Source organism: Homo sapiens, chromosome 5 (genome assembly GCF_000001405.40).
Source record: "Homo sapiens chromosome 5, GRCh38.p14 Primary Assembly".
Lineage (NCBI taxonomy): Eukaryota > Metazoa > Chordata > Mammalia > Primates > Hominidae > Homo > Homo sapiens.
This window is the reverse complement of record NC_000005.10, coordinates 163,072,488-163,649,203: the sequence shown is the minus strand read 5'-3', so window position 1 is coordinate 163,649,203 and position 576,716 is coordinate 163,072,488. Positions and strand designations below refer to the sequence as shown.

Here is a 576,716-nt window from a genome sequence, read left to right as displayed (position 1 = left end):
ATTTTGTGCTTCAAAGAACATCATTAGGAAAGTAAAAAGACAACACATGGAATGAGAAAATATTTGCAAATAATAAATCTAATAAGGGATTTCTATGTAGAATACATAAAGAACTCTTATGACTCAATAATGACAATCTAATTTTAAAATGTGTAAAGATTGATTAGATATTTATCCAAAGAAGATACAAAAATGACCAATAAGCACATAAAAAGATGCTCAAAATCGTTAGTCATCAGGGAAATGAAAATCAAAACTACAGTGAGATACGACTTTATGCCCAATAAGGTGACTTTGATGAAAAATAACAAATGTTGATAAAGATCTGAAGAAATGGGAACCCTTAACGTTTTTGTGGGATTGTAAATGTGCGCAGGTGCTTTGGAAAATAGTTTGGTAGTTCCTCAAAAAGTTAAACAGTGGCAAGACATCACAGCTCACACCTGTAATCCCAGCATTTTGGGAAGCCTAGGCAGGAAAATTGTTTGAGCCCGGGAGTTTGAGGTTGCAATGAGCTATGATCACACCACTGCACTACAGCCTGGGCAACAGAGCGAGACCCCGTCTCAAAAAAAAAAAAAAAAAAGTTAAACATAGAATTACATATGACCCTAGCAATTTCACTCCTACCCAAGAGAACTGAAAAATGTATAGCCACACAAAAACTTGTATATGAAAGTTTATACTAGCATTTACTAGCATTATTCATAATAGCCAGAAACTGTAAATAACCTAAATTTCCATTAACAAATGAATGGATAAACAGGTAATAGCATATTCATACAATGGACTATAACTCCACTATAAAAATTACTGACACATGCTACAAAATAAATACACTTGGAAAACATAATGCTAAGTTAAAAAGTCGGTGACATAAACCACATATTGTATGATTGCATTTATATGAAATGTCAAATAGGAAAATCCATAGAAATAGAAAGTTGATGATTGGTTTTCAGGAGGGAGGGCAAGGAGGGAATGGGTGTGACTGCTGATGAATATGGGTTTTCTTATTGGGGTGTAGGGTGATGGAAATGTTCCAAAATTTGATGCTAGTGATGGTTGTATAATATTATGAATATACTTAAAACCACTAAATTGTATACATTAAAAGGATGAAATTTGTGGTATTAATTACATCTCAATAAATTCATTTCTAAAAAAGTATAGCCTTCCCCAAATCAACATCCTTCATTCTAGTTTTTTCTTGGTAAACCCCTTTCACATGTAGTAGTGATCAACTTCAAGAAAGAAAAAAATGGAAAAGGAGGAAGGGCAAGAGAGGGACTTTTCAGAAAGTCAGAACATAAAGACACAAATTAAAAACAGGAAAGCAAAGATAAGAAAATTAGAAGAGCAGTCTAAGAGGTCTAACTTCTGAATAGGATAGAGAGCAGAGGAAATGGAGGTTAATGAAACATTCAAAGAATAACTATTATTATTATTCAAGAAAATTTCCAGAACTGAAGGATAAAAGAAATCAAATTTAAAAGGCATATTGAGTAACCAGCAAAATGGATGAAAGTAAATGTATACCAAAGCACGTCAATGTGAAATTTTGGGACAATAAAAAAAAATAATATTCTATAAGTTTCCAAAGGGGTTAAAAGTAGAAGTGACATGCAAAAGACCAGGAAGGAGAATGGACTGAGACTTCTCAACAACAACTCTGGAACCCAAAAGACAATGAGGTAATAATTTTAAAATTCTGAAGGTAAATTATCAGCAGCTACTTATCAATTCAGTGTGAAGAAAGATTAGAAATGTTTAAAATTATGTAATGTCTCAAAATATTGATCTCCCATGCACCCTTTCACTGGACACTACCAGCACATGTGCCCCTCCAAAGAGGGCTGTAAACCAAGAAAAAAGAAGGTGTGGTTCTGAATGAAACAGGGAAGAGACTAAAGGAATCACCAGGATAATATTAAAGGAAGATCATAGGAAGACTGTTGTGCAGTAGACATGAAGTACAGATGATCAAGATTATAGCAGGTCAGGCCAGGTGCAGCGGCCCAAGCCTGTAACCCTAGCATTTTGGGAGGCTGAGGCAGGTGAATCACCTGAGGTCAGGAGTTCAAGATCAGCCTGGTCACCATGGTGAAACCCTGTCTCTACTAAAAATACAAAAAAATTAGCTGGGCATGGTGGCTCCTGCCTGTAGTCCTAACTGCTTGGGAGGCTAAGACAGGAGAATCGCTTGAACCCAGGAGGTGGAGTTTGCAGTGAGCCAACATTGTGCCACTGCACTCCAGCCTGGGCAACAGAGTGAGACTCAATCTCAAAAAAAAAAAAGAAAGAAAAAAAAAATAGCAGGTCAGATGACTCTAAGAGAAATTGCTCCAAAAAGGTAACATTTATACTACCTGACATATCTGAATATACTAAAAACAGACTGAGATAATTATTGGAATGTTTCAGGTTCAACTAAGTAAGTACATTAAAAAACTAAACAACAGGAAAAATATGACAATTATTAACCCCAAGTTGGGGGAAGGAGAGTCCCTTAGTGCATGTCTTGGCTTGATTGTTTATAGTGCTTATGAAGCCATAATAATACAGACATTGAATATAGAATACCAATCTAACAAATTTCAACTAATTCTATTAGAAAAAAATGGGAGATGGAAAGGTGGTCATTTTATGGCAGGAATCAGGAAAGAAATGGAGCTAAATCTTTACCTTCCATATGTGAAGTTTCAGAAACAACACCTGTAATTGAAAAATCAAGTGGTAGCAATAAAAGCATGTTATTTACAGACATGATGTTAAATTCCCAAATTATAAGTTAAAAATAATTAAAAGTGGTTTCTCTGGGATGACAAAATAGGGAGGAAAAAAGAGAGGAAACAGGGCAAAAGCAGAAGAAAGGACAAGATACCACTTTAAAAAGGCAGGGAAATCTGAAAAATCCAGGGACAGGTTATATCCTTGCAGTAGGGAAGTAGACATATTTACAATGAAATGCAGGGGACAATCATTGAAGAATAGACATTTGAACCTTAGCAACATCTTAGAAGGTATTCTTTTTTCTACATAGAAATCATGGAAGCTCATCAAAGTCATCTTACCAAGGGAGTACTGAATGGGGATATTCACAGGCATTCAAACATTGACAGTGAAGGGCATCACCTCACTATATTGCTTCCCGAAATAGCTGTTAGGAACAGAAATTGCTAAAGCAATAGTAATTCAGTTGAACTCTGTGCAGATGCAAATGTCAGGAGATGGAGCTAAGAGACACACTTTGCTGTGATTATCATATCAACACATATGTCAAAAGAGAGACTGGCACACTCTGGGACAGTGAAGAGGATGACAATACAGGCTGATGACCTGAGCCAGGATAACAATAGATAAAAAGGACCAAGATCAAGAACAAGAGACTAACCACCCTGTCTGCCTCTGACAAGGGGCATCATCAACATCTCGTAATGAGCAACTAGTAATTAATGCCAAAACTACATGTGGTTACATATGCATGTCATTCATACTGTCCTGTTGATGTAGGATTTTTCTTCTCAGTCACTTTGCAATCTGGGGAACCCTGGCTGGTGACGCCCCACCCAGACCTCACACAGCCACACTGGCTTGCCCCAGCTTGCCTGTGTTATAGCTTGTACCCACGTTTAGCAGTTCCTGAGCTCTTATACTGTGATCAAGAAGAATGAGGATATGTTGGACATTGAAGGGTGAGGAGAGCGGAGAAGAATTTTATTGAACAATATAAATAGCTTTCAGTGGAGGGGATATACAGTTGGTTCCCATACTAGAAAGCAGGAAAGTTCTCCCATGTGGCTGGGTCCGGGGCCTTTTACGGATTCAGAATGGGGAGTGCATGCTGATTGGTTTGTGAGTATACAAAAAAGGTTAAAGTAAAAACACTGCTCAAAGGCGCGCATGACAGTGTAGAAAACCAATTAGAAAAGGGTACGTTTATGTAAAATAGGTGAAAAGTGGGGACCAATCAGAGGAAAGCATGCAAAACAGGAAGACAAGTTCTCAATCGGGTCTGATAATTTAACTTGTAGCTTGGCTTTCAGGCTTTAAACTGTCTTCAGCTTGGAGGTGGAGTTTCCCTGGGGACCTGCCCCATCTGCCTAGGCATTTGGCTGCCTCCTGTCACTATCACTACGAGAGTGCATATGCTTGTATGAAACACTGTATACAGTTCAGGATGCAGCATCAGTTCACTGCTTAATAAATGACTGTGCTTTGGGAGGCCAAGGCGGGCGGATCACGAGGTTAGGAGATCGAGACCATCTGGCTAACACAGTGAAGCCCCATCTCTACTAAAAATACAAAAAATTAGCCGGGCATGGTGGCACGTGCCTGTAGTCCCAGCTACTCAGGAGGCTGAGGGAGGAGAATCGCTGGAACCCGGGAGGCAGAGGTTGCAGTGAGCCGAGAGATCGCGCCACTGCACTCCAGCCTGGGCGACAGAGCGAGACTCTGTCTCAAATAAATAAATAAATAAATAAATAACTGTGCTGTTTTTCATGACGTTTCAAGTCAGAACGTCACATCAAGTAGGGTAAGTAAAACAAGTAAGCAGGTGCATTCACTGTCCTCACTCCACATCGAGTAGATACGAAAGCGCTTCTTATGAAAGTATTATCCATAAATATTTCATATACTAATAAAACAGCAAACTAGTAATTACAGTTAGTTCTCTAAGTTCTCCTGGGCTAGTAGCACGTTACATCAGTCAGGGTTACAATCCAGTCAGCCCTCTGTATCCACGGGTTCCGCATCTGCGGATTCAACCAGCCATGGATGAAAAGTCCTTAAAAAAAAAAAAAAAAGAAGAAGAAGAAGAATACAAATTTTAAAACATCTGTTTCTCGGGGATGTAGAAAAGAAAAAAACAAATTAAAAGAATACAGTATAACCACTACCTCATAGCATTTACATTGTAGTAGGTATTATAAGCAATCTAGAGTATATGAGAGAATGTGTGCATGTTATACGCAATTATGCCATTTTATATAAGGGCCTTGAGCATCCATGGACCAACCCCCATCAGATACCAAAGGACGATTGTGCCTACTTGAGGGAAACAGTTGCAATTCTTTAAAACTATTCTTTAATATAACAGCTAAAAACTTTCAGATTGCAGCCTCAATCTGGCCCACTGAACTGTTTTTAACTTTTACAGGCATTATTATCAAATTCGTTGCTAAAATATAAAAATTGGAAGACTTTGAAAAATCCCTAAAAAATGCAAATCTATGGATTCTCTCTCTCTCTCTCTCTCTCTCTCTTTCTCTCTCTCCCTCACCCTCTCTCCCTCTCTCTCTCCCTCTCCCTCTCTCCCTCTCTCTCTTAATGTTGTAAAGTTGGCTGAAACTAAGAGGCCTCCCACTTTGGACAAGGTCTGTAGGAAGGGGTTCTCCTTCACCCCAGTCCTCCTATGGCTCCTTCCCTGTATTCTGCGCCCCACAGGCACCTGAATCTGGGACCTTGGTTCTAATTACAGATGCAGCCCAGTCTGATGACATCAGCTTCAGACCAGATAGACTTGTTTAGAACCCTGGGTCCAGCTGACTCCACTGATGCAGAGCAATTTACTATTTAAAGCCTCAGTTTCTCCATTTTTGGCAAAATGGGAATAATTTTGTCTTTCTCATAAGACTATTGTGAGGATTCACAGGAAAAATGCATTTATGTCAAATGTTTGGCATAAACACTCAGTAAATAATAGTCTTCCCTTCCCCTAAGTGAACTTTTGATCAATTCAAACACACTCAGCATTTCAAGCATTCAGCACACTTCTCAGTGACCTTCACATGCAGTACCAGGGGTGGTGAAGGACAAAATGTTGCAAGGAAGCCCGGCCTTCAAGGAGTATGGAAGCTTAGTAGGGAAGAACTAAGCAAGATAGAGCATGATGAATGTCCCTGCAAAAATGAAAATAAAATGCACTGAATGCCCTGAAATCACCACTGGTGGTGAGGCAAATGTCACTGTCCGTGTTTTGTATAAGCCTTCATGGTACTTTTCCAAGTATCACCAGCTTTCTTCACCCTCACTCTGATCTACACTACCACATGAGCACGAAGGTGGGGGGAACTATAGCGAGGGCTTCGCTTAAGGAACTGAAAAACTCCAGCCTTCACAAAGCTGTGTGCTGTACATCCAGTCATGTTCTCTACAAAGAGAAACAGAAGTTACTGCTGCTGGTTTAAGATGGGATGTCATATCTAGCTGTGGAATAACATTTAGAAGATGCAACTTTAGATCTGAGTATACATGGGTGGGAGGGAGAAGGAGGCCAATTTTTAAGAACAATCTTACTTTGTCTGGTGGGACTCACGCTTCATCTCAAACACAAATGTGCTATTAAGTGAGTCTAAAATAACTGATACAAATCTCTCCGCTGAGCCAGTGGGAAATTCCAACCTTTATAAGTTGGGAAGTGCTAAACCAGCAACCTTTTAGAAAAGAGTATCTATCTTTTTGAGCTGTTTCTGGGGAATTGCATATAAAGCACTCTGAAAACAAAAATACTCCCCTATTTTTTCAGGATCTGTTTTGCCAGCTTGATACGAAGCTGCCCAGGACAGATATTGTCAGGGCTCGAAGTGTTTTCAGAATTATATTCACAGTTAAAATGTTTTCCAATATGGTGTTTGAAATCAAAACCAAAACATCCCTTGAGGAGAGTAAAAAAAAATAAAAGCATTTCCTAATTTTTCAGTACCTATAAAATGTCTAAAGGAATTTATTTTCTCTACCAACATTCCTATCACTTAATAATTTGACAGTCTTTTCTGAAAAATGTCTTTAGGAGGTTTACATTTAGAAGAACTAGGCACAACATTTTGATTGACCATAGCAAGCTACAAAGTGACACATTCTGATTGATTCTAGACAAGAAAGAAAAACCATATGCTAAATGTTTCTGTCTTCTTATGGATTGGAAGCGTAATTATTGGTCAGGTCCTGGGGGTTTAAGAAATTGTTAAACACGCAAGCCTCATGTTCTAGTTAAATCTTTGAGTCAGTCAGCTTTACAAAAAGCTACTCTTTTGGCAACTTACTTGAAATAAGAAGTCAATGACAAAATCTGAAAATTTATTGGGCTTATATTTTGACAACACTGTCTAAAGATAACTAAATTTAAACAAAGAGAAGTAAAAATTTACACATGAGAAATCCAAGAAAGACCATTAAAGAAGAGTTAAAAATGTTTGAAGTGTATTTCTAATCTTTGGGGGCCATTATGGACTGAATGTTTGTTTCCCACTCCCCCACCAAATGCACATATTGAAGCCCTAACCTCATGGTGACTGCGACCATATTTGGAGATGGGGCCTTTGGGAGGTAATTAGGGTTAGATGAGGTCATGACAGTGGAGCCCTCATGATGGGACGTGTGTCCTTAGAAGCAGAGACACCCGAGAGTTTGCTCTCTCGTTGCTCATGCCCTCACTCTCTCTTTCTCTCTCCTCCCATCTCTCCCCCTCTCTGTCTCCCTCTCCCTCCCTCCCCCTTTCTCTATTTCCTTCTCTCCACGCATGGACGAAAGATCATGTGAGCATACGGTGAGAAGGCAACTATCTAGAAGCTTAGGAAGAAACCCTACACTAGAACTTAACCATGCTGGCACCCTGATCTCAGATTTCCAGCCCCCAAAACTGTGAGAAAATACATTTCTATTGTTTCAGCTACCCATTCTATAATATTTTGTTACGGCAACCTGAACTGACTCATCCAGGGGCCATATTTCAGAAGAAAGTATAATGCTCTAACACACATCCTTTAGCAGATATTTTTTGTGGTGTACCTGCCTGGCCCATGTCCCTACTGCTGAGAACTGACCCCTCAGGTTATTGATGGGACTCACTCCCCTGCCCTCAACTGACTGGCCTGTAAGTCAACACCTGGCCAAACATGCTGTGCTAAGCCATATTGGAGCCTGAAGGAAAAGGAAAATCAGTAATAATAATCCTGCCTTCTTTAAAATTTTCTATTTTGTCATCATGGAATTTTTACACTAGTTTGATTTTTTAATATTACATAGAAGCATTATTTATCTACATTATTGATATTTTCATGGATCCTCTTAAATGTTGCCCCTGAGACAAGAGCTTCCCTTGCATCATCCCAATTCTAGCCCTGTGGATGAAGCTAGGTGTCCCTTGAATTTGGAGAGTGGTCTAAGAAAAACTTGTTAAGGGATCTTAAACAGGGAACCTCCAGACTATATCTGGCCTGCAGACTGTGGCTGTAATTGGTTTTATCATAAATATTGGTCAATTTAAATACTTTTAATCAAGAAACACACCCCGCCTACTGTCACTGTCCCTTTACTCCCTTTTTTTTTTTTTTTTTTTTTTTTTGAGATGGAGTCTGGCTCTGTCACCCAGGCTGAAGTGCAGTGGTGCAATCTCGGCTCACTGCAACCTCCACCTCCTGGGTTCAAGCAATTCTCCTGCCTCCCGAGTAGATGGGATTACAGGCTACTTTTTGTATTTTTAGTAGAGATGGAGTTTCACCATGTTGGCCAGGCTGGTCTCAAACTCCTGACCTCAAGTGATCCACCTGCCTCAGCCTCCCAAAGTGCTGTAGTTACAGGTGTGAGCCACGGCACTCATCCCCTTCACTCCCTATTAATTTAAATGTGGCCCCACTCCTGAAGGTCTCCAGGCTGACTCTGACCTGGTGGCTGGGACCAGTCACTGGGATTGAAAATATGCAACCTGGGGTGGATCCTGTGAGGCTACCATATTCTGTCATGTATAAAGAAGCAGAAAAAGCCCAGAAAGAAAGAAAGAAAAATGAAGTGAATGTGCAGAGATGAGCAAAAAGGAAAAACTGAGAGACCTCCTAAAAGAGATAAGAATGTGAGTTTGACTGTGCTGACTTTGAACTTCCAGTTTCTATCGCCCCAGGGCAGCTCTAACTCTACCTTGATTTGGGACTGGGGCTTTTGCTACCTGGACACTAGCAACCCTTAATTACGTCTACTCATGAGAGAAACTATTGCCCTTTCTTACCTTCTATTTACGGTAAAATCAGTAGATAGGCAATTCACCAAGTGAATTCTTTCTTGAACCCAGAGCCCCTGATCTGTGAAAGCAGCAGTCATCTGAAGACAGAAATGATCTTTCACGTGACAATCTTTGTCATGTAGTTCATAGCCATTACTCCTTCTGCATCTCAAATATGGTTCATATTTAAAAACTGATAACAGAAAGGCTGCATGGAGACAGCCTCCAGGAGCTACAAGGAATACTACCCAGGCCCATGCTATGAACTATTATTGTTATAATTATTCTGAATCAATTTTAATCAGGAAACAACACACTCATTTAAGTAAAATAGAAATAAAGGCACCAGGAAGAAAACCAAAGTTTGATTTCAAGAAAAACTGAAGACTTCAACCTTTACAAAGAAAAATCTAATTCTGCCAAAATTTAGCACATTTCATATTTAATTTTGCTCTGATTTATGACTAAATCTCCTGGGTACCAATAGTATATAAAAAACCATTAGCTCTGAGGAGGCAATTGTTAGTTTTTATAATAAAAAATGCATACTGCTTATACCATTATTGCTTAGGAAATTAGGGAACACAGCTTCTAATACCCAGTGCATGGAACACTGTAGCAAACCACTTAAGTTGCAATAATAGAGTATTGACTGGGTACAGTGATATGTGAGACACAGCCACAGTCAGAATAAGCGACCATCACACTGTGCTCAATAGAGCCTCTCATATAATACATTTATTCCACCCTAGTCAAAGAATTCCAAACAGATTAGCTATGAAAAGGCCTAAGATGCTCTACCTGTAAAACATACAATTTTCCTCTTTTCACTTTCTTTTTAAATACTTAGTTAAAAACACTGATTTAGTTTTCTCCTCCTACCTACAAAAACTTCACGACTCTGTAATACTGAAACTTTGAGTTAAGCAGCATCTGAATTAAGAAGTGATGTTTCTGAAGGTTAATTTCATGTTTACCAAATATCATCATCATCAAAAATCTTGGGTTATCATTTGCAGGTCTTGAAAGTATGAGAGAGCACATCTAAGAGCTTTAAAATGCCTTTCAAGTGAGCTACACTAGACCAACTGTGTGTTTTATATATATATATATATTTTTTTTTAATTATGCTTTAAGTTCTAGGGTACATGTGCACAATGTGCAGGTTTGTTACGTATGTATACATGTGCCATGTTGGTGTGTTGCACCCATTAACTCGTCATTTACATTAGGTATATCTCCTAATGCTATCCCACCCGACTCCCCCTACCCCATGACAGGCCCCAGTGTGTGATGTTCCCCTTCCTGGGTCCAAGCGTTCTCGTTGTTCAATTCCCACCTATGAGTGAGAACATGCGGTGCTTGGTTTTCTGTCCTTGTGATAGTTTGCTGAGAATGATGGTTTCCAGCTTCATCCATGTCCCTACAAAGGACATGAACTCATCCTTTTTAATGGCTGCATAGTATTCCATGGTGTATATATGCCACATTTTCTTAATCCAGTCTATCATTGTTGGACATTTGGGTTGGTTCCAAGTCTTTGCTATTGTGAATAGTGCTGCTATAAACATACGTGTGCATGTGTCTTTATAGCAGCATGATTTATAATCCTTTGGGTATATAGCCAGTAATGGGATGGCTGGGTCAAATGGTATTTCTAGTTCTAGATCCCTGAGGAATTGCCACACTGACTTCCACAATGGTTGAACTAGTTTATAGTCCCACCAACAGTGTAAAAGTGTTCCTATTTCTCCACATCCTCTCCAGCACCTGTTGTTTCCTGACTTTTTAATGATCACCATTCTAACTGGTGTGAGATCATATCTCACTGTGGTTTTTATTTGCATTTCTCTGATGGCCAGTGATGATGAGCATTTTTTCATGTGTCTGTTGGCTGCATAAATGTCTTCTTTTGAGAAGTGTCTATTCATATCCTTCACCCACTTGTTGAACTCAAACAGATTTACAAGGAAAAAACAAATGACCAACAGTGTTAAAAGTACAAAAGAATACAGGCTCTTTCTGAATACAGAAGGCCATTCGTCTCTCTCTCTCTCTCTCTCTCTCTCTCACACACACACACATCCCTACACACACACACACACTCCACGTATACTCACTCACTTTCATGTAGATTTTTCCTTATTCTCTAGTTAATCTGCTGAAGCAATCCAGCATATTACACAATGACAGGATATAAGATTTCTGGTTTCTGTCGCTACTCTTTAATGGACACTGAAACATTTAGTCTGAAGCCTTTCCTTTGCATACCAAAGGCAAAACCTATTAGAACTGTAGACCTAGCCTAACCATTTGTGCCAGATAAGTCTAAATAACAAGAAAGACAAGACAACACCTTGGAAAAATTTATCCAATTTATAGACCAGAGAAGGAAAACCCTCAGTGGGTATAACTCCATAAACATAAACAGACCTTCACACCCTCAAAATACTCCTCCTACTTTACCTCTACTGGTATCACTCCAATGATTCCAGGTTTAACCATCTACAATAATTATAAAAATATGAGTCTTTGGGATATACTGTTGGGAGACAACCCTTCATGAGTCTCTCACATTTTTGCAAATCTTTTGAGCAGATGCATTGACAGTTTTTTTCTAGACTATCTCATCAAAGATGTTTGAATGTCCAACAGCCTTGGAAGATAGAGGTAGTGTCTCCTTCTGGAGCAAAGGGCAGATTTGTTTCCCGACCAGTTTAAGAAAGATAGCATCTCCCTTGAAGGCAAACGTTGGTCAGGTTTGCTAACAACACTTTTAAAAATTTAGGGTTTCCTAGGTGTGGGTTCTTCCATGGGGACACAAATCCACTGTATGTGCAGCATTCAGCAAGGTCCTCCTCTGCATAATTGTATGGAACATGGCGAACAGAAAGAACAAATTCAAACATCAAGCTCGTGCTGCCTCAAAGCTATGCATAATAAAGTTATATGTCTCCTACCAGGAGTCTCATGCCTTCTGCCAGCAACCATGAAACTGTAGTAGGCTGACTTGTTAGCTTGCAACTAGGATCACATTTCAGACCTTCACAGTTTTGTGCACCCACCAGACTTAACAAATTAACTTGAATATAATAAGCTCTTCCTTCATATGAATGAAAAATTGCTTGATTCCTGAATTTCACTGGATCTAAGAGGTACTTAAAATATTCCCCAGTCACTGTCATTCCCAGGGGGTGCCCCACACATGTCCATAAACTAATGTGTCAGCTATAGTCCTCATATAAAACTGACATGTTCTCCCTCTCCTGCTCCAAGCGCCTCCACAAATGTTGGCAGCCTCCCTCCAGCAACTGCTGGTCACCTCCATCCTGTTAATGCCAGTGTCTAGGCAAGAGCATGGTCTCCAGATAATTCTTCAAGATGCCATTTCCAAAGGCGCCAAACTGTGCCTAAATAATTCCCCTTCTTCAATTCTGTGTATACTCTGACACCTGGACACTGAAGCACCACTGCTAAGGCAGTCAGTTCCTGAACCCTCTTATTCAAAAATTTGTAAACCCCACAACTTCTGGCCATCACCCCATTAACCAATAAACTCAAACTCATTTCATTGTACAAGGAAGAAAGACAAAACAATACCTTCATCATGTTTGTCTCTCATCCTCCTTGAATACTGTTTTGTATTCAATTCAAACTAAGCTCCACTTCAAAATAAAATCAAACAATACTGAAAAAAAACTTGAAGCTAAAAATTCAAGCTAAACTCCAATTTAAACTAAAATTCAAACTAAACTCCAAAAAACTTCAAACTGAAAATTCAAACCAAACTCCCATTCAAACTAAAAATCCAAAACTCTTGTATCAAAGGGTACAGGCAGATTTTGGGTGAGTGTCTGAACCCTCTGTTCATCCTCCTAATGATGCAATTACAAACCCTTTCAATTTATGATAATATCTGAAAATTAGATAAATACTGAAGAAACAGAGAGAAATAAAGAAAAACAAATGGCCTGGGAAGACATGGGAAGTAGGCAGATAGGCATTGAATCACTTCCTGGCAGAAAAGACAAGGTGGTCAAGGTCATCTTCAGCCTTGAACACCTCTACGTAGGGCAATAATTCTTTGTGCATGTCCCCCAAGCTTTGAAACTGGTCATGTTTTTATCTCGGTGACAGTGCTCATTTGTATATTCAAATATGCTAACTGGTAATTATGGAAAGCAGTACATGCAAAACATGGGTTGACTAGATTAATTGCTCAACATGAAGCTAACTAAAAACTGAGTTTTGCTATCTTTCATTTTTTCTGTCTTTATCCTCCAAAAAAAGGAAAATGTAGACTTACAAGGGAACAAGAAAACCATCTGGATCACAATGCCTCCCAAATTTCACATTCAGTCCTGCCATCCAAGCAAGGATTTAGAAGCGTTTTTCCTAAACCAATAACTGAGTGGTGCCTGCCAATTTCTCCCAGAACTTGGCTTTTCTTAACAAGCCATTCTACCGCCTTTACTACTTTTGTCCTTTATAATGAGAATAACAGAAACTGGATGAATTGTACATGATCACAAGGGATATGAAGGAGGTACAAGATGTGTAACAAACTGTTAATAAAATTAAAAAAAAAAACAGTGGCTTTCCAAGTCACGGGGTTTTCTGAGAAAAATCCACAAATTAAAAAAGTACCATCTAGAAAGCTGACAGCTTTATAACTGTCTATGAAACAGCAATGCTCAAATTTTTTTACTAGTCTAGAAATTATTGAGTTTTGACATAAATGGCCTAAGTAGCAAGGCCTATATTTCTATAAGGAACATGATAAATACATAAAAATATAGGACCATTGTATTCCCAAAAAAGAATAAACTAAGTTACTTTCAGAGAAGAATGAACTGACATCTAATACACTTAGCAGCGGCTTCCTTGGCAGGGGTTTCTCAGAAAGGCAGGACCATCACCCCAACCACTGCATAGGCCCATTTCCTTAACCCCAAGTTTGATACAAGTTTGATCATTGAAACAATTTTCTGACTAGGCATAATCTGAGAAGAGGAAAATTACCATCCAAATTTTGATCTTGAAAGAGGAGTTTTGAGAAATGCCTCAACCTTGTGAAACAAATTATCCCAAGGCTGCATTCACTCTTGGGAGTAAGCTAAATGACTATGGAAGGGCTCAGTGTTCTGAGGAACTGTGTGCCATGAGGTCAACAACATAGGTTTCAGGGAAACCAGTCTCAAGTTCAACTCCCAGGTCCAGCCTTACTGTTCAGGTGACCTTAGGAAAGTTATTAAACATTCCCGAAGCCCGGCTTCTGCACATCTAAAATAGGGATATGTCTAACACACATCTTCTATGTAATCAAACTTTGATGACCAACCATACTGTATGAAATAGAGCCTAGCTATATAACAGAATTGTCACAGATTTCCAACAACTTTAACACTCAGAAGGAGAAGCACCACCATAGAATAACTACTACTTTGATTGTAGTGAGATACAAAAAATCATGCAGAAGAGAGAAGTTAAAGAAGAAAACAATTGTCTGTAGCTTTTCTTTATAGAGGTATATATTTTGCTTATCCAATCTCTAGAAGCTGTTAAGGCTTCAGTACCTTCCACAGACAGAAACTGTCAGGTGTCAGGAAAGGACACTCAGACGGCAGCTGTGGGTCCAGTAATCAGCACTGTCCAAAGACTTACAAGGGAACCTCGCCCTGACTCTACCACTGACTAGCTGAGCCGTGGGCACTCGCTTAACCTCTCTGAAACTCCAAATCCTCAATCATAAAATGAGAGATATGAATGTTGTAGTCTCTAGAGGCTCCACTAGAACTCAGGAAAAAGCATTCTAAATATCCATAATTCTACTAAATCAAATACTCAGATGATCCATAAAGGATTGCAAGTCAGGCTAGCTTTTCCCTGGAGAAATCCAGCTTGCATCACAGGGAACTAATGCCTCATTTGGCAGTGAGTCCAGATCCACTGGTCTGGGTATGCAGGTGCCCCACATTTCTGTATTAATGTTTCTGCTGGTGCCAAGGGCTGCATGTAGCCTGGAACTAGAAAGGAAGAGATTAAACTGAAGGCACAAACACCTGCCTCAAAGCCTGTAGGGAGCTCTAACCATTCTGACAGGCCATTTGCGGTAATTGTCCTGTCTGATCCAATAAACTGGCTATTCAAGCACCGAGAGGTTGATGCCTCCTGTCAGTTGACCGTAATTCCAATCACCTCCATTGCACATATAGGTTTTATTTGCATCACACCTGTACCATCACAGAACAGGAGAGACCAATTAAACCATGATTAGCACATATGCCACCTAAATGTGACAAACGGCTGTTCTCAATGAAATCAAAGAACTGTATTAGGGAAGGCCAGATGACCACTTAGGTGTGGGAGGGTAGTACAAAATGACATTGAGAATATGAGACATACAAAAATAGATCTAAAAGAAATAGGTTTGTTCGTTGCATTTTCTGTTGCTATTGATAGATGAAGAACTTTGATAGTGCATGTTCAGACAAAGGAGGACATTTCATTTTAAATCCTAGCAAATAAAATGGCAAAGGAATAAATAGGATCGTGTGGCTTGACTTAAATAAGTACATCAATTGGTAGGGCGTCTGGATGTTAGCATCTGGATGAAACATCATCTGGGCTATTGAAACTCAAAACACAAATACTAACAAGGTCACTGAGTGACTAATCCACGTCTTCCCGCATCCTCATAGTAATTTCATATGGTTGTCATCCTGAGTTTGTTTTGGGGAGTAAGAGGGATATTGGAGGAGATCTGATCACACAGTAAAGATGCCTCCAAGGGTACTATTAGGATCAGAAATAGGATACAATTGCTTTACTATTGAAGAATAAGAAATTATTGATTTGTCTTCACTTTTTGGTGGCTCTGCTTCCAAACTTTATATCCAATGCAATGATAGGCTGGTTATAGTGTCTGACTCTGTCTCAGAAATGTGGATCATGATGTGAGTCCAAAAGCAGCTTTGTCAACAGCATCAAGAATTGATTCTTGCTCAGGTCAAACTCAGGGCCATAACTCATGACTGTGTTAACTGTGGAAGAGGAGTATGGATGACAGTCAAAGATAATCATCAGATGATATATGAGAAAAAGAGATGTATTAAGAATGCCTCATACAGGCTGGGTGCAGTGGCTCACATCTGTAATCCCAGCACTTTGGGAGGTCGAGATGGGAGGATTACTTGAGGTCAGGAGTTCGAGACCAGCCTGGCTAACATGGTGAAATGCTGTCTCTACTAAAAGCACAAAAATTAGCCCAGCATGGTGGCAGGTGCCTGTGATCCTAGGTACTCGGGAGGCTGAGGCAGGAGAATTGCTTTAACCTGAGAGGTGGAGGTTGCAGTGAACCGAGATTGCACCACTGCACTCCAGTCTGGGCAACAGAATGAGACTCAGTCTCAAAAAAAAAATGTCTTATCCAGCATTTCTAATAAAATCACAAACTCTTGTTTGCCTTACATTTCTTATTCAAATTCTGTTATACCACACTTAGGAGTGATGAGGCATGCAGGAACAGCTGGACTTTGTTGTGAGAAAGACCACAGACTCATAAATGTAAAAATAAACTAAAACGAAACCCCCCAAACACATCATTTATAACAACTACAGTAAAGGAAGCAGGAGAGTGTTCACCAGCCCAGTGATAGGAACTATCACTCCTCAGTTCCATAACACATCAAAATGATAGCATCTCTTTTGTAGCTGAGTATAACTAAGTTCCCCACCAAGATTTATCTCAAGGACAGCAGGTTAAGAAAGCTTATGTCAGTCAAGTAGGGAAGATGATACCAACTGACATTCATCGGGGAGGGAAAACGCACGTCTTATAACCATAAGTTAGCAAACTTCAAAAAGACTATTTAAAAGGAGTTCTGATAATGTTCATTTCAGTGAGATCATAACATTAATGCCAGAAAACACAGAATCTATGAGCTGCAGCTTTTGTCCTGGGGAGTAAACCATTAAGGATCTCTTATCTAGGATTTTTAGCTTCTAAAATGCACGATGTAAAGTTCTGTTGATTATGGAGTGTCTGATTTCCTAGTCAGCATCCACCAAAAGCAGCAACAGAAAATGCCTTTGTAGCACAGTTCTGCTGACTTATGATCCCTACTTCGTCGGCTCTCATCTGCTTCTAGGCACAGCTGTTTTCAAATGGAACAGTGCTTTATGCAAACAGTGCCAGCCTGGCCTCAGAGCAAGAAAGCCCTGGGTAGAGGAGTTGGGAAATCAGTATTTTATACTTGGAGCCAAGAATTTGGACCATCACCTGCAAATTCAGATCCCTGTGATCCTCCATGGTCTGCTCCTTGCTGAAATGCACTGCCTGAAGCAGGTCTTAGAGAGATGTTATGGCAACTCAGTTCTCTGGGTCCTTGCTAACTTCTATGAGCCTGCCAAAAAGAGGAGTAAATTCAAGGATAATAAAGAAGGTTGTGGCATGCACCATGCCTCCTCTACCTTTGCCCAATCTCAAGGAGAAAACTGCACCCAAATTGATAATTACAAGATTAGAATCCATGTGAGTTTTTTTGTTTTGCTATGGAGTTCAACAGTGCAGAGTTTCTATTAAAAAAATAAAACAACTAAACATAATGAATCTGCTCTGTAGGATACCTGGAAGAGAGTAGAATTTGAGAGCCAATAAGATATGAGTCATCAACAAGAGCAGGCCTTTGGGGAAACTAAGAGAAACAAACCCCCCGAAAAGCAACTCTCCCCTTGGGACCTAACAGAATGCTTCACAGTCATCAACCTCCTCACTCCGCTTCTTGCTGATGGCTACCAACTGCTATAATCCTACATCTTCCAGGACTTCCTAGGGCCAGGAATTGATCCATAAGGCCAAGTATACACTGCAGTGTTTAAAAGCAAAGGTTCTGGAGTAAGTGTGCCTTGTTTTATAGCATGGCTTCACCATTTACCATGTGACAGTAAGTTACCCAATTTCTATTAAGCCTAATTCACACGTGGGAGAAAAAGGGCTAAAAATATATATTTTTTAACGTTATCAGTAGTTATCTCTGGATAGGTGGATTAAATTATTTTTATTTATCTGCATTTTCCAAAAATTTTTACCATGGGCACATATTATTTTTGTAATAAGAAAAACAAACCTATTTTTAACAATAAACCTAATTTTAAAAACTTCAAATGAAATAATAGCTTTAATAGAGTAATTCTTAATGAATCCAAACAATAGTTAGATTCCCAGCTTTGTTCCTCTACATATTTTTAAAATGCCAAAAGTCAATTTAAAAATCAGTCGATGAGTTTAATTTTAAATAAAAGCAAACAAAACACAATACAATGTAATAAATTCAAATACAAAACCTCCTCCATCTCCCACTTGGTTATTTGATTCTGTTTCTCCAGGCATTAGCTGGCATGGAACTGGCTCCCTTGGCAGTCCCATGATGCCTCCTATACCAGACTCTAGATATATACCTCCCAAGTTTACCAGAAAACTATCCTTCTGAAAGGTTCCAGCAAAATGAAACATTTTGCTGGAAGGTTTTTAAACAAGTTATTGAAACATAAAAAGGACCTTGCTTTCAAAGTTTTGGTATGTTCCAAGAACCCTGTTGAGATTCTTGGCTCATTCACCAACAGCTCTGACACAAAATTCAGCTGATAGAGGCGATCCTACTTCAGGATAGCTAACACTGAGGATGCATTAACCAACCCAATCATTAAGAAACTTCGGGAAGCTGAAAAACATGTGACATAAGATTGACAGTGGGCTGGGCGTGGTGGCTCACACCTGTAATCCCAGCACTTTGGGAGGCTGAGGCAGGTGGATCACTTGAGGCCAGGAGTGCAAGACAAGCCTGGCCAACATGATGAAACTCTGTCTCTACTGACACTACAAAAGTTAGCCAGATGTGGTGGTGCACGCCTATAGTCCTAGCTACTTGGGAAACTGAGGCATGAGAATCCCTTGAGCCTGGGAGGAGGAGGTTGCAGTGAGCCAAGATCACACCACTGCACTTCAGCCTGGGCAACAGCACAAGACTCTATGTCAAAAAAAAAAGAAAAAAGAAAAACGAAAAAAATGATCGACAGTGAACTCCTAAAGAACTGAGGAACATACAACTTCATGCCGTCAAAAAAGAAGACCAACAAAACTACAGAATAATCTCCAAATAAGAAAATCAGGAAGAGTGGACGAGCCCTGGAAGAGACCCCAAATTGCGTGATCATCAGTGAGAAAATTCATTAAAGGGCTGGAGAATAACTGTATTGGTCCCTGCTTTCAAATTGACTTCAATACGTTTTGAAGGACAAGCTTCAAATACACCACCAAATAAACTGGAAGATATGCCCCCAAAAGACAACTCAAGTGAGCACTGGAACACTGGATATGTTGCATGAAACTCCTAGCATCCCACAGTCAAGCCACTCATGCACCTAAAGAAAAATGTTTCTCTATTCCTCTGCCCTGCATAGCTATAGAGCCAGAGGTCTTGTAATCATAACTGAATTATCTATCTAAAGAACATCGGCCGGGCACAGTGGCTCACGCCTGAAATCCCAGCACTTTGGGAGGCCGAGGAGGGCGGATCAAAAGGTCAGGAAATCGAGACCATCCTGGCTAACACGGTGAAACACCGTCTCTACTAAAAATACAAAAAATTAGCCAGGCGTGGTGGCGGGCGCCTGTAGTCCCAGCTACTCGGGAGGCTGAGGCAGGAGAATGGTGTGAACCCGGAAGGCGGAGCTTGCAGTGAGCCGAGATCGCGCCACTGCACTCCAGCCTGGGTGACAGAGCGAGACTCCGTCTCAAAAAAAAAAAAAAAAAAAAAAGAACATCAACATTCACTTGTGCTAAAGAAATCACGTCCAAGTACTAGTACTTATTCCAGATGGAAATTTACAAATATAAGCAAAAGCCCCAAAATAACAAAACTTATGAGAAAGAACTAACAATATTAAAGAGACCTTAGGCCAAAAAGAAAATATTCAATGCCTGTAGACAGGGCTGATGAACAATATTGAATGGAAATTTAAATACTTGATAGACATTACAGCTACAAAACAGTAGACACTGTGAAAAGCAGTAACCAGAATCGGAAAATTAAAAATACAATTGCTAGGATTTTTTAAAAGAACAACAAATAAGTCCGGGCGTGGTGGCTCATGCCTGTAATCCCAGCACTTTGGAAAGTCAAGGCGGGTGGATCACAAGGTCAGGAGTTCAAGACTAGCCTGGCCAAGATGGTGAAACCCCGTCTCTACTAAAAATACAAAAAATTAGCCAAGTGCTGTGGCAGGCGCCTGTAATCCCAGCTACTAGGGAGGCTGAGGCAGGAGAATCGCTTGAACTCAGGCGGCAGAGGTTGCAGTGAGCCGAGATCACGCCACTGCTCTCCAGCCTGGGCGACAGAGTGAGACTCCACGTCAAAAAAAAAAAAAAAAAAAAAAAAAGAGCAACAAATAAATCAACTGAATACCAAAATAGACATCAACTAAAACCGAATTAACAAGTCAGAAATCTATCAAATGGACTAAGAGGTAGAAATTGTAAGAGAAGTGACAATAGTCATGGAAGATAGATCTTTGAGAGCCAGTATCTGTCTACCATGAGTTCGAGAAGAAATGGATGAAAAGCATACAGAAGGCATATAACAAAAGAAATAAAAATAAGTTTTCCTTTACTTGAAGAAATTTGCCATAAGACAAGGCTTGCTGTAGAAAGGACAGCTAGTTGCCCACAAATATCCATTCTCTTTCTTTCTTTCTTTCTTTTTTTTTTTTTTTTTGAGACAGAGTCTCACTGTGTCGCCCAGGCTGGAGTGCAGTGGCACAATCTCAGCTCATTGCAAGCTCCGCCTCCCGGGTTCACGCCATTCTCCTGCCTCAGCCTCCCAAGTAGCTGGGACTACAGGTGCCTGCCACCACGCCTGGCTAATTTTTTTTTGTATTTTTAGTAGAGACGGTGTTTCACCGTGTTAGCTAAGGTGGTCTTGATCTCCTGACCTTGTGATAGAACCTCTGAGAGTTTTAGCTGATCCCAGAGGACACAGCAAAAGAATAATTTCCCATCCTCTCTTGCAAATTGGCCATGTGACAAAATTTTCACCAATGGGGTGTGGATTGAAGTAGTATTTGTAACTTGTAGGCCATGATTTTTAAGAAAAGAATATGGTCCAAGTTCCCTCTTCTTTCTTTATCCGTGGGCTAGAATACAGAAGTGATGGAATAGACATTTTAGACCAGTGGTTGGCAAACACAACTGTGCACACTTGTTTGTATATTGTCAGAGGCTGCTTTTTGTACTACAATGGCAGAGTTGAGTAGTTGCATCAGGCTTATGGTCCATAAAGCCTAAAATATTTACTATCTGTCCAGTTACAAAAAAGTTAGTCACCCCTGATTAAAATTTTTTAAAGACTGACAATACTATGTGTTGGTGATTATATGAATGAAGCAACTGGAATTCTTAGGCATTGCCGCTTGGAGTGTGAATTGTTACAAGCACTCTTCAAAACTATCTGACAGTTCTGATAAAGTTCAATATACAGCTGCCCTGTTAGCCAGGCATTCCATGTATTTGCATATTTCCAAGATAAATAAGTATATATAGCCATAAAGAGACATGTTCAAGACTGTTCATAGCAGTTTTATTCATTATAATACACAATGAGTAAACCAGTTGTGATATATGCATACAATGAAAAATTGCACAGCGATAAAAAAAACTCCTGTTACATCCAAAATATATTGATGAGTAAAAGACAAACACAAAAAGAATGTACTGTGTGATTTCATTTATGTATAGCTCATGAACAGGGAAAGTTAATTTATAATAATAGAAATCAGAATAGTAAATATCTGTGGAAGGTGGATATTGACTGGGAAGGGCATGAGAAAGCCTTTTGGAGTGCAAGGAAGTTCTATAACCTGATTCTGATGGTGGTTACGCAGAAACATACATTTGTAAGAATTCGCTGAGCTATGCACTTAAAATTTGTGTATTTTATTGTATGCAAGTTCACCAAAAACCTGTTAGACTTTCCGCAGGGAAAGTCTCAGGGAAGTCGCTGGCCAGCCAGGGACTACATTTCCCAGTTACCCTTACCATTCGTGGCAGCCATGTGACAAATGTGAACAAAATTGATGACAGCAACTTCCAGGTCTGCCACATAAAACCTCCCAGATAGTACTATATCTATATTCTTTTCACCTTGACAGTGGTTGGAGTGGAGATGGTCCCTCAAGATCATCTAAAGTTATAACTCTAAAACTGAAAAAAGCAGAGGTAAGTGAAAAAAAATCAAAATGTCTTATAGTTAATACAGAATAATCATTGTCGATTAATTTTTGGCAAAGTGGCAGACCATAGGATTAAATATATTTCCTGAAAATGCAAGGCTTAAAAATGTAACCAGCTAGAATAAGAGATAAGCACTTCCAAATCATAAATGAAAATAAGTAAACTACAGCACTATTCAACAAATACTACAGTGTTTAATGAGAAAAGACACCAAAAATGCACATGGTATGAGTCCATTTGTATAAAATTCAAAAACAGACAGATTAAAAGTATGTATATTAATGCGGCCGGGTGCGGTGGCTCACGTCTGTAATCCCAGCACTTTGGGAGGCTGAGGCAGGCAGACCACAAGGTCAAGAAATTGAGACCAACTGGGCAACATGGTGAAACCCTGTCTCTACTAAAAATACAAAAATTAGCTGGACGTGGTGACACACGCCTGTAGTCCTAACTACTCGGGAGGCTGAGGCAGGAGAGTCGCTTGAACCCAGGAGGTGGAGGTTGCACTGAGCCGAGATCACGCCACTGCACTGCAGCCTGATGACAGAGAGTGGGACTCTGTCTCAAAAAAAAAAAAAAAAAAGAATGCATGCTTAGGTGGTAAAACTACATAGAAAAATCAAGATTTGAATTCCATGAAGTCAAGACAATAGTTACTATAAGCAGTAATAGAACAAGTTGTCATAAGGATGCAATGGGGCTGGGGGATTTCAGCCTTGCTGAAAGGTTATTTCTAGATCTACATGATGACTGTATTGACGGTTACTTTATTACTATGTTAAGTTGTATATATGTTTTAAAGACTTTTCTCTATCGTTTATTTCAGGTAAGAAAAAGGTTTAAAATGTATTAAAAAGTGAGTGTCATGACTCACATCTGTGTCCCAACACTTTGGGAGGCCAAGGCAGGAGAATTATATGAGCCCAGGAGTTTGAGACCAGCCTGGCCAACAGAGTGAGACCCCATCACTACAAAAAAATTTTTAAAATTTTTTGACTTTTAAAAAATTAAAGATATAATTTGAATAATAAGATTCATCCACTATTATACATTCATTATTATGTATTCTCTCTTCATATATGTATAAGTGTGAATATTACATTTATAGAGATACAACTATATATACACATGAATTCAATATACAAAATATATATTTTATACATATATGTATGTGTGTATATATATGAATCAAACAGAGAAGATGCATTCTATTCAGATGTCCATAAGGCTTTTTTTGAAAAGTTCACCATATACTAAGCTAGAAATGATTCATCATTGTTATAGATCAGTGATAGCTGTGAGTTTCCCATGCTTTCATTCTCCAGGATGGAGCTTCTATGTGTGTTGTCCTAATGTCGTTATTTATTGGGTGTATGGTGAGAGGAAGGAAAATAACTCAGCTTTCAGGTCATCTGTTGCAAGACACAAGGAATCACATCTATCCACACTTGATGTAGGGCAGTGCATTACCCAGAGAGCCTTGACCTGGATATGATAACTAATGGAAATCTAGATTGCCTTTCTTAGAAAATAATATGAGAAGAAAAGTACTCTTAGCAATTTGGCAGCCAGAAGGACAGACTAGGGCAAAGATGGCTAGCAGATCACCAAAAACCTGTTAGACTTTCCCCATAGTGTAGAGTTGTCTCAGGGGAGTCATTGGCCAGCCAGGGACTACATTTCCCAGTTACCCTTACCATTCATGGCAGCTTTGTGATACATGTGAACAAAATTAATGACTGCAACTTCCAGATCTGCCACATAAAAACCTCCTGGATAGTACTCTATCTATATTCTTTTCACCTTAATAGTTGGTTGGAATGGAGATGATCCCTCAAGATCATCTAAAAAACTATGTGTTGAAGATGCAAAGCCCCCATCAGTCCAGGTTCCTGAATAGTTGTGGGGATGCGGCTCACTCTCTAAGTTTTTCACCTACACAGTGCTGTTATGTGAGCAAGGAAGAAAATTCTGCGGTATCTGAGCCATTCTTTATTTTGAGTCTATTTGTTAGAACACTAAGTCTGCATTAACTAATACAGGAAACAATAATAGAACCTACCCCACTGTGTAGTTGTGGGGATTAAATGAATCCATGAAAGAGAGAAGCTTAGCACAGTGCCTCACACATCGTTAAGTGCTGAGTGTGTATTAGCTTAGTAAGTACCCAGGAAATCATTACAAGGAACTTAGAGTCTTCGAAATGATTAAGTTTCAAGAAATGAGCTCTTGAAAATAAAGGAAAGAGATTGATGACAGTCTACTCAGTCCATTTCTTGCAGTTAATCACTGTTTCCTCCAAAGAATCCTCTGGGCTTGGTTATATGAGTAGCACAGTAGGCAACCGCAGCACATTTGAGCAATAAAGCTGCAAAATAAGCTCAATATGCTAACCATCAGGGACAATGATGGACCAGCTGGAGATTCTGAGATGCGTCCCTACCATCAGTGAATGGAGAATGGGAAATCGTGTGTAAATATACATATATATGTAAAGGTAAATCTGTTTCCTGCTTTCTCCCTTTTTCCTTGAAATAAGCACGTGTATGTACATGTACACACACACACACACACACACACACACACACACTGACAGATTGCAGCACTGAAAAGAGTATTGGTGATTTTATTGATGAGTCTCTCAAATCATCATCAAAACAAAATAAGCTGTTCACTTCACAGCTGGAGTCAAATGGAGTGATGACAGTTGTCTTGCCCTTCTCTGATGATAAATGAGCCTTCCCCTCCTTACTCAGGTCCTTGACTCAAATTCACAGTTATTCCAGTGACCCAGGCAGACCTTTGAGAAGAAAAAAGCCACACTCACAAATGCCTAATGACGCTTGTCTCAACTATTACCATTGTACCCTGTCATTCTAACTATAATTGATTTGCTAAAGTAGCTTTTTTTATATAATCAGCCTAGCAGACAAAAACACCTAATACAAATTAAACACATCTCTCTCTTCCAAATTCACCAGACCTCTTATCCCATGCTTATTTAAAACTTTTTATGAAACTTCATATTTGCTTTTCTTATCTTGGAAGTAAGCAAATGAGTGTCTGGCCTTTAAGAGAAGTCTTTGCTAAAATGATCTTAGAATCACCTGAAGGGAATTTTTGCCCCTAGACAATCTTTTCATTGAAGCACAAATCTCAATCAATTGAATGACTCCCTAGAACCTTCTTTGACAATGTTTTGGCAGCCACATCAAGGCTTAGCAGGAAAGAACGTCATGACTGAAGAACAATGCCTACATACACAGGTGATAGTGGCATATTAGAACATATTCCGTATATTTATTCTCCATGAGAATCAAGGTAGAATGATATCATAGAAAATTCCAGAAAGTAAGATATCTAACCTATTGTGTAGATAAAGATATTTATCATTCCTTCAAAGAAGATAATATAACCATATTACAAAGCAAATTCCCTGAAATCGCTTGTACTTGGCGATTTGTTACAACCAGCTACCTTAAACTCTTTGTGCTGCCAAACATAAAGATAAAATTAAACAACTTACTCAGGAAAAAAAAAAAAGAGAAAAACAGCTCTTAGAAGTAATGGCCTGGGGTTTCTATGTTCCTTTCACAGAACCAAACTCCCCAAGAGATCCTCGAGCCTAGGATTCTACTGGAAGCCATGTGCTTTGTGGCTGCCTGGATGTTGTTCTCAACAATGGAAGGGTGTGTGTTAACAGCCTGTAGTAACAAGACTCCATTATTCCCAGAACATAACATCTCACAAGGACTCCCAGCTACCCAGAGGTTGCAGAGAGTTCCATTTAGCACCATCTTTGTGAGGCATGAACAGCTGACACAGATGAAAGTGGAAGAGCCAGCCCTGGGGAGGAAAGGCTTTTTTCCCTTTCAAGTTTCTGAACTTTTCTAGGTCTGTGGAGGTCCAAACCACAGAACCAAGAAAACTCAAAAGGAATGCAACAAAAGGAGCTACAAATCAAAAGAGTCCTCTCCACTGTACAGCTCCTGCTGTTCTGCTTTCATTGCACACCAGCGTCTTCTGAATGGATAGCAGCACCTCAGCCTCCTTGTACAAAGTCAACACATTGTATTGAGGAGTGTGTACAACTTGCAAAGGAGCCGTCTGGCTACTGGCTAAATTCTCCCGTCCTTTTCAATCTCCCTCCGTGCTTTTTTTTCTTTATGGGGCTGGGGGGCCTGTGGTGTTTTCTTTGTCCTATGACTACTAGGTTTCTCTAAGATCTTTAGGAACACCATGTGGACCCCTGCCCCCATATGACCATGTTCCCCCAGAGAGCTGTCACAATGGGTACTTTTCTTGCAAACCTTCTTCCTCCTTCACTATCTACATACATTGGATACCAGGAGCCATAAAATATGTTCATATACTAACTGCGTCACATGTTTTCACTCTGTCTTCTCTGTAGGAAAATGATTATGAACTTGGTAGAGGGGCAGGTGCAGAAGGAAAGCAAAAACATAATTCGGTAGGCACTTGAAGTAGTCTATGCAAATAATGACAGTGATTTAGGCTAAGGTACTGGTGGTGGAACTAAGAAGTGATCAGACTCAGATGTATTCCAAAGGTAGAGCCAGAATGATTTGGAAAGCAGATGTGAGAGACAACAAAAAGATGCTAAGGGTGATGCTATTTAGAGAATATGACCACCCTCACACAGGATTATTTTGAATGCTAATTGAGTCAATGTTTTTACATGTGCTAAGCATGATGATCTCAATAAACATTAGGTGAGTCTGAACTTTCTTTGTACTATTCAAAAAACCCAAAAAGAACAAATCATACAGCAAACCTTAAATTGTTATTGTCTGGGCTGTTATCATGGCCACAAGCATTTCTGGAAATTTCTGTCACCGTTTCCTACAAATCTGTTGAGGACAAGAGAGAATTAACACCAGCCACAAGATAGAATAATACCAGTCACACATACACATACACATACACATACACATACACATACACATATACATATATATCAAAAAACTTGTGCTTTACTATTTAAGTGAAGATAAGGGCAGGGGATGGAGGGAGAGATTTCATTGCTAATATTTATTTATGATTTGATTGTCAATATGTGTGTGTTTATGTGTATACGTGGCGTTGTTGTTGTTGTTGTTGTTGTTGTTGTTTTTTGAGACAGAGTCTCGCTCTGTCGGCCAGCCTGGAGTGCAGTGGCACGATCTCCGCTCACTGCAACCTCTGCCTCCTGGGCTCAAGCAGTTCTCCTGCCTCAGCCTCCCGAGTAGCTGGGATTACAGGGGTGTGCCACCACGCCCAGCTAATTTTTGTATTTTTAGTAGAGATGGGGTTTCACCATGTTGGCCAGGCTGGTCTTGAACTCCCGACCTCAGGTAATCCACCCACCTCAGCCTTCCAAAGTGCTGGGATTACAGGTGTGACCCACTGTGCCCGGCCTATGTGTGTTTTTATATAGCATTTTGTCTCTGACTTCCTCCTCTCTGAGTAATTCTTCCCTTTTCTACGGCCTCCTGTCAAGACTGTAGCATAATTTGTCAAGTACTTCTATATGCCATAGTGCAAGGGTTTCTAATTGCCATTTAGAATACTGAGCCTAAAGAAATCATAAAGGGCTTACATTCTGGTAAGAGAGACTTAAGTCAATACTTACTACAAAATAAGAAAATTTCCTTAAAGAATATGGCAAATATTGTAGGTTGGCTCACTCAACACTTATTCCAGTTTTCTTTCCCTCTCCTTCCTCTCTTATAGAGGCTGGATAGATAAAAATAGAGTTTTCTGAGACCCTTGTAGCTAAGGGTCAATGAGAAATAAGCAGATGTCTCTTGAGAATTTCTGGGAAACATTATCCCTTTCTGAAAGTTCCTGCCTGGAATGCAAACATGATGGTTGGAGTAGCAGCAGCCATCTTAAGACATAAAGAAAAAAAGTCAAGAGAATCACAGAGACTTCAACCCTGTCATCCTTGCACCGCTGATCTAATATCAAATACCACATACCCCCATACCCGTAGACATTTTTGCATGATAAAAAACAAGCCTTTACATATTTATGCCCATTATAAGCCCAGCTTTCTGCTATAGGCAAAGGTAAGTCCTATAAAGCTTATAGGCAAAGGTAAGTCCTATCAAATCTACAGGCCATTTCCTAAGCTGGCTTGTTTCCTTCCTTAAACTCTATCTGTACTATCTTGTTGCTTGTAAATTAGCCATTTTCTCCTGATATCACAATTTAGGAAAATACAAATTTCCTAATGGTTCTGGATAATTGAAATGGTTTACTAAAATGAGAATCATACTACATTTCTTAGACACAATGCTCTAATTATAATATATTTGTAGAATACTGAAATATAAAAGAGGCAAATGAAACCAATGAAATAAAATCCCAAACTGGAAGAGTTTCATAAACAGTAATTTGAGGGGAGTCCTTAGAGTCAACAGTCTTCACATTTTTGGAGCTGTTTGCAAATCTTTGTCAACCAACCAGCTTCACCCTATTAGAAGTGACTGTTTTGAACTTGAAAAGGCCATTAAGTCCTTCCTTGGAAGTTTTTCCAGCTAGTCCATGGCCAAGAGGGTATCTGCAACCCCCGGAACAAGAAGAGTATGGGAGAGACTAAGGCCAGGAAAAGGTAATGGGCAGAAGACAATCTCACCAAGATTACATTCCATAAAATGGAATTGGCAACATCTGCTCAATCTACTGTAGATAAACAGTGAACTATTTTCCATCTCATTAACTGAGGGGATGAGATACTAAAGAAACCCCAGGGGCTTCATGCTTTGTTATCACGTTTAAGGCTTGGCCCAGACTTGCTGCATTAGCTAATCCGGGTAATGGTTTATAGGCTAAAATCCTATCTAGTTTCTCTTTCTCGCTCACTCACTGTCACTCTCACTTGTACTCTCTTGTTCTCTTTTGCTCTCACAGACGCAAACTCTGTTGCATTCTCTCTTACACACACACACACACACACACACACACACACACACACACACCAATTCCCAAGTGGCTTAAAACCAAAAGTTCCTGCTTAATCTGACTCTCTAATTACTAGTCACTTAGCTTAAATTATTAACCATGTCTTCAACTGTGATATATGATACCTGTGGGTCTCCAAACAGGATTCTAATAGAATTATCTAATTCTATTAAACTGCAAACAACTGCCCATTAAATATTTATTAGCCAGCTTGCATTCATCGAAGATAGATTGGAGTGTCAGCAAACCTCTGGCTTCCCTCTTCCCGGAGCTCAGCCAAACCAGCTCATCAGAATTGTGCCTATTGATCAATGGCCAATTACCTGTTTAATCAAAATCAATGGAAACAAAAAGAGTTTAGAAGAACTTACAAGGTATGGTATAGATTTTTTTAATACTTGGTTAAATAAGTAAATTGGTTAAAATCTAGCTAAGTTACATGTAAACACTTAAGGTTTATTTTCCATGGGGAAAACTGCTGACAGTTAAATAATTAGATTCTCTTTTTCAGACTGATGAATTGTATTTTTAATATAAAGGGGTTTAAAAACTGTCAATTTTAGCTAACCAGGAGAGACACATTTTGATGCCATGATTTCGGGCTAAAATGCCTTCTTTCTTAAAGTCATCTGAAAGATAACCTGACACCTATGGCAGACAGCACCACTTCAGATGGTAAGCATGTGGGCAGTTTTAGACAATTAGTTTATGCAAGACAGCAAGTGTTCATTCACTAAAAATGCAAGAACCATCTGGATTCTCCCAGAGGATCTGGGAAGAATGAACAAGGAAAGTCACTGCTCCAGATGAACCACTTCAGCAGGAATCGTTCAAAACCCAAATGGTAAATCCATTCTTCATAGCACAATTCCATAATGAAGAAGAAAAAGGAAGAGGGGAAATGTTATCTGACTCTTGTTCAACTAGTTTCTCAATAGTCAGAGAAAGTAGGGCCAAAGAAAAAAGGAGTTGCTACAACAGATAATCAGTGGTGATATATACTCTTGTTTCCTGGTTGTTGTACTTAAGGATTAAACCTCAAACAGTGACCTTGTAGTTTGATTTAGAGAAAATATTCCTGTCCTGAGCCAATATAATTAGGATAAACATAAAAATGAGCACTAGGAATCTCCAGTCATTAAAAACAAACCAACAGGAAAGTAAATAGAGTTACATTCACACATGAGAATAAAGTATTGCCATGCAAATGGACAGACTATTATGACATGCACGTGGATTAATTTTATAAATATTACGTTAAGTGAAAAAGGCCATATAAAAAAGAACAGATTCTATGTGATTCCATTTACATAAAATTCACCAAAACGGGAGAAATTATGCTGTGTTTTAAGTAGAATAGTGGTTACCTTTGGGATTGGAGAGCTTGGTGGTGACAGAGGTGGCCATGAGGGAGATTTCTGGGGTGCTTGGTAATGTTCCATGGCTTGGTCCAGAAGCTAGTTGCACTGATCTAGTCACTTTGGAAAGTTTTTTGTGCTTTTCTGAATGTATATAATTTTTCAATAAACGGTTTACTTTTTAAAATAAATAACAGCAATTTATTTGTAAGGCTTTATGCAAGACACTTTTGTCTGGACCTCTAAGTTTCCATCATATGTAAAATAAAGTAGTTGAACAAGGTAGTCTTCAGATTTCTGTTGCAAAAATGCTGAATTTCTGCAAAGATCACTAGTCATACAAGAACAAAATGGATCAATAAATGTGCAACTGACATCAACCCCATTTTAGCAATCAAATCTCTCCCTCCACCTGCTGCCCTTATTGTCACTTAAATAGTAAAGCACAAGTTTTTGACACTATCCATACTCGGAGAAATCCTCCCTCTAGATACATTAGTGAGAGGGAGGGAGGGAGGGAGGGATGGAGGAAGGAAGGAAGGAAAGAAGGAAGGAAGGAAGGAAGAGAGAGAAGGAAGGAGAGAGAGAGAAAGAAAGAAAGAGAAAGAGAAAGAAAGAAAAAGAAAAAGAAAGAAAGAAAGAAAGGGAAAGAAAAGGGAGGGAAGGAAGGAAAGAAATAGACACATAGATTCTTATAAAACCAGACAAAAAGGAGAAACGCAAAAAAAAAAAAAGCACAGATTATTCCAACCCACTTCATTTGCTGCTTTCTTTTCATTTTCCAATTTTCTTTCTTACCCTCAAGAATCTGGCCTTCAACGTTCTTTCAGTTCCTCATTCATAAGAAAATATTTAATCTTTGGGTTAATTTTTCCTAAGAGAGTCCATAGCTCTGAAATCAGGAAGGAATGGGCTTCTAAGGAATGTAAAAAAACAAATGAAAAACTAAATCTGCCCTAAAATATCTCCCCTGCCCACCTACCTAATGCCTGGTGTTTCCATCATTCAAAATCTTCTTAAAGTAAACAAATTAGATTGGCCAGCCCTTTACCTAGTGGAGAACCAGCCTCTGAAGATGTGAAATATAGGACTCAAGCCTTATCCACACAGCAAAGGATGTAGAGATCAAGAGCTTGGTGCATCTCTAGAACAGGGAATGCTTGACATATGGGACCAAAGTCACATTTTCCGAGCAGCTCAAGACCAAAAAAGAGAGCACTGTAAGGGAAAGGGGCCCAGGTGTTCTCCGCTGCTCATTTCCCACCTAACACCATCTTAGTACTAATTCTCCTCATGTTTCTACAAGGAAAGGCCTTGTGAATTTTACCATGCAATAAGAAAATAAAGTTCCACCAATGGCCTCCTTTTTCTAAACAACCATAAGTCACCACGGTAAACAGTTCACTTTCTAAACTATTAGTTATATATAGAACACTGTAGGACAACTGCTAAAAATTCCTTCATTCACTGCAGAAACCAGAGCATAGATCTCTCTGTTCACAGAGTTTTATTAAGGACATATTGGAGCTTCATTGGGAGATGAGCAAATGTCACCAATTCACAGCCAAAATAATGGACAGATAGAACCTAAATCCCTCACGTATGAAACATTACAACTTTTAAATTCCCTAGTAGTGTATCTCTTAAAAGGATGAAATAAAGTACAAATCAAGAACTGTTCTTTGGAGGAATATTCCTAGATCAGTTGTCAAGAAACATATAATATGTCATTTCTCCTTAGCTCCGGGAGAGAGTGAAAATGTCTGGAGAATGTACAATGAGCAAGTTACCTGCTGCTGTCTTTTACACATTTTAAACAGAGACCAAAAGCAGCTTGGTTGGCTTTCCTTAAAAAGGTACAGGCATCTCTAGAGAGCATACCCTCACCAGGCAAAAAAGATGCGTCACTAAATGTCTCTCTTTTACGCATCGCAGCTGGTACTGGGGTTCTGCTCTCCCCTTTAGAGGCAAAGGGCTCTGCTAACACACTGGCGGAAGGGATGGGGCAAAACTCTACTTTGAAGTATATGTTTAGGTATCAATCTGCTTCTCCAGCCTGTAAAAATGGAAGCAAATGCACAAATATGATTTAAATCACAGAAAGTGCCATTGACCTAATCCCAGTACAGGAGGATCCTGTTATAGGACAGGTTTTTCCACTCCCAGAAAGTGGACAGTAGCTGGGAGAAGAAACAAGAACACAAATAAGAGAATACAAGAGGGAAACTATGAGGTGTTGCTCAAGTGAGAATTATTCCATAAAGAATTCAGGGCTGTGGCCGGGCATGGTGGCTTATGCCTGCAATCCCAGCACTTTGGGAGGCCGAGGCGGGTGGACCATTTGCGGTCAGAAGTTCGAGACCAGCCTGGCCAACATGGTAAAACCCCATCTCTACTAAAAATACAAAAATTAGCCAGGTGGTAGTGGCACACAGCTGTAATCCCAGATACTCAGGAGGCTGAGGCAGGAGAATTGCTTGAGCCTGGGGGGGCAGAGTTTGCGGTGAGCCGAGATCATACCACTACACTCCAGCCTGGGTGACAGAATGAGACCCTGTCTCAAAAAAAAAAAAAAAATAGAATTCACAGCTGCATAGATGCTGAAACTCACCAAGTTGCTACTCCTGTTACCATCCCTTGAAGATTACTGTGCCTGAGATTTCTAGCCTTCTACCCCATGTCAATTTTTCTGTTATAATAGAAGTATCTGTGTGCATGGCTGCCAAGTTAAATACCGCATTTCCTAATCTTCCTTAAAGCTAGATGTGGCTACGTGACCAGGTGCTAGCCAATGAAGGTCATGAGCAGAAGTTACTCGTGCATCTTTCTGGGTCACATCCAAAAAACAAGACACATGCAATCCTATTATTCTTCCTTTCTTCCCACTTGTTGAAATTCAGACCCAGTGATGGGAACTAAAGCACCCACCATAGACCCAGAGAAAGAAGTCACATGCTAACAATAGAAGAGCAACAACACAGAATTTGTTGAGTCCACACACCATGAACCACTGTATAAGCTTTACATTACTTACACCTGGCAGTCAAGCCAATATCCTAAAACTTACAACCAGCAGCTGCTACTGGTCAGCTCTTCACCATCCTCTATCCCATTTGGAATGATGACTATCTGCAACCCAGCCTTTGCCCAGTGCCCCCAGCTAAGAAGAATGATTCCCGATCGAGCAGCACGGCACCACCACCAAGAACAGGGGTTACTACCTATAAACAACTTGCAGGATTGTGGGAGTTTGAATCAAAAGCACTGTCCCAATCAAAGCGAGATGATGATGAACCGGTGAGAAATCACCCACTGAGTGTGGTCAGCTGTGGCTATAATGACACTGATGACAACACCATAACCTTTCTTCCCCACCAGGAAACTAGGGAGGAGAGCCAGAGCAGGGTCACCTAAATATATTGCAAGTGCCAAGACCTTGTGACTGAATAAATAAGTGCAAGTGGAATGGAAATTAGAAGGCTAAACCTAAAATAAATTCAACACACTACCCCCTCTTTATGTTCTCCTTTTAATCAGTTAGTTTCATGAGACTTTGCTTTGCAGAGGAGATGTGACTCACGAGCATGCTTGCCAGAGACAGATGCTGGTGGGTTTGTGGGGTTTTTTTTAAATTTTATCAGACGGGATCTGCAAAAAATTTGGATGAGGAGAAAGGCCAACGGTAAACATGCTTGGAATCAAGGCAGATTTTCTGGGGAAGTTGTACAGGATTTTTATGGACTCACAGTTTCTAAAACTCTTTTCAAAGACATAAAAATAAAAGATGAATCAGTTTTATAAATAAAGGAACTTAGAGATCATCATCTAGTTTAACCTTGTGTTCCTAAACACTTAATATAGTATATAACACACGGTTGGCAATCAAATGCATTTTTTGTTGCCTGTTGAATAAATTATTGCCTGACTAGAGAATAAGGCAGAAGAACGGCTTGTCCAAGATCACACAGAAAAGATTCAGGACAGTTGTGGATAGAACTAAGATGTCTCAGCCTCAAATCCAGTACATTTTCTATGCTGTCTTCTCTCATCATGTCACAGCGTCTCTTCAGTTTTTTTAAATGAGCCCCAAAATCCATGCACCCACCTTTCTTTTCCTGGTGTCTATATCAGTTAGAATAATTTTAGCTGTAGGTAACAAAAAAGTAACTAAAACCAGACGATGATTTATTGTTTGCTTCATAAACATCCAGAGGCAAATTGTCCCAAGGTTGACTTTGGCAACTCAGCAACACCATCAAGGACCTAAGAACCTTCCATCTTTCCACTTGCCCGTCCTCATGTGTTGCCTTCATTTTCGGGTCTATTTCCTCATGGTTGCTAACCGTTTGTAGCACCTCTTTTTATCTTCCATGAAAGCACGTAAGTAGAAAGGAATGGGCAAGGATCAAAATGGCTTCCTTCTCACAAAACTCTATTAACAAAAAGCAATATCTTTCCTGGAACCTTCAAAGTACTCCCCTTTATGTCGCATTGGCCAGAACGGACCCGCATGCCCACTGCTGAACCAAACAATGGTGAAAAGAAATGGGATTTTAATAATTGGCTTAGGCCATTCATGATTTACCTACTGAGCTGGTCACATTCTAATCCAAACAAATGTATTAACAAGAAAGGAGAGGAACTGACTATTTGAAGACATCTATGAGATTCTGCCACATAGACTGATTGCTTGGCAGCTCTATTCCTCAAGACTAAGATAATCCCTCTGGTATTGGGTCTCAACAATGCTAGACATAGAAGCATGAATTCGACAAATGTTTATGAAGCACTTGCTATGTGCCAGTCTCCAAACAGACCCTGCAACTAAAACCACAAATAGGACTGACATTTACCCTCAGGGAGCTCACTAGACAAAGACCACAAAATAAGTTTTTACAATCTAGTGTGGTGTGTGTTCTTATGGGAAAAATGCCCAGAAATATGGGAAAATAAGTAAGACATAACTAGCCAAGATTTGGATGGTCAGGGAAGGCGTCTATCAATAAAAGCAGGTGTCATCAGTAAAAATAAGTGGAAGCTAGCATAGAGGCACAATGGGATGAGCAGAGTGTGTTCCAAATAGAGGGCTCAGCATGGACCAACTCCAAGAGACAAGGGAGAATATGAGGATCTAAAGACTGAAAAAAAATGAGTATGACTATAGCATGGAACATGAGGCAGAGATCAATGAAGAAGAAAGAGGTAAGAGCTGGCATAAAAAGTAGTTTGGGAAGAGTAGCAGCTGACTTCAAGTTTTTGCTGTTTGATGAAGGATCTGTCATGCCAGCTGTAGGTGGAGTCACAGGTGTGAAAACAACTAAAAGGCAGCAAGCGCAAAAGCGACCTCCTCTGAGGAAATGGATCAAGACGTTGCTACTTGGTGACTTGCAATTCCCTTTGCTGATTCTCCATCCATCGAGGCTATTACAGCCCAGGCTGAAAATAAAGCACCAGTTCAGAGTGTCAACAACTCCCCAGCAGAAGGGCTAGTGTGGGTAATGAGTGTGCTTTGACAGCCCAAGGTCAGATATTTAACAATATTCCGGAGTTAAGTATGATACACTGAGTGCTGTTTTAGCTTCTTACTTGAAAGGCTCACAGCTGCTAATATTTACAGAAATAGGAAGCAATTACAGTTCGCTGCCACAGGAGGAACTTAAATAATTTAAGACTCATAATGCCTCTGATTCTTTTCAAGCCATCTTTTCTCCAGAACCAGCTGCTTCTAGCTCTCCGAGAGCCCTCTCTTCAGAAGGCAGAGTCGACCTGATGTGAAGCTCTGCTTTTGCTAGCCCAAAAACTCAAGCACACAGCTTTTTGGCATCCACAACATTTCTCCCACACTAGTATTTCATCTCTGGAAAAGGCCCCTTTTCTCACCAGTGATGAAACTCCAGAGCCATCTGCTTGGGCTAATCTGGGCAAACTGGCATGAGCAGAGAGAACCATAATGTGATTTCACAAATTAAACTAATTTATTTCAGTAGCCATTTCCATGACACGGATGTGGTAGGACAAGAATAGAGAAGAAGAAAGGGAAATGGTGGCAGGGTGGGGGGGTCGCGGAGGCTGTGGAGGATTGAATATGTTGAATGCTAAACAGAAGAAAGTCAGATTTTAAGTGGCCAAAGTTTCCATGTGAACCACCAGAAGAGCCTCTTCTTATGATCCAATTGTGGATTCAGTTTTTCCTACGGTGGTGAGCAAGCTGATGAGTGGGGTAAGAAAATGTAGAAAATTGTAAATTTTTTGAACTGAGGTTTGGATTGATGGTTTTTATGTTTGCCTATAATAGGATCTTTGCAAGAATGAAAGAATATTGGGGTATCTGTTTCTATTTTAAAGTTTTAAAATATGGCTAAGACCCTGACTGATAATGCTACTCCAGTTGACAAGAGCCACTCTTTATAGAACAATGTTCTAGGGTCTTTGACTTCCACAATCTTTCATGTATCATCACAGCTTCTTTTTTTTTTCTTGGGATGACATCATGCTAGAAGGGAGAAACATGTTTTCTGGCACGCAACAAATTACTTTTCAAATCTCTACCCCTTTGTGGCTCCAAACTCTGGGTAGTTATTCCACGCCTGTGAGCCTCAGTTTCTACATCTACAAAGTCAAAATGTCCCTATAAGTATGTCTTAATGAGGACTGAATTATTTTAATGAAATAACTTGGACAAAGAATCTAATAGTGTCTAGACAATAGAAAGCATCCAATGAAGGCTAGCTCCTTTCTTTCTCTCTCAATATCTATTCTTTTCTGTTGTGTTCATCCAGATAAAATGTGTGCCTTTCTAATGCCTATTGCATTTGGGAGAAATGCTAATTTGTTGTTCCTCCTTGTACCTTAAAAAATATACAGAAACACTTACTTCTTATATCAAAAAGGGTGCTATCATGGGTTGAATTATGTTCCCCAAAATTCATATGTAGAAGTCCTAAGCTTCAGTATCGTAGAACTTGACTTTATTTGTAAACAGAGTCAATGCAGATGTACTTAGTTAAGATGAGGTCACAGTGGAGTATGGTAGGCTCCTCATCTAAAACAACTGGTGTCCATATAAGAAGGGGACATTCAGACACAGACATACACCCAGGAGAACACCACGTGAAGATGAAGGCAGTGATACAGCAGAAGCCAAGGAACACAAAAGATTCCAGCAAACCACTGGAAGCTATGAAAGTGGCATGGATCAGATTCACAGCCCTCAGAAGAAACCAACCATGTCCATACCTTTACCTCAGAGTTTGAGCCTCCAGAACTGCGAGGCAATAAACTTCTGTTATTTAAGCCACCCTGTTTGCAGTACTTTGTTATGGCAGCCTGGGAAACTAATGCACGCCCTCTGCTAAAAATCATTCTCTATTCAGTGTACACATTAAGCGCTTTCACCATTACAACATTTTCTTACAGGTTGCCAATGACTTCAAGGCTTTTGCGTGGACATTCAATTCCATCCTATGCAAATAACATGGCTGACTTGGACAATTCTGGTGTGGTGAAAACACAGAGGTCCTTAGTCATTGCCTTGTCAGGCCCAAAACACCTTCCATAGGAGGTCTCATGGGTTCTATTTATTAACCTGGTTTTCTTTCCCACTAAACCAGAAGGTTCTCAAAGACAGACACTATGTCTCACTCATCTTCATATCCCAACATAAAGGTGAGGAAGGGGTACAGCATTTGTTGAATGCCTTACTTTTTGCCAAGAACTGTGCTAAGCACTTTAAATTTAGCTCCACAAACTGATCTTAGTGTCTGTCACGTGCCAGGAAGGCATCAGTGTCCTCATTTTATAAAAGAGGAAATTAGGCTCAGAAAATGACTGGAATGAATTCATATGTGTATGTAGGTCAAATCTGGATGGATAGATAGATCAAATCCATATATAAACACAAATATTATGAAAAATATTAAATTCATTCAAAAATCTGAATACCTTCTCTCAAATAATGATATTAAAGGGATAGCATTTTTCTCTATATTTGAAAGTTTTCTGGCATAAATTTCTCTCAATGCATTTGTTTTGGAGTATTTTTAATTTTTTAATTTTGATATCTTGTGTATCAAGACACGATGCCCTCTAACAGACATATTTGCTAACAGAAATAAGAGGCAACCCTGAGTATCATGTCTTCCTGCACCCCACCCCCTGCTGGTTTTCCGTGATCACGAAGAGCCAACCCAGACAATCTGAGTGCCTGATCAACCTTGATGAATGCCCTCTGGATTTAAAATTTCTCTTGCCAACTCCATTACTTAGTAGTTAGTTTTCTTATCTTCTAAGCACCTAGAGCATTATTCCATGAGCAGGGGACACAGGACTAACTTTACAGGATCCTGAAAAGACTCTAAAAATTCCCCCTCACATCAGGCCCTTGAGCCAAACCAGACACTTCAGCTCTCACCCTCAGGTTTCCAAATCTACCCTAAGCAACTCAAGGAAAATCACAATTGTGAACACTCATGAAGAATTTTTGCTAAATCAGCACCAAACTAGATGTTTAATGATTAACTATATCCCCTTGAGAAAATATTCAGTCACAACATTGCCTGGCAGTGATGCCTTGTTTTAGAACACCTCTCAGAAGGTATGGCGAAGCACAACAATTTTAGAATCCATCTCCCTCTATAAATGAAAACACATCTAAGCAATGAAATTCAATATTTACACTGAATTCCTTTTCAAAGCAACCATGAGCCCCCTGAGGACAGGCATCATGTATTTCTTATTCTGAACACCCATTATGATGTTTGGCATACCATTTGCTCCCAATGGATATTAGGCAGGACTGACTGACAGAGAAGGTACTAAAATATGTATACATATAGACATATATGTATATATATGACCATGGCTAGCACCAAACATGAGCAAGAGCTATCTGCAAATGCATCTATTTGCATATCAATTGCTAAAACTAGTGGAAGTGTTTTTAATGCTTACCTTGATCACAGGCTCTAAGAATATGAAAGTAATAACTTACCAAGCCTAATTCCTTACTGTCAAAATATCAGAGGCTCAATCATTCTCACAAAACCCAGGCACAGTTCAATTTAAAATGACAACTAGGAAACTTTAGGCTTAACCACGTCAACTGAACAATTAACTTCTTTATTTGAAACATATAAAATATTTTATGTATTTGCTAATCATTCTACCTTGTTACATATGAGAAGCTTTTGAGTTATGCCAGTGCTTAATGTCTCTGTTTTTAAACTTTTCTAAATATAAGAAATCACACACTAATACAGGAATAAATGACATAAAAAATCCTTGTGACCCAAAGGGTATCACTACTAACTTTCTGATGTTTTTCCTCCATATCTTTAATCTGATATCATATACAATTTAGCTCAAAAATGGGATTCTATACATTCTGTTTTGTAACTTGCTTTTTTTCATTTCTTGTGTCTTTTTCTAACTCCTGTGGGTTTATTAAATCAGACAAAAACATTACATGATAAGCTAGCAAACCTATATTGACAATCATTTACTGCATATTTTTCTTAAGTAATGAACAATATCATGATTCGTATTTTTCAACACCCCTGTCAAGCTGAGGTAAAGTAAGTAGAGATGGATCTCTGTTCAGAAATATATCAAAACCTACAACTTGGGTATTATATCAAAGCCCAAGAAACTGTCAGCAAAAAGTTGATATTTCTAATGTAGGCTGACCCTAGGTGACTCTGATTGACCCAAACCTTTTGCTTACAAGATAAGGAAAATTCCCTATTACCATATCAGCTCACTAGTTGGAATGTTGACTATCTGACATCAGAAGTGAGGGTGGAGATGGAAGGAAAGGAAAAAACATGCATACAGACATTGTAGTATTTCACTAGCAGATTTCCAGACATACTGTGGTACACAGGCCCATCAATTATATAAACTCTCAGAAAGTTCAAATAAAACAATAAACAAAGAAAAGGTCATCATATAACAGCAAAGAAAGTCAGAGAAAACAGCTGCCAGTGTCAGGCAATGCTTGAGCCAATCTAAGGAGGAAAATATCAGAAGAGATTAAGACTGCTGCTGGCTTTAAATCTTCAGGTGGTGCATTCCGTCTGATAGCTGCCATACCGAGAAAGACAGCAATCAAGATCGGTAACCCAGTGACCCTTTCAACCACAGCTCTCCTTCCCCCAAATGGGTTGTCAATATCCATTTTATGGGTTGCAAGCCTGGGGTTTGGGTTATAGCCTATAAAATGTTAGAATGCATTCTGCCGGAGCAGGGGAGGCAGGGTGGGGAGAAAGACCTAAATCTGTGACTCACAAATCCTCCATATGAGGCCCTCCTTGGGGAGAAAGCAATTTGCTCCAAAGCACTGGTCCAGAATGAATCTCTGTCTCAGGTGACATAAAGAGTGATAAAGGCCGGGTGCAGTGGCTCATGCCTGTAATCCCAGTACTTTGGGAGGCCAAGGTGGGTGGATCACTTGAGGCCAGGAGTTCAAGACCAACCTGGCCAACATGACAAAACTTCATCTCTACTAAAAATACAAAACTTAGCCGAGCGTGTTGGTGCACACCTGTAGTCCCAGCTACTCAGGTGGCTGAGGCACAAGAATCGTTTGAACCTGGGAGGCAGAGGTTGAAGTGAGCCGAGATCACAACACTACGCTCCAGCCTGGGTGACAGAGCAAGACTCTGTCTGAAAAAACAACAACAAAAAAGCGTGATCAAGGTTCTTTCAGTTCTATCTGCAACCCAGATAAATGGGCATGGTATTTGCAGATTTCAGTTTCAAGGACTTACCTAACCTCTTTGTCAGAAGTGCTCTGACTAGAAAGAAAGCATGATGATAAAAAGTTAAAGCTATTAAATTGCTGCTTGTTAACATTTTTTTGAGGGCTTTAACTCATATCCCTGAAACCTAGAATGTCTTCTAATTACCTGTGCATACCTCACTGATGAAAACTAATGGGATCATTTCATTCCCCTACTTACAGTCCTCCAATGACGCCTAGTCCAAACTCCTTCTCATGTCCAAATGGGTCCTTCTTGATCCGAACACAATCTCAGGGCTTTCTTCCTTAACAACATTCAACGTATAAGGTACAATTCAGCCAGATGTTGCAACATAGAACTCCACAATTTATACCACATTGTTTCTCTTCTCCCTGTCTTTGCACATGCTGGTCACTTGGCCAGTCAAACCCGTCTGCAGTCTTCAATTGTCCCTTCATCCCAAGCCCACAATCTTCTAGGCAAATCCTCACTCACTATAGCTTCAGTAAAACAGATCCACAAAATGGGGCTGACTTTTTGAAACCAGCTACTTGACTTTGCATCCTGGTTCCATCATCTAGTAGTTAGTTGTTTAACTTCCCTAACTTCTGTTTTCTCATCAATGAGATATGAAAAGAACACCTAAAGATGTTGAGAGTTTTAAACAACATAAGACATTAATCAGCTTTTTGGAACATTCTAAGTGTTCAGAAACTAGTAGCTATTATCTAATTATCATTATTATCATCATCACTATCTTTTAAGACCCCTGTTAAAACTCCTTTTTTTGTAAGACCCCTTTGCCAAATACAACTTCCTCCCTCAAAATGCTTTCTTACATTTTGTCCCACGCCTGAAACTTGGACATACTTCTAATATGGCTCTCATACTGAATCATAAATATTTTTTGCATATCTGTTCCCTCTCTGAAAGCTTCTAAAGAAAGGGAACCACATTGCATTCATCTTTGTATTCTCAGTGGCTACCAGTGCCTGACACACGGGAGATACGAAAATAAATATTAGCTGAATGAATCAATAATTGAAGGAGTTCTTTAAAAGCCAAGCAAAAACCAAATACCAATCAATCAAATCATATTTAACTGCACTAAGGAAATTTACTATTCAGAGAAATCATAAGAAAAATTAAAGAACCGAATGAAATCGTGAAAAGCACGTGGATTTGGGAGTCAGGCTTGTCTGAGTTAGAACCCCAGCTGTTCCTCTTCCAAACTCCATGACCTAGATCAAGTTATTCAACCTTCAAGAGCCTTTGCACCTTCATCTTTAGGTAAGGTGAGAATACATCTACCTCATAAGGTAAACAAGGTAAATATATAAGCCAACTACCTGAGCCTATAAGAAAGTGTTAATTTATGAAGAATTACTTTTGTAAACTTAATTCTTACTCTATGAATCTTTATGCGAAATTTGGATCTGCTAAAATGCTTCATACACCTGTACCACCATAGGGGCTGAGTTTTTATTTTCTTGTTCTGTGCCCATGCTCTTAAGCACTCAGACACGCACAGCTCATCTTCCATCTACCAGGGCACCACATTTATTGATCTGTGTACTATGGACAAGTATTCTTTGCTTTAATTCAACTATTGTATATTGCTTTTGCTCAAACCATTAATTTCAACCTCAGAATTTGGAGAGTAAATTAGGAATCATTGTCTGAGGGACCCAAGCTTGAATAGAGCTGTGTGAATCCTAATTAATATATTCTTGGACACTCCATTATAAATAAACTGACCAGCTCCACATATTTAAGGAAAATAGGGCTGCAAACAGAGCATAGGGTGCTAAAGAAAACACAAAAAATGATCCTCAGCCAAGTGCGGTGGCTCACGCCTATAATCCCAGCACTTTGGGAGGCCAAGGCAGGTGGATCACTTGAGGTCAGGAGTTTGAGAGCAGTCTGGCCAATGTGGTGAAACCCTGTCTCTATTAAAAATACAAAAATTAGCCAGGCGTGGTGGTGCACGCCTGTAGTCCCAGCTATTCGGCAGGCTGAGGTGGGAGAATTGCTTCAACCCGGGAGGCAGAGGTTGCAGTGAGCCGAGATCATGCCATTGCACTCCAGCCTGGACAACAGAGCGAGACTCCATCTCAAAAAAATAATAATAAATAAATAAATAAATAAATAAGATGAACTTCATCTCTTTTGTTTATTTGACTAGGTCTGACCATAATGATAGAAATCCTTCACAGTTATTCAATCAAAAAAAAGTGAATTAACCATATTTCCTACCAATCAACCTATAGAATTTGCACGGAAATGTTAAAATTACCAGACAATCCTACTCATTCTTATAGAAAGAACATACATTAGTCATGAACTCCAACCAAGTATACAGGTTGGCAGGGAAGTTTAAAAGGGGGATGTGGTGGGAAATGACCAAGTTTCTGATTTCCCAAGTCCAGGGAATTCCCAGTTTGTTCCTGAACATTTATCCCTAACCAGTTTATCTCTAACCATTCCTTTGTTCTTGACACAAGAATGAAGGAAGCAAGTGAAAGATGGTTATCAATGTTACTATTCAAAAACAGAGAAATTAAATTAAATTCAACCAAATCTCAAGATCAACTGGACAGGTTTGAATCATATGTAGACGTCGAACTGCTCATTCAGCCCCTAAAACCTAATTTCTTTTTGTTTTTTTTTTTGAGACGGAGTCTTGCTCTGTCACCAGGCTGGAGTGCAGTGGTATGATCTCAGCTCACTGCAACCTCTGCCTCCCAAGTTCAAGTGATTCTCCTGCCTCAACCTCCTGAGTAGCTGGGACTACAGGCGTGTGCCACCACACCCAGCTAATTTTTGTATGTTTAGTAGAGATGTGGTTTCACCATGTTGCCAGGATGGTCTCAATCTCTTGACCTCGTGATCCACTCGCCTCAGCCTCCCAAAGTGCTGGGATTACAGGCGTGAGCCACTGCGGCTGGCCAAAACCTAATTTTAATGGAAATGTAGAGGTCGATGAATAGGAACCTCGATAAAAATTGAGTATGGGCAGAGTGTCATCTACCTTATGTTATTATGGAGGATCATGGATTGTACACATTGCAAATGCAGGTGTCATTAAAATTAGAAAACAAACAGTTCTCTTTCGTCTTACCAGAAACCTAAAGGCTCATAATTGCTAAGGAATAAATGGCTTACCTTCGCTACGTTTCAAGTCATGAGGGCATCAACAGACACATGAGTATTATAATATCTGTATTTGTCTTACTGGAGGAACAGAAAGAAGAAAAGACAACTTTGCAAAAGTACCTGACTACAACTACAGTAGTGTGGAGTGTGGCTATTAACAACTGCCCCCAAAAGAGAATAGAACTTAAGTCCAAAGTAATGCAACTTTATTTAAATCATAAGCTACAAGAGAAAAGAGTTGGCACATCAACACTACATACTGAAATTTAATCAAACTGAAAAGAATAGTTGATCTGTCTTCAAGAAAAAAAGAGGGGGGTAGTGTGTAATATTTTTGATATATGGATGGCTGGGTAGAATAAATGACTGCCGCACAGAAGGTTTATCTGTAAACACGGCAGCAATTCTGGGGTTTTTAACCACAATAAATGGCTTGTTTCAATCAGATGCTGCTAGCAGGAAATCCATGGCCCATAGGAGCAATTACCCATCTCTTGACTGAAGCACAGGGCAATTACAAGCTACCGAAGTACACTCACAGTACCAAAGCACTTGACTATACGGTGCTAATGGAACTGGGACAAGAAACAGTGGTTTGTGGCTACACTTCTCAGATTCAGCCCCTCCTCAATCCCCTTCATATTCCTCTTATCTCACAAGACTGAAACACAGACAGAGAAATTGTGCAAAAGAAATATCATCTTTATTCAAAACACAGATATTAGGATCTTCTATACTCCTGCATCCCACCACAGCCCCTTAAAATTATTACACCTATTCTGATGTTTTTACTGCATCACACCTTTATCAGTGGTTTTATAGAACCCTTCTTACCAATCTCCTATTCAGAATTTGGTGCTCATTATTAACTGAATCAATTAGCCAAATTAGAACTTCTAATCTTAAGGAAGTGAAGAGAAAGCTGTCAGGGAAACAAATGAGAAAATAATTACTCTTTTATGTCACTGTGAAAAATATGTCAACCAGATATTCTTAGAGAGTTAACCACTCTAAGATTAGAGACACAAAAATAAAAAATAGTAAATGGTCTATCAAGGTAAACTTCCATTCTCATGACTTTTATTTCTAATAGGTAACATTTCCTGAAGACCCAATATGCCAAGCATTGCATTATGTGCTTTTAAGTGAATTGTCTCATTTAAGTTTCACAATAACTGTGAAGTAGATACTATTATCATCCTCATTTATAGAATGAAATAACAGAGACTCAGCTTGAGTACACCACAGTTAAGTATATTGTGGATTCAAGACTTGAATCAGGTCTGTAGACATCCAAAATCTAGCTTTTAAATACCATGTCATTCTGCCTCTGTTATTGGGTAACTCTGTAAGTCATAGTTAACTACTATGAAAAACTGGCAAGGCCACCCTATCATGTTCCCATAACAGACATTAATAATCAATCCCAGCATCCTTCCCCCTTGACTGTAGACAGGACCACAGAATCTCTCTCATCATAGTATTTTAGGTAGTCAATAGTCTTCAACTTTTATGCCAACTCCCTTTTAGAATTTCTCAGCACAGAAGCCTTGGCGTAGTACTGGACCCATTAGTAGGCATTCAATAAATGTTAGTCTTTAAGAGATCCTGTGTAGCAGAAACATAGACAGATCTATCAGACTTGAACATATCAGCGTTTAACTTCTGGCTCTACCATTTACTAATGATGTGATTTAAGCAAGTTATCTAGCTTTCTGGATCTTAGTTTCCTCATTTGTAAAATAAAGATGGTATTACCTACCTTGCAAAGCTTTCTTTTTTTTTTTTTTTTTTTTTTTTTTTTTTGAGACAGGGTCTTGCTCTGTTATTCAGGATGGAATGCAGTGGCGCTATCAAAGCTCACTTCTGCCTCAAACTCCTGGGCTCAAATGATCCCTCCACCTCAGCCACCTGGGTAGCTAGGACTATAGGTATGCCCCAACATGCCCAGCCTATTTTTTATTTTTTATTTTTGTAGAGACAGGGTCTCACTATGTTGTTTTTGTAGGACAGGGTCTCACTATGTTACCCAGCTCTCACTGTTATCCTGGCCTCAAGCAATCCTCCCGTCTTGGCCTTCCAAACAAAGTGCTGGGATTATATGCATAAGCCACTGTGCCTAGCCACAAAGCTATTATGAGGATACAATAAGATGATCTTAAGAGGAAACCGATCCCCCAGGAACACCAGACCTCTTAATAACAAAAATAAAAGATCATTAGTTTTTCACAAAACTGCTTGAATCCTAGAAGACTGGAATAGATCTGAGGCATGCTCCTGAGAAGGAAGAATGGAATTAGAAATAACATTGAGAGGATGCCTTGAGCCCGGGAGGTCGAGGCTGCAGTGAGCCGAGATCGCACCACTGCACTGCAGTCTGGGTGACAGAGCGAGACCCTGTCTCCATTAAAAAAATAAAAATAAATAAGAAAGAAAAGAAAGAAGAAAAAGAAATAACATAGTGTCATGAGAGTCCTGGAAATGGGACTATGAAGACTAAACAGACTCCATATTCCAAGAAGGACAGATAACATTAAATAACAACTTAGGAGAAATGAAAAAGACATCTCAGGTCCTGAATTGAGGAGAGAGAAACAAAAAGTCTACTCCTAGGCAATGAGTAATGGTTGTGATACCTACCATGGATATGACCTAAGGAAAAAAAACCCAAAAGAAAAAAAAATTGTTTCGCTTCTCGGTCTGAGACCCAGCTAGCAAAGATTGAATTTTTGTTCTCATCCACCAGAAAACTCCTAAGACACCATAAAAATATATAACATAAACTTTGGATTTGCTCTTAAGATAATTGATTCTCTCGACCTAGCCTTCCTGAGGACGGACAGAGGCCCAGCCACATGCTACGGGGAGCATCCCTATGCCTGGCTCATAGTAAGTACTTAATGCATGTTAATTTTTAACCTCCCTTTCCCTTAAAAAGAAGAAACCTTGCTTCTCCAAATGTACCTTAGTTCCTGCCTACAGAGAAATGCACCATTTCCATTCTGGGCCTCAATAGCTAAGTAGCATCCAGGGAAAGTAGGAATCTCAAACCTCTGTCACAGTACTTGCTGGAAACTAGATTAGCAACAGTGTGCCTAATCCAGTTTCCAAGAAGTACTGCAACAGAGGCTTGAGATTCCCTTTTTTCTCTTTTTATTCATGCATTTCCTATTTTCTCAAGCAGTTAGAAAAGGAAAGAAGATGTTCTGCTAGAAAAATCTCCATTCACATCCAGCAAATTTCATCATCCCCCTCCAGCCCCCTAGCCAACCACCACCACCACCAACATGCATTGTCATGGTCCTCTTCTGGGCTCTAATGATAATGGATGCAAACAAACCAAAATCATTCATAAAACTGAGTCATGAAAGAGTTGACTACACTTACCTTCACAGAACTGGTTTGGGAAAATTACAGAAATAGGTGGGGAATATGTACACTGCACTGCAAGAAGTCCATATGATCTGTACATCATGCATTGCACGATGATCAATCTGTCTTTCTTTCACATCCTCTTTTTTCCTGTCATATCTTTCCTTTTCTATTCTTCATGATTCAAGACTTGAGCCTAGAGGTTAGAAGGATGTACCATGCTACTTTGCAGTTGTGGATTCTCATGGATGCCTAAACTCCCTATCTCACGAAGTTCTCCCTGTTGCTGAGATCACCTGTTTCTAGTTCCCATAACGTGTATACTATAGATCAGAAGTGTTCTGTGCTAAAGAATCCACAAATGCCCGTTTTATGGAAATTTGATGGTGCTTTTATTCCAATGTTTTTAAAATAATTCTTTGGAGAACACGCAAGATTTGGGATCTTAAAGATACTGGCTTCTAAAAAGGATTTCAACTATCATACTTGAGCACTTGAGTTATTGAAAACAAAGCAAATAGAAGCATGCTCTGATGGATTTTAAAAGGTCAAATACCTTTGATGACACTAGATATTCAAAAACTGTGATGGTTAACCTCATTTTTATGACAAAATGTGTTATTTTTTCATTGCTTGGCTCACGGATCCTCTCTTTATTCTACGTTGTACCTTCACAAAATGTGTGTGTTATGACATTCATTCTGGTCTCCTTAGCCTCCTGGCTCCCTAACCCTTCCCATTGCCCTCCAAAAAAAAGTAGCCACAAAATTAAGGAAAAATATCCAGCTGAAAGGGCAAGGTTTTCTAGAAGAGGAAAAAGAGTGGGAAATGAATTATTTCAGACCAAAAGCAATTATAGTTTGAAGGCAGAAGCAGACATCTTCTGGCACAACTGTCAAGATGTTACAAAAAGATTAAAGGAGTTTTTTTTGTCATTTAAAATCTGTTTCTGGCTGGCAAAAAAAAAAAGCGTGCTGTTCAGTTTGTGATTTTTAATAAGATTTCTCAATAGACTCGCTGCTTTAGAAAAAAAGTGTGAGAGGGAAAGAAGCAAAAAAAAAAATCGAAGGCAATGCAGCAAATATAGCCACGACTTTGGTACAGTATCATTCATTGTAGCCATTCTGGTGGATTTAGACAAGATTTTTGTGGGAGGTTATACCCTACACAATAATCTGTCAACAAAATATACTTTTTGCAGAGACTTTTCAGGATTTAGGCTTCTACTGGGGTAAAAGTAAAAACACCAGATTAATTACTTTCAAAACTCTAGGGATTTTTGCTCAAGGAGGCAAAGGATGGTATTTTTCACTGTTAATAGTGTGCAAGCCCTAAGCTTCAAACATCCAGATCCTATTTTGTCCCCATTCTTCACAGTACTGGCTTCCTCAATTCTCCACGAGGAATTGCTGGTCAAGCTCCTGCAGGAGAGACACAGGAGGGTATCCAGAAGACCTAACTAAGGTTGTTCCATCAAGGGAGTCATGATTTCTAGAATATTCCCTATCTTGTTCCCCACCCTTAGGAAATAGAAACTGTTTTGGAACTTGATTATGGTCTTAATTCTCTCCATGGAAGCTGAGCAACCACCGATTCTCTTCTACCTTTCCCTATCTCTCCATCATCACCCCATACTCCATCTCTTTCCATTGATGGAGTTCAACATATTCATTTCAAAGGCTCTTCTTCTGGCCTTCATCTCTTCTAACCTCCTGTACATTCCTTTCCATTTGTGAGCATGGTGGGTCACAGTCTTGGCTCATTCACAAAAATGAATGGATATTGTGAATAGAAGGAAGTTTCATAGATTCATTTTTTTCTCATTTTGTTTCCAATTTGCAAGAATTTCTTTTTTGCTTAATGCATGTGTAGAATGGGCTAGGACCTGTGGGAAGCCACATAAAATAAGTATGTGATATGACCTTTTCTTTCAAGTATTTTACAATATTTTGAAAGAAGCAAGACTTTTACTTGGGAAACAATTAGAGCACAGTGTGTGATGGTAATCAATGAAGTGCTAAATAACCTGCCAAATGGTATGATACATATAATAAGATCTACTGGCTTTCAGGAGGGAGTCAGGGGTGGAATTCTTCTACTTAATTCAGTCCTTGCATTTGTTTCTTGTCTTGTGAACTCATTCAGAGGTCAACGAACTATAGCAAATTTAACGTTGAAAAGGACCAAGTTCCCAACTCTCTTCCTCTAATATATAATATTAGAGACCCTTCTCCTTCTATTATTTCCTCTTGAAAGTCTCTAGCATAACTATCATCATATTTGACATAGGAATTCTTTTAGAGTATATGCTTCCTCTAAAATATTTACAAGTCTGAGTATACCTTAACATTTTACTTTTCACTTTTTAAAAGCATGCAAAAATCAAACCTTTGGCATCCAAGTTAAGTCAGCAAACTGAAAATTTTAACATAATTTTTTTCTTATCCTAATGCTCCCTAAATGGAAAAGCTAAAATCTGAGGGAGGCTATTTTGAAGTGAGGAAATATGGTGATGCTTCCAGGAATTTAGGATGAGAAAAAATATTTAATTTCTCATTTAACTCAACTTTATGCCTTTGGCCAGTCGCCTCTAGCAGACATTAATAGGAAAAGGGAAAGATGATACAACTTAAATCAGCATTTACTAATTGCTAGAATGTGTCTTTTGAAAAGGAGTTTTGTAGAAAAAGAGATTGAAAGTCGTGAGTAATTTTGTGAATTTTTAGCATATTTTATATTTCCTAAAATAATATTGCAAAATATAATTTTAAAAAGAAACAAAAGGAAAATAAAGACTAAGATGAGGAAGCTGAGGAATTTTTAAAAGGAAAAGCATGACTGTAGAGCACCAACGATGTGCCAGCCACTCAGCTAGGTTTTCCCTATACATTATCTTATTTAAGCCTCAATAATATCCACACATGGTGTTGTTATTATTTCCATTTTACAGATGAAGCACTTGATGATTAGGGAGGTAAAGTTTTATTTGGTCAATGTTACAGACTAAACGTTTATGTCTCAAAATTAAATTAAATTAAAATTCCTGTGTTGAACTCTTACCCTTCAATGTGATAGTATTAGGAGGTGGAGACTTTGGAAGATAATTAGGTCGTGAGGGTAGAACCCTCATGAATGGGATTATTGCCCTTAGAAGAAGAAACACTAGAGCTTGCTCCCTCTCTCTGCTGTCTACCACATGAGGACACAATGAAAAGATGACCATCTGCAAACCAGGAAGCAGGCCCTCCTGAGACACCAGATCTACCTGCACCTTGATCTGGAACTTGCCAGCCTCTAGAACCATAAGAAATAAATTTATTTTGTTGAAGCCACTCAGTCTGTAGTAATTTATGATAGCAGCTCAAACAGTCTAAGACAGTTATCATACAGCTAGTAAGCACAAAACTAGGATTTGACACCAGTTCCAACTCACTCTTGCTTTTCACTCTACAGCACTGCCTCTCCAAATAACTAGTAATTCCTGGAAAGTCCTTCCAGAGTGGTGACACCCACCACATTTTGGGTACCAAGCAGACAGGCTTCTAATGTAGAACTTCTAGGCTCAGCTAACCAGGGGATGCAATGAACACAGGGTAATATATTTGATTTTTCTTTCCTCTCCTCTCACTGCCTCTGAGATTTCACTGCGCATCTACAGACAAACGCCCAACTTGCCTGGAACATCAAGAAGAGTGAAAGCGAACCCATCATGGTGAACAGAGATCAGGAGGAAAAGCCTGGGATCATCAATCAATCTCCAGTTCATCCCAAACCTACTCAAGACGCAGCAATCATGTGAAGGAAAGGATTCCTGACTCTAACAATGTGCCTTCAGAAGCCTGATCACACAATCAAGTGGCTCTAATTCCCCAGGGCAAACATACCTGTTCTGTTTATCTAAATGAGCAGAAGTGTTGAAAAAGATACAAACAAGAGAAAAAACACTGTGCTCAGAATATTTTGTATTTGTCAATGTGCAGTTGGCATTGGAGTGACCTGCTGTATTGAAATGGGACTGGCTTGAGGGAGGGGGTTGCTGAAAAGAGAGGAGAATGTGGAGGATGAAAGTGAGACAGACAACTCAGAATTTTTCCCTTTTGAATTTCAACCTGTTGGATAAAAACAATAGCAAATGAGGCACTGAATATGCATGAGGCAGGGAAGGTATTTTAAGTTTTTCAGGAGACAGCTCGCTGAACAGAATTGCTAATTATGTCTCACATTGCTCTGTCCAATTCAGTTAGCTTGATTATGGCTGAGTTGTCAACTCCCCTGCACTTGAGGTTCCACAGTTGCAGCCCATTCTAAGGCTTAATACTAAATTAGAATTATATTTTTCCCCCAAAAAAAAATGTTTTCCCTTGCTGAAGTGCTAGCTTTATCCATTGTGACAACATAACCTTTCTCAACAAAAATAAAATTAAAACCGCCAAGGGTTCAGATTCAAGGGTTTTTGGAGTTGGTGGAACGTCAGAAATGTAATCGCAGCTGTGACAATTGCAAATTAAGATTGAACAATGAGCCAAATTAAAAAGGGTGAGAAAGAGCAGAACACCATATGGAGTCTCTCGTTGCTACCCCCACAGGATATCTTTGATTCCCTAGGATAAGGAGGATTAGCCAACAGAGGGATGGACTAAATAAGAGCCCTGGCATCTCACTAACCTGCAGCCACTGCATAAATCAAGAAGTTCAATTTCCCATTTCCTTAACTTAGTTTCTTCACCTTCAAAACAAAAGAAACTTTGCTTGATAACAGTGCTGGTTCAAGAGAGGGATGATGAGGGAAGGAGGGGTCCTGGCTGAAGAGCTAAATGAGGATCAGTTATATCTAGGCCTGTCTAGCAAATCAGGATTCTTGGGAGAATTCACCCTAAAAATAGAGAGAATGTGGCATGATGGGCTCAACTGAATAAAATGTCATTGGATTAAGTTCAGTATGGCGCCTTCTGTCAAATCCATTCAATTCCAGCCAAGTCTCTGCAGGACTCATGTCTGAAATGGATGAAGAACAATAAAGCGTGGAGAAAGGTAAACAAAATGAGGATGCAAGCAGTCCTGGGGCCCCCCTCCAACATAGCACGGTCCAAAGGAGAGAGGAGCAGTGCTCCCACCTTGCCCCAGAGAGCCACACTGTTTTGGGAACACGTGGGTGCAATGCTCTGTTGAAGCAAGAGACAGCTGCAATGGCAACTCTGCCATGCTGGGAGACAGGCAGGGGCAGGCAGAAATTGCAACAGCAGGCAGAGAAGCACAGTTTCAACAGAAGAGTCTTATCTGAGAACATTTGTGACACGTCCCCTGGAAGTTCACAAAATGGTCAAGGCAAGGGGGTTGCGTTTTACATAGTTGGAGAGCTGCAAATGCAATCTAAGAATCCCAGGCTATCCTGTTGGGGAACCACGAGGAAAAGAACCAAGCTACCTTGGCTGACAGCCCCAATTTCTGAGACCACCAGAACCAGCCAGCTGACCACAAACACATGTGTGCATCCAGCCAACATCACCTGGAGCAGAGATGGGCCTCCCAGGTCAGCCCTGCCCAAATTGCAAAAGTGTTAAGTAAATGAGCGGTTGTTGTTTTCAGCCACTATGTTTTAGGATGGTATGCCACACAGCAATAGATACCTGATACAATCTGTACAGACATAACACATTTCCTTCTGGTATCCCCCAACTTTCAAGATAGAAAAAAAATAGATTTTTTTAAAGCAATCTTAATTGTTCCCAAGCAGTGTTGCTGCTGACCTTAATCAGAGGCATTAGAGCAGTAACCATCATCTTTCTTGCTAAAATTAAAGCTACAGTGCATCATTCTGCTTGAGCAGGAAAATCCTCCAATAACAACAGCTTCTATGCCCACATCTGTCTGCCCTGAATAGTATCAGAACAGGGTGATGGACATGTCCTTCGGCCCCAGCAGCACATCAACTCCAAAATGGGTTGTGAGTTCAGGGTAGCACTGCACTGCCACAGGCTTGGTTATTTGCCCTACAGAGTTGTTTTCATAACTGTTCCCTCAGTTCTCCAAACATCCCCATTAGGAAAAGAGGAGATAAAAATTACATCCATAAATAAAGAAGCTAAGTTACAGAGCTGGGGAAAGCAAGTCAGCTGCAAAAAGCATAGCAAATAAAACATGCAATGTTATTGTTGGGCATTATTATCCAGTGGAGGGGGACGTCTCCATTAGTCCATCTGCGTCAAGAACATAAACAGAAGATGTCCGAGGAATGTGCAGGATTACTTTTTATTAAACCTAACTGGAAAGAGAAGTTGTGGAGGGGGTGCTATTTTTTAAATAACATTTGAAATGGTCCTTATTTCTGTTTCTCATCCCCTGTCCTCCTTCCTCCTAAACTCAAAAGACTTTGGTGGGGCAAAGACTGTTTCTCAAGCAGAATTTTCTTTCTGATTAAATCTTCTCTGTTCTCATGCGCTTCCTTTGCTTCAGCTCTGATAAGCCTCAGGTCAGTTCTATCTGAGTTTACAATCCAATGTGAACTTTCAGTGATCATGGAAATATAGATATTTCTTATTTTCAGGAATATCAGATTAAGCCATCATCCTTAAGCAGCCAAGGTAAAGGAACTAAAATCACATCATAAAATGCAGAAACTATTTATTCACTTGAACTCTTTCTCATAGATGCTTTAGAGACAAGTATATCAAAATGTTGTTTATAATCAAGGAAAATTACCACAAAAATATATCCTGTTGCACATGATTTGTTATGTCTCCTGATGTCTGTCTTTAAGAAAAAAGTAACTGGGTTTATTTCAATAGGTTTGCCTGCTTGCTGTGATGATGGATGCCAGTTGGAAGTCTCAACTTTAAGTTGATGGTGCTTAAACAAGAAGAGTGTTTTCCATGGTTCCAAGTCAAAAGGTTCAACCTGGTTTTCTTTTTCTTTTCTTTTTTCTTCAGTTTTTTTAGTCTCAACAATGCACCCATACAAAGAGGCTGAACTAAATTCCATTTCTCATTAAGTATTAACACTGGGCTCCAGCTTAACACAATCTGAGTCAGACTACAAGAAAAAGTCAAAACTAAGAAAAATCCAAACCTGGAGAGACAAAAGGACAAAAATCTAGGGGTCTCAGCCTGACCAACAGGAAGAAAAGAAAACGGGGAGGAGCCAGTGTCTTCTGTCACTTTAATCCTGTTTCAGACTGACCTTCTGACTCTGAAGCGAGGTCAGGAATGGCAGCAGAGACCCAAGGCTGGATACTCCTACGACTGCCACCAAAAATAAGTACTTATTATGAGGAATCCCAGGTTGGAAAAGATAGACTTCCTTTTCTAACCCCCAGTGCCCTTTTCTAGCCTAATCCCTACGAAGAGTAAGGATGGCTCCTTTGCCTTTTGTCTCTTACCATATGACCTCCTAGAACTCGTTCTTACATGTTTAGAATAAACTCATTCAGAGGTTTAAACAATTAACAAAGTGACTACTTTCTGCAAGATGCCTAGACACAAATATCCTTCCAATAAATAATCATATTAGTAAGAGCTTGCTATATTCCAGACCAGGATACAAAAAAGTTCTATCATTGAATTCTCACAACAGTCCTATAAGAAAAGTAGCAGACTGGTTGTTTTTATCTGTTAACACAGCCTATAATACCACCACATCCCATTAGAAGACTCTTCCTCCCATTCTCTAATCATGTGATAGTGGTGGGAGTGCCGGTTCTAGTACCCCATGGCCACCACAAGTAGAGTGGGCAAGAAGACCAGGTCTAAATAATAAAAGCACCCCATTCATCACACCATGCGATTGATCCAGGGTGAGAATATGACCAAGTAGAATCAAGTAGACTAGTTCATCACAATTTTTTTATATTGGTAAATCATTTAAATCCTGAGTTAGAGAACTTGATACATCAAGCAACAGCTGAAACATCATCTTCTCTGCTAAGTGGACAAATCCTGTTTGCAAAATAGAGACTAAGAGAAAAGCAAATCAAAAGGGGAGAACAAGATCATAATTTGAGTCCCTGGATCATACTTTCACCAAGCACTCCTGCAGAATATGTTTATATAGATTAGAGATACAGATATAGATACATTAACTACTACACTCTCTTTTCTATTTCCACAACCTTGATATGGATTATTCACATAACCCAAGCTTCCTGACTTACCAAGATGGATCCTATTATTTCCTCTCTCAAAGATGGGAAAACTGAAACTTAAACAATTTTCCCAAGGTCACACCAACACGAATGACAGGATCTGGGTTCAAACAAAACTCATTAGGACTTCAGAGTCAGAGCTCTTAGTCATTGCAAAATATAACCTACTCAGCAAAGCCTTTATGCTAAGCATTTTCACAGTACAGGGGAGAACAAAACTGCTCTTAAAAAATGGTTCTGCATTCTATGCTCACGGGTAGGAAGAATCAATATTGTGAAAATGGCTATACTGCCCAAGGTAATTTATACATTCAATGCCATCCCTATCGAGTTACCAATGACTTTCTTCACAGAATTGGAAAAAACTACTTTAAAGTTCATATGGAACCAAAAAAAAAGCCCGCATTGCCAAGTCAATCCTAAGCCAAAGGAACAAAGCTGGAGGCATCATGCGACCTGACTTCAAACTATACTACAAGGCTACAGTAACCAAAACAGCATGGTACTTGTATCAAAACAGAGATATAGACCAATGGAATAGAATAGAGCCCTCAGAAATAATGCCACGTATCTACAACTATCTGATCTTTGACAAACCTGATAAAAACAAGAAATGGGGAAAAGATTCCCTATTTAATAAATGGTGCTCAGAAAACTGGCTAGCCATATGTAGAAAGCTGAAACTGGATCCCTTCCTTACACCTTATACAAAAATTAATTCAAGATGGATTAAAGAATTAAATGTTAGACCTAAAACCATAAAAACCCTAGAAGAAAACCTAGGCAATACCATTCAGGACATAGGCATGGGCAAGGACTTCATATCTAAAACACCAAAAGCAATGGCAACAAAAGCCAAAATTGACAAATGGGATCTAATTAAATTAAAGAGCTTCTGCACAGCAAAAGAAACTACCATCACAGTGAACAGGCAACCTACAGAATGGGAGAAAATTTTGGCAATCTACTCATCTGACAAAGGGCTAATATCCAGAATCTACAAAGAACACAAACAAATTTACAAGAAAAAAACAAACAACCCCATCAACAAGTGGGCAAAGGATATGAACAGACACTTCTCAAAAGAAGACATTTATGCAGCCAACAGACACATGAAAAAATGCTCATCAGCACTGGCCATCAGAGAAATGCAAATCAAAACCACAATGAGATATCATCTCACACCAGTTAGAATGGCGATCATTAAAAAGTCAGGGAACAACAGGTGCTGGAGAGGATGTGGAGAAATAGGAACACTTTTATACTGTTGGTGGGACTGTAAACTAGTTCAACCATTGTGAAAGTCAGTGTGGCGATTCCTCAGGGATCTAGAACTAGAAATACCATTTGACCCACCCAGCCATCCCATTACTGGGTACATACCCAAAGGATTATAAATCATGCTGCTATAAAGACACATGCACAGGTATGTTTATTGCGGCACTATTCACAATAGCAAAGACTTGGAACCAACCCAAATGTCCAACAATGATAGACTGGATTAAGAAAATGTGGCACATATACAACATGGAATACTATGCAGCCATAAAAAATGATGAGTTCATGTCCTTTGTAGGGACATGGACGAAGCTGGAAACCATCATTCTCAGCAAACTATCACAAGGACAAAAAACCAAACACCGCATGTTCTCACTCATAGGTGGGAATTGAACAATGAGAACATATGGACACAGGAAGGGGAACATCACACACCAGGGCCTGTTGTGGGGTGGGGGGAGGGAGGAGGGATAGCATTAGGAGATATACCTTATGTAAATGATGAGTTAATGGATGCAGCACACCAACATGGCATATGTATACATATGTAACAAACCTGCATGTTATGCACATGTACCCTAAAACTTAAAGTATAATTTAAAAAAAAGATTTAAAAAAATGGTTCCATAGGAGAGATAGACAGGAACATAAATAGCACAATATAAAGAAGATTGTGCTATTCTTATGAACACACCACTTTTCAGTAATGAATACTATTTATTTAAACTATCTGATTTGGTCTTCTAACAATTCTGTGAAGTAGACCTTGCAGAGATTTTTGTTAGTCCACTTTACAGATAGGAAAATATCTAAGAGAAAGTCTTCCCAAGATGACCTAACTAAAAATATGTGATAAATAATGAAATGAAGCCTGGACTAGACACTACGCCTTCCAGCTCCCAAGTCTTGTGTCTGTTCCCTTTTACCATACTACTTACTTGCCCTGGCTTAATTTAAGTAGGCAAAGCATCATTATGGGGTTCAGGAAAAGATACCTGAAATTCAGAGATCTGGAGTTAAAATCTCCCTCTCAACATGGAACTACTTGGGAAATTTCTGATCAAAATTTCTAACCAAAACTTTTTTTTTTGAGACAGATTCTTGCTCTGTTGCCCAGGAAGGAGTGCAGTGATATGATCTTGGCTCACTGCAACCTCCACCTCCTGGGCTCAAGCGATTCTCCTGCCTCAGCCTCCCAAGTAGCTGGGATTACAGGTGTCCACCACCATGCCTGGCTAATTTTTGTATTTTTAGTAGAGACGGAGTTTCACCATGTTCCCCAGGCTGCTCTCAAACTCCTGAGCTCAAGCAATCCATCCATCTTGGCCTCCCAAAGTGTTGGGATTACAGGAGTGAGCCACCACGCCAGGGCCTACCAGACTTTTACAATAAGAATTTTTTTTTTAATCTAAAGTAGTTCTTGCCAGACACAGTGGCTCTCACCTATAATCCCAACCACTACAGTGGCTAAGCCTGGATAATCTCTTGAGACCAGGAGTTCAAGATCAGCCTGGGCAACATAAGGAGACTGCTATGTCTGCAAAAATTAAATTAAAAAAAAAATTAGCCAGGTGCAATGGGGAAGGCCTGTAGTCCTAGCTACTCAGGAGAGTGAGGCAGGAGGCTCAACTGAGCCTAGGAGTTCCAGAATGCAGTAAGCTACGATAGTGCTACTGCCCTCCAGCCTGGGTGACAAAGCAAGATCTTGCCTCTAAAATAAAAAAAAAAATAAGTAATTCTTAGACTCCAAAATTTGAAAATTCAGTAAAGAAAGATAAGTGAAACCATATATTCACCAAGATTTTCTTTCCATTCTTTTACACTTTTCAAAATTTGTTTGAAATCCATCTGAAACATATTGTGATATAAGGTGTTAGATGAGAATAACTTTTTCCCCTCTGTAAAACTGATCAATTCACCAGCATCATTTAGAGATTAATCCAGTCTTTTCTACCTGTATACTCACATATACAGCCTTAGATTTTTTTCTGAGCTATTATTTCTGTAACCTTACTGTGGAAAAAGCTGTATAAGTATAAAAGACAAAAAACAATAAAGAAAAGAGATGGAGGGTTTTGCATCTGTACAAACACGCACCCATATATCAATTAATACATAAAAAAGATTTTAAGTCAGTGAACAGACTAGAAATATATGTCTTACATGACCAAAAATCTTGATTTGCAGATTTGTTATAAATACAAAAAGACAGATGTCCAGGTAAAAATAAATAAATAACAATTAGGAATAGCCAATCTGCAGAAAGAAAAACACATGAATTGGCAGAAAAAATTTTTTGAAGTATGACCATTTTGGCAATGATGCAGGGAAACATGCACTCTGAACTACTACTAGAGACTACTAATAATTAGTACCTTTGTGGAAGACAACTTAGCAATACATATCTAAAGCATTAAAGTGTGCTCTACCCTCTAGTCTATGAATCCAACTCCTAGAAATTTTTCTAAATAACTAAGGATGTAGGCAAGGCTGTTTTATATAAAGTTTCTTAGTATCCCATTTATAATAGCCAATAAGAATCCTCAAATTAAACTATAGTGGGACAAGCAATCTTTTATGCATGCAATGGAATAACTTGTAGATCTGAAAACTTATCATTCATTCGTCCAAACCAAAGTTTAACCTACTGTGTGTCGGGCACTGTGCTAGGCCTTGGGAATACTTAGTCCCTATCTATATGTAGTTCACAGCATAGTCTCTAGAGAGAGACAATCAAAAATCACACAGAAATAAAAAGTTACAATTGTTATTAGTGCCCAGGAGAAATCCACTCAGCAATGAGAGCTTCCAATGGGAAACAGACAAATCAGGGAGATCAGAAAAGTCTCTTAAGAGTAAAAGAAGGGCAGCCTAGGTAAAAGGGTCAACACACGCAAAAGCTATTTTATCCTTTGACCACCTGTATATGTTGACAAAGAAAGTATAAAGATGACTACAAAAGCATATTAACTGTATGCTACTTTTATAAATGTATGCGTATGTGTTTTACACACACACACAAATTTAAGAACTTAAGGACTATTAACAAAATGTTAACAGTGGCTATCTGTGGTCGGGGTGATATTCTGCACACCTCCTCCCCTTTTTCCTGTTTTATTTTTTAAATTAACTTTGTAAATAGAAAAGTAAATTGTGACTAGAACAGAAAACTGCAGATTTGCCTCCTGATACTGCCCCAACTCCATGTATAGGCCATTGTGTGATCAAGCCAACCCCACCCTACGGTCAGCTCTAACTTGCCCCAACTGGAGAAGTTAACAGAAACTACAAACTCCAGAGTAAGTCGTGTTTTCTCACTTGCATATCTTTAGTTACAAATGACTATTTACCTGTCAGTTGGGCTGAGAACACCCATAGGTTTTCCTTTGAAGTGAACCTCTTGGATTTAAAGCAATTTTTTTTAAGCTGTTGAAGGTTTGCTTGATCTAAAGTCTCAGAGACATTTGAAGTTGTGACTTAATGGAAGATTATTTTTATTCACAGTGATCAAGCAGTTAACGAGATAAAGTAGAGAAGAGACAAGCTTAATAGAATATGTGGTTGCACTGCATGTTAATCTTTATAAAAGGCAGAATGAAAATAACAGGAAACCAGGAAGAAATTGGGACAGATGGCTGAACAGCTCAAAGATAGGAAAAACAACTCTTCCCTGCGTAGACCTTTCAAAAGCATACCCCTCTCATGTTGAGTTCAATAGATAAAAAGGCAACAGAGAACGAGAAGATGGAGAACCAGGACTAAAACTTCCTAGTGGCTGTTCTCTTGAGACCTTCATCTAACCCTTCCTCGAGCCCTTCCCCGCCCCTCCTCTGAGGGGCAAAATGCATCTGGAGCAACTACAAGCATTCAATATGGAAAGAACATAAACAGTAAAGAAAGCTACCATCTGCCTCAATGGTCCATTATGCACCATTTTAACCTCCATAAGTCATAACAAGACGAGGGGGAATCTCCAGTCTAGCCAGATTCAGCAGCAATGCACAAGGGAGGCCAGGGAAGCAGATGGCAGAAGGCAGGGAAAGGATGCTACTTCAATTTATTCTCCGTGTTGGTTCAGTTATCATTGTTTTCTGGTGGTGGTGTGAGGGGGTTGTTTTTGTTTTGTTCTGCATGCTTGTTTTTCAGTCCTGTAAAGAAAAATTCAGGCTTCCCAATTTTCAACTCAGTTGAGAAAACCGTTAAAGTCTCAATAGCCTTAAGGGAGAAAAGGAAATTTGTCATCAATAGGTATCTGTTTAACCCACTGATGGAGAGGTGGAACCAATTCTGAATAATTTTAGTATTTCAAGTAGATGATTGAATACATCTTGGGAAACTGGCAAAGCTATATTCTCCAGTGGGTCCTCTGAGAGCTCTCTGCATCTTACTCCTTTGGGATGCTTATTCTCATTGCAGATTCCTGGGGCTACCCCAGCTATTGATTTATTAAGACTAAGGTGGGACGTAGGAATCTGTACTTTCTAAATATTTTAAACATGCTGACAGTCTGTATCTTAGATCCAATGGCTGAAGTCCTTGAGAATCTATATTTCTGTTGGATCTTATGGGTTTGGGAACTGGAACTAATATTAAATTGGGCTCGATACCTGGAACCCAGAGACACCTGGGCAGAGAGGCAGCATCCCTGCAAGGAAAAAGTGCTCTGGTTTCTGCCCTCCTTGCCTTGATTCCAGCAACCCAGGAATTCAGAGTTAGTTTCAGAGTTTAGGTTTTTGTGGATCGGGCAAGTGGTGTGAAGGTTCAGAAGGGCAAGCCTATGGAATAATCCAGAGGGAAGAGTGCATTCCCACCCCTGCTTGGAACTCAGGCCAAGAGAGTTATCTCCTTGTCACTTCTTTTTGCCAGTAGTAGATTTTTCTTTTAGCTTGCCCTTCTTCATGAGGAAAAAGAGCACTCCCAGTGGGGAATGGGAGGTCACACTTCCCATTCTCCACTGTGAGTGAGTTAGACTTTCTCTTCTGTCCCCCTCTATCCTGAGATGCAGGAATCTAGGTTATTGCCCCTCAGGGTAATGTGGTTTTAGCATCTAATTATGCCTTCAAGTTGCTGCTCCACTTCCAGTCTCTGACCCTAGGAATTTTCCTTTCTTGATCACAAGTTCTGTTTCTGACCCCAGGAATTTTCCTTTCTTGATCACAAACTCAGTTACGTATTTATAATGATGTTGGCTATACTTTGTCCAGCATTTCTAGGAGTTGTGTAGTGGGGGAGTTTTTCTGGCTGCGTTGCCTCATGGATTGCTGGAAATAGAAGTTCTCCAAACTGCATTCTTAGCAAGCACCACAAATGATTCTTATCCACACAGTAAAGTTTGAGAACATTGTAATCCTCAGCAAGTAATGAGACTTTATAGTTGTATAACAGCAGTTTATAAAATGTTTTCATATTCACTTGTTTCACTTCATCCTTGCAACAACCTTATAAAACAAGTGGGACTGGTATTTTTATTCCAAACTTTCTGATGATTAAGCCTAGTCAGGATAAGTTTCCTAATACAAAAGTCTTTAAAGAACAAAAACAAGAACCAGACCCCAGATCTTCTAATGCTTGGTCCATTGCATCACGCTACTTTATTCCCAAGGCTATAATTTCAGTTTCCAGGAAATCATCTTCTGTCACACAACACCAAATCATAGCTTTCCACATCAATTTGAAGGAGGTAGAGTCAAATTTTGGGGGGAGTTTATGGGTCTGTGGCTTTCTTCTCTGTGTATGTCTAACTTTGAAGCCCTAATCTATGGCCACAGATTTCTTTAAAAGTAATATCTCCAATTAAAAACATATGGCAGCTGGGCATGGTGCCTCACACCTGTAATCTCAGTACTTTGGGAGGCCAAAGCAGGAGGATCGATTGAGCCTAGGAGTTCAAGACCAGCCTGGACAACATAGTGAGATCCCACCTCTACAAAAAAATTAAAAATTAGCTGGGTACGGTAGTGCCTGCCTGTGGTTCCAGCTACTTGGGAGGCTGAGGTGGGAGGATCGCTTGAGCCTGGGGGGATTGAGGCTGCAGTAAGCCGTGATCAAACCACCGCACTCTAGCCTGGGTGATACAGTAAGACCTTGTCTCAATAGATAAATAAGTAACATGGCAACCTTTTAAATTATCTCTATAGGGGATTGACGTGATTTATAAGAGTATCATTTGCTTTTAATAATCATCCTTCAACTTTTTAAGAGTCTTATGTTGCATCTATGTGTGCTTCATAGAAAGGCTTTTCCACAGTAGGAACCTCTCCCAACTGCTGCCAGGCTGGTAAAACTCTCCTATCTTTAGAGTTTGCAAAGAGTAAGTGTCTTCCCTGTAGAAGACATTGAAGCCTGGTTGAAGAACTTTTTCTGTTTCCCAACTCCAGATCTTGAAATTTATCTGAATTTCTGGGTGACTTTTCAGCCTTTCAGGAAGACTCAGCGTGCTGTTGATCATTCTTTGGAGCTGATGGTCCAAGCAGTGGTGAACTCACCATGAGTCCTCAGCTACAGCCATTCACCTCACAGCCACATTCATTCCACAAATATTTGACCACCTGCAATGTGACTGGAAACCAACTAGAGGCTGTCTCATATCCAGACTATGTTTTAATATTCTGTGAGAAAAATTTTACTATGAAATTAACATTGCAGAGTTTCAGATTGCTTCAAGGGGCCTTTTAGCAGAAAATCATGCAACTAAAACATTTTTCTGCCCTGTCCAGTGTTAACAGAGCCTTCCCTTTCTACTTGGAGTTACCTCTTTTTCCTCCTATCTTTAGGGTTTACAGAGAGTGAGTGTCTTCCCTGTAGAAGACATGCCAAGAATTTTTCACAAGCACAAATTGCCATGAAAACTTAAAAGAAGTTGTTTAAAGGGAAGTTAATTAATTTTATTTTAGTGTTGTTCAAACGCCTTTGAAATTGCTGCCTTTTTTTTCCTTTAGGGCCACTCTGGTTTACTTTAGTCCCTTTAGCACACGGCAATTTGCATGAATGTAAAACGTTTTATCTACATTAATATTCTACAACTTGACTAGTTATATAGTCATGATTAGGTCAGCCAGTAAACCTAAGTGTCCACCAATGCAAGGGTGACAGAACTCATAACTGTACATCCATTCAACAGAAAACTCAATTGCCATCTAAGAATGAGATGGACTTATGTTGTATGTACATGGAAAGATCAAGCTATATCATTAAGAAATAAAGTAAAATTAAAATACAAGGCATAAGGTTTATCAGTCACACAAATGGTTAGAAAAAGGATGCTTCTGAGTAAAAGGAAAATTAAGAAGGTAAAAGGCCTCTCCCTCGTCTCCCTCTCCCTCTCCCTGGTCTCCCTCTGATGCCACCAAAGTTGTGAAAGCCGAGGCTGGACTGTACTGCCGCCATCTCGGCTCACTGCAACCTCCCTGCCTGATTCTCCTGCCTCAGCCTGCAGAGTGCCTGGGATTGCAGGCGCACGCCGCCACACCTGACTGGTTTTTGCATTTTTTGGTGGAGACGGGGTTTCACCGTGTTGGCCGGGCTGGTCTCCAGCTCCTGACTGCCAGTGATCTGCCTGCCTAGGCCTCCCGAGGTGCCGGGATTGCAGACGGAGTGTCGCTCACTCAGTGCTCAATGTTGCCCAGGCTGGAGTGCAGTGGTGTGATCTCGGCTCGCTACAACCTCCACTTCCCAGCCGCCTGCCTTGGCCTCCCAAAATGCCAAGATTGCAGCCTCTGCCCGGCCGCCACCCCGTCTGGGAAGTGAGGAGCGTCTCTGCCTGGCCGCCCATCATCTGGGATGTGAGGAGCCCCTCTGACCGGCCGCCCGGTCTGGGAAGTGAGGGGCGCCTCTTCCCGGCCGCCATCCCGTCTAGGAAGTGAGGAGTGTCTCTGCCCGGCCACCCATCGTCTGAGATGTGGGGAGCGCCTCTGCCCCACCGCCCCATCTGGGATGTGAGGAGCGCCTCTGTCCGGCCGCGACCCCATCTGGGAACTGAGGAGTGTCTCTGCCCGACTGCCACCCCATCTGGGAGGTGAGGAGTGCCTCTGCCCGGCCGCCCCGTCTGAGAAGTGAGGAGCACCTCCGCCCGGCAGCCGCCCCGTCTGGGAAGTGAGGAGCCCCTCCGCCCGGCAGCCGCCCCGTCTGCGAAGTGAGGAGCCCCTCCGCCCGGCAGCCGCCCCGTCTGAGAAGTGAGGAGACCCTCCGCCCGGCAGCCGCCCCATCCGGGAGGGAGGTGGGGGGTCAGCCCCCGCCCGGCCGGCCGCCCCGTCTGGGAGGTGGGGGGCGCCTCTGCCCGGCTGCCCCATCTGGGAAGTGAGGAGCCCCTCTGCCCGGCCGCCACCCCGTCTGGGAGGTGTACCCAACAGCTCATTGAGAACAGGCCATGATGACGATGGCGGTTTTGTCGAATAGAAAAGGGGGAAATGTGGGGAAAAGAAAGAGAGATCAGATTGTTGCTGTGTCTGTGTAGAAAGAAGTAGACATGGGAGACTCCATTTTGTTCTGTACTAAGAAAAATTCTTCTGCCTTGGGATGCTGTTAATCTATAACCTTACCCCCAACCCCGTGCTCTCTGAAACATGTGCTGTGTCCATTCAGGGTTAAATGGATTAAGGGCGGTGCAAGATGTGCTTTGTTAAACAGATGCTTGAAGGCAGCATGCTCGTTAACAGTCATCACCACTCCCTAATCTCAAGTACCCAGGGACACAAACACTGCGGAAGGCCTCAGGGTCCTCTGTCTAGGAAAACCAGAGACCCTTGTTCACATGTTTATCTGCTGACCTTCCCTCCACTATTGTCCTATGACCCTGCCAAATCCCCCTCTCCGAGAAACACCCAAGAATGATCAACAAATACTAAAAAAAAAAAAAAAAATTAAATAAAAATTTAAAAAAAGAAAAAAAGAAGAAGGTAAAAGGCTCTAGTTTCCTTAAAATTCAAAAATGCATCAGTGCATAAGGCAAAACACACAAGCATTCAGGTATAATATTTTTAATAATCAGATCTGAGCCACCAAATAATTCCTAAGTGATTATCATCTATGATGGTCCTCTGAAATAACCAGATAAGGAGTCAGTTTCACCATTCTCCTTATAAAAATGTTTGTATTGTCTTTCTTCACATACAGGAACCAGAGAATAATTTTAGTAATTTTTAACATGTACTGAGCTCTTACTAGGAATCATTACAGTGCTAGTTCTGAAAGTGTTAGCCAGAAAGAGACAGAAAAAGAAAATCACTAAAATCTAAAATCTGTACGTCATAGCTGCTCCAGAATTTCTATGCAGGCAAGGGTATTGAGCTCTATTTTCACAGAATTTCTAAATCAAGAAAATGCCAATGGACCATATTAAATCATGGTGAGAGGGTGAATAGCTAATTGAATGCAGGTAGACCAATCTCAATGGTGTCTCTGATATCCTAGAAGAAGAATATCCCCAGCAAAAAAGAAGCTGTCCCTCTCTAGAATAGAAAATTAGGTTTTGTCTGGTGGAAGATTCTAGAAAATCAACAAGTTTCAAACAGTTGTATAGAAGACTTTTCAGAGGTGTAATAGTTTACAATGTCATAGGTATGGCAACAACCTGATCCCTTCCTTTAAACAACATCTCTCCCTCTCTCTCTCTCTCTCTCTCTCTCTCTCTCTATATATATATATATATATACATATATATGTTGCCTTAATATACATATATATGTATGTATATATATATATATATAGAGAGAGAGAGAGTATGTAATTACACATAACCAACAGCTTAATTGTCCTTCAATGCAGTGTTTCTTAAATGATCTGTGGTTACAAAAAAAAAAAGAGAAAAAATTAAAAAATGTCTGCTTTTGTTTGTTTATTAACTTCTGTTCTATTGCAGATGATAACAGTAAGTGGCTGAACTACGTGTAACCCACCATGTGGATTGACATCACCCAACCTGACCAGACGCTGATGAACAAGAAGAGTCCACTGATCACTTGCTTGGATGTCACAGCACTGACAAGTAACTTTAAAAGTTTCTAAATACTAATTCTCGATTTCTGTTCTTTTCTTAACCTAGACCATAACAAACAGTGCTGGTCCACAGATCATACTTTGGGTAGCACTGGTTGAAAAGCATATAGCTCCAGGCTGGGCACGGTGGCTCATGCTATAATCCCAGCACTTTGGAAGGCTGAGACAGGAGGATCACTTGAGCTCAGGAGTTTGTAACCAGCCTGAGCAACATGGGGAAACCCCACCTCTACAAAAAATTAGCCTGGTGTGGTGGTGCGCACCTGTAGACCCAGCTACTCGGGAGGCTGAGGCTTGAGGCTGGGAGGCAGAGGTTACAGTGAGCTGAGATTGAGCCACTGCACTCCAGCCTGAGCAACAGAGCAAAATTCTGTCTCAAAAATAAAATAAAATAATAAAATTAAAAGCATATAGGTCATATCCAGCAGCAATCAAAAAATAGACAATTGAAACAAAAATGTCCCACTGCTCCTCTTTGCTGAGTTTGGTAAGTATCTTGACATAGCAAAACAATCTGTTTCTAAACACTGTCACCATTTGCAACTACTTATCTTTCTGAGTTTTAACTTACTCAACATTATACAATTAAAGTAAGATAAATTGGATATTGAAACTGAAAAATCATAATAGACCCAGACTCCTGCAAATACATTCTACAGAAAAATGTAAATTTCATTATAAAATCCATGACCCCAGTAGAGATTCGTAACATACAATGGCCCTGAAACATCCTGCAGAAACAAGGTGGATGACCCTTTCAGGGTCTGTGAGTTATTTAACCACAATACCCATTCGTTACATTGTATCTAGGAACATGCTGATTTACATATTTTGGGAAATGCTGAAGAAGAACCTTGTAAGTATCCCTTGTCGTTTCTAATGCCTCATATTTCCTGAATCCTTGTATTGCTAATGCAGATTCCTTAACATTTTATTACACACACACACCCTCTCCCTAACATGCACACTTTTTAAATGCATCCAAAATTTCTATTTTCTGCCTATAAATAAAAGACATCTATTTTCAGTACTGAAATGAGGTCCTCCATTTTCAGTAATGATAATCAGAGCTTTGTTGGGAGCATAATTCCTCCGTTCTAAGACAACTAGCTATTGTGCCTATAAGTAAAACACAATAAACCTGTTTTGAGATATGGATGCTGGAGAATTGCCAAGACTCACCAACTACCTGAAGGACTCAGTTTTATAGCCAGTGACCCAGAGAGCAAGGTTCAAATCTGTACCTCAGCCAAAGTAAATGTTCATGCATGATTGACTCTTACTATCACCTGAGGATACTAAAAGCAACAATGTTAAATATATCATTGCCGAGGTTTTATAAAACAAGAGTGAACTTTCTACTTCCAAAGACCTATTTACCAATGCTAAAGCTCAAACCAAAATGGATGAGAGTCATGTAATCCACCTGATCCCTTCTAGCCAGGTTTCTCAACTTGACAGCCCAGCTCATGCTACTGAAAGCCTCCTGTTAAAAATGCAGCTTTCAAAAAAAAATGCAGTTTTCATATGAAAAAATGTCCAACATCACTAATCATTTGAGAAATACAAATCAAAACCACGAGTTACTATCTCACACCAGTCAGAATGACTACTATTAAAGAGTCAAAAAGTAACAGATGCTGGCAAGGTTGCAGAGAAAAGGGAATGCTTACACACTGTTGATGGGATTGTAATTTAGTTTAAGCCATTGTCAAAAGCAGTGTGGCAATTCCTCAAAAAAGCTTAAAACAGAATTACCATTCTACCCAGCAATCTCATTACTGGATGTGTGCCCAAAGGAATATAAGTTTTTCTGCTCCCCACAGATATTAGGGCCAGAAAACAATAATAAAATTAAAAAAATCATTCTACTATAAAGACACATGCACAGATATGTTCATTGCAGCACTACTCACAATAGCAAATACATGGAATCAACCTAAATGCCCATCAACGGTAGATTGGATAAAGAAAATGTGGTACATATACACCATGGAATACTATACAGCCATCAACAAGAACGACGCCTTGACCACTGCAGCAACATAGATGGAGCTGGAGGGCATTATCCTAAGTGAACTAATACAGGAACAGAAAACCAAATACCGCATGTTCTCACTTATAAGTGGTAGCTAGACTATCAGAACACATGGACACAAGAGGAACAACAGATCCCAGGGCCTACTTGAGGGTGGATGGTGAGAGGAGGAAGAGGATCAAAAACTACCTATCGGGTTACTATGCTTATAACCTGGGTGACAAAATAATCTATACACCAAACCCTCATGACACGCAGTTTACCTATATAACAAACCTGCACATATACCCCTGAACCTAAAGTAAAAATTTTAAAAATGCAGTTTTCCCTAGATTGTAGTGAAAATGGGACAACTGTACAAATACCTAAAAAAAAAAAAATTGAAATGTACATTTTCAATGGATTATTGAATGGTATATAAATTATACCTCAAGAAATATATTAAAAGTAAGAAAATTTAAAAACCACAGCTCATGGCTGGGCATGGTGGCTCACAGCTATAATCCCAGCACTTTGGAAGTTGGATGGATCACCTGAGGTCAGGAGTTTGAGATCAGCCTGACCAATATGGTGAAACCCTGTCTCTACTAAAAACACAAAAATTTGCCAGGCGTGGCGGTGTGCACCTGTAGTCCCAGCTACCCGGGAGACTGAGACAGGAGAATTGCTTGAATCCAGGAGGCAGAGCTTGCAGTGAGCTGAGATTGTTCCACTGCACTCCAGCCTGGGCAACAGAGCGAGACTCAGTCTCAAAAACGAAAAAAAAAAAGAAAGAAAAACAGTTCACGGACCTCATCCCCAGCTCCCAGCTAGTCAAGGTAGTAGGTGTATGATAGAGTTTAGGAATCCACCATTATTTGTAAAGAATCGTGTCATTCTTCTGAAAATCAAAGTTTATGCCGGGCATTCTAAACTATATCCTGGAACTAAGCTGGACCATCGGAAAGCAAAATTTTGCCTGGGTTGCCTCCAAAGTCATTTCACTGAGTTGCTGTCATTAAGCAATGCCGCCAGCAGGGAAAACCCCTAACAGGAAGCCATTCTTTTGCTTTAGGATGTTTTGGTATCATCCAACCCTCTTCCTAACGGGGAGAGGAAATCATGCAATTAAAAAAATATATGCTAGGTACCAACAAAAGATTTCCCTCTCCCAAGGAATGGCTATGTTTGTTTATTTATGTAAATAATTGAACTGACATTACTTCCTCTTTGAATGTGCTTGCTAGGAAGCTCAGAAACCAAAAGTTCTTTTAACTCGAGTAATTGTATTGGAACTAATTGTATTTATCTCCAAGTATAATGTATAACTTCTATAGTCTTGATATCTTTTTGCATATTTTCATGTGATAGTAAACAATCTTGTAAATTGCCCCAAATCCTTTGTGAAATCAGGCAAAATAAATAATTACAAATAGACATAAATACATATAGAACTGGCATTGTAAAAACTCCTACAAAATAAACAATTCAATCTTCTGAATAACTAGAAAAGAAAAAGAGATTACCAAATGAAAATAGATTCCCTCTAGTCACTTGGATATATTTGTAGTTATGTGCGCAAAGGCATTGTGGTATCGCTTTGAACTAATGAATTAGCCACGATAGGAAGGTCTCTAGCATTGTGGCCCTGAGAGGTCTTGGCACATGGTACTAATTCCTTTGAAGGAAAACATCTCTATCAAGGAGCAGAAAGACTTTCCCCTAAATTCTGTAGCTCTCAGCCAATATACTGGAGGGATTTGGGTGTGGGTTGCAGTTACAGTACAGGGGAGGAACCTTTGATACCTATGGGGGAAGTTATAAGAGTTAGTTTCTGTATACCAAACAGCAAGCTTTGGGATTCGGAAGACACCTTTGGTCAATTCTACCTTCCTACTCCATTTGTAATGTATTCTAAGTATGATGGAAAAACACTTAAAAGTTTCGAGCAGGGGAGTGACATGATCTGTTGGAAGTTTCTAAAGGATTTTTCTGAGAGTTTTGCAAAAAATAGATGAAAACTGGTGGGTGGGAGTGGGCAAGACTGATAACAGGGAAACCCAGAGACTGTCTAAGATTCAATATCCACTCAGGCATTAAAACTAAAGTAACCAACTAGGAAAAAGAAAGACACTGCTTTAATCTGATAAATAGTATCTTCAAACAAGTCCAGACAAGAGATGATGAAGCCTCAACTAGAGTCATAGGACAGCAGAGGAGACAGTAAGATGTGCCTGGATAGATCTTGCAGGTAGAGCAAATTAGACGTGCCGTTGGACTGAATTCCAGTTTCACCAACTTATCTGAAGCCTCAGTTTTGGCGTTGTTTGTCCAGAAACTATAGTGAAAAATAAGATTTGGTCACAATTCTAAATGAGCTTTCAACTGATAGCAGTCATCATATTAATAAAAAGAAATCTAAAGCAGATTGCCTTTATGCTTTTTTTTTTTTTTTTTTTGAGACGGAGTCTCACTTGTCTCCTGGGTGCGATCTCAGCTCACTGCAACCTCTGCCTTTCGGTTCAAGCGATTCTCATGCCTCAGCCTCCTGAGGCCTGTAAGCTGAGATTACAGGTACCCACCACTATGCCTAGCTAATTTTTTGTATTTTTAGTAGAGACAGGGTTTCACCATGTTGGCCAGGCTGGTCTCGAACTCCTGAGCTATTAAAACAGATATAAATGAGCAATTTCCTGCGAAACTACATCCTGAAAATGACTCAAGAAGATATAGAAAATATAAATAGAATTATAGCCTTTAAAAGATTAAATCACTTGTTATATATACACACAGAATCACCAAGCCAAAGCTGTTTAAAGGGTAATTTTTTCTAAATGTTATGGAATAATCTTAATCTCATGCAAACTATTTCAGAGAATTGAAAAGGGCAGCAAGCTATCCAGTTCATTTTATTAGGCTACAACAACCTTACCCAAGAAACAAAGAAAGAATGCATGAAAAAGGAAATGATCAACTTATCTGAGCATCGGTATAAAAATAATTTTTTACAAAGAATTGAAAAACTAAATCCAACAACATTAACCTGCTATCTCACACCATACACAAATATTCAAAATGGATCATAGATCTACATAATAAAACTTCTAGAAGAAAATAGGAGACAATCTTAGCAATCTTGGAATAGATCAAAGTTTTTAGATAGGTAAGACACAGAAGACATAAGGCATTAAAAAAATGACAAATTGAACTTCAAAATTAAACAATTTTGGTTTTAAGGGACACTTTTCTTTTTTTCTTTTTTTTGAGATGGAGTCTTACTCTGTCACCAAGCTTGAGTGCAGTGGCGCAATCTCGGCTCACTGCAACCTCTGCCTCCTCCTGGGTTCAAGTGATTCTCCTGCCTCGGCCTCCTGAGTATTTTGGACTATAGGTGCCTGCCACCACGCCCAGCTAATTTTTGTATTTTTAGTAGAGACAGAGTTTCACCATATTGGCCAGGATGATCTCGATCTCTTGACCTCATGATCTGCCCACCTCGGCCTCCCAAAGTGCTGGAATTACAGGCATGAGCCACCATACTCAGCCAGGACACTATTTTTAAAAACAAAAAAGCAAGTCACAGACTAGAAAAAAAATTCCCAAAACATAGATAAAGGACTTGCAGCCTATACCAGAATGTATATAAAGAATGTTACAACTTGATAATAAGAAGACAAACAACCTTCTGAGCCAAATGGATGGTCTTTAAAAAAAAATTTAAGAAAAAAAAAGAAGACAAACAATCCAATGTTTAAAATGAACAGAAACTTTGAATAAACACTTTACAAAAGAAGATATACAGATAGCCGATAAGCACATGAAAGGATGGAAAACAGCATTAGTCATTAGGAAAATGTGAATTAATATCATAATGATGTATCATTACACAAAAGAATGGCTAAAATTTAAAAGATAATCATACCAATTAAAGACAAGGATGTGGAGCAACCGGAATTCTCATATACTATGATAGAAATATATAAAATAATACAACCACTTGAGAAAATAGTTTGGCAGTTTTTTTTAACAGATTAAACATGCATCTACCATATGATCCAGACATTCTACTCCTCAGCATTCACCCAAGAAAAATGAAACATGTCCATAAAAAGATGTGTACATAAATATTCCTACAGTTTATTTTTAATAGCCAAAAACTGCAAACAATTCAAATGTCCATGAACAAATAAGTGGATAAGCAAATAGTGATAAATCTATAAATGGAATACTACTCAGGAATAAAAAGGAATAAAGGGTGGATTTAACTATAGAAATGTATTGTTGTAATTTACCACATTACCAATTAAAAGAAAGAAAAGAATTATGATCTTCAATTAATTCAGAAAAAAAAACACCTTCTATAAGTCAATATCCACTCAGGCATTAAAACTAAACTAACAAACTAGGAAAAAGAAAGACACTGCTTTAATCTGATAAATAGTATCTTCAAACAAAAACCTACAACAAACAGAATACTTAATGATGAAAAGTCAGAAGTGTTTCCTCTCAAATTAGAAACAAGCCAAGGTTGTTCAACCACTACTTCTTTTCAATATTGTACTCAAGGGCAGACAACTCAATGAAAAATAAACTGCAAAACTATTAGATAGGAAAAAAATAACTTTTTACTCATGGGCAATGGCACTGTGCCCATAAAATCTCCGGACTATTTTGTGGAAAAACTGCTAGAACAAAGAAAAAGAATTAGAAAGGATGCCCGATAGAAGATTAATTTTTTATTGTGTTCCATTACATCAACAATGAGAAAATTATAAAAGGAATCGTGTTGCTGCTCCCTCCACAATAAAAAGTGAAAATGACAGTATAGTCAGGAGGCTATAATTTATGCAAAAAAGTCAGATTTTTTGCTGAGGACAACACCTTGGACCTCTGAAGCATTTGACGCAGAGGTCAACAGCCATATTTGAGTTTTTGGAAGTTTACTCTTGCTGCAGTGAATTGGCAAGAGCAAACAAAGCCACAAACTCCATCTGAGCTATGAATACATTTTTCAAACATCCTAAAGGCAACTGCTTTCAAAACAATAACCAGCTTAAACCAACAGGATGAAAATTCTATTAACAAAAATCAAATTCTGCCTTTCAATTCAAAAAGGAATTTATACAAATATGAAACAGCAGCCTAATAACAGTTGATGAAATAAAGATGTGAAGAGTCCAGTGGATGATAAGTTTATGAGGGGCCCGCAGTGGGTGACAGCTATTAGGAAAGCTATTAGGAGATTATAAATTGCAATAACAACCACCAGAAGAAAAAGGAAATCTCCTGGCCTCTCTAATAGCCTTGTAGGCTGTTATGTCCTGTTTCCTGTTTTGAACACTTTCAGCCATGTTTTAAGAGGTGACTTTAAACATTAGCATCAGCAGAGCCAATAGTGGAGGAGCAGATGGCCATAAATTGTCTTGATGCTTCTATGCATCAAAACCTGTGTCCTCAAAGCATGATGTAGGCTGATTGGAAAAAAAGAAAGAGAGGAAGGAAGGAAGGAAGGAAGGAGAAGGAAAGGGAAGGGAGGAAGGAAGGAAGGAGAAGGAAAGGGAATGGAGGGAGGGAAGAAGGGAGGGAGGGAGGGAGATAGAATGAAAGAAAGAAAGAAAGAAAGAAAGAAAGAAAGAAAGAAAGAAAGAAAGAAAGAAAGAAAGAAAAGAAAGAAAGAGAAAGAAAGAAAGAAAGAAAGAAAGAAAGAAAGAAAGAAAGAAAGAAAGAAAGAAAGAAAGAAAGAAAAAGAAAAGCAAGCAAGTGTGCCCTGGGCATGTTGGCTCATGCCTGTATAATCCCAGCACTTTGGGAGGCCGAGGTGGGAGGATGGCTTGAGCCCAGGAGTTCAAGAGCAATCTAGGCAGCAAAGTGACACCGTGTGTCCACAAAAAAAAAAAAAAAAAAAAAAAAAAACAGAAAAAATTAACCAGACATGGTGACGTGTACCTATAATTCCAGCTACTTGGGAGCGTGAGGCAGAAGGATAACTTTGAGCTCAAGAAGTTGAAGCTGCATTGAGCTGTGATCACACCACTGCACTCCAGCCTGGGTGACAAAGCAAGGCCCTAATTTAAATATTTTTTAAAAAAACCAACAACCTATATCCCTTCCCCTTGCATCTGAGTGGGCTCTATGACTGCTCTGATCAATAGGATATAGCTGGCCCTGTGACAGTTTCTGGGACCAGTTACTGGTGACCTTCACTTCTTTCATCTTGGAGTACTGAAAAAGTCAACCTAGCCACATGCAGAGGCCTCATGGAAAGGTAGATGCCCAGCCTGTCTCAAGCTATTACAGGCTGTAGCTATTTTTTTTTCTTTTTTTTTTTTTGAGACGGAGTCGCCCTGTTGCCCCGGCTGGAGTAAAGTGGCGCGATCTCAGCACCCCCCAGGTTCAAGCGATTCTCCTGCCTCAGTCTCCCGAGTAGCTAGGATTACAGATGCCCGCCACCACACCTGGCTAATTTTTGTATTTTTAGTAAAGATGGGGTTTCACCATGTTGCCCAGCCTGGTCTTGAACTCCCGACTTCGGGTGATCCGCCTGCCTTAGCCTCCTGAAGTGCTGAGATTACAGGTGTGAGCCACCATGCCCAGCCTTAAACAAATAACTTTGTGGAAAAGCTTTAAAACTAAAGGAAGAAAAGATAAATGTTTGAGGTGCTGGATATCTCAATGACCCTGATTTGATCATTACACATTGTAATCAGGCATCAGAATATCACATGTACCCCTAAAATATGTACAACTATTATATATCAATTTTTTAAACTTAAGATTCAATTAAATTCATTCAACCCAGAGGAAAAAAAAAAGACTGGTAGAGATGACCCTTCACTACCACCTTGCTGCCTACTTTCTCACATTTGATAACTCACTACAGTCCAGAAACTGCGCTCATCATTCCACAGTATTCTCTCACTTATGCCTCATAAAACCCTATAACATACGGTCTTATTCCTTTTTCACAGGTGAAGAAACCAAGGCACAGAGAGGTTAAGTAACCATCCCAAAGGCACAGCCAATAAATCCTGAACCCCTACTCAGCTGCCTTGCTGCCTGGGCAGACTGAAGAATGCTTCTTACTCAGAGCAGTGATTTTGATTTTACTAAGAAGCTCCTGGGAAGCTCTGTTCCTTGGTTTCCATAAATGCTTTTATTTGATTTTCAGATGAATTACTAATTTGTGGTGTTATGAAGAGCAGAAAGGAGAATAGATTGAGAGTGCTGTTCCTCTCATGTAGAGGTGGCAGTTTGTTTGGTAGGGGGAGCAGGGAGGAGGTCCAGGTACAGCTTGAGAAAAAAAATACCAACAACCCTTCCCAGTCTTCTCCCCCCAAAGATAGGTTATTTCACAAATCAGATAAATACCATATAGCAGAGTGCACCTCCTTGAAAACTGGAAAATAAATTGCATTGACCCAAGGAGAACAAGATGTGATAAAGAAAGTTAATCATTATTGTTCTTCCCCATTAAAAACAACAACAAAACTTTAAAAAGAGCCTGTCCTAAAAATCAGATAAACAAAACACAATGTTGTTGTATTCAAGAGTCAGTTTATCTAATAAGGCAGCCTCTATATATCTGTTCAAAAAGAAGTGAAAGTTCATTCAGCTTGGGTTTGTCATCAAAATATTGATATTAGAAAGTACTGAGATGGCAATCAATTGGGATGCCTGATATATATATAAATATATATATATTTTTACAGATCATCTCTCGAACTTGAGTAGTTGCTTACACAGCTATGTACAGAAGTGTTTTCTGCAGGACTTTGGATGAAATGACCCTTCAAGGTGGTTTGGTGTCTTTCAAGTACACGGCTGTGTTTATACCCCATCCCGGATCAGACAAGCTTCACTAACCACAGAAGTTGGGATAAAAGCCAGATGCATCCCACACATTCCTGTGGTCCTCCTGCCTTCTGGCAAACTCTAGGACCAGATTGAAAAATCTGTGCCCAGTTTGGAGGCCAAGTTTGGTGTGATCCGGGGATGATTTATATGGCTCTGGGTGGAGTCCACATGACATGTGCTACTTTGGCCAAGTTTAGCTTTGGAGTTTCTGACTCATTTGAAGTAAAATGTACCAGGTGGGGACAGATGGACTCCCCAACAGGGACCAGAGGGGTTTCCTCCAAATCTTGTGGGACCCAAAAACCACTGAATTTCTCACGTCCCTATTCAAAGGCCTAAAAAACAGGCAACACAGGTGGTGTCAGGGAGAAGGAGTTGGATGTAGAACGGCTTTCCAGGATTTGCCAAAAACAAAAATAAATTGCTTTTAATTTCTGAAAGGAGAAAGGCTGGATTGATTTTACAGGCTCTCCTCTAAACAGCAATTTACATGCTGAAACTGTAAAGCTGAGGGTAAAATATCCCTTCCTGGTGATTTAAAATCCGTTGATTAATCTCAAGTTGATGACCTTGTTCCCCTGCAACAATAGAACTTTAATTCATCTCACTCAGCCTGCCTCTAACTAGTTTTCAACAATCACTAAACAACCAGCACATAGTGGCTATCCGATGAATAGAATCCTTATTAATAAATACAAATTAAATGAAGCATATCAAAAGAACCTGATCCCAATACCAAAGTAAATAAGGACTTTCTCTGCATTTAAGAGCAAAATACATCCCATTTGGAAAAATCTCAGGTACTCTAAAGCACTGTTGTCTGATAGAAATAAAATGCAAGCCACAAATGCAAGCCATGTATGTAATTTTAAATTTCCAAGTGGCAACATTAAAACATGAAAACAGGCTAAAATTAATTTTTAAAATAGACTTTTATTTAACTCAATATATCCAAAATATTATTGTTTCAACATGCAATCAATGTAAAAAAAAAAATGATGAGCTGTTGTACATTTTGTTTTCCACAGTACGTCTTTGAAATCCTGTGTGTGTTTTACACTTAAGAACGCACCTCAAGTTGGACGGTTTGCATTTTCAATGCTCTATGGATTTATGTGACTAGCGGCTACTATTATTGGACAGGGCAGCTTTACCATAATAGCCACGCTAAATATATGTCAGTAAGCAAATTTTATAGTTAACTCAGATACAAGTGACCAGAATACAAAGAATGGTTTTGATCTTACAGAAATGGCAACATTTGGGAAGCAATATAGAAGCAGGCTATCAGGACTCTGAAAAGAGCCTTCCCCAAATTTCTCCCCCATGTGCCTCAGTTTCTCCATCTATAAAATGAGGATAAGAGCTCTAAGTATCTCATATGGCTTAGTGCGTTACAACAGTTCATACAAGTAGACTCTTTGGAACTGTGCCTGGAATATCGTAATAATCAACAAATCTTAGCAAGAAGAGGCTGATGATAAATACCTTGAAGGCAAGGACTGTTTCTTATTCACCACGATAAGCCCCAGTACCTACCACAGTCCTATTACACTGAAGCTGATCAATGAGCATTTTCTTTTAAGATATTAAGAGTGGTAGAGACTGTGACGTGCTTCCCAGATTCTTCTTTGAGAAATAAAAGGAATTTTACCCAGGCTGCTAGGAGTGCTGCTAGCAAATAGTCCTTAGCTACCATCTTTCTTTGGGGATTGCCCCAGCTAAAGAGCAATGCCTTGGTAAAGTCAAACTCCTTCTCCAAGGTGGTCCACTTACAACACAATGACTGTTGGGCAGGCTGTCTGCTCCTCAGGGAAGAGAGTTTCGAAAGGCCATTCCAGCTCCAGAGTTCCTCGTCCTTGTGTATATATCCTTGGGCATGCACCATACTCCACTTCTCCCTCTACTGCATCCTGTTTTCTTCCCCTCCCTTCCACTGGTGCCAATCCCAAAAGTACTCCCCAGTAAACATCCTGTATGTGAATACACAACCCAGAGAATGCCAACTGCAATGAAAAGAAACAAGGACTGCCTATTGAAAGAATAGTTAACACTATGAATAAATAATATTTACCAATGTTTTCTTAACAATTTATATTAACCAGGTCAGTACAAATATTGCCAGTATACCACACAGCACAGATTCTCTCCTTGAGTCTTCCCACCAGAAGTATATTTTTTTTCCAAGATACACAACCAAGCGGTGACAGAAGAAATGAGAACAGCTGGGAGCATTGATACTCTTTTTAAGAAATCTTTCTTCTTTGGGTTACCCAAGACCCACATGCTACAACCAGGCACATGCCAGGGTGAGCCTAAACCACTGGGTTCTCTCGCATCTCGGACTTTCAAATTCTTAAATTTGCCCTTTACTTTAAAAAGTCAATGATTTCACCAAGAAAGTTTGATTAGTTTCTTTTACTTTCTGTAATGAAGTGCCATCCTTTTTACACTTGAAAGGATCTTTGTAATAATGCAACATTGATCTTTTGAATACAGATGAGCTAACCTAGATAATAGGATTTAGAATGTGAAAGGCTGGACTTGCGATGATATTTAAGGCTCCAGTGCCATCAAGAGGAATTACAGCACAAAACATCTGTTTCCTGAGACATTGTCTGATGCCTCATAAATAAATGTAGGATCATGTTTCCTCCTGCACATAGTTTTTATTTGTTTCAACATCTTAAAAGAAGTCAATATGCTGTGTCCTCAGATGTCAATCATCCAGTACAAAAAAGAGAGAGAGAAGAGAGAGATTTAGCTCTGAGATCTGTCTTCTTTAGGTCTGCAGCCTTAAGGCTCTAGGTCTAGAACTGGGATTCAATTCTGATACTAGAAAACAGTTCTAATAAAACTTTAGCAAAAATGGAAAGACAATCATTCAAAGATTTTTTTGCACCAAGTTCTGTTAGGGGCTGAGGATACAAAATGAATTGAACACAATTCAAGCCTTGAATAACTGACAAGAGGAGACAGGAGAATAAAGTTTTGGAAAGTGAAGTGGATTCTCCAGGAACCATATGAGAGGGTGCCATTCTTCCATCTCCCCATTCTTTAGAAAAAAACAGAGACTTTGTGGTGGTCCCATATTCCAAGAGAGGCTGAGCAGGTACTTCTTTATATGAAGCCTCACACACAGTGGGTAGCTCTTGCTCAGTCAGGGCAAATTCCCTGTCACCTGTGTATGGACCAATAATACATTTAACAGTAGAGCAAGGTAAAAAAGAGCTATCCCAAAAATCTCAATTCAATGACAACTGCAGGAGGATCCATGCTACTATTCTCTCTACTAATGAGTATGTATGAAATTATCCATAATTTTGAAAAAAAAAAATAACTCCAAATCTAGCTTGGGACAGTGTAACTAAGTCACATACAGCATTGAGTGCTAAGTATGAGACACCGAGCACAAAATATTTAGAGACCAGAGGGCTCAGTGTGGGCTAAACTGATCGAAGAAGCCTTTGAGACTTAGGTAATATAACGACTGATAGTTATTGCCCTCTTGTTCTGTGCCACGTGATATTAGCAGCATATCACCTGCAGTTTATCATTTAATCCCAACAAGGACTGTATGAGGGAGTTACCTCTATTAATAGATGAGAAAGCTGAGGTCCAAAGTGAAGTAACTTACTCCAGAGTGTACAATTATCAGATCGTGGAACTGGAATTGGAACTGTTTGGCCCAAAAGCCTAAAGTCTTCAACAACCAAACCAGACCAAATACTTGACAAAGAGCTAGGATGGGTCAGAAAGGCATAGAGCCAATAATGAAGATTGGGATACTGAGACAGGCCACCAGGAAAGGCAGATTGAGAGAACACAGGTAGCAATGTAAGCCATGCCATGAAGAGAAACTAGCAATACAGAGTCCAGTTTGGGGTCTGGGTAGGATGCCAGACCTTGGAATGACAAATCAGGCCAAAGGAATTAGAAAATGTGCAGGAGCCCAAAGTGGGAATGCACTTACTGGAATGCCTTATAAGACAGGATTTTGGTTACTAGGCAAGCCGGAAAGAGCATAGTTCTAGATGCAAAAAATGAATTCTCAGCAGAGTATCATCAGGGCTAATTGATGCCCTCATCATACCCTGTCTAGGAATAGAATTAGTCCTCAAGTCTGGCCTTGGGCTCATTACTTAGGAATTCAGTCACCATAACTATAAGAGAGCTGTATCCTCCAAAACACATAGTATGGCATTGTAGCCCCATGAAATATTTTAAAAGAAAACAAAAAAGGATGGGAGGAGGAAGGAAGAGAATGAGGAAGGGAGGAAGAAAGAATAGAAGAGGGAGGGAGGAAGAGTGAGTTTTAAATTCCTAGGTTTAAATTGTTTGAGAAACCCTGCATGCAATCGCATCTTTTGAGGAACTTATAATGCACATTAGCATAAAACTCCATTTGAAAAAAACAATCATTCTCCAAGCTTATTTGACCACTGAACCCCACGGGGCACACTCTAGAAACAAATAGTTTAGAGAAATGCAGGGGCAGAGAACCACACCAACTTTTGCAGAAAAAAAGAAGAGTATCACAGAAAGTGCGGATGGCCTGAGAAAAAGGCATGAAAAGGCACAAGGATTAGCCAGGAATTATGGTTGAGAAGAGGTGAAGATTCAGCTGGAAAAACACTGGGGCCAGATTACAAAGGACTTGGAAAGCCTGAATAGACAGAAAGAGGGGAGGTTCCTGAACTGAGCAATCATAACATAAGCAGCAAAGATGGAATGCCCTAGATCTAAGAGCTCAAGATCTGCATTGAGATTAAATCTAAAGGAGCGTGGGCTCCAAGGGTTGGGGAGGTGGGCTGTGGTTTTCAATCAATGGAAGTGTATGCAGTGAAAAGTGCAGGCTCTGAAATCAGACATTTCTGTTTGAAAGTCAGCGTTGTCATTTGCCCCCTGTGTAACCTTGAGGAAGTGCTTAACGGCTCTCTCCATCCCCTTTTCAGCAATGGAAAACTAAGTTTTAAAGAGAGTATGTGATTTTCCCAACATCCCCATCTAGAAAGCATCACAGCCAGGATTCAAAACCAAATGCAGCTGCCCCCAGAACCGTTGGCTTTGAACACAGTATTCCACCTTATCTGAGATCTTTTTGCTTTCAGCTCCTCAAGGGCAAGAAAGCCAGCCACTCACCCGATCTCCATGTTCTCTGTCTGCCTGGTACCCCTGGGCCTGGTCTCCTGTTAATCAGCTGAAAGCACCATCTTACTCACTTCCCCCACAGGAAAGATTTTATTGGAATATAAAGTTACATAAGATCTGTGCTATTGTTTTGAAAAAGTCACCAAACTTCACCGTTAGATAACTTATTTTTATTCCAGACTCTAGCTATTACAGTATTATCTTATTTTAAGCTAACAGATACACCCAATTCAGGTATAACACTGGACACAGTTCAGGTGACAGAGCCAGCACCACCACTCAGATATTTTGGTGGCTTCTATTCTTTGAGCAGCGTGGTTTAGCACTTTTGGGCACTGGGAAATTACCCAAGGCCAGCACCTGCCAATTTCCTTTTTGAGTCACCTCATTCTGCGCGTGATGCTCAACTCTAGGGCTCACTAGATCTAAGGGCTTCCCCCGCGCCCCATCTCTCCGTTTCCCAAATTTGAACCTCAGGGGGCCTGGGGTGAGCAGCCCTGGCTCCTTAGCGGCTAGAGAACCGGTTCCGCATTGGAGCCGCAGCCACCGGCTTATCCCGGACCGGCCGCGGCGCTGCGGGTCTTTGATAGCGAAACGCCCGCAGGCAGCACCTCTGGAGGTGAGTGTGGGAAGAAAGCCCGACTGAGCCTGGGCTTTGACTTGTAAACAGAGGCTTTGAAAGAGCAAAGTTGTGAGTTTGTCTCCACTAAAGCAAACTTCCTCTGCTGTTTGCTTTGGGAGTTTTGCCGACGTATCTGCAGAACAAGAATGGATTTCCTGTCTGTTCCTGCAGCCTCCTCCAGCTACGTGCAGCTCAGCTGCCACCGCGAGGCTGCAGAGCGGGCATGGAGACGCGTCTGGGTCAGAGCCCACGATCCAAAGGGTTTTCCCCTCCCGCTCTCCTTCTTTAACCCTTTCTTTCTCCCAGCTTAGTCAGGCAGTGTATCTGCAACTTGCCAAACGAGTGATGGTTAGGAGGCTCCGAGGAGCACCAGCCTTAAAACCCACTGCTTCCAAAATAAAGCTAAGGAAAAGTCAGGGCGTGGTCGACCTCTGAACGCGTGCCCGGTATGGCGCTAAGCAGTGTACCCATATAGGACAGTGACTACCTCGCAGGCTGTTGTAAGATTAAATGAGGTTGTCCCCATTGAACCATCAGGATAAAAGATGACTGGACTCTCAAGTGTCCTTGGGGTTTAACCAAGGACAACCCCAGGCCAGCCCACTTTTAAAGACGAAGCTCTCCCAGGTGCTGAAAATCGAATGCCCGCAAGGCCAGGCAATTACTCTAAGTGCTACAGCAGGGAGGTCTAGATTTAGGATCATTTTTTTTTCTTGAGACATGTGGCTCTCCTACTATACCTTTCTATTTTTTTTTTTCCTTTGAGACGGGCATGGGTATTAAATTCTCATTTTCCTTTTTATTACAACGAAAAGAGTACAAACGTGGTTAAAAAGGGCACCTCCCTTAGTGTCAGGAAAACAAAAGGGAAGATCTGTGTGTGCAGTGACTGCATAAAGCCACAAAGGTGGCTCTGCCGATTGTCACCAGGGGCTGTTCAGGCTAGAAATACCATGCTGTCCGATGTTTCAAGAAAAGCAAGAAACCTAGATCTTTAATGAGAAGTCTTTGCATTTAAGCGTTGAAAACTAATTTTTTTTAAAATGGACAGGCCAATATAACATGGCAAACCAAATATTCCCATAGAAAAGATGCTAGTACTGCCTACTTTTGGGTGAAACCTCTGCATTATTCTGCCTTAGGAAGAGTGAGCTGGTTAGTTCTGAGTGAAGACCTCCAGAACCCAGAGAGACTGGGGGACATTAGGAACCCAGCAGGACCAAGCCCATCCGTGAAAGGAACACTTCAGAGTTTCTGTGACCGCGGAGTAAGTAAGGTCACACAAGGTATCCTCAGAGAAAGCTGGCTGTAGTCTCCCTACTTAATGGGCGTGGAGAAACATTAATCACAAAGATAATCCAATAGGAACAACAGGATGAGAATCATATCGAAAGGGTATTGGAGGGTTTGGGGGGGAAAGACGGGTTTATGTATTATCTCTGTGACATTTTCAATGAAATGCAAAATCAACAGAGCATCTTCTGCCAGGGTCACTGTGGTAATGAATGCTGACCTCAACTTGTTAGCACACCAATCCCTCAAAACAGCAAAAAAGAGAAAAAATCAACTGCCTTTGCTACCTTTATCAGCATAAACAAAGAGATAAAAATACGGTATAAAATTTTAACTGTCTTTCCCCATTCTACCTGCAAATGCGAAATTCCCCTGTGCTTCAATAAAGGAAAAATACATCCAATGAAGTCTAACAAATGTGCCATCTGTTCAGAAAGCAGCAGGCGAGCATCTTTTACACGTGACACCATTGCCCTCGTGTGGTCTAAAAGAATAGTGCAGCTGTTTCCCAAGGAGGCTTGAAAGGTTATGACTAAAAACTGTAGTTTTCATAAATATAAAACATTTACAACATTGAACAATATGTGAAAAAAACTTACACTTTAAAGAACACAAAAACTGGGCTTATTGTGTTGACTGTAAACATAAATTAAAAACAATAAAATAAAAATAAAGAGAATAAAGAACACAAATACCGCTTACAATAAAACCTCTGTTCAAATCAGATTCCGGTCTCTGGGTTTCATTCCACACTGAATTACCTTATAGCAAGGAGAAGAAATCAAGTGGGAAAAAATGTCATTAAAATAGCTGAATAGCAAGGAGGTGCAATTCTCTGACCTAATGATGACATTGGACACTTCCCTGCCACAGGGGTCCATACCTGGCTTTTCATCTCACTGCCTTCCTGCGGGGTTGCTGCAAGGGAGACTGGCGGGGGAAGACCTGTTGCTTTTCACATTCATTTGTAGGCTCCACACCATCAGTTGTTACCTCTGCACCATTCAAGTCCAAGATAACCCCAGAGGTCATTTCTGGGTAGTCATCCTCTCACAGGGTAGGAGGAATTCAACACTTGGACACAGAGTAGAAAGGAAAACTTCCCCAGGATGGTGAACCAGACAGAATGGAAACAACGGTACACCTAAAACTACATAAATCATACCTTTATTTCCTTTTCCCATTTCCTGACTATAGGGTGACTCAACCAATAAACAATGATTTTCAGTGGAGTATATACAGATGTAAAACAAGGTGCCAGGCACACTCAAGATAGAAACCCTTCTGATCCAACTTATCTGTAAAATGGAAATGATGCCATCTATTTAATCCTTACCATCACCCTAGGGAGGATTGAGGTGCAATAGGACTCTTTTTTTCCCTTGGGAGTTAAAGTCTCTCCAAGATTGAACAAAGCCTGTAGGTTTTTAACGTAACATTCTAGTTTGAATTTAGGTGCAAGTGCTAGATTTAAATTTCATGCATGTGATTGTTTAAGTGATAATCTGAAAACACAGTGGGTAACTTGAGCTCATATAACCCAGCACTTGAAAGCCTAGTTGTTCCCAGTTAAGTGTCAAAACCAGGCCAGTTGGTAACAAAATAAAAGACCCTTAAGCTTTTATTTTGGGAGCCTGACATAGCTGCCAGGTCTACACAGCTGCAATCAGTGTTAGAAAATGCTGTCTGACTGGCTGGTACTAACCAGCTGGACCCAGAGCATCTGAGGGCTGCAGACTGCTGTGACAAGGCCCAGCCCCAACTCCCAGCACTGTGCCAGCCCTTGCCACAAAATCAACGGGCACTCCCTACTACTCAACCTGTAGGCAGAGGGCAAAATTGCTGGTCCACTTTTCTGTGTAAGGATTCACATTATAGGTCAATATTTGGAAAGAGGGGACAGGAAAGTGTCCTAGAAAACAGGCTTTGGCTTCAGACACACCCAAGTCGAAGCCCCAACCTCTGCCACTTATTACTTGTGTGATCTCAGCAAGTTAATCCATGTTTGAGATTATATCTTCATCTGTAAAGTGGGGCTGACAGTCCCTCACTCTTCAAGTTGGTGTGAGGACGCTTGGCAAGATCTTAACATAGTTCCTGGCAATCATTCATGTTAAAGAACGCTGCGAGAGCTGACATTGTAAATAAACAAAACTGCATTTGAAGGCCAAGTCCATTTTAGCTTCAAGTGAACAAAAGTATCAAAGCAGAAGTCCTTCATTTGTGATTTATTTTGCTTTTATTTATTTATCTGTTGAAACAAGGTCTCACTCCATTGCGCAGGCTGGAGTGCAGTGGCACAATCACAGCTCACTGCAGCCTCCATCTCCCCTATTCAGGCAATCCTCCTACCTCAGCCCTCCTAGTAGCTGGGACCACAGATGCGAGCCGCCACTTCTGGCTGATTTTTTAATTATTTGTAAAGACATGGTCTCCCTATGTTGCTCAGGCCGTGCAAGTGATTTAGACTGAAGAGACTATGAGGGAGGCACACTCTCCATCATAAAGTTCAAGAGCAGGATTGGGAGTCAGAGAGCCTGGCCAACATGACCTGCAGTCATTTGTCGAACATTTACTTTCTCCCTTGTACCCTGTCAAGGGCCACTATCAATCATTTCTTTTCCCTCTGAGCCATCCCAGCAGCTGGGCTGACAAGGGTGAATGGCGAACTGATGACTCCTAAATGGAAGGTTTTCACACTGTCACGTTTCTCTGGCAGTTGCTATAGTCTTTTCACACCAGGGTGACCAGCCCTGCCCTGGAGCATTTCAAATGTGGTTCCCCCTAGTACCTCTGGAAAGCAAGACCATGACCTTCTTTGTTTCTTCACTGTCAAGAACTGGGCAGAGGGGTTAAGCTTCCAGTCCCAAGTCTCTCTTCAACCTCATGTCCTTTCTCTACTTTGTATTCCAAGTCCTTTTTTAGACCTATTCCCTACCGGACTCTTGGCCCTTGATCCCTCATCACCTTTTTTGTGAGCGTCAGTCCCAACTGCTTTGTACAGCTCCACTATCCCTTTCAATCATTCCACCTCCACATTTTTTTTTGCCAGTGAAATATCACCCCCTTTGACTTGCCTTGTCTGTATTGTTTCCCTCAATAAAAATTAAAAATGGGTTACGGCCTCAGTTTCAAGCTGGAGTTCTTTTTTAGACAGCTTTATTGTGATATAATTTACATACCATAAAATTTGTTTTCAAGTGTACCATTGAATGAATTATAGTACAATTACAGAGAACGATCATCACGGCAATCCAATTTTAGAACATTTCTGTCAACCTAAAAAGAAACCTCATGCCAATCACAGTCACTCCGTATTCTCATCCCCAGATTTTTGAACAGTTCATATAAATGAAATCGTAAACCGTGCATACGTTTGTTTCTGGTCAAACTGAGGGGTTTTTTAATATATCCTGGGACCTTGGACAGCATCAGACCACATACCCTTCTGCTCCTCTTCCCTGGCCTGTTAGAGAAGATGTCCCCATTTCTTGACAATTCTTTGAGCAAATTCTATGTAGAGGCTGCCAGGCTTAGCCTGGGTACACAGTGATCAGCACTAGACATAGTTCCTGTCTTCACAAAATTACACAAATATTTATTGCACCCAAATAAATTTAAAGTTATAAATGTTATATGCTCTAAAAAGAGACAAAATCTTTATTTTAATCTGAGCTTATTTAATACAGCTTACAATAAATGCCTCTTACCAAGAGAGCTAGCATCTTGAAAAACATAGATTTTCTGGTCAAAATGGAAATAGCGTTGTTCCTAAAAGTAAAGCATGGAATTCAATGCAACTGCTATCAAAATCTCAGCTGCCTTTTTTTGCAGATATTGACAAGCTGACCCTAGAATTCATTTGGAAATTCAAGGCACTCCAAATAGCCAAAACACTTCGAAAAAGAACAAAGTTGTAGCACTCAAACTTCTCAATTTTAAAACTTACTACAAAGTTACACTAAGCAAGACTGTATGGTGCTAGCATAAAGATAGGGATATATATCAATGGAATAGAATTTAGAGCTCAGAAATCCATTTATTTTCAACAAGCGTGCCAAGGTAATTCAATGCGAAAAGAATAGTCTTTTCAACAAATAATACTGAGACAACTGTATATCCACATGCAAAAATTAACTCAAACTCTATCAAAGTCCTAAATGTAAGAGTTAAAATTGTAAAACACAAAAAAGCAGATATAAATCTTTATGCTTGGATTAGGCAATGGATTCTGAACTGCGACACCAAAAACACAAGCAACAAAAGAAAATAAACAGATAAATTAGGCTTCATTATAATTTAAAACTTCTGTGCAGCAAAGAACATTATCAAGAAAGTGAAAAGACAACCTACAGAATGTTAGAATGTATTTTTAAATCATATATCTGAGGAGAATCTGGTATCTAAAATACGTTAAGAACTCTTACAACTCAACAACATAAAGACAAACAACTCAATTAAAAAATGAACAATAGTAACATGGTGAGATCCCATCTCTACAAAATATTTTAAAATTATTCAGGCACAGTGGCACATACCTGTAGTCCTAACCACTTGGGAGGCTGAGTGGGGAGGATCATTTGAGCCAGAGAGGTCAAAGCTGCAGTGAGCCATGATTACACCATTGCAATCCAGCCTGGGCAACAAAGCAAAGCCCTGTTGCAGAAAAAAAAAGAGCAAAAGACTTGAATAGATATTTCTCTAAATAATATATACAAATGGTCAAGAAACACATGAAAAGATGCTGGGGTTACTAATAATGTATAATTTCATTTTATAGAGAGAAATCCTAATAAGTTATCACTTCACATGCATGAGGATGGCAATGACCACAAAGACAATAACAAGTCTTGGTGAGGATGCACAGAACTGGAACCTTCATACGTTGCTGCTAGGGATGGAAAATGGTGCAGCTGCCGTGGAAAACAGTTCAGTAGTTTCTGAAAATGTTAAATATAGAGCTACCATATGACCCAGCAATTCCACTGCTTGGTAGATAACAAATAGAATTGAAAACATATGGTCACACAAAATTTTGTATATAAAAGTTTATAAAAGCACTATTCATAATAGTCAAAGTGGAGAAACAACCCAATCTTCCATCAACAGGTAAATGGATAAAGAAAATGCTGTATGTCCATATAATGGAATATTATTCAGCCATAAAAAGTAATGAAGTACCAGCCAGGCATGGTGGCTCACACCTGTAATCCCAGCACTTTGGGAGGCCAAGGCGAGTGGATCACCTGAGGTCAGGAGTTCAAGACCAGCCTGATCAACATGGCAAAACCCTGTCTCTACTAAAAATACAAAAAATAGCTGGGCGAGTTGGTGGGCACCTGTAATCCCAGCTACTTGGGAGGTGGAGACAGGAGAATCTCTTGAACCCAGGAGGTGGAGGTAGCAGTAAGCCGAGATCATGCACCATTGCACTCCAGCCTGGGCAACACAGTGAGACTCTGTTCAAAAAAAAAAAAAAAAAGGTGATAAAGTACCTACACATGCCTCAACATGGAGGAACCTTAAAAACAATTTTTTAAGCAAAAGAAGACCACATATTATATGATTCAATTTGTATAAAATGTCCAAAATAGGTAAATCTACACATACAGAAAGTAGGTTAATGATTGCCTAGGGCCAGAGGGTAGGTGGTGTAGGAGGATAGGAGGTGACAGCTAAAGGGCATGGAATTTCTCTTTGCGCTGAGGAAAATATTCTGGAATGACATAGTGGTTGTAACTGCACAACTTTTTGACTATACTAAAAAACCACTGGATTGTATACTTTAGAAGGGTATGTGAATCGTATCTCCACAAAAAATAAGTAAGGCTTGGTCACCATAGACCCAGTTCAAACAACGCAGAAGTACGTAAAGGGTGAGACCAGGTGTCTATATCTCTTTCCCTGATACAACCATGATTAAGTTCTTGTCTCCCTACTTCAAAGCTACTCTTGCATATTCTTCTTTGTGATGCTTCGACTGGGACTTCACACCTCACATTTCCTTTTTTTTTCCCCCCCAACTTTTATTTTAGGTTCAGGGGGTACATATGCAGATTTGTTACATGGGTAAATTGTGTGTTGCTAGAGTTTGGTGTGCAGATGAGTTCGTCACCCAGGTAGTGAGCACAGTACCTGATAGGTAGTTTTTCAGTCTTCATGCTCCTCTTACCCTCCACCCTCAAGTAAGCTCCAGTGTTTATTGCTCCCCTCTTTGTGTCGCTTACCCCTCCCATTTCTGACTAGAGGGAGATTGGAGGACAGGAAGGGAGAGGAACATTTCACCTGCAGTTTCCTTGCTGTTTCTGTCAGTATCACCCCAGCAATGGTACTGAGCCTGAGGAGTGCAGTTAGTTTCACTTCCAGCCTCCAGGTTTTTTAAGCACTCCCAGAACCATTTCTGTGGAGCTCCTTCGAAAGGTACCAGCCCAAACTAGGCAATGCTCTCTCCTCAGAGGGCTGAGCCCTCCTCTGAGGCACTGATGACCCCTGGCCACATCCTTTGCTTCTCGATCTTAGGTGAAGTAGCTGTGTCCCACAGTTACTGTCTCTGTGATACCTCAGTATTCCCTTCTTGCTTTTTCAGCAATCTAACCTTGTAAGCATTTCTCCATGTTAGATTCCTCACATTGAGATTTTTATATGGTTTCTTTTTGCTTAATTGCATCCTGACTAATAAAGCCCATCACACACACACACACACACACACACACACACACTCCCTCACACAAAACATTCTTCTTTTTAAATTCATATTGAAATATTACCTACCATTTTTCTTTATCTAATGGGATACTATGTTACAACATAACCTTTTTATATTGTAAGCATCTTTATCATTGTACTTCCACATAATTTTGAATGTAGTTAATATATCCTTTTTATGGTAATTGGATCCATTCTATCTTCTCACGTGATGTTCATTGCTCTAAATTTGTCTAAAGTATATTGGTCTTTTGAGGAACTTTAATTGCATTGAATTCTAACTAAATTCATTTATTTATTGAGCACCTACTCTGTGAAAACATTAAACTGAGTGTTTGGGGGATATAATGATAAGTTAGACACGGCCTTGTTCTAGAGGAGCTTGAATTTAGTGAGGAGAGATGAAACAAAGCTAAGAGGATACAATTGGATTTTCCAAGATAGTTACAATTTTAAGTAATCTGTCCTTTTCCCTCGGATACACTAATTCTCATAACCAAGTTTTTGTTTTTGAAGACAAAGTTGCAATAATCACAAATCTCCACCCAGTTGCTACTACGCAATTCTTTATCCTGCTGCTCATTGGCCCCATGAAAAGAAGGATTCTATTCAGAGTTCATAACGGTTTTGAGATAGGAAGAATTTCTGACAATACATCTAAGTTTAATTCTCTTCCAGGTAAAATGGTCACAGTTCCAAGGAGATATAAAATTTATCAAACTGAAGAATAAATAGTAAAATAATTATACCCAATATTATACTGGTATTCAGAGAATTACCTCAACCAAACTCAACTTTGACCTTATTGGAACTTAGGTAGACACTCACTGAGGCACCAGAAGGCATTTTCTTAGACATCCTAACAAGGTCATTTTCCTTGCATATATTTTACTCAAGGGAAATATACAAACCCTATATTTCATGTACAACTGTGCCCAGGGGCCCAGAATAATTTATTAACGACATTTCCTTTAAATAAGGAAATGTCTTATTTCCTTTGTAAGTCCATAATATATTCAAAAGGGAAAGAGAAGAAAGACAGGAAAAACAAATAAATTCAGTGGACATCCCTGAAGGTTGCTAGAGCACCAACTTATTACTTTGAAATTTTATAATAAAAAGAAAAAAAACAGTCAGCATATACTATGCCTATCTAGGGTAAATAAACTTCAAGGCAATGAAAATAACCTTAGTGAAGGATAGAAACATTTACATTCAGAGGAATTCCAGCTAATAAACGGAGAAAAAATTGATAGAAAACAAAAATCACTATTTCTCAACCTTTAATAAAATAACCAGACCAGGCAATGGCCACTGTATTTGTTTCCTGGGACTGCTATAACAAACCAACACAAACTGGGTGGCTTAAAACAACACAGATGCATTCTGTCGCAGCTCTGGAGGCTGGATGTCCAAAATCAAGGTGTCAGCAGGGCTGTGCTCCTTCTGAGACTCTAGGTAGAATCCTGTCTTGTCTCTCTCGCCCCTGTCGATGGTCCCATCAATCCTTGGTATTCCTTGGCTTTTGTCTGTGTCATCCCAGCCCTGCCTCTGTCATTATGTGATCCTCTCCCCATGTGTTTCCATCTCCACCTGGTGTTCCCCTCTTCTTATAAGGATGCCAGTTATATTAGATTTAGGCCCACCATAATGACTTCATCTTAACTTGATTATATATGCAACAATCTTACTTCTAAATAAAATCACATTCTCAGTTACCAGGGTTTAGAATTTCAATCTATCTATTTAGAGGGGACACAATTCAACTCATAACAATCATCCAGTCATCAAGAGATGATAAAAATAAATAAATAAAATGTTGATGGGAAACTTTACATTGAAAGGATAAGAACACCACCACCTGAATCCTGATTGATATTACTATTACAAAAAGCTTAACAGTGAATCATTACATATTACGTGATGTGATGAAACATAAACTACATGGCACACTATATTTTCTCTAAAAACAAAAAATGAAATGATGCAGAAACTAATGTGCCTTTAGTTCTACCTTCTTACTTACAAAGACTAAAGAACAAGTCAATGAACTAAAAGAACAAGTCAATCTTCACCTTGAGGAAGCATTGACCAAGTTTAGAATGTAAGACTTTTCTATGGGATAATTACCTTGTTTCTTCAATAAGCAAATACACAGAGGAAAAAAAGGAAGAGGGAGTGATCTAGGGGTAAAAAAGCTAAAAGAAAATTGAGATTTCAGAATCAAAAAACAATAAATAGATCACATCTGGAAACCAAGTCAATAAACAGAGGAATTATTTAGAAAACAATGTGTAATAATGAAAACAATTTCAATATTCATTGAATATTAGATAATACGAAGAACATGTTAATTCTTTTATTTTTTATTTTTTATTTTTTTTTTTTGAGACAGAGTCTCGCTCTTGCTGCCCAGGCTGGAGTGCAATGGTAAGACCTAGGCTCACTGCAACGGTACGACCTAGGCTCACTGCAACCTCTGCCCTCCAGGTTCAAACGATTCTCCTGCCTCAGCCTCCCAAGCAGCTGGGATTACAGGCACGCATCACCAAGCCTGACTAACTTTTTGTATTTTTAGTAGAGACGGGGTTTCACCATGTTGGCCCGGCTGGTCTCGAACTCCTGACATCAGGTGATCCACCCACCTCAGCCTCCCAAACTGCTGAGATTACAGGCATGAGCCACCAGGCCTGGCTAGAACATGTTAATTCTACAAAGTCTTACTATGAAAGAATGTCCCTTTTTGAGATCCTGAAGTATTCAGTTATTTGCTGACAGGATATATAATATTTACTTTAAAATGCCCCATACAATGGGCACTCATTACTGCATGAGTGAATGAATGAATGGATAAATGCACCAGGACTGCTATGCCCCTCACCTGTGGATTGGATCACTCTACTTTGAATGTCAAAAGGCCACGTCCAGGTGACACCTACAGATTCCCTCTCACAAAAATCAGCATTTCAGAAACAGGCTCAATTCCTGAAAATGTCACAACTCTTTGACCATTTTGTGTTCACATCTTAAACTGGCAGAAGGATGAGCAGGAGGTGAAGGGCAGCCATTTCCCAAGCACCTGCTTTATGGCAGCCACCATGATGGCACATTAGCACCTATTGTCTCAGATAATCTTAAAACATTCATATGAGACAAGTACCAGTTTAATCTTCATTTTACAAGAGAGGAAATTAAAGCTTGAAGGATGAAGTGACTTGACCAGGTGCACAAAGATAATACTGGCTGAGCAGTTGTTTGAACAGAAATCTGTCTCCCTTCTGACCCTATAATTGTATGAATGATGCAGAAAGATGAACTAGGGGGTTTCTTGGTCAAGAATGTGCTTTATTATCATAAGAATACAAACATAACACCAAAAAAGTGTCAGGAAACTTTCAATAAAATTCAGCACATAGAACACACACATTATCTCCTCTCTTCTAAAATCTCATATATCAATAGTAAAGGAATTGAAAAAGAAAAAGGTGCGAACTCAGGAAAAGGAACAGAAGAGAAAATGAATATAAAATTTTGGGATCTGGAAAACAGATTAAGTGGAAATTGATTTAGCAGACCTAGAAAACAGAATTTTCTAAACTGGCAGTAGTGAGATTAAAGAAGAAATGCATTGACACATCAGAACCCAAAATGCACAGGAGCCTGTGGCATTTGATACCTCATGGAACATAGAGTAATAATGAGACTAAAAAACTAGAAAAGTAAATTAGCCAGGTGTGGTGGCGCACATGATTAGTCCCAGCTACTAGGGAGGCTGAGATATGAGAATCATTTCAACCCAGGAGGTGAAGGTTACAGTGAGCCAAGATTGCACCACTGCACTCCAGCCTAGGCAACAGTGCGAGACCCTGTCTCAAAAAAAAAAAAAAAAGAGAAAACTAGAAAAGTGATAGAGTCTATTTCATAAGTAGTTAGATACACAGATTCCCTCCTCCACTCTGCACAGAGGGCCAGGGAAGACAAAACAGAGTCTAAGGCAGCGATCCTCAACAAAAAACAGGGGAATTCAGAGAAAGCTTACATACCAAAACTTGAGATATCCAGCCTTTCTTCCCTGCCTGACCCCAGAATGTTGACACTCCAAATTATATCCTCTGGGTAGAACATGGCAAAAGACTTCTCTGACTAGCTAAAGTTGAAAAACCCAACAATACTGATATTTGGGGTACCCTAATAAGATTGCTGATGAAGTCACACTGGAGTGATGCTCACACTTGACAATACCCACTCTCTCTCTCAGTTTCTAATCTTTTATGCCGTGTACTTGAAAATGAGCAGACTTGTATGATTCCAGCCATGTAACATTCTAGAAAAGGCAAAATCATACAGACAGACAGTAAAAAGATCAATGGTCACCAGGGGCCGGGGGAAGGGATGGATAATGCATGGAGCACAGACGATTTTGAGAGCAGGGAAACCATTCTTTTTTCTTGCTGTTTTTTTTGAGACAGGGGTCTCACTCTGTCACCCAGTCTGGAGTGCAGTGGCGCAATCTTGGCTCACTGCAACCTCCGCCTCCCAGGTTCAAGCTATTCTCCTACCTCAGCCTCCTGAGTTGCTGGGATTACAGGCACCCGCCACCATGCCCAGCTAATTTTTGTGTTTTTAGCAGTGACTGGGTTTCACCATGTTGGCTCGACTGGTCTTGAACTCCTGACCTCAAGTGATCTGCCCACCTCAGCCTCCCAAACTGCTGGGATTACAGGCATGAGCCACCGCGCCTGGCAATTCTTTATGATACTATGATAGTGGATATATGTCATTATGCATTTTACAAAATTGTACAATATCAAGAGTGAATCCTAATGTAAACTTTGTGTGACAATGATGTTTCAATGTAAGTTCATCAACTGTAACAAATGTACCACCCTGCTGCCTGTCAATAGTAGGGGAGGCTGTGTGTGGATGGAGGGGCTGGATATCATTGTACTTTCTGCTCCATTTTGCTATGAACTTGAAACTGCTCTAAAAAATAATCTATTTTTTAAAAATGAACAGAAAGCCAAGGATCACCAGATATTTGAGGGAATCTAACAAGAAAGAAGAAAATAAGCAGACCAACAGAACACACTCACAATGTGCACACACACATATGCAACATGAAAAAAGACTATATAGAAAATGGAAATTTCAAGTGAAACAGTTTCATGAATATCTTCAGCAAGCTAATGGGAATGAAGCACAAGCAGGATATCGTTTTTAATTTAAAGTTAATAGATAAGGCTGTTAAGAACATGACAGCAGAAATAAAAATCTAAACAGCAGAATTGAAAGAGCTGAGGAAATCTCTCAGAAATCAGAGAAAAAAGACAAAGAAATGAAAATAAAGTGAAGATAAGAAAATTAGAAAGCCCATTCAAGTGAAAACTGAAAATTATTTTAATATTTTTCAGAACAAAAGGACTTAAGTTTCCAGATGGAAGAGCTCATGAAATACCAAGCATGATGAATAAAAATAGAACTATACCAAAGGCCTCTCTGACTTTCTACCAAAATGTAAACTCCACAAGAACTTACAACATGTAGCAGTACTTACAACATGTTGGGGACCTGCCAAGAAAACACAGAAGCCAGCCTGGTGGATTCCTACTGGCCAAATCTGGGCACAATTTGAGCATCAAAAAAAAAAAATGATAGTAATGGATTATAAACCAGCAAATAAAATAAGAATCCATGAGCCTATACCAATATTAATAAATGTTTATAGGTGAGCGATTAAATGAAGGTCCCAGGAATGAGGGCTTTGGTGACAGAATTTTGTTAAATAAAGGAAAATGAAAAGCTTTTTCTTATAGTAGAACAGCAGCTAATAAATGGGTATGAATCATGAAGTTAGAAAATCACCATTCTGCAGCTGTCCAAGCAATAGGAGATGCTAAAACTAGTGGGTAGAAGGTCAAGGAGGAATAGGATACATACATATTCTCAAACACTGCCTGACAAATTGTCAATTACAAAGGGCAAAATAATAACTTTACAGTAGAGAAACTTGGCAGACACACCCTCAACTTTAACTAAGGGATCAAAGTTAACATCAGCAGTAATGGAACCAATGGATAGCATGAGTCTCCAGATACGATACACAGAAAGGGCAAACACCAACTGGTATTCCTGCCAAAAATGAATAACCTGAATCTAATTTTGAGGAAGCACTGGAGAAACCCAAACTGAAGGACATTCTACAAAATAATGGCCTATGCTCCTCATGTTGATACCAAGAAAGATATAGAAAAGTAGCTGATCAGATTAAAGAATAAAGATACATGACAAATAAATACAGTGCAATATCCTACAAGTATTTTCAAAGCTTATAATTTTATCAAAATAAAGTTACCCACGCCTGAAAAAACTTGTGTATGGAATTAATGGAGGTGTCAAGAGGGAGAAAGGGTTATGGTGTGACTTGGCTCTGGATTCCAAGGTGGGCTTTCAACCCTTTAGAGTTGTTCTAATCCCCCTTTCCTCTTTCTAGAAGTGTTCAAATTCAAAGTCTGTTTATTTATAATATGTTTGTAACCTCATATAAGAGACAGTTTGCAGGCAGTCAAAAAAATGGGCTTAACCCTTATTGGAAATATTCAAGCCTCAGAAAATAGATATTTTGGTTCTGATTTGGTAGAATAAACAAGTGTGCTGAAAACAGCAGCAACAATCCAAAAAGCAAACAACTGGGAAGTGACTAAGTAGATTGTGATATATCCACAGCTTGAAATAGTATGCCTTAACAAAAGGTATGTTCAAAGATTATCTATTTTCATGGTTAAATGTTTATGACAGCATGTTGAGTAAAATAAGGTACAGAGAAACCGATACACAGGAACCCAATATGCATGCATGTTTGTATATGTGTCTGTTGATTATGGTGTGTAGATGTGCAAGAACATAATGTACATTGCCCTCTAGTCTGTATGTGACATAGTGGTTTCTAGGAACTTAGGATAACACTACCTATCTCTCAATGGGTGCAAAGTACTCAGTACACGGCAAATGCTCTATCGATATTATTACTAAAACAAAGACCAGAGGAAAGTAAGCCAAAATGTTAATAATGACTATTTCTGCATGATAAAATCATGAGTTTGTGTGTGTGTGTGTGTGTGTGTGTGTGTGACGTGTGTGTGATTTGCTTTTTAATTTTTTTCCTGTTTTCTACAATGAGTATCCATGAGATGATGATGATGATTATTATTATTATTATTATTATTATTATTATTATTAGGAAAAACTAAATTTTTATCTCCTGCCCCTACTAGTTTCACCTGGAAGCTAAAGGAACAATAACTGACTGGACATAAATATTCAATTCTAGGCATCCAGAGAGAGTTCTTTCTTTTCCTTCTTTTTTTTCTTTTTCTTTTTTTCTTTTCTTTTTTTTTTTTTTCTATTTTTGAGACAAGGTCTCTGTTGCCTAGGCTAAAGCACAGTGGCACAATCATAGCTCACTGCAGCCTCAACCTCCTTGGCCTTGGCTCAAGGGATCCTCCTGCCACCATTTCCAACTAATTCTTTTAATTTTTGTAGAGAAAAGGTCTCCCTATATTAGCCAGGCTGATCTCAAACTCCTGGGCTCAAGTGATCCTCCTGCCTCAGCTGCCCAAAATGTTGGCATTACAGGTGTGAGCAACCTCAGAGAAAATTCCATAACTGAACAAATAGACTTGAGTTCACTGACAGCAGTAACATTTATATCCAGAGAGAGCACAGTTGTTCCCTTACGAAGGCTGAAACATTTGACATATATAGTAAAGAGTGAGGCAGGCTATAAAAAATATGTGTGGACTTGCCTAAGTTTCTCAAAGAGCACAAGGAAGACAGAGTAAATCCTTGACAAAACTGGTCTTTAGATATGCATTAAATACAAAGTTTGGAAACATGTGTTTAACGTGGCTGGGGATTAACGCTAAGGAACAGGAGGTTTGGTTGTTAAAGAATATACTTCTTGCTTAACCTGCTAAAGGAAGCTTCTGGGAACCCAAACAGCCACACTATCCTGTGGAAACCCTCCAGGTTTGACTCCAGACATCTCACATATCTAGATCAAAAGGTATCAAAAAGCTCCTGAATGGAGACCACGGTCCTGTTTTAATATGGATGGTCAGGTCAGGTCTGAGGATCTGTTAGCACTTCTGAAAGGTCTCATCTCAGTTTATCATTTCCCTCCTTACCCATTTCAAGGACATTACCTAGAAAGATTTTTATACTTACAAAGACCTCTTCCAGAAAGACTCCACACATAAAATCCCTCAGAATTGATCCAATCTTTTTTTTTTAACCCACAAAAAAATTTACACATGCCACACTAAGGAAATAAATTCTACAGTGGTCAGACTTACCAAGTTTTGAACTTGCACTTCCTAAGTCCTTTTCCATAAAGATAGGGCTGAAAGGATATTTTCCTCTAATATGGGTATATTCATAACGCCTGATAGTTCACTTTATTCTGACTTTACTCTGGCTGAGGAACTGGTTATATAAGAATCAAAATAACTTCTTCTGATTACTAAATAAATGTGTAATGAAAATATGCAAAAGCCATCTGGGTCTACACAAGCCAATCCTAGGTATCATTATTGTTCCCTTTAAGCTTGCATAGGTTTGAATTACAGAAAAATAATGAGAAAATTCTTTGAGATGTTTAGCTATGCTGCTTAGAAACATATAAAGGATCATGGAGATTTCATCTTTGGTACTAATAGAAAAGAACTTCCATTGGAAAGCGAAATGCTTTTATGTTTTAATGCTCTCTAAAATGACCAGAAAGTCACTCCAAAATGTACTTCTGAAAAGGTGTCAGATTTTTATTGACCTCGTGGGAGACAGATTTCTGGTTAATTAGAAGCTCATCTGTGAACAGACATCTGAAAGTCCAGTGAGAAACCATAACAACTTTTTGGAGGGGTTTCTCTTCATCTGTTGTCTGACAGAGCAGTCAGATAGCAGTGGGATCCATCCGTTTTTCTTAAGAGATAAAATTCCAGCTTTTGCCACACACATTCAGTGAGCCCGAGCCTCCGGAAGGGCGGGCTTTTGCTGGCCTCCTTTATTGATTAGCTTGAAACCAGAAATGCGTAATAAATATCATTGTGCTCAATTTGAAAAAAGAAACTAAATACTCAACACTGCCCGTCCCGATATAAACCCTTCATCGATTAAAAAAAAAAAAAAAGGAAAGGAAAGGATAAGATTACAACAAAAGAAAAACCACAAAAACGATCAGCACCAAGGCAAAGGCAGTGCCATTGTAAACAAAATGACTCCTTTAGAAAGGAAGCCTGATGTTCTCCACCTAACTTAGAAATTATCAGGCATCAAATTATAATCAGATAGTCTTTTCATGTGGTAGATAAAAGAGGAAACCAGAAAGACCATCAGTGACTGATGGAGATGCGTGCAGGTATTGAAGGTGAAGAGGGGCCCTCAAGCTCCTCCCCTTGGTCTACCATGCGTGACCTCAGCCTGTGACCCAGATTTTGCTGACAGTTATAACGTTTGTAATATAACGAATATCCTTCCAGTTAATAGTAATAGGTCTAGACCTATTTAACTGATTCTTATCTCCACTTGCTATTGTATTATATATTTATTTTTATTTGTATATTGCCCATGGGCTCCATCAGAATAAAACCCATGGAAGACAAGGTTTGTGTCTCAATCACCTCCAGTTCTTCAATATTTGCCAAAGACAAGAATTAATGAATAGAATACAAGGGGTTGGGGATTGCTGCATTTGCTTTCAGCGAGCCCCTAAATATGAAATGAGAACTTAATTGGTCTGGAGGGAGGAAAATGTAACAACTACTATAATCAGAACATTATCCCTTAATTGTCAGGCAAGAGCTAGGAAATGCCATCTGGTATAAGATAAAGAAATCTTGTTGGAAACCATCAAAGGATACTACTACATTCTATCATCAATGACCACAGATATAAACCGCAACATCGATACAATAAGAAGCTATTCAGTCATTTTAAAAAATCAGATCACAGAATATAGTTTAAGGTAGAAAAATAGTGACTGTATATTAGGTGAACATGGCAGGTAGAAAATGCGGAGTTTGGTTCTGTTTATTTAATAATCTGAAATCCCACACTGATATACACTCAGTAACTATCATCGGATTAATTTGGTGTGATTACATATCTTTGCACTCAGCGGTGATTTTAGAGGTGTCTGCATTAGATATGTATTAATTTCATAACTAGAAAGGAGCTCAATGAAGTTCTAGAAAAAAGACTGCCCCACCCCAAAGCTCACAATTGGGCCACAGGACTACATTTACTGCCCATATTTATGTCACCTACCCTTTAGAGAGAGTAAGAGTAAATTTAAGACTAATTATTTTTAGAAAACAGATTCTTTAAAAAAACAAGTCTGGCCGGGCACAGTGGCTCACGCCTGTAATCCCAACACTTTGGGAGGCTGAGGCAGGCAGATCACGAGGTCAAGAGATCAAGACCATCCTGGCCAACAAGGTGAAACTCTGCCTCTACTAAAAATACAAAAATTAACTGGGTGTGGTGGCGCACACCTGTAGTCCCAGCTACTTGGGAGGCTGAGGCAGGAGAATTGCTTGAACCTGGGAGGCGGAGATTGCAGTGAGCCAAGACCACACCACCACACTCCAGCCTGGCGACAGAGCGAGACTCCATCAAAAGAAAAAAAACCAACAAACAAAAAACCAACAAGCAAACAAAAAAACATCTGGGCACAGTGGCTCACACTTATAATCCCACCACTTTGGGAGGCCGAGGCAGGCGGGTCACTTGAGGTCAGGAGTTCAAGACCAGCCTGACCAACATGGTGAAACCCCATCTCTACTAAAACTAAAAAAATTAGCTGGGTGTGATAGCGCATTCCTGTAATCCCAGCTACTCCAGAGGCTGAGGCAAGAGAATTACTTGAACCCAGGAAGCAGAGGTTGCAGTGAGCGGAGATCACACCACTGCACTCCAGCCTGGGCAACAGAGCAAGACTCCATCTAAAAACAACAATAACAAGAAAAAGAAAGATCAATTCAGGCCGGGTGCAGTGGCTCATGCCTGTAATCCCAGCACTTTGGGAGGCCGAGGTGGGTGGATCACCTGAGGTCAGGAGTTCAAGACCAACCTGGTCAACATGGTGAAACCCTGGGTCTACTAAAAATACAAAAATTAGCCAGGTATGGTGGCGGGCGACTGTAATCCCAGTTACTAGGGAGGCTGAAGCAGGAGAATCACCTGAACCCGGGAGGTGAAAGTAGAGGTTGCAGCGAGCGGAGATAGCGCCACTGCACTCCAGCCTGGGCGACAGAGCGAGACTCTGTGTCACACACACAGAACAAAAAGCAAGTTTACCTCTTAACCTAGACTGTCAAGCTCCCTAGGAACCAACCAAAAGCAGCCTGGCTGTTCATCCTCAGACCCTGATCATTTTCTCTCCCTTTGGATTCCTCTCCTCTTTTGCACGTAGCAGAGTCTTTCTTCCCTGGCTCCCATCTGTCCAGCATGGAGCTCTGTGCTCCTCTCAGGTGCAAAAGGAAGGCTCCTATCACAGGCAGGATAAAGTCCCTGTTAGGACCTTGGAGCTACCCAGAAACTGAGGCTCAAACTGAAAATTAAACATCTCTGGACAGCTGCCACTTATTAATGCATGATACACAGGGTTACCTCAAGGACAGTGTGATCATCTCAAACTTTGATGTGCTGGGTGGGGTTGGGGAGAAGCTTCTGGAGCATGTCCTCTCAAACTAAACAAACATAAGATTTATCTGCAGAGCTGGCTGAATGAGAAGTTTCCAAGACCTTGCTCCCAAGTTTCTATTTCAGTAGACCATTTTTAATATGCTCATTGAATAGGTTTCTAAGGCAATTCTGCTGCAGATGGTTCACAGATCACACCCTGAGAATACAATTTTCAAACTTTATCTAATTACACAGTGCAGACACTGAGGTCTAAGCTTCACCCCATCTCTGGTTGAACTGAAGTCAGGAGGTTTGCCTCTAGCTGGCTGTAAAAAAAAAAAAAAAAAGAAGTGATAAAGTAGATTTTCTGAGCATTTGGAATTTAAATCCCGATTTCTGCTTTTAGGAATGTGACTGCGTTCTCACCTGGGAACTTTAGGCAATGCTGTTTTGCATTTATAGTTTATTTTGCTCAGTAATTATTCACAAAGTGTTTTATAGGGTCTATTTGGTCTCAGCAGCTTGATCATAAACTCCTGGGATAGTTGGAAGGCTTTAAATATTTTTTCAAACACATGGAAAGAAAGAAATTGTGCTTAGCACAGTGTTTTTTTATACAAATGCATCCAAGGTCACAGGTGCATATTTTCTACTGCCTCACTCAGCTCTAAACCTAGAATATGACTCTTCCTACATTGGTCACCAGGAGTAGGAATTTCAGCTGGAGGATATGAACTTTTCAAGTAAGGAAGCTTATATTTTATTACCAGGGGAAGAGTTGTTTATTATCCGGGGAAGCAGTAGTTTTCAACATGTGGTCCACAACCAGCATAATTAAGAAAGTCACCTTGTCAAAAATGCAAATTCTCAGGCCTCCCTTGGACCTATTGCATGAGGAACTCTGAGGAAGAGGCCAGCCAGATGGGTTTTAACAAGTTCCAGGTGATTCCAGTGCACGCTAAAGTTTAAGCGATTCTTCTGTCTCAGCTTCCTGAGTAGCTGGGATTACAGGCACACACCACCATGCCCCGCTAATTTTTGTATTTTTAATAGAGACAGGGTTTCACCATGTTGGCCAGGCTGGTCTCGAACTCTGGACCTCAAATGATCCGCCTGCCTCAGCCTCCCAAAGTGCTGGAATTACAGGCGTGAGCCACCACAACTGGCCGTATGTTGCCTTTTACAAGGTGTTTTGTCTCATTTGATGTCATGGCATCCCCTAACTTCCGTGAAATGAAAATTAAGTATTGTTATCTTTCTATTTCACAGCTAAAGTTACTAAATTCTGAGATGACCTAGGGCAAATCATGTGAGTACCAAAAGCTGCCTCAATTCTGTATCCCTTCCCTCTAACAAACAGCAATTCCTTCTTTCATTAAAATAATTTTCCCTGTTCCCCCACCTTGCTTTGCAAAGATTGGAGTCAATGTTACCTTACAGAGGCCCTTGCTAGTTTGCTTGTTGTCTGCGTATCTCTTTTTTCATTCACAAATTAACAGCTTGTCCTCATATTAACCAGATGGATGGCTGCACCTGGTTAATTGGAGTTCTAAGATGGATAAATAGATTAAAGAGCAGGCGGCCGGAGTGCTCCACTGCTGCCCAGACATAATTAAGAAAGGGGAGTGAACAAGTTCTACTGGGACATCAGTGAGGAACAGGCCCAGTTGACTGATTTCTTAGAACTGCTTCAATTGCTAAATTATGAAAAGCACTTGCCACGGCATTGGGACAATGTTGGCACTCAGCTGCTGAGAGGGCTCAGATGCTGCTCTTTTCCTATGATGTCCATCACTTGAATCAAGTTTCTCAGAGTGTGTCTATTGACCACCTGTCTCAGAATCATCTGGATGTTTATTAAAAAATGCAGATTTCAGGACCTCATTCAGGACCCACTAACTTGAAGTTAGTGGGTCTTTCTTTCTTTTCTTTATCTCTCTTTCTCTCTTTTTCTTTCTTTTTCCTTCCTTCCTTCCTTCCCTCTCTCCCTCCCTCCCTTCTTTCTTTTCTCTTTCTTTTCTTTTCTTTCTTTCTTTGTTTCTTTCTTTCTTTTCTTTCTCTCTTTTTCAGTGGTGATAGTAACTAGGAATCTGTACTGTTAACAACCTCTCTCTAAAATTGGGAACTACTGACTTATTGCTATCCTCAAATATGCAGAATTTCCAGAATCATCTTTAGAAACTGCACAAGTCCACACTCTGTGAACAACAACTCTGGTAGAGTCCTTAGCTACCAAAACTTCCAGCAATCGAATTTCCAACACCCCCAAAATCCTAGATAAAGCAGAGCCTATGACAGAAGCATTGAAGATTTTGTCTCGGAAGCCTCTGGAGACACTTATAGACATGCAAATTCTCGGCCTCAGCTCAGACCTACAGAACCAGAAACTCTGGGGATGAGGTACCCGCCAGATGAATTCAAGGACACATACTACAATTTGAGGACCACTGCTTGAGACCTATGCTGCTCAAACTTCTGTGCACATATGAATTACCTGGGGATCTTGTTTAAATGCAAATTCTGTTCCTATAGGTTTGGGGAGCAAATATCTCCCAAGTGATATTGATGCTGCTGATTCACAGACCACACTTTAAGTAGCAAAACTGTAGGTTATTTTTTACCTAATGCTATGAGCAAATATTCATATTTTTAAAACAAGAAGGCGACAAAGCCAATCCGCAGGCCCGGGCCAAAATAGTTGGCTAATCAGCATGCTCTAGGCATAGAAAGTGAAGCTGCTAAAATACCAGCCGTTGGCTTTGAGTTTTGAATACTAAGGATGCATTTGTACTGATTGTCTCACGTGCCATCCTCCAAAACTCTGATAACTAAGATCACAAACTTTTATGTGGCTGGGAAAGGAAATAAAAAAATGGCTTAGCAGGGATTGAACTCTGTCTTTTGCTCAACTTAGAAACATTGTTACCAGCCAGCTACCAGGCCCTGATAAATTGAGCTAAACTGTCTCTAGAGTGGCACTGTCTTGTGTAGACGGCTCTGGTTGGGAATTAGGGAGTCCTACTTGTACTCACAGCTCTGCCAAGGAATGTCAAACCTTGAGCATGTCACATCATATCAGTTCACTGGGTTTGATTTCCTTATTTATTGAGTGATGGTTTGTGCCTCTCCCTAAAAGTCTATGGTTCTAGGACCCATTCAGTCCTTCCCACTATTATATTTGCTGTATTGCTTCTGGTGCCTTAAGACTGCTTACCCTTTGTGAGTTCAGTAAAAGCACCATTTTGTTTCTTTGAATCAGCCTCAATTGCAAGTCCAGGGATCACAAGCCTTGACAACATGTGTATGAATTCAGATGCTACATGGTTTCTGAGCTTGTACTCTTCACCTTTACCTTGGTATGTTTTCAATTATTCATCATTGATGGTACATCTCACTAAAATTACTAATTTGAAATACGGTCACATACAGGATTAGTTTGCCTGGCTGTCAAGGGTTTACTAAGTAGACCATGTCTGCTGAGATGAGGTACGTATAAATTAGAGAGTGAGGATTTGCTTAGAATAGGGACCTGCCAGAATAATTTGTGCAATAAAGACTTCGAATAGCTAGTAGGTTTATAGAATTTCTCTAGTGTAATTAGGAGAGGCATTGTTGTGTAATGAAGAAAATTAATTAGAACTAAATGTTTAGGGAATGTGTGGTTAGGTAACCAAAGGCATATTTGCAGCCTAATTGTTTTTTGGCAGCTGGAGGCATTTTATACCCTTTCATGATGTTTAGTTAATGGATATTTTAACATGCCCTACTGTTTGCTTTTCCTTAAATTTAAACTACTTCAATATAGAAAAACAGTTAATCAAAGATTTAAACCAAGTATATATCCCATTGGAAAAATGCCTCTGTTAATCTGGTTTATTTGATCATACTGTCTGTCAAATGTTAATTATTTTTACAGGAAGTGCATATTGAGGCTAATTGGAGTGCCCTGCTGTACCATATAATTACTGAGTCCTACTTGTATGCTTATAAAACACAAATACTGAAACATTTCCTAATATTGTGCCATTATTTCTCCTAGCCTGGACCCAGCTTTCAAGTATTCTGCCTCAAGTCTTCTCCAGAACAAGGTAAAGATTTGAAAATATGGTAAATTTCAAAATAAGGATTACTTATCCAGTTGTTTGTTTTTACAATACGCATAAGATTTTGAAGTCATGCAGATATTTGTTCAAATCCTTGCTCTTTTATTGATTGTGTGATTCTGGAAAAGTTATTTAAGCTACCTAAGACTTAGTTTCATGCCTGACACTATAGCATTGTTGTAAAATAACAAGGTAAGTGTGTTTATTAAATTAGGGCTTTTTTTTGTTTCAGATGAGAGAAATCCAACCTAAAATAACTAAAAATGACAAGACAGGGAAATAACTTTATATTTGGAATAATTTAAATCTCAGAAAAACTGCAAAAATATCATACAGAACTTTAAATACCCTTCATCCAGATTTCCCAAATATAATCAACTTGGTAAGTGTCATAAAATGATTAAAGCCAAGGAATTAACATTGATAAAATACTCTTAATCTACAGACCAGATTCAGATTTTGGCAATTGTCCTAATAATGTCTTTTTACTTTTCTTTTATTTATTTGTTTATTTTTTTGATACAGGGTCTCCCTCTGTTGCCCAGGCTGGAGTGCAATGATGCAATCTCAGCTTACTGCAATCTGCACATCCCGGGCTCAAATGATCCTCCTGCCTCAGCCTCCCAAGTAGCTGGGACTACAGGCATGTGCCACCATGCTTGGCTAATGTTTGTATTTTTTGTAGGGACGGGGTTTTGCCATATTGCCCAGGCTGGTCTTGAACTCCCAGACTCAAGCGATCCACCTGCCTCAGCCTCCCAAAGTGCTAGGATTACAGGCATGAGCCACTGTGCCCAGCCAACAATGTCTTTTTTTCAAGTGCAGAATTCTACATTGCATTTAAGCTTAGTATCTCTTTAGTCTTTTTCAATCTGGAACAGTTCCTCAGTCTTTGTGTTTCTTAACCTTGAAACGCTTGAAGAATACTAACCAGCTATTGTATAGAAGTATCTCAATTTGAGTTTGTCTGATATTTTCTCATGATAAAGATTGAGATTATTCATTTTTAGGAAGAATACCATGGAAGTTACGTTGCAACCTCAGTGCATTATATCAATAGACACACGTCAATATGTCTCATTGCTCGGGACGTGAGCTTTGATCACTCAGTCAAGGTGATATTTACAAGGTTTCTCTACTGAAAAATTACTTTTCCTTTGTAAATAGTATTTTGTGGGATGATATGTTGAAACCATGCAAATATGCTATTTCTCATCATACTTCCACCCACTAATTTTAGCGTCTATCAATACTTATTGCCTGCAATAATTATTACTGTGGTGTTTAGCAAATGGTGAGTTTCTATTTCCACCATGCATCCTACATGTATTTACTGGAATTCTACAGTAAGGAAGAGCTGTTCCATCTCTCTGATTTGTTCAATTATTTCTCTATATCACTATGGACTCCCACATATTTATTCTATGTACTATAATCCATTATTATTATTTTATATTTTTTACTAAACTTATTCCAGATTTGGCCATTGGGAGATCCTTCAAGTTAATTCCTGTGTCCCTCTGACACGCCTCCATTATTTTTTGAATAACTTCCTCATTCTCTGGCACCTATGCTCATCTTGTAACTCCAGCCCTGGAATGAGCCCTTTCTCCAAGGAGACTCATGTGATTGGAAAGTTCAAGGCAGTGAATCAAAGGGTTCAAGTGATTTCATTAAGAGTTCAAATCTTTTTCTCAAACTCTTGACTCTGCTTGTCTCAGCTTCATTCTTAGGCAAAAGCCTGCATATGGTGGCTAAGATGGCAACTAATCATTGCCCTTACTACTATTTTTCCTAAGAAAATAAAGAGAAAATGCCTTTCCTTTTGCAAAAGTCTCAAGGAAAAGTCAAATTTACACAACTTGGGTCATATGCCTGTCCTGATTCAATTATTTTGGCCAGGAAACTTGGGTATTCTGCCCCTAGGTGAGTATAATATGACCACCCTTGGACAGGGCACAGAAGAGGAGTTCAGTCTATAGGAACCACATGGCACAGGTTTTCCTCAAGAAAAGTGGGCTTTAATATGATATAGATGGGCTTCCACATGTATATCTTACAAAGTTCTTTGCTTAGTATAGCACATAGTGAACACTAAGCAATGACTTTTCCACCTACTCATCACATCGCCACCAACCCAAGGCAGACAATACAAGGGTGAAATAAAATTCATATAACTGAAATTGGTTACTTGTTGGCAATGCTGCCAAAAGGTTTTTGAAGTAAAAAGACCAGTATAGCATTATAGTGTGGGTGTCTAAACCCTTATCTACAACAAAAGTTTACCTCAAATGTCCCAGAACTACTATTCTAGTAATTGTATGTGGGTGGATGTGCACGTATATGTGTGCATGCATATGTATAACATTCAGATCCACAGTTTTCAAAGACTTAGAGGTAGTGTGGCAGAACAAAAATAATATGGGCTTTGGATACAACCAGATCTCAGTTCCATCTTTGCTACTTACTGTGTAACTAGGGTGTTATTTAGTTTCCCTGAATTTGTTTCACCGGTGAAATATAGAATACCTACCTCACATACATGAGGATTCAATGACATAACGCATAGATAGCACTTGACACAATAGTTAAATGCATTAAAAATTTTTAGAATAAAATATAGGCAACTAAACTGGCATGGATTTTGTTTTTCTTCAACAATAATACAGGCATCTCAGAATTTCTAAAACAGCATTATAAGCATCAGCTCTTATGGTATTAAAAATGGAAATTACCAGTTAAAGTTTGCTGAGCATGTTATTTTCTTTTTTATGATGCCTTTAAACATACAAGCAAAGAAACAATAACAACAGTAAAAACAAGAGTGCAGAAAAGGAAAAAAACAACAGACTGAAAAGGTAATTACAGAACGGGAGAAAATGCCTGTAAAGCATACATCAGATAAGGGGTTAATTTACAAAATATACAAAGAATTATTATAAGTTGATAGCAAAAAAAAAAAAAAAACTAGTCATGATTTTTAGATGGGTTTAAAACTTGAATAGATAGTTCTCCAAATAAGACATGCAAATGGCCAATAGGTATATGAAAAGATGCTCAAGATCACTAATCATCAGGGAAATACAAAGAAAACCCATCATGAGATATCACCTCACACCTATTAGAATAGCTAGGCTCAAAAAACAAAAGACAACTCATGTTGGATAAGATGTGGAAAAATTGGAACCCTTGTACATTATTAGCAAGAAAGCAAAATGATGCAACCACCATGAAAAACAGTATAGAGATTCCTCAAAAAATTAAAAATAGAACTACCATATGATCCAGGAATTCAACTTTGGATATTTATCCAAAAGAATTGAAATCAGGATCTCAAATAGATATTAGCACTCCCATGTTCATTGCAGCACTATTCACAATAGCTAAGCCATGGAAACAATCTAACTGTCCATCAACAGAAGAATGGATAAAGAAAATGTGGTATATACATACAGTCAATTATTATTCAGCTTAAAAAAGAGGAAATCCTGCAATATGAGGTAACATGGATAGATCCTGAGGACATTATGCTAAGTGAAATAAGCCAGTCACAGAAAAACAAATCTGCATGATTCCATTTATAAGAGCAATCTAAAGTAGTGCAACTCATGTAAGAGAGAGTAGAATGACAGCTGCCAGAGGCTAGAAGGAAGGGGAAATAGGAGTTGCTTATCAATGGCCATAAAGTCTGTTATACAGGATGAATAAGTTCTTGATATCTGCTGTACAACATTATCCCTATAATTAATAATACTGAATTGTACACTCAGAAATTTATGAAGAGGTTAGACTTCATGCCAAGTATTCTTACCACAATAAAATAAAATAAAATCAGCAAGTAGACTAAGGAAGCCAAAGCCCCAGTTTCACATGTGAATGGAGCAGTGGGGCAGGGATTACATCTACTGTTATGGCAGCCACGACACAAAAGGGCACCACTTTATTAAAAATCACTCTCACAATTGCTCCATACTCAGAACACCTTCAGTGCTTTCTTAGCACTTGTTTATGTTGTTATGACTGTGACTTCATAAGGCTGCTTTTTAAAATAAATAAGCCAGAATATAAATCCAACTAAATGTCATCTCCTTCAAAATAGTCACAGAGAAAAGACCTATACTTGTTTCAATGATATCCCAAACATCTATGTCAAAATCTTCAGTTACTAACACTTTCTCCCTTAAGAGTCATTTTTTTAATGAATTAAAATTCATTTAAGTCAAGATTGAGAAGGTGAATGATCAGATTCAATGTACCTGTTTGGGCTGACAACAATAAGGTAATAATAAAAGAAAATAACTGATTTTCACATGACATACTATGAGGCTATTAAAAAGAATGGAGCAAAAACATTCCATGCTCATGAATAGGAAGAATCAATATTGTGAAAATGGCCATACTGCCCAAAGCAATTTATAGATTCAGTGCTATTCCCATTAAACTACCATTGACATTCTTCATAGAATTAGAAAAAAACTACTTTAAAATTCATGTGGAACCAAAAAAGAGCCCGTATAGCCAAGACAATCCTAAGCAAAAAGAACAAAGCTGGAGGCAACACACTACCCAACTTCACACTATACTACAAGGCTACAGTAACCAAAACAGCATAGTACTGGTACAAAAACAGACACATAGACAAATGGAACAGAATAGAGAACTCGGAAATAAAACTGCACATCTACAACCATCTGATCCTTGACAAAGCTGACAAAAACAAGCAATGAGGAAAGGATTTCTTATTTAATAAATGGTGTTGGGAGGACTGACTAGCCACATGCAGAAAATTGAAACTGGAACCCTTTCTTACACCTTACACAAAAATTAACTCAAGATGGATTAAAGGCCAGGTGCAGTGGCTCACACCTATAATCCCATCACTTGGGGAGGCTGAGGCAAGCAGATCACTTGAGATCAGGAGTTCGAGACCAGCTGGAGCAACATGGCAAAACCTCTTCTCTACAAAAATACAAAAATTAGCTGGGTGTGGTGACACACACCTGTAGTTCTAGCTACTTGAGGCAGGAGAATCACTTGAATCCAGGAGGCAGAGGTTTCAGTGAGCCAAGATTGCACTGCTACACTCCAGCCTGGGCAACAGAGCGACTCTGTCTCAAAAAAAAAAAAAAAAAAAAAAAACCTGGGAAGAAATCTAGATAATACCATTCAGGACATAGGCACGGGCCATGATTTCATGACTAAAACACCAAAAGCAATTGCAACAAAAGCCAAAATTGACAAATGGGATCTAATTAAACTAAAGAGCTTCTGCACAGCAAAAGAAACTATCATCAGAGCGAACAGACAACCTACAGAATGGGAGATAATTTATAAGAAAAAAAAACATTAAATAGTGGGCAAAGGACATGATCAGACACTCCTCAAAAAAAGACATTTATGCAGCCAACAGACATATTTTTAAAAAAAAGCTCATCACTGATCAGAAATGCAAATCAAAACCACAATGAGATAACACCTCACACCAGTCAGAATGGTGATTATCAAAAAGTCAAGAAACAACAGATGGCTGGCAAGACTATGGAGAAATAGAAATGTTTTTACACTGTTGGTGGGAATGTAAATTAGTTCAACCTTGGTGGAAGACAGTGTGGTGATTTCTCAAAGACCTAGATACAGAAATATCATTTGACCCAGCAATCCCATTATTGGATATATACCCAAAGGAATATAAATATTCTACTATAAAGATACCTGCACATGTATGTTCATTATAACACTCTTCACAGTAGCAAAGACATAGAATCAACCCAAATGCCCATCAATGATAGACTGGATAAAGAAAAATGTGGTACATATACACCATGGAATACTATGCAGCCATAAAAAGGAACAAGATCATGTCCTTTGCAGGAACATAGATGGAGCTGGAGCCATTACCCTCAACAAACTAACACAGGAACAGAAAACCAAATACCATGTTTCCACTTATAAGTAGGAGCTGAACAATGAGAATACATGGACACACGAAGAGGAACAACACATACTGGCGCCTGTGGTGGGTGGGGGAGGTGCGGCAGGGGGAGGGAGAGCATCAGGATAAAGAGCTAATGCATGCTGGGCTTAATACCTGGGTGAGAGGTTGATAGGTGCAGCAAACCACCATGACACATGTTTACCTATGTGACAAATCTGCACATCCTGCACATGTATCCCAGAGCTAAAATAATGGAGCAGATACATATGTACAGCTATAAAATGACCTACAAAACATACTATTCAATGAAAAAGGCAAGGAATACAACAGTATGTACAACATCCTTTCAACTGTATTTTTAAAATGGAATATGTACATAAATATATGCTTAATTTATGCATAGACTATATCTATAAAAAAACTAAATAACTGGTAGTTTGCAAATAGCCATTCCAAAAATATTAATATGTTCGTATAGCATTTGTGTATGTTTTATTCTTAGCTCTTATTCGATTTCAAGATCCTTAAGGATGAAGATCGGACTTGATTTTTTCTTGATATTTCCAAATGCACAGGAAAGCACACAGAGTAGATAATAAATAAATGCCTGTGGATTAACATGCCCAAATTTACATGGGGAAAAGTCAAGTAAAGTAGGGGGTGTAGAGCAAAGTATTAGTTCAAGCTGATGATAAAAATGATGTGAGGGCTTATTCGAGGAAGGGCTCATTTGTTGAATACAACAAACTTTTCATATCCTTCTCATCACATATCAGTAAGTGTACCTGAAACTTGGCAATAGCTTGTGATTCTAATTGCTGTTGAGATAAGTGTAACAGAAAAGATAAAGCTTTCCATTTTGTCCCCAGAAAGTGGGTACCTCATCATGTTTATCCTGCAGCCCAATCTTGCACACAGCCATCTGCAGTTATATTTGCCATTGTAAAATTAACAGCCCATGTGGTTCCTAGAAAATGTCCAGGTTGAAAAGGGAACTTCTCACTACATGGTGTGCAGTCAGAAACAGCTGGCCCCATGGCCAGGGAGGATTCTACTGCCACCACTGCCGAGGCATTTGCCATGGGTCATTGCCATTCTTGGAGCACCAGACTGGCCCATCAGCCCTTCGTGATACGATACAAACCCACAAGCAGGTGGTTGCTGCTCCACTTCATTTCCTCATTCAAAACATTTCCTGAAGATCATTTCACTTACAAGAACATGTAAGTGAAATATAAAAGATCCAGATCAAAAATAAGTACACCCAAGAACATGTGACTTGGTCCAATTTCAGAGATGTAACTCTTCCTAGGTGGACTGTAGTATTGAAAAGTCCACCAACCTGAAAAGTCACGATATCTGAGATTACCTTAGAAGCAACATATTAAATCTCTTCTTCAACACATAAAAATTAGTTAATTTCATTTGCAAATTATGAAGCTGAGAACATTGAGGGAGAGAAAGAATTATCTGACACTCGTTTCTTTTTTTAGAGACAGGCTAGAGTGCAGTGGCAGTTGGCAGGCAACACCACACCGGCTAATTATTTTGTAGAGACAAAGTCTCACTTTGTTGCTAAGGCTGGTGTCAAACTTAGCCTCCAAAAGTGCTGGGATTACAGGTGTGAGTTACCACACCCTGCCTTAGCTGACATTTTAAATTTTATCAAGCACCTACCATGGTCATGGACTTTGACAGGGGTTATCTCAGTTTTCTTCACAGAAATATCTCTGTTTTACTGTTGAGGAAACTAAAGCTCAGTCAAGTTGCTAAACTTGCCCAAGCTCAAACTTCCAGGGTGTTTATATGTAAATGCCAAGATTTGCATTCAAACTCAGGTCTCTGTGACCTTAAAGCTGATACTCTCCCAATTACAAGAGCCAGTGAAAAACAGGGGTAAGCAGTGGGAACTCTGGAGCCAGGTCACCTGGGCATGAAGCCTGACTCCACCACCTGACAGCAAGGAGCCACTTATCATCACTGTGTCTCATGCCTTCCACCTGTGAAATGGGCACAGTAATAATATGCAATAGGGTTATTTTTATCACAAATGTATCACAATTTATACAAGTACAGCACTTAGAAATGTACTTAGTAGACACTATTATTATTATGTCAAATGGTAACTGAACAAATCAAGAAAAACATACTTTGGTGAGAGATAAAAAGGAATATGATCAAGTTATAAAGCAGAGGAAGGTAGATGGACATAACAGAAATAATCGGGAGGTTTCAGAGTATGTACCTGTGATGATATTTGTGGATGAAAATTGGAAAAAGCTCACCAAGAGAGAACACGGACTGATGAAAGTGGAAGAGAACATTAATGAAGACTAACTTAGAAATCGGAGTCATCCATCGAAGGCACCCCTCCCGAGGAAATCTCAACTGCACAACCCCTACTACGCCCCAATTCAGCAGGAAGCAGTGAGAGCAGTTGTCGGCCAACCTCCCCAACAACAATTGGGTTTTCCTGTTGAGAGAGAGGACTGAGAGACAGGACTAGCTGGATTTCCTAGGCCAACTAAGAATCCCTAAGCCTAGCTGGGAAGGTGACCGCTTCCACCTTTAAACACGGGGCTTGCAACTTAGCTCACACCCGACCAATCAGAGAGCTCACTAAAATGCTAATTAGGCAAAAACAGGAGGTAAAGAAATAGGCAATCATCTATTGCCCGAGAGCACAGCGGGAGGGACAAGGATCGGGATATAAACCCAGGCATTCCAGCCGGCAATGGCAACCCTCTTTGGGTCTCCTCCCTTTGTATGGGAGCTCTGTTTTCACTCTTTTTCACTCTATTAAATCTTGCAAGCTGCAAAAAAAAAAAAAAAAAAAAAAAAAAAAAAAAAAAATCAGAGTCATCCTGTGGATAGGAATACTCTGAAGTTTGCTTTTTTACTGGCTTTGTTGTTGTTGTTCCCCAGTCTTTAAACAGAAAAGACATCACTTTGTTAAACTGTCTCAAAAGGAATTGTTTTGAGAATTTGTGTTTAAAGTAAAGTCTATACAATTTGAACTCCTGTGAGGGATTTATTCCACCTTCCTCAGCTCAGGCAAAGGCTTCAGGAAACAAAGCACCAACTTTGATTCCTAAATGAGCATCAGTCCCCGTGGTTCAGTTACTCAAAGGTTCCCGCAGCACTGGGCCTAATAGTTCATGCTGCACAGCTGGGTTCTGAGCCTGGGGCTCCCAATGACTTTTAAGAGAGCTTCATGATTGCTTTGCTTCCATGGGATTTGGATCAAGATAAAAAATGAGCCCAAGGTTATTTGGAAACAGTTCATATTTAAGAGACCTTCAAACACTTCACAAATAAAAAGTGGTCCATAAATATTGTATAATAACCCTATAATAACTTCCCACTTGCTAATGTTTATCATGGGGGAGAAAATTAGCAATGAGCTCATCCATACTTCAAAAGTTAGGAAATTGAGGAAAAAAATCCAAGTAGTTTAGAAGAGTTGAAATCAGTTTACTCACAGGGGAATAGTAGTTCATAAGGGAAGGAAATTGCATTTGAACTTTCCAGCAATGTGATAAAAGTACTCTATCTAGATGATACCTCGTTCTGACTAAGTATCTCCAGCCTCCAGCACCCAATCCACCAACCCCTGCCCTGAGAAACTTATTATCTGTGATCCATGGAGCCTGCATTGTTCTGTAGTTACAGGGATGGGGTTATGCAGATAGAAGGTTATCTGTCTATCTTTAATACATAAAGTAGAAACAAAGGCAACACTCTCAGTGACACTTAACAACTAGAATGTCTTTCCAATTACCATCCATCACCATCTTTCTGGGGCGTTTGTGCTAACCCTTACCCTTCATCCTGTCGCAGAGATGCCCTTTAGGACACACTCTACATCAGCCAGCCAAATCGGCCATTTTTCATTGCAGACCTGCTGGCTGAAAAATCAGCATTTACAAAGCAGCTTGTGATGCAGTGAAGAGCCCAGACAGAAATGTAATAAACAATGTTTTGAATTACATTTTGGACATTTAAAAATGCTCTGGGCTCAATTTCAAAAAGCATTTGCATTTGTAATGAAAAAAAAAATCCATCAGTGCGCTTCCAGTCTCAGGTTAACAGGCCCTTTTATGTTGTAAATTTTTTGCAGGAGCAATTACAAATTGTACACAGATTCATTATTTCTTGAGTACTTTATCAGGACATTTTCCCATACATCTAATTTGTCCTGTCTGAAATGTAACTTGACATAAGGGATTTTCTTAATTGCTTTTGAAGCCCTTCCAAGATAATCAACTGCTTTTTGGAGCATGATAAAAGACAGTAGACAATATTGCCAGTCTGTCTTTGGATCATAAGCTGAAGTTTTTGGGTAAGAGATAGCAAAGAAAGGCAACATTTGCCTTTTAAACTATTCAGTAGCTCCATTTTAATTTGCTTTTCATTTGAATGACTTGTCAGTGTCTAAGAATAGCAAAAAGAAGTTGCTCCATTTTTATCTGCCCTATTGTAATGGCTGTCACCTTGGGGGTAGATGCAGTCAATATTTACAAAAGGATTAAAGTATAATCTTTATTATTTTGAATAATCTTAACCAAAGATTAAGTAAGTAAAGATAAAACCAAAACTAAAATAACCCAATTTTTGGAGGAGAAGGTGTACTATAAAAAGCCAGTTGTGTTTCTACTATCTTCCTTTAAGAGATTTAAGCAAATAATACGTATTCATTTTGGGAGAATGCTTTTACCTTGAATTTTCAAGCTGCCAATTCTAAATAACTTCATTTTTTAGTTACAGAACAAACTGCATTTACTGCACATGTAGGCAGGATGATGTTCCCCCACAGATGTTCGTACTCTAATCCCCAGAACCTTTCATGGCAAAATGGACTTTGAAATAGGGAGATTGTTCTGGATTATCAGGAAGTACCCAATCTAATCACAAGCATCCTTAAGATTAGAGACTATATCCACGCTGTTTTCAGAGTGGTATGGGATAGAAAAGTTGGAGAGATTTGATGTAAGGACCTGACCTGCTGCTGCTTGCTTTTAAGGTTGAGGACAGGGCCGCAAGCCAAGGAAGGTGATTACCTCCAAAAGGTGGGAAGAGCCTTCAGTTTATAATCTGCATGAAAGCAATGACCTCAGTCCCACAGACTCAAGGAACTGAATTCCACCAACAATCCAAATAAGCCGAAAACTTAGGCTCCCCTAGATGCTCTAGAAAGAAGTGCAGCCTACAGATACCTTGATTTTAGCCCACTAAGACCTGTGTCAGATTTCAATCTTTATTTACAAATTAATAAAGATTGTACTTTAATCCTTTTGTAAATATTAACTGCATCTACCCCCTTACACTTACTGACCTACAGAACTGTAAGATATTTGAGTTGTTTAAACCACTCCATTTGTGGCAATTTATTAAAGCCACATAAAAAATTAATACACTGTCTACAGCATAATGTCCTATTTTCATGCCCAGATCATCCTTAAAGTGCCCAAATACAAGAGATCTAATACCAATTTTACTACACTTAGCATTTAGTCAGCACCACCTTATGGAATGGAAATTCAAATACTGCTTGCTAAAATCCAATTGAACTATATCTTACAAATGGAAAATATAAAGACTGCAGGCTCGCTTCAGGAAGCTAACATTATTAACTTAAGAACACTGATTGGAACATTGGGTAAAGGATGAAAATTACTAGCTTTGTTTTAGATCAACAATGTTAATATGCCATGCTGATCCTTAATCATCCCCCAAGAATTGCTGTTGGCAGGAATCAGAAAATTGATTTTTCTCAATTTTAAAGCTTAGACTTGAAAGTCTGTAATAAGAAGTCCACAGGAGTTCAAGGAATATTTAGATATTTTCAACTAAAAGCTACTCCAAAAATGATAGGAATTATTACTAATAACAGCATCATTTTTTCCAGGTGAAGGCAGCCAGTATTAGTAGCCAAAAATGAAATGGCTAGTTTTGTGCTTCATTTGTATTAAATGATGACCATATCTAAGATACTTGTGTTCCAGTTGTAGTTAATTAACTTTCCCAAAGACATAATGGCAAAGAGCAGCAACTCAAGTAAGCCAGAAGATCATACACTGCTATGTAAGGTGTCAAACTAAAGAAAACTGAGAGTTTCAGCTCATAAAGTGGGTTAGGAGGTTCAAGATCCAAGCCTGTAAAGTCAATAATGGTATGGTGTTCTATAATAAGATAGTGCATTGAATACATGTATCAAATTTTGTTTTCCTCTCAAAATCCCAAGGAAAAATTTTTTTTAAAAAAAGGCCTAACACAACAAGGACAGAGAGAACAAGAAAGGTGACAACAGAACAAAATTTTGGAAGCTGAAAAGCAAGGGAACTAATGGTAAGAGATTTAACCTACCCAAAAGAGCTGAATTTTGGCTAGAAGTGGATTGAGAACTAAACTAACTTACTCTGAAAAATCCTCAAAAGGCTTGGGATCAGATACCTCTGAAATCTTGGGTAAAGGGGAAGGGACAGAGTAAAGAAGAAAAAGTGAAGTTAGATTCCCAGACACCCTCCCCAACAGCTCCTGATGACTGGACATCTGTTCCCTGGAGAGACCAACACAGATAGGTTCTATTTTCTCCCCTCCCTCCCCCTCCTTTTTTTTCCCAGACAGGGTCTTGGTCTGTTGCCCAGGCTGGAATGCAGTGGCGCCATCTTTGCTCACTGCAGCCTCGACCTTGACCTCCCAGGCTCAAGCGATCCTCCCCACTTCAGCTTCCTGAGTAGCTGGGACTACACAGCACCACCGCACTTGGGTAATTTTTAATTTTTTTGTAGAGACAGCGTCTCACTATGTTGCCTAGGTTAGTTTCAAACTCCTGGGCTCAAGTGATCCTCTTGCCTCAGCCTCCGAATGTGCTCAGATTACAGATGTGAGCCACTGAGCCTGGACAGAGGTGGGTTCTAGACTGAGGTGTGTGTGTTGGGGAGTAAATGGGCAGGTACTATGCTGAAAATAGGAGGATTAAGTGAACATATGAAGGCTGAATGCTAATTGCAGCAACTTCAAACTGTGTGGGAACTCTAATATAATCTAGCAAGGAGTTCAGAATTGTTTGCCCTATTATCATGGGACTAGGCCTCTACTGGATGAATATCACACTCTTAAGAAAGCCTATTTTATAACAGGTAAACTTGATTCTAACAATGAGCCTCTACATTACTAATTATGTGATCACCCTAAGTAGGAAGTGGATGGTATGAGAGGAGCCCTGAGTGCTAGCTCAGATGGCTTAAAGACATGATAGTGATGTGGTGAGCTCTCTGTTTCCCCTAGCATCACTTCTCTGTGATAAAACTTTCACATGTTCGGGTGCAGTGGTTCACGCTTGTAATCCCAGCACTTTGGGAGGCCGAGGCAGGTGGATCACCTGAGGTCAGGAGTTCCAGACCAGCCTGGCCAATATGGTGAAACCTCATCTCTACTAAAAATACAAAAATTAGCTGGGCATGGTGGCAGGCACCTGTAATCTCAGCTGCTTGGGAGGCTGAGGCAGGAGAATTACTTGAACCCAGGAGGCGGAGGTTGCGGTGAGCTGAGATCGTGCCATTGCACTCCAGCCTGAGTGACCGAGTGAAACTCCGTCTCAAAAAAAAAAAAAAGTTCACCTTGATGCACTCTCATTTAATAGCTTAACAGTAGGGATCTCAGGCTGCTTCTTCCATGCGCTTACCAGGCCATGGGCAGTCAGACCTTTGCCCTCCACTCAGGAGACTGGAAGAAGCCCGAGAAGTCTAATCTCCCAGGAGGAAAAACCTAAAAATAATGACAATAGGGGTTTCCCAACTAAAGGAAACCACTTACATTGGTACCAGAATAGTGGTTTTCCACTGGGGTGAAAAAACAGACCAAAAACAAAGGAGTATGGGGGAAACAGATATCCTGAAGACAAAAATAAAAAACAACAAAAAACTCCACGTAACAAAAACAAAATTACCATTGATATTTCTGAGATATATGAGAACCCATACATCCATGAAACATGATAATGATGCAATTTTTTTTTTAAAAAAAGGAAGCATACAGAGAACAAAGAAAAGCTATTAGGAATTAAGAAGATGGTAGCAAAAAAGAATTTAGTAGAAGAATTTGTAGGGGTATTAAAAAGTCAAAGCAGCCGGGCGGGGTGGCTCACTCTTGTAATCCCAGTACTTTGGGAGGCCAAGGCAGGTGGATCACGATGTCAGGACTTCAAGACCAGCCTGGCCAATATGATGAAACCCCGTCTCTACTAAAAATACAAAAGTTAGCTGGGCGTGGTGGCGCATGCCTATAGTCCCAGCTGCTCGGGAGGCTGAGGCAGGAGAATTGCTTGAATCAGGGAGGCGGAGGTTGCAGTGAGCTGAGATCGCGCCACCGCACTCCATCCTGGGCGACCAAGCGAGACTCCATCTCAAAAAAAAAAAAAGTCAAAGCAACCTCTCAGAATGTAAAAAGACAAAGAGCTGAAAAATTGTGAAGAAAATATGAAAATCAAAGAATCCATGTATTAGTTTCTTATTGATGCTATCTCATATTGCATAAATAACATGAGTTTACTGTCTTACTGTTCTGGAAGTCATTAGCCTGAAATGGGTTTCACTGGGCCAAATCCAAGGTGTTGCCGGGGTCATGCTCTCTCCAGAGGATCTAGGGGTGAATCCGTTTTCTTGCCTTTCTAGCTTCTAGAGGAGGCCCGAATTCCTTGGCTTGTGACTGCTTCCTTGCATCACTCTGACCTCTTGCTTCCATCATCACATTTCCTACTTCTTTGAATTCCTGCCTCCCTCTTAAAAGGACTCTTGTTACATTGGACACACCAGGATAACCTCCTCATCTCAAGATTTTTAAATTTAATCACGTGTCATAAGAGTCACAGGTTCTAGGGATTTGGACATGGACATCTTGGGGAAGGGGAGGGGGTCATTATTCAGCCTCCTACAGTCAGAATAGGAGATGTGATATCTATAAAGTAGAATGAAAAAGAAAATAGGAGAAAAATAGCAGTGAAATAGTGAAGGATTTAAGTTTAAAGATTGAAGGAACCTACCAAGTACAAGGCAAAATGAATGAAAAGAGAACTACAACAAGGGGCACCACTGTAAAATTTCAGAACACTAGAGACACAGAGAAGATCTGACAAGCTTCCAGAGAAGAGAGGAAAACATACGAAGGACAAGGAATCATAATGTCTTTGGACTTCACAAAATCAACAGTGGAAGCACAAACACAATGGAACAATGCATTCAAAATTCCAGGGAAAAATGATTTCTCAGCTAAAATTATATACCCAGGCACTCACAGTCGAGCCTTCACATTTGGATCTGTTATGGAACCTTTCTCAGGAAGCTACTGAAAGATGTGCAGCCAAAACTAGAAAGCACAACAAAGTGAAAGAAATGAAACACAGGTAACAGGAGACCCAACACAGAAGAGACAAAGGAAATTCTGGAACAATAGTGAAGAGAGATGGGAAAATAAGGCAAGAGGTCCAGAATGGCAAAATGACTTACAAGAGTAAGTTGAGGGCTGTTATCACTAAGAGGGTTTCTGCAATTGTACCACCTTTTTTCCTTAAGTCTTAGAATGCCAGGATGAGCCTGGACCAGCTTCTTATTTTTTCCTTCTCTGCTCTCCATGCTGTGATGACTGGAATATATGAGGAATACATCCTTATTTTACCTTCCAAGCATAAGCCTGAGAGTCAAACGTGGGGATGATTAGCTCAGAAACCAAAAATACTGGGTAACTCCATTCCCCTTACCACATTCTTACTGACCACCCCATCCCTGGCTCAAAGTACCATCCTGTGGTAGATCTAATTTTCCCAAGACTTACTCATGCCTTTGCCCACTGGATCCTAAGGAGCTCTGTAAACTCTCTGGAAAACTGAAGCCAAAGACATTCAGTTAATCATCTCCCGGGAACTGTTACTTAGCAGTAGAAATAGTGTGCTTTTCCCCTAGCTAGATGTGTGCTTGTGCCTATTTTTCAAACTAAATAATGTATAGGAGATACATACAGAGATTGTAAATAACCATAAGGATAATCAAGAGTCTGATACAAAAGTTAGGATACCAGCCAGGCACGGTGGCTTACGCCTGTAATCCCAGCACTTTGAGAGGCTGAGATGGGTGGATCACCTGAGGTCAGGAGTTCAAGACCAGCCTGGCCAACATGGTGAAACCCCTTCTCTACTAAAAATACAAAAATTAGCCAAGCGTGGTGGTACACACCTGTAGTCCTGGCTACTCAGAAGGCTGAGGCAGGAGAATTGCTTGAACCCATGAGGCGGAGGTTGCAGTGAGCCAAGGTAGTGCCACTGCACTCCAGCCTGGGTGAGCCTCCATCTCAAAAAAACAAAACAAAACAAAACAAACAAACAAACAAAAAACACATCACACCCATTAGGATGGCACTATCAGAAAAACAGATCAAAAATAGAATTACCGTGTGATCCAACAATTCCACTTCTGGGTATATATCCAAAAGCACTAAAAGCAGAATCTCTTGAAGAGAGATTTGCCACCCATGTTCATTGCAGCATTATTCACAATAGCCAAGAGGTGAAAGCAAACCAAATGTCCATCAACAGATGAATGGATAAGCAAAATGTGATATCTACATACAATGGAATATTGTTCAGCCTTAAAAAAATTCGACATATGCTACAACATAGATGAACCTTAAGAACGTTACTGCTAATTGAAATAAACCAGTCACAAGTCAAATACTGTATATGAAATACTGTATGATTCCACTCAAATGAGTTATCTAGAGTAGTCAAATTCACAGAGAAGAATGCTAGTTAGCAGGTGCAGGGGGAGAGAAAAGGGGCAGTTGTTAATGGCTACAAAGTTTTAATTTTGCAAGATGAAGAGTTCTGGAAATGGGATGCATAACAATGTGAATGTACTTAATGCTACTGAACCGTGTGCTTCAAAGTGGTTAAGGTGGTAAAGTTTATGATATGTATATTTTACTACAATTTTTTTAAAGTAAAAAAAAAGTCAGGATAACGGTTACCTCTGGGGAAAAAGTGATACTATTATGGTTAATGTTATGTATTAACTTGGCTGGGCCATGGGCTGCCCAGATATTTGGTCAATTATTCTGGGTGTCTGTGAAGATGTTTTGGATATGATTCATACTTAAATTGGTGAATTCTGAGTAAAGCATATTGCCTTCTGATATGGTTTGTGTCCCCACCCACATCTCATCTTGTAGTTCCCATAATCCCCATGTGTCATTGGAGTGACCCAGTGGGAAGTAATTGAATCTTGGGGGTGGTCACCCTCATGCTGTTTTCATGATAGTGAGTTCTCATGACATCTGATGGTTTTATAAGGGGCTTTTCCCCTTTGCTCACCGTTTTTCCTTCCTGCCACCATGTGAAAAAGAACATATTTGCTTCCCCTTCTGCCATGATTGTAAGTTTCCTGAGGCCTCCCCAGCCATGCTGAACTATGAGTCAATTAAACCTCTTTTCTTTATAAATTACCCAGTCTTGGGTATGTCTTTATTAGCAGCATGAGAATGGACCAATACATCTTCCATAATGTCAGTGGGCCTCATCTAATCAGTTGAATGTCTGAGTAGAATAAAAAGATTGATCTTCCCCAAGCAACAGAGAATTCTCTAGCAGTCTTCAGACTTCACCTGCAACATCAACTCTTCCTGGTTCTGCAGCAGATTGCCTTTCAACTCTAACTGGAACATTGGCTCTCCTGGGTCTTCAGTCTGCCGGCCACAAGCTGAGCACAGTGGTGGATGTCTCTAGTACTATCTACTTAAGAGGCTGAGATGAGAAGGTTGCTTGAGGCTACGAGTTCCAGGATGTAGTGGCTATGACTGCACCCATGAATAGCCACTGCACTCGAGCCTGGGCAACATACCAAGACCCCCATCTCTTAAAAAAGAAAAATATAACACAGACACACACGCACACACATATCCTATTGTTTCTTTTCTCTAGAGAAAAAATTACGCCTAATACAGAAACAATAGGGGGAAAGCATTTGCAGAGCTTCTAAGGTATTTGTAATGTTCTTAACCTGAGTGGCAGGTACACAGGACTTTATCATTATTCTTCAAACTGCACATACATTTAATGTACTTTGTTGTATGCACTATTCTTTTCACAATTAAAAACATTTTTTTAAAAATCTAAGGTTGGGATGCAACCAGTCTATTCACCAAAGTTCACATCTTTTTCACAAGTCTTCAAGATTTTAAATAAAATAAATAATCTGGGTCTGATAACACTGTCTGTAGGCAGAGAGTGTGTTAAATTGGTTTGGCAGACTTAAGTGGGTCATAGATCATAGATCTGTAATGGGTCATTAAGAAAAATTCAGGGCCGGGCGCGGTGGCTCACGCCTGTAATCCCAGCACTTTGGGAGGCCGAGGCGGGCGGATCACGAGGTCAGGAGATCGAGACCATCCTGGCTAACACGGTGAAACCCCGTCTCTACTAAAAATACAAAAAATTAGCCGGGCGTGGTGGCGGGCGCCTGTAGTCCCAGCTACTCGGGAGGCTGAGGCAGGTGAATGGCGTGAACCCGGGAGGCGGAGCTTGCAGTGAGCCGAGATCGCGCCACTGCACTCCAGCCTGGGCGACAGAGCGAGACTCCGTCTCAAAAAAAAAAAAAAAAAAAAAAAGAAAAATTCAGAATGTTTTGGGGTTAACATTATGAAAGATGACTGTCCCTCATGCTGCTTAGAGAAATGTTATCCAACTACATAGACATTGGTGTCATCTTATTTGGTGTCATATCATATGGCATCTATTTTTTCCTCTTCCTTTCTTGACCTCTAGTTTCGGGGTGAATTGTAACTACAGACGAACACTTCTGAAGGCCAGAACCATCATCCCTCTTTCAACTTTCCAAGGACCTTATGTGTTCTAAGCACATAAAGCCTGGGGGTGACGCTGTATAAGGAAAATAAAAAATTATTTCCAGCCCTCCTATATGCCAAAGTGTTTGATTTATCTTGAATAATTTTTAGCATCTCACATTAAAACATTTTAAAGGCCATATATCAATTTTTCATTTCAAAGGGAATATTTTTTAAATCTATAACAAACTGGGGGGAAATTGAAATTGTTCAATAATATGTAGCATGTATATATGTCAAAAATTAGAATTGAAATGGGGACCATGGAAAGCAAAGTAACTGTAGACACAGCTGGGAAATTTCATGGCCATCTTTCAATGTAAATCACTTGCAAGTAAATACATGAAGTGAATGTATTCAATTTCCAGAGATACATTTATATGTATATAAATTCAAGTATTCTGGCTATTTCTGTAGCAAAATACAGAAAAGAACTTTCAGAAGTCCTTAGGTAAAACAAGTTACAAAAATAATTTTCTTTGAAATATTTTTAAATGCATTTACAAAATACTAAAATTAAGTCTAGAAAATACTTAAAAATCACAAAGAAAAACCACTGGTAATCTTATTTATGAGAGAAAACTCCTAATATCTTACAGCTGAAAGTGAAGGTAATATTACAAGACCACCATTTCTCCCCCATACCCCAACCCTTAGGCATTTGTTAAGTCCACAGCTACATGTGCTAGTATCTCTGTTCCAAGTATTTCCACGACAGACCTGTGAAATAGGTGGTATTCTTTTCATTTAACCCTAAAAATTACTTCAAGCTCCGAAAGGAAAAGCAACTTGCTACTAGCAAGTGGAAAAATCACGTTTGAATCTAGAGTTGTTTCTTTGCACTATACATAATACTTCCTTCAAGTAAAAAAAATATCTTGACTAGCCTACCCTTGAATTAAAACCTACTGCACAAAAAAAATTACAAAAAAGCCTACTGCTATATTTAATGTTGATGAGATGATTTGGCTGCCAAAAGGGTATAATTAGCTTATATTCCAGTACAGATACCTAACTTACAATGGGGTTACATCCTGATGAATCCTTCATAAATTTAAAATATCCTGAGTCAAAAATGCATTTAATACACATAAACCTACTGAATATCACAGCTTAGCCTAGCCTACCTTAAATATGCTCAGAACACTTACATTAGCCTACAGTTGGGCAACATCTAACACAAAGCCTATCTTATAGCAAAGTGTTAAATATCTTCTGTAATTTATTAAATACTATACTGAAAGTGAAAAACGGAATGGTTGTATGAGTACTTGAAGTATGGTTTCTATTGAATGTGATTACTTTCACACCATTGCAGTCAAAAAATCTGCTGAACCATTGTAAGTCAGGGACCATCTATACACCAACAAATTGTGATTTCCCTCATTGATACAATGGAATAAATGCAGCCAAAAAAAGAACTAGTTCCTTCTCTTTGGTGCTCTGCTGGTACATAGTGGCACATGTGATTCTTGGTGCAGTGCTCCATGGGTCGGGAGGATCCTTGACCAGGTACAGTGGTCCCTGCAGTCACTGGCATCAGGGCCAGGTCACATGGGTCTGGGAATGCTCAGCTGGCTTGGAGGCCTATGTAAAGTGGAGAACAGAGGAAGGCTTGGCTAGTGTCATCAGAATGATTCTTATGGATGAATGAAGCAAATGAATAAATAGAATAATGAGGGCTGAGGCTGGGCGCAGTGGCTCACGCCTGTAACCCCAGCACTTTGGGAGGCCAAGGCGGGCTGATCACGAGGTCAGGAGATCGAGATCATCCTGGCTAACACGGTGAAACGTCATCTCTACTAAAAATACAAAAAAAAAAAATTAGCTGGGTGTGGTGGCGGGTGCCTGTGGTCCCAGCCACTTGGGAGGCTGAGGCAGGAGAATGGCATGAACCTGGGAGGCAGAGCTTGCAGTGAGCTGAGATCATGCCACTGCACCTCCAGCCTGGATGACAGAGAGAGACTCCATCTCAAAAAAAAAAAAAAAAAAAAATTCGAGCTGAGCACTGTGGCTCATGTCTGTAGTCCCAGCACTTTGGGAGACCAAGGTGAGTGGATCGCTTGAGCTCAAGACTTTGAGAGCAGCCTAGGCAACATAGTGAAACTAAAAATACAAAAATTAGCTGGGTATGGTGGTACATGCCTGTAGTCCCAGCTACTCAGGAGGCTGAGGTGGGAGAATCACTTGAACCCAGGAGGTGGAGGCTGCAGTGAGCTGAGATTGTGCCACTGCACTCCAGCCTGGGTGAGAGTGACACCCTGTCTCAAAAAAAAGAACTGAGAATTCGGTTGCTGTCAGAGAAAGGTGCCACAAACATGGGAAGAGCCAAAATAAACCCTGTGGAACAAGACTGTAACTGGAGCTATCGATGTCAACTTATGGTTTCTTATACAGAGAAATGTCAAAAATATCAAGCTCATGAAAGACAAACACTGAGGAACTGTTCCATATTGAAGCTAAAGCAACATGGCGACACACACAAGTAATCTTGGACTGCATAGACCTATAAAGGAAACTGGAACAACTGATGAAATCTGAATGGGATCTTATGAAATTGAATGGTAATTTCTTGATTGTGATTATATTACAGGGTATATAGGCATGTATCCTTATTTTTAGAAAATATACACTGAGGTTTATATACTAAGTGGGTGATGAAGCATCGTATCTTCAACCTACTCTTCAATAGTTCAGGAAATAAAAATAGTATACATATGTAGTGTGCATGAAAATGATAGGGTAAATGTGCTAAATGCTGACAACTGGGGAATCTGGAAAGGGAAATACAGGCATTATTTATGCTATCATGGCAAATAATGAAATTTTTAAATGAAGATTTTTAAAAAGGACATTTTTGGCCAGGCACGGTGGCTCATACCTGTAATCCCAGCACTTTGGGAGACTGAGGTGCGCAGCTCACGAGGTCAGGAGATCGAGACCATCCTGGCCAACATGGTGAAACCCCATCTCTACTAAACATACAAAAATTAGCTGGGTGTAGTGGCGCTGCCTATAATCCTAGCTACTTGGGAGGCTGAGGCAGGAGAATCGCTTGAACCAGGGAGTCGGAGGTTGCAGCGAGCCGAGATCACACCGCTGCACTCCAGCCTGACAACAGCGCAAGACTCCGTCTCAAAAAAAAAAAAAAAAAAAAAAAAGGACATTATTTATATTATACAACAAATTCCAAATGAAAAAAAGGTCAGAGAATTGTATGTTATTCTTTGTGAGGGCGGATGGTGAGAGTATGGACACGTGAGTTTTTTGATTATATTCTTCTATATGCAGAGTGCCTCTAGAAACATATGCAAGGAACTGATCTACATCCATTTCTTCCACAGTTGAAAAACGGGTGGCTAGAGAATAACAACACTTTTTACTCTCCGAAACTTAATTATGCACTATATGAAATGTAGTAACTTAAAATATAAAACAAAATGCTTTAATTTAGTGGTTGCCAAATGCAATGCCAGACTGGCAACCTTAGAACCACCTGGGAAACATTTAAAAATAAATTAATAGGCCTCAATTCCCAAAATTTATTTCAGTAAGCCCAGGGTAGGACTCAGGTATCAGTAAAATTTCCCCAGTTAATTTCCTCAGCCTACTCAACATGAAGATAAGAATAAAGAACTTGATTATGATCCAGGCCAGGTGCAGTGGCTCACGCCTGTAGTGCCAGCACTTTGGGAGGCCGAGGAGGGTGGACTGCTTGAGGGCAGGAGTTTGAGACCAGCCTAGCCAACATGACAAAACCTCATTTCTACTAAAAATACAAAACTCAGCTGGGCGTGGTGGCGGGTGCCTGTAATCCCAGCTACTCGAGTGGCTGAGGGAGGAGAATTGCTTGAACCCAGGAGGCGGAGGTTGCAGTGAGCTGAGAATGCACCACTGTACCCCAGCCTATGCGACAGAGCGAGACCTTGTCTAAAAAAAAAAAAAAAAAACTTTATGATAATCTACTTCCACTTAATGAATAGTAAATATATTTTCCCTTCCTTGAGATTTTCTTAATAATATTTTCTTTTCTCTAGGCTACTTTAAGAATACAGTATGTAATACACAGAAGATAGAAATATGTTAAATGACTATGTTTATCAGTAAGGCTTCTGGTCAACAGCAGGTTTTTACTAATTAAGTATTTGGGGAGTCCAGAGTTATAGTGGATTTTAGACTGTGCAAGGTTGATACCCCAAACCCACACCGTTCAAGGGTCAACTGTATAATGTAACAAGATTATATAGCTATTAATTTTTAGTTAAAAACAAATCCGTTCCCACAAATAGATACAGTAACTGTAACATTCTAGGATGGGGTGGTAAGTTAACATTCTGGATCAAGTGTTAATTTTATTGTGTTTTATTTCAATACATATTAAACTATATTCTTTTGTATGTATCACATGTTACATCAGAAGAATGTAATTTTTAAAAATTAAAGCAACAAAAGAACAATTAGTTTAGAAGTTTGGTCCTTACATTTAAAAAAAGAAGTAAATACAAGAAAACTAAGCATTACATGCCAGCAGTACATATTTATTATTATTCATGAATGGTGAAAAGACTTACAAGGCCCATTATTATGAGTATAACCACACATATGAAATATCACTTAGCGGCAACATGGGATGAAAAGGACAGTTATATATTTATATTAAAAAAATACACGTTTGCATTCAATGTTTGCCTAGAAAAAAAATACATGTACACACGCTCTTTCAAGTGCTCCCCATAAACTGCTATAAAAGCAGGAGGCATCAAGCTGTAGAAGTTCCAATATACATAACATGTTGAAATATCTCAAGCATAAAAACTGTACGTAACTTGCAAAAATAAAGTTCCTTTCTTCAAACATTTTGATCTGAGCTCAGGCAAAGCAAATAATGAACACCAATGATTTTTATACTATTTCACACAATTTAAAATAATCAACATGAAAAGGTCAACAGCTTCAAAAATCCTGAAAATATGGAGGTTACGAGAATGAACAATTTCATCTGAAAAGTCTACAGCAGATCTGCTTCATCCTGACTCTCAAATATTTAAGGATCATAATTTACTATACTCAAACTCCAAGTTTAGCCAGGACAAACAAAATGATAAAAAGAAAAATTACTGCAAACAGGGCATGACTGCCCTTTAGTTTCTTTAGACAATTTCACTAGTGCAAGAGCATCATTTACCTGAAAGATCCTAAGAGTCACAATTAAAGTACTCATACAAAACTATTTCCTTTGTTCTTTAAAAAGTGCCACATACTATACTTTTCATTTAAAAAAAAAAAAGAACCCAACACAAATAAACTAATGAAAGACCGTTTGTCTCCATCTCTTGTCAATGAGGAAAGGCCAAAGTGATTCTTTGATTCCAATTCGAAATGGTGTTCGTTGGCCAATGCCCAAGGTCTCCAATTTGGAGCAGTCAAGCTGAGCATTTCTCGGACGTTGTGCTCCTAGGACAGGGCTGTCAGTAATCTTTAAAGAAAGATAAACACAAAAAAATCAAAAGTAAGTGAAAGGCTATATTTTGAGGGCTTTGTTCCCCCTGACCTTTTTTTAAATATGTATATATTTTTAAACAGAGATGAGATCTCCCTCCATTGCCCAGGCTAGTCTCAAATTCCTGGGCTCAAGGGATCCTCCTGCGTCAGCCTCCCAAAGTGTTGGGATTACAGGCATGAGCCATTGTGCCTGGCCATTTTGAGGTTTTATATTTGCTACTTATTTTTGCTCTTAGTGTAAGAAATCTGATTTGATCATCCCTGGAAAAATAAACCAAATGCCTGTCATGATCAAGACAATAATACATTTTCTACAAACTTCAATACTCATGATCTTCTCTACAGATGATAATTTAGAGAAAAGTAGCACTATGAACAGCCAGCATACAAGCAAAGTTCACTTTGATTAGTACTGAGAAATGAAGTTACCCAACACAGCAATAATATATACCATAGCAATGGATCTAAAGGTTTTTACAGCCATGTACTTACAGGTCTTAAGTGACTGCTGGGGAGGTTGAAGGCATCTGCAATTGCACATGCCATTTCATACTTAGTCATCTGTTCATTGCCAGACCAGTGAAAGGTTCCCTTAATTGATGGATCCTAAGAACGATGACACAATAAATTCAATAGTTTCAACTTTTTGAGCTGAGTAGAATAGGTTTGACCAAAAAGCTTACTTAAAATAAGGTCCAGGAACTAAAAGGCAACCCTCTTTTTCTGGAAAGGTCTCCACAAGATATCTAAAATCAAATTCCTACTAATACTCTTAGCAAAACACTTAAAAGAGCAATTTCTAGAATTTAAACCTTAAGAATTTTTAAAATCAAAAAAAGGCTCCAATTTTACTTAATTAGTGGGAATATAAAAAAGCATTACAAATTTTTATGAAAACAGTACAATTTAATGAGTATTTTTAATTATCCCAAGCTACAACAAAAACTTAATAGAACCATTTTTCAAGTTGAGCTAAACTTTCTTAAATATTGTCATGTTATATATTACAAAATATAATTCTCATATATTAAAAAACTGTGGTCATCCTATTAATATTCTAAACTAAATCAGTCTCATCTTTCTTTGTATGGATATTATATTTAATACCAACTTTTTCAAATGTGCTGGGATTACAGGTGTGAGCCATCACGCCCAGCCCCCAAAGAGTATCTTCTTAAAAGACCTTAGATGATTATTTTGAAGTTTCCTAACACTTTGCAATAAAAGAAATGATGGGATCTATAGTACATAAGAAATAAATTCAAACAGAAGAGCATAATATTTTTATTCTTCATGAATACAGTGTATATGTAAACTACTTTTGTTTGGTCTCCTAGTTTTAAAAAAGCACTTTTGGCTTTCACTCAGTAACACTCCAAGTACAGCTGTGAAAGTTCAAGCATGGAAAAGACAAAGCGGACCTTCGCTAAGACAGGACTCAGGAATCCTTCTTACCAGCATTCTCTTCTCTGCTAGCTGCCGGCACACAGTGGCCACATCTTTGACATGTGTGGGGAACCTCTGCTGCCAGTGATCCATGTTTGCTGACTTGTTGCTGAACTGCACTTTATCAAACATAACAGTCACAGCACTTTCTTCGAGCTTTTCAACTTCCCCATACAGAATAGGAATCCTCAAAACAGCAGCTCCTAGAGAAGAATAAAAGCAAATAATTTAAAGCTGACTGATTCTTAAATTTTGATGTAAGATACAAGGGTGTGGATTTAAATAATATCAAAGTAGAAACCTTGCCTTTTAATTAAAATATACCAAAATGACACAGCTCACTTGTGACAACGCAATGTAAAAATATTCAAGGCCAGGCACAGTGACTCATGCCTATAATGCTAGCACTTTGGGAGGCCAAGGCAGAAGGATCACTTGAAGCCAGGAGTTCAAGATCAGCCCGGGCATCATAGCAAAACTCCGTCTCTACAAAAAATTAAAATGAAAATTAGCTGGGCATGGTGGCACATGCCTGTAGTCCCAGCTACTTGGGAGGCTGAGTAAGGCAAAAGGATCTCTTGAGCCTGAAGTTCAAGGTTGCAATGAGCTATGACTGCACCACTGTACTCCAGCCTGGGCAACAGAGTGAGACCCTGCCTCAAAAATAAAATTAAAAACAGTCAAAGGCTGAGTGCGGTGGGGCTCATGACTGTAATTCCAGCACTTGGGAGTCCAAGGCAGGAGGACTACTTGAGCCCAGGAGTTCGAGACCAGCGTGGACAACACAGTGAGACCTCGTCTCTACAAAATGTAAAAAAATTAGCCGTTCGTGGTGGGAGGATTGCTTAAGCCAAGGAGGTCAAGGCTATAGTGAGCTGTGTTCACCCTACTGCACTCCAGCCCAGGCGACTGAGACCCTGTCTCAAAAAAAAAAAAAAAAAAAAAAAAAAGAAAAAGGCAAAACCACATTTGTTAAGTATCTTCTGTCATTTGGACTAGTTTTTTTTATATATATAAATCCTACATTAATATGATCATTAAAAATAAAACTTATCATGACAACTGAATGCAATGAATAGTCTTTGACTGGATGCTAGATTAAAAAATAAAAGCAATAAAGGACATTTTTGGCATAAATGAGAAAATTCCTAAATAGATTTGTATTTGATTACAGTACCATATTAATGTTAAGTTTCCAAATGTATGATAACTGCACTGTAATTATGTGAAGAACATTCTTCTTGTTAGAAGATAAAAGAAAGGTAAAGTATTTGGAGATGAAATTCAACTAATTATCAATGGGTCTGGCAAAAGCAAACATATAAAACAAATGTGACAAAACATCAACAATTTGTGAATCTATGTGAAGGGTATATGAGTGTTCACATTAGTTTTACAACCACTCATTAATATTTAGATTTTATAATGGTCCCTGCTGATGGTATACAATAGTTAACACTTTAACTGCAAATCAAACATTTTCTTTTAAATTACATGACAAGAGAACTTAGATACTGCTATGGTTTGAATGTTTTTGTCCTCTCCAAAAATTCATGTTGAAACTTAATCCACGAAGCAACAGTGCTGGGAGGTGGGGCATTTTGGGAGGTGTTTAGGTGGTCATCAGCACTCTGCTCTTATGAATGGATTAATGCCATTATAAAAGGACTTGAAGGAAGAAGCACATCCCTTTCTGCTCTTCTGCCGTGAGAACACAGCATTCCTCCCCTCCAGAGGACCAGAAAGACCCTCACCTTGATCTTGGACTTCTCAGCCTCTAGAACTGTGTGAAATAAATTTCTGTTCTTTATAAATTACTGAGTTGTTGGTATTCTGTTATAGCAGCACGAAATAAACTAAGACAAATGTATTCAAGGATGATTTCAACAGAATAATTTATAATACAAGAAAACTTTTTAAAAAACTAAATGTCCATTAGTAAGGTATTCTACACTAGGGCTGCTTCTCAAGGCCATAGTACAGTCTAAGGCAGTAGTTTTAGTGCAGGGGACCATTAAATTAAGTACTACGCAGCCACTGATAGGAGTAAGATATCCCAGAGTAGGTTCCATGTGTACTAAAATGCAAAGATGTTGAGGGAAAAAAAACAGGTTGTGAAACAACATGCATACATTTTTTGAAAATATATAAAAATGCTTCCACACTTAACCATATTTGGTGTTTATCTCCCTGAGGCAGCATTTATGAGAACTTTTGTTCTTAGTAATTTTACATTTTTTCTAAGGAGTGTATACTTTTTATATATGGAGATGTGTGTTATACACAAACTCACATACAGGAAAAAAGAAACACCATAATAGAATGTTAATACATACAACATACATATAACAGAATACATAAAAACAAAATACATACACATATAACACAGTAACATACATATAACAGAATACATAAACAGAATATCTCACTCTAAGAGAAATTATACTGCCCTGTTTTTTGAAAATGAGTTACAAAAGCTTGTATTACCTGACTTGTTTTCTATGTGTAAAGATGAATATGTAAACACTGATAGTGGAAACTGTCTTGAAGGATTCACAAAGTAGTTATCTCTTAGAATTTTTTATTTTCTTTATTAACTATATTCTAATTTTTCTCTAATGATTCATATTCATTGACTTTTTAAATTTAAAACATATATATGTGTATGTATAAATGATTTTTAAAGTCTTCAAAAACAATCAGGGGCTAAATAGATTAGGTCTTACCTAGATTGTTCTCCAGGACAGCCTTTTCTCCATCTAATTTTGTTTTGCCATACAAATTTAGGGGAGCTGGTATGTCTTCCTCTCTGTAAGGTGGATTTGTTCCATCAAATACATAATCTGAGCTAATGTAGATGAGAAATGCTCCAACAGCAGCTACAAAAAAAGAAGACAAATCTATTAAATGTTTACATGACATTACTCTTTCATGGAATTTAGAATGGTTTTTCATGATATATAAAAACAAATAACCATCTACAAAACCTTAATTTCTAAAAACTCAGCAATCACTTAATATTTTATGAAAATTTTATAAAGTCATCATTACCTGCTTCCTTTGCTAAATTCCCAGAAGCATCCACATTAAGTTGAGAGGCAGCATCTGGCTGATTTTCTACAACATCTGGTCTTCTCTCTGCTGCACAATGTACTATAACATGGGGCTAGAAGTTAAGCATTGACGTATTTTTAACTCAAAATAAAATGAAAGAGGTATTACAGCCTTCTTAAAGTTAATTCAGAGAAAAATGTGCAGTAAGTCAACATTCTTTCAACTAAGAATAAATCATTGTAATTTCTAATGTAGTTTTGTCATGCTGCTTCTTTTCCCCGCAAGGTTCAAACTTAAAATATTTATAGGCACTGAAAAGAGTATTTCATAATATGCAGACACAAACCAGGAAAAAAACTGTCAACAACTGTATTTCTACTCTGGTGTGACGGTTCATGCATGTAATCCCAACACTTTGGGAGGCTGAGGTGAGACAATGCTTGAGGCCAGGAGTTCAAGATAAGACTAGGCAACATAGTGGTTGGTACTCAATCTCTACAAAAAAATTTAAAAATCAGCCAGTCGTGGTGGCATGAGCCTGTAGTTCTAACTGTTGTGGAGGCCGAGGCAGAAGGATCACTTGAGCCAAGGAATTCAAGGCTACAGTGGGCTGTGATCGATCTACCGTACTTCACCCTGGGCTACAGAGTGAGACCCTGTCTGAAAATAAAACAACCATGTTTCTAGGCTGGGCGCGGTGGCTCAAATCTGTAATCCCAGCACTTTGGAAGGCTGAGGTGGGTGGATCACGTGAGGTCAGGAGTTCAAGACCAGCCTGGCCAACATGGTGAAACCCCATCTCTACTAGAAATACAACAATTAGCCAGGTGTGGTTGCGCATGCCTGTAGTCTCAGGTACTCAGGAAGCTTAGGCAGGAGAATTGCTTGAACCCTGGGAGGCGGAGGCTGCAGTGAGCTCAACTGCACCACTGCACTCCAGCCTGGGCAACAAACCAAGATTACGTCACAAAAACAAGAACAAAACAGAAGTCTTTCTAAATCAAAACAAGTTTTATCCCCCAATTTGGACAAAAGGAAAGAGCTATCATTTATGCAATTAACATGATTTAAATATCTAATAAATCCATGTCAAAGGGAGAATAGTATCAATGATACCGAAAACCTCTCTGAGCCTGCTCCCTCAGCCCTAAAATGAAAATAACTATTTTGCAGTGTTGTGAGGTTTACAGTAACATTTGAAAACCATTTGCAGAGAAAGTATTACTTAGAAGGCACTCTATAAACATAAGCATTTTATAAAATGTCTCATATTTGTCTTTGTCAGCGTGTCAAAATTTAACTTTAAGGTTTACATATACCATGTCATGCTAAATGAAAAAAATGCTACTGCATAATACAACTTTAGAGCTTTCAAACATAGTAATTTCCTTGAGAGCAAGGATAGTTTCTGTATCATCCAGACAACTCTTAATATTGTTCATGTATATCTTAAAATAACCTAAATCATACCTGAAAATCATGAATGATGTGATGAACTGCATTAGAATCCAACAGATTAACCTGTTCAAATTTTGGTCTTGCTCTTCTGAAACCACAGCCAACTGCATGCCAATTATTCTGCTGAAATTCTTTGTGTACAGCTCTGCCAAGAAGCCCAGTGGCACCAGTAACCAGAACCCTCCTATTAGGGATGTTAACTTCCTCCTAAAAGGTGAAGGCGGATAGAAAGAGTTACTAACTTTGAAAACAGTTCTCTCAAATATATTAGGCACCATCGTTGTTCCCTAAATGTCTTAATTCTACGTATTTTGACTCATGTCCCATATCTGCAAGCCAATTCTAAAGTTAAGTTAGGGTCGGGCATCAGGCTCATGCCTGTAATTCCAACACTTTGGGAATGCGAGGCAGGCAGCTCCGCTGAGCCCAGGAACTTGAGACCAGCCTGGGTAACATAATGAGACCCATCTCAATACAAAAAAACAGTAAAAATATACTTTGTATTTATAAAAATAAATTTTTAAAATAAAAAAAGCAGAAAACACAACTTAAAAATGTAATAAATAAAGTTAGAACAATGATTAATCAAACCATATAAAAAACTGTATCACTTAAGAAAAAGCTTTTGCCAGGCATGGTGGCCCATGCCTTTAATCCCAGCACTTTGCGAGGCCAAGGCAGGTGGATCACTTGAGCCCAGGAGTTCGAGACCAGCCTAGGCAACATGGTGAAAACCCGTCCTTCCAAAAAAAAAAAAAAAAAAAAAAAAGCAAAAATTAGCTGAGCTACAGGTGGTGCATGCCTGTAGTCCTAGCTACTTGGGAGGCTGGGGTGGGAGGATCACGAGCCTGGGAGGCCAAGGCTGTAATAAGCAGAGATCATGACATGCACTCCAGTCTGGGGGACAGAGTGAGACCCTGTTTCAAAAAAAAAATTTTTTTAATTAAAAAAGTTATAATAATCTTACCCAAGGAAAGGAACACAAGATGATATGCAAGGAATTATGTAGATTTATATTTCCTATGTTAACAGAAAATCCTATTTTTATGATTGATAATACCCAAATGAGTTAGTAAACAGCAACTTTTTTTATACTTTTGCTCCAAGTACCTAAATAGTAAATAACAACATTACATTCTTCAGTTTATAAGACTTTACAATTTGTCTTGCTTCTATAGATACGACTGAAGGTGCTCTTTGAGTCTCTAGAGAGAAACGTGTTTTAAGTTTACCTATTTTAAGGCCTGATTAGTATTTGCGTCAAATCTGCCAATATATTTACAAGCTGACATTTCTGGTCTTCAGATTTTAATCCCAAATGTTCTTTCAAGTCTCAATAATTTATCATATTTTGATGGACCCAAGGTAGAGAATTAATCAACATTTCAAAGGAATATACGAGGAGGAAAAAAAACTTGGTCCTTACAACACTTAAATGCTTTCTAAGTTTAACCAAATTGGTAAATGTTCCTTAGTTAACCCAAAATTTACCTACATAGAAGAGTTAAAATTGGCCAGGTGCAGTGGTTCATGCCTGTAATCGCAGCACTTTGGGAGGCCAAGCTGGGCAGATCACCTGAGGTCAGGAGTTCAAGACCAGCCTGGCCAACATGGTGAAACCCCATCTCTTCTAAAAATACAAAAAAATTAGCCAGGCGTGGTTGCAGGTGCCTGTAATCCCAGCTACTCGGGAGGCGAGGCGGGAGAATTGCTTGAACCCAGGAGGCGGAGGTTGCAATGAGCCAAGATGGCACCACTGCACTCCAGCCTGGGTAACAAGAGCAAGACTACATCTCAAAAAAAAAAAAAAAAAAGCTAAAACTAATAAACGCAAAGGATAAGAAAAAATATTTTAAGCTCATCTGTGTTGCTACTGTGAAACAAATAAATTATTACACACAGAAATGAAAAAGAACCACTATTTAGGAAAAAATTTAAATTCTATGTTTCCAAGCATAGTTCCAAAAATGTCCCTTCTTCCCAAGATGGGTAACACCAAGTTTCCAACCAGGATCTTGAATAAAGTCAACTTTTACTATTAAAAACAAACCAGTTATTTTAACTCAAGAGTTGTTATAATCACCTAATTCTGGGCTGTCAAAATCTTTAAATACATATACAATAACCAAAGACCTTTTAAAGCCCTTAGCTCAATTAAATTACTTAGCCGAATACATACATTTTTTTTTAAAAGACACCAAAATCAAGTATTTCTAGCAATCAAAAACGTAAAATGAAAAGACTAACAGGGAAAGATAGTATAAAGGTAAATTCTTAGGATTATTTTTCCTTAGTTCAACCAATTTCAAGACATTTTAAAAGTTGAAAGCAATTTCATTCAGGCTGTGTTGCAAAACTTGGCTCTAAACCAACTGATCTATGAAAACAAGGATTTCAGCCAACAAAATATTTTCTTTGAAATTTGGCAAGAAAACAGCTCTACAAAGATTGAACTGTAAAGAGGAGAAAACATGCCAAGTCTAGTACAGATACAGTCAGAGAAAACAATTTACACAGGATAAATACGGTAAAGATTCCTGAAAAAATACTCTAAAAGAGAGATAATTTGGTTTCTTCTGAGTTCCTCACTTTTTACTTCACTCTACGGAAGCAAAGGAACAGGTAACAGTTCCTAAGGTCAGTGGTTCTCGTGCTTCAGTGTGGATCAGAATCACCTGGAGGGCTTTTAGATCACAAAGGTCTGGGGTGGGGCTTGATAATTTGCATTCCCAACAAGTTCCAACAAGTGATGCTGATCATCGTGATTTGGAGACCGCACTTAGAGGACCAGTGTACTCTCGAACTCCAGGAAAGTTCAAAGCTTTCATAACAATCCGTTTCTCTTACACAAGGAAAACAAAAAGTGCCATCTACCTTTCTCAAAATGACAACAGTATCTTTCCCCCTTAAAAAAGAAAACTTGAAATAGAAGCCAAAGCATTATACAATCCACAAAAGTTACTAAACAATGAATTAAGATCTGTGTACTTCACTGACTCTGTGAAGTACAGTTTCATTTTAACATCTGTTAAATGAATTTAAAAAAAATCTTATGAATCGTCACAGTTTTGCAGTAGTTTTTGCTAACTTAATGCAACTTAAGAGCCCAGATGATCTTCTTTTAATTAAGAGCTTCTTGGAGTTGATGCAGTATTAAGTATAGAGAAGAACAAGGCTCTTTAGGGAATATAATACCTTAACGTAAAAAAGGAAGTGGAGTTGTATGAGAAAATGCAACTTTATATCCTTATACCCCTGGGTTACTATGTAAGGCCTCCAGTACGCCCGGCCTATAACATGTTAATTTTCAAATAAAATGTTGTGCAGTATCATTTCCATTTCAGTAAATGCTTGCACTTCAGATCGTCACTCTTAATAAAAATCTTGAGCACTGACACCTGACTGCTGGGTACTGTACACTGTTTCATATTTTTTTCTAGGTAATTTTAGGTAATCTAAGCTACTCGGGAGGCTGAGGCAGGAGAATCGCTCGAACCCAGGAGGCGGAGGTCGTAGTGAGCCGAGATCGCACAACTGCACTCCAGCCTGGGGGACACGAGCTAGACTTCATCTCAAAAAAACAAACAAACAAAAAAACCAAAAAAAAGAAAACTAACGTGTTATATAAGTATACAATCATAGCTGTTTTTGTTTTTTTAATAGCAGTTTGAGGCCGGGTGCCAGGGCTCACGCCTGTAATCCCAGCACTTTGGGAGGCCAAGGTGGACCAACCACTTGAGGTCAGGGGTTCAAAACCAGCCTGGCCAACATGGTGAAACGCTGTCTCTACCAAAAATAGAAAAACTAGTCGGGCATGGTGGTGGGCGCCTATAATCTCAGCTACTTGGGAGGCTGAGGCAGGAGAATCGCTTGAACCCTGGAGGCAGAGGTTGCAGTGAGCAGAGATTGAGCCACTGCACTTCAGACGGGGTGAAAGAGCAAGAGGAAAAAAAAGAAAACAAAAAAACCCAGCAGCTTGTTAGAAGAGATATTATTTCCAAAGAGAGTAACAAGAAGTCCAGTGTTAAATGTTTTGTCTATAGTAAAAGAGAAAAAGCTGGAACCAGAACCTGAGTCTTGCTTCTCTGGTCAAGTCAAATACACTGCATTTTGTCTCAATCCTGTGAACTAATATTTGGTTTCATGAATGATTAAAGTTTTATCTGTTCTGCCACAAATTGGTGTTTAGAAGTTATTCTATCTCTATTGATCTAATTCCTCATTGGTAAATGGGGAAGGCATTTAGACAAAATGACTAAGGCTCTTTCAGCTTTAAAGTTCTATATTTCTAACATTTTCCATATTATCCCTACCACGAGGAGTCCGAATAGTTTCGTTTACTTAAATAAGGTAACTTTTCCTCTGAATATGCATTACTCCGAAATTTAAAATATGCCAAACAAATATCTCTGTTTTTGAGCTTCTATATAAGCAATACTCTGCCTTTTACACTGTTTTGTTGAGGCTTTTTGGTTCGTTCTTTAGAAAAAGAAATATCCCTCTAAAAACTACTTTGGACCTGCACTCCATAAATTATTTTAGTTGTGCACAAGGAAGAAATGTCTAAACACTTTAAGAAAGTCAGAATGAAAGAATAAAATGCTATCTAGTTCACTCAAGGCACAATAAAGAGTTGATAATACTTTGCCTGAAGTCTACTTTTTCTCAATTTTTATTATATGGGGGAAAGTAGATCTAATATCAGTTTAAGTTACTCTAAACGTATCTGCCTCTTATTGTCTAAACTCTGAAGTACGGAATTCAATCACTCCAAGGGACCAGATTTATGGACACCAAAAAAACATTTCTTGAAAAATTAAGTACATATAAATAAATATTCTTATTATCGTATCTAATCGAATGATACCAAATTGTATAGGTAATGGGAGATACATGGCTCCTTCCAAATGGTCCAACACAGTACTCTGGGACAGTGATTTCTACTTTAGCACACCTGCATTAATGTCTACTAAAAATGTTCTAGAAAAGTAAAGAATGGAATACTATTAGTATGTGGTTTTCCCAAATTTCAGTGGTAAATACCTTGTCGTTTTTGGAAACTTTAAAACTTGGCACAGTTCCATGTTTAATTTTTTAATTCCCCAGAAACAGACCCTTAAGGTAAACATTACTGGGCTTTACTTTTTAAGATTCTCTGACTACTTAGGTGGGATTGGTCTAACTTCTACTGCGACGCTACTGTGCTCCACAGACAGTATTACTAACAACAACCACTCCAGGATGCTTCTCTAACGTTAACTATGAGACAGTTCTCGTTCTCATGAGTCAGTAAGCTTTAATTCTACAGGTTTTGAGAGCAGTAAGTCTGTGCCAAGCTCTTCGTTGTTTCATTTTTAATGAAGGAAAACACGAAAAGCTATTTTCATTTTTATACTGAACTTCTTTTTGTGAAAGTAGATTAAGCTTTATATGCACACGTACACATACAAATGCATACATATAAATGTAAACGTATGTAACATGCACTCAGCACGGTCTGGAGGACCTAGGAACATAGAGGTTTAATAGACCATTTATCCTAACTTTACCCTCAAAGAACCAAAGTGATTTGAAAACCCTAAGTAAATTTGGAAGCATGAAAACTTTGCAATAACAGAAACAGCCATCTCCTATATTCTCTACTCTCTCCAAAAGACATGGTCTGGGCATTAGTAGTGTTCTTATCCCCAGGGTTGGATATGTTCTGTGGACAGATTAATGCTGGAGGCCCTTAAGTGGAATGGAGCAGGATGGGACGGGGGCGAGGGGGGCACCAGAGATGGATCTTCCAATCATCACCATAATCTTCCTTCAGGGAAACTCCGTAGTGGTTCAAAGCCCAAGACAGTCACACAAACCTGTATCTGAATTCCAGGCTCCAACCTTACGGAATGAACCTGGGCCAATGTCTCACCCTCTATGCCCGTTTTCTCGTCTACAAAATGAGGCAATAACAAGTATCTCACAGTGGAGGATTAAAGTAATGCCCGTCAAGTGCATAACATAGTGCTGAGAACTTAAGAGTTCAATAAGTTGTCATCTCCAGCACTGTTATTTGTGAGAAGTCACCTTTTCCTGTTCTTTCTCAAACCTACGAACTTGTAAGATCGAGAAATACGAACCAAAGATGAATAAACGGGGAAAACCAAAATCAAAACAAACAATTCTGAAAAACCTCTTCGTCCTCAGGAGCAGAGACAGAACTCGAAAGTAAAACCTCCACCTACTTGCTTCCTGCCGCAGTGGCTGGAAGAAAAAAACACTGACCCGTGTGCGCTGAGATAAACAAACTCGGTGGCGCCCCCCTCGGATCCGGGGCTGGGAGGGTGGCGGTGAGACCACTCCCGGCCGGAGGCTCTGACCCGGGCGGAATACGCCTGCAAAGCCGCCCGAGCCCCGGTGGCTCGTCCCCCTCGGCGCCCCCGCTCCCACCGGAGACGCCCAGGCCGACTCCCTCACCTCCACCAGCCGACAGCTCCCGGGAACAAAGTGTATAGAGAGCTCTTTCTCCCGCCCCACCATGCCCGCCGTCTTCACGCCGCAGCCTCAGCGGCCGCCACCTCCTCCAACCCAGGATCGACGCGGGCCTCAGCTCAGACGCCCTCGGCCCGCCTCCCCTAGGCCCAGAACGACCCCGCTCGCCGCTTCCGGCTTCCGCTGCCATAGCCGCGCCCGTTGATTGGCCACGCTCCGCCGACGCCCCAGAAAGAGGGCGGGTACGCGCGGTCTGCCCCCAGCCCACGCGCCGATGCTTAAAGCGACACACAAAAGAAAGGCCCTGACCTTAGGCAGTGAATTCAGGTTTTGTTTCGGAGATTTTATTTGAGTGCTTTTTATTCTACTTTTTTTCCTTTTTTTCTTGACTCGGGAAAAGATTGAAGTGGATCGCCTTGAGTTTCAAGTTTGCAGACTGCGCAGTGCATGAGGATCGACTGAGCAATATAAAAAGTGGAATAAAAAGCATTTTAAAGTCATGGGGGCGGGGGCGGAGGTGGGTAGAGCATAATGGACACATCTCTAGAGCTCTAGGTGGGGGTTTTGAAAGATTTAGAAAAAGACAAGGAATAAAAATAAAAGGGTTGGCGTCTGAGCCATTTGTCTTCCTGGGATGCTTAAAAAAAGAAAAAACCTGTGTGTGAGATATCAAAAATGTAAAACTATTTTTAACTAATTAAAAATAAAAAGTTGTAGGGGGAAGGAAGATGAACTACTTAGGTACCTCTTCAAAACGCAGATCCTTGGACTTTACCCATAATTACAGAACAAGAAACGAGCCCGGGGTCCGACTTCTTAATGGGTTTAACCAGAATCAAGCCCACTCTTTAAGAAACACCGCCTCGGGGATTGCAGGATTGGGCCACACGAGCCCAGCCTTGGTGAGCACCGAGAATTTAAGCAGCAGCGTGTAAGGCTGGGCGTTCTACCACCTTTTAAAAGTTAAGCAGCCCTAAGTGCTGATGCCGACTTATTTCCCTTCCAGTTAAAAACCGCAAAAAATCCTCAGCCAGGCTGGACGCCTGTGAAATTGATGCAGAAAGTAAACCCTGGCACAGGCCGTGTAGGATTTGCCAACTTTGCACCGAACAGTCCAAGGGTTCTTGTGTGCCCAGGATAGCAAGCTCTAAACGTCGTCCACAAACGTGACCACTGTCTGGATTTTCCTAGGGCCTTTCCCCGACTCCTAAACCTTTTTGGTTTATTTTCAAACTAAAGACTAAGCAGCCTTTTAAAGAAGTTTTCCACGTCAGAACACCATGACTTTCCTTCCTCCTCAACCCCCAACAAAAACTCATTTCCTTATTCGTGTAAACATAAAGTTTCTCTAGAACAGTAATCGAAGACAGCCTGAGGTTTCTTATGTTCCGATTTTTTTTTTTTTTAAACACAGGCTATTACTGTTCATTAGTTTGGCTTTATTTAGGGAATCCTTGAGGACTGCCCCAGCGCTAAACAAGCATAATCAGGGGACAACAAAGAAGAGGGCGGGAAGAGGGCCGGGGGAGCAGCCAAGATCATCTTACTACTTTTTCTCTTAACTGGGAATTCGGTTTAAAGTTTCTAGTCGCAACACGTGATGTAATCTTACCTTTCTATGGGAGAAAAGAAAATTAATTCTTCATTCTTCAACGTGAAGCAGGTTTAAGGGCAAGCATATGCAATTAGCATTCTGATTCTCAGAGCAGCCTAGTCTTGAGGAACAGAAAGAATTTAACTTGGCTGCTTTTGAAAATCTGACTTGATACTTTCCCCGTAAAAGTTGGGTACAGTTCTAGGGGCATATGTTTGGATATGGTTTTTAATCATTTTCTTTAATGATGGTAGGGTCTATGCGAATCAAACGCCATTCTTAACATAGACAATATACAACTTCGTGTGGTGGCTAAGTCTATACATTTAAAGAGAGCAGCCTGAAACTAAAAGTTATGTTAGCAGATTCAATTCATACAAAGACAAAGAACATCTGGAAAGGAACACACTACAGATAAAATCCTTATTTATGTAGAAACTTTATATACATAATTGCATTTAAAATGGTAAATGAAAGTGCAATTCTGTATTGTCAGCTAGTGAGACTTAGCTGAGCCCTTCATAACCTGGTTCTCCGGGTCAGTAACTAAAGTTGGCTTATTCTTCCATGTCCCGAGGTTATGTTTTAAGGAAATGAATGACACCCGTTTCTATTTTCTTTACACAACAATTCTGGTTTTAGCAGGCGTTCACTGGAATGCTTTTAAAGCATCTCTTACTCTAGAATGCTTCATTTCTTGAATTGCTAGTTCTTACCTGCTCCATGTCCTCTGGCATTTCAGGCATGACTCCAGAATTATTTCAGGAGAGCAGATACGGGATGGGTCTTAGCCTCTGCCTTCTCTTGCTGGGTCTTTGTTCGCTTCTGCCTGCAGAGAGCGCAGGCACGCCAAAACGTGAGGAGCAGCTTCACTTGACCTTTTAAATTAGCATTTTGATTCCAATCCCGGAATCTCGTGCAGTTCTCCACATGGCAGTAAGCTGGTAGCTGATTCCCCGTAGTAGTCTCGAAAATACCCAATGAGAAGTTTCATGTTTAATTGCCAGTCAAGCCTGGGTCTATTTGCAAAACTATTTGGTAGAACTAACTACTTAACAAAAACAAAAACAAAAACCCAACAACTTCCTGTCAAGATTCCTTGTAGTTTTCTTTTGCAAAAGAAGAGTGAGCCACACTTTTGGAAAGCACACAGATCATGCAGTTGATTCCTGTTCTAAAAGGCACAGTTTTCTATCATTTTATTTAGTTACACCTTATTGCAACAGATTATGTTTAGTAAAATTCTCCAGTGCTTTCCCTTCCCAGTGCTTTTAATTATTTCAAAGGAGAGTAAAAGGCAGTGGTGGTAACAGCACGCAAGAAGTAAAATGCAACGGGTCATTTCCATTAATACTATGCTGCCCTCTGAGAAAATGGTAGATGGAGTGAGCGGCCTTAAGTTTCACAAAGCATTAAGGACTTCTAGATAAGTGATTTCCAAACCTGCCTGCACCACAGAACCTAAGAAACGAAATCATTCTCTGGGAGCGAAGCCCAGTAATCTGTTTTCGAAGACTTTCAAGGGTCATGAACGTGCTCAGTGAGCTTTGCACCGCTATTCTGAATTATGGCTCTGTACCAATTTAAGAACATCAAAAATTGCCATTCAAATTGAACTAAAAAAATCATCTGACTTTTAATGTTACATTCATTTAGAGCACACAGCGCATGGTAAACTCTAAGAGGCATTCAGAGAAATCTATTAATATAAATTATGAGGAATTGTTGTGTGTGTGTTTGCATTTGTGAACAAATGTGAACCTGAAAAAGCCAGTCCTTCAAGATGGATCCCAAGTGGCTAACTGGGCATAATTTATTTATTTTTATTATTTCAAGACAGGGTCTCCCTCTGTCACCCACGTTGGAGAGCAGTGGTGCCATCACAGCTCACTGCAGCCTCGAACTCCTGGGCCCCACGTAATTCTACAGCCTCAGCCTCCCAAGCAGCTCCACAGATAAGGAGTGAATATTCGCCTTGGCCATTCCCGGATTCCTTAGCTCCAAGCACACATTCTTCTTAGACCACAGGGTATTCTCAGGGTATGCTTAAAGTTATTGCTGTCAGGTGCATCTGCCATACAACGCTATTTATTTATTATTATTATTATTATTTTTTTTTTTTTTTCTTTTTTGAGACGGAGTCTCGCTCTGTTGCCCAGGCCGGACTGCGGACTGCAGTGGCGCAATCTCGGCTCACTGCAAGCTCCGCTTCCCGGGTTCACGCCATTCTCCTGCCTCAGCTTCCCGAGTAGCTGGGACTACAGGCGCCCGCCGCCGCGCCCGGCTAATTTTTTGTATTTTTAGTAGAGACGGGGTTTCACCTTGTTAGCCAGGATGGTCTCGATCTCCTGACCTCATGATCCACCCGCCTCGGCCTCCCAAAGTGCTGGGATTACAGGCGTGAGCCACCGCGCCCGGCCCTTATTTATTATTTTTAAGACGGACTCTCGCTCTGCTGCCCAGGCTGGAATGTAGTGACATGATCTCGGCTCACTGCAACCTCCGCCTCCCGGGTTCAAGCAATTCTCCTTCCTCAGCCTCCTGAGTAGCTAGGATTACAGGTGTATGCCACCACACCCGGCTAATTTTTGTATTTTTAGTATAGACGGTGTTTCACCATGTTGGTCAGGCTGGTCTCGAACTCCTGACCTCAAGTGATCCGCCTGCCTCAGCCTACCAAGGTGCTGGGATTACAGGCATGAGCCACAGCGCCCAGTTCAGACAACACTTTAAAAAGGAAGATATAAGAATAGCCGATAAGTACATAAAAAGATGCTCAACATTAGAGAAGCAAATTAAAACCACATCAAGATACCATTACATACCTAACAGAATGGCCAAAGTTAAAGACTGAAAGCATCAAATGATAATATAAGGGAGGCAAATTTTACTTCCACCTTTTCAGGGTTTTCTGGCTAGACTTAAGAATTAAATTAAGGTAGATCAACATACAAGACTATTTTATACAAACTTAATGTGGCATGGGCCCTTCCAAAGGAAGTGAAGACCCAAAGATGGAGTTAGAGTTGCAATTAAATACCAAATTAGACAGAATACTAAATTGTGAAAAAGTAAATTTTTGAGGCTAGAAGATCAGTTATTTTAATAAGGTTGGTACAGAATTATCTTGGCATTAACTTCCTGTCTTTGGTGATAGGAATGTTACTTTACTTCTGGTACGGGAGGGCATCATTCATGTGAGAATTTCATCTGCTTTTAAGAAACAGAAGAAAGGTCACGGTGATCTTCTTGTGCCTGCTGTTTTTTAAGCATATTTAACTTAAAATAGTCAAAATGCCAGTGTGGCATATTTTGGAGTAGTATATTCTCAACTCCTTCACTAACAAGCATTTTGAATGACTAGAATGCTCTTTTATTGCTAGAGGGAGTATAAAATGATACAACCACTTTAGAAAACTGGCAGTTTTTATAAGGTTACATGTATGCCTCAGAGAAATAAGAACAATAAGAAAAAAAAAGGAAGAAAATAAAATAAAATAAAGTTAAACATAACACCTATTCTGGCCAGGCGCAGTGGCTCATGCCTGTAATCCCAGCACTTTGGGAGGCCGGGACAGGTGGATCATGAGGTCAGGAGTGAGAGACCAGCCTGACCAACATGAAGAAACCCCGTCTCTACTGAAAAAAATACAAAAATTAGTGGGTGTGGTGGCGTGTGCCTGTAATCCCAGCTACTCAGGAGGCTGAGGCAGGAGAATCGCTTGAACCCGGGAGGCGTAGGTTGCAGTGAGCCGAGATTGTGCCACTGCACTCACGCCTGGGTGACAGAGAGAGACTCCATCTCAAAAACAAACAAACAAACAAAGAAACAAACAAAAAACATACACCTATTCCATGACCCAGTAATTCTACTTCTAGGTGCTTACCCAAGAGAAATAAAACATATATTTATAAAGACTCACACAAGAATATTCATAGCAGCTTAATTCAAAACAGATTAAAACTGGAAACAACATAAACATCCATCAGCAGATGAATGGGTAAACAAATAGTGGTGTATCTATACTGTGGAATATTACTTAGCTATACAAAGAAATGAACTATGTAAATGAATCTCAAAGTCATTATGATGAGTAAAAGAAACTAAATACAAAAGAGTATGATTTTACTTATGTGAAATTCTAAAATAGATTAAATTAATTTATTGTCATCTTGTCTCCCAAACCTAATCTTCCTCTTAACCTCCCAAGTTTGTCTGAAAGATACTATTACACTAATTAACTCAGCTAGATTCAAGTATGCATATGAAAATTTATTAGGGGATAAACATAGTAAATTTAAAATGGATCATTAAAAAAATAAGGCTGTCAATGCTTTGTGTGGAAACTGAAAAAAAATAAGGCTGGATTCTAATTCACTTATACTAAAATAAGTACTTTACAAATTTAAAAAGTTGAACTATTATTGTTTCATTTATCATGGTTAAACAAAAGTTAAACTAAAAAAGTGGAACAAAAGCATTAGAAGAGTATATATAAAATAATCTTGACGTGAGGAAACCTTTTATAACCATATTATGGCATTTAGAAACCAAAAGGGAAAATATCAATAAATTAAACTGCATAGATTTTTGTAAAAAGCTGCACAACAACAATAATGATAATTAACAAAGCCAAAAGACAAACTGAAGGAAAATAAGATCAAATGTAAAAAGCAATTCGTTGTTAATAAAAGTCAAAAGGCAAAAACACACAGGACAACATGCTGGAACTTACCAGTAGTCAAGAAAATGAAAATTAAACTTGACAATATTTTAAATTAACAGATTGAAAAATATTTAAAGACTAAAGCTTTTTATTAAAAATTAATATTTTTTGTCTGCTTTGTTAACTATGGTATTTATTTGTCAAGATTGGCTAGTTTTACACTAAGGTAACAAATCCAAGATCACCGTGCTTAACCTTGGAAAGTTTTTACTTCCCACTCAGGCTATACATCAGAGAAGTCAGCCAGATCTCTGCATCACAGTTTCCCAGAGAGCAGGTCCAAGGAGCTTCCTCCCTTCAGTGGTTTCAAAAATATATGATAAGAGAACATTCCAGGCAGATGAATCAAGTGCACAGAAGATAGGCCTACTCAGCCTGATGTGCTCAAGCATCTGCAAGGAGTCCAGTGTGGCTAAAAAGAATAAAATAGGGAAAGCTGGGCCAGGTGGCTCACACCTGTAATCCCAACACTTTGGGAGGCTGAGGCATGTAGATTGCTTGAGCCCAGGAGTTTGAGACCAGCCTGGGCAACATGATGAAACCCCATCTTCATAAAAAAAAAAAATGCAAAAGAATTAGCCGAGCATAGTGGCACATAGCTGTAGTCCCAGCTGCTTGGGAGGCTGAAGTGGGAGGATCACTTGAGCTTGGGAGGTTGAGGCTGCAGTGAGCCAGGAAGTGTACCACTGCACTTCGGTCTGGGTGACAGAGCAAGACCCTGTCTCAAATAAATAAATAAATAAATAAAAGGAGAAGGAGAAGGAGAAGGAAAAAAGCCAGAGAGGGAAGCGAGTGGAAGTGTGAGATTGTAGATCTGTTAGGACCATTAGGGCCACTGGAAAGACTTACTTCGGCTTTCACTTTTGGCATATCCAGACATCTGCTTGCACTACCACAGACTGAATAATCCTTTAAAGACAGTTCAGGTTATTTTACTACTTGCTTACAACCTTTCAGTAACTTCCCATCTACAAGGCCCTGCAGGATCTGTGCCGCATCTTTGACTCTACCTTCCTTGTCTGCCTTTCTCCTCAAATAGTATACACCCCAATCTTATTTAGACCCTCATGTTTTCCTCTCTCACAGTATCCTATACCTTTATTTTTTTACCATTAAAAAAGTGTGTGTGACCATTATTTACTTCACATCTATCACCTTTCACTTAAAAACGCAAGGGGCAAAGTCTTGTTCTCCTCTGTGTATCAGCACCAAATTCAGTCCCTGGCACTGGATGAATATTTTATAAATATTTTTGAATATGTAAATGAATGAATAAATGAAATGCAGTATAATCAAAATCAAAAGCATGACTTATAAGTGAATCTATTTTATCCTCAGACCACTAAATTCTTAAGTGTGTAAATACATGAAGATAATACTTTTTAAAATTGTTTCTCCCAGAAAAGAGAATTGATTTTAAACAATTCAAATCAGTGGGCTATGTGTATATAATTATTCACTTGTTAAAGATAATTAGTTTGGCTTTCACCGTTTTTCTTGAAAACTACAAAGTCCTAATGGATGAAGAGACAATAGGTTGGAAAATGGATGAATGTTACTGTGGCTAGAGATGAAGAGACAAGGTATTGACCCCACCCTCTTTGTTGTAACAGTTTCTGGAAAATCTATTTGTTGAAATTTGCTTTGTGATGGGAGCTTAGATGACTCCTAATTTAAAGGACTAATGAATAAGCTAGTGTTGGAGTCTCAAGTAAAACCTTCATAAGGATAGATGTCTTGGGGTCCAGCTTCACCCACAAATAGGTTCTGGGGCCTAGTTTCGTATTTTCACCACCTCTGTCATCCTTCTCACCCTGTTTTAGGGGGTGTTCACATAGAAGTCATGAACAGTAGCAAGAAGAGGATCTGAAAGAATGATACTGAGGAAGGAGGCAGGGCATCCTGACCTCTGTCCTCTCTTGTCAACAGTGTGAAACACGAACAAGTATTCAAGGTTAAAATTTATTGTAGATCAATAGGGCATGAGTTAGACTAGACAGGGTGTTCAGTTCCCAAACCCAGTGTGATGTTTAATTGTTATGTTTAATTTTATACATCAACTTGACTAGATCATAGGTTGACCGTGGGCACTACTTCAGGGGCTGTCTGTGAGGGTATTTCTGAATGAGGTTAATATTTGAATTAGTGGATGCACTAAAGCTGATTGAGGGTCCATTGAAGGCTGAGTAGAACAAAAAACAAAGGAAGGGAGAATTAATCCCTTCTTCCTGACCCCAGTCTTTTGCTGACTTTGGACTGAGACTTATACCTTCTGCTATGATGGTTCTCAGGCTTTCAAGCTTGTACTGAACAACACCTGCTTTCCTGGGTCTCCAGCCTGCAAATGGCAGGTTGCAAGCCTTCTCAGCCTTCATAATCATGTCAGCCAATTCCTCATAGTAAATCAACTTTTCTATGTATCTCTTACTGGTTCTGTTTCTCTGGAGAACTGTGACTAATACAGATTTTGGTACCAAGAGTTGTTCTAGAGGGACAGAATGTTAAGGATGAGTTTCCTGATGGTTCCAGGGTTCTTGGGATTGGTACTCTGATCTTATTAAACGTGTTAATGATTCTTTCCAGTTAGTAAAGTGAGCACTGAGTGCATAGCATGATCTGGCAATAGAAATACACAAAATAATTGCATTGGCCACTTCTAATCAGCCAGTTATAAGAGGCAAGGAGCTGGCTAACTGTGTATATGATATTTTTTTTTGATTTTTGGAAAACTAATTGTTGATGGCTGTTATGAAACCTTTGTTCTTGTCTTCTTAGTCTAAAAGAACTTAAGAGACACAGAGTGGAGAAGTTGCAGCATTAAACAATTCATTGCAAAGGAAAAAGAATATTTTGAAAGTTAAGTGCACAATAGATAGTACATCCTTAGAGAGAGGATTCAGTACAGGCTGCTGGTAAGGATGAGATCATAAAGACTGGCACTAGGGAGACTCCCTTTCTGGGAGTCTTACATGATTAATCATAAGGGGGTGGGAAGAGGTGTTACTAGTAAGCATGTTCTGGGTGGTCCTCTGGGTGCACAAGAGCAGTAGCTGTACATGCTTGTTCATATATCGCATGTCTCATTAGCATCTTAAATCTCCACCCAGCAGTGGGTTTTTTACTATTATAATGAACAAAGGGTCAGGCTGAGGATAGGTAAAATCAAAATGTATATGCTATATACAGGGAAATTTCCTACTGAAGATAGCTTTGCTTGAATTAGCTTGACTACAATGTGAATGCTGGGGCTTATTTTGTTAAAGTATGTGGTGCAGTAAGCCACAGTTGCTGCATACCAAGGGCATGTTTACTTCCTTGACTACCTATTCTGCCTCATAATGAGTATAATGAGGACAGTTGGTTGTTTCTAATGTCACTGGATAAAGTGGTGCAAAAGTGAGTGTAGGGATTTTTATTCCCAGCTCAAGTGCTCCATAAATAATCTGAAAGCTTCTATGTGCACCCTGAAGAAAACCCTATCTCCTGTAGCCCCAGAGCTGAGACTGTTGAAAATCAAACACAGCATCTCATCCTGTGACTGGCTGAATTACAACACAAATTAGAATTCCAGCCTTGCAGAGTGACTATTGTCAAAAGGAGGGCACTTACTGAAAAAAAAATGGGATTCTGTAAATTAGGATTGGGACATATGGGAAGACCTTGATGAAGCTGGGGACATTAAGCCCCTAAATTCTGATGAGTCTTCTTTGCTAGTGGAGAGGCTTCTCAACCCCATTGGAAGCAGCTTCTCCATTTCCAGTGATAGTACCCTCCAACCTGTCTGTGATGATTAACACTGCATTGCCTGAGGAAATTGTAATGGCCTCCTTTGAGGCAGTTGATATGCAAGACAATGTTGGTTCTCCTCCAGACCCAACTCCACCACCCTTCTTTGCTTCTAGACCTGAAACTAGACAGGAACAAAGTGTTACCTATGAAGAGATGTGCTATACTCCAAAGAGTTACTCAAAGTCTCTAATTTATACAGACAAAAATCTGGGAACATATGTCGGAATGGATAATAAAGGTGTTGGAAAATGATGGAAGGAACATAAAGTTGGATCAGGTCAAATTTATTGACATGGGCTCACTAAGCCAAGATTCTGCATTTAACATTGCAGCTTGGGGAGTTAGAAAGGGTGCTCACAGTTTGATTGGCTTACTAAAACATGGAAAAGATGAATTGGAAGTGCTGGACATGCCTTGGTTTAATCTAGAGGATGGGATTAAAAGGTTTAGGAATATTGGGAAATTAGATTTTTCACTTAAGAACTACTCATCTCGGGTGGATCATGAGGTCAGGAGATCGAGACCATCCTGGCTAACAAGGTGAAACCCCGTCTCTACTAAAAATACAAAAAATTAGCCGGGCGCGGTGGCGGGCGCCTGTAGTCCCAGCTACTCGGGAGGCTGAGGCAGGAGAATGGCGTGAACCCGGGAAGCGGAGCTTGCAGTGAGCAGAGATTGCGCCACTGCAGTCCGCAGTCCGGCCTGGGCGACAGAGCGAGACTCCGTCTCAAAAAAAAAAAAAAAAAAAGAACTACTCATCCACACTGGGAAGGTCAAGAAAGCATACCTTTCACCAATACTATGAGAAAGAAATTTGCGAGGAGAGCTCCAGCATCTTTTTCAGAACTCTGTGATGGCTCTTCTCTGTAGGCCAGAGCTCACTGCAGTCACTGAACTGGAAAACCTAAATATAATGGAAGTAAAGGATCCCAGGGTGGCAAGGGTCAAGTAATGGGACTCAACCACCAAAGGCAAGGTGAAGTGGTTATCATAATGACAGAGCCAAAGGAACAATTAGAATAATCTCACTTGTAGACCTATGCTTTGGCTAGTTGATCATGGTTTTCCTAGACGTGAAATAGATAGGAAGCCTACTGAAGTCTTAACTTGATCTGTATAAGCAGAAAACTTCTAAGTCAAGTGACGAAAGTTGAACTCGAATCATAAAAACAGAATCGTGGTCCCTTAATTCCCAAACTTGAGCCACTTTATAGAGCCCAAAACCCTTTGATTGAAGGGGAGGACCTCAAAGGGACCCTGGTCCATAACCAAATGTTTATACTGTTAGTCTTTCTCCTAGTCCTCCGCAAAGGGATGTACAACCTTTACCAACGTAACTGTGCATTAGAAAAAGGGAATAATCAGATCTTTTGTGAACTAGTGGACACTGGCTCTCTGAAGTGACACTAATTTCAGGAGATCCAAAGTGCTACTGTCAGGGTAGCAGCTTATGGAGGTCAGGTGATCAGCAGAGTTTTAGCTTAGTTCCATCTCACAATGGGCCCAGTGAATTCCTGAACCTATCCTGTGGTTATCCCCTAGTTCTAGAATGTATAATTAGAATACAGTCAGCAGCTGACAGAATAATCCACACATTGGTTTCCTTACCTATGGAGTGAGGGCTATTATGGTGGAAAAGGCCAAGTAGAAGCCACTAGAACTATCTGTACTTAGGAAAATAGTAAACCAAAAGCAATGCTCAATTCCTATAGGGACTGAAGAGATTAGTGCCACCATAAGTACTTGAAGGAAGGCGGGGTGGTGATTCCTACCATATGTCCATTCAACTCGCCTATTTAGCCTGGGCAGAAGACAGATGGATTATCACAAACTTAACTAGGTGGTGACTCCAATTGCAGCTACAGTACCAGATGTATTGCTTGAGCAAATTAACACAACTCCTGGTTCCTGGTATGCAGCTACCTGGTATGATCTGGCAAATGCCTTTCTCTCCATCCCTGTCTATAAGGCCGACCAGAAGCAGTTTGCTTTTAGCTAGCAAGGCTAGAAATGCACCTTCATGTCCTACCTCAGGGCATATCAACTCACCAGCCCTGTCCTAATTTTGTTCACAGGAATCTTGATTGCCTTTTCTTTCCACATCACATTGGTCCATTACATTGACGACATTATGCTCACTGGACCTAATGAGTGAGACATAGCAACTACTCCAGACCTATTGGTAAGACATTTGCATGTCAGAAGTGGGAAGTAAATCCAACAAAAATTCAAAGGCTTTTTCATGTCTCAGTAAAATTTCTAGGGGTCCAGTGGTATGAGGCATGTTGAGATACCCCTTCTAAGGTAAGTTTTTGCATCTGCCCCCTCCTACAACCAGAAGAGGCATGACATGCGGCAGGCCTCTTTGGATTTTGAAGACGTTTCCTCATTTGAGTTTGTTACTCTGGCCCATTTACTGAGTGACTTGAAAAGCTGCTAGTTTGGAGTAGGACTCAGAATAGGAAAGGTTCTGCAATAGGTCCAGGCTATTGTGTAAGCGGCTTTGTTGCTTGGGACATATGAACTTGCAGATCCAGTGGTATTTGAAGTGTCAGTGGCAGATAGAGATGCTGTTGGAACCTTTGGCAGGCCCACATAGATGAATCTCAGTGCAGACCCTTAGTATTTTGAAGAAAGACCTGTTATCCTATGCAGATAACTACTCTTTTGAGAAACAGCTCTGGGCCTACTGCTGGGCTTCAGTAGGGACTGAATGCTTACCGTGGTCAATTAAGTTACCATGCGACCTGAGCTGCCCATCATGAGCTGGGTGTTATCTGACCCACAAGCCATAATGCTGGGTGTGGACAGCAGGAGTACATCATCAAAGAACGTGTTATGTATGTGACTGGGCCCAGGCAGGACCTGAAGGCAAAAGCAAGTTACATGAAGAAGTGACCCAAATGCCCATGGTCCCTGTTCCTGCTACCTTGCCTTTTTTCTCCCAAGCTCATGGAGAGTTCCCTATGATGAGTTGACAGGAAGAAACAACATGGGCCTAGTTTATAGATGGTTCTGTGTGATATGTAGGCATCACCTGAAAGTGGATAGCCATAGTACACCAGCCCTTCTCTGGGACATCCCTGAAGGATAGTGGTAAAGAGAAATCCTCCCAGTGGGCAGAACTTTGGGCAGTGCACCTGGTTGTTCATCTTGTTACCCCATGTTGGCTAAAAGTAGAGGTCCTGAAGCATTTTATTATTTATTTATATATTTTTTAGAGATGAGGTATCACTATGTTGCTCAGGCTGGTCTTGAATTCCACCTGCCTCAGCCTCCCAAAGTGTTGGGATTATAGGCGTGAGCCACTGGGCCCAGCCCATTAAACCATTTTATTTTATTAGACAATTTTTCTAATTTCTACGTTTCTTCTGAACTTAATTTAAAAAACTGTATTTTAAAATTCAACCATGTATTAAGATCTAATAAAATAATAATGAAAAGCAATTCTGACTGATAGTCCCTGTTGAGCCATCAGTGAGAACACATTATAAAAAAGGTAGCTTATAAATATCATACCAATGATATGTGCAAAACAGGCATTTTAGAGAGAGATTTACCACTTTCCAAACAGTATCTTTTGTGATTCTGGGGACAAGGTGGTGTGGGTAGGGTAGAGATGATAAATACATCTTACATAGAAGCATGAATGTAACTTCATAAAATACAAGCTGAAAAATTAATTGGTTAAATGACTTACTGTGTAATTTTATTTCATATTACACAAATGTTAATCAAATGCTGAGTAGACATGCAGATGACAAGCAGTATATGACAAACTCTGAAGAAATAGTTACATGTAGAGTTTCTCAGATTTTTAGTGTATCTAAGAATTAACTGAAGAGTTTGTTAAGAATGCAGGCTTAAAGGCCAATCCACAGATTATAATTTCATACAAACAGGATGGAGCCTAAGAACCTGTAAATTATTAAACAACTGATTAAAAATAGAGAGGTTTCTATGAAGTTAGGCTTGTCCTTATTTCTTATTTGAACTGGACAAGTAGAAGGATAATAGGTAGGACCAAGTGAGCATTATCAGAATCAAAGTAGAGGCAATAACAAGCCAAGGTGTTTTAGCCTAGCTAAAGAAGCTCAGACTAGAAAAGACCTCCAGGATCAAGCTGAAGAATCTGGGGTTTAGACTCTTGAAACTAAGGTTTCAGAACAGGAGGATAATAATATGATACTGACTTTTAAGTTGATGAGATGCATTCTAAGCTGGAAAGCCAGCGAAAGGGTTCAGAATGAGGTGATAAAGGTGAGCATTAGGGAGGAGGTATTTGCAAGAAAAAATAAAATGTCAAAAGACACTTTGGTAAAAAATGTTCCTTTCACATATTTAAGGATTGGCAGTTAAAATTAAATACAACATTATAAAATACCCATGTCAAATATAATAACAGCAACATCAATAACAACAAGACGAATGAAATAATCTTCAACAGGTTTCTCAGATGTTTACTTCCATGATTCTTGACACTCCATAGGAGCTCGGTAACAGTTTGTATTGCCTAGAAGAATTATTGAAAAGAAGGATTAGTAATCTAGATTAAAACGAATTTATCCATCATTATAAACTAAAAACAGGCCTTGTATCTTCTTTAAGGCAGATGAAGCAATATATTCTGTAAGATAATTTTTAGATTTATCATTTCAACCAACTTTAATTTATCGTGAAAGACAAACATTCACAGTCAAGAAATAAGAAATTTACTTCTCTAAAACTACAAATCAGAAAATGATTAAGGACCTAAGAGACATTTAGGTTAAAATGCTAAGGGTATTATAGAGGGAGTAATTTGGGGTGTGTGGACAGGGACAAAATAGTCATGCAAAGCTTCAAGGAAGATTTGAGATTTGCCTTGAAGAACAGGCAGAATCCAGGTATACAGAAAAGAAAGCGTAGAAGGAGGAAGAAAACAGTCATTGTACACAACAATCTCAGTAAGAACTGCTTTTATCAGAAGGTGTCAACAAATTTTCACAGTTCATAAAATGGATGACTTGCTAAATGCTATAAAAGCAAATCCAAAGGAAGAGGACACTTTTATACATTTATTCATGTCTTACCTTCTTTTAATGGGGTCTTCAGGGCAAAATTTTCTTTACTTTCATGATGAAAAGCCTTTGAAGGATCAAAGTGTTTGATACCTAGAACTTTATTCAATTCCTCTTGAAGTTTTGTCTCACTTTGTTTTTTTTTAGCAAGCTGACAGCGGAGTTTTGATACTTCCTAGGTAAAAAGAAATAATAGGTAATAAACAATTATTAAAGAGTATGTCAGTGAAATGTGTTACCAATGTTGCGGGCAAATTCCAAAGTTGTTTATGTATTATCACACTCAACAGCAAAAATCACTACTAGACACAGGCTTTAAGACTGAATTACAAAATGACATGAAACAGCTGTGACAAAGGAGATACAGTCTTTTAAATCTCCTTGCCCCTCCTCAGCTACAAAGCTATTTTTCTGATAAAAGTTCAACTCAAAAGTAATTGCTGAGATGGACTTCTGGCATGACAGCATGAAAGTTCTGCTGACCTGCTCCCTAGTGAAACTAAAAGTTATAAAATATTAACCAGTTAAAGCCTCTGAAAATTGACCTAAGGGAAAAATAGCAAATGAAGAAACATCTATTCAAGAAAATCTGCAAAAATTTGGTGAAAAAGAGAGTCTGCAGTGTTTAAGCCAAAACTCCTTCCCCTCTTCCCACTCCCAGCTTAGCAAGGCAAAGTCCACGCCAGACGGCTACAGCCAAAAGCACAGGGCCCTCTTTTCCCCCAACTCCGAGTCAGAAGCTTCCCTCCCAGGAGGACCAGGACATCAGAGTTTCTCATTTTGTCCCCAGCTCCCTGTGGCTGCAGTTATATCCTGGACAAATGCAATTGTGAGGTGGGGGATCCCTTCCTCCAGTCAGCCCCATTCATGGAACAGGGGCTCACCTTGGGCACAGTGTGTTGAAAATGCTGGGCCCCGATGACTCTTTCTCTGGCTCATGAGGGGGATGGTTCTACACCAGGAGGTTACTCAAGAGGGCCTGAGGCTATTCCTCATCTCTTCCCCACAAGTCCACTGAAAACTCAGCTCCTAGGGCAGAGGATGTCACTCAGAGAGAAAACTGCCATTGTCCCCAATTTCAGCTCTAGTCCTGGCTCAGGGATATTGTCGGGGGAGGGGGAAAGGAGGGCGGAAAAGACAAGTAGGCCATAAAACAGGGAGCTCCTCATTTCTTTTCAAAGGAACTGACTTCACCTGCAACAGAGCTTGGAGAAGCTGAAGCCTAAGGGTGCTCTAAAGCAGGGGTCCCCAACCTCCGGGCTACAGACCAATACCCATCCAAGGCCTGTTAGGAACCCGGCTGCAGAGCAGGAGGTAAGTGGTGAGCCAGGAAGCATAAGCATTACCCCCTGAGCTCCCCCTCCTGGCAGATCAGCTGCGGCATTAGATTCTCACAGCAGTGTGAACCCTATTGTGAAATGCACATGTGAGGGATCTAGGCTGCATGCTCCTTATGAGAATCTAATGCCTCATGATCTGAGGTGGAACACTTTAATCCTGAAACCATCCACATAAACCCATCACAAGCTGGGTGATCCGGTCTGTGGAAAAACTGCCTTCCACAAAACTGGTCCCTGGTGCCAAAAAGGTTGGGGAACCATTAAAGAACAGTGGTGGTTATAGTGAGAGAGAAATGGGAGGAGATTTAAGATACAGGCTGAACAGTAGGCTAGTTAGTTTGCAGGAGAAAACTAGGGAATATGACAGCTGGGACGAGCCCTTCTGTAGTCAGAATAAATATCCAGCACTGCTCTCGTATGCAATCCCTACAAAGGAGCCAGAATTTGATTGGATTAGTTTATAGAGCAATTTATGCCCTAAGGCACTGTTGCAAATAATCAAGCAAGGAGCCAGCATCTACTGGAGTTTACAGTCACTATGTTCACGGAAAGAGAGGAAGGCAGCCCTACCAAAGCAAGTGTCATCCCAGGGTAATTGTGGGCACACCTAAAACTGTACCTCCCTGAACAGCAACATCAGAGGCACAATACTGTTGGGGTCTGGGGAGGTAGTGGGATATGTTTCCCTAAAATAATTGAGCCACTCATTAAGCAAACAAGCAAATAAAAAGCCCCCAAAAGGAGGGGGAGCTGTACCCAGAAATGCTACAATATATGATCTAAAAATTTACTTTCCAATGAAAAATTACAAGGCATGCCAATAAACAGAAAAGTATAACCTATACATTTGGACACAAGGAGAAAAAATGTCTGAGAGTAATCGGATGTTGGATTTTTCAGCCATTAAACAAGGGCTGAAAAACCACCTATTGAGTACTATCCTTACTGCCTGGCTGACGGGACCTGTCATACCCTAAACCTCAGTATCATGCAATGCACCCATGTAACAAATCTGCATATGTACCCCCACATCTAAAATAAAAGATGAAATTATAAAAAAGAAAAGTTCTTGGCCAGGTGCAGTGGCTCAAGCCTATAATCCCAGCATTTTGAGGCCAAAGCTGGTAGATTCCTTGAGCCCAGGAGCTCCAGACCAGCCTGGGCAACATGGCAAAACTCTGTCTCTACAAAAAGTAGAAAAATTAGCCGGATGTGGTGGCGCACGCCTGTAGTCCCAGCTACTTGGGAGGCTGAGGTGGGAGGATCACCTGAGCCCAGGGAGGTTGAGGCTGCAGTGAGCCGTGATTGCATCACTGCACTCTAGCCTGGTGACAGAGTGAGATCCTGTCTCTAAAAAAACCCAAAAACCAAACAAAAAAATAAAGTTCTTTCTCCACTAAAAATTTAAAAAAAGAAAGAAACTTAAAAAAAAAAGACTCAAATTACTAGAATCAGAAATAAAGAGAAGCCATTACTACTGACCTTACAGAAATAAAAAAAAGATTATAAAGGAATACTATGAACAATTATATACCAACAAATTAGGCACATTTATAGAAAGACATAAACTACTCAAGAAGAAAACCGAATCAAGAAGAAAGAGATAATCTGAATAAGCCTATATCAAGTAAAGATATTGAATTAGTAACCAAAAAATATTCACAAGAAAAACCAAGGTCCAGATGGCTTCACCAATAAATTCTACCACACATTCAATGAAGAATTAATACCAATTATTCAAAAACCATTCCACATAGAAAAGAGGGAACATTTCTCACTCATTTTGTGATGTCACCATTACCCTGATACCAAAATGAGACAGACATTAAAAAAACAAAAACAAAGCAAAGAAAACCTACAGACCAGTATATCTTAGGAATATGGCTGAAAAAAACCCCTCAGCAACATATAAAAATAATTATATGCCATAACCAAGTGAGATTTATCTCAGAAGGTTAGATTAATATCTAAAAATCAATTAATAAAATACATCATATCAACAGAATAAAAAAATTACATGATAATCTCAATAGAAATAGAAGAAGCACTTGATAGAATTCATTACCCTTTCATATAAAAATGCTCAACAAACTAGGAAACAGAAGGGAACTTCCTCAACTTGATAAAGAGCATCTATGACAAATCGACATCTTTGTTTTTTTTAGATTGTTTCGCTGTTGTCTCCCAGGCTCAATGGCTCCATCTCGGTTCACTGCAACCTCTGTCTTCTGGGTTCAAGCCATTCTCCTACCCAAGTAGCTGGGATTACAGGCGCCCGCCGCCACACCTAGCTAACTTTTGTATTTTTAGTAGAGACGAGGTTTCACCATGTTGGCCAGGCTGGTCTCAAACTCCTGACCTCAGGTGATCCACCTGCCTTGGCCTCCCAGAGTGCTGGGATTATAGGCGTAAGCCACCTCGGCTGGCCAACAAATCAACATCTAATAATGTCACGCTATATACATCATACAGGTAACATCATATATCATGGAGAAAGACTGAATGCTTTCCCCCTAGATCAGGAACAAAGCAAGGCTGTCCATCCATTTTCATTACTTCTAAATTCAACACTGTATTATACTACAGGTTTTAGCCAGAGATATTAGACAAGAAAAAGAAATAAAAGGCATCCAGATTGGAAAATAAGTAACACTATCTCTATTTGCAAAAGACATGATCTATAAGAACATCCTAAGGAATCCACTAAAAAACTATTAGAACTAAAATGAGTTTAGCAAGGGTGCAGGATACAAGATAAATATATTAAAATCAATTGTATTTCTATACACTGGCAATCAACAATCCAAAAATGAAATTAACAATTTCATTTACAAAACATCAAAAAGAATAAAATAGTAATAAATTTAACAAGAGAAGTGGAAAACTTATACTCTGAAAACTATAAAACATTGTTGAAAGAAATTAAATGAGATCTAAATAATTGGAAAAATATCCCATATTCATGTATTAGAAGACTTAACCTAGTGAAGATAATAATATGTCCCAAACTGATCTACAGATTCAATGCAATTCCCATCAGAATCCCAGCTGGTTTCTTTGTAGAAAAACTGATTCCAAAATTAATATAGAATTGCAAGAGGTCCAGAATAGACAAAACCATATTGAAAAATACAAAGAGGACTCACGCTTCCTGATTTCAAAACTTACTACAAAACAACAGTAATCAAGACAGTGTGGTGGCACAAGGATAGATGTATAGATCAATGGAAGACAGTTGAGAGTCTAGAAATAAATCCATACATGTACAGTCTAAATGATTTTTTAATTGGATGCTAACTCCATTAACTGGAGGCAAGAATATTCTCTTTAAAAAATAGTGTGGGGACTATTGCATGTCCACATGCTAAAGAATGAAGCTGGACCCTTACCTCACACCACATACAAAAATTAACTCAAAATCAATCAATAATCTAAATGTAAGAGCTAAAACTATAAATCTCTTAGAAGAAAACACAGGGGTAAATCTTCCTGACCTTGAATTTGGCAGAGGAGATAGATACCAAGGAACGAACAAACAAAAAAATAGACACACTGGACGTCATAAAAGTTTTTTGGGTCAAAGGACATCATCAAGAAAGTGAAAAGACAATGCACAGAATGGGAGAAGATATTCGCAAATAATACATAAGAGACTTGTGTCCAGAATTGATGAAGAATTCTCACAATAATAAAAAGACTAATAATCCAATTTAAAAATGAGCAGAGTATAAACAGACATTTCTTTCATGAAGATATACAAATGGCCAGTAAGCACATGAAAAGATGACCAACATCATTACCAATTAAGAAAATGCAAGTTAAGTTAATGAGATACCACTTCATACCCACTACAATGGCTAGGATAAAGAAGTCAGATAATAACAAATGTTGGTAAGAATGTGGAGAAATTGGAACCCTCGTACACCGCCTGTAGAATATAGATTGGTATGAGCCACTTTTGAATACAGCCTGACCTTTCTATGGCCATACCACCCTGAACGCACCCGATCTCATCTGAATGTAGTCTGATACTTCCTGAAATGATTAAATGTAGAGTTATCAAATGATCTGGCAATTTCCCTCCTATTATTTCCCAGGGAAATAATATGTCCCAGGAAAAAACAAATGTCCATACAAAAACTTGTACATGAATGTTTATGGTAGCATTATTCATAATAGCCAAAAATGTGCAAACAAGTGTTTATCAACTGACAAACGAATAAATAAAATGTGGTATACCCACATAATGAATTATTAGGCTATAAAAAAAATAAAGTACTCTCCATGCTACAACACAGGTGAATCTTGAAAATATTATGCTAATTGACTGAAAGAAGCCAGTAACAAAAGGCCACATATTATTTGAATCCATGAATATGCCAGGTCCACAATAGGGAAATCAACAGAGACAGAAAGTAGATTAGTGGTTTCTTAGGGCTGAAGGGTGGGGTGGGGTGAGGAGATAGGAGAGTGTTAGGAAAAGGATAACAAGGTTTCATTTTGAGGTGATGAAAATGTCCTAAAATTGACTATGGTGATGGTTGCACAAATCTGTGAGTATACTAAAAAACACTGAATTGTCCACTTTCAATGGGTGGATTGTATGGGTTGTCAATTATATCTCAATACATATGTTAAAAAATTTAAATGCCCAAATATTTTTGAACACTGCTTCTCTTTATGGTTTTACATCAAGGAGTTTGCAGTTTTGCAAATGGAAATAGATATGTAAAGCTTAATGAATTCATCCAATTACTCAAGTAATTTTCAATATATTAAGAAGGTAGCTAGAAAACTTTAGAACATTGAATGCCCATCTGGTCAACACTCTAAAATAAATCCACTAAATCACAGCTCAATTTTCCTCTATAAACAGTTATTTTTTTCTGATACCAAAGATATTCATTTTATTTAAGTATTATAGTTAGAATAACCCCCACTCCAATATCTTTAATAAAATGAAAAGTCATTTTACAAACCGATTTGAGTTGGCTATTTTCATCTTTCAACTTCACAACATGCTTGATTTTTTGTTTCAAATTCTGATGACCCAATAATTTAGCATATGAATCTCTTATTTTATTTAGCTGTTCCTGAGCTGCACCATGTTCATTCAACAATGCCTGTTTTTCTACTTCAAAAGCATCTAGTTGTAGCTGAAAAAGATTTTTTAAATAAAGTTAAGACTTAAAACAGTTTGATCTTACTAGTTTCATATAAACCATAAACACTAAAGAAAATTAAAAACACAAATGAAAACAAGGTATGTTCACATATTCTCAGGGCTCTCCATAGATTCTCTATGAGAATCTTTTAAACTTTGTATTTTTCATTTTAAAGATCATTAAAACAGAGGAAAAGAAACAAGGTAAAAAAGCCAGCTGGCCAGTTTTATCTGTATCAGTTAGATTACCACATTATAACCAATACTGTACTTCTAAGTTCCAAAATCAGCATTTATTCTTTTTTCTTTTAAAAGATCAGTATATTGAGAAACAATGAGTATTTGCAATAAGTCATACCACAAATTAAAATAGGTTAATTATCAAAAGCTCATACCAGGCAAGCCCTCTGAGCCAAACTTTTAAGTTCCACATTACAAAGTTTTTTTTTAAACCACAAAGGGTCCATTGAAAAAATTATGTCAATTAAATTTGTCAATTATACTTCAATAATGTGGGAAAAAATTATGCATAATTTAATAAAATGTATAAACCTTTAATAGTGAGCTAAATTGGCACTGTAAGTGCAGAGCAAAATGATCTTGCAGAAAACCCGAGTCACTGTCCTCACTATAATAGGGAACAAAGTGAGTCCCTAAAATAAACACAAGTAAGTTTACTCCTAACTGACAAACCTGAAAAGGTTTTGTTTTATTATATAGTTCTTCATAGAGGAGACGCCACTTGTTAATTTCTTCAGTTAATTCTGCTGTTGTATTTTCTTTTTCAGCTTTTCTGCATGGAAGAATTAAATTGAGAAAAACATAGTTATTTAAAAAATCACATCGTAACTGAGTTAACAAGGCACTCAGGTTCTAATCATAGATTACCTTCCTTCTTCATCTTCCAGCTGTTTTCTAAAGTCTTCCTCCTGTTGCTTGAGTTGGTTCTGCAAATCAGTTATTTTTTGAAGAAAAGAAACTGTGATTTCTTTAATTTCTGTTTCCTTTAGTGCTGACTTGGTCTGCAGATCTAGAAGCATCCTTTGGTTTGAGAGAGAAGAGGTCACTAAACATTTTATAGCCACTTTCATTAATTTTTCCTTTTTTTTTCTTTAAACCTCAAGGAACTCTTCAAGAAGTGTCATTTTTTAACTGAGTAAATTCTTAATTTGCAGTATAAGATGGCCAAAAGCAAGCCAAGGGACAGTTACTAGCTGGCTTTCAACATTAAATTGTCTTAATGGTTCTAAGGCCATTATTTGCTCTATATACCTTACATATTCTTGATTTGAGCTCTCAGTTGCCAAAATCTGATGCTGAACATCCTCTGCATTTTTCCCAGCCTTGGCCGCTTTTTCCTGTAATGATGAGTTCTCCAGCTTAAGATCTTCTATCTCACTGGCTGTTAACGCTTTATAGCTTATTAAAAAGAAAAAAAAGTCAAAGTAGTTTTCTAACTATTGCGTATGACAATCATAACTGATTAGTTTACACTTTATATACTTCTAAGTAAAACTAAAAAGTTTTTAATGTATTCATGCATTTAACACAGGTAAGAATTCAGTGTTCTGAGGCAAGTACTAATGAGTTTACATGGCATCTGCTGTGTATTCAAAGAAAAAAAAATCAAGTGCCTACTAGGTGCAGGAAGTATGCATACAGAGATGGAAAAGAAATCAACTACCAAGCATGAAAATTACTCACAATTTAAAAAATAAGAAGTGAGACTAGAGCCTAATGAGTAAGAAAGGCTGGAGCAGAAGCTGGTGGCATGAGGGTCATCACCGCAGGGCACAGTGGGCTTACCTGGCGGACAGACGGGAACCATTAAAGGTGTCCAAGTAGGCTGGGCGTGGTGGCTCATGCCTGTAATCCCAGCACTCTGGGAGGCCGAGACGGGTGGATCACCTGAGGTCAGGAGTTCGAGACCAGCATGACCAACATGGTGAAACCCCATCACTACTAAAAACACAAAAAATTAGCCAAGCGTGGTGGTGGACACCTGTAATCTCAGCTACTCGGGAGGCTGAGGCAGGAGAATCACTTGAACCTGGGAGGGGGAGGTTGCAGTGACCTGAGATAGTGCCATTGCACTCCAGCCTGGGCAACAAGAGCGAAACTCCGACTCAAAATAAACAAATAAATAAAATAAAAAGGTGTTTAATTAAATGTGTAGCTCACTCTAGAGCTATGAGGAAGATGGATTAGGGCAGGGGAAAAGAATGGAAAATTGAAGGATCAACTCCAAAACAATTATTTATCAGCCCAGGTGAGTGATAAAGGAGGCTTAGACTAAGGAGCTGGCAATGGAAAGACACAAGATCTCTTTTGGAAGCAGAGTAGGAAAATTCAAGAGATAGACTGAATATTGGGGGTAAGGAAGAGAGAATGATGAAGGATGACTCTAAGATTTACAGAATGAAAAGCTGGGAAGATGATGTCACTGATTACAATAAAAACAATGAGAGACTAGGGGTAGAAAGCAATGGAAGGATCAAGAGTTGGTTTGGACAGGTTAATATTAAAAGACAGTGTGATATCTACTTGAAGATGTCAAGTGGGTAACTGGATATGTGAATATGGAGCTGTAAAGAAAGGTCTGGTTTGATGAAATAAATTTTAATGCCACGAGTATATGGATAGTGACTAAAATCACAGAATAGATAAAAACCCCCTGAAGCACTATTCTTCAAACTAACGAGAAGGGAAATTCCTTTACAGGATTGATATTAGCAATAAATATATATATATAAAATTTACATATATTTATATGATTTATATGTTCTGATACAATAAAAATTATAAATAAAACATATACACTTATAAATTATTTATCTATGTGTCTGTCATAATGTATCACATGTGGGAACAGATCACTGGGGAAACAAGGTACAATTTAATGAATTAAATTAAACTAGGCAGTTGGTTGTCCATAGGGAAAACAAAAAATGAATTTGATCCCTATATTGCTACACACACAGAAATCAGTTCTAGGTGGAAAAATGGAAAGTGAAATTTTAAGACTTTTAGAAGAAAACTGGTTGAATATCTTTACACCTTGAGATAGAAAGAAGTTCTTAAATGAGAAGCAAAAGTACCCACATACAGATAAATATTTTAACCATATTGAAATCAAGAATTTCCACTCATCAGAAGAAACCAAAAAGAAAATAAAAAAATAAGCTAAACTGGCAGAAGATACCTGTAACCCATATGGCTGATAAAGAAAACCTCTACAAATCAATGAGGAAAAGATGATAACCCTATAGACAAATAAACAAAAGTCATAAACAAGCATTTTATGGAAAAGGAAAGATGAATTATCCACAATAAGAAGCCATTTTACACTAAGTACACTGGCAAAGTTTAAGAAGTCTAACAAGCTTTGGCAAAGAAGATAAATGGAAACTTATACAACACTAGTGGGAGTGTAGATTCTTACTCCCACATTGGAAAGTGATTTGATATTAAGTTTTAGAGTTGAACATTCATATACCTTTGGCTTTAGAGAAATTCTTACATACATGTATTCTTATAGTCACAAAATAACTAATAATAACTAACCAAATGGGAAACAACTCAAAGTCCAAAGAATGAATAAATAAGTTGTGGTATATTCATACAATAAAATACTCATAGCAGTGACTATCAACAAACCATAGCCTCAGACAACACAATTCAATCCTGAAAACACACATAATGCAGAATGAAAAAATAAGTCCCAGGAAACGGCATATACTATGATGACATTTTTTGGTAAAGTTCAAGGAGAAGGAAAATTACATAATGCATTATTTGTATGGATATACGTGTCATAAAATTATAATACACAGGGGGGAAAAAGCAAGGAAATAATTAGTGTAGACTTCAGGACAGTGTTATCTGTCCCATTTTCATGGGATGGCAGAGGAACTTACATATGGATACTAAGTTGTTGAAAATCTTTTGGCTTACTGGTTGTCTTTTATAGGTTCATGCATGTCAGTTTTATCTTCAAGCTCTACAGTTTATGTACATGTTATGCATTCTTTTGTATTTATTAAATAAAAGAAAGGAAACTCTCCCCCAAAATGAGCTAAAGTAAATGTGATAAATAAAAATGTTAACATTAATATATAGGTATTCATTATATTGGCCTTTGTAATTTGTAGTTCCACCCAAAATAAACTTTTTATTTAAGGAGAAAATAAGTAGAAGGCATGGGAGGTGAGGAAGTGGATATAGAGACAATCTTCTCTGTCAAGAGAAGAAAAAGGAGGAGAAGGAAAAGGACTGAAAAGGAGTAGAATTTGGGGTTAAGAAGGGAATGACTGGTGGTGTGAGACAGCTACAAAAGGAAGTTAGGGTCAGAGAAGTATTTAAAACAACTTATGTATTTTATTTATTTTTCGTTTGTTTTTGAGACAGTCTTGCTCTGTCACCCAGGCTGGAGCGCAGTGGTGTGATCTTAGCTCAGTGCAGCCTGGAACTCCTGGGCTCAGGTGATCCTCCTGCCCTCAGCCTCCCAAGTAGCATGTGCCACAATGCCTGGCTAATTCTTAATATTTTTTTTTGTAGAAACAAGGTCTTACTCTATTGCCCAGGCTGGTCTCAAACTCCTGACCTCAAGCAATCCTCCTGCCTTGGTCTCCCAAAGCACTGGGATTACTGGTATGAGCCACAGTGGCCAGCTAATTAATATATTTTACAGACAGATGTACATTAACATGTTTTAATATTGATTGGAAAAATTCCAGTAAAAAGGTTTCAAATTATGAGAAAACAAAATGATAGAATGAGGTCACTGAAGATTAAAAGACTAGGACATTTCATCTGTAATAGGTGGGAAGATAGGATGAGTATAAATGTGGGTCTCTTTATAGGTTTAGCAAGAGATAAAAACTTCTGAATTCTTTATGAAAATGATAACATCAAGAGAGTAGGGCAGAAGCACCAAATGCTTCTAAGTACATGACTTGATCCTCCCACCTCAGCTTATGCAGTGGCTAGGACTACAGGCATATGCTGCCGCACCTGGCTCAGCACATAAAAGTTGAAGTGGATGGTGAGAAAGGGGAATTTCTATAAATTATAAAGGGGAATTATATAAATACAATAAGATTACCAGATAATGCTAAATGCCCACTTACGGTTGGTGATTATGGAATTTAAACTAGTATGAATCATCCTTTGTGTGACTGCTTTGCTCACATATTTCCTGGGGTAAACACCCCTTTCTGCACACATCATATTTAAGAGTGCAGGCTCCCAAGAAAAATACCTTTCAAATTGAGCAGTAACATCTTCAAGGCTTTGCACCATACTGTCATACTTTTCCTGCAAAAGCAGGGTGGCCTGGGTATGAGCAGCACTACTTTTCTCCAGTTCAGCCTCCTTCCTAAGAAAAAGAAATAATTGAAAGATAAAATGCCACCTACAATTACTACCCTAAGAAAGAAAATAGTATTTACCTTTGAAACTGTGAATCATATAGCTCATATCTTCACCACTGCATTACCTGCTAAATAGCTCAGATCCTAATTTATGACTTACCTCGAAAGCATGTTTTTTATGCATTTTTCTACTAGCTTCAACTTATCTTTCCTGCTTATTTTACTTTAAAAATTTGGGTGAAGAAGGTAGTAGGATATAAAAGACTATAAAACCAAATCTTAAGATACTAGCCAGGACTAAAGACTGCAAAAGATTACCAGTCAAAAAACATCTGGATTGAATAAAGTTTCATTCTCTCCATTTAGACACTTGAGAAATACCATGAACAATTAAAGCCACTTCATTTTAAACTACAGAGTTACAAGACTTTGTGGATTTATTCTGATTATATGAATAACCCACATAATACTCTATTACTGAAAGACTTAATAACTTCTTTAATGGATTATTTTGCATAGACAGAATGGGTTTTAAGTCATTTTTATATACATATGCTATTAAATCTCAGGGATATTTTGGAAATAATATATTTCCAAAGTGGTGATAAAATTTTTAGATATGCATATGAGCTTATGAGAGATCTTTTAAAGAATATACAGAACTAAAAATTGTAAATAAGCATTGTGTACTTATAGACTAAGTTGGACACTGAGATAAGAAAAATAGCTGATCAAATTCATTCTGTAACAAGTGCCGGATTTCAAAAATATACACACCACAGCAAGAGCAATCAAATATGACTAAAGAGTTTATAATAAAAATATTTTCTTCCCTGTCCCCTAGAGGAATTATTTTCAATTCTTAGTTTGTTTTTCTCTTAAGCTTGAAATTTCCAGGCTAGAAGGGATCTTAGAGACCATCTAATAAAACTCTTTTATATCTAATGAAGTAGAAGATCAAAGAAACTAAGATTGTTTTGCTCAGAATCAACCAGCTAGCTAACAGAATTAGTAATAAAAATCCTTATCTCTTGACCATTGGACCACAGTTTTTTGAGTTGGAATAAAAAATTATCTCAATTTTCTTTCCTCTCTTAAAATGACATTATCTTATTTTCCCAAGATTCCTGTTCCCTGAGATTGGCTGTAGTATAGAACAACACCCCTAATTACAATTTTGTATTGTTCCCCCAAAAGCAGGGATATGAAAAACCTTGCTGTTCATTTGCATCACTAATCATAAGAAAACAGAAAAGATTAATAACAAAAGTATCCACTGAGACAGATACACAGGTGTGAGATATATTACAATAATACAAACTCATATCTAGCCCACAGTCCTTTGACAACAAGTGTTTTAATGATCAGATCCCAAGGATTTAAATATTTGCAATTTGAACTCAAGAATCAAATCAGACTTTTTAATTTAAATAAATGTAGTAGTGTTTGTCACTAACCTGTGTTCCTGAACTATGAAATATGAATATGTAGGCTAAGGAATAGTTTCTCTTAATAAATAAAAAATTAGCAATTACTATGGACAAAACAAAACAAAATGAAATAAATAAGTGTATGGGAGAAGGAAACATAATGTGGCAGAAATTATAAGGAACTAGAGTTCGGGAAAAAAGTGAGATTTCAGTTTTTCTTTTGTTTTTGGGACACAGTCTCCCTCTGTCGCCCAGGCTGGAGTGCAGTGGTGCGATGTCAGCTCACCACAACCTCCGCCTCCTGGGTTCAAGCAATTCTCCTGCCTCAGCCTCCTGAATAGCTGGGATTACAGGCGTGCGCCACGATGCCAGGCTAATTTACTATGTATTTTTAGTAGAGATGGGGTTTCACCATGTTGGCCAGGCTGGTCTCGAACTCCTGACCTTGTGATCTCGCTGCCTTGGCTTCCCAAAGTGGTGGGATTACAGGTGTGAGCCACCGCACCCAGCCAAGATTTCAGTCTTTCTACTGTAAATAAGAGATTTCTTACTTCTGAATGTTTCCCAGTTATAATTATTTTTTCTCATTTGCTTTTTATCAGTTATTGATTGAGGTGGCATCTTGTGCTACGTTGCCCAGGCTAGAGTGCCATGGCTATTAACAGGTATAATCGTTGAGCATTACAGCCTCAAACTCCTGGGCTCTAAAGATCCTCCCATCTCAGCCTCCTGAGTAGCTGGGACTTTAGGCATGTGCCATTGTGCCAGCCTGCTTTGCATTTTGATTGCTATTTCTGAAGTGTTTGTGCTCCCGGAAAAATGTAATTAAAGGTATAACTTACACTATGTAAGTGCATAGACAAAAATGGGAATGCTATTTATTAATGGGAGGGATTCTTTATTTTTTTCCCCCAAGTTCATTATTGTGTTTTGTTTGTTTTTGAGACAGAGTCTCACTCTGTTGCTCAGGCTAGAGTGCAGTGACGTGATCACGGCTAACTGCAGCCTTAATCTCGTGGGCTTAAGTGATTCTCCTCCCACAACTTTCTAAGTAGCTGGGACTACAGGCACACACCACCGTGCCCAGCTAGTTTTTTTTTTAATTTTTAGTAGAGACGAGGTCTCACTATATTGCACAGGCTGGTCTCAAACTCCTGAGCTCAAGCAGTCCTCTCACCTTGGCATCCCAAAGTATGGGAATTGCAGGCATCAGCCACCACATCCAGCCCTGAGTTGATTATTGTTCTAATGCTGATGTTCAATAAATTTCAGAAATTAGCAGAGTAGTAAAGAAGTGTAAAACTTTTGTCATTTGTTTATTTAAACTCTCTTTGGCCTTAAAAAAAGGGGGCAAAACCTTTAACTTTTAACTTAAAAGAGGGGGCTGTCTTACTTGTTTGCATGTACATTTTGTGTTCACATTCTGTGTCTACTACTTAATTGTAAAATAATTAATAATTACTACTTAATTATAAAATAATTCCAACCTAACACGCTCACATGATTGATAAGAGAATACTAAAAAAAGTACTCAAAATAAATACATCTGAAGTCATACATAAACATGAGATCCTATTAATACAAACCCTTTCAGCTTTTCTTCTAGGAGTTTTAATTCTTCAGCTCTAGATTTTGCTTCCTCTTCCAATTGCTTGACCAGCCTTTCAGCTTGTTCCTCCTTTTGCTGTAATTTATCAAGCTCATCCAGTGTTTGCTTTAATTCTTCCTCAAACAGATTCTTCTCTTTAACCATTTCCTCTTGAAAAGAACAGAGCTTCTGATGAAGACTCGAAGATAATTCCTATATCCAAACAGAAAACCACCAAAATAATTTGGAATGGCATTGTGAGGTTGTACTAGGAGACAAAAAAAAGTACAGATAAAGAAGGATGAAACCTAAATTCAACAGATTCAAGGAAACTTAAAACAATATAGAAATAGCATATTTGTTTTCATAGATTATTTCCTATACCTTGTTAACATTGTGGCAAATATCATCTTAGGCTTTTTTCTATGCAACGCACATGCAGAAACTTCTTAATCTAAAATTATATTTTATATATATATATCTGTTTTACAACTGGCTTTGATATTAACATTATTTTTCACATATTATGTAAAAAGTGTGTGGTGATTTCCATATTACATAAAATTATTTTTTAAGCTATACAATATACAAATACATCACCATTGTGAAATAATTCTAACATTACAAATGATGTTAATATTATCTTTGACGACTTCCCCCCCTAATTTTAGTTTTCCCATTGCAGAGATAGCTACTAGTTTGGAATATATATGCCTTCTGGTATTTTTCTTTACACTTATATATACATATACATTTGGGGAGGGATATAAATGATATATACTCTGTTGCTGAAATCTTTCCAGGTCAGTGTATATAGATCTACTCAATTCCTTTAGCTGTTGTAGGTTGTCCAACACTATAATATTTCACATCAGTGCATGTAAGTACCTGTTGGCTTAACTCTCACCAGTATTTTGTGTTATCAAATGTTTTAATTTGTGCCAATTTTGTAAGTGAAAAAAATATTATTTCTACTTCCTTGGTTACTACTAAGGTGGAGTATCTTTCTATATTTACAGGCCAGAACTTCTCCTTCTCTGTTTCCATCCTATGCCCATAATTTTTCAGTGGACTTTCTTTCTTCTCACTGATATGTAAAATGTTCTATAAATAATCTGGATTTTAAAAATTGCTTTGTTTCTTCTGTAATTAGACAGTCTTTTACAAGGTAAGTGTAAATGTTTATATAGCCTAAATAACACAAGAATGAGCCAGAAAATTTTTTAAAAATTCCCTATTTTGCTGTATCTGTTGTCATTTTCCCACATTATTCATAACCCTAGGGTGAACATGTAGTGAAAATACGTAGCTAAATCCTCAGCATATCCATGATTATGTCCTCAGGATAAGACTCTAAAGATAGAATTGGTAGATCAAAGGATATACACAATTTAAAGGTGTTCAGAGACATAGGGAAATGTATGACACAAAATGAACAGTTTAAAAAAATATGGTGGTAAATTACTTTCTCTTGTTGCAGAAGTGAATCAATTTGTAATTCTTTTTGTTGAAGCTTTTCACGTTCCTGTTGTTCAAGAATAAACTTCTGTTTTAAGTTTTGCATCTCTGCATTTAGATTTTCGTTGTGTTCTCTATTCCTGTTGACATGGTCTTCTAGAAAACGCAAAACATCAAGAATACTGGAATTAGATAAGAACATTAAGACTGAGAAACCTGGACTCCCATAATATTCCATTACACTGCTTTTAGCATGGTATTTCCAAAGAAGAAAACAAAACTGTGAACTTTGTATCATTACTCCATGTAATATATACTATGTGCTAAATAATAAAACCCACAAATCTTGTTCTGTGTTATCTACTGATTGTTACACAGCCACCTAGTGGAAAAGTCAAGAATTATATGACTGTATATATTTCAATCAAGACAGGTAATATGCTGTATTGAAATAAACAGAAAACAAACATTATAAGAGTAAAATATTCTAAAATGCAGTACAGGTTTTTGCTGTTGTATAGCTATATAGCTAATTATATTTAAAATGTTAGTATAGCTAATTATATTTAAAAGGTTGTTTTAGCATAGTAGTATTTTTCCTAAATGTTGTATGTAACACTTATCTAAACAAAGTAACTATAAAACACTGTAATACCTTTTTCTTTTTCAAGCAGCTGACATTTCACATTTAGATCTTCTACTTGTTTAGATAATATAACAATATTCTCCTCAAGAGACTGCTTAAGGCTTAAAATTTCATCATTCTTCTCTTTCAAATTTTCTTCTAACTGGGCAATATCTAGCTTGTATTTTTCCACTTGATCTGAAGCACAACTGCATTAAAACAAATTATCTTAAAAAGCACATCTATTTAGGCACAGGGAAAATAACAGAAAAATGATGAAAATGACTGAGTATTAAAAAAATAAGGTTCAATTTAAAGCTACTGCTCATATTACCTAATTTCTTCGATGTATTCCAAGAGTTTTTCTGTTTCAGATTTTTCATCAATCTTTTCTTTCTCTATTGAAACACTAAAACAAAAATTGCATATGTTAATACATTCTAGTTTCGTTATTTAATAATCTTACATAATGCTTATGTACCAGATACTCCTGTATCAGGCAGGCTGACTACAGAGCCCTAACTCTTAACTATTATTTTATGTAATTTCTCAAATTCACAATTTACATCAAAATAGAAGACTAAAATTTTTATTTAAGTGAGAAAGTTTTCTGAATATATACTGACAAAAAAACCTATGATGACAAGAACCATCATTACAGTATCCCAAGTGTTAGAAATAATATTCTTTTTGTGGTCTTCCTGGTTTCCCCACCCATCCAACATACTAAATAGCATTTTGTGTGCCCATAAAGCTTTTGTCCCAGACTACCTGGTCTTCAATTACTTATCTGTTTACCTCCACCAAACTGTCCAATGCAAGAAATGGACAAAAGACTTCAATAGACACCTTGCAAAAGGTGATATGCACATAAAATGGTCAATAAGCACATAAAAATAAGGTCAACATTCATGGTAACAAATTAAAATCACAAAGGAGATACCACTTCCTACCTAGTAGAAAGGCTAAAATCAAACAGACTGACAACATTAAATGTTGGTGAGAATCTGGAACAACTGAAACTATCATACATTGCCAGGGGGTGTATAAAAATGGCAAAAACACTTCTGAGTTTTAAAAAACATTATATATACACTACCCTATTACCCAAGAATTCTACTCCTAGAAATTTCTCTGAGAAATAAAAACGTGTCCATAAAAAAACATAAAACATGTTCACAGCAGTCTTTTTAATGGCAGACACTGGCAACAGCCCAAATAATGATCAAAAGGAGAAGAGTAAAGAGATGGAGGTATATTCATAAGGTGAACCACTACTCAGAAATAAAATAGGAAAAATTACAGTATACAGAACGGTTTGGATGAATCTTGAAAAATTACATCAAACAAAAGAAGCAACACACACACATGCTCTTTCTCTTTTGCATGTCCTAAAAAAAGGCAAAACTGGCCAGGTATAGTGGCCCATGTCTATAACTCCAGCACTCTGAAGGCCAGGGTGGTATCACTTGAGTCCAGGAGTATGAGACCAGCCTGAGTAACAAAGCAATGCCCCATCTCTAAAAAAAAAAATAAATAATAATAATAATAAATAAAAAAAGGCAAAGCTAATTTATGATGATGTAAGTGAGAAAGTAGTTATGGGGATGGGGACATGACATAGGCAGTAGCAGGGGGACAAGAAGGGGTATGAAGGAACTTTCTGAAGGGATGAAAATGTTCTCTATCTTGTTTGGTAGTGGTTACGTAGGTGTATACAATTGCTAAAGTCACCAAACTGAATACTTACTATCCACACATTTTATTATATGTATATTAAAGCTCAAAATCAAAGGCTAGGATTGTGCATAAATCACAATTTCCTATACCAGTGTTTCTCAATTTCAATCTAATGACCACTTTCATAAGATCATGAAATCTTTCCTCATCATTAATAATACAGAAGATGTACAAAAGTAATGCACTCATACAACTTTGTAGCACAACATGTTTGAGAATGATTAGGGCTCATTCTAGTTTAAAAAGAGAAATAGGGCAACTGGAGGGAGGCAATGAGATAAGTACTAACAGAAGGTTGAAGTCTCAGTAAACAATAATTTGTGAAGAGACTCAAATCAAGAATTGCTTCCACTTAACAATTTCTCTTCACATTCACTCACTTACAGTTTTCCCTCCAGTTGGGCTATTTTCCCTTGAGACTCTTCGAGACTCCTTTGGGTGACCTGCAGCTTCATCTCCATGCCTTCTTGCTTAGCCATCATACCCTACACAACAAAGATACCTGTTTTAGGAAATGAGAAAGTTGTACTGATCCCCAGATCCAGACACAGCAAACCTGCCAAGGGCAGCACTCACCCTCATCTTTGTTTCTCTTTTGTTTCTAAGTTTCATCAACTCCAAGCTTAGAATTCTCAAATTCTTCTGGTTACCATTTTCAGAAAACTAAATACAACAAACACGTAAAAAATTCAGAAATATTTTCTGCTAAGACATATTTAAAATACACAAATATTGATTTTTCTACCTATCACTGGGGTTATGTTTTTGACTTTAATATACTTTGGTAGAGAGAACAGTCTTTGACCTACACCATAATTACTGATTGATTTAATTTTTTTTTCTTTTCTTTTTAAGAGATCAAGTCTCGCTCCGCTGTCCAGGCTAGAGTGGAGTGGCATGATCATAGCTCGCTATAATCTCAAACTCCTGGGCTCAATCAATCCTCCTGCCTCATCTTCCTGAGTAGCTGGGATTACCGGTGTGCACCACCACCATGCCTAGCTAATTTTTCAATTTGTTTATAGAGATGGGGTCTTGATATGTTGCCCAGGCTGGTCTCAAACTCCTGGCCTCAAGCAATTCTCCAGCCCTCAGCCTTCCAAAATGCTGGAAATACAGGCATGAGCCACTGTACCAGTCTACTGTTCTTATCCCTCTTTTCCTTAATGTGACTTGCTGGTTTATTTTTATTTTATTTTTGTAAGACAGAGTCTCACTCTGTCACCCAGGCTGGAGTGCCGTGTTGCTCACTGCAACTTCCACCTCCCGAGTTCAAGCTATTCTCATGCCTCAGCCTCCCGAGTTCAAGCTATTCTCATGCCTCAGCCTCCTGAGTAGCTGGAATTACGGGTGTACGCCACCATACCTGACTAATTTTTGTATTTTTAGTAAAGATGGGGTTTCGCCATGTTAGGCTAGGCTAGTCTCAAAATCCTGACCTCAAGTGATCCATCCGTCTCAGCTTCCCAAAGCGCTGGAATTACAGGTGTGAGCCACTGTGGCTGGCCTGTTGGTTCATTTTTGAAAGGTTGTTTGGGTGGTCACTTACCTCTATATGCTGGAAAGTCCATTGCAAGACTCTAAAGCAAGTCCCTGAGAAAGGATTTCTTGAAACATGTTTGCTTAACAAAATGAATCTGAATCGCCTGGTGTATGTTGTTTTGTTTTGTTTTGTTTTTTGAGATGGAGTCGCACTCTCTTGCCTAGGCTGAAGTGCAATGGCGCCATGTCAGCTCACTGCAACCTCCACCTCCTGGGTTCAAGTGATTCTTCTGCCTCAGCCTCCCGAGTAGCTGAGATTACAGGCGCCCGCCAATAGGCCTAGCTAATTTTTGTATTTTTAGTAGAGACAGGGTTTCTCCATGTTGGTCAGGCTGGTCTCGAACTCCCGACCTCAGGTGATCCGCCTGCCTTGGCCTCCCAAAATGCTGGGAACACAGGCGTGAGCCACCGTGCCCGGCCCTAAAAAACGTGTTTATATTTATTCAATTGTAAATATTATCATGAGGCTCAGATACCTTAGATTTTAGTAGTTCATTAGTCCTGGTCAATTCAATAAGTTGTTTTTCCAGTGTAGCATTATTTGCAGAGAGAGATGTTTTTTCCCTTAGTGCAGCATTTAGCCTTGCTTCCATCTTTTCCAACTCAGTTTCCAGATCCTGGATCCGCCTGTCCTGGGCACCACGTTCCTGTAGAAGAACACGAATCTGGACAAAAACAAGGTGATAATAAATGATTCACTGATAGAATGCCAACATAAGGAGATGCTACCAATAATCACCCCTAAAGTTTCTGGAAAAATCTCTGATTTTGACATTATGCTTGTAGATATTCTAATGTTACTAGCTATTTGAATAATCATATTTACCTATGATACATCTTAAAAGTCTTAATGCATTTTAAGAACATAAGAACTTTAGTTGCCATAAGTTCCAAGTACAATTAAGCTATCTATTCACTTTTTTTTTTTTTTTTTTGAGATGGAGTCTTGCTCTGTGCTCTGTTGCCCAGGCTGGAGTGCAGTGGCACGATCTCGGCTCACTGCAAGCTCCGCCTCCTGGGTTCAAGCGATTCTCCTGCCTCAGCCTCCCGAATAGCTGGGACTACCAGCACGGGCCACCACACCCGGCTAATTTTTTGTATTTTTAATAGAGACGGGGTTTCACCATATTAGCCAGGATGGTCTCGATCTCCTGACCTCGTGATCCACCCGCCTCAGCCTCCCAAAGTGCTAGGATTACAGGTGTAAGCCACCACACCCGGCCGCTATTTATTCACTTTTAAGGTATTTCCACCTATAATAGTTATTTTCTCTAGCTTCAATTACACAAATTCAAATTAGCTTAAAATGCTAAATGTTTTTTATTTCAAGAAGGCAGAGCTGGGCTTCTGAGGAGAATGTACTAGGCATTGGCAAGCCATCATTCTTGCTGCTATTACCAGATTAAAAAAACAAAAAACAAAAAAAAACCCAAACCAATATTTGTCAACAGAAAATGTGGAAGCCAAAAGACAATGAAATGATATTTTTAATATAATGGGGGGGAACCTGCCACCCTAAAATTCTATACCCAATGAAGTCACTGGTGTAAATTATTAGTTCTAATCCTGGCTCTACCACTCACTTACCAGCTATCTCACTGAGACTCAGTGATTATTCCTGTAAGTATCAACCCCTACATGTACCCTCAGTAAAATGATAGCTAACATTATTAGAATACATAAAAAAGAATCAGAGCAACTGAGCAGACATTTACAGTTACTCTGACATACTCTTGGTTGAAAGCCAACATTCGACTGTAATCAAATGAAAGATTTTAATATATTGAAAGAATATATCCATGAGGAAAAGAGTTGGTCAGCAATGGAAACAGAAAAAAAAGACTGCAGAGAAGCAAAGTTCACAGTGAGCTGCTTAGCATTGCTAGGAAAGTAAATGGGTTCTTTAGGTTAGTACTGTTCAATAGAAATTTCTGTCATGGTGGAAATGCCCTGTCCAGTATGGTAGCTGCCAATCACATGTGGCTACTGAGCACTTGAAATGTGATTATTGCAACTGAGGAATTGAGTTCTTATTTAATTTAGATCATCACATGTGGTGAGTAGCTACCATATCAAACAGCACAGCTCTATGTTATTTCACCCATGAGGAAGGCCTATACCTATTGTGCAGAGCAATGCATCGAGTTAGCCTAACTTCATCACAGTCTAACCAGCTAGGATTGCATGCTCACTAAGAAATCCTCTAGCTATGTTGTGTTAACATAAGTTAGCATACAGGAAGACTGTGAACGATGGATAGATATAAATATTTGATCCACATATATAATTGTAATCAACTGACATAATGATTTTTCAGTTATCAGTTTTTCATTAAGTGGGCTATCTTTAATCTCGGCGTTGCCAGCATACCACATTAACATAGCCCGGATAGATCTGTGAAATACTGTAAGAACTGTTTTCCTGTAGGCACTGTTCTGGATGGCATGTTTGCCTCACTGCAGGACTCCTCACACTGCAACAGAATCCTTATCTCTTAAATCTGTGTAACTCTCTTTCTATCATGTGTACTTTTCACTAAGTTTAAAGCACTGCTTACCTCTTTCTCTAATATCTTCAAATCTTTATCATTCTTTTGAGATTCCTTCTGTTTAAAAGCCAAAAAAACTTATAAGCAAATTTAGATGTCACAGATATGACAGCCAAATTTGTTTTTCAGTTATCAGAAAAGATGAAGGGATCCAATCAGTTAGTTTCTATTTTAAACATTACACTGTTAAACATTGTGTAGGCCACTCATCTGATAAATAAAATATTCTAAAAATCTCAAGACATTTTAGGTTTAGAAATTTTCAACCCAATAAATCAGGATTTTCCTAATCAGCCCAGTGAAAAGAACAGGTGGAACTTTATGAATAAAGCTACTGACTGCCTCCCTCTAATGTTAAATAGCAACACATCTTGAATATTTAATTATGCTATCTCAGAAAGAATCTTACAAAGAGAAATCGACTTAAACTTTGATACCCGAAGAGGAAAATATACAGATGCAAAGAAATAAAAACTGAAACAGCATAAGCTCTGATTCTAATTTTCTCATTGGCTTTATTCTAAATAAGACATATAATTTTCACACTATATCTTTTTATATCCAACAGACTTTCTGACACAATGGCTAGAAAAAGAATATCTTTTCCATCTAAAAATGGAAGAAAGGCATCAACATCTTGAATGAAATCTGTTTCAGATGTTTCTAAGTGGGGCAGGAGGTGGGGGTGACATCAGTGTCATGTTTATTAATTTCACACTCCATGAAATTTTTTATGGGGAAGGACTATTATTTTGGGGCTCCATACAAACTTGTATGTAATTTAGTTTTCTAAGGGGCTTTATAAATTACAAAATTACAGAACAGTTTCTTCAAGAAATTTAAGTCAAACCACTTACATCAATTTCTAAGAAAAGAGTGTCTATAATAGTCCTGCCCAATAAAAATAATGCAAGCCACCTATGCATTTAAATTTTTCTAGTAGTGTGTTTAAAAAGTAAAAATCTTAATATATTTTATTTAACCCAACATATCAAATATATTTTTTCAGCATGTCATTGGTATAAAATTATCAATGAGATGTTTTATATTTTTGTACTAAGTCTTTAAAGTTTTCTTTGTATTCTACACTTATAGCACGTCTTAATTCAATGCTAAATTTTCATCAGAAATGTTTATGTATATTTAATTTCATAAAACATAGAAAGGAGAAAGTAAATTCACATACTCAAGTTGTTCCAAAAATATTTAAAAGCGTTCCACTAACAAAATCGAGTATGTCTTTAAATATGTATTAATTAAAATTAAATATTAAAAATTTAGTTCTTTAATAGCACTAGCCACATTTCAGTTGCTCAATAGACACATGTGGCTATGCTTCCATACAGAACAACATAGCTCTATATTACAGAATATGAGGCTTAGGCAACTGCCAAATGAATGAACAACCTAAGCCTTTTTCCAACTCTGAATATTTTTCACATCAAAAAACCTATTAATTTGTACAACTTTTTTACTTTATTTTTATCTTTGAGATAGGTCTCGCTCTGCTGCCCAGGCTGGAGTGCAGTGGTGCAATCTCTCGGCTCACTGCAACCTCTGCCTCCCTAGGTTCAAGCAGTTCTCCTGCCTCAGCCTCCCGAGTAGCTGGGATTACAGGTACGTGCCACCACACACGGCTAATTTTCTTGTATTTTTAGTAGAGACGGGGTTTCACCATGTGGGTCAGGCTGGTCTCGAACTCTTGACCTCAAGCAATCCACCTGCTTCAGCCTCCCAAAGTGCTGGGATTACAGGCGTGAGCTACTGTGCCCGGCTGTCTTTTTTTTTTTTTTTGGAGAGACTGAGTCTCGCTCTGTTGCCCAGGCTGGAGTACAGTGGCACCACCTTGGCTGACTGCAACCTCTGCCTCCCAGGTTCAAGCAATTCTCCTGCCTCAGCTTCCCAAGTAGCTGGGACTACAGGCACGTGCCACCACGTCCAGCACATTTTTGTATTTTTTAGTAGAGATGGGGTTTGACTACATGTTGGCCAGGCTGGTCTCAAACTCCTGACCTCAAGTGATCCACCTGCCTTGCCTCCCAAAGTGCTGGGATTATAGGCGTGAACCACTGTGCGCCCCCCAGCTGTCTTTTAAAAAGTATTATATGGCGGCTGGGTGTGGTGGACAACACCTGTAATCCCAGCACTTTGGGAGGCCAAAGTGGGCTGATCACCTGAAGTCAGGAATTCAAGACCAGCCTAGCCTGCCCAACTGGCTAATATGTTTAAACCTCGTCTTTAGCAAAAACACAAAAAGTAACTGGGCGTGGTGGGGCGTGCCTGTAATCCCAGCTACTGGGGAGGCTGAGGCAGGAGAATCGCTTGAGCCTGTGGGGACAGAGGCTGCAGTAAGCTGAGATGGCGCCACTGCACTTTAGCCTGGGTGACAGAGTGATACTCCATCTCAAAAAAAAAATACATAAATAAAATTTAAAAAGTACTATGCAGCTTGCCTGTTTATAAACTTATGAAAAGAGTAATAGTAGCTCTTGCACAAGCCACAAGACTATTAAGAATTTAATCTCTCACCACTCCTTAACAGTTTCTCAGTAGCAAACCTCTCTTAGATATTGGCATTTTTTCCCACTTTTCTTCAAAAACACTTACCCTTCCCCACAAACAAATACACAAAAACAAAACAACTCAAATGGTGGTACTTAATAAATCAAAGCATCACATAATTTTGAAATGTTTACTAGGTAATGAACAATTTAAACATAGAAGTGATTGAGAATTGAAGACCATTATAATTGTGAACTAAGGGCACATTTAAACATAATGACCTAGGCAGAAATGTAAAACTTGCTAGAGTTCTAATGATAACTCATTTCATTAATTTACAGATTTACTTATAACCTTGATTCATACACTTAACCCATTCTAATCAAATACAATACTTTCAGATGTTTTTGATGATACACTTGATAAACCAGCTGGCATATAAAAGCTCCTCACCTTTGATTCCGAAGACTTAACTTTTCTAGCTGAAGCAGGCAAGGTAGTATCTTTGTCAACATTAAGATTTTGTTTAGATTCTGCGGAAAAATGAATTGTACAGATCATGGTTGATGTCAATGTGTTTTAACTACACACAAAACACAATTTCCAAATTTTTTTGTCTTTCTCTTTTTGTTTGTTTTTGTTTTTTGAGACAGTCTCACTGTCACCCAGCCTGGACTGCAGTGGTGTCATCTCAGCCCACTGCAACCTCTGCCTCCCAGTTTCAAGCAACTCTCCCACTTTCCTCCCTAGTAGCTGGAACCACAGGCGCACCCCACCACACCTGGCTAATTTCTGTATTTTTAGTAGAGATGGGGTTTCACCATGTTGGCCAGGCTTGTCTCGAAATCCTGAACTCATGTGATCCACCCACCTTGGCCTCACAGAGTGCCAGGATTACGAGCACGAGCCACCTTGCCCGGCCCCAAATTTCTAATTACAACTTTTGATGAAACAATATATTCTTTCCTTAGTTGTACATTTTCAAATAATTACTCATACAATTTTTTTACACATCTAACACCTTTCTGATTTTCCTAATATTCCCTGACAAGTCAAGGTAATTACCAAAAGGGAAGCTACATATCAATATAAGTATCTTGCTTAATTTTCCTGGTTATATAACAATGTAATGATGACAGCATTATTCTGTACTTGACCCTTTCATAAATCCATCAAATAAAATTTAAATATAGTTCTAGCTTCACATTTTAAAAAATGCTATAACATCTTTAAATATTGTTATTCATAACTTTAAAACTTATAAGATCACATAACCATTGTTCTTTGGTGATCTATATTACCTTTTTGTTGTTTAAATCTTTGTGATTTCTGAAAGGATACTGGTCCTTTCAATACTTCTAAAGTTTTAACATCATAAGCACCTGGAGATGGTGCACAACCTAGAGGAAATAGAAAACATTAATATATTATCTAATGTTACTTATGATCTTAAGTTAAAACATGTCATAATAAAGTGAATATAAATGTAAAAATGTCATTAACAAACTGCTTTTTTTAAATGTAAAAAATTGCATCCATTTGATATTACAAAGAAGGCCTCTCTATGAAGAACAATATCATCTTGCCCTTTATATCAACCGGGTCAAAGGAACACAGGCAACTGAGCAAACGACAGTTTTGAGATGAACATCATATATTACAGGCAATATATGGCTTTCTTACTAAGGATTGAATATAGCAAATAAAATACTTGGTGTCAACTCTACTCGAAGAGAGTCACAAAGATAACTACTATCAGTTTCTAGAAATAAAGTAATTAAAATTGTCTATCCCTCAATGTTTAGCCTAGAATAAAAATTTATAGTGATAATCCATCTCTGGCTAATATCAATACATCAGACCTATTAAAGATGTCAACTGCAATTCAAACACATGGAAGAAAAGCAACCACACTAGAGCAACTAGAATTTTTTGAGCACTTACTAAATGCCAGGCATTATGCTAAGCATTTCACAGATGTTATTTTATTTAATCCTCACAAGAATCCTGTGTGATAATTTATAGACAAAGAATGTGAGGCTTAGGAAATTCAAAAAGCCAATGTTACACAAAGTACAAATTGTACTAGACTATATTTGTATGTTCCAGAAGTTTATACTGCATAATTTCACTTAACTAAAGTCCCAGATTTGAAGGCATTTCTGAGTAAATACACATAGCAGACCTGAGATGGGGCCTTTAGGACTTAAAGTAATTAAAATACTACTAGCCTAAAGCTTTAGCTGATTGGGAACAAATAGATTAATACTATTCTCTGAAAAGCTATTTACTTCAGTCTAGAGTCTCATGCAAATAAATAGGAAGAGCAAGGAGCTTGGACCATTCCCAGGCAACTACTGCTGTCCCCTAAATGTTTGTCAAACAGTAGACAGGAACTCATGATTTTTTTTTTTTTTTTTTTTTTTTTGAGACGGAGTCTTGCTCTGTTGTCTAGGCTGGAGTGTAGTGGCGCCATCTTGGCTCACTGAAACCTTTGCCTCCTGGGTTCAAGCGATTCTCCTGCCTCAGCCTCCCGAGTAGCTGGGATTACAGGCTCCCACCACCACGCCCAGCTAGTTTTTTGTATTTTTACTAGAGACAGGGTTTCACCATGTTGGCCAGGCTGGTCTTGAACTCCTGACCTCAGCTGATCTCTCTGCCTCGGCCTCCCAAAGTGCTAGGATTACACGTGTGAACCACCAGGCCCAGCCCCATGAGTAGATCTTGATTAGCATTTTTTAAAAAGTAAAAACAATAGAAAAAGCATGACTCATATGCTGCAAAGTTAGGCATTGTTTTGTGAAACTTTTCTTTCGTATGTATGTGTAGAGATATAAAAATACATCTTAGGTTGAAATATAAATTTTGGGGGTTTTTTTGCTTTTTTTTTTTTGAAACAGAGTCTCGCACTGTCACCCAGGCTGGAGTACTGGAATATGAAAAATCACCACAGTGCCTCATACACATTAAGCATCAAATTAATAATTAGTATTATTTCTGTAACTGTGAGCCTGAAATACTATATCTTTGATAAAGCCAGTTTAACCTACTATAATGCAAACAACAAAAAAACCAAAAAAACCTTAAAGCCACACTGCTGACAAAACTTAAGAGTAGGTCCTTTGATTACTCGGGAAATCATATGGTCCTTGAGTCTTTTAACTAAGAAAATAAGTTTGTGCTGATTCACTTGCTCATTTGGCCTTCCTTTGTGAGTAGTTGTATTTTCATTCACACGTTGGCTGACAAAACTTAGAGACGTAATGAGTAACCACGAAATAGTGTATGATAGTGAATAAATCATGAGCTTTAATATTTAGCTCTACCACTTACTGATTGTGCAAGATACAAAACCTCTGTTTTCTCATCTGTAAAATGAGGTCAATATCAGTACCTTCCTCACTTGGCTTTTGGAAGGAATAAACAAGATCTAGTAGCACAGTCCCAGCATACAGCATTTTTTTTTTTTCTGTAAGACAGAGTCTTGCTCTGTCGCCCAGGCTGGAGTGCAGTGGCGCGATCTCGGCTCATCGCAAGCTCCGCCTCCCGGGTTCACGCCATTCTCCTGCCTCAGCCTGTAGTCAGCTGGGACTACAGGCGCCCGCCACCGCGCCTGGCTAATTTTTTTTGTATTTTTAGTACAGACGGGGTTTCACGGTGGTCTCGATCTCCTGACCTCGTGATCCACCTGCCTCGGCCTCCCAAAGTGCTGGGATTACAGGCGTGAGCCGCCGCGCCCGGCCGCATACAGCATCTTAAATGATGAGTGCCTACCAAACACAGCTAAGGCTTCCTGGTTACTGTGCTGTGCATTGCGGTGTTAAGAGCACACGATGGGGGCTGGGTTCATATTCCAGTCCGGTCACTTTGGTAATGTAGCACTGAGCAAATTTAAGTCTCAGTCTTTTTATCAATAAAATAATAATAGGATTACCCCTTAGAGTTGGTGGGAAATTAACATAACTAATAATCGATGTAAAGCCTTAGTACGGTGCTTGAGGTATAAGTGGTCAATATCAGCCATAACTTCATTGTTTATGTTTTCAATAAGTGCTGCTGCTCTAATTTTACACCCATAAACTGCCTTTACTAATCTTCCTTCTTTTATGCCCAAATGGAATACACAAAAGAAATGCACAAGTTCAGACTACAAGTAATACTCCAGTGTTCTTATCAGTGAGGCCCTCTCGGACTTGAAAATCAAGTAGCTACCAACGTCTCGGGTCCATTCCCTTCGCCCTGCTGTAGTTTCTCCATTACCGCTGTTTATTGACAGTATTCCCCGCCTGAATGTAAGCCCCACGGGGCGGAGACTGTTTCACTGCGGTATCCTTAGCATCCTGATTAGTGCTTGGCATGTAACAGATGCTTAGAGCATATTTGAGAAAAATCAATCAACTGAATGAGCCCCAGCCCGACCCTAAAATCGCCTCCTGCTTGCCTCCCAAGAAGGGAGCTGAAAGAGGCAAAGGGCGTTAGGGCGTCTCCCGTCCCCCAGCTCTTTCCCCCTTACGCACCAGAAGGGTCATTGAATCGTTTCAAGGGCGCCTTAGGAAAGGACATGTTGACGGCCAGCTCCAGAAACTGAAGGTGACTGGCACTCCTCGACAACTGAATGCGGATTATCACTCCCTACCGGTTTCAAATTCAAATCTCCCCACATTCCCCACCCACCCCGGCGTTAGCCAATTGGAAAGCCAAACCCCTGGGCACACCAATCCCGCACAGGAACACGAAGAAAGAATGCTGGGTTCTGATTGCGTCCAATTAGCTGGCCTGCGAGTTTAGGCTGCCATCCAATAGGAGACCGTTACTGTTCCCCGCCCCACCCACCCAGTCATTCCCGGAGTTACTCAAGTGTAACCTAGCATTTGCGCAAGCGCACTTCCCTCCGGAGACGTTAGAAAGTGCATTTTGGCGTCACTTAGGGGACGGTGTAGTGAGTTCCGGCTTCACTGGTTCCAATTCTGTCCCATTGTTCGTTGCATGTGAACTTTTCTGGATTTCAGTTCTTTCATCCGGGGCCTGCCGGTGCCGTAAACGGCCATTCAAAGGGAAAAACGAACACGCACACCAAAGCGCTAGCTTGCGTTCCTGCGCATGCGCAGTGACCCGAGCGGAGAGGCCGAGGCGTAGCCTAAGCGTGGGATTCCGCGCGTGCGCTCGGCTCCGCCTGGTGCGGCCGCGGCCGGGAGGGACTGGATTATGTCGGCCCCGTTTGAGGAGCGGAGTGGGGTGGTACCGTGCGGGACCCCGTGGGGCCAGTGGTACCAGACCTTGGAGGAGGTGTTCATTGAAGTTCAGGTGCCGCCAGGCACGCGCGCCCAGGATATCCAGTGCGGCCTCCAGAGCCGGCATGTGGCGCTGTCGGTGGGCGGCCGCGAGATCCTCAAGGTAGCGGCAGCTCGGGGCTTGTGTTCAGTTTCCTCTTCCCAGACGCCCCCAGCCCCGTTTCCCTGAACGACTGTTGGGTGTCCCGACGGCTCCTGTGGCTGGCAGAAAGAGAAAGAGGATAACACTGACCAGGTTTGGGTCTGGTCAGAGCCCCCGCCTCTTCAGGGCAGGTGCTGAGTTGTGGAAATTTGAGGAGCCTATTTTCGTGTTTAGTTTTCAAACTAAGACTGCTGCTTCTGCTTCTCTGACGGGCTTCAGCTGGGAACAGATTAACTAGGTTGCTAAAGGAACAAATATTTCTTCCGTGCACTGAAGACAGGCAGGAAGACAACAGATAACGTACCTGCAGTGGAGAGGTTAAGCTCCTGTACGGAAGCGTAATTCATAAATAGATAAATATAGGAAAGGACAACAAAGAAAATAGGGATAGAATAACGGGCAGAGAATTTAGAGATGATGTCAGGTGATTAGTTTTCTCATCTAAAAGCTTGAAAATCCTGCATGTTTGTGGAGTGGTCAAGCAGGTGGTGAAGAGGTGTGTGCATAAAATAAGTAGTACTCCTTTTATTTCTTTTCACCAATGCTCTTTGGATCTGGACCCGCTTTTTCTTTGTTAAGTGTATAATTAAACTAACAGGTTGAAATTAGATTTAGTTCTCAGGTTAGATGCCCAAGATGTTTGATGGCAGTGTAATATGGTGAAGGGAGACTACTTGTTTCCTAGTTTTGTAAACTTGGGCGAGAGATTGTTCAGTGTCTCTATATCTTCCTTATCCACAAGATAAGGTAGTTATAGTACCCTTCTCATGGGATTGTTTTGAGCTTAACATGGTATTCACGTGTATGAAGAGCTTGGAGTATTCACTGGTATGTAATAAGTTCATACTATATGTTAGCTATTAGCTATTATATATATTACAGTATATGGAGGTGCTTTGAGTGCCTCAAGATTCGTGTGAAAGACATTATGTCAGCTTGGATCTCAGTTACTTTTCTGAATTGTACAATTCATAGTTTCCTCAACAATGGTTTTAGATTACGATTATAAATTAGTAAATCCAGTAACTTTCGGAATTTAGCAGTAGCTGCTGAATTTGGGATTTCTGATGTACGTATAGACCAGTGGGATTTTTTTCTCACTAATTTTGACATATTTTAAAATGTGGGCTTTTCCTAGTGACATTTAATTTCACTTTCTATAACTTAAATTTGGCAACAAATTAAAATGGATTTGAGTTTAGGCATTCTCTCTTTAAAAAAAAATATATATTTATTGAGACAGGGTCCCTGTCTCCCATGCTGGGGTGCAGGGGTGAGATTGTAGCTCACAGCAGCCTCAAACCCATGGGGTCAAGCAATCCACGTTGGCCTCCAAAGTCCTGGGATTACAGGCCTGAGCTACTGGGCCTGGTGCAGTCTCTTTTAAATTTATATTTTGTTTATTTTTTTAAAAAACATGAGTTTGTGAACAGTTAGTCACAACTAATCTATCAAATCTGGAATACGTAAAGTTTTTTTAATGCCGATTGCCCAACAAAAAGATTAAAACGTTTTTAAAAGTTTACTTTAAAAACAACATTTTGCCGGGTGCGGTAGCTCATGCCTGTAATCCTGGCACTTTGGAAGGCCTAGGCGGGCGGATCACAAGGTCAGGAGTTCGAGACCAGCCTGGCTAACACGGGGAAACCCCATCTCTACTAAAAATACAAAAATTAGCCGGGCGTGGTGGCGGGCGCCTGTAGTCCTAGCTACTTGGGAGGTTGAGGCAGGAGAATCGCTTGAACCCTGGAGGTGGAGGTTGCAGTGAGCCAGATCGTGCCACTGCAGCCTGGGCGACAGAGCGAAACTCTGTCTCAAAAAAAAAAAAAAAAAAAAAAAAAAAGACAACATTTTTTAGTTTTAGCAGGAGATCCCTTCTTGTGGTTAATTTAAATTGGTAGAATTAAAGCATTTCAGATATTAATTTCACATTTGGCCAGTGGTCAGTATTACTGTATCTTCTAAAAATTAAGGAGCCCTGATCTTTCTTTAGAGAGCTCTGTGTTCTTTGCCATAGTAAATATCCCTTGCAGTGTAAACTAGTTTCCATTTTACCTGCTGGGAGAAAATTTAGGGTTGTGCACCTATAAATGTCATGGTGAAGTGGTGGTATAAGATGTGGATTAGGTAGGAAAGTAGGTAAATCTTAATCATGAAAACTTTATAAAAATTAAATTCTGTATTTTTAGCACCTTATATGTTTATTTTTCAGGGCAAACTCTTTGATTCTACAATAGCTGATGAGGGAACATGGACTTTGGGTAAGGGTAATTACTATAATTCATCAAATTAAAATAATTTTGTCTTGATATCTTTTCCTCTTTTGTATTAGGTCTTTTTTGTCTTTGCAGCTTTGAAAGATAAAGCAATAGAAATGTGTTGAAAACCGTTGTATGTCAAAGTTACCTAGTGGGGGGAGAAAAAATTAGTTAGTTGTTTTTGGAAATATAAAATTTAATGAAGAACTTCTTGAGACCACCCTGGCCAACATGGCAAAACCCCGTTTATACTAAAAATACAAAAGTTAGCCGGGCATGGTGGCGCATGCCTGTATTCCCAGCTAGTCGGGAGGCTGAGGCAGGAGAATCACTTGAACCCGGGGGGCGGAGGTTTCAGTGAGCCGAGATCAAGCCGCTGCACTCCAGCCTGGGTGAGAGTGATACTGTCTCAAAAAAAAAAAAAACAACTTGATGAAGAACTCTAATTTATTTGTGCGTGTGTGTGTGTGTGTTTTTTTTTTAGAGGACAGAAAAATGGTTCGTATTGTTCTTACAAAGACAAAGAGAGATGCAGCAAATTGTTGGACTTCTCTACTAGAATCTGAATATGCAGCGGATCCTTGGGTGCAAGACCAAATGCAGAGAAAGCTTACATTAGAGAGATTCCAAAAAGAAGTAAGTCAGATGAAGTGTATGAGTATGTGTAATTAAATATATAAAAATCATCAAATAAATATTTGAAATTAAAACTCAAATGTCATTATGAAAAGTTACAAACATTTTCTAGAAGAATTTTTAAAGTGAATTGTTAGAAAAATGGCCTTTCTTGTATGGATTTGATTTTTCGGAAGATTTTCTTGAGAGGAATTTATTTGTATTGCTGTGATTTGTGAGTTTAAGCTTACTTTTATGTACATCAGTAATGCATGAATAAACTCTTACTATAGTTGAATCAATATAGACTTACCTAGTGTAAAAAGTGAAAGGCCCCTTCACCACCATTCTCCCCATTCCATGCATCTATCTCATTTTCATCTCATATGTTGGCTATTGCTTGTTTTGTTTTGTTTTTTAGCATAAATGGAGGATCACACTGTGTGTATTGTTCTTCTTGTTGCTTTTTTATTTAATAATATGCTGTGGGTCTCTTTCCCTACTAATACATAGGTATAAAACTCATTCTTTTTAACTGCTTCAGAGGATTCTGTAGTTTGGATGTGTCATCATTATTTGGCTGTTTGCCTTTGATATGATTTAGATTTCTTCATTTTTCTCTATTTTAAAGAAAGCTGTGCTTTCATCTCTGTGAAACTACTCAAGTGTTCTAAGATATCTTTAAGATAAATATCTAGGAGAGGAATTGCTAGATTGCAGCACTTGATAATGTACGTCTTTATGATAATGATTTCCAGATGTATATCTCTAGCCTAGACTTTTTTTCTGAATTTAGGACCTGCATACCCGGTTGCCTATTCAACATCTCCACCTGGCTATCTAATGTATATTAAGCTCAACATGTCCAAGTTGAACACCCTAACATCCTTCCATATTTGTTTTTACCTGTAGCCTTTTCATCTCAGTTGATGAAAACTAGTAGTTCAGGTCAAAAAAAATTGGGACTCATCTTTGATTCTTACATCTTTCTCATACCCTATCCAATGTATTAGGAAATCTTACTGATGCTACCTTCGAAATATATTTAGAATTTGGCCACTTTTCACCACCAACTCTACCACCATTCTGATCTGGACCACCTCTAATGTCTTGCCTGATTACTCTAATAACGTTCTAATTGGTCTTCTCACTTTTACTCTTGCCATAGTCTTCTCAAAATAGCAGTTAGAGCAGTTCTTTTTTTTTTTTTTTTTCTGAGATGGAGTGGTGCGATCTCTGCTGACTGCAAGCTCCGCCTCCCGGATTCCCGCCAGTCTCCTGCCTCAGCCTCCCGAGTAGCTGGGACTGTAGGCTCCCGCCACCACGCACGGCTAATTTTTTTGTATTTTTAGTAGAGGTGGGGTTTCACCGTGTTGGCCAGGATGGTCTCAATCTCTTGACCTCGTGATCCGCCCGCCTTGGCCTCCCAAAGTGCCGGGATTACAGGCGTGAACCACCGCGCCCAGCCAGTTAGAGCAGTTCTTTTAAAATCCAAGTCACATCATGCCACTTCTCAGAACTCTGCAAGTCATTTCTCGGCCCTTTCTGATCAGTTATTCCATCATCTCCCTGATTACCTCCTCCCTTACAGCTATCCCTCTTAGTGATTCTGCTTTTGCCATACTGGCCTGTTTGCTGTTCCTTAAAGAACATGTCAGCCCATCCCTTTGCTATCCTGACTGCAATGCTCTTCTCCCACAGTTTGGCTAACTTTTATGTTTTCATATCATTGCTCAATGAAGCATACTTTGATCATCCCATTTAAATATAATTTTATTTCCCTTATCCTGTTTTTTTTTTTTTTCTGTGTCACTTACCAACTTTTAACACGACATCAGCGGTTGGCAAACTACAGCCCTTGGGCCAAATTTGGCCCACTACCTGTTTTATAGCTTTTCTAGGATACGTATATGCTCATTTGTTTGTATATTGTCTTTCAGACAGTTGAGTATTTGTGACAGAGACTATGTGGACTGCAAAGCCTAACATATTTACTACCTAGTTTTTAAAAAGTCTGCCAGCCCCTGTACTGGTTGATTTATGGTTTGTCTCCTCCTGCTAGAATGTTAAGTTCCACTAGAGCAGGGATTTTTGTTTTTTTTCACTCTTGAATTCTACATACCTCTAATGGTCTCCCAAACAGTAGGAGCTCAACAAATGTTTGTTGGATAAACGAAATAGCCCACCAAAAAGACTAAGGCCTGACATAGTACTTCACAGGACTGTTGTGAGGGTTAAATATCTTATATATGTATAGCTCTTAGAAATTTGTGTGGCATATAGAAAGCTCTCAAAAAATGCTAGCTATAGGCTGGGCGCCATGGCTCACGCCTGTAATCCCAGCACTTTGGGAGGCTGAGGCAGGCGGATCACCGGAGGTTGGGAGTTCAAGACAAGCCTGACCAACATGGAGAAACCCCGTGTCTACTAAAAATACAAAATTAGCCAGGCATGGTGGTACATGCCTGTAATCGCAGCTACTCGGGAGGCTTAGGCAGGAGAATCGCTTGAACCTGGGAGGCAGAGATTATGGTGAGCTGAGGTCGCACCATTGCACTCCCGCCTGGGCAACAAGAGCGAAACTCCGTCTCAAAAAAAATAATAATAAATAAAATAAAAATGCTAGCTATTAAATATAACTACAGACTTTTATTGAAGTATATGTTTCCCCATACACTTGCCAACATTGTAGTGTACATATGATGTCTAAATATTTGTAACTGGGAGAGTTGAAAAATGCCTCATAATTTTAAATATTACTTTGGTGGTAACAGTGAAGTCTGTTATATTTTCATGTATTTATTGGTCATTTATATATCCTTTTTTATCAATTGCCAGTTTGTACTTGTATTTTTCCTTATAAGTTTTATTTCATTATATATATGTTTGTATCTTTTAGAATCCTGGTTTTGACTTCAGTGGAGCAGAAATCTCAGGAAACTACACTAAAGGTGGACCAGATTTCTCAAACCTTGAGAAATAACTGCTTTTTTTCCTGCATTCTGTGGATCCTAGCAGATATTGCCAACTTAATCAGATAAACAGATTATGTAATGGAAGAAAAATGCGGATGCCTACAGTTAACAGATTGCAAAATGTATCTTAAAATGGTTCTAAAAATTGCATTCAAACATAATTTACATAGGAAATGTACTGTGGGAACTATTCTATGGATATATGGTAAAGTTGTTTTGGACTTGTTTTTGCTCAGCATGAAGTTTTATATGCTGCATTTTACTAATTCCATATTTAACCATATTTTTAATACAAAAGAACATTAGAGTATAGATCATGTGAAATGAAGGGTGCCTTTGGGGAAAATTAACTTTTTCTTTTGATAAGTATGATATTCAATAAAATTTTCTAAATAGGAATTGTGTACCCCTTTGTCTAAGTATAACAATTCACACAAAATTATAGTGCTGAAAACAATTTTAATAAAGGAAAAAGTCCATAAATGTATTTTAAGTAAATTAAGAGTTAATGTAAATTTCTTAATTAGAATATTATTACTTGAGGGATTACTTTATGTCAAGAAGTTTAAAAATAGTTAAAACCCTAACAATAGAAGTGGATTAACACAAAAGAGAAGTGTGATCATGGTAATTAGGTGAGTCCTTTGTGGCAGAAAGCAAAGTAAGGTCACTAATTGTATATCAGTGGCATCATTTTGATTGTAAGTGATTTAGGCATATAGGTAGGAATTGTCTATAGACATTTTATTCAATATCCTATTTATGTCCTTTTTATTTTTTGCCCTTTTTAACTCTTGAAAAAATTTTAAATCTCATGCATAGAAAAGTTACAGATAATTTTTTTCTTTCTGAACCATTTGTGATTTAGTTGAAGACATGATTCCTCATTACTGATTACTATCTGCTTCAAATTATCTTACATGACTACAATGCAACCATTAGAATCAGGAAATTTACGTTGACACATTACTACCCTCTAATCCTCAGATCTTCACTTCATTCACATTGAACTGATTGTCCCAATAATGTCCATATAGCAAGAGGATCCAGTCAGAATCATGCCTTTCATTTAGATGTCAGCTGTCTTTAGTTTACTTCATTCTGGAACAAATTCTCATTTGTTTCCTTTTACAACTTAGTACTTTTGACAATTATGGGCTAGTTTTGTAGAACACCCCTTATTTTGAGTTCTGTCTGATACTTCATGATTAGATTGAGGTTATTCATCTTTGGCAGGAATGTGATAGAAGTGCATCCTGTCATTGTTTAATAATTTCAGTTTGTCTCATTTCTGATGGTGTTTCTTAGATGACTGATTAAGGTAGTGTCTGCCAGACTTCTCCACTGTAGTTATTTTTATAATTATTTCTTGAGAAGATAGTTGCAAAATACTACCTTGTTTCTGATCAGACTTTAAATTTATCGTATCTCTATAAACTCATTATTTTCTATTTTATTCAGCAGGTTAAAAAACCTATTATCATTACATTGGTGCTCAAAATTATTGTACATTTGGCTGGTAGAAGTCCATTCTGGGTGGCCTCTGTGTCCTTCTGACACATTCCCATCATTATTCAATGAATTTGTTACTCTCTGGCATAAGATATACCAGGCTTCTCATGCTGTCCTCGACCTAACCCAAGAATCAGCCATTTTTCCGTAGAGCCTGGGTTCTCTTTAGTGAGTAATATTTAAAAGCCAAGATCTGTGCTAGTGTGCAATTGCCGTTGGTGTGTATATATAATGCATGTCTTTACATCTATATTTCTGCATCTATGTATATTGAAAACCATGAATTCACATATAAATTCTGATCCCATGGGCTTCATTTTCATTTTTTCCTTCTCCACATTTATAACCGTTTTCAGTACCAGTGAGAAACCTGATTCCTATTTGATTATTTGTGGGGTTTTTTTTTTTTAAGGTGGAGTTTCACTCTTGTTGCCCAGACTGGAGTGCAGTCGCGCGATCTCGGCTTACTGCAACCTCCGCCTCCTGGGTTCAAGCGATTCTCCTGCCTCAGCCTCCCAAGTAGCTGGGATTACAGGCATGCGCTGCCACACCTGGCTAATTTTTAATTTTTGGTAGAGACGGGGTTTCTCCATGTTGGTCAGGCTGGTCTCGAACTCCGGACATCAGGTGATCCGCCCGCCTGGGCCTCCCAAATTGCTGGGATTACAGGTGTGAGCCACTGCGCCTGGCCTGATTCTCTATTGTAGGTCATCTCCCCACATGAATGTCTTCCTCACCCTGCTTAGGCTTCGCATCCTATGCTGAGCAGGAATGTCCTCCTCATCCTGCCTGGACCCTAATACCTCACTCCAGGCCATGGCAGTCCATTCACCCTGTGATTCCTATCTTGCTCATTTTAGGAATGAATTGTCGGGGGAAGAGGCTATTTTTCTTTTAATTTTATTCTCTTTGACATTTAACAAAATTTTTTGAGTAAAGTAAAATTAACTTTTTTGGTGTATGGTTTGGTGAATTTTAAGTATAGATATGTGTAAACACCTCCACAGTCAGAGTATTGAAGAGTTCAATCACCGTAAAAACTCTCGTGCTCTCTTTGTACTCTACACACCCTACTCCCAGCCCCTAAACCTTGGAAACCACTGATCTAATCCCCATCTCCATATTTTTGTCTTCAAGCATGTTATAAATGGGATCATATATAATTAAGAAAAACGCTTTATTGTAACAACATACATTTCACCCATTTAAGGTGTGTAATTCAGTAGCTTTTAGTATATACACAGATAAATGCAACCATTCCAATAATCAATTTTAGAATGTTTTCATCACCTCAGATAGAAACCTTGTATAGTTTAGCTTTTATCCTTCTCCTGTCATCCCCCGCCATCCATACTACCTCTTTTCATCTCATAGATTTCCTTATTCTGGACATTTCATGTACATGGAATCATAATACGTGGTCTTTGGTTACTGGCTTCCTTCACTTTACATGTCTTAAGAGGTTCATCTATATTCGAGCATGTATCAGCACATTCATTAGTATGTCTGAAAATACTTCATTGTATGGCTGTAGCACTTTGTTTATACATTTGTAAGTTGGACATTTTGGGTATTTCCACCCTTTGGCTGTCCTGACTAAAGCTGCTATAAACGTGTACAAGTCTTTATGTGCATATGTGTTTTCATTTCTTACCTAGGAGTAGAATTTTTAGGTTATATGATAACTATGTTAATCATTTGAGGAGCTGTCATTGTTTCCCAAAGCAGCTACATCTTTTTACTTTCCCACCAGCAGTGTATGCAGGTTCCATTTTCTCTGCATCCTTGCCAATACTTGTTTACCTGACATTTTGATTTTAGTCACTCTAGTGGATATGAAATGGGATCTCTATCTAGTTTTGGTTTGCTATTCTCTGATACTATGTTGAGCATTCTTTCTTGTGCTTATTGGCTATTTGTGTATCTTCCTTAAAGCAGTGTTTATTCAAATTATTTACCCATTTTTTTAGTTGTCTTATTGGGTAGTAAGAGTCTTTATATATTCTGGGTACAAGTCTCTTACCAGGTATATGATTTGTAATTTCTCCTATTCTCTCTTTACTTTGTTGATAGTGTCTTTTGAAGCACAGACTTAATTTTGATGAAGTCTTATCCATCATGCCATTGGTGGATCATGTTTTTGGTGTCATGTCTAGGAACCTTAACCCCAGGTCATGAGGAATTTTTCTTTTTTCTTTTTTTGACTCACATTCTCACTCTGTCACCCAGGCTGGGGTGCAGTGGCACAATCTCCACTCACTGCAACCTCTGCCTGCTGGGTTCAAGTGATTCTTGTGCTTCAGTCTCCCAAGTAGCTGGGACTACAGGTGTGCACCACCACTCCCAGCCCATTTTTTTTTTATTTTTTATTTTTAGTAGAGTTGGGATTTCACCATATAGGCTAGGCTGGTCTTGAACTGACCTCAACGGATCTGCCCGCCTCAGCCTCTGAAGTGCTGGGATTACAGGCATGAGCCACCGTGCCCGGCCTATGGATTTTTTTCTTCTAAAAATTTTATAAATTTAGTTCTACATTTAGATCCGTGATCCATTTTAGGTTAATTTTTGTATAAGCTGTGAAATTTAGGTAGGTTTATTTTTTTGCATATGGATGTTCAGTTGTTTTAAAATCGTCTGTTGAAAAACTCTCCATTCCCCATTGAGTTGTCTTTTCACCTTTGTCAGAAATCAATTGCTATTTATGTGAGTCTGGTTTTGGACTTTATTCCATCGATCTATGTGTTTATCCTTTCATAAATACCAGATTGCCTTGATTATCACAGCTTTATAGTAAGTCTTAAAACTGGGCAGCATGATTCCTTCAAAATTTTTTTGAAATCTTTTTCAAAATTGTTTTGGCTAATTTAGTTTCTTTGCCTTCCATATGAATTTTAGAATTAGCTACTCTGTATCTACAAAAAATCCTACTGGGGTTTTGAATGCAATTTTGTGTCTTCCAATCCATGAACATGAGGTATCTATTTAGGACCTCTTTCATTTCAGTTATCAGCATTTTATGTCATTTTTCAGCATATATTCCACAGTGTTCATTTTGGAGGAACTATTGTTAAGTTGTATTATTTTTGAAACATGGGTTTCCAATTGCACATCGCTAGTATGTACAAATGTGTTTGATTTTTGTTTGTTGACCTTGTATCCTGTGACCTTGCTAAACTTCATTAGTTTTGGGAGTTATTTTGTTGTTAACTCATTAAGTTTTCTACATAAACTACGAATAGAAACAGTTTTATTTTATTCTTTTTAGTCTATGATTTTTCTTGCCTGATTTTGTTGTTAACTCATTAAGTTTTCTACATAAACTACGAATAGGAACAGTTTTATTTTATTCTTTTTAGTCTATGATTTTTCTTGCCTGATTGCAGTGGCCAGAACAATAACATGGAGAAAGTGGCCATCTCAGTCTTGTTCTGGATCTTAGGATTTTGAAAGCATTGTTTTTGACCATTATGTATGCAAGCTGTAGGCTTTTCTTAAATTCCCTTTGTCATGTTGAGCAAGTTCCCATCTATTAATTTGTTGTTAGCAGAGTTTCATGAGTGGATGCTGAATTTTCTATGCTCTTTCTGTATCAGTTTGGTCATTCTTTTTGTTTAGACTGTTAAAATCATGGATTTTACTGATTCCAGAATTTTGAAACAGCTTATATTTCCTCCCAACCCCAAACTTGGTCATGGTACATTATTCAGCTTATGTATCTAGATTTTTATTTTTTGAGGATTTTTATGTCTGTGTTCATTTTGGATATTGTGCAATTGTTTTTGTTTGTTTTTTCCTTGTGTTATCTTTATCTTGGTATGGTATCATGTTAATTCTGGTCTTGTAAAATGAATTGCAAAGTGATTATTCTTTCTGGAAGAGATTTGTAGAATTTGTTATATCTTTAAATGTTTTATGAATTTGCTAGTAAGGTTTTAAACAATGGTTCAATTTTTAAAAATAGAGAATTTATTGAGGTTTATTTAAGTTTGGGTACTGTATGCCTTTCAAGGAATTGGTTCATCTAATCCTATGTGCATAGAGTTGTTCATGGTATTTTCTTTGTGTCGTTCTAATGAGGATCTATACTGTTATCTTTTCTTTGATTCCTAAGATTGGAATCAAAGATTGGAATTCCTTCTCTTTTTTTGTCAATTTTGCCAGAGGTTTATCAATTTTACTGCTCTTTTCAAAAATTAGTTTTTTGATTGTTTTCTATTAATTTGTTTACAATTGCATTTATTTTCTGCCTCTTTTTTTTTTTTCTTCTTTCTGCTTGCTTTAGGTTTAGTTTGGGCTTCTTTTTTTTGTAGACAGGTCTCACTTCATCACCCAGACTGGAGTAGTGTTATGATCATAGCTCACTGCAGCCTCAAACTCGTGGGGTCATGATCCTCCTACCTCAGCCTTCTGAGTGGCTGGGACTATAGTGGTGTGCCACCACACCCAGTTAGATTTTCCTACTTTCTTAAAGTGGGAGCTTAGAGTGTTAATTTGAGAACTTTTTCTTGTTTAGTAAAAAGCAGTCGATTGTTATAAATTGCAGCACCAGCATGGCTGCATTCCAAGCACGGTGATATTTTCATTTATTTTAAAATATTTTTTAAGACTTCCCTGTAGTATCATGAGTTATTTAGAAATGTGTTGTTTAATTTCCAAGTGTTTGGAGATTTTCTTGCTGTTACTGATTTCTAGATTATGGTCAAAAAACATATTTTATATGATTTCATCTCTTTTAAATTTGTTAAGGTTTAAGACCCATGATGTGGTTTATCTTGGTGAGTGTTCCATGTGTACTTGAAAAGAATGCTTATTCTGCTGTTTTAGGTAGAAGGGTTTTATGTCAATTAAATCTAGCTGGTTATTAGTATTATTCCATTTTCCTACATCTTTGCTAATTTTCTATTAATTCTATGGACTACTGAGAGAGGAATGTTTAAGTTTCCAACTGTAAATGAAGATTTGTCCAGTCCTCCTTTTAATGCTACCACTTTTTGCTTCATGTTTTTTTTTTTTTTTTTGAGTCTTACCCTGTCACTCAGGCTGGAGCATAGCAACTCTGTCATGCTTCACTGCAGCCTCAAACTCCTGGGCTCAGACAGTCTTCCCACCTCAGGCTCCTCAGTACCTAGGACTACAGATGTATATCACTATGCCTAGCTAATTTTTGATTTTTTGTAGAGATAGGGTCTCCCTATGTTGAGTAGGCTGGTCTTGAACTCTTGGCCTCAAGCAATCCTCCCACCTTGGCTTCCCAAAGCATTGGAATTACAGGAATGAATGAGTCTCTGTACCTGGTCTCTTCATGTATTTTTAAGATCTGATAATAAGTGCTTACACTTTTAGCACTGTCTTGGTGAATTTTATCATTATATAATGTCCCTAATTATCCTTGGCAATTTTGGTTGTTCCTAACTCTACTTTGATGAATATAAAAATGGCTTTTTAATTTATTTTTTGAGACAAGAGCCTCACTCTGTTGCCCAGGTTGGAGAGCAGTGGTGTGATCTTGTCTCACTGCCTCACAGGTTCAAGCAATTCTCCTGCCTCAGTCTCTGGAGTAACTGGTACTACAGGCATGCGCCACCACACCCAGCTGATTTTTGTATTTTTAGTAGAGATGGGGTTTCACCATGTTGGCCATGCTGGTCTCGAACTCCTGGCCTCAAGTGATCCGTCCACCTTGGCCTCCCAAAGTGCTGGGATTACAGGTGTGAGCCACTGCGCTCGGCCTTAAAAATTGGCTTATCTTTTAATTCATCTTGACTCATGTTTACTGTTTTTTGGTTTCTGAAAAATAGATTTAATAAATAATAACATTTTATCAAAGTTATTAGTATAGAGAAATAAATTGAGTGTTGTTATTATTCTATGATCATGATGACAGCACAGAAGTTAATGTGGCCAGCATATAGTTTTGATTAAAAATTATACAAGCAATTTCACTTGAGTCCAATTAATCTTTTATTTTGAGAGGTAATGTATAGAGTGGTTAAGAGCACAGCCTCTGGAGTCAGAACTGCCTGGCTTTGAATCCTACCTCCAAGTACCAGGTATAGACCAGGGGCAAATCATTAGGTTCTCTGTCTCTCTTTCATTTGCAAATTGGGATAATGTCATTCAGTTGAGAGGATTTTAATGAGATGATTCATAGTACCAGAGAGTAAAAATTATCACTGCCAGCCACAAATGTTAAATCGAAAATATAAATTTTTAGATAGGATGTCTCATAATTGTAAATATGTACAAGGTTCAGATACTTTTTAAAAAATACTATGAAACATTATTAAATAAGTCTAAGGCAAGTCAATTATAAAAGGAGGCTTCTTTTATGAACAACTTTTCTTTCATCAGTAACTCCTTGCAGTGTCTACTTTACAGGATGTTAGTTTGAACATGAACTGTTCAAAATCATATTAATTAATTCAATTCCAGTAATAATTACAATTGATCCAAGCAGGCTAACATAACACATGGTGGTTACCTGGCATTAGCAACCACGCTGCTGAAGTGTTGTTTAATTAGGTAAGAAGGCTGGCACAAAACTTCAAGTGGGCTGAAACTAAAAGTAAATATATATTAAGGATAGCATCCATAGCAGTGATGAATCTAAGTGATAAAAGGGATTAATAATGCATAAACACCAACTTTTAATACACATTAAACAATTATTTGTCATCATTCTATGTCTATTAAAAAAACATTAGAGGCTAGGCACGGTGGCTTATGCCTGTAATCTCAGCACTTTGGGAGAACGAGGTGGGCAGATCACTTGAGCCCAAGAGTTTGAGATCCGCCTGGGCAACACAGTGACAACACTGCCTCTACAAAAAAAAAAAAAAAAATTAGCTGGGTGCGGTGGCATGTGCCTATAATCCTAGCTATTTCGGAAGCTAAGGTGGGAGGATCTCTTGAGCCTGGGCTGCCAAGGCTGCAATGAGCCAAGATCGCGCCACTGCACTCCAGCCTGGGTGACAAGAGTGACCCTGTCTCAGAAAAAACAAAAAGTAAAGTGTCAGCTAATAGTCATACTATTAATAGGGATTTTATTGTTTCTGGTACTATGCATCTAACTTTAGTACTAAATTTAAATATACTGGGTAGAGAGAGCTTTTTATAATGTTTCAGAAAAAACAAAACAAAGTGTCAGCTAATAGTCATATTATTAATGGGGATTTTATTGTTTCTGGTACTATGCATCTAACTTTAGTACTAAATTTAAATATACTGAGTAGAGAGAGCTTTTTATAATGTTTCAGAAAAAACAAAGTAAAGTGTCATCTAATAGTCATATTATTAATAGGGATTTTATTGTTTCTGGTACTATGCATCTAACTTTAGTACTAAATTTAAATATACTGAGTAGAGATAGCTTTTTATAATGTTCTGTTAACACATTGCTAAAAGAGTTAATTAAATCAGAGGAGAAAAAAGCCACCCAGCAAAGGATTGAATTTCATTAACTTTATTGAAAGGTATATCCCTTAGTACTAAAACATAATGGTAGTTGGTTAGTTTACCTCTGCCAACTCAAAATTAACAATGATGTATTCAAAATATTGAAATTTATCAGCCTTTTGGGAAAACTAAAAAGTTACCCATAAAACATGGTTTACAAAAGTTAAGAATAAGATATACTGTGGTTCTTTGGTTTTTCATTGTGTACTGATCCATAACGTGATGTCAAATTGGATATAGCCATCATGGATAGACTCAGGCTATACATTGCACTGAGTAACTGTTTACAACACTTTAACACTGTACTTCTTACATTCACTAACTGCCATGGAGGATCCTAAACACTACTTCAGCAGCTTCATTCATAGTTATGAAGGTGTCTACTTGCTTTTCTTAAGATTTTTGTTTTGGCACAGTAAGGGCATCAGTGGAAGTATATTCTCTATTTATAAAATTGCCATCACTTCTAACTTAAAAACAGTCTGTAGTAAAAAATTCTGGAGTGTTCAATCTAGTCTGAACTTACCTTAGTGTGGGAAAGCAAGTTTTCGAAGTGATAATTTATTTTGAGTTACTAATACAATAGAAACTAGTTTTCTTGATGGGATTCAGTTTGAGGCAGTAGGTTCTGTATAAAAATTTTTATCGTAGATACAAATGTCACCTGTTTTCTAGAAAAAAATATTAAAAGATAACTTAATGAATATGCCAAACTTTATAGGTCTGTATTTTTCTTTATATAAAATGCCCTCAAATTTAAATGTAATTCCCATATAGCAATAAAGTCCACATCTCTAGATTACCTATTACTTGCATTATGGGGTGTGTTTATACTGCCTAGAATGTTAACCCTTATTATGCCTTAAAAGTACATTTGTGAAATGTTGCTTTTGACATAAACCTCATAACTTAAAATTTAAGTAGGAGTAGGATTAGAATAATGACAGTGATTGAAGCTGTGGGAAGACTGATAGTTGATAGTATTAGTGTGACTCCTCCAATAGCATTTTCAATACCACCTAAATATATTGATCCAATATCTAAAGTTAGATCAATGATAGAAATGAAGATTCACAGTTTACCTTCTCAGGCTTGTCATTAGCATTTCACATTTAGGCTTTTAGCTTTGATTTGAATGCTTCACAGATGAATTCAAATCTAAACATAATTCCACTACAGCATAATATTAGGCAGTTTTCCCAAGTCTGAGACCATCATGCTTATCTCGTGATGTTTTGAGGCTTCATAGCTTAAATCCATTGTAACATTATGGAATCCATAGAACAAGGTTGTGGAGAAAGGCTTCAGAGAAGTTTTTTGGTGCTGTAATAATCCTATTTAAATAAAGAAAACAAACAAAATCCAACTTAACAGAAGCCAGTCTGCCTAAATACTACTAAGAAAATTGAAATGTTCATATCTAATATTCATAATCACATGTAGATGTATTAAATGTTAACATTTAGTTTTGAGTAGAATAAATCATCACTGAGTTAGGAAATTTATATGGCAAGAATGTATATCACATATGCAGAAAGCAAGTTTACATTTTTTATGCATATAACTACTTTGCAGTAGTCCAGCTGCTATAGCAATGATAGGTTAGTATAGTGTTGACACACTCTGGCAGTTTCCAGATACCCAATGTAGAGACCATCTATCATATCCTACTTTTTTTCTTTTTTTTTTTTTTTTTGTGGCGGAGTCTTGCTCTGTCGCCCAGGCTGGAGTGTAGTGGCGCGATCTCAGCTCACTGCAAACTCCGCCTCCCGGGTTCCCGCCATTCTCCTGCCTCAGCCTCCCGAGTAGCTGGGACTACAGGCGCCCGCCACCGCGACTGGCTAAATTTTTTTGTATTTTTTAGCAGAGACGGGGTTTCACCATGTTGGCCAGGATGGTCTCGATCTCCTGACCTCGTGATCCGCCCGCCTTGGCCTCCCAAAGTGCTGGGATTACAGGCGTGAGCCACTGCATCCGGCCTACTTTTTTTTCTTTTAAGTACAATATCCAAGTTCATATTGATTTTGCTTATAAGCTAACAGTCTCAAATTAGTTCATACTTGGTTCAGACTTTTGGTGCTGTTGTCCTGCTCAGCTTATGTAATTTTAAATCAGTCAGATACATACAGCAAGATCATGTGCAATTAAAAAAAAGCATGATTTTAGTGCTACAAGGAGGATGCTGTTCTCTAAGCTGAAAATTTAATGAAATGGCTAACGTATGTATCAGAGGTTGGATAATTCCTTACTCCTAAGATGTTGTACCTTGTATATAGTAAAGGCCTTCAAATATTAGCTGACTAGATCAGTGATGTCATCTCCCCCTTTACTATTCCAACTCCATTTTGTTTATTTTGAAGATAATTACTCTTCTTTAGTTGAAAATTATGGCATTGGAAAATGTTCTCTATCTGGAGAATAATAACGGACCAAATTTACCAGTTAAGGGACCATTTCAGGAATTGTTGGAAGGTGAGTTATTCTGTAGTAGCTATGCTTCAATTGCCGTGCAGTACGCCCAGAAACAATCCATTTCAACTTCTGAACATTTGGTTTGGAACACTTATTTGATGAATATTCAGTTAAACATTTGGATACAAGCTCTTGCCAGAAGGTCAGATCTCTGCCATTTATCTGTACATACATAAATTTTAAAAAATTATTACTCCAAGTAAGTCCCACCTTATTTAACTACATTAATAAATGCAATCCTATGAACATGTGTCTTTGCTCATTAAAAACATTTGAGGATAGCTACTTAAGTTTCAAATAAACATATGACATCTCATTTTACTTCAGGAGATAGAAGGGGTTTAGTTTCTTTTACAGCTGTTAATAGGATTTAGGCTATGTCCTTCACATACCTTGGAATGTTTCTGAAGACATTCTATTCCTTCTGTTAACTCTACACACTTCTGTGCTTGGATCTCTAATGCAATGATAGACAATGCCAACACAGAAGGCTAAAAGAGATAAATTTAAAGTAAATGCCAAATATAAAAACAGATCATATCAATAGGCATAATCTTTATAAAATATTTACCTTTGCTTTAGAAAATATGATCCTGCAATGACATGCCTTCAGTTGAGCTTCTAGTCTTTCAAAATTAATGCTATTTCTCCTTTAAAAAGAAAATGGTATTACTTTTATTAGGTAATACTACATCTAGTCAAAAGATGTTTTTAGAAAAACATTGAAGTCAATTTTTAAAGTAAAGCTTATGCACACTTAACATAGCAAATGAACTATTGAAAGGAATTCCCCTTCCATCAGAGATACTAACTTCTAAAGGCACCATATGGGAGTTTTAGATGATTTGGGCCAAAAAATTAAAATGAATAGTACTATGCCACAAATACAAGATTTATTTTCTTTTAGTTTTAATAAATATTTCAACATCCACTGAAGGTCCTTTTTTTCCATAAATTTGTGTTAGATGCTTTCCTACTAGGTTCTATAAAGTCAAAATGTACTTTAATCCCAAGAATTAGCTTTAACGAAGCTATTGACAATGGAACATTTTCTCACTTATGATGGACATTAAAGTTCAAGGAGCCACAGCTGTCATTTTACTTATTTTTATTAGAATTCTATGAGGATACTGATTTTATGCAATATCCATACAATACCATTCTGATTTCCAAATGTCTCTTGTTCAAAACAAAGGTCACTTACCTTTCAAGTGGCAAGTTCTCTTGAAGGAGTGAATAATACAGTTGCAGAAATTGAAAGGCAGTAGTAGCTTTGACTTTCCAACACACCTTCTCCAATACAATCTTTTCCATTCTCATCAAGTCTGAAACCGTAAACCTATATTGACTTATTCGGATCAAGTCAGTTGCCAATGGGACATTCCTTTCCTCTTCTATTGATTTTACAGCCAAATAAAAGCAGCTCAGTCCAACACACCCAAGGTGCTTGGGCTGTACCTAAAAAATCAAAAACAAAACCAGTAAGCCCATGACTCTACCTTATTTCAATTAAAACATAAAGGATAATCTAGAACTCCGACCCAACATTTTGAAAATGTATATTTGAGGTTTATTTCTCAGCTGTGATGGACTTAACACAATCCACTCATACCTAAACTATAGCCTGTCAACACTATGGACCCCACTTAGAACCAATTTTTGAGTAACTGGACTGAGTTTCAGTATAATGTTTGGCTCAGCATAGAAAAAGTGTGTTTTTATTAATCACTGTAGAACTATAAGTAAACATTGTTCTAGTTTGATCAAATAAGTTAACTAGTCAAAGATATATGAGGACTGAAATACTTTATGGCTTATTTACAAAATAAGCCATTTCTTTGCAGGATGTTGTATTTTTTCCAGGCTCTTGTCTTTGTGGGAACACATATAAAACAGTTTTAAAATACTATGGCATATACTGTTTACTCTGCCTCTAAGAGTTCTATCCACTACTAATCTTTATCATTTAATTTTCTGAATGTCTGCCGTATGAGACACAGTCAAAACTTTATCCAGTTTACTTCCAGCTCACATGAAACTAAGCTTTTACCAGTATTAATATCTCTGTGCTCTCTCTCTTCTTGTAAACTCTTCAGCAGTACACTTATGCCTCTTTAAAGGCATAATGTAGTTATTTTTCTTATTATGACTTGTACATAAGAGCAACGATCTTATTCTCACATAAGACTGAATTATACCTGAGGAATAGCTGTATATTATTCATTTGTGCAACATTTACAGATTCAAAGGTAATGACTACATGTGAAATGTCTAAAGAGCTTAATTAGTCTGTTGAAGCAAATTTCTTGAATCTTCAACAAATATTGAAGTCCTTTTTTATGATGCACTGTGTTAGATACCGAGGACTAAAATATGAGTTTCCTTCCAATTGTCACATCATCTTATTTTCCTCCAGTGACCATGGGTGTACAGGAAAGGCAGATGCATTTGTAACAGTTAAGCTCTGAAAGTGACAGTCTTGTTTATCTAGTATAGGAAAATAGTTGCTCCTCCTTCAGACACACTCTCCTCCCTACTGCATGTACACTGAAGCTGGAAATGCCAAGCATAAGCAAGTCTTGACTAGGTCTAAGGCTAAAACATTTACAATTTTATATATGGGTAGTGATTAACAAATATATCTTAATTCTTAGCCACAATGTAGCCTCTAATAAATTTCTGCCACTAATAAATTTGTTTATATCTAAAAATAGTAAATAAATGGACAAATCCAACCTATCAAGAAGGGTTTTTTAAAAACAGCCAATTTTCTTACTAGGAAACTGCAATTTGTTACTTGATATTAGACTATTTTTCATTTCAGAATTTAAGTCTAATACCTGATGTACTACTCTTGATTATGATAAGAAATATTAATGCTGTAGTAGACAAAATTAATGTTTTGGCTACGTGCTGAAAAAAAAAAGGTCAAGTTTATGAATACCAGCCAAAAGGTAACAATTCCATCTCCAAAACACACTGAGCAAAATTACAAAAATGTAGCTTCAAACATACCTTCATTTTAGACAGGAATCTGTCCAGTAAATTCACAGCTAGAGAAAATGTCTCTGTGTCAAAGCCAAAGAACTGAGTTAGACTAAGAAGATCTTTTACTTCAAAGTCCCTTAGTCTTGCAGTCATTCTGAGGCCATTATCGTGTGCAGACTCAATTAGTCTCAAACCACAGACCTTTGGCTGACATCTAGACTCCTGTTCCAACAGGGCATTCAGCTGGTGTAGCAGTTTCTGAGAGTCAGTTGTTGTCAGTACCTCTATCATCTATATATAGAAAAAAAGACCAGCAAGGAGTGTAAGAGTAGTCCTTCCTGCTTTCCTTGGCCATCTTTGCACTGGGCCAAGAAATGATTTATAAGCCTCCCATCCCCCAATGCGGCTAGTGCATCTAAGTCATTGCAAAGTGCCATCTGTTATTTATTTCCCTTCTACAAGTTGGTCACATCCTAAATTGAGTTCCTAGAGGGAAGGAACCATGCTTTTTTTTTTTTTTTTTGAGAAGGAGTCTCGCTCTGTTGCCAGGCTGGAGTACAGTGGCACGATCTTGGCTCACTGCAACCTCCGACTCCCTGGTTCAAGCGATTCTCCTGCCTCAGCCTCCCGAGGAGCTGGGATTACAGGCATGCGCCACCGCGCCCAGCTAATTTTTATATTTTTAGTAGAGACGGGGTTTCACCATGTTGGCCAGGATGGTCTCGGTCTCCTGGCCTTGTGATCTGCCCGCCTCGGCCTTCCAAAGTGCCGGGATTACAGGCGTGAGCCACCGCGCCCGGTCGGAACCATGCTTTTTAGAAAAATAAAATGCAAATCTTCAAGAAATACTTGTTCAAGTTATTCACTGTCAATAGATAACCACGAATAAACACCGTAAGACAGGATACCGAAAGTGAAAAGCAGATGGTAGTTAAGTATTCTGCCACATATTAACAAAATGAACTGTTCAAGTTACTTAATTGTACTTAGTTCCACATTGATAAAGTAGGGATAAGGTTTATGACCTACCTCACAGATTTGTGAGTTAAAATGAAATCACGTAAAGAGCTTAGCACATACAGTAGACGCTTAAAAAACACTGAACAATAATAATGAGCTTGAGCTTCTTTCTAGATTTATAAAATGAGGGTAACAATATCTGTCGCTGAATGTGAAGACTGAACAAGATGATTCACCACTTAAAGAGTATAGCACAGTGCTTGGCACACAATACTCAATATTACTTAACTTTTATTGTTGTTAGGAAAGGAAACTTAAAAGGTGACATTAGGAGCACGTATTGGGGCGGGGGGGTGCGGTGGGTTGTTGCTAACCTAGTCTGAAAGATGAACCTGGGAATTCCATTGATTTAAGTGTGCATAACACAACCATGTCCCGGGCACAAGCTAAGCCCTGGATACATGGAAGGTCCCTCCCACACCAACTAAAGACAGGAAGGCAGGAGGTCTTCAGAGCTAGTCATGTGAGGAACCTCTAACTGCAGGGGTTCCATTCTTCCTCCCCAGGCTAGTCCCTGGGACTGGGTCGGCAGACACGAAAGGCACCTCAGGAGGCCGGATCCGGCTCCGCCCCTCCAGCCTCGGACTAGCCTGGGCTTGTGCTCACAACAGCGGTAGAGTTTAGTGTGGAAAAGGGCGCGGGCCAGACCTACTCCTCGCCCCGCGCCCCCAACCCAGCTCCCCACCCGCACCTGGCGGTCAACTCCCGCGCAGTCCCACTCACCTTGACAGAGACTGCAGCTCCTCAGCGGTAACCACCCTCCCCGGGCCTGCTCACCTCACCCCACGATATCAGATCCGAGAGGCCTACGAGGAGAGGGGACTCGTAGGCAAGAGGAGAGAGGCCCGGGGAGGGGGACTGTCCTGGGTGGAGGCCTCGGCAGCGCCGCCGAGACAACTCGGCCCTGATCAGGGTCAGCTCGGAGCCGAAGGGGCCGCGCCTGCCCTAACGAGGAATATATTGGAGGGCGGGGCTTTCTCGCGAGAAGGGGGCATTTTCGCCGCTGATTGGTGTAATTCTTTTGATGGATGGCCTCCGCGATCCGTAAACGGCTGGGCCGTGGAGTGAGAAGTCCGGCCAATCGGCTCACACTTCCCGTTATCTGGCCTCAAATTCCCCGGCCCCCTTCCACGCCCCTACCTCTAAGCGTCTCTCATTGGAGAATTTAACAAAGTGTCTTCATTCAGTAGGGGGCCAAACTAAATACTCGGTGCAGCAACCCTCGCCTGGGTCAGGTCAATCGGCTGCCAGCCGGATTGGCCGGCGTATCATTCCAGAATGTACTGTTTGTTCTGTGGGGTTTAGGAGTTCTACAGTGGTTCTGCCCCATCTTTCTAAAAATACAGTGAGTAGTTAAAAAAAAAAAAGTCAACCTTTGATTTTTAATTACAGATAAAGAGGTGGTGGAATTTATATGGTTTGGTGGTTTATCAACTTCCAGAGTGCTCTCTTCGTGAACTTTGGAAGTCAGTTGATTCTTGCCTTAGTTTGCTTTTTATACAATTTATCAAATAATGGAGTTGGACTGTGTAATTTCTTGACCCTCTACCAATTTTCTGAATTTGCTTTTAAAGCAAATTTAAAGAGAAAAGTTGGTACAATTTTTCAGTTGCTTAAAATGAAAGGTATGTGGCAGACTGTTAACAGGAATAATTGTGGTGAGTGTGAATCTCAGTCTACAGACCCGAGTGTAAAGCAGTATTACTCTTTGTATTTACCATAATGAATTTAATCTCTGTGAGCCTCTCCTATGCCAGATTAGTGGGAAAATAATTAGCCTGAACTCTTCTTAGACTCTCCTCACTCTCACTCTCCCAGATCATCACAAGTGAGAAAAGTCCATTTGTAAAAGGGCCTGAAAAAGGGTGCACAAGGAGTCATTTCTAAACTCTTATGAATTACACAGTAGTTGGATGTCTCTGTTCTCATGGCCCCAGTTCGGTCTCTCTTACTTTGAAAAAGTGAAAATCTGAAAGATTTGCCGTCACTCTGCTATTTGCCCTGCCGTGTACTTACCCAAGGCAATGCCACAGAACAAAACTCTGGAAAGGGGGAAAAGGGGTGGGGAGGAAGGGGAAGGAAAAACAGGAGAAAACATCAATACCTCACAATAATACCTTAGCCACATAATCAGGTCAGTTTAAGAAACTGGGGCTCAAATGGGGAAGAGGCCTTTGTTCCTTTTGAAAATAAAAGCTTACCTAGTGAATATAAATTGGCAATTTATAACCTTTAACAAGTGATTTTATTTAAAAATACTTTTTGCTGTAATGTGTGAGTTTATAAATGTAGTTTCTCCTTTTGGCTTTTAGTTCCTATTATTCCTAATTCCTAAAATTAGGAATGTATATGCACAATTTTTAAAAAAAATGGCTAAAAAATCATAAAATCTTTATGGCAGGCTGGGCGCGGTGGCCCACACCTATAATCCCAGCACTTTGGGAGGCAGAGGCGGGTGGATTACCTGAGGTCAGGAGTTTGAGACCAACCTGGCCAACATGGTGAAACCCCGTCTCTACTGAAAATACAAAAATTAGCTGGGCATGGTGGCACGTGCCTGTAATCCCAGCTACTCGGGAGGCTGAGGCAGGAGAATCGCTTGAACCTGGGAGGTAGAGGTTGCAGTGAGCCGAGATGGTGCCACTGCACTCCAGCCTGGGCAACAGAGCAAGACTTGGTCTAAAAAAAAAAAAATTCTTTATAGCAATCAAAAGCACGAATAAATTAACTAATATTTATTGAACACATAGCATAGGCCAGTGGAGAACAAATTAGACTGGTACCCGTCCTTGTAGAACATGTAACCTGTGGGCAATATAAACACATAGACTTTAGAATAAAATAAACTTATATTCATATCCAGGAATAGCTCATAACTTGTTATGTGACTTTCAGCAAGTTATTTAATCACATTTTCTTTTCTCAACAATGAGAAGTAAAAAATACATTATTCATGGGGTTATGAAGAGGATTAAATAATAGAAAGTGCATAAAGAGGTAGTCACTATTCCCAGATCACAGTAGATTTCTTGATAAATGGTAGCCCTTAGTATTAAATTACTATTTCTTTTTAAATATCTTGCTTAAACACACTTTGATGTGTTTTCTCTGTTATCAGACTAGTCTTCTGTTTTCAGCCTAGAAGGATAATCAGAGTATTAGAACTGTTTATTTAACACAGATAAAAATATCTAAATTGCATGTATTAATTTCTATACGTTTTTATACTTGAAATTTTCACTTGAGGGCTTTTAGGTAATATATCATTGTTTATATAATACAGTATTTTCTCGTACATTAGAATATTTTTACTTTTTATTAAAATCTCTCACATAAAAATATTTCACTAGTACTGGAGAGACATTAATTAAATATAAATCAAGTCAAATTGAAATTCTTTACTTTTCTTCCTCCCTTAACCCCCTCTGCCATTTTCATTTCAAAATGTTAGAATATAGACCATCATTTAAATAATTGAAAAGACCTAATTAGCAAAATGTGGAAATGTAATACTCAGTTATCCACTCTTGTAAAATAAAGATAATGAGCCCTTCGTTAACTATGATTTTATTTTTAAAGAAGTGTGGATTTAATCATGAATTCCTATTGAAAATTTGTTAAATGACTGACTTCTGGGGGTATATTCTAGGCTCAATGATGTATTCAATTCCTATCCTCATACCTTCTTCTCCATTAACAGTTAAGTACAACAAGAACTAATGGTCAGAATAATGGCCTTGAGGCTGGGCAAGAATCCAGGCAGTAACGGGAAGATGTAATCATATTCTCCGCATGGTAGGCTGTAGACATGCCTTTCAACAACAAAGATTATAACAAGCAGGTATAAAACAGTGGTGGTGTGTCAAATACTGCCCTGACTCACAGGGAAATTCCCGGTTGGCTTTGTTTGTTTCCATCTTGGAGATGTGGGAGTCTGTGCCTTCCCTCCTGCACACAATGTCCAATCACCTTACCCTCTTTTCAGGCTCCCTAATAAATGTCTGGTACTTTTGTGTGTAGCCTTGTCCAACTATGATAAGGGCCAAGGAAGTGAGGGTCAAAAAGATCTCAGCTGAGTTCCCTTCTGCTTTCTGATCCTTCCTGTAACTGTGCATTACAGCCTCCTCCACTTCTCTAGCTGTTCTCTAGTGCATCTAGTCTATCTTATTCATTTGAAGTTAACTTGCTTGTCAGTGGCTCCTTTAATTCTTTATTAGTTTATGGGACACCAGTGAAATTAAGTATGGTTGGGAGGAGAAAGACAGAGAAGGATACATAAAAAACATAGATTAACAATTCCATGAATATCCTTCTACTCAGAGGTTCTAGCTACCACTTCTATACTCAGATAAAGTAACCCCTTCCAATTAATTGAGGTTTTACTATATATTTCATGAAAAACTAAATTTTTGACTCATCAAGTAACCACTGCTATATAAAGGCACTGGGTCACATTAGAGGGGGATCCTCTGTTCTCTAATGGCTTTAGACTCTGTTGAGTACAAAGCTTAAAGCCAAGACCAGCCAAAAACGTACTATATAGGGTTTGCATTTATTATATGTTTCCCATGTGCCAGGTCATCGTGCTGAACTTAAACACACCTGCCTTTGACAACTCTGATATTTTTATTCTCTTCAGAAATGTGGGATATTTTATATATCTCATGTTTAGTAACTGTTTACTATTTACTAAATATACTTCACACAAAACTTGAATTTGGATTTTTCTGCAGTTTTTTAAAAAGTTTCTATTTCAGAACATTTAAGTCTCATTACCCAGCTTCAATAATCAACATTTTGCCCATGTTGACTGTTTACTTTGTTTGTCTATCAACAAGTATTTCTTGAGAACTTTGTAAGTGCCAGACCATTGTATTTTGTAATCCCAGATAAAAAATGCTGCTACAGCTTTTGAGCCACAGGATGTGTTGGCTGCTGTTCTCTGTGAACGTAAGACGTCAGAAGGATCAGCTGGGTCATTGTCCTCCAGTCAGAAGCCAACACTGCAGGTGTCTCTGTTGTCTCCTGCTTTGGAAGGAGAAGGAATGGGAAGGCAAGAACAATTTCCTTTCTTATCCAGGTTTCTGCCTAGGTTGCTAACCTTCCTCCCCCAAAAGCAAACACACACACACACCCAAACACACACACACACACACACACACACACACACACCCCATGTACACAAAACGTTTTGGCGGAGTTGAGAATTGGACTTAAGGCCTTCCTTGTTTCACGTTACTACCTTCCTTATCTTTCTAGCCTTTTAACTCTTTTATCCCCCTCTCTGATTTTGCCAACCCTTTTCTCTTTTCTCTCCCCAAACCTCAGTTTTCTAATAATTAGTACATCCCAAGGTTGTTTTTCACTGCCTGTACTGTTGGTAGGGTCAGAGCCTCTTCGTGGCTTTCAGGTTCTATGGCTGGTAGAGGGCAGTGAGGAGCCCTCCCTTGGCATTCCAAGGGTTGGTGGGTGAGTGTGGAGGAAAAACACCCAAGTTAGGGTAATGTATTCCACATTACAGTTTGTCTTCAAATCAAACAAAACAAAGCAAAACAAATAAAAAACTTTCCAGAGAAATGCATGAATAACCATAAAAATAAGTGCTATGACAGAGCCATGCATAGGGTATCAGGGGAACACACAAGAAGACTTAAACAAAATCAGGGGGGTCAGGGAAGGAGTGAAGGGAAGGGATCTTTGTAGAAGTCTTCCAAGATACTGTGACTCCTGATCTGAGTTTTTTAGGGATTTAGCCAAGTGAAGAGGCTGGTGCAAAGGGCATTGCAGACAAAATCAACAGTATATGCAAAGGCACAATCGAAAGAGAGAATAAACTGATTTCTGCAAATGAAATAGAGATTACTCTGGCTAAAGTACAGAGGCTATGGAGGGAGGTGGTTTAGCAGTGAAACTGGGGAGAGAAGCAGTTGCTCATGTTGAGGGGCCATGTATACCATGTATACCATTCTTGAAATGTTGGACTTTGCAGACTTTGGGGAACCAACCATGGAATTTAAAAAGAACACCACAATTGGGTATGTGATTTGGGATGACCACTTGGCATCAGGGTGAAGATTGGAGAGATGGGCCAAGACTGGAGGCAGGAAGAACAGTTTAAAGGTCATTGCCTTAACCTAGGAAAAAACAGAAGTTTGCATTGAACTTTAGCAAAAGTTTGAATTGGGGTTCTATTCATGTATTTATCAGAGAATACAGAAAAAAGACTGGGTTTGCTGGAGGAAAACTTTAAGTTCAAGATGTCTGAGGGACTTCCAGGTGGAGGTGTTGAAAAGGCAGCTAGAGAAACATTTGTTGCTGCAGGTATCTTTGGGACTCATCAGAAATAGGGGGTGATTTGAGTCATGGAAATAGATCAGTTCAGGAGAGTTGAAGATGATAAATCTGAAGAGAGAATCTAGGGAAAAGGAGTCTCCAAAGGGAATCTAGGAGAAGAGAGAGACAGAAGAGGGAAATAAGGAGAGAGGATGTTACAGGAATGAGGAGACAGTGTTTCAAGGAGAGAGTGAGCACCAGTATCTGATGCTGCAGAGAGGATAAAACAGTATGAACAAGAAAGAAAGAATATGAAACCAATGAGTATATAAGCCATTCTTGCAATGAACTTGACTATAAGGGGTAGAGGCAATGGCCAGAGGGTGGACATGGTGATGAGAAAGAGAGTTTGCTTTTCAAAGATGAGCTAGTTATGTGCCTGTTTAAATGATGTCAGGAAGGAACCAGCAGGTTAAAGATGTATCTGACTGCTGGAACAATCTGAAGCCTCATATGACACTGGTCAATTTAATTGACACTAGTCGATTTACACTCAGTCAGCTGTATTGTTATAGAAGCTTCTATTCAAATACAGACTACAATGGAAGCAAACAACACAAAAGAGCAGAAATTCTATGTATTTAGCATGCTTAAAATTCTCTGAGTAGATGTTAAGAATGATCACAAAATGTTTTATAAATGTTTTTGTTTTCTGTAGCGATTTTTTATGCCTGATTTTTAGTTTCAAATTATTCAAAGGTCTCTCCCTGATTTAAAATATTCTCACTTGTCAAGTTTAGGAGCTTTACATCAGTATTGAAGTAAGACTGATAAGTAAAAACATGAATTTTATGTACCCTTATGTAGTGAAAATATGATGGAACAGCACATCAGTTTGTTCAAGCCCCCTTAAAATATCTAGCTTTTGTTGGAAGTCACCCATGCATAGATTTAGGTCAAATAGAATAAAATTTTTAGGTACCTTATGAATGTTTCTATTTTTAATGGAAATATATATTTCCATCATGTAATGATAAACACAGTATGTGTGGGTGCGAAAATACTTGGAAGGGGTAATAGTGCCAAATCACATTGGTGCAGATTTTTGTATGAAATTTTCTGTAATTCCTGGCCTTATAGAAGAACTTCTAATAACTAATAGCAGCGATTTGGCTGAGGCGCTAAGGGACCGACTACAGTCTGGATCCCAGTTTCTCTACTTACAAGTTTTAGCCTCAAGATCTTCATATTGTGAATAACAGTACTACCCAAAATGTTGTTGTAAGGATTAATTGAGCTAATAGGTGGAAAAAAGTACATGTAAGTGCTCAACAAATGTTAGATGTTATTATTTTCTGTAGAAATAAGTCATCTTCCTAGAGAGAAATAAATTACAACCCATGGCACTGCTGACATCAATAAATGGGCAATTTTATCAGGGTCTTTGTCCTTACAATAACATTAGTCTTCCTGTTGTTCTGACCATAAAGTGGACTTCATCTCCTAAGACCACATAAACTGGGAAAAGTTGACCTAATACAAATCAGCTAATAAACATAAACCAATATTTTTGTTTTTTCTTTGGTCTTATGTTTTCCTTAAGTGGATTGTCCCTTATGCATGAAGGCAAATGATGATCCCATGAGAGAGAATGGTACCTTCTCTTTTTGGTAAATTTTGTAGTTTACGAAGGACTTTCACATTTATTTTGTCATGCAATCTTTCCAGAATCCTTGCCAGATTTTCAGGACAGGGTTTATGTATTAGTTTGCTAGGGTTGCCAAACAAAATTCCATAGACTGAGTGGCTTAAACAACAGAAATTTATTCTGTTGCAGATCTGGAGGCGGGAAGACCAAGACCAAGGTGTCATTAAGTGTGGTTTCTTCTGAGGTCTCTTCTTGGCTTGCAGATGGCCACCTTCTTACTCTGTCTTCACATGGTCTGTGGGTGTCTCTTCTTGTAAGGATGCCAATTATATGGGATTTATCTCAATTATGTGTTTAAAGGCCCTGGTTTCAAATAGAGTCACATTGGAAGTCAGGGCTTCAACATATGAATTTTAGGGGGATACAGTTCAGTCTATAACAGATTGTGGCCCATATTTTTTTGGGAGAGAACAATAAAGCCAGAGAGGTTCAATAATTTACTCAAGGTCGCTTGGCTTGTGGATCATGAGTTAGGACTAAGCTCAAGACTTTTCATTCTCCTGTTGTTTCCCATTGCACGTCTCACATTCCCTTCTGGAATTACTTCTCCAGAAATGTTTTCTTAATGGCATGTGTTTATGAAATGATTTCAAGTTCATGAACAAAGAAATGCTATTTTATCTACCTATGAAAACTAAGCTCAGAATTTTATTGCTTAGTTGCACTTTGCTCTGCTCAACTGAATTCACTGTTTTAGACTTCACTATTGATATATATGTATATATATAATATACATATTATATATAATACACATATATTATATATTATATATTATATATGATATACATATATAATATATAATACACATATATTGTATATGTTATATATAATATACATATATAATACACATATATATTATATATAATATATATAATAGATTATATACATATTATGTATATTATATATATTTTATATATACATATAATATATATGTATATTATATATTATATATGTATATAATATATAATATGTGTATTATATATAAAATATATGTATATTATATATAATATATAATATATGTGTATTATATATATTATTCATGTATATTATATATTATATATAATATATAATATACATGTATATTATATATTATATATTATATAAATATTATATATAATATACATGTATATTATATATTATATAAAATATATATTATATAATATACATGTATATTATACATTATATAATATATATTATATAATATATTATACATATATAATATATATTATATAATATATTATACATATATAATATATATTATATAATATATTATACATATATTATATATATATGTATATTTTATATATACATGTATATTTTATATATAATATATATATATTCTTTTTGAGACAGGGTCTTGCTCTGTCATCCAGGCTGGAGTGCAGTGGAACAATCATTAACTCACTGTAACCTCAAACTCCTTGTGATCCTTCTGCCTCAGCCTCCCCAGTAGGTAGGACTACAGGCATGCACCATCATGCCTGGCTAATTTTTGTTTTATTTTATTTTGTAGATACAGTGTTTCACTATGTTACCCAGGCTGGTCTTGAACTCCTGGGCTCAAGTGATCCTCCCACTTTGGCCTCTCAAAGCACTGGGATTACAGGTATGAGCCACCGTGCCTGACAACTATTAATTTTTAGACAATCATTTCACAATAAATTTTGAACTATTTTGAGTAATTAAGGGCTAACTTGTTCAAATACTCACTAGCACATAAGTCCCTTAACAATAAGCATTTTAAAAAGGAAAAGGGCCTATTATGAAGTTTCTGGTGAAGGATATGATATTAAAAAGCCCTCTTGGGCCAATAATTAATTATTGCTGCAGTTTCAAATTTTCTTTCTTTTTTTTTTTTAAAAAAAAAAAACAGTGGAACTCCTAAGGACATCTTGTGAATATCAAAACAAATAAAATGTCCACTGTGGAACAGAGAGTCTCAGTTTCTCTGCCCTCCACCAACCCCCAGTTCATGAGAAGCAGCCCTCTAATTCATCTCTCTCCCACAAAAATGTTGCATTATTCATCTTATCACTGAAAGTTTTTATGCTTTAATATCTCCCCATTTCCCCCACTCCCAGCCCTAACAATCACCTTTCTACTGTTCAGGGAATCTAATATACAGTATGGTAATGACAGTTAAAATAAGCAGAGAATAAGAAGTCTCCATCAGTAAAACTCATAAAATTTTTTTTCTCTATCCAAAAACAAAACCAAAATTTTATTTTTATTTTTTATTCTTCCATAAGTTATTGGGGTACAGGTGGTATTTGGTTACATGAGTAAGTTCTTTCGTTCTTTCATGGTAATTTGTGATATTTTGGTGCACCCATCACCTGAGCAGTATACACTGCACCGTATTTGTAGTCTTTTATCCCTCACCCATCTCACACTCTTCCCCCCAAGTCCCCAGAGTCCATTGTATCATTGTATCATTCTTACATACCTTTGTGTCCTCATAGCTTAGCTCCCACATATCAGTGAAGACATACAATATTTGGTTTGCCATTCCTGAGTTACCTCACTTAGAATAATAATCTACAATCTCATCCAGGTCACTGCAAATGCTGTTAATTCATTCCTTTTTATGGCTGAGTAGTATTCCATTGTGTAAATACATATATATGTCACAGTTTCTTTATCCACTCATTGACTGTTGGGCATTTGGGTCGGTTCCACGGTTTTGCAGTTGTGAATTGTGCTGCTATAAACGTGTGTGCAAGTTTCTTTTTCGAATAATGACTTCTTTTCCTCTGGGTAGATACCCAGTAGTGGGATTGCTGGATCAAATGGTAGTTCTACCTTTAGTTCTTTAAGGAATCTCCACACTGTTTTCCATAGTGGCTATACTAGTTTACATTCCCACCAACACTGTAGAAGCGTTCCCTGATAACCGCATCCATGCCAACATCTACTGTTTTTTGATTTTTTGATTATGGTCATTCTTGCAGGAGTAAGGTGGTATTGCATTGTGGTTTTGATTTGCGTTTCCCTGACCATTAGTGATGTTAAGCATTTTTTCTTTTTCATATGTTTGTTGGCCATTTGTATATCTTCTTTTGAGAATTGTCTATTCATGTCCTTAGCCCACTTTTTGATGAGATTGTTTTTTTCTTACTGATTTGTTTGAGTTCATTGTAGATTCTGGATATTTGTCCTTTGTCAGATGTACAGATTGTGAAGATTTTCTCCCACTCTGTGGGTTGTCCGTTTACTCTGCTGACTGTTCCTTTTGCCGTGCAAAAGCTCTTTAGTTTAATTAGGTCCCAGCTATTTATCTTTGTTTTTATTGCATTTGCGCTTGGGTTCTTGGTCATGAAATCCTTGCCTAAGCCAAAGTCTAGAAGGCTTTTTCTAATGTTATCTTCAGAATTTTTATAGCTTCAGGTCTTAGGTTTAAGTCTTTGATTCATCTTGAGTTGATTTTTGTATGAGGTGAGAGATGAGGATCCAGTTTCATTCTCTTACATGTGGCTAGCCAATTATCCCAGCATCATTTGTTGAAAAGGGTCTCCTTTCCCCACTTTATGTTTTTGTCTGCTTTGTCAAAGATCAGTTGGCTGTATTTGGGTTTCTGGGTTCTCTATTCTGTTCCATTGGTATATGTGCCTATTTTATACCAGTACCACGCTGTTTTGGTGACTACGGCCTTATGATGTAGTTTGAAATCAGGTAGTGTGATGCCTTCAGATTTGTTCTTTTTGCTTAGTCTTGCTTTGGCTGTGCATTCTCTTTTTTGATTCCATATTAATTTTAGAGTTGTTTTTTCTAATTCTGTGAAGAATTATGGTGGTATTTTGATGGGGATTGCATTGAATTTATAGATTGCTTTTGGCAGTATGGTCATTTTCACAATATTGATTCTACCCATCCATGAGCATGGGATGTGTTTCCATTTGTTTGTGTCGTCTATGATTTCTTTCAGCAGTGTTGGGTAGTTTTCCTTGTAGGGGTTTTTTGACTCTTTGGTTAGGTATATTCCTAAGTATTTAATTTTTTTTTGCAGCTATTGTAAAAGGGGTTAAGTTCTTGATTTGATTCTCAGCTTGGTTGCTGTTGGTGTATAGAAGAGCTACCAATTTGTGTACATTAATCTTGTATCTGGAAACTTTGCTGAATTCTTTTTATCCGTTCTAGCAGCTTTCTGGAGTAGTCTTTAGGGTTTTCAAAGTAAACAGTCATATCGTCAGGAAACAGTGACAGTTTGACTTCCTCTTTACTGATTTGGATGCCCTTTATTTCTTTCTGCTGTCTGAATGTCCTGGCTAGGACTTCCAGTACTGTGTTGAAGAGGAGTGGTGAGAGTGGGCGTCCTTGTCTTGTTCCCGGTCTCAGAGGGAATGCTTTCAACTTCTCTCCATTCAATATTACAGTATTATGTTAGCTGTGGGTTTGTCATAAATGGCTTTTATTACATTAAAGTATGTCCCTTGTATGCCGATTTTGCTGAGTTTTAATCATAAAGGGATGCTGGATTTTGTCATATGCTTTTTCTGCATCTATTGAGATGATCATGTAATTTTTGTTTTTAATTCTGTTTATGTGGTGTATCACATTTATTGACTTGCATATGTTCTTTTTATCTTATCTTATTTTATTTATTTATTTATTTATTTTTTGAGATAGGGTCTTACTCTGTCGCCCAGGCTGGAGTACAGTGGTGTGATATCGGCTCACTGCAACCTCTACCTACCTGGTTCAAGTGATTCTCCTGCCTCAGCCTCCCGAGTAGCTGGGACTACGGGTATGTGCCACCATGCCTGGCTAATTTTTTGTATTTTTAGTAGAGACGGGATTTCACCATGTTGGCCAGGCTGGTCTTTAACTCCGGTCCTCAAGTGATCCGCCTGCCTCGGCCTTCCAAACTGCTGGGATTACAGGCATAAGCAACTGTGCCAAGCCCCTTAATTATAATATTTTCATGGCCTCTTTAGAGTTTTCTATATATAAAATCATAAAACTAAGATAATTTTACTTTTTAGTTTCCAGTTTGTTTTTTTGTTTGTTTGTTTTTGAGACAGAGTTTTGCCCAGGCTGGAGTGCAGTGGTGCGATTTCAACTCACTGCAGCCTCCGCCTCAGCCTCCTAAGTAGCTGGGATTATAGACATGCACCACCACGCCTGGCTAATTTTTGTATTTTTAGTAGAGATGGGGTTTTGCCATGTTGGCCAGGCTGGTCTCAAACTCCCGACCTCAGGTGACCCACCCACCTTGGCCTCCCAAAATGCTGGGATTACAGGCATGAACCACTGCGCCTGGCCTTTATTTCTAATTCGAATGCTGTATTAATCAGGGTTCTTTAGAGAAACAGTACTAATAAAATATATATATAAATATATATTACATATGTATAAAATGTGAATTTACATAATATGTAAAATTAGAGTTGGTTCATATGATTATGGAGGCTGAAAAGTCCCATGATCTTGCAGACAGCAGTCTGCAAGCTGGAGATACAAGAAAGCCAGTGTTGTAATTCAGTTCATATCTGAAGGTCTGAGAAAGAGGGAAGCTAATGGTGTATCTCCCAATCTGAGTCTGAAGGCCTGAGAACCAAAGATGGGAGGAAAACTGGTGTAAGGCTACAGTCCAAAGACCTGAGAACCAGGAGCTTTGATATTTGAGGGCAAGAGAAAAATGGATGTCCCATCTCAAGAAGAAAGAGCGAATTGTCCCTTCTGCCTTTTTGTTCAGTTCAGTCCCTCAACAGATTAGATGATGCCTACCTACACTGGTAAGGGCAGATCTTCTTTACTCAGTCTACCGGTTCAAATGCTAATCTCTTCCAGAAACACCCCCACAGACACACCAGAAATAATATTTTATCAGCTATCTTTGTATTCCTTAGCTCAGTCAAGTTGACACATTAAATTGACCATCAAAAATGCCTTTTATTTATTTTTCTTGTCTAATTGTTCTTACTAGGACTATGTGGAATATTGAAAGCAGGCAATTTTTCCTGATATAAGAGAATAAACTTTTAGTCTTTCAACCACTGAATATGAAGTCAGCTGTGGGATTTTCATTTATGGTTTGTTATGGGAAAGTAATTTTTTAAATTCCTAGTTTGTTGAGTGATTTCATCATGAGTGTTCAGTTTTGTCAAATGCTCTTTCTGCCTCAATTGAGATGATCATACAGTTTTTTCCCCTTCATTCTCTTAATGTGGTGTATTACACTGATTTTTGCGTAATGAACCACATTGGTATTGATTCTTTTTTAAATGCTTGATAGAATTCACCAGTGATGCCATCTCGACATGGACTTTTCTCATGGAAAGTTTTAAAATTACTAAACTTATTATATTTAATTATTGTAAGGTTATTCAGATTTTATATTTCTTTTTGAGTTAATTTTGAAAGTTTGTGTGTTTCTAGAAATTTTTCTATTTCATCCAAGTTATCTAACTTGTTAGTGTATAGTTGTGAATATTATTTCTTTGTAATTCTTTTTATTTTATTGAGGTTGGTTGTGATATCCCTCTTTCATTCCTGATTTTTGTAATTTGAATTTTATTTTTTTCTGGCCAATTTAGTTAAGTTTGTGGGTTTTTTTTTTTTTTTTTGATGGAGTCTCACTCTGTTGCCCATGCTGGAGTGCGGTGGCATGATCTCAGCTCACTGCAGCCTCCACCTCCTGGGTTCAAGTGATTCTTGTGCCTCAGCCTCCCGAGTAGCTGGGATTACAGGTGCGCACCACCATGACAAGCTAATTTTTGTATTTTTTAGTAGAGATGGGGTTTCACCATGTTGGGCAGACTGGTTTCAAACTCCTGACCTCAGGTGATCCTACTGCCTTGGCTTCCCAACGTGCTGGGATTACAGGTGTGAGCCACCATTCCTAGCCAAGGTTTGTCATTTTAGTTCATCTTTGCAAACAATTTTTGTGTTTTTAAAAATCTGCTCAGTGTTTTTCTCTTCTCTACTTTATTTATTTTCATTTTAACCTTATTATTTCCATCCTTGGTTTTGCTTTGATTTTAGTGGAAGATGACATTGTTGAGTGGAGATTTTTTTTAAAAAAAGCATTTAAAGCTATAAATTTCCCTCTGAGCACTTCTTTAGTTGCATCTATAAGCTTTGGTATGTTGTTTTTATTTTCATTCATCACATGGGATTTTCAAATTTAAATTTTTTCTCTGTCCCATTGGTTGTTTGAGAGTCTCTTGTTTAATTTTCAATTATTTTGTAGATGTCTCAAACTTTCTCTCATTGTTATTTTCTAATTTTATTTCTTTGTAGTTGGAGAATATATTTTGTATGATTTTAATTCCTTTACATTTATTGAGACCTGGCTTATGACCTAGTCTATGGTTTATTCTGAAAAATGTTCTATTTGTGCCTTAGAAGAATGTGTACTGGCTGGGTACAGTGGGTCACACTTATAATCCCAGCATTTTGAGAGGCTGTGGCAGAGAATCACTTGAGGACAAGAGTTCGAGACCAGCTGAGCAGCACAGCAAGACCACATCTCTATTAATAATAATAATAATAATAATAATAATAATAATAATAATAAGAATGTGTATTTTGCTGTTGTTGGGTGGAGTATTCTAGATGTATGTTAGGTCTAATTCACTTATGGTGTTGTTCAAGTCTTCGGTTTCCTGTTAAATCTTCTGCATAATTGTTTTATTCATCATTAAAAGCAGAGTATAAAGTATCCAGCTTTTATTGTGGAATTGTCTATTTTACCTTTCAATTCCATGAGTTTTTGCTTCATGTATTTTTTAGATCATTTTAAGTTTCTCTATAGTAACTTTTCATGCAGTTTTTTTTTCTTGTTATGATTTTTTTTGGATGGATTTTGAAACCCCTGCATTTTATAATTGATTTGTCTCCAGGGAAATTATGCCATAATGACAGTATTAAACTAAATAGCAATTAGTAAGGTAAATCATTTGCTATATCCATTTGTTTATTATTTTGCAACACTATTGTATTCTATCATCACTGAGGTTAAAAATATGTGTGTATGGGATTCTTTTTATATATATAGTTATATACCGAGGTGTGTGTGTGTGTGTGTGTGTGTATTACATAGAAAGAAGTCATAACAGTTTCCTGAGAACAATAAGTCATATACATTGAAGTCTGTGGATAACTTGAGCTTTCCTGGTGTAGAGGAAAGGGGTTGTAGAAGGTTGTTTTCCTCTAAAATGCTTGTTATATGTGGAAGTGGTATGGAAAACTCTGCTGTAGATAGTTTGGAGTCTTGGCTACTTCATAAAACATGGAATGAAAAATTCGTCTTGAAAATTACTGATAATGGTAAGTATAACTAGGCATTGCATGTTTATTTTTAAAAAGTCTTATTGCTCTAAAATATGGAATACTAATCTATACTCCCCATCCAAAGAATTTGTTTTTGGAAATTCTTACTTATATTCTCCTCTTGCCATCCTGCCATCTCTCTTCTCTCCCCCGTTTCCCATCCCTGCCAGGTCGACTCACCATAAGTAGAAAAATCTCACCATAAGTAGAAAAATCTCTTCATTAAATCTTATCTGTACCATGCTATCATCCCCATGGTTCTTATATCTGCTACAAAATAGCTAATCTAAAAAACTAACTTGTACCAATATAATGTGTTAGTCCTATTTTGGTTATCAATGGCTACATAAAAACAAAACAAAACACCAAAAATTGAAAAAAAAAAAGCCCCAAAACGAAGTGAACTAAAGATATGATGTCATTTGCTTTACCATCAATTCTGTAACTTGGGAAGACATGTAGACAGCTCATTTCTGCTACACTTGGCTAGAGGCAGCTCAAGTGGCTTGGAGGCTGGGTACCAGAATCTTCTGAAGACTTCACTTGCCTACATGTGTGGCTTCAATGCTGGCTGTGAGCTGGAACTTCAACTTTGGTATGGCCAGAATACTTACATGTGGCCTTTCAATGTGGCTACTTGGCTTCCTTACATGGCGTCTGGGTTCCAAGGATGAGCACAGAGATAGAGAGAGAAAGAGAGAAAGAGAGAGACAGAGAGAGGGAGAGAGCATGCCAGGCAGAAGCTTTATTGTCTTTTATGAACTAGTCACAAAAGTCATGCAGCATCTGTTCTGTTGTTTTCTTGTTGGCCAAGGCAGTCCAAACAGCCTACCTCAATTCAAGGAAAATGAAAAGAGGCTCCAAATCTTGATGGGGAGTGGTAACGATCTGATAGAGTGTGTGAAAGCAGAAATATTGCTGTGGCTATTTTTGGAAAATACAATCTGCCACATTTCTCAATGGTAGTATACAAATTTTAATTAGGCAACATTGGGATCTAAAGGAATTAATGTCAAAGTCAGAATTTTAGACAATAAAGCATACCTCTCAGGGAGATATTTAGGCAGCATGTTCAATAACTTTCAAATACTGTGGAGGCAACCACATATGCTGCAATACCTGGGCCAGTTCTGTAAAGAAACAATCAAGTTTTCTTTTCTTTTCTTTTTTTTTTTTTTTGAGATGGAGTCTCACTCTGTTGCCCAGGCTGGAGTGCAGTGGCTCCATCTCGGCTCACTGCAAGCTCCGCCTCCTGGGTTCACGCCATTCTCCTGCCTCAGCCTCCCAAGTAGCTAGGAATACATGCGCCCACCACCACACGCGGCTAATTTTTTGTATTTTTAGTAGAGACAGGGTTTCACTGTGTCGGTCAGGATGGTCTCGATCTCCTGACCTTGTGATCCACCCACCTTGGCCTCCCAAAGTGCTGAGATTACCGATGTAAGCTGCCACACCTGGTGGAAACAATCAACTTTTGTAAGGACCAAGTGAGCCCAGCTTTCCATGCAAAGTAGAATTTATTTTTGTAAATTTAATAATCTCAAAATATGAAGAGAGTGTTTTAAGAAGCCTGTTGTCACCGCTGCTTCAACTTGTACAGAAATATTGCCATCCAAAATGATCAAAATATTATCAGTGTGGGTTCTCTTTTAAAACTCTGAAATCACCTAAGTATAAAATTAGTACAGATTAGACAGTTTGTAAGATGTATATCAAAAAAAGTAGTATGTCAAGGAAAGTCAGAAAAGGAAATGGACTTGAAAGTCATCTAAAATTCTATAAAGAAAGAATGATTCTATTGCAACTGAGTGCCAAGAATATCAGCAGTGCCTTCTTCATGCTGTTTTTGAACTTAAAGGCTAAAAGTGATTGACATTTCTATAACCAGGCCTGATAATTTCCACGGTCAATACGTGTCCATTGAGAAAGTTCCATAGCTGGTGGGGAAAAGAACTACTCCAAAATTTTTTTGTTTGTCCCTTTGCCAATCAGAAATTTCTAGAAATGGACACATTTTACACTTTTATGCAAATACCAGTCTAATTACTGGCACCAAATACTGAAAATTACTGGAATAGAGCACTAAGTGAATATTGGGTTGTGAGAGTTAGTTATGATTCTGATTTGAGAAGAAAGAGATTGTTGCTTCATACTCTTTTTTTTTAAGATGGAGTCTCACTCTGTCACCAGGCTGGAGTGCAGTGGCAGGATCTCGGCTCACTGCAACCTCCAACTCCCTGGTTCAAGTGATTCTCCTGCCTCAGCCTCCCGAGTAGCTGGGATTACAGGCAGGCACCACCACGCCCAGCTAATTTTTGTGTATTTAGTAGAGACGGGGTTTTGACGGCTGTTACAGTCCGTTGTTGTCACTCCCTGTTTACTCCCATGAGTTGAAGGTTAAAGGTTAGGGAAACCCAAAGTTATCAGTTAACCAGAATACTTGACTAATTCTCCTTTACCGTTCCTCTGGACAAAGGGCCTTTATTTTATATGTAATCTCAAGACCATTGTGATAGGTACAGGGAGTTCTTGTTAAGTAAGTGCTCAGGATCCAAGCTACTCCACAGTTAGAATAAATGTGTAAATGAATGTACTCACTAATGAACCAAACACTTATGAAATTAGTCTCATCTAAGTGATTCAATCATTAGCACTTGTTTCTAGCCCACCCATCAGGTCAATTATTGGGGAGCCTGCCCCCAATAGTCACGTAGGTTCTTTTCTATTTTACCTAAGCGTCAGCCAGGTTGAGAAATAAAGGGACAGAGTACAAAAGAGAGAAATTTTAAAGCTGGGCATTGGGGGGAGGCATCACATGTCGGTAGGTTCCGTGATGCCCCCTGAGCCGTAAAACTGGCAAGTTTTTATTAGTGATTTTCAAAAGGGGAGGGAGTGTACGAATAGGGTGTGGGTCACAGAGATCACATGCTTCACAAGGTAATAGAATATCACAAGGAAAATGGAGGCAGGGTGAGATCACAGGACCACAGGACCGGGGCGAAATTAAAATTGCTAATGAAGTTTTGGGCATGCATTGTCATTGATAACATCTTATCAGGAGACAGGGTTTGAGAGCAGACAACTGGTCTGACCAAAAATTTATTAGGCGGGAATTTCCTCATCCTAATAAGCCTGGGAGCACTATGGGAGACTGGGGCTTATTTCATCCCTACAGCTCGACCATAAAAGACGGCCGCACCCAAGGGGGCCATTTTAGAGGCCCACCCTCAGGGACGCATTCTCTTTCTCAGGGATGTTCCTTGCTGAGAAAAAGAATTCAGTGATATTTCTCCCATTTGCTTTTGAAAGAAGAGAAATATGGCTCTGTTCCACCCGGCTCACCAGTGGTCAGAGTTTAAGATTATCTCTCTTGTTCCCTGAACATTGCTGTTATCCTGTTCTTTTTTCAAGGTACCCAGATTTCATATTGTTCAAACACACATGCTCTACAATTTGTGCAGTTAATGCAATCATCACAGGGTCCCGAGGTGACATACATACTCCTCAGCTTATGAGATGACAGGATTAAGAGATTAAAGTAAAGACAGGCATAGGAAATCACAAGGGTATTGATTGGGGAACTGATAAGTGTCCATGAAATCTTCACAATTTATGTTTAGAGATTGCAGTAAAGACAGGCATAAGAAATTATAAAAGTATTAATTTGGGAAACTAATAAGTGTCCATGAAATCTTCACAATCCACGTTCTTCTGCCATGGCTTCAGCCGGTCCCTCCATTCAGGATCCCTGACTTCCCGCAACAGTCAATGTCAAGCAGAATATGTAATGTAAATAGAACCCAAATATATTACACCATAAATTTGCAAACCTTGTAAAAGGATGATGGCGGCTGGGCGTGGTGGCTTACGCCTGTAATCCCAGCACTTTGGGAGGCTGAGGCAGGCGGATCACAAGGTCAGGAGATCGAGACCGTCCTGGTCAACATGGTGAAACCCCATCTCTGCTAAAAATACCAAAAAAAAAAAAAAAAAAAAAAAAAAATAGCTGGGTGTGGTGGCATGTACCTATAGTCCTGGCTACTCAGGAGGCTGAGGCAGGAGAATGGCGTGAACCCGGGAGGCAGAGGTTGCAGTGAGCTGAGATCGGACCACTGCACTCCAGCCTGGCAAAAGAGCGAGACTCCGTCTGAAAAGAAAAAAAGAAAAAAAGGATGATGGCAACACAGATACTTTAGAAATGAGGGATTCGAATATCAAAGGGTAAGGTAAAGTCCTTGGGAAAATTGATGAAATTCTAGAAGACTTTTCAAAAGTCTGAAAATGGAATATGAAAGAAAGACTGACATAGGAGCTTTCATATAATTTTATCAAAAGGATCATGCCAAAAGCAAAAAGTCAATCCTTAATTCTATTTTTGTTTCTTGTAGGAATTAGGACATAATTGTTATTATAAACAAATTTTTAAGTGTAAGATTGATTTTTAAAAAATAATCTTTAGTTTCTCTTTGCAATATGATTGTCCCTATAAAATTTTTCCATTATTTAATAATAAATGATATTCCCATTTTTAGTGGATTTAATGTTTCTTTTATGAATTATCTTCAAATAATGACGTTATAAACTGATACTTTTCATCTTGTCAGTTTCTCAAAGGCCTGGATATGAACATATTCTCTCTCCAGGACTGGAACCCTAAAGATACTTCCTAATCCTAAATACTGGTTGATATCACCCTTAACAATTTTTAGACTTACAGTAGATTCAGTTTAGATATTCTACATTAGATTACAGTTGGACATTCTAGTTAGACATTCTAGTTAGTAACATTCTAGTTAGAGTTTGACATGACCTTGGAGATTTTCCACTGGAGCCCTCCTATCTTCCCATTGAGGAAACTCAAATCCGACCCTGGTTTCCCTGTTAACTGCTCTAGTAACATTGATTCTGTTGTCTCCATATGCTTGGACCTTTCCCAACTTGCGTGTGGGGTCTCATCTAAACAGAATTCTGCCTGAAATGTTTCCCCCGCCCCACACTTCCCTCCACCCTTCTCAATTTTTACCAGCCCTTTAAGATCATTCACTCAATCTCTTAGGAGGAGAGAAAAATAACTTTTTCTGTTTTAAATTTTTTTTTCTTGGATGCCTTGAATATTATTTATATCTCTGGCTTTGTAAAATAAAAATATACAATTGAAAATGTTCAGAAAGACCAGGTGTTATGGCCAGCACTTTGGGAGGTGGAAGAAGGAAGATCACTTGAGGCCAGCAGTTCAAAGCCAGCCTGGGACCCTGTCTCTACCAAAAAAAAAAAAAAAAAAAAAAGAAAAAAATTAGCCAGGCATGGTAGTGTACACCTGTAGTCCTAGCTACATGAGAGGCTGAGGTGGGAAGATCACTTGAGCTCATGAGCTTGAGGTTACAGCAAGCTATGATCACAACACTGTACTTCGGCCTGGACAGCAGAGCGAGATCCTGTCTCATCCTCAAACAGCAGAATCTCACAGCATTTATCAACATGTCTAAAGAGAGACAAAGTACAGCACCTAGGCATGTGTTTCTTTTTGGGGATTTGGTGACATCACAGGAATTGGTGTACAAATACATCGACTGGAATATCCAAGGCGCTTCCCTCTCGGTTTATCATGGAGATGAATCCAAATCCCATGCGCACATTGAACCACTTACAGTGGCCAGTTCCGCGCAAAACCTGGGATTCCTCCTCTGCCGGCTCCAGCAGCTTCCCGGGGTCTTCTCCACGACCTTTGCTCGCCCCGCCAATTTAAGAATATGGCACTGTTTTTTCTGTGCCTTCCCCCAAAACTTTTGAGCCTAAAATCCTTTTATAATATAAATTGCCCATAAGCTTTTAAAGCTCCTAGAGTGCTTCTTTCACATAAAGTCGTCCTATGAGTCTTCTAGAATGCTTTCCAATTTGTCACTTTCCTGAAGTCTTCTGGTTTTAATTTTTTTTCTCATTTCCTACTTGTTTTTAGTGCCTGAAAGACCTGTGTTTGACTCAAAAGGCGTGTTTTATTCCCGCAAAAGCCAAATACTTTATAGCTTGACTTATAGTTCTTTCGAAATGTCTTTAAAATCAGTTCAAGTAGCTACAAAGAATCGTCAATGTACTGGGGGGAAAAAGCAAGGAAATAAAACTATCATATGCCTGTTGGCTATCACAATCATCCCCATTTAAAAAACAAGGTACACGTTTTCCCAGACTTTTTTTTCCAACAGTACAAGGAGCCGAAAGAGGTGCCAGAGCCCACCGTCGTTGTTTTCAGTTATAAGGAATGAGTGACTGCTGTTAAAGCAGAAACAATGCTTCGGTTCTTCTTAAAACTAGGAGGAGGGGGCTGTGGCAATGCGGCAAGTGACTCCACCCGTCCTCTCCTCCCCGCAGATAAGGCGGGGTCTGTAGCCCAGCGCTGCCATCGCAACCTGCCTCTCCAGGCAGGTGGCTCCCCAGGCGGCCGAGACCTGAGACCCCAGACCCCGCGCCAGCAGATCTGCACTTTCCCTCCACCTCCTGCCTCTGCAGCTTCCTCTCACCTTTCTTTCCTCAGTCACTTTTCCCTTTATTCGTCATTTTACCATCTCCTCTCCCTAAGTGGGGTAGATCCAAAGAAGGCTGGTGATTTCTCACTAATTAAGGGACTTTTACATTTGTCATCTTGTCCCCAAGAACACCAAACAAAAGAAATCCGTGCCTTCACTACTATGGCAAAAACACTGTGCACAACCTACTATTTTTACTGAATTTCCAGACGTATATCATTTATAATTTGATCCCTTTTCCTATGAGATGCCAGAATCTCCTAAAGCTAAGCTAAGTGTGTTCCTCTGTTTTAAATTTTTATATCACTTGTCTGTGTACACATTTGGCAGTTATCACCTAATGTTTTCTTAGCACTAATAGTGACAGGTAATTCCATATCTACTGATGTCACTCAAATCATCTCCACATTCCGCTTTTTTTTTTTTTTTTTTTGAGGTGGAGTCTCGCTCTGTTGCCCAGGCTGGAGTGCAGTGGTGCAGTCTCGGCTCACTGCAACCTCTGTCTCCTGGGTTCAAGTGATTCTCCTGCGCCAGCCTCCTGAGTAGCTAGGACTACAGGCATGTGCCACCACACTCAGCTAATTTTTTGTATTTTTAGTAAAGATGGGGTTTCACCATGTTGGCCAGGCTGGTCTTGAACTCCTGAACTTCAGCAGTCTGCCTGTGTTGGCCTTCCAAAGTGCTGGGATTACAGGCGTGAGCCACCAAAACCTCATTTTTGAGACAAAAGTCCTTAGCATTTTAACTGCTTGTTACATTTATCTCCATATTTTTATTTATTTTGTACTTAACAACTTTTTTTCTCACAGACAATTTTAAACACACATAGAAATTCTCCCTGTTTGATTTTTAAGAGTTTCTTTGTTCTGTTTATTTTAGTTTCTGTCTTATTTTGCTTTGGAGTTTCTGTTGGCTGCTCATCATTAGAAGTGAGTAATTAGAAAGCTGTTTGGGAGCTGTGTGTATGTTTGTGGTATTTGTTGACTAATGGGCTAATGGGTTTCCTTGTAGGGTGGCAGTACTTATATGGGGCATAATTGTTTCCCCTAGGAGACATTTGGCATTGTCTCGGGACATTTTTGAATGGCCATCACTGACATGTAGTGGGAGAAACCAAGGATGCTTTGAAACATCCTGCAATGCACAAGACAGCCTCAGCAACAAGGAATTCTATGGTCCAAAACGTCAATCATGCCAAAGTGACTGGGCATCATCATCTCCGGCATATTGATGATTAGACAACTGAGAGATCTATTCACAAAACTATTTCACAAAAATTATATATAGAGCTTCTTGGGGGGCATTTATTTTCTCCACCAAGGGATCCTCTGATATTCTGTCAGCAGATATTTTCTTAAAATTAAATTTATTTGAAAGTGTTTTGAGAGTGAGGTAGGGAAGGGAGCTGGCATTCTCAGAACCTGTCTTTAGTTGGATGCCTTCTCCTGCTTTCTGGGTGCCAGGTGTTCCAGAGTCTAGGGTCTCTCTGCTGCAGTGTCCTTTGAGAACAAGCACTGCAGTATGCTGTGGGGGTTAGGGAAGAGCAGTTGCTTGGCTGTGATGAGGGCATGGGGATCTGAGAGCTTAACTGCTCCTTATACAGATTATCAACTGATCACATACATTTCAGTCTATCTTCTAGGTTACCTGGAGCCTTCAATTTCTGTGAGCTTCTCTCTCCTCCCTCCTTCCCGTCTCACCTTCCCTCCATCTCTTCCTTCTTTCCTTCCTTCTTTTTCTCCCTTTCTTTCCCTCCCTCCCTCCCTTCCTTCCCTCCCTCCCTCCCCTCTTTCCTTCCTTCCTCCTTCCCTCCCTCCTTCCCTCCCTTCCCCTCTTCCTCCCTTCCCCCTTTCTCCTTTCCTCCCTTCCTCCCTTCCTTCCTTCCTTCCTTCCTTCCTTTTTTTCTTTCTTTCCTGAATAGGATTTCTTTTTTGGAAACCTTTCCTGAAGTCATGTTTTAAGCTTTCTCAGCTCTGGTAAATCAGTTACCATTCCTATATCAACTTTCAGTCTCAAAAAAACATGTTAATTTCTTCTTCATTGTCTCCTCTCCCATTCTCTTTACATTTTGAATTTAGACTTTTTACATTTATTTCACTATTGCTTTAGTGAATTTTTATTGAACCGTGTGACAATCAACCATATATTCAGCATGCCTTGTTAAAAGGTAGTTCAAATATGCCCTTAATCTTTTTGCGTGGCTTTAGAGTATCAGATAATTTTAAAAAATGATATAAAATAATGAAGTGATTCATACTCCAGAGATTCATCATCTCCTTTTCTGGGATAGGGCATCTGATGTACAAATAAGGGCAAATGACCAGGGGGCACAGATTGTCAGACCTGAAACAGCAGTGTTCACTGGAGAAGTTTCAGACTGTAGGGGTAGCAGGCACGTGGGCACCTTTGGCCTGTTTATTCTAGGCCAGCACAGAGTTCTAGCAAAGCCAGACTTCAGATTGCCTGAGAGGGGCTTTCACCTGCATAATTAGGGATGCTCCAGCCCCTCTCCTAGAGTGGTAAGAGGCCATGATACAATAGCACTATGACGTGATGGAATCTTGGCAGCAGCCCTAGCCCTTACCTAGAGAATGGCAAAGCTGCAGAAGAAACTGCCAATGGAGTGCTCAACTCCAGAAGCCTGAAACCTAGGTCGGCTTGGCAAGGTGCCTTGCGCCCCAGTGTCATGGCTGCGGTGGAGCCGCCCACTTCAAGGGGCCCTGCAGAATCAGACAGTGAGGATAGTGGCAGCAATCACAATGGGCTGAAGATTAAATAACTCTTGTTGACTTTTTCAAGTATTTATAAGCTCCCCAGATTCCCATGGAAGTCTACAGAAGGACATAATGAGAAAAGTAGGTTTAAAGGAAATAATGTGAAATTTCTTCCACACTTGAGTTGGTGAGTTAAACGCCACTTAGTCTATATGTGGTTTAAATGTTGTCCCATTGCCTCATTATGGCCTGATGTAAATTCATATGAAACTAGGATATTTAAAAGCTTATTGGGATAGCAAAATAGAGTTGATGTATTCACTGCAAAGATTATGGAGACCATTTATTGCTCTGAACATTTCAATATGTTGGCTTCTTGAGATTCCAACCCCAAGGGGACATGATAGTGATGAAGATGGAGAAATAGAAGTTTAAACAGCACAATTTGAAGAGGGGGCAAAAGTAACACTTTGATGAACCTAGACCATATAGACCAGTATAAGGTCAGCAAAGTCTGGAGGACCATGTGCTCTCTCCCTAGATTGGACCAGAAGCCCAGGCTCTACTTTTAGGAAATGGCTCAGAGAGCGCCCACTGAACTTGTCTCTGATGTCTTAGGCAGATCAAATGCTTCTCTGGTCTCTGCTTTCACAGATGGAGGATCAGGGGTGTGTGAGCACCACCCCGCTTGGTCTTGGAGACGGATCAAATCCAGACTGGTGAGTTCCGGGGGCTTGGGCAAAGTGTGGATAGAGTTTCTGAGGGTAGGATGATGAGGACATTTGGCTTGGGGGCTGAGAAGGAACATTTTTCCTGTAAAATTAAATCTTTACTAAGACTACTGCCATTAGGGGCAAGTACTGAAGAAGATCATGTGTTTCAAAGTAAGTAGCCTGACAAGATCTTGTTTGGGTTAAAAATACGTATTTATCTTATTTTCATTTTCAATATCTTATTTTACAGAGTTCTCTATTAAGAGATGCTATGAGTGGCTAGGCGTGGTGGCTCCTGCCGGTAATACCAGCATTTTGGGAGGCCGAGGCAGGTGGATCGCCTGAGGTCAGGAGTTTGAGAGCAGCCTGACCAACATGGTGAATCCCCATCTACTAACAATACAAAAATTAGCTGGGTGTGGTGGCGCATGCCTGTAATCCCAGCTACTCGGGAGGCTGAGGCAGGAGAATTGCTTGAACCTGGGAGGTGGAGGTTGCAGTGAGCTGAGATAGCACCATTGCACTCCAGCCTGGGTGACAAGAGTGAAACTCCATCCAAAAAAAAAAAAAATGCTATGAGTAAACAGCATTGCACCGTTAAGTAGTTTACAGGATCTGTTGAAGAAGACAGGGAGTCTCTTACCAACAACAAAAGGCGTTCCAACGCCTGGAATTCAACCGTATGGATGCACAGTGTGTTCTAGTTATAAAGTGGCTGATTTCAGGTAAAAGGAAAAAGTAAAGGAAAAAATCCTGTAGTGAGTGGGAAATAATAAATGCCTACGAGGCAATCCTTGGCATTCCTTGGCCTGTCACTCCAGTCTCTACCTTCAGCTTCCCATAGCCATCTCCATATTTCTCCTTTTCTCAAATCTCCCTCTCTTTTCTCTTAGAAGGATGCTAGTCATTGAACACAGGGCCTTCCTAAATCTGGATGATCTCATCACAAGAGTCTTTACTTAATTACATCTGCAAAGCCCTTTTCTCCAAATAACATCATGTTCGCAGATACTGAGGGTGGGGCCTGGATACATCTTTCAGGGGCCACTATGAAACTCATTACAAAGGCCTAATTCATTTTTCCTGATTGGCCCACACTGCTTCTCCGTCCTCTGGGATGCTGCAGTACTATTCTGTTTGTGCGCCTGTCTCACAGGAGTGATTAGCAGATCTTTATACTCGGTGTCTCTAGCATGATGCCTGATGTACCATAAGGCTTCAATGTGTTTGTTGAACTTAAGCAAAGCATCGCTTGCATCATGTCCTGAGTGTAAGCCTGGCTCACACTCAGCCGTGATATGTTATTCAGATCACAGCCACTCACGATACTCTGGGAAGTCAGCACGCTCCTACCAAGGCCAGACATCTCTGAACTGGAAAACACTTTACTCAGAGCTACCCATTTTTTTTTATGTCTTATAGAAGGGGCCAAGTGGAGAGGGCAGCTACTCATGTACTCATTTTTATTCATTCGTTTGTTCATCCATTTAAGAAACACTGAACACCTATTCTGAGCCAGGCCCTGCCCCAGGCATTTGAGATACAATGTGTGTATGGTAAAACCCTCAGCATCTGGGCTGGGATTGGAACAAGTGAACACTCAATTTACATTTATTGTGGTCATGGCCTGAGTGTGGAAGGAAGTGTAGAGTGCTGTGAAAGTCCTCAGACAGGCCCCGAACCTAGACTAGTGGTCAGGGAGATTGTCCTGGAGGAAGTGACATAAATACTGAGACTTGGAGAGAGAGGGTGGTCACCTCAAGTGCAGTGGTGGCAGTGGAGAATTTCAGAAATGTAGGTGGTAACATAGGAAAGTTTGTTTTTTTGTTTTTTTTGTTTTTGTTTTTGTTTTTTTAGACAGTGTCTCGCTCTGTCACCCAGGCTGGAGTGCAGTGTGTGATCTTGGCTTACTGCAACATCTGCCTCCTGGGTTCAAGCGATTCTCCTGCCTCAGCCTCCCGAGTAGCTGGGACTACAGGCGCATGCCATCATGCCCAGCTAATTTTTGTATTTTTAGTAGAGACAGGGTTTTGTCATGTTGGTCAGGCTGGTCTCGAACTCCTGACCTCAGGTGATCCACCGCCTTGGCCTCCCAAAGTGCTGGGATTACAGGCGTGACCCACAGCACCCAGCTGCAGGGAGGATTTTAAAGGCAAAAAAAGGGGGACAGGGAGCGGCTGATATAAAATTGTCAGGAATTCTCATTGGTTTATAGAAATAACAGTGATTAATGATTGGCTACACATTGTTAAGTTATAGAGTATGGATTATGGTGTCCATTGTTGCATTGTTAGATAATTTATAGCTACTTATAGCAACAGTAAGCAGTTTCAAGAGATGAATACATAGTTCAAAGGGCATATGCTGGTCTCATTTTAATGTCTCTCTAGGCCTGGTAATTTAAAATAATTTGTGTTGTTCACATGTTAATTTCTTGTCTCAGCCTGCAGAAATGCCTTTTAAAAATGGTCTTGCTCATTAGCTGTGTCTTATTATGAAATTGTGTCATTAGAAGTTGGTCCATCATTCCCAAATTGTGGTCCCCAGATAAACAATATCGTATTCTAGGGGTCAAGGAGAAAACTTCCCCTTTGCCCTCTGAAGGTTTGCTGAAAAATGAACTCACAAAAGGCAGATTAATTAGAGAAAAGGCATACAAAATTTATTAACGTGTACGTGGGAAGGACTACAGTGTGACTGCCCAACCCCGTAATGGAATGCAACTTGAGCTTACAGAAATAATGAAGGCTCACTGCATGGCCGAAACCAGGTTATGGTGGTCAATCAGGTTATAGTGGCAAGACAGGTTATGGGACGGGGAGAAGAAGTGGCTTGTTTAGAAAAGGTGATCTTGTTAGGTAACAAAGTAGCAACCTTCAGAGAGATAGGTGGTAAATGTTTCTTTCTGATGTTTAAAGGTGTCAGACTCTCAGGTAATCTTCCTACATCTGGACAAGGGAGGACCTAGCTGCATTAATGTAGATTCTCTACAGATGCAAATCTTCCCCACTAAAGATAGCCTTGCAGGGCCACTTCTGTTTGCGGGCTCTTTGACAACCATCTATCTCCCAAAATATGTCAAGTAAATATACTTTGGGGTAAAAAATTTTGATTTCCTTCAATAGTATCTGGGAACTCATTAGAAAGTCACATTGTCAGAAAGTGTAGTGATGGGGCCCCCATATTCTGAGCTTTAAAAAGCCCTCCAGAATATTCTGATGCACTTTGATGCAGCTGGAGAGACACTGCCTTGAAGAATTGCATCCTTAGCTAAATACATAGTAAAACCCAACGCAAAGTCAAATAGTATCTAAGTGAAATCAAATCAAAATGCAAATCCCCATGGGGATACTTTGCAGTAGGAATTATTTTTAATAAGATTACAAAGTAAATGAATCAGATTCTTTTTAATGTAACAGCTGACTGACAGCTGGTTTTGACAGGGTGAAAGCCTGTGAGACCACAGAACAGCAAGGCCTTGGCTGGGAATGTGGGGCACACAGTGGAGGAGAACTCGAAGAATGTGTTAGTAGTTTCGTTGCTGTGATTAAGGAAGTTGGCATGTTGCTGCCAATCAAATCTTGTGTTGAGGGGGTGTTTTTAAAATTAGAGATGCCTTTTGGAAAGATTCTCTAGCTCTGGTTCCTGAACACAAGGGGTTTGGTGTTCCTCCATGTAGCCACTAGATGGCAGGCTCACGCCATTTTTCAAGCAGCCAACCCTGTCTAAATTTAGGGGGGGAAATGAGCCTAGGAATTTGAAAAGGGTGCCAGCTTATTCGTTTTTATCCTGCGCGTGGTTTTGACATTCTATTTTTTTGGACTTCATCCATTAATTATGACACTCAAAGTTTTTTGTTCACTGAGAGGCAAAGAGCCAAAGCTTTAATTAAACCCGTGGGGGCACTGCCTTGCGGCAGAGAAGGGTAACTACCATGTGCCAGCGCTTACATAAATTGTTTCATTTAATTCTCACAGCATCCTCATGAAATAAGTGTTGTTATCCACAGTTTTACATAGGAGAAAACTGACGGTCAGAGAGGCTTAGCAAGAGCCCAAGACCACCCAGCTGAAAGGTAGAAATGAATTTGCCAGTAAACCACGCTCATTAAATTCTTGAGGAATAGTCATTGCAATTAGTAGATTTATTGCAATCTTAGGAAAGTACAGCTAGATTCAGCCCGAGGTTTTATGATGAAATGAGAATTATACACGTTTTTTTTTAAAAAAATATATTCTCAGTATTGCAACATTCTAAGTTCCACTGGTTTTATTTGCAGAATGGCATGTTAGCCTTTTCTAGATTTATTATAGAAAATAAATCAGTTTATTTTTATGTTTTTTGAGACAGAATCTCTCACTATGTCGCCCAGGCTGGAGTGGTGGAGAGGCGCAATCTCGGCTCACAGCAACTTCCGCCTCCCAGTTCAAGCGATTCTCCTGCCTCAGCCTCCCGAGTAGCTGGGATTACAGGCACCCACCAGCACGCCTGGCTAATTTTTGTATTTTTAGTAGAGACAGGGTTTTGCCATGTTAACTAGGCAGGTCTTGAACTCCTGACCTCAAGTGATCCGCCCGCCTCGGTCTCCCAGAGTGCTGGGATTACAGGTGTGAGCCACCGTGCTCGGCTGGAAATAAATCAGTTTTAATTAGGATTTAGAAATTAAATCTCTGAATCTAACTGAATGTTAGAATTGTAACCCCTAAGCTCCAAACTGTAATCTATTTGCATAGAAATTTAGGTGTGATTTTCTTGTAGCAGGCACCACTTTCTACTTTGTATTAAAATTGCATCAGTTCCTGAAATCCTCTACTTCCTTGTGAATCCAGGAAGACAGGCTCCTTGCCTGAGTCATTTTTTAATATTTTTGGCTTACGTTGCCTTTATTGATTGTTTTCCCAAAGCATTCAACTTAGTTCTCATAGAAATAGCAACTTTTCTCCCTTTTTGCCCTAAGTTTTCTTTGCCTTGTGTATTAAATTTTACTGTCTAATTACAAACACACTCTTAGTAAGCATGCAACACAGCTGGAGGCAGCAGAAGTGTGTGGGCATTCCAGGAAGTCACATACAAGCCTCAAACATTCAGCCTGCCCTGGCCACTAGTCAGTAGGTTTTGCAGAGGTGCTCGAGAATTTGCATTAATCTACTGAGTCTAGTAAGAGAGTTTCTACTGTATCTGGATTGTGTCTCTCAGATAGGCTGACAAAACCACAAGGTGGAAACCATGAATGGTATTAGTCCATCTCAATAATAAAGCAACATTTGGCTGCCATTTTATCTGTCTGACTTTTCTGAATCAACTGATATCTCGGCATCATATAGAGGCACCTTTGTGTGTGTGTGTGTGTGTGTGTGTGTGTGTGTTTGAGACAGAGTTTTGCTCTGTTGCCCAGGCTGGAGTGCAGTAGCACGAACTTGACTCACTGCAACCTCCCGCCTCCCAGGCTTAAGTGATTCTCCTGCCTCAGCCTCCTGAGTAGCTGGGATTACAGGAGTGTGCCACCACGCCTGGCTAATTTTTTGTATTTTTAGTAGAGACAGGGTTTTGCCACATTGCCCAGGCTGGTCTCGAACCCCTGAGCTCAGACAATCTGCCCGAGAGGCAACTTGTTGGGAGAAATAACCAGTTTGAATGAGAGATCCTGTAAGGATTGGTTGATCTTCTTGGGGAAGAAAAACTAAGCAAAATAATTAACCACGTGAAGAAACGATTTAACAGACACTTCTCTTGTCAGGCAAGGGAAGTAATGTTTATTGAGCTCCAATTTTATGCTGTGCACTGAGTCAGAGATTGCACACATGCCACCTGATTCGCTCCTTACAACAGTATGATAAATTAAAAATTCTTATTCCCATTTTACCGATAAGGAAACTCAGTCTCAGAACACTTTCAGTAACTTACATGTGATAAAACAGGTAGTAAGTGGCAGGAAGTTATCAGGAAGAGTGTGTGTAATCAGGGCTGGGGCAACACTGGTGCAAAATAATTTATGATAAGTGAAACATCTACAATTTTCGTAAGAACAGGATCAGTAATAACGTTGTGCTGAACCATACTGGAGCCCGAAGCCAAGGGAATTTTTTGATGCCCCTTAAATTCTGTGCCAAGACAGGAGCCTCATTTGCTTCGCCCTAGGCCCAGCCCTGCAAATACTACAAAGTGCTTGTTCAGAAAGCTTTTTTCCAACATTTATCTAATAACAATTTATTGACTGGCTACTGTGCACCCGTCACTATGATCGGGTTTTGAAACAAAACATTAAGTTAGAATGTACCTGATTTCTGCTTTCCTGATACTTGTGGAACACCCTGCTCAAAGCTGGAAAGTATTATTATACAATAGATGACTCTTAGCTGGAAAGTATTATTAGATAATAGATGACTCTTAGTCACTTACTCCTTTGTTGTAGATAAGGAAAATGTGGCAAACTAGAGCCATGGAATTGGACTTTCATGGCCCCCATGTCTCTGCTGAATTTTGTAACTTCAGAAAACAATTTGTAGATTGAGATCACAAAGTCTTATGTTTGATGTGTTGAATAAACCATGTTCTTCAAGATCTTCTCTTTCATTAGTATCCCTTGACCAGGCAGATTGGAATATTGTCCTAATCATGGAGACCATACGTTATCTTTCAGTTTCATAGTGATTACAAGCATGAGTTTTGGCACAGCCAGACTTGAGTCTGTGAGTTATTAAGAACAATTGGGGCCTGGTGTGGTGGCTCAAGCCTGTAATTCCAGCACTTTGGGAGGCCGACGCGGGTGGATCATGAGGTCAGGAGATCAAGACCATCCTGGCTAACAGTGAAACCCTGTCTCTACTAAAAATCCAAAAATAATTAGGTGGGCATGGTGGCATGTGCCTGTAATCCCAGCTACTCAGGAGGCTGAGGCAGGAGAATCCTTTGAACCCGGGAGGCAGAGATTGCAGTGAGCCGAGATTGCGCCACTGCACTACACTCCAGCCTGGGCGACAGAGGGAGACTCCGTCAAAAAAAAAAAAAAAGAAAAAAGAAAAATAAATAAATTAAAAAAAGGACAACTGGTATCCCAGTTCTACTGGTAACTTTGGAGAACTTATTTAACATCTCTGTACTACTGTTTCATCAGTAAATGGTGGGTAATAAGAGTAGTAAGCTAAACTATATCAGGTGCTTACAACAATTCATGGTACATAGTAGGTGCTTAATATAAGTGAGCTTCTACTATTATAGTAACGGCCGCAATAGTTCTGTCACTAACTCTGTGATCCTCTGTAAATTACTTGGCTTATGTAAGCTTTAGTTATCTCAATTGACAAATGAAAGAAAATAATTGTACCTACCTCCTGAGGCTCTTGTGCTGACTAAGGCAGAGAATAAATGAAGATCACTTGGCTTGGCATATAAATGCTTGGAAAAATGTTAGCTCTTTTTTTTTCTAAAATGACTCTTTTAAACTAAAGATCCTTCAAAATTCAATGGCAGTTATAGATCATTCATCTTCTGTACTTGATGTTGTTCATAGTGCCTGGGACATAGCAGTACTCAATAAATCTTTGATGAAAGCATACAGAAATAAATAACGTTAGAGACATAAAAGCCCATAAGTAGCTGAGGTGTGCACGCAACGGTGAAGTAAGTAAAGGTCATTTCGTTTTGTGTGTGTGTGTGTGTGTGTGCGCACGCATGTGTGTGTAAGGAGGGAGGGGGGAGAGAGAGGGAGGGAGAGAGAGGGATAACATATAAGAAAGTAAATGAAAAGCTTCATTGAATTCTAGTGAATTTTGTGCTTCCCTTGCTTATGTTTAATAAAGATCACACAGAAGGAAGCTTCAAAAAGACAATGCAGATTTTCACAAGTGGAAAAGGATATTCGCAGTTCTATGGCTATCGATTTCTCTGACAAATCACTCAAGTCCAGTGGAGTTATTCAAATAGATATCAGAATAGATTATTACTTCATTGGAAAAATTTAAAGCCAAAGAACACAGAACATTGGAGTTATATTTTTTGATCCTCTCCTTGATCATGTTCTTAGCTGAGCTTACCCTTTTATTCTCTTTCCACGTCTTTCTCAAAAGTTAGAGAAAAAAAAAACAGGTCAATCAATATTTACTTTGAAGATGAAAAGCTCTAGCTTTCTTAGAGTACATATTTTAAGCTGATGCCACTGAAATGAGAATACCTGAGCCCTCCACACCACATTCAGAAAGCTTTTATCTGTATTTACTACCAGTTAAATCGTTTTCAATAATTGACGATAAGAAATAATCAGCTCAGTTGTTGGGAGATCAGGCTTTAGTGTTTTTGTCATCACAATGTCAAAATTGTTGGACTAGTTAAAAAAATCATCATCTTTTAGAATTTTGCTTGTCCTTATTAAACAACTAGTTGGATTAAACCATCCACTTAATAAAAAACTAGTTAGGAGTGTGAACTTTTGGGTCACATAGCATGGCTTTGAATTCCGATTATACTGTCTCTCATTGGTGAGATTTTGTAATTTACTTAAATTTTCTGAGCCTCGGCTCCCTCATCTATAGAATGGAGATAATAATATCTGTCTCATATTGTTGTTGTAGAAATTAAATGAAGTAATGCATGTAGAGTGCTTGGCAGCATTGGCGTATTGCAAGTGCTCAATAAATAATAATTATCACCATCATTATGGAGCTGATTGGGCATCAGAGAGCTGGAGCCACTGATGAAGTCACTTCTGTAAGGGGAAAAGTCAGAGTGCACGTTTTTTCCAAGGTTGCTATTTTGCAAACTTTAATATTAATGCACTCAATTCAAGAAGAGCTTCAGAAAAATTGGATAGCTGCAGAGGAAAATTACCTAATCAACAATGCAATTTGAAAGGTTGCTTCAAATTACACCAAATGCTAAAACTGAATGGTTAGGGAATAAGAATATGAATATGTCATGCTCTGGATTATTTTATCTTCTCATTTGCACCCCACATACACTTTCTTAAAAAATATTGGTGACTAGAAGTTCTTTTCGTGATATGGGAAAGAATGTTTTGTATGTAAACTATCTCTTTGAAACTGATTACGACAACTTTTGCAGAGAGATTCCAGCATGTCAGAAGTTTCTAAACAGTTAAACACAAAGAAATACAAGTTCAGGGTAAAATATTTTAATATAATCGCTTCTACCACCAGGTGAAGATGTGTGGGTATTTGATTTAGGGGGAAAACTGATGATATTTCTGAGCCATTCTAATGAAACTCATATGAGTAAAAATATTTGAGGGCTTACTATTTTATAGACCTCGTATTTATGGCTGTCAAAATATTTCTGAAAGAGATTAAGAGCCTATTCATTTCTCTACTTGATGAAAGTTATTTATTTTACTTTATTTATTTTACTTTACTACACATTTTCAGGATAATCCACCAGCAGTTTTCATATAGAGAATGATTATTGAAAGTGATCAGTTCTAACTCTGACTTTTGCAGGAATTAGTCAAGTGTAAGGCTGATTTTTCTGCTTAGGCACTACTGGCAGACAGATTAGGGTTTTAGAAACTTTGTAGGAATTGTGTTTGAGACCTGAAAAAAAAATTGTTTAAACTGGCTCAAAGATACAAGAAAAACACACAAAAAAGGATGAATATTAAATCAAATACTCATAAAACATATTTTGTCAATTTTAATGATTCTTTAATATATTAGTCATAAGAATTGTATTCAATTTAAAATCTTTTTTAGATTTTCTTTCCTTGTAAGCATTTCTAAGTATTTGGGATGATTGCTTGTATAAATGAAGTATAATATATTACTTAGAGTCAAATAATTTAACAAATAAAATTTATAAAATGTTTTAGGATGTTATTACAGCCAAAATTATTTTTAATGAGGGATTTGAGATGCATTTTCCTATGATTGATATGATGAAAGGGGGAAAACTGTAGATGTAAGAGTGATTGTGGTCATCTCAAAAGATCCCTGGGCTGGTTTTTATGTTTAGCTGGATATTTCTCTCTACATGACCAATATGGTAGTGGTTGAGCACCATGGTGGGATTAAGGGCTAAAAGCAAAGACACCAAGCTCTATTTGTGCCTGTCCCATCATTAAGTCAACAGAAAATAAGCAAGGTAGTTGCTTTTCAGTCAATAATGTCAGCTGGGTACTGTACTGCTATAATGGCCTGTCAGCTCTGATCCACTTACATAGAAAAATAGTAGAGGTGAGGGGGAAATGCCGTTTTAGTCATTGTCCTGAGAATCGACATGCTGTTTCTCTGTAACCAAACCAGAAAAAACTGAAGCATAAGTGCTGATTTCTTGAATAGCCAGTGGAGCTCAATTATTAAAAGAAACACAAAATCTCCAATGTAATAACCAGTTTTAATTTTAGAGGGTATAATAGTTGCCTAGAATCAAGCCAACGCTTCAGATTGGGGAGTGAAGATTTTAGAACCCACCAATGTACTAAACTTGCACACGGCAATGAATTTAATTAATTGATTAATTTTGTAATAACGAAGAAAGCAAATCAAGTGCACTGAGTCCATATTTTCTGATTCTAACATAAGACAAGTAAGAGTCAGCTCCTTTATTCCTAATACTAGGTAAAAAATTCATTCTTGGTCTCTGCTTTAGCTTCTTTTGCTCGTTTTTTTCAATAAATATTTGTTGAGCCTTTTTTAAGTTGCTGGCACAATGCTTGGCATATAGCAGTGAGTCAGTTAGTTAAGCTTCCTTGTCTTATTTAGCTTATGTAGAACACAGCACTGGTCATTCACACTGTGATGGGCACAAGTAAATGAGCCGCCAGGGTGTAAGATAATAAGTTGTTTGGGTTCACGATGGGTGATCCAGGATGCCCCTGCAGAGGAAGTGACTCATAAGCCAATAACTGAGGGATGAGAATAAGCCAGTCAGTTGAAGAGATGAGGAAGAGCATTCCAGGGAGGGGAACAGCAGGTGCAAAGATTGAGAGGTAGGAAAGAGCAGCTCTGTCTTTGGTGAACGGCACAGTAAGGAAAGCGTCAGGAAGAGTAGGGAAACAAACAAAAAAACACAATTCTCTATTTATTTTGCAAATACTTTTTAGGAGGCATTTTACTAAGCACTTTTAGGGATAGAAAGAAGATTAAGATGTAATCCTTGCCCTCAACAACAGAAAAAGATTATTATTTCGTTAGTATAGATTAATTCTATAAATCAATGGATATACTGTAGCTTTATATATGTGGATAATATATCTCTTTTTTTTTTTTTTTTTTTTTTTTTTTTTTGAGACAGAGTCTCACCCTGTCACCTAGGCTGGAATGCAGTGGTAGGATCTCAGCTCATGCAACCTCTGCCTCCTGGGTTCATGCGATTCTCCTGCCTCAGCTTCCCGAGTAGCTGGGATTACAGGCATGAGCAACAAGGCCTGGCTAATTATTGTATTTTTGTATTAGAGATGGGGTTTCGCCATGTTGGCCAGGCTAGTCTGGAACTTTTGACCTCAGGTGATCCACCCATCTCGGCTTCCCAAAGTGCTAGGATTACAGGCATGAACCACTGCACCTGGCCATATATCTCAAATTAAATTTGTCTAATAAACAGAAAAAAAATAGTTTTTAAGACAGAAATGATTGGATTTTTTAAGATACAGTTTTTTAAAGATAAGATATAGCCATATGAAGAAGCTGAGCAGTTGCCCCAAAATCCGTAATTCTTTTTGATCTCATGGTCTTAAAAATCTCAGATTTCCACTGTTACGTGACCTCTGGAAGGGGGCTTTTACCTTTCTGTGCTTCAAATACATCATCTGAAAAATGAAGGTTTTGTGTGGAACCTAGCTGTTGATTCAAATTGATTCGGGAACTGAATGATGTGTCCACATAACTGTTGCCAAATAATTACCAAAAAAAAAAAAAAAGGACACAGTTTCCAAATGTATTCTGTTTCTTCTTGCTGACATTTTCTTGGGGAAAATGGAAAGATTAGAATAGACGAATAGACATACAGTAATAAAAATTTGTTGATCTACTACTTTGTCCAGCTACTGGGGCAAGCACTTTATACGGTTTACTAGAGATTTCTTCTAGTGCTATCTTTTTGAAGAAAAACCTAAGTGGGATACTTGTAGTCTGGAATTGTTGATAAGGGGAGCTCTGAGGGCTTTAAAACACAAAAGCTATTTAGCCAGAGGGTAAAAAGGAGAAATCAAGCAAGGCAAGATACTAACATTTATTGAGTGTGTACTTTGTGCTGATTCAACACTATATTCTTTGTTTTTGTTTTTGAGATAATGTCTTGCTCTGTCCCTCAGGCTGGAGTGAAGTGGTAGGATCTCGGCTCATTGCAACCTCTGCCTCCCGGGTTCAAGCGATTCTTGTGCCTCAGCCTCCCACATAGCTGGGACTACAGGTGCACACCACCATGCCCAGCTAATTTTTGTATTTTTTGTAGAAATGGCGTTTTGCCATGTTGCCCAGGCTGGTCTTGAGCTCCTGGGCTCAAGTGATCTGCCTGCCTCAGCCTCCCAAATTGCTGGGATTAACAGGTGTGAGCCATTATGCCTGACCCAATACTGTATTCTTTACTTACATCTCATTCAATTTTCCCGACAAGCTTTAAGAGGAAAGTGTGATCATTGCCTTTCACAGATGAAGATATCAGTTCTGATGAAGAAAGCAAAACATAAGGAGGTTAAGGAACTCGTCCTTAGGCAGATACCTGGTAAGTAGCACAGGTGACATTGAAACTCCCATTTCTTAGAATCACAAATGTGGGCTATTTCCATGAAGAGAAACCAAGTTTTAGATGGGAAGATAGATGATTTCTAGATGTTTTTGTAATTCCTACTATTTTTGGCTTTACTCTTTGGCCATATTTTAATTTTTTTATCCCTACATCCACATTTTTCACATATACAAAACATTATTGGTGTGTTTGCTTCTTTTGAAGTTAAAAATCCTTTTTATTTTTTCTTTTATTTTTATTTGTTATTATTTATTTATTTATTTATTTGAGATGGAGTCTCACTCTGTCACCCAGGCTGTAGTGCAGTGGCACAATCTCGACTCACTGCAACCTCCACCTTCTGGGTTCAAGCAATTCTCCCTGCCTCAGCCTCCCAAGTAGCTGGGATTACAGGTGTGTGCCACCATGCCTGTTTCATTTTTGTTTTTTTTTTTTTAGTAGAGATGGAGTTTCACCATGTTGGCCAGTCTGGTCTTGAATTCCTGACCTCAGGTGATCCACCTGCCTCAGCCTCCCAAAGTACTGGAATTACAGGCATGAGCCACTGCACTTGGCCTCTTTTATTTTTAATTAACAAATAATAACTGTGTGTGTTTATGGGGTATAATGTGATGATTTGATCTAGGTATACATTATAAAAAGGTTCAATCAAGTTAATTAACATATCCATCAACTCACCAACTTATCACTTTGTGGTGAAGAGAATGTTAAAAATCTATTTTTTTAGCAATTTTGAAATACACAATACATTATTTTAAGCTGCGCAGTGCAATAGATCACTAAAACATATTCCTCCTGTCTAGCTGAAACTTTGTGCTCTTTGATCAACATCTTCCCTTTTCCCCTTCCTTGCTTTTTCCAGCAGACTCTGATAACTAACGTTCTACTCTCTGTTTTTAACTGAGATCATACCTTGTTTGCCTTTCTGTGTACTGGCGTATATTTCCAAATTTCCTTTACTTTTTTCTTAGATCATTTTAATATATCCGTCTTTTCCTCCGGTTTTCCCTTTGCTGTTTATGACCAAAGGCTGATTGATGAAAGGTTAACAATTCTCTAATTAACATATTAAATAGACTTTTATCCCTCCTGCCAATGTTGAAGCAACTGATTATCAGCCCTGTTTGGGAGCAGAGAAAGTTGACCTCAGATAGACCAATAGAGCCCGTCAAAGAGAAAAACGAAGAAGTGGGGTCTCCCAACTCCCTCAGTTCCAGGCCAATCTGTTATAATTGCTTAAGAACAAGGACTCAAATACTTGGAGTCTTCACTGATGCAGAGCTTCAGAAATAATGATTACAGCAAATCAGGGCTCATGAATATGCAGCTTATTTCTGCTTTGAGACACTTGAGTTATCTAAATTAAAAATACAAAATTATGGATTGCAAAGAAAGCAGCAGGAACTTTTTTATTTTAACAATTGGAAAATATCACTGGAAATGAAGTCTTCCTGCCAACATGAAGCACATAATAATCATGCCAGGAAAAGGATGTTTTTCTAAATGCTTGTTTTAAATAGATTTTCCCCCAAAAATTCTGTTTAAAGATAGACTACGGAAGCTCTAATTCATGTGATTTTTCTCTTTGTGGATTTCAGTTTCAGGGTTATTCATTTTGGGACAGAGTCTAACACCATCTCATTCACAAGATGTTCCTTAGAGTCAGCTTCTACCTTCAGAAATCCTGAAATAAAGAGGCTTGATTTTGGTGTTTTTTCCTTTTCTGTTGTTTTCAGAGTCTCTTCCATGTTCTTAAGATTGGTCTGTCAAAGACCTTCCATTCTACTAGGCTTAAACTTCCAGACCCTACCTTCATGTTTTAGACCTTATCTCTCCCCACTTTTGGTTTATCAAGATGATTTATTTGGTACTCTGTTTATTCAGAATCTTTTGAAGCAATATGGTTAATAAACAAGTGTGTGTATGTGTGTGTGTTAATATTTATACTTTTTCAGGTTACTATTTTCTTTTTACAAGTTAAATTTGCAAACCCCATTTTTGAATGTCTGAGCTTGCAACACCAGGTGGCTACCACATGGATAGAATTGCCTGGATCACATGGCAACTATCAGAGGTAGGAACACATGACTGTAATAAATCTTTTAAAAGGAGGTGTGTGTGTGTGTTTGAGGAAATAATTAAACCAAAGCATAGTGTTTAGAAATACAGAGGATGGTTGGAAAATATATATCAGTTGTTTTTCCATTCCTCTTTTCAGTGACTATGGCTGAGATTTCTGTGACACCCTTTTCCACTATCTCAGAATAATTATTAACATAAGACCTGAGCAGCATCTATCGGTTAATAATGAATGGCAATGGGGACAAAATCATATATTCTTCTTCATATAGAGCAAGCTTAAAACAACAACAACACTGGAATAAAACAAGGATGCTTACTTTCGCCACTCTTACTCAACATAGGACTGGAAGTCCTAGCCAGATCAATCAGGCAAGAGGAAGAAATAAAAGGCATACAAACTGGAAAAAAGGAAGTCCAATTGTTCCTCTTTTCAGATGACATGATCTTAATATACAGAAAAACCTAAAGATTTCTACCAGCTGGGCATGGTGGCTCACGGCTGTAATCCCAGCACTTTGGGAGGCCGAGGCGGGTAGATCACAAGGTCAGGCGTTCGAGACCAGCCTGGCCAACATAGTGAAACCCCGTCTCTACTAAAAATACAAAACTTAGGTGGGCATGGTGGTGCACACCCATAGTTCCACCTACTCAGGAGGCTGAGGCAGGAGAATCACTTGGACCTGGGAGGCGGAGGTTATGGTGAGATGAGATGGTGCCACTGCACTCCAGCCTGGGCAACAGAGTGAGACTCTATCTCGAAACAAACAAACAAACAAACAAACAAAAAAAAAAAGAAAGAAAAGATTTCTACCAAAGACTTCACCAAAAATCTCTTAGAACTGATAAACAAATTCAGTAAAGTCGTAGCATATAAAATCAACATAAAAAACATCAGTAGCTTCCTCAGGAGAAATCAGTTGGGATGGGAGTAATTAGTAGCATTTTTTTCTTCTTTTTAAAGAAATAATTTCAATTTTTATTTTAGATTCAGTGGGGGTACATATGCAGGTTTGCTATATGGGCATATTGTGTGATGCTGAGGTTTGGGGTATGAATGATCTTGTTACCTAGGTAGTGAGCATAGTACCCAAAGGGTACTTTTTTAACCCTTGCTGCTTGCCCCTTGTCTACCCTCTAGTAGTCCCCATTGTCTATAGTTCCCACCTTTACATCTATAAGGGCCCAGTGTTTAACTCCCGCTTATAAGTGAGAACATGTGGCATTTGATTTTCTGTTCTGCATTAATTTACTTAGAATGATGTCCTTCAGCTCCATCAGTGTTGCTGCAAAAGTCATAATTTTATTCTTTATTACAGCTGCACGCTATTCCATAGTGTATATGTACCACATTTTCTTTATTGAATCCACTATTTATGGGCACCTAGGCTGATTTCATGTGTTTTCTATTGCAAATGCTGCTGCGCTGTACATACGTGTGCATGTTCTTTTTGGTAGAATGATTTATTTTTCCTTTGCCTGTATACCTAGTAATGGGATTGCTGGGTTGAGTGGTAGCTCTGTTTTTAGTTCTTTGAGAGATTTCCAAACTGCTTTCCACAGTGCTGAACTAACTTATATTCCCACCAACATTTCAGTGTTCCCTTTTCTCTGTAGTCTTCTCAGGATCTGTTATTTTTTGTCTTTTTAATAATAGTCATTCTGACTGGTGTGAGATGGTATGGCATTGTGGTTTTAATTTGTATTTCTCTGATTATTAGTAATGTTGAGTATTTTTTCATATGTAATTGACTGTATGTCTTCTTTTGACAGGCATCTGTTCATATATTTTGCCCATTTTTAATGGGGTTATTTGGTTTTTGTTCGTTCAGTTGTTTAAGTTCCTTAAGGTTCTGGATATTAGACCTTTGTCAGATGCATAGTTTGCAAGTATTTTCTTTCATTCTGTAGGTTGTCTGTTTACTCTGTTGATAGTTTCTTTTGCTGTACAAAACCCTTTTTTTTTATTTCAATAGGTTTTTGGGGAACAGGTGGTGTTTGGTTACATGGATAAGTTCCTTAGTGGTGATTTCTGAGATTTTGGTGCACTCATCAGCTGAGCAGTGTTCACTGCACCCACTGTGTAATCTTTTATCCTCCACCCTCCTCCCACCCCTTCCCCCTAGTTCCCAAAGTCCATTGTATGATTCTTATGCCTTTGTGTCTTCATAGCTTAGCTCCCACTTAAAAGTGAGAAATACGATGTTTCGTTTTCCATTCCTGGGTTACTTAACTTAGAATAATGGTCTGCAACTCCGTCCAGGTTGCTGCAAATGCCATTATTTTGTTTCTTTTTATGGCTAAGTAGTATTCCATGGTGTGTGTGTGTGTGTGTGTGTGTGTGTGTGTGTGTATCACGTTTTCTTTATCCACTCATGATGGATGGGCATTTGGGCTGGTTCCATATTTTGCCAGTGTGAATTGTGCTGCTATGAACATGTGGGTGCAAGTGTCTTTTTCATATTGTGACTTATTTTCCTTTGGGTAGATCCACAGTAATGGGATTGCTACATCATATGGTAGATCTACTTTTAGTTTTTTAAGGAATCTCCATACTGTTTTCCATAGTAGTTGCACTAGTTTGCATTCCCACCAACAGTGTAAAAGTATTCCCTTTTCACCACACCCACACCAACATCTATTATTTTTTATTGTTAAATTATGGCTATTCTTGCAGGAGTAAGGTGGTATCACGTTGTGGTTTTGATTTGCATTTCCCTGATAATTAGTGACGTTGAGCATTTTTCATATGTTTGTTGGCCATTTATATATCTTTTGAGAATTGTGTATTCATGTCCTTAGCTCACTTTTTAATAGGATTATTTGTTTTTTTCTCGCTGATTTATTTGAGTTCCTCATAGATTCTGGATATTAGTTCTTTGTTGGATGCATAGTTTGCAAAATTTTTTCCCACTGTGTGGGTTGTCTGTTAACTCTGCTGATTATTTCTTTTGCAGTGCAGAAGCTTTTTAGTATAATTAAGTCCCATCTATTTATCTTTGTCTTGGTTGCATTTGCTTTTGGGTTCTTGGTCATGAAGTCTTTGCCTAAGCCAATGTCTAGAAGGGTTTTTCTGATGTTATCTTCCAGATTTTTTATGGTTTCAGGTCTTAGATGTAAGTCTTTGATCCATCTTGAGTTGATTTTTGTATAAGGTAAGAGATGAAGATCCAGTTTCATTCTTCTACATGTGGCTTGCCAATTATCCCAGGACCATTTGTTGAATAGGGTGTTCTTTTCCCATTTTATGTTTTTGTTTGCTTTGTTGAAAATCAGTTGGCTGTAAGTGTTTGGCTTTTTTTCTGGGTTCTCTATTCTGTTCCATTGGTGTATGTGCCTATTTTTATACCAATACCATGCTGTTTTAGTGACTATAGCCTTATACTATAGTTTGAAGTCAGGTAATGTGATGCCTCCAGATTTGTTCTTTTTGCTTAGTCTTGCTTTGGCTATGCAGGGTCTTTTTTGGTTTCATATGAATTTTAGGATTTTTTTTCTAGTTCTGAGAAAAATGATGATGGTATTTTGATGGGAATTGCATTAAATTTGTGGATCACTCTTGGTAGTATGGCCGTTTTGACAATATTGATTCTAGCTACCCATGAGCATGGGATGTGTTTCCATTTGTTTGTGTTGCCTATGAGCTATTTCAGCAGTGTTTTGCAGTTTTTCTTGCAGAAGTCTTTCACCTGCTTGCATAAGTATATTCCTAAGTATTTTATTTTCAAAAACTCTATTGTTTAATTAGGTCCCACTTGGCAATTTTTCTTTTTGCTGCAATTGCTTTTCAGGACTTAGTAATAAATTATTTGCTGAGGCCAATGTCTAGAATGGCATTTCCTAGATTTTATTCTGGAATTTTTATAGTTTGAGGTCTTACATTTAAATCTTTAATCTAATCCGTCTTGAATTAATTTTTGTATCCAGTGAAAGGTAGGGGTTTAGTTTCATTCTTCTGCATATAGATATTCAGTTTTTCCTTTTATTAAATAGGAAGTCCTTTCTCAATTCCTTATTTTTGTCAACTTTGTCAAAGATTAGATGGCTGCAGGTGTGCAGCTTTATTTCTGGGTTCTCTGTACTTTTCTGTTGATCTATGTGTCTGTTTCTGTACAAGTATCATGCTGTTTTTGTTACTGTAGCCTTGTAGTATAGTTTTAAAATTGGGTAATGTGATGCCTCCAGCTTTGTGTATGTGTGTATGTGTGTGTGTGTGTGTTTGTGTGTGTGTGTGTTTTGTTTAGGATTGCTTTGGCTATTCAGGCCCATTTTTGGTTCCATATGAATTTTACAAGACTTTTTTCTTTTTTTTTTTTTCCTAACCTGTTCCCCCACACCAAACAAAGGTGTCCCTATTTCTAGTCCCTCATGGCAGCTCTCTCATTCTCTGCCTTGATCTCCCCTATGTCATCTCTTTCCTGAAACTTCCTCTTTAAAATCCTTCACACGGGGGTTCCACCCCAACCTCTCCTTGGGAAAAGGAAAATATCTTAGGAAGATCTCTTCTTGGCATAGAGTGTTGTAGGGAAGTGGGTTGGGAGATGATGGGTTCTACCTGAATTTACCTTACATTAAATTATAATTTCACAATTGTGAAATATTTAATTTTTTTCTAGAAGACTTTTTTCTAATTCTGTTAAAAATGATGTTGGCAGTTTGATAGGAATAGCACTGAATCTATAGATTTCTTTGGGCAGGATGGCCATTTTTACAATATTAATTCTTCTAATCCATGAGCCTGGAATATTTTTCGATTTGATTGGGTCATGTCTGATTTCTTTTAGCAGTGCTTTGTAGTTCTCCTTGTAGAGATCTTTCATTTCTTTGATTAGATGTATTTTCTAGGTACTTTTTTCATGTGTGTCTGTGGCTATTGTAAATGGGATTGTGTTCTTGATTTGGCTTTCACCTTCAATGTTATTGGTATATAGAAATGATCGGTAGCATGTCTGCACACTGGTAATGAATTAGCTGAAAAAGAAACCAAGAAAGCAATCCCATTGACAATTGCTACCAAAACAAACAAACAAATAAAACAAAAGAAAACAAAATAAACCTAGGAATAAATTTAACTAAGAAGGTGAAATAACTCTACAAGAAAAACTGTATAAAACACTGGTGAAAGAAATTGAGGAGGACACAAATGGAAGAATCTCCCATGCTTTTGGATCAGAATTAATATAGTTAAGATGACCACACTACCCAATACCATCTATAGATTCAATGCAATTCCTATCAAAGTACCAATGCTGTTTTTAAAATACAAAAATAGAAAAAAAAATCCTTCAATTTATATGAAATCACGGAAAAAAAACGAATAGCCAAAACAATACTGAGTAATTTACATTTCTCTAATGACCAGTGATGATGAGGCCTTTTTCATACGTTTATTGGCCTTAATGTCTTCTTTTGTCTGCTCATATTTTTTGCCCAGTTTTTGATGGGGTTGTTGTTTTTTTTTCTTGTAAATTTGTTTAAGTTCTTTGTAGATTCTGGATATTAGCCCTTTGTCAGATAAATAGATTGCAAAAATTTTCTCCCATTCTGTAGGTTGTCTGTTCACTCTGATGATAATTTCCTTTGCTGTGCAGAAGTCCTTTAGTTTAATTAGATCCCATTTGTCAATTTCGGCTTTTGTTGGCATTGCTTTTGGTGTTTTAGTCATGAAGTCTTTACCCATGCCTGTGTCCTGAATGGTATTGCCTAGGTTTTCTTCTAGGGTTTTTATGGTTTTAGGTCTTATGTTAAGTCTTTAATCCATCTTGAGTTAATTTTTGTATAAGATGTAAGGAAGGGGTCCAGTTTCAGTTTTCTGCATATGGCTAGCCAGTTTTCCCAACACCATTTATTAAATAGGGAATCTTTTCCCCATTGCTTGTTTTTGTCAGGTTTGTCAAAGGAATGAGATACCATCTCACGCCAGTTAGAATGGCGATCATTAAAAAGTTAGGAAACAACAGATGCTGGAGAAGATGTGGAGAAATAGGAATGCTTTTACACTGTGGGTCGGAGTGTAAATTAGTTCAACCATTGTGAAAGACATTGTGGCGATTCCTCGAGGATCTAGAACTAGAAGTACTATTTGACCCAGCAATCCCATTACTGGGTATTTACCCAAAGGGTTATAAATCATTCTGCTATAAAGACACATGCACATGTATGTTTATTGCAGCACTGTTCACAATAGCAAAGTCTTGGAACCAACCCAAATGTCCACCAACGATAGAGTGGCTAAAGAAAATGTGGCACATATGCACCATGGAATACTATGCAGCCATACAAAAGGATGAGTTCATGTCCTTTGCAGGGACATGGATGAAGCTGGAAACCATCATTTTCAGCAAACTAACACAGGAACAGAAAATCAAACATTGCATGTTCTCACTTATAAGTGGGAGTTGAACAATGAGAACATGTGGACACAGGGAGGGGAACATCACACACTGGGGAGTGTTGGGGGATGGGGGGCTAGGGAGGAATTGCTTTCGGAGAAATATCTAATGTAAATGACAAGTTGATGGGTGCAGTAAACCACCATGGCACGTGTATACCTGTGTAGCAAACCTGCATGTTTTGCACATGTGTCCCAGAACTTAAAGTACAATTAAAAAAAATTTAATACAGATGAGATCAGGAGCATATGTGTATAATTACATAAGCCATGTATGTTTTATATGAGCATAGAAAGAAATGTAAAAATAAATGCACAAAATTGACTTTTTTATATACTCTTCTGTTACTTGGCTTTGAAAAAATAATGTTCTTATTTTTGAATTTTAAAAGAAAACTGCAATAAAATGTGAATATGTTAAAAAAAAAAGCACCAAAAAAATACTGAGTAAAAAGAACAAAGCTGAAGGCATCATCCTATCTGACTTCAAAATATACTACAAAGGTATCATAACCAAAACAGCATGGTATTGATATAAAAACAGACACATAGACCAATGGAACAAAAACAGAGAACCCACAAATAGATCCACATATTTACAGCCAAATGAGTTTCAGCAAAGGCACCAAGGGCATACTACAGGAAAAGGACGCTCTCTTCAATAAGTAGTGCCAGGAAAACTGGATATCCATTTGCAGAAGAATAAAACTAGACTTCCTATTAGAGTTTGGAGGATATGTGGAGGGAGAGGATCAGGAAAAAATAACTAATAGGTACTAGGTTTAATACCTAGGTGATGAAATAATCTATACAACAAACTCCCATGAAACATGCTCACTTAAGTAACAAACCTGCACATGTACCCCTGAATTTAAAGTAAAAGTATAAAATACTTTTATATTATATATATTAAAAAGTATATATAAAGTATATATAGTATATATGTAAAAATATGTACAGTATACATAGAGTATCTATAAAAAAAGAAACTAGACTTCTATATCTCATGATATTAAAAAAATCCTCAAAATGTATGAAAGAATTAAACATAAAACCTAAATTGATAAAATTACTAGAAGAAAACAGGAAAATACTCCAGAACGTTGGTCTAGGTAAAGATTTTGAGGCAAGCCCTCAAAAGCACAGACAGCAAAACAAGAAATAGACAAACGGGACTATATTAAATTAAAAAGCTTCTACATAGCAAAGGAATCAATCAACAGAGTAAAGAGACAACTTACAAAATGAGACAAAATACTTGCAAAATATTTATCAACAAAAGAATCATATCCAGAATGTATGAGGAACTCAAACAACTAAACAGCAAAAATACAGATAATCCCATTAAAAAGTGGGCAAAAAATCTAAATAGACATTTCTCCAAAGAAGACATATAAATGACCAACAGGTATATAAAAAAATTGCTCAACATCACTAATTATCAGAGAAATGCAAATCAAAACCACATGGAGAAACCATCTTACCCCAGTCAGATTGGCTATTACCAAAAAGACAAAAAATACCAAATGCTGGCTAAGATGTGAAGAAAAGGAAATGCTTACACACTGTTGGTGGGAATGTAAATTAGTACAGTCATTATGGAAACAGTATGGTGATTTCTTAAAAAACTAAAAATAGAACCACTACAGGATCTAGCAATCCCACTGTTGAGTATTTATCCAAAGGAGAAGAAGCCAATATATTAAAGGGGTACATGTATTCCTATATTTATTGCAGCACTATTCACAGTAGCCAAGATATGGAATCAACAGTTCCATCAGCAATTCAACAGATAAAGAAAATGTGGTATATATACAAAATGTAATACTATTTGGCCATCAAAAGTAATAAAATCATCTCATTTGCAGCCACATGGATGGAACTAGAGGTTATTATGCTAAGTGAAATAAGCCAGGCACAGGAAGACAAATATTGCATGTTCTTACTCATGTGTGGAAGCTATAAAAGTGACTCTCATGGAGTAGAGAATAGAGTGGTAATTACCAGAGACTGCAAAGCATGGTAGAAAGATACAGAGAGGTTGGTTAATGGGTATAAATATACAGTTAGATAGAAGGAATACATTCTCATATTTAATAGCTCAGTAGGATGACTATAGTTTTAACAATAATTTTTTGAATTTCAAAATAGCAAGAAAAGATTTGAAATGTTCCCAACACAAATAAATAATAAATGTTGGAGTTGAAGGATATCCTAAATATCTTGATGTGATTATTATACATTTTATATATGTATCAAAATATCACATGAGTAGCAGAATTATTTACACTCATTATGTAATAATTAGAAAAAAGAAGAGGATGAGGTAGAGGACACAGACACATAAGGAGGAAGAAGGCCATGTGGCCAAGGCTGTAGAAGCCCGCTTCTGGCATCAGCGAACATGACCTGGATGTGAGACATGGAGTCAAAGAAGATCATTTTGGGACTTTAAGGTTTAATGACTGCCCTATTGTATTTTGGACTTTCATGGGGCCTGTAACCCCTTTGTTTTGGCCAATTTCTCCCATTTGGAATGGGAGCATTTAGCCAATGCCTGTACCCCCATTGTGTCTAGGAAGTAAGTAACTTGCTTTTGATTTTGCAGGCTCATAGGCAGAAGAGACTTGCCTTGTCTCAGATGAGGCTTTGGACTTGGACTTTTGAGTTAATGCTGGAATGAGTTAAGACTTTGGGGGATTGTTGGAAAGGCATGATTGTGTTTTGAAATGTGAGGACATGTGATTTGGGAGGGGTCAAGGGTGGAAAGATAAGGTTTGGCTGTGTCCCCACTCAAACCCCATCCTGAATTGTAGTTCCCATAATCTCCGCATGTTGTGGGAGAGACCCAGTGCAAGGTAATTGAATCATGGGGGCCGTTACCCTCATGCTGTGCTCGTGATAGTGAGTGAGTTCTCACAAGATCTGATGGTTTCATAAGCAGCTTTTCCCCTTTTTTGCTGGGCACTTCTCCTTGTTGCCACTATGTGAAGAAGGACATGTTTGCTTCCCCTTTCACCATGATTGTAAGTCTCCTTAAGTCCCCTGAGGCCTCCCCCAGCCATGCTGAACTGTGAGTCAATTAAACTGCCTTCCTTTATAAATTGCCCAGTCTTGGGTATGTCTTTATTAGCAGCATGAGAAGGGACTAATACACCATGTGAAGATAAAGGCAGAATTGGAATTAAGATGCTGCAAGGAAAACTTGGGGATTTAAAAGCTGAACAAATCATGGAAATGTTTCTTTCCTAGAGCTTATGGTCCCTACTGACCTTGGACTTCTAGCCTCCAGAATTGTGAGAGAATAAATTCCTGTTGTTTTAAGTCCCCCTACCCCCACTCCTCAAAAACAATAAATCAAGGCTTTGACTGACCTGGCTGGTGACCTGGTGCTGTGCTGTAGGAAGAGACAGAAGATTCTCAGCTACAGGAGTAGAGCCGAGGTAGGAGTAGGGAGGTAGTATGAATAGAGAAATTTAGTGGACGTGATTTCAAAGTCAGTAGGTAAGAATGTTTTACTTCTATGTGACTCTCAGGACTATAAAGCAAATTATTTCAGAATGTATTACTTTAATGTGATTCTCAGGAATATAAAGGAAAATAAAAAATTAAAAATGTTGGATGACTGCCATTTTTCTTCGAGACAGGGTCTCCCTTTGTTGCCCAAGCTGTACTTGAACTCCTGGGCTCAACTGATACCCCTGCCTCACCCTCCCAAGTAGCTGGGACTATAGGTACATGCCACGGTGCCTGGCTCTCCTGTGATGTTTAAATGTAATATCACTTGATGCAATATATTTGTAGTTGTAAATGAAACTTTACTCCTTAAAGTAAGGAGGACACTTGACTCCTTAAAGTTCATATAATTTCCACTGGACACTATTTTGCTGTTAGCTCAAGTGTTCATTTGTTTTAACATATATGGAGGATTAAAGTGTGTCTACAATTATGGAGTTCAAACTGATGTCTAAACTAATATAACTGTGAATACCTTAAATAACAAACACAGTTAAATGCAGCACAATTAGTTAAATAAAATTCCAGTGGCTCAAAAGTATAATGTTGTTGACAGGTCGTTGTCATGGGAATCAGAATTCCTGACATGGATGTTTGACCTGGAGCAGACTACCCAAAGTTTCTTTTTGGTCTCAGCTTCTATATGTAAAATAAAGGTATTGGACGCAAGAACAAACCAAACCAAACCAAAAAAAAAAGAAAAGAAAAAAGGCAATGCGTGAAGAGTCAAATCTCAAAGGAATGGGGCATGCAAAGAGGCAATAGTGAAACCTGAAGTGAAAGGAATGTCAGCCAGATGGATTGGGCAGATTTGGGAGAGTAGAGGGGCTGAAATTTAAAAGATTCCTGAAGCTTTGAACTTTTATTTCTGCTGAGAACACATGCACCTCAATGCCTTTTCCAAATGCTCTCCATACCATCTACCTATACAATACAATTTGGCATTTGCCATTTTGAATGCATAGGTTGGCACATGTACCATGCTCTTTGCATTCTTCAGTGAGCTTCTGCAATTGACAAACAGCTACATTTTGTAACAAAAAGATAACAGAGGCAAGAACAGGACCATAGGCTTCTCCTAGAACCCTTGTTTTTTGAATGATGCAATAACCCTGAACCCAATTTTATTTCTGTGCCTGTTAGTGACTCCCAAGGAGGTTGGAATGGCAACAAAGTCCAGACTTTCCAGGCTGAGGGCCAATTGGTAACTGCCTTCACTGCATCCTGCTTTCTTGCTACCTATTGGAGAAACAATTGAATTTCATGATCAGATTGGCCAATGAATAAGTAGCTATGGACCATATAATTCTGCCAAAACTGTACACTGACCTATGGAAAAAGCTGCTTGGAGTCATAGCGTCAGGGATATCAGATTTATAACTCTTCACTAAAGTTCTGATTTATTTTCTTGGCTAGGTGGGAGGCTAATGCATCTGAAACAGAAAAGTTGAAAAACCTTAGTCTCCTAGGCAGGTACTGGATCCCAACCCTACCTGACATATACTATTACAGATAGTAAAGATTGCTACTCTTGCATTTCCAACATTATCTTCCCTTCCCTACCCCCCAGCACTTGCATAAGAGGGAACATGAACCCTCATAGAACTGAGCAGGAGGATTAGGGCAGATAATAAATCTCGGGCTGATTTGGTTAGCAGGCAGTCACAGGTTAGCAGGGGAAAACCTAGCCTTTTTCTGGTCTCTTCTCTATGGACCAGCAAACAGAGTGAAATGGAAGTGTAGTCTTTTTTGGTGAAAGGTGGTCTAAACTCCTCTACTTGAAATCAGGCTTACTTCCCAATGACTAGCCAAAACTGAGGGTTGAGACTGTTATCTGCATAATTTAGGGACCAGGAAGGAATCTAACTTTACTTATAAAACATAGTGGAATTTTGGGCCTGTGTTGTGAAGACAGTACCTTCAATTTCTGATTATTTGGTCTGGAGAGAATAGACTAAACTCTTCGTTAGAGTAAATGTAGGAATAAAAGATTAAAGTTGTTTTCAGAGGGAATGTATTCCGTCTTTCATTTCTTACATGATGTTTCTTGCTTAATGCATTAGTTTCCTTGGGCTGCCATAGCAAAGTACTGTACACTGAGTGGCTTATGCAACAGACATGTATTGTCTCACAGTTCCGGAGGTTGGAAATCCACGATCACATTTTTGGCAGAGTTGATTCCCTCTGAGACTTGAGAGGGAGACTCTCGCCTGGCTTCTGGTGGTTTGTTGGCAATGTTTGCTGTTCCTTGACTTGTAGAATCATCACATTGCTCTCTGCCTGAATTTTCATGTAGTATTCGCTCTCTGTGTCTTGCTGTCTCAAAATTTCCACTTTTTATAAGAACATCAGTCATACTAGATTAGAGCCTACCCTAATGACCTTATCTTAACTTGATTACCTCTGTAAGGGCCCTTTCTCCAAATAAGGTCACATCCTGCAGTTCAGGGGGTTAAGACTTGAACATATGAATTTTTTAGGAAACAAACGTATAACACTTAAATATATTGTATGGATTCCTGATATTCTTACTGAATATATAATTATAAAACCATAATCCTATAGTCTAAATGCCACTGACTTTATTAAAAGAGTCTAGGTGAATACGTTTTTAAAATATATTTTCCTTTTTCTAACTTGAAACGAGAGAGTCAGAATTTATCAATATCTATCCAGCATTGTGTTGAAACTGGGTTGTAATGCTTTTTCCTATCTGGGAAATAGAACTGGATGGACAGCTGGCTTCAGAGTTTGCATGAAGAGTACATAATCCTACTTATGTAACCCATCGTGTTTGCAAAATCTGCACTGCAGTTTTTTAGGAGGGAATGAGATGTTTGGAAATAAAATCTGCTGTGCAGGAGTGGAAAATTTATCCACTTTCCACATTATTTTTGTTGCCTATATTTTTATTTTGCATTCTCAAGAAGTATGTATCCGTGCTTGAATGTTTTGCCTTTGCTGCACATGTCAGGAATGCAGAATTGGTGAATTCTGGTGCAAGATCTATTCATTGACCTTTACATGATAGGAAAGTTGTTTAACTCCTTCAGGATTATGATTTCTTAAGTTTAGAGTCAATTGGCCTCGACTGGGGTTGAATGGGGAAAGGAGGGCATGAGGAATGAATACTTATGCAGCCCTTAAAAGTGTGAGGGTCCATTGTTCACATGGTAAATCTGCAAACAAAGTCAGTCATTATATCCATGTGCTGGACTTTTTTTTTTTTTTTTTTTTTTAAGACAGATTCTAGCTCTGTTGCCCGGGCTAGAGAGCTGTGGCACAATCATAGCTCACTACAACCTTGAACTTCTGGGATCAAGTGATCCTCCCACCTCAGCCACCCAAGTAGCTAGGACTACAGGTGTGCACCACCATGCCCGGCTAATTTTTAATTTTTTGTAGAGAGGGGTCTTGCTATCTTGAACAGGCTGGTCGTAAACTTCTGGCCTCAAGCAGTCTTCCTGCCCTGGCTTCCCAAAGTGTTGAGATTACAGGCATGAGTCACTGCGCCTGGCCTGTTTGGTTTTATTTTTAATCGGCCCTATAATATTTTCATCCTGATTCTGATTTACAGCACTGTTCCTTTATCGTTAGTAGGAACTGTCATTCCTTCATAACTAGTGATTCTGTTGGGACTGTAGATTATATTAACTCAGTTTTTGGGCACTGGCCAATAATATTACCCTATCAGCTGGTAACAATGATTGGTCTAAGGGAGGGGACATGGACAAGTTAGCCAGTCAGAGGCTTTCCCTGGGATTTTACATACTAATAAGGAGGGATTGGGGGAAAGAAACTTTCTTCCTTCCTTCCTTCCTTCCTTCCTCCCTTCCTTCCTTCCTTCCTTCCTTCCTTCCTTCTCCCTCTCCTCCCTCCCTCCCTCCTTTCTGTCCATCCTTCCTCCCTCCCTCCCTCCCTCCCTCCCTTCCTTCCTTCCCTCCTTCCTTCCTTTCTTTTCTTTTCTTTCTTTCTGTTTTTAGATGGAGTCTCACTCTTGTCGCCCAGGCTGGAGTGCAGTGGTGTGATCTCAGCTCACTGCAACCTCCACCTCCCGGGTTCAAGTGATTCTCCAGCCTCAGCCTCCCAAGTAGCTGGGACTACAGGCACATGCCACTGCATCTAGCTAATTTCTGTATTTTCAGTAGAGACGGGATTTCGCCATGTTGGCCAAGCTTGTCTTGAACTCCTGACCTAGGGTGATCTGCCCAATTCGGCCTCCCAAAGTACTGGAATTACAGGCGTGAGCCACTGCACCTGGCGAAACTTTCACTTTTCTTTTCTTCTTCTTCTTTTTTTTTTTTTTTGAGACGGAGTTTTGCTCTTATTGCCCAGGCTGGAGTGCAGTGGTGCGATCTCGGCTCACTGCAACCTTTGCCTCCTGGGTTCAAGCAATTCTCCTGTCTTAGCCTCCTGAGTAGCTGGGACTACAGGTGCCCACCACCACACCCGGCTAATTTTTGTATTTTTTAGTAGAGATGGGGTTTCACTATATTGATCAGGCTGGTCCCGAACTCCTGACCTCAAGTGATCCTCCCGCCTTGGCCTCCGAAAGTGTTGGGATTATAGGCGTGAGCCACCACGCCCAGCCTGTTTATCCTTTAAGACCAGCTGAGATACCACTATCTTTGTGAACTCTTCTCTAATTTGTTTAGTTAACAATGGGTCTCCACCTGTGTCCTATATAGCCCTGTGTCTTAATGACATCTATTCCATTCTGCCTTCTATTGTGTGTTCCAGTGTTGTGTAATAATTCACCCAAAATTAATGGGTTAAGACAAGTACTATTTTATTATCTCATCATCTTCTTGGTTAAAGGTTTGAATAGAACTTAGCTGGGGGCTTGCTCCTCTTCGCCTGTTGTTTGATGGTCACTCAATGGTATTTAGCTGGTCTGATCTAGAAGGTCCAAGACAGCTTCACTCACCTGCCTTGCTCCTTGGGAGGGTTGCTGTTGCTGGTGTATCCTCTCTGTCCTTTTGGGTTTTGTTCTCTTTCCTTTTGGGTTCATGCCTTAAACAATTTCTATCCTGTTATTTTAGCAAGGTTTCTGGAGGGAGCATGTGTTCAATCTAGTATTTTTACCCGGAAGTCCCCAAAACCTAGTTTATAAAGTACTTTCATATTTAGTTTCTATTTTCTCTTTACAAGAGCCTGGTGAGTATTACGCCTCCATCTTTTAAGACAGAAAAGCTGAAACAGACACGTGTTTTGGCAGTCAAGCCTTTTGATTGCAAGGAAAAAAACTCACTCAAGCCAGTGAACGTATATGTGATATTCTAATTTAAAAAAGTATTCTCATCAGCCCCCAGGCTCACGCTTGTGGTCTTTGAGGGTTGCTGTGGGTGCACCATCTAGATTTTCCTGGTTTTTGGAGTCCAGGTGTTCATTGGGATTCTCAGATAAAATACAAGATTCCCAATTTTATTTGCATTTCAGACATATAACTAATAATTTTTTAGTAAAGATATGTTTCAGCTATTTAATGGAATACTGTACTTGTACTAAAAATCATTGTTTACCTGAAATTCAAATTTAATTGGGCCTCCAGAATATTTATTTGCCAAAGGTAACCGTAGTCTACTTAGGTCAATAAAGGGTTCATGAGTATGAGGAATGATTGAGTTTTATGAGAATAGTTAAGAAAACACCCTTTGGCCTTAGCGACGGACTATTTCTAAACCTGGAATCATTCTTCAGCAAAATCCTAAAGAAAGGGGAATGTTGTTCCCTGTTTTTTTTTTGTTGTTGTTAAAAAAAAAAACCCTTTTTACCTTTCCCTTTATGTCTCACCACATGTAAGCTGATTTAATTTTCAAGCTATCTTTCAGCAACATGTCATTGTCATATACTCAAAATAATAGATGTCATTTTTTGAGATCTTACTTCATGCCAGGCATATTGCTAAATGCTTTAGATGTATTATCTCATCTAATTCTCATATGAACAGTAGGTATCAGTAGCACAATCTTATTTTACAGGTGCATGGGGGGAAGATGCAGTTGATAAAGCTTAAATGAGTTGCCTAAGGCTGGTTACTAAGTGATTGAGGGGACAGTGGAACAGTAGTGCTCTAGTTTTTTCCTGAAAGCAGAGTTTTGTTGAAAAAGAAAGGCTGTGAAATTAGTTCATTGCATTTTTTTAATTATACTTTAAGTTTTAGGGTACATGTGCACAACGTGCAGGTTAGTTACATATGTATACATGTGCCATGTTGGTGTGCTGCACCCAGTAACTCGTCATTTAACATTAGGTATATCTCCTAATGCTATCGCTTCCCACTCCCCCCACCACACAACAGGCCCCAGTGTGTGATGTTCCCCTTCCTGTGTCCATGTGTTCTCATTGTTCAATTCCCACCTATGAGTGAGAACATGCGGTGTTTGGTTTTTTGTCCTTGAGATAGTTTACTATTGCAAACTGGAATGATGGTTTCCAGCTTCATCCACGTCCCTACAAAGGACATGAACTCATCATTTTTTATGGCTGCATAGTATTCCATGGTATATATGTGCCACATTTTCTTAATCCAGTCTATCATTGTTGGACATTTGGGTTGGTTCCAAGTCTTTGCTATTGTGAATAGTGCCTCAATAAACATACATGTGCATGTGTCTTTATAGCAGCATGATTTATAATCCTTTGGGTATATACACAGTAATGGGATTGCTGGATCAAATGGTATTTCTAGTTCTAGATCCCTGAGGAATTGCCACACTGACTTCCACAATGGTTGAACTAGTTTACAGTCCCACCAACAGTGTAAAAGTGTTCCTGTTTCTCCACATCCTCTCCAGCACCTGTTGTTTCCTGACTTTTTAATGATTGCCATTCTAACTGGTGTGAGATGTTATCTCATTGTGGTTTTGATTCGTATTTCTCTGATGGCCAGTGATGATGAGCATTTTTTCATGTGTCTTTTGGGTGCATAAATGTCTTCTTTTGAGAAGTGTCTGTTCATATCCTTCACCCACTTGTTGATGGGGTTGTTTGTTTTTTTCTTGTAAATTTGTTTGAGTTCATTGTAGATTCTGGATATTAGCCCTTTGTCAGATGAGTAGATTGCCAAAATTTTCTCCCATTCTGTAGGTTGCCTGTTTATTCTGATGGTAGTTTCTTTTGCTGTGCAGAAGCTCTTTAGTTTAATTAGATCCCATTTGTCAATTTTGGCTTTGGTTGCCATTGCTTTTGGTGTTTTAGACATGAAGTCCTTGCCCATGCCTATGTCCTGATGGATGGGGTCTTGCTCTGTCACCAAGGCTGGAGAGCAATGGCGTGGTCTTGGCTCACTTCAATCCTTGCCTCCCGGGTTCAAGTGATCCTCCTGCCTCAGCCTCCCGAGTAGCTGAGATTATAGGCACGTGCCACCATGCCCAGCGAATTTTTGTATTTTTAGTAGGGAAGGGGTTTCACCATGTTGGCCAGGCTGGTCTCGAACTCCTGACCTCAGGTGATCCCCCTGCCTCGGCCTCCCAAAGTGCTGGGATTATAGGCATGAGCCACCATGCCCGGTCAGTTCATTGCTTTTTTGTGTGTGTGAATAATTTGGTAAATTTTCTTTTTCCACGGCCTTTGGGATTTTATGTGGTTTTGGCCACAGAAGGAGTCCAGGTCTCCGAGTCTCTTGTCGTTTGTGCCTTCATGGCACCATGTGAACTCTCCTTTTCTTTTTGTTGCTCATTTTTGTAGGCCTGCTGGACAAATTCAAATTCCAAAACAGAAGATAGCCAACAAACCCAGAAGATATTGACTCTTTATATTCATGCTTTCACAGAACAATGATGAGTGGTACTATTCTGCAGGATAAAATTGGAAAGAACTCAGTACATTCATTGTTCAAAGCAATTGATTCACCCTTGAGAAAGCAGGCCGGTAGTTGAAGTGTGTTTACACAGTGACTCAGCTTCTGCTCAGAATTGGGTAACAGGTCTTTATTATCTTTACTTTCTTTCTTAGAAAAAAAAATTGACTAAGTTTTTACAGTGGGATGATTGCAGCATTTGGAGGTCTGCATAAAAATTTCAAATATTGTTGTTCAGCATTTTTGAAGAGCCCCATTATGATTTAGTCCCCATTTCAGTTCTTTCTCACCACAAGAAAAAAGATGCAGTTTTCTTTTCTTACTTAAATCTATCAATGAGGTAACTCTCTGAGTCGTGTGTGTGTGTGTTGTGTGTGGGTGCTGTTGTGTATGTGTGTTGTGTGTGTTTATACCAATAAATTCAAAAGATACTAATAGGGCCTACTGAAGGTAATATTTTGCTAGCCACATTTCTTTCCCCAAATCCTTTTTTTAAATTTAATTTTATTTTATTTTAAACTCTGGGGTACATACACATGACGTGCAAGTTTGTTACATAGGTAAACGTGTGCCACAGAGGTTTGCTGCACCTATCAACCGATCACCTAGGTATTAAGCCCAGCATGCATTAGCTATTTTTCCTGATGCTCTCCCTCCCATTGTACCCCGTGACAGGCCCCAGTATGTGTTGTTCACCTGCCTGTGTCCCTGGGGTCTTTCCCCAAATTTTAACAAATAGCTTTTCTACAGTTTGAAGCTGTGATTGAAAATGGGGGAATAGAAGAAGCTAGGAAGTCTTTAAACAAAGGACATTAAAGTGTGTCCAAATGAGTGGGAAACTGGGCCTCTTTATAATAGGCATGCTATGTCTTTTTGTGTTGAATAAACACAGCTATTCTGAATGCATCTCTGCTTTCAGAGACACACTGCAAAAATGCTAAGGATAGCTCAGCCTCTGGTACTAATCCCTTTTGTGACTTTGAGCAATTCCTGTAGCATCACTAGATTTTAAGTTTTCTCATTTCCAAAGAAGACAGGTTAGTTCAATGTTTCCTGACTTCAGTTATGTGCATAGCTTTCATTTTTTGGTCATATCCCATTATTATAGATGTGGCATAATATTTGTTTATTTCTAATATTTTTTATTAGAAATAAATTATATATATAGAATATTATATACGTATAGAAATATATATATAAATATATATAGAAATATATATAGAAATTATATATAGAGAATATTAGAATATTATTCTAATATTTCTAATATTTTTTTAAAAGGCTCTCTCTCTCTTTCCTTTTAACTGAGGTAAGTATATGAGGAATGCATGTCAGTGGTGAAGGCAATGGCCAGGAGAGAATAAGGTGCAGCCTGTGGAGAGGCCAGGGCAGAGGATGCGGTTCTCAGGCTGGGGGTTCAGGAAAATAGAGGGAAAGAGTTTGTAGGAACGGGGGAGAGGCAGACAGAGCTGGGCTTTCTGGCACTTCTTTTGAAAAAGAGTTTGGGCCCAGGGATGGAAGGGATGAAATCTAGAGAGTGGGAGGATCTGAGAATAAAGAGGGTGCTAAACTGAAGGGTTGCCAGGAGGGACTTAGGGAAGAGGAATCTAGGAAGCCGGGCTGGCGCCTGCTCCCTGGGAAAACAGTGCTTTCCCTTAGCCTCCTCTTTTCCTAAACACCAACCTGCTGGCACATCTGGCCACAGCCCTGTGCCTTCTTTCTGCCCGCGGTGTCTCTGAGCTATCACGTGCTACAGCCCCTCCTTAGGGAAGGCTGTGGCATGGGAATCTCGGCCCAGGAGGAGATCTGAGAAGGTGAAGGGTAGAGGAGTTTAAGAGGGACCCAGAGGTGAGAACTCAGGTTTTTGGAATCAGTTTCAACTCTAAAGAATGCCTCCAGTTCTACTATTCTATTTCTCCACAAACTGTTGCCAGTTACTGAAGGGGAAAAAGTTTGTTAATGAGAAAGGCCAACCTGTAGGTTCCTTGTTTCATGCCCTTTGTTTTATAGAATTTCAAATCAGTAGGTGGGAAAAAAGACTTGCATATCTTTATTTTTGGCAGTTTTCTTTATCACAATTGTTTTAAGTAACCTAGTTCTCTTTTCATTGTGCTCTTACTTTCAAGTGACTAGAAATCAGGTTATAGAATTAAAGAATGACTCAAATGGAATTTGAGGTTTGGGATAGAACGTGCTCAAGTCTTGGAATTAGAAGGCATGGATATCAGTTTTGGGGCTACCACTTGCTGACCTGGTCAAGCTATTGGATGTCTCCAAATCCAATGTATAATCATCATAAAAAATAACAATATTGATAATAATACCAAATTATTGTAAAAGGAGAAAGAAAAGATTAAGATGTCTATGACGATATTTCGTTAAGAGGAAGGCACTTGCAGAAAGCTTTCTTTTGTGCTAGGCATTGAAGTGGTTATTAATTAGGTCTCCAAGAGCAAAACAGAATTTTGGTGTTTATTGTATTTGTGCGATCAATGCCTACTATCACACTGTGGATTTGAATTACAAATCTTGTTTGGTAATCTTTCCCTAAGAAATGAATTCAAAGATTGTCAAATATCTACTCACTTCATACTTTTTATTATTAAGAAATTCTGGCATCTAAGTCTTCTAATATTCCACTAATATTCAAATAACCTACTGCTATAGGCACTACTAGTGAATTAACAAATATCTGTTGAGTGTTGCCTCTTGGTAGAACATTTTGATTAAATGGAGCATGCGTTTGCTTGAAGTGAGGGGCACTGCACACCCCCATGCAGCACAGCCCTAGGAACATCATTTCTAGGTGCCGAATGCCATGATGTTGCTTGAAGATAGGCAATGTGGTGGCCTGCTGGAGGTTGAAGTATATATTTTTTTGGTTGAGCAATTAAAGTATACAAAAATTTCAAGCTGTGTCCCAAAGGTCTTTTGAAAGCGATAATGATAGCTTGTATTGGGAAGTTTATTTCAAGGAAAGTTTACACATTTAAATGCAGGATTATCTAGTAGGAATTTTATATGCTGATATGAAATTCATGAAGGAATTCAAAAGCAATGCTTTGTTTCAAATTCATCAGACCTCTAATTTCTTCAACACAATAAATAGTTTTACCTTGAAAAGGCTTAAACAAAAGGCAATTGCCTAAACTTTCTCAAAATTCTAAATCCGAATGTGATTATGTTCTTCCTAAGTTGGAGCAAGAAAACAGAGATACTTCTAAAAAGTTAAAAACTTCAGTATCAAATTCTACTCTCTTCCAGATCTGACATCTTTTATTATGTACAATTATTGACAGGTTAGTTCATTATTTGCAATTAAGCGGGAAAAGTACTCATATTGAGTAATGGAGTCAGATAATTGCAATTTTATTTTTTAAGGTAATTAGTCATTACACAAATATTTTAGGTTTAAATCTATTTCGAGTTGAGGTTAATTACATCTGCCATGTCCCAATACAAATATTTAATTACTTTAGTGAGTGCAAGTTATATTTCCTCCCATGTTAAAAAACAGTGACTTCTAGTTTTATAATCAGCTTAAGTAAAAAAGGACAACACCAGATACTAACAATAGCTGTGCATTATAAAAATAGTTTAAGAATAAAATTATGCCAGTGGTATTTTAGCAATTGAATTAAGTAAAATTATCAAAGAAAGGGTATAGAAACATTACTCTTAAGGAGTGATTTGTTTGACTACATTGGAAAAGTTCCTAGGAACTGATGAAGTATAGAATGGAATTGTGGAATAAAAGGGTGGCAAGGAATGAAAAACAAAACAAACAAACAAAAAAACTGCATTAGTTTGTTTGCTGTTAAAGACATACCTGAGACTTGGTAATTTATACGGAAAAAGAGGTTTAATGGACTCACAGTTCCACATGGCTGGGGAGGCCTCACAATCATGGCGGAAGGCAAAAGGCACGTCTTACATGGCAGCAGGCAAGAGAGAGAATGAGAACCAAGTGAAAGGGATTTCCCCTTATAAAACCATCAGATCTTGTGAGATTTATTTACTACCATGAGAACAATATGGAAGAAACCACCCCCATGATTCAACTGCCTCCCACTGGGTGCCTCCCACTGGGTCCCTCCCGCAACACGTGGGAATTATGGGAACTATAATTCAAGATGAGATTTGGATGGGGACCCAGCCAAACCATATAAAAAACCAAACCCAATAATAGATTATCCCGATAGCTTCACTTCACCTCTGTGTATTTGGAAAGTGGGGTATAATGGCTAGTTTAATTTACTGTCAAATATCTGATTCACAAGGTTAAGTACACTATACATCATCAGTATAACTGGTTTGAAGAGTAGAAAACCTCCAAATTGTTTCTTTTAATTTATTCAGTACCAGTTATCTGTTTTGGAGAATCTTTGAGATGTAACAGGGTAAGCAGTCTATTCACTGTAGTAAATTAAGCTGTTATCTGGTGACCTGAGCCATGCAGATAATCAGAATTAGATAACTATTAGCAGGTAAGAATTTCCAGGGATTATAGGTTCACTCTGACTGGAATACAATATATTGAAGCAGTTTTCTCATATGCTATTGTTCATGGAATTAATTGGTTTTGAGTATTTCTGACCTTGTATAATTGCTGTGGTCAAATATTAAATATAGTCATTATTACAGGTAATGAAGCTGTTTTTAAAAATTATTTTGAAAATGAATACTTACATATTCAAAGGATTATTATGGCCATAAAAAGCTATTCCCTTATCTAATAATCTGTCATTAAGTGAAACAGCTCTAGAAATGTGTTGGAAAAGATTTGGTGATCCAATAATTTAACTTCCTTAGTTAACCTATAAGGAAAACAAGGTATGCAGAGACACAGATCTCTGCACACAAGATCACCCAGAATGATAATTCAAACCCAGTTCTTCTCTTCTGAAATTGCCTTCAATAACACACAGGAAAACTGCTTATTATAGTAGAGACAGGCATTGTTTTTGACCAAAATAGAGTAACACATTTTAATCACCACCTAACTCATGAGACATGCTTCCAAATTATTTGAGGCTTAAATTATTTGTTATTATGGAAATTTTCAAACATTACAGAAGTAGAGAGAAAAAGAAAGTGAACCTTAATATACATATTTTGCAGTTTCCACATTATAAATATTTTGTTCACTTTATTTTTCATCTCCACTACAACTACCATTGCTACTATTGCTGGTGGTAGTGTTAAATTTTGCTGGTATATTTTATATTTTAGAGTCCTTAATATCATGTCATCTAACTTATGTTACTAGTTTATTATGCATCCCTGACTTATAAGGACATTTTAAAAAACAAAATCACACTGCTGTTATCGTACTAACGAAATGAACAATACTTTCTTAACATTATTTTATACCCAGTTCATATTCCATTTCCTTGATTACTTCAAAAAGACTTTTTTAAAGTTAGTTTGTTTGAATCAGTGTCCAAACAAGGTGTTCACGTTGCATTTGGCATTTATATTCTTAACCCTTTTAATCTATAATAGTCTCTTTTAATTTTGTCATCTTTTCTCATTTATTTTGTCAATATTATTGATTGAGAAATCTATTGTAAATATTTATAAGGTACAGTGTGATGTTATGATATCTGTATGCAATGTGGCATGATTAAATCAAGCTAATCAACATATTCTTCACCTTGTTTACCTATCTTTTTTATGGTGAGACATTTGAAATGTACTCTCTTAGTAATTTTGAAATATATAATACATTATTATTGACTATAGTTACTCTGCTGTGCAGCAGATCTCGCAACCTATTTCTCCTCCCTATCTAAAACTTTGTACCCTTTGATCAACAGTTCTCCATTTGCTCCCTCACTGACTTGTTACACCCCCTTCCCCTGCCCCCTTTCACCCTCTGCCAGCCTCTGGTAAGCATCATTCTACTCTGTGCTTCTATGAGTTCAGCTTTTTAAGATTCTCCATCTAAGTTGATCATGTGATATTTGTTTTCTGTGCCTCGCTTATCTCACTTAGCTTAATGTCCCCTGGATTCATTCATGTTGTCACAGATGACAGAATTTTCTTTTTTTAAGGCTGAACAGTATTCCATTGTGTACATATGCCAGATTTTCTGTATCCATTCATTTGTTATTGGACACTTAGGTTGATTCCCTGTCTTGGCTATTGTGAGTAATGTGTTTGACTGTTTTGCATGTCTTTTGTTTCTTTCTTCTTCTCTTGCTGTCTTTCTTTGTGGTTTTGTGACAGGGCAGGTCTCACTATAACACAGAACTCCATAACAACTGTTTTACTACTGACTGAGTGCTTAAGTTAAATATTAAAAGCTGAAAGGGACAGTGCCCTTATACAAAGGCTGGAATGTAATAAAAGCTCATTAAGAGTTTTGCCTAGGCCTTTTCTGGGTCTTAAAGGATGTAAAAATAAAGCAATTCTTAACAGGATCTGTTTAAGATTAAACAAGTTTTATTGGGAGTCTGTAGAAACTCCCCAAACCTCCATGATTTAGCAGGAGACAAGATAAGGGTAATCACTTCAGCACTCGGACCCATTTAGTAAATACACTGAGTAAACTTACCCATCAGGAAATTTACTGAGGCTCCAGAGGAAGGTCTTCAGGACTCAGTTCTTAGTTGTAGATTAAAAGAAGTTAATCACTTATGTCTTTAGATGAATGCACACTTACACATCGACATATAGCTTAGAAGTTATATAAGCTCTGGAAGACTTTGTAATTTTGAGTTGGTCTGGTGATATTTTCCAGGCCTTGTCCCTATAACCAGTTACAGAAATGAAAACTCTCTTCCTCCCCAGTTCATCTGCATCTCATTATTGGGCCACGAGAAATAGAAGCCTGACCCTCAGTTTGGTTCCAGAACAGTTTTATGGTTTTCTGCGGTGGTATGCTTTCAATCCTTTCTTTTTGCATGTTGCAGAAATACTATAGGTTTTTGCTTTGTGGCTACCATGTTTATGTTTACATAAAACATCTTATCCTTCTAACATGCTACTTTAGGCTGATAATAACTTAACTTTACTCACATACAGAAACTCTACACTTACACGCTCCCTTCCCACTTTTTATAATTTTGATGTCAAGATTTACCTTTGTTTGGTAATTTGTATTCTTTAATAATTTATAATTATATATAATTTTATATATAATTATAATTTAATAATTTATTGTAGATACAGTTGTTTTTAATAGTTTTCTTTTAACCCACATAGTAGTGATACAAATGCTTTCCACATCACTGTAACAGTATTTGAGAATGCTGAGTATGACTATGTATTACTTGTATTATTGAGTTTTTTACTTTTGTGTGTCTTTTTGTTATTAATTAGCTTTTATTTCAGCCTAAAAATGAATTTTAGCAATTCCTATAGCATAGGCCTAATGCTGGTGAACTCTGTTAGGTTTTGTTTTCCTGGGAAAGTTTTTATTTCTCACTCATTTCTGAAGGACAGTTTTGCTGGTTAAAATATCCTTGATTGGCAGTTGTTTTCCCCAGCACTTTGAATATATCATTCTATTCTTCTCTGGCCTGCAAAGTTTCTGCTGAGAAATCTGCTGAAAGGTGTATTAGAGCTTTTTGAACATGATGTGCTTCTTATCTTTTGCTGCTTTCTGTATTCTTTGTCTTAAATTTTTAATAATTTTATTACAATGTGCTTTGGTGAACTCCTCTTAGGTTTGAATTTGGTTAGTGATTCCGAGCTCCCTGTACCTGGATGTTGCTGTCTTGCCCCAGATTTGGGGAAATTTCAGCCATTATTTACTTAAATATGGTTTATAGTTTTTTTTTCTCTCTCTCTCTCTTCTTCTCCTCAATTTCTATTATGTGAAAGTTAGTTCCCTTAATGGTGTCTCATGATTACCATGGGCCCTCTTTATTTTTTTCTTTGTTTTTTCTTTTTGCTCTTCTAGTTGAATGACTTCAGATGTCCTATGTTTTAGCTCACTGATTGTTTCTTCCATTTGATCACTCTGCTGTTGAAGGTTTCTACTGAAAATTTTCCATTTAGTTATTGTATTTTTTATCTCTAGGTTTTCTATTTTTTGTTATATTTCTTTGTCAGACTCATTTTTATGTATTGAGTTTTCCAAATTTCATTTAATTTTCTATTAATATTTTTTGGAGTTCCCTGAACTTTAAAAGGTTTATTCTAAATTCTTTGTCAATTATTATATAGCTTTCCTTTTCTTCTGGGCCAATTATTGAAGTTTATTAGTTTCTCTTGGTGGTATCATATTTCCTTGATTTATAATAATCTTTGTGTTCTTACATTGATGCCTGTACATTTGAGGAGATAGCTACTTCTTCCAGCCTTTGCAGGCATACTTTGATGGTGGTAGATCTTTACTATTTAGTCTGGCCTAGAATCCTGGATGGGCAAGCTAGTAGCAAACCTGGAAAGGCAGGTTTTGGTATCAGGCTGTCCAGATGGGCTAGGTGCCTTCCTGCTGTCTGTGGCCAGATGGGTAGTGCTGGCTGTGCTCCATGGTCTGGTGAGACCACCGGATGGATGCTGCCATCAGGCAGAGCTTTGCAATCATCTCTGGTCAGGCAGGATTACAGGTTTCTTCCCTGGCTGGACAGTATTGTTGTTTTGAATCCAGTTGGGGAGGTTTGGATGCTGGGTTCCCAGGCTGGATGAGGTCTCTGAGGTTGCTGCTTGGCCATTTGAGTTGGGTAGGGCCAGAGGCTATGCTCCACAGATATACATGTATGTAGGCTTGCCTCCTGGCCTAGGACAGGCTTTAGCAGAGCACTGAGACTTGCATTTGAAGTTGGGCAGGGCCAGGTGGGTACTCACTAACCTGCAGTTGCCTCCTGTCCTGGTCTTAGTTGGATCACCTCTTAGCTGCTGGGTTCAGAGGGACCAGATGCTCCTTTTGCAGGTAAATGCTAACTTATAGTTGCCTCCTGGCCTGGGGAGGACCTTTTATCTTGGGTTTTCTCAGTTGTGCAGTTGAAGGGGATGTCTCAGCTTCACTCTGGAGTTCTGGGATATTCATGAAGGTATTTTTGCCCTTGGATAGTTGCAAGTTGGGCATCTGTGGAGGAGGGAGTGGAGCCAGAGAACTCCTTTCTGCCATCTTGCTGATACCACTCTCACCCTTTTACAATTTTTGTTACAGAACATCATCCATTTATTGAATACACCAAGCTTATTGTCCTGCAGGATGTGCTGCATCCTAGATATGGCTGATTGTTTTCTTCTAGTGTTGTGTTGTTTAACTTTTTTCTAGCCTTTATACTTCTTGTAAATGGGAAGTTAGAACTCTGAAGGCTTGATTAGATTCAGCTTTCTTTCTTTTTTAAAAAGCAAATGCTTTGTACTTTTTATTGCATCACATGAGGGTAAACATAATTTTGGATGTTCCACTTTCAAATGCAGTCAGCATGATTTCTTCCTTTTAAAGTTGCTCATCAAATTTTAACTAATGGTTTTAGTATCTATGATGATTATTGCCTTGAACCATTATTTTATTAGGGGTTGCAAATGGTGATTTTCTTATTTTATCATTGTTTTTGCATTTATTTGCTAGAAATGTTCTGCATAAGACCTTTTCCTCAGCAACAATTGGTTATACTGAAATATAACTTATGCAGAAAAGTGGAATTAAATGCTCAATATATTCAATATATTTGTCATTTTTTATAATGATGGGTTGATGACACAGCAAATTCTGGTGACAACCAATAGGTTTTTAAAAATATTTTTAAAATTATCTGCTATATTTCAATCAGATACTATTATTATTGTTTTTTGATGCTCAAATTTGTCCCATTGTAGGCCGTTAGGAGACTTTCCAAGTTGGCTCTCAAGTACTTTTGATATCTTGTTCTCTGGCCTAACATAAACAATACATGAAAGAAGAGATAAAATTTGTGCTTCAGACATTCAAAGAAAATATATTCTGGGCTCTGAAGATAATTTATAAAAAGGATTAAAAAACACTAAGTAAACAATGTTGAAATAACTGTTCAAAGTTTCTCCTCTGAAGTAGATGATGGTCATTTATGTACTGCATTCTAGATATGGCTGATATGTACATATATTCTTAAAAACCCAACAATGTCACATTATTTTATAGGCATACTTTAAATGTAATCTTAATTTTTAACCAACTGACACAGAAATTCAGAATATTATGGCCCTATTTATTAATCATCCTGTATTAATCATACTGTACTGCTTATTAATCATCCTTTTTATGTGCTGAGGATCCAGGGATGAAAAACAACACAAAAAAGTTGTACTGACTCAAAAAGTTGGTAATATAGTTTAGGTTCCAGAGGAAAACCAATTTGGCTTCTGTAAAGAAAAGCAGAGCACACTGATAAGGAGCTCAGGTTTTGGATTCAGAGGAATATGGATCCTGACTCCTCCAAATCCTGGCTCTGAAGCCTTTCAACGTCAGCTAACAGTTTCAGGTTCCAGTTTCCTCATCTGTGAAACAGTGTAATACTACTGCTTTCATAGTGCAGGGATAAGTATGTAATGAAATACTTGTAAAGCATTCAGCACAGGACATAGAGTAGTGACTGGTGAGAACATCATTTGGTAAAGATGTCTGGCTGGGTTTGACAGGGGCAGGGAGGGAAGCTCTCCATGGTGGAGTTGAGCTATTTGAAGGAACAATCTGCTGGCTTTTCAAGTCATTAATATGTGTCCCATCTTAGGATTCTTTGTAACATTTCTGAATGAAAAGGGGCTTTGGAGGCCATCTATCTAACCACCTCCCCCAACCAATTTTCTACTTAAGAAAATCAAGGCCCAATAAAGTTAAATGACTCACATTCATATCACTACCATGCAACCACTAATGACAGAACTCAGAATAAGCAGTATTGTCCAACAGAAATACAATACAAACCACAGATGTGATTTTAAATTTTCTAGTAACCCTTTGTATATTTCATGTTTACAGCACATTTTAATTTGGACTAACAACATTGCAGATACTCAATAGCCACATGTGACAAATGACTACTGTTTTGGACAATACAGGTCTACTTTGTCCTAAATTCCTTTATAATGTTGCTATAAAGGAATATCTGGGGCTGGGCAATTGATAAAGAAAAGAGGTTTATTTGGCTTACAGTTCTGCAGGCTATACAAGAAGCATGGCACAGACATCTGCTTCTGTTGAGGGCCTCAGTCTGCTTCCACTCATGGTAGAAGGTGAAAGGGGGCTGTGTGTGCAAAGATCACAGAGGTCACATGACAAGAGAAGAAGCAAGAGAGAGGAGAGGTGCCAGGCTCTTTTTTAACAACCAGCTCTGGGGGAACTATTAGAGAGAGAACTCACTCACCCCCATGGGAGGGTGTCAACACATGAGTGTTGACCTAAATACTTCCCATTAGGATCCACCTCCAACATTGGAGATCAAGTTTCAATGTGAGGTTTGGAGGGGTCAAACATCCAAACTATAGAAAAATCCAAAGTTCAGTTCTCCTAATTCCTGAGCATATGGTTTCTTTGCTTCTCACATGACTTTCTTGTTATTTTCCATATCAGAAATAATTGTCTTACAACATATGTGGGCCATTAAACATAATTTTTCATCTTGAAAAAAATGTCACTTGTGGTCCTGATGCATTTAGGGGAAGAAATTCTTCTAGGTAAACCTTCCCTGGAGACCTACCACTTCAGGAAACTCTACCAGTAGTTTGTCAATAAACAATTTCAAATGAGAACACATTATTAGACACAAGGTGCTAATTGCAATCATAGAGATTATATTTCTTTTCTTTTCTTTTTTTTTTTTTTTCTCTCCAGACAGGGTCTGGCTCTGTCACCCAGACTGGAGTAGAGTGGTGCGATCTTGGCTCACTTCAACCTCCACCTCCTGGGCTCAAGCAATCCTCCCACCTCAGGCTCCAGAGTGGCGTGGATTACAGGCATGAACCACCATGCCTGGCTAATTTTTGTATTTTATTAGCGATAGAGTCTCACCATGTTGGCCAGGCTGGTCTCGAACTCCTGGTCTCAAGTGATCTGCCCTCACTGGCCTCCCAAAGTGCTGGGATTACAGGCATGAGCCACCACGCACAGCCAAGATTTCTATTTCTTTGATAATAAGTTTTGCCTAAAAGTTTTCTCAGAAAATACATTATTAGACATGGCCAAATTTTTGGCCCATCTCTAGCAGATGCACAAGTTTTGACAACATGCATTAGCCTCTCACCTACCTTTCTTGTTTCTTTCCTATTTTAATTTCCCTTTAGCTTTTAGGAAATAGTATCATTTTAAAAATAAAATGATGTATATACCTGGCTTTAAGAATCAATAATTTCTTAAGATTTATTTTAAAGACAGCAGCATCTTTATATGCTATTTTCTACTTTCCCCCATCTGTGATCCTCCAGCTGCAAAGACTGAACTCTTACAGCTATTTTTTTCAGTTTAGGGCACATTTTTGAGACCTTTCCATTGTGGAAGAAGATATTTAGCTTTCTCCCCCTCTACTTCCTGACCACCCCCTCCTTGTTTCCCCCTAAAATAAAAGCAATTTTATTATTCATCTAGTAGTCCAATAATACTTGTAATTACTGTCCTGTTTTCCTGCACCAACACCTCACACCCAATAGAGTTATCTCATAATTTTGGTCAGAAAATTCAGTGTTCAGCAATATGACTGTTGTCTGTAAACACTATTCATGCCTTACTCATGTGGTATACAATAATTGTTTTTCTTTTATTTCACTCTTTGTTCCCTGTTGGAGTTAATAATTTTGTTTTGTTGTTTTATTTATACTTTTATGTAGATACCAACATCCAAACTCATTAACCTGAGAAGTGCAGCTTTATCTTTTGCCTGTAGGATGAGTAGATGAGAAGTGGGGGAGATGGGAGGGAAGAGCATCTAGAAAGAGGAAGGACATGTGCAAAGGCCCTGTGGCTAGGGGACAATGATAGATAAGGAACCACAAAATGGCCAGTGTGAGTGCAACATGGAGAGATAGGTAGAATAAACTGCTGGAGTGGGAAGAAGGAGGCAGGTCATCCACAATTTGTAGGCAGTGTTGATGGTTTGGTTTTGATCTTAATTATACTTAGAAGAAATTTATTTAAGCATTTTCAGCAGGGGAGAGAGATAGCCAGATTTAAATCTTTCTCTCTATCCTTTGCATTCCTTCATATTTTTTATAATGATATTCTATTCTGTTTAAATTAGTCAGGATCATTTATTTTGTTTGCAATCAATAAACTTCAACAGGTTAAGGAGCTTTCTTGCATACGGATTTTTTTTTTTTTTGAGACAGAGTCTTGCTCTGTTGCCTAGGCTGGAGTGCAGTGGTGCGATCTCGGCTCACTGCAAGCTCCACCGCCTGGGTTCAGGCCATTCTCCTGCCTCAGCCTCCCTAGTAGCTGGGACTACAGGTGCCTGCACAACGCCCGGCTAATTTTTTGTATTTTAATAGAGATGGGGTTTCACCAAGTTAGCCAGGACGATCTCGATCTCCTGACCTCGTGATCTGCCCGCCTCAGCCTCCCAAAGTGCTGGGATTACAGGCATGAGCCACCGCGCCCAGCCTCTTGCATACAAATTTTGATGTCAATACTCAGTTGGACTGGACTTCTTTATACTGGGTTCTGTTTTGTTCTGTTGCCTGAATGTTGCCTAGATCTACAGAAGATTCTTTTGTATGTGTAGTAAATAGTTGTTTTTGGTTTCCTTTAACGTATGTTGCTGCATTCAAATTAATTCACAGCTGTCATTTTCCAGGTACAGTTCTCAAGTTAAACCTCTTTTCAAGGTGCCTTTTATTATGTCAAAAAGAACTTTAATTTATTTCTGCCATGTTATCTCTGTAAATCCTAAGAACTCCAGACATGACAATTGTCACTGCATGAGTCTACTGCAATTCATTTGTTTTGGTTTTTCCATTCATTCAAAAATGTTAATTTATTTGTAAAAGGGACAAAAATAAAAATGCATAAGTACTCACACTGCCCTTTTCTTTTCCACTACTTGATGAAAATGTTGTTCCTACCCATGCTATCTCTCTGTTTACCTGTTATGTTGATTAGACCAATGAATGAACTAAGAACGAGGAGTGGTTTATTTCAAAATGGGCTGAGAAGCATTGCAAAATTTAAAAATGCAAAAAAATTAACAAAAAGTGTTATGCCACTACAAAAGGGGGGTCAAGAGGGGAATGAGAAAATAGGAGTGTCTGTGAAGATAAGCATATTGGGTAATTTTTTTTTTTTTTCAAAAATGAAGAGTGAAGAATGGGGAGAACAATTTTGGGCAGTTAACATGAAAGTTGGCAGTGGAGAGAAATGGGAGAAGAATTTTAAGGTGTTGACACAGGATTTCTCTCAGAGCTGCTTTTCCAGCTGGAGACCTCTGTGGCTGGTGACACCCCTGCCCAGGCCTTGCTCTGGCCCGGGCTTGCCGCAGGAGGTATCCCACCTACTTGGCCCAGCAGGAAGCACTTGGCTTGCGCTCCTGCCCATATCTAATGCTTGCTGCAGGATCTACACTCAACCTGCAGTTGGGCTGGGTGTACATGACCTGTTTTTGCCTTGGGCAGTGGTGTCTGGATGAGGAGAACACAGTGGCACCTGAACAGGGATGCCAGTGACCCCAAATCCCTATAGGGGTTGTTACAGCATGCCAAGCTCTTTTAGTCCCATTGTCCCACTCCGGCCTGTGGCTCTGGGGACTGGCCCTGCTGCTGCTTCCACCTCAGTGCTGCTTCCCATCATGTGGGGCAGCTGCCCTCTGCCAGTGAAGGGCAGAGGGCTACAGTGTTCCAGTCTTTCTTTGTACCCACATTCAGCAGGTCCCGAGTTCTTGTCCCACATCCAAGAATAATTAGGGTACACTGACAACTGAAGTATGAAGGGAGTTTTATTGAGTGACAGCTCTCAGTGGGGAGGGGATCCAAGAGGGCAGCCTCCTCTCTGAAGTCAGGTGCCCAAAGGTGAGCAGTCTCTAAGTGTGGCTGAGCCCAGGGCTTTTATTGGCTCAGAATGGGTGAGTGCGTGCTGATTGGTTTGTGAGTATGCAAAAAAGGCTAAAACAAAGCCACCACTCAAAGATGGACATAACAGTGTTAAAAAACAATTAGGGAAGGGTAAGTATATGTAAATAGGTGAAGGGGTAGGGATCAATGATAGGAAAGCATGCCAGATGGGAAGAGAGGCTCTTAATCTGGTCCATGGATTTATTCAAGACTTGTAGCTTGGCTTTCAGACTTTAAACTGTCTTTGGTTTGAAGGTGGGGTTTCACCAAGGACCCACCCCTATCTGCCTAGGCATTTGTCTGCCTCCTGCCACTATCAGTGTGAAGCAGTAAAGTATTACTTTGTTTTAAATCAAATCTCTCAGTTAACTTGAAGAGTCAGAATCAGAATTGCTTTTTGTTTGTTTGAATAATACACTGTGGTGAGACTGGGCCATAAAGTTCCCACTTATATTCCAATAACATAATTGTACAAAGATTGGGTAGCAGACAATGTAGTTGAAAGTAATTTACTATAAATTGGCATGCCAGTAGTAGAGTTCTTTTTGGGTATGAAGAAATAGGCACTAGACATGGTCTGGAAGGATAATGCAAGAGAAGTAGCCAGCATTTCTGCATAAAAACATTTGGGATATATGACTTTGAGAGAGTATCCCAAGGGTCCAGGGAGATGAAGAGAGGGCCAGGCAACCTGATGAGAGATGCCAGGACTTCAAGACAAAATATAGCCATTGAAAAATTCCCAATGGCAAAGATGGCTTTGAAATTTTTAAGAACAGAGATTTGTAATATTAGATTTAGGACTGTTTGCTCTGTATGCTATGAAGAGATCCTCTTTTGTCATCACCAGCGCTGCCCTGTGGGAATCATAATTTGGAAGATGTTTGGGTTCATGCAGGGTAGAAAGAACATAATGGGAGGCTAGCATGAGTGAGACTGAGACTTAAGAAGGATTTCTAAATAAGAGGAAGTAGTAATAATGAGAATATAAATCCCTAAAATTCTGTAGAAATCTTGGGCATTATGGATTGAGGTGAATTTTTGAGGCATGACCCTATAAAAGTGGATACAGACACATAGCTTCTGAGATTAACACAGCTTTTCTTCCATCATGATATCATTATGATTGTTTCTTTAGATGGTTTTCATTTTTTCACTGATGTGAAAATCCTCTACTATCAGCTACTCTAGAAAGAATTTGCAAAGGCATTCTTGCTATCTGGAATGAAGGGATAATTTAGTTCAGACAAAAAAGCTTTGTTACGCTTCTAACAGCAAAATTGGCAAAATTACAAGACCTCTAATTTTTATGGGTTAGATGGGTTCTTAGGGAAACCCAAGGCTAAATACCTTGAACACTTTGTCAAGGGTTCTGCAGTCTAAGAGGCTAGGTCAGTGCAGCTGCAGGCAATTTGCAGGAGACTGGCAATGTGGTGTGTGGGCCCCAAGGCACTGAATGCTAATCTGAGACTATCCCCTCCAAAAGCTTTTGCCATTCATCATTTTCACATCCAGATGGCTCCCATTGTCTTTCTATTCCTCTTTTTGTGCAAAGTGGCTGCTCTTAAATCATGGTATATTAGTGTTGGAAGCAATTTTATTATTCATCTAGTAGTCCAATTACCACTCTTTATAGAAGAGGAAACGGAAACCCAAAGAGGGTAAATATCATGGTCAAAACTACCCAGTTACTTTGTATCACAGCTGAGAGAAGAACATTTTTATCTCTTGGATCTCAGCCCAGTTCTCATTGTACTTCACCAGAATCTGATAATTTGGAGGAAAACTTGTAGCACAGGAGTTGAAGTCAGATGACCACAAATTCAAACCTCATCTCTGTTACTTAATAACTGTTAGATCTCAGCCAGTTAATCATTAATCACCAGTTTTCTAAATTGTAAAATGAGAATGATAATGAAACCGCTATCACAGGCTGTCATGATGATAAATTGATATTTGAATTTGAAGTGCTTATCATAGTGCCTGGTAAATAGTAACTGCTCAGTTAATTAGCTTTTATCAGCATGGCTCCAAATCTTTTCACGTAACAATATAAAAATGGTGTTTCTTAGCGGGGAGGGCAAAGGAATGGATATTTTGTTTATGAGCATCTGCAAAGGCATATTTGACTTTATATATGCTAATAGTTCAGTCCAGTGATCAAGACTTGCTAGCCTGATGATTGTAAATGTCCTTCTATAGGAAACATTTTCTCAGAGAGTAGGAAGAATGAAAATTTTTAAGGTTTTTAAATACTGTGCTGTCTGTTGATGGCTGGCACACACTTATTGATAATAATGGTCAGTGGACCCTGTCATCAACTTGGGGTACCAAATACAGATCAGGGAGACGTTTTGAATTTATGATACTATGTGTATTTAAGAAGTAGTAGTTTGATTTTTCAAGATTATAAAATTGGCTTCAAAACAAAACAACATTCAACCTTTCTGCAACTTCATAGAATAGTTGGTGTATGTTTAAGCTCTCTAATTTTTAGAGGCATAGTTAATGCATTGAGAAATCTAAAAAAAAAAAAAAGGCAGATGATATTAACCAAGCCATAGTTCTCCCTTAAATTAATGAATTAATTGTCAGTTGAAGACAAAAAACTTGCAATCTTGGAAGGTGATTAGTATCTGGAAGATACTGGAAAAATACAGACTTGGAAAAAATTCAGCAAAAAACCCCCCAAAACAAAAAAATGAACCCAAACTCAGAATGAAAACAAAAACAAAAAATCCCAAACCACAATCAATGGTTTTTGAGATATTTACATTTATTTACTCTCTACTATAGAGGTTTGTTTGTTTGTTTGTTTGTTTTGTGGATACAGGGTCTCACTCTGTTGCCCAGGCTGGAGTGCAGTGGTACAACTTTGACTCACTGCAGCCTCAACCTCTTAGGCCCAAGCAATCCTCCTACCTCATCCCTCCAAGTAGCTGGGAGTACGGGTGACTGCCACCATGCCAAGCTAGTTTTTGTATTTTTTGTAGAGACAGGGTTTTACCATGTTGTCCTGGGTGGTCTCAAACTCCTGAGCTCATGCCATCTGCCCACCTGGGCATCCCAAAGTGCTGGGTTTACAGGCGTGAGCCACTGCTCCTGGCAAAGTATTTTTAAATAAAATTATAATGTCTTTACCATTAAACAGAAGTTCAGTTTTCATGACAACAAAGGCCTAAGGCCATGTTCTCCACACACCACTTGTAGAGAAATTACATGAGGGATGAATATTTAAGAGGCAAATTCTTTGGTTCTGCCCTAGAGATGCTAGTTGAGATGGACTAGTGTGGGGCCCAGGACTTCCATCATGCTTCATATTTCTCCATGTAATTCTTGGGCACTCTAAAATTTGAAAACCACTGGCCTAAGCAAAATCCTACTTTGGAATTTTGCTGCTTCAAACAAAAATATGCCATGAATTAAGAAAACCTAACATTAAAAAATCCTGGAACTAACAATGACTAGATAATGGTTATATGCATTACTTAAGCATTTCTTGTTTTATAAGAAGATCAATGTGCTTTTTAAAAAACAGTGATTTTTATGCATATGTGATGAGTCTCTTCATCAAATTCAAATTTGATTAATGCTGCTAAGTAAAACACCCCAAAACAAAAACAAACAAAAACTCTAATACACACCTCACATCTGACTTTACCTATGATGTCTCCTGAGTTCAGATGGTACTCAATATCTGGGCCATTTATTCTATACTGCTTTGTAATATAAGACATTTTCACATGTGTAAGTTTTGTCTCGCTAACACTACTTTGAGCACTTTCAAGAAAAGAACTCTGAGTACATTCACTTGTATTTTTTCCTTCTTCCATTTCTCCCTTCCTTTTTGTCTACTGTATTAGTTCCTTTTTATGCTGCTATAAGGACATACATGAGACTGGGTAATTTATAAAGGAAACAGGTTTAATTGACTCACAGTTCAGTATGGCTGGGGAGAACTCAGGAAACTTACAATCATTGCAGAAAGGGAAGCAAACATGTCCTTCCGTGCCAAGCAGCAGCAAGGAGAAGTGCCGAGCAAAAGGGGAAAAAATCCGTTATAAAACCATCAGATCTTGTGAGAACTCACTCACTATCAGATCTTATGAGAGCAGCATGGAGGTAACTGTCCCCATGATTCAATTGCCTCCCACCAGGTCCCTCCTATGACATGTGGAGATTATGGGAATTACAAGATGAGATTTGGCTGGGGACACAGCCAAACCATATCATTCTACCCCCTGGCCCCTCCGAAATTTCAAAAATTTCAAAACACAATCATGCCTACCCAACAGTCCCCCATAGTCTTAACTAATTCCAGCATTAACTCAAATGTCCAAGTCCAAAGTCTCATCTGAGACAAGGCAAGTCCCTTCCACCTATGAGTCTGTAAAATCAAAAGCAAGTTAGTTACTTCCTAGATACAATGGGGGTGCAGACACTGGGTAAATACACCTGTTCCAAATGGGAGAAATTGGCCAAAACAAAGGTGCTACAAGCCCCATGCAAGTATGAAATCTACTGCGGCAGTCATTATGCCTTAAAGTTCCAAAGTGATCTCCTTTGACTCCATGTCTCACATCCAGGTCACGCTGATGCATGAACTAGCCTCCCATGGCCTTGGGCAGCTCTGCTCTTTGGCTTTGCAGGGTACAGTCCCCATCCTGGCTGCTTTCATGGGCTGATGTTGAGTGCCTGTGGCTTTTCCAGGCACGTGGTGCAAACTTTTGGTGGATGTACCATTCTGGGGTCTAGAGGATGGCAGTCCTCTTCTCACAGCTCCACTAGGCAGTGTCCCAGTAGGAACTCTGTGTGGGGTCTCAACTCCACATTTTCTTTCTGCACTGCTCTAGCAGAGGTTCTCCATGAGGCTCCACCCCTGCAGCAATCTTTTGACTGGACATCCAGGTGTTTCCATACATCCTCTGAAATCTAGGCAGAGGTTCCCAAATCTCACTTCTTGACTTCTGCACACCTGCAGGCCCAACACCATGTGGAAGCTGCCAAGGCTTGGGGCTTGCACCCTCTGAAGCAATGACCTGAGCTATACATTGGCTCCTTTTAGCCATGGCTGGAGTGGCTAGGGTGTAGGGCACCAAGTTGCAAGGCTGCACACAGCAAGGAGGGCTCTGAATCCAGCCCAGGAGACCACTATCCTTCCTAGGCCTCCAGGTCTGTGATGGGAGGAGCTGTCATGAAGGTCTGTTACATGTCCTGGAGACATGTTCCCCATTTTCTTGGTTATTAACATTCAGCTCCTTGTTACTTATGGAAATTTCTGCAGCAAGCCTGAATTTCTCCCCAGAAAATTGGCTTTTCTTTTCTTTTGCATCATCAGGCTCCAAATTTTCCAAATTTTTATGCTCTGCTTCCTCTTTAATGCTTTCCACTTAGAAATTTCTTCCACCAGATAACCTAAATCTTCTCTCTCAAGTTCAAAGTTCCACAGATCTCTGGGGCAGGTGCAATATGCCACCAGTCTTTTTGCATAGAAAGAGTAACCTTCACTCCAGTTCCCAACAAGTTCCTCATCTCCATCTGAGACTACCTTAGCCTGGATGTCATTGTCCATTATCACTATCAGCATTTTGGTCAAAGCCATTAAACAAGTCTTTACGAAGTTCCAAACTTTCCCAATCTAAGTTCCAAACTTTCCCACATCTTCCTGTCTTCTGAGCCCTCCAAATCTCTAGGAAGTTGCAAACTTTCCCACATTTTCCTGTCTTCTTCTGAGCCCTCCAAACTGTTCGAGCCTCTGCCTATTACCCAGTTCTTAAGTCACTTACACATTTTCAGGTATCTTTACAGCAGTGCCCCACTCCTGGTACCGGTATACTGTATTACTTTGCTCTCATGCTGCTAAAAGGACAGGGACCAGGTAATTTATAAAGGAAAGCTATTTAATTGACTCACAGTTCAGCATGGTTGGGGAGGCCTCAGGAAACTTACAATTATGGCAGAAGGAGAAGCAAACATGTCCTTCTTGATATGGTGGTAGCAAGAAGAAGTGTCAAGCAAAAGTGGGGGAGGGGGGAAGCCACTTATAAAACCATCAGAGCTCGTGAGAACTCTCTCACTGTCACAAGAACAATATGAAGGTAACTGCCCCTATGATTCAATTACCTTCCACCAGGTCACTCCCAGAACACATGGGGATTGTGGGAACTACAATTCAAGATGCGATTTGGGTGGAGACACAGCCAAACCTTATCATCTACCTTTGTTCATTTATCCGTCAAACATTTATCAAATGTCTGCAGTAAGTCAGGTTTTATGATAAGTTCTGGGACATAAGGCATTTAGTAAAAAGTGTTTTGGAACAAATGGATGAATACATAAAAAGAACATATCTGTTCTAAAGCACTTATATTCTAGGGCAGCGTTCTCTAGCGTTTTTGGCTCCAGGGACTGGTTTCATGGAAGATAATTTTTCCATGGACAAGGTGACAGTGGGGGATATTTTCGGGATAATTCAAGCACATTGCGTTTATCGTGCACTTTATCTCTATTATTACATTGTAGCATATAATGAAATAATTACACAACTCACCATAATGTAGAATCAGTGGGAGCCCTGAGCTTATTTTCTTGCAACTGGACAGTCCCATTTAGAGGTGACAGGAGGCAGTGACAGATCATCAGGGATTCGATTCTTATAAGGAGCATGCAAAATAGATCCCTTGCATGTGCAGTTCGCCATAGGGTTCACGCTCCTATCAGACTCTGATGCCACCGCTGATCTGAGAAGAAGTGGCACTCCGGTGGTAATGTAAGCAATGGGCAGTGGCTATAAATACAGATGAAGCTTTGCTCGCTCACCCACTGCTCACCTCTTGCTGTGTGGCCAGGTTCCTAACAGGCCATGACCTGGGGGTTGGGGACCTCTATTCTAGGGGCTAGATAAAGACGTGTAAACCTTTTTGTATCAATTTTCTAGGGCTGTTGTAACAAGGTACTGAAAACTGGGTGGCTTAACCAACAGAAATGTGTTGTCTCACAGTTTTGAAACTAGAAGTCTGAGATCAGGGTGTTGTCAGGGTTGGTTCTTTCTGAGGGCTCTTAAATAGAATCCATTTAATTTGTGTTTCCCAGCTTCTTGTGGTTTTCCGGCCATCTTTGGTATTCTGTGGTTGGAGAAGCATCACCTGTGTCTCAAACTTCATCTTCACATGGCATTCTTTCTGTGTGCCTGTCTCTGTCTAAATGCTCTCCTTTCAAAAGAGACTAGTAATATTGCATTAGGACCTGCCATAATGACTATCTTAACTAATTACATACACAACTATTCTATTTCCAAGAAAGGTCACATTCTCAAGGACTGGAGTTTAGAACCTCAACATTTTAATTTTAGGGGGACACAATTCAACCTATAACACCTTGCAATAAAGTTATCTTTAATGTGATGAAAAGGGAATGGAATTGTAGGAACAAGTGGTGAATTTTACTTGTTGAGGGTCAGACAGTCTTTTTAGGTATGAAGAAGTTTTAGGCATTGTGCTTTGACATGGTGGGTGCTCAACAAATGCAACTGATTGTATTTTTAATTGATCTGGTATTTTAAAATACATTTGTCTTCAAAATCCTGTGTACCACAAAAATTTCTTGGAGAAGGCAAGCTCTTTTCAATATTTATCCCTGTGTTCAGTTTCATAGGAAAGCTATGCTCAAGATAGTAACATTCGTGCTATTTGCAAGGAAGATTGGCTTTGTAAAAGCAGTATTTGTTCGTACCTATTCCTGCATGTTTCAAAAAAAGAAATGAAATTATATCCCCCTCTAATTTCCAAAGATTTAGAGGCTCCATTAATTTCTTTGGGTTTTTGAGTATCTTAGATTCGTCAGTCTAAGCTTTTTTTAAGGACAATGTCAGGTTGTAGTGTGTCTGGAATTGGTGGGTTCTTGGTCTTACTGACTTCAAGAATGAAGCCACGGACCCTCACGGTGAGTGTTACAGTTCTTAAAGGCGGCTTGTCCGGAGTTTGTTCCTTCTGATGTTCGGATGTGTTCAGAGTTTCTTCCTTCTGGTGGGTTCGTGGTCTCGCTGGCTCAGGAGTGAAGCTGCAGACCTTCGCAGTGAGTGTGACAGCTCATAAAAGCAGTGTGGACCCAAACAGTGAGCAGTAGCAAGATTTATTGCAAAGAGTGAAAGAACAAAGCTTCCACACTGTGGAAGGGGACCCAAGCGGGTTGCCACGGTGGCTCGGGCAGCCTGCTTTTATTCCCTTATCTGGCTCCACCCACATCCTGCTGATTGGTCCATTTTACAGAGAGCCGATTGGTCTGTTTTACAGAGAGCTGATTGGTCTATTTTGACAGGGTGCTGATTGGTGCATTTACAATCCCTGAGCTAGACACAAAAGTTCTCCACATCCCCACTAGATTAGCTAGATACAGAGTGTGGACACAAAGGTTCTCCAAGTCCCCACCAGAGTAGCTAGCTACAGAGTGTCGATTGGTGCATTCACAAACCCTGAGCTAGACACGGGGTGCTGACTGGTGTGTTTACAAACCTTGAGCTAGATACAGAGTGCCGATTGGTGTATTTACAATCCCTTAGCTAGACATAAAGATTCTCGAAGTCCCCACCAGACTCAGGAGCCCAGCTGGCTTCACCCAGTGGATCCTGCATGGGGGCTGCAGGTGGAGCTGCCTGCCAGTCCCATGCCATGCGCCCACACTCCTCAGCCCTTGGGTGGTCGATGGGACTGGGTGCCGTGAAGCAGGGGGTGGCACTTGTTGGGGAGGCTCGGGCTGCGCAGGAGCCCACAGGTTGGGGGGAGGCTCAGGCATGGCAGGCTGCAGGTCCCAAGCCCTGCCCCGCGGAGAGGCAGCTAAGGCCCGGGGAGAAGTCAAGCACAGCAGCTGCTGGCCCAGGTGCTAAGCCCCTCACTGCCCGGGGCCGGCGGGGCCAGCTGGCTGCTCCGAGTGCGGGGCCTGCCGAGTCCACGCCCACCCAGAGCTCGCACTGGCCCACAAGCACCGGTTCCCGCCCGCGCCTCTCTCTCCACACCTCCCCGCAAACTGAGGGAGCTGGCTCCAGCCTCAGCCAGCCCAGGAAGGGGCTCCCACAGTGCAGCCGTGGGCTGAAGGGCTCCTCAAGTGTAGCCAGAGTGGGCACCCAGGCAGTGGAGGCGTGGAGAGCGAGCGAGGGCTGCGAGGGCTGCCAGCACGCTGTCACCTCTCAGTTGCAACACCTTGGACTAGGCTTTGGGTCAGGAAGATGGATTCTAATTCTCAAGTCACTTTCCTTGTCTTAGTCTATTTGGTCTGTATAACAAAATACCATAGACTGAGTGGTTTGTCAACAACAAAAACTTATTTTTTACCATTCTGGAGGTTGGGAAGTTCCAGACCAAGGAGCCAGCAGATTCAGTGTCTGGTGAGGACCTCCTTCCTCATAGATAGCTGTCCTTTCACAGTGAGGTCACATGGTGGAAAGGTATGTGGGGATCTCTCTATGGTCCCTTTTATAAGGGTACTAATCCCAATAGTGAAGATTCCACACACATGACCTAATTACCTTCCAAGGTTCCACATCCTAATATTGTTACATTGGGGGTTAGGATTTTAACATATGAATTTGAGGGGACATAAACATTCATGCTATTGTACTCTCTTCATACTCAGCTTCACAACATGTAAGATAAAGGTATAGACTGTATCAGGGGTTGGCAAACTACAGTTCATGGGCCAAATCCAGCCATCTGTCTGTTTTTCTAAATAACGGTTTATTGGAATGACATTCCTTTAGGTATTATCTATTGTTGCTTTTGTGCTATGATGGCAGAATTGAGTAGTTATTGCAGAGACAGTATGGCCTGCAAAGCTAAAATATTATTTGGCCCTTACAGAAAAAGTTCGCTGACTTCTGAATTATATGGTTGTTAAGGTTCTTCCTGGTTCATAGCACTCTATAGTTGACTGCAGGATCCTGTCAGAGAGTATAAAGTGGAACTGAAACTGCCTTTGCAAAATTATGACAGTAAGAGAATCTGACATAGTTGACTGTATCTTGCTTCTAACCTCCAAGCTGTCCTTGGTCATTCCTGGCTATAGGCCAACCTAACTTAGGGAAGAATTTACTTTATAGTTTACCCTTAAGGCAAGAATGATAATAACCCTTCCCCAAACTAAACAACCTTTGTAAAAACTAATGAAAGCCCACAAGGTTAGGAATATGAGAGGGGGCTGAATTCTGCTAAGATGTAGGCATGGTTAAGTGATAACTGGCCTTGTTCCAGGGTCACAAAATTTATAATTGTTCATATGGATAACATCACTATTATAGAACCTAAGGTTGGCCTTTTGAGATGGTTTTCAGACTTTTGGCTTTTTGATGACCAACTAACTCTACTCGGTCCCACGACTCATGACTCAACCAGTCTTGTGACTCCCACCCAGAGGCTGGCTCAGGGCACAAGAACTGCTTTCCATACCCCTACGATTTCATCCCCAACTAATCAACATTTCCCATTCCCTAGCACACTGCCCAGCAAACTATTCTTGAAAAACCCTAGGCCGGGTGCGGTGGCTCATGCCTGTAATCCCAGCACTTTGGGAGGCCTAGGTGGGTGGATCACGAGGTCAGAAGTTCAAGACCAGCCTGGCCAAGATGGTGAGATCCCATCTCTACTAAAAATACAGAAAATTAGCCGGGTGTGGTGGCATGCGCCTGTAATCCTATCTACTCTGGAGGCTGAGGCAGAGAATTGCTTAAACCTGGAGGGGCAGAGGTTGCAGTGAGCCGAGATCGTGCCATTGCACTCCAGCCTGGGCAACAGAGCGAGACTCTGTCTCAAAAAAAAAAAGAAAAACCCTAACCTCTGAGCCTCCATGAGACTGATTTGCATGAGAAATCCGGAGCTCCCAAGTGGCCGGCCTCACATTAGTTATATTTTTTCTTTACTGCAATATTGTGGTCTCAGTGAATTGGTTTTTGTCTGTGCAGCAGGCAGAAAAAAAACTGTTGGATGACTACAGAACTTATTTTAGATTAACATGATGGATATCTGAGGATGTGATATTATAATTTGAGACATAGGGGATTTTTAAGAGTTAAGGAAGTCAGAAATGGGGGAAGGGCCTTCTAAGCACAATAATAGTTTTGGGCCAGGTGCGGTGGCTCACGTCTGTAATCCCAGCACTGTGGGAAACCGAGGCAGTCGGATCACTTGAGGCCAGGAGCTTGAGACCAGCCTGGCCAACATGATGAAACCCCATCTCTACTAAAAATACAAAAATTAGCCGGGCATGGGGACAGGTGCCTGTAATCCCATCTACTCGGGAGGCTGCGGCAGGAGAATCTCTTGAACCTGGGAGATGGAAGTTGCAGTGAGCCGAGATTGCGGCACTGCACTCCAGCCTGGGTGACAGAGTGAGACTCTGTCTTAATAATAATATTAATAATAATGATAGTGATAATAATAATAGTTTTGTAAGATTTCATTTCCAAAAGAAAGTTTGGTGGCCCAACAGAAGAGGGAAATGAACATATAAATACTACAAATGTTATTGTATAGGGAACAGGATATTATGATTTATGACCTTAATTAGTGATCTTATGTCTCTTTCTACAGCTAACTAAGCATGTGAAATGAGAGGTCATTCAACCTTTTAGAGAAGAAGTCAGCAAACTTTTTCTTAAAAGACAAATACTAAATATTTTAGGCATTGCCAGCTATACAATCTCTGTCATACAAAGACTCATCTCTGTCATTGCAGCATGAAAGCGTGACACAATATGTGAATAAATGAGCATTTGCTTTGTTTTGATAAAAGTTTATGAATACTGAAATTTGAATTTCATGTTATTTTCAGTATTCATGAGATATGTTTCTTTTGATTTTTTTTCAATGACTTAAACTTGTAAAAATTATTCTTATCTCATGGGCTACGCAAATACAGGTGACAGAGTAAATTTGGCCAGTGGGCCATAATTTGCAGACTCCTGTTTTAGTCTTAACATTCCTTGTGTGTAAAATGCAGATATAATTCCTCTACCAATCATTCAGTGTGGTTATGACTGAATGAGAAACATTTGTCCTTGAAAAGTTCTTTGCATGCAATAATATATTCAGATATAAGATATCATCCTTTTATAGTCACAAGACTTATTGAATTATCTACGGTTGCAGGATACACAATTCTCCTGGGAGTTGATGAGAAATTTATCTTTTTCATGAATAAGTTTTGCTAAAGGAGGAGAAAAATAGGAATGCATCTTGCATATTTAATAAGTACAAGCATGATTCTATTATTCCAAATATTCCTAGAACATTGGTTGGTAAATCAAATAATTTCCTAAGCAGAAAAGGTTTTGAGCTGATTACCTCAACTTGGAAATCCTATTGTACTTTACTTTTACTCTTCTCATTAAACTTATTATTTTCTATTTTATGAAGTTAGTTTATTGTACAGACTGGATGTGAGAAGGTGCAATCAGGAGTCAGCTTCATTATTATTTTTTAAAACAGCTTTATTGAAATACAAGTCAGGTATCATACAATTCACCCATTTACAGTGTACAATTCTGTGGTGCTTAGTATGTTCACAGAATTGTACAACTATCACCACAATCAATTTTAGAACATTTTCATTAGCTGGAAAAGGAACTCAATAACCATGAGTACTCATTTCTCATTTCTGTCCTCCCCCGACCCTCTCTCCTACACTCTGGCTCCAGGCAATCACTTGTCTAGTTTCTGTCTCTGTAGCTTCATTATTTTCTAAGCACTACCTTCACCTACATTCTCTGGGTTCTCCCTCCCTATGGCAAAAGATTTCTTAGGCAATCTTATATGCCTTCAGGTATTAGTACAGTCTCATCATCAGGTGTTAAGAATTTCAGTTCAACCTTGATCAAAACTCTAATCTCTCATTCAAGTCAACGTTTCTGTCTGGCCAACCTTCCTCCTAGGCCTGCCACTGATTCCTAAGTCCACCAGCGGGGAAGGGTCATGGACTCATTCTCTGCTCTGCCTTCTCCGCCTCTTCTCCCCAATTCATCTGTGTTCTGGCTCCTTTAGAGTAAAACATTGAGCATGTGTGTGAGAGAGAGAGACAGAAAGAGAGAGAGAGAATGAGAAAGAGCATGTGAGAGAGAGCATGTATATGCGTATAGCAAGTATGTGTGCTAAATTTACCAAGAAAGGGCAAGTATTATTTGCCTGATGCTGGTTTATTTGATTGCCAGTGGTTTCTTTCATGACAAGGCAATCTTTTGGCTCTTCCTCACATGGGGCACTTATAGGAACTCTTTGAGTACCCAATAAGGAGCACATTCTGCCCTCTTAGGCTCTTGACTTTCCCTTAGCTCCCGCCTATTGGCAGTACACTGCTGGCTTCCCTTCATCCTAGAGCAAGAGTCTTTTTAAGAGGACTCTGGTCCAGCTACATTTCTATGTGAGTACCTACCTCCTCTTCTCTCCACACACTCTGGGTTTCTCTTCTCCCATCTCCCTAAGGAATTCTCTTGCCAACCTTTCAGGTGGCTTGAGGAGAGAGAGGGGATAAATGTCACTCTATCCCTATAAATACCCTTCAAAGTATTTTCTGTCTCCCTTATAGAATCTCTGGGCTTCTTTTATTGTGGTTGAAGGTTTTTGATGAGCTAAGAGTTACTACTAGACTGGTTGAGTTACCTTTTAGCATGTCCTTCAGACATGTGTCTAGCACACCTGTGTTAAAGGCATGGGCATTACTTACCCATCATGGTCAGCACCAGGTCTCCAGGAGATAACAAGAAATTGCTGTTTCATTGGTATATAGCTATTTGTTTACCCAGACATATTTCCTTGTACTGTATTCATAAGCAATCTGAGGGCAAATCTTCTTTTAAATTTTTTTTTCAGTTTATTACTTGTTCAATGAATAAGTAGACATTCAGTCCTCTAATTGCTAATTAAATGAGGATAGAATGTGCCAAGTTTTATAGTAGGTGTTGGGGATATAACAAAGATAACAAAGACATAGCCCATGACTTTAAAGTTCTATTTTAATGGGGTAGATATATATTAAAGAAGCACAAAAACCTACAGTTAATTTCTAATGTTGATAAGTGCTATAAAACGAAAATGGAGAGTCCTGTCAGAAGGCATAAATGGAGTGGGGTGAGGTGAGGATAAAGAAGCAGTTGGGGTCTGACCATGCAGAGAACTGCAAGGCACTCAAGAGGATCTGGATTTTTATCTTAAGAGCAATGGAAAGCCTTTGGAGGGTTTTAAGTACAGGAGCATTGTGTTCCCATTTTCATGCCCAGGTGGTTCAGATTCAATAACTTTTTGGCATAGAGGACATAGATAACAAATATAGGAAAGGTCACTCATCAACAGAGGGCAATGCCTCAGTTTCAGTCCCACAAATGTCCTGCAAATCCTACTGCTGAAGTCATGCTTCCATTATTATGCTCCCTGCTGATCTGAGACTGGATTTGATCAGATGGAGCTGTGTTTAACGGACAGTCCTCTTCTCTGCAGAAACATTTTGGTGCAGTCCTGCAGATTTCAGATAACCTAATGGCGAGAATTCTGTTCTTTCAGTGGGAAACCATAGCAACAGGCCACTTAGGAGGCACACTATATAATCTATCTGTTCTTCACTTAGTATTCTGCAGTCCTGAAATAGTCATCATTGCCTAATATGAGTATGCAAAAGGTCAGGCAAATATAAGCCCCATGACAGTGCAGTTCTCTCTCTAACCACAGGGTAGGGGCAGGGAAGGCATCCTCTGTTGGAGGCAAGAATCAGATTTATTGGGGCCAGGAAGGAGAAAGGATTTGGGACCAGCAGCTCTTTGTTTTAATACAAATTGTAAACCAATCTTTAATCTCCAAGTACATAGAATTGCTCCTTTTCTAAAACTGTATACATAGATAAGCTCGGTATTGTACTTGGTACAATAAATGCTAAACTGCAAGGTTTAGGGTTCAGAACATTTATGTCCTAGCATTTGCGATGCCACAGCACATCTCCTCATCTGCTTTAGGTGAAAAATAGTAATCCATAAGCCCTTTGATAATTGCATGTAGGATTCAGGACTACAAAGAGCCAAAATTTCCAGCTTAGTATCCATCAAAGCATATAGTTTAAAAGGATCTTTGGTAAAAAACAGGTGGAAATGGTAAGCTCTTTAGGGAAGAGGATTCAAAACAGTTGGTCACCGTGTAATTTGGTTAGCATTTGGTAGGTGGAAAATGGAGAGCCATAGAAAGAACAAAAAAAGAGAGAGGAAAAGGAAAAGGATCTTTTTGGGCTTCCCACTATGCTAGTAAGACTTTTGGAAATGTATATATTTATATATATACACATATTACTACTACTTTGGTAAGCTGTCTGAGGGCAAGGCTTCTTTTACTTGCCCTCAGATTGCTTACCATAGTTGTAGTAATTAAGTAGTAAGGTATTTATATATATATGTTTGTATATATAAAGCACATCTTAAGGTGCCACTTTCTTTTTCTTTTTAAACCCTAACTGGAAAAGTTTTCCCTTTTTCTTTCTCCCCTGTGATCTCACTGGGTCTTGCATTTCCATTTTGATTTCTGGTGCTTGGCACTGGTACCATTTTGTGAAGTGGTTCTCCGAGCAGCCATCCCTAAGTGCTCCAGTGGGCTGTATTCTACGTCTATCACCCTCTCCCTAATGCAAGCACCACAAAGCCTGGTGGCTAAGAATATTTACCTACCACCATTGTTGATTCACATCATTGGTTTTTCAATGGCTCACTAAGAAGACCTTTAAAGAGATCACACAAGTTACATGGACATGACACCATGGCCAGAAGCCTATGGGAAGAGAGGGATGAACCCCAGTGTAAAATGGACATTTGCTAGGCGGACTGCACCTGAAGTTTAGAAAGGGAGAAATCAGAGCTCCTGGAAATGATGCCCAGAGGTATTTAGTTTGCTTCACTTTTTTATCTATCCTTTATTCTTTCATTTATTGAACAAATATTCTTTGAGCTTCTATTTGCCTGGTGTTGTGCTAAGTATTGGGGACACAACAGAGAAACGAATAGACGTAGTTCCTACCCAAAGAATATCATGGTCTGCTGTGGAAACAAATAGGTAGGCAATTAGAATACAGTGTGATGAGGATCATGAGCCTTGGTCATGTGATTTTTTTTTTTTTTTTTTTTGAGACGGAGTCTCGCTCTGTCACCCAGGCTGGAGTTCAGTGGCGCAATCTTGGCTCACTGTAAGCTCCACCCCCTGGGTTCATGCCATTCTCCTGCCTCAGCCTCCTGAGAAGCTGGGACTACAGGCGCCCACCACCACGCCCAGCTAATTTTTTTGTATTTTTAGTAGAGACGGGGTTTTACCGTGTTAGCCAGGATGGTCTTGATCTCCTGACCTCATGATCCACCCGCCTTAGCCTCCCGAAGTGCTGGGATTACAGGCATGAGCCACCGCGCCGGCTGGTCATGTGATTTTATGTGTGTGAGAAATAAACTTTTCTTGGTGTAAGCCACTGAGATTTTATGGCTGGTTGTTGCTACAGTATAGCCTATCTTACCATAGCTAACAGGCTGTATCTGCATGAAGAGGGATTATGCCAGCCTAAGTAATCTCTTAAGCCTTGTTTTTTCATGCTTCAGGAAGGAAGAGCTTTCAGAGGCCAGGATTCATTTCACAAATTGATCTCTAGCCACAATATTGTAGAAATTGGCCTTTCTTTATTTCTGTCTTACTAAGAAAGAAAGCTAGGATCGGTATTCCTTCTGTTTACCTTATATTTATAGTCTTCCTGTGCTTTAGCTGATTTTGGCATCTGAGGAAATTTCACACCATCAATTCTCAAAAACCAAGGAGGGAGTTCTGTTTTTTTCCCAGCTTCCATGTGCCTGCTTGATACAAATACAGCTGAGTAATTTTTCCCTACTTCTTGCCCTTCTAGAGCACCAAAGATGTCTTGTCTTTAACATTATTGTTTTTTTCATATTGTGCAACATTTTCAAGCAACAAGAGAAATTACCTACAGCTGCCTATCAGCAGGGCTGGGGCAAAGAGATTACAAAAGAAGTTTTATTTTAAATGAAATTGAACTAGTTTCTTCAACACAAAATATGCAGGCTGTCTCTTCCAGCCGTTTGCCGGAAGGGGGCAGTATAAGAACATGGTTTGCTCATCCCTTACTGCACCAACTCATTTAAGAATCTGCATTTCAGAGTGTTTATATTAGGAATCACACTAAGTGTTTTGTGAAATTATTTTTACATATATTTCCAGGGCTGAGAAATTTCAGAGCGCTCTGAAAAAAAAAAAAAAAAAAAGACCCAACATGCATGAGAGTTTTTTAATGGACTTGGTTTATACCCCTGAAGACCAAAGTGGATTTCTTTTCTTTTCTTTTCTTTTTTTAAGCTGAAAGGCTGGACAAAATGTAGGCTGGAGGAAGACCAGGCACATGAATTTAAGCCCATACTGGCCTTTGTCTTGTTTCTTCTACTCTTGGTGGAATGGTTAATGCAGAGTGAAAACTATTTGCAGAATTTGGCTTTCTCATATCCTTTCTCTGACTAGAGGCAGCTAAAACTCAGCAGTCCTTTAAAAAGGATTCCTAAATCAGCACGAATTCAGCATATTCAAGTGCACCAACAACTAGATATTTTGGAGTAGAAATGCTGAATCTGACAGGTGTGGTGGAAACAACAGTGGCTTCTGAGTGTGTCGGTGAAAGTCTGCGTGGACTTCAGCTTCTTTATTAACTACAGGGAATGAATAAGAATCTCTATGACCCTTTTTATATTTGAATATCTATGATTCCAAAATCTGGAATTATTATTCTACTACTATTATTACTAATACTACTGCTACTGTAAATGACATTTATTACACTATTAATATCTGCAAGGGATATTAATGAATGCTTCCCATTCATTATGTCCTTCGGTTTTTACAGCAATACAATGAGGTAAACATTATCAACCTGATTTTATAGGCTACAAAGCTGAGGATCAGAGAAGTTTAATGAATTGTCCAACGTCACAAAGCTAGCAAAGGGTGAGAACTTGATCTAGATCCAAATATTCTGACTCCAAAAGTCTCTATCTATGCTTAACCTTTGCTATGCTATTTTTTTTCTTTTAAATTCTAGCACTTGTCTCTTTCTTTGGTCTCTGACATACCCATGCGTGGTGCCAGGCTAATATGATTACTGTCTTTGGCCACTAGCCTTTGCCTCTGCCCATCCCAGTTTCTAAGGCTCCCACTACCCTCTTCCTGTATATCTAAATATTATTCATTCTTCAAGTTCTAGTTTATGCCTGTGCTCTTGCCTGACTCCTTTAGCCCATGTGAATCAGTTTTTCTCCTGGAATTTTATTGCACTTATAAACCATTCTATATAATTTAGACTCAACTCGATCTTGTCTGTCATTTTGCTCTGTGTTTTAAATAAGTTGGCTTCGTCAATATTAACCATAGTGCAAGGCTCCTGAGGATGGAAAACACATCTTAGTCCTTTTAAGCTCCTGCTATGAAGAGTGCAGGGTTGCATAACAAGTTGGGGATCAATAATTTCTTCTTGTTTGCTAGAGATAGACCTCAGGCAAAAATGATCTCTTTTACTTCCAAAAATTATGGCAGTCTCTGAGAAAAATAGTTTTCTAGTCTTGCTTTAAAAACAAAACTAAAAACAAAACAACAAAAACCTAAGAAATTTCAAACCTCCCTGGCCAATATTGTTACTTATTTCACAAGTTGAACAATCAGAAATTATTATTATTATTATCATTACTATCATATAAATGGTTAACATTTATAGGTTATTATATTCCAAGCATTGGGCTTAGTTGTTTTACATGAATTTTATTTCTGTATTCAAAATAGCACTATCAGGAGAGCAAGTCTCTCACTTTATAGACAGTATAGCAGGTTTAGAGAGGTTGAATAATTCATATAAGCTCTCACAGAGCTGGTTAGTGGCAGAACGAGGACTATAGCCTATTTTTTTTTTTTTTTCCTGATTTCAGGCCTGGTTTTCTTGTGTTTGGCTTAATTGCACCGTGTTGCAAATTTGCTTGTTCCTACAAATGACAATGCATGTCTGTTTTTCAAACATACCTGTTCCCCTCCACCTAGAAAACTGTCTAGCTTATTATTTTTAGATCTATATTTTAAATACTCATCTCCAACCAAGTGTCCAGTGGGAATCTGGCCGTCCTCATGATAGTAGACTGAATTAGGGTTCTCCAAGGATGTCTACATCCTAGTCCCTGGAACCCATGAGTACCGCAAATGTTGCAGATGTTGCAGAAAGTTTGCAGAATGTGGTTAAGAGTCGTAAGTTGGAATTATCCTACATCATTCAGTGGACCTTGAAGATAACCCTAATGGCCCTTATAAGAGGCAGGCAAGAAGGTCAAAGACAGGAGAAGGCTGTGTGATCATGGAAGTGGATATTGAAGCGATGCTGCCAGGAGTTCAGGAATGCTGCAGCTGTTAGAAGCTGGAAAAGGCAGGAAACAGATGTGCCTCTGGAGCCTTTGTAAGGATAGCCTTGCCAACATCCTGATTTTAGCTCCTTAAAACACGTGTTGACCTCTGGTCTCCAAAGTATAAGAGAATAAATTTGTGTTATTTTAAGCTGCTGAGTTTGTAATTTTTTTTAAAATAACAGCAATAGGAAACTAGTACTCTAAGAGTTCCATTGGATATACACACTTTCATGGCCTGAGGAGCAGGACTGGGTCCGATTGCTTATACTAAACCCTTACTCTTGCCTCTTGGAGCTACAGGGGATGACTCCATCTGAAAGGAGTGAAGAAACTAGGGCCAGCTCTAAATGCTGTCTAGTGTCTAGGCAGTAATAAGTGGGCAGTACAGGAGAAAACTGCAATCATACCCTCAATCCACTGAAGTTTTTTTTTTATTTTGACAAAGTAGGGGAAAGCTGATGGGACAAGATGTGACTTCATAATGTACCATGGAATGAGATGGGCTTACTGTTTGAGGGCTTTAATGAAGGTAGTTCTTTATTTTGTTGTGTTTGTTTTTGACCCCTTAGTAGATGATGTAGTTTGGGTATTTAGTCCTCCTAAATCTCATGTTGAAATGTAATCCCCAGTGCTGGAGGTAGGGCGGGATGGGAGGTGTTAGAGGCATGGGGGTGGATTCCTCACGAAAGGCTTGGTGCTGTCCTTGTGATAGTGAGTGAGTTCTCCAGAGACCTGGCTATTTAAAAAATGTGTAGCACCGGCCGGGCGCGGTGGCTCATGCCTGTAATCCCAGCACTTTGAGAGGCCGAGGTGGGCGGATCACGAGGTCAGGAGATCGAGACCATCCTGGCTAACACGGTGAAATCCCGTCTCTACTAAAAATACAAAAACAAAATTAGCCGGCGTGGTGGCAGGCGCCTGTAGTCCCAGCTATTCGGGAGGCTGAGGCAGGAGAATGGCGCGAACCAGGGAGGCGGAGCTTGCAGTGAGCCGAGATCGCGCCGCTGCACTCCAGCCTGGGCGACATCGGATTTCTTCCTGTCTCCTCACTCTTTGTCCTATGTCATTGCCTCATTGTTAGGTTCCATACATGGCCCTGGCTACTGAGGTTCTCCCTTGACAGGGTCAAAATGATTTCACAGCTTACACCATATGATCTCTATTTACAGAGGAGATCTCTTTTAGTGCTCCCACATCATTTCTGGCATTCACTCTCTCTCTCTTTGACTGGCTGGCATTGGGTCACATGTCTCCCCTTGAACCCATCTCTGGGGCCTGGAGGATGGGATACAGAAACTGTATTAAGCCAAATGTAATCCATTCATTCACCTTGGAACATGACTAAGAATGGGAAGATGAGTACTCAAGAAAGAAAATCAGAATTATTTGGTGGGGGAAAGGGAAGAAAATGCTGGGGAGAAAGGTATTGTGCTAGCACAAACTCAGTGCAGATGACTCGTAATGGTTTTCTTATTTATAAGATGGGTTCTGTTACTAGAAAGAAGATGAAAGGATATTGAGGATGTAAAACCGTTAGCTATTCGTGACACATCAGTCAATAATTGTTACTCATTATATTAGGATATTATCCATCCATTCATTTTATAGAAAGTGGGGTCCAAAAGATGCTGTGACTTCATCAAGGTAGCAGAGGTAATAAGTGGCCAAATTGGTACTAATATATTCATCAATATATTATTATTATTATTTTGAGATGGAGTCTCTATCGTACAGGCTAGAGCACAGTTTCACCATCTTGGCTCACTGCAGCCTCTGCCTCCCGGGTTCAAGCGCTTCTCCTGCCTCAGCCTCCAGAGTAGCTGGGACTACAGGTGTGCACCACCATGCCCAGCTAATTTTTTTTATTTTTTTGTATTTTTGGTAGAGACGAGGTTTCACCATGTTGGCCAGGCTGGTCTCGAACTCCTGACCTTAGGTGATCCACCTGCCTTGGCCTCCCAAAGTGCTGGGATTGTAGGCATGAGCCACCGTGCCTGACCCATCAATATATTTTTATGAAAAGAAGTTATAGGAAGTACGTAGAAGGGCCTCAATGTTCAACCTGAATGTGGCATTAAGTAGGAGAAACTGCACAAGCATAGACAAAAATACTGAGAAAGGATAAATGATATTTCTTTTTTATTTTTGAGACTGGGTCTTGTTCTGTCACACAGGCTGGAATGCAGTGGTGTGATCACAGCTGACTGTAGCCTTGACCTCCTGGGCTCAATCCATCCTCCCATTCCAGCCTCTAGAGTAGCTGGGATTACAGGAGCATGCCACCACGCCTGGCTAATTTTTGCTTTCTTTCTTTTGTAGAGACAGGATTTCACCACATTGCCCAGGCTGGTTTCGAACTCCTGGGCTCAAGTGATCCTCCTGCTTTCACCTCCCAAGGTGCTGGGATTACAAGTGTGAGACACTGCACTTGGCTGCAAAACCAGATTTCTAGAAAGCGCAGTTGTCTTTTAGAAGGGAGATCTGACAACTATTCTTCTGGTGTTTTACTTGAGGATCCATAGTCTAGAGTTTGGGAAATCACTGACACCATTAACTCAACAGCCCTGAGGCATGTTCTTTGCCTTTAGCCACTTCCAGCTTCTCCCTTAGTGAGGTGGGCTAGTTAGACATGTGGCTTCTTTTTTTGAATCCATTTTCATTTTTTCTTTTCAAACATTCTTGCTCTCTTTCATAAGCAGTGCCTATATCAATTTGTGGGAAACCATTTTAAAATTTAATTCATCTCAGAATAATGAGGATCAAGGACCCATCAGCGTTATAAAGAAAATGATTACATAACCTAAAGTCATCCAAAACATTTCATGCTGAAATAAGAAATGATGAATATATCCCAAAAAGGGGTACTGAAACCATGGTCAGTGTAGGATGAGTTTGACCAGTGGGTGACTAGACTAGACCATGTGGGAATGGCAATTGGACATAAGGCAGTTGCTGGGGCAACCAGAGGAAGAACCAGGCAGATGGGACCTCGTATTTATAGAGTATAGTGGCAGGTGGCAGGTCTTAATCTTGGCTAGTTTTTGAAAGGATGGATATTTGTTTGAAAGAATGTTATAGCAGGCAGGCAGATAGTACCTGTGGGAAAATTTGGATTTTTTTTTGTTTTTGGCCTTGATATCCTTTGTACCTAGTATGGTGCTTATCATATAGTAAAGTCTTAATGTTTCCTTAAAAAAAATCGACATTTAGGATGCAGAAAGGCAGCTGGCATAAAGTAAATTTGGTAGCTGGGAGAGAGGTAACACATCAATAGACAGGTTTCCTTGGATTCAGGACTTTCAGTGGTAAAACTGAGATGATCCTGGGTGTAACAGCATAGTTGCTCACCCTAGCTCATGTGGATGAATTCAGAGAGGACAGTAAGAGTAAACAGCATCCCTTCTCAACTTCCTGCATGCCATATCTGGTTCAATTCAAGGTATATGGACAAGTGTGGCACCAATTTACTTGACTTAGATCGCCTCTAGTTTGTGGCTTCTCTAGGATGAGAGGTGAGGCTTCTATTAAGTCTCAAGTTGCTTCAGAAAAACCAATCGGTGTCCAGGTTATCATGATCAAAATGGCCATGAGAGACATGCAATATGCATTGATTCTTGGCCCAACAGAGCACATATCATTTGGTTGTTAATAATTTGGTCTTTGGGGTCAAAGGGACCTGGGTTTTCACCCCTGACTTCACATAATAGATTAGGTGAGTTACTTATTTCTCTGTTACTTCATCTGTGAAATGGGTGTAATAGTCCCTACATCAAAGGGCTACTATAAAGCCTAAGTACTAAGTGCTTTATATTCTTACTATCTAAGTGTAAAGCACTCAGTACAGCACCAGCCTCATAGCAGAAGACCAATTAATGATAGATAGATGCCATCCTATGATAAAGCTTTCCCATCTGCTTATGTGGGCTTAATGATAATACCTTAATATTTTCTAGACACAACTCTAGGTTTGAGGAGAACCCAAAGGTGTACATGGTCCAGAAAATAAATGAATTTGATTAAGACAAGCTAGTACATAAAATATGAGAAAATAACTCAAATTTAGAGTATTTTATGCACCCATTGAAGTCTGATAGGGTTGTACATTGTATGAATTATTAAAAAGCAATTCAAATCTGGAATGTTTGTGATTAGTATACTTTTACTGATAAAAGATAACTATAAAATATAAACTTATAATTTAAAATCTTTTTTTCCTAAAAGATGTACCAGTATGGTACCTCATATAAAAAGTACCTTATATAAAACCTGTCTATTAATATATTACATCTCTCCCAGCTACCAAATTTCCCTTATGCCAGCTGTCTTTCTGCCTTATATAAAAATTATTTATATAAGCTTTCCTGAAGATAGGAAAAATAATTCCATGCCTCAAAGAATTAATATAAATTCATTGTAACTGTCTTTCCAATTTATTGACAATAATTAATGTTAACTTTGATGGGAATATGATTACTGTTATCTACCTAAGTGAGTATATTCATTTCCAGAAAAGCAGATCAACCAGGTGTTTATGAACCATGAGTTTGCTGCAGCATTAAATGGGAGGTCTGCTAGTGGGTTTTGCTCTCCTTTCTGCTCCTAATTATCTGTAGTCTTAAACAGGTCACTTGTGCTCTTGTGTATAACTTTCTCATTTATTACTTTTATTTTGGGGGGGATGGGAGAATGATAAAATGACATATTAAATGTTTACTCTGGGCTGGACATGGTGGCTAATGCCTGTAATACCATCACTTTGGGTGGATCACCTGAGGTCAGAAGTTCAAGACCAGCCTGACCAATATGGTGAAATCCCATCTGTACTAAAAATACAAAAATCAGCTGGGCATGTGTCATGCGCGTCCATGTGTCAACAGGCTTTGTGTGAGCAATAAAGCTTTTTAATCACCTGGGTGCAGGTGGGCTGAGTCTGAAAAGAGAGTCAGCGAAGGGAGATGGGGTGGGGCAGTTTTATAGGATTTGTGTAGGTAGTGGAAAATTACAGTCAAAGGGGTTGTTCTCTGGCGGGCAGGGGCGGAGTTCACAAGGTGCTCGGAGAGGAGCTTCTGAGACTCATTGTCCAGGAGAAGGAATTTCACAAGATAATGTCATCAGTTAAGGCAGGAACTGACCATTTTCACTTCTTTTGTGATTCTTCAGTTGCCTTAGGCCATCTGGATGTGTACGTGCGGGTTTGGGCTCAGAGGCCTGACATCCCTGTCTTCTTATATTAATAAGAAAAATAAAACAAAATAGTGGTGAAGTGTTGGGGCGGCAAAAAATTTTGGGGGTGGTATGAAGAGATAATGGGTGATGTTTCTCAGGGCTGCTTTGAGCGGGATTAGAGGTGGCCTGGGAACCTAGAGTGGGAGAGATTAAACTGAAGAAAGATTTTTGGGTAAGGGGTGATATTGTGGGGTTGTTAGAAGGAGCATTTGTCATAGAATGATTGGTGATGGCCTGGATGTGGTTTTATATGAATTGAGAAACTAAACAGAAGACACAAGGTCCGAATAAGAGAAGGAGAAAAACAGGTATTAAAGGACTAAGAATTGGGAGGACCCAGGACATTCAATTAGAGAGTGCCCAAAGGGGTTCAGCATAATTACTTGCTTGGTTGGTGAGTTTTTGGGCTCTATCCTTGAGTTTTTTTTTTTTTTTTTTTATGTTGTCATATACCAGGCCAGGTTGATTTAGGTAAAAACAACACTCTTCATTTAAAAATATACGGAGTCTTTCTTTTTCAGCATTGAGTAAGTCGAGGCCTCAGCGGTTTTGGAGGAAAGCGAAATGCAAAGCCAGCAACTGTTTGTTAAAGAAGGATTAGAAATGGCTAGGAGAGAGTGAGTGAGATTGATAGTGTGGTGGAGATAGCCGGGGAGAGGTAAAGGGTGGAGAATAAGAGTGAGTATAAAAGAAAAGAATAGGACTTCATCAGGGTCAAAGTATTGGAGAGTGCCCTGTCAGCAAAGATCATCTATCCACTCCAAGAGGGAGTCAAGAGTGGTGGATTGAGGATAGTACCAGGAGATATCCTCTACGATGGTTTGGAGGAAATGTGTAAACCAGCAACGTAAACAGGGGCAGGGCATTTATGACTAGTTGAGAATGGTGAATAGGAGTATGACTAGACAGAAGATAGGAGGGATGACAAATTTTTTGGTGTGCAGTCCAAGTAGTGGGGGTGATTGCGTAAAGCCCTGTTGCAAAAAGTAGGGTAAGGACTAAGACCTAATAGAATGAAGGGATGTATTAGGCTCATAAGGGTTATTACTGCTCTTCAGAAATGCGAGTGAGTTTAGGGGAAGTAGGGGAGAGTATCTGCGACTTCCAGGAGGAAGAAGAGAGATCAGGCTGGCTGTCCAATGGACATGCTTTATTCTGGAGTTGTGAACCTAATGGGGAGGGTCCTGCAGGTGGATGGCATTTGGGGTACTATAGATGACTAAGTAGCATCTGGTCCATCGAGGCTGTAGAGTTTGAGGTGTGAGATTCTTAATAAGAACTGATTGTCCAGCTAGGGTGTCTTCATATGGCTGGGAATCTGGAGTAGGCAAGAAAAGATTAGCAGCTTGGCGAATTTCCTGTCTAGCCTGCTGGAGGACTGGAAGAGAGTCGCTTAGAGGGCTGGTGTCTGGGACGAGGTTGGGGCTGAGCAAGAAGATGAATTATGTCTGACAGAAGGAAAGAAATGACCATGGTGGCCTTCTCAGACCCTGTGGGAAAGGCCTCTACCTATCCAGTGAATGTGTCTTTCCAGACCAAGAGGTATTTTAGTTTCCTGACTCGGGGCATGTGAGTAAAGTCAATTTGCCAGTCCTGGGCAGGGGCAACTCCTCAAGCTTAATGTGTAGGGAAGGGAGGGGGCCTGAGAAATCCCTGAGGAGTAGTAGAATAGCAGATGGAACACTGAGAAGTGATTTTTTTGAGGATAGATTTTTACCATGGAAAGGAAATGAGAGGTTTTAAGAGGCGGGCTAGCAGCTTGTAACTTACATGGAAGGGGTTATGAAATGACGACAGAATAGCATGGGCCTGTGAGGCTGGAAGGGGATTTTTTTTGGTCTAAAAATCATCTGCCTTGAGTGGGGAGGGACTGATAGGTGGAAACTTCAGTGGGAGAGTAAATAGGAGTGACTGATGAGTAGGAGAAAAACTGGCCATGAGGGACAGAAGTAGGAATCCTGGCTGCTTCTTTAGCTGTCTTATCAGCATAATTGTTGCCTTGAGCAGTGGGGTCTGATGCCTTTTGATGGCATTTGCAGTGAATGACCTTAGCTTTTTTGGGAGTAGAGAAGCTTTAAGAAGAGTTTTTTTTATTAAGGGGGCATTAATGATGGAGGACCTTGTGTAGTGAGGAAACCTCTTTTAGTCTATATAAACAGCATGGTGGTGCAGGAGATGGAAGGCATATTTAGAATCAGCATAAATATTGACATGCAGTCTTTTTGCAAGAGTGAGGGCTCGAGTTAAGGCAATGAGTTTGGCTTTCTGAGAGGCAGTGGAGTGGGGCAGAGTGGTAGCCTCAATGATAGATGTGGAAGACACTATAACATAGCCTGCCTTTGCCAGTGATTGGTGATTGGGCCTGGAAGAACTGTCATCAATAAACTAAGTGTGGTCTGGGTGGGGAACAGGAAAGAGGGAAATATGGGGAAATGGGGAGAATGAATGGTTTAGTTAGGATGGCAATACCAGGTATCCAAAGGCAAAAGTACCTAACCATGCCTAGGAAGGAAAGGAGTTGTTGCTTTGTAGAAGGGGTTGGGGTTTGCGAGATTAGCCAGACACAATCAGCAGGGAGAGCACATGTGTTTTCATGAAGAATTATGTCGAGATAGATAATGGATGAGGAAGAAATTTGGGCTTTGGAGGGGGATGCGCGAATAGGTGTTGGAGGAGCAGGAGGGTGTCCTGTTGGGAAGATTTGTAGGAGGGGTATAAAGTAGAAGGTTATCAAAATATTCATTAAGGTGAGAAGTAGATGGTTGGAAAGAAAGTAAATCATGAGAAAGGGCTTGACTGAGGTAATGGGGGCTGTCCATGAAGCCTTGCGATAGTAAGCCGAGGTAAGCTGCTAAGACTGGTGGGTGTCAGGGCCAGTCCAAGTGAAAGCGAAGAAAGGCTGGGATGAAGGGTGTAAAGGAATAGTAAAGAAAGCATCTTTGAGATCCAGAACAGAATAGTGGGTTGTGGAGGGAGGGATTGAGGACAGGAGAGTATATGAGTTTGGCACCACGGGGTGGATAGGCAAGACAATTTGGTTGATAAAGCGCAGATCCTGAACTAACCTGTAAGACTTGTCTGGTTTTTGGACAGGTAAAATGGGGGAATTGTAAGGAGAGTTTATAGGCTTTAAAAGGCCATGCTGTAGCAGGCAAGTGATAACAAGCTTCAGTCCCCTTAAAGCCTATTGTGGGATGGGATACTGGCGTTGAGCTGGGTAAGGGTGATTAGGTTTTAATGGGATAGTAATGGGTGTGTGATCAGTTGCCAGGGAGGGAGTAGAGGTGTCCCATACCTGTGGGTTAAGGTGGGGGGATACAAGAGGAAGATGCGAAGGAGGCTTTGGGTTGGGAAGAAAGGTGGCAATGAGATGTGGCTGTAGTCCAGGAATGGTCAGAGAAGCAGATAATTTGGTTAAAATGTATTGGCCTAATAAGGGAACTGGGCAGGTGGGGATAACTATAACAGACTGCATAAAAGAATGTTGTCCAAGTTGGCCCCAGAGTGGGGGAGTATTAAGAGGTTTAGAAGCCTGGCCATCAATACCCACAATAGTTATGGAGGCAAGGGAAACAGGCCCTTGAAAAGAAGGTAATGTGGAGTGGGCAGCCTCCATATTGATTAAGAAGAGGACGGACTTACCCTTCACTGTAAGAGTTACCCAAAGCATCTGCGATGGTCCAGGAGGCTTCCAAGGCGATTGGCCAGTGTCAGTTTTCAGCTGCTAAGTTAAGAAGATCTGGGAAGGAGTCAATCAGAGAGCTTTGGGCCAGAGTTCCAGGGGCTCTGGGAGTGGCTGCTGGGCGAGCTGGACAGTCTGATTTCCAGTGGGGTCCTGCACAGATGGGACATGGCTTAGGAGGAATCCCAGGCTGCGGGCATTCCTTGGCCCAGTGGCCAGATTTCCCGCACTTGAGGCAAGATCCTGGGGGAGGAGGTCCTGGAGGAATGCCTGGACACTGTGGTTTAGGCGTTTTGAAGTTCTTGTATGCTGGAGATGTGGCTGGGATTTGTCTCACAGCGGAGGCAGGCAAGTAATTGCAACTCTTCTCTATTATTGTACACCTTCAAGGTGAGGTTAATTAAGTCCTGTTGTGGGGTTTGAGGGCTGGAATCTAATTTTTGGAGCTTTTTGTAATGTCAGGAGCAGATTGGGTAATAAAATGTATATTGAGAATAAGATGGCCTTCTGGCCTCTCTGGGTCTAGGGCAGTAAAGCATCTAAGGGTTGTTGCCAAATGGGCCATGAACTGGACTGGGTTTTTATATTTGATGAAAAAGAGCCTAAACACTAACTGATTTGGGAGAGGTAGGATAAAGAAAAAGGAGCATTAACCTTGATTAAGCCTTCAGCTCCAGCCACCTCTTTAAGAGGAAATTGTTGGGCAGGTGGGGGAGGGCTAGTTGTGGAATGAAACTGTAAGCTGGACTGGGTGTGAGGAAGGGAGTGATAGAGGGATTATAGGGTGGGGGAGTGGAGGCTGAGGAAGAATTAGGACCTGGCTCGGCCTGGCAAGAAGGAGCCTGGGGAGGATGGGAGAGGTCAGATGGGTCTGTAGAAAAGGAGGATTCAAAGGACTCAGAGCTTGGGGTGGAGACTGAAGGAACAGACAGGAGAGAAAGAAGAAAGATCTGGGATGAGTTGCATTGGGAGCAGAGACTAGGGAGGGACCGATGTGTAAAAGAATGCCTGGACATCAGGCACCTCAGAGCATTTGCCCATTTTACGACCAGAATGATCTAGATCTTGAAGGATAGAGAAACTGAAAGTGCCATTTTCTGGCTATTTGAAACCATTTTCGAATTTGTATTGGGGTCAAGTGGTATTGCAGAAGAAAATATGGCATTTAGATTTTGGGTCAGGAGAGTTGAAGAGGTTTTAAGTTCTTGAGAACACAGGCTAAGGGAGAAGAAGGAGGAATGGAGGGTGGAAGGCTGCCTATAGTGAAGAGGCAAGCCCAGAGAAAAGAGAGGGTGGAGACACGGGAGGGGGTGGGTACTTGCCCCCAGGGGAGGTGGTGCTTGCCACCAAGGTGAAGGATCACAGCAGGCATCCCTGCAGTGATCAGACACCTCTGAAATGTGGGTGAATCATCAGGCAGGCATCCCTGCAGTGATTAAACACCAAGGGAAGACTGTCTTCCCGAGTCCATGACTGGTGCCGGAGTTTTGGGTCCATGGATCAAATGTGTCTCCTCTGTCTCTACCAGAAAAGGAAAGGAACTGAAATTAAGGGAAGGGAGATATTGAAGGGTGGTGCTGAAATTCAGGAGAAAGAGGTTGAGGGACAGTGAGAGAGGTTGGAGAAGAGAGTAAAAAGAGGCCGCTTACCCGATTTAAAATTGGTGAGATGTTCCTTGGGCTGGTTGGTCTGAGGATCTGAGGTCGTAGGTGGATCTTTCTCATGGAGCAAAGAGCAGGAGGACAGGGGATTGATCTCCCAAGGGAGGTCCCCCGATCCAAGTCATGGCACCAAATGTCACATGCGTCTGTGTGAAGGGACCACCAAACAGGCTTTGTGTGAGCAATAAAGCTTTTTAATCACCTGGGTGCAGGCGGGCTGAGTCCGAAAAGAGAGTCAGTGAAGGGAGATAGGGGTGGCACAGTTTTATAGGATCTGTGTAGGTAGTGGAAAATTACAGTCAAAGGGGTTGTTCTCTGGCAGGCAGGGGTGGGGGTCACAAGGTGCTCAGTGGGGAGCTTCTGATACTCGTTGTCCAGGAGAAGGAATTTCACGAGATAATGTTATCAGTTAAGGCAGAAACCGGCCATTTTCACTTCTTTTGTGATTCTTCAGTTGCCTCAGGCCATCTGGATGTATACCTGCCGGCTTGGGCTCAGAGGCCTGATAGTGTGGTAGCATGCACCGGTAGTCCCAGCTACTCGGGAGGCTGAGACAGGAGAATGGCGTGAACCCGGGAAGCGGAGCTTGCAGTGAGCCGAGATTGCGCCACTGCAGTCCGCAGTCCGGCCTGGGCGACAGAGCGAGACTCCGTCTCAAAAAAAAAAAAAAAAAAAAAAAAAAAAGAGATCATGTTGACTGATATAGGAAAAAGGAATTGAATGAGGGCAAGGGCAAAAGGAAGAGGCCAGTTTGAAGGTTATTGCCATAGCCCATGCAAGAGACAATGATGGCCTGGACTTGGGTAATGGCTGCAGAGCTGAAGAAAAGATGATCTAAGGAAGACATAAGTTAGAAGGATAATCGATAAAACTTGAAGTGGGTAAATTTGGAGGAACATGAAGGAAAGAGAAAAATCAAAGGTGACTCTTAGATTTCTGCTTTGAAAAACTTGGTAGATGAATGAGGGTGCCATAGTTAGATGTCAATGACAAGGAAAGAGAAAGGAGATAGGGCACAAAAATTAAAGAGTTCTGTGTCGGATATAGTAATTTTGAGGTGCTTGTGAGTCTTCTAATAGGAGATGCCAAGCAATCAGCTGTAGAATACCTGTCAGAAGTCCAGAAAAGTTAGGTTACAGGTGTAATCTGGAAGTAAGTTGCAAAGAAAAGTTAATTAAGGCCACGGGAATTGATGGAATCATCTGAGAAGGGGTACAGAGAAAGAACAGTAGTAGGGGGTCTGGTACTGAGCACAGAGTGACTGAAATATTTAGAGATCTGGCCCAAAGAAATACAATGCATTGAATGATAACATTTTATTTGTTGGCTGGGCGTGGTGGCTCACGCCTGTAATCCCAGCACTTTTGGGAGGCCAAGGCGGGTGGATCACGAGGTCAGCAGATCGAGACCATCCTGGCTAACACGGTGAAACCCCGTCTCTACTAAAAATACAAAAAAGTTAGCCAGGCGTGGTGGCGGGCGCCTGTAGTCCCAGCTACTTGGAAGGCTAAGGCAGGAGAATAGCATGAACCCAGGAGGCGGAACTTGCAGTAAGCCGAGATCCCGCCACTGCACTCCAGCCTGGGTGACAAAGCAAGACTCCGTCTCAAAAAAAAAAAAACAAAAAAATTTCATTTGTTAAAAATTTTATTCCGTTCTCTTCTCCCCTATCCCTCACATTTTAAGTTCCACGTTTTTAGTCATGCTTCTTTTGTTTATTGAGCTAACTGACAGAATTCCAGCATTAGTCTTCAACCCATAGGTGCCTGTAATTGCTGGTGCAAGAAATGTTAGTGACACAAGTAGAAAATTTCCCACCTTTTCTTGTAGCTACAGAAAAGCAGATTATATTTTACATCATAACTTCTTGTAAGACACACTAGGACTTCACATATTGTTAAGTCCTATGAAAATAATCTTTAACCTCTAGAATCTCTGCAAATCTCATTAGTTTTGCATAATAATGTGTTGTCTTGGAAGTAATATTTAAATGTACATTTTTGTTTTTTTAAAAAGTATAAAATACTTGTGAATTTTCTCTGTTAAACAAAAAAAGGAACCTTCTTCTGCATGAAGGAAGGTTACATAAAAAAACAACTTTATATCTCTACTAATTTCTTTTTTAAACAGAACATTTGGGAAACTTAAAAACATATAAATTAACAGACAGAGAAGCCAGCAAAGAGGGTTGAGAAGAAGCTGCCAGAAAGGCTGGTAAAAAAAACAGGGAGCATGAAGAGCAGACCGTAATGAAGAGACTTTAATGAAAGAGGTCAGTTATGTTGAGATGTCTAAAAAGATAATGACTGAAAATGTCCAGTAGATTGATACAGCATAGAAGTCACTGGTGACCTTGGCCTGGACAGTTTTAGCATAGCCTGAAGATGGAGGCTGGTCTGTGCTTAGTGGTTTGAGAGGTGAGAAAAGTGAGGAAAATCTGAATGGGGGAGAAAGGTATGAAGGAAGTAGGTGTAGAAGGAGTAGGTGTAGAAGGTGAAGGAGGCACCAAGTATCTCCTAAGCAGCATGGAACCAGCATGTGGCAGCATGTAACACATGATCATTTTGCAAGAGTTTTTATTTTTATTTCCAAGACCTGTATAAAGTTAGTGGGATAGATCTTTTATCCCCATTTTATTGATAAGGAAATAGAAAGCCAGTTCATTACTCAACATTTCAAAGCACAGAAATATGGAGTCGCAGAAGCCAGGGCTTGAAATGAGGTCTGCAGAACCCAAGCCAGTGCTCTTTCATCTTAAACACGTAAAAGGGGGAAGTAACAGAAGAACAAAACATCCAATACACATTTATCTAACCTCCCCTCTCTAACTGGGCCTATACTTGGTTTTAACTTTTTGCATGGGAATGAAATGGTGGAATATGCCTAATTCTTTCCAGAGGAAATGCTATATCTGAAAATGCTATATTTTTAAAGGAACCACAATTTAGAGAGCAATAAGCAATGAAAGATAATTTTAAAAACTTAGCGGCAACATCTGAAGTCCTCTCTGTTGCTTCAACTATGCTAATAAGAGGTGCTGGGTCCTGGAAGTATCAGTGTCAAATAAGCTTTGCATAGGCTCACCTGGTTCATCCTGGTATCTCAGAAATCCAACTGCAACATAATGAGAAACTGAGTGAGTTGGTCATAGGAAATGGATGTGTTGAACTCTTGAGCACCTTGAATTTAAAATAGAAATAGTATTTTTATGTCATATTCTTTAAAATTTTTGAAACCACTGTGGGATATGATGAGGTTTCTCTTCAAATAATCTGATCAATCTTTTATTCTTTAATTCATAGTATCCCCCATTTTTCTCCTTTTTTCCTTCTTGCCTTTGTTAAATGCCCAGGCACATGACAGTACCAAGCGTTATCAGTACCAGCTCACATTCCTTTCCTTATTTGGAAAGAGGAGTAACTTTCTGGCTCATTACAGATACCCCTTCCCCTTTCCCTCCACTTTCTTTTATGTGCCCACCCTATCTAAAAACATCAAATGTTTAGCCAACTGGCATTAGTTTAGATTGTATGACCCGCCCCCGGCCAATGGGGAAAGGGTACAAGGGCAGGACTTGCGTTGGGAATAAAGGCTCTTGTACCCCTTTGTTCAGGTGTGTTCTCATGGCAACCGGCCAAGGAGGCACCCCTCTGCGCAAAAGTAAAATTGCTTTGCTAAGAATCCTTTGTTCGAGTGTTCAATTTCCTTAGGATTTTGAGCGTTATTCCTAACACCACCTGTGCAAAAATTATGTCAGTGAGAGAATTATGGCAGTGGGAGAGATCTGATCTAACTAACCCTCCCTCTTGTCCTTATCCTTCAAGCTGCCTTAATTATTACTGGGCTTAAGCCAAGCTGACTTTGGAAGACATTTAGTTTATAGTTTAAATGATAATAGCCCTTCCCCAAAACTCAACTGCCTTTGAAAAGCTAATGAGAGGCCAGGAGCCTAGAAGAATAGAGGAGCCTGAATTCTGCCAGCAATTATTCCAGAGGTCGCAGGATATGCAACTTCCTCAATTACTCCTGCAGATAACATCACTATTGTGGAACCTAAGATTGACCTTGTGAGATACATTTTTTTTTTTTTTTTTGAGACAGAGTTTCACTCTTGTTGCCCAGGCTGGAGTGCAATGGTGCAATCTTGGCTCACTGCGACCTCCGCCTCCTGGGTTCAAGCGATTCTCTTGCTTCAGCCTCCCGAGTAGCTGAGATTACAGGCGCCCATGACAACTCCTGGAACATTTTTTGTATTTGTAGTAGAGATGGGGTTTTACCATGTTGGCCAGACTGGTCTCGAACTCCTGACCTCAGGTGATCCACCCACCTGGGCCTCCCACAGTGCTGGGATTACAGGCGTGAGCTTTTGTGATACCTTTTTAGATTTTTTTGTATGTCTGACACCGGTGATGACTCTATCTGGACCTACCAACTTCTCCTGTGGCCCCACCCAGAAGCCATTCAGTGCAGGAGAATCATTTCACACACCCCGATGATTGTACTGCCAACCAATCAGTAGCAAGCGCCCATTGCCTAGCCACCCCACCCATTCCCTGAGACTATCTTTGAAAATCCCCTAGCCTATGGGCCTTTCATGAGACTAATTTGAGTAATAACTCTTTCCCCTGCATGGCGTGGCCAACCTCACATCAGTTAAACTCTTTCTTTACTGCAATGTCATGGTCTTTGTGTGGCAGGCAGGAAGAATCTGTCGGGCAGTTACAATATTAGAATATCTAGATTAGTTCAAGATATGAAATTGTTGAGATAAATTGAAAATCATTCTACAGCTTTTTCTTAGTCTTTGAAAATATGCAGGAGGCGAACATCAACATGGAATTTCTGAGAAAGATCCAATTAAAAATAAAAGGCTTATTTACTGTTGCTGAAGCTTGATAACTTTACTGGAATGGTGGTCTTTGTTGAGAAAGATGTGAGACGGTTACTTCTGACAGTGCTACCTGCCTTCTGTCTCAGTGAGGCCTCCACCTCCAGCCTAGTCTAAATCCTGTGGCTGCCTGTAAGCCATTGCTTCTTGTACCAAATAATAATGAAGTGCTTTTTTCCCCTTTACTCTGCCCTCACAAGCTTCATATCCTGGGATCAATTTGATCTACTTTAGAGCCCTATAAATAACCTGACTACTTAATTATAGACTCTTAATGAAACTTAAAAAAAACCCTTTTTCTTATGGAAAATTTTAGTTATTTTCAAAAGTAGACAGAACCCTTATATACTTTATGAAAGTACAAGGAACCCTATGTTCCCATCACCAGCTTCAACAATTACCAATGGCTTTTTAAATTACCATTTCTCCTCCTCCTGTATGATTTTGAAGAAATTCTCAGTTATCATAGTAATGAAGTATTTTTGCTTTAATCTCATCAGAATTGCAGTTGCTTGCTTTATGTATGTTAAATGTACAAAACATATTCATTGTGTTCTTACATATTATAATATTATATTTATTGTTTCTATTATGGGAATTACTATGAATTAAACATTTGCTTTAATATTTATATACCTTGTGAATGGCTACATGGTTCAAAATTAAAAAGATTCAAAAGGATATCCATAAAAGGTAAGTCTTTCTCTCCCCACCCCATCTTCCTTTCCCTCCTAGGAGACAGCACTCTTGCTGTGTTCTTATGCATTTTTTTTTTTTGTATTTTTAGTAGAGACAGGGTTCTACCATGTTGGGCAGGCTGGTTTAGAACTACTGACCTCAAGTGATCCGCCCACCTTGGCCTCACAAAGTGCTAGGATTACAGGCGTGAGCCACTGTGCCGGGCCGCATTTGTTTATGAATATTGCATGCATTTAAAAATATATGTGTGTGTGTGGATGTGTGTGTGTGTGTGTGTGTGTGTGTGTGTGTGTGTGTGTGTGTGTATGTAAGCAACAGAGAGAGAGAGAGAGAAAGGAAGATGTAATAACTTCTGACAGTGTCTGGGTGTGGTGCTGACATATCTCTCCAAGAAGAGAAGATTAGGGTTCCAGGGAGGGGACTTATGGACAATAAAGTTCTTTTTAGTTCTTTTGAGAAGATCTGCTTTTAGGCAGATGAAGGATTTCAGGAACTCAAATGCCTTCAGTTCAAAGTAATTTTGATGCCATAGAAACTTATTCTGGACCCCTTCACGTCTTAAAGGGGATATGAAGTCTTTAGGATGTAGCTTTTGTATATAAGGAGTTAAAGAGGAAGAAAATTCTGCTGCTAACATCACTGGGAGAAAAGAAGATCATTTTTATGTGTATAAATCTGCCCTTATTCACATAGCACATGCAAGACAGGGAGACAGAACTCTTTTTTCATTGATTTCCCCTTAGAGTTCATATTCATGGTATCTGTTTCCCAACTCTAAGTCTGTCCTTGGATGCTCCTGGAAGCATATTTCACATAAATAATAGCAACAGCAGCAGCAGCAACTAACACCTATTGAGCATTTACTGTGGGCCAGACACTGTTTCAGTGCTCTACACGTGTGTATTTGATCCTTACAACCATCCTATGAAGGAGATACTATTGTGAATGGAGAAACTGGGAGCAGAGAAGAAAAATAACTTGCTCAATGTCACAGCTACTAAGCAGTCAAGCTGAGATGTAGATTCTGACTTTAGAATCTGTATTCTTAAGCCCTGTGATATCTTTCTTTTGAATAGCAATATTTGGGAGAAAGGATGCTTCCCAAGTGATATGGATTAGTTCACTGATGTTAAAATTCTTACCCTAGAAATGGGGGCCAGGAGTTGGATAGGCCTGTGGTTCCATGAGTCAAAGCCAGGTATAGTATGGGACAGTACTGCTTAGGGACCACCAATGAAGTCCACACAGCAAACATCTAGGAGAGAAGCTGAAGTCAAGTCAGACACACAGTTCAGCCAAAGGATTACCCTAAGGGAGTTGGGCAGAATTTGAAAACAAGTGGGAGGCAGCAGGGTAGAAACTGGAGACATCAGACGTTGGGAGAGGGTAAACAGGTTCAGCATCAGGGGAAACAGGCTAATCTCTGAAATACAGGTGCCCAGTGTTAGGGGCTTTTTAAAAAAGGAGTTTATAACCTTTTTTGTGGAGGAAGAGATTTGATAATCTCTTCTTGTGTTTGCCAAAAACAAGTCTGTATAATAATCACATAGAAAGCTGGTTAAGGCTGGGCGCATTGGCTCATGCCTGTAATCTTAATGCTTTGGGAGGCTGAAGTAAGAGGATTGCTTGAGTTCAGGAGTTCGAGACCAGCCTGGGCAACATAATGACACCTCATCTCTAAAAAAAAATTAAAAAAACTTCACTGAGCATGGTGGTGCCTGCATGCCTTTAGTCCCAGCTACTTGGGAGGCTGCAGTGGGAGGATTGCTTGAACTTGGGAGATTGAGGCTGCCGTGAGCTGTGATCATGCCACTGCACTCCAGCTTGGGTGACATTGTGAGACTTTGTCTGAAAAAAAGAAAAAAGAGAAAGAAAGCTGGTTAAACATTCATATTCCTGGGCCCCAACCTCTGAGATTCTGATGCAGAAGGTCTGAAATAGGATCCTGAAATCCCATCTCCAGCAGGCATCTCAGTTGGTTCTGAAGCAGAATTTCCATGGATCTCACACTGAGAGACAATGGATAAATGTGAAGAGGCAAAATTGTTATCTTTTCATTGCCCTAAAATTCAGTTTAGTTAAATGCTACAAAAAAATGGTGTCAGGAAATTACACAGTAGAGGCTAGTCAGGGTTATATATAAAACAGAAAAAAATGTCCATGAGGGTGGGGTGAGGAGGGTATTTCTATTGTATATGTCCATTCTCTGGGTCCACATTAGAAAAACAGCTAGGGCAGGGATTTTTCACTAGATAGTGCCTTTCATGCACCTAAGAATGGCCTGTTTTCTATACCCAATATATTTGAAGATCAAGGGGGGAAAGCTAGATTGGGAATTCCATTTATTCATGTTTTCATCATATACTTATATAATTAAATAATGAAACATTCATTGGGCACCTAATATTTGCCAGACAGTGTTCCAGGATTTTGGAGACACACAAATGAAGAAAATGGATACAGTCTTTGATCTCATGGGGCCTAGAGTCTAGAAAGTAATAGAAAGAGATGAGCTTGAGTGAAAGTTCATTTTATGTTTCAACTTGGCTGGGCTAAGTGATGCCCAGATAGTTTGCAAAACATTATTTCTGGGTGTGTCTGTGAGGGTGTTTCTGGAAGAGATTAGCATTTCAATCGTTAGACTGAGTAAAGATTACTCTCACCAGTGTGGTTGGGTATCATTCGACCTGTTGAGGAGCCGAAAAGAACAAAAAGGCAGAGGAAAGGTGAATGCTTAGCTGGGCCCTCCCTATTTTCCTGCCCTTGGACATTAGCACACCTGGTTCTCAAGCCTTTGGACTTGGACCAGGACTTAACGCCATTGCCTCTACTGGCTTGCAGGATTTTGGGCTTGAACTGAAACTGTACCACTGGCTTTCCTGGGCCTCCAGCCTGCAGATCATGGGATTTCTCAGTCTCCATAGTCATGTAATCCATAATCACATAATCATAATCATCCATAATCACCAATCCCTCATAGTAAATGTATTTCATATACCAGTATATAACCGATTGGTTGTGTTTCTGGAGAACCGTGAGTAACACAGCTTGCATAGTGGCTAAGAATGCAGTCTCTGGAGTCAAGACTGCCTGGTGCAAACCCTGGCTCTACTACTTACTAACTGTGCCTCACTTTCCTCAATTATGAAAGATGGATGATAATGATGCTACCCTCATGTAGTTGTGAAGATTAAACTAATGTTTGCAAAACAAATATGCCTGGTACATGTGTTTAATAAATAGCACTGTTTTTCCAAGGCTAGAGGTTTATTCTTCTTTTAGTGTCTTCGATCTATGGCTTTTGGTCTTTCACTTCTTGGATCACCTTTATTTGTTCACCACTTGAGTGGAGCTCAGGTCAGGAAAGCTTCTTGCTTCTCCAGCACCTTTACTTAGAAAGGAGGTCCTGTAAGCTTCAAACTTGGCCACTTATTGCAATAGAAACATACAAATGTCTGTAATCTTGTTGATGCCCAGCTCAAAGTTTTGAATTATTCTAGTCAGAGTGGGAAAATGTTGGGGAAAGGAAAAAGAAGTGCTATTCACTCCATGTGATTTTTAGAAAAGTATTCTGCATGAATATTCATGGTCCTGGCCAGCATTAGTGACAGCAAAGGTTGGCCTAACATTTGCTCCCTCGAGTATAGTCTTTATTATCTTCAGACAATTTTATATAAAAATATTTATATTGTAGGGCCGGGCACGGTGGCTCATACCTGTAATCCCAGCACTTTGGGAGGCTGAGGTGGGTGGATCACCTGAGGTCAGGAGTTCAAGATCAGCCTGGCCAACATGGCGAAACCCTATCTCTACTAAAAATACAAAAATTAGTAATCCCAGCTACTGGGGAGGCCGAGGCAGGAGAATCACTTGAACCTGGGAGGCAGGGGTTGCAGTGAGCTGAGATAGCGCCACTGCACTCCAGCCTGGGTGACAGAGTGAGACTCTTCTCAAAAAAAATAAAAATAAAAATAAATAAATAAATAAATAAGTAAAATGTAAAAAAATTTACATTATAAAATGGAAAGTTAGAGTTGATGCTTTTTGAGATGTTAGGAGGGGATATATGGAGCCATTGTGTGCTTTGATAATATCTGTGTCTGAGTAATTAAGTATGCTTTAAACACGTCCAGATTCTACTGCATTCTTTCTCAGGAAACTGCAGAATAATTAATTTCTCCATACACACCATTTAAAAAACATACCTCCTGTCACGGACACACTTTTGCAATAAAAAACTGTTTAATGAATAGACTAATTGAGAAGGTTTACATATCACATTCAAAGCTTGGGGAGCACCTGGGAACTAAAAAGTACATTCTGTTAGTAGGGATCTAGGCTACAGTCAGGCTGGCTTTCAAATGGAAACATGCTGGTTTTTTAGACTCGCATGGAGCCTTGTTTCCTGGTTGCATAATAGAATGGTGCAGGCAAGTTAGTAAATTCTGTATTTGCCACACAATAAAGAAATCTCCCTAAAACCTGACACCCTTGCTATGAGAATTGCTCAAAAACTTTTCCTTCAACACTCTTCCCAGATTCTGTTTATCTCAAAAGAGAAGACACAGGCTGATCTGCATTCTGCAATTGACTGCCCCATAGCCTCTGCAGTGTGCAGATTTGAAATTGACTTTCTCCCTGGAGGATGTTTCTTGGACCAGGAGGGTAAGAAAAGTCAGCTAAGCCAAGGCATCTTTAAAGATCTCTCTGAAGCAAGATACAAACTATGCTCTTTAGACAACACATTTTCAATGTTCTAAATCATGACCTTCCCTACTTCAAATGAATACCAATGAAAATCAATTCCTCCTGGAGTGAGAAATAGAGTTTACTGGGGTTTGGAGGTAGGTGGGAAGGGAATTTTGTATGTGATGGGAATTGTAGGCTTTCCAGGGGTTACTGAAAGTTTTGCAAGTTTTGCCTATAGGGAAAAGAGCTAAATTCCTACACATTAAAGAGAGTGGGCAATGGGACATTTACCTCAATTTTGGAATGAAAGAAATTTCAGAATCTTGTCACAAAATGGACATTCAGAGGCTTCTGAACGTAAAAGCACTTTTTACTCAACAGAATCACTGCATTCCAGTCTGATCATGTTTATCTTTACTTTGACAAACATGGTATTGAAAAGAATTAAAGTATCGGATGAGGCAGACCTCCTTTCAAATCCTGACTATGTCACTAAAAGCTCTGCATTCTAACTTCTCTGATCTTCAGTTTCCTTCTCTGTAAAATGGAATAATACCTTGCAGAGTTATTCTGATGATTAAATGTGATTACTATGTGAAGCAATTAATGCAGTACTGGCATTCATTGGGAACCCAAGATATGGTCCTTTTTCTCTCTCTGTATCTCTCACATCCATACACACCCTACACCCCTGATTCCCTCTGTGTATTGCTCTATCCTCTCTTGCGTTTTTCTCTCATCTGCTCATTCTTTAAGGCTCAGCTCCTATTTTTTACTTCTTGTCCCTACCTTCTATAGAGATCTCACCTTTTCACTTTTTCTAGTGCTTGTAGTTTAGTTTATCATCCTCAGAAATGTTTTATTTGGCTGGGTATAGTGGCTCATGCCATTAATCCTAGCACTTTAGGAGGCTGAGGGAGGCAGATCGCTTGAGCCCAGGAGTTTTGAGACCAGCCTGGACAACATGGTGAAACCCAGTCTCTACTAAAAATACAAAAATTAGCCAGGCATGGTGGTGCAGGCCTGTAATCCCAGCTACTTGGGAGACTGAGGCATGAGAATCACTTGAACCTGGGAGGTGGAGGCTGCAGCGAGCTGAGATCAAACCACTGCATTCCAGCCTGGGTGATGGAGTGAGAGTCTGTCTCAAAAAAAAAAAAAAAAAAAAAAAGAAGTATTATTTGATTAATGTGGCAAATATAACATTCACATACTCTATGGCATCCAGAATCTTGAAGGACACATAGCAGGTCTATAATAAATGTTTACTGGTTTATATTGTTATGTACTTCAGATAATAAGCCCCTTAATTTCTTCTTCTTTCTAAGTGAATCTGAGGACATCATTAATAATATTCATAGAATAACCACATGGTTTACCTGTATTTACTCAAAACTTCACAAGCACTCTATAAGGCAGGTATTATTATCCTCATTTTGCTAATGAGCAAACAGGGTAATAAGCAAAACATAATTTGCCCAAATTATATACCAGACATAGATATTGAGGATTTAAATTCAGGTCTTTCTGATTCTAAAGCTTACATTTTGCCATATTATGTGAATTTTTCCATTAAGTTTTTGATACAAATGTAGTTAGGGTTTAAAGTCTTGGCTTTGGAGCAAAACAGATTTTCTCTGTAAGCACTCTTCGTTGTTATAAATGTCTATTCATTGGGACAGCTACAGCCTCTTTTGTTGGTCCTTCTTATATGATTCTTGGTCCCTCCTATACGATTCTTGGTCCCTGTGAGCAGTGCAAGGAGGTGCTTGGATTCCTCCCCCTTGTTGAGAGGGTTTCAAGATAATTCAATCTTCTTACTCTTCTCATCATGGGCATTATTGTACCAGGCAGTACCTTTCTTAAAAGGGCAAGAGAGGCCGGGCGCGGTGGCTCACGTCTGTAATCCCAGCACTTTGGGAGGCTGAGGCGGGCTGATCACGAGGTCAGGAGATCGAGACCATCCTGGCTAACACTGTGAAACCCCGTCTCTACTAAAAAACAGAAAAAATCAGCCGGGCGTGGTGGTGGGCGCCTATAGTCCCAGCTACTCGGGAGGGTGAGGCAGGAGAATGGCGTGAACCCGGGAGGCAGAGCTTGCAGTGAGCCGAGATCGCGCCACAGCACTCCAGCTTGGGCGACAGAGCGAGACTCCGTCTCAAAAAAAAAAAAAAAAAAAAAAAAAAAAAAGGGCAAGAGAGAACCATAGATGGAGAGTAATGTTTTTTAGAGGAAAAAAAAAAAAGGCTCTTCTCAAGAGTTACATATATGGCTTTGGCATCTGCAAAAACAAAACAAAAGAAAAGAAAACACTCATTTACAAATAATTTGCTTCTTAAATACAAATTTTTCCTGCCATAAAACTTTGATAAATAGCTTGAGGAGTGATGTGACCCCATCTGTCTGGCTAATCCAAATTGTGTTTTCCCTCCTTAAAATTAGTGAAAGGAACAGTACAATTGCAAATAAATTATATTTTCCCCACAGATGAGAAGTATTTTCTATACTACAATGCTTTCCAATTATATAGGGTAGCTTCATGTTGAATAACAACAGAAGTTCCCAAATTGAGTGCTTGTGGCCAGCATCCGAAGTTCAATAATTTTGGTAATAGATCTTTTTCCTGCTTAAATGGATATGTAAAATGGATATGTAAATGAATATTAGAGGTTTCAAGAGATATAACACATTTCTTCCAGGCCCTATAATTTCTGCTTTGGATAATAATTAGTGATTTTCCATTACATTTCTAACTTTTACATTATTTATATTTTTAAAAAAATCCTTGGTGCTAGAATTGTGGTTTCTATTTCCTTTTGGAGGATAATAAGTTCATTAGGTTAGCAAATTATTTAAGTGTTTAATGTTATTCTCTTTGCTGTGAATTGCTGTACAATTTTGGGGAGGATGATTTATAATTTCCGGCCTATTTCCCTGCATTTTTGAGAAGGCTGAATAAACATATTTTCTGGAATGAAGAGAGAAAAACAGAAGAGAAACATTTGAGGGAGGCACTATAGGGTGACGTTTCATTCTTTAATGTAGTCCATAATCAAACTGGATTCCCAAAGTTGGATACAAATTGAGTATGGAAATCAATTTTATTTCATGTCTTTCTCAATTTAGTTCCTCACTTTGATTTTTCTTTCAATTGGCTTGAGTGTATCCTCAGGTAAGACTCTGGTTTTATGCATCTGAGCATACTTTATGTTGCCTTTATGCATGAAAGACAAGTGATTAGGATGCCAAATTATTAGCTCACTGAATTTTTCTTTCAGAATACAATTGGTTGTTAAATATTGGGCCAGTCCAGTTTTTATTATTTGTAGGTAACCTGTTTTCTTGCTTCTCCTGGTGCTTTTAAAATGTTTTCTTTATCCCAGTAAACCAAATATTCTTCATGATGTGCTTTGATATGGGCCTCTATTGATTTCTCATGGAATGTGGTGAATGCATTCAAACTGCATTCTCAGGCTTTATTACAATTTTTTTTTAACAAGGAAAATTTTTTTTGGATTATGTCTTTAATTTGTCGTGTTTTAGCATCAGAAATTTTCCCTTGTGTTCTTTTATAGGTACTAAGTTTACCTAAAAAAGACGGTAAACTAATTCTTTGTGACCCAAGGATATTCTATTGTCCATATCATGAGACAATGTGATGCGTGAAAATAGTACTTTTTTTTTTTTTTTTTGAGATGGAGTCTCGCTCTTTCGCCCAGGCCGGACTGCAGTGGTGCTATCTCGGCTCACTGCAAGCTCCACCTCCTGGGTTCATGCCATTCTCCTGCCTCAGCCTCCTGAGTAGCTGGGATAACAAGCGCCCGCCACCACGCCTGGCTAATTTTTTGTATTTTTAGTAGAGACGGGGTTTCACCATGTTAGCCAAGATGGTCTCGATCTCCTGACCTCATGATCTGCCCGCCTCGGCCTCCCAAAGTGCTGGGATTACAGGAGTGAGCCACCTCGCTCGGCCGAAAATAGTACTTTTAAACCAAGTCTATATGGATTATAAAAACAACTTTACTTCAGCGGTAAGAAGAGGCTGTTTTTGTTTTTGGCTCCTAGTTTTTGTTGTCTACATGGCGAACAGTACCTGAGTGCTTTGCTCACAATTTTGTAATCCCAGATAGGTCTCTTACTTCAAAACATCCAAGTGGTATAACCTTAATGCAAGAAGGAAATCTAGGTTGCTAGGGCCAAAAACATTATGGGTGTGTGGGTGAAAGAATTGGTTAGCAATATTTAAAATCAACAGAAAGAGTAAAAGGAAATCTAGATTTTAAACTATTCTGATTTCATAGTGTCCATATCTTTCACTGTAAATAAGCTGGAAAGAATTATAAACATTACTTAACTGCATAGTATCACAAGCTTATATAACTGTAGAAATATACATTGATACTTGTGTTTGTCCCAATTGCTCTGTTTTGTTGCTTGGGAATATTTCTAATTCCTAGCTTGGCTCACTGTTTTCTTTTCTCTATATCTAGCATTTTCTCTCTCATCAAACTCATCTTCTTGTTTTTTTTACTTAATCAGCAACAGTTAATCACAATGTGAGGCACTATCTCATTAAAGCTGAGAGAAGTGGAAAAGGAAAGATGAAAGTAAACTCAAAATATGAGGTGAGACTTTTAGAAAGGGTAACATGTGATCAAGCCCTTTATGGATGCAGAAGACTAACCAGGCCTAGAGAAGACACCTGACAGAAAAGGTGCTGGTTAAGGAGTGGTACTGAGGGAAGAGAGAGACCCTCTCATATTGTTTTATACTCAGTACCTGTTTTTTTTTTTTTTTTTTTTTGAGACGGTGTCTCGCTCTGTCGCCCAGGCCGGACTGCGGACTGCAGTGGCGCAATCTCGGCTCACTGCAAGCTCCGCTTCCCGGGTTCACGCCATTCTCCTGCCTCAGCCTCCCGAGTAGCTGGGACTACAGGCGCCTGCCACCGTGCCCGGCTAATTTTTTGTATTTTTTTTTTTTTTTTTTTTTTTTTTCAGTAGAGACGGGGTTTCACCTTGTTAGCCAGGATGGTCTCGATCTCCTGACCTCATGATCCACCCGCCTCAGCCTCCCAAAGTGCTGGGATTACAGGCGTGAGCCACCGCGCCCGGCCTCAGTACCTGTTTTAAGAAAAAACAACAAGGAAGTAAAACCAAAGACAGGCAGCCCGGCGCCAGGCCCGAAACCAGGCCTGGGCCTGCCTGACCTAAACCCAGTAGTTAAAAATCAACTCATAACTTAGAAACTGATGTTATTCATAGATTCCAGACATCGTATAGAACAACACTGTGAAACTCCCTGCCCTGTTCTGTTTCTCTCTGACCACCAGCACATGCAGCCCCTACAATGTACCGCCTGGTTGCTCAAATCAATCGCATCCCTTTCTTGTGAAATCTTTAGTGTTGTGAGCCCTTAAAAGGGACAGAAATTGTGCATTTGGGGAGCTCGGATTTTGAGACAGTAGCTTGCCCACACTCCCAGCTGAATAAAGCCCTTCCTTCTACAACTCGGTGTCTGAGAGATTTTGTCTGCGGCTCATCCTGCTGCATTTCTTGGTTCCCTGACCGGGAAGTGAGGTGACTGACAGACGGCCGAGGCAGCCCCTTAGGCGGCTTAAGCCTGCCCTGTGGAGTGTCCCTGCAGGGGACTCCAGCCAGCCTGAGAGGCACGATCCAAAGAGCGCTCCTGGGTAGGCAATTGCCCTGGTGGAACGCCTTGCCAGAGCAGCACATAACAGGCCCCTGTGGAGGATTAACACAGCGGCTGAATACCCGGAAGGAACTGGGACTTGGAGTCCGGACATCTGAAAGTTGGTAAGACTAGTCTTTGGAACTTGCCCCACTCCATCGGAGTGGAAGTGTGGCCTGATCACCCACGGTGTGCCTGTATTGGCACTTTTGTTCTGGTTTTGACTTGGCTTGACTTGGTAAGACTAGACTTTGGAACTTGCCCCACTCCATCTGAGTGGAAGCGTGGCCTGATCACCCATGGTGTGCCTGTATTGGCACTTTTGTTCTGGTTTTGACTTGACTTGAATTGCTGGATACTTTGGTTCTGGTTTTGACTTGGCTTGAATTTTTTGGTACTTGGATTTTGAATTTTGTGATTTTGGTTTGGTATAAATGGTAGAAGTGTGCATGTGCCCTCTTTACCCATTCTTTGTCTTGTGGTGAGTTTGTGTGGTGTGAGCGTGGTGTTTTGTCTTGAAGAAGCATGGGTCAGGCACAAATAAGCCCACTCCACTAGGAACTATGTTAAAAAAAAATTTCAAGAAAATTTAAGGGAGAGTACGGTGTTACTGTGACACCAGGAAAACTTAGAACTTTGTGTGAAATAGACTGGCCAGCATTAGAGGTGGGTTGGCCATCAAAAGGAAGCCTGGACAGGTCCCTTGTTTCAAAGGTATGACACAAGGTAACCTTTAAGCCAAGGCACCCAGACCAGTTTCTATAAATAGACAGTTACAGCTGGTTTTAGACCCCCTTTCCCCCCACAGTAGTTAAAAGAACAGCAGCATAAGCGGCTGGCAAAGGCAAGGAAAGACCAGCAGAGAGAAAAAAAGGCCATCTATACCAATTCTAAGTTAATTTAGACTAAACAAGGTCTTATTAATAGCAAAGGATAATTGAAATCCCAAACTTACAAGGTTTTCAACAAAAGTGAAGTTTGCTAAAGGTTAGCAGTGTAGCATGTATTATGGTAACTTCTAATCTTGTGGCCTTAGACAGTCTAGTCCAAAGACATAAAAAAAGTTCCCTTTAAAAAAAGGAATGGTTATGTTCCAAAAAAAAAAAAAAAAAATGGGAGGCAGAATTTATGTAAAAGGAGTGTTATATGGTAAATTCTTGTCCTGAAATAAATTAACTGGTTGTTTAAAAAGAAAATGTTTGTAGTAAGTCAGAAAGTTGAGACATGTTGAAGAACTGTTGGCCAAAGTCATGAAAAAAAATTATAAAAAAATTTATGCGAAAAATGTTGTATAATTTAAAAGTAATAAGGCCTCCCGAGTACTATTAAAAAATAGTTTATGTGCAAGGTGTATAAGAAAAATAAAATATACCTTTGGTAAAAAGATTATAAAGGGGCATAAGAATGTAGATTTTTACCTACATTAAAAGGTTAAAAAAATTGTTTTAAAAGTTTAAGCAAGTTTTAAAATGTTAATTGTAAAAAAAAATTCTGTGTGTAAACATATTAACTAAAGTTAAAAAGGTATCATCCAGTTTTTCTGTGAACTGGACATTAAAGTAAAAATGCAACAGGTTTTTCTGAAAGCATCAACCTGCTCTTTAACAAAAGTTACAAAAGGTTAAAAAGAGTCTATAAAATCTTACCTTATGGTCAAACATAAAAAAAATTGGATAAATATGTCTACAAGGTTTTACTAAAATTGTTTAACTTTAATAGCTCACTAATATAAAGGTAAAATTTAGCTTATCTGGTATAAAAATCATACAAGAAGCATTATTAAATATAAAATGGTGTTTAGCTCTCTTTGGTCTAAAAACTAATAAAAATTGGTGCTAAAGGAAACATTCATTTTACTAGAAGATCATAAAAGTTAAAGACTTTAAAAAAACTTTGGCAATTAAGACAGCATACCAAGATGCAAATGCCTGGTTGAAATGGATCAAATATTCCATCTGCACGTTAAACAAAAGCAATTGTTATGCTTGTGCACATGGCAGTCCAGAGGCCCTGATTGTCCCCCTTCCACTAAGGTGGTCCTTCAGTCAACCAGGCATGGGCTGCATGGTAGCTCTTTTCCAGGATTCTACAGCCTGGAGTAATAAGTCATGCCAAGCTGTCTCTGTTGTATCCCGAAGTCCCTGCGGGTAAGCCCCCAAGGGCCATCCAGCTTCCGTCTCCCAACACTAAGTTCACTTAGTGTCTCTCATGGCAGGGAGGAGACTTAGCATTCCTTGGAGACCTGAAGGGATGCAGTGAGCTTAAGAATTTTCAAGAGCTTATCAGTCAGTCAGCCCTTGTTCATCCCCGAGCGGGTGTGTTGTGGTATTGTGGTGGACCTTTACTGGGCACTCTGCCAAATAACTAGAGTGGCACTTGTGCTTTAGTCCATTTGGCTATCCCTTCACCCTGGCATTTCATCAACCAGAGGAAGGAAAAAAAAATAAGACATTGTAAAGCGAGAGAAGCCCCTTATAGGTCTTTCAACCCTCATATCTATTTAGATGCAATTGGAGCCCCACAAGGAATACCAGATCAATTTAAAGCTTGAAATCAAACAGTTACAAGATTTAAGTCAATATTTTGGTAGATGACAGTCAATAAAAATGTAGATTAGATAAACTACATCTATTACAACCAACAGCAATGAGCTTTTCATGAATTAAAAAGAAAAACTCATGTCAGCCCCAGCCCTGAGGCTACCTGACCTGACAAAACTCTTTACACTCTATGTGTCAAAAAGAGAAAAAATGGCAGTTGGAGTTTTAAACCAGACTGTAGGGCCCTGGCCAAGGCCAGTGGCCTATCTCTCAAAACAACTAGATGGGGTTTCCAAAGGCTGGCCCCCATGTCCAAGGGCCCTGGTAGCAATGGCCCTGTTAACACAAGAAGCAGATAAGCTAACTCTTAGACAAAACCTAAACATAAAGTCCCCCCATGCTGTGGTGATTTTAATAAATACCAAAGGACACCATTAGCTAATGAATGCTAGACTAACTAGATACCAAAGCTTGCTCTGTAAAAATCCCCGCATAACTGTTGAAGTTTGCAACACCCTAAACCCTGCCACCTTGCTCCGAGTATCAGACAGCCCAGTTAAACATAACTGTGTAGAAGTATTAGACTCAGTTTATTCTAGTAGGCCCAACCTCCAAGACCATCCTTAAACATCAGTAGACTGGGAGCTGTAAGTGGATGGGAGCAGCTTCGCCAACCCCTGCAAAGTGACTCTGAAGAAAACTGCAAGCCCTGCTCCAGTCACACCGGGAAGCCTACTGGTCCACACACGGCCGAAACATGAGAAAACTCATCATGGGACTCATTTTCCCTAAAATTTGGACTTGTACAGTAAGGACTTCAACTCACCTTCCTCAGACTGAGAACTGTTTCCAGTATATACATCAAGTCACTGAGGTAGGACAAAAGATTGCTACAGTCCTATTATTTTATGGTTATTGTAAGTGTACCAGGACTCTAAAAGAAACTTGTTTGTATAATGCTATTCTATCCAAGATATGTAGCCCAGGAAATAACCAACCTGTTGCGTGTTAGGACCCATTTTAAGCCTCCCATGATCACAGTTTTTAAAATAAAATTAAGGACTGGTCCTTTTCTAGGTGACACAAGTAAGGTAATAGCTGGAACAGAAGAAAGAGGGGTCCCCAAAAAGGTAACCTTAAAATTTGATGCTTGTGCTGCTATTGATAGTAAGCAGCATGGAATAGGATGTGGTTCTCTAAATTGATTAAAAAAGTGACACAGTAAAAAAAAATAAGTATATCTGTCAAGAATCATATTTATGTAAGATGTGTCAATACTGGTCTTGTGTCATCTGGGCTACTTGAAAAGAAGATAAAAAAGATCCTATTTGGCTCCAAAAAGGAAAAGTCAGCCCCTCCTGCACGAGTGGGAGCTTCAACCTTTTAGAATTGGTAATCACAAACCCCTCAGACCCAAAGTGAAATAAAGGAAAATATATAACATTAGGCATTGATGGAAAAGGACTAGATCCTAGTTTAAGCATCCTAATAAAAGGAGAGGTTCAGAAACGCTCTCCAGAACCAGTATTTCAGACTTTCTATGATAAACTAAATGTGCCAGTACCAGAGACTCCAGGAAAAACCAGAAATTTGTTTTTGCAATTAGCCGAACATGTAGCCCAATCTCTACAAGTCACCTCACGTTATGTTTGTGGAGGAACTGTAACAGGAGATCAGTGGCCATGGGAAGCCCAAGAATTGGTTCCTACAGACCCAGTTCCTGATGAATTCCCAGCCCAAAAGAACCACCCTGACAATTTTTGGGTTCTAAAAGTCTCAATTATTGGACAGTATTGCATAGCTAGAGAAGGAAAAGGATTCACTCATCCTGTAGGGTGGCTTAGTTGTCTTGGGCAAAAGCTATATAATGGTACCACAAAAACAGTTACATGGTGGAGTTCCAATTACACAGAAAGAAATCCATTCAGTAAATTTCCAAAGTTGCAGACTGTTTGGGCCCACCCAGAATTCCACTGGGACTGGAACGGCCCCCACCAGGTTATACTGGATATGTGGACACAGAGCTTATGCTAAGCTGCCTGATCAGTGGACAGGTAGCTGCGTAATTGGCACCATTAAACCATCTTTCTTCTTACTGCCTATAAAAACAGGTAAACTTCTGGCTTCCCAGTCTATGCTTCCTGCGAAAAACGAAGCATAGCCTTAGGTGATTGGAAAGATGATGAGTGGCCCCCTGAAAAAATCATATAATACTATGGACCTGCCACTTGGGCACAAGATGGCTCATGGGGATATCGAACCTCCATCTACATGCTCAGCTGAATCATATGGTTCCAAGCTGTTTTAAAAACTATTACTAATAAAACCGGTCAAGCCTTGACTGTTCTCTTGCCAGGCAAGAGACTCTGATGAGAAATGCTATCTGTCAAAATAGACTAGCTCTTGACTACTTGCTGGCAGCTGAAAGAGGAGTTTGTGAAAAATTTAACCTTACTAATTGTTGTCTACACATAGATGATCAGGGGCAAGTAGTTGAGGATATAGTTAAAGATATAACAAGGCTGGCACATGTATCCGTACAAGTGTGGCATGGACTCAATCCGGGAGCCATGTTTGGAAACTGGTTCCCAGCAATAGGAGAATTTAAAACTCTTATAATAAAAGTAATAATAGTAATAGGAACCTGGTTACTGCTCTCTTGTCAGATACCTGTATTTCTCCAAATGATAAAAAACTTCGTTGCTACCTTAGTTCACCAAAATGCTTCAGCACAAGCATACTATATAAGTCACTATCAATCTATTGCACAAAAAGGCCTAAGTAGCAAAAATAAGAGTGAGAACTCCCACTAATAAAAAGTGAGAGTCTCAAAGGGGGGAAATGAGGGAAGAGAGAGACCCTCTCATATTGTTTTATATTGTTTTATACTCAGTACCTGTTTTAAGAAAAAACATCAAGGAAGTAAAACCAAAGACAGGCAGCCCGGTGCCAGGCCTGAAACCAGGCCTGGGCCTGCCTGGCCTAAACCCAGTAGTTAAAAATCAACTCATAACTTAGAAACCGATGTTATTCATAGATTCCAGACATCGTATAGAAGAGCATTGTGAAACTCCCTGCCCTGTTCTGTTTCTCTATGACCACCAGTGCATACAGCCCCTGTCACGTACCACCTGCTTGCTCAAATCAATCATGACCTTTTCATGTGAAATCTTTAGTGTTGTGAGCCCTTAAAAGGGACAGAAATTGTGCATTCAGGGAGCTCGGATTTTGAGACAGTAGCTTGCCGATGCTCCCAGCTGAATGAAGCCCTTCCTTCTACAACTCAGTGTCTGAGAGGTTTTGTCTGTGGCTCGTCCTGCTACAGTACCATCATTTGGGTACTTTTTAGGTAAAGATGGTTTGTGAGTGGCTTTATGTTGCATGCTGACTACAATGAGATTTTTAAATTTTTTTAGGGCAGTGGGAACATAAAAATGAATTTTAACTATGATTACTAAGGGATTTAAGTAGGAGCATGAGTGACACTGTCATACATATGGCTGGCAGCAGGCAAACACTTCTTAGGTATGAATCAGAAAAAAGAGAGGGAAGAAAGCCAGTGAGGGCAGGGTGAGCCATCAGATATATCAGTGCACAGAAACGTCCTGAGGTCTTTACATCAGGAAGTCAAGCTAGAAATAGGGAGACCTGGGTATTAGTCAGGGTTTTCTAGAGGGACAGAACTAATAGGATAGATGTATATATGAAGGGGAGTTTATTAGGAGAATTGACTTACACGATCACAAGGTGAAACCCCACAATAGGTCATCTGTAAGCTGAGGAGCCAGGAAGCCAGTCTGAATCCCCAAACCTCAAAAGTAGGGAAGCTGAGAGTGCAGCCTTCAGTCTGTGGCCAAAGGCCCGAGAGCCCCTGGCAAATTACTGGTGTAAGTCCAAGGATCCAAATGCTGAAGAACTTGGAGTCTGATGTTCCAGGGCAGGAAGCATCCAGCACAGGAGAAAGAGAAAAAGCATCCAGGCAGGAGGAAGAAAACAGATGGAGAAAAATGAAACAGAAGACTTAGCCAGTCTAGTCTTTCCATGTTCTTCTGCCTGCTTTTATTCTAGCCATGCTGGGAGCTGATTAGATTGTGCCTACCAGATTGAGGGTGGGTCTGCATCTCCCAGTTCACTGGCTCAAATGTTGATCTCTTTTGGTGACACCTTCACAGACACACCCAGAAAGAATACTTAGCATCCTTCAATCCAATCAAGTTGGCACTCAATATTAACCATTACCACCTGCGATATCAGGACTAAGTACCGGCAACCAGGATGCTAGACAAAGTGGTCAGTGTCATTAGTAGAATATCATAGTAATTAACTTCAAGAAATGTGATAGGATTAGGATCAATGCACCAAAACTGACATTCAGCAAGCCCCTCCAATCTGTCCCTTATGTGGGGTCAAGGCTGTTGTTTCAGTGGGGAAGGTCTTACTTGGATCCTTTGTTCCTGAGTGAAATACAAATTGAAGGACATTTGCATTTGTAAGAGACAGAGACTTGTCAGATGGCTTCATTTTCCATCTACTTCCTGTCTGCAACAGTGCCAAGTCACCTCCCAGATATTACCCACATGCCATCTGCAAGTTGGGAGTCTTCAACTTTTTGAAAAGTCTCTGCCCCTTAGCTGATGTGGCACCAAGTCATGGACATCAACAAACAAAGGATGATGGATTTCCAGCACTACACCAAATCTGCTACAGTTTTGGAAAGAGGGCTATCTTGGAGGCATGTGTGTATGTTATGGGGAGGGAATTTTCCGTTTCCTTCATTATTTTCCTGAAAACAGAAATTTTGGGCCTTTGGTGACACTCACTCATCACATTCCTTTTCCTCATTTGTATCACTGTTGTTTTATAAAATCCCAAGAAGCAGACACACGATTTCTAAATAAACAGTCCTTTAAGAAGAGATTTAAGGATAGTATAAATTTTCTTTTTTCAGTACAGACATACAACTTGTCTCTTAGAAAGGCACATAGCCATTGGCTTAAGGAAACTGAATAAGAACTTTCAGTTAAATGTGGAGGATTGAACACATGCATTTATCTTTGCAATCTCCCAAACCTCCCAAAATGAATAAAAAGTATGTACTCATTTAAAAAAATGAAACAGAAGAGAAGATGACAACACAGGAAAGACGTTAACAACATTTTGGAAACTGAAAGCAGATGGAAGCTGAGTTAACCAATTTGAAAAATCTGAAACTAAAGTCTGCAGTGAATGAAGCCAGTAAGAGAAAAAAAATGATGTTCTAGAATCAAGAAAGGCTCAGCAATTGGAGACACCAGGCACCTTTAAAAATGGGGCATGAAAAGAAGTAAAAATCAAGGGATTTATTAAACCTTGGTGTAATGAGCATTTAGACTCCCAGATCATCTCTCTCAATCCTCCTAGCCTGGAACCTGTCCCTTGTCCATCCTGGTAGATAATGGGAGCTTCACATTGGAGAGGTTTGTACAGCTAGGGTACTGATGAGATGCTGAATATCTGTAACTTGGATGGTGAGATACCTCATTCCTATTCTTCTGAAATGCTTTCAGAATACTGACAGCCAGGCCTTTTATGCCCAGGAGGAGGTACCCACACACGCTGACAGTTGGGTGCTCCCCAACCAAATGGCCCAGTCCCTACCCCACCATCTGATTGTGACTTTAAAGTTACATGGATGTATTACCTCACTAAAATTAAGAAAACATTAAGTAAAAAAGAATAACTCACAGCCTGCTAAACCATCTACTTCTAGCAAGAAGGAAATAAAATGCTTATAATGAGGCAAGAGTGGGGGATCTAAGACCATGTAGGAGATATTTCCAAGGGTATAACATAATAGATGGGAATCCCAGGTCCACAGGTATGCATGTAAAGAAAGCCTTCACAGAGATTGACTGATTAGAGCTAGACTTGGGGAAATGGAGTTAACTCTACAGACACCTTCCTTGAAATTTTTTCCAAATAAGTGTAAAGAGAAAATCTGTGCTTATCAGAGCCTTCCTGTTTTGTTCTGTTTTTCAAATTACTTTTTCCATTATTTTTCCAGGTTACCATGGCACTTCTAAAAGCCGTATGTTTCTTGCTTATATTTGTTTTTTCATTCATTCATTCCAAAATATTTTTTTATGCTCTTCTATTGCCTTCAGTACTATTCTAGGCAGAGTCCCTGAGTCATGCAGCTTACACACAAGAGGAAGAGACTGACAGAAATAACACTAGTTTCTTTCTTTCCTTCCTTTTATAGGAGTTGACTTCCCCCTCTTCTGGGGCCAAAAGCAGGGAAGTAAGATATTTACATTTTAACATTTGTTAGATTGGGAAATTGGACTTAAAACCAAAATGAGGAACCCAAACTGGAACTTCTCTATGGAAGGAATCAGACCTTGAGGTGACAGTGGAAAGCCAAGTGTTAGAGGAAACTGCGAAACTGGAATATCAAGATGAACAAATGGGATATACTGCACTAAGCTGCAAGCAGACCACTCTGGGAAAAAGCACATGTACGTGATAGATATAGACACAACTATTCTCTGAGGTCTTTTTGTTCAGTTTCTGGGAGATTTTCTCACCTTAATGATTCAACTATTCCAATGAGTTATACACACACACACACACACACACATCCGTATACATACATCTATAAACATAAACATGTGTGTGTATATATATATATGTAATTGTTCTCAGTAGTTCTTTTTTGTTGTGTTCTTTTTTTCTTCTCTTCTTACCTCTCCCTCTTTCTTCTTTTATTAATAGTACATTGTTGTATTCACATATATTATAGCTTGTCTAACCTTTAAAATATATAGCAAGGATAGTTTATTTAAGGTTTTATTCTCTCTGTAAAGACTGTTCCCTCCAAGTCACTTTTACTCCTTTCAAACCCTGTCTTTCATGTTCAAGGGTTTTTTTTTTTTTTTGGATGTTGGTGATCCCTCAAAAGTGGGGCAATAAACAGCAGAGAGGAATCTCCTGAGGGTGTGTGTAGGGTTTCTGGACTGATCTCAATGAGTCTTTTCATTGAGGGAATTCCTGATGGAGAATCCCTCTTTTCCATACATTATCTCTACCCTTACCTATGCCTTTTATTTTCCTTAACAAAAAAGTAAGCTTTTCTTATTTGCTCTAGAGAGTTAGCCTCCTCTATCCTGTTGGGCAGGTAAGATGCACAGACTGGCTGAATGAAGTAGGAAAGGAATCAGGGATGTAACTGTTGCTCAGAATTCTCTTACTACTTCTTTAACGGTCTTTCAAACAATTCTCTTGTTTTTAATTTTACTTTCATATCTATTCCCAGAGAACCTGATGTTGCCAATTCCAGAGACTTTGTAGATTCTGCAAAGCATATTTGTTTTTTTCTTGGCTTCTTCCACTGCTGGTTTAGGATTGAGCTTTCTTTGAACCCCTTAGTCAGTTACCACTCATCCAGCTTTAAAAATTTTGCTGCTGTTGTCTCTTTTTTGTTTGTCCTTATGATTTTGTGCCCTTTAAAAAGTTCTTTTCTGATGTTTTAGTGTAGTTTTGGGAAAGAGTAAACTAAATAGAAATTTACCTGAAGGTCTCTCTTGTTTTCCTAATTATTTTAAAAATTACACCAGTCATTCAAAAATACATGACAATATATGACATGACATGAATTTAAGATTCAAGCAATTTATCATTATATGAAAGAAAATGTGACTCTTTCCCCTCCCCTTCAATTCCATATTTTACCTCTTCTGAGATGAACAATTTTAACTATTTGATAATTATTTTTCCACTACTTTTCCTGTGCATTTGCGTGCACTTGCTTATATATGTATACATTTCAAAACATAATTGGGATCATGCCAAATGTATGGCTTTATGAGTTGTTTGTTTCTGTTTGCTCGTTTTTTAAATTGGTATTCTTTCCATATAAACACATGCAGATACTTCCCAGCCTTTGAACAGCTGCCTAGTATTCTAGAATATTGGTACTATGCTTTATTTGTCCTTTTCTCTATTTAGGAACATTCAATTTGTTTTCATGTTTCCTCTATTACAGGGGTCCCCAACTCCGGGACCATGGTCTGTGGCCTTTTAGGAACAGGGCTGCATAGCAGGAGGTGAGCAGAGGGCAATTGAATGAAGCTTCATCTGTATATACAGCCACTCCCCATTGCTTGCATTATCACCTGAGCTCCACCTCCTGTCATATCAGTGCAGCATTAGACTTTGATAGGAGGTTCAGCCCTATTGTGAACTGCACATGTGAGGGATCCAGGTTGCATGCTCCTTATGAGAATCTAATGCCTGGTGACCTGTCACCATCTCCCATCACCCCCAGATGGGACTGTCAAGTTGCAGGAAAACAAGCTCAGGGCTCCCACTGATTCTATGTTATGGTGAGCTGTATAATTATTTCATTATATGTTACAATGTACTAATAATGGAAATAAAGTGCACGATAAATGTATTACACTTGAATCATCCTGAAACCATCTCCCACCCCTAGTCCATGAAAAAACATGTCTTCTATTAAACGAGTCCCTGGTGCCAAAAAGGTTGGCGACCCTGCTCTATTATAACAATGCTGTGGTGAACATATTTGAACATTCTTTTGCACATGTACAAGTATTTCTTAAAGAAAATATTGGCTGGGTGTAGTGGTTTGTGTGTGTAATCCCTGTGCTTTGGGAAGCCAAGGCATGAAGATTGCTTGAGGCCAGAAATTTGAGATCAGCCTGGACAACATAGCAAGGCCCTATCTACACACACACACACACACACACACACACACACACACACACACACACACACAGAGCTGGGTGTGGTGGCGAGAGCCTGTAATCATACCTGGCTAGTCAGAAGGTTAAGGAAGAAGGATCCCTTGAGCCCAGGAGTTCTAGGCTGCTGTGAGCAATGATCTCACCACTGCACTGCAAACTGGGCAACAGAGCAGGGCCTTGTCTCTGAAAGAAAAAAGAAAATGCTTAGTAGTTCCTAGCCTAGGTATGTGTTTTCTAAATTTAACTCAGTTGCACATACTGAATGATTTTTCCATTAAATTGGCTAATTTTAATTTTATTTTATAGAAACTTTTATTTGTTCAATATGTGTATAAAGAGGAAATAAGTATCACCATAAATAGATGGTAACTGTAAAAGTAAGTGCAAATTTAATAAAAACAATATTATTGAATTCAAAGTGGATGTGATTGCCTGCTCTCTTTGTTGAATAGTAACAAGTATTGGAGAGATGTTAATATCGTATTAGTACCAAATCAAAGACTTTTTCCTTTAAGTATTTTTTTAAAAGAAAGTTAAAATATAATATATTTTTCACTGTGCAATTCAACATTATACAACTTCATGTTCACACACCACCTGCATTCATGTGCCATCAGTGCAATAGGTGTACCATTGACAGTGTTATCTTCCTTTGTTGCTCCACCATGTTACCCCTCTTCTCAAAGTTTCTTTAGATCTTCATTGCCTAGAGAATAAAGTAAATATCCTAAGAGTTAAGGTTCATCAGCTGATCTCAGCCAGCCTCAATATGGGCTGTTTTAGAGTCTGTAATGCTTTCTGAGTTTTATAAAATGACTATGTATACAGAATTGCTTTGTTGTGACATTTCAGCTTTTACATCTTTTCTTGCATTCTATTTATTGTATCTTCTCTAATACACCATTACTTCTTGTGAGTAAGACCTGGGTGTTCCATGTTCCATCTTCCCCTTGTTCCATCTTCCCTTTTTTGATGTCCTTCATTACCTAGCACAGTGCCCTCTACTGGGTAGATACTTCATCATCAGAAGGTAAATTATTGACTTCTAAGCTTTGTTACTACAAATTCAGCTTTCGTTACACAAAAGATTAGTGGATAAGATTCAACTGTGAAGCCATCTAAATTCTCATGATAGCACAATTAGAAGGTTCTTTGTAATATTACAACACGAGAAAATACAATAGAAGGAGGACATTCTAGTGGCAGTGGACACTTTTATACTGAGTTTGGGATTATGTTTATCATGTTTGTTTTCTTAATTTGAAAGCCTAAGCTCCCATATAACTTTTTATGAACTAGCTGATTTTCATGTTTCTGAGTCACTTTGGAACACATTTTATCTTAATAAGAATAACTCATGGAGCAAAAAAGACAGCAGGCTCCTTATTATCATGCTCTGCATATAGGAATTTTTGTCTTTTGGCTGCCAAACCTGTATTCCACACTGTCCAGCTTTAGAAAATGGATTGTTTTTAATGGGTGAGTTTGAGTGACAAAGGCAGAGAGCAGGCCAGTGGCCTGTCCCCTCAGTTGATAGGATTAGATCTGAGTGAATAAAGACAAGTGATGGGCTGCAGACTTTAGGGGGAAATTTGCAGTGCACATTGGCACTTCTGAGTGGCACTAACGTTCTCTGTTTGCCTTACAAACCCTTTAAAATGCCATTTGCATTAATGATGGTATAATTGACATTGCTTCTCCAGAAGCTCAGAGGATTGTGGGGAGGCGGAATAAAAAAAAATTCATCTCCTCTGAAGATTCTTCTGTAGCTACAAAATGTGAAGAGACAAGGACTCCTGTCAGTGTGTGATGTCATATTAATAAAAAATCAAGCACAAAACCTATCCATCATCACAGTTTTCCCGGTAGCCTTTTATCTCATTGTACATTATCTTTCTAATTGACACATATCAGTATTATTCTGAATGGTTGATATAATTTTTTTACACTAAATACCCAGAATTCTTCATGATCCATTTGTTCACATTGATTTCTCCTTAAGAAGTGAAACTATTGTAGTTCCAGCAATAGTTTAATGCCCCAAATACCCATGAATGTGTGTGACAGAGGAGACGTGGGCAGGGGACTCAGGATTCAGTCTCTGTTATAACTGAATGGGGTTGAAATCTTTATGAAAGAAATGACCTTTTAGAGGTCAAAGATCAACTGCAGCATGTTGGAATCATAGTTTAGAAAGACATATACACAGATGTCAGTAAGGTTTTAAATGAAAATATCAGATTTTTAACAAGGTCAGTTATAATGTATTTATTCCCTAGATTTGTGCTGGATCAGTGTATATTAGCAACATTTTAGTAAGTGTTTTGTGAACGATAGGTTAGTAGAGGACATAGGTAATTTCTAACTAGAGTTTTATAACACCTATATTAGTAATGTGTGTTTTCTTATAGTATTTTACCAAAGTTAAATCAGGCAAAAGACCAGAGAAAACCAGAGTATAATCACAGTTTAGATTCCTAAGGGAAGAGTGTCATGTTTTGTTGTTGTTGTTGTTGTTTTGTTTTGTTTTTGACTAATGCCAGTAAAATTCTCCCCACTCATATTATGCCAAATGGAAAATATCTATCTTCTAATGATACTTTGTGTTGGAGAACATATTTCTGAGGCATTGCATTATTCTGAAGGGCCTTCTAAGTCATTCAGGAAAGATCAAATTATGTGTGGTGATGTGAAATGTTGAGGTTGTTCACACAAAAAATTATAATTTTTTGATTTTTTAATATTTTGATTTATTTTATTTTACAGACAAGATCTCACTCTGTAGGCCAGGCTGGAGTGCAGTGGTGCCATCATAGCTCACTGCAGCCTCCAACTCCTGAGCTCAAGCAATCTTACCATCTCAGCCTCTCAGAGTGCTGGGATTACAGGTGTGAGCTATTTTAAACTACATGTAGTGTGTATGTGTCTTAGGGCATGCTTAATTGCAAGGAAAACAGATCTATTCAAATGTACTTCAGGAATTTGTGGTGAAAAATTGAGGAGAATCACAGAGAAGTCAGTTTTAGAGAGTATGGCCAGACCTTGAAGTGAGTAGATGGATAGAGACTCAACTCAAACTAGCTAAAGCAAAAGAGAGATTGTTTCCCAAACCTGAAGACTCATGCAAGCAGAGTCTTCTGCTCCTCAGGCTGATGAACTTACCAAGTCAGGTGAAGGTGAATGATTTAAGAAGATCCTGCTTGGTTTTTTTTTTTTTAATTTAAATTATTATTATTTTGTAAATTTCATGAGATGGAAAGTAGAAGTAGGCAACATAAGAAGAAAGAACATGAAACTGGGTCAGGCAGAAGCAGAGGTCTCCATCTGGTGTAGCAACCTCCACACTATGGACATTTTGAACTAGAGGATTCTTCCTTTTCTTTTTTTTTTTTTTGAGACAGAGTCTTGCTCTGGTGCCCAGGCTGGAGCTGGAGTACAGTGGCATGATCTCAGCTCACTGCAACCCCTGCCTCCTGGGTTCAAGTGATTCTCCTGCCTCAGCTTCCCAAGTAGCCGGGATTACAGGCAACTGCCACCACGGCCGGCTAATTTTTGTATTTTTAGTGGAGTTGGGATTTCACCATGTTGGCCAGGCTGGTCTCGAACTTTTGACCTGGAGTGTTGCACTTGCGGCGGGCTCCCAAAGTGCTGGGATTACAGACAGGAGCCACCATGTCTGGACAACTAGATAATCCCTTGTTGTGGCAGACTGTCCTCTGCGTTATAGGGTGCTTAGCAGCATCCTTGGTCTCTTATCTACCCTGAAACACAAGAGTAAAACATTTCTTGAGACGTTTCCAAATGCCCCTGGCAGTCAAAATTGCCTCTAGTTGAAAACTTCAATACGTGAAAGTAGGTATATGGATTTCAGACTATCACAAAACTCCTCAATCATTTATAACCTCTCTTGTTGTGGAAAGAATCCAATAAGGGGTGAAGAGAAGTGTGGAAGTTTTTTTTTTGTCAAGTTCTTCCTAGTGAGAGTAGAAGTTTTGATTAAAGTTTCTATTTTATGGGACAAGGTGAGAATGCATTAGGGGTAGAGGGGTGGTGTAAGAAGAAGAGGTTTCCAGGATACCTTTAGTGTGTTGTATCTTTTCACAGTATGTTGAAGTGTAGTTTATCTATTTCCATGGAAATATGCATTAAGCTAGGCTCATCTCTCCAAATTGATCTGTTGAGCCATTTAGATCTAAAGCCCTATGCTATTTAAAGTATCAGACAAACATGGCAAACAAACTGGCAGTTTATACAACAGTTTTTAGTTTTTCAGGAAACAAAGAAATTTTATTTCTGACTTGATTCTTACCTTACTTGTATAAGTCTATGAAGAGGTGCATGGTAAATACAGGATTTGAGAGTCACCAGCTCTACTCACTATTCCATCCTTGTTTTGTTTTATTTGTGTTTCAGCCAGGTAGGTGTTTCCCTTTAGTTGGATGGAAAAACAAGCCAAACAAAACAAAATCTAAAATAACTCTCTGCCCAACTTTCACAATATCGTCAATCCTATTCTTTAATGTCTCCATTGATTCTTTTAATCTTTAAATTTCATTTTTAAATTTTACTTTTTATTTTGTTTTATTTTATTTTATGTTTTGAGATGGAGTTTTGCTCTTGTTGCTCAGGCTGGAGTGCAGTGGCACAATTTCAGCTCACTGCAACCTCCGCCTCCCAGGTTCAAGTGGTTCTGCTGCTTCAGCCTCCCAAGCATCTGGGATTACAGGCATGCACCACCATGCCTGGCTAATTTTTGTATTTTCGGTAGAGACAGGATTTTGCCATGTTGGCCAGGTTGGTCTCGAACTCCCGACCTCAGGTGATCCACCTACCTCAGCCTCCCAAAGTGCTGGGATTACAGGCGTGAGCCCTTGTGCACGGCCCATTTTTTAAATTTTAATAAATTGTATCTCCACATCATTATGCTGTTTTTCCTTTCTTAGTTTACATTTGATTTTCTGCTCTTATTTCATAGAAGTTAGGTATTCTGGCATCCTTTTGAGGGGTGTTATAAAATTAGTAATGATTTTTCCTCTATTTCTACTAGTAAATGACTGTCAGAGTAATGCTCTTTTAATTCTTCAGTATGATATTCTCTTCTTAATGTTTTGCATATATCATTCTTTGAGGAAATCTCTGCCTTTCTTTATCTCTATCCATCCTCAAATTAGGAGATCTTTATTCAGATAATGTTTACCAGCAGGGTTGTGTATTTTTCTTATGGCGCTTCTCACTGTTTGCTAAATTCTTGTATCAAATCAACCACAAAAAAGTAGCTCATTTCCCAATGCCTTACAGATTTCAGTACTGAGGTTCTTAAATCCTCCTGCCTGGAAACTTCACATTCGAGCGGATTTCAAATGTAAAAATTATAACCCTTGCATGTATTTCTTTCAGGCTCTTTCTTTTTTAGCTTTTCTAAGAATACATTCTTTTCTAGGAGAGATGCACCTCTGCAGCCCCTCATCCTGTGTCACCCAATTATATATTTTTGAAAGTTGTCATTCCCAAATACCAAGTACTGTCTCTGGTTATCTTAAGCCAGAAAGGATTTAATACTTTGGAAGAAGTTAGGACATTGTACGAGTATTGGGATGGTAGAGGGGGCATTACCCCTGCAGTTGGGAATGAAATGTAAAGGTCTTTTACCTTTGTGTCACTTAATCTAACTTTATTAATATATGGAGTGGACGCATCCAGTGAGCTGGAATTAGGTCATGTGCCTGGGTTGGAAAGTGGGACAATAGGACTCCTTTCTCTGAAAAACAGGGCAGAAGGGTGTTATCTCACACCAGAATACTCAAGCTGTGGGTCCAGTTGTGTCCTCCAAAAAGAAATGTTGAAGTCCTAACCTCAAATACCTGGAAAGATGACCTTATTTAAAAATGGGGTCAGATATAATCATGTTAAGATGAGATCATTAGGGTAGGTCCTAATTCAATGCCTGATGTCTTTATGAGAAGGATGAGATTTGGACACTGACACACAGGGGGAGAAGACCAAAACATGACAGAGGTAGAGACTGGAGTGCTACAGCTGCAAGCCAAGGAACAGAACATGAAGAATTGCTGGCAACCATCAAAAGCTGAGAAGAGCCAAGGAAGGATCTTCCCCTAAAGCCCTCTGAAGGACCATGGCCCTGCTGACACCTTGACTTCAGACTTCTAGCCTCCAATACTTTGAGAAAATAAATTTCTGTTGTTCTAAGCCATTTGGTTTGTTTTCATGTATTATTGCAGCCCTAAGAAATGAATATGATACACAATTGGGGATTCCTTTGAAATTGCAAAGGAGGTGGGTAATGATGGACAACCGTAGAAATCCCAAGGTCCAGTTGGGAGAGTGTATAAGGAGACATTATTCACCGTACATCCCAAAGTGGTACTCTCGAACTAGATGACTGCTCACTGAGTTTTCTTATTGGTACGCATCCTGGATGTCTCAGGCATGAGACTAGGGTGAAAGAGGAATAAAATGTCTTCCTACCTTCTCTCTGGGTTGTTCCGTTTGATGAACCCATGCATGGGTAAGGAATTTTTTTTTTCTTTATCCAGTTTCATAAGCCATAGAGTTGTGAGAAATTCCTCCCAGATTTTGGCAATAGTGTATCTGTTCAACTTTATTTTAAGCTCTTTTTCAGTTGTTATTATGTGTGAATATTCATGAGACTTTTTGTTAGAAGTTAGGAGGAACTGCACCAAAGATACCTCTTTAAATTCCCCTATTTTTTTTTCTATCTTTTAAATTGTAGGTATAAGTGAAGAAGGTTTAGGGGATAAGGGCAAAAGGGGCACCAAGTTAGACATCAGGTCATATTGGGATTTACTCTAAAAATTTGTCAGCTTTCTTCTCCCTTTCCCCTATAATATGGGACAATTTTCCTATTTCTAGAGACTTCTAGATTATCTAGGGCTGTCTTTACATAGGTACTGCAGTCTTAATTAACAAGTTATAGAACTGAACATTTTCCCTTTTGTAATATCTTGGTTTGTTAGTCCTTGAATTATGTAATATGTAAATAGCATGAAGCCACTTTAAAGAACTTTAAAAGTAAAATTATGCACTGAAGTACTAAGCCAACAGAATTAAGAGTAAATGAATGTGGCTGCTGTTGAATAATAATTCAAAGGATTTAATGGAGGTAAGCTTCTAAACAAGTGTAAGAGAATGAAGACATAATCTTGGACTTTGAAATACTTTTGAGAGCATCTTGAGCAATAATTTGTTAGCTTGAAATTTATTTCAAATGTCTATCCCAGGAGTGTAATTGAAGGAAAAATGTTTAGTCTAATTTAGACCTTTATGCTCTACTTTAAACTTTGAACAAGTTAAAAAAGAATCCTGTTAGGGCCATAACAAAAGGGTTTTCTTTAAAAAAAAAAAATCAGAAGTCTTTCTTTATTTTACTTATGTTGGAGATACGTTTTTTGATTAAAATGCAGTAAAAGCTATACTAGAGGAAATTTAAAGGCATCTGTTCTCAAAGATAAGGTATTTACAAATGAAGGCTATCCAAGATAATTTAAAAAGCAGTGAGACTTGATGAGGGGAAATCAGTGTTTTATTTTTGTAATGTTACTGCCGTCAATCAACTCTGCAGAGAAAAATGAAGAAGAAAGAAACAACAAAAGGACAAAGTCATTTATCTTTAAATGTTCACAAGGTGCAGGTGCTGTCTCTGCATTGGTTTGCAAATGAAAAGATTTTTCTTCTTTTTACTTATTTTCATAGACCTCCCTAAACAAGGGGAAAGTATAATTTAGAAGATTCAGAGTCAATGAAAATTGGTGTGTGTAGGAGCTTGTAAAATTAATTTTAGTTGCTAGGCCTTTAATACCAGGGTGTGTCCAATGCACTGTGCCCTTTTAAATAATCCCTTTATGTTGCTCAGGGCAGATATATTTTGAAAGTGGCACCTCTATTAACCTTAGCTGTATGCCTTTTGGAAAAGAAGAAAAAAAATCACTGGAATTATATTTTGGATGCTACTCATGCTGAACAATTGTCACAGAACATTAGTTTGAAATCTAAATGAAGTCTTGACTATTCTTTTCAGGTAGGAGAGAAACAAGGCAGGGAAGAAAAACAAAGACGCTTCTCACTCTGAATTTCTATTATGATATTGTGATGTTATATAGGAGCATCTAGAGGAAACTCAATAATCAAAACAAGACACTTTAGAAGGGGGAAGAGAATTATCTATGCAAGTCGCAGCGCCAGACAGCTAGATGACAGTAACTAATGTTTCTTGAGTGCTTATCAGATGCCAGAAGAGCACTAAATAAATGCATTTTATGCTTCACCTCTGTTTCCTCCCAGTCTCTCACCCTTGTAGGACCCCCACCTAATATTATCATACCAGTTTTACAGATGAAAAAACTCTCAGCACTTTAGGAGGCCAAGGTGGGAGGATCGCTTGAAGTTAAGGGTTTGAGACCAGTCTCGGCAACATAGCAAGATCCTATCTCTAATAAGTAAATAAGCCAGGCATGGCAGCATATGCCTATAATCCCAACTAATTGGGGGGCTGAGGTGGGAGGATCACTCGAGCCTAGGAGTTGGAGTCTGCAGTGAGCAATGATGGTGCCACTGTACCCCAGCCTAGGCATCAGAGTGAGACCTTATCTCTTAAAAAAAAAGAAAAAATTGAGGCACAGGGAAGTTAAGAAACTTGGCTGGGGTTCTCACCACTAGTGAATGGTGGACCTAAGATTCAACTCTTCGGACTGCCTCGCTAGACCTTATTCTTAACACCTCTCTATGCTTCTTGTAACACCTCCTCCATCTCAGATCTGATTGAGAAGTGTAGAAGATGTAAAGTTCAGTGAATGAGTTGGCTGATTATTTATAAGTTTCCAGATGTGTGATGCTGTGTGGACTGTGGTGGGCGTGTATTGATTTTGTGTGTTCAGCATCTCCTCTCTCTTATTTTGGTATCCACATCCCAATTTTGCTTAGGGGAACTATCCTTCCCTCATCATGTTTGTCTTGGTGCTCTGCATTTCCTTGGCTGATGGGTAGATATGAGACAGAAGCCAGCCTGATCACATGCTCTGTTCCTGGAGTTTGAATCTTGAGGGGGATGATAAAGATCTAAAATAGTTGCAGGGTTTTTTTATCCTGATAGAAGTGTCTTGTGGAGACTGACGGTTTTTGCAATGAACCGTGATTACTGAAACTGCTCTTCTTGGGCCTTCTCCTAAGTCTGGGGTGTTGGCTTTTCTGTAGGCTGTCCCTTGCTCCTCCCATGCATTCCTTTCTGCCTTAAGAGAACCAGATTCTATTTATTTTCCTTGCAACCAAAGAACTTTAACAGAATCACTGACAACTGTTCCTTTTTCATGAGACTGACTTAGTGGTGTTGTGGGGAGCCTCCACCAGTTCAGCTTGTAACACCATGACTAGGGTTCACAGCTTGCGGGAAAGGTGTAACAGAGTTTTGGGCCTGTTGCTTTCTTTTTCTTCCATGCATGCATCTGCCACTTTGTGTCAAAAAAGTAAATTTTTTTTGGTAGAGATGAATTTTTGGTAGAAACGAATTCTGGTTTCACTCAGAAACTCATGGTGTCCAGTAGTGAGAAACAGGCAAAACACAAAAGAGTAGTGAGAAACAGGCAAAACACAATGAGCCTAACTCTGTTAGGCTCTTCTTAACACATTTATCTTTCAAATAAAAAAAATAGTCTTACTTGAGGCCAGACATGGTGGTTCACGCCTGTAATCCCAGCTCTTTGAGAGGCTGAGGTGGGTGGATCACCTTAGGTCAGGAGTTCGAGACCAGCCTGACCAACATAGTGAAACTCTGTCTCTACTAAAAATACAAAATTAGCCAGGTATGGTGGTGGACGCCTGTAATCCCAGCTACTTGGGAGACTGAACAGGAGAATTGCTTGAACCCAGGAGGTGGAGGTTGCAGTGAGCTGAGATAGCGCCATTGCACTCCAGCCTGGGCAACAAGAGCAGAACTCTACCTCAAAAAAAAAAAAAAGTCTTACTTGACAGACATATATACAGATATATATATATATATATGTAAGATATACATGATACTATATATAAGATATATATATATTTATATGAGATGACATATATACCAGTTTATATACAGATATATAAACTGGCTAAAATTATTATTTACATTTTTTTAATTTCAATAACTTTAGGACTAGCATGGCTTTTGGTTACATGGATGAATTGTATGGTGATGAAGTCTAGGATTTTAGTGTACTGGTCACCCACGTAGTGTACATTGTTTCCAAAATGTAGTTTTCCATCCCTCACTTTCCTCCCACCTTCCTCACAATTTTGAATTGTGCTGTGATAAACATAAGTGTGCAGGTGTCTTTTTTATATAATAACTTCTTTTCCTTTGGGTAAGTACCCAGTAGTGCAATTGCTGGATCGAATGGTAGATCTGCTTTTAGTTTTATAAGGAATCTCTATACTGTTTTCTGTAGAGGTTGTACTGACTTACATTCCCACCAGCAGTGTATAAGCATTCCCTTTCTACTATATCAGCATCAACATGTATTGTTATTCCACTTTTTTATAACGGTCATTCTGGTATCTTATTGTGGTTTTAATTTGCATTTCCCTGATGATTAGTGATGTTCAATTTTTTTTTTTTTTTTTTTTTTTGAGATGGAGTCTCACTCTGTTGTCCAGGCTGGAGTGCAGTGGCAGGATCTCGGCTCACTGCAACCTCTGCCTCCCGGGTTCAAGCGATTCTTGTGCCTCAGTCTCCCCAGTAGCTAGGATTATAGGTGTGTGCCATGTCCAGCTGATTTTTGTATTTTTAGTAGAGATGGGGTTTCACTTTGTTGGCCAGGCTGGTTTCAAACCCTGACCTCAAGCGATCCGCCCACCTCGGCCTCCCAAAGTGCTGGGATTACAGGTGTGAGCCACCGTGCCTGGTGAACTTTTTTACATATGTTTGTTGGCCATTTGTATGTCTTCTTTTGAGAAATGTCTACTCATGTCTTTTGGCCACTTTTTAATGGGATTATTTTATTTTTTTCTTGCTGATTTGTTTGAGTTCCTTGTAGAGTCTGGATATTAGTCCTTTGTCAGATGCAAGGTTTGCAAATATTTTCTAGAATGGTTAAAACTATTATCACATCTTTGGAGAGCACAAGTAGATCTATATCATCCCCTGCTTCCTTCTTTCTCCATACTTGCCTTTTAATAATAAGCAACATTTGGCCAGGAGTGGTGGCTTATGCTTGTAATCCCAGCACTTTGGGAGGCCAAGGCGGGGAAATCACTTAAAATCCGGAGTTTGAGTCCAGCCTGGACAACATGGTGAAACCCTTTCTCTACTAAAAATATAAAAATTAGCCAGGCCTGGTGGCAGGGGCCTGTAGTCCCAGCTACTCTGGAGGCTGAGGCAGAAGGATCACCTGAGCCTGGGAGGTGGAGGTTGCAGTGAGGTGAGATCATGCCACTGCACTCCAACCTGAGCAACAGAGCAATACCCTGTCTCAAAAAAGAAAAAAAATAAAATAAGCAACATTCATTGCCTCTGTTTCTTGAATTGGCTGGGTTTTTTCATGTATCTCATGTGATTTCCCTTGCTTAAAATGCCCTTCTCCAGCCGGGTGCGGTGGCTCATGCCTGTCATCCCAGCACTTTGGGAGGCCAAGGCAGGTGGATCATGAGGTCAGGAGATTGAGACCATCCTGGTTAACACGGTGAAACCCTGTCTTTACTAAAAATACAAAAAATTAGCCGGGCGTGGTGGCAGGTGCCTGTAGTCCCAGCTACTTGGGAGGCTGAGGCAGGAGAATGGCGTGAACCGGGGAGGTGGACCTTGCAGTGAGCCGAGATCGCACCACTGCACTCCATCTAGCCTGGGTGACAGAGCGAGACTCCATCTCAAAAAAAAAAAAAAAAAAAAAGCCCTTTTCCAATATGTGCACCCAGCAGACTCCTATTAAGCCTTCAGAACCTAACTCCAGCATCTTCTCTGTGACCGTAGCCTTACCCTATTGTGCCAAGCTTTGTAAATCGCTTTGTCCCCTTATGCTAATCTTTGTGAGCTTATCTTATTAGGACATGCATTACATGGTGTTTCAATTATTTAACTCTAAGTTTATTTCCACCATTTGGCTGTGAACTTCCGTAGTACAGTTCCTTGCATTTTTGCATCTGTAGCATATTTTGTGACATCAAAAATGCTTAATAAATATTCAGTATACCTTGAAAAAATTCCTGAAACTTGCCATTAAAAGAACTCTGTTACTGATGCACTATAAATTCAAAACTTTTTTGAAAATGCTAAAAGTCATCTCAGAAAGGATGTTTTACAACTCCTTTTTTCTTCCCTATTCATACATTTTTGGATTACTTTACTAAGTTTTTAAAGTTGCAGTGCAATCATGGGAAACCATGTCTGTTACCTACACAGTTCATGTCCTCCGGACTTGATGACTGTCAGTTTTCCTGTAGACCTTTCTGTATGTCCTACCTCTAAATCCCCAGAAATATCATTAGCTGTGTGTTTGACAAGGCAATGCCACAGCAAGTTAGAGCAGTGAGGGAGAAAAATAAATTCTCAGCACATCCTGTACAAAGCATTCAAAAAACAGACTATGAGGTTGCTGAAGGCTATGCATCTATTAAAAGTTGTTATTAACAATGGAAACATATTTTAAAGTTGTTGGAACTTCCATTTTTTTTTTTTTTTTACAAACAAGCTTTATTTCAGTTTTGGGGGACTATCGTCTCCTAAAGTCCTTCTTTTGGTTGAATTTGTCTTGATTTTAAGAGGCACAGAACTATCTCAAGTAGAAGAACTGAAGATAGTAATGAGAGAATGCTCCATCACAAAAGCTGTTGTATTTACATGCAGTTAGAGACCTACTGGTATGTATTACTCTTCGGAGCGATTTTCCCTTCTGTCCATTTCCGGTCTTCTACTACATATGCAAGTGTTTTCCAAAGGGTGTTTTGAGAAATATTGCTTTCTCTAAGTATTAATTAGTGTTGAAGGGTGGAGAAAAAAGCTTTTTCAAGTTAATTTCATTTGGAAAGCATGAGATTAAACAATGTGTAACCAGTTTTTCACCATTACATGTGTTAATTGCTGATGAAGCCTAAACCTACTTGACCATAGCACTGTCACAGATAATGTTCCATGGAGGGCACTTAGGCAAATGCTGCTCAGATAGTATTATATCAATCTTTCTGTTAAAAGAACAAGTCCACACTCATGGCTATTGCATATGTTGTAGCATTGCTAACCTTCATTCACTTGTGTTCAGCCTCCAGAGAGCCTTAGAATTAATTTGCTGTTTTCTGTTCTCCGTGAATAGGTCTTGCTCTGTCTCTTGCTTGATGACCTTTTTCTAAGTGCTTAGGATACTATGCCTTTATGTTTTTCCTTTCCTTTCCTTTTTTTGAAATAGCTGATACTAATACCAAAACATTTCCTTCCACACAACAAAACAACACAAAACAAACAAACAAAATCTAAATACCAATCCTTAATGTCTGTCATAGGAAGTTAGCCAAATTCAACAGGATGAGTTTCATAGTAATAACTCAGGATTGGTGAGTTCTGAATCTAGTGCTGCCCTGAATTTGCTGACTGGGCAGATCTTGTTGTCTATAAAATGGATATATTATAAGCCTTGTGAGCAAGTTCATTTTTCATGAATTCAACACATTAATTCAACCCGAATTTATTAAGCATCTTATACTGGTCCTAGGGCCATAGTGACTACAATAGAATAGATGTGAGCTTTTATGAAGGTTTCTATCTGGTAGGGTAGAGAGAAAAAAAAAAAAGAGAATGACAGTACAGGTGGGTAGGTGCAGTGATGAGTGAAGTTTTATGAAAATACAGAAAGGCCATCTGTATATGCAAAAGATAAGTTATTCATCATAAAACGAAGTGAGAGGGAAAGGATATTCCTAGCATGGGAGAAAATATAGGAATATATTTTTTATTGAGCATATAATTTGTGTCCCTGTGTTTTAGGCACTGGAGATAACAGTTTCAGTTTATATGAGAATACACATAAATAAGTGGTTATTTACAGTCAAGTTTGTGAAATGTTAGAAAGAGGTTTCTATGGGGGCACACAGTGGGAAGGATTTGTAGCTAGAACATTATGATATTGCCTGACACATGGTAGCTAAGAGTTATTTAGTTGTCAATTGCTACCTTAAAACATCCCTAAAATAGGTTGAGATATATTTACAAGGCAGGGACTCCCTGGGACACAATTGTTTCCCCAGTGTTGCTGTGACATTTACTACCTACAGCTCAATTCTATGCAAGGAACCTGTACCAACAACTGAGGCGTCTCAGAGATTCTGTGCTTCTTTTGTTCGTTGGCTCATTGGGTAATTCAAAGGCTTGAGAATCGTTTCTTTTTATACTCCTTCTATGGCTCAGATTTGACCCATTTGCTATTTCTATATTTAATAGTGACCATCTTTGTCACCCGAACACTGTACTTTGGCCACACTTGTTCCTGTTCTTTGAATGTGCCAAATCCCTCCCACTGCTGGGCTTCACATACATTGTCCTCTACACTTGAGGATGCTTTCTGCTCTCTTTGTTTTGAGTAACTCAGTTTACTGATAGTTTAGGTCCTAAGAAGAGTTTTTCTTAGGATTGTCTCAGACCTCCCCTTTCCTAGAGTAGGTTAGGATCCTCTGTAGGTTTTCTTCATGTACTTATTACCATAGCAATTAGCAATTGTGCTTTTGTTGTTTTTCTTTTTGACTTGACTAAAAGGTTGATGAGGGTAGACACTGTATCTCTCTGTTTCTCCTTGCTGAATCTCCAGCACCTGCTACAGAGCCTCATTATTCTAGTAGGCATCCAGCAAAATAATGTTGGAATGAATGAATCAGTGAAAAGTAAGACAGGTGTTTTAGTTTAGTTTTGCAGAGGATCAGAAAGGAGAAGATAATAGGATGGAATGAAATGTCAAACTAGTAATTCAGATAATAGTAACTACAATTTGGAACATATGTGATGTACCAGTGAGTCAGATTTTAAAAATTATTGTAAATCCAGACAATAACTCTGCAAGGATAAACTTGAAACTCACAGAGGCAAAGGACCTTGCGAAGGCTCACACTACAGTCTGTGGGGAAGCAGGCATGGACCCAGATCTGTGTGACTCTAAAACTTCCTTCCACCTTGTCACACATTTCATAGCATTTCATTGATAGATATTGTGGCCAGAGCAGACAGTTAGTGAGTTATAGAGCGGTAACCAATGGCTGGGGGGGATCAAGCAGGCATAATAACCCTGAATGAGTAAGAAGAATGTTGAGACTAAAAAAGCCTTCTAAGACAAGGAGAAACACACTTTGCCCTGAATCTACAGAGATGAAATACAGGGTCTAGTGCATTGGGTGAATGAGACACAAAGCCTAGGTCAGGAGACCAGGATCTAGTGGAATAGGGATCTATTAGAGGTTCTGTTCAGAGAGATCCAGAGGTTGTTAGAATCTCAGGGCTATGATCTAGAAAAGGGGCCTGAAGCATAGGCATTGACAAGAATGTGTGCCTCTGGTCTGTCTGACACATATTGTGCCTTGTAGACCACCCTCACCCACTCTGCCTCCAACCTAGAGTCAGACCTAACCTCAGGACAGAGGCTATTATTCTACACTTATTACACATTTGTTACCACTCGTGTGCTTAGACTCTTTTGCTTCTGGCCTCTCTTTTCTCCCTTTCTTTTTTAAGTGAGCTCCGTTTGAAATTCCTGGACTCAGTTACTTCATTTCTCTTTTACTTTCTGCTTGATATATATGTGTAGTGCCATTTAATTTTCAGTCTTAAATTGGCTAAATTTCTTTTCCTGCCAGAAAAATGGCAAGCCCAATTTTAAATGTCCCATGTTGTTTTAATAAGACATATGAGTATACTGTGCCTGCTCGTGCTTCCATTTTACAGAGGGTCTTCTTAAAATATATATGTGTATATATTTACATATATATGAATTTATATATATATCCTAGAATATATATATCCTAGAATGTATCTATATATACCAGAATATATATATTCTTAATGTGACTGTGTGTGTCTCTGTGTGTGTATGTGTATAAAGTGTTTTAATATGAGATGTTAAGTGTCTTGAATCAATCCCTGTGGAATTCTTCCATGATGCACAAGTTTGATTTACTGTCAGTTTATTTTTCTCCATTTTAATGTTTTTTGAAATAGTTTTCCAGTTTATCTGAATTTAAAAATAAGTGTACCTATTTTTTTTTCCTTTCATAGGCAAAATAGTTGTGTTTTTTATGTGGTCTTCAGGTTCGTTTTCTGCCATGGAGTGTTCAGAACATTGCTGCCTGCTTTTCCCGACTTTCTGAACCCTGTCTTATGTCTGGGCTTATGGTGATCTGGGTGCAGGAAAGGCTTTCTAAATCACTGGTTACACTTCCTTGTTTTTTCTATGACTTTCAAACTGATCATTTGAAATGAGGTTTTATTTCAATTTGTTTCCCAGAGCAGAAACATTCTGAGATGATGCTCGATAATAATAATAATAAACAGCCACAAAATAAGACAAAAATAGCAAACACCTTCCCAAATTAGAAATCATAATTTAAAACAATGAAAAAATGTTTGCATCTGCAGTGCTCTTTCTGTGCAAGGACAGTTATTTATCTTGGTTAAGGATTTTTCAATTAAAGAAAATTGGATGATGTTTTAATTTCCCTATGGCCCTTCAACACTTCTACAGAGGTAAAAACAAGTTGCAAAGTATTATTTTTTCATAAGTTTGAAAATATTTTATATATTGGACAGCCTGTGTGCGAATCTTTCAGGTCAGTTCTCCCTCATCCACTTTCTTCTCTGTAGAGAGTTTATATTTAGGTATTATGATGTTAGTATTGTTGCTGTCTTTATTATCATCATCATCATTGTCATCAGTATTATCCTTTTAACCAAAGCCAGCCATTGTGAAGGGTTATCATCCCTAAATTCTAAATACATAATTTCTCTTTACAAGAAAAGTAAAGTTCCATTCTTTAACTTAATTTGCACATACAGAAAGAGTTAAAAACAGAGTTACCAATTGATCCAGCAATCCCATTTATGGATATATACCCAAAAGAATATAAATCATCGTACCATGAAGACACATGCACATGAATTTTCATTGCAGCACTATTCATAATAGCAAAGACATGGAATCAACCTAAATGCCCATCAATGACAGATTGCATAAAAAAAATGTGGTACATATACACCATAGAATACTATGCAGCCATAAACAAGAATGAGATCATGTCTTTTGTGGGAACATGGATGGAGCTGGAGACCATTATCCTAAGTGAACTAACGCAGGAACAGAAAACCAAATACTGTATGTTCTCATTTATTAGTGGAAGCTAAATGATGAAAACTATTGGGTGTTAGGCTTAGTACCTGAGTGACAAAATAATCTGTACAACAAACTCCCGTGACATGAGTTTACCTATATAACAAACCTGCACATGTACCCCTGAACTTAAAATAAAAACTAAAAACAAACAAACAAAAAACAAAAAAAAGAAAGCACCCTAAATACATTTAGCTCCCAAACAGATCCATTCTCAACAGTTGTTTCCCCTCGTTTTACTAGAAGCAGCAGAATAATATATTTGGTGCCATAATTTCAGGTGAGCAATGTTGACATAATAAAGCTCAGGCCTGGCATGCTAAATAATCTTTCTTTTCTGCTGATATTTCTAGAGGCCATAGAGGACATCACCAAGCAATCATAAAACATCTCCTCCACCTAGATATCATTAATCTAACCAGAAGCCTTCCCTCCACCCAGGAGAACCCAGATATACTTTTTTTTTTTTCTTTTGAGATGGAGTCTCGCTCTGTCGCCCAGGCTGGAGTGCAGTGGCGTGATCTCGGCTCACTGCAACCTCCCTCTTCCAGGTTCAAGAGATTCTCCTGCCTCAGCCTCCTGAGTAGCTGGGACTACAGGCACCTGCCAGCACGCCTGGCTAATTTTTGTATTTTTAGTAGAGACGGGGTTTCACCATGCTGGTCATGCTGATCTCTAACTCCTGACTTTGTGATCCACCCGCCTTGGCCTCCTAAAGTATTAGGATTACAGGCGTGAGCCACCGCGCCCAGCCCAGATATGCTTTTGAAATTCTCAACATGGAGCTTCAGGATTCCCCTACCAATTGATCCTAGTTGGCATGTGACCTGATTATAAGATTCTCCTTCCTTCCACAGGCCTTGAGACAGCAGCAGTATTCTCTCTTCCTTTTTTGCTATCTTTGTCTTCTCTGGCCGTTGTTCTCTTTGAGATGATAAAAGCAAAAGAGGTTTGTTTTTTAAGCACAATACAAAAAGAAGGCAATGGAGGACAATGATAACCATGCAATGTAGCAAAAAAAAAGCAAAAATGTAACAATTCTGAGTCACAGAATATGGACTAGGCTTTCTAACTATACTTTGGATTAATGACTTAGTTTTGCTGGACTTAAATTTCCCTACTTAAAAATGGAGATTAGAATACCTTCTTTATACAAATATGAGAATTTTGTAAATATTAAAATAAAATGAAAGAATAAATGCAAAACCTTTTGTGTAAGAAAAACACTAAGTGCCACATTATGAAATTATCCTTTGGTTAGAGCAGTGTACTCATTAATCCAAGCTTGTTACATTCCATTTCCAAAGTGGTTTCTTTTACACAAATCTCTATCACTCAACCTCCCTGACCATAAGAAATTGGATTTGAAATGAACACCTGATTCTTAGTCAGCAGTTCATAAGATAACCTGTTTTCTATGTGGTAGTTCCAAGGGGTCTGTAGACCAAGTAGTATTATCCTAATGGAAAAGTCTTGCCCACTGACAAGTCATGAGATTAATCGGATCTTTTCTTTTAGAGTTTAGATTCAAGCCTTGTATGAATATTCAGGTAACTGTGGGAGCAGAGGCCAAAAGATAGATGGAGAAGTAAGCATGATTTTTCTAAAAGGAGAGATTTGAAGAATGAAAGAAATTCTTCTGCTTTCTTTGAAGAAGCCAACTGTCATGTTGCAGAGAGGCCCACACAGCAGGGATCTGAGGATGACATCTGGGTGGCCCTAGGGCGGTCATTGGCCAAGGGTTAGCAAGACATCAGAGGAGATTCACTTGGACCCATTCAGTCTTCCCTGTGTCACAAGGTTGCCTTGCCCACTACTGCCCTGTTTTATAAGCAAATTCTAACTATAGAAAAAGGTGGCTCTTGGAAAAACACACATAATGACTTCTTTGGGTAATTAGCCTAGTTCTACTTCAGATTACAATGAAACTGTCCACCTGTGGTCTTTGTTTCCCTCTTTCCTTTTATCCCTGCATGGATAATATTAATCATTGTTTTAAAATGTCGAGTCTGTGGTTTTTCTATCTACACTATTCTCAAGCTTTAGAAGACTCTGAGGGCTCTGTACCATCCCTGATCCTTCAGCCAGCCCCTTGGATTCTGTGAGCACCCCAGTATTCCTCTTTAAGCTTCAGCTAGTTCTGGATGTATTCATCCCACTTGAAACTAAAAGAGTTCTATTTCTTTAAAATTCATAGCATTATATACATTTTCTAAGAAAGGTATTAATGTCCATAATTTAGGGAAAGAGACACAGCTCAATTATTTGCCAAAATTCTCACATTATTAGATCTCAGATGATCTTACTCCAAAACCCATATTCTTTCAGTCTCACTAAACTGAAAGCTCTTTCTAAATTCTTTCTCTCAAACTGAAAGCTCCTTCCAAATTCTTTCTCCCTTCCTCTCCCCACTTCCCACCTCCCTTCATCCCTTCCTCCCTTCCCTTTTTTCCTCCTTCCTTTTAAATATTTATTGAGTGAGAGTAAATGGAAGATTTTTTTTTTTTTTTTTTTTTTTGAGACAGAGTCTCGCTGTGTCACCCAGGCAGGAGTGCAGTGGTGTGATCTCGGCTCACTACAACCTCTGCCTCCCAGATTCAAGCAATTCTCCTGCCTCAGCCTCCCAAGTAGCTGGGACTACAGGCATTCGCCACCATGCCCAGTTAATTTTTGTATTTTTAGTAGAGACGGGGTTTCACCATGTTGGCCAGGCTGGTCTCGAACTCCTGACCTCATGTGATCCAATCGCCTCGGCCTCCCAAAGTGCTGGGATTAAAGGGATGAGCTGGCCTGAATGGGAGATTTCTGTGGAATTCTCCCAATTTGAGTGACAAAATGGTATACACTCCAAGAAAAAGACTGCTCAGGAAGCTCTCCACCATTTCAGATTCTATAGCTAACATGTGAGTATTATTGAGCCTCTTCACTCTGCCCAATACTGTATTCGTAAAAGGATATGTATGTAACAGGCAATGAAAAGAGAAATAATACCACAATGATTTAAAATCTACTTGGGGAGATGGTACATAAACCTAAATTTTATATATATATATATGTGTGTGTGTGTGTGTGTGTGTGTGTGTGTGTGTATACACATATATATCAGTGCATGGTTAACAGGCTTGATCACAAAATTAGACAATTTCAAAACAACTGCAAAGATAATCTTGGATGCTGATTGGGTTGATCTAGTAGTATGTACAAAAGGAGTTAGAGATAGCTGTGTTTGGGAGTCATTGGGGAAATAGTCTTATGACATTTCTATACGTTTCCTACCATCTTACTCTCATACATTTACCTCTCAAAGGACCAGAGATTTCATACATTTATCCAACATTTACTGGGCACTTAGTGGATACCAGGAGCCGTGCTAAGTGCTATGAATAAAAGGATGATGGAGGCTTGAGTTTCTAGGACAGATGAATTGCTTTATCAAAACATCAGTACATTCTTCTCATTCCTTTCCAGAAAACTTGACATTCTTACTTTTCTAAATACCATTCATATGTTTTCCATTTGCCCTCACCTTATATCCTAGGCAAAAGTCCCCAAAGAAGGCAATAATCAAAGAACAGGAGTCTTCTCAGCAATGGGTCTCTCCTACATCATCAGTGGGCAGGGGATGCACCAGAGCTTCATTTAAAAGCATTTCAGGGGAAGCAAGCTGGTAGCTGGGGAGGAGACTAGAAAATTTGTCCTAAAACTATATCGCACAGCAGGCACACTAATTTTATTTAGATTCTGTATTTGAGTTAGTTTGGGGAAAGAGGGAGAAAAAGAAGATGGAGAATATTGAGAAAAATGGACAATTCCCCTGAGCTACCCCTTGGGGCTGGTATGGTTGGTAGGACTGAGAAATGTTCTACTGTTTCTATAGCTGAGTGTCTTACGAACTGAGAGCCATCTCGAAAATTTAAGGAAAAGCAGTTTCTATGGAAACACTCAAACCTTTTGAAGCGTGAATAGATAATCCTTTCTTATAACCAAAAATACAGAGAGATGGAAATGTATTAAAGGTATATTTCATATAACCTGAGTAATATATATTCAGGTTAAGTATGTACCTTCCATGACATGTTACATATTCAGGTTAAGTATGTACCTTCCATAACATGTCGTATACCTGGCATAAATCCCAGAGCATTAAGTACTGATGTACCTCAATGGCTTAATTAGTTTTCATATTCAGACACTAGGAGCATTACCATCATGTTTAGGGACATGTATTGTGGAGACTAACTCTCTGGATTCATATCCTGGCTCAGACACCAATTATACTCTCACTTTTTTAGTTAATTGACCTCTCAGCTTCTGAGTTTCTCACCTTTGCAATGAAAGCAAACATAATATCTACTCATAGGGTTTTTGCACATGATAAGGAAATGAATATGTATAAGTAGCTTAGAATAGCACCCAGTAAATAATAATGGTTTAATAAATATTAACTGTTATAATTAGCAAGTTTTTCAGAGACTAAGCAGCTTTCTCTTTTTACAGATACAATTGGAATTCATAGTACATTTAAGTCAATATAAGTTTAACCACCATTTCTTGGCCACCTGTGTTACACAAGGCATCATAATAGACACTGTTGGTAATTAAAAATGAACATTACATCATTTCTGCTCTTAAATTGGGTATTATTCGGTGGAAAAAGAGGAAAGAGATGCAGACAACCACTAACATCCTAGATTCCAGTGGCAGAAGGGCTTTATAGAGGGTCACATTTTCAGCTCCTCTTCTCTTCTAGCTTTAACTCCAGATACTCTAGCCTACATTTGGTTTCAGAAACACCAAGCTTATTCTTGCCTCAGGACCTTTACATATGCTATTTCTTTGCTGGATTGTGCTGTCTCAGTTCTTATATGCTGATTCCTTCTGGTCAGTCAGGTCTCAGCTGAGGTGTCATCTCCTTGGGGAGGCCTTCCCAAAACACCCTTTCAAAACTTGGTTCCTCCTTGTCATTATCTATAAGAGCACCCTATTGTATTATTCTCAGCATTTTCACAATTTATAATTATTGATTTTAATTAACTTGTTTAATTACCTGTCTCATTGACTAGACTGAAGTTTCATGAAGAAAGTGACTATTTCTGTTTTATTCACAGGTTTTTCCCCAGTGCATTTCACAGTGTCTGGTATCTAGTAGGTATTTGTTGAATGAATGAATGAATGAATGAACATAGTGAATGGAAACAGAGCAGGAATTAGTAGTTTTGACTAGGAACTCCAAGTTTCTTAAATTATAATTTTATTTATTATTATTATTTATTTTATTTTATTTTTGAGACAGGGTCTCACTCTGTCACCCAGGCTGGAGTGCAGTGGCATGATCTCGGCTCATTCAACCTCAACCTCCCAGTCTCAAGTGATCCTCCCACCTCAGCCTCCCAAGTAGCTGGAACTACAGGCGTGCGCCACCACAACCAGCTAATTTTTGTATTTTTTGTAGGGACAAGGTTTAGCCATGTTACCCAGGCTGGTCTCTAACTCCTGAGCTCAACTAATCCACCTGCCTCGGCCTCCCCAAAGTGCTGGGATTACAGGCATGAGGCACCGCACCCAGCCTTCCATCAAGTTTTTAAGAGAAAGGTGGACAATGTGGAATTGACTTTGTAGCGCTCAAAAGCAGCATGAGGAAACACATGGAGGATTTTGATGCCCTTATCTGCCTTCTGTGGAGAATCTACCATCTGATCTTTTATTTTTTATTTTTTCAGACGGAGTCTCGCTCTGTCGCCCAGGCTGGAGTGCAGTGGCGCGATCTCGGCTCACTGCGAGCTCCGCCTCCCGGGTTCACGCCATTCTCCTGCCTCAGCCTCCCGAGTAGCTGGTACTACAGGTGCCCGCCACTACGCCTGGCTAATTTTTTTGTATTTTGTTTAGTAGAGACGGGGTTTCACCATAGCCAGGATGGTCTCCATTTCCTGACCTCGTGATCCGCCCGCCTCGGCCTCCCAAAGTGCTGGGATTACAGGCGTGAGCCACCACGCTCAGCCCCATCTGATCTTTAACGCACAATTGCAGAGTCATGTTTCAAGTTTCCTGCATATTCTCAGAGCCAGCTTCACCTTACCTAGCCCCTGTTATTGTGTAACTTTTCTTTTCATAGGCTTGTCATTCCAATCTTATCCTTCCACTTAGAGAAAGGTACCAGAATGGAGTGCCATCTTGTTGTCCTGAGGATCTAAGCAGGAGATTTTGTTAAAACATTCACACCCTCGCTCAAATTATGTGTTCATCAGGGAGTGCATAGATAGCACAATCATGTTTATGCAGCTGAGAGCAAGAAAAGATCAGGTGACTGATGGAGATCACTTAGCTAGGAGCTAAGGGCTTCCATTAACTATGATAACCACAGTCTAATTTCAATGCTGCTGAATGGGGACTGTAAGATAATTAAGAAGAGTGCAGGCCAGAATGCCAGTGCACATTTCTCCTAAATTAATACAGCCTCATCAAATAGGTTATATTAAAAACAGACACTGTGATACAAGATCATGGATTGGCTTAATTAATATGAATCAACAGGCAGAGTCAGAGCCTGCATTAACCTTGGCAGCAGTTGAGAGTTTGGGAAAAGTAATTGAGTAAGAATGATCTTGTGGTGAATAAAATAGCATCTGAAATGGAGTCTGGCTGTTGTGCATTGATGTAAATATTGTGACCTCCACACCTGGTCTTTCTCACAAAGGTGCTTTTCTGGGAATACCCACTAGGGTGGTGTTTCAGAGCAATGGATGGAAACTGACTCCTGAAAGACAGATGCATGGTTCCAAGTTCACTGGTGGAGACAAATCAATTAAAAAGTTCAAGATTTTCTAGCTCTGATAGCAAAAAGGACTCCCGAAATTAAAGCAAAAGTAAAATGCACAAAAAGGTCAAGACTTAGAAGTGATATTGTCCAATATATTAAGCAATGCAGGCACTTATTGTACAGCATTTCTGATAAAGTGGCTATCTAGCCCCACTTTACATCTTTCTAGTGAGTTCTTAGCTCAGAAGTCCCACATTCCATTTTACGAAGATTTTGGGGTATCTTACTTCCTAGGCCAGGGAAAAACTTTGTTCTGGTTTTAGGGATATTCTAGGAAATCTCCAGTTATTTCTAGTACATTCATTTTTGGGTTGCCAGATTTAGCAAATAAGAATACGAATGCCCTGTTAAATTTGAATTTCAGATAAACGTGATATTTGGGACATACCTATACTAAAAAAATTTGTTTTCTGAAATTCAAATTTAACTGGGTGTCCTGTATTTTATCTGGCAACAACCAGAGGTTGTTTTAATTTGCTTTTTTTTTTTTTTTTTTTTTTTTTTTTTTTTTTTTTTGAGATGGAGTCTTGCTCTGTGGCCCAGGCTGGAGTGCAGTGGCACTATCTCGGCTCACTGCAAGCTCTGCCTCCCGAGTTCACGCCATTCTCCTGCCTCAGCCTCCTGAGTAGCTGGGACTACAGCTACCCGCCACCACGCCCAGCTAATTTTTTGTATTTTTAGTAGAGACGGGGTTTCATCATGTTAGCCAGGATGGTCTGGATCTCCTGACCTCGTGATCTGCCCACCTCGGCCTCCCAAAGTCCTGGGATTACAGGTGTGAGCCACCACACCTGGCCGAATTTGCTTTGTTTTTAAGTGGGATATCTTCTGCATTCACAGTGAAGAAGAATACCAAAATATGTTAAAACAAACCAAAACAAAAAACAGCATACCTGTATCTAGCATTTTTCTGAGTTAACTAACAGAATAAAATGAGTATGACTCAATTTCATGCCCTCAAAGGCATTTCAATGTATACCAGGGAAGACAGACTTCCAAGAGTATAATTCTACAATTGTTTAACATACTATACTAGTAGTATATTCATGAAAAAGTAAGGTCACACAGGAGGGAGTGATCACAGAATAATTGAGGATTACTTTTCCAATTAGGGAATAAGAATATCTTACATTGATAATGTATTCCATGCTTTTCTGCCATGCCCAGTTTATCTTCACAAAGATTAATTCTTAAAGGGATATGGAATAATGGATTAAGTTTTTGGGAATCAGCATTCAGGCAATCATAATCTATAGTCAATAACCTTTAATAAAATATTCAGAAAGCAATCTTAAAATTTGTAAAAGTGGTTATTTGGTAGAAATGATTCAATAATTATAGCCAATTTATACAGAGATGATTGTAGCACTGATCCGTCCATTGGGGCTGTCAGTGTATATGGATCACCTTTGTGCTGATTGAGAAAAAATGGGTAACTCTGATATGAGCCAATTCTGCTGCTAAAAGACACTTCCATTATTTAACTAAAGAAAAAAATATACAAGAAAAAAATCAATGTTTTCTGTGTTCTTAATACTTAATGACTCCATTATTTCTTAAATAGCTTTTTGGAGACTTGATCTTGCACCATCACTGTACCACTGAGACCAACTTTAACTGTTCCATAGAAACTCAATATGTGCATATTTTTTAGTTTTGTCATTCAAGATTGACCAACTGTTGCTGATTAACCTTAGATTTGGCAAAGGTTCAGAGAAAGTAGTACTTCCACATATTGGCAGTACCTAATTTATATTAAATGCTAAATAAATATTTGTTGGGTAAATACTGGTTAAATGAATACTCTCTTACACAGAGTAAGTCTTTGACCTGAGACTGGGTAAGTTATAAAGACAAGAGATTTAATTCACTCATGGTTCTGCAAGCAGTATAGGAAGCATGGCGCTGGCATCTGCCTTGCTTCTGGTGAGGTCTCAGGAAGTTTTCAATTATGGTGGAAGGTGAAGGGGGAGCTGGCGTATCACATGGGGAGAGTGGGAGCAAGAGAAAGCAGGTGGAGGTGCCACACTCTTTTAAACAACCAGATCTCATGAATTCAGAGTAAGAACTTGCTCATTACTGCAAGAATGGTGCAATACCATCTGTGAGAGATCTGCCCCTATGATCCAACACCTCCCACCTCCCACCTCCAACATTGGGCATTACATTTTAACAGCATATTTGGAGGGAACAAATATCCAAATCGGATCACACAGCAATTTTATTTTTAGGAATATGAATGAAGAAAATAATAATGGCGTGAAATGTGAAATGATTTAGGAATAAGACTGAGTGCAGTATTTTTATTTTATTTATTTATTTATTTATTATTTATTTATTTATTTTCTATATTTTGTATTTTAAGTTTATTTCTTTATTTTATTTTATTTTATTATTTTTATACTTTAAGTTTTAGGGTACATGTGCACAATGTGCAGGTTAGTTACATATGTATACATGTGCCATGCTGGTGTGCTGCACCCATTAACTCGTCATTTAGCATTAGGTATATCTCCTAATGCTCTCCCTCCCCCCTCCCCCCACCCCACAACAGTCCCCAGAGTGTGATGTTCCCCTTCCTGTGTCCATGTGTTATTATTGTTCAATTCCCACCTATGAGTGAGAACATGCGGTGTTTGGTTTTTTGTCCTTGCGATAGTTTACTGAGAATGATGATTTCCAATTTCATCCATGTCCCTACAAAGGACACGAACTCATCATTTTTTATGGCTGCATAGTATTCCATGGTGTATATGTGCCACATTTTCTTAATCCAGTCTATCGTTGTTGGACATTTGGGTTGGTTCCAAGTCTTTGCTATTGTGAATAGTGCCGCAATAAACATACGTGTGCATGTGTCTTTATAGCAGCATGATTTATAGTCCTTTGGGTATATACCCAGTAATGGGATTGCTGGGTCAAATGGTATTTCTAGTTCAGAATTTTTATAATGGCTAGAAAAAGGGAAGGAAGCTAAGCAAAGGTAGGTTATTGAATTTAAAATATGATGGCTATCAGGATGCTGAGGCAGAAGAATCGTTTGAACCCAGGAGCAGAGGTTGCAGTGAGCTGAGATCATGCCACTGCACTCCAGCCTGGGCGACACAGCAAGACTCCTTCTCAAATAAATAAATAAATAAATAAAATAAAATACTATGGCTACATTATACAATGAGCTATTGACCAGCCATTAAAATTATTGTACAAGATGCACATTTATTGTCATAGAAAAGCATTCACAATATATTATTAAAGAAAAAAACAATTTACCAGTGGCAGATATTGCAGTATCCCAGGATATATGAGTGAGAGTGTCTGTGTGTGTGTGTGCACGTGCACTTATGTATATGAAAAAAAAGCCTTGAAATGTTTATATCAAATATTAAAATTGATTATATCTGGATGACAGGATTCTTGATAACATTTTTTTTCTTTTTGTTGTTTTTAATTTAATTTTAAGTTCTGGGATATGTGTGCAGGACATGCAGGTTTGTTACATAGGTAAATGTGTGCCATGGTGGTTTGCTGCACCTATCAACCCATCACTTAGGTAGTAAGCTCTGCATGCATTAGCTATTTATCCTGATGCTCTTCCTCAACATTTTTCTACACCAATTTATTTCTCCTTTCTTCAACTCCAGTAACATGTTAGATCCTTAGATATGGTTGCACAGGTTGGAGGCTTTTTTAGTTTTTGCAGTCTTTTCCTCTCTGTTCTTTAAATTGCATAATTTCAATTGCTCCGTCTTCAATTTCACTGGCTCTTTTCTCTTTCATCTCCATTATGCTATTTTGCCCATCCAGTAAATTTTTCTGATTTTTCAGTTCTCAAATTTCCACTTGATTCTTTTTTATAGTTTTAATTTTGCTCTGAAAACTTTTATATACCCATTCATTTCAATGTGTTTATCTTTATCTAATGGATTATTCTTATAATAGCTACTTTAAGGTCTTTGATAATCCCAACATCTGGGTTATCTCAGGCTTGGTATCTGCTGAGTATCTATTTTCTTAGATATTGGTTAGATAATTTTGTTTCTTTGTATGTTGAATGCTTTTGGTTTGTATCCAGAATATTTTTAATATCATGTTGATAGATTCTAGGTCCTATTAAATCCTCTGCAGAATGTTATTTATTTCTTTATTGTTTAAGCAGGCAATTGGCTAGGTAGGTTCAGACCACAAGTTCTGATTCTCCTTCTTAGGCTGGTGGTTCCAATATCATTTCAGTTTTCCAGGCCTGTCTTATGCTTTTTGAGTCTACTTGGCACATGTGCATCTTAGGGGTTTGTCTTCAGCTGGACCAGTGGTTTATACGGCAATTCACTTCTTAAAGCCTTTGTTGATTTCTTTGAGTCTGTTGTGTACATGCACAGCTTGGAGGTAAGCCCAGGACTTATGTCACTTCATACACAGGATCCCCTTCTCCGGTTCTTTCCTCTTTGGGATTTCTTTCATACTCTTAACTTCCAGTGGTTTGTTTTCCTTATACCTTTGGCCAGAAAGATGCATTTCTCTCAGACTTTTAGCTTTCACTGTCATTATGAATTTCCTAGTGACTGGAGTCTTACTTTGCTGGCCAACATTTAAATTTTCACTTTAGTCCTCAATTCATTTGCTATTATTGACTTTTCAGAATTCTCAAATAGTGCATTTGGCAATCTGTTCAGAGTTTTTAGTTGTAACAGTAGAGAAATAACCTGTATCAAGTTCTCCATTTGGCTGGCACCACATGTACCCTGATATTCCATTTTTCCTTAAGTGTTTATTTTCTTAATCTTCTACCATTAACATAAGCTATATGTAGGGGTAAATATGAAGTTTAAAAATTTTTTTAATTAATGTTTTTCTATTGCTGCTGAGCAAATTAATGTATTTTTTAATTTTAAAAGGAGTAAGTATTGTGAGAAATACCATAATTTTTCAGTAAATATTATAATGATGTAATATTTTTCAGTGATCAGACATTCAAACATGAAAATGATAACCAATTTAGGTGCATATATGGGAAAATAGGCAGTCCCCACTTAGATAGTGGTATGCAAATTAGTACAGTCTTTTTCATAGTCAATATGGAGATCTTGATAAATTTCAAATGTGTACATTTCCTTTGAGCCAAAAGTTCAAATTTCAGGAATATATTCTATGGAAACACACCAATGCATCAAGTAAGTGTGTATATGTTAATTGTTGCATCATTATGTGAAAATTGGAAAGAAACTCATTAACATGGTGATAGTTTAACATACTACCATAGTTCCATACAATAAACTTATATATAGCCATTAAGAAGAACATGACACCTGTATCTACTCAGAGAAAAAGATAGTATCTACAATTTATGTCTGAGTAACAAGTGGGTTACAGAACATTATACCTATAGAAAGTTCCCTTTATGTTTATTTATTTGTTAATAAATAATACACAGAATTACTATATAGCAAGACACACAAATTTCTATTGCTGCATTTTCAGTTTCCCTTTCTTTCGTCTCCATTCTGCTATTAAGCCTATCCACTAATTTTTTCTGATTTAAAATAGTGCATTTTTCAGTTCTCAAATTTTCATTTGATTTTTTTGTAGTTTTAATTTTGCTTCTGAAAATAATCCTCTAAGGAGATTTGAGATTGGGCTGTTATGGGAACAAGGATGCTTTTCATTGTCTTTATTGCTTGAAGGTTTGGAAGACTAATAAATATTTGTATAAATTTTTTTTAATGAAAAAAATTTAAAAATATTCCTAGAAAGGACTTCAAGCTCTCTGAGAAATTCAGATTTTTATTTTCTCTACAATTCATAATTAAATAATCCCTGTTAAACCTTGGGCAGATGGCATGATGGGAGAGATAGGACTTAGCTTCAGGTGGCCCTCCTGGGAATTTCATGGTACTACTCTAAATGGTAATGAAGAAAACCTTCTGGACAACCATCTAGAAAGAGTTAGTATTTACTGGTGAGGAAAAGCATAGTGTGACATGAGGGAGGCCAGGGGGACACTGACTGTGAGACAGGGATCACAAATTCATGCCTCCAAGCTTGCCTTAGGGTATATTTGAAGGTTTGGTTATAGAGCAACAAAGGCAAGAGTGAGTGGTCCCACATGCTCTGTTGAAATCAAGGGAAGGGTTTACATGCAACTGGTTCCCACTTGCTGGATTGACCACCTTGGCAGAGAGTAGCGGTTTTGTATCAAGGTCCACGTCTTTGAATTAAGTAACAAATGACACCGTTGTTAGATCTAAGGTCAAGGCAAAAGAGAGCCTTGAGAGGACCTCTCTGAATTCTACTATACTAAATGTCCAAACAACTTACCTGGACACTTAGTCACCTACGGTCTCAAAGGATTTGAAAAATTATTTCATGTATGTGAGACTCATTTTTATATTGTGTGTTTCATGAGGGAATGACTCCTTACTATGCTTTAATTTTCTTGAACTTGCGTACTACTTGACATTTTCTATGACATTTTAATTTAATTTTGTTGTTTTTCATCTGTTTTCTCCACTACAATGTCAGCTCCGTGAAGCACTTTACTTCTTTTGTTCTCTGCTATAGACCCAGTATTGAAACGGTGCCTAACACTGACTGGGGACTCAATAAATATCGTTGATTAAAGAATGATGCATGAGGACTAGAAATGGGGTTTATACATTTTCCATCTCTTTCCTCGCATTCCTTTAGTGTTAGGACTTTGACATCAATCAAGAAGAGGATTTGAGAGTGTCCTTTCCATTCATCTTTTAAGTACTCTGAACTTGGCTCAGATTCTCCACTATTGGCAACACATATGCAATGGATTTTAAAACAGGAAGAATCACAGTATTCATTTTCCTATTTGAAAAACTTATGCATTTCCTCCCCAACTGGTACTACGATTAATACATTTCAACCTGCCCTGTCCCAAATTCACTTCATCCATTATATTACCATTTTCCCCGATTCTGAAGTGAGCCTTTGATTTCGTATTTTAATATATTTGAAATATGAATATCTCTTACTATCATTTGCATCTTAGCAACATATCATAGTTTAACTTGCAATGTTTTCTATGTCGTACAATTAATGGATCTTAGGTTTTTGTGAAGTATGATATTTCGGTTTCTCATACTTCCATTTCAGTATTTTAGAACATTCAATGGAAATTAGTGTAGTAGGAAGAGAACTTCGGTTGTAAATAAAGGAACTGAATTTAGTTCTGCTAATTATGTAGGTGAAAATGAGCAGAGCAGGAACTTCACCCTTCTGGGTCTCATTCTCTGTTTTATAAAATAGAAGAAGGCATTGATCTAATATTTTAGTGAGGGAACATTTGGTTGTGTTAACCTTAAATAATGAGATTCAGAAAATATGATTAAGTATAGAGTTTATTGGAATGCTAAACTTGAGGCTAGACACCTGGAAATGGACTCCAAGAGAATGGGGTAGTGTTCCTAAGTGGAGAGTTAAAGTTTCATTTATATAGAGATGTTAGCAGGATTTTAACATTTTCCATACAAGACTAGTACATACACCACTGCAACTTAATTGGTCACAGAGTGGTACATTCTAAGGAAGGTTATTTTATTACTCCACCATGAGGAGGGATAATAATCTGAGAGGTCTTATCTCTGATGCTGTTTGGTCTTAATTATTTAGAGAAAAAAAGGCAGAAGTTGCAGCTGCATTCTGTGTGACTCAGGTTGCATAGCCACATTCCTTTCAAGGCTCAGAATAATTTAAAATTCCAACAGTTTTAAGTTTGAATTAATTTTAAGTTTGAATTATTGAATTCCACAGTTGCCATAAACAAAAACTTTAACTTAAGAGTGACTGAAGTGGATTACAAAATAATTAAGAGCATCACATGTAAACCAAGAGCAGAAAGTGATTGAGTCTCATGAATTACTGATACTTGGGAGTAGAAAATTGTCAGAATGCAAGGAAGACATTTTATTTTTTTTCTCTCTTCTGACCTCTTTCTCATTCCATGTACTTTCTCTTCTTATTTTTTCTGTTTGTCTTGATAAAAGAAAAACTTCAGCTGAATTAAATTTAAAGCAGTTTAATTGAGTAATGAATGATTTATGCACAGAAAATGGAAGTGAAATTCAGAAACAGCTGGATTGGTTACAGGTTGGCTTTTGCCTTATTTGAACACTATTCAAACAGTTGGCTATATTTGATTGGCCAAAACTTGGTGATTAGCATGAGTGTAGGCTACGGTCTGTTTACACCTTTACTTGTTATAGTTTACAATGTACAGAAAAACCTTTAGGCCAAACTTAAAATATGTAAAGAGACAGTTTTTGGCTAAACTTGATTTAAGTCTATTTTCTTTTTCTCCCATACTTCCTTCCCCTGCTTTGTGACGAATTTGATTAAATATGGCTTCTCTAGCCTCTAGTTTAACCCCTGAGGCCAACTAGCATGTTTGAAGTTCAAGACTAACCTGATTTATCATGTTGATCCAGGAATTCATACCTGTGACGAAATAGAGAGGGGTCATGAATTACAAACATGGCTGAGAAGTCTACTCCAGTATTTAAGGGAAGTTAATTCTCAGAAAAGAGGAGGAAAAACTAGGCAGATATTCCAGAAGTTTCTGCAGTGGCTAAATAATCTCAGTGGACTCTTCAAGCTGTAAACCAAAAATAAAATACTAAGCCCCCCAACAGACTGAATGGATCACTTCTCTGGGCCACGGGGATTCCAAAGATACAGAAAAACTAGTTCAGGCCATGATGGGAAGGGGGGTTGGACATGCTTCAGTATGCTCTCCTCCCATTAGAATTCAGGCATAGCTGACCAGCATTAACATTAAAACAGAGACATTAAGACTAATAGTAACAATAAGATACCAAATTCCAACCTGACTCTAGGATAGCATCACATGACAGATAGCAGGCCCTGAAAGAAATCAAAGTATTTTACCCCAGAATATATTTCTTTGACATATTTTGAAACGGACCTGAAAAGCTATTTCTTGTAGGGGAAATTTACATTCCTTAGATAATCCCCTTACCTTTCCAGGTCTTTTGCTGATCCTGAAGAGATTAGCTAAGAGTCTAGCACCTTTTTAAGATCTGACTAGGAAACATTAGCCTGTAGGGGTGGCCACCTATGAGACTTTATCTACATAATAAGAACCTTGGGCTCCACAATCTCTTATCTTAACCCAAACACTCCTCTCTATTGATTCTAGGTCTTTAGATAATAACTTATCTCTTTCAAACAATTGCCAATCTGAAAATCTTTGAGTCTACCTATGTTCTGTGAGACCCCACTGCAAGCTGTCCCTCCTTATGGGACAGAACCAATGTATACCTCACATGTATTAATGTCTTATGTCTTAAGTCTCTCTAAAATGTATAAATTCAAGCTGTGACCTAACCACCTTGGGCACATGTTCTCAGAACCTCCTGAGGCTGTGTCAGATGTGTTTGAAACAGAGCAAGTCCATCTTGAATAGGGGCTGGGTAAAATAAGGCTGAGACCTACTGGGTTGCATTCCCAGGAGGTTAAGGCATTCTTAGTTACAGGATGAGATGGGAGGTCAGCACACGATACAGGTCATAGAGGGCTTGCTGATAAAACAGGCTGTAGTAAAGAAGCTGGCTAAAACCCACCAAAACTAAGATGGCAACAAGAGTGACCTCAAGGTCATCCTTACTGCTACACTTCCAGCAGCGCCATGCCACTTTACAAATGCCACGGCAATGTCAAGAAGTTACCCTATACGGTCAAAAAAGGGGAATAACCCTCAGTTCTGGGAATTGCCCACTTCTTTCCTGGAAAACTCATGAATAATCCACCCCTTGTTTAGCATGTAATCAAGAAATAACCGTAAAAATGGGCAACCAGCTGCCCTCGGGCTGCTCTGCCTATGGAGTAGTCATTCTTTTATTTCTTTACTTTCTTAGTAAACTTGCTTTCACTTTACTCTATGGACTCACCCTGAATTCTTTCTTGTGCGAGATCCAAGAACCCTCTCTTGGAGTCTGGGTTGGGACCCCTTTCTTGGTAGTAGCTGTGTCATGGGTTATGGTCTTCACATTTGGCTCAGAATAAATCTCTTCATATATTTTACAGCTCTAAAATTGTGAGAGCAGCAGGAGGCAGCCAAATGCATAGGCAAATAGGGGTAGGATTCCAGTGAAACCCCACCTCCAAGCCAAAGAGTTTAAAGCCTGAAAGCCAAGCCACAAGTTAATTCCTCAGACCAGACTGAGAACTTGTCTTCCTGTTTGGTGTGCTTTCCTCCAATTGGTCCTCACCTTTCACCTATTTTACATATACCTACCCTTTCCTAAATGGTTTTCTACACTGTTGTGCTCACCTTTGCATGGTGTCTTTGCTTTAACCATTTTTGCATACTCACAGACCAATCAGCATGCACTCCAGATTCTGAGTCTATAAGACTCAGACCCAGCCACACAGGGAAACCATACCCCGCACCCTTCCATTCCCTCTCTGCTGAAAGCCATTTTCATTACTCAATAAAATTCTTCTCTCTTCTCCCTTCAATGTCCCATGTATCCTCATTCTTCTTGGGCATGGTACAAGAACTCAGGAACTGCTGAGCATGGGTACAAGCTATAACACAGGTGAGCTGGGCATGCCAGTGTGGCTGAGTGAGACCCAGATGGGGTATTGCTGTCTAGGGGGTCCCGGGCTTGCAACGTGACTGAGAGAAAGGATCCTGCATTAATTGGATGAGCCGTGATGTAGGGAAAAATTGAATTGTTTACATAGTTTAGGACTTTTCTCCTAAAGAATGGTCTTGATAAGATATTGCAGGAGGTGAATAACGTTTCCTTTATATTAGTTCAGTAACGAATATCTTACTAATAACTTCTGGACTTCTTATTTTTAAAAAAGGCTTATGTATGATGTGGCTTTTTTCACATTAGGCATGAAATTAGAGGAGAAACCTTTACAAGACATTAATATCATGATTTTTCAATTTTTAAAAATTAAAATAATTAGCTTAACAATTTGTCATTATGAGGTATTCTTCTATCATTAGAAAGATAGCAATGCAGCATCTTTCTTTAGAGTTTGTATTTTTTCTCTTGTTTCCATCTAGTGAAACATTTTAATCTCATTGATGGTTCTACTTGCACTAAGACACTGTGTGTGTGTGTGTGTGTATGTGTATGAGACGGAGAGAGGGAGAGAGAGAGAGAGAGACAGAGTGAGAGAGAGGAGGTGGAAGAGAGGAAAGAACAAGAGCATTTATTTTGTACCTACACCAATATTTTCATTAGATACTTGGGGACAGGCATGGTCAAAGCTAATTCTTTTAGGGTAGTAAATTTGTTATGTTTGGGCAAGTGGAAAAGCCAAGGTCAATAAAGTTGAGATGCCTATAATAATTGTTCACCGTGAGGAAAATGCCTAAGAGATCCTATTTCTTCTGAAATGATAAAGAACTTGTATGCATCCATACTTTGTACCAGATTCTTTTTATATGGTAGCTCTAATCCTCATAAAAATTTGGCATGCTGTTGTTCTTTTCAACTAACTGAAGAGAAAATTGAGGAATAGTAATGTTGGGTAACTCGACCTAGGTTACACAGCTGGCTGTGGTGGAGCTGGGATTTGAATGCAGACATTTCTGATTCCAGAGCCTGTTCACTTTGAATCTTTCTGCTTGCTCTTTAGGGTCGATATTCAGCGGATGACTTCTAGTTCCAACTTTTGTGAAGTTGCTCTGATATCTTAGGCAGCTTAACATTTCTGTGCTTCATTTTCATAAGGCATAATGTCTATCAAATAGAAATTGCTCAAAAATTATTTGCTTTTGCTTTTTCTTTTTCTTTTTTTTTTTTTTTTGAGACGGAGTCTTGCTCTGTCACTCAGGCTGAAGTGCAGTGGCATGATCTCGGCTCACTGCAACCTCCACCTCCCGGGTTCAAGTGATTCTCCTGCCTCAGCCTCCGTAGTAGCTGGGATTACAGGCACACGCCAGCATGCCCAGCTAATTTTTGTATTTTTAGTAAAGATGGGGTTTCACCATGTTGGCCAGGCTGGTCTGGAACTCCTGATCTCAGGTGATCCACCCACCTTGGCCTCCCTAAGTGCTGAGCCACCACAGCTGGCCTCAAAAAGTATTTGTTTTGATAATCACCTACATACGGGGTTAATGTGAGGGTTGTGGTGGTTGATATATGTAGAGAGGATATGGAGTAAGAGTTTGGGCCTGCTGGTGCACCAACACAACTTCGGGCTTATTTACTTTCTTTATGCTTTGGTTACTTAATGATAAAATGAGGAATCTTAAAACAACTATCACTGGGTCATTATGAGGATTAGAATACATTTTAAGAATAATTATCATGGTGCTAAGTGGATAGAAATTACACTACACATTTTAACTCCCCACCATTATAAAAGAAACTTTAGATGGGCAAGGACTTTGAAACCTGAGTGTTGAAAAAAACAGAAGTTGGGGCTTGGTTTCAATCCTTGCTTTGGTGAGGCGGTAATCTCATTTCAGTGTCTTTGGGACACAAAAAAATCACGTTTCTCTGTGGCAACTTCTGACTCCAGTTTTGTAAGCAATCCAATGGGAAAAAAAAGATAAGAATTCAAGAAACCATTAGAAGGCATGTAGAAACTTTCTGAGGTTTAAGATGTAAGTTTAATTTTCCAATTTTCTTTACTGAGACACAGTTCTATAACCCTGAATATTTATGACTTTTCACTAAGACTTAGAAATCTGAGAGCATGATAGAGGAAAAAAGATGGAGAAAGTTAGCAAAAAGTTTACACTTACGATCAGGATTTGAAAGATTCAATCTGTGTCTGTCTGTATTTACATTTGCTTATAATCTATATCTACTAATTTTAATGTAGAAAAATGACTAATTTCCCTCCTATATGCCACAATTTGTACAGCAATTGGCACTTTGTCACCTTTTAAAAAATATATCACTGTAAAATATGTAGCTGAAAAAAGTGGAATATCTTCCACTCTGTAATGCAATTACATAAATCGCTTTAGAATTCAACTTATATTTGTGAGGTTCATTCTGTGAAATTACGGGACTCTATTGGAAGTTTGTTTTTAGATGCTGTATTCCTTACCACTGCCCACTGGTAGATTTTAATGTTCAAGGTCCAATCAACATCCTTGAATAGAACTGAATTTTGCTTCCCTTTGTCAATATAAAAATTCTCTTCCAAAGACTGCAATGTATTTACTGGAATATTCAAAACCCACTGGTAATTTATAAATAAATCTACTGGGCAAGAATTAACCTTTTTCTTTATTAGAAGAACTTAAGTCCAATTGAGTGAAACCATAGGAGAATTAAAATGAAAGAGCTAATCAGGCTTTGCTGCAACTATAAAGAAAATGACGTGAAAATGTATGTTCTGAAGAATTTAAAGAAAATGTAATACATTTTTAAATCTTGTCACTATAATGTCAATATTGCACATTATAAGACTCTTCATTTCACCTGTGGGCAGTAGATAAATATTCAGGACTGAAATATTTAAAAGTGAAAGGTTGTGTAGTTTAAATTTTATGAGAAGAGATTATATTTCAGGTCTGCTTTCTTAGGACTCTGACAGTGGAATTTTTGAAAAATTCCTCTTCACTCTAAAGCTGAAGGTGGAGCCCTTGTGCTGTGTCCAAGAGACATTCTCAGCATTAACTCTTCCAAACTTGCTTATACAGTTTGTTTTAGTTCTGCAGTTCTCAAAAGGACATAGTCTAGAAAAAAAAAAAATGGTGGCTGTTTTTTAACTCTTGGATTACCACCTTGGATATCTTGTGGATAGATGGGATTTCACAGGACATGGTAAAACCTGTTGAGGTTTGGAGTTGGAGGTTTTTGCAGTGACTCGTGGTTTTGGCTCCTTCGGGGGGATAAGAGGAAACTGTCATTGTCCATGTCTGTGTGGGATGTTTCTCTGGAAATGTCTCTGCATGGCCTCAGTTTCACCATTTGCAAAATGAGTAGGTTCTCTTAGCTATCCAGGTAAGCTTGCCCTTTGAAAGAATGGGACCGTCCATGCTCCAGGTATGAGGGCAAGGGAAGAAAAGAGGTAAAAAACATTAACACACATGAAGTCCCTACTCTGTGTTTCCAGAACTTCACAATTGCTATCTCATTTTCTTTCCAACAAAAACCCTGTGAAGTAGATATGACTAGTACTCTTTTATAGATAAAGATGCCCGAGGTCAGTGACATTAATTTCTGCAAAGACACATATTGAAGAAGCGATAGGGCTGGGTTCAGGACCCAGCTTAGTCTAACTCCATTTTGGGGAGTATTGCTACTGTAATCAAAGCTTTGTGTACACTTGCAACATAAAATACGGAAAATAGTCTTTTTTTTTTTCCCCGAAGTGAAAGCAGAGCCTTAATTAAAAATAAATAGCATGAATTTAAACAACGTTGAAATATTAGTTTTGACCTATGAGCACAGTGAAAATAATTAACACATTGTTTTGACAAAGGCGCTGCAGAAGAGGTACTGTCATGCTGAGTATGCATGGGATCTATACATTTCACACATTTGAGAGATATTTAAGCATTATGTATATCATTAATTGCAAAAATCTTCACCTAGATTGTTTTTTATCTAGTTTTTCTTTTAGGTGATGTTTCATAAACACATCTTTCCCAGTTTGAAATTTTGAAAGGATTTTCAAATGGCTTTTTTAAACACTTTTATATTTCAGGAAATCTTTAATCTTTTTGGAATTTATCCAGGTGTAAGACAGAAGCAATTTTCCAAATGGCTATCCAGTTGTGCCAGCCCTCCTTATTGCATCAGTCACCTTTTCCTTGCTGCTTTGAGGTGCCCATAATATAAATTTCTGTGTGCTTTTGGGTTCATTTTTGCACTTTCTATTATAGTCCATTGATTATCTCTTCATGTGCTGTTGCCACACTGCTTTTGTTATTTTGGCTTTGTAATGTTTAATTCCTCTTTGGGCTCGTCCCTATTATACTCTGAATTTTTTTTTACCCAGATTTTTTTTTTTCCTAGCTACTCTCGTGTGTTTATTATATCATTTAAATCTCATAGTTAAGATTTCCGTACACTTATAGATTAAGGAGAAATAACATTTCTATTAATGTTTAGTCTTCCTAAGAATATGTTATACTTTGATTTATTTATCATTTTACATCCCTCAAGAGTATTTAAATCTGTTTGTTATTTAGATCTTGTTAATTATTTACTTACAATATTTATTCTTGGAGATTTATTTTTTATTGCTATTGATTTTTTGGTACTTTATGCCATTATTCGTTAGAAGTAGTTATTGTTTTTAGATATTAAAGCCATCAATTTTTGTATATTAATTTTATATCCAGCCTACTTACTTGTATTTGCTTTTTTTGGTAACAACTTTTCCACTTGGAATCTTGGATTTTTCTTACATACAATCATATCATCTTCAAATACTAAACAACTTTACGTCTTTATTTGTGCTAATTGGAACCTCCAGAACAATGTCAAATAATTGAAGTGAGGGAGGATAGCCATCTGTTTTTGTTTTATAGAAATTGTTTTCTAATGTTAAACCACGTCTGCACTTCTGGTTCTACTCCAGTTGGTTATTATGTTAAATTATTTTAATATGTTGCTGGATTCATTTTGCTAATGATTTTTTAAATCCTCACAAATGAAACTGATTTATAATTTCCTTTTTATTATACTCTTATTGGGTTTCATATCAAAATTAGTATTGCTTCATAAAATGAACTGTGAAGTTTTTCATCTTTTTCTATGGTCTGAAACAGTTTATAACAAAGGAATTATCTGTTCCTTGAAGTTTGGGAAAATGTGTCTCTAAAACATGAGTGTTTCATAATTATCTTTTTAATTTTTTGTATGGTAAGTAGTTTGTTAAAGTTTATTACGGATTACAGATTCAATATTCATAAAACATTGTCCAAGAGAAGTTTTTATTTCATTTAGAGTTTTTGATTTATTGGCATGAGGCTGTACAGAATGTTTTCTGATAATTTTTTTGACAATATAAATAAAATATAATTTTTTCACGCCAGTGAATTAATTGGCTAGGCAATGATTATCAATGGCTGCTACATCACAAAAGCAGAAATGATCAGATCTTGATGGAGGTTCACAATGTCATCTATGACGTTGTCTTATAAAATAATGGAATTTGAATCTTATGAAGCATCTAGATGTAACTGCCAATATTCAGCAAATGAAGAATATATAAGAATATATTAAACAGCACTGCAGGATATAATCAACAAACTCCAGACTGTAAGCAAACCACAGGATAAAAGACACCACTTCCTCAACAACAACAACAACAACATTTATAGGGGGAAAGCAAGAGCTAAAGAGAGAAGGGAAACCTATACATTAGAAGAGACCTAGAAGAATATCAACCAATTGTAATGTATGGATCTTATTTGGATTCTGGTTTAAACAAACAAACCAAGAAAATTATAAGAACTAAAAAATATGAAAACTTAAATATGAACACTGAATCTGTGATGATGATATAGTGCTGTCTTTAAAAGGAGATACTACTTTTTAGTGATACACACTGAATATTTACAGCTGAAATGGTTTGATATCTGACATATGCTTCAAAGTAACATAGGCTGCAGGGAGTGGATGGTGATAGCAATGAAACAAAATAAGCCATAGTAATTGCTGAAGCTGGTTAATGGGTACCTTAAGTTTTATTGTTCTATTCTTTCTATCTTTGTACATATTTGACATTTTTCAAAAATGAAAACCAGTAATACTTTGAATTTCCAGTTATGTTTTCTTTTTAATGATTAATATTGGTTATTTGATGTTTTCTTTTTTCATTTTTTTGATAATGCTTTCCAGAATTAAATAAGTCTGTTTTATTAATTTTTACAGAGAACCAGGCTTCCGTTTTATTAGTCTACATTTTCAAAATTTGATTAGTTTTCTATTATTTTCTGATTTTAAAAAATGCATCCCATGCATCCCATTCTCCTTTCTTCAGCTTCTTTTTTATTTATTTATTTATTTATTTATTTATTTATTTATTTATTTGAGAGGGAGTCTCACTGTTGCCCAGGCTGGAGTGCAGTGGTATGATCTTGGCTCACTGCAACCTCCACCTCCCGGGTTCAAGCCATTCTTCTGCCTCGGCCTCCTGAGTGGCTGGGACTACAGGCGCCTGCCACCATGCCAGGCTTATTTTTGTATTTTTAGTACGGACAGGGTTTCATCATATTGGCCAGGCTGGTCTCGAACTCCTGACCTCATGATTTGCCCACCTCAGCCTCCCAAAATGCTGGGATTACAGGCGTGAGCCACTGCGCCCGGCCTCTTCAGCTTCTTTTTAGCTGTATCCCTAGATGCTGTCTGAGACAGGAGTGAGGTTTGAATTTTTTCCCTGAGCATTTCAGTCCATAGTACTGTATCTGATCACTCTCTTTCTTCTACGAGACTGAGGATTAATTTCACGATGCCACACATCTGTATTTACTTTAGTAATCTCTAGAAGGCAAAATCTTCCTGGACTTTCATTATCACCCCCATTTTTGTCATCTGTACAGCAATCTGTACATCGCCAACCCCTCGTTGTTAGAATCCCAAAGCTTCCTGTATCCTCTGGGACCTGCGCTGTTGATTAGTAAAGTGTCCTGTGTCTCCTCTCCTCTTTGCATCATGTTCTGTTCTTATTGTGATCAAAATCTGTGTATTCTGTGCGTTCAATCCTCTTTTAAAAAGGCTGTATTTTCCTCTTCCCTCCTGCTCCATGTACCTCAAGTAGATGCTAAGATTTATATACTCATTCTCTATTACCTCTTCTAGACCAGAACCCTGTCTTATAAAAACCCCTGCTCCTTCTGGAAATGCATAATCTCTTTTTCCCCATAATGTCCCTACCTTATTGCATTGTCTTCCTTATGATTTCAATGCCTATTATCATGCTTGGCAAATCCAGTTGCTATCCTTCAACATCTGGTCTGTTAATTCCTTGAACTTTTAATGATCTTTTTCCTTTATTTACCAGCATAGTTTTTGATGGTTAGCATAGTTTAATTCTAAAATTTCCTTAATTTCTGTTTTTATATTTTATTATGAATACACTATGATTTTGAAAATATTTGCGAATAAATGCACATATTCCCATCACCTAAATTCTAACATTAACATTTTATTCTACTTGCTTACCACATAGCTATTCGCCTACCCATTGCTCGCTCTATGCATTAAGCCATCATATTCTTTTTTGGATAAATGTCAAAGTAAATTGCAGATTTCAGTATATTTCTGTCTATGTATTTCATAATGCATATCATTAACTACAGTTCAATATTCATTTACATGTTTATTTATTTATTTTTTGAGATGGAATCTCTCTCTGTGGCCCAGGCCAGAGTGCAGTGGCATGATTTTGACTCACTGCAACCTCTGCCCGCTGGGTTCAAGCAATTCTTTTGCCTCAGCCTCCCTAGTAGCTGGGATTACAGGTGTATGCTACCATGCCCAGCTAATTTTTGTACTTTTAGTAGAAATGGGGTTTTGCCATGTAGGCCAGGCTGGTCTTGAACTCCTGACATCAAGTGATCCACCCATCTCAGCCTCCCAAAGTGCTGGGATTATAGGCATGAGACACCATGCCTGGCCACGATTTAAAAATTATATACAATGAAATGCCCAACTCTTAAGTGTATCTTCACTGAATTTTGACAAATGCATATTGCTGCGTAATCCAAATCCAAATCAAGATATGGAATATTATCATGCCTATGAGCCCTAACGTTTCCTCATGCCCTGTCCCACTCAATCCTTTACACTTCCAGAGGTAAGCATTGTTCTGATTATTTAGCTCTATATCTATCTTTGCATTTGCTAGAATTTCATATGAATGAAATCAACTAGGTGTTTCTTTCTTGAACGGATTTTTTTGCTATATTTTAAAATTAATTTTTATTTAAATAAACTTTTTATTTCAAAATACTTTTAGATTTACAGAAATATTGCAAAGATAATACAGAGAGTTCTCATATACACCTCACCTAGTTTTTCCTATTGTTAATATTTTACATTACTGTGGTACATTTGTTACAACTAAGGAACCAACATCAGTACATTACTGTTAACAAATTTCTATACTTTATTTGAATTTTGATAGTTTTTAAAAATAATGTCCTTTGTCTGTTCCAGGATCCCATCCAAGATACTACTTTATACGTCTCTTTGGCTCCGTCTGGTTTGTGAACATTTCTCAGTCTCTTAATTTTTAATAACTTTAATAGCTTTGAGGTCAGTTTTTTTTGTTATTGTTTGTAGCGTATCCCTTATTTTGGGTTTGAAGTATTTTTTTCCATGATTAACATTAAGGAAGGAAAGAAGATCACAGAGATGAAGTGCCATTCTTGTTATATCATATTAAGATCTGGCTGAGGTAGCGCTTGTCAGAGTCTCCAGTGTAAATTTACCTTTTCTTCCTTTCTATACTCTTATTCTTTGTAAGTAAGTCACTAAGTGCAGCCTACACTTAAATGGTGGAGAGTTAAGCTCCTTGATGGGGCAGGGTCTACATAAGTTATTTGAAATTCTGTATGGGAGATCTAGTTCTTTTATGGAAAATTTATTTTTCCTTTACCAAATATTAAAAAATTATTAATTTCTATTCTATTCTATTATAAGGTAATGGCAAAATGGTCTCTACTTCTTGCAAATTATGGCTTCAGTAGGGGTTCAAAAATATGATTAATTTTTGTAAATGTTTTAAGGACATTCAAAAAGATTATACATGCTCTATTTCTTAGATACAAGAAACTTATTGTTACTCAAGTATTTTATGACCTTTTGCAATATTTGATTACTTGATATGTCATTTTAAATTAAGTATGTAAAGTCTCAACATTATTATAATGTTTATGAGTTCTTACATTTTTAGTGGTTATTCATTTATATATCTTTACTTTGTGTTATTAGGAGCATAAATTTTCTTTTTCCTGCTTGTTTGCTTTGGTGTAATGTAATTTCTACTAAAATGAAACAGCTTGCTCTAGTTCATTTAATACCTTCTGCCTTAAATTCTATATCTAATATTTTTTTTACCGTACTTGCTTTCATTTTGTTTACACTTACAGGTATACCTTTGTTCATACCTTGTAGTCAACCTTTTTTTTTCTTTTATATAGCATATAGCTATATAAAACTTAATTATATATATATATTTTCTTATTAGAAGAATATAATTTGGGTACATATATAGTGATTGCTGACACAAATAGGGTTATTATTTCCTTCGTATTTAATGTTTCTGTTTACCTATATTTCCTTTGTCTTATATTTTACTAAGTAAATTTTTTCTTTATTTTCTTGTTATTTTATTGTTTTAGATCACATTAATTTTAGTAATTCCTCTTAAATTTTAATGAACACATTTTAACCTAGTTTTCTAAAAAATTAAAAGTGATTAATACTTATCTCTTTCTAAAAACAAGATATAAGTGTTCTGCTACTTTTCTTCTCTTGGCATTCTGCATTTTTTTCTTTCTTTTTTTTTTTCAATCATGCTTTCAATTTCCAGTATGATATTGATTACCTTTTAAGATAGTACTTTCTTGTTTTACTTATAAAATATCTTAAGTGTCAAAGTCTGTTTTTTTAAAAAAAATTATCTTATGTTGCTTATATAATGTCTATTTCCTCTGAAGTCAGTTTTAATGTTTATTTTTATCTTTCTCTTTCATGTTCTTGTTGTCCTCAGATGTCTGGAGTTTGAAAGTTTTTTTTCAAATTTATACATAAAAGACAAAGTTGATTAAAAGACTAGATGGCACGTGAGTCCTCCACAGTTTTGTTTGCTTGTTTAAGAAACAGGACTGTCACAGGATTGGGAGGACTAACTACCAGCTGACTCTTTGTAAATAATGTGTACAGGGGATAGGTTGTCTTCTTAGGATGCATGGAGGGTGGGTACCAATCTCACGCTCTCTACTTCTGTCAAATTAAGGATGGCTTTGCTCTGAGTATAGAAAAATTTATTGTGGTAATAATATAACAATTGCAGGAGCAAACACTTGTTGAGGGTTTTATATAAATTAACTAATACTCCCATAATTCTGTGAGGTAGAGACTATTATATTATTTGATATAACAGATAAGAAAACATGTACCAAGGGCTTTAATTCACTTGTTCTACCTTATGCATTTAATGTGTTAAGGCTGTATAGCTATAAATATGAACAACACTAGTCATTCAGGCTCCAGAGACCATCCTCTTAACCACTGTAATTCTTGCTGCCTTTTACTTGAAGAGGAAAAAAAAATCATTTCAGTTTTGCACAGAGCTGCCTTTTCCTCTCTGTGTGTCTGCACTTATCTTAGTTCATTTCTGCTTCATTTCTAGGCCCCGCGCTTATGACAGGAAAATTCCTTTTTCAGTTCCTCTCCTGTATGTCCTTCTCTACTCTTGCTACTATCATCAGACCTCCCACTTTGTTTAGAGTAGTGGCATGTAATCAAATTTTCTGCTATAATAGAAATGATCTGGGGCTGTTCTGTCCAATACTGAAGCCACTAGCCACTCGTGTGTTGCCATATTGGACAGCATAGGTTTAGAGAACTGTTTTTTACTGTGCTCTATCTGGGATGCATGTTGCAATCAGCCTGTCTGTACACACGGATGTTGGCTGGAAACTGGCCCACTCGTTAATTACCCTGAGGGCTGTTCCATGTCCTGATGCTCCTTCCAGTTCTTGTTGACTCTAAACTTGGAGTTTTGTTGTATCACCACTGGGAAAAGTGGCTCTGTAGTGCCCCTCTCTTTTGTTTCTCTTTAATTGTCTCTCTTACTTGGACTCTTCTGTCAATCTTATTCTATTTGCTCTCTGCTTTTCAGAAATTTCTTCAAAGTTTGGCTCACTGATGAAATGATTTTCTATTTTCCAGAGTTTGTCAGTGTTTAAAAAAATACGTGTTTTTTGGTATTTTCCTAAGATTTTAGGAAGGAAATAAAGGCATGTACATATGATTATTTTATGATCTTGAGTCAGAGAGTTAATGTGCTTTCAACGATTTTACATGATATGTAATGTAATGGATGAACAACCATAACAAAAGTACTTTCTCTTTTCTGGAGCCATTAAGAAAATATTGTTCTTATTTAATATTTCAGAATAGAAGAAATGGTCTTAGTACCATGGGTAACTGTAAGCTATTTGGACCTCTTTTCGATGAATATAAGCAAGGACATTTTATTTTATATAATCTTTGCTCCTTTGTAAATAATAGATAGTCCTCTTTTCCTCTCTCCCTTTCTCCTTCACCTCTTCCTGTTTCCTTTCTCTGGCTGGTGCAGATAAGAAGTTCAAGTGTATTGGTGAGCAAACTTTCTCTTGTCAGTTTTTTTTTTTTTTTTGGTTTATATAAACATTGTAGTATTTGTGGAGACTTATTGCCATTTCATTTTATTTTATTTTTGGGCTTATTCACAATGAGGCTACTGGTCACTAAAATAAAGAATGTGTTTCTGGAGGGACACCAATAATATTTCTGAATTGCAATAGGAAGTTAAGAGGCTGCACAGCAGATGATATCATAATGCCTCCTACTCATACAACATTCTGATATGGGGATATGTGATGTTCATGATGTTTCAAACATTTATTCAGTTTGCAGAGTGTCATGATCATACTGTTCTTGGAGTGGGTGCAAAAGAGTAATTTTGCTTTTGAATCATAGTGTAACAAAGAAGGCTTTTAAAGACAAGGCACGAGAATAGTATGTGCTATTTTGGCTCTGAACAAAAATATTCCAGTGAACTCTATCTGCTTCCATCATGAAGGCACCTGGTGAGAAACACCTGCTGCTCCCCTCTTCTATCATTAAGGAACTTGATGTCAGGAAATAAAACTCTTCCACTGACATGTTCCGAAAAGAGATGTTGCAAAAATGTTGTATGTTGAGAAGGCTTTGATTTTGAGATGATAGCTTAGATCAACTGTGCTTTTCCTCCTCAGGATAAGTGTGTCAATATTTTTAATGACGTTGGTCATGGATATTATTTTATAGGATCTCCTTTCAGCAACAGACGTTATTAATATTTTGGTCAATATTCTTTCAAAATATTTTCCATGCTGTATGTAAGTATATGTATACTTTTATAATACTATAACCACACCAAACATACTAATTTAGGACATGTAAATTCATATACACTTCTTCATGTTGTTAAATATTCTCCTGCAACATCATTTTATTTTATTTTTATTTTTTTTGAGATGATGTCTCGCTCTGTCACCCAGGCTGGATTGCAGTGGCACTACTTTGGGTCACTGCAACCTCCACCTCCCTGGTTCAAGTGATTCTCCTGCCTCAGTGCGTGCCACCATGCCCAGCTAATTTTTGGTATTTTTAGTAGAGACGGGGTTTCACCATGTTGGCCAGGATAGTCTCGATCTCTTGCCCTCGTGATCCGCCCGCCTAGGCCTCACAAAGTGCTGGGATTACAGGCATGAGCCACCGTGCCTGGCCAACATCATTTTAAATGGCTACAGTGTTCTAATGAATAAATGTACTGTAATTTAACATCTCATTATTAAACAATCACAAATAGTGCTGTGATGAACACATTTGGATAGTTATTTTTGACAATATCATTGATTATTTCCTTAGAGTGAGGTTTCTCAACCTGGCACTATTGGCATTTGGGGAAGGATAATTATTTGTTGTAGAGGACCGTCCTGTGCACTGTAGAGCGTTTAGTAACATCCCTGGCCTCTACCCACTAGATGCCAGAAGCATCCCTACCCTGGTGGTGACAGCCAAAACTGTCTCAAGACATTGCCAAATGTCCTTGGAAGCCAAAATCCTCCCCCATTGAGAACCACTGCCACAGAGTAAATTATTTAAAAAAGAATTTCTCACACAAATCATATGCACAGATTTAATTTAAAAAAATCTATGTGGGTTTTATTTTCACTTTAAATAAAGTAATAGAAAGTTATAAAGAGACAACTTTAAATTTGTGGAAAATGTTTTTCCTAAACCAAGGGTGTCCAATCTTTTGCTTCCCTGGGCCACATTGGAAGAAGAATTGTCTTTGGCCACACATAAAATACACTAACATTAACAATCACAAACAATCTTATAATGTTTTAAGAAAGTTTACCAATTTGTATTGGGTTGCATTCAAAGCTGTCCTGGGCCACATGCAGCCCACAGGCTGCGGGTTGGACAAGCTTGCAAACCTTCCCTACCAAAGTTCTTAAGGTGTAGTGTACCTGGTGATAAATACAGGTGGGGTCCTGTTTTATTGTTAGCTACAGAAAAATCTTTCTGTGTAGGTATATCTGTGAGCTTTAAGTGATAAATCTCACAGATATGGAATGAGAGAAGACCTAGCTCTCAAACTGCTTCTTATCTTTTTGACTACGTAATATTTCATGATTTCAGATTCTGTAACCACATTACACATTTTTTTTTTTACACCTAGTGTTTCCCTTTTCTAAGCAGTAAATAGACTGATTAAGTGTTTGGATTTGGAATCAGTCAAAGTAAGATTCTGATGTGATATCTTACCAGTTTCTAACTAGTTAATCTTGGGCTGCTTTAATCCTCAGTTTCTGTAACTGAAAGATGGGAATAAGGTTTACTATCCAGAGTGGTTGGAAAAATTAAAAGTCAAATGTTTTAAGGCTCTTGACAATGCTTGGCACCTACAGAGCACTCATAATAGTATCTACCCCCTCCAAATTGAAAGAATAATAATAAATTTCCTCAAATTAGTTTTGTTTCGCTACGCTCTCTAAGGAGGCATTTTAGCAGTAAAAGTTGTCTCAAAAGATTTTGCTGGTTGAGTAGATGAAGTTGTAATATTTTAGGGGTGTAACTTTTATAATTGTGTAAGAGAGAGCATGATAGTTTCTTCTTAATGAGTTATTTGGAACAGAAACCCATTGGATGTGGGAAAAAATACTAGAAATTTGATTTTCTGTATATTTTAAATGTCATGTTTTAATTTTAATTTTTGTATTTGGTAATATTAGTAAAATGGTGTGATGTATGTGACTTTGTGACTGCTTGCTCAAAATTTCTTTATTGCTGATGTGTGAGAGCAACATCTGTTTTGGAGACCACTGACTGAAGGTATTTTTTTTTTTTTTTTTTTACTGTTTCTGTGATTTGAGAGAGAGACAAGGAGTTGGAAATCTCACTGACTGTCAGAATCCCCACAATTCACTGTGTGTTGTTTCAACATTATTATGCTTAAAGTTTCATTATTCTTGCAGTTTTCAATCACAGCAGAGGTATATTTTAAATGTTCCCACCCCAGTTGTTCTCTCAAGATTGACTGAAGTGGGGAGCAGGATGCAGCATTTGCCTAAGTCACAGATAGCACCTGGGAAGATTTTATTTCTCTCTGTTTTAGAAATGTAAAATAGAACAAGAGATTCTTTCTCTTTTGAAAAATATAAGCTAGCTATCAAGTGACAACAATGGCCAAATTAACTCTTGTCCTAGTCCCTCTCGCCTATCTTCCTGTGAAATAAGAATACCTTGAAGAAATGGAGACATTCCCTGATGGAAGGCATACTAGGATATCAGGTTTTAGAAGCTGGTGGAAGGGAGTGGGTTGTGTATGTGTGGGTGTGTTTGTGCACACTCAGTCATGTTTTAATAGGGGACCCAATATTCACTGGTGTCTGACAGGCTCTTTATACTGTACACTTACCATCCAATTTCGCCTTCACACAGGCAAGATAAGAGAGAAGAGAATCTCTTGCCACCTCATGTAAACATTTTTGTCAAATAAAGAAAGAATAGGTGGGAAGTTAAGGTCCTATTGTATCCACATTGACTTCACCCCTGCCACTGCTACCTTAGTGTTCCCCTCCACAGACTTATTGGTATTTTATACTTCCAGAAATTTCTATGTACACAAGGAAAAAAATATGTATATGCTGTTTTCACAAATGAGAATCATAGCATGGAAATGGAAATCATGTGATAGCTATTGCTATTCAAACTACTTTTCTTCACTTTGCAATATCATTGGGATAATTTCCGTATCAGTATATATAGATTTACCTCATTCTTTCTAGATCCTCACGACATTCCACTGCATGGATTTACTATAATTAATTTAGCTACTTCCTTATTCAACACTGTAATATCATCTGTATGCATCTCTGAACACTTACCTAGGGTTCAATTTATAAAAATGGGAATTACTGTTTCAAAATGTATGCATGTTTAAAATTTAGATTCAACAACAAGAGTGCATCAATATATCCTCCCATAGGTGAGAAATTTTTTCCCAAATTCTCATATGGTTTAAATTTTGGGGTAAAAATAGCATTTAATTTTTGCCTTAATTTATTATTCTTGAATAATGAGTGAGATTGAGCATCTCTTCATAAGCCTATTTGTGTGTGTATCTCCTGGAAATAAGTGGTTTTATAATCATTATCAAGAAGGCCCTCCCATCGTACTGGTTGCATCTCTGTTTTTGTACTTAGGGTCACCAAGGAAGCCAGAGTGGAGGCTGCAGGGAATATGGATTTAAATGAATTTTGGCTGTACCATCAAGCAGTCTGATCACTGAGGAAATATCAAAAGCTTCACCCGAGTGACTCATCACCCAAATTCAACAGAGGTAATAGAATAACTTACATTGCTCAACCTTTTGGCTATTTAGTTGGCTGTGTGAGATCAATGGTGCCCACTTTCTCTGCTGGATTTTGCTTTGGGAAAGAGATTTATTGGTTAGATCTCACATTACAATGCCATCAGTGTCTTTGGGACCCGATTCCCAATACTCAGAAGCATAGAACAAAATTATTTAACATCTTGGCCTCAGGTAACAATATCTACTTCATTGAGTTGGATCAGGCATCAAATTCTGTGGGGATATACTATTGTCCACTGCATGAGCTCTCCTTCATCTTGTTTCATTATTTTCTGAGACTTTGCTTTGTATTGGATAGTGAAAAGCTTGTGGCTAGAGATAAACCAAAGTGGCAATTTTAGGAGACATGTGAAATTGAAATGTGACTGGTCATGCATATGGATTATTAGATGTATAATGTATAATATAGCTTTCTATATGTAGTGTTACCTAGATTGGGCTCATGTGCTATTATTATGATTTTAAAATGTATTGCTTTTTCCATGAAGTTCAGATGGTCTGACTAGTTTATATTCTCTAAACATTTCTTGTTTTACTCTTTCATCAGTTTCTACTCTTAAAAATTCACTGCATGGTCTCTACAGAGAAGAAGCAAAGGTTCTGCACTGCTACAGCTTTCTGTTAAAAGACAGAGCGTCCACATTTTCTCTCATTTTACTCTGAGACGGCCAGTCTGTTTTACAGTCTCCCACACACACTTTTCTTCTCTCAAAGACATTTCCAAGTTTAATATTATATTTTAAAAAAGTCTAGAATCACGCAGGCTTTAAAAGAAATACCAGGAATTAAAAACCAGAAACAACTCCCATATAGAGCCATTTACCACATCTATCTAAAAATTACAACAATGCCTTTGCTAGTTAAATTATTGCAGAATTGCTAATATCATCTACTTTTCAAAAGCATTAAAATAAAATTGTTTAGAAGTAATTTCATTTATTAAAAAAATTGGGCAGAATAAAGAATATATGTCTTTATATTGGTATAAGATGATTAAATATTTTTCATGGAAAATGAGACATTTCAAAGATTAATCTTAACAGGGAAGTCTTTTCCTATGTAAGTATTTTATCTCTTTACACTGTATAATATTGGAGAATTTCTGATAATTTGTGGTTTTGAAAACTATAGGGTCTTAGAATTTATTCATTTGAAGATCTTTTAGCTTTTATTATGAGGGTACACTGACCAAAACAAATTATATGTCTCATGTTATTCTTCGTAGTGCATCTAGTCTGGTCAAATGGAATCATGTACCTCTGAAATAATAGTGAAAGAAAGCTATAAAAGAAGAAATTGCATGTAATTGTAGTAAAGGATAAGCGTTTACTGATCAGACAGAAAATACCAAAGACATACTTGCTCTCTGTGCCTGTGTTATGGTGATGGGTTAGTAATATTATTTTGTATAAAAAAGACTTTTTAAAATGTATTACATTTTTCTGTACTGAAGAGCATAAAATAATCTAGAGTGATCTGTAATTCTTGCCAGAAAGAGACTTTGACATTGGATAGGATCACTTTTACAGTCTATTCATTTATCCAAAAAGCATGTATCGAAGGTAGGTTTCTTGTATGGACACTGCTAGGTACAGAATTTGGGGTGTGTACGTTAGTGGTAAAAAGTTCATGTTAGTGTATGTTAGTGGCGAAAAGATCAGTAATCGTTGCACAGGGTATGGGGAGCAATCTTTTTTTTTAACTTTTTTTAAAATTATACTTTAAGTTCTGGGATATATGTGCAGAATGTGCAGATTTGTTACACAGGTATACACATGCCATGGTGGTTTGCTGCAACCACCAACCCATCATCTACATTAGGTATTTCTCCTAATGCTATCCTTCCCCTAGCTCCCCAATCCCGTGACAGGCCCCGGTGTGTGATGTTCCCCTTCCTGTGTCCATGTGTTCTCATTGTTCAGCTACCACTTATGAGTGAGAACATGCAGTGTTTGACAGTAAATGATAATATAAAGAAGAATGAGAAGTAGTCATCAATGGTAAAAATGATGTAGTAATCACTGCTGATTTTAGCAGGGTGTTTACTAATTTCCCATCATTAGTGAAGGACTTGACCATCCATTGTGAATATTATGTCATCCTCCCAACATCCAACTGCCTCTTCTTCCTTATCTTATACCTACTGTGCAGTTTATAGATGGAAAGATGCTTTCCAGGATTTGTAATCCCTTTCTCTGTGCTAGGGTGAGCAGGTCTGAGCCAATTAGTGCAAGGAATTCCCTTGCCCCAGGCAATGGTTCAAGGATGGGACTTTGTGAATGTGAATGGGAAGAGCCATTTCTCATGTGAATGGGAAGAGCTATTCACATCTGGACTACAGGCCATGAGAGGTTTTTCTGAGAATGGCTGGAAAAGTTCTCTCACTATTTTGGGAGAACTTTTTGAAGTGATCATTTTGTTCATTCCTTTGCTTTGGAAGAAGAAGCTCCTTGTACCTGTGAGGGAAAGCAAGCCTGCTGACTCCACAGAAGGCAGAACAGAGGGAGTAAAAAAGAAACCACTTCTTGAATCTGTGGCTTAGCCACTGAAATCAAACCCAGCCTGAAGACTCTTTTTTCTCTGGACTTTCAGATTAGTGGGCCAGTAATACACTTTTGTTGCTTATGCTAGTATGAGTTATGTTTCCTCTTATCTTCAACTAATCTAAATTATACCCAGAAGTTATCTCTTCCATCTTCATAATGATTCTGTGAAATAGATGTTATTACTGTTATCATTTTAGGGGTGAGGAAACTGAAGTCTTAAGGTTAGAACACTTGTCCTGAACCACAGGGGCGCAAAGTGGAAAAGCCAGGACTTTACCTGCATAATTTAATCCAATGACCACATTCCTAAGCACTGTGTTCCACAGCTTCACATGCTTTGTGGATCCAGAGACAATGTCAGTCAACTTGGAAATGTAGAAAACTCATCACTATGGTGGAAGCATTTGATCTGGCCTGTAGGTAGAACTTAAATCAACAAGAGATGGAGCTGAAGCAACAGCTTTAGAGTAGAGGAGGTAAAGTAGCTGAGGCTGGCGTCTAATCTCTGTGTAGTTCCTTAAGGGGGGTGATAGGAGATGGGACCCATAGGAAAGCTTGGGGGTCCCACAGAGGTTAGAAGACAAAGATTGAGATCAGAAAGGCATGGCAAAATTAGATGGAGGAGGTTAATAAAAGGAGGATTCCCTGAAAGGGAATGGTCAAACAGTGGAGGAATCAGAAACATTGAGGCTGGTACCCACCTACCTGTAGTTTTTGAGATAATGGGATGGTAGGGTGAGGGACGGGTTAGAAAAGAAAATGATCACCAGGATTTGCATATACTTAGGAGTTCAGTGTCATCATAATCAGGGAAGGGCCATGTTTCAGTTTAGGAGAGAAGGTGGAGGAAGTATTGCCAGAAGGATTGAGTCAGAATGTGTGTATAAAGGTTCAAAAAAGCACAGTGAAGGATCGGTTACCAGGGATATGGAGGATGGATGTATGAGGATAACTGTGCTGGGTTTGAGATGGCTAGTGGGCTGGAAGCATGTGCATTTTGGTCACTAACGATTAAAACTGGGAATCGTGGGAAGGAAAGAGGCTGTTTCCAGCTTGAGCAGCTTCCCAGGTTACATTTACATACGTGGATTCCTTCACAATACTGACTGCCAGTGCACCATGTCCTGCCGGCAGAAGGGAGCTGAGGTGGCTATGGCAACCTGAAAAACCTCAAACTATTAATATTCACAAACATATGGAGGCTGCAATTCTTTAAAAACAATAACATCAGCAGTGGCAGTGGCAACAGGACCAAGCATAGTAATTTGTAACTCTCACCTCTGGAGAAACACGGAGCTGCATATATTATTTTTTAATAATCAGCCACAAATTAACTAAGTGCTGCAATCCTGAAACCCGCTTTTCCCTGTAGCTTGTCATTATCAGCAGATGTCAAAACAAGTAAAATAAATGGACTAGGTTTCCTTGAGATGTTTGTTGATAATAATTATTTGCCTCAAAAAAATTAAAAATTGTATGTCTGGCAGCAAAAGCTCCTTCCTCGGTTATTACTTTAAAGTGTCTTTTTCATCTTTGAATATCTGGTAGAGATTGTTAGACTCTGCCTTCCTCCTTTTCTGAATCATCAAATTCAGTGGTTCAGTTGAAGAACCACTGATTAAAATCCACTGTGGGTTTGCAATTAGAAATGCACATTCCTGGTTCCCCACCCTAGAGATGTGGATTCATTAAGTCTAGAGTAGGACCCAGGAATTGGTATTTTAAGTGAGCTCCCCCACGTAATTCTGTTGGTGAGACAGTGAGAAACAAAGCTTTGGAAACAAAGCTTTAGCTTTGGAGAGCTGGTGGCTGAAGCTTACAATAGGGAGGTGTGCTCTTCTGTTTTGGAAGTTGTTTTTGTTTTTTTTCTAACCCCATTCTTTCTTCTTCATCATAAATCTTTGCTCCTAGAGACAGAATGTTATGATGGAAAAAGCTCTGGGACCAGCATGAGGTCTGGATTGGAGTCCCTGGTGTGGCATTTATAAAACGTGAACCCTAGACTGAGACAGGTAAACTTATTCTGAGTCTCAGTTTCTCCATCTTTGAGATGCCCTAAGAGTCTTCCTCAGAGCTCTAGTGATGATGTTTAGAGAGTATCTTATCCAATACCTAGTACATAATAAGTGCTTAAATAATACTATTATTATGACCTTGATTTCTCCTTGGCACTAACTTGTTGCACCTGCTTCTAGGGTTGCCAACACAGAAATGTTACCTTGTAGAGGATTACTTGTGTCGTGCACACACTAGGGGAACTTTTCTGCTCTTTTACTCTCCTCTTTCCCTTTTCCTTAGCCTTAGAAAGAAAGCCCATCAGTGAGGACCTGAGCCCAGTGATGAGGTGAAGAAAGGGAAGTGGTCCTCAAGAGAAAACAGCAGAGCGAGAGTATGCCGGCAATGAGATTCTCAGAAACCCCCAATCCTGCACAGGGAACTAAATGAAGTATGGTGCTGTCAGCATTTGTAGCATCTGTTGGTGGCACTGAGTAGAGGAAGTAGATGCTATTATCTTTGCCATATCTGCCTTTTCTTCTTGAAAGTTGACAAGGTGAGGTCGGTTGGGGACAGAAGTTAGAGAAGGATTCCCTTGCTAACATTGTCTTCTCTGTGTTCTGTGTCCCCTCTGTGTACTATAGACACAGAGACCTGGTGAAATGGTGAAGAGAGAAAGAATGCTCAAAGTTCTGTGTGTACTGCTTGTGCATTCCACAAAACCTGTTACCCATCTGGTGTTTCGGCATAATAGAAGTTTCTAGTTTCAGAAATATCATTGAATAGGGCCTCGTGGATAGGGGTAGATATTTTAACTTTTGGCTTGGATCATGGATTCCATAAAGACAGAATTTCTTGGAAATTCTCAATATATTTCTTAATGCAGCAGTGCCAAAGGGCTTTAATAGTTTTGATATAGATTTTAAATTGATGGCTTATGGGCAGAATTTCTCTTTCAAAATGTCTACTTCTTATCAGTATTATATTTTAAAAATGAAATTTCTCCTATGTAAACAAATAATCAAGCAAAAGCAACCAAGAAATTTTGCCTTTAAATTCAAATTTCAGGCTTTTTTTTTGAATAGTCCAAAGACGTGACAATATTGGCCGAGGAGCAGGAATTGAATGTACCAGTTTGTCACAGGCCCCACCCGCTCATTATGTTTCTTGCCTGGACTTCAGAGGCATTGGGAGCTCAGACTTGAGTACCAGCTCTAGACTCAGACTGCCCTGGTATAAGTACCTGCTCTTCCAGTTATCCTATATAACTCTGGGCAAGCTAGTTAATCTTTGTGTTATTTTTTTTGTCTGCAAAATAGGAATAATGTCTTAGTCAGTTTGGGCTGCTATAACAGAATAAAAAAAGAAAAAACTTCCCCACAATACTGTTGTTATATCTTAGAAGAAATAACCCAAGTACCATATTACTTATGCAATTCATATGTAAGTTTCCTCAATTGTCCTGCAATTATCTTATGTGATTTTTCTAAAAGAAGAGTCCAATGTTCACATGTTTGGATGAATTTTAACCTCTTTTAATCTAGAGTAGTCCCTCCATCTTTTTTTTACATGTTAAAGTGAGATATAGTTGAAATAAAACTGCATATATTTAAAGTGTATAATTTGATAAGTTTAGACATGTATACATGGTGAAACTATCATCACAATCTAGGCAATGAATGTATATGTCACCCCCAAAGCTTCTTGGTTCCCCTTTGTAAACTTTCTCTGTTGTCCTCACTCTACTTTCCTCCCTCATCCTCTGGCAACCACTGATCTTTCTGTCATTAGAGATAATTTGAATTTTGTAGGTTTTCATGTAAAGGGAATCATACAGTATGTACTATTTTGTGTCTGGCTTCTTTTCCTCAGTGTAACTATTTTGAGATTCCTCCATGTTTTTGCATGTGTCAATAGTTCATCCTTTTGTTGCTGCACAGCATTTCATCTTGTGGATATATCACAATGTGTTTATCCATTTACCTGTTGATGCCCATTTGGGTTGTTTCCATGATTTGGCTTTTCCAAAGAAAGTTGCTGTGACTATTGGTGGGCAAGTCTTTGTACAGACATTTGCTTTTTTTGTCTTGAGTGTATTTCTAGATTGGAATGGCTGAATCATATAGTAGGTATATGTTTAACATTTTAAGAAACTGCAAAGCTGTTTTCCAAAGTGGTTGTAGCATTTTACATTTTCACCAGCAATGCAAGAGAGTTCCAGTTCCTTCTTGCCAACATACTTGGTAAGGTATGTTTTTAAAAAAATTTAGCCATTATAATGGCTGTGCCTCAGTCTTTCTTCTTTCTTTTTTTCTTCCTTACTTTCTTGCTCTCTTGCTTGCTTTATTTTTTTGGTGTATGTCTGTTTTTGGTTTTCATGACATTCACTTTCGAAGAGTTCAAGAAAGTCACCTTGTAGAACAATGTGTATTCAGGAGTTTTTGAAGGTGTTTTAAAGGACACTTTATTGTGCCCTTTTATTTTGTAGTCTTTGGTAGGCAGTCACTTTGTGGATTCTCTGATTGTCAACTGCAGATGAGATGGATACAAGGCAGGAGGCGTCTGCCCATGCCATAATAATGGGATTGTCTTATGAAAGTTTATTCTGGAAAAAAAAATCAGTATTAAATCTTAAAAAAAAAATTATAATCCTATAAGAAAGCTCAAATTGGCTGCGCGTGGTGGCTCATGCCTGTAATCCGAGCACTTTGGGAGGCCGAGGCGGGCGGATCATGAGGTCAGGAGATTGAGACCAGCCTGGCCAACATGGTGAAACCCCATCTCTACTAAAAATACAAAAATTAGCTGGGCGTGGTGATGCGTGCCTGTAATCCCAGCTACTCGGTAGGCTGAGGCAGAAGAATCGCTTGAACTAGGGAGTCGGAGGTGCAGTGAGTCTGTCTCAAAAAAAAAAGAAAGCTCAAATTTTACCCAGCTTTGGACTTTAGTATAGAGGTGGAGTATCTGGAGTGGCATGCCAAATTTGGTTGAGTTGCACTTTTATATGATAGGCTTCACTCCCTTAAGCTAATATGGCAACAATTTCTGAGTAAAAATGCCTATTTCTGCTTTAAGACCTCTCTTTTCTTTCCAAGGAAATTGACTAAACAGAAAAATATTTCGAAGGGCTAGAGTTCCATTTGCTTAATTTCTTACATTTTGGGCCCTGACTGGGAAAAAACAATGGACTGTGAAATGTTTGACTCCATAAACATACCTTCCTTCTGACTAGTTCACCCAGTAACGATGATCAGCTATCTGGCGCGGATGCCTTTAGGAATATTGCCTTGTATGGTAGGATATTTGTAGATGAATTGATAATGATAATAAGGACATTTGGGATAATACTCCCTCCCCATTTTAAAAGCATACTTTGAGTCATAAAAGGAGTTGTAAAAGAAATACCTATCAGAAAACTAAGAAACCTTAAAACATGAATAAGTACTTCTTTTCTTGTTTCCTTTTTTCTTTTTCTTGTTTTAAGATTATAAATTCACAGTTATAGTGAACCCTTGAAACAAATTAGTAGATATTTGAGGTTTAATATTTAAAACCTGGTCTCCTGGAGCTCTCAAGGCCACCTAGGGTAAAGGTCACCTTATGTATTAGTCAGGGTTCTCCAGAGGGATAGAACTAACAGGACATATGTGAAAGGGAGTTTATTAAGGAGAATTGGCTCACATGATCACAAGGTGAAGCCCCATGATAGGCCATCTGTAAACCGAGGAAGAAAGAAGCCAGGAGTGGCTTGATCTGAGTCCAAAAGCCTCAAAAGTAGGGAAGCCAACAGTGCGGCCTTCAGTCTGTTGGCAGAAGGCCCAAGAGCCTCTGGCAAACCACTGGTGTAAGTCCAAGAGCCCAAAGGCCAAAGAACCTGGAGTCTGATGTCTAAGGGCAGGAGGAATGGACAAAAAGCATGTACACAGAAGGAAGATGAAAGCCAGGAGACTCAGCAAGCCAGCTTCTTCCACCTTCTTCTGCATGCTTTGTTCTAGCCACACTGGCAGCCAATTGGATGGTGCACACCCACATTGAGGGTGGGTCTGCCTCTCCCAGTCCACTGACTCAAACGTCAATCTCCTCTGGCAGTACCCTCCCAGACATACCCAGAAACAATACTTTACCAGCTATCTAGGCATCCTTCTATCCAACCAAGTTGACACATAATATTAACCACATCTTATTTCTATTATATTCCATAGTGCAATGAACCAGAAATCAGAAAAAGCTGTTTGGCTTATTGATATGGAATTATTTAACAAGCTAGTTATCTTCACCCCCATGGGATGGCCTTGACAACTGAAAACTGTCAAATCCTTTTGGGATGCATATGATTAGAGGGAAGCCTTAAACTCTAAGAGTAGTTATATAACAAGAATAACCTTTCTCTTGCAAGATGGATCAAATTTTCTAAATGGCAGTGGATCAATATTTCATAGCTAGAAATAGCTAGAATGGATATCAGATATCACAATAATAAAATACCTAACGGTTATTATTTTCTTCTATATCAGGTGCTATACTTTGCATGCCTTATTTAATTTCATTCTTTTCAGCAGCCCTTGCCCTTTGTACTGTTCTTTCCCCCGTCTTAATGAGGAGTCTAAAACTAAAGAGGTTAAGGAAGTTGATTAAGGTTATATAACTCATTTTCCTAACACTTTCATCTTGCAATTATGGGTCGATTAGGTACTTTCAAGGTCATTTGTAAGTAGCAGTTTATTAGAAATTATTTTTCGGCATGGGATTTAGGAAGCAAACATTTCTGGTTGCCTGACCACAATTGTTGTTGGTTTTCAGACCTTTCACGATTTAATGTGCCTGCCGAGAAGTTCTTTTTCCCATTGCAAAGGCTCATAATACATGGAGACTCCAGAGCCCAGTTTGACTTTCCTGTGAGATGCTTATTGACTGAGCCATGGAAAACTCTGTGTTGCTGAAGAAAAATTAAGTGATGTCTTGTGTGAATAAGTCTCCTGTTAGTTGCTGAAGTAGGGGCTTAATGCTTGTTAGTTTTTTTCACTCCGCTCTGTAGGTCATGTCCACGTTTAATGTAGTGGCAGGCAAGAAAAATGATAAAGAGAGAATGTGCAGGCAGAACAAATAATTTGTCAAACAACTTCCTCTAAGCATTAAAAATTGATCAAGATAAATTATATCAAGTGTCCTGCATTTAATATGAGAACTTCATTAAAGATAATAAAGCTTTGATTAGCTTTGCTGTGGAAGATAATCTTCTGTAGGCAAATGCAGGATGCCTCCTGGCCTTAGCTCATGTTGCTTTTGGATCTTGTTGATGGGCACTTATCTATTCCCCTTAATGGAAAAGTCCCGTAGGCTGTGATGGTTGTGAGAATTGGCACCCACAGATTTGCTCAGGTTTCAAGAAGCAATAGTAATAGCAATATCCAGTAATAGCAAAATCACAAAAAATAGCAATACCAAAAAAGCATTTTTGGTAAGTGAGTAATAGTAATAGCTTTCTTTACTCCAGGTTTTGGGCCATTACAACTCTGTAACTTGGTTGTAAGGCAAATGATAATTCTTATTTGACAGGTAAGGCATGAGAGTATTAGAGAAGCTAAGTAAGGTGGCCAAATAACTTTGCTACAATGTGTAGAGATGCGACTAAACCCCAGGTCTGCCTAAACCCAAGTCCTGTTCTCTGAATGATTATGCTGTATTGTGCCTTCCTCTTTACAATGCCTTGAATAAAACATAAATGCTACATTTACTTAAACATTTCTCCCTTTTAAATAGAAGTTTGTTCTAATTTTCCAAGGCATAATTAAGCTGTCATGTATATAGGAAATTACAAGTTTGAGATAAATTATAGGTACAAACAATGGAGAATTAAAAATGCATATTGCGTTAGTAAGGATCTCAGCAGGAAAGGGATGGCATATTCGTATTAGGTAATTTGAGAAGAGTTTAATAAAGGGATTATTATAAGAGTATAGGTGGGATCAATGTCTTAGTCTGCTGGGCTGCCATAAGAAAATGCCAAAGACTGGGTGGCTTAAACAAAATAAATTTATTTCTCACAGTTCTGGAAGTTGGAACTCTGAGGTCAGGGTGCCAGGAAGGCTAGATTCTTAATGAGGGCCATCTTCTGACTTGCATATGGCTGCCTTCTTACTATATTCTCAAACAGCAAGAAGAGAAATGGGGGGAGAGAGGGAGAATGAGAGAAAGTGAGAGGAGGAGAATGAGAGAAAGAGAGAGTCAAGAGTCAAAGAGTTGAGAGAGAAAGAAAAAAAGGGAGAGAGAGGAGAGAGAGAGAGAGTGAGAGAAAGAGAAGAGAGGAGAAAGAAGAGAGAAGAGAGAGAGACAGAGAGAGCTTTGGTGTTTCTTCGTTTAAGGGCACTAATTCCATAATGAAGATCCTACCCTCAAGACCTTTTCTAAACCTAATTATCCCCCAAAGGCCCCATTTCCTGATACCATCGCACTGTGGAGGTAGGGCTTCAACACAGGAATGCTAAGAGGACACAATTCAGTCCACAACAATTAGGAAAACCACAGGGGATACTTCAGTACCCTGGGACTAGAAACATTAGGGAGTTATTCTTAGACCTGAAGGAACTAGAGAGGATTTGACCACTACTCTGGAAAGCCAGGAAATGGATGTGGTGTAGGCTACCTGACAGGACTTTGAACCCTGGCTGGGTCATGCAGCCAGCCAGCAGCAACACCATCGTAAAGGGAGTGGGGCCTCCACTCTTCTGCCTCCCTCTGATTTCCCCCTGTGTTTCTCAGTGGTGGATGCGAACTGGAAGCTAGTGAGAAGAGAAGCCCGTTGTTGTTGTTGTGTTTACTGCTCTGGTTGTCATCTTATTTTCCTTTGGATACCTGGAGAGATTATACTTCCTTGTCCCATTACAATTGTGTGGGGTCACATGGTTTGTTTCAGCCAATGAGTTGTGAGAGAAGTGACAGTCACTTCTAGACAGAAATAGTTAATTACTCATGCAACGCACTTTAAGAATATTTTTCCCCATTATCATAATAATCAGCAATATTTAGGATGGTTGCTGCTCTGTTAGCTGGTGCCAAGAGTAAAATCATGGCCATGTGGGATGAGAAAGAAATAGACCTTTGTTTTTAAAAGTCTCTTTGAGATTTTGGGATGGTTTGTTACCAGAATATAACATGCCCATCCTGATGGTCCTTATTTGCAGGAAGAATGAACAAACTTTTCCCTTTTAATTTGGACAGAACATTTGTAAAGCCTGTGATTACCAAAGGAGCTCATTTACATAATTCTGAAACTTTAGCTAGTCAATGTGTCCTTGTCATGACCTTAAAATTCACAAGTTTAATATTGTATTCTATCTCACAGTAGAAGGATTTCTAAATATAACTCTTATTAATGCCAATGCCTCTTTGCATATTGGAGTGACACTCTAGCCCTTGAAATTGTAAGTTTGAGTGAGAACAACGCATGAAAGACAGATCAGAATCAGGCAGGCAGCTTCTCCTGGGAGGATAGGAATTAATTTGAGTTTTGGATTTCTTCTTTTGATATTCTATTATTCTCAACAATAGTGAGTAATTTTAAGATGGAGAATTGAAGCTGCCCAGGCCTGTTCTATTTTCTCATGTCTAGTTCACTCTTGTTATTCAAATGTGTCTCTCATTTATTACTTTTATTTCTTGACAAATAGGCCTATAGACATGTACATTGCTTTTGTCCTGAATGTTAAACAGGAGTAAAAAGGTTCTCAGCACAGCAAATTTACAAGAGTGTGAAAATTCAAAGTTGAGTGCCCCCAAACCAAGACCATGCTTTAATTGCCTATTGTACTTCGTCTTGCTTTGGGGAAGGAGATATATATATATATATATAAATATATATATAAAATATATATTTATTTCATACATTTAAAGTTAAACCAAACTAATACAAATATTAACCAACTACAACTGTTAATCAATTTGTGTGTGTGTGTGTGTGTGTGTGTGTGTGAAATTATTTTGGGCACATACTACTAATACAGTCTTTGTCTATCAGTTTCAGTGAACAATTTGTAAGCCTACTGCTTCTCCCAGAGTGGGGGAAAGTGGGATCAGATATGAATATGTACTTCTCTATCTTGTCCACTGTGTCTCCCAACATTTTAGCAGCCAGCTCAAGAATCATATAAGCAAATAGCCAAGAATTTCAAAATGAGCTCTAGGATGTATGAAATATAAAAGGACTTTTCTAAGTGACATTATTACTGAAGATTAATGGATGAATGCATGCCTCAAAAAAGGATGAAAGGTAATTAGAATCTTACTGATTACTGGCTCAGAGAACAAGATGATCAAATAAAATTGGGGTGGGAGAGTTGTAAATAGTGTAGGGAGAAATCTGGCTGCTACATAAGAAATGGACTCTGGAAAAGAGAAAGACTATGTCTGTTTTGTTTGGTGGAGTTAGTGGAAAAGGTCTTTGGAAGAGGGTGTTGTTCTTGTGGGTTTCATACTTAAGAAACCCAGTCAAGTCAATTCCTGTGAGTTAACTTCATTACATCCAAACCTGACTTACTAGACTTCATATATTCTTTTAAAAATTTTTAATATTTTACTAATAGCAACATCTGTCATATGTTACCACATCAATTATTTTATTTTATTTTATTTTTTACTTTATTTTATTTTATTATTTTTATACTTTAAGCTTTAGGGTCCATGTGCACAATGTGCAGGTTTGTTACATATGTATACATGTGCCATGTTGGTGTGCTGCACCCATTAACTCGTCATTTAGCATTAGGTATATCTCCTAATGCTATCCCTCCCCCATCCCCCGACCCCACAACAGTCCCTGGTGTGTGATGTTCCCCTTCCTGTGTCCATGTGTTCTCATTGTTCAATTCCCACCTATGAGTGAGAACATGCGGTGTTTGGTTTTTTCCTTGCGATAGTTTGCTGAGAATGATGGTTTCCAGTTTCATCCATGTCCCTACAAAGGACATGAACTCATCATTTTTTATGGCTGCATAGTATTCCATGGTGTATAGGTGCCACATTTTCTTAATCTAGTCTATCATTGTTGGACATTTGGCTTGGTTCCAAGTCTTTGCTATTGTGAATAGTGCTGCAATAAACATACGTGTGCATGTGTCTTTATAGCAGTATGTTTTATAATCCTTTGGGTATATACCCAGTAATGGGATGGCTGGGTCAAATGGTATTTCTAGTTCTAGATCCCTGAGGAATCGCCACACTGACTTCCACAATGGTTGAACTAGTTTACAGTCCCACCAACAGTGTAAAAGTGTTCCTATTTCTCCACATCCTCTCCAGCAACATCAATTATTTTAAGAATTCGCTCATTTAATTCACAAGTTAAATTGTATATAGTTATGATGGAAAACATGATTTTTTGATATATGCATACATTGAAGAATGGCTAAATCCAGCTATTTACCATATGCATTATCTCACATACTTATTATTATTATTTTTTGCAGTGAGGATACTTAAAATATACTCTCAGCAATTTTTAAGTATAAAATATATTATTAGCTATGGTTGTCATGATGTACAATGGATACCTCAAACTTATTCCTCCTGTCTAATTGAAATTTGATGTCCTGTAGCCAACTCTGCCTGACCCCAACCCAGACTGCCACTCCACCAACCTCTGATAACCATCACTTTACTCTCTGCTTTTATGAGTTCCGTGGTTTTAGATTTCATATGTAAATGAGATCATGTAGTATTTGTCTTTTTGGTCCTGGCTTATTTAATGTAATGTAATGTCCTCTAGGTTCCTTCAGGCTGCTGCAAATGGAAGGAATTTCTTCATTTTTTTTAAGGCTGAATAGTATTATATTGTGTATACACACTACATTTTCTTTTTCCGTTCATCTGCTGATGGACACTTAGGTTGATTCCATATCTTGGCTATTGTGAATAGTGCTGCAATAAACATGGTAGTGCAGATGTCATTTTGACATTCTGGTTTTATGTTCTTTGGATATATACCCAGTAGTGGGATTTATGGATCATGTGTTTGGTAGTTTTATTTTTAATTTTTTCTGGAATCTCCGTAGTGTTTTTTACAATGGCTGTACTAATTTACATTCCCACCAACAGTGTACAAGGATTTGCTTTTTTCCACATTTTTGCCGATTCTTGTTATCTTTTGCCTTTTTGATAACAGCCATTCTAACAGGTCTGAGGTGGTATCTCATGTGGTTTTAATTTGCTTTTTCCCTGACAATTAGTGATGTTGAACATTTTTTTATATACTTGTTGGCTATTTATTTGTGTTCTTTTGAGAAATGTGTATTCATGTCTTTTGCTCATTAAAAAAATCAGGTTTTCTCACTATGGAGTTGTTTGAGATTCTTAATATTTTGGATATTAACTCCTTATGATATGTATGGTTTGCAAATGTAGTCTCCCACTCTTTATGTGAGCTCTTCACTTTGTTGATTGTTTCATTGCCTGTGCAGAAGCTTGTTAGTTCAATATAATCCCATTTGTCTAATTTTGCTTTTGTTGCCTGTGCCTTTGAGATCATATCCAAAAATCATGCCCCAACCAGTGCCATGGAGCTTTTTCCCCCTATGTTTTCTTCTAGCAGTTTTACAGCTTCGGATCTCACATTTAATTCTTTAATCATTTTGAGTCAATTTTTGTGTATGGTGTGGGAGGAAAGTCTAATTTCATTCTTTTTCGTGTGTATATGCAGTTTACCCAGTACCGTTTATTGAAGAGACTGTTCATTTCCCATTGTGTATTCTTGACATCTTTGTTGAAAATCAATTGTTCCTTCACATTTGGATTTATTTCTGGGCTCTCTATTTTATTCCATTGGTTTGTGTGTCTCCTTGTATGCAAATACCAGGTTATTTTGGTTACTATAGATTTGTGGTAAATTTTGAAATGATGCCTCCAGTTTTGTTCTTTTTGTTGAAGATTGCTTTGGCTATTTGGGGTCTTTTGTGGTTCCACATAAATTTTAGAATTTTACAAAATATTTCTATGAACAATTGCATATATTCTCATTCCCACGTCACACAGAGCCATCTTTTGAGAAATTCACCCCAACAGTTTACTTTTCTATCTTAGTCCCTGCCATCTTTAATGAATGCTATGTTAGGGAGATAGAAACAGTTGTTAGATTAACACAGATGGCTAGACAAGGGACTAGGAAACATAAATGGGGCAAGGAACTAAGAACTATATATGGGATAAATATGAAGGGAATCTGACATTTCCTAGCTAGTTCTGGATTAAAAATGAGTTGAGAGGTGGGTGGTTTAATACAAACTTCTTATACTAAATGGCCACACTTTTGGAAAGTATAAGTGCTGGGAAGAGAAAGATAATGTAGACTTTTTAGTTCAAATTTGTTGCTGTTTTTTTAAAGACCAAACAGCTGTTTACAGTTATTACCACAGTCTACAGAATATTCTGTAGCTGGGAAAAATAGAACCAGCATGACTATGCTATTGCAAGTAATTACACCTTCTACTTTATGATATTATGAATATTTGTGACAAGCTCTTGTCATTTTAGATAACAGATGGGTGCTTCTCTTGGTAATTTTAAAGCCCTTGATTGGCTGGACTTCTACATGTTCTTTATCAATATGTATTACATACATTTAATGGAGGACTCAAAATCATTCCTTGTCTTCTTTTTAGAAGATGAACAATACATAAGCCTACTCCTTTATATCAGTAAAACAACTTAATGTTGACCATCTACATTTATAGTATAATATTATGGCTGAGCAAAGTCTTCTTGAAGCCTTATAAGATCCTGAGCCACTAAGAAAAATTAAATTATGCTATCTATCGAGTGTATTCAGAAATTGTTGAATTAAAAGATCATCTGCCTTAATATTTAGCTAATCAGATAATTTAATTAACCATAGTTTCTCAATGTTTTAGCTTTCTGCATAATGCAAAATATTTAGATTAGCTGATAAAGTATCCAGTTAAAATACAAAATGAAATTTTAGACTGTAGCACACAAAGTGTATATCTAACCAGTTTCTTATTGTCATTAAAATATGTTTAAAAGTAGTTGTTAAATATATTTTTGTCACCAATTTTATTTCTTGTAAAATAAGGCAGCAAATGCAGGCATTCATTTGCTATACTGAAAACAGCCTTGAAATATTGGCTAAGAGGGTACATAATCTTTCATCTACGAGTGTTTTAATTATCTCACCACTTTGATGTTAGGAACCCAAGAATCAGAGTTCTACAATAATTATTTGGATTATAAAGGCAGGTATTGTTTCTGGTTTTCGTCTTTTTCAAAATGTGGTACTCTGTTGACATGGGTTTCATAGCATGTACTTTGTTAAAACTTACTTTGGTGCATAAGCTTTTTGATGTGCTACTGGATACGGTTTGCCAGTATTTTATTGAGGATTTTTGCATTGATGTTCATCAGAGATAATGTTCTAAAATTATCTTTTTTCGTTGTGTCTCTGCCAGGCTTTGGTATCAGGATGATGCTGGCCTAATAAAATGAGTCAGCGAGGATTCCCTTTTCTTCTGTTGATTGGAATAGTTTCAGAAGGAATAGTACCAGCTCCTCTTTGTACCTCTGGTAGAATTCGGCTGTGAATCTGTCTGGTCCTGGACTTTTTCTGGGTGGTTGGCTATTAATTATTGCCTCAATTTCAGACCCTGTTATTGGTCTGTTCCGATATTCAACTTCTTCCTGGTTTAGTCTTGGGAGGGTGTATGTGTCCAGGAATTTATCCATTTCTTCTAGATTTTCCAGTTTATTTGCATAGAGGTGTTTATAGTATTCTCTGATGGTAGTTTATATTTCTGTGAGATTGGTGGTGATATCCCCTTTATCTTTTTTTATTGCATCTATTTGATTCTTCTCTCTTTTCTTCTTAATTAGTCTTGCTAGTACTAGGTCTATCAATTTTGTTGATCTTTTCAAAAAACCAGCTCCTGGATTCATTGATTTTTTGAATGGTTTTTGTGTCTCTATCTCCTTCAGTTCTGCTCTGAGCTTAGTTATTTCGTGCCTTCTGCTAGCTTTTGAATGTGTTTACTCTTGCTTCTCTAGTTCTTTTAATTGTGATGTTAGGGTGTCGATTTTAGATCTTTCCTGCTTTTTCTTGTGGGCATTTAGTGTTATAAATTTCCCTCTACACAATGCTTTAAATGTGTCCTAGAGATTCTGGTATGTTGTGTCTTTGTTCTCATTGGTTTCAAAGAACATCTTTATTTCTGCCTTCATTTTGTTATGACCTGAATGACCCCATAGTCACTCAGGAGGAGGTTGTTCAGTTTCCATGTAGTTGTGCGGTTTTGAGTGAGTTTCTTACTCCTGAGTTCTAGTTTGATTGCACTGTGGTCTGACAGACAGTTTGTTGTGATTTCTGTTCTTTTACATTTGCTGAGGAGTGCTTTATTTTCAACTATGTGGTCAATTTTGGAATAAGTATGATGTGGTGCTGAGAAGAATGTATATTCTGTTGATTTAGGGTGGAGAGTTCGGTAGATGCTTATCAGGTCCACTTGGTGCAGAGCTGAGTTCAAGTCGTGGATATCCATGTTAACGTTCTGTCTCATTGATCTGTCTAATATTGACAGTGGAGTGTTAAAGTCTCCCATTATTATTGTGTGGGAGTCTAAGTCTCTTTGTAGGTCTCTAAGGGCTTGCTTTATGAATCTGGATGCTCCTGTATTGGGTGTATGTATATTTAGGAGAGGTAGCTCTTCTTGTTGAATTGATCCCGTTTCCATTATGTAATGGCCTTCTTTGTCTCTTTTGATCTTTGTTGGTTTAAAGTCTGTTTTATCAGAGGATTGCAACCTCTGCTCTTTTTTGCTTTCCATTTGCTTGGTAGATCTTCTTCCATCCCTTTATTTCGAGCCTATGTGTGTCTGTGCATGTGAGATTGATCTCCTGAATACAGCACACTGATGGGTCTTGACTCTTTATCCAATTTGCCAGTCTGTGTCTTTTAATTGAAGCATTTAGCCCATTTACATTTAAGGTTAACATTGTTATGTGTGAATTTAATCCTGTCATTATGATGTTCGCTGTTTGTTTTGCCCATTAATCGATGCAGTTTCTTCATAGTGTTGATGGTCTTTACAATTTGGCATGTTTTTGCGGTGGCTGTTCCTTTCCATGTTTAGTGCTTCCTTCAGGAGCTCCTGTCAGGCAGGCCTGGTGGTGACAAAATCTCTCAGTGTTTGCTTGTCTGTAAAGGATTTTATTTCTCCTTCACTTATGAAGCTTAGTTTGGCTGGATATGAAATTCTGGGTTGAAAATTCTTTTCTTGAAGATGTCGAATATTGGCCCCCACTCTCTTCTGGCTTGTAGAGTTTCTGCTGAGAGATCCACTGTTAGTCTGATGGGCTTCCCTTTGTTGGTAACCTGACCTTTCTCTCTGGCTGTCCTTAACATTTTTTCCTTCATTGGAAACTTAGTGAATCTGACAATTATGTGTCTTGGAGTTGCTCTTCTCAAGGAGTATCTTTATGGTGTTCTCTTTATTTACTGAATTTGAATGTTGGCTTGCTTTGCTAGGTTGGGGAAGTTCTCCTGGATAATATCCTGAAGAGTGTTTTCCAACTTGGTTCCATTCTTCCCATCACTTTCAGGTACACCAATCAAATGTAGATTTGGTCTTTTCACGTAGTCCTATATTTCATGGAGGATTTGTTCGTTTCTTTTCACTCTTTTTTTTCCTCTAAACTTCTGACTTTATTTCATTAATTTGTTCTTCAATCACTGATACCCTTTCTTCTACTTGATCAAATCATCTGTTTAAGCTTATGCATGCACCACGTAGCTCTCCTGCCATGGTTTTCAGCTCCATCAGGTCATTTAAGGTCTTCTCTACACTGTTTATTCTAGTTAGTTATTTGTCTAATCTTTTTTGAAGGTTTTTAGCTTCCTTGTGATGGGTTCGAGTATCCTCCTTTAGCTCAGAGAAGTTTGTTATTACTGACCTTCTGAAACCTACTTCTCTCAGCTCCATCCAGCTTTGTTCTGTTGCTGGTGAGGAGCTGTGATCCTTTGGAGGAGAAGAGGCACTCTGGTTTTTAGAATTTTCAGCCTTTTTGCACAAGTTGGCTTCATCCCTGGGATGCAAGTCTGGTTCAACATATGCAAATCAATAAACGTAATCCATCACTAAACAGAATGAAAGACAAAAACCACATGATTATCTCAATAGATGCAGAGAGGCCTTCAACAAAATTCAACAGCCCTTCATGCTAAAAACTCTCAATAAAATAGGTATTGATGGAATGTATCTCAAAATAATGACAGCTATTTATTACAAACCCACAGCCAATATCATTCCAAATGGGCAAAAACTGGAAGCATTCCCTTTGAAAACTGACAGAAGACAGGGATGCCCTCTGTCACCACCCCTATTCAACATGGTGTTGGAAGTTCTGGCCAGGGAAATCAGGCAAGAGAAAGAAATAAAGGGTATTCAATTATGAAAAGAGGAAGTCAAATTTTCCCTGTTTGCAGATGACATGATTGTATGTTTAGAAAACCCCATCATCTCAACCCAAAATCTCCTTAAGCGGTTAAGCAACTTCAGCAAGGTCTCAGGATACAAAAATCAATGTGGAAAAATCACAAGCATTCCTATATGTCAATAACAGACAAACAGAGAGTCAAATCATGAGTGAACTCCCATTCACAATTGCTACAAAGAGAATAAAATACCTAGGAATCCAACTTACAAGGGATGTGAAGGATCTCTTCAAGGAGAACTACAAACCACTGCTCAATGAAATAAAAGAGGACACAAACAAATGGAACAACATTCCATGCTCATGGTTAGGAAGAATCAGTATCATGAAAATGGCCATACTGCCCAAGGTAATTTACAGATTCAATGCCATCCCCTTTAAGCTACTAATGACTTTCTTCACAGAATTAAAAAAAAGTACTTTAAAGTTCATATGGAACCAAAAAAGAGCCCACATTGCCAAGACAATCCTAAGCAAAAAGAACAAAGCTGGAGGCATCACGCTACCTGATTTCAAACCATACTACAAGGCTACAGTAACCAAAACAGCATGGTACTGGTACCAAAATAGAGATATAGGCCAATGGAACAGAACAGAGCCCTCAGAAATAACATCACATATCTACAACCATTTCATCTTTTACAAACCTGACAAAAACAAGAAATGGGGAAAGGATTCCCTATGTAATATATGGTGCCGGGAAAACTGGCTAGCCATATGTAGAAAGCTGAAACTGGATCCCTTCCTTACAACTTATACAAAAATTAAGTCAAGATGGATTAGACCTAAAACCATAAAAACCCTAGAAGAAAACCTAGACAATACCATTCAGGACATAGGTATGGGCAAGGATTTCATGATTAAAACAGCAAAAGCAATGGCAACAAAAGCCAAAGTAGACAAATGGGATCTCATTAAACTAAAGAGCTTCTGCACAGCAAAAGAAACTACCCTCAGTATGAACAGGCAACCTACAGAATGGGAGAGAATTTTTGCAATCTACCCATCTGACAAAGGGCTAATATTTGGAATATACAAAGAACTTAAACAAATTTACAAGAAAAAATCAAACAACCCCATCAAAGTGGGCAAAGGATATGAACAGACACTTCTCAAAAGAAGACATTTATGCAGCCAACAGACACATGAAAAAATGCTCATCGTCATTGGTCATCAGAGAAATGCAAATCAAAACCACAATGAGATACCATCTCACACCAGTTAGAATGGCCATCATTAAAAAGTCAGGAAACAGGCCCAGAGTGGTGGCTCATGCCTGTAATCCCAGCACTTTGGGAGGCCGAGGCGGGTGGATCACGTGGTCAGGAGATCGAGACCATCCTGGCTAACACGGTGAAACCCCATCTCCTCTAAAAATACAAAAAATTAGCTGAGTGTGGTGGCGGGTGCCTGTAGTCCCAGCTACTCGGGAGGCTGAGGCAGGAGAATGGCATGAACCTGGGAGGTGAGGCTTGCAGCGAGCTAAGATCGCGCCACTGCCCTCCAGGCTGGGCAACAGAGTGAGACTCCGTCTCAAAAAAAAAAAAAAAAAAAAAGTCAGGAAACAACAGATGCTGGAGAGGATGTGGTGAAATAGGGAAGCTTTTACACTGTTGGTGGGAGTGTAAACTAGTTCAACCATTGTGGAAGAAGGTGTGGTGAAAGGATCTAGAGCTAGAAATACCATTTGACCCAGCAGTCCCATTACTGGGTATATACCCAAAGGATTATAAATCATGCTACTGTAAAGACACATGCACCTGTATGTTTATTGTGGCAGTATTCACAATAGCAAAGACTTGGAACCAACCATCAGTGAAAGACTGGATTAAGAAAATGTGGTACATATGCACCATGGAATATTATGCAGCCATAAAAAGGATGAGTTCATATCCTTTGCAGGGACATGGATGAAGCTGGAAACCATCATTCTGAGCAAACTATCACAAGGACAGAAAACCAAACACCGCATGTTTTCAGTCATAGGTGGGAATTGAACAATGAGAACATGTGGACACAGGGCAGGGAATGTCACATACTGGGACCTGTCGGGGGGTGGAGGGGGGCTGCGGGAGGGATAGCATTAGGAGAAATACCTAATGTAATTGATGGGTTAATGAGTGCAGCACACCAGCATGGCACAGGTATACCTATGTAACAAACCTTCACGTTGTGCACATGTACCCTAGAACTTACAGTATAAAACAAAACAAAACTTAATTTGGAGATGTAGTTGGAAACTGTGATAGTTGTATGGGGATAGCTTCTTATGGCTGTGTCAGGTACCATGTGAGAATGTATAAGGTGAGTTCTTGATGAGTCATGTTTGAAATACATTTGAAGTAAAACTAGTTTTAGTCAAGAAAACAAAACGGATACATTTGGTGTTTGGAGATTGCTTTGAGATAGGTCTGTCTCATATTAACTCTTTGCTTTTGGATACGTCTTTCTCATATTAACTCTAAAAGAGAGCTTCTTTATAAGAGCATTTGAATTAAGGGGAGGCAGAAGAAAGTTGTGATCCAATAATACTTATCCCCCACAAGATTATCTGAAAAAACTCGGACTTTTTTTTTTTTTGTCTACACAAAAATTGACTTTGATTGATTTTTGTTGCATTAAGTAGACAAATTCTCCAATGTGGATGGGTCCCATGAGAATGAAATAGAAGAGTTGGGCTCATGATGAAAATTAAGCAGATCTGCAGTTGGCAAATAGTCTTGTTTGTTTTGAAAATTAGTAACAGTTAGATTCGTTGTTCTCTTGGCCTTTTCCTTTCCATCCCTGATAGATTGATGTTTCCACCTGTCAACCTGAAGAAGTAAAAAGGACTGTGCATCTATAATATGTTTGTGACTATTTGATCACTGTAAGTAAAGGAGATCTGTTTTTTAAGAATCTTTTGGAAAAGGTGCCCAAAATTCCCACTGAACTGTTTTTTCCTTATCATCTTCCTTCCCCCAAGTAAATGAGTTAACAGTGGAACTTTTTCTTCTAATCTACCTCATGGAACACTAAGATGAGAAAAAAAAATTAGCTGTGTTATTTCCCCCTTTCATTTCATATTGCTTTTTATGGTAGATTTATGGTGTGCTACCCAAATTTCTTGCCTGGTCCTCCCCTTTTCCCTAGCATTTGCTACATTTAACATCAAAGCACTCATTCACTTAGCTGTTATTTAAAAAATTGAATTAAGATTTACAGTACACATGTTTAAATTATTTTCTACTTTATTGACAGCTCACAGCTGACTGCCTAACAAGGAATTACCTTCAGCAAAGGCAAGTCTTCTTGCCCAAGATTATGTCTCCTTTTCAGGAACATCCTATCCAAAGGCAGGCCAATGTGGGGCATAAGGGCTTGGCCCTCTTGCTTTTATTTGGGACATTCCAACTACAGAGAACCCCATGGTATCAGCCAAGGTCTCTGTCACAACTGCATCACAGTTCATGTTCTCATTTTGTCCAGTACTCTATCTTTCCCATCACTGCTCTTGGATTTTATTTTGAAAGTATTTCTTAATAAACCACCTGAAAACCTTAATCTCAGAGCCTGTTTACTAGGAAACCTGACCTAGGACAGTTGGTATCAGAAAATTCTAAATGACAGTTGTACTCTTAAATGAGATCTTGGAGATGCTTATGTGCAAGGCAGCCGGCAATAAGGACAACCATTACTGGTGGTATGTGGAATATAAATAGCCTGTGGCATGATGTAGCAGTCCAGTTATTCAAACTTCCATTGGTAGTAAACCAAGATCAGATGCTGGTGGAAGGAAATAAACTAGAAGATTCAATATCTCTGGTATTTAACAGCTTTGGGGGAAATAGTAATCATAAGGTCTGTGGAATTGAATGTCTCTTGCTGAGTGGCCTTGGTACAGTGGAGAAAGACAACAAAAGGCTGAGGGTGATTGATCAGTGACTTATCTGTGAAAGCCAAAGGACCTCAGTAGTAAGATATAAAGAAGTTCTAATTTCTGAAAGCCAGAGAAAAAGAAGTGCTGAATATCAGGACTTGAACTGGGCTTCCTGACAGCAGAGAATTTGAGTTCTCAAGGCCAGCAATTCTGCCATTCAAGGTAAGAATCTTGGTTGAGAAGGAATGGAATGCTGAATTTGGGCTGGGGACATTTGAGTCAAAGTAACTGCAACTTAAAACTTCCGACTTCTGGCTGTGCATGGTGGCTCACACCTGTAATCCCAGCACTTTGGGAGGCTGAGGCGGGTGGATCACTTGAGGTCAAGAGTTTGAGACCAGCCTGGCCAACATGGTGAAACCTCATCTCTACTAAAAATACAAAAATTAGCTGGGCATGGTGGCGGGTGCCTGTATTCCCAGCTACAGGCTGGGAGGCTGAGGCAGGAGAATTGTTTAAACCCGTGAGGCAGAGATTGCAATGAGCCGAGATCATGCCATTGCACTCGAGCCTGGGCGACAGAGTGAGACTCCGTCTCAAAAACAAAACAAAACAAAACAAAAATCCCTTCTGATTTCCGTGAACCTTCTGGGCCTATAGAAGTAGCTCATTCTGGTTGGGCGAGGTGTCTCACGCCTGTAATCCCAGCAGCACTTTGGGAGGCCGAGGCGGGTGGTTCATGTGAGGTCGGGAGTTCGAGACCAGCCTGGCCAACTTGGTAAAACCCTGTCTCTACTAATAATACAAAAACTAGCTGAGCATGGTGGCACATGCCTGTAATCCCAGCTACTCTGGAGGCTCATATGGGAGAATCCCTTGAACCTGGGAGGCGGAGGTTGCGGTGAGTGGAGATTGTGCCATTACACTCCAGCCTGGGCAACAAGAGCAAAACTCCATCTCAAAAAAAAAAAAAAAAAAAAAAAAAAAAAAAGGAGTAGCTCATTCCATCCCATTAAAAGCTAGCAAAACACATTACTTGAAGATGATGCCAAAATTAATATACCTAATCAACTTTCTTTTGGTTAGTGTTGGCAAGACATATCTTTTTTCATCCATTTACTTTTTAACCAATTTTTGTTTATATATTTAAAGTGAATTTCTTGTAAGGTGCAAATAGTTGCATCTTCCTTTTTTCTCTAATTTACAATCTCTGCCATTTAATGAAGACTTCAAATCATTTACATTTAATGTGATTATTGATATGCTTAGGTTTAAATCTTTTCTCTTGCTATTTATCTTCTATATGCCCATGTGTTCTTTGTTTCATTTCCCCCTTTTTCTGCTTTCATTTGGATTAATTGTATTTTTTATGATTCTGTAATTCTTTGCTATTTTAGGGGTTGATTTAGAATTTAAAATACAAACGTTTAAGTTATCACGGTTAACACTTAAGTGCTTTTATACCGTTCTATTCATAGTGAAAATAGTGTAAAAGCCTTAGTATAGTATTCTCCTATTTTTCTGTTCCTTTTTTTTTTTTTTTTTTGGTTGTTTCAGGTGGGAGTAGAGATTCAGTCTCAGACTTTATCTTGACTGAAATTAGAAGTCCTTTGTTTTATATAAGAATATACACCAGAAACAGCCTGTGCAGCAGTGGCACTAAACAACTAAATAGACAATTGTACTTTGAATAGCTGATGTCAAATTAACCACTCTGGTGCTGGAAGTAGCCATGTTGGCAAAGACGAAGGCTATTCATGAGCCCACAGCTTGGGCTTCAACTCACCTATGTTAATCCAGCTATGATACTATTTAGGTGTAACCTGCCAGCAATAGACAATTGCTGAGCCCTTAATATGACACCGTTCCTCAAGGCTAACTAGCCATTTGATTATATTGGACACCTCTCACCCTGGAATGAGAAGAGATTCATGTAGACTGGGATTGGAATTGATTTTGGGTATGATATAGGTTTTCCTGTTCATAGGGCTGAGGCTAGCTCCACTCTCCAAGGGGTTAGAAGTATCTGGTCCATGGATATGAATTTAACATAATGCATCATCAGACAAAGGAATCCACTTTACAGCAAACAGTGTAACTTTGAGCACATAGCTATGATATCCACTGTTCTATCTTGTACCACACCATCCAGAAAATACTGGCCTGCCAGAGTGACAGAGTGATAAATGAGCAGCTTAGTAAGGGCACAGAACATTCTATATGTTCTTAATCAATAACCATTATAATGTGCTGTATCCCTAATAAATATTCCAGACTACATAAGTCTGGGAACCAAAGAAGTGGTAGAAGGAATTGACCAGTTTCGCATCACTTTCAATGATTCCATTACAGAATTTGTCTTTCTTATCCCTACAACTTTGGGCTGTATGGGTCTAGAGATTATGACTCCCAGAGGGAGAGTGCTTTCACCAGGAGACGCAGAAAGGATCCTATTAAATTTTATGGCTGAGGTTTTAAACACATTAGAATCTTTGTGCCAAGAAGTCAGAAGGCAAGTAAAGGAGGCACGTAGTAGTGAAAATTGACCCTCATCATCAGAAGAGGGTAGGACTGTTGTCCTCCAGTGAACACCAGAGGATCCACTAGGTGTTTCTTGGTACACCTCCACCCACTTGTGATCATCAATCGACAAGTGCAGTAACTGTAGTATAAAAAAGCTGTGGTAGGCAGGGGCTTACATCCTGGGGCTTAGACTGGCAGAGGTGCTGAGTGTGGGGGAAATCTAGAATTAGTAACAGAGGAAAGAGATGATGAATATCAGTTGAGACACTGAGAAGAGCTGCAGTGGTGGAGGGATTGTCATTTATCTCACTAACCTTTCACTTGTGTGTGTCCCCAGGAAGAGAATGACCAAATCCTGGAGGAAGTATTCCCAGATGAGGTGGACTTAATTACTACTGATGGATATGGGTGGAACAAGGGGTAGACCCAAGAATGTGGTGGAGTGCTGCCCAGAACACTCACATCAGTATCAAGGCACTCATTCCACCAGCTTCTGGAAGCGTTAACTGCTGAGAGGGCACAGCTGAGACCCTCCCACAGAATGCCCTCGGCAGGAGGCCTTTGCCTCACCCAAGTTTACATTTGCTCTTCAGGAGTAACCTACATCCAATTACAAAGCAAGAATGTAAGGGCCTGTTCCCCTTGCCTCAATTCAGGGCAATGTAGAAGACTAGACTATTAGAAGAGTAGGCTAGTTTCAGAGATCTCCAAGGGATTGGCTGCGGCCAACTTTTTCAGAGTTCAACTTTTCCCACTGCTCACTTATTCTTCTTTCACTCTGTTACAAATGTTGATACTGAAATCACTTCCTAATGAACTTCATGCCTGCAAATTTCCATTTCAGAGTCTGTTCTCCAGGAAACTTAATCAATAGCACCTTTCCTTACCCTTATTTAATTTTATGCCACAAAACAAATTATCAGCCTTCAGTCAATATAAAATTGTACTTGGAGTATTAATATCAGATCTATAAGAAATTGTCATAAATGACTTGTTTTAGTGATCCAGAATTTATTAAGCTTTCTCTGGTAAGGGTATACTAATTTTCCTCTGGGATCCACTCCTTTTTCCCTTATTTTGTGTGCTTTGCATGACATTGACTTATTCCCAGCTCAAAAGATTGACTTGAGATTTAGGCCTAACCATTCAAAGTATCACTTTTTTCCTGAACTCTTCCAAAGTTCAGAAATAAATATGTCACTCAATAAGAGCCAATAAGGCACAACAAAACTTATGTGAGCAGCTAAGGAAAAAGATATGTGGACTTTGCCTTCTGGATTTGAACATGCAAGCCTGTGGTCTGGAACTGCTGGTAACCATTTTGCACTCTGGGAGAGTGGAACCAGTAGATGAAGGGAGTCTTCGTCTTTATGTCATTATTAAACTCCTGGATCAAGACATACCTGAAGCAAACATATTCTTGGAGTTTCAGTTGTATGATTTCAATAAGTTCCTTTTTAAAAATAAGCTATTTGTGCCGAATTTCCTGAAAGTCTCGTTGCTGAGGCAGTATCTTACTGAACTAAGTCATGGACGTGAAAAATTAAATTACTAAAAGTGCTTTGGATGGAGAAAGCAATTACATGAAGAGAACTCTGATCTGAAAAGTGTAAGGTGCCATTTTGAGCACTTCTAGGAGTTCTAAGGAAAGTTTAGGTCGATATTTTCCCTTATCTTACAATATGTTCCATTCTTGTTACCATGATAATTACTGTAATCATATCAGCATGGTCTAAAAAGGTCCTGCAGTTAATAGTGGAGAAAACAGGAACACTTTGTTATATTTTGCCTAATTGTTAAATATGGTATTTGCAAATCTAGAATCTTCTTCAGGATAGAGAAAAATGCCCCATTTATGGCATAATTGCACTGGCTAAGAACAGTCTATTTTAATATCTCTGAATCTCTATTTCCTAATGTGTACAACGGGGAAAATTCTTCCTGCCTAACACGAAAGTTGTAAAGATAAAATGAAATGATGTACACATAGGTACTCTGTATATTATACATGACTAAGTAATTGTCTGTGGCTATTGTTGGTGGGTATCCAGCAATAAATAAATAAATGATGCAATCCTAAATCTTCTAATTTGTTCATAGCTAAAACATAATATGGTATTTGCATAGATACCTAATTTTTTAACTTCTTAAGGAAAACAATAAATTGAAATATATAGGACAGTTATTAAGGAGTCATTGCCTATTTGTTTATTTATTTCAATTTGGCTTATTTGCAGTCAGATGGATAAGAGCCTTAGTTCTTAAAGAGATTAATCCTTAGAGTCTAGGAGCAAACATTATCCAGACTTCCTTTCTGGGACTCCTTCTTATTGTTTTTAAAACTTTTGAGAGTACCCTTAAGCACTGAATTTATGTCAGGATATTGAAAATGTCTGCCTATACAGAAATTTCTTCCACTAAACTGAGAACTCCTTGAGGCTAGAGGCTATCCGTATTTCAATATTCTCTCAATGCCAGGCAACTCACACTGATTTACACACTGCTAGTATTAAGTCTGTTTGTTCACGATTTAAATGTGTTGAATTTAAATTAAGGACATTCATTTTGTAGTTTTTATAACTCTCCTAACATATCTATTGTTTTTTGCTTTAGCTCTATTTTTGCTACCTGATTAATTTATAGTAGAGGATTAATCTAGAAGAAGAAGTTTTGATTATTAGATCAAACTTCCAGGGCTGTTCCTGGACCAGATGAGAAAGACAGATATTAAATTCCTTAGCAGTTATTTAAAATACTTCTTTTTGTTTTTTTGGAGACAGATAAAATCTCTCTTTATTGCCCAGGCTGGAGTGCAGTGGTGTAATCATGGCTTGCTGCAGCGTTGGCTTCCCAGGCTATAGCGTTCCTCCTGCCTCAGCCTCCCCAGTAGCTACAGGCATGCACCAACCTGCCTGGATAAAATTTTATTTTTTTGTACAGATGGAGTCTCTCTATGTTACCCAGGCTGGTCTTGAACTCCTGGTCTCAAGCAATCCTCCCGCCTCAGCCTCCTAAAATGTTGAGATGACGGGCAACGGCCACCATGTTTGGTGATTTAAAATACTTGTTCACAACAGTAATGTGTGTTTGATGGGAAATTTAAATATGTGGAATAGTAGAGTGTAAAAATTACTAATAGCATTGGGAATCTAGCATATATATATAATATTTATATATACAACATGAATGTCCTCAATTTAAATTAAACAAATTTAAATCATGAACAAACAGACTTAATACTATCAGTGTTTAAATCAGTGTGAGTTGCCTGGTATTGAGAGAATATTAAAATACTTATAGCCTCTGGCCTCAAGGAGTTCTCAGTTTAGTGGAAGCAATTTATGTATAGCATATACATATTATATATTATAATATAGCATATATATATGCTATAGATATAGCATTGGGAATGCCATGCGCGCACACACACACACACACACACACACACACACACACACAGAGACAGAGGGAGAGAGAGAAAGAGCAAGATATATGCCAGACAGATGATAGTGATTCTCTTTGGAGAAGGGAAGGGATTGAGAGAAGGTCATAAAAGGGGAGTTAATAATTTTTACATTCTACTATTTAACATATTTAAATCATTCATGTGGATAGGGTGTGTAAATCATTCATGTGGATAGGGTGCATTTGTACACACATGTGCACACACATGATTCCCAATGCTATATATACATATATGTATATAAATAAATAATATCATACTCTGAAGATTGTTTTGGAACTTGCTTTATTTTTTTCTTTTCTTTTTCAATTAGTGATATATCTGGGATGACTATCCAAACCAGCATATAGAAATTGTTTTGTGATGTAAAATGGTTGCATTGCATCTGTAGCATAGCATAATCATGATTAATATACATATTTTCCTATTGGTAAAATTTTTGTTTCATTTTAATTACAAAAAGAAATAATAATATTTTAGAATGTTTATCTTTGAACAGGTCAGAATCCTGTAGCGTAGATTCATAGAAGTGGAATTCTGAGTAAAAAGACATGCACATATAGAATAGATGCCAAATTACCCTCTAAAAAGGCTGCACCAATTTCTACTTCCACAGTTTTGGTCTCCATACCCTTGTCAAATATAGACATTTATTACTTATTTTTACTTTTTACTGACCGATGTGTAAAAAATCATATTTTATTGTTACTTTATTTGCATTTCCCTAATTACCAATGAAATTTTCTTGAACATCCAATTCTTCATTCTCTGGAAACCCATATACTCCAGTTTTTCTACTTAGATTTGAATCATTATTTTAGAAATTCATGTATTAGTAAATCACATTATTTTTCCAGCAAGGGATGATAAGAGCAGTGACTCTTAATCCTTTTAAATCTTTGAATTATTTGACTCTCTGACTTACTGAAAAGCCAAAAGATATTCCCAATTACTTTCTCCGTTTCCAAGCCAATTCCTGTCTTCTAGGTATCCTACTCACTGGGGCTCTGATGGGTAGGTATGCTGCATTTAAAGCAGGATAGTTCTTTCTTCTGGAAGACTTTGAGAATTAGATGTAATAGTAAGAATAAATCATATGTACTGTTGTTTAATGAGTTTCTTTTGAATTTAAACACTTAACCAGGTTTTTTGCATTTAATCCTTTCATCAGCCTTATGAAGAAGTTATTACTTATACTCATTTTACACGTAAACTAAAACTCAGAAAATTAAATTGTTGTCCCAAGTTTCATAGCTAGTAGGTGTCTGACTCTAGAGCTGTGACGATTCTGTGGTATCTTTATAGCCTTGTCCTAGTCTGTCTCTAATTCACACTCCATAGGCTTTTTTTTACATATAAAACTTTAGTAGGAAATAAAACAGAGATTACAAAACAATACCGTTTCCTTTTTTATGCAAATACTTCAATATTCCAGTATTTTTACTCACTTGCTAAATAAAACACACAACTGGAAACACTAAATAACTCTGTTAGTCTAAATCTTTTAAAGAATAAAATGTTGGGTAAAAACCCAAAATTGACTAGTGAGATATGTATGACCTTGTTTATTATCTATCATAGGCAACAAGATGATCCTTGAGACAGAGAGTAGAGCATTTACAGGCCTTGTCAGGAAAATGTGACTAAATCCTAGGTCCTTCAACCCCGTAGCTATCAGCTTTCATTTACTGGTGTTCTGTGAGGAAATTAAGCCATGATCAGGCTATTCTTTTCTCAGTTTTCCCGAGGATGGTATGCTAGTAATATTCTATATACACAGGAGATAGGTTAATTCATTAAATATGATGGATGTCTTGGGCCATCAGGGCTTAATGCTCTCCTGGAATCCTTGTTGAGAAGTGCTGATAGACTGTCATCTTTCATGAGTCTCTGTCACTTGAGTACTGTTAATTGTTTAAACTTTAAAAACAGACACACATGAAAAATGACTCTTAGTGCCCATGAGATAACATTTCTGTGACTTTTTGATACCTGAATGTCACTCAAGTAACAAGTCCACATAGTAATAAACTTGTTCTACAAAGTACCTGACTATTGATAATTTCAGTGGCAAATCTGTTAAAAAGGCTTATTTTTACTTTCATCTTCCCACTACTCAAAATGTACGATTTCTAAGAAATGTCCTGGGGCCACAACCATGCTATGTTCTTCCAGAATTTTCTTTTTTTTAATACTTGGCCTTAATTTTATTTATAATCTATGGAGTTTTTTTTTTCTTCCAGAATTTTTGTCAAAGATTTTGTACTTAACAGTCTCAGGGTAAAGGCTCAGGTTAAGGAAATTGCCCAATGTTCGTTCATAGCTGGTTAGTGACAACGTCTAGATTTCTATTTAAGTCTATCGACTTCAAAGCTCTTTGGACTAAAGTATTGTTTTTCCTAGGTAGCCAAAAAGATTGAAATAAATGCAAATGCCTATGGCTTATAAGGTAGTTATCTTACAACTACCTTCATGATTTGAAAAACAGCCACTCAAAAATGATAGTAACAGTAACAGTGACATCTAAAAACACCTGGTGAAAACACCAGGAGGTAATATGCTGTAGTGAAAAACAAGTAAGTCATTTTTGATGTCATGAAAATGCAGACTAGATGTAATTTAGATGAACACTCAGTGAACACAGAGGCTTGCACTTCTTTACCTTTAATGAGAGGAGACACGCTTATTGAGAGATACAAAGTTTCTGTGAGAGATGCCTCCTCTTGAAGTAGGTTAGATAAGGTGGTCATAGTGTCTCTTAAAGGGGAGCAAACCTGCCAAATAAATGGAGATAACAATCCACTCTGCAGTGTATGAACTGCATTCTGGGCTCATGGTTGAACACTTTGCAGCAAGGAGGTAAAAGAGCAGAAGGGAAAATCCCCAAATTCATGCAACTGCAGAAACCCATGATTAGTGTCTTTGGGCTGACTTATTATGCTCATTATAATAGTAAAAGACACCCTTGGGTAGAGAATTAAGAGGCTTATGAGACATGGGATGTATGTACTAGCATGTACAGCAAGATCTTTGTAATCCCCTAAACTTGTTAAATAAGATCAATCTGTTACTAATACCATAAAACTTGCCCCAATACCCTGTAACTCAGGCTCTTAAGAATTCTGGAGAGACAAAGGTAAAGCTAGAGATCGGACTCACTCCTACAACCTTGAAAGACATTTTGAATTTGATGATAACATGAGATCAAACTGGCACCTGATAACTCAAAGAAGAAAGGTTTTATGAAGAGTTTATAGAAGCCCAGGTGCGGTGGCTCACACCTGTAATAATCTCAGTACTTTGGGAGGCGCAGTGGACAGATTGCTTGAGGTCCAAAGTTCAAGCCAAGCCTGTCTAATATGGTGAAACCCTGTCTCTACTAAAAATACAAAAATTAGTTGGACTGTGGTGGCTCGCGCCTGTAATATAGCTACTTGGGGGACTGAGGAAGGAGAATCGCTTGAACCCAGGAGATGGAGGTTGCAGTGAGCTGGGATCCCGCCACTGCACTCCAGCCTGGGCAACAGAGACAGACTCTGTCTCAAAAAAAAAAAAAAAAAAAAAAGAGTTTATAGATGAGCTCCTGCCCATTATGACAATATTTTTCTGTCTCCCAATTTTTTTCTCATTCTTACTGCAGTTTCCATAACAACCCATATCCCATAAGCAACTGAAGTTACTAATGAGGAGACAGTTTTCACTAGCTTTTTGATGTTTGGGAACCGTTTTCTCATTGACACTCTGTGATTTTCAGGGAACCTTTGCTCTTATTGACACTCTATGATCTACAACCCTGCCAATTAGGTTGTAGTTTCCAAGCATTCTAGACACCCCAGTGCCTACTATAATAACATTTTAAGTTTTGTGGTTGTTACACCAGTATCAATAAATTTTAAAAAATATAATTTTCTTTGAATGCATGTAGGGTATAAGAAAAACATATTTTCTTCAGTGTTAGCCAGTCTTCAGAAAGAAGAAAAAGACTTACTCGTCTTAATAAAAACAAAGGTAAAGTGTTATTGTGATTGTGGGAAAAGGATTTTTGTAGCACTTGATGTGGGAAAAGAATGATTTCAAAAACTTCACAGTTTATCAGTCTCTTGATTATGACTGAAGGGAAAATACATAGTGTGCATATTTAATTTTTCTGCCCTTAGAAACTGTTTTTTATGATTATTTTTGGTTATTAGGTATCTCTCATGGAAATATATAGGATGAAGAGACATCAACATGTATGATTTAATCCAAGTATCATCTACCTTACACATTATTTATATGAAATAATATAAAATATAGTATCTGTGTGTCATATTGATCTTATTATTGTATTACCATATATTGGGACTTATGTTTTTAGTTTCTCTTTAAAGCCTCTTGCCTCACTTGTCTCTTTTATTCAGCTCAGTTCCCAAATCTTGAACTCATGAGTTGAAATTGGTAGAGGACTGACTGAACTATCCCATACTATAAGGAGTATCAAGGAATCATAGAATTTGTTTTAGCTTACTAGATGTAATTTCAATGTATAATATTTGCAAGTGACAAGAATTATACTTACACTCACTGTATGTATGTGTGTGTGTATCTATTATCTATCATTAATTCATTCATTTTAGTTGCTTGGAGATTCTCTAATGTGTCATTGTTATCATAATTTCCTTTAATTCTTATAAACATGGTTCTTTTGGTATTTTGAACATATTTATGATCATTGTCTGGTAGTCTGTCTGCTAAGTTAAACATTTGGAAACTTTTAGAAACAGTTTCAGTGGATGTGTTTTTTTATTACTAGCAGTCAAAATTACATATTTCTTGTCAGACGTCACTTTTTTCTTATTGAAAACTGGACATTTTTGGCGTATTGTAGCAACTCTGGATTCTGATCTTTCCCCAGCTGGGGGTTTTTGCTGCTGCTATTTTGTTTATTTGTTTAGTAAGTTGCCTGTGCTAATTCTATGAAGCCTGTCTTCCTCTGGGTGGACACTGCTGTCTCTTCCGAGTGATTTTTTTTTCTTTCTTTCCTTCCTTCCTTCCTTCCTTCCTTCCTTCCTTCCTTCCTTCCTTCCTTCCTTCCTTTCTTCCTCCCTTCCTTCCTTCCGTTTTGTTAAATCTGGCTTTCTAGGGGTAACCTTGGGTGAGCATAACTTGGTATTGGGCCAGTGATTGGTCAGAGGTCGTGTTTAATCATCTCAAGCCAGTAACAGTTCCACTGTTTACTAACAGATATATTTGTGGCTTGGGGGATGCATTCAGAATTCAGTCAATTTGTTAAGTCTTCCCTGGCTTTTACTTTCTGCTCAGCCTGCTTGTTTCACCTCTGCATGGGTGCATGGCCTTACGCACAGCCTTCCAGATTTCCAGGGATATGTACTTGCTTATCAAGTCTCACTCATTCCCTGCATCTTCCTGTTAAATTTCTGGCTAGTCTGCCAGTTTGTTACTAGACCCATCCAGGATCATCAAGTCAGTATAGCTTTGACCTTTGATTTTCCCTATTCTTTTTTTTTTTTTTTTTTTTTTTGAGGCGGAGTTTCGCTCTGTCGCCCAGGCTGGAGTGCAGTGGCGCGATCTCGACTCACTGCAAGCTCCGCCTCCCGGGTTCACGCCATTCTCCTGCCTCAGCCTCCCGTGTAGCTGGGACTACAGGCGCGCGCCACCATGCCCGGCTAATTTTTTTGTATTTTTAGTAGAGACGGGGTTTCACCGTGTTAGCCAGGATGGTCTCGATCTCCTGACCTCGTGATCCGCCCGTCTCGGCCTCCCAAAGTGCTGGGATTACAGGCGTGAGCCACCGCGCCCGGCCTTCCCTATTCTTTTAACATCACTGTGGCTGCTGTTTCTGACAGTGCCCAGGTGCATGGGTTTTTTTTTCTGACCTTTGCTGCAAATTAAGACATCCCCTCCTTGGGCAATAAAGCTGCTGGTTTCACCGCTTGCCCCTGACCTTATAGAGCTACTAAGCTGATGGGTGCTGGGAAAGACAAGTAGGGAGCAGCTTCAGGCTAAAACCCCACAGATTCCCGCTGTTATTATCCAGGGTTTAGTTTTTCTTTATTATTGAATCTGAGTGTCTTATTTTGCTTTATGCCTTTCGTCCATTTCTAAAGAAATTGTACCTTTGGTCTATTCCAGAATCCTGAAATCTTAGTGTTGGACAATTTTGTTCAGTTTTATCACTGCTTTTTAAGAAGAGGATTTGATGAACTCCTCTCTCCATCATCCCAAAGCCCTGTTCAATCCAGTCACATTTTGGCAGCTGTTCTGTTTAAGATTTCTTGAAAATTTCTGTCATTGAACACAATTTGTTGGCTTTCTAGGCATTTGGCACATGTTGCCCACTAGTAATTGTCTTTTATTTCTTTAGAACTTGCTCATAGTTGCCCAAGACAGCTCTATGATGTGATGACATTTTCTTTAACATTTCCCTTATCAAATGCTAGTTTAATAACTTTACATTGGTTAGTATGGTGAAATTTTTCATGTAATTCTAGTATTTAGTTCTCCCTCTGAGGTATGTCTATCTAACTCTACTCTGGAGATAGTCATGTGCAATCTTTGTGAGATGCAGAAGTTATAAAGTGAAAATTCTCAGAGGCTCTCTTTCGCCTCCTGTCCTGTTCATCTCTGGTTGATGGTTTTTCTGAATCTTTTCAACCAGTTTCTAGACCCTAATCTGTATATCTGTGTTCAGGGCTTTCTCTTACATATTTGTTTTCTTATTTATATTCTTTGTCTCTTTATAGTTGAAAGAACTAATACTGCTTTGAAAATTACTTTTAAACCTTTAACAATTTCCTGCTTACGTGGGATGGTAAAATGAAATTTCTCTGTACTTATGCCAGAAAATATGAACTCTATCCTGATTCTCCTCATCTGTAAACTAAAGAGATTGGAGTAGTTCAATTTCAGGGCTACCTCTGGCTCTATTGTTCTGTGATTCTGTGAACTTGAATTCCTACATTAACTATGAAATATAGCTATTTAATAAATTTGGTGTTATACATTAAAACCTATATAATCTTTGCGTATAATAAAAGGGATAGATACATATTAATTAAGTGTTCACTTACTGAAATTGTCCTGAGAGGCGAGTGAAATTTAAGAATTGAAATCATTTTTTTTCTTTTTCCATGCCATGTTCTCAAACACAAACTATCTTTTGGAGGTGATTGGGGCCCAGCAGCTTCCTCTTTCACAGCTAGTGGAGCACTGAGAATTCAGTGCACTGGCAGTCAGGGTTAGAGGGGGGTTAGTGTGAGTGTCAGAAATGGGATTTCAAATACTAAATAGCCTTCCGCTTCATATCCATAAGGCTTTGCTCTTCCCTGAGCTTAGTGCTGATTTTAAAAACATATTTAGCCTATTTTGATTTGTGCTAATTATTCAGAGTGTATTAAATATCAATGTGAATATTGAGACTGAAAACATTCCCAACATATTTATTGCAACTACACACCCTGAGCACATGCTTTGTTTGTAAATGAGCCAATGTAATACTTTAGCAAACACCATATAACAATATATTAAGTCCTAGTGCAGTGGGTCATGCCTGTAATCCCAGCACTTTGGGAGACCGAGGTGGGAGGATCACTCGAGGCCAGGAGTTTGAGACCAACCTGGGCAACACAGGAAGACCCTTTCTCTACAAGAAAATAAAAGAATTAACCGGGTGTCGTGGTGTGCACCTACAGTCCTTGCTACTTGGGGGGCTGGGATGGGGAAGAGCACCTGAGCCCAGGAGTTTGAGGTTGCAGTAAGCTATGATCTTGCCACTGCACTTGCCTGGGTGACAGAGAGATACCCTATCTCAAAAAGAAAAAAAATATATACTTATATGAAATACAATGTATTTTTATAAGGTAATGCTAATTCTTTTTTTTTTTTTTTTTGAGACAGAGTCTTGCTCTGTCGCCCAGGCTGGAGTGCAGTGGCACCATTTCAGCTCACTGCACCCTCTGCCTCCTGGGTTCAAGTGATTCTCATGCCTCAGCCTCCCAAGTAGATGGGATTACAAGCATGTGCCACCACATCTGGCTGATTTTTGTATTTTTAGTAGAGGCGGGGTTTCACCATGTTGGCCAGGCTGGTCTTGAACCCCTGACCTTAAGTGATCTTCTCACCTCTGCCTCCCAAAGTGCTGGGATTACAGGTGTGAGCCACTGTGCCCAGCCAGTTAATGCTAATTCTAATTTGAAACATTTTAAAGAAATTATGATCATTTATTTACTCGCTATTAAAGAGGGTAAACTTATATTTTAAATATCTTTCCAACTCTCTGCTTCTTTTTGGTTGAGATTTAACATTAATCTTGGCTCTTTTGCTCCACCCAAGTAATAGGAACTGTCTTTTACTGACCATCTACTATATGGTAAGCCCCATGCTAGGTGCTTTACAAGGAAGACATCTGATTCTTGAAATAACCCTCCATGGTAGGACTTGCTTTGTGGATGGGAAAACAGGCTAAAAAATGTGACTCAGGCAGTCACAGCTTGTAGGTGGTAGAAATAGTTTTCAAAGACAGAACTCTGCCTCCAAAGTTTGCATCCTTTCCATTACCCCACATATACCCTCCCTACCTACCTCCCCTGTTGGCTGTGATAAGGGATATATGTGGATGTTGGCTACTTTTTAATTTATTTTTTGATCTGTTCTGCATCTGTTCATTTTAGGAACTGTCTTTTTTCCCCCTACTTCCTGCAATTCTTTTTTTTTTTTTTTCCTTTTGAGACAGGGTTTAGCTCTGTTGCCTAGGCTGGAGTGCAGTGTGGTGTGATCTTGGCTGACGGCAATTTCTGCCTCCTGGGTTCAAGCAATTCTTTTTTTTTTTTTTTAAATACTTTAAGTTCTAGGGTACATGTGCACAACGTGCAGGTTTGTTACATAGGTATATATATGTCATGTTGGTGTGCTGCACCCATTAACTCATCATTTACATTAAGTATATCTCCTAATGCTATCCCTCCCCCATCCCCCCACCCCACGACAGGCCCTGGTGTGTGATGTTCCCCACCCTGTGTCCAAGTGTTCTCATTGTTCAATTTCCCCTATGAGTGAGAACATGTGGTGTTTGGTTTTCTGTCCTTGCAATTGTTTGCTCAGAATGATGGTTTCCAGCTTCATCCATGTCCCTACAAAGGACATGAACTCATCCTTTTTTATAGCTGCATAGTATTCCATGGTGTATATGTGCCACATTTTCTTAATCCAGTCTATCATTGATGGACATTTGGGTTGGTTCCAAGTCTTTGCTATTGTGAATAGTGCCGCAATAAACATATGTGTGCATGTGTCTTTATAGCAGCATGATTTATAATCCTTTGGGTATATACCCAGTAATGGGATGGCTGGGTCAAATGGGATTTCTAGTTCTAGATACTTGAGGAATCGCCACACTGTCTTCCACAATGGTTGAACTAGTTTACAGTCCCACCAACAGTGTAAAAGTGTTCCTATTTCTCCATATCCTCTCCAGGACCTGTTGTTTCCTGACTTTTTAATGATCACCATTCTAACTGGCATGAGATGGTATCTCATTGTGGTTTTGATTTGCATTTCTCTGATGGCCAGTGATGATGAGCATATTTTCATGTGTCTTTTGGCTGCATAAATGTCTTCTTTTGAGAAGTGTCTCTTCATATCCTTTGCCCACTTTTTGATGGGGTTGTTTGAGTTTTTCTTGTAAATTTGTTTACGTTATTTGTAGATTCTAAATATTAGCTCTTTGTCAGATGGGTAGATTGTAAAAATTTTCACCCGTTCTGTAGGTTGCCTGTTCACTCTGATGGTAGTTTCTTTTGCTGTGAAGAAGCTCTTTAGTTTAATTAGATCCCATTTGTCAATTTTGGCTTTTGTTGTCATTGCCTTTGGTGTTTTAGTCATGAAGTCCTTGCCCATGCCTATGCCTGAATGGTATTGCCTAGGTTTTCTTCTAGGCTTATTATGGTTTTAGGTCTAATATTTAAGTCTTTAGTCCATCTTGAATTAATTTTTGCATAAGGTGTAAGGAAGGGATCCAGTTTCAGCTTTCTATGTATGGCTAGCCAGTTTTCCCAGCACCATTTATTAAATAGGGAATCCTTTCCCCATTTCTTGTTTTAGTCAGGTTTGTCAAATATCAGATGGTTGTAGATGTGTGGTATTATTTCTGAAGGCTCTGTTCTGTTCCATTGGTCTATATCTCTGTTTTGGTACCAGTAGCATGCTGTTTTAGTTACTGTAGCCTTGTAGTATAGTTTGAAGTCAGGTAGCATGATGCCTCCAGCTTTGTTCTTTTGGCTTAGGATTGTCTTGGCGATGCAGGCTCTTTTTTGGTTCCATATGAACTTTAAAGTAGTTTTTTCCAATTCTGTGAAGAAAGTCATTGGTAGCTTGATGGGGATGGCATTAAATCTATAAATTATCTTGGGCAGTATGGCCATTTTCATGATATTGATTCTTCCTGTCCATGAGCATGGAATGTTGTTCCATTTGTTTGTGTCCTCTTTTATTTCATTGAGCAGTGGTTTGTAGTTCTCCTTGAAGAGGTCCTTTACATCCCTTGTAAGTTGGATTCCTAGGTATTTTATTCTCTTTGAAGCAATTGTGAATGGGAGTTCACTCATGGTTTGGCTTTTTGTTTGTCTGTTGTTGTTGTATAGGAATGCTTGTGATTTTCGCACATTGATTTTGTATCCTGAGACTTTGCTGAAGTTGCTTATCAGCTTAAGGAGATTTTGGGCTGAGATGATGAGGTTTTCTAAATATACAATCATGTCATCTGCAAACAGGGAAAATTTGACTTCCTCCTTTCCTAACTTAATACTCTTTTTTTCTTTCTCCTGCCTGATTGCCCTGGCCAAAACTTGCAACACTATGTTGAATAGGAGTGGTGTGAGAGGGCATCCCTGTCTTGTGCCAGTTTTCAAAGGGAATGCTTCCAGTTTTTGCCCATTCAGTATGATATTGGCTGTGGGTTTGTCATAAATAGCTCTTATTATTTTGAGATACATCCCATCAATAACTATTTTATTGAGAGTTTTTAGCATGAAGGGTTGTTGAATTTTGTCAAAGGCCTTTTCTGCATCTATTGAGATAATCAAGTGGTTTTCGTCTTTGGTTCTGTTTATATGATGGATTACATTTATTGATTAGCGTATGTTGAACCAGCCTTGCATCCCAGGGATGAAGCCAATTTGATCATGGTCAGTACACTTTTTGATGTGCTGTTGGATTCAGTTTGCCAGTATTGTATTGAGGATTTTTGCATCAATGTTCATCAGGGATATCGGTCTAAAATTCTCTTTTTTTTTGTTGTGTGTCTGCCAGGCTTTGGTATCAGGATGATGCTGGCCTCATAAAATGAGTTAGAGAGGAGTCCCTCTTTTTCTATTCATGGGAATAGTTTCAGAAGGAATGGTACCAGCTCCTCTTTGTACCACTGGTAGAATTCGGGTGTGAATCTGTTTGGTCCTCAACTTTTTTTGGTTGGTAGGCTATTAATTATTGCCTCAATTTCAGAGCCTGTTATTGGTCTATTCAGGGGTTCAATTTCTTTCTGGTTCAGTCTTGAGATGGTATATGTGTCCAGGAAATTATCCATTTCTTCTAGATATTCTAGTTTATTTGCATAGAGGTGTTTATAGTATTCTCTGATGGTAGTTTGTATTTCTGTGGGATCAGTTGTCATATCCCCTTTATCATTTTTTATTGCATCTATTTGATTCTTCTCTCTTTTCTTCTTAATTAGTCTTGCTAGTACTAGGTCTATCAATTTTGTTGATCTTTTCCAAAAACCGGCTCCTGGATTCATTGATTTTTTGAAGGGTTTTTTGTGTCTGTATTGCCTTCAGTTCTGCTCTGATCTTAGTTATTTCTTGCCTTCTGCTAGCTTTTGAATGTGTTTGCTCTTGCTTCTCTAGTTCTTTTAATTGTGAAGTTAGGGTGTCAATTTTACATCTTTCCTGCTTTCTCTTGTGGGCATTTAGTGTTATGAATTTCCCTCTACACACTGCTTTAAATATGTCCCAGAGATTCTGGTTGGTATGTTGTGTCTTTGTTCTCATTGGTTTCAAAGAACATCTTTATTTCTGCCTTCATTTTGTTATGTACCAGTAGTCATTCAGGAGCAGGTTGTTCAGTTTCTATGTAATTGAGTGGTTTTGAGTGACTTTCTTAATCCTGAGTTCTAGTTTGATTGCACTGTGGTTTGAGAGACAGTTTTTTATAATTTCTGTTCTTTTACATTTGCTGAGGAGTGTTTTACTTCCAACTATGTGGTCAATTTTGGAATAAGTATGATGTGGTGCTGAGAAGAATGTATATTCTGTTGATTTAGGGTGGAGAGTTCTGTAGATGTCTATTAGGTCCACTTGGTGCAGAGCTGAGTTGAAGTCTTGGATATCCTTGTTAACTTTCTGTCTTGTTGATCTGTCTAATGTTGATAGTGGGGTGTCAAAGCCTCCCATTATTATTGTGTGGGAGTCTAAGTCTCTTTGTAAGCCACTAAGGGCTTACTTTATGAATCTGGGTATTGGGTGCATATATACTCAGGTTAGTTAGCTCTTCTTTTTGAGTTGATCCCTTTACCATTATGTAATGGCTTTCTTTGTCTCTTTTCATCTTTGTTGGTTTATAGTCTGTTTTGTCAGAGACTAGGATTGCAATCTCTGCTTTTTTTGTTTTTCATTTGCTTGGTAGATTATCCTCCATCCCTTTATTTTGAGCCTATGTGTGCCTCTGCACATGAGATGGGTCTCCTGAATACAGCACACTGATGAGTCTTGACTCTTTATCCAATTTGCCGATCTGTATCTTTTAATTCAAGCATTTAGCCCATTTACATTTAAGGTTAATATTGTTATGTGTGAATTTGATCCTGTCATTATGATGTTAGCTGGTTATTTTGCCCATTAGTTGATGCAGTTTCTTCCTAGCGTTGATGATCTTTACAATTTGATATGTTTTTGCAGTGGCTGGTACTGGTTGTTCCTTTCCATGTTTAGTGCTTCCTTCAGGAGCTCTTGTAAGGCAGGCCTGGTGGTGACAAAATCTCTCAGCATTTTTTTGTCTGTATAGGATTTTATTTCTCCTTCACTTATGAAGCTTAGTTTGGCTGGATATGAAATTCTGAGTTAAAAATTCTTTTCTTGAAGAATGTTGAATATTGGCCCTCACTCTCTTCTGGCTTGTAGGGTTTCTGCCGAGAGATCCGCTGTTAGTCTGATGGGCTTCCCTTTGTTGGTAACCTGATCTTTCTCTCTGGCTGCCCTTAACATTTATTTCTTTCATTTTAACTTTGGTGAATCTGACAATTATGTGTCTTGGAGTTGCTCTTCTTGAGGAATATCTTTGTGGCGTTGTCTGTATTTCCTGAATTTCAATGTTGGCCTGCCTTGCTAGGCTGGGGAAGTTCTCCTGGATAATATCCTGCAGAGTGTTTTCCAAATTGGTTACATTCTCTCCGTCACTTTCAGGTACACCAATCAGATGTAGATTTGGTCTTTTCACATAGTCCCATATTTCTTGGAAGCTTTGTTTGTTTCTTTTTACTCTTTTTTCTCTAAACTTCTCTTCTCATTTCATTTTATTCATTTGATCTTCAATCACTGATACCCTTTCTTCCACTTTGATCAAATTGGCTACTGAAGCTTGTGCATGCATCACATAGTTGTCGTGCCATGGTTTTCAGCTCCATCAGGTCATTTCAAGTCTTCTCTACACTGTTTATTCTAGATAGCCATTCGTCTAATCTTTTTTCAAGGTTTTTAGCTTCTTTGCGATGGGTTCGAACATTGTCCTTTAGTTCGGAGAAGTTTGTTATTACCGATTGTCTGAAGCCTTCTTTTCTCAACTCGTCAAAGTCATTCTCCGTCCAGCTTTGTTCCATTGCTGGTGAGGAGCTGTGTTCCTTTGGAGCAGAAGAGATGCTCTGATTTTTAGAATTTTCAGCTTTTCTACTCTGGTTTCTCCCCATATTTGTGGTTTTATCTACCTTTGGTCTTTGATGACGGTGATGTACAGGTGGGGTTTTGGTGTGGATGTCCTTTCTGTTTGTTAGTTTTCCTTCTAACAGTCAGGACCCTCAGCTGCCGGTTTGTTGGAGTTTGCTGGAGGTCCACACCAGAGCCTGTTTGCCTGGATATCACCAGCAGAGGCTGTAGAACAATAAATATTGCAGAACGGCAAATGTTGCTGCCTTATCCTTCCTCTGGAAGCTTTGTCTCAGAGGGGCACCCAGCTGTATGAGGTGTCAGTCGGCCCCTACTGGGATGTGTCTCCCAGTTAGGCTACTCAGGGGTCAGAGACCCACTTGAGGAGGCAATCTGTCCGTTCTCAGATCTCAAACTCCATACTGGGAGAACCACTTCTCTCTTCAAAGCTGTCAGACAGGGACGTTTAAGTCTGCAGAAGTTTCTGCTGCCTTTTGTTCAGCTATGCCCTGCCCCCAGAGGTGGAGCCTACAGAGGCAGGCAGGCCTCCTTGAGCTGTGGTGGGCTCCACCCAGTTCGAGCTTTCCGGCTGCTTTGTTTACCTACTCAAGCCTCAGCAATGGCGGATGCCCCTCCCGCAGCCTCGCTGCCACCTTGCAGTTCGATCTCAGATTGCTGTGCTAGCAGTGAGTGAGGCTCCATGGGCATGGGACCCTCCAAGCCAGGCGTGGGGTATAATCTCCTGGTGTGCTGTTTGCTAAGACCATTGGAAACGTGCAGTATTAAGGTGGGAGTGTCCCAATTTTCCAGGTACCATCTGTCATGGCTTCCCTTGGCTAGGAAAGGGAATTCGCCACTGGGAGCTGTAGACTGGAGCTGTTCCTATTTGGCCATCTTGGAACCTCACTCTGGGTTCAAGAAATTCTTGTGCCTCAGCCTCCCAAGTATCAGGGATTACAGGCATGCACCACCAAACCCAGCTAATTTTTGTATACATTTTTTAGGAGAGAGAGAGTTTCACCATGTTATCCAAGCTGGTCTCGAATTCCTGGCCTCAAGTGATCCTCTTGCCTCAGTCTCCTAAAGTGCTGGGATTATAGGTGTGAGCCACAGGGCCTGGGCCCCACATCCTCCAATTCTGAAAGGGTTCTTAAATATGTGGTCCTGGCCGGGCATGGTGGCTCGTCTGTAATCCCAGCACTTTGGGAGGCTGAGGTTGCGGGCAGATCATTTAAGGTCAGGAATTTGAGACAAGCCTGAACAAAGTGGTGAAACTCCATCTCTACTAAAATATAAAAATTAGCCAAGCATGGTGGTGCGCACCTGTAGTCTCAGCTACTTGGGGGTCTGAGGCAGGAGAATCGCTTGAACCAAGATCATGCCACTGCACTCCAGCCTGGGTGACAGAGCAAGACTCCCTCAAAAAAAAAATAAAAATAAAAAAAAAGCATGTGGTCCTGAGTTTCCTACCAAAGCATGGGCATGTAAAGCAAATAGGGATGGTATAGTCAAATAACTGACACAGACTCTCAGGGGTGCTGTTGTTATTGAATTTGCAGACTCTGAGGACCACATACACCTCATCTCTGTATTTATATAGTGCAGGTTAACTAGAAAAGTAGAGATTAGGCAAGGAGTGAGATACATGATGACATTGTTTGAACCTGTCGACTATCTGTGCCTGAGGCCACCTCACGCCCCTGTTACCTCTAGGATAAGTGAAACAATATATTCCTGCTGTTGCTTAAGCCAGCTTCCTTGAGTTTCTGATATTTGCAACCAAAGAATTGTAGCTGAAAATTTCTAATACATTCTTACCCTTAAAGGACTTGAATAGTATGCAAGGCTTTCTCCTGATAGCCTTGGTTGATTTAATACTGAATATTTGATGGTTGCATGGCTGTTACAGGTGACTGGCCCAAACTCCTTGCGCTAGAGCTTCAGTGAGGGAGCTATTCTCTTTCTCCCTCAGGTATGCGAAATGAATGCTGACTGGGTTGAGATGCCGAGTCATGTTAGACAGTTGAGAAGAGAAATCTGGGGGAATAAGATGCACATGACTTTAAAATGATAAGCCTTCTTAAGGTTACATTTAATGTGATGTGCCAAAGTTTCTGTTCTTGGTGCTGAATATTCATTTTAGTGAGGAGTCCCAGAGGCTTCACAACGGTGTCACTTTCTACAATTTCAGAGTGAAGAGAAATGTGCTTTCTGCTGATATTGTGCCCAAGGAGGAGTTGTAGGTAAGCTGGTGAATCTTTTTTAACCATTTAAGTTCTGACAAGCTGTTTTTTTTAAAAAAAGCTGACAATTCAGAAAATATTGAGAGTGCCATGAAAGCTTTTATTCAATTCCTGGTAAACTTGTTTTTAAAGGAGGATACATGAAGGGCAAAAAGGCATAAATTACCCATCTTTTAATAAACCCAAATTAAACTCAGTATGAGGTGCATGCATTATTTTAAAGTTATTAACTTCTAGACTCAGTTTAAATTGCCGTAAATTACATCTGGATGAACAACTTGGCCACCCTCTTCGCTCTAAATGTCATGGGATGATAACAGGGTTAATGCCCATCAATGATAGACTGGATAAAGAAAATGTGGCACATATACACCATGGAATACTATGCAGCCATAAAAAAGGATAAGTTCATGTCCTTTGCAGGGACATGGATAAAGCTGGAAATCATCATTCTCAGCAAACCAACACAAGAACAGAGAACCAAACACTGCGTGTTCTCACTCATAAGTGGGAGTTGAACAATGAGAACACATGGACACAGGGAGGGGAAAATCACACACTGAGGCCTGTCGGAGGGTTGGGGGCTAAGGGAGGTATAGCATTAGGAGAAATACCTAATGTAGATGACGGGTTGATAGGTGCAGCACACCACCATGGCACATGTATACCTGTGTAACAAACCATCATGTTCTGCACATGTATCCCAGAACTTAAAGTAGGATAATTTAAAAAAAAGTAAATGGAAGCCAGAAGAAACCTTGATTCATTCAGGTGGATAGAATTTATCACTACTCCCTGTTAGAATGCAAAGCCTTGCAGTCTTTTTACTTGCCAGCATTTTTAGTCCTGCTACAGGGAGATTTCTTAATAAATATTATTCAGTCGGATTTGGCTTGGGAGAAGCAAAGTGAGCATCAGGAGAAAGTGAAACATGGTTAGATTAGGAAAACAAAAGAAGCCCTCCTACCCGAGGCAATTAGGAACAATGGGTGGTGAATTAATTGAGAGAGTTATTTGGAGAGAGAATCATAAAAAATGAAGCGCATACACTCGACTTACAGTGGCGTTAAGTCCTACTAAACTTAAGGTAAATTGAAAATATCGTAAGTCGAAATGCATTTAATACCCTGAAAAACCATCGGAAAGTCGAAAAATTGTAAGTTGAACCATCCTAAGAATGCGACATTCTCTATTCCTTTGCCAATTTCATTAAAATAATTTGAGGCCTTCCTTTGAGATGAGCCTCAATGATTGACATTCTGCATCTTTTTTCGTGGCTAAACTACACCCATGATGCTTTATCTCTCATATCCTGTTTCCAGATTCTAGTTCTTCAAAAAGGGTCAGAATTTTAAAATCTTTGTGGAGCTGCCGGCTTCCACTCTCCATCTAGACTTTTGTGGATGTAATGCCTCCACCTCATTCACACCAAATTATATAGCAATTTTTGATAGTGGTCACATTTAGAACATGTTTTTGAAACATCCAATTTAGTTTTCATAGCAAAACACCTTTTCATTCTTTTTGAACTCTTATTTCAGTTGTTTATGTAATAGTTAATAAAATGTTCTAATTACCTCAACAAGTGCAGCTGGTAGAAAGCCAATAGGAACAAACAAACACAACTGACTCTTACAGCCCAACTGGTGGGCCCATAATTGGGTAGAGTGCTAGGAGGATGCGGTGATATTGTGATACAATAAGAAAAATGTATTTGGTTTCTGCTTCTTGTTCCTAGCACATAGTGCCTAAAACCTTGAAATCTCCAAAGTGATATCTTTTTGAACACTAATGAGACGATTGGTGCCTGGGGGCCCCTATATAGCTTCATAATGGGGGCTGCTCACCAGAAAGAGAGGCAGGATTAGAGGGTTGGAAATTTCAGCCCAACACCCCAATCTTCTAGGAGTGGATAGGAGCTGAAGATTGAGTCAATCACCAATGGCACATGATTTAATCAATCTTATCTACATAAAGAAGCCTCTATAAAAACCCAAAAGGACTAGCTTTGAAGGGCTCAAGAGCTTCCAGATTGCTGAACACATGAAGGTTCCTGGAGTGTGAGGTGCCCAGAGAGAGCATGGAAGCTCCTTACTCCTGCCACATGCTTTGCCCTCTGCACCTCTTCCATCTGGCTGTTCATCTATATCATTTGTTATATCCTCTAAATAAACCAGTCAACAGTAGTGTTCCCTGAGTTCTGTGAGCCGTTCTAGAAAAATAATCAAACTCAAGGAGGGGGTCATGGGAGCCTTGATTTATAGCTAGTTGGTCAGAAGCACAGCTCACAACCTGTGGCTTACAATGACATCTGAAGTGGAAGCAGTCTTGTGGGACTGAGCTCTTAATATGTGAGACCTGACACTATCTCCAGACAGGCAGTACTGGAACTGAAGTGAATTATAGGACAACCAGTTGGTATGTGCTAGAGAACTGATTGTTTTGGGAAGAAGTCCCCTACAACACTTTGTTGACCAGAGGTGAACTGTGCTGTGTTGAGTGTGTGAGAGGAGGAAAAACACTTTGGTTTTCTTATCTCTTACAGACTCCTATAATTTTATTATGACATGGGTATTAGACAGTTTCCTGAGTTTATAAGAGGGAATAGAGTGGGTTTGTTAATCTAGTGAGTAATTTAGCTGAAAGTTAGTTAAGAGATTTTTCCAGAGGAAAGTGTTCATAGGGAAGGAACTGGTTTGTGCTTTGTACTTATTTATAGATTTTCTAAAACATGGCTGGACTTTTCTTCAATGCACAAGTTAATAAAAACACAACATGTACTGTGAAATTAGATTCCCTTTCTGTGTCTCTGCTCTCAGAATGAATGAGCCAATTAGACGTGAACTCTGGTTTCTGAAGTAGCCACGATGGGCAGGTTGGGAAGGTAATAGATGGATCCTTGCTTCTGTTTAAACAAGTGAAAGGAAAAGACTGTAAAAAATCGTGGGATTGCCGGGATACACACTTTTTAAAATTCTGCCTTGAGACCTGACTCGATCACAAAGACATTCTCCATTGAACTTGTTTTCTCACTATGTCATTGCCTATTCCCCGATGGGGAAGCGTGTCATGATGATAGAATTGGAAAGTGCGCGCTGCCCTTGACTGTCCATTGTAACCATGTATCTAGCATTCTCTTAATCAAAATCTCACAGCCCTTGTTTGTAATCAGGTCCCAGTCCCATATCCTAGCAAGGGAAGCTGAAAAATGACAGAATTGCAATAGTAAATGTTTAGTGGCTTAGAGTAGCCTGTAGGTCTTCAATCATTAATGCCTCCTTTTTCTCTACTAAGCTATATTGCCATTAGAATGTGTAGAAACACATTTTTAATGCATTATTGATGAATGGGAAAAAACCCTCCTTTTTAATGAAAAATACTGTTTGGGTATATTTGGGTCTACAGAATTGTTGAATATGTCATCTACTGAATATTTAATCGCTATAACCTTACTGGAGGGTAGGGTAGAAAGCAAGAGGATAAGAAATAATGTTCACATTTTGGTAGATGTGGAGTGGTAACTAGTTTCTACCATTTATGCCATGTGTGAACAACTGCTGGGGTTTGCTACAGGAACATGACAAGCTGCTGTCACTAATGGAAACTGAAAAACGTTTCCATTTATCTTGCTTTCTGAATGTTGCCTCATAATCGGAACACAAATCATAAATAATGAAATCTAAGCCATGGGTTCCTCGGGAGTTGTGGAATTGCATTCCTCCTGATGAAAAAGATAGATTTCAGATAACCAGGGCTTGTTCTTGCGTATAATCAAGGGTGAGGATTCTGTACATTTTATGCGCTTCCCAACCACAAAAAAGACACAAAGAGTGAAGAAGTGGATCCTGGCCAGGGGTGGTAGCTCACACCTGTAATCCTAGCACTTTGGGAGTCTGAGGCAGGAAGATTGCCTGAGGCCAGTAGTTCAAAACTAGGCTGGGCAACACAGAAAGACCCTATCTCTAATTTTTTTTCAATGAGCCGCACGTGGTAGCATGTGCCTGTAGTCCCAGCTACTCAGGAGGCTGAGGTGGGAAGATTGCTGGATCCAGGAGTTTGAGGTTCTAGTGAGCTATAGTTATGGAACTACACGCCAGCCTGAGCAACAGAGTGAGATCTTGTCTCAAAAACAAGGAGCTGGGGGGGACTGAATCCCGAAGAAATGCTTCTAATGTTAGTGAAAGTCTATTTTACGTATGACATTACTTTGCATTTATAGTATTAGATGACATTATATAGAGAGAATTGTTTTCTATTAATATGGATAAGAAAATTAGGTACTTTTTAATAGCTTGTTTCAAAGACTTTCTGACTAATTTTCCTCCTTTTTTTGAGTTCTAGCTGCGACTCAGCCTGAAATTTCTAGTTAGGAAAAAAATGAGAAAAGCTACATTTGGTTCCACAGGTAGAAAACTATGGTTAAAACCATTAATGCATGTATATTATTATATTTTACATGTGGAATTATAAATCAGCTAATGACAGTGGGCCCAATTATATTTCTAGTTGTTTCTGCTGCTGTTCCTTATGACACAGGCATTTTAAAATGTAAAAGTGCTTTTAGTAACTCTGGAGATGAATACAGAGAAACTGGTTAATGTTAAAAAAAATCTATTGAACTTTGCATTTGATCTTTAGCATTGAGATGTGGTTGTGGGCACATACATAAAATGAGATATTCTCATTTAGGTTAATAGAAGTGGTATTGTAACCACTAAACATGGCTATGAGAAATCTTCTCATGATGCCTTCAGTAAAAACTAAAAATTGTATCCTAAATAATTGAAGAAATATTAATGATTCATGCAGGTTAGAACACTTGAAAGGCTCCACTTGTCCTTTACAACACCACCTCTTCTGATTGTCAGGGGCTTGCATTTCTTTCAAATTACCAGTGTTGATTTTCCAAGGACATGCACCTCATGCAGATTTATCTATTTATTAATGACTCAGCAAGTAATATCCCAAAAAATGACAATCTTGCCTATTACATAATGACATTTCTCCCTTTCAGAGCAAAGTATTTTATATTTTCATTTGGCCATACTGAAGGATAGGTTACCAAATGATGGATAAAGTCTAGGTTCAAATTCTAAAAGCTTTCAATATTTGCAAGTAAACAATTTAATTTTGTACTACCAAAAAGAATTGTTCTGCTTTTAGGGCGACTCACTGTCTGCTAAGATAGAAAGAGATAGAAGTAATATAATATATCAGAAGCAGAAGAATAACTGATTCCTGACAACTAACAAAAATAAAGTAATTGCAGGTCTTGGTTCAGCCATAATTTTGTGGCCAATTGTGAGAAGTTTTCATATAAACATCCATATACATATACATAAATATAGACAGTAGTAGTTATATATATATAAATATCAGATCGTCTTAAATAGGGCAAAGATTTTTTTTCACTTAGGGGTGCTATTGAATATTGAAAATATGGCATATATTCTCATATGAGAATATGCTATATAAACTTCTAGTCTATGGAAAAATACACTTACATTTTACAACTGCTTGTCTAGTTTCAGTATTTCTTTTTGTTGTTGTTGTTAGCTCATCAGAATGAGAAATGCAAACCTCAGTTGTTCTCAAGGGCTTAACCGCCAATCTTGTTCAACTTTTCCTATATTATTGATTTATTTTGGGCATTAATCAAGTCTGACCCTGATCTAAGAACTTGATGCTTCAGCATTCCATGGACTTTGGCCTGAAGTGAGAGAGTAAGCAGTTAATCACCTTTGGATGCCATCCCGATGTGCACCATTTAGTAGCATTATCAGTTTTTCCAGGCTTTGAAAATATTTCAATATCAAATTTATTATAACTTGAGGACTGTTAAGTCAAATTGTTTGGGAAAGTTGATAAAGATATGTCAGCATTGACTATTTCAGGCTACAGTTGATTGCCTCATCCTGTAGCTTGGACCAACTATGGTCAAAAGGAAATTAGACATCATTGAGTTATGCTATTATTAATCATATGGTGAATAGTAAAAATAGTAAGAGTAATGTACTAAAGTGGAAGAAAGTTTTCAAACTTCAGGCCCTCATTTATTATTAGGAGGCATTTGAATGCAAGATGGTTTTGATTGATTACATATCTGAATATTAATTTTTTTGTACTTTTCCTTTCCAACTAATTGAGTCAGAATACCTTTGTGAAACCATGTTTAGTACTTGGATCCAACTAAAATCCTCTAATAAAGGCTATTCGTGTAAAAACAAAATCATGATATATTTTTCTTTCTTGTTAAATAAAATGCAGATTTTTAGGATTTTTGAAGTCCGGTAGAGTCTAGTACATTCGTTGCTACTACATACATGAGCTACTTGCATCTTTATCTACTTATCCTGACATCCCTTCTTTGACTATGGAAAAACTGTCTGTTTTCCTACCTGAGGCCAACACTTCCTCTGGTTCATTAGCTTCCATTTTCCTGTGATTTTCCAAGGATATTATCTAGACATTCTTCTCTCTCCTGTAAATCAATTTTTCCACTGTAATTTTTGATCAGTATAATCACATGATGGAAAATTACCCATTAAATAAATCTCTTTGTTGTATTTCCTCCTCTCACTCCTATCACATTCTTCAGGAACTCTATGACAAAACTTCTAGAAATACCTATCCCTATCAGCTGTGCCCAAGATCACTCCTCTCATTCACTCTTGGCCTCCCCCTCAATCTGTCAAAATTGTGCTTGTCAAGATCATGAATGATTTTCCTTTTATTTGATGTAATGTTCAGTCCCCAGTTCTTATTTCCTTTGACCTTTCAGATCATTTGACACCAGTGTTCATGCCCTAATTTTCAACTTAGTTTTGTGGATACCAATTTTCTTGGTTCTTTTTATACCTCACTGGGCTCTTTCTTTCAGTCTTTGCTAGTTTCTCCTTATCTTCCCAACTTATTTGTGTTGCCTCAAGGCTAAATCTTTACATCGTGACTTTTCTTTAATCCAGACTGCCCTACTCTGTGAATCTTTCAGATCTCATTACTTTAATATCTTCTAAATATTAACAACTCCAAAATTTGTCCTACTCTTGACCTCTTTCCTCATCTCCAGACTCATATATTCAAATGTCTGCTTGTCATTCCACTTTGATATACTGTAGACATATTAAACTTAATATTGTAGGTACTAAAGTGAACTCCAATTTTGCTCTTTCTTTTCCAACATTACTCTTCTAAGAGTCTTTCTTACTTTAATAAATGGAAACTCTTTCCTTCCAGTTGCTCAGACAAGACAAAACAAAATAAAAAAACACATAAAAAGCCCCAAAGTAAGCAAAACAAAAGAACAAAATCAAAAACCATGCAGTTATCCTTTATTCCTCAGTTTTTTTTTCAAAATCTCACTTCTAAGCCTTCAGGAAATCCTGTTGGCTCTATTGTCAAAATACACAGATAACTGATCTCTTTCTTGTCCCTTTCATCATGACCATCATAGTTCAACCTGCCCACGTTACTGCTTTCATCATCCAACTCATCTTCCTGCTGCCACACTTCTTCTATGGTCTACACTCAACACAGCAGGCAGAATATATTTTTTAAACATAAGTGAGATCATGCCCTTCTCAGAATCTTCAAGTGGCCTCTCTTTTCTTCCAGAATAAATACTAAAGACTTTTCAATAGCTTAGGTTTTCAAGATCAGCCCCTCCACTACTTCTTTAACCTGATTCTCTACTCTTTTCCTTGTCACTCAGCTTCCCGGGCATACTGGTCTCCTTGCTATCTCTTAAATATTCCAGTTAAGGGCTTGGCGTGGTGGCTCATGCCTGTAATCCCAGCATTTTGGGAGGCTGAGGCGGGCGGATCACCTGAGGTCAGGAGTTTGAGACCAGCCTCAACATGGAGAAACCCCATCTCTACTAAAAATACAAAATGAGCTGGGCGTAATAGTGCATGCCTGTAATCTCAGCTATTCGGGAGGCTGAGGCAGGAGAATTGCTTGAACCTGGGAGGCAGAGGTTGCGGTGAGCCAGGATCACGCCATTGTACTCCAGCCTGGGCAAACACAGCGAAACTCCATCTCAAAAAAAAAAAAAAATAAAAATTCCCAGTTAAGCTCTTGCTCCAGGGACTTCCTTGATTCTTCTTTCTGGAACACCCTTCTCCTAGATATCCCATTACTTACTACTCTGTTTCTGCAGGTCTTGTTCAAATGTTACCTTATTAGTGGAGCCTTTTCTTGTTACTGGATATAAAATATATCACTTGTCCTAAGTTTGTTTACTATTTTATCCTGCATGGAAAATATATGCTCTGTGAGATGAGTGTTAGTGAAATATGAACTAAATATCTGTGTAATATTGACTGATGCTTCTGAAACCTGAAGGATCGTCACAATCATCTAAGTGGCTTGGTGTGTTAATTAGTCCATTTGCATTGCTATAAAGCAGTGGCGTCCAATCTTTTGGCTTCCCTGGGACACATTGGAAGAAGAAAAATTATCTTGGACCACACATAAAATACATTAACACTAATGATAGCTGATGAGATAAAAAAAATTGCAAAAAAACCTCATGTTTTACGAAAGTTTATGACTGTGTTGAGCCACAGTCAAAGTCATCCTGGGCCGCATGTGGCCCGTGGGCCGTGGATTGGACAAGCTTGCTATAAAGGAATACCTGAGACTGGATAATTTATAAAGAAATGAGGTTTATTTTGGCTTATGCTTCTGCAGGCTCTATAGATAGTGTGGTGCCAGCATCTGTGTCTGGTGAGGACCTCAGGAAGCTTCCAATCATGGTGTAAGGCAAAGGGGGAACTGGTGTATCACATGATGAGAGAGAGAGGAGGAGAAGCCAGGCTCCTTTAAACAACCAGCTCTCCAGTGAACTAAGAGAGTGAGAACTCACTTATTACCATGGGAAGGGCACCAAGCCATTCATGAGGAATCTGTCCCCATGACCCAAAAACCACTCATCATCATGCCCCATCTCTGACACTGGGGATCACATTTCTACATGAGGTTTGGAAGGCATAAACATCCAAACCATATTACTTAGTAAAAATGAAAATGTCCAGGTTTTATTGCTTAGTCACTGCAGCATCCAAATGGCCAGTAGAAAAGTGCTTGCTGCATAGTGGATGCTCAATGAATATATGAATGAAGGACTGAATGTGTGAATAAGATGCACTCCCCACTGTACAGGGCAGAAAATGTGTGGTTTTATTTCTCTTTTTACTAATGCATTTCTTATTCTGTGCAACACTTAGTGAAAGGCACCAAAACAAGTAGAAAGATATACTTTCTTTCAATATTTTTTCTAGTTAAAGAGATTACCATCATAGCTACAAAAATTAAGACTTTATCTATTTGCTACAATCCCACAGAACAATCTTCTCCAATATTTAGCCATTTGAGTTCCACCTCCACCCTTTTTACATACTATTTTTGTTTAAGTTACCATTATATAAAATAAATAGAATGAAAATATAAAAATAAAATTGGAAGAATTCCTGGTGTCTAATGGAACAAAAGATTCTGACAGGGCTCTTTTACTTAGTTTCCTGTAGGTGACTTTATCCCCATTACTTCTTAAAAGCTGCTTTGAAATTGGATTCTAAGCAATATTTTAAATTAAGCATATCATGTTTATCCATTTCATATCATTTCCCAACTAAAATAATTTCTACACCTGTCATGGATGTGGGCTATTCTTTAAGTAATATTACCTCAGAAGACAGAAAATATGCCAGAAAAACGGAAACATATCATCACCCCCAAGGCTTAGTTTCTGTCCTCTAGAAGCTAACAAATCTCTGATTATGACGTTAGAAAATAAGCATGCAAACTAAGTATTAATGCAATGTAGATCAGTGTTTCCTAAATATAGATGACCACAACAATCATGCAAGTATCTTCTTAAAAATGCAAATTTCCAGATTTTTTTCCTTTCAGCGACTGATTTAATACGTCTGAAGCAGAGCCTGGGAAGCTGGATATTTTAAGTTCCTAAATGGTTCTGATGTGCTGGGAGATGTTTGAACTAATGCTATAGACAATAAAGGTTAATGAACTAGAGTAGGGCTCTCTTCCCTTGGAATGAGGTTTTCAGGTGTCAAAAATGTCATTGGACTTTGATTAATATATAGATCAGGTTCAGGTAGACAAACATAAGTTGGAGTGGGAAAGAACAAATTTATAGAGTGGCATAATTCGACATAAAACAGTTATGGTGCTCTTAACTCTAACAAAATAAAACTAAAAGAAGCTGAAATCATGAGGATATTTATTATCCATTTAACAAAAAGTCTAGATGTGGGGACAGATTTTAGGATTAGCTGATTCAACAGCTCGATGATGCCTTTAAAGGACGATGCTTTCTATATCTGTTAGCGAACTACCATTCTTGGTGATTTCACTTTTACTATTAGGACCACCGCATCATGGCTGCTACATGATTGCTAGAGCTCCAGGCATCATGTCCTCATACAGTTACACCCATGAGGTGTATATGAAAGGAAGGTCGAGGAGAGTTTCCTTACATGTCTTTTAATTAAGAATGAAAACCATTCCCAGAACCTGTTAGAAGAATTCCCCTCATATTCCATAGAGCAGGATAGTGTTATATGTCCAAATCTGAACTTCAGGGTTGTCTGAGAAGGTGAGTATCTGATGTTTTCAGCCTTTATAGTGCCAAGGTAGTCTCTGCTAGCAAATAAGAAAACAGATAATGGCTGACGAATGAGCACCCAAAACGTCAGAACAAAAATGGTGACTTCCTGGTATAAAAATTGGAGAGTGCACGTTTGTAATTTAAATTTGTGCACATGGCTCTCTCTTTCACGTTTATTGCCAAGGCAAAGCCTTTCTGTACCTTTCAGGAGTATGGTAGAACATTTTTGTGAGTGAAAGAATGAAGATAAGAATGTGTTCTTGAAGAGTCATTGCTTTAGTAAGTATAACTGTCTGTATAGAAGTTTTACTAGCCTTTTTCTTCCACGCCTATTTGAAAGTGTTGTAGACGTAGGGTTTTCTATAATGCATATAGGATTTTTTACATAAAATAACCACTGAAAATACTTATTTTTAAATAATTTTAACTTTAAATGTATTTTAGATTAGATTTATAGCAAAATTGTGAAGATATTAATAGTATCTTCACAATATTAATTGTGAAGATATTAATAGAGAGCTCCCATATGCAATACAGAGACTCGGGTTACATTGTAATTAATATATCTTAAATAAATATCATACATTTGTCACAATTTGTGAATCAATATCAGGAAGTTATTAACTGAAGTACATAGTTTATTCAGATTTTATTTGTTTGTACCTAATGTCTTTTTTTTTCTCTTTCTGGATACCACGTTTCTTGTCTCCTTTGGTCTGTTTGGCTATTAAAGTTTCTCAGACTTTCTTTATTTTTAATGTCCTTGACAGTTTTGAGGAGTACTGGTCACGTAGTTTGTAAAATGTTCCTCAATTGGAATTTTTTGGTATTTTTCTCATGATTAGACTGGAGTGATGTGTTCCTGGAGGAACCACAGAGGTAAAATGTGATTCTCACCGCACTATATCCAGGGAACATACTAACAGCATGAGCTATCACTGTTGATACTCCCCTTATCACCTGGCAGAGGTAGTGTTTGTTTGGTTTCTCCTCTGCAGATTTACTCTTTTTTTCTCTTTTTTATACTCTACTCTTTGGAAAAAAAACACTCTGAGCAGCCCACACTTAAGGACTGGGGAGTTGGTTATGCTCCATCTCCTTGAGGGGTCAGCATCTACATTCACTCTTCAGAATTCTGAACAGATTTGTCTATTCGCCCCCATTTATTCACTCATTTGTTAATATCAATATGGATTGATGAATGTTTATTTTATACTTTTGGTGGGAGAATAAATCCCTATTGTTTTAAGCCTCTGAGTTTGTGGTAATTTGTTACAGGGACCCTAGAAAATAATACTGTTTAAGTTTATGGCTTCAGCATTTTCTATCTAGCTAAACAGATTCTGGCTTTGTCTCTTTGAATGAGTCTTTCTCTTCGGATTTTGGGGTGGCAGTTCACTCTGCAAACTCAGTTCTCTAAAGAGTCCAAGAAAAGTCATTGATTTTCAGTTTGTCCTTATGTCCAGCTTTTTTTTTGCTAAGGATAGATATAATGACTTCCAAATTTTAACATGGTGGAACCAAACATGAAGTTCTATGCTGTCATTTTTAGATCTATTTATTCCTCATTTGGGATATCTTTCCACTGTATGACAAATGTTCAATGGAAGATGCGAGTTTCTTTTTTTTTTTTTTTACCTCTATCATGAATACTCTCCTACTCCTTCAACTTCTGGCAATATCATACTTACACTTTGAGCCCTAGATCAGAATGTCAGCTATACGACACTTCAGGTTTCCCTTCTCTGCCTAAGTACAACAAATCTTTCTCTCCACTATCTTTGTTCACAAAGCACTTTGAAAATTCATTGATTATAGTGCTTGACAAATTATATTATAGGTATTTCCTCACTCAAAAACAAGTGTTCTTAGCATATTTTACGTACATGATGCTCGTATTGCTATTATAGTTTAATAATTATTTTTTAATTTGTTTTTATATTTGTTTCTCACTTTAGAATATTTTCCTAAGTGAAAGATGTGTTCTTATTGTTCAACACTGTATCTCTGTTCATTTATTGAACAAATATTTTTGAGTGTTTACTAAATGTTAGGCATTAATCTAGGAACTGGGGATATAAGTAACAAGAAAAATGTGTTTCCAGCCCTCTTGCAGTTTAGTAGTGAAAGCAAATAACACATACACACACACATGACTGTGTAAACAGAAGCACTGTGAAAGAAATAAATGAGATCTTGAGAATTAGGGCTAACTGTTTGTGTTAGGGGTTAGTCTGCATAGATATCTCTTTGGAGGTGACATTTAAGCTGAGATCCAAAGGATGAGAAAGAATGAGACAACAGAAGATAGTAGAATTGTGATTCAGCTTTCAGACTGCGAAATCATATGTATGACACTAAGGTAGAAAGGAGTTTGAATTATTTCACACTGTGACTCCTGAGAGAAGGAGTATACCACACAACTTTGTATTCATTATGTACACATAGCAGCACATCCTTTTTGTTTTGTTTTTTTAAAAGATAGGGTCTACCTCTGTCACCTAGGCTAGGCTGAAGTGCTATGTCACTATCATGATCATACTCCTGGACTCAAGTGATCCTCCTGCCTCAACCTCCTGAGTAGCTGTGACTACAGGCATGCACCTCCACTGGTTTAAAAATTTTTCCTTTTGTAGCTACAAGGTCTCACTATGTTGACCAGGCTGGTTTTGAACTCCTGGTCTCAAGGGATCCTGTCAGCCTCAAGGGATCCTCCTGCTTCAAGGGAGCCTCCAAACTCAGCATCCCAAAGTTCTGTGATTACAGGCGTGAGCCATTGCACTTGGACAAAGTAGAGGGGTCTCTGAGTAGGTCGGCATTTGGTAATTGTCTAGTAGCTGTCAAACACCATACTGGACTCACATGATATTTCATTTAATTCCACAATAGCCTTGAAAGGTATTCTCACTTTTATGTAGAAGAGGAAATGGAACCCCTGAAAAGCCAGATTTCTTATCCAAGGCCATGGAACGAATAAGTGGGAGAGGTGAGGAGAAATTAACAGACTGGTATATATGCTGACTTTTTACCCTAGTCGCGATACCATGTTGCCTCCAAACAATAAATTACTGTTGTTGAAAAAATGAATAAATTAAGACTGAAAAGCCTTGTAAATATGGACGTATAAAACACCTTTATACTATAGTGGATTTAGTCTTTTATCAGAAATATCTTTGGGTATTTTAAGTTATCTAATTTTTGTAACTAAATTGTTCTAACTTGATTTTGCAATACTCTGCTCATTTCTGTGACAACCATTTATAGTGAACCAATGCTTACCATGCCTAGGGTTGTCAGAAGCTCAGGTTTTCAACCTGGATGTTTATGTCTTAAAAGCAGGAGAGTAAACATCAACCTGTGGACAACCATTAAGCAGCAGATTTTATGCCCTAACCCAATCTAGAAATGTATCACTTTCAGATGAACAAAACAAAATGCATTTTAATTTAGAAAATGTTTGGTGGCATTTTATCCTCAACAGGTTCTAAAATGTAAGACCCTTTTCACCTGTAGCCTCTGCAACTGATAGCCTTCTGTTCACCAGCATGGAAAAATAGGTCTCATATTAAGTGATGGCAGCAGATAGCATCTGTTTCTGTCATTTTGACTGTACATCAGCTTCTCACATACGCAAATGTTGTAAGCTCTTACAAAAAGAGACTCTTGGTATAACTGACTTTGTATTAAGGGGTGTGAAATGTTTTGTTTTTTGTTTTTGAGACACAGTCTTGCTCTGTTCCCTAGGCTGCAGCGCAGCGGCGCCATCTCCGCTCACTGCAACCTCTGCTTCCCGGGTTCAAGTGATCCTCCTACCTCAGTCTCCCAAGTGGCTGGGACTACAGGCGTGCACCACCAGGGGTGCGAAATGTTATTCCAGACCTTGCTTTAACCCGTAGGTAAACTTTGAGTGCAATTCATGACCAAAGACTTGGGAAATCTGATTGCTTCAGGGAATGCCAAAGCTAGGTTAAAAATATGGAAAAATATAGTGGCATTTTTTTTTTATGTAAAATGGGGAAAATGGTTAACTTAGTATATAGAACCCTGGGCTAGGGTCAGAAAATCAGTTTCCAAGCTTTAGTTCATTCTGGCCAGTTATGGCAACTTGAGGAGGCTGTTTTTTTGTTCCTTATACAGTCCTAAAATCTGAGACACAAGGGCTTCGCCGTCTAGGGCAGGGCATTCCAAAGTTAGGAAAGTCTGCTGCTGATGATTTGTACGATGATTTTAAGCAGTAATATGGCACGGCATTCAATACCTTTGAATCTTACAAGTTGAAACATTTCCCTCTTGTTTACTCAGATTTTCTTAGGAGGAGGAAGCCTGAGTTTGGGCTAGTGTGTCCTTGGGACTTCTCAATACCTTGTAATCTTCTTTTTAATAGAGTGAGGCTTAAGCTCAGAGTCTTTGACCAAAAAATAGCTAACTAGGCAGCAATAATACTATTTTGTTTTCAATATACCAATTTTTAGATTACCTTCTAATTGTGGCTAATGCTACTGTCAATTAGTTACTTTCAAATTTTTTTCATTTTAAATGTAACCATTTAAGTAACAAAAGCATTCAATTTAAATAAAATAATGTTAGTAAGCAATAGTAAAGATGATACATAAATATAACAACTATTCATTCAATCAGCAAGTATTAACTATCTACTAATGCCAGTCTCTGTTCTAAACATTGGGGGAATATAGCAAAAAATAAGCTAGATATGATTCTTTTTCAGAAGCTTATTTTTTTTTTTTTTTGAGACGGAGTCTTGCTCTGTTGCCCAGGCTGGAGTGCAGTGGTATGATCTTGGCTCACTGCAACCTGCATCTCCTGGGTTCAAGTGATCTTCCTATCTCAACCTCCTGAGTAGCTGGGATTACAGGCACGTGCCACCACACCCAGCTAATTTTTGTATTTTTAGTAAAGACAGGGTTTCGCCATGTTGGCCAGGCTGATCTCGAACTCCTGGCTTCAGGTGATCCACCTGCCTTGGCATCCCAAAGTGCTTGGATTACAGGAATGAGCCACCATACCTGGCCAGGAAGCTTAAAATTTTGAGGGAAAAGAAAATAACAAAACAAATTGAGTAAATATAAAATGTTTTATGTTGTGATAAATTATATGAAAATAAGGCAGAGTAAGGGATACAGAAGGCGTGTCTGTGTGTGTGTATGTGTGTACAGTTTTAGTTAGGATAGTTGGGAAATAGTTTTCTTAAGAGGAATGGAATAAATAGAAGGAATAACCTATGCACAGATCTTGGGGAATGTGATTATAGCCAAAAGGAGTAGCAATTCTCAATGCCAGAAGCAGGATAAACTTGGTATGCCAGAGAAACAGCAAGAAAGCCACGTGGCTAGACTTGAGTGAGTAAGGCAGATAATGTAGAAAGATGAAGTCAAGGAAGATGAAAGGTGAGAGCCTACAGGGCCTCACTGGCCATGGTAGGGAGTTTGTATGGTATTCTGAGTGTAATGGAAAGTCTCTGGAGGTGTTTTAGTTGGGGTAGCCACAACCTGCTTTATTAAAGAAAACATTTTCATGGCACTGTTAAAGAAGACTTCTGTAATGGGGGTTTTGCACTAAATGAGATAAAGTGAGTTCAACTCCAAATACAATGACAAGTGATGATTATAGCCAAGGAGCAGGGTGGGGGTCAATAGATGGCAAATTACTAAGAAGAAGCATTAGGAGTAAGGAGGACTCTGGCTAAATGGACTTGACAGGATTCTTGCTGATCTCAGACCAGAGTGATAAGAAGTCAAGAGAGATCAGATACCAAAAGTGGGGGATGAAGAATTTGATCAGATATCAATGGTGGGGGATTCCTGATAAACTCACCCAGCAGGATTCTTGGCTAAAATTGGACTAAATGGGCCAAGGATAGAGCCCAGAGTTGAGGCCTAGGTGAAAAGAGGGCTCAGAGGATCTTGACTTACATTTGGCCAAGGAGAGGGTGTTTGTTTGCTTTATAATTTAGAAATACTACTTTGGAAGTTTTATGGGGAACTTAATGCAGGGAGACACCGGTTGAAATGACGAGATGAACAGGAAGTGACTGTAGTGTTCTAGGCGAGTGATGATGGAGGCTCTGACTCATGGTCTAAGTAGAGTTACGTAGGTTGAGAATCAAGTAAGGGCTGACGTATATCTAGAGCTCTGTCCTTCAAGTGCCCTGACACAGGTTATATTCCACTGAAGGAAGGAGAGTCTTTTTTATTTTATTTTATTCTGGGATACACGTGCAGGATGTGCAGGTTTGTTACATAGGTAAACGTGTGCCATAGTAGTTTGCTGCGCAGATCAACCCATCACCTACGTATTAAGCCCAGCATGCATTAGCTATTTTTCGTGATGCTCTCTCTCCCCTTGCCCCACCCGACAGGCCCCAGTGTGTGTTGTTCCTCTTCCTGTGTCCATGTGTTCTCATTGTTCAGCTTCTACTTTTAAGAAAGAACATGCAGTGTTTGGTTTTCTGTTCCTCCATTAGTTTGCTGAGGATAATGGCTTCCAGCTCCATCCATGTCCCTGTGAAGGAAATGATCTCATTCCTTTTTATGTCTGCATAGCATTCCATGGTGTATATGTACCACATTTTCTTTATCTAGTCTATCATTGATGGACATTTTAAAAAAAATCTTTGCAAAGTCATCTGCTGCTAAGCCATGTGCCCACAGGAGGACAACATTTTTCTAAATCTCTTAGGTGTCCCACTTTCTCATTCAACTATATGCCTACCCCAAATGGGCACCTTTAAACTCTTTGCACGATGACAATTTTAAACTAGTAGCATCCTTGCTTCTACTAGGGCTGTGTGATGGAATTGGTGAGGAAAAAAATGGATTCAGGATACATTTCAAAAGTTTAACCAATAAGATTTGCTAATGGATTGGATGTGTGGGTTGAAGAAAAGAGAAACATCAAGAATTTTTCCAATACTTTTGGCTTGAACTACTGAGTGATGGGTAGTGCCATTTACAGATTTGAGGAAGCCCACGGAAAGAATACATTTGGGCACTTTAAAGGGGGCAGGGTTTTGTTAAAGAGTTTCATTTTGGACATATTAAATATGAGATGCCTATTAGATATCTCAGTGGTGATGTTTAATAAAAAGTAGTATATATGAATTTGGAGCTCAAATAAAATGTTACAAATGGATATATGTTTAAGAGTTAATGTATAGATGATATTTAAAGTCAAATGGATGACTAGTGAACAAGTGTAGATTGAAGAGAGAAATAGACTGAAATTGAGTCCTGGAACATTTCAGCTTTTAGAGATCGAGAAGAGAAGAAACTGGCAAAGAAGACTGAAAAGAAGTGGCCTGTGAGGCAGGAGAAAATCTCAGGATAGTGTGGTATCCTAGAAGCCTAGTTAATAATGCACCTTGAGATGGATATAGTGATCAACTGTAGTAAATACTGCTATCAGGTTCAGGAAAATAAGAACTAAGAATTGATCATCAGATTTGGCAAGATGGGGATAATTTATTACCTTGACAGATATAGCTTACTGGTGTATAAGAAACAGAAAGCCTAATTAGAAAGGATTGAAGAGAAACATAGAAGGGAAGAAATGGGATCCAGAAAAAATGGAAAAAATTTTTTGAGCAGTCCTGCCATAAAGGGGACTAAAAAAGAAGAGTGGCAGGTAAAAGGTGATGTCGGATTGAGGAGATTCAGTAGTCAATCATACCCATCATCATATACATAAGTAGCAACACTGTTCCCATCAGTGAATCACAAAGATGGGATATGAATGAATGAGTTTTGAGAAACTTTTTCCTATTCGAATATTCCTCTGTTTGTAGATAGAGATCTTAAAATCCAGGAGATTAATTGGGTGGTCCACATTCTGCAGCTTGCTAGTGGGCTAAACTTTCTGATTCCTACTCCAGAATTACCCTCGCCACCTATGTTGTTTGCGTGTGTCTAATCTCTGGGCTAGGGTACTTGGGAAAGGACAGAAAATTTATTATTATCTATGTTCATCTTATCTTTAAGAGCTCAAAGATGAGAAAATTTTCAGAGAACAGTGGATATACATTATCAAAGTGTTGAATAGCTGAATTTGTGAAATAGACACTCAGTTTTGTGGGCATGTAGGGAGAGAATAGTGATGACTGAATCATTGGTGGAAAGAATTTTGGGTAAAAAGAAAAACGTAAATGGCAGACATTCAAGAATGATGCTGATGTCTTTATAAGACAATAAAGTGGGTAAATTGATTAGCGTCAAGGGCAAGAAATGGGTAGCATTTGAACGAGATTGGTAGATAGGGTGATTCTAGGTTGTTATTAAAGGACTCTGGGTTCTTGGCAGAAGTTTCAGCCTATTGATTAAGAAATGGAGAGCTACTGAAGAGCTCTGGGGTGGGGAGTTGGAAGACAAACTTATTTTATTTGTGGAAAGAGGTGGAAGAATTCCAAAAATCTGAAGGTGAAGTCACAGTTGGCTACTAAGGTGACAGCAACAGGAATTTGTGAAGGAAGGGAAGCTCATAGGAGATGTTCTATTTAATTTGACTTATGGGCCAAATTTTCAAGAGACATTAGAAATCAAGTGTGGAGCTTGAATAAATGGGAGGAATTAAAGATAGAATTTTATGAGGTCATTGCATGAAGTTGAGTATTGAGTCTACAATGCTGTAGTACAAGATTTCTCTTGGAGTATGAAAGAAGATACAGGAACTCAAGACAGTTATTGAAAATATTCATACTCTAATTCTTTGAGTTTCCATTTCTGCTACTCTGAACTGTGGTTAGTATTACCCACCCCACCTACCATACTCACAGTGGTTGAGAGGGTCTCATGGAGTGAGGGATGTGAGCAGTCTTTGGAAAAATGTGTTATTTCAGACACAGTGTGAAATTGCAATGACAAATGATAGAAATGTGATCAAACAGGATGACATTACAAATTCTTTTTTTAAAATAATGAGATTGAGAAAAGGTAAAATTATGTATCAGTAAGAGTGGCTTTCATATGTTTCAATGAGACTGGCTCTTGGATACTCCTGCACATAGGAGTTCCAACATGTAGTTCCAAACTTTAGTTGGAAAATGTAAAAACAACTGTTAAAGAACATTTTTTTTTTTTCTGATTCAAATGGAGAGAAAGCAAGTTGTGTAACTGTTGCTTAAAAGAAGCAGCTGGTAGCATATGTCAAGACAATTTGCAGCTATTATCACCTCTTAAAGATACTGAGAAAATTGAATTGCTGACTAATGTGGTTGGGGGTGAAGGTCACCTTTCAGCAACCCAGTGACTGCAGTATCATCTTACTTTAAGATTCGTTCTTACAAAGTTGCATTTGAAAAAAAGCTTTCCTCTTACAACTTACATCTTATTTTAAGATACATCAAATTTGACTGTGTAAATATATATGTATATGCATATATTTACATAGTATGTATTTATAAAATAGAAGAAAAATACATCCTCCTCACCCCATACTGTTTCCCTTTTGGCTATAGAAACCAGTTGTGGGGAAGTGGGGGGATCAGGAGGAATTTGGATGAAGATAAAAGGAAAAATAAACTAACAGAAAGATCATTTCAAAGCTTTTTTAAAGTCATTTTTTGTACCTTAGAGTGGTGATACGAGGCAGATACCTTTGTTGCTTGTACAGGTACCATTATCTGCTGGTGTCTTATTGAAAGAAAGCCTGACTTGATGTGAATAAGTGTGTATGGGGAACTGAAACTGCTCTGCATTAAAATGTAAAATGCTCCCTGCCCTGTGGGCAGGGGACATTTTTGCAGATTACTTTACATTTGGGAAAATATTGTCTTTCTTTGAAAGTGTGTTTTCCTGTATGTATGTGTATGCATTAGTTGAAAGTGTGATGCGGCATATCTTCACCTTATGCTGGTGGTGACCGTTCAAAATACATTGTGCTTGGCATGTCCTAGTGACACAGTAAACACTGTATATTTGGAGAACTGAGTAATGAAGGGATCAAATATATTTAAATCCATTAAGATCTACTAGATTTGGAGTGTCAAAAGTTTCTCCCACTGTGCAGTGTTTTGCTGAAGCCTTCTGTGGCCTTTTTCCAGATTGAATAATCAAATCAGAGAATGTACTCGAATGCTTAATTGTGTATCACCATGATACACACTAACCCAAAGTGACCATTGATGACATTCTACTTCTGTGCTTTGCCCTTCACCTTGAAGTTCCTTCTCCTTTCTCTTTATCCTTATTGCAAACTCATCACCTTCTTTTCTGTTCCTCGATCAGAATAAACGTTTATTCATTACTCTCCAGACAGGTGTTAGGTTATCTGACTTTAGTCAGCCTCTCTCCACTCTGTAATTTAGCACCCATCTTCAATGTTTCTTGAATTTTATCTAGGCCAGGTAAGCCCCTGAGGCACCTTCAGAAGCAAGTGGGAGGTGCTCTAAGCTCCTTGTTCAGATTCAGTTTAGTTTGCTGAGTATTGGTCCTGGGGTTGAGTCAGGATTCCAGAGAAGAAAAATGCTAACTTTTTTAGGACTCACAAGTCTACTGCAACCTATGAAATATCCATGAACATAATTTTAAAAGTAGTTCAGTGCATTCTCCCACACTGGAAAAGTACATTTTCAAAGGGAAATAAAAGTTAAGTCTGTTTCCTACTACAATCAGAGCCCTATTATCAAGGTGAAGCCAATTTTAAAATATAAGGATTTTTAGATATAGTAAACCCTAGAAAATTTTTATTTTAAACCTTTCTGTTCCTCAGCTTTCTGGCTTTAAAGATAACCTTCAGAATATAAATTGATGCAACAAGGGCTGAAGCCCAGAACCAAGAGTTCTGATGCAATATCTCAAAGAATGTTGCAGCCTCTCTCTGCTATACAGATTGCTAAGAACACTGTCAGAACTTAAAATGGAATAGCAGTCAGGTTTTGTTAGACATTAACTCAGTACTTGCCTTGAGAGTTTAAACTCGGCTACCATTTAAGAGCACCGCATAGCCTGTTTTACCATGAACACCTGCCTCTTTCATTCTTGATTTTGATGGAAGGTTTCAGAGAGTGTATGTCTTACACACTTCAAATGTATAAAGCAGAATAAAGAGCTGCATAATTCTGCCTCCTGGAAGAAATAATTGGCTTGTAGCTATTTTTAGCTTCAATTCCATTTACAGGAATTGTTTAGCAAATAATATTTACCAAGATTATATATGAAAATATAAAACAAAATCATCATCTTCAAGAAGCTCACTGTCTGATGAGGATGAGTAGGACAGTTATATAAAAATCATTACCATATGTATTATAAAAGCAATATATATCAGTTCAGAAGTACAAAAGGCCCTGTCATTATTACTATTATTATTTATTTTAAATAATGATTATTTCTCTTGTTTTTTTTGAGACAGAGCTTCACTCTGTTGGCTAGGCTGGAGTGCAGTGGCACAATCTTGGCTCACTGCAACCTCTGTCTCCCAGGGCTCAAGCAATTCTCCTGCCTCAGCCTCCCAAGTAGCTGGGATTACAGGTGTATGCCACCATGCCCTGCTAATTTTTGTATTTTTAGTAGAGACGGGGTTTCACCGTGTTGGCCAGGCTGGTCTCGAATTCCTCACCTCAGGTAATCTGCCCACCTCGGCCTCCCAAAGTGCTGGGATTACAGGCGTGAGCCACCGCGGCTGGCCTAATCATGATTTTTTCTCAACGATGGCTATAATTAAGTGAGTATTTTGTATTGGTTACTATCCTAAGTGCTTTGTGTATTTTATATCAGTTAATCCACACAATGACTTGTGAGGTAGGTACACATTCTATGTAGGTTAAGAAACAGGCTGAGAGGAGTTAAATGACTTGTCCTAGATCCTACAGTTTGTAAGTGAAGAAGGAGGAGTTTAACTTCTATTCCATCTGACTTTAAGCCCTTTGCCTTAACTACTTTGTATAATTGCTTCCCTGGAAAGGTAAATGCTGATGTGGGATCTGGGAGATGAAAATTCCAGAAAGACAATTTCAGCAATCTCAAGGAACTAGAGATGACAAATTTTCAGAGACATTCTTTTATATATATATATATGTATATCAAAAAATATATATATATATTTTCTTTTCTTTGTGTACTAGAGATTTCACAGCAACAAGCTTATTATGACCATAACTAATGAACACAGACAGGGTTAAGAAAACATTCAGAATATAAACAAGTTACTAGTTCATTGCAACCTATTGATAGCTACTCACCTCATGTAGAAGTATGAACATATATATGTAAAAACAAATAGAAAACATTCTGCAGATTTTGAACTGCAAGATGGTTTAAATGTTGGCATATACATGAATCAAATCAGTTTTGTTTTTCCCTCTATTGGAAGGTGCTATCATAAATAGCATTTGGCTTTTCTTGATAGGTGGTTAATTTTAAGTAGAACACTGAAAAGGAACACATTTATGTGTGGTTGATTCAATTTACTCAAATCTAATGAAAAGATATGTGCATTTCCATTTCTTTAATATCAACAGATATAAAGTAAATGGTAAATATAGCTAAAACAATTTAAAAACTCCTTTAGTGGGTCTTTAGAAGCTGAAACTGCAATATGTATGCTGTCTTACTATTTTAAAAATAACTTATCTATTCAAATATTCTCTACAAGTTTGTTATTCACTCCAATGTGAATTTTAAAGATATATACATATGGATATCAGACATTCTTACATTTAGTGGGAAGCAAAAGTTGGTTACCTTTATTATCTCTTAAAACTTCAAATTCTACTGATTATAACCATTACTTACCTAACTTATAAGATAAAGCACTTTTAGTAACCTTGCTTGAAAATGAATGAAATTCTTATTTTGCTACACAGATCATCTCATTATTCACCATTTTCCTTAAATAATAATTTGGTTTTGGCCTACAAATAGAACGGAATTCTCATTATTAGAGTCTTACTGTCTTTTAAAATTCCATTTGTGCTACTCTCTTGTAGTTGAGATAAAATGCAGAATTAAATTTTGTATCAAATTGGATTAAAGATGTTAATAACTTCCTCTTTGCCTCCACAACCACCTTCAGGGGACCTGTCCTGCCACTGGAGCCACAAAAAGAAGCTCTTTGAGCTCTAATACCTTCACCTCCAGCCCCTCTGCTCTAATTTCTACTTCAGACAGCTCCTCTAGGGAACCAGGAGTGGATTCCTGACCTCAGTTGGGCCAATCCGATCTGGACCAGAGAACTGAGGTTTTTGTGGGCAGCTAAGCTAAACGCCCCAATGCATTCTGGTGTTGAGTTCTTATTTCAAGATGTCCTAGGTAAGAAAATATTGTACTGTGGACCAAACTTACGGGAAGCTGGTTTAAAGAATGAAAGAGGCACACCGATGCACAAAGACAAGTAGAATTCATCAGACATATCCTCCTCATTACTCTGTAGTCCCCACCCCAACACCCTCATGTAACTAGCAGCTGTTTGTTTTTGCTTTTTTTTTTTTTTTTTGGTTTTCTGGAGGCCCTGCTGTAATTCTTACAGTGAGACTGGTTGAGAATAAAATAAAACCAATTTTTACTTGAAGTATATCGAGTGGTTTCTATGCCTTGCAATCAAATGGGTCCTGTATAAGATGGACAAAAAAATGATTATTTATTTTCAGTCCTTAGTAAGAGTGAATGCTCTATCAACCAAGGACTGTTTGATATGTACTTGATGTAGGACAAGTGTACCTCAAAATTGGGGCTTAGCCTGGGAGGGTTCTTGGCTTCACCCAGGAAAGCAAGGGTGAGCCAGTGGTGTTAGACAGCAACTTTTATTGAAGCAGCAGTGTACAGCAGTAGCAGAGGTACTGTTGCTTGTGCAGTAGGGCTACCCCATAGGCAGTATGCCCAGAGTAGCAGCCCAGAAGCAGTTCTGCAGCCATACTTACACCCACTTTCAATTACATGCAAATTAAGAAACAGACTATGCAGAAATTTCTAAAATAAGTGTGGTAATTTTCAGGTTGTTGCCTTGGAAAGGGGTGGTAACTTCCAGGTATTGCCATGGCAATAGTAAACTGACATGGCACTGGTTGACATGTCTTATAGAGAGGTGCTTTCATCACTTCCCTGTTTTAGCTAGTCTTCAATCTGGTCTGCAGTTCTGGCCCCACCTTTGAGTTAAGTCCTGCTTCTTACCTCATGCTTAAAGCTAGTAAATTCTGTGTAGTGAATATATGTTGTTTTCGCCTGTCCAGAACCTAATTTCCATCTCATAATTGCCATTATTTTGATAACTGTACTTTTATTTTCCTTTTGGCAAGTATCTCTTCTCACTTTTTAACCCACATAATTTGGATAAAGTTGACTCCTATCTCCAGACTTTTCAGAATTGGGTATACTATTGGGTAGGTACATGGCACTCAATTCCAGGAGTATGTAAGAATGAAGAATGTACAGTTGAGAGAGAGAAGCCAAGGGGAATGTAAGCTTGGAGGTGCTGAGAGCTTTCAATTGGGAAGAACTCATCAAATGATGATGCCAACACAGAGAGAAACTGTGCAAGCTGTAGAAGGGTTGATCTCTGACAACATTGTTGAAGCGCTTGGATCCAGCTGTGCCCAAGGAAGAATGATTCATTGAATTCTTCAGTTTTTGAAGCCAATAACCCTTCCTTCCTCCTGACCCGCTAACACAGTTTGAGTTGTTTCTGTCACATGCAACTCATAATGTTGACCAAAATACCACGTGGAAATAACATGGGAAACAGAAAACCTGACCTGGAGTCTTCTCCAAAGTAATTTACCATGTAGTAGGATAAAGAAGATAGATAGGCATGCAATAACTAAAAAACAGTATAAAACACATTATTAGATGTCAGACTGTGAAATAGTCTAAACATTATCTCATGACATACTTGCGGTAGACAATATGAAATTTCTACTTAATATGTAGAGCCTCTATTCAACCTTAAGTTACTTATTTGACATTTGAAATTGCTGCCCCAGCTTCAGAGTCAATAGATATGAAGACAAAGTACCTGGAATGTGGCACAAAAGCACATGTATTTTGCATCAGGTAAATATCCTAAGGAAATATAAAGAAAAATAATAAAATTGCTTGCATTTTGAATTAGATAAATATAATAAGAAATTGTAAGAAAATTAAACAAACTGATACTTCCACAAATAGCAAAAACAGTAACACAAATAAAAAAATTAAAATGAAAAGTAGAGTAAAGAAGTATGTTTCTTTTTTTTTTTTTGAGATGGAGTCTCGCTCTTTCGCCCAGGCTGGAGTGCAGTGGTGCGATCTTGGCTCACTGCAATCTGCGCCTCCCAGGTTCAAGTGATTCTTCTGCCTCAGCCTCCTGAGTAGTTGGGACTACAGGCGCGTGCCACCGCGCCTGGCTAATTTTTATATTTTTTAGTAGAGACAGGGTTTCACCCTTTTGGTCAGGCTGGTCTCAAACTCCTGACCTCAAGTGATCCGCCCACTTTGGCCTCCCAAAGTGCTGGGATTACAGGCATAAGCCACTGCGCACCACCAAGAAATATGTTCCTAAAACTGACTATGTTAACATTTTCCTTTGGTTCTTAATTGCCACTTGGAATTCTCTTGTCTATGTTACTGTCTACCACATCTAACCTAGAAAGTAAATCCATTTCAAACCTCCCTGATTCCAATTTACTTTATTCATTCTTACATATACAGGTAGGCTTGTGTGGCAGTCATGTAGAGCAGAACAGAAACAAGTCTGGTTGAGCCCTGGAAGTTTTTTTTTTGGTGTTTCTAATTTTTTTTTTAAATTATTATACTTTAAGTTTTAGGGTACATGTGCACAATGTGCAGGTTAGTTACATATGTATACATGTGACATGCTGGTGCACTGCACCCACTAACTCGTCATCTAGCATTAGGTATATCTCCCAATGCTATCCCTCCCCGCTACCCCCACCCCACAACAGTCCCCAGAGTGTGATGTTCCCCTTCCTGTGTCCATGTGTTCTCATTGTTCAGTTCCCACCTATGAGTGAGAATATGTGGTGTTTGGTTTTTTGTTCTTGGGATAGTTTACTGAGAATGATGATTTCCAATTTCATCCATGTCCCTACAAAGGACATGAACTCATCATTTTTTATGGCTGCATAGTATTCCATGGTGTATATGTGCCACATTTTCTTAATCCAGTCTATCATTGTTGGACATTTGGGTTAGTTCCAAGTCTTTGCTATTGTGAATAGTGCCGCAATAAACATATGTGTGCATGTGTCTTTATAGCAGCATGATTTATAATCCTTTGGGTATATACCCAGTAATGGGATTGCTGGGTCAAATGGTATTTCTAGTTCTAGATCCCTGAGGAATCGCCACACTGACTTCCACAATGGTTGAACTAGTTTACAGTCCCACCAACAGTGTAAAAGTGTTCCTATTTCTCCACATCCTCTCCAGAAACTACCATCAGAGTGAACAGGCAACCCACAAAATGGGAGAAAATTTTCACAACCTACTCATCTGACAAAGGGCTAATATCCAGAATCTACAATGAACTCAAACAAATTTACAAGAAAAAAACAAACAACCCCATCAAAAATTGGGCAAAGAACATGAACAGACACTTCTCAAAAGAAGACATTTATGCAGCCAAAAAAACACATGAGAAAATGCTCACCATCACTGGCCATCAGAGAAATGCAAATCAAAACCACAATGAGATATCATCTCACACTAGTTAGAATGGCAATCATTAAAAAGTCAGGAAACAACAGGAGCCCTGGAAGTTTTAAAAGAACTCCATGAATAGGTTTTTGGTCATCTGTGATTCTCCAGATACTGTTTGTTGAATTTGGGGTAAATATGCATTTTTTCCCCTAAAAGAATTCAAACTTTTATCAGTCTCTCAAAGGAATCTATGACCCAGAAAATGTTATAATTTCCTTCCAATTTAGAGTTATCTATAAGAAATTATTTCTCTTAGTTACATATTAATGTATGATATTATATTAAATTATTGGCCTGTTTAAACTATGAACAGTCCTAATATCCTAAATAAATCTTAGAATTTAATACATTTTTCCCATGTAAAACATACCCATGCAGACCTCAGCCTGTATTCATTCAGGTTCAGTCAAGTAATATTTGTTTCCATATGTTTAGCTTAATAATGTATAACAGTATTACCAGTAGCAAAATTATGTTTGATCAATGTACATTTATTAACTATTCCTGCTCCTTTGTGGATGTTAGCTTTATTCTTCTTGGCTGTTTTCCTCCATTTTTCAGGAACAAGATTTCATATAGCTCTTGACCCACACATCTCTCAGCTTTTACACTATTAAAGTTCTATTTCTTTTTGAAATAAGCCAGGCACAGAAAGATAAAATTTCTAGTTCAAAAAAAATCCCAGGGAAAGTATTTGGTTGGCCTCACATGCCTTCCACTGGTTTCCTGTGGCCAAGGGAGTAGATACTATAGTTAGCAGCTCTAATTAGAACATGTTTTGAGTGAGAAATGAAGATAAAAGAGCATCCCCTCCCCAAAAAGTCCATTATTCACAGGAGATACTTGGTATGGTGGGAAGATAATAAATACTGGCGGGAGAAGTGTGTTCTAGGAAGTAAAATGAAATATGCTACAAATATTTGAAATAGCATGGAAAGGTGATAGTTCAGTTTGAGCAACAGGTTCATTCTGGGATATAAGAAACATAGGTTAGAGAAATAGGCAAGGACCAGGTTGGGAGAACTATGTATATTCTGGTAAAGGATTTAAGTTGTATCCTGCAGGCCACTATGTTGTAAATATGGCAGCAGACTCATAGGGTGGAGGGGGATTTGTTAAAATGCAGATTCACAAACTCAACACTAAACACAAAGAATCCAAATAACGGGGCGCCTGAGAATCTGCATTTTTATTTTTATTTTATTTATTTGTTTTAATTTTCCTTTAAGTTCTGGGATACATGTGCAGAACGTGCAGGTTTGTTACATAGGTATACATGTGCCATGGTGGTTTGCTGCACCTATCAACCCATCATCTAGGTTTTAAGCCCCACATGCATTAAGTATTTGTCCTAATATTCTCCCTCCCCTTGCCCCCCACCCCCTGACAGGCCCTGGTGTGTGATGTTCCCCTCCCTGTGTCCCTGCGTTCTCATTGTTCAGCTCCCACTTATGAGTGAGAACATGCGGTGTTTGGTTTTCTGTTCCTGTGTTAGTTTGCTGAGAATGATGGCTTCCAGCTTCATCCATGTCCCTGCAAAGGGCATGAACTCATTCTTTTTTATGGCTGCATAGTAGAGAACCTGCATATTTAAAATACACCTTGTGTAATGCTTATATACCCAACTAAAGATTGAGGGTCGCTGCTAAGGAGAATAGAAAACTATTCTAAGTAGTGGAGGAACAATACAGCATAAACTAAAATATCTGTTGATATGGCTACGGCCTCCAGATCAATTAGAGATTGCTGTATGCCAGTGTGTGTGTTTGAGGAGCCTGTGGGGTGCATCTCCTGTATGCACATCTTAGAGTGTTTTTGTTCCAGTTAAATATTTCCAGGAAGGCATCGTGCAGTGGAGTAGAGTTTTAAACATGAAGATGATAGTAAAATATCTCCATTTTAACTTACTCAATGAAAAAGTCTAAAAAAAAAAAAAAAGAAAACCTTGGATCCCCACAAGCATGAAAAATTACTAAATAAGACAGAAAGATTCTGAATGACACATTAGTGAAGGGGGCTATCATGCCCCCTATATCTAGAGGTGTACTGCTAGATCAGCATATTCTCTTTAATAAGGAAAGTTTAAGTGTAAAATTGTTATCCAGTTTGCCTAGGTGTTCTGGTTACGTTCATCAGTTAATTTTATTTATCAGTATCTGTGAAGTTAGGAAAGGGTTTTTGCTACATTTGTTCTTGCCTGCCAATGCAGAGAAGATGGATGAGGCCCAAGAAGTAGGACAAAGGTTTGCATTGGGGATTTTTATAAATTAGCTTCATTATTCTCTGGTGAACTTGGGGACAATTGCTTAGAAAACTGTCCTTTCTTCCAAGCTATTAAAAGTGATTCTCCTAACCATTTCAGGCAATCTTTCTTGCTAGCAGAAATCCAGCAGAATAATTTTCTCATGAGAGTGGTAAACACACACACACACACACACACACACACACACACACACAATGCATTCTCTAATGTTTGCTAGAATAAACATATATGATTTCATGGTTAAGTAGCAAAAGCTTTGGCCCATGGAAGGAATGCTTAAAAGTTGGCTTATTTAATGTGGAAAAAGGTAGCAAGTTAAATGTTTAAATTTTTTAAAATTAATTTTATTTTTTTTTATTTTTCAGCACCTAGTTTAAAGACTTATAAAGTTCTACAAAGCTATTGGAAGAATATCTATTCCCAGGCTCTCCTGCCCATTTCTTGCATTCCGGAAGCAACCATTTTCAACAGAATTTTGTAGAAAGCACCTGTACATTTCTGAGCAACAGCTTATGGCACTATTCATTTTGTTTTAACCAACATCTACTAACTTCTCACCATGGAGGAGGACAATTTACCTCTTCTTCATCACCTTTCCCTGCACAGGCATGCATAAAAACATAACCTCTCATTCAGCCAAAATATTTATGCCATTATTTTGAGTAGACCAATTTTCAGCCTTTATGTTTACTATGATCTTGTAAATTCTAGTCACAACAGTAGTATGTTCTGACCACTACTCATTTGTTGCATAACTTCCCATTTTTCCTTAATTGCTAATAGTAATGTTTTTTTCATATATGTGTGTGTGTATATATATATATATTTTTTTTTCTCACTTCTCTTACATTTTTCTATATCTCCTTTCAGCCTGCTCAAACACATCAGGTATTCTGACACTTCTACCTTCTTTTCTTTTTTTTTTCTTTTTTTTTTTTTTTTTGAGAGAGAGTCTTGCTCTGTCTCCCAGGCTGGAGTGCAGTGGCGCCATCACGACTCATTGCAACCTCCGCCTCACGGGTTCAAGTGATTCTCCTGCCTCAGCCTCCTGAGTAGCTGGGACTACAGGCGTGTGCCACCATGCCTGAGTAATTTTTGTGTTTTCCTTAGTGACTGTATTCGTTTACATTCTCACCAGCAGTGTAGAAGTGTTCCCTGTTCACCACATCCATGCCAACATCTACTGTTTTTTTGATTTTTTGATTATGGCCATTCTTGGAGGAATAAGGTGGTATCACATTGTGGTTTTGATTTGCATTTCCCTGATCATTAGTGATGTTCAGCATTTTTTCATATGTGTGTTGGCCATTTGTATATATTCTTTTGAGAATTGTCTATTCATGTCCTTAGCCCACTTTTTGATGGGATTGTTTATTTTTTTCTTACTGATTTCTTTGAGTTCACAGAGCAGTCAGGCAAGAGAAAGAACTAAAGTAAAGGGGAAATCAAACTGTCACTGTTTGCTGACAATATGATTGTTTACCTTGAAAACACTAAGGACTCCTCCAAAAAGCTCCTAGAACTGATAAAAGAATTCAGCAAAATTTCTGGATACAAGATTAATGTACACAAATCAGTAGCTCTTCTATACAGCGACAGCGACCAAGTAGAGAATCAAATCAAGAACTCAACCCCTTTTACAATAGCTGCAAAAAAACCCAAAAACAAAAAACAAAAAAACAAAAAAACCCCTTAGGATTATCTAAGGAGTCAAAGACCTCTACAAGGAAAACTACAAAACATTGCTGAAAGGAATCATAGATGACACAAACAAATGGAAACACATCCCATGCTCATGGATGGGTAGAATTAATATTGTGAAATGACCATACTGCCAAAAGCAATCCACAAATTCAACACAATTCCCATCAAAGTACCACCATCATTCTTCACAGAATTAGAAAAAACAATTCTAAAATTCATGTGGAACCAAAAGAAGCCCACATAGCCAAAGCAAGAGTAAGCAAAAAGAACAAATCTGGAGTCATCCCACTACCTGATTTCAAACTATACTATAAGGCTGCAGTCACAAAACAGCTTGGTACTAGTATAAAAGTAGGCACATAGACCAATGGAACAGAATCGCAAACCCAGAAATAAACCCAAATACTTACAGCCAATTGATCTTCGACAAAGCAAACAAAAACATAAAGTGGGGAAAGGACACCCTTTTCACCAAATGGTGTTGGGATAATTGGCTAGCCACATGTGGGAGAATGAAACTGGATTCTCATCTCTCACCTTATACAAAATCAACTCAAGATGTATTAAGGACTTAAACCTAAGACCTGAAACTATAAAAATTCCAGAAGATAAAGTTGGAGAAACCCTTCTAGACACTGGCTTAGGAAAGGATTTCATGACCAAGAACCCAAAAGCAAATGCAATGAAAACAAAGATAAATAGCTGGGACCTAATTAAGCTAAAGAGTTTTTGCACAACAAAAGGAACAGTCAGCAGAGTAAAAAGACAACCCACAGAGTGGGAGAAAATCTTCACAATCTATATATCTGACAAAAGACCAATATACTTCTTATACTTTTCCTTGGAATGGTATTAATGCTGTTAATATATATGAAAAGTATATTGTGCTGTGTATTTAGGTATTATAGCTCTGTAAACGTGTCTCTAGAAGGTCTTTTTGGAAGTTTTAAACTTTTATTTAGGATAATAATATGTGACATCTGATTGAACAGTGAACTGCATATGGAAGTAATTGTCTAGAGGGCTTAATTAGTCAGTATTACAGAAATTTTAATTAATTCAGTATATATATATATTTTAACTTTGTTTTGCAAAGCTTTTTTTATTGGTAGCATTTTAGGAGCCATAACTGACAAGGAACAGGATTTTTAGTGTACTGCCTTTTAGAAGACAGTAAGAACAAATTATTATTTGGGGCTCAGGCTCACAATTTCAGGTAACGACAGAGGCCATCTGGTGTAAGGAACTGGTGTTAAGCTGCTTATTTTATGACCATTCATGACACTTGCCCACTTATATGACTCTCTCTGTCTTCTTAGTGTACTAGAACAGAATACCAATACCACAGACTGGGTAGCTTAAATGGCAGATGTTTATTTCTCACAGTCCTATTGAGGTTGTAAGTCTGAGATCAAGGAGTCAGCCAGCATGGTCACGTTCTTGGTGAAAGTCCTCTTCCTGGTTATGTCTTCACGCCAGCTTTCTTTCCACACACCATGAAATAGATCCCCTGTCTATTCCTTTTTAAATTTTTATTTAATAAGGACACTAATCTCATTATGGGGACAAACCCTTATGATCTAACCTAATCTTGGTTACCTCCCACAAACTGCTTCTCCAAATACCATCACATGAATTTAAAGGGAAACAAATATTCAGTTCATAGCAATGACCTTTGCTTTATTTTATTTTTAAGCCATTTGATAGACCATTGTATTCATTAAAAAATAATATAAACCCAAACAAAATGAACTTTGTCCTTAAAGGAACTATCTAACCCACAATTTCCACAGACTGCTAATTTGCTATTGCCCTTGAAAGCAGCAGCTGGGCTAAACACCATGCATTCTAGAGATTTTTGCCAAGGGTTCCCTGCATTTGATCCATGCTTTAGGCTGAGTAGACTTAAGAGGATTACAATCACTACAGCCTTATTCTTCTTTGAAAATAAATGAATCAAAAAATTGGGTTCATTTATCCATAGATCAGAAGATTCAGGATCTTGCCTCAACCCTCTTGTTGAATAGCTGTGTGTTCCTGGGAAACTACCTTCTTTTAAGGCTTTATCTGTAAAATAGAAATAATGCCATCCTGCTTTCCCTCACAGGATAATGAGAGTCAAATAAAATGATATAATGGAAGTACTCAAATGAAATATATAATCTGCTTTACAAAGGCAATGAGTTATTATTTAAAAGAAAGTGCAGTAGGTTATATAAAAATAAGTATAGAATATATCATTGCCTCCAAGATTTTAAAATCTAAGATAATATATGAGCAGGAACATAAGTGCTCCCTGCACATTTTATTGTAACTGGAGAAAATTGTGAAATCTGGATATAAAACAAGTGTCAAGATTCTGGAAATGTGCCCATCTACAGAAGAGCTGTTGCCATCATGTAGAATGATGATTCCATTTAAAATTCTGATAACTGCTATTACAAGTGACTTTTTTTTGGAGGGCATTATTTTCTGCTCTTTTTGCTTGTTCATACTAGGTAAGTAGCAAAATTTGGGCACGGTGGCTCACACCTGTAATCCCAGCACTTTAGGAGGCCGAGATGGGCGGATCACGAAGTCAGGAGATCGAGACCATCCTGGCTAACACGGTGAAACCCTGTCTCTACTAAAAATACAAAAAATTAGCTGGGCGTGGTAGCGGATGCCTGTAGTCCCAGCTGCTCAGGAGGCTGAGGCGGGAGAATGGCGTGAACCCGGGAGGCAGAGCTTGCAGTGAGCCGAGATTGTGCCACTGCCCTCCAGCCTGGGGGACAGAGCAAGATTCCATCTCAAAAAAAAAAAAAAAGAAAGTAAGCATGTACTTTTGTGAATCCCTAAATGAAGTGAAGTCATCAGGAAAAGAACAGCTCTTTCAGAACCTCTCTTTGGGCGTTTCTGTTGTGACCCGGTCTTCACTTAGAGAGCCTCAGATGAACCCAATGAGCCACCTTTGGTTTCCTAGCCTGTGCAGTGCAGCCCTCCTCCTCTTTCACATCAGGTGGACATCATGATCTTTCAGGTTGCCATCACATCCATCTCCTTTGGCAGCTTTGTTCTTGTTCTTAAGTCTTATTGGTTGGTTCCTTCACATACAAAAATATCTAGGTAGAATTATTGCTACTGTGGTGGAGTGATTTGTCAGCCTTTATTTAAACCTAGTAAAATACCAAAGAAACAAGTGAAAGAGGGTCTGTGGCTTAAGGATTTCTTATCTGAAGGTTACCAGTGGCTTCTTGTGCTCACTTCAGTTCATAGTGTTGGCAAAGATTGACAGCATGTGAGTGTATTTATTTCAGTTTTCTTATAGTGGATTTTATATATTTATCTATGCTGATGAATGGGGTGCTCTCTGTCTAGGTGCCCAACATTTGGTATTTTTTAAAAGGATTTACATCTTTGGGTAGAAGTAATGGCCCATCCTGTCATAAATTCCTAGACATTTAGCACTGCTGTGGTGCATATGTGTGTGTGTGTGTGTGTGTGAGTGACAGTGGGCAAAGCGGCCTATGTAATATTGCAGGAGCATCTCTTAACAGAAGAACTAATGTAGGGGACCTGTGAACCTCCCTTTCCCAATGTGTGCACCTGGCTTCAGATTCACCCATACAGCTGAGGTTAGCAGCAGTCTTTCAGCAGATTGGGTAATGCTTGGTGAAACTCTTCATCATTTACAGTGTTTATTTTCTCTCCAAAGCATAGCCTTGGAATTAGACAAATCTTAAGTTCAAAATTGATTGCCATTTGCAACTACGCAACCTTGTATATATTACTTAACCTCTCGGTGTTTCAGTTTCTGCACCTGTAAAGTGAGGATAGTAACCTGACACAGGTTTACTGTGAGGTTTAGGTGTATTATGTGATATATGAAAGACCTAAAATAGTACCTGACATGTAGAAGGAACTCAGTAAATATTAGAGATCCTCTATCCTTTTGTCAATCATTTTTATCCACTTGTGTTCATTCATTATAATAGCATTAGACATATCTGTTCAAAATTCCCATTAGTCAGTATTTTACTTTACAGGATTTTGCAACCTCGATTTCTCCAGAAACTTTACGTCTTTCTACATCTCAGGTATTCATCTTGGAGACTCTTAAAAATAACTCTGGTTAGTAAACTTAATAAAAGAAAAGTTTTTTAAATAAATCTCTTTTGATGAGACTTTTTGGATTATAGTAAGAATTACCTGAGGATAAAATATTAATTTGGTTTTAAATCAGTGCATTGCAATGATATATGTTGATATTATTAAACTCAACTTTCCCCACTCAACTTTTTCACTTGGGGACAAACCTTCTTAACCACGATCAAGTAGTGAGTCCACATGCCACAGCAACACACATGCCAAAGGGCTTTGCAAACATTGCACATTCAGGATAAACTTTCATTTAACTCATTGGAGCAAATCTAGGTATTTAATAACCGTTAGAACACCATAGATGAGTTATATTAAGTTCATAGTATACTTTGATTTGAATTATTTAAAGACATTCAACACAATAAAATCGATTATCTCCTGTGGTTTTCTGAAAAAGGACTCTATGATTTGAAAATCCTTTCACTAAAGGAGAGAAAAAGGGGAATTTGGTAGCAAAGGAGCTATATTTCAGAGGTTCACTTACCCACTATTAAAAATTGCCTAAGCAGGAGCGAGGGATTTTTAAATTATTAAAATGCTAGCAGGGGATAGCAGAGTGTGTGTGGTATCCCTTCCTTCTCTGCTCACTATGTTGAACATAAAACTAATGTAATCCTATCAGTCTCCTGTTTAAAAATTTTATCTTTTCATCACTGAGTGCAGGAGTAAAACACTCACTTCTTTCCAAGGCCTGGCAGGAAGAAAAATGAAATGGGCTGGTCAGGGTTGGTGGCCAACTGGATCGGGTATTTTTCTAAACGACTGCTGCCTTTCACCTCCACGATTGCTGCCACATTTGAGTTTTCAAGAGAAAACAAAAATATGGGTTTTTAACATGTGAAATCTCCCTGTTATGTAATCTATAGGAAATGAAAAATGTGTCCTTTTATGAAGCAAATTTGAGCTGCACTGACTCTTTAATCATAAAAGGCAACATCCAACTGATTTTTTCTTTCCCTCCCACAGATTAAGATATTAATACTTATTTCTTAATTGACAGATAATGATTGTACCTATTTCTAAGGTACAGTGTGATGTTTTGATGCATGTATGTGTTGTCTAATGATTAGCCCCATCAGGGACACTGCATCCGCATCAATGGCTGCTCTCACCCTTTACACATATGGAACACCTGAACTCCAATGTTGAATTGTTTGACTTTTCCAGAACACGTCAGTTGCTTTCCTGCCTTTTTGCACTTCGCATGCTCTTCCATTGGCCAGCATGCTCTCTCCTTATCTTCTCCTCTTTTCATGTACCGGCTCAACAAAACGTCTATATTTTCTTTTAAGTATTAGCACTTGAGAAGTCTTCTGAGTTTTCTGTGAGCATCTGTTTCTGGGACCAAGAAGAATTCATTGGTCATTAGTCTGTGCTTCCATAGTACATTGCATTATAATAACTTATTTGCATGTCTATTTCCTTATTACTCCTCCGTCTCTGTTCACTCAGCTATTGCAGGGAGAGGAAGCACAGTAGCTGCAGACAAATTGTGTATGGTTGAGTTTGGCAAGAAGAGAGCCTCTGGATTTGTTATCAGGGCACAATTTCCACCATTTCTGCTCAGGATGAAGCTACAACATGCAGACATAAGCTAAGCTTCCAGGTTGCCCACCTGAGCTGCTTGGCAGAGTAGACATTTGACATTTGAGTCAGGCCATGGGGAACAGATAACTTACAGTTCTCTCCTTTCTTGGGCTGGTTTTATAATCTTAGTTCCGCCCAAGCCTAGATAATCTTGTCTGACTTGATCCAGTCTCCCAGCCTTGGCACTTGCATAGAGAAGCCTTATGAGGGAGGCACAAGAAGGGAAGACCTTTTATCACATAACTTGAACTGTTGAGCATTTATTTTCCATGATCTCTACAAAAAAACCTCATTCTCAACTGCCATTGCTACCCATCATGGTCGCCCCAGAAACCAGCTTCTGATTCCAAGCAGATTATGAGCCTTTCAAGGGGTCAGGAGCAGTATCTTATTAATCTTTGTATCCTCAATGTCTAACAAACAGAAGGATCTCAAATACTTATTACATGAACAGTCTAGAGGGGAAAACAACTATGAAGATGTTATAAGATCTTGGTTTTCATTTATTGCTAACATTTTGTGACCTGGGCTGTAGAATGTACTACAGGTTCCATGACCAATTTTACATTTGCTAAATAAATAAAATGAAGGCTAACAGAACACCCCATTTACACTTTCTTCACATCTTAGGCAGATGGAGCAAACAGAACTGGCTGTGGTTTTATTTGCTTAGCCCTCATTGAACTTGGAATTTACCCAGTGTTTGCTCAGCCCAGTCAGAGATCTCATCAGAATCAATGGCTGCTCTCACCACAATTTCCCTGCTTTGTACTTAGAGATTTATAGGTTGAAAAAAAGATTTTATTTTGAGGCCAGAAAGTCATTTTGAGTAAGCATGAGACTGGTTGAACATAGTGGGATGTTTCTTCTCTGGCTTTGTCTAAAGATTTTTAAAAAGCCAAGATATCAGAAAGATAATTAAATTAAGAAAAATACAAAATATTTACTGAACATTTAATATATTCCATCGTCTGTACAAAGCATGTCACAGAAATGATATCTTTGGTCTGCAACTTACCTGTTGCAGATGAGAATTCTGAAACACAAGCAGGCTAAATAAATCACCCCAGGTGCTTAAGCTTCTATCTGGCTTCAAAGTCTGCCCTCTTTCTATGATACTACAATCTGTGAATGCAGTTTCACTTCAATTGTCTTCATAACTCAAATTTCCCAGGAAATGATTCTAGTAATTCTAAAGTTCTCTAAATTAGGAGCAGCTTGATGATTGCAGAGCCTTCAGAAATAAAAGGATGAATGAAAGTTCTGTACCCAAGAAATAAGCTCTCTGAAAGTCCTACATTTTATACTTTGGTGTTATTCTTGCTTTCTGTTTTTTTAATATTAAAGTTACAGACAGATAAAAAGCAAACCTGTGGTAGTTACTACTTACTCTGCTTCTCTTCATGATGAGTATACTAAAATCAGCAATCAGTTGGCTTCATCTTGCAACCAGCACCTCACATGTACTTGGAACTTAGCATAAAAATTTGTGTTGGGAAGTTTGTGAGATATTACTAATGCAATATCTAGTTTAATACTGAGTACAGGGAGAGAAGAAATATTGGGCTTGGTTAAGAAAATGGGATTTGAAACTTCAGTCAGGAACATTTATATGTTGTGGTAGTAAAACATTTGACTAACAATGACTATAAAAAGTAGGGGCTTATTTTCCTTTTCATGGCAAGAAATCTGGAGATAGATGGCTGCTGGAATTGGTTTAATGGTTCAGTAATATCAGGGTTGGCTTCTCTGCAATGCTCTTGGTCTTTTTCATATGGTGACAAGATGGCTGCCACAGCTCTAGGCATCAAATCCACATTCAAAGCAGAAGAAAGGAAGAATTATGTCCATTTTGGCAGTTTCTTCAATCAGAAAATGAAAGGCTTTTCTAGAAATCTCTTAAATCTACTTCTGTTTATAGACTGTTGGCCAATACTTGTCATAGCCATCTCTTGCTGTAAGAAAGTTTGGAAAATTGAGTATTTCACTTTTCTAGCCACTACAGGGGAAGGCAGCATGAAAGAAGGATGAGGGAACTGACTCTTGGATCTGCCAACTAATTACATTTGCTGTTGAATCATCATTGTAGGATTAAATAAAATGTCTGAAAATCACTTAGCAGAGAATAAGACTTAGAGGAAGCAGATGTATCGTAGTTATCAGTATCAAGGAAATAAGTGATTGTTAGCTTGGCAATCTCACCACTTTTTTTTTAATCTTACACTATCTTTTCATGTGAGAAACTCACTGGAAATAATGATATTCTGTCTTTAAAAAGTAAAAATTTACCACTTTCTCATATTAAATTTCTATATATAACTTTAACTGGGGTTGATGAATTTAAGATATAAACAAATGATTTCTAGGTTCTGGTTTGTAGTATTTCCTACTCCCACAGAAATATGGAGAAAATAATCACTATTTGGGGGCAGGATACCATATTCTCCAAGCCTTTCTCTGCCCAGCAACATGATTTGATTTGTGATAAAAGGAAAAAACAAGATTCTGAGAGGTTGAGCAAAAAGCAAATGATGTCCTCAATGTCCCAGGTTTCCCTTATATATAATTATTGACAATTTCCTGTCCATCCATGAAAGACATCACAGGAATAAGGTAAAATTATTATTATTTTTTTAAATTATAATTTAAGTTCTAGGGTACATGTGCACAACGTGCAGGTTTGATACATAGGTATGTATGTGCCATGTTGGTTTGCTGCACCCTTCAACGCATGATTTACATTAAGTATTTCTCCTAATGCTATCCCTCCCCCAGCCCCCCACCCCCCGAAATGCCCCGGTGTGTGATGTTCCCCGTCCTGTGTCCAAGTGATCTCATTGTTCCCTTCCCACCTATGAGTGAGAACATGGGGTGTTTGGTTTTTTGTCCTTGTGATAGTTTGCTGAGAACAATGGTTTCCATCTTCATCCATGTCCCTACAAAGGACATGAACTCATCGTTTTTTATGGCTGCATAGTATTCCACAGTGTATATGTGCCACATTTTCTTAATCCAGTCTATCATTGTTGGACATTTGGGTTGGTTCCAAGTCTTTGCTATTGTGAATAGTGCTGCAATAAACATACGTGTGCATGTGTCTTTATAGTAGCATGATTTACAATCCTTTGGGTATATACCCAGTAATGGGATGGCTGGATCAAATGGTAATTCTAGTTCTAGATCCTTGAGGAATCACCACACAGTCTTCCACAATGGTTGAACTAGTTTACACTCCCACCAACAGTGTAAAAGCGTTCCTATTTCTCCACATCCTCTCTAGCATCTGTTGTTTCCTGACTTTTTAATGATTGCCATTCTAACTGGCATGAGATGGTATCTCATTGTGGTTTTGATTTGCATTTCTCTGATGGCCAGTGATGATGAGCATTTTTTCATGTGTCTGTTGGCTGCACAGATGTCTTCTTTTGAGAAGTGTCTGTTCGTATCCTATGCCCACTTTTTGATGTGGTTGTTCGTTTTTTTTTCTTGTAAATTTTTTAAGTTTTTTGTAGGTTCTGGATATTAGCCCTTTGTCAGATGGGTAGATTGCGAAAATTTTCTCCCATTCTGTAGGTTGCCTGTTCACTCTGATGATAGTTTCTTTTGCCATGCAGAAGCTCTTTAGTTTAATTAGATCCCATTTTTCAATTTTGGCTTTTGTTGCCATTGCTTTTGGTGTTTTAGTCATGAAGTCCTTGCCTATGTCCTGAATGGTATTGCCTAGGTTTTCTTCTAGGGTTTTTATGGTTTTAGGCCTAACATTTAAGTCTTTAATCCATCTTGAATTAATTTTTGTATAAGGTGTAAGGAAGGGATCCAATTTCAGCTTTCTACACATGGCTAGCCAGTCTTCCCAGCACCATTTATTAAATAGGGAATCCTTACCCCATTTCTTGTTTTTATCAGGTTTGTCAAAGATCACATGGTTGTAGATGTGTGGTGTTATTTCTGAGGCCTCTGTTCTGTTCTATTGGTCTATATCTCTGTTTTGGTACCAGTACCATGCTGTTTTGGTTATTGTAGCCTTGTAGTATAGTTTGAAGTCAGGTAGCGTGATGGCTCCAGCTTTGTTCTTTTTGCTTAGGATTGTCTTGGCAATGCAGGCTCTTTTTTGGTTCCATATGAACTTTAAAGTAGTTTTTCCAATTCTATGAAGAAAGTTATTGGTAGCTTGATGGGGATGGCATTGAATCTATAAATTACGTTGGGCAGTATGGCCATTTTCACAATATCGATCTTCCTATCCATGAGCATGGAATATTCTTCCATTTGTTTGTGTCCTCTTTTATTTCATTCAGCTGTGGTTTGTTGTTTTCCTTGAAGAGGTCCTTCACATCCCTTTTAAGTTGGATTCCTAGGTATTTTATTCTCTTTGTCTCTTTGTAGCAATTGTGAATGGGAGTTCACTCATGATTTGGCTCTCTGTTTGTCTGTTAATGGTGTATAGGAATGCTTGTGATTTTTGCACATTGATTTTGTATCCTGAGACTTTGCTGAAGTTGCTTATTAGCTTAAGGAGGTTTGTGGCTGAGACAATGGGCTTTTCTAAATATACAATCATGTCATCTGCAAACAGGGACACTTTGACTTCCTCATTTCCTAATCGAATACCCTTTATTTCTTTCTCTTGCCTGATTGCCCTGGTCAGAACTTCCAACACCATGTTGAATAGGAGTGGTGAGAGAGGGCATCCTTGTCTTGCGCTGGTTTTCAAAGGGAATGCTTCCAGTGTTTGCCCATTCAGTATGATACTGGCTGTGGGTTTGTCATAAATAGCTCTTATTATTTTGAGATACGTTCCATCAATACCTATTTTATTGGGAGTTTTTAGCATGAAGGGCTGTTGAATTTTGTTGAAGGCCTTTCTGCTTCTATTGAGATAATCATGTGGTTTTCGTCTTTGGTTCTGTTTATGTGATGGATTATGTTTATTGATTTGTATATGTTGAACCAGCCTTGCATCCCAGGGATGAAGCTGACTTGATCTTGGTGGATAAGCTTTTCGATGTGCTGCTGGATTTGATTTGCCAGTATTTTATTGAGGATTTTCACATTGATGTTCATCAGGGTTATTGGTCTAAAATTCTCTTTTTTTGTTGTGTCTCTGCCACGTTTTGATGTCAGGATTATGTTGGCCTCATAACATGAGTTAGGGAGGATTCCCTCTTTTTGTATTGATTGGAATAGTTTCAGAAAGAATGGTACCAGCTTGTTTTTGTACTTCTGGTAGAATTCGGCTGTGAATCCGTCTGGTCCTGGACTTTTTTTGGTTGGCAGGCTGTTAATTATTGCCTCAATTTCAGAGCCTGTTATTGGTCTATTTGGAGATTCAACTTCTTCCTGGTTAAGTCTTGGGAGGGTGTATTTGTGCAGGAGTTTATCCATTTCTTGTAGATTTTCTAGTTTATTTGCATAGAAATGTTTATAGTATTCTCTGATGGTAGTTTGTATTTCTGTGGGATCGGTGGTGATATCCCGTTTATAATTTTTTATTGCATCTATTTGTTTCTTTTATCTTTTCTTCTTTATTAGTCAGGGTATAGGTCTATCAATTTTGTTGATATTTTCAAAAAAACAGCTCCTGGATTCATTGATTTTTTTTGAAAGTTTTTTGTGTCTCTATCTCTTTCAGTTCTGCTCTGGTCTTAGTTATTTGTAGCCTTCCGCTAGCTTTTGAATTTGTTTGCTCTTGCTTCTCTAGATCTTTTAATTGTGATGTTAGCGTGTCGATTTTAGATGTTTCCTGCTTTGTCTTGTGGGCATTTAGTGCTATAAGTTTCCCTCTACACACTGCTTTAAATGTGTCCCAGATATTCTGGTATGTTGTGTCTTTGTTCTCATTGGTTTCAAAGAACATCTTTATTTCTGCCTTATTTCATTATTTACCCAGTAGTCATACAGGAGCAGGTTGTTCAGTTTCCATGTAGTTGTGCAGTTTTGAGTGAGTTTCTTAATCCTGAGTTGTAATTTGATTGGGTTTGAGAGACAGTTTGTTGTGATTTCTGTTCTTTTACATTTGCTGAGGAGTGCTTTACTTCCAATTATGTGGTCAGTTTTAAAATAAGTGTGATGTGGTGCTGAGAAGAATATATGTTCTGTTGGTTTGGGTTGGAGAGTTCTGTAGACATCTATTAGGTCCACTTGGTGCAGAGGTGAGTTCAAGTCCTGGATACCCTTGTTAACCTTCTGTCTCATTGATCTGTCTAATATTGACAGTGGAGTGTTAAAGTCTCCCATTATTATTGTGTGAGAGTCTAAGTCTCCTTGTAGGTCTCTCTGGACTTGCTTTATGAATCTGGGTGCTCCTGTATTGGGTGCATATATATTTAGGAGAGTTAGCTTTTCTTGTTGAATTGATCCCTTCACCATTATGTAATGGCCTTGTCTCTTTTGATCTTTGTTGGTTTAAAGTCTGTTTTATAGAGACTGGGATTGCAAACCCTGCTTTTTTTTTGTTTTGTTTTCCATTTGCTTGGTAGATCTTCCTCCATCCCTTTATTTTGAGCCTATGTGTGCCTCTGCATGTGAGATGGGTCTCCTGAATGCAGCACAATGATGGGTCTTGATTCTTTATCCAATTTGCAAGTCTGTGTCTTTTAATTGGGGTACTTAGACCATTTACATTTAAGGTTAATATTGTTATATGTTAAGTTGGTCCTGTCATTATGATGTTCACTGGTTATTTTGCCCGTTAATTGATACGGTTTCTTCATAGCATCAGTGGTCTTTACAATTTGGCCTGTTTTTGCAGTGGCTGGTACCGGTTGTTCCTTTCCATGTTTAGTGCTTCCTTCAGGAGCTCTTGTAGGGCAGGCCTGGTGGTGACAAAATCTCTCAGCATTTGGTTTTCTGTAAAGGATTTTATTTCTCTTTCACTTATGAATCTTAGTTTGGCTGGATATGAAATTCTGGGTTGAAAATTCTTTTCTTTAAGAATGTTGAATATTGGCCCCCACTCTCTTCTGGCTTGTAGGGTTTCTGCTGAGAGATCCACTGTTAGTCTGATGGGCTTCCCTTTGTGGGTAACTTGACTTTTCTCTCTTCTTTCCCTTAACACTTTTCCTTCATTTCAACCTTAGTGAATCTGACAATCATGTGTCTTGGAGTTGCTCTTCTCGAGGAGTATCTTTGTGGTGTTCTCTGTATTCCTGAATTTGAATGTTGGCCTGCCTTGCTAGGTTGGGCAAGTTCTCCTGGATAATATCCTGAAGAGTGTTTTCCACCTTGGTTACATTCTTCCCATCACTTTTATGTACACCAATCAAACATAGATTTTTTTTTTTTCACATAGTCCCATATATCTTGAAGGCTTTGTTCATTTCTTTTTACTCTTTTTTCTCTAACCTTGTTTTCTCGTTTTATTTCATTAATTTGATCTTCAATCACTGATACTCTTTCTTTCCCTTGATCAAATCGGCTATTGAAGCTTTGCATGCATCACCAAGTTCTTGTGTGATGGTTTTCAGCTCCATCAGGTCATTTAACGTCTTCTCTACACTCTTTATTCTAGTTAGCCATTCATCTAATCTTTTTTGAAGGTTTTTAGCTTCCTTATGATGGGTTTGAACATCCTCCTTTAGCTCGGAGAAGTTTGTTATTACCAACCTTCTGAAGCTTACTTCTGTCAACACGTCCAAGTCATTCTCCATCCAGCTTTGTTCCGTTGCTGGCGAGGAGCTGCAATCCTTTGGAGGAGAAGAGGTGCTCTGATTTTTAGAATTTTCAGGTTTTCTGCTCTGGTTTCTCCCCATGTTTGCAGTTTTATCTACTCTTGGTCTTTGATATTGGTGACCTACAGATGGGGTTTTGCTGTAGATGACCTTTTTGTTGACGCTGTTGCTATTCCTTTCTGTTTGTTAGTTTTCCTTCTAACGGTCAGGTCCCTCAGCTGCAGGTCTGTTGGCGTTTGCTTGATTTCCACTCCAGACCCTGTTTGCCTGGGTATCACCAGCGGAGGCTGCAGAACAGCAAAGCAGAACAGGAAATATTGCTGCCTGATCCTTTCTCTGGAAGCTTTGTCCCAGAGGGGCAGCCGCCTATATGAGGTGTCTGTCAGCCCCTACTGGGAGGTGTCTCCCAGTTAGTCTTCACGGGGGTCAGAGACCCACTTGAGGAGGCAGTCTTTCCATTCTCAGAGCTCAAATGCCATGCTGGGAGAACCACTGCTCTCTTCAGAGCTGTCAGACAGGGATGTTTAAGTGTGCAGAAGTTGTCTGCTGCCTTCTGTTCAGCTATGTCCTGCCCACAGAGGTGGAGTCTAGAGGCAGTAGGCCTTGTTGAGCTGTGGTGTGCTCCTCCCAGTTCGAGCTTCTGGGCGGCTTTGTTTACCTACTCAAGCCTTAGCAATGGCGGACGCCCCTCCCCCAGCCAGGCTGCTGTCTCGCAGATTGATCTCGGACTGCCGCATTTACAGTGAGCAAGGCTCTTTGGGCGTGGGAGCCACCGACCAGGCATGGGAGAGTATCACCTTGTCTGTTGGTTGCTAAGACCTTGGGAAAAGCACAGTATTTGGGCAGGAGTGTCCCGATTTTCCAGGTAGTCTGTCATGGCTTCCCTTGGCTAGGAAAGGGAAATCCCCTACCCCTTACACTTTGTGGGTGAAGGAATGCCCCGCCCTGCTTCAGCTCACCCTCTGTGGGCTGCACCCACTGTCCAGCGAGTCCCAGTGAGATGAACCATGTACCTCAGTTGGAAATGCAGAAATCACCCACCTTCTGTGTCAATCACACTGGGAGCTGCAGACCACAGCTGTTCCTATTTGGCCACCTTTGACTGCCCCCCATGGTAAAATTATTTATTTAATTATTTCACTTTATCTGATGAGTATGCTCATGTTGATCTAGTACTACTGTCCTTGAGAAAGATGTGGAAAACTTGGCAAGAAGTGGGGGGTCCCTATAAAATGATGTTTGACTTGTAACAACAACAAATAAGTAGATTGATGATTTCTAATTATCTTCAGCTGTCTGGTTGAAAATGCAAAAAGAGAAAAATATGTTAGCAAGAAATTTGCATTACTCAAAGTAAGTAAGATTTTATTTGATATTCTGGAAGAGGGTTTTGTTTCTTTGTTGTTTGGTTTGTTTACCCAAAGCCCTTAGGAATATTTTATTTTTCAGACTAAGCCTTCTCTTTTTTAGAAGTTTCTCCTCGGGTCTAAGACTACTTTTAGGTAAAAGGTGTACTGTAACTGTGAAACATTGTCCTGGAAGCTGAATAAGTAATTTTGGTTAACTAGCATGTCACACCTGAAATGTACATATTATTAATAGTAATAATAGAGAGATATTTAAAGCTGTAATGAAGCATTTTATTTCAAAGTATTGAGGGAGAAAGGGAGAAATGGAGAAAATTACTGTGTTAAGTTACTTAGCATATTCAGTCAAAACAGTAGATTAATAAGGTTTTAGGAAGAGTTTTATGAATATGACTAGGTGTATCAATTATCTATTGTCATTATCATGTTGTATAACATTATTACTCCAAATGGAACTCTGGGTAATAAATCAACCCAAAACAAAGAGGTTTAAAATGCATGCATATATTATTTCTCTTGAGTCTATAGTTTGGCTGGATAATTCTGCCAGTGTAAACTGGGTTGTTTTGAGCTGGGCCAGTTCATACATCTGCTGTCAACTTGCAGTTTAAGAAGAGACTATCGAGATTAGGGTGACTTTTGCTTGGACAACTAAACTTTACTCCTAAGTCTCTCATATCTTTACATCAGACTTGCCTAGCCATGCTCATTTGGTGGTGGTAAGTTCCAGGAATGAGTCAGCCCAATTATGCAGGAGAGCAAGCAGAAATATCCATGCCTTCTGCTCTGTTTGCAACACATTGACTAATATCCCATTGGGCAAAACAAGTCGAATGTTCAATCCCAGAGTCACAGTGAGACAGGAATACAGTTAAGGGCAAAGACCCTGGTTATAGGGAAGCTAGTATTTGGGACTATTCATGTAAACAATCTACCACATCATCCTAGTTTTTATTTGTGTTTGGGAAGTGTAACAGGAAGAATAAGCTTTGTTCTCTGAGTACTTCAGGTAATTTTGGATGTAATGTTATTGATTGGCTGCAGAATCATTGAACTAGTTTGTATAGGAAACTAGTTTGCTTGTTTTTTTCAGATGGTAATGATGATATTCTTAGACCTGCTACCATTTTTTAAGAAGTTTTTTGAATACTTAATTAATTAATCATCTCTTCACCATACGTGCCTATATGTTTCTTCTCAAAGATCAAGGCTTACTCTTTCTTTCATGCAGCAGTTATTATACTTGATTAAAGGGAAGCCCTGTCAGTGAATGAAAAATAATGAAGAGTGTTCATTAAAAAAAAAAAAGTCTTTCAAGTGTTTCTGGAAGAAGTAGATTATGTTAGACAATAGGAGAGGAAAGTATCTACTGATTGGGATAACTTCCATATTGGTGTAATGCACCATATTAAATATGATACTTGTTAAAGATTTCTAAATTTAGGATGGTGTATAAATTGCATAGAGCCATTGAAAAACTTTGCCCTATAAGCACCTTTGAGATGTGACTTTGTCATAGTTGCTTAAATATCTGTTTGCAGTTATGGAAAGTCACTGTCACTATTAGAAAAATCATGTTATTGCCTTAAAATTTTTCTAACTTTTGAAAAATTTTCTTATATAAGAAGATACTCTGACAAACTCAGAATCTCACATTTTTCAGTTGAGGAAATAAGTGTTTTCCTTAGGCAACTTTAGTTTCCAAGGCATATGTTAAAAATTACATATGCTTCTGGCTCACACTTAATTATTACTAACTTATTCTAATCTTGCCACTGTAAAGTAGAAAAAGTCCAGGCGAAAATTTCAACATGGAAACTTAAATGCATAAGAGAATAAAAAGTGAAAAACCACAGCAATTATTTTCTAAGATGTAAAGAAAATGTAAATGAGTAGTTTTCGAGCTTATGAAAGATATATGAAACCAGATAAAGCAGCCATCTGTTAAAATAGTTCAAAAGCACAAATTTGGTTAGTTATTGACTTGTCCTAATAAGCTTGAATGTTGTTAGTTCACCCACAAAGAATTTGAATCTAAAGTCAACTCTTCATTATTTTTCAATCAGCATTTCATGATCAGTGTCAGATCACCGCAGCTCATGCACAGCAGCAGGTGGACCAGATACTGAACATTAAATTAGCAAAATAACAAGGCGAAATTCTCCTTGCAAGCTCTGATTCTCTCCTTGCCTTCCTCCCACATATACAAATCCAGAGACAAAAAGAAAAAGGATATTAGGACAAACTGCAGTTATATGGCACAGGGATTCTTATGTATTTAACCTTGCTTTGTTTATGTGCTGGCTTCTGCGATGGCATTGTATGTGATAAATAGCTGGTTGTCTAAGATGTCTCTATTATGCCTCTAAAGATTATTTATACTTTCTCAAGAACAGAACACTTGATAAACTCAATTCATAACTTAGATACTCTTGTTTCTACTTAAAAGAATATTCTGGCTACTCTCTTTTCTATTCTACCCTCTCCACAATATACATATCCATCACTTTTCAAGATGGCTGCTGGCCTACTTATGGATACGGTCAGGAAAGAACATTGTCAGTCTTTTATAGACAGAAAGTAGCTATGTTTACAAATATTAAGAAAAATATTTCATTTCAACTCAGACATCCTACCCCTACAAGCTAACCAATATGATCCTCATGCTACGTGATTGAAGTTTGACTACTTTACCACTTTTACTCAGTATATTCTCTGTTGAAAATTATATAAAAGGGACAAAACTGTGCATGTTAAAACTCTTAGAGCAGCTATAGTTTTTTCCTAAGGAAAACAAGGCTTTTACACATCCTATATCACCCAGCAGCTGGGGGATGCCGAGTTAGCTAAAATTCTACTCTTGACTTTTGACAGATTCTACTCTAATTACAAGAATAAAAAAACATTTTTTCCCCAAGAAGGACAGCTGTGCTTTTTATAGGCATTATATTATTTATGATTTATGGCAAATTATAAGAAAATAAAAGTCATAATTGCATCCACAATTGCAGTTAAAGTAAATTTTATTGCTATAATTTTGCAACACAAACAAAAACAACTCAGTATATAGAATAATAATGACATCATTGAATATGTATTTTTAATGTCACATTAAATGTAAAACAGATTATTTATGGTATTGTTACCAAGAATACATGTATCATTTTGAGTAAAACAAATTCTACTCATATTCTATTAAGTATCTTAAAATGCAATAAACATTTCTGCTGTAAGTATCCATGAAGATTGAGGAAGATTAAGTTTATAGAACCTAAAAATAAATGTTAGGTTTATTTCCTGTGTGACTAGTGGTAACATAACAAGTGAAAACTCTAGAAGATGAAGCTTTCTAAAGTATAAAAGATGAATCTATTAAAGAGAGCCATGAAGTATCCAATCACATGGAGAATTTTCCAGCAGCCTAGGTGAGACATAACTTGAGCTCTGTAGGTGAGACATAACTTGAGCTCTGCTTATGTTTGCAATAAGGTATGCCAGGTTTCCCAGCACAGGTGTTCTGCTGGGTTATGGGGAAGACCCTTAATGCTGAAGCAAGGATAGGCTTAACTGTTGGCATCTATGAAAAGATGATATAATGGATAACTTTCTGCTGTAGAAATAAGCATATGAGTGTAATTGTCAGGATGGCTATTATGAGAAGACTCCTTTTCCAAAAAAATTCTGAAAGCCACATTGAATGAATTTCCTCAGAGTAAGTGAAATTCGCAATGACAACTTCAGAAATTCCAAGTGTTCTCTGATGATGTTTTCATTCTTTAGAACAGGTATCAGCAAACTGTAACCCACAGGCCAAATGGGGCTCATTGCCTGTTTTCTGTTTTTTTTTTTCCTTAGACCTTAGACCTGATTTAGGTTTACAAAAGAATTGAACAGAAACTATAGAGTTCCCATATATTCTGTCCACCCAGACCATAGTTTCCATTGCTATTAATATCTTCCCTTTGGTATATTTGTTAAAATGTGTAAACCAATATTGATGCATTTTTATTAACTAAAGTCCATAGTTTACATTAGGGTTCACTCTTTGTGTTGTACATTGTATGGGTGTTTCCCAGTGCATAATGTCATGTACACACTATTACAGTGTCATATGGAATACCTTCACTGCTGTCAAATTCTCCCATGCTCCACCTGTTCATCCTTCCCCTCCCTACCCGTAACCATTGTCTTTTAGTTTGACTTTTGCAGAATGTTATATAGTGAGAAACATACAGTACGTAGCCTTTTCAGACTGGCTTCTTTCGCTTAGCAATATGCATTTAAGGTTCTGCTATGTCTAGTTGAGATTTGATAGCACATTTATTCTAATTGCTGAATAATATCCCATTGTACAACTGTATCACAAGTTGTTTATCTTAATTGCTTCCCATTATTGGAGATCATGAATAAAGCTACTACAAACACCCGTGTGCAGGTTTTTGTATGAACATTAGTGTTTAACTTATTTAAGTAAATATCTAGGAGGACCATTGCTGGATCATTTGGTAATATACTATGCTTAGCTTTGTAAGAAACTGTCAAGATGTCTTCCAAAGCAGTTGTACCATTGTGCATTGACACCAGCAATGAGTGAGAGATTTTGTTGCTTCACATTCTTGCCAGCATTTAGTGTTGACAGTGTTTTGTATTTTAGCCCCTATAGTGGGTGCTTAGTGGTATCTCTTACCTGCTAATTGCCTGTTTTTATAAATATAATTTTATTGGAACATAGCCATGCTCATTCGTTTACATTTTGCCTGTGACTGCTCTCATGCCATAATGGCAGAGTTGTCACAGACACCATATAGCCCACAAAGCCTAAACTATTACTGTCTGGCTCTTCACAGAAAATGTCTGTGGGGATTTGCTTTGGAGTATTTTTTTCTGGTCCTTTCCCTGTTGACTTTTTAGAGTTTATACAAAATACCTATCAGATATTTATGTTTGTTTCTCTAGAATAATCAAGAAGTATTGAAGATATTTTACTAGAGAAGTGGAATAAATTCATTATCAATGCAATAATCTAAAAGGTTCGTCCTTCAAATAATTTGACCAAAGTGACCTTTTTCTTCTTCTCTTCATTGAATAACACTTTTTGGGAGACATTAAATATGCAACAGTTGCTCAAAGCCAATAAATTATACCATAAACCTTATAGATACAAATATAACAATCTTGAAACTGTAAATGAAGTTTGTAGCATGTGTAATGTGTGTACCTATATATGTAAATATTTACTAATCAAGAAAAATTTTTGCCTGTAATCCCAGCACTTTGGGAGGCTGAGGCAGGTGGATCACGAGGTCAGGAGATCGAGACCATCCTGGCTAACACAGTGAAACCTCGTCTCTACTAAAAAATACAAAAATTAGCCAAGCGTGGTGGCAGGCACCTGTAATCCCAGCTACTTGGGAGGCTGAGACAGGAGAATGGTGTGAACCCAGATGGTGGAGCTTGCAGTGAGCCGAGATCATGCCACTGCACACCAGCCTGGGCAACAGAGTGAGACTCTATCTCAAAAAAAAAAAAAAAAAAGAAAAGAAAAAGAAAAATTTTCATGACTGAAACAAATCTCACTTGTTATCAAGATTACTCCTTCATTGCCAACCTTTTTATTATGCTCAGCAATAAAAATGAACACACTACTGATGCACACTATACCATGAATAATCTTAAAAGATGTCAGACACAAAATAATACATGGTTTTCATATATATTTAGTATCAACCATTAATATAATTATCTTGAAAGATAGAGGTTGGTTGCTTGGGAAAGAATGGCATGAAATACATTGAAAAATGGAAGCTATTATGGCATTTAAAGGTAAAAACTAATTTATTCTCATGAGTTGCATGTGAACTATTTATTGGTCACAGTATGCCTTGAAGCAGTATTTCCAAAATCTGGTTGCCACATATTTTCACATCTGAATCCAGTCCTACTGATTCATAATCTGAAATATGAAGCACCCAAGGTGATTCTGATATTGTTCCATCATTTTTGGTCATCGTTTTTAAATCTACTGTACCAAAATATCAAAGGAAGGAGTTCTTTGGAAAGTGAGAACTAATGTTCAGTATCTAAGTGATGCTTGGAGAAGTTAGTCCATTTTAATTGGTAATTAGTCTATTAGTGTTAAATAAAATTTCTTTTGATGATGTGTGAAACAAAATTTCTTTGATGATGTGTACATGTCCAGTCTCTTTCAGAAAGATTTTATTTTTTGAAATAGAAAATATGGATTCCCTCCTCTGATTCCTCTCTGGGGGTAGGGGAGCTCTTCCAAAATGCAGATCTGGTCCTGGCTCCCCTCTGGTACTCTCCATTGTGACTCTCCTTTTCCCTCCAGAAGTCTCCTTGGCCTAGACTACTTGGCCTTCCACGTGGGTCATTGAGAAAAATGAAGCAACCCTGCCACAGCGTGCGTGGCTTGGGAAGCAGAACCTGCTCCTGCTCACCCCTTCAGCTGAGTGCCATGTGCAGGATACAACCTACTGGCCATCCTTGGAGGCCCTGACTGAGTCTCCTTGCTCCTAAATTCAATCTTGCTTAATAAATTAGCCAAAATTTTGGTTCATGGCTCGTCCCATGAAGTCACCAACTATAAACTACTGATTACATGGCCACAGGTTGGGTGTGGACGAAATGCCATTACAAACTGTCACAGTCACAAAAATGTCAACAGTGGAATAACATTGAACTGCTGAGTCACTGTAGTCATCTTTGGTGAAGCACTTAAGTTGTAATATTCAATTTCTCCTAAAATATTCATTTTTTAATTCTTGACCAGAAACCTCCATGAGAGTTAGGTAATATGCTGAGAAGAGAATAACAGATCTGCCCTCTGAGGCAGTGAAATTGTTTTCTGTGGCTGATTCTGCCTCTACCTACATATAGTTAAAAAAAATTCACACATGTTCTATCTTGATGTCTTTATCAGAATCTAAGTTAGTTATTATTCTTCCTGTGCCACATTACTGTGTATCACATGTAAGTAAAAGCACTATAAAGGGAGAGGCACATCCATTTCTTTTCAACCCACATTTTAGCCTCCCTGGTTCAGTTTGGCACCTCTTCCCTATATTATTATGAAAGATTCCTCACTGGTGTCCCACTCTGAAGACAAGCTTCCCTACAGCCCACTGTGGACGGCTGTTTTGTTAATCTTCCTTAACCACGTATAGGAGAGCAATTGCCCTCTACTTTTAAAACTTATTAGTTTCTGGCAGGGCAATGTTTAACAATCTTTTATCTAGCATTTAAAGCCCTCTAGAACTGGGTCTAACACAAACCTTCTCCAGTCAGTCTGATTTTATGGCTGGTCTTCTTTCTTTTTTTTGTTTTTTTGAGGCGGAGTCTTACTCTGTCACCCAGGCTGGAGTTCAGTGGCGCGATCTCAGCTCACTGCAACTTCCACCTCGCAGGTTCAAGTGATTCTCCTGCCTCAGCCTCCTGAATAGCTGGTATTACAGGGGTGCACCACTATGCCTGGCTAATTTTTGTATTTTTAGTACAGACAGGGTTTCATCATGTTGGTCAGGCTGGTTTTGAACTTCTGACCTCGTGTTCCACCCAACTCGGCCTCCCAAAGTGCTGAGATTACAGATGTGAGCCACCGTGCCCAGCATTATGACTGCTCTTCTGTGAAATTAATTTTTACTCTGTGCCTCTACATGTGCTATTTCCTCTGCCTGGAATGCATTTCTCACCCAGCATTGCCATGATAGAATTTCTATCTCTCTTTTTAAAACCCAGCTGAAATATTAACATCATCTGGGTTTTGCTATCCATCTGACCCAATAGTAATTAATATCTTTTTTCTTTGTACTGCTATGGCACCTAACAATTTCAAAAAGCATCCTTGCTAATTTGTTTGAGTTCATTGTAGATTCTGGATATTAGTCCTTTGTCAGATATATAGATTGTGAAGATTTTCTCCCACTCTGTCGGTTGTCTGTTTACTCTGCTGACTGTTCCTTTTGCCATACAAAAGCTTTTTAATTTAATCAAGTCCCAGCTATTTATCTTTGTTTTTATTGTATTTGCTTTTGGATTCCTGGTCATGAAATCCTTGCCTAAGCCAATGTCTGGAAGGGTTGCAAAAAATGTGGAACCAACCCAAATGCCCATCAATCAATAAGTGGATAAAGAAACTGTGGTGTATATATATATGATGAAATACTACTCAGCCATAAAAAGGAATGACTTAGTGACATTCACAGCAACCTGGATGAGATTGGAGAGTATTATTCTGAGTAAAGTAACTCAGGAATGGAAAACCAAACATTGTATGTTCCCATTTATAAGTGGGAGCTAATCTATGAGGATGCAAAGGCATAAGAAAGACAATGGATTTTGGGGACTCAGGGGGAAAGGGTGGGCAATGGGTGAGAGATAAAATACTACAAATTGAGTGGCAGTGTTTACTGCTCAGGTGATGGGTGCACCAAAGTCTCACAAATCACCACTAAAGAACTTACTCATGTAACCAAACACTACCTGTTCCCCAATAACCTATGGAAATGAAAACATTTTTTAAAAAAGTATCCTTGTTCCTTATGCTTCCTCTTGGGTAGATATTTATATAACTGCTTTGTATATAAATGTATGCGTTTCCTATTTCAATGTTTCTGAAATTGGAGTATGTTTTTAAAATCCTATGTATAGTTAGATTTTCTTTTTTCTATGAATTTCTTATTTTGGTTTAACTTAAATTCATGGTGCCTTATGTCCAGTGAAATATAGTCTATGCCTCGTCATCCTTTGCTGTAATGTGAGTTTCTTGGGAGGAAAGTACCATGTCTTACACAATTTTCTATTTTCCACAGCCCCTTGCACATAATAGGTAATCGATAAATTCTTTTTAAAGGAGCAAAATACATAAAACGATATAAAAATGAAAGATATAATATACTATTCTGTGGGCTCTGTGTGAAATAAGATCCTGCAAGGTTCTCTGAAAGTTCAAATCAAAAATCCCTCTCCATTCTTCATATCATTTGTGCCTATTGTACCCTTGTGATGATTTATTGGAAGAAATATGATAGACTTTGTTTCCCATGATGTTTTGAGCATGATCTGTTTGTTTTTTTCTCTGAAGCCCAGCTTCTGTATTATTTTTTATGCCAGAATGTTTAAGTAGGCAATAGTATCTTTTGCCTTGCTTTACTAAAGTAATCTTGCTCAGCCAGCAGGGAAGTCTATTAGTATATTTCTTCGAATCTATTTACAACAAATTCTTTCTATTTATTAAGTAAAACTCTTTGCTGAAGTCATCCAAACACATTTTGATGCTACTTCCTAGGCCTAAGTTAGAAGAAACATCAATTCAAATTGCCTCAATAAGATTTCCAATTATTTATGTGCTTCGAATATTGAGAGGTTTACCTGGAAACTTTAATTTCCCTCTCTTTTGTACCTTTAAGTTTCTTCCTCCATTTTAAAAATAAGACTTTATTGTTTCAGAAATTTTCTTCACTTGGTCTTTGAACTAAAGCATATCCTTGTTATTTCTCTTTCTCCCCTTGGGTTATTGATCTAATTTTTGAAGGATAAAAGCAAAATAAAAAAATAAGAAACCTAATCTATAATATTGTACAACAACTTTATTTTTGATTATGCTTTCCTAATCTCTATCTAGATAACAAAAATAATTACAGCGGTGAATATTTTATGTTTACCTTTTGCCATGCTCTGAGGGAAGCATTTTACATCAATTATCTTATTTAATCTTTCAGTAAACCTATGGGGATGAATTATTATTATTTCTATCAAATGTAAGCCGGATCATATCACTTCTCTTCTGAAAGACCTCCAAGGCTTTCTTATTTCCTCTGAGATTCTCTCTGCGTATTATGAGGTCTTCATGGTCTGTCCCCTAGCCCCCACCCTACCATTTTTCTGACCTCCTCTGCCACTCTGCTCTTCACTTTTCTGTGCTCGCCATCTGCACCTCTTTTCTTGTGAGGCACAGTCTTGCCTCAGAGCTTTTGTACTTGCTACCTTTGGAATGCCCTTTCCCTGGATGGTTATCTGCATGACTTGCTCCCTTACTTCCTTCAGGTCATCATCCAAAGTCATCTTCGGGGGACACCTTACCTGGCCCTATCTAAAATGCCATCCCTCAGTAATTCATAACCCATTCTCTGCTTTCCTTATTTTGCTTTCTATCATTTCTCACATTTTAATATACTGTATGTTTGTCTGCAATCTCTTATATTAACTCACTCATTTAAAAGTGAAAGTCAGGAATTGGAGCCTCTTTTGTTGACTTCTGTATTCCCAGACCCTAGGACAGTGGCTCAAACATAATAGGCAAATGATAAATATCTGTTGAATGAATAAATGTCTGAATGAGAGATGTCAAGTAATTCAGGATCTTTTAATTGGTGGGGCTAGAATTAAACACAGATGATTTTATTTTTGCACACTCAACTTTTAAATATATATTAAGAATTTATTGGCTGGGTACAGTGGCTCACACCTGTAATCCCAGCACTTTGGGAGGCTGAGGTGGGTGGATCACCTGAGGTCAGGAGTTTGAGACCAGCCTGGCCAACATGGCGAAACCCTGTATCTACCAAAAATATAAAAATTAGCCGGTCATGGTGGCACGTGCCTGTAATCCCAGCTACTTGGGAGGCTGAGGCAGGTGAACCGATGAACCCGGGAGGCAGAGATTGCAGTGAGATGAGATGGTGCCACTGCACTCCAGCCTGGGTGACAGAGTGAGACTCTGTCTCAAAAAAAAAAAAAAAAAAAAAAGATAATAAATAAATAAATAATGTTTTAACAAAGAGTTTGTTATGTGAAAAAACAGAAGTTTTCCTATAGCTTCTCCGTAAGTAATTCATCTATATTATATTGTTTGGCAATGTAGACCAAGACTCTGTGCAGAATTGACTTGGAGAACTCCTAAATGTTTTTCAGAAACATTGTTAGATGCATAATGCATTAAGTTGTCTTCTCTCTATTTGTTTTTTAACTGAAATATGTCCATAATCTTCTCATCTCTGAACCATCAAATTATACTGCAGTCTGTTGATCAAGATTGATTCTGAGCATGGGGAACACATTTTAAACAAGAAAGAATTTTGTTTGTTTTTTGTAATGTAATGGCTAATGCACTGGAAACAGATTGCACGGACATTAAGCTTCTGTCCACACATCTATGTTCAACAAACCTAACAGTAAACATTTGCCTTGATTACTACTTCTACTGAAGAGATACTGAGTCACGGGTCCAATTTTTTTCTAATATTCTTGCCCTTAAAAAATTTTTTATTGGTCAGGCGCGGTGGCTCATGCCTGTAATCCCAGCACTTTGGGAGGCCGAGGCAGGCAGATCATGAGGTCAGGAGATTGAGACCATCCTGGCTAACATGGTGAAACCCTGTCTCTACTAAAAACAAAAACAGAAACAAAAACAAAAACAAAAATTAGCCAGGCATGGTGGCGGGCCCCTGTAGTCCTAGCTACTCGGGAGGCTGAGGCAGGAGAGTGGCATGAACCCAGGAGGCGGAGGTTGCAGTGAGCTGAGATCATGCCACTGCACTCCAGCCTGGGTGACAGAGCAAGACTCCGTCTCAAATAATAATAATAATAATAATAATAATAATAATAATTTTTATTATACTTAAGTTCTGGGATACATGTGCAGAATGTGAAGGTTTGTCACATAGGTATACATGTGCCATGGTGGTTTGCTGCACCTATCAATTCATCATCTACATTAGGGATTTCTCCTAATGCTATCCCTACCCTTATCTCCCAACCCCCGACAGGCCCCAGTGTGTGATGTTCCCCTCCCTGTGCCCATATGTGCTCATTGTTCAATGCCCACTTATGAGTGAGAACATGCAGTGTTTGGTTTTCTGTTCCTGTGTTAGTTTGCTGAGAATGATGGTTTCCAGCTTCATCCATGTCCCTGCAAACACATGAACTCATTCTTTTTTTTTTTTTTTTTTGAGACAAAGTCTCCTCCTGTCAACCAGGCTGGAGTGCAATGGCACAATCTCAGCTCACTGCAACCTCTGCCTCCCAGGTTCAAGCGATTCTCCTGCCTCAGCCTCCCAAGTAGCTGGAATTACAGGCATGTGCCACCATGCCTGGCTAATTTTTTGTATCATTAGTAAAGACAAGGTTTCATCATGTTAGCCAGGCTGGTCTCGAACTCCTGACCTCGTGAGGCCTCCCAAAGTGCTGGGATTACAGGCATGAGCCACAGCGCTTGGCCTGAACTCATTATTTTTTACGGCTGCGTAGTATTTCATGGTGTATATGTGCCACATTTTCTTTATCCAGCCTAACATTGATGGGCATTTGGGTTGGTTCCAAGTCTTTGCTATTGTGAATAGTGATGCAATAAACATACCTGTGTATGTGTCTTTATAGTAGAATGATTTATAATCCTTTGGGTATATACCCAGTAATGGGATTGCTGGGTCAAATGGTATTTCTATTTCTAGATCCTTGAGGAATCGCCACACTGTCTTTCACAATGGTTGAACTAATTTACACTCCCACCAACAGTGTAAAAGCATTTCTATTTCTCCACATCCTCTCCAGCATCTGTTGTTTCCTGACTTTTTTTAATGATCACCATTCTAACTGGCGTGAGATGGTATCTCGTTGTGGTTTTGATTTGTATTTTTCTAATGACCAGTGATGATGAGCTTTTTTTCGTATATTTATTGGCCGCATAAGTGTCTTAGTTTGAAAAGTGTCTGTTCATATCCTTCACCTACTTTTTGATGGGCTTTTTTTTTTCTTGTAAATTTAAGTTCCTTGTAGATTCTGGATATTAGCCCTTTGCCAGATGGGTAGATTGCAAAAATTTTCTCCCATTCTGTAGGTTTCCTGTTCACTCTGCTGATAGTTTCCTTTGCTGTGCAGAAGCTCTTTAGTTTAATTAGATCCCATTTGTCAATTTTGGCTTTTGTTGCCATTGCTTTTGGTGTTTTAGTCTTGAAGTCTTTGCCCATGCTTGAATGGCATTGCCTAGGTTTTCTTCTAGGATTTTTTATGGTTTTAGGCCTAACATTTAAGTCTTTAATCCATCTTGAGTTAATTTTTGTATGAGGTGTAAGGAAGGGGTCCTGTTTCAGTTTTCTGCATATGGCTAGCCAGTTTTCCCAACAGCATTTATTAAATAGGGAATCCTTTTCCCATTGCTTGTTTTCATCAGGTTTGTCAAAGATCAGATCATTGTAGATGTGTGGTGTTATTTCTGAGGCCTCTGTTCTGTTCCATTGGTTTATATATTTGTTTTGGTACCAGTACCAAGCTGTTTTGGATACAGTAGCCTTGTAGTACAGTTTGAAGTCAGGTAGTGTGATGGCTCCAGCTTTGTTCTTTTTGCTTAGGGTTTTCTTGGCTATATGGGCTTTTTTTTGGTTCCACATGAAATTTAACATACTTTTTTCTAATTCTGTGAAGAAAGTCAATGGTAGCTTGATGGGAATAGCATTGAATCTGTAAATCACTTTGGGCAGTACAGCCATTTTCATGATATTGATTCTTCCTATCCATGAGCATGGACTGTTTTTCCATTTGTTTGTGTTCTGTCTTACCTCCTTGAGCAGTGGTTTGTAGTTCTCCTTGAAGAGGTCCTTCACCTCTCCTGTAAGTTGTATTCCTAGGTATTTTGTTCTCTTTGTAGCAATTGTGAATGGGAGTTCACTCATGATTTGGCTCTCTGTTTGTCTATTATTGGTGTATCTGAATGGTTGTGATTTTTGCACATGGATTTTGTACCCTGAGACTTTGCTAAAGTTCCTTGTCAGCTTAAGGAGTTTTTGGGCTGAGACAGGGTTTTCTAAATATACAATCATGTCATCTGTAGAGATAATTTGACTTCCTCTCTTCCTATTTGAGTACCCCTTATTTCTTTCTCTTGCCTGATTGCCCTGGCCAGAACTTCCAATACTGTGTTGAATAGGAGTGGTGAGAAGGCATCCTTCTCTTGTTCCAGTTTTCAAAGGGAATGCTTCCAGCTTTTGCCCATTCAGTATGATATTGGCTGTGGGTTTGTCATAAATAGCTCTTATTATTTTGAGATACATTCCATCAATACCTAGTTTATTGAGTGTTTTTAGCATGAAGGGCTGTTGAATTTTATCGAAGGCCTTTTTGGCATCTATTGAGATAATCATGTCGTTTTTGTCATTGGTTCTGTTTATGTGAGAAATAACGTTTATTGATTTGCATATGTTGATCCAGCCTTGCATCCCAGGGATGAAGCTGACTTGATTGTGGTGGATAAGCTTTTTAATGTGCTGCTGGATTTGGTTTGCCAGTATTTTATTGAGGATTTTCACATTGATGTTCATCACGGATATTGGCCTGAAATTTTCTTTTTTGTTGTGTCTCTGCCAGGTTTTGGTATTAGGATGATGCTGGCCTCATAAAAAGAGTTAGGGAGGAGTACCTCTTTTTCTACTGCTTGAAATAGTTTTAGAAGGAATGGTACCAGCTCCTTTTCCTACCTCTGGTAGAATTTGGCTGTGAATTCATCTGGTCCTGGGCTTTTTTTGATTGGTATGCTATTAATTACTGCCTCAATTTCAGAACTTGTTATTGGTCTATTCAGGGATTTGACTTCTTTCTGGTTTAGTCTTGGGAGTGTATATGTGTCCAGGAATTCATCCATTTCTTCTAGATTTTCTTGTTCATTTGCATAGAGGTGTTTATACTGTTCTCTGATAGTAGTTTGTATTTCTGTGGGATCAGTGGTGATAACCTCTTTATCATTTTTTATTGTGTCTATTTGATTCTTCTCTCTTTTCTTCTTTATTAGTCTGGCTAGCAATCTATCTATTTTGTTAATGTTTTCAAAAAACCAGCGCCTGGATTCATTGATTTTTTTGAAGGGTTTTTCGTGTCTCTGACTCCTTCAGTTCTGCTCTGATCTTAGTTATTTCTTGTCTTCTGCTAACTCTTCGATTTGTTTGCTCTTGCTTCTCTAGTTCTTTTAATTGTGATGTTAGGGTGTTCATTTTAGATCTTTCCCGCTTTTTCCTGTGGGCATTTAGTGCTATAAATTTCCCTCTTAACACTGCTTTAGGTGTGTCTCAGAAATTCTGGTACGTGTGTCTTTTTTTCTCATTGGTTTCAAAGAACTCATTTATTTCTGCCTTAATTTTGTTATTTATCCAGTAGTCATTCAGGAGCAGGTTGTTCAGTTTCCATGTAGTTGTGCAGTTTTGAGTGAGTTTCTTAATCCTGAGTTCTAATTCGATTGCACTGTGGTCTGAGAGACTGTTTGTTATGATTTCCATTCTTTTGCATTTGCTGAGGAGTGTTTTACTTTCAATTATGTGGTCAATTTTAGAATAAGTGCTATGTGGTGCTGAGAAGAATGTATATTCTGTTGATTTGGGGTGTAGAGTTCTGTAGATGTCTATTAGGTCTTCTTGGTCCAGAGCTGAGTTCAAGTCCTGAATATCCTTGTTAATTTTCTGTGTCGTTGATCTGTCTAACATTGACAGTGGGATGTTAAAGTCTCCCACTATTATTGTGTTGAAGTATAAGTCTCTTTGTAAGTCTCTAAGAACTTGCTTTATAAATCTGAGTACTCCTGTATTGAGTGCATATATATTTAAGATTGTTAGCTCTTCTTGTTGCATTGATCCCTTTACCATTATGTAATGGACTTCTTTGTCTCTTTTGATCTCTGTTGGTTTAAAGTCTTTTTTATCAGAGACTAGGATTGACACCCCTACTTTGTTTTTTTGCTTTCCAACTGCTTGGTAAATCTTCCTCCATCCTTTTATTTTGAGCCTATGTGTGTCTTTGCACATGAGATGGGTCTCCTGAATGCAGCACACTGATGGGTCTTGACTCTTTATCCAATTGCCAGTCTGTCTTTTAATTGAGGCATTTAGTCCATTTACATTTAACGTTAACATTGTTATGTGAGAATTTGATCCTGTCATTATAATGCTTGCTGGTTATTTTGCCCATTAGGTGATGCAGTTTCTTCATAGTGTTGATGGTCTTTACAATTTGGTTTGTTTTTGCAGTAGCTGGTACTGGTTTTTCCTTTCTATATTTAGTGCTTCCTTCAGGAGCTCTTGTAAGGCAGGCCTGGTCATGACAAAATCCCTCAGCATTTGCTTGTCTGTAAAGGATTTTATTTCTCCTTCACTTACGAAGCTTAATTTGGCTGGATATACCATTCTGGGTTGAAAATTCTTTTCTTTAAGAATGTTGAATGTTGGTCCCCACTGTCTTCTGGCTTGTAGGGTTTCTGCAGAGACATCTGCTGTTAGTCTGATGCGCTTCCCTTTGTGGGTAGCCTGATCTTTCTCTCTGGCTGCCCTTAACATTTTTTCCTTCATTTCAACCTTTCTGAATCTGACAATTATGTGTCTTGGAGTTGCTCTTCTCAAGGAGTATCTTTGTGGTGTTCTTCATATTTCCTGAATTTGAATGTTGGCCTATCTTGCTAGATTGGGGAAGTTCTCCTGGATAATATCTTGAAGAGTGTTTTCTAACTTGGTTCCATTTTCCCCATCACTTTTGGCTACACCAATCAAACGTAGGTTTGGTCTCTTCACATAGTCCCATATTTCTTGAAGGCTTTGTTCATTCCTTTCATTCTTTTTTCTCTAATCTTGTCTTCAGGGTTTATTTTATTAAGTTGATCTTCAATTTCTGATATCCTTTCTTCCACTTGGTCAATTCAGCTATTGATACATGTGTCTGCTTCACAAAGTTCTCATGCTGTGTTTTTCAGCTCCATCAAGTCATTTATGTTCGTCTCTAAACTGGTTATTCTAGTTAGCAGTTTCTGTAACCTTTTATCTAGGTTCTTAGCTTCCTTGCATTGGGTTAGAACATGCTCCTTTAGCTTGGAGGAGTTTGTTATTACCCATCTTCCAGAGCCTACTTCTGTCAGTTCATCAAACTCATTCTCCATCCAGTTTTGTTCCCTTGCTGGTGAGGAGTTGTGATCCTTTGGAGGAGAAGAGGCATTCTGGTTTTTGGAGTTTTCAGCCTTTTTGTACTGGTTTCTCCTCAACTTGGTGGATTTGTCTACCTTTGGTTTTTGATGTTGGTTCCCTTTGCATGGGGTTTTTGAGTGTTCATCCTTTTTGTTGATGTTGATGCTATTGCTTTCTGTGTGTTAGTTTTCCTTTTAACAGTCAGGCCTCTCTTCTGCTGGTCTGCTGGAATTTGCTGGAGGCCCACTCCAGAACCTGTTTGCCTGGGTATCACAAGCAGAGGCTGCAGAACATAAAGATTGCTGCCTGCTCCTTCCTCTGGAAGCTTCGTCCCAGAGGGTCACCTGTCAGATGCCAGTTGGAGCTCTCTTGTATTAGGTGTCTTTTGACCCCTGCTGGGAGGTGTCTCCCTGTCTGGAGGCATGGGGTTCAGGAACCCATTTGAGGAGGCAGTCTGTCCCTTAGCAGAGCTTGAGCACTGTGCTGGGAGATCTGCTGCTCTCTTCAGAGCCGGCAAGCAAGAATGTTTAAGTCTGCTGAAGCTGCACCTACAGCCATCCCTACCCCCAGGTGCTCTGTCCCAGGGAGATGGGAGTTTTATCTGTAAGCCCCTGACTGGGGCTGCTGCCCTTCTTTCAGAGATGCACTGTCCAGAGAGGAGGAATCTAGAGAGGCAGTCTGGCTACAGTGGCTTTGTGGTGCTGCAGTGGGCTATGCCCAGTCTGAACTTCCTGGCAGCTTTGTTTACACTGTGAGGGGAAAACTGCCTACTCAAGCCTCAGTAATGGTGGACACCCCTCCCCACATCAAGCTCGAGTGTCCCAGGTCGACTTCAGACTGCTGTGCTGGCAGCAAGATTTTAAAGCCAGTGGATCTTAGCTTGTTGGTTTCTGTTGGAGTGGGATCCCCTGAGCAAGAGCACTCGGCTCCCTCACTTCAGCTGCCTTTCCAGGGGAGTGAGCAGTTCTGTCTCACTGGCGTTCAAGGCACCACTGTGTATGAAAAAAACAAAAAAACTCTTGCAGCTAGCTGAGTGTCTGCCCAAATGGGCTGCCCAGCTTTGTGCTCGAAACCCAGGGTCCTGCTGGTGTAGGTACCTGAAAGAATCTCCTGGTCTGTGGGTTGCAAAGACAGTGGGAAAAGTGTAGTATCTGGGCTGGATAGCACCATCCCTCACAGCACAATCCCTCATGGCTTCCCTGGGCTAGGGGAGGGAGTTCCCTGACCCCTTGTGCTTCCTGGGTGAGGTGATGCCACACCCTGCCTCTGCTCACCCTCCATGGGCTGCACCCACTGTGTAGCCAGTCCTAATGAGATAAGCCAGGTACCTCAGTTGGAAGTGCAGTAATAACTGCCTTCTGCGTTGGTCTCACTGGGAGCTGCAGACTGAGGATGTTCCCATTCAGCCATCTTGCCCGGGACTCCTAAAATTTTAAGCTTTTATTTGAATACAAACACTGAAAAAATGTTGTATCCTTTAAATACACTTTTTGGGAGACTAGTTTGGTGACATGCTTCGGGAACAGGAGCTAGAGTATAGTCGCTCAGCTAATAGGAGCAGAAAGTCATTTATTAAAGTGATCATAGCTAGCCACCTTATTAATGTCAAGGATGACTTGAACTGACTGATTTGATGGCTGCCTCTTCCTACCAGAGGGCCCAGTGCCTGAAATGGCTCGCATATGTAATTTAGGTCTTCATAATTCCCATCAACTTAATGATGTACATAAAGCTGAAATAAAATTACCACTTTTCCCAAGATAGAATATACACATTCTCTCTCTTTAAATATCCATCTTTTAGAGACAGAAAAGATAATGTGGTTGATTGGAAAATGATAGCTTAATGCCTGTTTGGTGGTTTGGGTTATCTAATGAAGTATTCAAAATTGTCCTGTTAGTGCTCTGGAGACCATTGGCACCATTGTATGTATGTTCTGGATAGAAAGGGACAGGACAAGCATCTTAGCCTAGTATTCCAGACTATACTTACTATATTCTACTTTCAGGTTAGTATTTGAGTGACTTGTGTTTGAATCACAGTTTTATAAAACGACATCCCTTTATAAAATCTCCTGTCATCTCCCAGGTTTTAATATGCTACTGAGGTCTCTGATGCTCTAATTCTCTCTCTTTACTCCCTGTCTTATGAAACCCCAAGCCATGCATCTACTATTTTTTAAAACATCCTCTTTCCTCCGTTAGATATCACTATAAATGGTCTCCAGATTTAGAAAGATAAAATCCTGGGGACTGAGTTTATCGTGAAAATTCCCATTGAAATAGAGTAGAGAAGAGAAACGGAAAAGAAGACGAGCAAAAAGAAAAAAAAAAGACCAAATTCTTTATAACTGGGTGCTAAGTACATCAAGCATCAGTCAAGCATAAAATTTTCATTTTCTCATTCAGAATTAGTTTTATGTAGGATCAGGCTTATTACTGTGATTGATTCCCTAAAAGTCAAGCCAGATAAAAGCAACATACCTGATAATCTGTAGTTTGTTCATGAATGATTCAGCAATGTGGAAACAGACATATTTTCTGTTCCCTTCTCATGGGAAGGGAATAATTTTTTTTTACTTCCACATATATGAACCAAAATATTATAAAGCAATTTTTACTTCCACATATATGAACCAAAATATTTTAACTGCAATTACCTCTTTAATTACTCTAAAATTTGAAGTTTGCCTTTGATTTGAACTTTATGCTACAAGTATAATTGGGATAATGGCAGTTTTCTTTTTCTTCTTTTAGAGAATCTCCAACATACCTCTTTTCATTATTTCTGAACTCCTGAAAGACAGTACACATGGTGTGTCTCTGCCAAAATTTTGCTTTCAGACTCAGAATTAGTGCTGAGCAGAATGTACCCTTAATCACACCTATCTTGCTAAAGCATACTTATTCAAGTCTTTATCTTCAAGATTCTCCTAAAAGTAGGGAAAATGGTAATTAAAGGACTGGCTCCCTTCCCGCAAGCCTTAATGTCATCATTTGTGGAAAAAGTATCTGCCGTGTTCTTTGCTGCCAGGGTGGGCATTCAATCTCACATCCGTGTTTATTTATTTGTTTACTTATTTATTTTTTTTTAAGTGGTTATCACTTTCTGGATTGTAGATACAAGATTCTTGCCAAGGTTGTTTCTTATTTTGAGCAAAGAATGTGAGTGTGTATATAAGTGGGGTAGTAAAGGTAAAATCATAATTTAATTGGAAGATATGCTTTCACAATAGATCAGTCTTTTTCTGGTAGTCTTTGTCTGGATCTCTCCCTCCAGAAGCAGATCCTGAGACAAGACAAGGATTTGAGTACAAGTAGTTTATTTGGCAGGTGCAGGAAACGTGGGTAGGGAGGAGGGGAAGAGAGTCATGGAAATGGGGGTAGCCGATGTTGGGAGGACTATAAAGGTAGCTTCTGCTGTCAGTGACTAAACCTTAGTACCTCTGGAGAATTCTGGGAAATAGTGTTGTAAGGTTAAAATAAAATTCTAAGCCGCCAGTGACTGAATGGACCCCCTTTTGTGGCCAAGGGGACCCCAGAGAAACCTTAAAGCAGAGTTCCCAGCCATGATGGGATGGGAGGTCAGACATGCTTTGTTATACCCCCTCTCTTTTATCATTTAGACACAAGTGATTGGCATTAATGGTAAAGTAGAGATCATAAGACTGACAGAACCGGCTCTTGTGGCAATAAAATACCAAATTATAAACAAGACCTAAGGCTGTGCTAGGCAAGGGTTAAGTCATGCACCCCTTCAGTCAAAGAATAAAAAATACTCTACCCACTCATTTGGTTCAGCAGTCTGCACTTCCCCACCCTTCCTGGACATAGATCCTAGTGCAGGGGGCCTTAACTGCTGCATACCCAGGCAGATCTCGAGGCATCTGGAGCACTCACTCTCCTGGATTGGGAGTTTAGGCTGCTCTTTAACCCCCTGCAGAGAATTTGGGGTTGAGGAGGTTTCCCAGCTCCTGGCCTAGGCCCACATCTAGGTTTTTGGTGGCTGCCCACTGAATTCTCCCTAAGGCTGGTGCTTGTGCCTGCCATTGAAGGATCTGTAGGTGGACCTACCTGGTCTGACTGTGTCCTTCATGATCAGGGAGCTCAGACCACTGTACCTTCATAAATCAGCCCATTGCCTGAGGCAACAGAGAGCTTTGGCCAGTAAACAAGGATCAGTATACATCCAGGCACATTGGCTGTAGCCAGCTCTTACCTGTAAGCACCAACTATTGGCTTGTAGGTAGAAATGAACAGCCCAGTGTAAAGTCTGCCCAAAGTAGTGTGTAGGGCTATAGAAACAAAACCAAAAAACCCTACTTAGCATTCTCTACAGTCATACCCCCCCACAGGAAGATGGGAAAAGGAAAAATAAATAAATAAATAATAATACAGGAAAAGAAAGAAAAAGAAAAAAATTCTACCTGCATGAAAATAAAGACAAAAATTAGAAATGCCAGCATCTCCAGATGAGACAAAAAACAGCTCAAGAATTATAGCACCTTGGGAGGCCGAGGCGGGTGGATCACGAGGTCAGGAGATCAAGACCATCCTGGCTAACATGGTGAAAGCCCATCTCTTCTAAACATACAAAAAATCAGCCGGGTGTGGTGACGGGCACCTGTAGTCCCAGCTACTCGGGAGGCTGAGGCAGGAGAATGGCGTGAACCTGGGAGGTGGAGCTTGCAGTGAGCCGAGATCACACCACTGCATTCCAGCCTGGGCGACAGAGTGAGACTCTGACTCAAAAAAAAAAAAAAAAAAAAGAAAGAAAAAATAGTTATAACACCATGAAAAATCTGTATTTATTGATACCATCAAGGGATCACATTAGCTTTCCAGCAGTGATCCCTCACCGAAATAGAAACTCAGAAATGACAGATAAAGAATGCAAAATTCAAAATATGGATTGCAAGGAAGCTCAATGAGATCCAAGACAAGGCTAAAAAATCAATACACAGAAACTTCTAAAGAAATCCAGGAAATGAAGGAAGAGATAAATATCTTAAAAAGAAATCAGTCAGAGCTTCTGGAATTGAAAAACTCACTTAAGGAATTCAAAATACAATGAAAACCTTTATCAATAGAGTGGGCCAAATGGAAGAAAGGATTTCAGAGCTTGAACACCAGTCTTTTGAATTAACCCAGTTAGACAAAAATTAAAAAAAAAATAAGCACAGTCTTTGAGAAATATAACATTATGTAAGGTGATGAATTATAGACATTCCTGACAGAGGAGAAAAAGAAAAGAACCTGGAAAACATATTTGAGGGAATAATTCAAGAAAACTCTCTTAATCTTGCTAAAGAGGTAGATATCCAGATACAAAAAATTCAGAGAACATCTGTGAGATACTATACAAAATGAACATCACCAAAGGCATATAGTCACCAGAATGTCCAAGGTCAGAGCTAAAGAAAATATCATAAAGGCAGCTATAGGATAAGGTCTAATCATGTACAAAGGGAACCACTTCAGGTAAACAGAGGACTTCTCAGCAGAAACCCTTAGAAGCCAGGAGAGCTTAGGGACCTATTTTCAGCATTCTTAAAGAAAATAAATTCCAATCAAGAATTTCATATCCTGGCAAACTAAGCCTCATAAGCAAAGGGGAAATGAAAGCTTTTCCAGAGAAGCAAGCTCTGAGTGAACCTGATACTACCAGGCCAGCCTTATAAGAGCTCCTTAAGGGAGTTCTAAACATGGAAATGAAAAAACAGTGCTTGTTACCATAAAAACACACTTAAATACATAGCCTGAAGATCCTGTAAAGCAACCACGTGATAGAAACTACAAAGCAACCAGCTAACAACCTCACAATAAGATTAAAACTTGACATATCAATATTAACCTTAAATATAAATGGTCTAAATGCCTAATTTAAATGCACAGAATGGTAAGTACTATTAAAAAACAAGATCCATCTGTCTGTTTCAAGAGACCAGTTTCACATGTAATGACACTCATCGGCTCAAAATAAAGGGTTTGAGAAAGATCTATCATGCAAATGGAAAAGAAAAAAGAGGGTTGCTATTATATCAGATAAAACAGTCTTGAATGCAACAATAGTAAAAAAGGACAAAGAAAGGCATTATATTATAATTGTTTCTATTCAACAAGAAAACATAACTGTCCTAAATATGTATTTAACCAACATTGGAGCACCCAGATTCATAAAGCAACTACTTCTAGACCCATGAAAAGACTTAGTCACACAATAATAGTTTTGGACTTTAACACTCCATTGACAGCGCTAGACAGATCATCAAGGCAGATGACTAAAAAAGAAATCCTGGATTTAAACTCAGAAATCCTGGACATAAATGCAACATAAACTTAACACTTGATCAATTGGAACCAAGCCATCTACAGAATACTCTACTCATCAGCCACAGAATATACATCCTTCTCATCCGCAAATGGAAGGTAATACAAGATCGACCACATGCTAAGCCATAAAGCAAATCTCAGCAAATTAAAAAACAAATGAAATCATACTAACCATACTGTTGGACCAGAATGGAATACAAATAGAAATTAATATCAAGAAGATCTCTCAAAACTATACAATTACATGGAAACTAAACAATTTGCTCCTGAGTGACTTTTGGTAAACAATGAAATTAAGACAGAAATAAAAAAATTATTTAAAGTAAATGAAAACAGAGATACAACATACCAAAATTTATGAGATACAGCAAAAGCAGTGTTAGGAGAAAAGGGTTTTTTTTTGTTTTGTTTTGTTTAGTTTTTAAGCTTTTATTGTACATTCAGGGGTACATGTGCAGGTTTGTTATGTAGGTAAACTTTAATCACAGGGGCTTGTTGTACAGATTGTTTTGTCACCCAGGTATGAAGCCTAATACCCAATAATATTTTTTCTGATGCTCTCCCTCCTCCCACCTTCCGCCCTCAAGTAGTCTGTAGCGTGTGTTGTTTCTCTGTGTCCATGAATTCTCATCATTTAACTCCTACTTATAAGTGAGAACATGTGCGTATTTGGTTTTCTGTTATTGCATTAGTTTGCTAAGGATAATGGCCCTTAGCTCTATCCATGTTCTTGCAAAAGACATAATATTTTCTTTTATGGCTGCATAGTATTCCATGGTATATATGTACTACATTTTCTTTATCCAGTCTGTCACTGATGGGCATTTAGGTTGATTCCATGTCTTTGCTATTGTGAATAGTGCTGCAAAGAACACACATGTGCATGTGTCTTTGTGGTAGAATGATTTATATTCATTTCAGTATATATCCAGTAATGGGATTGCTGGGTCAAATGGTTAGTTCTGCTTTTAGCTCTCTGAGGAATCACCATACTGCTTTCCACAATGATTGAAGTAATTTACACTCCCACCAACAGTGTATAAGCATTCCCTTTTAGAAGAAAAATGTATAGTACTAAATGCCTACCTTAAAGTTCTAGAAATATCTTAAATTAATGATCTGACATCACACTGAGAAGAACTAGGAAAACAGGAACAAACTAATCTGAAAGCTAGCAGAAGAAATAACTAAAATCAGAGCAGATCTGAATGAAATTGAAACACTCATATCCATATAAAAATCAGTAAAACCAAAAGTTGGTTATTTGAAAGGATAAATAAGATTGATAGCTAGCTAGCTATATTAACAAAGAAAAAAAAGAGAGAATATCCAAATAAGCACAATCAGAAATGAGAAAGGTGACATTACAACCAATCTGACAGAAATGCAAAAGATCCTCAGGGACTATTGTGAACACCTCTATGCACACAAATTACAAAATCTAGAGGAAATTAATAAATTCCTGAAAATATACCATCTCTCAAGAATGAATCAGGAAAAAATTGAAATACTGAATGAGTTCCAAAATTGAATCAGTAATAAAAAATTTGCCAATCAAAAAAGTCCTGGACCAGATGGATTCACAGCCGAACTCTACCAGGCATACAACAAATCACTGGCATCAGTCCTACTGAAACTATTCCAAAAAACTGAGAAGGACCTCCTCACTAACTCATTCTATGAAGCATCACCCTGATGGCAAAACCTGGCAAACACACAATGAAAAAGGAAAACCATTGGCCAATGTCCCTGATGAGCATAGATGCAAAAATCCCCAACAAAATACATAAAAAAGAATAACTCGAAATAATAAAAGTCATTTATGACAAAACCACGACCAATATTATATTCAATGGGCAAAAACCGGAAGCATTCCCCTTGAGAACTGGAACAAGACAAGGATACCCATTCAACACTGGAAGTGTTAGCCAGATCAATCATGCAAAAGAAAGAAATAAAAGGCATCCAAATAGGAAAAATACAAGTCAAACTATCTCTCTTAATAAATTATATGATCCTACACCTAGAAAACCTTAAAGACTCCATCAAAAGCCTCCTGGAATGGATAAACAACTTCTGTAAAGTTTCAGGATACAAACTCAATGTATAAAAGTGAGTAGCGTTTCTATACACCAATAATGTTAAAGCTTAGAGCCAAATCAAGATCACAGTTCCATTTACAATAACCACACACACACACAAAAACATACCTAGGAATACATCTAACCAAGGAGGTGAAAGATCTCTGCAAGGAGAACTACAAGACATTGCAATAAGAAGTCAGAGATGACACAAACAAATGAAAAAACATTCCATGCTCATGGATTAGAGGAATTAACATGGTTAAAGTGACCACATTGCTCAGAGCAATCTACAGATTCAGTGCTACTCCTTTCAAACTACCAAGATTATTTGCTACAGAATTAGAAAAAACTATTTTAAAATTCATATGGAACAAAAAATGGACCCAAATAGCCAAACCAATCCTAAGCTAAAGGATCTAAGCTGGAGGCATCAGGTTACCTGGCTTCAAACTGTACTATAAGGTTACAGTAACCAAAACAGCATGATACTAGCATAAAAACAGACACATAGACCAATGAAACCGAATAGAGAACCAAAAAATAAGACTGTACACCTACAACCATCTAATCTTTGACAAAGTTGACAAAAATAAGCAATGAAGAAAGAACTCCCTATTCAATAAATGGTGCTGTAATAGCTGTCTAACCATATGTAGAAGAATGAAACTGGACCCCCAACCTTTCACTATATACAAAAGTTAACTCAAGATGGATTAAAGCCTTAACTGTAAGACCTCAAACTATAAAAATCTTAGAATAAAATCTAGGAAAATTATTCTGGACATTGGCCTTGGGAAAAAATTTATGACTAAGTCTCTAAAAGCAATTGCAACCAAAACAAAAATTGACAAATGGGACCTAATTAAACTAAAGAGCTTCTGCCCAGAAAAAAACAAAAAAAAAACAAAAAAAACCAAAAAAAACTATCAACAGAGTAAACAGACAACCTACAGAATGGGAGAGAATATTCACAAACTATACATCCACCAAAGGTCTAATATCCAGAATCTATAAGGAACTTAAACAAATCAACAAGCAAACAACAAATATCTCATTAAAAACTATGCAAAGTACAGAACAGACACTTCTCAAAAGAAGACATAAAAGCAGCCAACAAAAATAGGAAAAAAATGCTCCTCATCACTAATGATAGGAGAAATGCAAATCAAAACCACAATAAGATACCATCTCAAATCAGTCAGAATGGCTATTATTAAAAGTCAAAAAATAACAGATACTGGCAAGGCTGTAGAGAGAAGGGAATGCTTATACATTGTTGGTGGGAACGTAAATTGGTTTAGCTACTGGGGAAAGAAGTTTGGAGATTTCTCAAAGAACTCAGAACACCATTCAAACCAGTAATGCCATTTCTGGGTATATGTCCAAAAGAAAACAAATCTTTCTTCCAAAAGGACACATACACCTGCATGTTCATTGCAGCACTATTCACAATAGCAAAGACATGAAATCAACCTAGGTACCTGTCAATGGTGGATTGGATAAAGAAAATGTGTTACATATATTCCATGGAATATCACACAGCTGTAAAAAAGAACGTAATCCCACTTTTTGCAGCAACATGGATGTAGCTGGAGGCCATTATCCTAAGCTAATTAACACAGGAGGAGAAAACAAATACCATGGGTTCTCACTTGTAAATGAGAACTAAACACTGAGTATTCAGAAACATAAAGATGACAACAATAGAAATGGGGACTACTGTGGGTGGGGGGCATGGATTGAAACTAACTTTTGGGTACTATGCTCTGGATCTGGGTGACAGAATCATTCATAACCTAAACCTTAGCATTATGCAAAGTACCCAGGGAACAAACATGCACAAGTACCCCTTGTATCCACAATAAAAGTTGAAAAATACACCAAAAAAGCACAAGCAGGAACTTGTTCCAAGTAAGGTCAATCCAGCTCAGTAAATTATCCTCAGTTTCAGGCATTCAGTGGAGGTCTTGGAACATACCCTCTGAATATAAGAGGGGACTACTCTTATCTTGGATTAGAGACTGATGTTAGTAACTTTCTTCAGATAAGAAGGCCACTGACCACGGGCTGGTCCTGGCTGGTTTACAGAGATTGTGCACTTGTGTGCCTTCATGTCCCGAAAAGATTTTTTGATTTATAGTATCTAATTGTAATACATTTAAATGTTAAGTCTCTACCCCAAAGTGAACATAGGTTGTATGTTATATGCATGTTTGTTCAATATGCATGTGTCAGGAGTACCTTTGTATTCAAAGCCCCTCCTGTCACTTGAATATGTGTATTTAGCCAATTTCTTGAGCATAGAGATCCCACTCCAACTCCTCCTTTGAAGTGCCTGTTTCTGTTCTTGGCATGAGGCACGCTTCCCATCCTGTGGGATGGCCACCTTGCAGACTGTAACTCTTTAAAAGAAATACAATCTCCTCTTTCCTTTTATAAATTCATATCTTGTGATTTTTTTTTAAGTTAATAGTGTAAAACACACACTTTGCCTGCAGAGTGGATAAGCTAGCCATCTGCCTGCTCTGTGCAGGCAAAGCAGCCTTCCATGGCTTCCCAGACTTTCAGGTAAAGAGATGCAGATATTGCCAGTTGGTATAATATTTGTGCAGGAACAAACTAAAGTCACAACACCCAAGGGGTATGGGCAGGGAACCAACCCATATCAGCTAGAGGCTGATAGTTTACAATTTTATGTTCATCATTTCTACTTATAAAACATGGAAAACACCTAACGTGTATTTCTTGGCCCATTTTTGGTACTCAGAAGTTTACTTCCTTCTTACAGTTTTAGGTGGTTAAATTAAATTTTTACATCACAAAATAACTTCTGACATGATTAATCTTTATACCTGAAGACAGGTTATTATCAATGAAAAGATAACTTCAAAACTAGTCTTATCAAGTTATAGTTTAGGGTGCTGTGTATTCAATCAAAACCATTTTAATAAGTTATCTTATAGCCCTGCTATTTCTGATTGGACTTTTTTCATATGTTTGTTTGTTTATTTATTTATTTTATTATATTTTGAGACAGAGTCTCACTCTGTCGCCCAGGCTGGAGTGTAGTGGCATGATCTTGGCTCACTGCAATGTCCGTTTCTCAGGTTCAAGCAATTCTCTTGCCTCAGCCTCCCAAGTAGCTGGGATTACAGGCACCCAACACCTTGCCTGGTTAAATTTTTTTTTTTTTTTTTTTTTAAGTGGAGACGGGGTTTCACCATGTTGGCCAGGCTGGTTTAGAACTCCTGACCTCAAGTGATCTGCCTACCTTGGCCTCCCAAAGTGCAAGGATAACAGGCATGAGCCACCACGCCCAGCCTCTTCATATGTTTTTAATGCTGAGTAGACATATGTTAACCAGCCTACAAAACTATAGAATATTAAAGCTAAAAATAAATGTACAGATTACATAGTCAGGCCCTTTACCACCCCACAGCTGTTTATCAGATGTGGAAACTGAAACTCAATGAGAACCACTTGCTCAAAGTTATGTGAATAGTTTTTCTTTCCATAACCCTGCATAAAATAGTGAGAACTCTGGATTCAGGATAAATGTCTTGTTTTTGGGGACTGAGATGATAAACTTCTAGAACTTATATGAAGATCTGTGTCTCTGTTTTTGGCCATGTCTTGGAAGTTAAGCCATTTGTTCTTGCATGTTTTGTTTGCTTGTTTGTTTTTTCTTCTTGGGGCAGAAGTATCGTAATAGTAAATTTTTCTTATCTGATGCTCGTTACATATATTTTGGATGGTCTATTTATTTATATGTATATTTAAACATGGGCTTGAACTTGACAGTCTGTGTCTTTCCTGAACCCAGTCTGCTGGGCCCACTTCATACCCACCATTCTGTTTTGATGCTCAAGTTCCTGTTACCTTACTTCCAGAAAACTTCCTGGACTGACTAATATTATAAAGAGATTATTAAAACTGAGTGGAGTAAATGTATAACCAAGTAGAAATACTTAAAATTCTTCCCATGCCTTATTCTTGATTCTTACTAGATACTTAATTTTTTTTTTTTTTGAGACGGAGTCTCGCTCTGTTGCCCAGGCTGGAGTGCAGTGGCGTGATCTTGGCTCACTGCAACCTCCGCCTCTCCTGCCTCAGCGTGCTGAATAGCTGGGACTACAGGTGCCTGCCACCACGCCTGGCTAATTTTTTGTATTTTTAGTAGAGACGGGGTTTCACCATGTTAGCCAGGATGATCTCAATCTCCTGACCTCGTGATCCGCCCGCCTCAGCCTCCCAAAGTGCTGGGATTACAGGTGTGAGCCACCATGCCCGGCCGATACTTAAAATTTATAATAAGGAAACAGAATGCCTAGACATTCAAACATTGACTTTCTTTTGATTTTATTAATTATTCTATGTTTCTCAACATCAAGGCTACATGACCTGCAGAAATCTTCTTGGAAATTATTAAGGGTGTATCAGAATTACTAATTTAAAGAAATTTTCTTAGATGGTAGTACATTTTTAACTGTCAAGACAAAAATCTTTTTTAATAGAGATGACGGTAAACTAAAAGGTATTCTCAAACAAAATACAGTAATCTAAAAACCAAGGGATGACACAAAGGAATTTGAATTTCATGAAAATTAAGAAATTCACTCCCAGTTTATTCTTGAATCAAAGAGAAAATTAACATGAACACTGAAAACTCTAGAAAACATGCTCAAGCCTATTGTTTATAGTACAAGCTATAAGCAGTGTCCTAATGCCCACATTTAGGAAAGAAGGCTAAAATAAAAAAACCTAGATAAAGAAAAATAACCAAAGAAAACAGAATATCAAGAAAAAGATGTATCTCAATTTTATAAAATGTATAAAAAGGAAAGCAGAAAATAACAAAAAACTCTTCAGAAAATCAGTATGAATCTAGTTCTTTGGAAATGCCAATAAAACCAATAAACCCCTTAAAGTATATTTAGAAAAGTGATGGAGTGTAAAAACATTGAAAATGACCAAATAGTAGCACACATATATGTTTGTTAAATGAGGAATTTGTAGGGGGGGAACTAGGTACTAGGCATTGTACTAAGCACTTTATTTCATCTTCACAATAAGCCTTTGAGGTGAGCAACAGTTTCATCTCCATTTTACATGTGAAGAAGAATGACAGAGACTAAGTACTATGTGCAAGATTACACATCTGGGAATTAAACCCAGGCATTTTAACTTCAGCATCTTCATTTCTAACAATTAGCTGGAGATGGTAGTTCATATTCTCTTTGATGTAGTTCTAATAGGAAACCACAGTGTGGGTTCAATGAATCTCCATTCTAAGAATTCTAGTGTGGAGTTTAAGGTACTTTGTGGTTAAAGAAATTTTCCAGGGAAACACCTACTGATGGCATCATACTTTTCAAAGGTTGTTGTTGCAAATACATAGAAGTATCTTATGGATCATCATCTACTGCAAATGTGGGAAATCTAGTATCTGATGGTGGAAGGGGACTGGTGAACTGCAGCTCTTTCAGCCATACGTTCTGTGATTTGCCTGGTTAACAGGGGGAACTCTGCAGAAGGGTATACATCTTCTCTCCTATAAAGTCTGGCTATGGCTCTCAAGGGACATTATTAACTGGTGGGAATTTCAGTAACATGAATTCTTTAATATTGGACTTTGTTTCCCATCAACTGAAAATTTTTTTTCTGGGATAAAGAACAGAATAGAATTTACTGAAAAAAAAAATCTTACAGCTATGGTTGAGAGTTTATATTGGATAGACTTTTTCCCTACAACTACATTTTTTTAAAACTACATTTTTTTTTCACATTTACTATACTCATTACCTTGAACATGCACAATTTCCAAATCTATTCAACTGTCTGCTTTTTTCCTCAATAATGCAAACCATGAATATGATATCTGTATCTAATTTAACAATTTGAATTTCCATTAACACCACAGATAAAACCGATAATCTCTCAGCATAACATATAAGTCCTTGCAGAGGAAGATATTGTGATTTAAATTATGCAAGCACAAACTCCTAATATTTAAATAAAAATATTCTCCCTAATCTGAGCATCTCAGGATATTCTTTCATAAAAGAGAGAGTAGTATGGAAATAAAGTCAAATAATTTTGGAAGGTACATTACTATCTGCTCCTCGGTTGAATGCTAGTGACCACTGGGCCTCGATGAAGGGAAAGATGCAAAGAAACAGTGTGGAGGCTGGTGCAACTTTTAAAGCAAAATAGGAAAATGCATTAATTAGTTACTGAAAGGGTAGGAAATAGCACGTGTGTTCAGTTAAACATCTAATTAAGTAGTTACTGAGTTAGTAAAAATACATTTAGGAACTCTTTTAGGAAAAGACCCTTACTGTACTGTAAGCTAGTACTTATGTCAAATCTTTGTGTTTATTTTCCTTACATGCTTGAAGTGCTTGCCAAGAACTGGAACATAGTAGGTTCTCAAATATTTGCTTGAAGGAAAAGATTATATATATATACTAGCAAAATATATTAATGCAGAGCAAATATTTTATAGCTAAGGCAGAAAGAGTTTTCTTTGTTGGTATCTGATGAGAACTAAAGCATGTCCCAAAATTAGTAGGATTTTTCTCAGGACTCTGAGCAGCTCTCTGGAGAGGTGCAGATGTAATCCTGGTTTAGAAATTATTTGCAACAGTAATGAAGCCAATGAACTTGGAAGATGAAAAGAGATTCACTTCTAAAGAATTACAGTGGACTTTGTCAATTTATTAAATTATATAAATCCAATCTATTTAAGTCTAGTGGCAAAAGCTTCTTTTTATGTGATTGTCTTGGAAAATCCTCATTTAGACCACCTTGACATATTAGGTTATGGAAGTATTTCTTTCAGGCTTAGGGAAATTTTAAACATGAGTTTCTTTTAGTGGAATATAGATTTTTATTAAGGGCAAGTAAATGTTCCTGTTAATTTTCTAGTAAAATGCACAGATCAAATCACCTGGGCACTAGTAATTAGAGATTCACCTCAGTCGTAACCCTAAAGTTGTCTCATGAAAAAAGAATGAGAGGCTGAGCACGGTGACTCACGCGTGTAATCCCAGTACTTTGGGAGGCCGAGGCGGGTGGATCATGAGCTCAGGAGATAGAGACCATCCTGGCCAACATGGTGAAACCTTGTCTCTACTGAAAATACAAAAATTAGCCAGGTGTGCCAGTGTGCACTTGAGTCCCAGCCACTCAGGAGGCTGAGGCAGGAGAATTGCTTGAACCTGGGAGGAGGAGGCTGAGTGAGCCGAGATCGCGCCACTGCACTCCAGCCTGGGCAACAGAGCGAAACTCTGTCTTAAACAAAAGAAAAAGAAAAAGAAAAAAAAAAAAGAATGAGAAAGGGGGCAGGGGACAAAAGTTTTACAATCTTTAATATCACTTTGCAGATGATTATTAATTCAAAATATTTTTAGCTCAGTTCTTCATAATCAGAGCTCATCAAACTATTGACTACATTCAAGAGGTAAGCAATTAAAAGGAAGAAGTCAACATAGTGAGTTAAATTTACCTAATCTCGGTGATTATTCTGGCCCATGTTATTAGCTTGTGTGACTTCCTGGGATGAAACTTTTGGATTCAACAGTCACATAATTATTGACTTGGTGGACATTTTTAAATAAATGTATTTTCTAACAAACTTAAAATATAGATAGGATCAATATCAAGTGATAGTATTGAAAGATTTTGTCCTCGAAAGAAAATTCTTAGGTAAAAAAGTGATAATTCAATAACTTAATTTGACCTTTAAAAATTGTATTTCAATAAATGGTTAAGGTTTTAAACAAGAAATCTTTTTTTTTTTTTTTCTGGCCCCAGGTTTTCTTTTTTTTTTTTTTTTATTATACTTTAAGTTTTAGGGTACATGTGCACATTGTGCAGGTTAGTTACATATGTATACATGTGCCATGCTGGTGCGCTGCACCCACTAACTCGTCATCTAGCATTAGGTATATCTCCCAATGCTATCCCTCCCCCCTCCCCCCACCCCACCACAGTCCCCAGAGTGTGATATTCCCCTTCCTGTGTCCATGTGATCTCATTGTTCAATTCCCACCTATGAGTGAGAATATGCGGTGTTTGGTTTTTTGTTCTTGCGATAGTTTACTGAGAATGATGGTTTCCAGTTTCATCCATGTCCCTACGAAGGACATGAACTCATCATCTTTTTTTTACATGATTTGAAATTTAAAACTAAAACATGATAAGAAGGACTGATATAAAGTAACAATACACAAAATTTTCACAATTACTAAACTACCATAAAGTCGTTTTAGAGATGTTGACATTTATATAGTTTGCTTACAGTGACTGTAATCTATTCAGAAGGTCCAATGGACGGGTCTTTAACTGGCAGGTGGTTTCGAGAGAATGATACAGGGTAATTGCATTATTAGCTTCTTCATGCGAAATCCAAGAATCCTTCCTCTGACTTATCTACCTATTTAAATAGTTTGCTTAATGAAGAGTTGTTCCAGGACCATCACTAGCTAGATCTTGAGGCCAGTTAAGGCTTGGGGAAAGAAAGAACCTTTTATCTATTGATGTCCAATTAGCTTGGGGTCTGTTTGATCTACATGGAGTTAAAGTGTAGGCTCATTTACACTTTTTTCTTTAATTTATTGTTTAAATGTCATTTTTTAAAATTAGGAAAGTAATATATACTCACTATTAATAGTGAAAAATGAAGCAATGATGCATGAAGAGAGAGGTTTTTTTCTCCCATTCCACTGCTTTCCCATCCTAATCAATGTTATTGGCATCAAACATAGCTATTATTCCACAACTTTCTGCTTTTTCATGCAACTTTATGCAAAAGTACATCAAAAAATGTACATGCTTTGTTGATGGTGTTTTCATAAAAATGAATCACATTAAATATATTACTTGGAAATTTTATTTCTCATTTAACAGTGCAAATAGACCTCTCAAGACAATTGATATATTGTTTCTGTATCAGAAACACCGGGATAACTTGATAAAACACAGATTACTATGCCCTACCCTCTGAGATTTTGATTCAGAAGGCCTAGTGTAGGCTGGGCGCGGTGGCTCACCCTTGTAGTCCCAGCACTTTGAGGGGCCGAGGCGGGCGGATCACAAGGTCAGGAGATCGAGACCATCCTGGCTAACACGGTGAAAACCTGTCTCTACTAAAAAAACAAAAAATTAGCCAGGCATGGTGGCGGGCGCCTGTAGTCCTAGCTACTCGGGAGGCTGAGGCAGGAGAATGGTGTGAACCTGGGAGGTGGAGCTTGCAGTGAGCCGAGATCATGCCATTGCACTCCAGCCTGGGCGACACAGCGAGATTCCGTCTCAAAAAAAAAAAAAAAAAAAAAAAGGCCTGATGTAGAGCCAGAGAATAAGCATTTCTAACAACTTTATAGGTGATGCTGTGGCTGCCTATCCAGGGGCCACACCTTGAAAATCACTGGTCTAACCTAGTTTTCTTTCTGATGGCTATCCATTATTGCATGCAATAGATGTGCTGTGATTTTTCCAATCATTTCCTGTTAGTAGTTCTTCATTTTTTCCTTTTGTTTTGCCACTATAAAATACTATTGCAACAAACATCTTTGCTCATATAACATAAGGATTTTTATTTTCATAGACTAGGTTCCCTAATGTGAGATTGGTAGGTCAAAGTTGGTAAACATTTACAATTTTAGTATTCACTGCTTAATTAGCCTTCAAAAGTGGTCATTGCAATTCACAAATTATTACACATCAGAGATTATATCTCTGTTCCTTCTTGGTGCTGCATTCTCACTGCATTAGTATTTCTATATTAGATGAATAAAAAACGGCGTCTTATTGTTTTAATTTGCATTCCCATAAGCCATAAAGAGTTTAGGAGAATTCTTGTATTTTTATCAGCCTCTTCAGCCTTTGCCTCTGTCCATTTTTCCCTTCCGCTATTTTTCTTTATCATATTTATGGAGATCATTTTATTTGATCTTTTATTTTTAAGCTTTTATTTTAGGTTCAGGGGTACACACGCAGGTTTGTTATATAGGTAAACTCATGTCACAGGGATTTGCTGTTGTACAGGTTATTTTGTGACTCAGGTACTAAGCCTAGTACCCAGTAGTTATTTTTTCTTTTCCTCTCCTTCCTCCCACTTACCACCCCCCAGTAGGCCCCAGTATCTGTTGTTTTCTATTATGTGTCCATGTGTTCTCATCATTTAGCTCCCACTTATAAGTAAACATGCAGTATTTGGTTTTCTGTTCCTGAGTTAGTTTGCTAAGGATGATGGCCTCCAGTTCCATCCATGTTCTGCAAAGGACATGAGGAGATCATTTTATACAGGGACTACAAATCCTTTATTTGTATTATTATTAATAAAGGACATGTCAAATCTGTTATCTGACATAAGCATTGAAAACATTGAAAATATTTTTCCAGTCTCTCGTTTCTCTTTTAATATTTCTCATGTTATGTTTGTCATAAAAGATGCTTTTATATAATGAAATATGTCTATACTTTTCATTACAACCTTTAGGTTTTCTATCTTGCTTATGATAATCTAAGATTATACACATATTCTTCCAAAGTTTCTTACAATATTTTAACTATTTTAGATTTTGCATTTAAATCTTCACTTCATCTGGAATTAATTTTGAAGTATTATATGAAATTGGAATACAAGTAGCAGCCATCTCCCCACTTTAGGGAATGGGACATTCTTGCCCTCAGTGTGATTGCTTCCTGGACTTCGGGGTTGGTATGAACATGTGGCAAGTGGTCAGGTGCAGCCTTTCTGGAAGAGGAGCCCAGGCACCTGCTTGCTGATTTCCCTCAGGGAACCAAGACATCTGAGTCATCATTGGTGACCCCAAATACAGTAAGCTCTCTGCCCTGAGGCTGACCTCTAAGCTAGCGACAGACACATAAAAGAATAATTTCTGGCCAATTCTTGGTCCCTAAGAACACCTCAGAAGTGTCCTATGTCCCACCATGCCTCATATCCAAATGTGGTATCACTTAGGGTGTTTGGAGTGAATCAGCCATCTGTGTTCAAGTTGCCCTCTTTTCAGAATACAAACATTACAAAACTAATACATGTTTACACACATTGGGTAAAAAATTAGTAAATAGAGATTAGCAAAAAAAAAAAAAAAAAGAACGAAATGCAGGAAAAGTCACCCATATTTCGACCACCCAGAGACAGACAGTCCTAGCCTCTTGGTGTATACCTTTTCAGATTTTATAAATAAATCAATAACAGATAAGCAAATGAATACATGAAAAAATTACCAGTTTTGATGCTGTTTTAGATCTGTTCCCTATTTTTGAACCTTTTGTTTGCTTCCAATTTTTTGTTGTTATATATTCAAAGAGATAAACATCATTTTAGTTACATATTTTTGGCAAAGATTTATTATTATTTCTTTAGGATAAATTCCTAGAGGAGTGGTTGTCTGATCAAAGTGTATATTCATATATAAAAGGTTTCCAAATTGCCCTCTCAAAAATTTCTAAAGCTTATATCCCCAAGCCATGTATGAGAATTCCCATCAGTGCATAACTCTGTAGAACAAAGTTTATGTGACCGAGTGCAAACCCATTTTCTCTTTGAAAATAATTTATTCCTTCTATAGTAGACATTTTATTTTTATTATTTGACTGCTGGGGACTGATTTTTTTTCTTCCTGTGGGCAAAAGCTATTTTGATATTTCACGCTCAGGAGTATGTTTCACATCAGAGTGAACGACCCCTCCCTTTTCCAGGACTGGGCATGTGGTTCTGTGAACACATCAGCGTATTTGATATTCTCATCCTCTAGGGCTAAGCACGTCACCAAGCTGAGTTTTTGTATTAATTTTGGAATTTTACTAGAATGAGAGAAAAGAAGAGTCTCTCTCTCTCTCTCTCTAAGATTTTGAAAACAACAGAAAAATTTAGAGCAGAAAATGGAAGCAGAAAAAGAAAACTGGGGAGAGGAAGAGAGGGACAGAAAGGGCAAGATAGTTTAGCTGTGTCTGAAGCCCAAACTACTGCTGGACTTCCAATCACTTCCATTGGTGAGTATACACCTTCCCTTTACTTTTTATGTTAAAGGTACAAATTCAGATGTTTGTTTTTTAATTTTATAATCATTCAATCATCTGGAATGTACTGTTAAGCTTTTAAAGTAAAATAACTACGTGTTAGTCATCACAAATATTTGGAACCAAATGAACATGTTTGCCATTTTCTTAGCATTTTCCATTACAAAATGATTACTATTGTATTACAAAAAGCTTCACACAAGAGTAGATTGTCTCCTTGAGAAAGAAGGAGAACAGACATAAGAGAAAACTTTCATTTTTATACCTTGCCCACCTTTGAGCCTTGGTGATTGTATGAGCAATCTAGTGGTGACAAGTGATTTGGGTTCCTTGATCACCTCATTAGTCACATTAATGATGTCAGACACCAAAAGGAAGGTAGAGAAATCGCTTTCCTTATTGTTTTATGTCTTTTTATTAGGGCCCCCCATCAAGGAGTTTTAAAGACATTGACAGGGAAAACAAATAGGCAGTTGATATTAATTTCACTGAAAGTAATAATGAAGCAACCAGATTTACAGCAAGGTAGCAGTAACCTGGTGGGACCTCAAATAGCAAGGTGTTGGAATTCAAGTTACTTTTCGCTTAAATAAAATTAATTTAATCCAGGAGTAGTGACAGCAGGTAGAGGTTGGGGAGGAAACAGATTGTGTTTTAATTTTCAATGTTTAAATTACTTTTCAGGGAAACAACAAGTTGGAGAACAGGATCATTGTTTGAAAAGAGATCATTAACTCTGGAATTGATGCTTATTTGCACAACTCATTCTTAGGCTTGATGGGGCTCCAAAATTTATTATTGCACTTAATATGAAAAGAGGAACACCTCTCTTTTGGGAATGACCCGAGATTACAGTCAGGGACAAGAGTAACTGCTACAGGTCAATGTTGAAGAGAAGTTGAAAACCATACTGCAACACAGCCCATTTTTCTTTTCTTTCTTTTTTAAGATAATTTCAACTTTTATTTTAAATTCATGGGGTACAAATGCAGATTTACTACATGGTTATGATGCTGAAGTTTGGGGTATGATTGATCCTGTTACCCAGGTACTGGATATAGTACCCAACAATTAGTTTTCAGCCTCTCCCCCACTCCCTCTCTGTTCCCTCTAGTAGTCCTTAGTGTTTATCATTGCCCTCTTTATGTCCATGAGTACTCAGTGGTAAGCTCCCATTTATCAGTGAGAACATGCAGTATTCAGTTTTCTGTTCCTGTGTTTATATGCTTAGGATAATGGCTTCCAGCTGCATCCATGTTGCTGCAAGGATGTGATTTCATTCTTTTTTATGGCTGCATGGTATTCCATGGTGTATACACACCAAAGTTTCTTTATCCAACACACTGTTGGTGAGTGTCTAGGTTGATTCCATGTCTTTGCTATCGTGAATAGTGCTGTATGGAACATATGACAGAACATCTTTCTGATAGCCATCAAGAAATTTGAGCTTCAGGTATGTGTGGTTGATGAGATATAGATTTGGTTAATTTGATTAAAGAAGGATGAGTGCAAGAGTGCTAAAACATATATCAGTATAACATTCAATTAAATGCTGGGAGCCAGTTGTCAACAACATATATGATTCTACTGAAAAATGTAAAAATATATGACATGTACTTTTGATTTTATTCACTCTACATAGACAGCAATCAAGGACACTGGAGGTATTTTAACCTCTTATTAATTACAATGATCAGATTTTGGCTTAATTGGGTTTTGTATCTTATACCAAGAGACTGTACATAATACGTGCCAAGTACTGCACCAGGCTCAGAAAACCATGCCAGTATTGAACAAACACAATTTTCCTTTAATTTTTCTTCCTTAGAAAGCCACTGTATACTTCATTCATTCATTCCTTAACAAATATTCTAGACAGTCTTGTAGAAAATAGGACCCTAATGATGCCGAGACCAGCTCAGTTGGGGAGACCCTAACCCAGCAGTGCTAGAGGAATTAAAGACACACACACAGAAATATAGAGGTGTGAAGTTGGAAATCAGGGGTCTCACAGCTTTCAGAGCTAAGAGCCCCAAACAGAGATTTACCCACATATTTATTAACAGCAAGCCAGTCATTAGCATTGTTTCTATAGATATTTGATTAACTAAAAGTATCCCTTATGGGAAACGAAGGGATGGGCCGAATTAAAGGAATAGGTTGGGCTACTAAACTGCAGCAGGAGCATGTCCTTAAGGCACAGATCACTCATGCTGTTGTTTATGGCTTAAGAATGCCTTTAAGCGTTTTTCCGCCCTGGGCGGGCCAGGTGTTCCTTGCCCTCATTCCCGTAAACCCACAACCTTCCAGCTTGGGCGTTAGGGCCATTATGAACGTGTTACAGTGCTGCAGAGATTTTGTTTATGGCCAGTTTTGGGGCCAGTTCATGGCCAGATTTTGGGGGGCCTGCTCCCAACAAATGATAAATATGATAATCACGTTTCCTATCCTTTTGAAATTTATATACTTGTAGGGACTAAAACACAGTAAGCAGGTAAATGAGATATTTTCTGATGCAGATAAGAACCATGAGAAACACAAAGAGTTGACTAAGGAATGAAGTTGTGGAAAGTGTAAAAGAAACATAAAGAGTTGACTAAAGTATGAAGTTGTACAAAGTTAAGGAACATGTTTTTGAACAAGTAAGATTTGTACTGAAGCCCAAATAAGAAGGAGTTACCTCTGTAGAGACTGGAAGAGAAGAAAGAGAAAAAAGATTATTTCATGTAGAGGAAAGTAAGTGCAAAGTTAGAATAAACTTTGAAATTTTGAAGGAACAGTGTCAGGATATGAGGCTTGAGAGAGAGGCATGTGCAATCAATGCAGAGCCTTTTAGAAAATGGAAAGAAGATTATACTTTATTCTCTATTCACAGCATAATTTATCATTTTCAGGATAGTCCTCTCTTTTTTTAAAATGAAAATAATATTACAAAACAAAGAGCTCAATGTTATTTCTTTAAGTGTGGTGTCAGGTTACATTTTCAACTAAGTAAATTAGGAAAATCCATGTACTTGATACATCACAGGTCCCACCTATTGTGAGTTAATCTCGTTACATCCTATTCCACATCACAGAGGTAACATGCCACTGTAGATGGTTATACGACTTAATCATCAATTAATAGCCAAAAGTTGTTTACATTGATTGATATTAGATATCTCCTTCAGACTTTAAACCATCTATCAAAAGTCACTTAAGACAGGCATAAGGTGGCTAATTCAAGAAACTTTGGGATAACTTTCTGCTTCATTACAGTTTGGAAATTAAATTTTGGATTCTGAAAATTTTTGAAAAAATTTTCAAAATTATTTTTATTTTCATACGTCACCTCAGGGTTCTTTCCTGTTTTCAGATGCTTCTAGAATAAGAGATTTGAGAACCCTTCCAAAGAGTCTGCAAAAAAGCAGCCCAGATACTCTTTTCTTTCTGAATGCCAGGTTTTCCATCATCTACTTCCAGTCTAGATCTCGTGCTTCTGTACCATGAATAAATCACTAGTTTTAACATCTTAGACATCCTTCAAAAGGATAGATTGCTTCTGGAAAAAACAACAAATCAAGGTACTTTGTAATGCTTCCTCAGATGCTTAGTTTGGGGAAGTCAAGACGTAACAGTTGGTAACATGTTCTTTTGTTGTTGTTGTTGTTACTACAACCGGCAGGAACCATGTTTTACTGTATTCTGTATCCCTGTATCTTTGTGTCTTAGTATGGTGTGGCACATAACCTTGCAATCACTGATGCAAATTAGGAGTTTTTTCTCCCAGCTGTAATTAAGTGTAAAATTGTATGTATTTAAGGTGTACCACATGATGTTTTGGCATAGCTATACATTGTGAAATGATTGTGATACCACAATCAAGTTAATTAACATGTCCATCACTCAATACTTCTTTTGAGAGAACATTTAAGATCTACTCTCCCAGCAAATTTCAGGTATACAATATAGGATTCTTAGCTATAGTAACCATGCTATACATTAGACTCCAGAATTTATTCATACTGTATAACTAAAACTTTGTACTCTTTGATCAACATGTCCCCATTTTCCTCATCACCCCTTCCACTTCCCCTGGAAACCACCATTCTACTATTTCTATGAGTTTGATTTTCTTTTTTATATTCTACATATAAGCAAGATCATGCAGTATTTGCCTTTCTGGGTTTGGCTTATTTCATTTAGCATTGTGTCCTCCAGGTGCAATAGACAGCAATACAATAAAAGTAGGGGACTGAAATACCCCACTTTCAACAATGAATAACATGGGAAACAAGGGAATCAATAAGGATCAGTGGAATTGAACAACAGTATAGACCAAATGGTCAGTCATGACAGACATATACAGAACATTCTATCCAACAGCAGCAGAATACACATTCTTTTAAAATGTGCATAGAGAGGGTGGTTCCAAGATGGCCAAATAGGAACAGCTCCAGTCTACAGCTCCCAGTGTGAGCGATGCAGAAGATGGCTGATTTCTGCATTTCTAACTGAGGTACTGGGTTCATCTCACTGGGGATTGTCAGACAGTGGGTGCAGGACAGTGGGTGCAGTGCACCGAGCATGAGCTGAAGCAGGGCGAGGCATCGCCTCACCCGGGAAGCTCAAGGGGTCAGGGAATTCCCTTTCCTAGCGATGGAAAGGGGTGACAGATGGCAACTGGAAAATCGGGTCACTCCCACCTTAATACTGTGCTTTTCTTACAGTCTTAGCAAACGGCACACCAGGAGATTATATCCTGCACATGGCTCGGACAGTCCTGTGCCCATGGAGCCTTGCTCATTGCTAGCACAGCAGTCTGAGATCAAACGGCAAGACAGCAGCGAGGCTGGGGGAGGGGTGCCCGCCATTGCTGAGGCTTGAGCAGGTAAACAAAACGGCCGGGAAGCTTGAACTGGGTGGAGCCCACTGCAGCTCAAGGAGGCCTGCCTGCCTCTGTAGACTCCACCTCTGGGGGCAGGGCATAGCCAAACAAAAGGCAGCAGAAACCTTTGCAGACTTAAATGTCCCTGTCTGACAGCTTGGAAGACAGTAGTGGTTCTCCCAGCATGCAGCTGGAGATCTGAGAATGGACAGACTGCCTCCTCAAGTGGGTCCCTGACCTCTGAGTAGCCTAACTGGGAGGCACCCCCAGTAGGGGCAGACTGACACCTCACACAGCCAGGTATCCCTCTGAGACAAAACTTCCAGAGGAACGATCAGGCAGCAACATTTGCTGTTCACCAATATTTGCTGTACTGCAGCCTCCACTGCTGACACCCAGGCAAATAGGGTCTGGAGTGGACCTCTGGCAAACTCCAACAAACCTGAAGCTGAGAGTCCTGACTGTTAGAAGGAAAACTAACAAACAGAAAGGACATCCACAACAAAACCCCATCTGTACGTCACCATCATCAAAGACCAAAGGTAGATAAAACCACAAACATGGGGAAAAAACAGGGGAGAAAAACTGAAAATTCTACAAATCAGAGCGCCTCTCCTCCTCCAAAGGAACGCAGCTCCTCACCAGCAATGGAACAAAGCAGGATGGAGAATAACTTTGACAAGTTGAGAGAAGGATTCAGATGATCAAACTTCTCCGAGCTAAAGGAGGAAGTTCGAACCCATGGTAAAGAAGTTAAAAACCTTGAAAAAAGATTAGATGAATGGCTAACTAGAATAACCAATGCAGAAAAGTCCTTAAAGGACCTGATGGAGCCGAAAACCAAGGCACGAGAACTACGTGATGAATGCACAAGCTTCAGTAGCTGATTCGATCAACTGGAAGAAACAGTATCAGTGATGGAAGATCAAATGAATGAAATGAAGCAAGAAGAGAAGTTTAGAGAAAAAAGAATAAAAAGAAATGAATAAAGCCTCCAAGAAATATGCTACTATGTGAAAAGACCAAATCTACGTCTGAATGGTGTACCTGAAAGTGACGGGGAGAATGGAACCAAGCTGGAAAACACTCTGCCGGATATTATCCAGGAGAACTTCCCCAATCTAGCAAGGCAGGCCAACATTCAAATTCAGGAAATACAGAGAATGCCACAAAGACACTCCTCGAGAAGAGCAACTCTAAGACACATAACTGGCAGATTGACCAAAGTTGAAATGAAGGAAAAAATGTTAAGGGCAGCCAGAGAGAAAGGTCAGGTTACCCACAAAGGGAAGCCCATCAGACTAACAACTGATCTCTCGGCAGAAACTCTACAAGCCAGAAGAGAGTGGGGGCCAATATTCAACATTCTTAAAGAAAAGAATTTTCAACCCAGAATTTCATATCCAGCCAAACTAAGCTTCATAAGTGAAGGAGAAATAAAATACTTTACAGACAAGCAAATGCTGAGAGATTTTGTCACCACCAGGCCTGCCCTAAAGAGCTCCTGAAGGAAGCACTAAACATGGAAAGGAACAACTGGTACTAGCTACTGCAAAAACATGTCAAATTGTAAAGACCATCAAAGCTAGGAAGAAACTGCATCAGCTAACGAGCAAAATAACCAGCTAACATCATAATGACAGGATCAAATTCATACATAACAATATTAACCTTAAATGAATTGGGTTAAATGCTCCAATTAAAAGACACAGACTGGCAAATTGGATAAAGAGTCAAGACCCATCAGTGTGCTGTATTCAGGAAACCTGTCTTACCTGCAGAGACACACATAGGCTCAAAATAAAGGGATGAAGGAAGATCTACCAAGGAAACGGAAAACAAAAAAAGGCAGGGGTTGCAATCCTAGTCTCTGATAAAACAAATTTTAAACCAGCAAAGATCAGAAGAGACAAGGCCATTACACAATGGTAAAGGGATCAATTCAACAAGAAGAGCTAACTATCCTAAATATATATGCATCCAAGACAGGGGCACCCAGATTCATAAAGCAAGTCCTTAGAGACCTACAAAGAGACTTAGACTCCCACACAATAATAATGGGAGACTTTAACACCCCACTGTCAACATTACATAGATCAATGAGACAGAACGTTAATAAGGGTATCCAGGAATTGAACTCAGCTCTGCACCAAGCGGACCTAATAGACATCTACAGAACTCTCCACCCCAAATCAACTGAATATACATTCTTCTCAGCACCACACCGCACTTATTCCAAAATTGACCACATAGTTGGAAGTAAAGCAATCCTCAGCAAATGTAAAAGAACAGAAATTATAACAAACTGTCTCTCAGACCACAGTGCAATCAAACTAGAACTCAGGATTAAGAATCTCACTCAAAACCGCTCAACTGCATGGAAACTGAACAACCTGCTCCTGAATGACTACTGGGTACATAACAAAATGAAGGCAGAAATAAAGATGTTCTTTGAAAACAACGAGAACAAAGACACAACATACCAGAATCTCTGGGACACATTTAAAGCAGTGTGTAGAGGGAAATTTATAGCACTAAATGCCCACAAGAGAAAGCAGGAAAGATCTAAAATTGACACCCTAACGTCACAATTAAAAGAACTAGAGAAGCAAGAGCAAACACATTCAAAAGCTAGCAGAAAGCAAGAAATAACTAAGATCAGAGCAGAACTGAAGGAAATAGAGACACAAAAATCCCTTTAAAAAATCAATGAATCCAGGAGCTGGTTTTTTGAAAAGATCAACAAAACTGATAGACCACTAGCAAGACTAATAAAGAAGAAAAGAGAGAAGAATCAAATAGACGCAATAAAAAATGATAAAGGGGATATCACCATCGATCCCACAGAAATACAAACTACTGTCAGAGAATACTATAAACACCTCTACGCAAATAAGCTAGAAAATCTAGAAGAAGTGGATAAATTCCTGGACACATACACCCTCCCAAGACTAAACCAGGAAAAAGTTGAATCTCTGAATAGACCAATAACAGGCTCTGAAATTGAGGCAATAATTAATAGCTTACCAACCAAAAAAAGTCCAGGACCAGATGGATTCACAGCCGAATTCTACCAGAGGTACAAAGAAGAGCTGGTACCATTCCTTCTGAAACTATTCCAATCAATAGAAAAAGAAGACATCCTCGCTAACTTATTGAGGCCAGCATCATCCTGATACCAAAGCCTGGCAGAGACACAACAAAAAAAGAGAATTTTAGACCGACATCCCTGATGAACATCAATGGAAAACTCATCAGTAAAATACTGGCAAACCGAATCCAGCAGCACATCAAAAATCTTATCCACCAAGATCAAGTGGGCTTCATCCCTGGGATGCAAGGCTGGTTCAACATACGCAAATCAATAAATGTAATCCAGCATATAAACAGAACCCAGGACAAAATCCACATTATTATCTCAATAGATGCAGAAAAGGTCTTTGACAAAATTCAACAACCCTTCATGCTAAAAACTCTCAATAAATTAGGTATTGATGGGAAGTATCTCAAAATAATAAGAGCTATCTATGGCAAACCCACAGCCAATATCATACTGAATGGGCAAAAACTGGAAGCATTCCCTTTGAAAACTGGCACAAGACAGGGATGCCCTCTCTCACCACTCCTATTCAACATAGTGTTGGAAGTTCTGGCCAGGATGATCAGGTAGGAGAAGGAAATAAAGGGTATTCAATTGGGAAAAGAGGAAGTCAAATTGTCCCTGTTTGCAGATGACATGATTGTATATCTAGAAAACCCCATCGTCTCAGCCCAAAATCTCCTTAAGCTAATAAGCAACTTCAGCAAAGTCTCAGGATACAAAATCAATGTGCAAAAATCACAAGCATTCCTATACACCAATAACAGACAGAGAGCCAAATCATGAGTGAATTCTCATTCACAATTGCTTCAAAGAGAATAAAATACCAGGAATCCAACTTACAAGGGACGTGAAGGACCTCTTCAAGGAGAACTACAAACTACTGCTCAATGAAATAAAAGAGGATACAAACAAATGGAACAACATTCCTTGCTCATGGGTAGGAAGAATCAATATTGTGAAAATGGCCATACTGCCCAAGTTAATTTATAGATTCAATGCCATCCCCATCAAGCTACCAATGACTTTCTTCACAGAATTGGAAAAAACTACTTTAAAGTTTATATGGAACCAAAAAAGAGCCCTCATTGCCATGTCAATCCTAAGCCAAAAGAGCAAAGCTGGAGGCATCATGCTACCTGACTTCAAACTACACTACAAGGCTACAATAACCAAAACAGCATGGTACTGGTACCAAAACAGAAATATAGACCAATGGAACAGAACAGAGCCCTCAGAAATAATACCACACATCTACAACCGTCTGATCTTTGACAAACCTGATAAAAACAAGAAATGGGTAGAAGATTCCCTATTTAATAAATGGTGCTGTGAAAACTGGCTAGCCATATGTAGAAAGCCGAAACTGGATCCCTTCCTTATATCTTATACAAAAATTAATTCAAGATGGATTAAAGACTTAAATGTGAGACCTAAAACCATAAAAACCCTAGAAGAAAACCTAGGCAGTACCATTCAGGACATAGGCATGGGCAAGGACTTCATGACTAAAACACCAAAAGCAATGGCAACAAAAGCCAAAATTGACAAATGGGATCTAAATAAACTAAAGAGCTTTTACACAGCAAAAGAAACTACCATCAGAGTGAACAGGCAACCTACAGAATGGGAGAAAATTTTTGCAATCTACTCATCTGACAAAGGGCTAATATCCAGAATCTACAAAGAACTCAAACAAATTTACAAGAAGAAAACAAACAACCCCATCAACAAGTGGGCGAAGGATATGGACAGACCCTTCTCAAAAGAAGACATTTATGCAGCCAGAAGACACATGAGAAAAATGCTGATCATCACTGGCCATCAGAGAAATGCAAATCAAAACCACAATGAGATACCATCTCACACCAGTTAGAATGGCAATCATTAAAAAGTCAGGAAACAACAGGTGCTGGAGAGGATGTGGAGAAATAGGAACAATTTTACACTGTTGGTGGGACTGTAAACAAGTTCAACCATTTTGGAAGTCAGTGTGGCGATTCCTCAGGGATCTAGAACTAGAAATACCATTTGACCCAGCCATCCCATTACTGGGTATATACCCAAAAGAATATAAATCATGCTGTTATAAAGACATGCACACGTATGTTTATTGCGGCACTATTCACAATTGTAAAGACTTGGAACCAACCCAAATGTCCAACAATGACAGACTGGATTAAGAAAATGTGGCACATATACACCATGGAATACTATGCAGCCATAAAAAATGATGAGTTCATGTCCTTTGTAGGGACACGGATGAAGCTGGAAACCACCATTCTCAGCAAACTATTGCAAGGACAAAAAACCAAACACCGCATGTTCTCACTCATCGGTGGGAATTGAACAATGAGAACACTTGGACACAGGAAGCGGAACATCACACACCGGGGCCTGTTGTCAGGTGGTGGGAGGGTGGAGGGATAGCATTAGGAGATACACCTAATGTAAATGACGAGTTAATGGGTGCAGCACACCAACATGGCACATGTATACATATGTAACAAACCTGCACGTTGTGCACATGTACCCTAAAACTTAAAATATAATAAAAATAAATAAATAAATAAATAAATAAATAAATAAATAAATAATGTGCCTAGAATATTTTCTGGGATAGCTCATATGTTAGGTGACAAAACAACTCTTAATAAATTCAAGCAATGGAAGAATATCAAATAATTTTTCTGACCACATAGTGTCTAAAATCAGAAATCAATACCAGGAGGAAAATTAGAAAATTCACAAACATGTAGACAACAAACAACATACTCCTAAACAACAAATGTGTCAAATTAAAAGAATCAAGAGGGAAATTAAAAAATACCTTGAGACAAAGGTAAATAAAAACACAATATACCAAAACTTATTGGATGCAGTGAAAGCAGTTATAAGAGGGATTTTATAGTGGTAAATTACTACAATAAAATAGGAAGGATCCCAAATAGACAAACTAACTTTGCACCTAAAGGAACTAGAAAAAGAAGCGTCAAACTAAGTTAGCAGAAGGAAGGAAATATTTATCGGAGCAGAAATAAGTAAAACACATACCAAAAATGTTCAGTGAAACTAAGAGTTGGTTTTTTTGAAAAGATAAACAAAATTAACAAACCTTTAGCTAGATTAAATTTAAAAAAAACAGAGACGACTCAAATAAGAAATGAAAGTGAAGACGTTATAATTGATAACCACAGAAATACAAAGGATTATGAGATTGCTCTGAGCAATTGTACACGAACAAATTGGATAACCTAGAAGAAATGGATAACTTCCTTGAAACATACAACCTACCAAGACTGAATCATGAAAAAATACAAAATCTGAACAGGTTAATAACAAGCAAAGGGATTGTATCAGTAATCAAAAACTCCCCCCGCCCCTCCAAGAAAAGTAAAGCCCAGGACTTGATGGCTTCACTGAAGAATTCTACCAGACATTGAAAGAAGAGTTAGCCAATTTATCTTAAAGTGTTCCAAATATTAAAGAGGAGGAAATACTTTCCACCTCCTTTTACCAAAAACACTACCTTGATACCAAAGGCAGACAAGGATGCTACAAGAAAATTACGACTAATATTTCTGATGAGCATAGCTGCAAAAATCGTCAACAAAGTATTAGCAAACAGAATTCAACTTCACACTGAAGTGATGATTTACATCGTGTAATGTCAGAATATGAGTACTCAAGGGTAATGAGTTTTATTTCTTTTGTTGTCATCGTTTGAAGTAACGCAAAAACTAGTTGGTGTTGGCTGCCTAGCTTGAAATGTCCTCCCCATGAGAAGATTTTGAATGTTTAAATTATTTGATTGGTTGGTAGTACATTTATTATAAAACGTGTGTAAGTGATTGGCATTTGCCTTTATTCCAGGAAGTAGCAGTTGGCTCTAAATGAAATTTTTGGCTAATGATGTAAAACTCCATAGAAATCTTCATTGGTCCCTTTTACAGAGCCTTTAGTGTCAGTCAATGTAGTCTTATCTTAAAGCCCATGCTGGGAAGATGACTTGCCCTGGAAACCTAAGACTGCTACCCATTGGTTTCTAAGTCCACTTCGACTAATATTCATATAACAGGAGCATAAATGTAGAGCTATGTGCAAAAACGTTTTTACCTCTCTGAGAGGCTGGGACTTAGGGGGACTAGGTGCTGACAGCAGTCAGAGTCTGTACTTGAATATCCATTACTCACTGTGAATGTTGACTGAATCATGCTGGCATGTAGGAGGGGAACCTATGATATTAATGCACGGAATTGTACCTTAATAATTCCCTTTGAAGGGAAACCTGACATATGGAAACCCTTGCTACATACTTTGTTCAAGAAGTAATACCCAGGCTGATAGAAAGGCTAATTTTACCAGTAGAAGCAGATCGTCTCTCTGTTGCCTAAGCTAGCAGCTTAGGAAAACCATGTTACATCCTTAACACGCTGAGGCTGTTTAAGTAATCTTTACCTAATTGTATTTATGGTTAGAGGTGGAGAGACAGAAAAGGCAAAGGCAACAGTCCAATTATCTAATCTCCAATTTGAACACATAGGTATGTGGCTGGTAATTTAAGAAATAATTCTATCATTGTAGTATCTGAGATCTTATACTAGGAGGAACCATGGAGTAGAGTTGGATCTAGATGGGTAATGGCAGTATGTGTTTTACTTTCTTTTGCTTATCTTTCCTTCCCTTGCATTTTTCCAGATATGAGCATGAATTACATTTCAAATAAGAAAGGCATATTTAAAATTATATTCAGCATTTTCTGGCAACAAATTTCAGCTACTATCTTTTACTCTCTTTCCTTTTCCAAAGGATTGAGTCCCGGCAGAATGCAAGGATTGCGAGACCTTATCTACTCATTTGAAAACATTCTTGAGATCCATCACAAGTAGCAGCTGTTATAAGAACTCTCTACTCTTTTGAACACCGAATCCACCGTGATAAACTTCATTTATCCTCCTTTTGTGAACACTACAGATTCATCTATCCCTTGTAGTGTGATTTGCTATCTTATTTCCTGACTCTGGATTGCTGCTTCCAGAGTGCTTGGGAAATGAATTTATTCTATAATGCTGTTTGTCGTGTTTCTCCTTTCTCAAGTTACTGTTCTAACGTATTCTTCGGTGTCTAAAATAACTCTTTACTCAACATAGCTCTTGTCTTTTTCCTTTGTACTTGCCAACCATTTTATATGGGCAATTTGTGTAGGTCTATGCTAAGAGCCTCTTTGAACAGAAAGTCAATTATGGCTGCTTTGAACTCCCATCAAATCAAAACTTGTTATTCGAAATTCTGCCTGTGATTTCACTTTTACTAAACCATGGACAGTTTTGGCATAGTTATCTTTATCTTTTCCAGTCAATGAAAATTTGGGTTTAAAAGAGTAATCTTTTTTGTTTTCCATTTCTAATGATGCATTTATTTAACTGGTCAAAATTATCACAGTTTTAGAATAACAGATTTGGAGGGGGCCTCAGAGACCATCTGGTTCAACCCTCTCATTTGTCATGTTGAGATAAATGAGCCTCAGAGCTCAAACACATGGTGACTAAACTAAAACTAGAATCCAGAGCTCTGGTCTCCAGGCCCACGTATAGCCTTCCTACTATATCTGGTTTATTTTACTCTCAATGGGAAATGTAGTTTTATTTCCTAATTTTCAAAACAAAGTGAAATAAGGACTGCAATCTTGATTTATCAGGGGGACATTGGTTGCAAACAACAGAACCTGACTTTGGCTGTTTAGGGCAAAAGAGAATTTGCTGAAAGGTTATCAGAGGCTCACTTAATTCTTTAGCACAGGTCTTCAAAACAGGAGTGATTAGTGAAACTCAGAAGGAGAAACAGCATGTTTATTGAGCAGGATAGCCTTAATGTTCCCTTCAGCTTGACTAAGATTTAGACAGGTTCTTCCTGACTATATACCTTTGAGGTTCCTTTTCTTAGAGTATTTACTTTTAAAAACTTGCAACTATAAATTCTGCCCCTTTAAGATGTAAATCTTTTTCCAGCCTCCTGCCAGTTTTGGAACCCAGGGATGTCTTTCTAAAGGACCTGGGAGCTGTCCCTTTGAAATATAACTAAAAAAAAAAGACAGCCTCCTAACTCCCAGTCTCCGTGGGAGAGTAGGAGCTTAACTTCAATAAGAGACAATTAGCAAACACAGATGGACTAATTACATTGGCCAATCTCCCACCTAAAGTCCTCCAGCAGTATCTACTGGCTCACTCAGTGCTTAAAAATTCTCAGGCATTTGTTAAAGTAAGGTTAAGTTCAATCTCTCTCTGCTATGGTGACAGTTTTGAATAAAATCTTCCTTGCCTGTTTAACTTGTCCAAGTGTAACTTTTCTTTGACATCATGATGCCACTAGTAAGAAGGACTAAAATTTCGACCATTTTCAGTATCTTTTCCCTTTCTCAAAATTCAGTTGAAGGGAAGAATTATCTATTTGCTCTAAGGGAAGCCAGGTCTCTCGATAATCTCACCAGATTTTATCCAGTAATCTAACCCCTTAACAAACTGAGTGCAGTTTGGAAGAGGAAATGAAAAGCTAGACAGCCAAACAAACAAACAAACAAAAAACCTGTTGACTAAAACCTTTACTGTCATTCTGAGTTTCTAATGAATATATTAGGCCTGGGACTCTTTGGAAGTATATAAAGGAGCTATGTGAGAAGTGCCTAAGATATCATAGCTTTATTTTTTTCCCTTTCCAGTATGACACAACTCTTGGCACGTGAACAGTAAATACTCCTTTAGGGTAAGACAGATATGGTATAAAGGTTTCATCTAGCATGAAAACCACTACTTATTAATAGTGGTTGCAATGAAATACTGGATTGAGAATTATTCAGAAGTCAAATCTGGGCTCAGTGGAAAAGGTACAGGTAAAGGGTTAGTAGTTGATATTTATACCATGCATGTTAGTCTAAGTCCTCTGAGATTGGATTTAACATGCAAAGTTTTTACTAGGAGAAACACCTTTGAGAGAAATGGAGTGGGATCTGGGGAAGGTGGGAGAACCATCAGGTTGCAACTCAAGTCTGATCCTCATTGAAGATGACAGCAAAAGAAGATTGTGGGGAAGGTGTGGCAATGCCATTGGGAATCTTCATATTAAAGTTGGCTGTCAGGGGAGTCTCCTGTTTCCCAGGGATGGGCCTGCCTTAAAATCCCTGCCGTGTTCAGTCATTGGCCTCAGCACAAATGCAGACAAGGGTTTCAGAGTATAGCAGCTGAGTCTCTGGCCAGTTAAGCTTCCTGTCATTGAGTTCTGCAGGCAAATTCTCATGAACACCATACTATGTAACTGTTATCCTGAGTTACGATATTGAAGCCCCCAGTTCAGACTAAATGAACCCCACTGACATTCAAATTAATGGTGGTGGCTCAGGAAACAAATGAATGTCTACTTGTAGAGAGATTGATTAGATATCCTCGTTTATTGAATAGGATATATTCAACAGCAAGTAATGAAAAAAATTAAAACAGTGGCTTTAAACAATAAAACATTGAATTATCTCACATAATAAGAAGCATTTAGGTGAACAATTTGTTCAGTGTCTGAGTGATGTCATCAAGAAGCCAGGCACTTTTGATCCTTTTGTTCTGCCACCCTTGACGTGCTTGTTTTTATCTTGAAATGTAGTAACTAAATGTGTAGCAGCTACACAATGGCTACTAAATTTCCGTCTATCACATTTCCATTCAAAAGTATGAAGCAGGACAGTGGCCAGAGCAGTTAGAGAATTACTTCTTTTCTATTGTCTGGGAAGCATGGATTGCTGTTCCAGAAGCCCCCAGCATGTTTCTTCTTATGTTTGATTGGTTTAATATCATTCGCATGCCATTAATTCGTTGGAAAGACAATGGAATTAGAAAATAGAAGAATGACCTTTTCCCATCAATGAATTACAAATATAAATATTTATTGCCCCATTCCCGGGATTGGAAGAGGTACCTCCTTGCCTTAAATACGATGTATTGCTGGCAATCTGATACCTAAACAAGCTAGTGTCGCTATTGGCTAGGGAGAAGGGTGAGAAAGGCAGTTATGCAGGGAATCAATATTGTCAGCTATGACTCCACACCTAGGGAGGTTTTGAGTGTGTAGACTTGTGCAGTGTTAGATCTGAAGAAAAGTCTGGAGCATGGACACTTCCCAAGAAAAACAGGCAGAGATAGAAACTATAAGATGTAAAAAAGAGGGCTTTAAAGGTCTCAGAAAAGCCATGGAAAGGTCAAAAATATTTTTGTCAGGCACATGTTAAAAGGGTTATTGGAATAAGTTTCTGGAAATAAATTTGGCAATGATGTTAAATGCATTAAATGTATATATATATATGTATTATTTTTTTTCGACTGCCTCAAACATTCTACTCTCAAGAATATTTACTATGGAAATAACCAGCTAGGCATGCAGGGATTTACACACAAGCATTATCAAAGCATTGTTTATAATTATATAGGCCTGCAAACAAGTAAAAATTTATGTTTTTTGAAGGACATTTAATGCTTTGAAGGATGATAAATGGTTCTTTGAAAAAAAAACAGGTTTACAAAAGTACATCCTCAGGGAGAAAAACAGCAACATATTCAGAATTGTTATTTTTACATGTTAGAGTTGCTGTCACTTTTTAATGCTATTTTTATAGTGCTTCTTCCAAAATTTATACAGTACATATGAAATAAATTCTGTGAAAGACCACTTCAGTTTTGCCCAGGGTTGAATTTCAATTCAATGTTGATTTTAGATACAGAATCTTGTAGTCAGCCACTGAAGTTTGTTTAACCTTTAATGCAGAATTTAAGTTGCATGTAATGAGAACTCATTTACAACTCACAGCCTGTAGGTGAGGAAACTGAGGCCAGATAGGCTGAGTAACTTGTTCATGTGTTCGTAAGTGGCACCTTCGTGTCTCACTTGGAAGACTATTACTAAGCTACTAAAATCTCCCTGTTCATTCTGCCTAACTACTGTTGGTTCTCCATTCAGCAGCTAGACTGAACATTTGAAAACCTAAGTCCTAGAATGAAACACACTCAAACTTCTAGGGTCTTCTTATCACGCTCAGTAACACCCACAACCCTTACCACAGACAAGCTATCTGCCTACCTCATCTTGTACAATGCTCAGTCTGGTCACAATGACTTTCTCATGCTCCTTAGACCTGCCAAGCTTATTCCTCTTGAGGACATAGGTGCTTTTCTGGGAAAAAGTACCTTTGGCTCCCTTTTCTGGGAATACTCTTTTATTAGGTCTTAAAATGGCTCACTTTCCTACCTTCATTCAAGTTTCTTCTCAAATGCTTTCTCCCTGAAGAGTACTTCCCTGCCTACTTTATCACATTGGTCCCCTCTCTCCATCACTCCTCCCTTTTTATTATAGATTCGTATCATTTTTTTATAACATGGATTGCTTTACTCTGTGCTTAGTTGTTTGCCTGTCTTCATTCCTAGAATGTAAGTCCCATAAGGGTAAATATTTTGTCTTGCTCTCTACAGTATCCCGAGTACCTCAAAAGTGACTGGCATATAGTATAAGCTCAATAAAATGTGTTGAATAAATATATCAGTGACAGAGTCCATGTTTTTTGGACCCCAAATAATATGTGCTTTTCATTATACCTTAATCCGAATAATTGTATGGTCATAGATTATTTTAGATATGTATCAGTTCATAGGTTATTAGAATATGCTTTTCATAATTCTTCATTAAAACTAGAACATAAAACCGTTATTTATAAAATAGTTGTGCATATAGCAGAAGGTAAAAATACCTTAAATTATTGATTATTTTATTTTCTGAGTTTATTTCAAGAGAAGAGAACATTTATACTCACCAGAAACTCAATTTAGCTTATCTATAAAATTTTATTGCAATTTATTTTTGCCTACTGCTTAAGCTCTGCTATGAATTAAAATAGGTAATTAAGCAGTAAACTCTTTATAATGTATTTTAGCCATTAGTAAACTGTAAGTATTCAAAACATCATTAGTATCAAAGTGTATAAGGATGGAAAAGTTTAGCATGCCACTTACAGTAAATTATACAACACTTTAAAGCAAAGCAAGTGTTTCAGTAATGTGTTAATGATTCTTGGGTATAATGTCAAGTGACTGAAATGATGGTAGGTGGGCAATGATAAATGAGTTTGAAGCTGATGAGTTCTTGATGATGTTATTTCATCATTTGCCCTTTTATTGCTCTTAGTATTCAAAATTCAATTTGAGTTACCTCATTAGATAATTAATAAATATCTCATTTCTCAGTGATATATATTCTATTTTCATAATTCCATTTCAAGTCTTAGCTTTAATAAAAATTATAGCCCTGACCAACATCTCCATTTAGATAGGAGGAATAGGCTGTGGTGACTATAGTTAATGATGATGTATTATATATTTCAAATAGCTTAAAAATAGATTTTAAGTGTTCTCACAATAGAGTAATGTGAAGTATTTGAGGTGATGGGTATGAACCCTGCCCATAGAAGATGGCTAACTTAATAAATGTGCGTGTTCTGGCTGCTCTACCAACAGGCCGGCCCCATCTCTCTCCCTTGCCGTGGGTCTCCCTATTCCCTGAGACAGAACGATATTGAAATTATGTCAGTTAATAACCCTACAATGGCCTCTAGGTGTTCAAGTGAAAGAAAGATGTCTCTCACTTTAATTCAAAAACTTAATGATTAAGCTTAGTGAAGAAGTCATGTGTGATGCTCAGACAGGCTGGAAGCTAGACCTCTTGCACCAAATGGTTAACCAAGTTGTGACTGCAAAGGAAGAGTTACTGAAGGAAATTAAAAGGACTACTCCAGTGAACAGTTGAACGCTAAGAAGAGAAAACAGCCTTATTGCTGATATGACAAAAGTTTTCATGGTCTGTATGTAAGATCAAACCAGCCATAACATTCCCTTAACCCAAGGCCTAATCCAGAGCAAAGTTCTAACTCTTAAACTCTATGAAGGCTGAGAGAGGTAAGAAAATGCAGAAGAAATGTTGGAAGCTAGCAGAGGTTAGTTCATGAGGTATAAGAAAAGAAGCCTTCTGTATAACATAAAAGTGCAAGGTAAAGCAGTAAAGGCTGATGTAGAAGCTGCAGCAAGTTATCCAGAAAATCTAGGTAAGATAATTGATGAAGGTGTGTACACTAAATAATATATTTTCGATACAGATAAAACAACCTCATATGGGAAGAAGATAACATGTAGAATTTTCATAGTTAGAAAGGAGAAGTCAGTGCCCAGCTTCAAAGTTTCAAAGAACAAACTTACTCTTTTGTTAGGGGCTAATGCAGCTAGTGAATTTAAGTTGAAGCCAACGCTCATTTACCCCTCTAAAAATCCAATAGCCCTTAATAATCATGCCAACTCTACTCTGCCTGTGCTCTATAAATGAAGCAACAAAGCCTGGATGTTAGCACGTCTGTTAACAACATGGTCTACTAAGTATTTTGAACCCATAATTGGGGCCTACTGCTCAGAAAAGAAAAGATTTTTTTTCAAATTATTACTGACCATTGACAATGCACCTGGTCGCCCATGAGCTCTAATGGAGATATACAAGAAGTTTAATGTTGTTTTCATGCCTGCTAACACACATCTATTCTGCAGCCTATGGAGCAAGGAATAATTTTGGCTTTCAAGTCTTATTATTTAAGAAATACAATTTGTACAGCTATGGCTGCCATATAGTGATTCCTCTGATGGGCAAAGTAAATTGAAAATCTTCTGGAAAGGACTCATCATTCCAGATGTCATTAAGAACATTTAGGATTCATGAGAGGAGGTCAAATAGGAGTTTAGAAGAAGCTAATTCCAACTTTCAAAAATGGCTTTGAGGGGTTCAGGACTTCAGTGGAAGAAGTAACTGCAGATGTGGTGGAAATGGCAAAGGAACTAGAATTAGAAGTGGAGTCTGAAGATGCTACTGAATTGCTGCAATCTCATGATAAAATGTGAACTGATGAGGAGTTTCTTCTTGTGGATGAGCAAAGAAAGCGGTTTCTTGAGAAGAAATCTATTCCTGGTGAAGATGCTGTGAACACTATTGAAATGACAACAAAATATTTAGAATATTACATAAACTGAGTTGATAAAGCATCAGCAGCATTTGAGAGACTTGGCGTCGGTTTTGAAACAAGCTCCACTACAGGTAAAATGCTGTCAAACAGCATCACATGGGACAGAGAGAAATTTTGCATTAAAGGAAGAGTCAATCAATGTGCCAAATTGTATTACTGTCTTATTTTTAAAAATTGCCACTGCCCCTCCGAACTTTAGCACCTACTACCTGATCAGTTATCAACTGATGACTACTACCTCAGCAGCCATCAACACTGAGGTCAGACCATCCACCCGCAAAAAGATTACACTCACTGAAGGCTCAGATGATTAACATTTTTTTTAGCAATAAAGTATTTTTAAGTTAAGTTACATACATTGTTTTGTAGATATGCTACTCTATACTTAATATTCTACAGTACAGTGTAAACATAACTTTTATATGCACTGGGAAAACAAAAAGTTTGTGTGACTTGCTGTATTGTGATAGCCGGAACTGAACTTGCAATATCTCAGAGGTATGCCTGTATTAATAAAGGCTGTCTGAGAAGACAATTATAGACCTGTTTATCTTTGTTTAATTCAGTATTTCCTATATTTTTGACTATACAAAACCTTATGCAAGTAGGTAGTTACATAGATGTGTATACGTGCATTATTGCATAATATGTTAGCACTTCTTGGAACAACTGTTTTCCTTAGAAAAAAATTTTGGGAAATGCTGATTGAGAAAGATTAGAAATGTTTGAGACTTCAGCTTCTCATGACATCCAAAATAATTAACTTTCTGGAAATAAAAGTCTTACATTTTCATTTCACTGTGCTGAAGTCAACATGGTATATGCCTTAATGCTGACCAAAACACTCATTTTAAATTGGGGAAAGATTAAGAACAAAAACTCAAGATCTAAGAAGAGTTTTGAAATTGGAGGCATCAATAGGACACTCTATGGTCAGCATGTTTCAAATGAGAGAAAAAAATCATCTTCTGCAGCAAAAAATTTCAGGTTGTGGTTTTTGTTTTAGTTTCTTACTCGCAGTGGGTTTTGAATTCAGTAGGTTGTCAGCCAGGCTCATATTTGAAGATTATGTAATGATGCCCCAAGGGGAAGTGCTTACCACTTTATGGTGTCACTCATTTATTCAGCAAGTATTTATTGAATGCTTACACTGTAGTGGCTGCTTGTTATACATTAGTTAGTAAACAAAGCCTAGCCCTCACAAAGCTCACAATCTTGTGGGAAAAACAAGGAATAAGTAACTAAACAGGGTGCACAACATCTAATTAAATGTTGCCAGAGATAAAGCATGTAAGAGATAATGAATTCGTTAATTAGCTAGATTTAGCCATTCCACAAAGTATATATATTTCAAAAGAACATGTTGTACATGATACATATATACACTTTCTATTTGTCTAAGAGAAAAAAAGAAAGAACGAGTTACCAGGTGTTGGGTGGAGAATAAGGGTGTGAGGAGAGGATGTTTCTCTTTAGATTGGGTGACTCTGGAAGGACTCTTGGAGAAGATGGCATTTAGATTGGGCCCAGAAAGATTAAAAGGAACAATAAGGGATAAGCAGAGAAAAGAGAAAGAAAATTCCAGGCAAACAGTTCAGCACATGCAGAAATCCTAAAGTGGGAAAGATCTGGAGCATCTGAGCAGCTTCTGACTCAGCTCTGTGACTCAGTAGCAGTGAGTATACTGTAGAGTGCTGATGGGGAGTACGTGGGCCAAGTAGGCGGAGCCCAGTCTTGCAGAGCCTCACCTTTGACCATAAAAAGAGGTTTAAGTTTTATTTGAAATTCATTTGAATGCTAGTGAAAGCTTTTATTTTTTATCAATATACTTTATTTTCTAGAATAGTTTTAGGTTCACAGCAAAATAATAAAGAATTTTAATTGGGAAATGATGTGATCAGATTTATATTTTTGTATGATCACTGTGGCTACTATTAATTTGGGTATGGTGTGAGTTTAGAAGCAGGGAAGTTAGGCAGGGAGATAATGCAGTTATGCAGAAGAGAATTGATAGTGGCTTTCACAAAGGTAGTGGCAGCAGAGTTGGAGAAGAATGTATGGACTCTATGAATATTTTTCATATGGCAACAATAGATTTGCTGATAAATTTTATGTGCTGTGTGAAGGAATGCACTGGTTCTTATGTTTCTGGTTTAAGAAGCTGGGTGCCTGGAAGGCAACTTAATGTCATAGGGAAAGCTAAAGGAGGGACAGATACGGAGGGAGAAGATAGCAGTCTGGAATTGGGTTTTGGAGATTTCTATGGAATAACCTAGTGGAGAAGTGACTATGAAGTTGATGTGAGTCTGGAACTCGGGGGAGAGATAGAGACTGGAGCTTTCCATGTGGGGGAACTTCTACATTGATTACAAAATTCTAGAAGATGTAATACACAGAATCTAATCAAATGTAGGAATGATTTACTACTAAATTTTTGTTCCCTAGAGGCAAGTCCTTCATACATCTCATTTTACTTATATGTCAGATTTCAGAAACTGTATTTTCCTCATTCATATTTTCAAAACCTAAAATTAAGTAAGTCTGATTCTTGACATTTCATGTATATAATCCCGGAAGCAGAGGAAGAGCCAGTTACATGCTACTCGGAGGTGGGCAGTACGCCACCCAGCGGTAAAACCACCCTAAGTAACTCACGGCTGATTATCCCCTAATGGACAGATTCATTGTGGGTGTAACTATGTGAGCCTATTTTTTATTGGTTTTCTAATTCATTTATAAGCAGATGGTGATGACTCAGTAAAATTCAAATACACACCTCATATTTCACTTCTCTTGCATTTTTAGAATGATGACCCTTGGGTTAATCTACATGATAGGGCAGAGATTCATTTTAATAGAAGAACTCGCAAGGAGGGAAAAATGAAAATGTAGCCTGATGAAGACAGCCCTGGTCTAAGACATGCCCTTATCTAAATCTCCTATCTGCTCTTTATGACTTGGAGGATATCACTTTATCTCATTTATATATATTTTTTCCCTTAACCTTATGGAGCTTAAACAAATATTCAGGGAAAATTTAAACTGAAGTAAGCTTTGAAGTAAGAATGTCCCGAAGTTTCCATTTATTTGGCTTTGTTGTCAATGCTGTAAATACATTTAGCCACTGTTTTTCTAGTTGACATATGGTTATAGGATCTCAGAGATTAAGTGCTTTCCTGTATATGTGTGGTATTGTTAGATATAAAATATAGACTATTCATTACATGCATATGTTCTCTTTCTGCTAAAGGAAAAAAAAAGAACAACCTTTACAAACAGGTTTTCTGCTCTTCACTTTATCAACCGACAAGTAAGCAGTTGTTTTGATTCTGGGATTCTTTCTATTGACAATTCTGTGCCTCTTTCCATTTAATTTTATTTGCCATTATATCCCACTAAGTAATTAGCTCTGCATTTTAGAAAATTTAGAAGCTAAGGGAGTGATTTGAAATAGTAGAATATTTTTCTTTTTTTATAATAGTTCAAACTGTGTTAAGATTTATCAGAGACTTTTAAAATGTGAGAACCAGTTGTGTGTTTGTGTCTGGATGAAAATTATGTCTGAGAGAAAAACAAAATTATCTCTAAGAGACTGAGAAATCAAGATGAGGTAAAAAAATAAAACAAAGCAAAAACAACACCAAAACTATTGTCTTCCCAACATATTTATATAAGAATAACTTATAAATATTTACATAGCTTTCAAAGGAGAAATTTATTTGCAGTTATATATTAGGTTTAATTTGTGGACAATCAAGTTCCTCAAGCGTTTCTTCTTATACTAAATTCTCTCACCAGGCAATAACAAATATGACCTGGATTTCAATTATCAAGTATATGTGACTATTCCAGATTTAAATCTCCAGACCAGACCCCCTGCGAGCTGCAGACTCTCTATTCCAAATGCTTACTCAGTATTGCCACTTGGAGGTCTCAATGGTATGGTACTCTCAAAGGTACTTCCCTCACCAAATCTGTTCCTTCCCTAATATTTATCAAAAATATAGGCCTGCTCTGTAATCCAGGCACTATATGAGTTACTACAGTACAGCAGAGAACAAGACAGTGTCTGCCTTTATGGGGGTCCAGTGAGCGGAAGCCAGAGGTAGAAATGGAAGTATCTTCATGGATACTTCTTCTTCCATGTCTAATTTATCATCATGTCATGCCATTTTTATATCAGTTCATCTACTTTGTGACTATCTAGCTTAAGCCACAATTTTTATCCACACAATTTTTATCACTTATGTTCTCTAAAGTGTACTTCTCACACCTACTCTGCACTTTTCTAAACCAATTCCTACAAGGGATAGGCAAAGAAGTCTTTCAAAACAGTTTTCTTGCCACATAATATTCTCTCTTAAAATCCTTCAGTGACTTTCCATTGTTCCTATTTTGAAACTATAGTTTTTAACATATCCCTCAGGGTGCCAAATAATCTGGCCTCTGCTGGCCTTTCTAGCCTGACCTGCTGCTCCTCTTTGTCCTTTATCTCTGCACTTCAGCCATATTTGCATTTTTAAATGTATTCAGTGTCTCATAGTGCAGTCTTATTTACCTTTCTTTCCTCATCTCAAATCTCATTTTCTCTATGAACCCATCCTTAACTTCTCAGACAAGATCAAGTTATCATTATATGCATTGAACTTCATAAAACATGCTTCATATATTTGTATAATATATGAGTTAATATCTGTCTTTTCTAATGGTGTACAAGTTTCATAATGGAAGAGATTTCCATCCGTTATTTTCAATTTTATACCTGTTACATCTAGAACAATGTCTAGCACACAGCAGATGCACAATAGATAAAATATTGATGCTTCAGGAGTATGTCATATTACGCTTATCAGGACCTGTAGCAAATGCAGTCAGTCATATCCCCTCAGCCTATCCTAGGACAATCACACATGGCTTCTGTGTCTCTTTGCCTAGTGGTATTATCTAGCTGCAAGAGCATGGCTGCCAAGGAACACGTGGAGGTGCTGTAGAGTTAATTTCCCCTGGAGTGATGTTCAGCCAGTGAGGGATGGGAATCTCAGGGTGTGTTGCACAAAGACTCTCAGAGGGTCGTCAGTAGCATTGACACCCAATTGCCTACAGCAACAACTTGCTCATTTATTCACCCCTTACTAACACATCCCCTCCTCTGCTCTCTCACTTTTCTACTTCTTCACCGTACTTCCTGGCATCACCTCCCTGCAAAACCTCTTGCACCCACATCATTGTCTCAGAGTTTGTTTATGGAGAAACCCAAACTAAGAAGGAGCTAGAGCATCGCAGAATGTCAGGGGTACTATTCTAGTGGCACTAATCACGTTGTATTCTATTTTTCAAGGTACCACTTACATTAGAGCACGAAAATAAAAATTGTGAAAGAAATATTTCAGGACGAGATTTTGATAATAACTAAAAGTTTTTTAGTTAAAAACTTTCAACTAGGCTGGATGCAGTGGCTCATGCCTGTAATCCCAGCACTTTGGGAGGTCGAGGTGGGTGGATCACCTGAGGTCAGGAGTTCAAGACCAGCCTTACCAACATGGTGAACCCTTGTCTCTACTAAAATTGCAAAAATTAGCTGGGCGAGGTGGTGGGTGCCTGTTATCCCAGCTACTCGGGAGGCTGAGGCAGGAGAATCGCTGGAACCCTTGAGGTGGAGGTTGCAGTGAGCCGAGATCACGCCATCGCACTCCAGCCTGGGTGACAGAGCGAGACTCCGTCTGAAAAAAAAAAGGCAAGAAAAAACTTTCAACTAGTGTTTATTGAATACTTTCTGTATTTTAGGAGTAGAAGGGAGGAAGGGATGGATGAAAATTATATACCTACTATGTACCCATAAAAATGTAAAAAAAAAAGTGTGACTTTGACCTTTTTGAATTTATGCTTCTATTGAACCTAAAACAGTTTAGTATATGATATGAGACTTTCTATTTCGAAGTGCTACTTTTGGCCTAAAAGATGATAACTGCAACTTGAGAGACTCAGAGCCGAAGCTGGTAGAGTTTGTCTCCTTGATGAACTGAACTGTCCATTTTATCCTAAGCATTAAGCAGGAATAGATTATCTGGTTTTTTAAAATGTTATTTATTGTGTCTTCCCTCAGGCAAAAATAACATTAAGAATGACACAAAATAGCCTACTTAAGAGATCACTGCCGGAGTTCATCAAGGTTTCTGATTCTTCCTACCCTCCTGAGTGTTTTGAATTTTCTTCTCAGTTGTTTTTCAGTCCTCCACTTAATTCAATTCAACTAGTACTTATTGAACAAGAAGTATGTACCAGTATCTGCGCTAGACACTGTAGAAAATTCGGATACCTTTGAAATATGTACAATTTAGTGAGGGGTATAGATAATTATTATTACACAAGTGTATATTTGAAATAACAATGTTTAAAGAAATGGAAAGAACATGGTTTTGAGGACAAACAGGGAGATCATTCTAGAGAAAGAACATTGCAGGTGGGTATTGAAAGATGTGATGCAGCATTATGAGGCAGTAAGTGAGGTCACATGGTCTCTAGGTGTAGACGGAAATAGTAAAAGTAAAGCACAAGTAGGAAGGCACAACCAGGAGCAGAGGGGGGTGGCCAGCCAGAACACAAGTGTGCGGCTTGCATAATGGAAGGAAAAAGTGGAAAGTCGGGTAGGAGCCTGGAGTAAATGCTAAATTCATAAGGACTGCCTTTATTCCACAGGCAAAGGAGCAGGAGCACATCAAAGGTGTGTGTCAAGGGAATACTAATAGCAAGAATATTTTGATTGTAAATAATAGAAACTTGGTTCCAACTAGCTTGAGCAAAAGGGGAATTGATCTCAACTAGTCCGAACAAAATAGAAACATAGGAGGAGCAGGCATGGCTGGGCTCAGATGCTCAGATGATACCGTGAGGAATCTTTTTCTACCTCTGGGGTCATTTTTTTTCTCTGGCATTTTCATTATTCAGCAGTAAGATGACCATTAGGAGCTCCAGGGTTGTATTCCTAATCGCTTTCAGTGGAAAGAGACATTCTATATTTCTTTGCTCCAGGGGAAAGAAAACCAAAATAAAAGTTTTTTGTTTTTTTTTTTTAATAAAAAGGCAAAACCCCAAAAACTCCATGATCTTAACTCTCATTGGCCTTGATTAATTCATATGCCCATTCTGAACCAATTGCGGTGGCCAGGAAGAAGGCCTAGCTACACAATTTGTGGGGCTTAGTGACTAACGAAAGTGTGAAGTTTCTTGTTCAAAAAGTAAGAAAAGAGTGCTGTTAAAGGTGATTAAATATGAAGTTTCTTTCTTCCATGCTCACATTCAACTTGTCATGGTGTTTTTTATTTGCTGTTTAATGTCATTCTAAGTAAAGAAAATTTAAATTTTAAATGATTAGCATAGACCTTACCATTTGTCTTTATATATGCAATGCCAGTTTTAAATGACATTTAATTCATATACAAATTCGTCAAAATTACAAAATTTATGTTGTATAAACTTTCTCATGCATATGGATTTTGTTCTTACCAGAAATGTAGAGATGCTGCATCATACTAACTTCACTTCTTGATATGTCCTCATTCTGTCAATATTCTCTAGGTCCCACTCATTGATGAGTAAGGAAGGACCAAAAGAAAAAGGAATTCTGAGTTGCCCCGTTTTTTCCTTTCCTTCTAGAATGTCGTCATTATCAGCTAAGTGGTTGTATAATACAGGAATGTTACACTGGAAAAAATGAATATGATAGGGTTCTCTGGTCACCCGTGTTTCTTAGAATGCAATTGCCTTCTTTTCCTATTGAAGGAAATTCTGGCTCAAAAGAAAAATGTGGCTTTCAGGGCCCTCAATTATTCAGTTTTAGATGCAAATGATACCTTCCTGCTTTGAATATCACTGAACTCTAATGTACTGAAATTCTGTATTCATGGGGCCATGTGAATGCTACATGCAAATGTTATGAGTGAATGGGGTAGCATGGAGTGATGGACATTGTGCATATTTACTCTGCTCACATGGAAACCTTATTGTCCCATTGGATTTTCCTTAAAAAACACAAGTTCAGAAACAAAATTATTACCTATTTTGAGACAGAGGCTGTAACACATTAAGCCAATTGTGAGACCCTTCCGACTGCAGGGTCCTATATATTTACATGGCTCACACATTCCCCAATGAAGCTGGCCCTGCAAGGGGACAAGGAGTACTGTGTCTTAGTTTGGATCACTTGCTCACCCCTGGAGCTGTAATTCTCAATCAAAATGGTCTGACTCAGAAAGGAGGAGGGGATGATTCTCCAAGAGAAAGGGAGAATGGATTTTGGGCAAATGCAACAGATTTTCATTATAGGAACAGATAATCAGGGGGAATTGTGTATTCTCTTTTCCTCATCCACAAAATCCAAAGAAGTGTCCAGCCAAAGAATAATTGGAAATTTTTTCCTGCAAAATACCTCTTTATTTCTTGCTTTGCTTCATGGGAAACTCACCTCCGTTAAAAAAGAATAATCTAATCTGTCTGTATCTATTTTCAGAATTGATGCTATCTAGTACTTGTGAATAATATTAAATAGGTAATCTCCTGATTGTTTGTGAATGGAGATGACCATATCTGTAGTGTAAGACTCCAAAGAAAATTTTCTCCAGAATGTTGGTGATGGTGCTTGGCGGTGTGGAAGGTTGATTCCATGTGCTTGAATTGTTTTATCACATGACTATGTGTACATGTCCTTGTTATGTAGCCAAGACCAAGATGCTAGTAAATGCAATCTTCTTATTTGTATTTTTGATAATACAAAAATAATACATGAAACATAGTGCATGCTTATAAATATTTCACTAACTGTTGAATGAGTGCCATATTGCATGATTGCTATTCTTTAGTCTTTACTCAGAGGGGTTCTATTTTCTACATTTAAGTAGCAGTGACCACAATAGCTGGATGTGATATTCATTTAGACTTAAAAAATTGCATCATATTGTCATTCTGAATAATTTTCCTGGGTGTCCACTGTCCAGGGCTCGTCTTACAAAAGTACATCTGAAGATTTTCCAGGTTTTTGAAAGGAGTTCATTTTGGGAAGGTTGACATATCCCATGGCTCATTCAATGTAAAAGATAGTTTAATAAGAAAAGATTGGCCACATGGCCTGCATGTACTTTTTCACCCCAATGTTTTTGCCTTGATCCTCTTTCTGCCTACCATACTCTTTCCCCAGATATGCAAAAGACTTGCTACTCGTCTGTTTTAGGTCTTTTCTCAAATGTTATCATCTTGCTGAAGCTTCCACTGAACACACTATTTAAAATTGAGCCTCTCTTCCTATCATGGTATTTCTATTCCCCTTTCCTGTTTATTTTTCTCTAAGGCACTTGTATCATTTGCCAGATAATATATTACTTATTAATTTTTATGTGTCTGTCTCTAGATACTAGAATATAAGTCCAATAGATCAAGGACTTTTTCTGTTTTATTTATCACTGTATCTTGAGTATCGAATAGTTTCTGGCACATACTATGCTTAGTAAATATTTGTTCCAACTCCATTGAGTTGGAAAAGACCATGGCCCACCGTGGAGATTGTGGCAGCCCACGATGGGCCATGGACCACATTTGGAGAAATCTGACTGACAAAGCACCAATTTATTGGTATATTAAAAATATTTTTCCAAGGCCCCTTGGATTTGCATCTTTTGACCCTTTCCTTTAGATTTGAGAAATTCTGTGTGTCACTAAAGGTAATCTGAGCAGTTCACATGTTGGTATTTTTCCAGCTGAAAGTACGTTCTTATAAAGGAGATTAGAACTGGATGGCCCAGAACCTGCTGAAAACAAAAATAGATGAAAAGATTGAGTTGTGACAGAATAGAGTATTCCTAATCACCAATTGAAACCAAAACCAAACTTTTCCTTTATAATTCTATTTTGGTTTCAACTTAATAAGTTGAATTTACTTTCTGAATTCAATTTTTTTTCCTTCTAGCATCTCTTCACAGGTCCAGAGTGGTGAAAACTGAAATCAGTTTAATTCTTTAGAGCTAGGCTTATAATAATAAAATTGCCAAAAAAAAGATACCAGTGGGATAGCAAAAGATAGTTCATGAAATGAAACAGCAGGTTGGTTGGAGGAGTGATTTCTGTGAGTAACTAACACGTAAGGAGCATTTGCTATATAGTAAATACCTTAATAGGTGTTATCCATGTTTGTACATGAATCTTGTTAGTTAATTCAAACAATTCTATGCGATTACTATTATTGTTTTCCTTTTACTAATATGAAGCTGAAGCTCATGAAAATTAAATTGTTTACAATCAAACAGCTAGTAATTACTGAATCTGAAATTCAACTCCATGTCTGCTCTTACCCAGAATTTATGCTCTAATCAATATATGCTGGACTGCGTTAGAGAACTTAAATTTTCTAGCAGAATAAAGAAATGGATTTCATTGATTGGTGATTTCTTCAGATAGGTGGTTGAAACCTCTTATATTTACATTCATTCAGTGCTTTGCACTTTTCAAAATATTTTCATATTACCTCCCTCTGTCTTTTTCTCTGTCTTTTTCTTCATCTCTCTCTCTCTGTGTCTTTGTGTCCCTCTCTCTCTATCTGTCCCCGCCTTATAAATGTATTTATTTTATTTTATTTTTTGCCAGAAGCTACTGTTTGTATGGTTTTTGATGATTGAAAAGACCAGTATATTATTGCCCTCTGAGATATCCTTGGAATGAATGGAATAAATGGATACTTTTCAGGTCTGTCTCTTTTCTCTTGACTGTAAATTGGTTGAAATGAGACAACATTATTTTATTAATAAAAATTTGATAGTAATTGGGACAGGAGCTAGGCTATATTAAAATGAAAAATACCTTTTGATATGCAAATGTTTTCTTCCTTAGGAAAATTAATCACATACATATGGTTTCAGGGGAATATTTAAATCACTTCCGGCATTAGTTTTCAAGGACCTTAAAAGCCTTCACATACTTAGTTCTAAAAGCACAGCATTAAACAGCTGAGCAGACCCTCTATGAGCATTTGTTTCAGCGATTTTATTTTGTGTTGGAAAACAATGCATAGAAAGTTGACTTGTGCTAAATCACAGTTAGTAAGTGGCTGAGTGAGATTTGAACACAGATATGCTGTTTTTTTTTTTGCTTAAAAATCATTTCTCCAAATCACATGAACATAAAATGCACAAACAATACTTGCAAACCCAAACATAGTTCTACAAAATAACATGATAGCTGAATTAAACTACTATATCTAATTCTAAATACTAATGTAATATTTCTCTTATGAGAGCCATAATCCAGAATTTTCCCTAATTTGGATAGTCCGCTATTCTTGTTTTGTTAGAGAAAGTGGAGACTGAGTTTACTGCCTCTACTAATACTGTTGGCGTTGCTACTCCTGCTGCTGTTTTCAAGCAATCCTTTATTGAGTGCCTATGAGAGCAAGGTGCTGTGATGGATACATTATGTGTTTATCAGTGAGGTCAGTCAGGAAACAGATACCACCCTAACTATTTTGAGAAGAAAGGAATTTAATACAGGGGATTAGGTGCTTAGAAAACCACTGGATGGTCTCCAAGAGTGAAGGTCAGGAAAGGCTGTCACTTGTTTTCTATTTGCTGTAGATTTTTAGAGGATCAGGAAATTGCTGCTTTTTCTCATGTTGAGAAAATTTATAAAATGTGTAGCATCAAGGAAGGTGACTCAAGGAGAGAAGGTCAAACGACTGCTTGTCACTGCCAGAGGAAGAGAAATATGCTTCGGCCACCTTCTGTCTTACAAACTCACCAAAATTGGTAGAACCTAATCTGTATCCAGAATCCTGTCCATAAAGGAGCCTGGGAAATCCAGCTCTTAAGCTTCTAGTCTTTGCTGTAAAAGGGAAAGTACAGAAAAGGGTGAAAAGGCTTCCAAATCTCAACAGACAACTTACAGCAGACTATTTACTGTCTCATTAAATTCTGTGAGTAAGCATTATAGATGAGGAGACCTGGGACTTAGAAATATTAAGGAACTGTGTTAGTAGCCCTGGCTTGCATAATAGGCAAGCCAAAAATGTTTGGTAAAGCCGAGAGTGATAAAAGATAATGAAATAATTTGTTATTTGGTATTTCTAAAAGAAGCATTAAGGCAGTCCTTGTGGGAAACACCAGGGACTTTACTGAACTTCCTTGCTCTGATTTTATGACTCTATCTCTTTCTATGTTATCTACCTATCTATTTTCAACTATAAAAATAGGGTGTAACTTCCGGTCACACAGCTGAACAGTGGAAGAAGAAGGCTTTGAAGTCAAAAAGTCTCACTCTGGCACCTAGAATTAACCAGCAAGCCAAATGTGTTGTCATCGAGGGCGCTGTACTTAACATGATTATTTTTTAATTAGCATTCACTGTCATATTTTCTTTTGTTTATCCTGTGTCTGCAAAATATACTTTACTTACTGTCACCTGATGCTGAGAGGAAAAGAAAAAGGTTTATTATATTTTAGACCTATTGATTCAAGCTATAGAGCAAATAGTCACGTATTTTTCTCCTTGAAGAAATAAAGATCCCAAAGTAAATAGTGTCGACTTTTAGGGTGAAGTGAAACCAAGAAAACACACATGAGAATACGAGAATGAAGGTTTCATACTATATAAGGAATGGCAGCCACTCATCTATGAAGACAAGAAACTGAGGGGGCTGCATGTTATTATGAAAAAGGTGGCAAGCGTTGCACCAACAGGCAAAACCCTTGGGATCTAATCCCAACTACTTGTGTGCCTCCTAGAAAATTACTTAAACTCTGTGGATACGTTGCACAAATGTGAAAATTGGGGTTAGGTGGTTGCAAAGATTTTTTTCTGCTCTGAAATTCAAATTTTGTGGTTTGTGAAACATTATAACAATATAAAGTTTATGCTTGCTTACCATCAACTGCTGACATTTTTCTTTTGTCTTTGAGATTTTGAAAGTTTAATAAATTTGAAATGAGGCAATTTTGAAGCAACTTATTTAAGCACAGATTTTTCATATTTCTAAGTACATTTCAGACAGGCAAATTTTTCACTTTTAAACATTTCTGTATCGGTTGCATATATTTTTAGTCCCAGCAGACAACTCCCAAGCTATTTAAAGAAAAAGATTTTTACAGATAATTACTAAATTTGCAAGTTTATAGGGTGCGTTATCAGTTTTAGACCAGAGAAAACTAATTAGAATATAAGTTGGAAAAATAGCTGCGTCTGCTCAATATCTGATTATTTTGAGGTTCAAAGCTGTACTTTTATTGAAATTAAACTGCTTTTGTGTTTTTCTTCATTTTAGTTTTAAAATTGATGGGCTAGAAAACCTAGCCATTTTAACCAACTCCCATTGAAGTGATTAATTTGAGGTATAGCTTATTTTCATCCAAATTGAATTAATGTATTAGAAGAAATGGATCACTCTTTTTTGTCTGATTACTTTTAATTGGTTCCAGCTTAATAAGCAAACATTAGTTTAATGAAGTTTCTGAGTTTATTATGGTCTGAAGCATGTTGGTGTGAGGTGGTGTGCTTTGGTTCCAGGATTAACTTGTCACCTTAGGGCATAGCTGCTTTATACTAGTACAACATTTTGTCTTTAAGGATGGAATATAAGTTTATTCATTATCTAGACTATGGGATGCATAGGGTAGAGGGCATTTTAACCTCTCTATCTGCTCTGTTAGAAAATGTATTGTGATAGACAAACATTGGAGAGAGAGAGAAAGAGAGAAAGGTAAGGAAGTAAGGAATGGCTGCAAGAAGTAACATGTAGCAGTTATTTTCCATCACTGGTGTCATACATGGGTAAAAGCATGGTCCTGCAGTTAAAGAAAACTTGGCTCTAGTGTCAAATGAGTCACCAGTTATACCTATTTTGTAGGACAAGACACCTTATCTCTCTGGGTCTCAGTTTCCTCACAATGAGGGGTTGACCCTGGTGATTTTACCTGCTCTGAGATTCCATGATCCTATTATGTTCAACTACTGTGAAAATTGACCATAGTTAATTCAGTTGTTGGTAGTTCATTTCAGGCTCATCTTTTTTAATGTTTTGATAAGAAAAACAAGAAAGAGACTTCTAGAAATTGACAGAGAGAGAGCCATTCAAGGAGACAATCTTATCCTTCAGTAATACAAATTCTATCCACTTCAGGAAGTTCAGATTAGTTTATCCCGCAACTCTTTGCTTAAGCCTTTTTTTTCCCCAGAAGTTCTTCTACCTCTCAGAATTTGCTAAAAAGTTGCTCTATTCTTTGAATTTTTTGTATATTGAGGATAAATGTTCATCTTTCTCATGTATATATGTTTCTAGGGTACTTACTTTCTTAATATTTGGAGATACATATTCAACGAATGCTATTTTTCTTTTTATAAAATCTCATAAATGTAAAAATATTTAATTTTCTTTTCCACATTCTTTGAATTCTTTTTAATTTTTGTGATGGATCTTTGATTTTAATAAACTTTTAAATATAAAATAGTTTTAGATTTATACAAAAGTTGTGCAGATAGATACCCCACACCTGATTTTACCTATTATTAATATCTTACATTAGCATGATATACTTATTACAATTAATGAGCCAACACTGACACATTATTATCAACTAAAGTTCACATTTTCCTCATATTTTCTTAGTTTTTGCCTAATGTCTTTTTTCTGTTCTAGGATTCTATCTATGATACTACATTTCACATAGCCCTGTTTCCTTAGGCTCCTCCTAGTTGGGACAGCTTCTCAGACTTTGCTTGATTTTGTTGACTTTGATGGTTTTGAAGGAATGCTGTTCATGCATTTTGTAGAACATTTTTCAGTAGTGATTTATATTGTAATTTGCTTATGATTATACTGGTGTTATGGGAATTTGGGAGGGAGACCACAGAAGCAAAGTGTCATTATTATCATGTCATAGCAGGGGCACATACTAATCAACATATGCAACCACTGTTGATATTAACCTTGATTATCTGGCTGAAGTAGTGTTTGTCAGGTTTCTCTATTATAGAGTTCTATTTCTCCTCCTTGAGAATGGGGTATCTTTGTAAATTATTTGGAATTCTTCAGCATGAGAAACTTATTAGTTCTCTCTCATCTATTTATTTAATTAGCTATTTATATTAATATGGGTTAATGGATATTTATTTTATATTTTAGGTTATAATCGAAAATAATTTTATCATTACTCTTCCTGCTTTGGCCATTAGGAGCTCTTGCAGTTAGCTCATGTGCCATTATTTTGTTATAAACCTATCCATGTGGATTTCTTTCTTTTTATTCTTGAATATAACATGCTCCAGACTCATCTTGTACATTTACTGCCGCAGTCCTAGAATCAGATATTTCTCTAAAGATATTTGGTTCCTTTATTGGAGAAAGGTATCAGAAACCAAGATCTGGGCTTTAGGTGTTGCTACTAGTGTATTGTCTCTTGTAGACCGTTATAGTTGACAGAACAAGAAAATACATGTGTGTATGCTAAGTTGTGCATAAACACACACACAAGCACATCCCTAAACATTTCCATCTGCATCTGTATTAAGCTAGACAGGAGTTCATACTGATGTTCCCAACTGTAAACATTACCACATGGATTTTTCTTGTCTTGTCCCTTTGCTTGTCTGTTATCTACCACTCCAATAGTGAGAAATCTTGCTCTCATCATCCATCATCCATTTACTTTATTGTAAAATTACAATATACACATGTAGTTTTAAAATACCTGTTAACTATATCCCCAGGGAAAACAACTTTATCAAGGAGAGTATAGTGCTTATGTTAGGTTCCTTTGTATTTAGTCTTACAGTCTTCACTCCTTTCCAAAGTTACTTAGATGAGCACACTCTTCAGCAAAGTTATTCCATGCATTTTTTCATGCATTTTTAATAGTTATGTTCTTTTGTCACAATCTGCATTCCATATTTGAATTTTTTTATGAATGCCAACTTAATGTCTTTGGATATTCTGTTTTATTTCTTTCAGTTACTTCTCATCCCTTTCTTTCTTCCCACCTTCCCATGAATGTATCTGCTAGCATGCCATTTCTTGCATTGCATTATGATTATTTGTTAACATATCTATCTTATTCTCCACTGATATAGTTTGGATTTTTGTCCCCACCCAAATCTCATGTTGAATTGGAATCCCTAATGCTGGAGATGGGGCCTGGTGGGAGGTGTTTGGATACTGCAGGCAGATCCCTTATGGCTTGATGCTGTCTTCATGATAGTGAGTTCTTGCAAGAGCCTGTCATTTAAAAGTGTGTGGTTCCTCTTCCTCACTCTTTCTCTCTTGCTCCTGCTTTCACCATGTGAACTTCCTGCTTCTGCCTTGCCTTTCACCATGAGTAAAAGATTCCTGAGGCCTCCTCAGAAGCAGATGCTGGCATTATGTTTCCTGTACAGCCTGCAGAACTGTGAGCCAGTTAAACTTCTTTCTTATAGATTACCTAGTCTCAGGTATTTCTTTATAGCAATGCAAGAATGGCCTAATGCCACCCACTACACAATATACTCTTCCTGAGCTGAAATTATCTTCTCCCTAGTGCCTCATATGACATTTGTGATACAGTAAGTGCCAATTAAATGTTTGGATCAATGAGTCTTTGAGTCTCAGGTGAACAGAGTAACATTGTCATGTACCAGGCTTATATAGTTGGGTTCAGATAGAAAGTTAAGCTGCTTTTTAGCTGTTTACCTGTAAAATTTGACCTTATACACAGTGTAATATCGAAGAGTGTAGTCTCTGTAGTCAAAATGTCTAGTAGTGGATCCTGGCTCCACCACTTACAAGTTATGTGACCTTGGAAAGAGAACTTAACTTCTTTATCCCCCAGTAAAATCTGAGTAATAATAAAATCAAGCTCACAGCATTATCCTGAGTTGAATGAGAAAATACTTATAAAAGCATTTGACAGAAGGTCTAGCACATATGGCTTTAAAAAGGCAAACATTATTATTATTGAATTACTTTCATACAATGTTATTCTTAAGAGGCATATCTAAACTATTCTTTCTCTTTTTCCATTTCCTTTGATAGAATAATTTAATCTCAGTACTCTTCCTTTATTTCGATAGATTTGATTATTTTCCTCCTAATATTTGTGTGTGTGCCTGTCCTTTCCCTGAGCAGTGAGTAGAATGATTATTTCTCAGAGTAGACTCCCTAGTTTGGCTTCTGGCTTGAGAGGTAATTATTTTGGCATTATCTTCCACTGCCCTGCATTTGCCATCTGTTGGCAACATCATTGAAATCATCTGAATTTTCTGTAGTCTGGCAATATTTTATCTTTTTATTGGCTCTACCTCCAACTTAAGTTTTATCTCCAAAATGGGGAATTTGGCTAATTTCTGAAGTAGGCCTGAATATTTCAGGGTTTTGTAGGACATCTGTAGTTTGCAATTTGGAAAGGTACCTGTCTTCCTTCCCAAAACCCTGTTAAATATAAGAGAAAAGAATAACTTGAAAATAAAAAATGAGTGAATTTAGTGTTAATTTTGGTTTATGCTCTCATTTTATTAACTCAGAATTATCCAAAAATGACCCGACTTTGTAATTTCTATACTACAAATGGAAATTATCTTTTAACACTGAGACTTTTTTAAAGAAAAATCCATGCCTCACAATACTCCAACATGACTGTCTAGTTCTGGATTCTGTCAATTTCCCCATAGGTCTTCCAACTGCTCGATGTTCTTTTAAAATGCCATTTTCAAGGACTATTCAACAGGCTGAGTTTGCATCCCCAGAATCACTACCTTTCATGTCATATGAAGGATATTCTCACTCTGTCACATCCTTCTTTTCCCGTGCACATTTGTTATTTATCTTGCATCTGGATCTATGCCAGAGCTGCCTGTAAATCTTAACAGAGTGCCTCTTAGCCTCTGAATTCCCTTTATCTGTCATGGAAGCATATTCTTGAAAGAACTCCAGGAGGGCAGTTATAATGAGTGATCCTCTCATTTTCCCCATTCTTTCTTTCAGACTTGCCAAAGAAGCTGCTTATTTCACAGAAGGATGGTGCTGGCTGAAAGATACTTCCTTGAAACTGAGAGATTGCTTCCTTAGACAGGTCTCCTTGAAGAGGTATTTGATTTGCATTTTAATTGTTGGAGCTAAAAACCTAGCTCAGAACTTCAGTTATCTGCATTGTTTCTGTTTGCATTCTTGCAGTGTGTCACTTAGGAGCATATAGAAGTAAATTAAATACGTATGTTTGGTTACACATTAGAGTTTCACATTTATTTGATAAAAGCTGCAACTATCCTTTAGACAATAAGTACATACATAAATAATAAAAAGATCGATAATGTCTAGAGTTGGTAAAAGTATGGGGAAGTAGTTACAATCATTCTTACATCTTGCAGAAAAATATTGATTGCAGCAACATTTTGGGGAGATTAATCTGGTAGCATCTAGCCAAGCTTTAAGGCTCTTTAATTCCTTTATCAATTCATTTAATAAAAATCAAGTGAGCACTTAGTATGTGCCAGGCACAATTTTAGTTACCAGAGATATGGCAGTAGAAAAAGTAAGTCCTTACCCCTGTGGGTGGTACTCTTATTTGGAGTAGGACTGGAAACAGAAAATAAACAAATAAACAAGTCAATCCAAAGTATGTCAGATGTAATTAATGCTTTGAACAAAATAAGGTGAGGTAGAAAGAGAAGAGCTACTTCTTTTGGGGAGGTATGTTACTGGTTTTATTTAGCATGTTCAGGAAGGGCGCCGCTGAGAAGGTGACATTTGAGTGGAGACCTGAAGAATGTGAGAGAGTGGGGCATGCAGATACCTAAGCAAAGGCAGCTCCAAGTAGAGGGAACAAGCAAATGCAAGAAATTCTAAGGTGAGGGCTTGCGTCGTGTTGGATTCAGGGAATAGTGCTGAGGCCAGTGTGTCTGGAGTGAAGCGACTGTGGTGGGGAGTGGTAGGAGATGGGGTCAAAATGATACCGAGGGTGAAGATGAGCAATTCACAGAAAGACACAGGTCATCGAAGGACTTTGTCTTTTGCTCTAAGAGAACTGACAGACCACTGATGGATTGGGGCAGAAGACTGACACAGTCTAAGTTTTAATTTTTATGTGCATGATAAAAGAACAAGGACAGAACAGGCACACTAGTTAGACTATTGCAGCAATCTGGAGGCTATTGCTTTTAATTTCTGTGTAAATAAACACATCAGAACATAAGGCTCTATGTGCAGGGGTGTTTGTTGCAACACTGTCTTATGTCACCTCATTACAGAAAACACTGAATGCATACTATATCGATAGGGGACTGGTTGGATAAATACTGCTACATCCATACAATGGAATAGCATATATGTATTATAAGAGTGAGTTAGGACTGGGTGTGCTGACTCACACCTGTAATCCCAGCACTTTGGGAAGCCTAGGCAACAGGATTGCTTGAGGCCAGGAGTTCAAGAGTAACCTGGGGAACATAATAAGACTCCATCTACAAAAAAGTTTTAAATATTTAAAACTTAGGTGGGCATCATGATGTGCACCTGTAATTCTAGCTACTCAAGAGGCTGAAGTGGAAGGATTGCTTGAGCCCAGGAGTTTGAGGCTGCAAGGAGCTATGATCACATCACTGTACTCCAGCCTGGGCAACAGAGTGAAACCTGTCTCTAAAAAAAAAAAAAAAAAAAAAGAAAAGAAAAAGAAAAAGAGTGAGTTAGAATTTTGATCTACTTGGTCTGATGTCAAAGCTTGTGCTTTTCTGTGGTTTAACTCCTACATTACATAACTTCAAGACAAATAGTTCTTTTTTTTTTAACTGTACTTTAAGTTTTAGGGTACATGTGCACAACGTGCAGGTTTGTTACATATGTATACATGTGCCATGTTGGTGTGCTGCACCCATTAACTCTTCATTTAACATTAGGTATATCTCCTAATGCTATCCCTCTTCCCTCCCCCCACCCCACAACAGGCGCTGGTGTGTGATGTTCCCCTTCCTGTGTCCATGTGTTCTCATTGTTCAATTCCCACCTAGGTTCTTTTCTTAATGGGAGAAAGGCCATGGGTCTTTGAAGGCTAGAAACCTGTTAACATTTATTTTCATACTCAGACAATTCATGATCTAGCATAGTTGTTAGCATATAAGACTCACTCAATACTTAATTATTGAATAAATTGGGTGGGAATTATAACTGAATATCCTGTAATTTTTATATTTACCATAGAAATTACATATACTGACACTGAGGAAAATTTTCATAATTTACTTTTTTTTTCCAAATGGAAATCTCCCTTGTGAGTAAGATTATAGAATAGCACGAACATGCAGAATGTCTTTGTGTGTAAATTAGTGAGCATCATGTGAGGAAGAGCTATAACTTACTATTTGGAATCTCTGTATATACTTTGCAGGGGAAATCACATCTGAATGTTCCTTTATTGTATCATGCGCAGAACTCTGAATTCTGAATGAAATTTAGGTTCAGGCAATTAAGGCCATAAAAAGTTTGTTCTTTATGTGGATTTATCTACTTCAACTTTTATTTTAAATTCAGGGGATATATGTGCAGGTTTGTTACAAGGGTACATTGCATGATGCTAAGGTTTGGGGTTCTTTACATTTAAAGAATGTAAAGGGGTAGGAGGAGAAGAGCTACTTTTTTGGGGAGGTATGTTACTGGTTTTATGTAGCATGTTCAGGAAGGGCCCCTTCCCCTACATTTAAAGAATGTAAAGAACTTTGGGTAGGACCAGCTTGACCTCTCATTTTGATATATTTTTTAAAAAGACAAATATCTGGCCAGGCATGGTGGCTCATGCCTGTAATCCCAGCACTTGGGGAGGCCGAGTCCGGTGGATCACCAGGGTCAGCAGTTCGAGACCAGGCTGGCCAAAATGTTGAAACCCCATCTCTACTAAAAATACAAAAATTAGCTGGGCATGGTGGCAGGCGCCTGAAATCCCAGCTACTTAGTAGGCTGAGGCAGGAGAATCACTTGAACCAGGAAGGTGGATGTTGCAGTGAGCCGAGATCACGCCATTGCACTCCAGTGTGGGTGACAAGAGCGAAACTCTGTCTCAAAAAAAAAAAAAAAGACAAACATATTTATTTTCCTAATAGTTAATTATTTACACTCTTCATTTTTCTGGTATCTAAAGCTTTTATCTCACTGCAGTGAACATTTAAGGTAATTTTTCAGTGGGATTTCTCTGCCCAATACCTCCTTCACAAGCTTCTTTGAAGTAATATTATCCTAATGTTGCTCTTAAGTTGTTTCAAACCCTCAAATATATAAACAAAACATTGAAAATATTCTTTTATTCTAAAGAATATGCATATATGTGTAGATATTGCAAGTGATATTAAGCATAAGTAGAAAAATGTACATAGAAGAATGTTATTATCCATGATCTCATCAGCTGGTTATATCCATAAAACATTTTGTTGAATAATCTTCCATGCTATCATTAATTCATTCATTGGCTTATTTATTTAGTCCTTCAGTTTCTTTAATAAATGTTACTGCTTTCCTACCTTGTGCCAGGTACTGGGTGTTGGGAATATATTAGTGAAATAAGGCTATGAGGTCTTTGACCTCAAGGAGCAAATAATACAGGAAGAGAATCAGACAATAAAGAGGTATTTATGTATATATACGTAAAAAATCACATACTGAGAAATTCTATAAAAAGAAATAAAACAGGGTGTGGGGAAAGGAACATGAGGAGGGGGTGTTCATGATGCTATTTTATTTTTATTACTTTGTATTTCAATAGTTTATTGGGGAAGAGGTGATGTTTGGTTACATTAGTAAGTTCTTTACTAGTGATTTGTGAGCAATGTATAATGCACAGTATTTGTAGTCTTTTATCCCTCATTCCCTTCCCGCCCTTTCCCCCTGAGTCCCCAAAGTCTATTATGTCATTCTTAGGCCTTTGCAGCCTCATAGCTTACCTCCCACTTATGAGTGAGAACATATGATGTTTGGTTTTCTGTTTCACAGTTACTTCGCTTAGAATAATAGTCTCCAATCTCATCCAGGTCACTGTGAATGCCATTAACTCATTCCTTTTTATGGCTGAGTAGTATTCCATCATATATATATATATATATATATATATATATATATATATATACACACATATATATACCACAGTTTCTTTATCCACTCGTTGATTGATGGGCATTTGGGTTGGTTCCATGATTTTGCAATTGTGAATTGTGGTGCTATGAGCATGCATGTGCAAGTATCCTTTTTGTGTAATAACTTGTTTTCCTCTGGGTAGATACCCAGTAGTGGGATTGCTGGATCAAATGGTGGTTCTACTTTTAGTTCTTTAAGGAATCTCCACACTGTTTTCCATAGTGGTTGTACTAGTTTACATTCCCACCAGCAATGTAGCAGTGTTCCTTGTTCAGTGCATACACGCCAACATTTACTGTTTTTTGATTTTGTGATTATGGCCATTCTTGCAGGAGTAAGATGGTATCACATTGTGGTTTTGATTTGCATTTCCCTGATTATTAGTGATGTTGAGCATTTTTTCATATGTTTGTTGGCCATTTGTACATCTTCTTTTGAGAATTATCTATTTATGTCCTTAGCCCACTTTTTGATGGGATTTTTGTTTTTTTCTTGTTGATTTGTTTGAGTTCATTGTAGATTCTGGATATTAGTCCTTTTTCAGATGTATAGATTTTGAAGATTTTTTCCCACTCTGTGGGTTATCTTTTTACTGTGTTGACTATTCCTTCTGCCATGCAAAACTCTTTAGTTTAACTAAGTCCCAGCAATTTATCTTTGTTTTCATTGCATTTGTTTTTGGGTTCTTGATCATGAAATCCTTGCCTAAGCCAATGTCTAGAAGGGTTTCTCCAATGTTATCTTTTAGGATTTTTATAGTTTTACATCTTAGATTTAAGTCCTTTATCCATCTTGAGTTGATTTTTGTATAAGGTGAGAGATGAGGATCCAGTTTCATTCTCCTGCATGTGGCTAGCCAATGCACATAGCTATCCCAGCACCATTTTGGAAAAGGGTGTCCTTTCCCCACTTTATGCTTTTGTTTGCTTTATTGAAGATAAGTTGGCTTTAAGAATTTGGGTTTATTGCTGGGTTCTTTATTCTGTTCCATTGGTCTATGTGCCTATCTTTTATACCAGTACCATGCTGTTTTGATGACTATGGCCTTATGGTATAGTTTGAAATCAGGTAATGTGATGCCTCCAGATTTGTTCTTTTTGCTTAGTCTTGCTTTGGCTATATGGGCTCTTTTGTGGTTCCATATGAATTTTATAATTGTTTTTTTCTAATTCTGTGAAAAGTGATGGTGGTATTTTGACAGGAATTGCATGGAATTTATAGATTGCTTTTGGCAGTATGGTCATTTTCACAATATTGATTCTACCCATCCATGAGCATGGGATGTGTTTCCATTTGTTTGTGTCATCTACGATGTCTTTCAGCAGTGTTTTGTAGTTTTCCTTGTAGAAGTCTTTCACCTCTTCAGTTAGGTATATTTCTAAGTATTTTATTTTATTTTTTGCAGCTATTGTAAAAGGGGTTGAGTTCTTGATTTGATTCTCAGCTTGGTTACTGTTGGTGTATAGAAAAGCTACTGATTTGTGTACGTTAATTTTGTATCCGGAAACTTTGCTGAATTCTTTTATCAGTTCTAAGAGCTTTCTGTAAGAGTCTTAAGGATTTGCTAGGTAAACGATTATAGCATCAGCAAACAGCGACAGTTTGACTTCCTCTTTACCGATTTGGATGCCCTTTATTTATTTCACTTGTCTGATTGCTCTGACTAGGACTTTCAGTACTGTGTTGAAGAGTAGTGGTGAGAATGGGCATCCATATCTTGTTCCAGTTCTCAGAGGGAACTTTCAACTTTTCCCCATTCCGTAACATGTTGGCTGTGAATTTGTCATAGACGGCTTTTATCATATTGAGGTATGTCCTTTGTATGCTGATTTTGCTGAGAGTTTTAATCATAAAGTAGTGCTGGATTTTGTCCAGCAATGCTTTTTCTGCATCTATTGAGATAATCATGTGATTTTTGTTTTTAATTCTGTTTATGTGGTGTATCACATATATTGACTTGCATATGTTAAACCATCCCTGCACCCCTAGTATGAAACCCACTTGATTATGGTGGGTTATCTTTTTGATATATTGTTGGATTCAGTTAGCTAGTATTTTGTTAAAGATTTTAGTGTTTATGTTCATCAGGGATATTGGTCTGTAGTTTCTTTTTTGATTATGTCTTTCCTAGTTTTGGTGTTAGGATGATACTGCCTTCATAGAATGATTTAAGGAGGGTTCCCTCTTTCTCTATCTTGTAGAGTAGTGTCAATAGGATTGGTACCAATTCCTTGAATGTCTGGTAGAATTCTGCTGTGAATCCGTCTGGTACTGGTCTTTCTTTGTTGGTAATTTTTAATTACCATTTCAATCTCGCAGCTTGTTATTGGTTTGCTTAGGGTATCTAATTCTTCGTGATTTAAGCTAGGAGGGTTGTATCTTTCCAGGAATTTATCTCTTCTAGGTTATCTAGTTTATGCACATAAAGGTTTTTATAGTATCCTTGAATGATCTCTTGTATTTCTGTGGGGTCAGTTGTAAAATCTCTCGTTTTGTTTCTTACTGAGCTTATATGGATTTTTCTCTCTTCTTTTCTTGATTAATCTTGCTAATGGTCTGTTAATTTTATTTATCATTTCAAAGAACCAGCTTTTTCTTTCATTTATCTTTTGTATATTTTTGTTTAAATTTCATTTAGTTCTGCTCTGATCTTCGTTTTTTCCTTTTTTCTGCTAGGTTCAGGTTTAATTTGTTCTTGTTTCTCTAGTTCCTTGAGGTGTGACCTTAGATTGTCTGTTTGTGCTCTGTCAGACTTTTTGATGGAGGTGTTTAGGGCTACGAACTTTCCTCTTAGCACTGCCTTTGGTGTGACTCAGAGGTTTTGATACATTTTGTCACTATTGTCATTCAGTTTGAAGAATTTTTTAATATCCATCTTAATTTCATTTTTGATTCAATGATCATTCAGGAGCAGGTTGTTTAATTACCATCTATTTGCATGGTTTTGAAGGTTTCTTTTGGAATTGATTTCCAGTTTTATTCCACTGTGGTATGAGAGAGTGCTTGATATAATTTCAATTTTCTTAAATTTGTTGAGGCTCATTTTGTGGCCTACCATATAGTCTATCTTGGAGAAAGTTCCATGCGCTATTCAATAGAATGTATATTCTGCAGTTGTTCGATGGAATGTTCTGTATATATCTGTTAAGTCCATTTGTTCCAGGCTATCGATTAAATCAATTGTTTCTTTGTTGACTTTCTGTCTTAATGACCTGTCTAGTGCTGTCAGTGGAGCAGTAAGATTCCCCCACTATTATTGTGTTGCTGTTTATCTCATTTCTTAGGTCTATTAGTAATTGTTTTATAAATTTGAGAGCTCCAGTCTTAGGTGCATATATGTTTAGGATTGTGACATTTTCCTGCTGGACAATACCTTTTATTATTATATAATGTCCCTCTTTGTCTTTTTTAACATCCATTTCTTTAAAGTTTGTTTTGTCTGACATAAGAATAGCTACTCCTGCTCGCTTTTGGTGATCATTTGCCTGAAATGTCTTTTTGCACCCCTTTACCTTAAGTTTATGCGAGTCCTTACGTGTTAGATGAGTCTCTTGAAGGGAGCAGATAGTTTGTTGGTGAGTGTTTATCCATTCTGCAAGTCTGTATCTTTTAAGTAGAGCATTTAGGCCATTTACATTCAATGTTAGTATTAAGATGTGAGGTAACATTCCATTGATCATGCTATTTGTTGCCTATATACCTTGGTTTTTTGTTTTCTATTTTTGTTTTTTAAATTGTATTTTTGTTTTATAGGTCCTTTGAGATTTATGCTTTAAAGAGGTTCTGTTTTGATGTGTTTCCAGGATTTGTTTCAAGAGTTAGAGCTCCTTTTAGCAATTCTTGTAGTCGTGGCTTGGTAGTGGCAAATTCTCTCAGCATGTCAAGCAGGCAGAGAATAAGCATGTCTGGTTCATAAGAGGGATTCAGATTGAAGAGGAAAGAAAAAATTAGAGAATAAAAAAATACGACATTAAAAACATGTATCTTGATGAAATTACTTAGAATATGTTAACAGAAAATAAAAAAGATGTGAAGATTTAACTTGAGGCCTAATATTTTGAAGCCAAAAAGAGGAGGAGGTTCCAGCAAAAATAAGCAAGAGGGAATGATCAGTGAGTAAAACAAAATCTGTGAGTGTTTATAACTATCAAAAGCCAAGTGTAGAAAGTGTCAGGAGAAGTCAAGTCAGGGGTGTAGGTGATCAATTATGCCAAGTGTCATGGAAAGTTTAAAGAAGATCAGGACTAAAAATTGATCGTTGGCTTTAGCAATGTGGAGGTCATTGGTGGCCTTGGGGAAAGAATGATTTCAGAGAATTTATGGGGAAGAAAGCCTGAGAAGAATGAGCCCACAAAAGAAATAGGAAGTAGAAATATATACTTTGTATTTTTAAATAAAGGGAGATAGAAAAATTGGGCTGTAAAAAGTGTAGTAAAGATAGGGCACTCAACTTCTTTGAAGTTGGAGGTGGATAGGTAAAGGAAAAAAATTATTTTCTTAATTGGAATTTATTTCAGTAGGCTTGCTGAGTCCAGTGCATAAGTAGATGAGTTAGAATCAGGTAGGAATACAGAAGGTTTGTATATGGTAACAAAGGAGGACAGTATTTTGGCATGGAGGCAGGCAGTTGAGTAGTTTGTTGTTATAAGAATACAAAAGAAAGAAAAGTTGCCTTTTCTTTTCATTTTTAAGATACAAGATCTTACTATGTTTCTCAGACTGGCCTCAAACTCCTGGTCTCAAATGATCCTCCTGCCTTAGCCTCCTAAGTAGCTGGAATTATAGGTGCATGACACTGTGCTCAGCAGAAAGGTGTTTTTTATTGCTTCCAAGAAGAAAAGTCATTAGCTCAGAGTGAAAAGAAAGTGGAACCATTAGAGGATTGAAGAGAGAGAGAGTGCTAATGAATTAGTGAAGTGCAGGAGCATTGTCAGGCCCACTGGAAATAGTGGTCATACCTTTAAAGTGAGAGGATTGAGCTTAGTTGTGTTTTTCTGTTTTTCTCCAGCCACATTGTATAGCATGAGTGCAAGTAAGGACTAGCAGAGAGTGGGTCCTAGCCAGGGGTAGAGTTTTTTTTTTTTTTTTTTTTTTTTTGAATGAGTTATACATAGAGAGAGACGGAGCAAGAGTGTTTGGGGTGTTATTATAATAATGGCCTATAGAATCTAAGTTGGCTGAGGATGAAATGAGGACCTAAAGAAGGTGACAATCACAACCAGTGGAAAGGTAGTTGAGCCAATGTATTTAAGTCTTTATCAGGTTGAAAATTGTTGGAATCGACATATTGAAGGAATGATATGGAAAGAAAGAAGATATTCTTCATAGAACAAGATGTGTAAAATTGAGATTTTTGGGGGTGATTCTGTGATTTGTAGTGACAAAATCTAGGTGTGGCCCTCTAGCGGCTGCCTATGGGTTGCTAGCTATACCCACATATATGTACACACACATATACTATTGTCATACCCATCTGTTTCTTACAAACTCTGCTTTACTGAGCTATAATTCATGCGGTGAAATGAAGCCATTTTGAATATATAGTGTTCTAAGTTTTGACTGATGTATACATATATTTTAGCTAAATGTATACAAACTTATACATATAATCACAACCATAATAAAGATGTAGAACATTTTCATAACCTTGAAAATTCTCTTATGCTCTTTGTGTCAATTCCCACTCCACTCCCACACCCAGGAAGCCACTGAACTTCTTTCTGGTAGATTAGTTTATATCTTTAACATATTTATATAAAAGTTATCATTTTGTATGTGCTCATTTTTTTGCTCAGCATATGATTTTAGAATTTACCCATGTTGTTTTGTGTACTAGTAATTGTTCAATTTTTAGTGATGAGTAATATTTTATTTTATTTAGTTATTTTCATTTTACTTTAAGTTCTGGGATACATGTGCAGAACGTGCAGGTTTGTTACATAGGTATATGTGTGCCATAGTGGTTTGCTGCATCTATCTACCTGTCATCTAGGTTTTAAGCCCTGCATATATTAGCTATTTGTCCTGATGTTCTCCCTCCCCTTGGCCCCCATCACCCGACAGGTCCCAGTGTGTATTGCTCCCCTCCCTGTGTCCATGTGTTCTCATTGCTCAACTCCCACTTATGAGTGAGAACATTCGGTGTTTAGTTTTCTGTTCCTGTGTTAGTTTTCTGAGGATGATGGTTTCCAGCTTTATCCATGTCCCTGCAAAGAACATAATCTCATTCCTTTTTATGGCTGCATAGTATTCTATGGTGTATATGTACCATGCTTTCTTTATCCAGTCTATCATTTATGGGCATTTGGGTTGGTTCCATATATTTGCTGTTGTAAATAGTGCTGAAATAAACATATGCGTGTGTGCGCCTTTATAGTAGAATGATTATATTCCTTTGGGTATATGCCCATTAATGGGATTGCTGGGTCAAATGGCATTTCTGGTTCTGGATCCTTGAGAAATCATCACACTGTCTTCCACAATGATTAAACTAATTTACATTCCCACCAACAGTGTAAAGCGTTCCTAATACCTCACAGCCTCACCAGCATCTATTGTTTCTTGAATTTTAATAATTGCCATTCTGACTGGTGTGAGATGGTATCTCATTGTGGTTTTGACCAGCATTTCTCTAATGATCAGTGATGTCGAGCTTTTCTTCATATGTTTGTTGGCTACATAAATGTCTTCTTTTAGAAGTGTCTGTTCATATTCTTTGCCCACTTTTTGATGGGGTTGTTTGTTTTTTTCTTGTAGACAAAAGTGCTTCAGATGTGTAGATTGCAAAAATTTTCTCCCATTCTGTAGGTTGCCTGTTCACTCTGATGATAGTTTCTTTTGCTATGCAGAAGCTCTTTAATTAGATCCCATTTGTCAATTTTAGCTTTTGTTGCATTTGCTTTTGGTTTTTTCATCATGAAATCTTTGCCCATGCCTATGTCCTGAATGATAGTGCCTAGGTTTTCTTCTAGGGTTTTTATGGTTTTGGGCTTTGCACTTAAGTCTTTAATCCATCTTGAGTTAATTTTTGTATAAGGTGAAAGGAAGGGGTCCAGTTTCAATTTTCTGCTTATGGCTAGCCAGTTTTCCCAGCATGATTTATTAAATAAGGAATGCTTTCCCCATTGCTTTCTTTTGTCAGGTTTATTGAAGATCAGATGGTTGTAGATGTGTGGTGTTATTTCTGAGGTCTCTATTCTGTTCCATTGGTCTATATATCTGTTTTGGTACCAGTACCATGCTGTTTTGGTTACTGTAGCCTTGTAGTATAGTTTGAAGTCAGGTAGCATGATTCCTCCAGCTATGTTCTTTCTGCTTAGGATTGTCTGGCCATCCAGGCTCTTTTTTGGTTCCATATGAAATTTTAAGTATTGTTTTCTAATTCTGTGAAGAATGTCAATTGTAGCTTGATGGGAATAGCATTGAATCTATAAATTACTTGGGGCAGTATTGCTATTTGCATAATAATGATTCTTCCTATCCATGAGGATGGAATGTTTTTCCATTTGTTTGTGTTCTGTCTTATCTCCTTGAGCAGTGATTTGTAGTTCTCCTTGAAGATATCCTTCATGTCTCTCGTTAGCTGTATTCCTAGGTATTTTATTCTCCATGCAGCAATTGTGAATGGGAATTCATTCATGATTTGGCTTTCTGCTTGTCTATTGTTGGTGTACAGATATGTTTGTGATTTTTGCACATTGATTTTGTATCCTGAGACATTTCTGAAGTTGCTCATCAGTTTAAGGAGTTTTTGGGCTGATACGATGGGGTTTTCTAAATATAGAATTATCTAATCCGTAAACAGAGACAATTTGACTTCCTCTCTTCCTATTTGAACAACCTGTATTTCTTGCATAATTGCCCTGACCAGAACTTCCAATACTATGTTGAATAGGAGTGGTGAGAAAGGGCATCTTTGTCTTTGTGCCAATTTTCAAAGGGAATGCTTCCAGCTTTTGCTCATTCTGTATGATATTGGCTGTGGGTTTTTCATGAATAGCTCTTATTATTTTGAGATCTGTTCCATCAATATCTATTTTATTGAGAGTTTTTAACATGAAGTGGTGTTGAATTTTATTGAAGGCCTTTTCTGCATCTATTCGGATAATCATGTGTTTTTTTTCATTGGTTCTGTTTATGTGATGAATTACATTTATTGATTTGCATATCTTGAACCAGCCTTGCATCCCAGGGATGAAGCCAACTTGATTGTGGTGGATAAGCTTTTTGATGTGCTGCTGTATTCAGTTTGCCAGCATTTTATTGAGGATTTTTGCATCGATGTTCATCAGGGGTATTGGCCTGTCATTTCGTAAGTAAGATCAGAGCAGAACTGAAGGAGATAGAGACATGAAAAACCCTTCAAAAAATCAATGATTCCAGAAAATGTTTTTTTGAAACACTTAACAAAATAGACTGCTAGCTAGACTAATAAAGAAGGAAAGAGAGAAGATCAAATAGACATAATGAAAAATGATAAAAAGAATGTCACCACAGAAATACAAACTACCATCAGAGAATACTATAAACACTTCTTTGCAAATAAACTAGAAAATCTAGAAGAAATGGATGAATTCCTGGACACAGACCCTCCTAAGACTAAACCAGGAAGAAGTCGAATCCCTGAATAGACCAATAACAAGTTCTGAAATTGAGGCAGTAATTAAAGTGTACCAAAAATAAAAATAAAAAAAGCCCGGGACCAGACGGTTTCATAGCCGAATTCTACCAGATGTACAAAAAGGAGTTGGTACCATTCCTTCTGAAACTATTCCAAACAGTTGAAAAGGAGGGACGCCTCCCTAACTCATTTTATGAAGCCAGCATCATCCTGATACCAAAACCTGGCAGAGACACAACAAAAAGTGAGTAATATTTTATATTATAAACAGATCATAATTTTTTTAGGTTTTCACCTGACAATATTGTTTCCAAATTTTGACTACCAAAAATAAAGTATCTATGAATATTTAGGTACAAGACTTTTGTGGACATAAGTTTAATTTTTCTTATTTAGGTAACTAGGAGTGGGATTTCTTTGTTGTATAGTAAATATATGTTGATATATAAGGAAACAGCCAAATTGTTTTCCATTTTGTGCCATTCTGTGTAACTGCTAGCAATGTATGAGAGTTCCATTTATTCCACATCCTTGCTAGCACTTTTAAATTTTAGCCTTTTAGAGGTTACATAGTGGTTTTAATTTGCATTTCCATGATGACTAATAATGTTGAGCATTTTGAAATATACTTGTTGGCCATTCATATATCTTTTTTTTTTTTTTTTTTTTTTTTGAGATGGAGTCTCTCTCTGTTGCCCAGGCTGGAGTGAAACGGTGTGGTCTTGGCTTGCTGCAACCTCTGTCTCCCAGGTTCAAGCGATTCTCCTGCCTCAGCTTCCCGAATAGCTGGGATTACAGGCATGTGCCACCACACTCAGCTAACTTTTTGTATTTTTAGTAGAGGTGGGGTTTCACCGTATTAGCCAGAATGGTCTCAATCTCTTGACCTCGTGATCTGCCCGCCTCGGCCTCCCAAAGTGCTAGGATTACAGGCATGAGCCACCACACCCGGGCTCATATATCTTTTTATGTGAAATGTCTCTTCAAATAGTTTGCCTATTGAAAAAATATTTCTTCTTACTATTGACTTGCAACCATTCTTCATATATTCTGGATACATGTGCTTTCTCAGATGTGTATATTGTGATTATTTACCCTAAGACTGTGGCTTGACTTCTCGTTTTCTTAATTCTATCTTTTAAAGAGCAAACATCGTTTTTAGCTAATTTTGATAAAGTCAAATTTATTAAATTATCTTATGGCTCATGCTTTTTGTCTCCTATTGAAAATATTTTTGCATCTCCCAAAATCAAATGATTTTTCCTGATTTTTCTTCTAATATTTTTGTAGTTCTAACTTGTATGTTTCAAGTTAAATTTGGTGTGTGTTCTGAGATCATTGTTGAGGTCAAATTTTCTTCCTGTGTTCAAATATTCTACATTCTTACTACTGTTCTCTCTATACAGTCTATCAATTACTGAGAGAGGAGAGTTAAAATCCTCAACTCTCCAACTATAATTGTGGATTTGCCTACTTCTTTCAGGTTTGGTAGTTTTGTTTAATGTATTTTGAGTTTGTAAGTATATACATATATATATATATATATATATATGTATGTATATGTTTATATCTTCTTAGTGAACTGTCACCTTCATCATATGTAATGTCCTACTTTATCCCTGACAATATTTCTTGTTCTCAAGTCAGTATTAATATCTAGCTTTCTTATGATTAGTATTTTTATGATGCATATATATAATATATATACCTATATATGCATATCTCTTGCTATTCGTTCTCTATTCTTCCCATCTGATCTTTGTTCATATTTTTCACTCCTGTTCTATTTGGAATTAATTAATAGTTTTTTGTATTTTATTTTTATCTCCACTATTGGTATATAAGATATACCACATATTTTGTTTGTTTGTTATGAAATTTTATACATCGCAAACATATCAAAGGCCATCTTCAAATAATATTAAACCTTGTAGCATTAAAGATCCTTCATTTGTGCTTTGATGCCATATGTTCTTATATGTTAAAGTTACAATATTATATGCTTACAATTCTTGCTTTAAAGGAGGATTTTAAAAAATACTAAAAAATGAGAAAAATGTATTATTTTGGACACTCTGTTCCTTTGTATAGATTCGAATTTGTATCTAATGCCTTTTTTTGCTTGAAGAACTTCTTTTAACATTTATCATACTGAAGAATAGATTCCATTTATTTGAAAAGGTTTTATTTCATCTTAATTTTGAAGGAAATTTCCTTAAACATAATAGTCTATGTTTACTGTTTTTTTTTTGTATTGTTTCAGAACTTTAAATCTGTCAATGTCCTCTGATTTTCACAATTTCTGATGAGAAGTTAGTTGTTCTTATTACTGTTCCTGTAAGTAATGTCTTTTTTTTTTCTCTTGGAGCTTTTAAAATTTTGTCTTTTTCACTGGTTTATGCAGTTTGATTAGAGTGCCTTTAGTGTAGTCTTCCTTGTATTTATCTTTCTAATAGTGTGTTCCACTTCTTAGAATGTTTGTCTGTATAGATTTTATCCAATTTAGAAAGAAATACAGACCCTATTTCTTTAAATATTTTATCTGTCTTTCCACCTCTTCATCAAGGACTCCAATTATAAATATGTTAGATCATTTCATATTATTACACAATTTACTCAGTCTCTGTTAGTTTTTTGTTATATTTATTATTTAATACATTTTATTGTGAATATTTGAGGTGTAAATCATGATGTTATGGAATACATATAGATAGTACAGTGTTTACTGTAGTGAAACAAATTAACATATCTATCATCTCACATACTTTTTTGTGATGAGAGCAACTAAAATGTATTTAATTAATAAAAATCTCCAGTACAACAATGTTTTTAAAAAATGTTTATTTACATAGTTTATTTGGGAACAGGTGTTGTTAGGTTACATGAATAAGTTCTTTAGTGGTGATTTGTGAGATTTTGGTGCACCCTTCACCGGAGCAGTATACACTGCACCAAATTTGTAGTATTTTATCCCTCACCCCCTTCCCACCCTTTCCCTCTGAGTCCCCAAAGTCTGCTATGTCCTTCTTATGCCTTTGCATCCTCATAGCTTAGCTACCACTTATGAATGTGAATATATGATGTTTGGTTTTTCATTCCTGAGTTACATTACTTAGAACAGTAGTCTCCAATCTCATTCAGGTTGCTGCAAATGCCATTAATTCATTCCTTTTTATGTCTGAGTAGTATTCCATTGTATATATATATACCACAGTTTCTTTATCTACTTGTCCAATACAATACAATTTTATTAACTATAGCTCTCATGCTGCACATTAGATTGCTAAACTTATTCATTAATTTGTATCCTTTGACCTATATCTTTGTATCCTTTGGCCTATATCTTTGTTTTTGAGCATTTTCTCTCTCTCTCTTTGCTTTATGTTGTATTTTTCTATTACTAAATTTCAGTGCTTTTAAATTTCAGTGATTTTATACACTAAAATCTACTTAGTCTACAGGATCTAAACTGCTATTTATCCCATGCGGTGATTTTTTTCCTCCTTCAAATGTCATATTTTCCATTTTCAAAAATCCCATTTGGCTCTTCTTTATATAATACATTTCTCTTCTCATATTAGTGATTTCCTAGAATGTTTGAACATATTAAGCATATTTCTAACAGACGCTTTAAAATCATGTTCTACTAGTTCTATCATATCTACTGTTTCTTGGTTTTTGTCGATTGATTGATTTTTCTTCTGTAATGGGCCATAGTTGTCTACTTTTAAGAATTTTTAGTAATTTTTAATTGAATACTGACCAGTATAAATTTTGTGTTTTTTTGAGTGTTGGATTGTGTTGGCTTTCTTTAAATAAGGTTGCACTTTGATCTCGAAGGTAGTTACTTGAGTGTCAGCTTGATAATTACAAAACTTGCTTGTAAACTTTGTGAGGGGAGATGTGGAGAAGCCTTTACTCAGGACCACAAAATATGTCAACCTTCTGGTCTCTTGATTGAATACGCTTGATGTTCAGCAAGGAATTCTTGTTATATAGCTCGTCAAACTTTGAATGATACCCAGTCTTGTGTGAACTCTGGTATTCATTTAATAGCAAATCAATTGCTTTGACTTTTGGAATTTCATTTTATGCATGCATGGCTTAAATA

At 38.5% G+C, this 576,716-nt stretch overlaps 4 protein-coding genes and 3 long non-coding RNA genes across 36 annotated transcripts, besides 20 other annotated features; 4 read left to right on the top strand and 3 right to left on the bottom strand.

Annotated features, from left to right (window-relative positions):
• Positions 114,367-114,661: a silencer, noted in NCBI's record as "tiled region #406; K562 Repressive non-DNase unmatched - State 21:Repr". NCBI's record gives its function as "represses a minimal TATA promoter and a strong SV40 promoter by Sharpr-MPRA in K562 cells {active_cell/tissue: K562}" and the evidence as "EXISTENCE:reporter gene assay evidence [ECO:0000049][PMID:27701403]".
• MAT2B (methionine adenosyltransferase 2 non-catalytic beta subunit) lies at positions 129,850-146,140 on the bottom strand. 2 transcript variants are annotated; one of them, NM_013283.5, is made up of 7 exons: positions 143,455-143,585; positions 137,008-137,202; positions 135,535-135,649; positions 135,210-135,362; positions 132,493-132,686; positions 131,530-131,643; positions 129,850-131,011 (listed from the first exon to the last, which is right to left on the bottom strand). In NM_013283.5, exons 1-7 carry the CDS (start codon positions 143,515-143,517, stop codon positions 130,841-130,843), a joined length of 1,005 nt encoding a protein of 334 aa, NP_037415.1. In that variant the 5' UTR covers positions 143,518-143,585; the 3' UTR covers positions 129,850-130,840. The 2 variants fall into 2 exon arrangements, with proteins under 2 accessions (NP_037415.1, NP_877725.1); NM_182796.2 differs by lacking the exon at positions 143,455-143,585 and adding an exon at positions 145,780-146,140 and having other exon boundaries at positions 129,851-131,011.
• Positions 143,046-143,852: an enhancer, noted in NCBI's record as "H3K27ac hESC enhancer chr5:162932358-162933164 (GRCh37/hg19 assembly coordinates)". NCBI's record gives its function as "activates a minimal SCP1, AML or CMV promoter by ChIP-STARR-seq in primed H9 embryonic stem cells {active_cell/tissue: H9 hESC(primed)}" and the evidence as "EXISTENCE:reporter gene assay evidence [ECO:0000049][PMID:30033119]".
• Positions 143,269-143,408: a silencer, noted in NCBI's record as "silent region_16591". NCBI's record gives its function as "represses an Ori minimal core promoter by ATAC-STARR-seq in GM12878 lymphoblastoid cells {active_cell/tissue: GM12878}" and the evidence as "EXISTENCE:reporter gene assay evidence [ECO:0000049][PMID:35858748]".
• Positions 143,579-143,698: an enhancer, noted in NCBI's record as "active region_23581". NCBI's record gives its function as "activates an Ori minimal core promoter by ATAC-STARR-seq in GM12878 lymphoblastoid cells {active_cell/tissue: GM12878}" and the evidence as "EXISTENCE:reporter gene assay evidence [ECO:0000049][PMID:35858748]".
• Positions 143,739-143,828: an enhancer, noted in NCBI's record as "active region_23580". NCBI's record gives its function as "activates an Ori minimal core promoter by ATAC-STARR-seq in GM12878 lymphoblastoid cells {active_cell/tissue: GM12878}" and the evidence as "EXISTENCE:reporter gene assay evidence [ECO:0000049][PMID:35858748]".
• Positions 145,468-146,276: an enhancer, noted in NCBI's record as "OCT4-NANOG-H3K27ac hESC enhancer chr5:162929934-162930742 (GRCh37/hg19 assembly coordinates)". NCBI's record gives its function as "activates a minimal SCP1, AML or CMV promoter by ChIP-STARR-seq in primed H9 embryonic stem cells {active_cell/tissue: H9 hESC(primed)}" and the evidence as "EXISTENCE:reporter gene assay evidence [ECO:0000049][PMID:30033119]".
• Positions 146,083-146,132: an enhancer, noted in NCBI's record as "active region_23579". NCBI's record gives its function as "activates an Ori minimal core promoter by ATAC-STARR-seq in GM12878 lymphoblastoid cells {active_cell/tissue: GM12878}" and the evidence as "EXISTENCE:reporter gene assay evidence [ECO:0000049][PMID:35858748]".
• HMMR-AS1 (HMMR antisense RNA 1) lies at positions 155,146-166,600 on the top strand. The gene is made up of 4 exons (NR_109892.1): positions 155,146-155,505; positions 155,655-155,761; positions 159,821-159,953; positions 165,932-166,600. It is a non-coding gene; the product is annotated as an HMMR antisense RNA 1 (long non-coding RNA).
• On the bottom strand, positions 157,263-188,572 carry HMMR (hyaluronan mediated motility receptor). 4 transcript variants are annotated; one of them, NM_001142556.2, is made up of 18 exons: positions 188,466-188,572; positions 185,250-185,348; positions 184,402-184,481; positions 181,456-181,503; positions 179,375-179,563; positions 177,933-178,019; positions 177,741-177,841; positions 175,951-176,025; positions 175,647-175,825; positions 174,999-175,147; positions 173,532-173,746; positions 170,404-170,520; positions 166,416-166,562; positions 166,032-166,184; positions 165,837-165,936; positions 164,959-165,135; positions 158,652-158,814; positions 157,263-158,092 (listed from the first exon to the last, which is right to left on the bottom strand). In NM_001142556.2, exons 1-18 carry the CDS (start codon positions 188,509-188,511, stop codon positions 158,040-158,042), a joined length of 2,178 nt encoding a protein of 725 aa, NP_001136028.1. In that variant the 5' UTR covers positions 188,512-188,572; the 3' UTR covers positions 157,263-158,039. The 4 variants fall into 4 exon arrangements, with proteins under 4 accessions (NP_001136028.1, NP_036616.2, NP_036617.2 ...); NM_012484.3 differs by having other exon boundaries at positions 181,456-181,500; NM_012485.3 differs by lacking the exon at positions 181,456-181,503.
• Positions 188,326-188,385: an enhancer, noted in NCBI's record as "active region_23578". NCBI's record gives its function as "activates an Ori minimal core promoter by ATAC-STARR-seq in GM12878 lymphoblastoid cells {active_cell/tissue: GM12878}" and the evidence as "EXISTENCE:reporter gene assay evidence [ECO:0000049][PMID:35858748]".
• Positions 188,716-188,805: a silencer, noted in NCBI's record as "silent region_16590". NCBI's record gives its function as "represses an Ori minimal core promoter by ATAC-STARR-seq in GM12878 lymphoblastoid cells {active_cell/tissue: GM12878}" and the evidence as "EXISTENCE:reporter gene assay evidence [ECO:0000049][PMID:35858748]".
• On the top strand, positions 189,102-202,678 carry NUDCD2 (NudC domain containing 2). Of its 4 annotated transcripts, none has more exons than NR_138427.2 (4): positions 189,102-189,512; positions 191,594-191,642; positions 192,124-192,275; positions 195,154-202,678. NR_138427.2 is itself a non-coding variant. In NM_145266.6 (4 exons), exons 1-4 carry the CDS (start codon positions 189,154-189,156, stop codon positions 195,235-195,237), a joined length of 474 nt encoding a protein of 157 aa, NP_660309.1. In that variant the 5' UTR covers positions 189,102-189,153; the 3' UTR covers positions 195,238-202,678. The 4 variants fall into 4 exon arrangements, 2 of the variants coding, with proteins under 2 accessions (NP_660309.1, NP_001316920.1); NR_138426.2 differs by having other exon boundaries at positions 189,102-189,877; NM_145266.6 differs by having other exon boundaries at positions 189,102-189,342.
• Positions 189,136-189,385: an enhancer, noted in NCBI's record as "active region_23577". NCBI's record gives its function as "activates an Ori minimal core promoter by ATAC-STARR-seq in GM12878 lymphoblastoid cells {active_cell/tissue: GM12878}" and the evidence as "EXISTENCE:reporter gene assay evidence [ECO:0000049][PMID:35858748]".
• CCNG1 (cyclin G1) lies at positions 191,564-211,633 on the bottom strand. 19 transcript variants are annotated; one of them, NR_157051.1, is made up of 11 exons: positions 211,545-211,633; positions 211,400-211,444; positions 209,858-209,947; positions 209,684-209,736; positions 207,873-208,126; positions 207,240-207,318; positions 207,061-207,159; positions 206,636-206,830; positions 205,279-205,530; positions 204,723-204,867; positions 201,005-202,528 (listed from the first exon to the last, which is right to left on the bottom strand). NR_157051.1 is itself a non-coding variant. In XM_047417862.1 (8 exons), exons 2-8 carry the CDS (start codon positions 209,945-209,947, stop codon positions 205,464-205,466), a joined length of 909 nt encoding a protein of 302 aa, XP_047273818.1. In that variant the 5' UTR covers positions 211,400-211,633; the 3' UTR covers positions 204,188-205,463. The 19 variants fall into 19 exon arrangements, 10 of the variants coding, with proteins under 10 accessions (XP_047273818.1, NP_954854.1, NP_001350947.1 ...); NR_157052.1 differs by lacking the exon at positions 201,005-202,528 and adding an exon at positions 202,685-203,300 and having other exon boundaries at positions 209,684-209,947; XR_007058657.1 differs by lacking the exons at positions 201,005-202,528; positions 204,723-204,867 and adding exons at positions 191,564-191,787; positions 203,223-203,300 and having other exon boundaries at positions 209,684-209,947; positions 211,400-211,633.
• Positions 210,936-211,513: an enhancer, noted in NCBI's record as "H3K27ac hESC enhancer chr5:162864697-162865274 (GRCh37/hg19 assembly coordinates)". NCBI's record gives its function as "activates a minimal SCP1, AML or CMV promoter by ChIP-STARR-seq in primed H9 embryonic stem cells {active_cell/tissue: H9 hESC(primed)}" and the evidence as "EXISTENCE:reporter gene assay evidence [ECO:0000049][PMID:30033119]".
• Positions 211,045-211,244: an enhancer, noted in NCBI's record as "active region_23576". NCBI's record gives its function as "activates an Ori minimal core promoter by ATAC-STARR-seq in GM12878 lymphoblastoid cells {active_cell/tissue: GM12878}" and the evidence as "EXISTENCE:reporter gene assay evidence [ECO:0000049][PMID:35858748]".
• Positions 211,685-211,764: a silencer, noted in NCBI's record as "silent region_16589". NCBI's record gives its function as "represses an Ori minimal core promoter by ATAC-STARR-seq in GM12878 lymphoblastoid cells {active_cell/tissue: GM12878}" and the evidence as "EXISTENCE:reporter gene assay evidence [ECO:0000049][PMID:35858748]".
• On the top strand, positions 211,882-560,098 carry LOC105377700 (uncharacterized). 5 transcript variants are annotated; one of them, XR_002956233.2, is made up of 4 exons: positions 235,650-236,885; positions 392,217-392,353; positions 438,357-438,408; positions 559,858-560,098. It is a non-coding gene; the product is annotated as an uncharacterized LOC105377700 (long non-coding RNA). The 5 variants fall into 5 exon arrangements; XR_001742962.3 differs by lacking the exons at positions 392,217-392,353; positions 438,357-438,408; positions 559,858-560,098 and adding exons at positions 211,882-212,021; positions 249,476-249,754 and having other exon boundaries at positions 236,821-236,885; XR_001742961.2 differs by lacking the exon at positions 438,357-438,408.
• Positions 211,955-212,004: an enhancer, noted in NCBI's record as "active region_23575". NCBI's record gives its function as "activates an Ori minimal core promoter by ATAC-STARR-seq in GM12878 lymphoblastoid cells {active_cell/tissue: GM12878}" and the evidence as "EXISTENCE:reporter gene assay evidence [ECO:0000049][PMID:35858748]".
• Positions 241,956-242,155: a silencer, noted in NCBI's record as "silent region_16588". NCBI's record gives its function as "represses an Ori minimal core promoter by ATAC-STARR-seq in GM12878 lymphoblastoid cells {active_cell/tissue: GM12878}" and the evidence as "EXISTENCE:reporter gene assay evidence [ECO:0000049][PMID:35858748]".
• Positions 275,335-275,836: an enhancer, noted in NCBI's record as "NANOG hESC enhancer chr5:162800374-162800875 (GRCh37/hg19 assembly coordinates)". NCBI's record gives its function as "activates a minimal SCP1, AML or CMV promoter by ChIP-STARR-seq in primed H9 embryonic stem cells {active_cell/tissue: H9 hESC(primed)}" and the evidence as "EXISTENCE:reporter gene assay evidence [ECO:0000049][PMID:30033119]".
• Positions 317,376-318,353: an enhancer, noted in NCBI's record as "OCT4-NANOG-H3K27ac-H3K4me1 hESC enhancer chr5:162757857-162758834 (GRCh37/hg19 assembly coordinates)". NCBI's record gives its function as "activates a minimal SCP1, AML or CMV promoter by ChIP-STARR-seq in primed H9 embryonic stem cells {active_cell/tissue: H9 hESC(primed)}" and the evidence as "EXISTENCE:reporter gene assay evidence [ECO:0000049][PMID:30033119]".
• Positions 318,354-319,331: an enhancer, noted in NCBI's record as "OCT4-NANOG-H3K27ac-H3K4me1 hESC enhancer chr5:162756879-162757856 (GRCh37/hg19 assembly coordinates)". NCBI's record gives its function as "activates a minimal SCP1, AML or CMV promoter by ChIP-STARR-seq in primed H9 embryonic stem cells {active_cell/tissue: H9 hESC(primed)}" and the evidence as "EXISTENCE:reporter gene assay evidence [ECO:0000049][PMID:30033119]".
• Positions 345,194-345,394: a silencer, noted in NCBI's record as "peak5562 fragment used in MPRA reporter construct". NCBI's record gives its function as "represses an SCP1 promoter by STARR-seq MPRAs in K562 erythroleukemia cells {active_cell/tissue: K562}" and the evidence as "EXISTENCE:reporter gene assay evidence [ECO:0000049][PMID:32103011]".
• LOC124901125 (uncharacterized) lies at positions 415,216-415,956 on the top strand. The gene is made up of 2 exons (XR_007059028.1): positions 415,216-415,282; positions 415,654-415,956. It is a non-coding gene; the product is annotated as an uncharacterized LOC124901125 (long non-coding RNA).
• Positions 469,831-470,570: an enhancer, noted in NCBI's record as "NANOG hESC enhancer chr5:162605640-162606379 (GRCh37/hg19 assembly coordinates)". NCBI's record gives its function as "activates a minimal SCP1, AML or CMV promoter by ChIP-STARR-seq in primed H9 embryonic stem cells {active_cell/tissue: H9 hESC(primed)}" and the evidence as "EXISTENCE:reporter gene assay evidence [ECO:0000049][PMID:30033119]".
• Positions 560,099-576,716: the final 16,618 nt, after the last annotated feature.

Bases quoted from the DNA above. Each gene is read 5' to 3' on its own strand.
- MAT2B (NM_013283.5), bottom strand. From the start codon at position 143,517: ATGGTGGGGCGGGAGAAAGAGCTCTCTATACACTTTGTTCCCGGGAGC. The intron at 135,363-135,534 runs GTAATGATGACT...CTTTTTTTGTAG, and splicing joins GAATTTAGCAAAGGAAGCAG to CTGCTGTTGGAGCATTTCTC. The intron at 131,644-132,492 runs GTAAGAAGGATT...CATCGTTCTTAG, and splicing joins TAGCAGAGAAGAGAATGCTG to GATCCATCAATTAAGGGAAC.
- CCNG1 (XM_047417862.1), bottom strand. From the start codon at position 209,947: ATGATAGAGGTACTGACAACAACTGACTCTCAGAAACTGCTACACCAG. The intron at 207,160-207,239 runs GTAAATATTTTA...TATCTCTTTTAG, and splicing joins TCATATTTTCTAAAGCAAAG to CCTTCTGTGTTGGCATTGTC. The intron at 205,531-206,635 runs GTAAATTTGGTC...TTATTTAAATAG, and splicing joins CTGAAATGGTCCCTTAACTG to GATTATTACAGCACCAAAAA.
- HMMR (NM_001142556.2), bottom strand. From the start codon at position 188,511: ATGTCCTTTCCTAAGGCGCCCTTGAAACGATTCAATGACCCTTCTG. The intron at 175,148-175,646 runs GTATTACAGTGT...TGCGTTTTCTAG, and splicing joins GCTGCTTGAAAAAGAAAAAG to AAGACCATGTCAACAGGAAT. The intron at 166,185-166,415 runs GTATATAGAGCA...CTCAAACCAAAG, and splicing joins TCAAATCAAGAATATGTAAG to GATGCTTCTAGATCTGCAGA.
- NUDCD2 (NM_145266.6), top strand. From the start codon at position 189,154: ATGTCGGCCCCGTTTGAGGAGCGGAGTGGGGTGGTACCGTGCGGGACC. The intron at 189,343-191,593 runs GTAGCGGCAGCT...TTTATTTTTCAG, and splicing joins GCGGCCGCGAGATCCTCAAG to GGCAAACTCTTTGATTCTAC. The intron at 191,643-192,123 runs GTAAGGGTAATT...TTTTTTTTTTAG, and splicing joins TGAGGGAACATGGACTTTGG to AGGACAGAAAAATGGTTCGT.